Source organism: Atractosteus spatula, chromosome 17 (genome assembly GCF_055471065.1).
Source record: "Atractosteus spatula isolate fAtrSpa1 chromosome 17, fAtrSpa1.hap1, whole genome shotgun sequence".
Classification (NCBI taxonomy): Eukaryota; Metazoa; Chordata; class Actinopteri; order Semionotiformes; family Lepisosteidae; genus Atractosteus; species Atractosteus spatula.
The window spans coordinates 6,292,697-6,716,315 of record NC_142722.1 but is presented as its reverse complement, the minus strand read 5'-3'; the positions used below and the strand labels follow the sequence as shown (position 1 = coordinate 6,716,315).

Here is a 423,619-nt window from a genome sequence, read left to right as displayed (position 1 = left end):
TCTCACAGAGGTCACGTGGCCCTTAGTGCACGTCTAGGACCATGTGACCTCTGCTACAACACATACAAAAGGTCATCTGACCTCTGCTGCAGCTTGTACTACAGGTCACATGAGCTGCTTTATAAACCGTTATGGCGCTAAGCCTGAAGGAACTGCAGCGTACAACCATAACAAACTTTAGAGTTGTACGGTTACCAAAAGGTACACCTTGATGAAAAGAAATGGTTTGCATGGTTTAAGCTGGGTAAAACACGTTTTATTGGGCAGGAAGAACTGACCCCACAGGAGGTATGTAACCCCTTGACTGCCTGTTCCTTTCAGTTTCACAAAACAGCCTCATGCGATCATGAGAAATGTCACAAAAGAGGAGGCCATTAGACCCATTTAGCTCGTTTTTTTAGCTAATTGCTCTGAGGATCTCATCCAGCCATTTCTTCAAAGAATAGTGGGGGCAGGAGTAACTTGTTCCTGCCCCCACAACACTTTTCACAATACAAGACGCAGCATGTGGCAGGCTGCTGCATGGAATATTGATACAATCTGTGAAATATTCTAATCACATTCTACTTAAAGACATGAAAACCATAAATACTGAAGGTGTTCATACTTCAGATGAAGATGAGAGCCATGTGGATCCAGGTGGTATTCAGGAGGAGCTGGCCAGTTACCTGTCACAGGTGAAACTTCGCCACCCTGCAGGATAAGGTCTGTATATGTTATGGAATGGTGGTGAATTTATCTAATATTGTGGAAGCTGGCAGGCGCTGTTAAAATCTCTAGGATATTTCTTCACTGTCTTCCTTTCTTCATCCATAAGTTCTCGTCCTGGTTCATTTTAACCTCGTCTTTGATGTCTTTCATTTAGAGCCCTTTTGTACCTGAAGCAATATTGTCTGTAAGTAAACTCATTTGGAACCCAAGCAGCTGGAATGTGACATCACAGGGCCTGAGCCAGGAACCAGACAGGTATCTCCACACCAAACCAAGCTCCAAATAAGAGGGGCTTAACATCCTCCAGCTCAGTTCCTATTTCCTCAGTGAATGTCAAATTTGGATTTGTTCTGCACCTTTTTAATAACACTGAAGATTTTTTACCCCATTTTAAAAGCTCTTTTAATTGCTGATACAGCAACCCAGTCTCAGACAATTCCTGTCTGGAGTTGCAGTTTACACAGCTTGACATTACGTACTCTCTTCTTCTAACAGCAAAATTGTTCAGTTTAGTAGAGAGCGTAATTAAACTGCGGCCCGTTTGCTTCCAAGGACTACAGGTTACCTGACGGATTCCAGCTCTATTACAATAGCACCAGAGCTTCCCTGCTCTCCTGATCTCTTGATGGAGCAGCAGTCAGGGTTCTGTAACTGGAAGGTTGCGGGTTCAAATCTGCTGTTGTCCCCAAGGTACGTCCCCCAAATTGCTCCAGTAAAATTCTCAGCCATCTAAACTGGAATGAATGCAAGTCTCGTTGAATAGCAGCATCAGACAAATTAAAAAAAAAGAAATGTCCACAGGAAAACGAGAAAAACGAATATACATTGAAAATGCGGCATGCACGGAAGGTGGTGGAATACACAACTGTAAAACTTTTTTTTTAGAAAAAAACATTAGCTCAAGCTGGAGTTTCATAGTGTTCAATCTTTTGAGATGTTTTACTACTTGTGCTGTCTCGGTTCTGAATGAAAAGCTCTGCCGAGTGAAGTGTCCAGGTGATCTTTTCCCAAGGGGGTGTATAACGCTGTGGCAAACAAATGTCTTAGTCTGCATAGTTGTATCTTTTTTTTTTAGTTTTCTGCTGCAAAATCTATGAAAACATTTCTGGTAGTTATTTTCTGAGTCCTGAGGTCTCTCCAGGGTAAGGAGAATGCATTAGTTCCCATTTTTAAATGTTTTTTTTTATAAAATGGAGATTCATAATAAGACTGAAAAGCTGATGATCATATTGGAATAGTTCAGCAGAGCCCTGGGGGGAGTAATTTGGGAGTGATTATATACCAAATAGTGTTGTTCTGCCCTAAGGATAATACACTCTAGTTTATTCTGTCCTGGAGCATTAACCATTTTTGTTTCATGCTTTGTTATTTATGATTTCTAGGGAATTCTAAGGCTGCTCTAGAATGTTATTTTTAAGCTAATGTACAGCATGCTGAGAGAAGTGAGGAACATGAATAACCGACATATTTCAGAACCCTGCAGATTACCCATGTGCTTTTATTTGAAATGATTAACCACGGTTCTGAAACTACATGTTGAGTATTTGTGCGTAACAATATTAAACAACAAACTGCAGATTTAATTGCAGCAATTTAGTGGTAGAACATACTCACAGACATCTGTGCATGTATACCTCTTAAACTGTGCTTCCCAACCTCTGAGCCAGGAGAGTTGATAATTGAGGACTCTGCTGCAAAGATGCCAGCTACTGTGAATTCTCCTGGTTTCGGAGTGTAAGTCCAGTCTGATGTCTTTACACCACTGAATGAACAGCAGAAGGGTTTGTCACCCTGTAGGGCTCTGTCAAAGCCTTACTGAAGGAAACAAAGATCCTCTCCTTAATTTCTACATGTGAAAAATTATGGGGGATAGAAAACTGGCAACAAAAGTAATCTTCCTCCCACATCCATTCAGTGAAACCGCACACTCACACACTTACAACATTACATACCAAAGCTATAAAATTTAATGACATTTAGGCAGCTGGAAATGTCCGATGAAGCGGACAGACTCCTAAAGAGACTGGTTTCTGGCACAGCGTTTTCTAGGCCAGTTCTTTGTGTGGGTGAGGGGAAGAGGTTGTTCTCCAAAAAGAGAAGAAAAAAAAATCAAAGCATACAGTACCCATGCTTGGCCTGTCCAACTTGCCCCACTCGTTGTGCACAATTAGCTGTGAAGACGTTAATCAAGTGTGCCGCAGTTTTGTGAAGGGAAAGAAAGAGAACGTTTGCCAACTGGTTGACAGCAGAGCTTGCATGAGCAAGCCAAGAGTGAAGTTTAAACATTAAACCCACTGCAATCTTATTTCTCTCGAGGCTGGTGAGGTTTTGTCTCGCTTATTCAAAGGATTGCTTTAGATGCTTTTCACAGTGGCCAAGAAGGGCAACTGAGAGCTTGTGGTAGAATAGAATGAAATAAATCTTTTAAGAGTGCCGTGGTGTTGAGAGCTTTCCTGTACTGCGAAAGGTTGCGATTACCAAAAAAGAAATTCATATCAGTAGAGTGTTAAAATGACAGAAGTAATTAGACTGACAATCTGAGTACCACGTGTAACTCGGTAAAGATTTCAGATGTGACTGAAATGACTTTCAGTAACAAAGCTGGACAGCTTTCTGGACAGTTTCCAGACTGTTTTTGGGTACAGACTACAAAGAAGCGTTTTGGAAAGGTGGACGAATTGAGAAAGTTACCAAGAAAAGAGCTTACGTAGATATGAAGGGGGGAAAAGGCAGAGAGGGAGGTGTTGAGATAGACCTGCAGTCTTAGTTCAGCTGTGCAGGAGGAACTGGCTATGAGGCATGTACCTCAGGGCCTTAGTGCTAAGTGCATAAAGCAACGAACGGCCCCTGAAGCAGATGGCCAAGCTGTCTGAGATTGCTCTGTCATTTCGAATTTACGTCCAAAGAGATCCTGCACCCACCTCCCCACCAACTCCCCAAACTGCAGGAGTGAATCCTGATGAGCTCATCTAGCAGGAGCTATTACACTATAAAGACTTTTGGTTTATTAATCATGTACCCTGACCTTTACACTCTGGGATGCGTAAGTAAATGACAGGCTCTGACATCCTGCTGCTGTAGAATCACAATATGCCAGGAAGGCTCAGAAACTATAGTTAGCTCTACCTTAGGAGGTGAAATGAAGATCTCAGGGTCATCTTTAGCATTTAATGTAAAAGCAGTGAGTAAAGAGCTTATTAAACACAATGCATTGTTTAATGTCTATCATCCATTGTGAAAAAAACAATTGGATTGGACTAGAGAAGAAGTATGGGGAAGTTAGCAATCTTGTCTGTTGGTAATAAGCATAATTCCCTTTTTCCGACAGTATCCTGTTACTATTGCTTAGCTCTTTAATGTTGTTTGAGTGTAAATCCATAAAAATAATATTTATTGGGGAATTGAATCTTTTTAAATGTGTATATGTAGTATCACAAATATACGCAGTGCAACAAATCATTTATGCATTCATCTGTCTTATCACAAAAATGATTTGTATTAAAGAAAAGAAAAAGTGGTCCTTACTGGAATTAGCTACTGCTGTATTGAAAAGGAAGGGGTTTGTAAATAGAAATGATTATCTGTGCACAGGGAACATTTGAGCTCACAGCATGAACAGGTGTGTGATTTTAGAAGTCCCAAAATTAGGTTGTTCTGGTTGTCATTTGACTCTGGTATGAGTGACGCGTGAAAGAAAATGTTGAGCTACTGTTTTCTCAACGAGGGGCTCTCTTGGTGTGCTGCTGCTGCTGTTTTAAATGGGAGATCATCTATAGCCTGCCGGTAATGTCTTTTCAAGCTTGTCTGTGTGGGAGTCTTGGGGTCTTGAACATCAAAAGGTGGAGGATGTTAGTGAGCTGAAGAAAGGGAATAAGTGACTTTTCTGAGCTAAAGTGAAATGCTCCCAAGAATACAATATTAAAAGCTGCCTTTTCATGCTTTTTGATGGCATTTTATCAAATGAATTAATCTTGAGAATGATGGTTCTGATGAAGATAGAAAAGTGCTCTTTAAATATGCTACCAGTTTCACAAATCTGCATTCACTTCCAGATTATAGATTTGTACCACACCAAGAAGTCTAAACTTCAGCCAAGTAGCATTCAATGTGGATGCCAGCCATGCAGTACTTTATATAGCATTTACAATGAACAGATGTTTGTTACATGTGGGCTTTTACATTTAATTCTTAAAGGACTGAATCGGTTTCAGGACATCTAGCTCAAGATCTCTTTTCAATCTTTGTATCTTTTGGCTTCTGCGTGCAATATTTTAAGTTGCTATAAAAGAAAGCATATGCATTTGAAAACTGGCTTCAAAAATGTTTCACGCAAAGCCAAGAAAAATTTTAACTGTCTCCTGTGGAAAACTGTCTGGCACAGCAGTTTGAAAGTGCTTATCTGGTATCTGTGCAGTAGTTACTCACACAGGATAACAATCCTTATCTTATCTTTTGCTGTTTGTTAATGTCAGGGCTTAAGAGCTGCTTCTCAACTTGCAATAAAACTCTGCAGAAGGGATTGTTTGCAGATTAGTCAACATGGGCCTTTGTAAACTGGGAAGCCCTCTCAGAAAACCCAAAATGCTTTCTTTGTCATGCACAAGTTCCTCTGTAGACACATGACCATGCAGCCAATAGCTGTTCACTCTTGTTAAATAATGCAAACACAGAACAGTTGGCCTGTCAGGTCTGGCCACACGGGTTACAGACAAGCTTGTGACAGAAAATGAAAACGACACACCCAGAAGCACAGCAATGTGATAAGACAGACTCGGCCTCTACCTTCTTTCTCTTGGCAAAGGGTTGGACAATAAGAACATAAGGATAAAAAAATGAGAGAAGGCCACATGACCACATTTGCTTTGCTTTGTTAGTAACTAGTAGATTCCAAAATCAGATACGAGAAAAAAAGCTCCATTTCCTTTTTTCTTGACTAAAAAAAGATATAGGTTTTACGACAATTCAGTTATGACTGTAGTTCCATTTAAACTTTAAACAAAAAAAACGTTTTTATAGGAAGAAAATTACTCACATATGATTGCATTATCTCACCTCACGCTCTCTGTGCCAGTTGCCAAAGTTGTTAGCAATTCACTGTAGGACTACACTGTATTACCAGCAGCCATATCACCCTGCAAACCGCTGAAGCTCAGCAGGTGTGAGCCAGGTCAGTACCTGGATGGGAGACCTCCTGGGAAAACCCAAGGTTGCTGCTGGAAGTGGTGTTAGTGGGACCAGTACGGGGCGCTCACCCTGCGGTCTCTGTGGGTCCTAATGCCCCAGTACAGTAATGGGGGACACTATACTGTAAAAAAAGTGCCATCCTTCGGAAGAGCCATAAAACTGAGGTCCTCACTCTATATGGTCATTAAAAATCCCAGTGTGTTTCTTGAAGTTAGTAGAGGTGTAATTTCCCATTGGCCCTTACCAATCATGGTCTCCTAACAATCCCCATCTATGAATTGGCTTCATCACTCTGTTCTCCTCCCCACTGAGAGCTGGTGTGATGGGAGTGTACTGGTGTACTATGGCTGTCGTCGCATCATCCAGGTGGGGCTGCACACTGGTGGTGGTGGAGGGGATCCCCATTACCTGTAAAGAGTTTTGAGTGGAGCGTCCAGAACAGCGCTATATAAGAGTAAGAAAAAAGGGGTCACCACCTGGAAAGTGTTGCAATGCCACCCATTTTCTAGAAGCCCTGATCAAACTAGTTGGGGCAAAAACAACTTTCCATGGAGTTGTCAAACATTGAGAAATAAATCGCCTTTGTACCTCAACAGCATTATTGCTCAGGCTGAAACAAAACACGAGACAGCCTCTTGTCATTATCAGTGAAAGACTAAACTCCAACTAACTGCTTTGGTCCACCAAGAAAATGACTTTCAGGGTGCTGGAGGCCAGGAGGCGCACTGTGCGTGACCCTGGCTCTCTCAAAACAGGAGTGGTTTTTGAACATTTACATGTATAATGTCATTCATTTACAAGTTTAGAGGCATTGAGGCTGTACGACATGTGAAGGGTGTATTTGAATTGCTAAGGGCTCACATTTCAAATAGTTTGGAATAATTAACTTCCCCCTGATTTAAAGGCCTTTGTTTTGCTGCAGCATTTTGCATACAACAGTAATGTATGAGTGGGAAAGGAAAAAGAAAAAAGTTTCTGAGAAATTATTTTAAGTGCTATTATCTATCTTGATTTATTACAGTGTATCTTAGGAACTACATATTAAACCTGGTTATGAGGCCCCCATGAGCACACCATGAAAACACGCCCCTTTTTGAAGTCATGTGATTCTAACAGCCAATCGAATGCCAAGAGAGATCTCTCAGGGACCGTAACCTGCTTTTTCCTCATTGGCTGCCTGGTAATATTCATTGATTGCCACTACCATCTTCTCTAACGACTCACATTCTCAGCTCTGCCACATTTTACCCACTCAAAAGAAGGAACAGCTGAGGGAGCTCCCCCCTCCCCCCAAGCTCGGGGGAGGGGTCTCGGGAAACTGCCCCGCCTGCCGGTGCCTAACTCAGACCCTGCCCCATGTTCAAAGCCTACATCCGACACAGGCTTGGCTTCAAGCACAAATAAAATTAGCAAGCTGGCTTCGGCTGAATTAAATGGCCCGTTAATATTTTTGAGCCTCATGTCGTGACACAATAGTGTAATTGCAGCTAATAAGCACCTCCACAATTACTGGGTCCCGTGTATTGAAAACAGGCCATGAATAATGCATCGAGCATGATCCCTATAGCCGAGAATGCAAGGGATTACATTTTATGTTCCAAAGAAAGGCCTTAAATTACTACCTACAAACAGCTAAAGCAAAGAAAATAAATCAGTTCTCACTGCCTGCAGAATGGCATCTTCAGCAGCAGAGAATACATACGACTGTAAATGGACCGTAGTGGTGCTCAGATGTACCATTGTTTTTATCTTATGTGTCTTATTTTCTGTCTCTGTCCTTCTTACAGCTGGGAATGAGAAGCACCAGAGAGACTGAAACTGCACTAAAACGTAGCTCAAAATGTGATATGTATAGTATCTTCATTAAGTTGTATGTAGCGGCAGTATCATATATTAAATGAACAAGTAATAGGTTTATTCCATGCTGGAAAAAAAGAAGAAAGAGAACACAACGTTTCGGCCGTGGAGCCTTCTTCAGGTGTGCACACACCTTCTTCAGGTGTCCACACATACCCAACGAAGGGGTTTTATGATAGTCTAGTGTATAAAACCATTTTGTAAAAACATCTATATTTTCATCAAGTATCTTTAAAGGAATTCAGTTTGAACCGTCTGGTTGTCCTAGCTGAACAGTACCTCCTTTAGTGCTTGACTGGAGTGTTGATGGCTAGAAATTTAACACCTCAGAACAGCAAGCAGTGCTATTGAATGGGTGCCCATCTGAGTCCATTGTGTTCCACAGAGAATGTGTCTAATCTTTCATCTCCTTGTTTATTTAGATGGGGGAGCAGATAGCCACGTTCTGGAGGCTAACCACTACACCATAGGTTAGTGATGCGATGACAGATTGCATTGGAGGGGAAAATGGTGTTTTAACCCTGATTGCACTGAAAAGGACTCAGGATGGAGCAAAGGGATAGGGACTCATTCATTTGTACTTCTAATCCGTTTTGCTCTAGCCTCGGAACTGAAATGGTCTAGTGAAAAAATGTATGCTTAATGCCAAGGACACTAACTGAGCCTCTACAAAAATCACCTGTAATCAGCCCCACTCTATAGCATATCAAGTGCACAGGTGAGAAATTGAATTGGGAGTGAATTTTAAGGAGACTTCAGTGGGATGTAGCAAGGACACCAGGGACTCCCCTACTTTTACAAACATTGCGCTGGGATCTGGGACCTTGATATAGTGTCTTCTTTACAGGATGGCGTCTCCTACAGTGCAGTGTTCCGTTCAGCATCCTCGGGTATTGAAACTCTGGCCCAGGGGAATGAACACCCCCTACTGATCTGTCAGACCTCTTACAGAACTTGAAGTCACCTGACGCAGTATGAGCTGGGCTCAATCTTGCCAAGATCTGACTAGATCAGGTAATAATATGGTCATAGTACTGTAATTCTTACCTCTTGTAAAATAATTCTTGAGTGTAGAAATGATGGCATGAAAACATGAATATCACAAGACTCGGGGCGATTTTCAGACCATTTTGATCAAATATTTTTTTCTCTAAACAATTTGCCATTCTGGGTGCAGATTTTTAATTTCACTCTTTAATACACTGTCACATAATTGGATTCCTGAATTATAAACTTGTCATCAATGAGTATATTAAAAATACAAAAATACCTCCATACAGTAACTAAATGATGTGGTATGTGATTGTTAGCCATCTAAAGTAACTTGGATGTCGTAAAATTACGTTGTTCTGGTTGTTAATATAGGAAAAATAATACTACTATTCATGTCAAATTATACTCTCTGGCAGAATATTTTTTTCTGTGGAACAGGTTTGAATTAAAAGTTTCAGAACACCATAATTACACATCCGAGGATATTACGGAATCCAATAATACAATGCATCTAATTTTATTTGCGTGTAATCTCTTCACCCAAGCTAATCACCATTTTCAAAGGGCACGCTCGCGGCTTTCAATGATAAAACGTTTTAAATACGAAGTGGTTGGAGCTCAGAGGTGCTCTCTGTTCTTTCGTCTTTGATTCCAGCGCGGGGTTTTGACAGAGACACGCTGGGGATTTGTAGCTTGTGATCTCCGAGGTCCTTTGACGAATGAGCGAGTTTATCAGGAGAACGGGGGGGTACGGGTGTTTTTGCACGGGTGGAATTTTAATGAGGGTGGGAACCGTACGTGAAATAAACTGAAAAAAAACCCATCGATATTCGTGGAAAAAAAACACGTATGTGTCACTCACTGTCCTCTTTTTAAACAGAGGTATAACCTTGCATGAGGTATTTTGAGTCCCCGAGGGTAGAGCAGAGAAGGCAGAGTGTTTATAGGAAGAACAAGTACTACCCCTAGTGGCCATGCTGAGGAGGTGCAAGCTTTTCAGCTCCGCGGGCTGTTCTGCGCTCCTACAGATAAGTTAACCTTGTGATAAAATGCTAATGTGTGATGAATGTTGTGTTAATTAGACACGGTCTTTCACAATTAACTACGAGGACATCCAGTAGCAATTAACCAAACTCGGAAAGATAATTTAGAAAGCAAAAAAGGGAGGCTTATCAGCCTTCCACGGGGGTCCCATTTGACAACATTAACGTTGATTTTGCGTTTATTTAATTAATTACTCGTTTGATGTTTTGAGGAACCACTGCATCATAATCCATGATCATTCCCTCCAGTGAAATATATTGATTGACAGTGTAAAAAGTTTAAAGCAAATCATGATGAATTTATCTCCTGTTCTCGTCCCCCGGTAAGAATACAACATTTGTATAGCAGCGCTACTCGGGTGGTTTAATTGGAAGAAAAGTCCAGGAACGAATACGCTCAAAATGAATAGGGACGTGCCTGTCTTCTGGGGTGTAGTCTGCATTCTCCAGAGTGTTTGCTTTCTCCCAGTTGAAGGTTGCTTTTCATACACACAGCTAACGATGAGAAATGAGTGCATTAGTGTTAAGGGGCCCCTACACTCATCAGCTTCCACTTTAACTATTAATAATGCGCTGCAGAATAAACGAGGGAATTGCAGAGATTAGTCCAGCATTAAGGAATCATTTGCAGCTTCTATTAAAGCAGCAGTTTGGTATTTCTCTAATCAGACAGATTAGAGTGGTTGTAATTGAAGTTTATAAAATCCTAAATGATAGAGAGAAGGTTACCCCCAAGTTACTATTTCATATACCACAAAGTACAACCGAATGGCCTGGCTGGGAGCAGAGTGTGCCAGAAGTGTACTTAAGAACTGCAAATAGGTGTTGATTCTGTGGATCACTAAAGCATTTTTCTGCGGCTGTGCGTGCAGTTCCAAGAAACCCCATCTACACCACTCACACATGGGTAATTCGACCAGATTCATTGAGGCTGGGAGCTCAGTAAAAACTAGGAGACATGGATTGAATTTATAAAACACAGGGCATGCCAGAAACCTCAAACAGGTTTGAACAGAAGCCCTCCTTATCTGCAATGCATCAACATCCTGCTGGCGAGAATTTCTTTGCCAACTGAGCTTAAGCACATGATCTCAATAAGATCACTAGAGTGATGAAGAGGAGGGATACACTGACTGCCCCCGGGGCTGGCTGAAAGCTGGCTTTCACCACCTATAACTGGTTATTCTAAACCAAATTTGTCAAGTGTCAAAGGCAAAAGGCAAGGCAAAACAACCGTATCCTACAACACAAATACTGTAAGAAAGGGTGTATTGTAATGATTTAAGCCACTTATTGTATTATGTCAGTCTGAAACATATGTACACAGGCAATATGCTATCCTGTAAGTACCTGCTCGAAGTTTTTACTGGGTTACTTATTATAAACGATAGACATACAAAAATGCTAAGAAGACTAACTGGATTGATTGAATCAATTAGCTACTAGCAACCAAATGGGCTAGATGAGTCTAATGCCCCTCTCTTATTTGTAATCTTTCTTGTGTTCTTGTGTATTTCAGAGATATCCAAAAATCCAATAATGTTCACCTAACCTCCAGCTAAACCCAGTTTAAGATTACATGGAGAAACAGCTGGCACTACCTACCCAAATTAAGATTTCAGGAGTCAGACCAGCCTTCTCCAATGCCTACAGCCACCCCACTATGATGCTAATGATCAGACTCTGAGCACTATTTTGATTATTTTCTGTGCAAGTCCAACTGATAAATGAATGCTTCATATAAACCCCCTCGCTCAGCACTTGGAGAATTGATCTATTAATTGAAATATCTCCTTAATCACTGATTATTTTAGGTGGATTCCCTCTGTGGCAAGAGCATGTAATATAACAAAAATGTTCTGTTCTAGGCATCCTCCTTTAGACTCTGTGTCAATTCACTTAGTTGTATTTAAGTGGCAGTAGCAGTGTCTGCCAATATTCCTCATGATCAGCGCTGAGCTGCATCAATGCAGACAAAAGGACCGCTACCACTTTGATCTGGGAGCCCCAAAACAAACCTCTTAGTTTAATGCAGGGCCAGAGTTAGTCAGTGTAGAAGGCTGCTGCCATTCCTTGTTAGATGGAAATGCCAAAAAACCCTAGGCACAACCTCAAGTGAGGTGTTCACTGACCAGCAAATTTAGTGAACTTTCAGTAGGGAAACTCTGCCTTTGGGTGATGAGATCTGTAAATGTTATAGGTTTTTACTTTCATTTTCAGAAATTTTTCAAATCATCATATCATTGAGGAAGTATCCCTCACACAATGTGAAGTGGTAATTGGGGGAAAAGGACATTGGAACAAAAGGTTAAGGTTCAAATCCCTGTTAGGGACATTACTGCTCACTGTAAATCTGATTACTCCAGTAAGCACAGCAGTATAGAAGATGCGCTGAATCAAAGCACCAGGCAGCAATTAGTCTCACATGTGATGTTTCCACCCTAGAACAGAAAAGGTGCACATTTAAATAGATATTAAGTAAAGGATGTGTTCCAGTCCTCTACTATGAGAGGTGTGATTGCGATCCCCCCAGTACCAGAACCCACTGAAGCTCAGCAGGTCTGAGCCGGACCAATACCTGGATGGGAGACCTCCTGGGAAAAACTAAGGTAGCTGTTGGAAGAGGTGTTAGTGGGACCAGCAGGGGGCACTCACCCTACAGTCTATGTGGGTCTTAATGCCCCAGTATAGTGACAGGGACACTGTACTGTAAAAAGGTGCCGTCTTTCGGATGAGATGTAAAACCGAGGTCCTGACTCTCTGTGGTCATTTAAAAATCCCAGGGCATTTCTCGAAAAGACTAGGGGTGTAACCCCAGCATCCTGGCCAAATTTCCCATTGGCCCTTACCAATCACGGCCTCCTAATAACCCCCATCTCTGCTCTCCTCCCCACTGAGAGCTGGTGTGTGGTGAGAGTACTAGCACACTCTGGCTGCCATCACATCATCCAGGTGGATGCTGCCCGTTGATGGTGGTGGTGGAGGGGATCCCCATTATCTGTAAAGTGCGTCGAGTGGAGTGTCCAGAAAAGCGCTATATAAGTGTAAGCAATTATTATTATTAGTAGTAGTAGTTTTGCATTGGTTCAGAGCTCCTTCTCCCACCTGGCTTTTGTCCTTCAATCATTTGAAGTGATGACATCAAGCCCTCCCAGTGGATGGGCTGGCAAGTGCAAACAGACAGGCGAGAGAGATTAAACAGCCTGTCACTCTCTTATCTGGCCCAGACACAGCCAGCAGCAGTGACCTCCACCCCCCTCCGGGACCCTCCATCCAGTCTGAAAGCCGGTGTGATGAGCTGACTCCTGGCTGGCTGACGAGAATTGCTCCTGTCAGCACAGAAAGAGGTTCCCTTGGCAGGCGAGGGCTTTGCTTGTCTGTCTCCGCTACCCGGGCTGTGGGTGCAGTGTGAGTGACCACTCTGCTGCTCTCTCTCTCTGGTGGAATGCACTACAGGCTTATCAAGGCCCTCTTTCAAAACACTGATCCTGGCATTAGCCATCTGTGGAAGGGTTTGGAAAAAGTCTGCAAACAAAAGTTTGTAAAAGAGCAATTTATTTGTAGATCAGCAAGGGTTGTTGGTAGAGTCAATTAAAACCCTCTGAGATATGATGAGGAAACCCATTTACAACAAGGGTATTTATCTAAATGCTTTACAGTGGATCTACACAGGAATCCAGCGGTACATAAACTGCGTATCAATATTACTATGGACACTATTGTCCTGAGAGTGCTCAATCTTCAAATATCTCAGTTCAGGCGAGTGAGCAGATCCACTGTGTCCCCCAGCTGGTCAGCGCTGGAATCCTGTGCAAGTCTCGCCTCCTGATGTACTAAGAGAGAAAAAAATGCAACACTTGATCATCAGTTAATTGCATTTGTATAGCACCTTTCATCTCCCATGAAGATAAAGCCCTTTCATAGACGTCATTATATGCCAGCTTTCCCACTAGCAATATAGGGGGAGATGTGTTTACTTCACTAATTAACCTGTGGGAGAATTGAAGACATGCCAGTTTGTGCAAGCCATAAAGTGAGGGTGAGCTGGTACAGCAGGACTTACACCTCTACACTCACAAACAGCACCCTGGCATCTTTATTGGCCAAATAATCAGGCAGGGCCTTGGTTTACACAGCTCTGCTGGGGCTGAACGTCCTCTTGGCACCTTCCTAGAGCGGCCATTTGGAAATTCTAGGCCAGAGGCAAGGTCGCTACCTACTTGTCCACCAACACCAGTTAATAGCAGCAACCTAGTTTTCCTTGGATATCCCCCATCCCTGCCTGTGGACCAGGCTCAGCTTCTGGGATCCGCTGACATCAGACTACAAGGCAATAATCACTGCTCGTACTGCGTGCATGGTGACACGAGGCCTTGAGGTGTCTGTTTGATTGATTGATTATTTTGGATTAATTTGAATATTCCTCTCATGGACCAAATACATACTGGAATTGTTAATTGGCTTCTGGGAAAATTGGCCTTAATGTGTCTGTGTGTGCCCTGTGATGGACTAGCGCCCCTTCCAGGGTGTATCCTGTACCTATAGGTGGACTGGATAAAGTGGTTAGAAAAAGGGTGGACATTGCAGATACACCATGAGAATTCAAATCCCCCACCCCATACACACACGCTCAAGAGCACCAAAGCACAGAAATTAATGATTCTTTGACTGGTGAAAGACAAATAAAACAAATCCTATTTGTTTTATGTTTTTCTTCCGTCAAAACATAAAACAAATAGGATCTCAGAGCAGCACTGGGTAGACAGAATTGCTTGTGCTTCACTTGACATGAGGCTTCGTCGCTGTTATTGATCAGATTGAAGATTGGATTGTGAAGGCTGGGTCTGGAATGAGTTTCAATTCCTCACGATTTACCATTTAACCATTTACCATTTTAGATAATTAGTTTTCGGCCTTGTTTTTTTTTTCAAACTTTTCTGCTTGTTGCGTTTGTTTTATACTGTACGGTTGTATTACATGCTGTTGTATTGGAAATGTATGCCCACAGGGAACGTGGCATTTGCTGACCTGACATTTACAGTTTCGGGTGCCCCTGGGGCAAGGACAGCATTACTGTCTGTTAACAGGAACATACGGACTCAAATTCAAATCCCATCCTCGGCCACGACAAAGACAGAACACTATTACTATCATTACTAAGAATAAATTGTTAAACAACGTCTGATTACTTTTCAGACTTAGTTATACCGGTCTTCACATTATTGTAGGGATTTCGCATTATTTTTCACATTATTTCAGTAATTCCGTATTACAAAAAACATTTTTATCTGGTGTTTTATTTACAGGCAATTAGAAGAAGCTGCAGTGTGTACGAGCTATCTAATTCGCTGCAGTCTTCTAATAATTGCACTGGATCTACAACGCAAGCGCTTTGTACTTCTAATTTGTCTGGATTTTTTTTTACATGTAACATCCGGGATACACCATTAATTATCTCTTCCCAGCCCAGTCCCACCTCAGTGAAATTCCCCCATCACGTGGTGCATGCCCTTACAAGACATGTCTTATCCCTTTCCGGCTTCATTCCCCCACTCCACAAACCCCGCCCCTCCCCAATCAGCTGATGTCTGTAAATACCTTCGGTTGCCAGGAAGTACGCGAATATTTCCTGAAGCAGTGAAAAAAAAGGGGAAAAAAGAAAGGGCTTTTAATTTTTTTTTTGTAAAGAATGTACGCGTGAGAGAGCGATGATGCCGAGACGCGTCGTGTTTTGCTTTCGGTCTCGTTTCGGTTGCCTGGTGGAAAGGCCGTTGGGCATCCAAGTTCAAAAGATTTAAGGTCTATTTTCGGGACTTCTCGCAGACGGCGACAAAGTAATTGGAAAACGGCCTGGAAAAAAAAAAGGGGGGAAAACCGCAAGGGTATTGTTTCTGTTTGCTATGATCGGACGAGAAAGGCATGCGTGTGCTGGTTTTAGCCGTGTTGGCGTGCGTGTTTGAGGCGGAAAGTGCGGCGTGTTAATTCATCGGGAGTTCAGACGGCAGGAGCGACGCGACCTCAGCCTCGTCAGATGATGGGTGTAAAGTTTAGTTCTAACGTTTAGCCTCGCCCAGGGCATAGTTTTCGGCTGATGGTAAATCTGTAAGAGGGCTTTGTGCCGGGGATCGGGCTGTGTCGGCTGCGGAGGTCTCGGCGAATTTCAGGGCTGCCCGGAGAGGACTGAAGGTTGAAGAATTAGCGTCGCGTCTAGCTGGTGTCTGCTCCCCCCGTCAGACGTGCAATGCAGAATCGTGGAAGAGGTCAGCCGTGGGGAAAGTTAGTTAAAGTCGACGCGGATTCCGAGTCGGAAATACTGCTCGTCAACAAAGAATGCACGGTGGGGAGGAAAAAGGGTGAGTTCCCCGTTTTATTTCCCTAACCCCCTCAACCATCGCCAGCAGCTGGGCCTTGGTCCTCGGCTTGAACTGCAAGGTGTCGTATTATTCCACCCCCCCCCGACCTCGTGTTGTCGAAGAAGGGTGCAGCTCTTTATCTCATGTGGCGTGAGCCCAAATTTCCCAACGACTTTCATGTTCCTGCAGAAGAAATATTATTATTATTATTCCTGTTAGAAGAAAGGAATCGGTTGTATTCGACTTATCGGAAGGATTGATTCTGGTCGGCTTGCTTCTCGTCACTGTCTCGCATTCCGCCCCGTTCTCCATGTAGTGTACAGGAATGCAAGGGTATACACTTTTTTTTGTCTGTTTACTTCTAAAATTTGACGGTTGGGTTCTGACATTAACTGACGCACTTGAGTTATATTACTCCAGACACTTTCTTGGTGATTTAGTTTTTATAAGTTAATGGGAACTTAATAAAAACGTTATGCTTTTGGTTATGCGTTAAGTTTCTTTTCCTTATCCCATACAATTGAGAAGCGTCGTTTTTTTTTTGTTACAGTGCAAACTTTTTTTTTTTATCTGGGTCAGTGAGAGCAGAGCACTACTCTTAAACTTTGTGTCTGGGTGAAATTAATGTAGGGAGCCCTGGACAGTGAATAGATAATTTTAAAAAATGTTTTCGAGACATACATGGATATACCAGACGATTGTCTGATAGTTGAGTGAAATGAATACAGCAGTTTTTTTTAAATCAGATAACATAATTACAAAAGAGAATTTAAGCATGAACAACTTCTGTTCTTTGGCCCCCAGTACAGCCCACGCATTACAATGCCGTCTTCAGCTCTGTACACTTTAGACACCCCTTATTATTAACAAAGAGGTCCATACAGGACATGTGCACAGAATATTAAGTAGTTTTTTTGTTTATTGTTTTGTTCAAGGACGGAGAGAAAGCAACAAAGGTTCTGTCTCCGAGTTTCTGTCTCAATCCGCCCTATTATCTAGGATTTTCACAAGTCTGGATTTCAATTCAGAGCTCCTTAAGGGTTAATTAAGATGCAGTACTTCACCAACTCCCTGAATCGTAAAAGGAAAATTGGTACAGATTTTATAGTTTCTCCTGTTAACCCGAAGAGACAAGGTCTAATTGTGAAATTAAACAGTAGTGACACTGTGGCGGTCGCTATCCCTGTTTCCTGTTAGTCTGCACGTCATTATGTAGTCCTGTGAATTTGTAATTATGAGCTCTGTCCAAACTTGGAAAACGTGAGGTTTGTGCTGTTTTCTTAAAGCCATGTTGCTCACGACTTTAAAAATTAGTTTTTTTGGGGGAAAAAAATCTGTTTGCATCAAACAGACAAGTGCACATTGTAACTATGTATAAAGATTGAGAACTTTATGCTGCAGTTACTCTAGCTAGTTCTTACTCTTTCATTTATCCTAATGTGTATCTGTGATGTTACTTTTTACTATTTTAATTGCAGTTTTTAATGCACTTAACTGTTTTTCTCGTTCAATGTAGATGTGTTTATGAAGAAATAAATCCAATTAAATATTTTATTCTTCATATTTCCAAATGATGCATGGTGCATGCTTTAGATGTACAAAAAATAGCACACTGCTTAATAAAGTGCTACAAAATATCAAAACATATCTAAAGGTTGTGTAGTGGTTGCCCTTGCTGAAGGATAATTTAGTATTTAAAATGAAATGAGGCAGCACTGCATGTCTAACATAGTTATTTTAAATTACAGCTAATACCCGCTAATCTAATTTTAATTGAACAGTGTGTTAATTTAGATGCAGCTATTTAATGTCTGGTGTTTATCAGTGCCTTTTTTGTATTTTTGTCTCACGAAGTGTATTGATTTGGGGAATGTGCTGCTGGTCTCAAGAGGCTTGGGAGTTCTTCTGCTTTATTTTTTTACAGCCTAGGAATAAATTGATTTTAAGATTCTTAAGCAGGTGAACAGAAAACAACTTCATCTTTGTCCCCAGCTGGAGTATGAATAAATCAGTCTGTCCCTGTAGAGGTTTTAATGAATTGCCTTAATTCTTTTTTCCACAGTGGTAATTCATCAGCAATTCTCTTTGTTTTACAGGCTGCGATCTCTCTTTTCCTGCAAACAAACTGGTCTCAGGTGAACACTGCAAAATTGTTCAGGATGAAACCTCAGGGGAGGTGTGGCTGGAGGACATGAGGTATGTTAGATTGTTTCCTTTGTTTATCCAAAGCACACCTTGGAAAATCTTATTTTCTATGTCCTCCTGCCCTTTAGTCGAACTGCATTGTGATGCTCCATACAGCAGAGAAGCAGGGCTCATCTTCTAAGGACATGCCAGAAAATCTTATCCTTTTTATTAATCTTCAGAGTTCTGATCTTTTCACCACGGGATCTGTGTTGCTTTCGGAGTTACTGATAAATGTGCAGTAGGTGAAAAGCAAAGGATTTAAAAGGGCATGTTTTCAGATTAGCAATCAATACAAAAGGTTCTCAAAAAGAAAATTTAGTAAACCTTGTTTGCGAACAAGTTGTCTTGAGCAAAGATGTTATCCACTTAAGCCGACACTGTGTTGCACCTTTGGAGATCTGTGTTTTCAGAGAGGGATCTTGTCAAGTGTCTTTGAGAGAAAATTAAAGTAAGGTGATTATTCTCTCCCATTGTGATAAGTGTCCCCGAAAGCTCAAGAGAACCAATTAACTCTGGGTGACTTTAACAGAGCATGCAAGCAACCTGTACACTCCCACACTGCAGACTACTTTGGTGAAAACCTTGTCTGCACCGACGCTGATTCTGAAGTTGCTCTAGTAGTTCATCTGCTGTCCTGACAGAGATGTCCAGCTGAAGCTTTTCAGATTTAATAATTCCTGCTAAGAGACCAGATCCTGTGCTTTTGCTTTTGTCTTAGACATTTTCAATTGCTTTGGCACCATGGATATATGGCACTGTACCAAGAAAACCAGTTAGAAGTGAATTTCTTTCTAGCATCATGTTTCTTTAGTTCAGGTAAACACCTTAAGAATAAGTTTTTGATTGTGCTCATTAATTTTTTTTTGCCAGCAGTAAAAAATGATGGCGGATATCGTGGAGCCATGCCAACAAATTTAATTGTAATCGTCAGCTAACTAGCTTTTGGATAATAAAGCTGCTGGCACCACCGGGTAATCAAAGAGGCCAGTGTTCTACAAACTGCTGAATAGTCAAGATACAGGCCTTTAGGCTGTCTGTTCTCTTCCTAAAAATGCCTCAAAGAGCGCATGATGATAATTCATTGTCTGCTCTTGCGTTAACTGCTTCTAGAGACAAAGGGGAAATCTGCACAACGCAGGTGATATTTCCTTTGTGAAATGTGTATAATTTAATATTCATAGCTAATTAACCTCAAGGAATACAATTCACATTGCATTTTCAACAACTGTGCAAAAACGTGACGCTTAAGCACTAGTTAATGCTAGTGGATTATTGTGAACTCGCACTAATTTAACACATCTGGAGAAGTGTAGGCCCTGCTTAATAGTCCCTAGGTAAATTGCAGATATTGTTTTAATGACACAGTAATCAGGAACAACGGCAAAAAAAAGTCTAATGCAGTATAATGCTGTTTTCCTGTATTTTTAAAGCCTTCTTTGTAGCTCCTTTGGGAATGCAAAGCAGTGAGCCTCGAAGGTAGTTTTTGGGCCAGATTTTTTCCATATTTCACTCCATTATGCATGAACCAGTATCTGGATAACATTTGTTATCCAGACAATTGTTATACAATTGGTGTGTGTGAGTAGGGTGTCCCCACAATGTTAATTACTTTAAAATAAATCACACGATCTCTTTTTTTAAGTTAAAAAGTGTCCAAATATTTGTTTCAGTTTTGATTTACACCCTGCATGGAGTTTCATTTTGATGGAGCATAGAGTAGTAAATTACAGTGAATTGAGTCATTGGGGAAGTACACGCTAAATTAGGAGTACCAACGCGTAGGGTTTATTACTCTGTTTTCAGATTTCCTAGTCTAAAAAATGGGAAGAAATTCAAATGAAAAAATTGAATTAAACGGTCTGGCAAGCAGAGGTTTTTCTTTTTAGTACCCTTCGTTTGTTGTAAGCCAAGAGTGTCGGCTGGAAGTTTATTTAGGTTGTGATGTCTTGGTTTGTTTAATTTCCAATAGCACCAATGGAACGGTGATAAATATGTCCAAAGTGGTGAAAAGACAGATGTGCCCTCTACAGAATGGAGATGTGATCTATTTTGTGTACAGGAAAACTGAGCCAGAGCATAGTAAGTACATTATCTGCGGTTCCATTCAACGGAGTAATGAGATTTATTTATTTGTCCTTATATTTCAGAACTTGACTGTACACTCCTTATAAAAAAATGAGTTCAAAGCTGCAGTAATAATTCTGCTACAAGATATTTCACTTGAAAATAACTCTGACATGTTTAGTGACACTTTTGCAGTATAAGGTTGTGTGTAATTTGACTTTTTATATATTGAAACTTCATTCATATCATTTGTGATTCATATTTTGTTTGGGATCAAGGATATTGTACAGTTTTTTTTTTTTACCAGAGCCTCTTAGATTTTAAGACCACAAGCAGTGGATTCGCCATGTAACCTTTTTAATCTGAATGAAATAAATATTACCAAAGAAAAGTGTGAACTAGGTGTACTCTCACCATGGTCAACATACACAAATATAGTTTATTGAGTTATCGTTTTACTACAGAAGAAATAAAACTGTGCCTTTGCAACTCTTTTTTTTCAGACGTTGCCTATGTTTATCAGTCTTTGCCTGTTGACCGGCCATGTCTGGAAGGTGTCACTGCTGACATCACTGGTGAGTACAATACATTACTTGATGTAAAGACGGTGTTCTGAAACTGCTCCTTGGCTTGTCCTCACTATTACTGTACATAATGATGTTGCAGTTGTCTGTCATGTTCATGAAGAAGCTAACATGAGGTTGGCATATTACACAGGCTTTGCCAGTTAATGGTAGACTTTTTAAAATGCCGAATAAAAGCAGGATTCAAAAGACCTGATTCTTACATAATTTTGCTGAGGTGGTAAATGCACTATTTATACATCTATATATGCATCTTAAATAATGCTATGTATCCAGTTATGAGGTGTCCGTATTAATAAATGTGGTAGTTGGTTATATAGAGATTATTATTAATAATATTAGAGATGGTGTATTTTCACTTTGCCAATGAGAAGTAAAACCTAAGTAAAAATAAAAACCAACAAAGTTAAGGTAATTAGGAATGAAGGCAACTTATTGCCTTATTTGTTTGTTGAGAATAAAATTTAATGTACAGTGACATGTCTTTGATTTGACTTACAGATGTACTGTATTGCGGAAGCTTAAAAAGCTCAGGTGTGGGTGCCAGTACAGACGATTTGTCTGTCTCTCCCACCCGTACGCCACCTCAAGCCATGCAGGATCCCCCTCAGGACGAACCTCAACCTTCCACCTCTACATCTAACCTCTATGTCTCAGGTGCTCGTGCCACAGACTTGGCCACCCTACAGCCTTCATGTTCAGGTAAAACTGATATCTGCACCCTTTGACTGCATTGGGAACTATGAACTATGAAGATCTAGAGCTATTGTTACTGAACTTGTGCTCTCTGAAATGTAAAAATGTAAAAAAAACAATACTTACAGTGACTTCTAAAATAAAGTCTGTAAATGCCTTGTTCCGTGACTGCAGCAGGTAGATTCTGATCCAGCAGTAGATTCACTGGTTTTGAGGTTCAGGGCATGTTCCTCCTGCTGACTCGTGTTCTTCTCCCCAAGAACCTCAGGGCGATCCAGTGGAAGACCCCAGGACAGCTGAGGGTTTAAGGTCCGAGGATCATCCTAATACTGAAGCAGACAGCACAGGCCCTGCTGTCAGCGCCGATCTGAAGGAGGATGAAGAGACTGGACCAGAGAGAAAAAGGAGAAAAACAGGCAGGTTCACGTTCTTTCCAATCTTTGTTACTTCATCAGTATATTCAGGCATTAAAATGAATGAGCACCTTTCTAAATCTTTTTTTATAGACAATGATGACCACTTTAGCTTACCTGGTCCTGGATTCAGCAAAGCTGAAAGCTCTCCAAAGGTGACTGTGAATCCTTTAATGGAGAAGGGCAAGACCGGAGAGCCAAAAACTGACAAGATGGAGGAGTCTCTCACTTGTATCATATGCCAGGATTTGCTGCATGACTGCGTGAGGTAAGACCACAGCACTGAATCACGACATCGTGCATTAAACACAAATGGAATACTGTGGATACTATAGTTCAAAAGGATGTAACGGTGGCGTTGTATAAGGATAGCGCATATCTTTTATAAATGGGAGTTATTCTCAGTATTAAAGCTAAAACAATAGTGCAATATCTTTTCATCTTTCTTTTCAGAGATTCTTAATGTCTGTGGAGCATATAAAGTATCGGAGAACAGGTTTCATTGATTATGGAGGTGTTAACATTCTGTAGACAAGGTAGTGTGGTATGGATAATGGATAATACATGAAACCTGACATTAGCCAGTGTGACTCAGTCTTATCGATCTGTTCTTTCAGATTTTCAGGAGTCTCTAAAGCTTTGTTTTTGTTCTCCAGCCTACAGCCATGCATGCATACTTTCTGTGCTGCCTGCTACTCTGGCTGGATGGAGCGCTCCTCTCTGTGTCCAACCTGCCGCTGTCCCGTGGAGCGCATCAGAAAAAACCACATCCTGAACAACCTGGTGGAGGCTTACCTGCTGCAGCACCCAGGTACGCCCCACAGGACGGTCTACGCACCGGGCTGAGGTTGGGTGACAGTGAGGGCACGAAAGCCCTTTGTAGCTCAATCCAGTGCAGTTCCTACATCCATCTTGTCCGATTCGTTTGCTTCTTTATTTGAAGTTGGAGCAGGTCTTTTTTTTTTCTAGAGAGAACTGTAATAGTGGAAACTTCTCTGGTCCGTGTTGACAGACCTTTCTGTTCCCTCGCAGAGAAGTGTCGAAGTGAGGAAGACTTGAAGAGCATGGACAAGAGGAATAAAATCACTCAGGATATGCTGCAGCCCAAAATCGAGCGCTCATTTTCAGATGAAGAGGGCAGTTCGGATTATCTCTTTGAGCTCTCTGATGTCGACAGCGAGTCTTCCGATATTAGGTGAGCATGTCGGCAGGTTTCTGTTTCTTTTCTGGGGCCCGTTATAGGAATTTAGACGAGGGGTTGCTTCACCTCTCCCTTTTATATTGTACTGTTTTTTGATTATAATAATAATAATTATTATTACACTTACACTTATATAGTGCTTTTCTGGACACTCCACTCAAAGCGCTTTACAGGTAATGGGGATCCCCTTCACCACCACCACCAATCTGGATGATGCGACGGCAGCCATAGTGCGCTATGGCTCATCAGCTATCAGTGGGGAGGAGAGCAGAGTAATGAGTAATGTAGCCAATTCATAGATGGGGATTATTAGGAGGCCATGATTGGTAAAGCCCATTGGGAAATTTGGCCAGGATGCCGGGGTTACACCCCTACTCTTTTTGAGAAACGGCCTGGAATTTTTAATGACCACAGAGAGTCAGGACCTCGGTTTTACGTCTCATCCGAAGGATGGCGCCTGTTTACAGTATAGTTTACCCGTCACTATACTGGGGCATTGGGACCCACATGGACTGCAGGGTGAGCGCCCCCTGCTGGCCCCACTCACACCACTTCCAGCAGCAGCCTTAGTTTTCCCCAGGAGGTCTCCCATCCAGGTACTGACCAGGCTCACACCTGCTTAGCTTTAGTGGGTTGCCAGTTGTGAGTTGCAGAGTGATATGGTTTGGTCTTCCATTTCAACCAGGAGGAGAGAGATTACTGTAGGTATGTTATCTCAGTCTTAGGCTGTTTAAATGTTACTAACCAGCTGAGCAGGTTTTGCCAAGATGACCATATTTTTCTTGAAAGCAACTTAAGAGAATGCTGCAATCATCTTGATGGTACCAGCCCCTAATTTAATTTCTCCAATGCTTTCCTTCAGTCAGCCCTTCATTGTGTGCAGGCAGTGCCCAGGCTACAGGAAAGACCCACTCCTGGTCCCTGTGGTCTCTGGCCAGGCCCACGAAGAAGGGGGTGCCAAGGCATCAGGGGAAGTTCCCTCCACATCCACTAATATTCCTACAGGTATAGACCACATTTGTGTTCAGTTCTAAAAATTCCTTATTTTGTCTTTAACATCACTGCACCTCCATTCCTAGTGGATAAGCAATCTGATTCTTCATGATGTATTATTTTTGACATTGTCTTAGTCTTTGAACTCTGATATGATTGGGTGCATCTTGCAAAAATATCTAAGAATATGAATATTATCTTGACATTTCAGCGATCCAGGAGTATATCTGTTCCCCGCAAGGGAGCCATGTGATCTGCACCTGCTGCCTGCAGCCCATGCCAGACCGTAGAGCTGAATTCAATAACCAGCAGCTCTCTCTGCAACAGTGTGAGTACTGGGCGCTTATGCAGCCCCGAGCAAGAGATTGGCTCACTGTTTTTCCCATAATGCATATAATGTTCATGCGAATGTCCAGGTGATCACTCCCTCTGTTCTTCAGGTACGGTGTGCCAGCGGCCGTTCTGCCACATGTACTGGGGGTGCAGCCGAGTGGGCTGCCTGGGCTGCCTGGCGCGCTTTAGTGGTAAACGCCTAATTGCTAATTCTTCAGTTTCAGTCAAGGATCTTAATTTTTTTCATATTTATTTTGCTACATGCATTTGAACAAATATGATCCCTATATTATACAGGCTTCTTTTGTGTTTCTTTCTAGAATTTTGTCTTGTGATGCTGTTTAGGTAATTGTCATTTGCAGTTTTTAGGTATAAAATTGAAACATGAAGTTAACTTACTATGCTTCTCTTTTCTTAGACCTCAACCTAACTGACAAATGTTTAGATGGAGTTCTGAACAGCAATAACTATGAGTCAGATATCCTCAAGGTAACCTTCTGTTTCACCTTTCTTTTTTATGTTGCCTGGAGGAGACTGTAACGTTTCTATTTTGTGTGTGGCAAATGTTATTGTACAATGCATGTGAGAGATTTCAGTTTTGACCTTAACCGACAGACATTTCTTCAGAAATCTAAAGTGCAGTTTTATTTTGATGTAGAATTATCTGGCTTCCAGAGGAATCTCATGGAAAGAGATGCTCCAAGAAAGTCTTCTAGCTCTGCAGCAAGGGACGTTTTATTTATCAGGTGAGTTAAAATGTCAGATGCCAACTGCTTGGAAAGAAGAATTGTCATATTATCTTAGCTGTACAAACCTCATGGTGTAAATTTGTTTTGTATCCAAACTGTATGAATTAAAAGGGGCTGCATTCTGAAGCGTTTGTGGTCATTTTTATAAGATTAGTTACATTTCTGTTTGAATTTTTAAATTATTTTTGTTGTTATAATTCAAATGAAAATGCTTACGCATGCAACAGCTATATTACTTTCATTGTATTAAAGGATTTGTGAAGACATTCATACATTGGCATAATTATATGCAGTTATATACATTTGATATTAATATGTAGTGGATTGTTTTATCTAGAAGAGGGTCCACTTCATTCACCTCTGAAATGTACCTATAGCTCCACTAGACCTATACAGCAGGTCAGCTGGAGAAGTCAGAAATTGCTTCACCTGTGGAATTATTAAGTAACTTAGAGACACCAGATTGCACAAAAACTCCATTGCGCTCTGGTTTAACACTCCTACTCTTTCCAACTGTGCCTTGAGAATTTTATTGGCCAAGTAGTGACGAGCTACATTTAATATCTCATCCAAAGGACCAGCATTGTGTACTCCATCATCCTAGGGATGAAATAGTTCCTACAGCAGCATGCTGTTCTTCCTTGGCTGTCTCCCATTCCAGTACTGACTAGGCCCAGCCTTATGTAGCCTACAAACTCTGACAAGAACAAGGTACAAGATGGTAGTACTATAGCCTAATTATTACATATTTATTATGAGACATCGCAGATTATTGTGGGATTGAATACATCAGTGTTCCACTGGAGGGCACTGGTGGCCTTGTGAAGTGCCTTTTCTTGGCAAATCCCACGTCGCAATAGACTGTTGGTTCTAGACCACACTTTTGGACTTGGATGCTGTTTGAACCTTAGTAACATTGTACCGTGTGACTTGTTGCATGTCTTGTTCATAATTACTGGGTCAAGTTCTGTGGTTTGGTACTGGCTACCATTTTTTTGTTGACCCTCACTTTTGTATATATCCACTTTTGCCTCGTTGCATATTAATGGTTTGTATCATAAATCATTACTGATCGTGAACACATGGAAGATGGAGAACTCCCATTATCTTCTTTTTGCAGACTACCGAATCACAGCTAATGCTGTGCTGTGCTACTGCTGTGGGCTTCGTGCCTTTAAAGAGCTAACATATCAGTACCGACAGAACATCCCTGCTGCAGAGCTGCCAGGTAGGCAAAATTAAGTCTGTTAAACACTTGGCATTTTTTAATGGTTGAAAAGCTGGCAGTTGTCTCCTAGCAACCTTCCATGTAAGCTCATCAACAGTCTAGGAAGAACCTGGTTTCAGTCTCTGTATCAGGGGTGGACAAACCTTGTCCTGGAGAGCTACAATCCAGCAGGTGTTATGGGTCACACTTGTAACATGTTGTAATCTGTTTCAGTGAGTACTGTGGTCATTTAACAAAGGAGCAGAGAAGTGGAAGGCTGTATGTTTTTTTTTTTAATCCCGAAGGGTCTCTTTAATTGCTTTGTTTTAAGAGGTGTCGTGGCTAAGTGGTGAACTCTTGCAAGTTTTTAGATCCTATCTGTAAAATCTGTGCATTTAAGATAAGATCACTTTATTGGCCATATACAATTTCTTGTGTTAGGAATTTGTCTTTTCACATACCCCAGCTTGCTCTCCATGAGACATGCAGACAGGGAGAGAAGCTGGAGGTCAGAGCGCAGGGTCAGCCATTTATACAGCGCCCAGTTGGGGTTAAGGACCTTGCTCAGAGGCCCAATGGAGTGGGATTCCTCTGCTGGCCGAGGGATACAAACCGGCAACCTTCCAGCCACAGGCGCAGATCCTTAGCCACAGAGCCACCGCACCGCCCTAAGATTTAGGCAGTCTTAGACCAGAGCTGGGCATTGTTGACCTGTGGATGTGCATGAAGAGACAGCGTATGCAGTTCATCTGATTGGGGTGATCTCTCTTTCCAGCTGCTGTGACTTCCCGGCCAGACTGCTACTGGGGACGCAACTGTCGCACCCAAGTCAAAGCACACCATGCAATGTAATTTCTTTAAAGATTTTTTTTAAATTAAAATCTATGACATAGTGAACATAGATCTACTTAGACGTTGAATACTCACCACAGTGTCAGTCAAACAAGTATCAACATTGCACTTGGCAGGATAAGCTTTTTGATGTCAGTGCTCTGTTTCTGACATGCGATCAGGGAATATTCATGTGAAACAGCAGAGGGAGCTCCTGCTTGGTCTGAGGTTGATTTTGATTAGAGGACTATAAGATGGTTTTTCACCAGTCCTTTTTTTATGGGAAAAAAATACAAGTGCTGTAACAATCTATTCAGAATTTTCATGGCTTTACCATGGCTTATAGAATATTCACAGGACATTATGGCTCCAAAATTAATGCTAAATAATTAATTTCATTTTATCCTTTTAGGAAATTCAACCACATTTGTGAGCAGACCCGTTTTAAGAACTGAAGATCTGTGAAAACATTGCTCTTGACGTGTTAATGGGATCGTCTTCGTGGACTGACTCATGATGCTCAAGTCTGAATTTTTTCCAGTTGTACCCTTATATTAAAGTGAAAGATCATGCAGTTTACCTTGCTGTGTAGCACAGCATTGTCCTAAAGCAGCTAATGTTTATTTGCTTGTAAGTGGTGCATATCTTACTAGATAGACTTGTTCTGTGTAGCAAACAATATCAAGTGACCTAATACTGGACCTACCAGTCTTCATACAGTGAGTGTTAAGGAAAAACATGTGGCAGGGCATAGAGAGACCATTTTCTCAGACTAATGACAAATGTTGAGCCTGACCACCAGTGTGTGGCAGACGTGTGGAAAGAGGGCATTAATACAATGCATTGTAGTATTAGTGCATTTGAACACCTTCAGATAAGTTCCCTACATGAGAGCAGTTCAGATTGAATTTACTTTTTTATAGTGCTTAGCAAAAGTACTGGCTTGCCACTGGGTTTATAATCTTGACAAAAAAAATCATTTGTATATATAGTACACCAGTGTTAGATGCTAGATTTTGTAAAGCCTTTCTTGATCAAGTGAGGTTATAGTTGAGAGGTTTTCTTAGCATACAGTAGTGACAGATTGCTGTGTATTTGTACTCCATAGCTGTGATTTTTTTAATGCAAAGAACACATTTATCCAATACCTTATTAATCATTAAGTTCTTCATTCGTCTTGTTTTAGGGGTTTCTCTTAATGCATATAGTTCTTCTTGTTCTATAACGTAAAGGCTTTCATGTATTATCGTCTCAGCTTTCTTATTCATCCTAATTTACAAGAAGTTTTCATTGAATGTGCTAGGTTATTAGTTACTTCAGGCTTGCCTGCTTCAGTGTGCTTTGCTGCTTGTGGGGAAAGGACGTGGAATCCATATTTATTTGTAAAAGGAGTTACTTTGTGTTCTGCGTATTTCAAGGGGACGCAGTTTCATCAATGTATAATGTTAGCAAGTAATATAGAGAAGTTATATGTGATCGTTGTGTTTTTTATGCTGGTCGGCGTAAGGCATGTGAATAGGTAGCTAAAGATTTGTAGATTCATCAGATGCCTCACAGACTAATGTATGCTTTGCTTAGGATAATCAAATGTGAGTTGACTAAATAGTACAAAGAGATCCATTTGTTAGTTCAGGTGGTAAAAGGCAATTGTTTCCCATCTATAGAGTGCAAAATTGTGATACCTGAGTAGCACAATTAGTAGGTTAATTAGAAACGGTTAGTGGAAAAGAGTGCCATTCTCTTACCGATGTATTTTTATAGATGACCTCATTATATAATACAAGCAGTATTTTCTTCTTATGCCCTTTCTTTAGAACTCAATTATTTCTGTTTGAGCATCAACTGCCTCGTAATTCATTCTTTAATCTTCATAACATGCATTATTACTGTTTTTTCTGTTTTCGCACTTAAGCATCAGGTGATACAATGTGTTTTTAATTTCTCTCTTAATTCATACATTTAAGAGACTTTCAGAGCAATGCTTATTTATGTAACTTCTCATAATTTTTGGAAAGATTTTGAAAAGTTTTTTTCCCCTCAGTATTCTATGGCACTTTTTTAGCACTTTTTGCTTAATAGGGATTATTCAAGCAGAGCTCGGCGGTTGTAAATTCAGCTGCTTCAGAAAAATGGTAAAGGTGGGTGGAATGGCCTACTGTCTAGAAATTATTACTTTATTGGGTGCGGTTTCAAAATCATGGAAGCTGTGGAGGTGATGGTATCTTGGTGCTCTCGGGCTGACAGTCTCATGGTATGTGACAGCAAGACAGGAAAACAAGGGAGATAAAGGCTACAGATTGGTGAATACTGTGTTGTGCTGCTAAAGTTGGTAAGCAATGAAAGGTTATGCACAATATTTTGAAGTCACTGCAATCCTTTTTGAAACCGTGTGTAGCCTTCAGACAAACCTTTTTCTAAGTAGCTGCAAGATTTTCAGTCTTTTTAGGTGTTAAGTTGCTTTGCTTGTTTCTTCACACTTGGCGTATGTCGGATTCAGTGACATTTGAAGTTTTTCAAATAACAGAACCTGAAACATTGTCTGATGGCAATAAAATCTCAAAATTCACACATTGTTCTGTCGGAAGGGTTCAGTTACCATAGAATTGTATACCTACGGTTTTCACTTGGGGAAACAAAAATCTGTAATTGCCAGATCCACTGAAGTTCTGGAGGCCTGAAACACCTGGATGAGATTTGTAACTGTCTAGCCGAAACTGACATCAAGAGTTGAAATGGTAAATGCATGTATGGAAAAGGGGAGAATTGCTGAAAATGTGAATGGTAACATATCATAGACAATTCCCTACCTGGACACTGCCCCACCACACATGGGTTACAGAGTTGTACAGTTTAAAACTGTCCACTGAGGAAGAAAAAAATGAAGATTAAAAACCAGCATGGTAATGGCTGAAAAAATGGGGAACGAATCACTTTAAAAAGATGGCCTTATAACATTCTGTTATGCTGGTGTTGCATTGTACAGTTTTTTATATTGTAGCAATAGAGACTTCATTAGGATTAATTTCATGTAGGGACTTTTTTAGTGATGTTAAGTTTTTTGAAGCAGTGTTAAAGATCGGCACATGAATAATTCCAGTCTTTCAAATTGGCCCTTTTTTTTTCTTTTACAAGCAACATTCTTCAAAGTCTGTTCACAATCTAGTATTCCAAAGCACTGTTCTTTCTCCCATATGTCTACCTGGGGCTCCAGTACAATGGATTAGAGAACAAGTAATTGCTATTTTAGAATGTCCAGTTTATTCCAACCAGGACAAGTTGTGAATAATGTGGTTGGACAAGTCATTTGGACTATATGTTGGTGTGTCAGATTTCAACTTGTCCAAAGTTTAAATCACCAAACTTTAGCCTGGCAATAGATGTACAGATATTGCATATTTGAGTGAGAGAAAAGGCAAATTTAAGTATAAAAACAACTGTACTGTACATTTTCTTATTATGCAAAAAAATACAGTGTTGTAATATTGTTACAAGCTTGCGTTAATGCCTTATCCCCTTTTTGTAGGATTTGGGGTAAATTGTAAATGATAATGAAACAAGCAAGACTTTGTAAATGAACTGTCCCATCACTGACTCTGCTGTTTATGTAATCATCAATCACCAACTTTGTAAAGGTGGTATATAAGTAAAATTCAGTCTTGTAAGGTGCTGTAAGAGTATTTGTGCCATGGGCATGGTAGCAGATGTCAGCACTGCCTGTACTCCAGGTTGTTTTTTGTGTTTAATTCTCCAGTGCTGGTGCCTCTCACTATGGGTTCACAATGTGGCATTCCTTAGCAGATCAAGCCTGCCCTCACGCCTCTCATGCAGGCAGGTCAGTTTCAGCTTGCTGAGTTTTCATAGTCTTGAGTAGAAGGGTGAAGTACGTTAAGCTAAGAAACATTGGAGCTGCTGATCTGGAACAGGAGTTAAGGAGGTTTTGTGGCAGATTGATGTTGCCTCAGAAGGAAACATTGTATTCTAAGGCAAATATTCTCTCATGTGGAAGAGTAAGCATGGATTAAACTGCACTTGGCATCACAAAAGACCAGTCAATTCTACCTCATCAAAGCTTACAACAGGTGTAGAAAGTCTTTGCATTTTTGTTCATAATATTTTGATTTACTCAAGGATTAAGCAGGAATATTGATGTAGGATCTAAAATACTTAATGCCTTTAAGAGCTTCTAGAATCTTGCCTGTACCATCACTGCTTAGGTAATGCATTGTTAGACTGACTTTGTAATTAAGGAAACTGTTAACTGCACTAATAAAACACTGCAAAAGAGCTTTTGAAGTTTTACTTTCTTGAATATTAAATAACATTCTAAAAATATACCCACCTGGTTATTCACAGCTGATAAATGCTTGTCCTGGTTTTGAACAGTTCAAATCCTGCATATTTGAGGTTAACCTCTAAACCTACAGCAAAACCCTAATCCCAAAGCCCTTTCATCTAGAATCTCCACTAAGTGCTGTTTTAATGACTGTCTAATGAAACAATCACATCAACAGAATTTATTTATAGCAAAAAGAAAAATCCCAACCAAGAAAATGTTAAAATTTCTCAATTTATTTTGAATGTTAAAGAACTTTTTTCCTCAAAATTATTTTCAAGTATGGATGGTGGAATCATATCCTTTCTGTTATTGCAACATGGTCCTCATGGTTGCAGTAGTAGCTCTCTGCTAGTGTACATTTATGTATAAATCTAGAAAGCCTTTAACTATTTGCATAGTATCTCCGGACATTTTCGTAAGCATTATTTTACAATACTCTTTCCCTTTTGTAATCCAATTGCTCTTCTGCATAAAGGACGTTATATAAATCAATCTGAACTTTCAAAAAAAATCTTTTTAAACCTTGCATATCATGCAACTCAGCCTTATGAGAAAGGTGTCCACATAAAATCAACATTTATGCATGCATGACTGCTTTTTGATGGTATTTACAGCTAAACGCAAACCAATTCTCACTTTCTCCTCACTTTGTGCTTTGCAGTGTGCTGTCTACAAAGAAGCCACAAATGCCTGGGAACTTACTTTTCCAAGATCATTGATTCCCAGCCTCTATTCTTTAGTTATTTAGTGATCATACCCAACCATTGGGATAAAACAAAAGTTTGAAAAAGTGTCATGTTTAACTTTTTACAATGTTACAGACTTCAACAACTCAAGGAGTACAAAGCCCTGATTCTGTACAGCCTCACTTACCCTGAGCAAACGCTGCATGTCCCTTTGCATAAACACTCCTGCACTGAATAGGTCAAGCTTGACACTTCATGTGCCCTTAAGTGGCACCTATGTAAATTGTGCTGTCTGAAAATGTTGCATCTAGACATTTTTCACTCACCTCTGGGTTTTATGCCAGCATAGTTCATTGTTGTTGCATTTCAACAAAAATAAAAAAATGCTAGTATTTGAATCCTAGTATAATTTCTGCTCTATTTCAAATTGTCATTATTGTATTTGTGCTAGCAGGGTTGTCAAGGCTATGACAGGGACGTATTGTTCCTGAATCACTCACACACTTTCAGTAAGACACTGTTGAGTGGAATCATTTCAGATCTGGTTGCATGGCCCATCCTTGAGGTTAAAAAAAGGCACAATCCTTGAGTTAAGAGGAGATCAAGTACAATACTCCGCTCCCTGTTTTAATTCCCATCCTCAAAAGCGGAACCCTCTGACGGTCATATCTGCTCACTTGGCATCCCTCTTAGGGTGGCGCTGGCTGGCTGGCTGAAGGAACAGGGTGGCATTTGAATGGCTGTACTGAATGTACAGTGCACGTCTGCTTCACCTGCTTCCATTGCCTGCATCTCGGAGGGAGTGAGAGACCCACAGCTGGCCCCAGGCGAGTGGTTCCCCCAGGGGTACCAGTCGGGCACCTTTCTCTGGCAAGAAGAACCATTGACTGGATCCTGATTGCACTGTGTGGGGGGGCTCCTGTGGTCCCGTGCCATGTTACTGTAAGGATCCTGGTCTTCCTCATTCGGATGGGAAGACTCTGTAAGGACGAGGGGCATGCGGTCTTCCTCTTCAGAGATGGGGAACACGGGCACGCTGGTGTGGTCCTCTTCGCTAGGGAAATCCCTGAGCTTAGCCTGGGCGTCTGCTTGAAGTGGCGGCCCCGAGGAGCCACTGGCCAGCTCTGTGAGGGAATTCTGGGGTTGCGCGTAGGGGATCAAGGGGCCGGCGGGGCCCCTGGAGCTCTCCGAGGGGCCGGCGAGGAGCCCGAAGCACGGGGACGCAAATCGAGCCCTGCGGAGGGTGCTGGTGGAACTGAGACGGCGCTGCTTCTGCAGGGGCTGGCTCAGGGGGCAGGAGGCGCTGCTTACCGACGAGTCCGAGAGGTTCCTCCCCGCCCTGTTCTCCAGATGGGCTTCGGACAGCACCTTCCCTTCTCTCTCCCTGTGGCACTCCGTCGCTGAGGTGGCAGCCGTCTGGAAGAAACGCATACAAACCTATTCCTTTCACAGCTAAGTTTGTGGGGTTTTTTTTGCATCAGCTCTTTTGATTTAGAAATTCAGACAAGTTCCCGTTGTTGGTGTCTTTGCTCCATGCTTGCTAGGCTAGATTGGGTTTCATATCCTACATCACACGCAGTACATTCGAGACTCCTTACTGCCGGGGGAAGAACAGGAGTGCAGGAAAAACAGTGTGGAATGAAATCACTCCACATTAAAGCATCACTGGGCTTCTGCTTCCAAGAAATAATTTTAATAGCTTTAAAAAAAGAATATCACTGTTTGAGACTTGTAAAGAAAATTTGAAAGTGCATTTATTACTCAGAACAGGAGGTATTTCTTTACCCCAGGGTTGTGGGATTGAGAATAAGCTATCCAGCCGTGTTGTTGAAGCCAATACCCTGTCTTAAGTCAAGAAACAGCTGGATGAGATCCTTGCATCAATTAACTAACTACCACACAGGCTAGGTGGGCCAAATGACTTCCTCTAATTTGTAACTGTTATGTTCGTAACGAAATTCCTTTTTACCAAAACACCACAAAGGGTGGGGAAGATCTTAGAATGTTTAAAATGGGAGGTAGAATGTGAGGCTGAAAAGGAGAATCTACAACCCTGGTCTTGGACAGTACAACCCTGTCCAACCCTGGACTGACTACAACCAATCCAGTCAGTCTTGTAGGTCACAGCATCTGCATTATCGATGAATTAGGCAAGGAATCTTTCAATCCAAACACTGTTGCTCGAGAGCTGAAGGATACTGAGAGTGATCACTATCCTTTAGATCCTGCGCAATTAGGGCTCTCCAAGAGCAGGGCTGGATCATCCAGGGCTCATTTTCATCACCTGAAGTGAACTTTCTCAGCAGACCAACAGATTGGTTTGTGATTAGTTTTAGAAGACAGTCACCGGCGGGGCTGGTCCCGGGGGGCGAATGGGGCTCTTTTAAAGACTGCTTACCGGAGCCCGGCCTGCACTGCCGCTGTCCAGCAGCTTGGTGAAGGGGCTGGTCGAGTTCCAGCTGCACCACTTCCTGTGCAGCTGGGGCAGGGGGGGCAGGAGGTCGTGGAAGGTGCGGACGCTCCAGGCACGGGGCCTGGCGGCGGTGGCGGCTGCGGAGCTCCTCTCCTTCCCCGGGGAGCTGGCCGCCTCCGCGGGCTGGGCCACGCACACCGGCCCCGGGCTGGTCTCGCTTCTGCGCAGGGCCTTCTCCTGCTGCTGCCCCGGCGGGAGAGGAGGACAACGCGGGAGGGGTTAAGACCAGCTTAATGGCGAGGGCAGGAGGTGCTCTCCTCCAAGCAGCTGGGCGGAGGTTGAGATGAGACTTGAAAGAAATATAGGATCCATCTCTAGGACAGGGGGTGCCCCTTCTAATTGTTCACATTTAGTGGGGGACCCCCTGTGGTACTTTTCCTTTGTCAGGAGGAAGGAAATATTTTTGCTTTCTGGAATTAATTCTGGCTTTCTGGTGGGCGTCGAGTTTGCAGGGGGTTTTGCATGCTAATGCAATCTTTTGCGTATTCATATATATGGAAGTTTTTTTTTAATGGGGATCTGAGCCCCCTCCTCTTTTTATGACCAGAACCACCTCCGATCACAAGGCTACGGTAACAAATCTCAATTTTTAATCATTAAGACAGTGCATTCATTGACACATTGTTTCTCTGAATGTAGTCTTTCATTTTAAAAAGGAAACATCAAGGGAAGATTATTGTGAGCTATGACCCATGGTTTCTTTTTCAAGGAATGCTAAAAAATCAGAAATTCTGAAACAATAAAAGCCTTACTTCACTGTCTTTTCCATTCATGGGCCCTTGTGCTGTCTTTGACTGGGATACTGTGTGATCCAACCATTGAGAATACAGGGGCCTATTTGTAAAATTATGTCTCTTTTGATCCAGCTTGGTTAATCAGCAAGGATGATGGAATGATAGAGAAAAAGTCACATCCTTAATTTGTGCATAAAGAGATTACAAGAAATAATCAAATCGAAAGGCTTTTAAAAGCAGAACATTCAGAGGCAGTAAAGGGTACTTTTGTTTGCTTTAAAGATAACATTAATGAGTTCATTACAACCGTTTGCTTTTTTAAGAAATCATTTGAGCCTCTGAGATCCATCACTTGCAGCCAGCTGCAAACATAAGTAAGAAATTCTTTCCATAGGAAAGTCAGATGGTCCCTGTGTTTGTTTCTTTCAGTTTCAGAAAAGATGTTTTTAAGTTTCTCCTCTGAGCCAGGCTCTCACAAAAGATTATTATTTTATCATATCTTGGGGTTATTTCAGCTGCCATAGACCAGTTAAGAGTTAAATAATGAACTAGAAGAGAACGGGTTCCTCAGCATATTGTGAGTTTCTCCGAAGCGCTGTTGGTCTTTTAATGATATCTACAACAATCAAAGCTCATTTGTAATTGAAAAAAATAAGCAATGAGCATTTGATATACAAATGACTTCACAGTTATTGGTCTATCAAATCAAACATTATTTTGGTCTCTGGAATAAAACATGAAACTAACTTAAAGATACTTCTGATGCATTCACGTATAGTTACTATTATAGTTAGGGGGTACTGTTGATTCCTCAAACACTGAAGTATAAAACTGAGGTCTGCATGAATTGAGTATATGCACCAATATAACAAGATGGTCTGATTTTATTGAAGGGAAGCACCCATAATGTACCACTCTTACTGGGCTGTAATTAAACTGGCTCAGGTATGCCATATCGTGCTCTTGGGAGAGTCTTTTAGATGGGCTTTTATTCACTTGTTGGCAAAAACTGCGACAAACCCATAGCTGTCAAATCATCCCAGTAACACACTGGCACTCGTTGAAATGGCCCATTGAGTTTAATTACTAGTCAGATGTGAAGTACGTCAGCTGTAGAGTTCAGGCATGTATCCCAGCTCATTAGTCAGCTGTTACTCGGAGGGATTCTCATCAGAAAGAGCCAGATAATCCTTACAAAGAATCGCTTACAGTTCACTTTGTCTAGACAAGCATTAGGAAGGGGTTGTAGAGACGTTTTTCCCCACCACAAAGGCTCATGCACAATGGCATCTTTGCTGGTGAAAACTCAGAAATGTAAAAAAAAAAGTCTTTCTATTCCCACAGCAAAAAAAAAAAAACGACTTATAAATAATTAGTTCCTCTTTGTAAAGAGAAGTTGAGAGACCTTGAAATAATCGACCACCTGAGAGAGTTCAGGCTTGGTCCAATTTGAATAGCACTTAACAGGAGAGGCTCAGGTGCACAGAGGCTGATGTGGAAATAATGCGTTCATTACCCAGACCGGCTTTCTCCTGTGACTGTACAAGCACAGGGTAGACACGGACTGCATGCCGTTAAAAACCACGCATTTCAAGTTAGAAAGTTCGAATTAAAGGTGTCTAATGTAACACCCTGGCCAAAACGAAAGACAAGAGAGTCGGGATGAAGGTGTGACATGCCTTAATTAAACCCCAGGCCCACACAGGGAGTTTCGGTGGTAATCCTCACCATGACAGGAGAGAAATGAAGTGCGGTTGGAGCAGGTCCAGATGGTATGACAAACACTTCGTCGGCCCCCAGTTCCAGTTCAATAAGTCCATTCGAGGATAGCTCCAGCTCGGCATCGTGGGAAGTATCTGCCCCACCACTGCTTGACATACCTAAAACACAAGTTCTTCACAAATAAATTTCACAAGTACCTTCATTATATAAAAATCACAATACTTACACATTCCTATGGATATAAAATCGTGGTCCTTAATGTGGTAGTAATAATAATCGCTTATACTTATATAGTGCTTTCTGCACTCAAAGCACTTTACAGGTAATGGGGACTCACCTCCACCACCACCAGTGTGCAGCCCCACCTGGATGATGTAACAGCACCCCAAGTGCACCAGTGCACTCCCCACACACCAGCTCTCAGTGGGGAGGAGAGCAGAGTGATGGAGCCAGTTCAGAGATGGGGATTATTAGGAGGCTTGATTGGTAACAGCCAGGGGGAAATTTAGGTAACACTACTACTCTTTTTGAAAAAGGCCCTGGGAGTTTTAATGACCACAGAGATTCAGGACCTTGGTGTGATATCTCATCTTAAGACGGCGCCTTCTTTTAGAGCACAGTGTCCCCGTCACTATGCTGGGGCATTGCAACACAGACCAAAGGGTGAGCGCCCCCTACTGGCCCCACTAACACCTCTTCCAGCAGCAAACTTAGTTTTTCCCAGGAGGTCTCCCATCCAGGTACTGACCAGGCTCACACCTGCTTAGTGTCAGTGGGCTGCCAGTGGTGAGTTGCAGGGTGATATACCTGCTGGCCTCCCTTGAGCATGTGACTCCTATTTTGACACATTTGAGACAGAAAAGGGCTATAATTGCAAATGAGATCACCACCACTCATTTTTACAGTAGCATAGAATCGCCTTAGAGTATGAACTGCAATAAAACAGTTAATTGTTCATAACCCAAACAAGTCTAAAAAAAGTATTAAATTCCCTGTCAGCATGTTACTGTAACTGGGCCAGATGCCTTGATCTTTAAATTTATCCACTTGTACAAAGCTGTTCCTGGCAGCTGTAACAGCTCACACAAGAGAGACTTTGGACTCCTCTGAAATTGTTCAAAAGCAAACCCATTTTTCCATTGACCACCCCACCTTCTAACACCCCTGTCCTGCACACAAATTTTTTCATGCACACAAATAACACTCTCATCCATTCTTAAAAAGAGAAGACCCGCTGCCAACAACAGCACCACAAGCACAGGAAAAGGCCAACACTGACATGCATATTCAACTTTCTGTCCATTTCTCTAAGTCAACATACGCAGTGGAATTACCCCCTCCCAGGAGAAATTGTTGAATACATGTGCTGGCCTTAACCTTCTTTTTCCATCTACTCTGTATGTTTAACAAACAGGAAGTGCTCCAATGTCAGTGTAATTTGGTGTTACATTTTACACGTTGCGATGCCACCTTTGCGAAGGTGTAGGACTGGGGCCGGGGGGCTGACCTGTGTGTGTGGGACTGGGAGACTGGTTGCTGTTGCCTCCATCAGCGATGACATCCATACAGGGCTGACTGACTAACTGGAGCTCACTCAGATCCCCACCGGAGTGCTGAACCCCCACCTGCAACTACAAACACAGGTTCAAACAGGTAGCCGCAGTTTCATTTTATAACCTAATAATATCAGTTTTGGAATACTCCTGATGATTGATGTTTTTTCGTGATATTGCTCTTTTTCCCATTCTTTATTCCATACTGTGGTAGAGTACTGTATAGCAATGCCTATGGAAATAGTTTTTTTTTCTGTCTAAATCTCTGCCACATGTACTTGATGTTAATACATGTTAAATGTCAATGCAGGACTGTATACACCAGGGGTTTTCAGTCTGTACTCTGTGTCTGGGGTTCACTCACCCTCCTGCTGGTTTTACTTTTTAACTGAACCAACTTGGCTTGGTTAGAACCTTTTCAAGTTTTTTTTTCTTTTCAGGGGTCGGAGATTAAAAGTTACTTAAAACCAGAATTAGTAAAAAGGCAGCTTCCTACATGCTTCGGAACTGTAAACAATCAAAAGAGTTCAAATTAAACTTTTATCGGGTCTATTAAGGGTTCAGTTATTAAACTGAGTGCACAGATGGGACACAAACCCAGATGTTTTTGAACCAGGATTGGGAACCCCCTGGTGTACACTACAGAACTGCTCACTGGGCTTTATCTCCTAAAATGTAACGTAATTTGTGACCAAAATGTTTGTAAATAAAGCAGCAGAGGAGCAGTTGAGGAGACACTGGTGTGCGACACATCTGTAACAGCAGAACTATATCCTAGTACTCCATTTCTTCCAATATTATCAAACAATTTATGCAATGCAGAAATCGCTAACGAATCTCTCCACATGTAGTTCATGCCGATTAGCAGAAAACAGATGTTTTAGCTGAGGCAGTCAGACCTTCTTCCCTTTTTTTGTGGGTGTTCTACAAAATATGTTTGACGGAGTGTTTCAAGTTGCAAATCTGTGAGATGAATCAGTCAAAGCATTTTCCAAGGTATTTTATTTTACAAGGGCTGGAGACATTGGGGTATGTTACTTGATCCCTGGAATTGCAAAATCTACAGAGGAATGTAAAAAAGTTGTTATTTAGACTGAATATTTTCTTTACCTCTGGGCTGTTGGATGAACAGGCGTTGGCTCCTTTCAGACATATTTTTGGTCTGCAAAACAAAAGGCCGAGGCAGCTTGATAATATGTTTTTGATTTGTAGGCCTTTTCCTTAAGCATTCAACATGCTGGGATAATCCACACTCCGCAGTTTGTGAAAGCTGTTCTCTGGGTCTAAAAAAAGGTGTTTTGTGAAACAGGATTTGATAACGAAATTCACCTCTGTAGGGTTAACACCCATTTTCTATGGTATCAGGAGATTCAGACATGGTTAGTGTGAAAACAGGATAGAGGGTTATTTATTTGGAAATGGTATTTACCATGGAATACTACTCTGCACAAGGAGGAGTAGAATTGGTTTTCAATACTAGATTCTAACAAAGTAAATGGTTTCACAAGAGTATTGTTGTTGTCAATGGTCCAATTACTAACTGTAATGAAAATAAAGGGGATAAAAGACCCAAATATAACTCATCATACGGTGTCTTAAAACTGTTTCGGAAACCTTTTTCAAGTGACGATTTTTTAATATGTCAGTTATCTCTGACGTTTAGGAAGATTAAACCATCATACTCCTGTGACAAACTGCTTGCACTGAAGTATGTTAAACTGGGCATGCTGACCTGAGGTTACACACGTTTTAGTTTTAAATGACACTTTTCGCCCTGCTGTGGCAGACCACAGAAATTCAAGATTGATTCTCCCTCTGGTAACCTGTCATCCTATCCTAATTGCAAACTACTTTCGCTAGGCATGTCTACCGAGTGGAACATAAAACATAGCTGGATGCTTTCATCTTTTATCCAAATAAAAAATCCTTTAACTTCTTAAGAAAATCTCTACAGAAAGTAGCACTGAGCCTCGTTAAATGACAGGGCTTTGTTTTGCATTTTTTAGTTGTGTATCCCAGCACACCTCTTCATTCCCATTTTGCCTTGATGTGGTTGTTTTATGAATAAGAAACAAGGCCACACATACCCAGTTTGTCCTCCTTTCAAAAGAGTCCCACGAATGTTTTTTTTTTCAAAAAAGGCAAGAACCCTTCCCAATAGTATCCTTGCTCTAAAGTCACCGCCAAAACTAATTAGAATTATTCTTTCCTTTCGCACCAAGAAAAATCTTTTTGCTTTCTTTCTGCAAAGGGCACACAAAGCTTGACTGTGGAAAAACAAAGGACATGGACAGAGCCCAGACGGCCTCACTGCTGCCAAACACGGCGAGGCCTTCTGCGACAAAGAGGTGTTCTTGCAACCTGCAGCTTTTTTCAAGCTGGGTTTTTTTTTTAAAGTGTGGTGTGCTTTCTGCATTTTGTGTGACTGCATTCGATACATGTTATTCCTAATGAGATAAATTCATAAAATGTTCTTTCAGGCCATGGGCGCTTCCTTTGTTTGTTGAATCGGTTCATTTTTATGTCGGCGGGGTTCAGACCAGGGGCAGGACTCACACTGGGAACTAGACCAGCACCCCCACGGAAGAGCACAAAAATCCCCTTCCATCGAAACCGAGGCCATTTCCCAATACTGCGCCGCTCAGAAGAACTCAAGAAAGGCTGCAAATGAAGGGGGGGGGGCATTTGGCCCCTCCTGATTGTTTGGTAGTTCAGTTGCGGAATCTAAAATTTCCACCCAGATTTCGGTTCAACTGCTTGGCCTGGAAGTCTGTATTCAGGTACCCACGAAGGGTTGCGTAGAGATGCGTTTCCTATTTTCCCTCCTTCATGAATTCCCTTTTCGTTTGCAATAGTGACCCCAGGTCCTTGTTTCGCTGCCGAGTCTGAACTAGTCCCCTGCGCCTACCCTGGCTACACCCCACAGAATTTAGAATCATTAGATCAAATCTCTGAAGGGATTTTGTTTCTTTAACCTGTTTGTATATAATCCTGAGATCAGGAATTGTTCTAGTTGCTTTTCTTTGAACTGTTTCTAAGGCTGTTATGGTATCCTTTTGGTGGTATGGTAACTGAAACTGAGCACAATATTCTAAATTAGGTCTTATTTATACACTGTAAAGCCTGAACATAACTTCACTGGATTTAATTTAATCCTCTTGATTCTAGAAACAGCACTACTGTTTCTTTGTCAATCTTTAATTAAGAAAAATGTAAGGCTTTCATTCTTAAACTTGATACCAACGAGACAAACCCACTAAGAGGTAGTGTGTGGCCTTGTCTGTCCTATGCTGGAATGCTAAAGCAAGTCATTTTATTGTTCAATACAAATAGCACGAGTGTTCAAATAATCCCGTTTCTGGGTTAATTTTAACCTAATTTCCGCAGGAGGCTCATATGATGGAATAACTATCTTCAGACAGAGACGTTTCTGGCAGAACTACAGTAGTACTTTGCAAGTTGAAAACTGACAACAGGAAGCACTCCTTCCACAGAGTTGTGGGAATATAGACCAAGCTACCCAGTCACACTGTCAAAGGTGCCCACACTACTTCCAAGAAGCAGCTGGGTGAGAACCTGTGAAGTGTTTCATTACTTACTAATAACCAAAAAGGTGGGGTGGGGTGAATGACCTCCTTTCATTTTCTTTCTTATGTTCATATGAAAGAACCGGAACAGGAACCGAGCAGAGAATCCCAGCCTGTGGTTCACAGGCACGCTCTTGTAGGGAACCTGACATCATCAGCTCACCTGTCGTGTGCATGGTTCTCACAAACAAAGAGCAGGAAGGGAACAGAAAAGAAATGACGTCTTCCTTTGAAATATTACTCTTGTTTCTATTAAACAACTACAACCCCATCCCTGTCTCAGGAGAGTGGATTAAAATTGGGAATCCCTTTTTTTTGTTTCCTTTCCATTTTCTTGTGGTCTGCACAGAAGAGAAAAATATCCTTTTCTTTTTAAATAGAATCGATACCAGGTGTTGCCTGTGCCTCAGTCCTGCCTGCTTTCATTTGGAAATGGAAGGTCTGTTAAGGTGGGCGATTTGAAACCGTGTTTGACACTGTACAGGGCAGGAGCTCCAGCTGAGTCAATAGGAACTTTACAGTGGGCAAAGGAAGGCTGGAGGAGTGATCAGCATCAAGTCCTTTGTTCCTTAGAATCAAAGACCCAAGCACATGTGTGCCAGTTTGTTTTATTAACAAATCCCCGTTCTTTCGTTTAATGGTTGCAACATCCATGATAGTCTGGGATGTATCGAATCTACAATAGCGTTGCTTAGAAAGAACTGCAAAAATGAAAGAAAAGTTCTGTTCACAAAAATGATAAAATAACTGTAGTAATACTGTCTGATTGTAAGACTGTGGCTCGGAGGATCTGAGTTAAGACTGGATCACGTCGGCAAATGCTGCTGTAAGGGAGACACTGGACTTACCTGAAGATGATGCACAGCGTGCCAGTGAGGATGACGAGGAAGAAGGCGGCCCCACTCGTGGCAGCGAGAAGCGCGTCCGTCCTGCCGGCCGTGGGCTTCCGGAAGTGGCCATCGGCTTCGTCCGTCTCGTTGCGGTACTGGAACAGCAGGACGAAGCCGCGGCCCCAGTGCGTTGTGGTGATCAGCTCCATGATCACCTCCACCATCTCCTGCGAGGACCCGAACGCCAGCCTGCGGCCGGTGGGCTTGTTGGAGCCACAGAAGCGGGAGGAGAAGGTGGTGAGGTCAGATATGTAGAGCACGTCGTGGGGGCAGGCTTCTGCTGAGGAGGGGCGGGTCTCCGCGCCGGTTTCAGCGGCGCCCGTGCTCGTCGCGGGCACGGATGTGGCGTTCTCCTCATAGGCTGGCTGCCTTGGGAAGAGGCTTTCGTCAGGGTTGGCATCGCCCCTGTAGGTGTCCGGAGATACAGAGTTTTCCGCTCGAGTTCCAGCCTGCCGCGACTGCGGTTTCATCCCCGGATGCAAGTCCGTCGACCGTTTGGCCGAGTTGGAAACTTTGGTCATCTCCATTTTGGTTGACTGCTCTTGCACGAAAACCTGTCTGACTTCTTCCGTTTTGGAAGGCAGCGGGGGAAGTCGTTCGGAGGAACCCCAGGAGGTCTTTGTGGCAGACACCTGTGTCTGTCTGGGCAGCCCGTTCGGGGTCGCCACATAATCTCTGACCATTCCTCTGAGGGATGGTGTAGTCTCGTCATTGGCGTTCTCCTCCTCTATCGCTTCAGAAGTTGGCCGAAATTCACCCGTACTTCCAGGGCTCTCAAACACATCAAAGTCAAACACCTCCATTGTTAGTCTGTAACCGAGAGGCACAAAGAACTGCCACACGCAGTGTGTCCCTGAGGAGTAGTTGTAAGGAAACCCCGGAGACAGGACTAGGCCTTGCTCGTCAACAACATCCACTACAGCTCCACAATCAAAATACACCTGCAGACACAAAACAAACGACTGGAAAGATTGCCCAAATCACACAACTATACAAAACCCCTTTGCAGTGCTGTTTTAAACAATTCTTTTGTGTTCTGAATCTCTGCCCCATCCACCCTTTATTAGGATGCCTAAGGCAAGGGACTCAGTGCCTGTAGAAAATCCACTTGAACACGGGAAGAATGTGAAACCCCCCCACACACACAGATGTCCAAGACCAGAATCAAACCCAGTACCATGGAGCTGTGAGGAAGCAGGAATATCTGTCCTGCCACCCCGTCATCCAAACTCTGTTCTTACTGGGGCCTCAAAGCTATGGCTGGGGGACAGCATGTGAGAGAAACTGACTTTAGTTGTCGACATTTTCCTTATCTAATGACTCTGTTTGAGGGAAAAATCATTTCATTATATTTATGGAACTAAAATCCATTCAGTATTCAAGAAGCGCAGTGTAGCAGTTAAGAAGTTATAGTCTTGTTTGTACAAAGTATATATGCAATTTAATGCAGAACAACATTAGACGTAAGTTAATTAATTCCTTACACTTATTTAGCGCTTTTCTGGACACTCCACTCAAAGCGCTTTACAGGTAATGGGGATCCCCTCCACCACCAGTGTGCAGCCCCACCTGGATGATGTGACGGCAGCCATAGTGCACCAGTACGCTCCCCACACACCAGCTCTCAGTGGGGAGGAGAGCAGAGTGATGGAGCCAGTTCAGAGATGGGGATTATCAGTGGGGAGGAGAACAGAGTGATGAAGCCAATTTATAGATGGGGATTAATGACTAGTAAGGATCCGCGGGTTGGTTTTTTTTTTACTTGCACTCGCCCGAACCGATCTAAAATCTTTTTTTTTAATGCAAGTCTGCCCGACCAGCGGGTCAACCTGAAGCTGCCCGTGGGTGTGAGTTAACCCACACATCATGAATGATGATTATTAGGAGGCCATGATCGGTAAGGGACAGGGGGAAATTTGGCCAGGACGCCGGGGTTACACCCCTACTCTTTTCGAGAAACACCCTGGGATTTTTAATGACACAGAGAGTCAGGACCTCGTTTTCACATCTCATCCAAAGGACGGCGCCATCAGACATTTCTGTTTTCCCTTTTTTTTTTATCTCCAGGCAGGACCATAAACTGAAAGCCATTCTCTAGCTTTAATCTTCAGAACATATTGACAGGGCTTCCAAAAACAAAATAAAGTTGGCCAAGAGGGTTTCTTGGAGTATGATATTACAGATCTTTCAAGTAATATGACAAAAACAGAGGTTGAATTGTAATCAGTTCCTGCTGTCACATATACATGCCGAAATACAGCCCCCAAGGGATTTAGAAAAAATGTTCTGCCATGAAGAACCGCCCTGGGCAGATGGCAGACATTTCATGGGTCACTGAATTTCTGACCCTTCATTTTACAAGCATATACCAAAAAATGTGATTTTAGACATTTTTTATTGTTTTTGAATCTTTAATGGTTCTTTAAATAGAGACAGAATTCTCCCCTCCATTTAAAACCAAACCAGATTTTTTTAAAGCACTACTTTTATTTTTTTATTTTAACCTTAAATCAAAGTCGTTAAGACAGCCCCGAACAGAAATCAGGATTGCTGGGTGTAGAGTCATCAATTACAAATGCATCTTCATGGGACAACAGTAAGAAAACAAGTCTTAATATAAGCTCAATGATGGTGGCCAGGATGGTAAGTTTTCCCTTAAGGGGTTTGCAACACTGAAAGCTTTTAATTAGAAAATGTTTGACTATCTAATTTAATAAAAGTACAGCACATTTTTTTCTGTTACAGTGGCACTGGAATCTGCAGGAACATAACCAGGAAACCATACCAGCAACCATTTATCACATGTCCACTTCCTAAGGAGCGAGGAAATCATGAGGTATAGAGCACTATGTTTCAAAGAGAATTTGAAATATTCTGTTTTTTGGTATATGCTTAAGGACGACAACGCTAACAAGTTTGTTCTTATCACTGTAGGTCCTAACAGCTACTGATTCTGAAATCACGTTTGCACTGACACACTGATGCGAGACTGTAAAAAAATAAAGAAGTTCTAAAAAGACTCAACACCACATATGATGGACCTTTCATGGCAAAAACTGTATCTACAAAGCGAAATCCTGCCAAGCCCAATTCTTGAAAGTCCTGTGTGGAATTCTCTGCAGGGTTCAGAAAACCAAGCTCTTCTGTCACTGATACGCCAATTGGTGTTTTGAAAAAACAGACAGATAAAAACAAGAGAGCTACAGCCTGTGATGTGACAGAACAAACGTAGCTGTGCTGCTTCCACCTGGGTTTATATGTTTTTTAGAAGAGGAGATACCATTCAAAATGTTTGCTATGGCTGCAAAACACCAAGAACTGATTAGAGAAACACATTTCCTCTTTTTCAACAGCAAGCAGACCAAGATTTATTTACAATTTCTTGACTTGATCACTTCATGATTATAATTTCCACTTGCATTAGATGCAGCAGTAAAGCTTTGGATTAAGATTCATAAATATGAATTCAAGACATATCCTATCAAATATCAATTCATCACAAAAGGTTCTATAATGTTAAAGTATCTATACATACAGACTAATGATCACACCAACACAAATTATGATTCAAACCCTAAAAATGCCTTCATAACTCTCTACAGAACCTCAGTTTGTAGCAAATTATTGATTAATAGAAAATCTATTTATCTTTCATATATGTTACTTAATCTAAAATGTGACCAAAGCAACTGCATTAGTTATAACTCTGATTAGTTATCTAACTGTATTATACTTGCTTAATAACAACACAACCAGCCCAGTTTTTAACATAGTAAAACAAAGACAACAGACAAAATACCTAGACTACATACCAGATGAATAGAACTATTTAGGTACAAGAAAGAGGTTCTGGTGAATTTGTTTATGTAATTATTTTGACATCTTCTTCTTCAATCAATCCTAAAAAAAATAAGTAAGAGTCCAAAGTTCTGTGATTAAACAAGAAGAAAAAAATGCTCATCTGAAATACAGCTAATATTTACCAAGGCAGATATTTAAAAAAACTTGAACTGTCCTGAAAACAAACTGCTTTTCTGTAAGAAAATATGTGCTGGGCTGAACTCTTCACCCTCTATTTCTGTCGGGATATCAAAGATGCACACTGCTTGCTTGCACAACCCAGGGGAGGTATTTCTTCAGCCATGCTGCCTTTTAATTCTTTCCAGGTGTGAGGAGCCGGGGAGACTTCTGTGAGTAAATTGATTTCAGATGTCCTCTGCACTGCTTTTTAAACTCAGCCATTCTAGAGAGTCCTGCATTTATTAGGACCCTTTCCTGTATGCCGTATCTACAAACAGCTGGAAGTCATGAGAAAAAGTTCAGGGTTGTTTAAACTCAACAGGTACAGAGCCTGGCTGTCTCTAAATACAGTAGATAGCCTTCAGAACAGTGATAACAGAACACTGAGGAAATGCTGAAGGACCCAGAGACACCTGTATATAGGATGTTGGCGCTGAAGAAGGGCCTGATGCAGACAGTATGTAGAATGTCTGTCACCCTGTTTGAAAAGTAGTCAATTTCCACTGTTTCGTGGGCATGCATAATTAATATACAAGATTTTAAAACAGTGAGCCACTTAATGAAAAGAATGGATAGAATCTCACTGTGTCTCAAAACAGCCACAAGGTGCTGAGGTCACAAGGGTTATCGGTGGTGAGCCATTTTTATTACTTCCTGAAGTGCTTAGATTATTTTAAATAATAGTAAAACTTTAGTATTTCACAATTCATTTGAGAACAAATTCTCATTTACAATTGATAGGACAGAGGGTATCCATTGAGACAGCAGGGCATTTTCTGGAGCAACCTTAGTTGAATACCTTACTCAAGGGTACAACAACAGCCTGTCACATCCCACATGACAGTCCTGATTATTGTGCTCTACCACTAGTTCACTGAAATTCACTATCAGTATGAAGATCTAAGGCTCCAAACCTATGCTGCTACACCCATTCTTCAAATGTTCACATTACACAGACACAGCTGGAGGCTGGTGAATGTTTGCTTTGCTACTGTACATTTGCATTGCTACATATCAGACCCCCACTTCAAAGCGGCTCTCTGTGAAAAGGGATGTTATGAGGGGCAGAGATGTACCAGCACTCTCACATCTCTCTGATAGAAAAACCAACCCCCACACTCACACCTCTCCAGTTCCCTTGACCTGAATGGGTCTCTGTTAACAAAGTTATTTCATCAGCTGCATCAGGAGAGGGAAGAGAGTTCTTTTCCCGAGAAATGTAACAGCTCTGAGCTGTATCAGCAACCACTGATATTTTTTTAAAAAGAAGTATTCTTGCCAACTGATGTCCAAAGTCCTTAAGGGTTTTCATATGCTCTACAGTGCCTATAAGCCTGTAGCGAAAAAAGTTTAAACAATAGTTTAAGAACTCTTATCCCCAGTCACATCTAGCTGACCTTCTTGGTGATCCATGAAGGAAATTATTATTATTATTATGTTTCAAAGAAATATTGTGTTCATCTTGAAAGATGAACTTTTAGATAAGGTTATATAATCTAAAAGAGACATTGCTCGATTTGGAAAGGGTGGATAAGGAGGGTGAGCACCTTGTTTGAATGGATTTAAAAGATGTGTATTAATCCATACAGAGACCGTGAGGCTGATTTACACTACAGTCCCTGCAATCTCTTACTGTACTACACACTTCTGCAATTGGAGAGTCTCATCAACGGAGTGGCTAAAGCAACCACAGCCTTTAACAATAATAATAATTAATAATAATTCCTTGCACTTATATAGTGCCCTTCTGGACACTCCACTCAAAGTGCTTTACAGGTAATGGGGACTCCCCTCCACCAGTGTGCAGCCCCACCAGTACACCACAGACCAGCTATCAGTGGGGAAGAGAACAGAATGATGAAGCCAGTTCAGAGATGGGAATTATTAGGAGGCCATGATTGGTAAAGGCCAATGGGAATTTTGGCCAGGACACTGGGGTAACACTCCTACTCTTTTTGAGAGGCACCGTGGGATTTTTAATGACCACAGAGAGTCAGGACCTCGGTTTTATATCTCATCCAAAGGACTGCGCCTTTTTACAGCATAGTGTCCCCATCACTATACTGGGGCATTAGAACTCACACAGACCATAGGGAGAGTGCCCCCTTCTGGTCCCACTAACACCTCTTCCAGGAGCAACCTTAGTTTTTCCCAGGACATTTCCCATCTGGGTACTGACCCGGCTCACATTTGCTTAGCTTCAGTGGGCTGCCAGTTGTGAGTTGCAGGGTGATATGGCTGTTGGCTTTTCAGAATAAGAAGATCTTGTTGTTGTGCAGGAGGAATACCACATGAGAAGAAAGAAGTGAGTGGACTACTATTCCCTACAAGATGTTATTAATCGCCACTAATTGAATTACATCCAGTGAATTTCTTGGTGTTGCCTTGTGAAAGCCCAGCTCAAAAATTCCTGATCCAAGCTGTCCTTCAGACTTTGGTCCCTCCCAAACCTGGAACGATCACAACCACCGTCAAGTGTATAATCTCAGAGCAGCTCTTGTTATTTACTACAAGGGGGAGATTCACTGATCTGAGACTCATTCAGTCAGCTTGGGAATGTGATAGTAAGAATAGTAGGAATCCCATAGACTCTACAGCACTTTCATTCACGAAAACAGGCGGCTTCTCATGCTGGCCTTTCCAGAGGTCGGATGCCGTTCTAGGCAAAAACAATGCATAATCTGATTTTGTTTCTAAAATGTTACACAGTATATTACAGAAGGGCATGAATAACTTCACCAAGGGAACTTAAGCTTAGTACACTGACAGATTGGCCAAGTTCTCAGAGCAAGTACTGGAGAGAATGTACTCCTGGAACCCTGCTTGAAATTTCACTCTTTGTTATGAAGCTGTAGTTCACACATTTTTTTGACATGCAAGTCAAAGATTATGTACATGACCAATGCAAAGACATTCTGATATTTCATACATTTTATGGTTAATATCTGTGCCACAGAAACACAGTACCACAATTATAATTGTACCACCAGAGTAGGGCATCTGTTCATCTGTGTTCTGCATGGTAGAATAAACATGAATAGGTTTCAGAATGCCACCATGTAATTGGAAGACAACATTCTTATAATGCCAAGCATCCCAGATCCTCTGCAAACATGGACCTAAACTAATAAGGCAGTAATTAAAAATTAAGGTTTTTCTCATGATAAAAATACTCTGCAGTGCCATTTCCTTACAGTTTTACCATACAAAACAAGACTGATATCCTTGAGTGAAACAGGATCTACTGGCTCTTTTGCCAATACAGTGGGTACGGGAGATCTTTCAGAATTACTCATTGGCAATTCCTTGCATAAGCAGTAGATCATGTAAATAGGCTGTTTGAACTTTTGGATTTAGACAAAGACACAGCATTGAAACCTTTGTTAAGACAGTGAATGACTCGCTGATGCTTACTGCCTGTAACACCTCTTCCACAGGTGTCCTTGGTGTAGTGTTTATCACATGTTGCTTCTCACACAAACGGTCCCCAGTTTGAAACTGTGGGGAAACACACTTTCCTGTTCAGCCAACTTGCTTGACTTGGATGTTAAACACTTCTGGATTCTGGAACAGTTTACCCATTCGTGTTGTTAAAGTCACTACTCTGGTTCCATTCAAGAAACAAGATTAGTTTATTATTTAGCCACTATCTACCAAAACTGGTGGAATGGTCTCCTCTTTTTTGCATACTTTCTGATGTTGTTATATTGTCCTCCTTCTGGACTTAAGAGCAACTTTTGATACTGACAATAAAGACATTCCACTGGATTGTCTAGGGATTGTTGGTACTGTTTTTTGTTGATTTGACTCCTGTTTGTGTCCGATTTACTTAGGATATCCATAGGATTCTCTGCAAGGTCTTCTACTATTCAATATTCATGCAGATCTGCACTTAACACATATCAAGATTAAGATTAGGATGCAATTTTCTTTACCTATGTTAAACTATGATAAGACTGAGGATTTGCTTAATGCCTCTTAATAACTGCTATGGAAAGTAATTGAACTTACTGTTGAAAAGAAAAATAATTCATCTCTTGGTGCTATTTTTGAGCATGTGTTGATTAGAAAGATCACCAGTTTATCATTTTGCCATCTATATAATAGTGCCCAATCCCCAATCAATGTCCTTGCTATCATGCCAAAGAAGTGATACATAGACAGATTATACCGCTTTCATAACTTACTTAGGTATTTAGATATTAAATAGGGTTCAGTATGCTGGGATTTCTGCAGTTTGCACACTAAAACTCCTCATCCTCAGTGCCTAAGTCCTGTGCTTCATTAATTGTATTGGCTACCTGAGAGATACAGAGTGAATCTAAAGTCCTCTTGCTCTTATATAAAGAACTAAATCGTCTAGCTCCCGGTTAACTTTAGGAGTCACGGTCTAACTATAGGCTTCAAACAGACCTTTCTGTTGTCCAGCACCATTGCCTACATCCTTCAGAGACAGATTTCTTTTCCACTATTAAGTATAGACATCTTTTTCAGATTCCATGTGTTGTGTGTTCTGAAATGAATACGGAAATGCGTATAGAAAAAGCCTACAGGGTTCACCTCTAGGCCTATCCATTTATCTCAGCCTTCTGGCAGCAGAGGCACTTTCAAGTTTGGGATTCGCAGTCTGAAACCCATTGTTTAAGGTAAGACATAAGAAGAAGAAGAAGAACCAGAAGAAAAATGTATGGTATTTGCATTTGTATTGTGCTTTTCAACATTGGTTGTAATAACTGCTATTTAAGACTGACGTCAATGAGTGAGCATTAGTAGGATTCAGCCCAGCTCTACAGTGGATTTAACTTTAAGACAGGGGATTTACTGGCAGCTGTTAGTTCCAGAAAATATGATTTGGGTACAGGTTCTGAGGTCAGACAAGTCTGTTCATAATGCAATAGACTTGTTCGGTCTTAAAACTTTAACTGGATATGTCACTAAACTGTATTGGATTGCTAATAAAGGCTAATCGCTTCATAGCAACCGAAGGAATTTTCTTTCTCTTAATTAAGCTTGTACTTTGACATGGCTATTTTTCAAATTTGGCATTATTTTATGGTATGAAAGATGTGATGCAATTCTGGGGATTATTATTACATGATACTTGCCATGATAGATTTTTTCAGCATGTGAGTGAGTAGTGCAGAATGGAAAATGAAACGGGAGGCATCTTCAGTGTGAAAACAACCTCCCCCTCTAAACAACGCACATCCACTGACAATATTCACTCCGTCTAGGCATTATTATTGAAGGAAAAATAAGAATGACAATCTTTGTCTGAACAGGGATTATTGGAAACTAAAACCCATGAAATGAGATAGTCTTCCCCACAAAGTACTGCATGTACTGTTCTCCTTTTACTGCTCCCATCACATGACATGTTTCTGAGCTGCACGTTGTAGGATGCCACTGCCAGGGCTGACAAGACAGCCCAAGCGATCCTGCAGCCCAGCGCTCTGCCTCTCACATGCACGAACGCCCCTGGCTTTGTCAGAAACAGCCTCTGTGGGCCCCAGAGAAGGGGGGCGGCGGCTCGTCCCTGCGAGCGTTAGTTACCAGTTGTGGGAGGAACCGTGCTCGAGCTCGGTTCCGCGCCGACCCGCCCGGGCCGCAGCCAGCGCCGGGAAGGACCGTCGAGTTATTCAGGCCCACCTACCCCCACTCCCCCTCGCCCCTTCCTGTGCACACTTCGCTTGAGTCCACAGATCCCCCGGTTAATCCACACACTACTGCTTCTGAGAGCTTCGCCTAGCGCAAGGCAACTCGTCTCCAGCCAGGGAACTGGTTTGCTTTCAGATCCCGAGGGCTCTAGAACCTTTCTTCCACAGCTGCCCAGGGCCCTGATACATGAACCCCCTACTTACTGCATACCTTCCTCATGATGTCAGCCTCCCCATGTGTCTCCCTCTATGCCATGACCATGGGTGTACTGGGGGTGGGCTTACAAACCATGGGCGCTGTGCCATCTTTCATTAGAGGGACCTTTTTCATCATCCAGGACATCTGCTTCCCAAAACATACGGGACCCATTCACACGAGGGCTCCCACCCACCCCCTCCATCTCACAGCTAAATAACGGAGTTCAGGACTCTTTTAATCTTCCCCCAACGCCAATACATTTCTTGCTTGTTCAAAAACATCCATCTCAGTAATTGTGTAATGAGAGACATTTTACACTGGCCTAAATAATAACTTCCTATTTTGACAGAGATGGAAATACTGTATTATGGCAACATACGAACAATACTTTGTGACTGACCTGGTTTGTGATGGTAGCAAAACAGCTACTATTAATTAATCCATTATTGATGGTCTTAAATAATTATTTTCCTGCAAACCGCATTTTGCATTCTGTAACACACCAACGTAAAAAAAAAATGTTTTTCTTATCTAGATGAATTAAGGAAACACGTTTTATTTTCTCTTTCTTTATGCTGCATGTGATGTCAGTATGATTATTTTCCAGTATGCCTGTCAGTGGTCCTGCTAGGCTATCTGATAACTCAAATGTGTGTGTGTGTGTGTTGTGTTGCACTACTTTGTTTAGGTGCCTGTGTGCTCAAGAACTCTCTAGGTTTAAACTGGCTTCATGACTTTTAATACTCTGTAATCTGGATAAGTTTTGAAAAGTCGGCTTTGAATTTTCTCTGGGTTTTCTAATTAGCATACTTCAACAGCCACTGAAATATTTTGAATGCAACCAACAGAATGAATTTAAAAGAATGATATTATTGGTTTTTAGGGGGCTACGACAGACTGAACGTGGCCGTCACATGAACACTCACATTCCTCCAATGCCACAGCTATTTTCTTTGTTTATGGTGGCTGAGGGGGGTTACAAATTAGTAATGCATTCTAATTAGCTTTGCTTTCACTGTTTATGCCTTGTTTCTTTTAAGATAATTGAGCACAGTAATGGAATACAGGAGTGGGCAGGCATTTTAATCCAGGTGTTAGTTCTCAGCACAATAATCTTTTCCAGATCTGGAATGTCGTCTAAATACATCCAACACAATTGACCCTTCCGAATCACAATGACATTAAAACCCTTAGTGGCAGCACTCAGCATCTTCACTACAAAGAGCAGAAGCTTTCAACTCAGTAAGGCTTTACTGTGAAAATGGCATCTACTCACTGGACTCGGCCTTATACTGCATTGCCTTTTAAAAGTTGATAACTTTTGAATTTAAAAGCGAAAACCAGATGGATGTTTCATTCACACTCGCCTTAGTCCTTCCCAAAACGTACCTACATACAAAACAAATACATAATTTAGCCTGACTCCTCAAGCAGATAATTGCAAAGAAAGCTGGCAAAGTAAAGTTAAAGTTGTGTCTTTTGCAGCTCAATAAACAAGAGGGTTTGTTGCACATTTATCAAACCACCCAAGCCCCCTTTTTTCTACAGCAATGGGATGTCCTAATTACTAACATGGCGCAAAAAGAGAGAATATTCAGGACACTTCACAATGGAGAGTGTTAGTACATCACGCAAAGAAGCAGGGGGCAATTAACACGCATTCTCACACTGTTTAAAAATGGCCAACGCATAACAGTCTGTATACTGTACAGTATATTGTATATATATAGTATAGTATATAGTATGTGTACATTTCAAAAGTATTTATTTAATGCTGTTTTGGTTCTGTAGCAGGAGAAGTCACATGATTCTATACAGGGATAGAGAAGCTGCAAATCACCCATTATCTCATGACCAGAACAGAAACGTTCTCTTCGCATTGAAACTGAACATTCTACATAACCTGGGGTCAAAAGACCCTCAGTTTTAATGGCACTGGCTGGACTGAGATCTGTTAACGCCCACCCCCATTGTTAATTAACGATACACTTACCATGCCTTAGGCGTATGGAAATGAAGCATTGTTCTTCCCATGGATCCTGTGCTATCACTCTTAAAATAAAGTAAACAATCTGTTTCGAACGTAATAATAAACACATTTAGCTCCTTTCTGAAGTGACAAAGCAAAGGCAAAACTCAAACCCAAGAGCTCCTGAAGACTGAATATTCCCAAATTGTAGCTGACCATTCCATTGGCAATGACTTCTTGCCCTTTTTTCTCATGTTTCCCAGCTGAAGGCTGAGTTAACTTTTTGGACCAGAAGTGTAAAGTGTGCCCAGATGGTAAGGTCATGCAAAGAGGTCTTTAAAGGTAGGGAGGGGACATCAAAAAGTCAGGAGGGTCCAGGATCCTGTCTATTTACATTGAAGCAATGAACTGTGGGTGACTCTCCTGGCTAAATAGACAGCAAAATTAAGTATATGACCTGTCAGGAGACAGACTGCTCAATCTTGCTTGGGACCTCTCTCTGCGAAGCAGCAACCTGCTATGTCTTAGTCAGCATGCAGAAGGAAACCTGGAATCGGTGCCAGGACATTTGAGACAGGGAGTTGCTGCATTAAATACAAAGACAGTTGAGCTCTTTCATGGAAAGAAAGCACGACAATTTAAACATATTCGCCAAGGTAATGTGTGATCAATATGTAAACTACATCCCCTTCAAGTCAAGCAACTGAGCCCTTTAACCAAGACAATTCAGGGAAAACGATGTTTCTAGGAGACGTGAGATTGTCTGCCAAAGAGCATTATAAACCAATGTTACACAAAGTTATTTTAACGTGTTAAAAGTGTGTTTTCCTGTAATATGTCAATGATAGTTTTACTACTGCCACTTAATTGGCTTAATTGGTGGAGCCTAGTTTGTCTCCTGATGTCTTAACTGTCAAAACTGATGGACACACCTCTAATTTGCTAAGAATGAACATCACCTGAAGTGCCCTTAATCGTTTGTATTGTGCCATCAACATTCTGGGTGTATTGTATTATATACCAAAGATTTCTGTCTATGGTTATATTTATATATACCTGATCTGAAAATTTGAATCCATGACTGTCACATTGGCTAAGGTATCCCCTGTACATAAAGTATCACCAAAGTCACACTACCGACTTGACTGGCAGTCCTTTGGGGAACAGACTGGGAACAGAAGAATATATGCTTCTTTACACAAAGGAGTGTGGGGGTCTGGAACAGGTTATTCAGTCATATTCTTTCCTGAGAGATCCTGAGAGCAATTAGCTTCTAAGAATCCAAACAGGCTAATACAGGTTAAATGGCCTTCTTGTAAGCTTATGAGAGGAGTCCGAATGCGTACTGGTTGGGAAGAGTGGTGAGCTGGAGCTGCTCAATGTGTTTCTAATTTGAATGGCCCACATACCAGACCGAAATCACAGGAGAGCTGGAAAACAAGGATACACTGCGATACAGCCCAGCTGTTCACAAAACACCCAAGGAAAGGATGTCGGATTTAAATAAGAATAATATAGTTCACAGAGGACAGAAACGTGTATTAGTCATCTCGGTGCAATATTCAGTACATGCATGGCTGTAATAACAAGCAAACAAAAATAACTGTGCATTATTCTAATCATCCCAAGTGCCCTGCGTACAGTATGTGATGCGCTGTGCGCTTCTTCGGCTACGATCACTCCAATTGGAGATAACGGTGGGCACACTGCGTAGCACGAACAGCTGGACCTGAACTGTTATTGAACATCTGCTGAGTCTTTTCCCGGGGGACTAGTGGAGTAAACAGAAAAGTGAGGCGGAGAAAGAATCCCCAGCCAAACATTACGAGTCTACCAAAAAAGCAACGCGATCACAGACGGTACGACTCGTCTCAGAGGCAGCGCAGCCTCTGAAGCCTTTTGGAGCTAATTGTCCTGGCTTTACTGTCAACTTACCAGATCCCCACTGAGTTTTAATAAGACTTTGTGCTCCATAGTGTCTAGGTGTGAATATCTCATTAGAGCTTTCGTTTGAAGTCCTGTAGCGCAGCCTTGTCATTGAGCACACTAACTGCTATTTACAGCAAACAGTTTTTGCTCGTTATCTTAAACCCCCGAGCCTTCTCAAAAAGGAGGGGGGAAAAAAGCTTTTAAAGAAAGAAAAACGGTTGCACATGACCACTTTTCTGGGATAGCGAATATCAAAACATTTACTTATCAGCTGGAGAAGTCTGCCTCACGGGACTGGGCTCCGATAACGTACAGAATTTCTACAGCAAATGCGACTTAAATTTCAGAAAATGCAAAACACATTTGGCACAGTCTCTGGGCTCACAACGCATTCCCCCGTGCTACGCAATACGACATATCGTGTAGGACGTTGGACAAAAAAAAAAAGAATTCGAGTTTCAAAAATTTAAAATGGTAATTGCATTGCCTATGAACATCATGTGTGAAAAAAATGTTATTTTTTCCGACCTGGCAGACACGAACATGTCTATACATTAGAACAATCAGAACACTCTTGAGAATGTTGTCATTGACTGTTCAAGTTCGTATGCCAGTTTTCTGGATTAGCTCCGGCTGAAAGACTCTCTGTAGACATTGCTCCCCATTAACAACAGCAAAATTGAAATGATTAAAAGTTAACTTTTCATTTAAGGCTTTCATTACTTACTTTATGCCCTCCAGCTCCCGAAACCCATAGAAGAGAAGCTGTCATTATGACCGGTGCCCACTTATGGGTGTTTCGCTTATTTTTCTCCATGTTGTCTCCTTGCCCGGTATTACGCGAAGGACCGACGCTCCTGCTCTCACACTCTCCCCTGCTTGCTCGAGCTCTCCATTCACCTGGATCGTCCGGGGGCGCGCCCACAGAGTTCGGGGACCCGCACGCACCACAGGGGAGGAGGAGGAGGCGCGTTCACGGGCTTAGGAAGCCCAATTAAAAAGTACTGGGAAAAAAAAACAGGACGCGGAGTTAGGAGTGCTGTAGCGCAATGCGGAGCTAACGGTGAGGCAGGACGGTTTTTGAAAACTAAAGCTTTGTAACTGAAATATATTCCTGACCCAAGTGCTAGTTATGAAATTGCTTTACTAGTATCTATCCATCTTTTCCCGAGCGGTGAGCACTTAATAAAATAACTTTTTTTTGACGTTATTCACGCTTTAAATACTCTTTCATTCGGTTTAACTCTTTGCAGTTGTGCAGTTTGTGTGGTGTTCGGTCAATTCATTATATCGCAGATAAAGTTAGGTATTAGGTATTAGGTATCCCCCGCTGTGTCGCGGGAGAGCAGGGTTCGATTCCCCGACGGAGAGGCAAAACAGTCTTCAAACACTCCCCTCCCTCCGGGGAGTGAATAAATCATCAGTCCGACGAGATAAGAGAATTGTTTTTAATTGCATTGTCGTACAAGATTGGATTGCCGTTTTATCTGTCCGCGTCTTCAAAGATGTTTTGGACGAAGTAATGGTGATCAGACTGTAGTGGGCATACCGTTCGTAACCATCGATTTTGTAGTGCAGAAACTCGGCAATGTCACAGAAATATACGCTGGTGGGTGCGAATTCCTTATATACAAACTTAATCACTGTGCACATTCACTTAAGTTACGTTAACATCGCATTTCTGTTTCGCCAAGAGAGGACGTAATTGCCCGTCCTAACACAAATAAACAACAACTTGACGTACATGGTGGTCTTAAATTTGCCGAATGACATGGTTTTGGGGGCAGAGAGTTGCTGGTTAAATGACTTGTTGCAAAAATACTGCGTCTGCAGGATGTGTTCGATGTCCAAGTTTCAACCCCAGTAGACGGCAAGGACTCGAGTAAAGACCAGGTTGACAAACTGCCCGACGTATGTGGGAGGACCCGGGCAGAACATCGCACCGAAAGCGGCGCTTCTAAAAAACAGCGGGGATCTCCTCTCATGTGGATGCGTGTGGCCCGAGCAGAGGGCGGTGGGCAGTGACATCGGTAAATTACAGAGGGATGGTTTGTCTCTTATTCCACTATTTAAGAGAACCGCCTTAATAGAAGGAGGGAACAACGATGCTGTGGAAAAGCATGTTTTACGAATGACGGGGGAAACCGTCAAGCGCCTATTTGTACGCAGTAATGTACAAAGCAGTTAATGGCAGGGCACCAAGATGGCCAGGAAACATATTTGAGAGTTAAAGACGTTCGAGCAGGGAGCTGCGTCAGCATGCCTAGGCTGCAAAGGAACAAGTAAAGCTAAATACAAGCTAAATATGCTTGTATTTAGCTCCTCTCCAAAGGCTTATTCCAGGCTGAAAAGAAAACGAGACACGTTTTGGCTTCAGCATGGAATAAACCGTTACTTGTTCTTTGGTATATTTGTGAGTTAGCTCACACTTTTATTGGTCAGTACTACACAGTGATGTCGGACACATTGTCAGACATGCCCAGAGTGCCAGAAGACTAGAGCTGTCCCTAGATCCGACAGAGCGCCTTCCAACCTCAAGCGAACTCAATAGCTATGGGCATTGATGGACCTCTGGAGAAAAGTAGTTCTGGGTACCAGTTTCTATTAGTAATCTGTGCCTACACACCGTTTCCTAGAGGCATTTAATACTTTCAAAACACATCTATGTCCAAAACCTATCTGCTCTAGCCACCCTAGTAACCTAGATGTGACATCTAATGTACATACCAACAGCAATGCCAGACCAGGCTGTCCACTGGCGGAAATAGCATCTACAACATGCACGATATAGCTATTAAAACTTGGTGTATACAAAAAATATTTCTACATGATACTAGTGTGTGGCACAGATAAGAACAACAGACCGTTAACTACATGCTTTTCAATTTCCCCAGCAGTTTCAGATGGGTCCAGGACAGGCAACGGCACATATATTTATGTGTTCCTTGTTGTAGGAAAAGAGGCCTATTGTAGTGCAAAGCCTCAGAGTGTCTTGCTTTTTGTCATTCTTTGCATTAATGGTTGACAACTATACCTAAATTGGTCTAGATGGTTCTGTTCAGAAAAACTCTCTGTACTTATCTTGATGCTAAGCCCGTTCCAGGGAGAAGGGATTTAAGGGCAGACATTAGGACCCCCCTAGTTGAGAAGTCATTGGGATCAAGTGTCAAAAAGTAATTACTTAACCTTTCACCTCTGGAAGCCCTTGATTGGAATTCTGTTCGGCTCCCAGTAGATGAGTCGGCTTTGATCCTGTTGGAGATTTTGCTGCAGTGACAGTGACTCAGATGCAGTGTCAAACACAGTGGGAAAATGCAACAGACAGCACAGCTATAAGAGCCATTGTTATCAACTTCAACAACACGGCTAAGTAGCACACTCCCACAACCCTTTGCGTAAAGAAATGCCTCCTGTTCTCTGTGTCAAATACACTTTTGCGTGGTTTCCATGTACATCCACTGGTTTGTATTTCACTGTTCATTTGGTAAAACAATCCACTGGGTTCACTTTGACAGTGCCTTTGGGAATTGTGGATGCTTGTATTTAGCTCCTCTCCAAAGGCTTCTGTGTTCAAGACTAAAAAGCTTCACTTGTTTTAGCTTTATTGTTATCGTTAATAGTTTAGAACTAATACACTAATGTATAGAGAACTGATCATGTTAAATTATTATATGACCAAAAATCGATTGCTGGTCAGAATTATCAAAGGAAATCGCTTAAAAATGTCCTCAGTTATACTCGCTATTGATGAAGTGCTGTAAACATCACCATCTACTGGAAAGAAGTGGAATCTCTCCCTTTCCCGAGCAGCGAAGTGCTTCATTCCCTTCATCAGTCGGAAGGATATTGCGAAACTGGGGACTGGGATTTGGTGATTTCTTAAATAATTAATTCATCTTAGTTTATCAGTCATTGGAGCTGAGGATTAAAGGATCGCCACTCTGGGCACAACTCACGGAACACGTCTTGAAAAAATGAGAGACCAAATTAAAATTAATTGGAACATAACTCCCAAGTATTTTAAGCAGATTTGCTGTTCAAGAGATTATTTTTTTTCTAGAACTATTAAATAATGTAGCCACGTTGCCATACCACACCAAGGTTTGGACATTTTTTAGACCTTACACCCCGGACTGGACACCTGTTAGAAGAAACCGTCTTTTATTATCGACAGTCTATCTGAACTCACTCTGTATTTAAGTTAATTCGGTATACTGTGCGCAGAAAATACATTTGAATTTCAGCGGAAGCAAAAGTAATGTGCCAAGTATTGTACAAGATTAAAATAGTAAAAAATAATCTGTAGCAGGTCGTTAATAGGATTAAAATAAAATGAATTAGCAATGCTATTTACTGGTAGCTCGATTTTGCAGTACGGGACAAAATGTCCAGTAAACCACTAATCACATTGTTTGCTGACCTTAAACAGCTTTTTGCGAATTTAGCAGGCAACGACATCAAGTCTGAATGAAATTGTGAACATTCCTAACGGTTTACCATATGCAATAAGGTAATTAAAGTACTATAACTCATTTTAAAAAATGAAAGTATCTTGACTGGGATTAAAATAATTTTCTAGCACGTTTTAGAATTGAACATTTATATCAGTGGCTGTACATGTGGACAAATGCTAAGAGAAGTGTTAGAGCCGGTGTAAAATCACAAGGGTCACACTTGATCATGTTGAAGCGGTGTCGCCTGTCTCAATTGTACAGTGTCCTTGAACTGAAGCTGTTATTTAGACAGACTGAAATCCCACTGACACAAGAAACCACACCATTTGAGAATGACAGGGCACCGCATGACGGAGTACCATGGCCCTGGGTTCAATTCCAAACCTGGGGTGCTCTCTGTGTGGGGTTTGTAAGTCCTCCCCTGGTGTGTGTGGGTTTCCTCTCACCGTTCAAGATCATACTAGTAGATTATTTAGCTTCTTGAAAACTCACCCTTAGGTGCCTGCTGTGTGATTGCCCTGTATTCCATTCAGGATGGACCCTGCCCTGTGCCTGTTGCTTGCTGGGATAGGCTCTGACTCTTCCCGAATTGGAAGAATCGGTAAGAAAATGAAGGGATGAAAAACATTTGAGTGGCAGGAAGTTATGTCAACGGAAGTCAGGCACGCCACTATTTAAGGTCTTGCTTTTCCTAGCTACTTTCACCTTTTGAAACAGATTCCAAAAGTAGTGGTCACTGACCTTTTCAGGCCCATGGTACAGCTCTCTTAACAGAGCCAGAACCAAACAGACACTTGTCCCAACTAGCTGTATCATCAAATAGGCCAAACAGGACTGGAGGTAGGTTAACAAGCAAATCTGCCCCCCCCCAAAAAAAAGCATGGGAAAAATATCCTCTCTTCATGAGTTACCCCAAATGCACCAACATTTAATGCATTAATTTTTATTTAGTTTTGAAAACATAAAAGTTTGGGGTATTTTGAGTTGATCTCTTGATTTGTGCACCCATACAGCATTGGCAATAGAAACTGTGGGGGAGACTTCAGCAGACACTTGTCTGTAAGCAATTATTTAGAAGTTCAGCAGCTATATCACCCTGCAACTCACAACTGCCAATGTACTGAAGCTCAACAGGTGTGAGCCTGGCCAGTACCTGGATGTGGGACCTCCTGGGAAAGCTAAGGCTGCTGCTGGAAGAGGTGTTAGAGGGACTAGCTGGGGGTGCTCACCTTGTGGTCAGTGTGGGTCCTAATGCCCCAGTATTCTCCAAACTGTAGGCACCATCCTTTGGATAAGATGTAAAACCGAGTTCCTGACTCTCTGTGGTCCTTAAAAGTCCCAGGGCATTTCTCAAAAAGAGTATGGGTTAGCCACGGTGTAATGGCCTCCTAATAAACCCTATCTCTGAACCGGCTTCATAACTCTGTTCCGCTCCTCACTACATTATGCTAGTTACATTATGCAAATTAAAGTGTTAGCAATAATTGAGATAATGCAGTTTTCATGTTAAAAACAAGCTAAATCAAAGGAAAGACATTAAAAAGACGCCTATCAGATAGCATAATTCTGCTACTATTGTAGTAACTGCTTTTTCTTGTAATAATCGTTCGCGGTGTTTAGCAACATACGTCATATAGCACCATCCACTTGAGCAGGTACAATAGAAAACAGTATTGAATGTAGATTTGATCACCCTAAAACACATTTGGAGGATCTATGCTTATTGCTATAATTTCTTCAATCAATGCTTTCCGTGTTTTTTAGTCTGCAAACCCCTGTACGAGAATACTTCGAAGCTTTGCAAGCCTCAAAAACACAATATATTAAGACACGTAAAGTTTATGTCATGCATCCGCATTAAAAATGTTGCACCTAACAATATCCGTTTATAATGCAATATGGCTTCTTCGCCTTTCAACAATCATAGATGCTGCCAAAAATATTTTTTAATGTGGTTGTGTCACCTAGTTAAGGTTAGGTTACAGCTCGGCACGCCCACACTTTTACGGAAGGTCCGCCACGCTTTGGAAGTCGGGCTTTTGTTAGGATTTAGGAATGATGTAATCTTTAAATTTATCAATTGTCCTTAAACGCAACAAATGTGTTACGTAATAAATTATAATAATGACAAATGCACTAATTGTAGTGACGTTTAGATGCAATATTTTATTGCGGTGTGAAATAACGAAATACTAAGTTAAAGTCACCCCCTTTGGGTTCCTTGTTGCCAGTCGGAAAGAAATACAGATGGACTCGAAGAGCCACGTATAGGGAGTCAGAAGGAGAGTTCCTTTGAAAGGTTGGTTCATAACATAAATTTATAACCTGTGCAGTTTGCCTATTGTGAAACAGTTTAGTGAAAAGTTTGGACGATTGGAGTGTTTAGAGAAACTCTTCAGTAATGTAATCAAATTGTGGTTTTGAGCATGATGTACAGTAAATCCTACATATACTGTAAGATAATGAAATATCTCTTGTTACTACAGTGCGAGATCGCTATTTTGTTTATGTTGCGAACTGCTGGAAGAAATTATAGCAAGATAATTTATTTCTTTTCGATTATTAGTTTTTTTTTCTCTTAGTGCTTTCTCTGGGTGTCGTTGTTATGTTAGCATACAAATCGATTAGGACACACCTCGCTTGTGATCTGGGAACGGACATCGGATAAAGCTTAGGTCGACGATGTCTGTATATATTAATTTCGCTCTTTATATAGTTGCAATTGTATCTCAATAGATCTGTAATATTGTAAATTGGTAGAATACTAGCTAAGAGAGGCACAGTGATCATGCATGCTGTAGCTAGTATGTAGTTGTAAACTCTTAAGTGAATGCCGTGGGAGACAGTGAAAATATCCTTGGATGTTTCATTTTTATGCTTCTCACGTTTAACTCCGTCTGTGCACGAGTATACAGTATATCTCCTTGTTTCTAGGCGATGTTTTTATTTTAGAATAAAAAAAAAACCCGTTGTAATGCTACAATGATAGTAAAAGTGAGGGTGTCGTTACCCCTTGGGAGGTTTAGCAGGAGAACTTTAAAAGACGCTCTGAAAGTCCATGTAACGAGAGGTATCGCATCCCTGTTCCTGCACGAAACCTCACCATCACCAGCTGGAAAAGAAAGAATTGACCAATATTCAAAGGGCTTTGTCTAATGCTGTACACGCAGTATTACAGTACGGTGGTTTTCGATAGACGTGTTCAATACTGTATTGTTATATTTGATGTTTTTATTTTTTTACTACTATTCTGGTAAAATATACTTAATAACAGAAGATCCTGTGTAGGCCCCCAAAAAGGGTCTGTCCTATTTTATTCAAATAACTCGGCTCGGTTCGTCTAGTTTGAGACATGTTAGGTGTTCACAACGTTGATCAGCCGTACTGAGTTTGGAGTGGAGCTGTTTTTCTTGGTTCACTTCCTTGTTTGTAGGAGACTTCGTTTGCTTTTGTTCACATTGCAGAGTTGAAGTGAAGTCAGTTCCTTTGTTGTTCATTACATTAGACACCCCTTTAAATTAATATTTATCACCAGTCTTCTCTCTTAAATTGTTCCTGTATTGCTCTTCTTGGAAAAACAGAAATTGACAGTGTTTTTTCAAGCTCTGTCTGAATTTTGCTCTCTGACTATATTATTAAAAATACATCCTCTCTTGTCCATTTAGATCTCTCGGAGGTTGTTGTGTAGTGCATTTTCTGCAGTGCTGGAGATTTTAATCATATAATAAGAACTCCTGAATAATTTTCTGTTTTCACACATGCCTTGCCCCTGGTTCTGTTCACATTCAAGGTTATAAAGTGACCTGTAGCTGGTCCAGTTGGCCAAGCAGACTGAGACTGTGTCTTCAGTTCTGCAGTTTCAATTTGGATCTGTTTGTCTGGTAGTCGAACTTTGTCATTCACACTGGTTTGCAAATGAATGCAAATTGTGCTGAGTGTGACAAAAGCTCCAGTGTGAACGGTCCTTAACATGCAGCAAACAAACACCTTTGAACCAGAAACAATCATTGCTAATTGTCCCTTTTAAGTTAATTGTTTACTAAATATTGCCCACGAGTCTGGAATTTATCAGCATCACCTCTTTGATTACGTAAATCTGGAATTGATTACATGATGCTGTTTAGCTGAGCATGAGAGCACTGATGTGACAGATGTTTTGAATTGGGTACACACTACATTGAGTATACATTGGGGAGATAAAAGGCTTTTCATTTTTTGTGTTCCAGGGAGTATGGTAACCAGGTAATGGCTGGAGGGGCGATTCATTAAAAGTCAAGTCTTCCTGCAGAGGATAGTCCTCAAACTGAGTGTTATGAAATGATATGAAGGTGTTATACCCTTGCAAGTCTTCAAATTCCAATGGACTTTCCAAAGTGATCTGAAACTTACAAAAAAAAAAACTAAAGCAGAGCTCAAGCAATTCCCACCATCATGGAAATAGAATCTCACCAGCAAGAATCCCTTCCAGATACCAAAGCAGGTGGCACTTATCCTGCGGGGAATTCTACAGAGCTCCTGCAGCAAGGAACCTTGGAAAAGCCACCCGGCACGAGGGATGGAGTTAATGGTAAGTGAGGCGGTAGATCATTAGGAAGATAATTTGAGGTGATGTCCTGAATAAGGTGTCTAGGCTGTGCTGTTAATGTGGGCAAAATTCCCATTTCTTAGTAATGTAAAAGACTGTCAATTTAACAGCGGAAAATGAGGCCCATACAGTGTCTACCTTGGGGGAAAATGGCAGATCCATTTATTATTTTTTTTAATTGAATCTTGTAGTTAATTCTTTAATCCTTTATTTAAGCAGATTTTGAGAACCTACTGTATATCCCTTCATACAGCAAGATGTTTACTCAGGGTACAGCAGCATAGTGCAGGGGATTTGAACACGCAACCCTCTGGTCCAGCGTTCTGAGCCCTAGTCTCTCTGCCATGCTGCTGCCACAGCTAAGAGATGTCTGTGATTTGAGGATTCATGATCCAATCTTTAACAAAATGGAATGCACAATCATGTTTGTTCAGGAAACAAATAGCAGGGCATTCCCAGATTTCCAAATACAAATTTAAAACAGCCACAGAGCCACAGGGCTGCAGCATGTAGGAAAGCATTGTTTGTTTTACCTAACAAGTGTGTAGGCCAAAGCAAACAGTGCTTTTCTTTCACCACAAGATAAGATTCATGTTGCTGGCACATCCTTTAAACCGGGAGCCTGTTGTGAGTGATTACATTGTTTTTCTTTGCAAACAAAGGAGGCCCTGAACCTCTTCTCCAAGCACTCCAGCATTTTATTTTGCACTTTGCTTGGAACAAAAGAGCGTTGCGATGACAACATGAGACACTGCAGACAAAATCACAATCTTACAGTGCTGCATCAAAGTCCTGGAATAAGCCTGTTCTTTCGCAAGAGTGTTTCACTCATTGCTTGCTCCGGTGTCAAAGATTTTTAAAACATCAGGAATTCTGTTGTGCCTTCAGGTAGTTGTTTACTGTTCAGGCATCAAGCCTAGAGCAGGGTCATAAATTCCACTGTTTCTGTAGATAGTGCAGGTATTTTCGGGTCCAGGGATTAAAATGTGGGTTTTGTAGCAATGCAAACTTTTATCTTATTTTAACACTTGATTTGTAAGTTAAGGTCACATATAAAATATTGGTGTGTTTGTTTGTGTGGATTGATCATTTTAGATAGTGTTACTAACCCTTGTTCTACATCCTTTGTGCTTAAAATCTCGTGTGGCTGGTTAAAATCCCTCTAACTGGTGTGAGCTGAAAAAAAAATAGCAAGACTTGACTAAAATCCTTTTCTTTTAGTATAGCTTCTCCCTGTCTAATAAACCCTCCTGAAACTGGAAAGTCTGAGTTAGCGGACTGACGCGTGAACAAGCCTGCTTTTTCTGAGGCCTGTCTGTATGTGATATTCCTTCGCTGGTGCCCAGTGGCTGTGTCCCAGAGCCAGCTGCCTTGGCGTGCTCCGTGACAGGATCCCTTTTTCTAATGATGTGTCATTGCCGAGCTGGCGGGCCGCCATGTGTCTGGCAGTGAATGAGCCGAGCCTCGTTTTTCTTCCATTCTGTCACCCGTGCTTTAAATTGTAAAAGAAAAATCAAAGAAGATGCGTGCTTCAAGAAGGCTTAAGTCTTTCTTTATTGCCGTATAAAAGGAGTGTTTGCTGGAGGTGGAAAATGACATGCCGACTAAAAAAACAAGTGAAGTGAGTTGTTATCGGCGTGTCAGATTTGGTTCTCCACACTTAAGTGAGCAGCAAATGGCTCCGGTTCTCCTGCTGTTAGACCTGTTTCACAGGAAAGCTGTCAGTCAAGAGCATTGTGGGATCGGAGGCACTGGCTGTGTGTGTTTTACCCTACCTGCTTTGCAGGGAAAGGCGGTCTCTCCACTTGTTGCTGATGTCTTGCTCTTCTTTTCATGGCTTAATGTGCAGGTCCTGTTGTGAAGCCTGGCGCGGTGCCGAACGGAGACAATGTGTCAGTGGGTTTGGGCGCTGCAGGGGAGAACTGCTCCAATGGCCCCTTGCCCCCTCACCAGGACACTAGTCCCTCGGCCAGCCCACAGACTGAAGAGCCATCCTCAGGTGTGGCTGCTTTCCATCACAACCTAGCGAAGTCTCAGGGAGCTAATTCTGAGGGCACTGTTCATAAGAGCGAAGCTTTGCAGTCACTCAAACTAAGTCTACCTATGCAAGAAACTGAATTATGTAAGCAACTCGGCAAGGGAGTGTCCACCTTTTTTTCATTTGAATTCCCTTGGCTCTTTCACTTCAAAGGCTGATTGAAACCTTTTTAACCCCCCTGCTTGTACTCACAGTTTCCCTAGCACAAAACTAGTTAAATGGAGCCCTGCTTTTGGTTCTCTAAAATGCAGTTTGTGGCGTAATTGTGTTCCTGCATCTTCGGTGTGATTCCCTGTTCCTTTCTGCAAATTACCCTGAAGCATAATCGAAAGATCCAGTCAATGTGCTAATTTCCTTTCTTTCTTGAATGATTTTCATGAATTACCAAATGGAGACAAACCATTCTTTATTTGGCATTTCATATTAAAATATTGGCAATTTATATTATTTTATTATGTATAAAAACACATAATAAAATAATATACAAATAAAATAATACATACAAAATACATGTTTTTTTACATACAAGTTTATTATGTATAATATGTATACAATAAAATATCCACTCTACAGACTTTCAGCTTTTTATTAACTTTTGTGAAGCAGTGTAGTTGGATTCTTCAGGAAGATCTGTTTCTGAATTAGCAGAAGCTGTTTAACTGACATTTTTATTTTGGCTTACATTATTTTGACCACACTGAAACAGCTTCATGTAAAGAACCTTTCTGTTTTAAAATTTCTAAGTGTCTTATTTAAAAGAGACTGTAGAGTTTTTTTCAAAAAAGTAAATCCTTCACTGGGTACTGTGAAATGTCTTAATTGCATGTTTTGCAAACTAAACACAGTGCTAATGACTTTTGCGCAACCTGTCTGCGTTCCATGCATGAAAACTTTAATTCCTACATGAAGGGTTAGACGCGTCTTGTTGCAGTACTTTTATTTCCTTACCAGTTCCTGAATGCATGGCAGCACTCTCTCCCTGGGGAGGTGTTTATCTCAGGGCTGGTGCTTTGGTATTTTCACACAAGCTGTGGTTTGTTAAACTATCGTACTGTTTCATGATCTTGATTTGAAAATGGTTGGAAAACCCTAAAGCTGGAGGTCAAGGGAAGTACACATCACAGTCTTTATCAGCTAAAGTGTAATGATGAAAAACATGATCTACAGTATCAAGATTTGCGTATGGAATAGTCTATCCAGCCTGTTTCATATGGGGGTATTTTAAGTTGAGATTTAATTAAACAACTCATGTGGATCAAACGGCCTCCGATCGTTCTCAGAATTGCCTGCGAGTCAGATAAACCACAGTTTCTGTGAATATAACCAAAGTCCTCTTCTTCCAGAGTGTTTCTACGCTTTTGTTAGCCTGTTCTCTGCCTTCAGGCTCCGTGGAGCCATCCTTGGAGCTGGAGAATGAGGAGCAGATTCGACTTGCAGCCCGCCGGCGCCTGGAGGAGCAGCTGAAACAATACAGGGTCCAGAGGCATCAGGAGAGGGTGAGCGTCTCCAGGACATGTCAGATTGCTACAGACAGTGCTGCAAGGGTGCCCAACGCTTATCACTCAGTTAAGGATTGCATTTGTTGTGTTCCCTTTTAACTGAAAGCCACTAACAAACACCCTGCTTTTGTGTTAATAACATGCAAGGGTTCTGTCCATCAAAGAGCCATCGTGTTAGAACAGTTTTGAATGACAGACACATTTTAGAGACCAGCAGCCATATCGCCCTGCAGCTCACAGCTGGCAGCCCACTGGAGCTCAGCAGGTGTGAGCCTAGTCAGTACCTGGATGGGAGACCTCCTGGGAAAGCTAAGGTTGCTGCTGGAAGAGGTGTTAGTGGGGCCAGCAGGGGGCGCTCACCCTGCAGTCTATGTGGGTCCTAATGCCCCAGTATAGTGACGGGGACACTATACTGTAAAAAAAAAAAAAAAGGGCGCCATCCTTCAGATGAGACGTAAAACCTGACTCGAGAGTAGGGATGTTATCCCGGCGTCCTGGCCAAATTTCCCATTGGCCCTTACCAATCATGGCCTCCTAATAATCCCCATCTATGAATTGGCTTCATTACTCTGTTCTCCTCCCCACTGAGAGCTGGTGTGTGGGGAGCGTACTGGCGCACTCTGGCTGCCGACACATCCCGGTGGGGCTGCGCACTGGTGGCGGTAGTGGGATTCCCCATTACCTGTAAAGCGCTTTGAGTGGAGTGTCCAGAAAAGTGCTATGTAAGTGTAAGCAATTATTATTATGATTATTATTATTAGAGCAGCACAAACATCCTGTCCTGTTGTTTCCTTTCAGTCTCATCACTCGACCCCTAAAAGCCGCCCTTCCAGCACACTAGACCCAGAGCTGATGCTGCACCCTGACGTGCTGCCCAGAGCCAGCACCGTCTCGATGACCAAGGAGTACTCCTTCCTGCGCACCAGCGTTCCCCGGGGGCCCAAGCTGGGCAGCCTGGGGATCCCCCCGCCGGCAAAGGAGAAGAAACCCGCTAGATCCTCCCGCTCCAGCAAGATCCACTCCTTGGCAGATTACAGAACGCCAGAGGCCGGCGGCGCTGCTGGCGGGAGCTCCATGCTGTCCTCCGGGGAGGCCTCCGTGGGGTCCCTGAGGTCCAACTGGAGCTCGTCCTCCATCGTGTCCGAGATCAGCCTGGCCTCGGAGACGGAGGAGAAGCTGGAGGCCTCCTCGCAAACGGGGGACGGCGTCTGGGAGGCAGACGGCAGCGAGTCGGGGTTGAAGCAGGACGGCAACGACAGCGACAGCAGCTCCTACAGCAGCGCGTCTGCCTCGGGGACCTACGGCCTGCTGTCGGCTGTGGTGAGCGCCCAGAAGGCGCCCTACACCGTGGACGGCAGGGAGGTCCCGCTGGAGGCTGTGGGGCGGTACCCGTCTCTGCAGGAAGTGCTGCAGTCAGCCGCGGACGAGCAGCAGCTGGCGGCGCAGGAACAGGAGGTGAACGGAGAAGTGCGCAGCCGCCGAGACAGTTTCTCCAGCAGGTATTCTTTGAGAAACTGCTTTGCCGGTGTTCATTTGTGTTGTACGTCGTTTGCAAGTCGGAGCGCTTTTGTTCGCTTGAGTACACGTTCACTAATTAAAAGGACGCTTCTGCACTAAAGAATTGAATTACAGGCAGTTCGTTTTTTAATGCTGGATTCTCTTTTTCTTTCTGTGGAAAGAAAGAGATTCTTTTTCCAAATCCCTGTGAAGTTTGTAGTGGGATTTGGTCATTCAAACGGGTGCTGGTGCTAGATTTTAGGGTGTCTGGTTGTTGTTTGAATGGCTTTGTCAAAGTTTAAAAATGCACGCCTGATTTGTTCACATCTTTGCACTTATTTCCGTTCTTGTGTGGAAGCGTCTCTTTGGGAAGCTCGGTCATGGGAAGTCATGATGAAGTGCTTCAGGTCTTGAAGGAGAAGATGAGGCTGGAAGGGCAGTTGGAGTCCCTTTCTTCAGAAGCTAATCAGGTTAGTGCTCATCTGACGTTACTTTACCGTATATTAGTAGTCCCGCTGGGAAACCAAGTTAACCAACCTGCTTCTCCGGCAGGCACTGAAAGAAAAGACAGAACTTCAGGCCCAGCTGGCCTCGGTCAGCACCCAGCTGGAGGCTCAGATCGAGCTGACCCAGGCCAGCCAAGAGAAACAGAGCTCCCTCAGCTCGGAAGTTGGGACTCTGAGGCAGAACTGCTCCGAGCTGGAACGTGCCATGGTGGAGCTGCAAGGCAACCTGGAGAGCAAGAATGCAAGCCTGGTGTCGCTGAGCAATGACTTGCAGGTGGCAGAGGAGCAGTACCAGAGGCTCATGGGAAAAGTGGAGGACGTGCAGCAGACACTGGTCTCCAGGGATAATTCTGGTGAGGATCCCTGAGTATCAGTGCACTTAACTGTTAGGGTCTTCACTATTCAGAGCAGATTGAGATGAATGGCGTGAGCAACTCAAAAAGCCTCATGAAGCCTTTCTTCCCCATGCCATGAGAACCTCCTTCCAGCCAGTCGCAAAACAGAGATGTAACACTTGAAGTGATGGGAGAGGAAGCGTTGAAGTTTTCCTGCCGTATACATGTAGAAGCGTCCAGCATGCCTGGAGATAACAAGGGTGTTTCCCATGCTGTTTGGTGGTGGAATGATGGGTGTTTGCTTCCTCCAGTCCAGGAGCTGCGGCAGCAGATGGGCGCCCTGCAGGCCCAACTCCAGCAGGTGCAGCTGGAGCGCAGCGCGCTGCAGGCGCGGCTCAAGACCTCTCAGGCGGAGATCGCCTCACTGCAGGCGGTGCGCCAGTGGTACCAACAGCAGCTGGCCATAGCCCAGGAGGCACGGGTTCGACTGCAGAGTGAGATGGCCAACATGCAGGTAGGGACCACGTTTGGCACGTATGTATGAGCAGCTGCTGCTCCTTGGCGACTCCTTCCTCTAACAATCCTATTCAGCACAGCAGAGGTCATTTAATAAATGTCATTGGCAAGTAGGAGTTTCTTCAGGGTGTGGCAGATAGGGTAACAAGACTAGTGCAATGTGATTTAATGTATTTAATAGTGTTAGGAAACATATTTTAATAAGCATATTTATCCCGACCGTTTGGATACATTCATGCAGTGCTCTTGGTGTTTTGCAGGCTGGACAAATGACTCAGATAGGAGTGCTGGAACACCTGAAGCTGGAGAACGTGACGCTGTCCCAGCAGCTCACAGAAACTCAGCACCGGTCCATCAAGGAGAAAGAGCGCATCGCTGTGCAGCTTCAGAACATTGAGGTGGATTTTGATTTCTAACGGCATGTCCTGTTCATTCGGTGTAACTTATTGTGCCCTTAACAAACTCCATATACTTTCTGCTGTTTTTAGAGATTTTAGACAGCAGCATCTGAACTAAAATCTGTCAATCAAGAGCAGTTTTTCAGCTGCACTTAGTTTTATCGGATAGATTTAAGATCTCAGTGAAAAAATACAGGTTTTTCATTAAAAAAAAAAGGTTAAGGTCTGAAATAAGAAAGTGTTGTGGCAAATGTTTCATCTGTCTAGACCTGTCCCTGCCAGAAGGACACAGGATGCGGGAGATTCCTGTTCTGTATTTCCCCGTCTGCCATGTGTGACCTCTCGTGGCGCTGTGTGTTCAGGTGGACATGCTGGACCAGGAGGCAGCCTTTCGCCAGATCCAGGACGCCAAGTCCATGGTGGAAGAGGACCTTCAGCACAAACTGGAGGAGTTTGAGGAGGAACGGGAGCACCTCCAGAAACTGGCCAACTCTGCCAGCACCCTGGAGAGGGACTTGCAGCAGGTATGGGGCAGCTGCCAGTCTTCCTGCTCGGACACGAGCCAGTTCACAAATTGATATGAATCGCAAAATCCTCATGCTCACTTATAAGGCTCTGCATGGCTTGGCACCTCGGTACCTGTCTGAGCTACTAGCGTCCTACTCCCCACCTCCCCACCTCCCTTCACTCTTCTAACTAGTCTCCTATCTGTCCCCCAAGCCCGTCTTGACAGGGTGATGCTCCTGCTGCGCCCCAAAGCTCTGGAACTCTCTCCCCAAGGATATCGGAGAGTCACCTTCTCTAAACTCCTTCAAATCCAGACTCAAAACCCTCTTCTTTGGAAGAGCCTTTACTTAGGTTCCATTCTTTACCCCTCTGCTCCTACTGTATTCAGTACCCCATCCACTTCCTCCTCTCATTGTGTATTCTCATCGTGCATATCTTGTGTATTTTTTTTTTAATTGTTGTTGGTGTCCTCTAAAGCTCTTTGAGAAGCCACCTTTAAAGGCACTATATAAAATAAAGTTTATTATTATTCTTTGGATTGGCATGCAGCCCCATTTCAGAGGATTTTTGAATTGTATTAGTGGCACAAGTGGAACAACATGCCTTGACATACTGAACCTCACTAGTGCTCATCAGTTGGTTGAAGCGCAGTCTATGACAATAAATGCAGGCCAGATTTGTGTTTACGGATTTGGACTTCGTGAAATACCAAAAATGACATCATCACAATTTTCCATTTTATAGAATGGTAGTTTGGAAAAACACTAAAGTTGAACATTCTCCGTGTCTGCTTTTTCTTGAGAGCTACAGAGCAGTGCGTTCAGCTTGCAATAGGATCGTAAAATCCTTTTTGGTTCCTTGCTTTCAGTGTTTTGCATGTGCCAGTGGAATAGCGGTGTGTTCTGATTGGGTTGCACGTGTGTGCAGGTGAAGCTGACTCTGTCCCAGAAAGATGCGCAGCTGGAGGCCCTGCAGCAGGAGCACCTCGAGCTGATGAAGCAGCTGACTGCCACCCAGGAGGCCCTGCACACCAAGGGGCAGGCCCTGAACCAGCTGGAGGCCCGCTACCAGGAGCTGGAGGCCCAGCTGAAAGAGCTACAGACTGACTCCACTGCCAAGGACGATGCCATACGGTACTTGCAGAATGAGAAGATCGTCCTGGAGGTGGCGCTGCAGGCCGCCCGGGCGGACAAGGAGGTCCTGGATGAGGGGGTGCAGAGGCTGGGGGAGGGTACCGAGGCGTCCTCCGAAATCCTGGAGCAGCTCAGGCAGGAGGTCAAAGTCAAAGCCACACAGGTCAGTCAGAAACCCTCTGCGCTCAGGTTGCAGCCTGGCAGGTCACATGTATGGCACTGTTAGCATCTGTGCTTTCCTCGTCTTTATCTGAAGCTGTGTGTATGAATATGGACACATCAGCCACTGAAAGCCTCATCCCTTTGCTTGCCCCATGTCCTTTTGAGTAATAAGTGTAAAAGAATAATTCCATTTCATCATTCCATCCTGCAATGCCAAGCTCTGCAAGTGTTAAGAATTCTTGGTTAGAATTCATTCATTTTCCTGCTTGATCAATCAGTTTATCTTGTACTTTAAAATGTATTAATACTGTGTTTTATTCTTTGAAAGATTGAAACCCTACAACAGGAGAGCAGCACATTGAAGAAGCAGTCTCAGAAACTGAAGGAGCAGTTTCTTCAACAGAAGGTAAGTTGTTTCGGTATGTAACGAGAAAATAAAGACCTTTTGTTGTGAATGAAATGGAGCCTAAAACCAGTGACTTCCTAGCTGAACACAGTTATAATTTGATGCAGTGTAACAGCCAACAGTTGAGGCATGAAAATAGGGTGTAAGGTTTGAAGTTCAAAATAATAAGATGTGCTACTGAAATTCAGTAGTTAGCGTGCACTGGTACTTGGACGTGAAGGCAGATAAGGTGCAAGCTGTGTCATCTTGTGTTTCTGCATTGTCCCACAGGTCATGGTAGAAGCTTACCGCCGGGATACCAGCTCCAAGGACCAGCTGATCAGCGAGTTGAAGGCCACGAAAAAGAAGCTGTTGTCGGAGGTGAGGGGGCTGAAGCAGGAGCTCCTGAGCTCCCAGGGGGAGAGGAAGGCGGCAGAGCTGGAGCAGGCCAGGCTGCAGAAGGAGGTGTCTCGGGTCCAGCAGCAGATGAGCAGTCTGGAGGCTCATCTTCAGGCGGTGCAGAGCGAGAGAGACCAGCTGGAGACCCAGATTCAGGTAACGAGCTCCGCCCTGGCTGAGAGCTTTGCCTGAAGCTGGCATTGGCGATAACTGACCAGCTGTGCACGCGTGGGGCTGTTTTAAACAGATATTTTATTTCCAGTCCCTGCAGTTTGACCACAGTCAGCTGGCAGCTGTGACACAGGAGAATGAAGGACTGCGAAAGCAAGTGGAGCAAATGCAAGACGAAGCCAAAAAGTGAGTCTTCATGCCGATTATTGAGGCAAATATGCTGAGCCAGTCTGTTCCCATTTATCTGATTTATAAGCAGCAGGGATGTTAGTTACACAGTTGTCATAAAGACCATTCTGTTTAGTGGAATAAGTCGTGTCGTTTTTATATATCCTTGGTTTGGGGGTAAATTATAAATTACAAAGGAAAAACACATGTAAGAATTAAGGGGAGAAATATTAAACTTGGCCTTTTTAAAGGCTTTAATATTGACGGTTCATGCAGCACGACTGCACGTTTAAAATTCTCTTCTGGGCAAATATATTCCTGCCTAAGTTTCTCCAACGTGGGCTTCCTCCCTAACGTTTATTTAAAACTGAACCCGGGGAACTAGGGTTATTTTTTAAATCCTTTCCTACAGGGCAATCACAGAGCAGAAGGTCAAAATGAAGAGGCTGGGGACTGACCTGACTAGCGCTCAGAAGGAAATGAAGGCCAAGCATAAGGCGTACGAGAACGCTGTGGGCATCCTGAGCCGAAGACTGCAGGAAGCCCTGACAGCCAAAGAGAGCGCAGAGGCAGAGCTGAACAAGCTCAAAAGCCAGATCACTGATGGAGGAAACAACCAGGCCTTGCTGGTAAACCCTTACTGTTTGGGGGTTAGAGTTACCCTACACAATACCCTTTTAGGATTTCCCTACGTTTTATTTAATATGTACCAAAACTGCAAAAGAAACAAGTTTACATGGAAAGGAACAAGTAATAGGTTTATTCCATGCTGAAAGGAAACAACGTTTTGGCTGTGGAGCCTTCTTCAGGTGATTAAGTAAATATATATATATAAATATATGAAAATGATAAAGCAAATCTTCGTTCTACACCCGAAGAAAGCTCCACAGCCTAAACGTTGTTTCCTTCCTTCTGTTTTCAGCACGGAATAAACCTTGACTTGTTTTTTTGCAGCCTGCGTGTACTGACCCAGCTACCTACTTGAACTCGTTTAGGTGGATATGAGTTCACTGTACAAACATCGGGTTTAAAGGAGAAGGAGAATTTTGAGCTGCTGTTCTCCGCCTTGCGCGTGACTGCCGAGTCTTCCTGAGGTGGCGTTGAGCTGTTTGTGGGGTGATGAGGAGGCCTCTTGCTGTCTGTTTCAGGAGAGGATAGAGGCGCTACAGACTGAGCTTCAGACTGTGAGCCACAGCAAGGCCATGCTTGAGAAAGAGCTGCAGGAAGTCATCTCCCTTACCAGCCAAGAACTGGAGGAGTATCGGGAGAAAGTGCTGGAGCTGGAGGATGAGGTAGGAAAGGCTATATCAAAACTCCTTAAGGGTGGGGAGCATGTGAAGAAGAGCAGTGATAGACATGTAAACTTTCAATAGTATCACACCTATTATATCAAATGAAATATTATTAAGGGCAGAACGTTTATTACAGAAAACATTTCCTATGTGCAGATATGTCAAAGTAGTGCAAGGTAAGACAAAAATGTGTTGCCATTCCAGTCTGACTTATTAATAAAGTAAATCAGTCTTAAAATACACCAGCACAGTCTATTAAGTCTTAAATATGAGCATTCAGCTTTTCCAGGTGTAGATCAGCGTAGATTTTTATTTAAAAAATGTAATGTTTTTTTTTTTTTGTAACCTGTAGCTGCAGGAATCCCGAGGGTTTAGGAAGAGGATCCGACGGCTGGAGGAGGTCAACAAGAAGTTATCACTGGACTTGGAGCACGAGCGAGGGAAGCTGGCCGGGCTGGGACAATCCCATAATGCACTGCGGGAGCACGCCAACATTCTGGAGACAGCCCTGGCCAAGAGGGAGGCTGATCTGGTTCAGCTTAACCTGCAGGTCAGTCTTCTCACCACAGATCCACAGTTTCTCCTGGCTCCAAAATCTCATAATGAGCCACAGCTGTATTCAATCAACATGAACCCACATCCCCTGGTCAACCGAACTGCCTTTTTTGTCTGGGTTAAATGTTGAGGTCTTAATTCACCAAAGAAGTTTCCAAATTAGAAGTTCGTAAGGCCATCTTTACAGCCTGTATTCAAATCCTTTAAAAAAGGCTGCACAGAGCTTTATATAATCTTTTCTGATCTAACTAATTTACAACTAACTCCCTTGTTTCTGGCTAAACAGCTCTTAGTGGGTGATCAATTAATGATGAACTGAAGGTTTGGATTGACACCATAGCAGACAAGTCCCACAGTGAGGCAGTCGTTTTCCTTCTGCTTAAAAACAGGTCCAATGACCAGCTGGGCCAGCTTCCAGCTAGCACATCTGAATGTGGGCCATCCTCACGGCCACTCGCTAGCACAGGATCCATTCCAATGTTAAATCTCACTCAGCTTTTCAAGAGCTTGAAGGAAAGTTTAAAAACACCAGGCAATAGTAAAAGTGAAACAACTTAGCCTGCGATTCAGGATGTGGTACAGGTGTGCTCCAGGACAATATTGAGCCTTGGGCCAACACCAGTTTGGGAAGTCTCACGCCATGTGCCTTTCTTCTCAGGTTCAAGCCGTGTTAAAGCGGAAAGAGGAGGAAGACCAACAGATGAAGCAGCTGGTGCAGACGCTGCAGTCCGCTTTAGAGAAAGAAAAAAATACGGTCAGGTCTCTCAAGGAGCAGGTAAGGACATGTGTTGCGTGGGTGACATGGTTTCACACGCCCAGTTCTTGCATCCGAGGAGAGAGACATCTTTTAGTAGTAAATCCAGTGCCGACTTGAGAACACAGTGCTGCATTAGCATATGGTATATATCACAGCGCAGAAGTGCCTTGTTGTGATTAAAATCTTAGTGAACCTTCTAAACCCTGTTTTGTATTAAGAGAAAAATCTGTTTCTCTCTTGCCTCATGAAACGACTTTTTGGCAGGAATATCAGCATATGTAGGAGCAATCAGTTCTTTGTTATGACCATTATCTTTATGTGATGGAGCCAGCCTTCTGTAAACAAAGTGTCCATGAGGGTATGATTTATCTGTTGTGCAAATGAATGTGTAAATGCCTTAGCTTTTGGAGGAGCAGGGATGAGTGGGCAGTACAGTATAGGAAGTGTTATTTATAGGCTCTGGCTATAATAATGCTAGGCTCCAGCAGCACTAACGTATGCTGAACGTATCTGACAGGTGGCAGCAGCCAAAGCAGAAGCAGCTCACAACCGCCGGCACTACAGAGCAGCCATGCTGGAGCTCAGCGAGGTCAAAAAGGATCTCCAGGCGAAGGAGCAGTTTCTTACGGCACTGCAGACTGAGGCACAGAAACTCCAGTAAGCTCAATACACTACTGCAAACTTGAAATCTCTTTTTCTTTCATGTCCCCATGCTTTCAGTTTCAAAAACAATGGCCTTTGTGGCCATTTAGAAATGCAAGTGAGGAGTCTTATGCACTATGTATAGAAAAATGAATGCCGGTGATGTCTTGTTTTGCACAGCGCAGTTAGCGGGCAGCTCTGGTCAGTCATGTTCATCGGGGTAGAAGGAGGGCGTGTGTTTTTCAGGTTGAGCTTGTGTTGAACTGTCTTTTCCACCCCCCAACAGGGCTAGGGATGAGGCACATTCCCAGGAGGTATCGCAATTCCAGCAAGAGCTGGCAGAGGCTCGCTCTCAGCTCCAGCTTCTACAGAAACAGCTGGAGGAACAGCTTAACAAGCAGCCTCTAACCAACCAGGAGGTACGAGACTGATAACACCTTTATTAGCTGCCCCATCTACAAAGGAACTATAGAGCGACTATAGAGAAACACAGGACAGCTGTGATAGGGCTCCTCTGGTATTCATCCTTACCGATCTGGGGCTGTGCTCTGCAAAAGTGTGAGTCTACAGGCTGCTTCGTGGATGTGTGATGGGTGGGTTTGTTTTCCCCGCAGGTGGAAGATCTGAAGTGGGAGGTGGAACAGAAGCAAAGGGAGATCGAGGCTCAGAAACAGCAGCTGGAGATGACAGAGCAGTGCAGCCACAGGGAGATGGAAAGCCTGCAGGCAGCTCTTCAGGTGAGCACAGCCCTAGAACGGATCACAACCCCGATGTTGTTATGACTGTCTTGGGTGAGATCTGAGATCAGTTTATATTTCCACGGGTATATCTGTATATTGGTATACAAACTGAAAACCCACCAAATAATATATCCTACCCTGAAAACCAATAAAACAAACTAATCAATGTATGCTTTAGTGGGCTTCATATTATACAGCATTAAATTAGTTTAAAGCTTATAGTTTGTTGTTTAAAGCTTTATATTGTTCATACATGAAGGTTTAACTGATATTCTCTTCTTTACTTTAAATTGACATTCTTTTGAAAGTTAAATGATTCATAATCTGCGGAATTTTGTAGAAAAATATCAGGCAGAAGAATAACTGTCAGGGGAAAATGTGTAGACTTTTGAAGAGCGTAGGGTTACAGCAGAGGGGTTTTTCTGGGTTTTGTCTGGGACTGTGGCGAAATGGGGAAATTAAGCCCGAGTTGAATTTCAGAGCATCAGGGCAGAGTTGGAGGTGGTGCAGGAAGAGCTGACGAGCAGCAGAAAGGACAAGTTCATGCTGCAGTCCAAGGTGGTTGAGCTGAGGCACAGCATGAAGACTCTGCTGCAGCAGAACCAGCAGCTCAAACTGGAGCTGAAACAGAGCCGCCAGAGGAAGGTGAGCGACCAGCAGTCTCTCTGGGAGATGGACACCTGAAATGAACCTGATGGTTATAGAATAACTTTTAATAATGTTACTTTTAAAAAATACTTTTAAGCAGGACTTTTTTTATGGCACTCCAGATGTATAAAATGTTCCTTTTTCTACTGCATTTATTTGCTTAGTGCAGTTTGCTTAGTCTTTTAAGCATGTGCTCGTGCGTCTTCTCCAGCGTATGGAGCTCAAGGGCGAGACAAACGTGTCAAACCCCCTGACTCCAGTGAAGATCCCGGACTGTCCTGTGCCGGCCTCCCTGCTGGACGAGCTGCTGAAGCCCTCGCCTGCAGTGAGCAAGGAGCCCTTGAACAATCTGCACACCTGCCTGCGACAGCTCAAGTAAGACCATGATTGCACTCCTCTGTCGGGCAGTATCGAGAAATTACCCTGCACACAGGTGCTCTAATCATTTTTGTTCTATCCTTCATATTGAAAATCTCTATACCGTAATAATTCCCTGCACTTATATAGCGCTGTTCTGGACGCTCCACTCAAAGTGCTTTACAGGTAATGGGGACTCCCCTCCACCACCAGTGTGCAGCCCCACCTGGATGATGTGACTGCAGCCATAGTGCACCAGTATGCTCCCCACACACCAGCTCTCAGTGGGGAGGAGAGCAAAGTGATGAAGCCAGTTCAGAGATGGGGATTATTAGGAGGCCATGACTGGTAAAGGCCAGGGGGAAATCTGGCCAGGACACTTGTTTTGTTTATGTCTCACCCAAAGAACGGCGCTTTTTTTTCAGTGTGGTGTTCTCATCACTATACTGGGGCATTAAGAGCCATACAGACTGCAGGGTGAGCACCCCTTCTGGCCCCACTAACACCTCTCCTAGCAGCAACCTTAGCATTCCCAGAAGGTTTGGATCCCAGGAACCAAGTGTATATAACTGTACCTGAGAGGTCTCCCACTCAGGTGCTGGCCAAGGACCTGCTGATCTTCAGTGGGTTGCCAGTTGAAAAAGAAAGTATTTCAGATTTAAAGCCAACAGCCTTGTTATGACCTTGAAAAATCACTAGATGCTCATAGAAATTGGTGTGGAAGTCAAATCACCACAGGTGGCTTAAAGCTGGCCAACACCAGAACAGAGCAGGCCCAGTTTTCCTCACCAGCACCTGGAGTGATGCTGCTCTGGCCCAAATCAGGCTCGTGTTGGCACTGCAGTGTGAACTCCCGGATGAGTTCAAATTGGTGCTGTCGAATCGTGCCGAAAATGCGCGTGGGAGAAATGGTAGGGAGGCAGATGCTGTTTGGAGACAAGACGGACTCCGTGTCCTGCCTGTGCTTCTGCTGCAGTGAGGGGGATGGTTCAGAGATGAAGTTCTGGCTTCTAAGTCACCTAAAGCTGCAACAAGATTAATTCATCTGGATATGTAGACAGCAGGCTTGTGCATACTGAGAGACTTAAAGTGCTTTTATTTAACTGTTTCTGTGTGCCCCTTGGCTTTCCTGCTGTGTTCCATACCCTCATCTACTGTCTACTCTTAATATTTTTGTGTGATTCTGTAAAGCACTTTAAGAAGCCACTTTTAAAAGCACTGGATAATAATAATTACTACAATAATACCAATAATAAAAACTATAAGCCAATGAATTGAGCATGGGAAGAAATAGGTTTTGTTGCCTGATCATGTACTGTATATATAAATGTTTGTTTTTTTTTCCATTTGCCAAAGGCAGGAGATGGACAGCCTGCAGAAACAGATGGAGGAGCACACTGTTACGGTTCACGAGTCCATGACGTCATGGACGAAATTGGAAGGACAGCTCGTGGGCCTTTCGGAGCCCGACGGCAGCCCCCCGGCCGCCGCCGAGCGAACGGACAGCTCGGCTCCGCCGCAGCCCCCCTCCGAGCTGGGCCGCACCGCAGCCGGGGGCGAGACCAGGCAGCAGTCATAACGGCGCGCAGGGAAAGAGGTTCACCCACCCGCCATGTCGTCACCTCTGGCCCTCGCTGGTTTATGTGGGTGTTCGAATGTTGTCGTTGGGTTTTTTTTTAAATGATTTTTTCCGATTCGTTCAGCAAGCCGAAGTGAATAATTAGACAAAATGGCCAAAAAGTGTTACGATGTTAAATCAACACTAGAACCCCTCAAACCCCTTTCATTTCTTCTTATTTTGTATTTCTTTTAATTTTTTTGTTCAGGATTTAATTCAGAATATTTTAGTTGGATGATTCAAGAATTGTAAAGGCTTAAGATGAAACATACAATTAGGAACACTTTTTGCACAGAGAGGCCCCTTCTTGTGGCTTAGTCATACTGTTCTTCCTATTTAATGTGCCTCATGGATGAGACGGGTTGTCCACAGTCTGCCCTCATTCAGCTTCAAGCCTCAGATGTTCACATTGTCAGCTTCTTGAATCCAAGATATCGCTATCCATGTGTTTCCAGTTTCACTCCAGGAAAGGAGTTGAGCTTTGAAACTCCAATATCGGAAGACAAGGCTCTGGTAGTTCAGGGAATTTTCTTTCCTCGTTTCTTTAGCAACTTACGGCCAGCCTTTCAGAGCTCATTTACACGACTGTATTACTGATTGCTGTAGACAGTTTATTTCATAAATATAAACCCAGACCAAATATAGTTTTACCATCTTAAATTGTCCAGAGCATCAGCTTTTTAGTATGCTGCTATTCGGCTGTACACTGATTTTATACGTGTATATTTTCTTTTATATAGGTTGATGTATTTAAGGTCTATGTTTTGCCCAGAACGGTATTATCAATGACTATGGCAGTGCCATAAAAGCTAGGGAAATCTCCATAAACACATCAAGTTAAGTAATTAGTTTTTCAAATGAATTTATTCTTGTAAAAAAAGTTAGATTTAGCTAGCCGTCAGTTTAGATCGTAGGGAATAGCTTGCTGTTTGGCACCATAAATTGCTACCTAATTTATATGAAAGATATTGGCTGAAGTTGCACATGTTATGCTGTAGATGGCATAACTGACCTAGAGAGAGAAATCTTTATGCTAAAAATGTTGATATACTTTAAGTCAGAGGTACTCCTTAATTTATTACATTTAATTGTTTGTTGTTTTTCTGGGTCTTTATTTAAAAGAATGATTATCAAAGATTTGTTATTTCTTATGTTGTTCATATATTGTTTCATACAGCCTTAATTAGTGTTCATTTCTTAGAAAAAGGGTTTCCTGGGTAGTCTTGTGAGTTGAATATCCAATGTTACAGCAAAGTTTAAGAGTATGATGCACAGTACATTCTTTGCTTTACTACTACTTTGTTTTCTGTGTAATTTATAACTTCCTATGAATTTAATAAGGTATGTTATGTACTTTGAAGGACACGAATGAAATAGGGAGGTATCCGATGACCTGACAAGTTGATGTTCTTATACAGACATTGAAGTGTACTTGTTGTCCTTGAGTATAAGCCTGCTGCGCTCATATCAAATCAACATCGAAAACACCTACACTGTGGTTTCAAAAACTGTGGGTGCTGATTTTTTCTAAAACTTTGTTTTTGGATGAGCAAAATTTATGTCCAGAGACTGTACTGCTTACTGTTAGTCAACATGCCAAATTTACAGCCTGAGTCCTGTGAATAACACCAAGAGCAGGACAGTGGTTAAAGGGATTTTTCTTATTCTTATTTAAAAGAATAGCGGTTAGTCGGGGGCAAAGCGGCAACAAACATCAAAAAGAAGACTGCACCCATACAATGGTTTGAATTCCAAAGGGATTTTTTTTTTTAATTGAGTGCTAACTTATATTTTGGCACAATATTCCATATCCCTTTACAGGTAATGTTCAAATTCAATACAGAAGGTGAAACAAAAGGGTGTCGCAGTTCAAAATCTGAGACAGGAAATTGTCCCAGTCCAAACTGATGCCTGAGGAAGACTGTTTGAAACGCTGTACCGTAAGATAAACTCAATAAACATAACTTTGAAATTCAAACCACTGCTTTTATAAAAAAAACAACAGGTTGAGATTCTTTTAATGTATCAAGAGTTCAGAAATAGAGAATATACTGTAACTCTTTGAGAGCCACCTCTGTCTTACAACCCCTGGATAAAATGAAATCATTTAAATATCAGGATCTTTTTATGAAACATTTGTTCCCTCTGGGACATGTCATCTTATGGAAAATATACCCCACAAAGACATGAGATTGTTATAATCCTTCTTCTCGCATAAAGTAATGTACTATAAATACAGGTTTTAAATGAATGAAACTGCTTTATTGGTGAGTTTCACTTTGTAAAGATTGTTCTTAGAATTATTTCTTACAGGTGGTTTTCTGATCAAAAGGTTTTGTCTCTGACCTTTCATTGTAGCTACACTTTTGAAGTCTTTCCTTGCCTGTGTCCTTGAGGATCTACATGTACTTTAACATGAAATTGAGTATGTAACCTATGTACCTCTTATCTCTGTCAAAACCTGTGACGGTTTAATGAATCTTTGAGGTTCAACAAAACACTGTGTCTAAATAATGCCAAAACTGCTTTGGAAAAAAGAACAGTGGGCTTTTTACTGTTTTATACATTCAGCTAAAAGGAGTACAACTGCACATTGTGAAACTGCTTCCTTGAATTCTTGTGACCCGATAAAGTGTATTTAGCCAATCACACCTGTAAAAGATTTTTTAAGACTTTGTTTAAAGACAAAAAAAATCAAGAATCCTTGTAAAACCATGACACCTACAGTATATAGCAAATAGCAAACAGGCTAATGCAATTTTCTGACATGTTTTTTTTAACAAACTGAAAACTGAAAGGGAGAATTTCTTTCTAGCTTCCTGCTATTTATATTCAGACAAATATCCTATATCTTAAAAGTATGCTTCCTGTTGTTTGTTTACTCAGTGGGGAATTTTGAACCAAGTGTATGTAATGGGGCTCGTGCACCCAGTGTGTTCCAGGGGTGACGTCATGCCCCTTTGAAATGTAGACACTGCCACGGCAGGGGAGCAGTCTTTGGGCACAGTGGAGTTATCCTCTGCCCAGAGAGTGGCGCTGTATGTGCCCAGCAGGGGCGTCCAGAGTAGCTTTTGTCACATGTGCACACTAGTCCCTAGTTTTTTTCAGTCCTAAACTGTACAAGTATGAAACCTCCTAATGTTTCTTGGCTTCGCAAGAATCCAAAGGACCAAGAGGAGAAAAGAAAAACTGAAGTTTTCTTTTGCCCAAAGAGACAGCAAATGGGGAACTGACACAAATTGTCTTGATTTCAGAACAGGATGCTGCAAACTGTTAATGGGTTCTGCTGTTAATATAGTAGTATGGTTATCATGTACATAGTTCATAAAAATATTGTAATCCCAATATTTCTACAAAAAGAGTTCATTGTTGGCTTTTTTTGTTGTTAAGTTACCTAAGTTTGCATAAGCTTTCCTGAGCTTGAGGAAGTCAGTGGCAGGTTAACACAAATGGAGAGCATGTTAAAATAACTGCAGATTAATTCTTGGAAGTTCTGTGCAATAAACTATTTTTGGTAATGTTTTTCATGATTGTCCTTTTTAAACATTGATGTTGACATTGTCTTAATTTCATAGTCCTAAAAAGATTCAAAATACATCACCTGTTATAGACATAGGGGGATATGAATAAGGGAAAATATACATACGGTATTGTGACAGCACTTCATCTACAATAAGCAAGTCATATGCAACACCCTGGCAGGTGTCTACAATTCCTACAATGACTTCAAATTCATTTTAGAATGAAAGCTTTTCTCTATGTGTATATATATATGAAAAATATCTCTATAGAGATATATTTTATATAGATATTTGTCCACATATGCTAAGAAAAAATGTGAATAGGACTGCTCAGTACACAATTTTAATCATGAAAGCTAAACAAGGCTGGACCTAGTCAGAACTGGGATGGGAGACCTGCAAGGAAAGACAGGTTGCTTCTGTATATGGTCGACAAGTAGGTGCCACTCTTTCAAACTGCACCAAAATTTGCCTCTAGGATAATATAGGACAATTTTTTTGTAGGAAGTCCCAATCTGTGGTGAGATGTTAAAATGAGTTTTTGACTACTTGGTGATTAAAAAATCTTGTGCCACTGTTTGAAAGAGTAAGGAGAGTTATCTGCAATGTACTGGCTGAATTCTACTTTGAGTTTAAGATGAGATCACTTTATTGGCCATATACAATTTCTTGTATTAGGAATTTGTCTTTTCACATACCTCAACTTGCTCTCCATGAGACACACAGACAGAGAGAGAAGCTTCAGGTCAGAGCGCAGGATCAGGCATTTATACGGCACCCCTGGAACAGTTGAGGTTAAGGGCCTTGCTCAGGGCAATGAACCTGCAATCTAACAGCCACGGGCACAGATCCTTAGCCACAGAGCCACCGCACAGCCTGGCCTAACAAAACTTTAGACTTAATTCAACTGGAGATGTGCCTTTTCAGGCGTGTAGTAGGGATACTGATCTATAACAGCTGCCACATGTCACATAGGTGGGTGTTTCATTTCAGTGGTTGACGGTTCCCTTTCTGTACAAGAAGGATCCTTTGGGATAAAAAGCTCTATAGGAATTAACAATCACCTGATATGTCTCATTGACATTAATACTTAATGATAATGGGGAGAAAAAAAAAACAAGCACGAAGGACACAACGTTATGGTACTCTAAAAACTTATTTTATTCAGGCAGTAAGTTAGTTCACAGGCAATGCAGAGATTTTTTTGTTCAGGCGCTGCAAGGTCGCCCTGGGTCCTTTCTCTATGCATTTTGAAAGCGTCGCGGTTGTAGACTTGAGACGAGGGGGGGAGCGTGTAGCAAGTTGACAATTTAGGTGTTTTAATAATAAATAATTCATAAAATGTGTACAAGTTACATCAGTCTGTCTCATTTGAATACTTAAATGTGAAAATATATTCGCATGTTGAGGAGCTGACTTCTCTTTTGAGCTGGTCGATCACCGTGCAGTTTTATTGGGAAACGATGTTTTTTAATTTGAGTGGACAGTGTAGATAATATATTTAACACCACAGCGGTAAGTTGGCATCCGTTTTTTCTTTCAATTTTTAAGAATATTACACCACTTCATTACTACAGAAGGCACACACCACAGGCAGGCTGTGTATCTGCCGGCTACACGAGTACAGTGTTTTTTCTTAGACCGGTGAAAAACTGTTACTGTTAGACAACATTTGAGATCTGTCGAAGCAATGCTTGCGGAAGATAACCAGCAGTACAGTAAGTCTGTTCTCCGCTTATTTTTCTGAAACAGAATTAACCAATTTCGTCTGTCGGCCCACGGGCTTGTGACATTCCAGTGTGTATGAAGTCAGTGACGAGTCAGTATGTCCTCTGAGGACTGATGAACAGAATATGTAATTTTTTCTTCCTAATTTTCATTTTTCGCCCCGCTCCTCTGCCTTTTCCACCTCCATCTTCAAAATCTTGACCCCCCCCCCTTTTAGTATCGCACGCCCTTTACTGATTCGTGATCGCTGGCCTTGCGTTTTAAAAGCCGCGATTAGGCTGTTGAAATTAATACCGGGTCGTGGCAGGTGTGCTAATGTCTTGGTTTATTGGGCTTCACTGTAAACCGCGGTGTTGGTGGTACCGCAAATCAAATTCGCTTACGGTGGTCTAGAAGCTGTTAAAACGACTGAAAATCCTGAGGAGCTAGTCCAAAATTTAACCTTAACCCCACCCAAGCCTGGATGACTAGTTTTCATGGGACCATTTTTGGCCTCATGGTAATTGCCGTTACATAAAGGAGAGCTACTTACTGATTTTGTAAAAAAAAACTGCGGGAGAGATGTTTATATAGATTTGTCGGATTTACTCTATTTCAAGCCTTCTTTTTTTGTGTATTTGCGCTAGCTGTTAAAGTTATGCCGCGTCCTAAATCCCTAGTAGCCCGAATCATTTATAGCTCTCCCTGCTGCTTTGTGGAGAAACTAAGAACGCAGCTGCAGAAAAGTGCCCTCCCTTTGCCACTGAGCATGCGCCGAGTGCCATGTAAACAATGAGGCGCCCAGACTGCCTTCTCGATCGTCTGATCCTGCATTTGATCTCTCAATAAGAGAAAGGATTCCGTTATTGTGTTGTTGAATGATGGATGGTAAGTGTGCAGCTGGGAGGTGGACTGTCAGGTGTCAAAACACTGTCCGAATCTCGATAAGGTTTGCTTTCTCTCTCATTGTTAAATACGCTGTATAATCCTAGGTCGTGTTTTGCAATAAATGCCGTAGTTGAAACAAGTGTGGCAGCTTCGCGTTCTTGAATGCACTTGAAGGGACAAACTGGACTTTCGTTTGCGACGAACCTGTCTTGTTTCGGGCATCTTTCGGGTGTGTAATGGCTGGACAGTAGTGGTAATCTACACCATGTGTTGAGAACGCTGATCAATGAGCAAATGTCATTCTTGAGCAGTGTCAGGCTTGTGTGTTATCAATGATTTAGGAGAAAGTATGTATATACAATGGTTCCTCTCATTCACACTTACATAGATATAAAACCTTAAGATCTCCTTAAAAATATTGTCATTGCAAAAACATTACCGGCAATTGATTTCATTTACCACTGACTGAAATTAACGACTTGTGATTTTCTGTGGGGATGTAGATGTTTGGCATTCTGTGAACTTGATGAAATGTAGTTCCGCATTAATTTGTTACAGCAGCTTGTGAATGTTTTGTTCAAGGTGCTTTTATAAAATTTCAGTTTTAAATCTGTCATTAGAAAGATGTTATACTGCTGCTCTGTGTTAAGGCACAGGCTTGTTTTAAAATGTGTTTTAAACATAAAAACTGGGAGATGGACTGGATTCTAAAACTTTAAAAAGCACAGGGCTAAAATGCACAGTCCTGGAGTACATATTGTGCTCTTTTAAGTTGTGGTCCAGAAATCTCACATTGCTAATGAATTTAATTTTCCCTGAAAACTAAGTTGAATTCCAGGCAAGTTCAAGGCAAAAAGAATGGAAATCAGGAACTCATCACTTGGTGACTTTTTGCTATTGTTACAGCTCTGGCAGTGGCTATCTGAGGTGTGTCAGGATTTAGAGGTAATGGTCAAATACCTGGCTAGTGCTAACATTTGAAATTTTCTTGAGTGTTTCAAAACATGAAGGGAACTGAGGTGTTTGCTGAGTTTCAGGGGATCTGAAACACACTGATCAAAGGCCTCTAGTTTACCTCTTGGTTACTGTAGCTTCTGACACAAAGTAGATCAACACTACAGTCAGCTAATGCACACCATCACACAGCTTAAACTTAAAGATGCACATATCAAGACAAGTTTGGTGCAAAAGAAAATTCAGTTTGGCCCTTCAGATATTCTTGGTAGGTAAACATTAAAAGTCATATCCAGCCCAGGAAAACCGGATAAAAAGACAGGTAGAGAAGGGGACAGCAATTGTCCAGATTTGAGTGAAGTATTTGAACCTTGTTAAGAGAGCATGCCGTTCTGTTATTTTTAGGAAACTCTCATATCCTGTATAAAGAATCCCTAGGTTAAACAAGGTCTCTCCTGGTTTATGGATGCATTTTTAGACTAGGGACAATATTCTAACTTCAAAGCAGAGAGGATGTTTGCTGAGGTCAGGGGGGTCCCAGTGAGTAGAAACAATGGTAAAGTTAGCTTTGTATACCTAGAGAAGTTGTGGATTAATGATTGGCAAGGAGCAGGACACAAAACAGACTATATAAGATGACATGAAGAGCAGAGAGACAGGAGGAGAGGAAGAAGGAAAGAAACAAGGAGAGCAGGGAGAAGAGAGAGAAGTCTGGACTTGGAGCTTGAGCTCCTACTTCATGATCATCCTAACCAAACCTGACTGGAGCTGATTATTCAAACCCAATTAGAGAGAGCCTGCTATTCTGTGTTTTAGGGAACTTGGGTTTCCTGGGAAAAAGATAGGTCCGTTAGAAACGTCTTACCTGCTTAGGGTGCAATTTTATGGATAGGGATATAGGCTCCCATTTATTTTCCAGGGTGCAGAGAGAGAGATTTCACTGCAGGTTGCTTTGTATTTAGTTAGAAGGCAGCTCATCTCTTGTGTGGCCTCTGTAGGCATTAAGACTTTAGTTCTTAGTAGCAGTCTGGGATTTTCTGGGTGACCAGAACGTTAGGCCTCTGAAATGCCTTGTTTGTAAAAACTGTATATAATGTAACTTTGTGTGTATGTTTTGTGTCTTGTGTAGTTTATTGTAATAAATATTTGTTTTAACCAAGTCTGCCTGGATTATTACTGATCTCAATAAAGCTGTGCCAGAGAATAAAGAATTCACGTGCCTCCAATTATACTTGCTGCTCTGGTATATGGTTAGAAATCACGTACAAGTTGGGGGTTATGAATAGTTAATTCACTGATTGACTAAACCGCTCGGCCAATTCCTGATTTTCACCAGTTTTGTAACCTTCCATTTGGAACAATACAAGAACAGTCAAGGAAGATTCTTTGATTGGTCTGTGTTTTGTGCCAAAATTGCACTATTCAGTTTCATCCAATTTCAGTATCTAGCTTTGTGACGAACAGTTTTAGACTACTTTGGACTATAAAATACAGTATGTCACTGATCAGTATTGCTAATCATAAATGATACATAATTATTGCATATTTTGGACTTTTTGGTGTCCTGTGTGATATTGCAAATCGTGTCCCCTCGTTAATTTGCTCATTTTTAACACTGGCATGGCAAAATCGTTTTTTTTTAATACCGGATCTAATATCCTATACAAGTCATTAATGGAAAATTTGAAGTTGATTAATTCCTTTAAAGATCCAGGGTTACTTGAACCTGGCTGGTCATCTAATAAGAAAATAAATTAAGTCACTTGCATGTTTTTACTCCAGAATATTACCTTTCATAGAAAAATTATTGATAGTCTTTTATATAAATTGGTGCAGAAACGTCACACCTTTATAAGTAGTGGAAATGCAGCTGCTGCTGACTGGTCTGTATATGTCCTACAAAATTGAACTTTGATGATTTTGAGGAGGTATTTATTTCTGTCGTTGGCAGTGCCGTGTGACTCGGGTTGACCCTTGCTTGCGTTCTTCTGCAGGTAGTTAAAGCATGGAAGCGATTCTGAGCAGGCTGAAGGAGCTGAGCGACGACAAGCTTCGGGAGAGGATCATCAGCACTGGGCTGAAGTGCGGGCCCATCACTGCCACCACCAGGGCCCTGTTCGAGAAGAAGTTAGCCCGTACCCTGCTGGAGAGCCAGGGAGGGGAGGGCGAGAGCAGCGGGGCTTCGGACGCTGCCTGCAGGGGGCACTCTGCCCCTGGAGACACGCCCACAGACTCCGCCACAGACAAACGGCGGGCTGCTGGCGAGGAGGGGGACTTCGGCTATGGCGTCGGATTGAACCCCCCAGAGGAAGAAGCTCTGTCCGACAACACGGGGTCTCGGTATAGTAGCAGTGTGGACGGAGACAGATTACAGTCTGATGCACAGACCCCTTCAAAAGCACCCCAGGCGTCTCCACCTCTCTACTATGGGGTGTGTCCTGTGTGGGAGGATGTCACGGTCAGAAATGGTGCGTTGACCCTCCCTACTGTAAAACCTCCTTTCCCGGTGGTTCCTGCACGTGTATCAGGGTAGCACTGGCAGTCTTCCTTCTTTTTAAGTTTGTATTTCAGTGAGACTCGTGACAGAAACGTTTTGTTCTGCAAGAGGCTCTCTGTTGAAATGGGAGTGTTGTGGTGTTTTGTTAGTAAAATTGTATCCCTTTTGTTTATTGCATATCATACTGAAATCACCTGCATTTTATTGATCTTAATTTGTGTTTTCAGTGTTTTTTCTGAGCTCAAGTGTGTCTTTATGCATAGTGTAGTGTATACGTAAACATTTTGGCAATGGGTTTGACATACACCTTTTGCCCCTGTTGCTCTGAATTCTCCAAATGTACATGTAAATGAATTCTTGTGACCTGTGTTATGAGGATGCTGTCTGAACCGACTGGTGCTTGTTTAGCCCTTTTGGCTTTTGGGTTTTCCTAATAAAGTGTTTTCTCCCACAGACAGGGTCAATGTCTATGCAGATAAGAAGGAAGCTCTGCAGGCAGTGAAAATGATGAAAGGAGCCCGATTTAAAGCTTTCGCCAACCGAGAAGATGCTGAGAAATTTGCCAAAGGGATCTGTGATTACCTGCCATCACCCAGCAAGTCCTTGCTTTGTGTGTCTCCAGGGAAACCAGGCATGGTGTTCAGTAAAGGTGGGTGGAAGATCCTGAACACTTGTCCTGCTGCAGGATTGGTTGTCTAACATTCATGCTGGTGTTACGTCCTATTGATTTTGAAAGTGAAGATGTTCACTTTCCATAGCTGTTGTAGTCTTGTAAGCTGCTCTGCTTCATGTCTTATGTACCAGAGTGTAATTTTTTTTTTCCATTGTTGTTTATCAACCCAATTTGTTCTAAATTGCAAAACCTTTCAATAATGAGATCGGAAACTATTTGGAGTTCAGATCTGGTTTTGTATCCTGGGAACCCTGATGCATCTGAAGCTTGAGGACATGGGACATGAAAGATGGCAGAATTCTGACTGTTTTTCTTTTCCTGGCAGATGTTGCTTCTTCCCTAGAGGTGGAAACTATGAACAGAGAGCGAGCAAACAGCTATAAGAGCCCACGAACACAGGACCTTACAGCCAAGCTGAGGAAGGCGGTGGAGAAAGGGGATGAGGCCACCTTCACGGAGCTCGTCTGGAGCAATCCGCGCTATTTGATCGGTTCTGGGGACAACCCAACAGTGGTGCAGGTGAGGCGACTGCACAGTGCAGGCTGGCTGAAAGTGACGTGATTGCAACTTACAGTCAGTTGAGGATCAAAAACGGATACTCTTGTCATAGTCGATATAAAACACGCTCAACCCATTAAACAATTAATAGGCGCTAAAACTTAAAAGTGCAGAAATCAAAAGTAGAAGAAGAATCAGCAGTAGAACTCCAAACTTGAAGGTCTGCCTTGTAAATGCAGGGGGTCTTGCATTCACTTGACTCACTGTTTTTTTAAATAAAATACAATTCAAGGGGTGCTGGCTTTTTGTTACAGCCAAGTAGTCCACAGGTATGCAGCAACCCATTATATGCAATGCATACCAAATGAACATATGGAGAGTGTTAAGGAACAAGTAGTAGGTTTATTCCATGCTGAAAAAAGAAGAAAGAAAACACAACATTTTGGCCATGGAGCCTTCTTCAAGTGTGAGGATATGGAGAGTGTTGTCACCTACCACTTAAGGCTTCGCTGGTATTTCTAGATACCTTTCATTTAGGTATACCCCACCCCAGGTGATGCAGCAACAGAAATCAAGACACTTTGTGCCCTGTTTCAAGTCTTCAGTTTGCATCTGTTGCCCAGATGTAAAAAATTATTTGAAGCCCTGGTTGCAGCTTTTGAGATTCAGTACATTTCACAGTCCCGATCTCCTGTGTAGTGGGGATTTGGGTGCACAAAGGCTGCTGTACACCATCCGGGCAGCAGCGCAACCCTGGACCACAGTGTGAATTTCTCCTGTCCGGTCTTTGCCCTGCAAAACTCTGAAGTTCTCCTTCCGCTTTTCAGGAAGGATGCCGTTACAATGTCATGCATGTTGCTGCCAAAGAGAACCAGCCCAGTATTGCTCAGCTTCTACTGGACACACTGGAGAACCCTGAGTTTATGCGTCTCATGTACCCTGATGACCAAGAAGCCATGCTGCAGAAACGCATTTGCTACATTGTGGATTTGTACCTGAACACCCCTGATAAAGCAGTGAGTAGCTGAGCCGTTGCTTTTGTAGATGCCGTTGTAATGAATGACCTAGAAGAGCTGCTTCCCATCGTTTCCTCATACTCTACACTTCTAAAGAGGGAATGTGTTAAAAGTATTTAGGTTGGTTTATAATAATAATAATTATTGCTTACACTTATATAGCGCTTTTCTGGACACTCCACTCAAAGCGCTTTACAGGTAATGGGGATCCCCTCCACCACCACCAATGTGCAGCATCCATCTGGATGATGCGACGGCAGCCATAGTGCACCAGAACGCTCCCCACACACCAGCTCTCAGTGGGGAGGAGAGCAGAGTAATGTAGCCAATTCATAGAGGAGGAGTATCAGGAGGCCATGATTGGTCAATGGGAAATTTGGCCAGGACTCCGGGGTTACACCCCTACTCTTTTTGAGAAAAAGGTCTTATAACCTTATTATAGGTTATAAGAACTGAGTACACTTAGAAACATGTCACTTGGCTTGTTTATTCAGGGTATGTTTGTCAAGCATACCCTACTTTCAGTTGAATTAATGACATCTGTTTATTTTTTACTTTTATGTTTTTGAATGTGAATGCTTGAACTGATGCTGGCTGCTTTCTTCCGAGACTCTTATGTTCTGTTGTGCAGACCAGCTTTTAGGTGCTGAACCACATAATGAGGGAAAATCCTTTCAGTGGTCAGTGTTTGCTTGAAAGAAGAGATTTTTGATTTAATAAGGAGTGGAAATTGGAGCTAGGACTATGAATGATGTTTTTGTTCCCTGTAATCGTAAAAAAAACCTAAACCAAATATCAACTAATTTACATCTTTTTTTTTTTCCTCCTAGAGCTTTGAAACCCCTCTTCATTTTGCTTGCAAGTTTGGATGCCCAGAGGTGGTGAACGTACTTTGTTCTCATCCTTACACTGATAAAAATTGCAAAAACAAGTTTGACCAGAAGCCTGTTGATGTAAGTGAAGGTTTTCTGTGTGCCAAAGCAGTCATTCAGAGCCTGGGTTGTTTAAGTTTAAGTTAAAAGATTGGCCGAAGTGATCTTGGCTGCAAGTTTTTTATTGATTAAACCCGTGCTGTAGGATTCCTTAATCTGCTCTTAACAGGTCAGTTACAATTAGACCCTTGTTATTCTCGGCTGCAGTCATTTTTTTTATTTTTACTCACAGCTGATTTGCGAAAGGAAAAACAAAACCCAAGAAGTGAAACAGAAGATAAAAGACTATTTAGAAGGTAAATTGAGACATTTTCTTTGTTATGAACATTGGACTCTCCATTTTTTGTTTGACTGTCCTTTTATGTTTGCATGAAACCAATTCATTGTGTATTTTTAAATTAACACTTAAATACAATTTTAGGATGTATTTAAATAATGTATAATACCCATTATACTTACCTGTGCACCATTTTTCTTGCTAAATCTATTCTTAAAAGTTAAGAATATGGAGACATAACAGTACTCTTAGGGAAGCAATATATTATAAAAACAAAAAATACACATATCAGTTATAATTTAAAAATGTCCAAATAATACTATTATGAAAATAAGCTTTTCATCTTGACCTAAAAATGGGCACTGAATTTCTAAGATGGAGAGTTTCATGAAATTGAAAAGGATTTCCTTTGAATGTGGAGTTTAAAATCTATTTTAAATGGATATGTGCCCATCTTTTGCGCGGTTGGCGTTAATGAAACGTACCGTAGTGAACTTGTGTTTTGAAAGCTAGGTGCTACTTGAAAGAATTGCAGTCCTCCTTACTGGAATCTCTTGTCTGGCTCCCGGTTGTAGATCGCTGTTATATACCCTTGTTGAGGGCCACAGATAACTCTTCTCAGCCCGTGATCGGTGCCCCCTGGTCGCCCGAGCCGTCGGATACAGTTCACCATTCGTTTGTCTCGGACCTCACGCGAAGTCCCAGGGATCCAGTGATGGCAGTGAGGGCTTTTGCTGGTCCTCTCAGCCCATCCAAGGTAAGAGTTTGTTTTTCAATCTGCGATGCTTTTTTTCCCCCTGTTATACCCCCCCCCCCCCACACACACACATTTTTTTTAAATATATCTTTCGCTCAAGTACTAAATCAGCTTAACACAGGGGATTGGTACAGCAGCTCTGTTCTGTCTGTAATATACATGAAACATTGAGCTGTTTCGGGATTAATCCCCGGGTTCCCCTCTTTCAGGCCGAGGAGTTCCGCAAAGTGTGGAAGACCCCCCCTCGTGAAAGGGCAGGGCACTTCCACCACATCCTAAAATCCGATCCGGATCGGGGGGCTGAGAGAGTTGGGAGGTGAGGATCCTGGCTGAGCCATCTCTTTTAAGATTGCACGTCCCCCAAACTCAAGGAAGGGGGTTCGTTATGTTGAGTGTCGACTTTGAAAGTTGTGGCAGTTGTCCCTTTGGGAGCAGTTGAAATGCACGAAGGTTTATTTTCTTCCAGGTAAGACTTAGAGGACAACTACAATGCTATTTTTATATTTTGGGGTTTAAATTTCAATGTATGCACAACGTCATATTCTGCTGTTCAGAACCAGGCAAACAAACTTGTGGTGAGGTGAACAGGCCCCATTACACTGTAAACAAGCAGACTTCTGAATACATCTCTTTTAATCCAATAGAAATAGTTTTGCAGACAAATACTACTTGCTAACTCTGCATGCAGATCATGTTGAAACAATTCTGAAACATCTGCTGCACAACCGGTACTTATTCGCTCTACATCGCAGTACATTAGTCATTACAGTGACTAGTGAGCAGGAAGGGCCGCTTCTTGTCACAATTCGCACAAACTGCCTGTGGCTAGACGTTATGTGAAAATATGGCACCTTTGCTGTATTTTCACAAGGCTCACAAGGCTTTTTGTTATGGAGATTTAATAACCGGTCTGAGAAATTGGGACTGCAAATACCCTTTAGGCTTCAATCATTGGCCCATAGAGATTGAAAGAGGCTGTATCAGTCATTCATTTGTTTGTTGCCTGTGATTTTTCACTTGCAGGGATCTGGCTCGTGAAATGGGCCATCCCTGGGCTGAACATTGGGAGTTCCTCGGCTGCTTCGTTGATCTTTCTTCTGCAGAGGGGCTTCGAAAGCTGGAGGAGCATTTAAGCAAGAAAGATTTAAGTGACAAGGTCCAGGAAGCAGCTGGAGAAAATGAAACCAGCAACAGATTTAAAACACCGTCTCCAGGTAATATGCAAAATATAGTTTTTCTTTATTAGATTTTCCCATCTTGTGATTTTTTTTATAAGCTAAATCTTAAACACATTAGAAGATAAGAGGTTACAGGTGAGTGGAGAACATGTGGCCTATCTTGCTCTTTCCGTGTTTGTAACATTGACAAAGGTCTCATCCTGTTGTTTCCTGAAGCATCTCGGGGAACTGGCTTCAATATCATGGCTCGTGGTTTTGGCCCAGGTTTGGATGTTGAATGAAAAATGACAGTGCTTTTGTCAGTTATAAATCTGAAATGCAAGAGCATCCTGGTGTGGAGATGCCAGAGTATCAGCTTAATTTTTCTTTTCCTTCTTTTGTCTCCACACTGGCTTTGTTTATGCCGATGGCACAGAGTAACATCCATAAAATTGTTGTTTGTGATATTATACGGAGCATAAAAAAAAACCATAACACTCCATGCACTTGTTTTTTTTAGAGAAAAAAAAAGAATACAGATTTTGAATATTGATCAAATGGTTTAGGCTTCATTTTGATTACTTGATCATTCACGAGTGACTGTGATACGCTGGTTGTGATACACTATGTGTGTTGCATGAGCACCAAATCACCTCATTAGTGAGAGGGTAGGTTGGGCACAGGTGATGGGGGTTTGACCGGTTCAGTGTTACTGATGGATGTTAGTGGGTGTGGTACAGGCATGAAGAACTCTACACTTATTGTTGTATACAACCTTCAATGGAGAGGTCCAAGTGTGAATTTTTTTTTGAAGGTTTAGACTAGTTAGAACACAGGTGTCCTCATGCCAAATATATCCTTCTCAGCCAGCTTGAGTCTCATTGAACGCTTCTGGGATGGGCTGGGAGGATGGGCTGGGATGGGCTAGCTTCAGTTGAAGTGGGACAAAGCCCCATCCTGCCACCTGCAAAGCTTGTGTCACAGATCCCCAGGTTTTCTTACTTTTAGTAGTAGCCACACACACTAGTCTCTGACTTTCACAGTAGACCCTCTGCTGATGGCAAATGCTACCAAGCATAATTAATATATACCTGTGTTATGTCTGATCAGCATCTAGTACAGTAAATATTTTCTTCCTGATAACAGTTACAAGTGATACATTTCTTTTGATGCTCAGACTCTTTTAGTTCAACCACAGATGGACTGAACTTTTGACTTCAGCGTTTTGATTTTCTGACTGCGCGGCTTAGCCGACCTTGTAAAGGCTGTAGCAGAGGAGGGCTCCTTGCGAGGCGTAGACTCGGAAACGCCAGCTGCCGTTTCTGAAATGCTCCCTTTCTGTTTGTGCGTGTTTGACAGGCAAGCCCAAGAAGTTTTGCAACTCCATCTCAGTCGGCGCCTTCCTTGACGAAGACGACGACATAAGTTTAGAGGAGATGAAGAACCGGCAAAACGCGGCCTTGACGAGCATCTCGGCGGTGAGCGCCATGGAAGGCCTGAAAGGAGCAGTGGGGGGCCTGGAGTGCCGCATCCTGCCGATGAAGCTCGGCGCCGACCTCATCGAAACCGCGGCCGAGGAGGACCGGCAGCGTCAGGGGAAGGGGCTCATCGCGGCGAGCAAGAACGGCTTCTGCTCTTCGGTGAGCGGCGACAAAGCTCAGAACGGGGAGAGACCGCCGCACGGCTCCTCGGGCGGCCTCCTGTCCCCCGTCTCCAACCTGCTGGTGGAGTTTGAGCGGATGAGCCTGCGGGATGGCGCCGAGAACGAGCCGCGGCGGCCCGAGAGGGGCAGAGGCGCCGGGCCGCGGCCCTGGGAGGGCGGGGACTCCGGCGGGCCCCCCGAGCCCGGCCCGGGGCCGAGCCGTCCCCCTTTCTCCGCGAGGGAGGAGCCCGCGTTCGGGAAGGGAGGCGTCGAGACGAGGGACGGCGGCTTCTGGAAGGCCTGCGAGAGCAGCGAGGCGGACGGGGAGGCGGACGACAAGTCCAGCTCGAGCTCCGACGAGTGGGTCACGGCAGACGAAAGCCTGGAGCCCCCGAGCCAACGGACATTGAGCGCAGGAGCTTCCGCACGAGGTCGCTGTGCCCGATCCAAGTCCTGGGACCACGGGGGCAGAGATCTAAACAGCTCGGGCTCGAGCAGCTCCTCTTATAAATCGATAGAGAACTCTCAAGAAGACTTTATATTAAGTATTCCATCCAATGTTAAAAAAGGCCTTTTCATCGAAGGGTAAGTTAATGCAATATTAGAAAATCAAACCACCGTGTGTGTTATAATACAGTAATAATTATATAAATAAAATAATAATTAATAATTATATTCGGGTCTTATCTAAAGTTAACACTTCTGTTCCTGTTAAATGTCGTCCTTGCTGGAAAAACAGGATGACTCTTTTTTTCCAGGGGAGCAAATCAGGATCAAGAAGGTGGGATAAGAATGAATTAATGTTGCAAAATCGAAAAAACAATATCTGATTTTTAATGTACATTCTTAAAGACAAAAGGTCTAGCCTGCTTTTCAACATCATCTGACCGGAGAGCGTTTGGTGTCTTACAGTGAATTCCCAACAAAACTGGACAGAGATGTTCTGCTTGCAATAGGAGACATTGAGATCGACCCGCAGAAGTATCCCAGCATTCACAAGTGGAAGAACACAATCAACACACACTCTTCCTCTGAAATGCAAAGGTTGGTAGAAAGGTCCATCCCTGTAAAAGCATTTTCTTTCACAACGCCTGCACATGTGAATGAATCACATGACTACTGCGGCATGGATTAAGCTTGTTCCTACCTTAAAGTGACCAGCACTACCTGACATAGGTGCAGTTGGCATCCATCCTGCCTTGAACCTAAAAAGTGAAATGTGCACCTTTATTTTATTTTCACCTCTTGAGTTGTGGGGGTCAGCCATGGTCCTCAAGGTCACCCTCAAATCATCAGTTTTTACATTTGGACTACTTTCGGTATAACCTCTCAAACGAGTGATTTGCTGATTTGTGTAGCTTAATAAACATTCGAAAGAGGAATACCAGCACCTCATAGTTCTCAACGACATTCCTGACTTAACTGAACGCATAGTTTGCTACGCTGATCAAAATCTATCATATGTTCCAAGTCTTTTCAGTTTAATAACTTAAAGGTGGCCTTAATGAAGTCACCTGGATTGACCTTAATGACAATTGCAAGACTGTAGCTCTCCAGGACCAGGGTGGGGATCCCCTGATCTAGCTTCAAAACACGCGATTAGGTGACTAGCTCAGCCGGGTTATGCAAAATACTTGTAGTGATCTGTGCTGGAAATATTACCGGAGGTTATTTTCAATCACCTATATGTATATACTGTGTGTCTCGTTATACACATGCTGTATGTCCCGCCCTTTGTGCTGCAGCTGGCCAAGCCCAGTTACATCCAGGGGACGCCCCAGGATTCAGACGTACACCCCAGCTTCCCCCAGCTGCACCCTGCTCTCCACTCCAGGCAGGTTCAGCCCGGCCCGGCCCGGGACCGCCCCCGACATCACCAGCCCCGGACGCTACAGTCCTGCACACGCCAGCTGCATCCAGCGTCTGCGCCTCTGGCACATCAGCGAGCCTCCCGTCTAATCTTCCCCGCCCGTCCAGCGCCCGAGAAACACAGATTTTAAAAAACCAAACAGCCCCACGCTGTTTATCCAGCTAGACCACAACTCATCTAGTTTACAAAAAATATGCACAACTGTCTTGAGGATTTGATTTCTTTTCTACACGTTTGGTTCATGATGCTCAGCACATTGGGTTGTGATGTAAGTTTCAGATGTAAAGCAGGTTTACTTTGTAAAGTATGTATGGGTGTGGGCTTTGATTAAAATAATAATAAAGCCTGTTGTATTATAGTTGGCGATAGAGATTTATGTCAGTTTTGAAGGAATATACTAACAGCTGCCATCTCTATATTGTAATTAAAGACCACCTTGCAGAATGTGTGGGAGCAGGTCACGTAAGTAAAAAAAGGTTTCGAGAAATCCATTCATTGAATTGTCGTCTATCAGACTTTCTATATTATTATTGCCATTTCAGTAGCACAAAACTCTTTTCTGCTTAGAAAATTGCACTGTTCGACTCGGCTCCAGTTTGTTGTCCAACTTTATTGATTTCAGGAATTGCCTTATTTTTCTTGAATAAGGGACCAGCTTCCTCCCGGAATCTTATCGTGGCCAAGTGGTCTGTGAAATGTAACCAAAGTTCACATGACCCAAGCCTTTTCATTTACCCGTGGTGTTTGTCAATTGCTCGTTTTCCAAATGTAGGTTTAAAGTTCATCTTGACAAAACCTGTGTAACGCCAGTACAGAATTCTTCCATCTCTACTGTTGGTTTCATTCTCTGTACAGATGTGGAGATTTTTGTTGTTGTCACTTTGCTGTATTTTGTTTGGTCAAGGGCCTAATGAGAAATAAAATGCAATCGCTTCAATTCACCTGTCAAGGGAGTTAGGAATAGTTTTTGAGCCATAGGAAAAAAAGAGAAGTCTGGGCGTAGCACTGATTTGTTTTTCCTGATCATAGAAACCGTCGTGTTCAAAGAGCATGCCGAGATAAAAGCGGAGCATGCTGAGACTGGAAAGGTTCAGTTGGATAGATGGGAAATGTAAACTACGCAGTAGTTGAGCAGTGAAATCTGAACCAGTGGACACAAATGGAAATAATGTGGAAAAAGCATTTTAAACTGAGAACAGGAGGCACTTTGTTTTCCCCAAAGGGTGGTAGGAGTGTGCAACAAGCTACCCAGCCATGTTGTTGAAACCCATACTCTGTCTTCTTTCTAAAAACAGCTGGATGGGATCCTTGGATCAGTTAACTACTAACCACTAAATCAGCTTGTTGGGCTGAATGCCCTCCTGTGGTTTGAAACCATTTAAGCAGGGGTACGCTTTTTGCAGAGCCTGGTCATCTCAATGAGCAATCAATCAATCCGAAACAGGAGAAACTGACATATTTACAGTGGAGACTGATCATGCAGACGTTGCGTTTAAAAATAATGGTTTAGTCCTAGACTGCCTCAGTAGTGATGATTATGATAATATGGCCTTATTCCAGTTGATCTGCTTTCAGATTGCAGGCCAGTTGGGTGCTGTTCAATGGCTCGAATGGAAACCTGTTTCTTTTGGGATATGGATTACGTAGCCTGACCAGGATAAGGGTATTGTGATTACTGATGTTGAGCCTGAACTCGCAAAATAACACACAACTTATTTACATTCTCTGTTTCACTTTTTTTATTCATTTTTTTTCAGAAATCTAAAAACGATGTATTGTACTTAGAAAATGATAATTGCCTTGTTTATCCATAAAGGGAGGTGCATTTGGCCATGGTTAGTGCTGTGAATTACAATTTTTTTTATACTGTCTAGTGGTAGACATGACACTTTGTGTCAATGTGTGTGTGAAAAGTACAAATACGTCTGGACCCTTTGGATGCGTTAGGGGGATTCTCAGTTACGGGTGCCAGCCCTCCCTGGGTACGATTAGACTGCTCTGTGAGATGTGATTTTGTAGTTGATTGTAAGAAGAGTACAGTAATTCTCTTTTGTATCATTTGTATTGGAGGGGGGAATTGCAGTGAGAGATTATGTAACGATCACATGACGTTTGACCTACATTTTTAGTGTTAGAAAATGTTCCAAATCATTCTGTGCTTGAGTTGTGATGTTCCAAAACGGAAATCGTTTTCCCAGTCATGTGATCATGTGGACACTATAGATTTCAGATGAGGTGTCTTTAGACTCATGTAGAGGAAGCTTATCGTGATTGTAAGGGGTTTCGCCTTTCCCAATTTTGAAGCTGCTCATGTTTGGAGTCGAGCAGCTTCATTCTAGGCAGGTAAACGACAAGCTATTACATTTGTGATACCAACTGCAGACCTGACCTGAGTGTTCAAAATCTATTCAAGATCATCTTCTTATGAATGGGTTCACACTTGGCAGATTTTATCAGAAACCCAAGGTTTTTTTTAAGGTAGCACCTGAAAGGTTGCTCCGATCATTTGTATCCCTGAAACGGGTCATAGTAAGTCATTTGTTAAACAAAATGCTTCTGCTGGCTAATTAACTCCAAACGTTTTAATTATAGTTGTGGTTCCAGCCATATGAGTTTTTCTGAAAGATATGAAAATGGGTTTCTTGCACATACCAGAATGGCCAACTGACTGCTGTTTGTTTTTCTTTGCTGTTGTGATCTGTAACATCCTGTTTAAAACCTGGCTAGCCAGTGAACTCCAGAATTTGTCTCCTTGCAATTCGCATACAGTTGATATCTGATGCTCTGCTGTCCCTGTGTAAACTAAAATAATTTGAACGTAGCAGATTTGACAGACAACCAAAGCTGCTTCCGATTTACACCTCACAAGTTGCTACAATAACAGGTCGTCAGCTAAGGCAAAATGTAGCCTCTTATGCAAACCACTCCTGGTCCAGATTTGTTGGGTATCTTTCTAATGCATATATTGTTAACAAATTACAAAATGAAGTTCCTGCATGAACTTCGATGGTACTCTCACCACCAGTTTGAAAAATAAATTTAAACTACTATTATCTTGGTGACCACTGTACCAATATAATGTCCTGGTAATGGCCAGTGGAGCCTTCTGAAATAAAACATTATACATAGAAGAGGAAGAGTGAGACAGAAAGGTCAGGTTTTTTTATTTTTAGATGCTTGGCTGCCCCTAGATTTGTACTGCACTACAAAGTCAGGATTTTCTTGTACTTTTATGGTAGCCACATTGTTAGAATCCAAATAAGATATTATGTACAACTATGTTGTTCAGTTTCGATCTTCGGAGGGAGGGGCATCCCGTATGGCTGTCTTGTTGACCAAAAACTGACAAGGCTGAGGCAAAACATGCGCTTTTGAAATTGCTCATTCTGGATAGTCTAGCTTGCTAAATGCTTGGCTTTTGTCTAGAAGATGGGAGCTGTATGCATTTTTCCAGGCTGTCACTGGGACACTGAAAAGCTTTATCTGAGAGAGAGACCTGTCTGCCATCATAATGCCCTGAGACCTTTATTGTATTGCATTTAGGGTGTGCCCTGAATTGGTAAGATTATATCTTAAAAGGGACGTGCACAGTGGTTAGCCTTGCTGCCTTGCAGGGCTGGGGCCCTGGGTTCAATTCCAGTTTGCGTGGTCTCTCTGTGTTCGTGTGGGTTTGCTCCAGGTGCTCCGGTTTCCTCCTGCAGTACAAAGACAGACTTTGGCTTCTGGGAAAATTGGTCCTGCTGCGTGTGTGTTTGTAGCCTATAATGGACTGGCATCCCATCCAGGGTGCATCCTGCCTCGTGCCTGTTTCTTGCCGGGATAGGCTCCGGCTCCCCTGAAACCCGGAATTCTGGAGTGGTCCAAAAATGGATGGATGGGTTCCCCCTGAGCGTTAACGTGTTCAGAAGGTCAGTGTGGCCAAATCTGCAGCAGTGTGTATAATATTGAAAGATGGTCACAGCCAGAAAAAAGCAACAAAACGTACGTAATAGAGGACGGTTCATTTCTACCTGTTGGAATTTCAAACGTTGTTTTATAAACATTTTATTGTGGGATCAGACTTTCGCGAATGTGAGGGAAATGTGTAATCCATTCACGTTTCTTTTTAATATTAATAAATAATATGTTTCAAGCTGCACATCTTTTCTTTAAGCTTTTTAGTGCCTTTTATGAAACTTGTCTTATAACAGTGTGAGAATGTGGCACTGAGTTCACTTCTGTGTTTTGCTTGAAGAAGAAAAAGGTAGCCCAACTTGAAAATTACACATTACAACAGTAGCATTGGTATATGCAGTGTGTGAATACCTCCTAAATACGATTGTAAAAAGTTTACAGATTAGTATATAGGATGTAATGCCAGCCTTACTTTATTATTAAAGCTTAGTAGTGCCAACTGTGTGGTACGTTGGGAGTTGCTGTAAAAATGTTCAGACTTCTTTTCTTTTGTCCTGGCTTTCCCAGTGCATGTGTTTCTAGTCCTATTTTATTACTGTATATGTCAGAGGAAGGTATTTGGTGTACTACTGAAAAAAAAATAAAAGTGCACATTGTTGTTTCCTTGCAGTTTATCCCCCAATACTGCACAACTTTTTTTCATAAAATAAATTTATGCTGTTTCATTTTGATATGGCCTGTTCTCTCTCATTACAGATTCCCCCCTTTATGGATTTAATTGCACTCATGCAACACAATACCTTGTGCCACTTTGCCTTTATGAGACAGTATTGTAGAGGGCAGTTACCAGTAGAGAACTAAATAACTCCTTGTGGATTTCAGTCAAGGACCATGGAGCACGCTTTAGTACCCTTTTTCAGAAATATAACATAAATAAACCAAGGGAGGAAATGCATCAAATTTTATTGTGCTAAAACATTCCAGAAACAAAGGGTGCTAACATCCAACATACTGCAGCAAACACCTCTTCAGGCAGTTTCTATTTTACTTTGTGCTCATTCTGGAAGATATAAAAGGGTTAGGCGATGTAAATTTTAATAGCTCTGGGTTTTCTTCTTTTCAAAATATACCTCAAAAGATTTTTCTTCTATTATAGTACTGATACCATCTTAGAGCAGTTCTCATCCCTTGCAGCTGCTTGCTCTGTCCCGGTTGTATACAATGGCTTCTCGTGATCAAGGTATCCAAGCGTACTGTCCATTGTATCATATTGTACAAAACTGAGTTAATAGACAAATAGTATCACATGGTTGTCCATTTTTGTAGATGTCAAAATACACTACAGGGATCATCAAAAAAAAAAAAAGTTGTGCAGATTTACACAATCTTCCAAGACACTGTGGGAGAATTGACAGTAGAGAAGACACTACGCTCAGGCGCTAAAGCTTCCTATTCGGTCGAACGCTGAATGGACGCAGAAGAGAGCTGGCGAGGTTTGATGTCCTGGGGAAGTGGGGGTGTCGGTGTCAGGAGCGAGTTAGTTTGTCTGGGGGCATGAACCCCGAGTCCCCCAGCGTCCGCAGGGCCACTCTGCCGCTCGGCCGGATGGTGAGCCAGGTGATGCTACCGTTGTTCAGTCCCATCCTCAGCCAGCCCTCGGGGGGGAACTGCAGAGCCCTGGAATACAAAACACGTTAGGACAGCGGCACCCCAGGGCGTCCGCAGCTGAGAACAGACCGCGACACACGCTGAAAGGAGAGGGGCCGCAAAGCCAGGCCTCAGCCACGACTTAGTGGTGGGCCTTCATTTAATCAAGGTGAATATCTGTTGGATAAAAAAAATAACGACAGAGGGGTGTCCTAGCAGTAAGGTAAGTAATTCAATAGCATCCCTATATAAAAAAAACAGCACCTCTGATGGAGAGGTGCTCTTCAGTTATTCTGCTATAGCTAAGTAAAGTAGGAGGTGATGCTGTGACAAACACCTCTTTTTATAGTCTCAGGAATAATCCTCATCTCTCGATGACAATATGTGCACTTTCTTACAGACTTCCCCTGAAAACTAAGTCAAATAGAAATGGAAAGTAAAATGATGTACTTGGTTAAGTGTCCTTAAGAAACTAGTTCCAAAGGGGATTGGATCCTTGAAGAATTTCAAACCAGAGACTAAGAAAGAGCAATTCTAACATATTCAAAATGCTACCAAAGAATAATTTGAATCTTTGGTGGAAACAAGAAATTTGAAAATATTTGTTCAAAAAAAAGGATGTAGACCCACAAATGACCCACTTTAATTCAGCGACAGCTGCTCAGCTTCTAAGAAACATTTTAACACCCTCTCATTTTTGCTCTAGTTTGGCCAGCTGTCTCTGAGCTCGGAAGCAGTTACGCACCTACACACAAAGTACCGGATGACGTTGGCGTGGCAGACGATGATCTCGTAGCTATCCTCCTTCTGCTTGGCGTCCGCGCGATGGATGTACCGTCGAAAGGCTGCCTCTATCCGGGCTCCGTCTTCGTGATACTGCTAAGATCAGTGGAGCAGGTTAAAAGAGGCGAGTCAGAAATCAAACAAGTGAACCGCATTTTCTGCAAAATCCAAAACAGGGTCAGATGAGAGACCCTGTGATGTTCGAGTTGGATAGCTGCTGTTATAAAGTAAGAACTTATGTTGATTAAAGTGGACCATTTACTGTAGATACTGGTAAATGTATGAAATTCCGAAAAGTTCAACAGCTTTCAGTGGACAAGCTGTGGAGACTAAATACCTGCTGTGAATCCTAATAACACTACTGGGGAATAAACATTAAGTTTTCCAGATTTTTGAAGTTTGATGACCTTATACAGTACATTTTAAACATTATATGTAACATTTTAAATATCTGACATAAAAGCGGACCATTCCTAAAGAGAAAAGAAGATTCTGTCCGGTACTGTCCAACTGCACTCTGAGACAGCAAAGACTTGAAGTAAAACTCAGCAGTTGTCTAGCTGTTAGCACAAGCAAGCAACGAATGACGACTGTGAACTGAACAGGAGCTTGACATCTCTTTCCTCAGCAACCGGAGCAGCAGAATTGTGTCCAGGCCAAATTTCCCCCTGGCCTTTACCTAATCATGTCCATCTCTGAATTAGCTTCATTACTGTGCTCTCCTGCCTGCTGATAGGTGGTGTAGATGAGCATACTGGAGCATCTTGCCTGCTGCTGTGTCATCCAGGTGGGGGCTACACTGGTGGTGGTGAAGCCCATTATCTCTAAAGTGCTTTGAGTGGAGTCTCCGGAAAAGAGCTATAGAAATGTAAGGAATTAGTTAATTGGGGGGTGCTTACCACAGCTTCAGGCTTCCAGTGACCGACTGGAGGCACTGGCTCGATAGGAGCCCCTTCCCGTAGTAGATCACAGCTGACCTTCTCAACCCCTGAACAAGGTAGACAAGCCGTTACTACTGTAGGTTGCAGCATTGAAATTCACCTGTGTTGGGGATGAGATTTGCTTTGCAGGAGGAATAGGCACAGATAAGGTCGAAAAAAGGTTAGGATTTTGCTTGGGATTAGGTTAAGGCTAGGGCTGGGGTAGGGATTGCGTTAGGCTTTAGATTGGAATAAGATAAGAGAGATAAGATGACTTTATTAGCCATATACATTTTCTTGGATTAGGAATTTGTCTTTTCGCATACCCCAACTTGCTCTCCACGAGACACACAGACAGGGAGAAAAGCTTGGGGGTCAGAGCGCAGGGTCAGGGTTAAGGGCCTTGCTCAGGGGCCCAATGGAGTAGGATTCCTCTGCCTGCCGCGGGATACGAACCAGCAACCTCCCAGCCACAGGCGCAGATCCTGAGCCACAGAGCCACCACACCGGATTGGGGTTAATGCGAGGTTTGCCTTATTTTAATGTGTTTATAAAATTTATTCATTATTCATGTATGAGAAAAGGGTATATACAGTGACTTCAGGAAAACATCACAGGTACTTTTCAGTGGATACCAATGTGAGAGGTGTGCAGACCTGGGAGGTACTTGCTGATAATCTGAGCAGTCTCTGTGGCTCGCATCATGGTAGAGTGGATGAGGACGTCGTACTTCAGACCCAGTTCGGCCAAACGCTGCCCAGTCAATTCTGCCTGCTGTCTACCTGCACAGTCCGATTAGAATACAAGATGGTAAAAACACATGGCAATACATCAATTCACAACCTACAGCCTTAAAAATGCAACATACTGTATATTCTCCCTTTATTACTATGCAGTTCACTTTGTTACAAGGACTTATACCCCTGATTCTGGAAAGCCAAATTCATCAGCAGAAACTAGTGTTCATAGTTGTAAATTAGAGGATTAAACTGCTCACATTTGAACTCTCAAAATTCTATTGCTTTTGTTTTTAGTACTGCAAAACACATGATGGGCTTTAGAGTAACACATAACACTTTAGCATAATGTAATGTAACAAAGCTTATTTTTCAAGACATGTCTCATCAAGTCCCAGCAAGGGTGAGTCACGTCAGTCTCGACATTTTGAACATCCAAGGAAAACCAGGTTGCGGTTATAGGAGGTGTGGGTATGCCAGTAGGTGGCGCTATTCCCCCTGGACCACAAAGCACCAGTATGGGGTGGTATGGTGGTGCTGGGGCCAGCCTTGCTACCTCATGGCTTCTGGGAATATTGGCTCTGTGTGCGTGTCTGTGTCCCGAGTCTGCCCTGTGACAGGGTGTGCCCTGCCTTGGCCCACTGCTTGCTGGGACAGGCTCCGGCTCCCATGTGACCCGCCATCGGAAAAGCAGTTCGGCACGGGGTGGACGGATCACGCTCATCAGCCGTTCGGAGCTCAGCTGGGAGAGAGAAGGCCGCCAGGCAGCGTACCCAGAGCCGTCAGGGTCCTCTCCCTGTCCCCGCTGCCGTTCTGATTGTACTGCGAGTGGCGGATCAGCAAGATGTGGCGCGTGGCCTTGGGCTTGTTGCTGTCCAGCTCTGTGGACAGGTCCTCGCCGCTGCCTTCCTTCTCTTTCTTCCTCGTGTTCACAAGGGAGAGGGGCTCACGCCTGGTAGCGGAGAGCAGGGGACACACAAAAGAAAACACCCGTTTTAGCAGCAGGAATTACACAGCAGTCCCTTGGAAGACACTCACTCCACCCATGTTCTCAGCGCTTCTTCCAGCTCTGGACTGCGGGGTGGAGCCTATCCCAGCATGCAACAGGCACAGGGCGAGATACTCCCTGGACGGGACGCCAGTCCATCAGAAGGCACACACAGACACAGACAGACCTAGGGCCGGACGTCCCTGGAGCCAATTAACCAGCATGTTTCTGGACTGTGAGAGAAAACCCACGCCAACATGGGGAGAACATACAAACTCCACACAGATAGCGCCCCAGGTCCAGGACTGAACCAGCACTGCCAGGCAGCAAAGCTGACCACTGAGCCTGAACATACTCCGCCTCTGGCCTTAAATCTGTCATTTAAACTCCAGGTGAGCAGAGAAAAAAAACAAGATTCTGTGGATAATTCCACTGCTACACATGGCTCTTTTATAAGTTTTTTCCATTGTTTTCTCCGTTTTCTATGTAACGTGATTTTTCTATATTTTTCCTAGCTAGAGACATCCACGATTTAAGGTTAAAACTGAAACAGATTAGACCAAGGAACTGGAAAGGCTTGGGCTTGGGTTTAAGTCCCAGTGGATGTACAGTATGCCCCATGTGGGATCGATTCCTGTCACTGGTACTCATTAAATTTTAGGGTGGCATCGTGCAGTTTTGATTAGGGCTCTGGACCGGAGCAACACGGGTTCAAGTCCAGGATGAAGGTGATGTTGTATCCTAGAGAGCAAAGTAGCTCACTCAAAATTGCTCCAGTAAACGAACGCTCTCGGCAGGTTACCGTTGGAAATGTGAATTTGTTCTCATGTGATGTGTATGTAGTTAATAAGAAATTGGGATTTTAATGATGTGCTTCTTTCGGTTTCAATACCGGTAGTGTTTCAAGTGTAGGAAGTATTTTCAACTTGCGCACCGCAGTCAAACGTTTGTTTAAACAATAAAAAGTTCCATGTTTTAACTTTGTATATATATTTTTTAATTTAGTTAGTTTTTATAATTCTTTTTTGTCTTCATTAAACTCTAGCTAAAGACGATGAGACTTCTTAGAGCTTGGCCATAATCTACATCACGCATCGTACGTGTCTGCAGAAGCCTTTCAAACGTTATAACCCCTCAATCCGACTAAACGTGCGCTGGCAATGGTAACTCGGCGCTTGAAAACAGGACGCACTTATCCCAGTTATGGTCCCAGGCGTTTCCACTCGGCGGCACGGTGTGTTGGTTCCCCGACGTCCAGGTCTGAGCAGCTTGCAGCACTGCCAAGCTCGTCCACTTTCTGGGGCTCTCCCGGGCTCCCGTGTCCCCGAAAGTCCCCCGGGCGTCCGCCGCTGCTGCCGCCGCTACCAGCACCGCTGAGCCGCCAGCGAGCCCGCACACCAGCGTGACAGCCCTCCTAAACGACATGCTGTCCGACACAACCCGGCCGCAGGTCTGAAAACAAAAGGCGAAGACGCCAGACTGCTGTCGCAATCGAAACCTGATGCACTGTAGCGACAAAGGAACAGACCGACTAGCTGAGGATAAACCGGCTCGGGTCCGCTGAGCGCAAACAGCAGATGAAATAAGTGAGCGGGGGGGAAAAACCGCGGTAACAAACCTACACCCCACACCTCAGAATAATCGAAACCAAGACACGAACTCGCACAACGTCTTAGGAAATAGAAAACCGGGTTGCAATACATGTGCCCGCTTCGGACAAACATACAGAAATACGAAACGCGAAAGGGGTGGCCTGAAAAGAATGAAAGATGGTTTTGATACTGAGAATTCGCAACAGTCTAGCTATTTTCTATACGAAAGATGTAGATTAACATGCGCTTTTATTCTGCAATCAGATTGTGGTGAAAAACCTGCTATAGTTTTTTTAGGACGCGATTTAGACATAGAATAACCGAGAAAGAATAGTCAGATTTTCTGTTAAACTCTTTACTATAACATGAATCTTCCACAATTTTCATTCTGTTCAGTTACTACTCAAGACACGTGAGAGGCTGACACCAGGTATTAAAACTACACAATCATTCAACACAAGTCAACAGCATGTATACCCTTGGATTCACGAGTTTAGCCATTTTCCAAATCCTCGTCTATTTTCTTTCCACTGGACAGTTTAAGAATGCACATTATCTCTCAGACTCTATGATCAAATGCCACACGCCTCTCTCCCTCCACGTATCTGTAACTGAATCTATGCACACATATCTTTTGGCCCCTGAAGTATATTTCTGGTTTCCTTTCCACCCTGGACACTTATTACAATCAAGTCATTAAAAGGTTCACCTAATTGTATTAATACTAATCTGTATTACCACTATTTTCCAAGAATTGACCAGTTGATGATGTTAGCTGCCTATAACACCTAACAGTTTGGACCATCAGGAATTATCACTGCACTAGGCCAAAACACGGTCTTTGGTAATCGTCGAAACGTGTTTTTTTTTCGCTTAAATGCTTAACCTACACACCTCATATTCAAAAATATACTTATTTTAATGTTTTTGGTTGTGTATGACATCATTTTGTAATGCTGCTTGTTTATTGGACAGGACTCCGCTGTATCAGGTCAGTGGGTGTTTCTTACGTGTTACTTAGCTGTGACTTTTAACTCTTGTATAACTAAATAAAACATTCATCTTTAGTTCAAATATGTTGCTCAGGAGTAGCTATCAGAGTTTCCACGAATTTAATTACTATTGTTATTTTCATTTTGAACGCTAGGGGGAGCATGAAGCATACAATGTGCTGAGGGCACGTACTGTATGAGCTCGAACATCTTCATATAGCTTTAGTGCGGTTTGCTACGTGTTTGACACAATCTATCAAATATGCTCATTTTGTTTTGATAATAAAGAAAGAAGGGTGACTTTTCCTCGCGGTTACAAAGAGCGTCACCGTGCGCTTATAGAATATCGGGGATATTTCTAACGATATGTCAACTCTTAAAAACGACAGGTGAAAGTTTTTTTCTTAGATGTACAATGTTTAAATATGGGCATCGAGTGCTAGGAAGCACAGCACAGCGCGGTAAGTCATGCCAAGTGACAGGAAACAATGATATAACCATAAGACACTTGTCATTTTACATTGAAATAGTCTCAAGACCAAGGTTTGTACTTGAAAACTGATCTCCGACGGGGCTTTAAAAGCACACACACACTTTTAATAATACCATCAGCAGGAGAAGGCTGATTCAGACACGTACAGCGGCGCTCCAGCGTTGAGCGTGTAAAGCGGCACCACGTGAGTGTGGTCGATTTAAATGTCATGCACTTTCCGATGCAAAGCCGGGCATCGCTACAAAATCTTCACAAAGACGGATACAGCTCTCGCAAGGCAGCAGCATATATTATGTATGCTAATGTGAAGATCTGTGGCCGTGGTCTCAGACGCCCTTTTCTACGTGAAAGCTCCACCTTACAGCGGTGTTCTGACCTCAGCGGTGGGCTGGATCACAAGGGAGGGATTTTCAGGCTTGTGCTGGTGTGGGGAGCCGTATTTCTGTCTATCTTTGGATCTGAGTGTGTATTTTACATTAGCAGCAGGAAAGGGGGGGGGGACGGGTTTGCCTAAATAGCCCCGTCTGCAGACATCACATTGGATCTCCGTATTTGCGTCTCCGATTGGAATAAATAATTAAGGAATGTGGAAACTACAGAATGCCCAACAGCACTGCAAAGAGATTTAAACCCACCAAATACATCCCGGTGTCTACTGCAGCTACTCTTCTCGTGGGCTCTACTACTTTATTCTTCGTTTTCACGTAAGTTTTGAGAAGGTTTCCATAGATCCGTGCGTGTCTTTGCCAGCTCGTTAAAGTGATGGGGAGCTTTGAATGAGAAGCCCTCGCCGGTTCTGCTTTGCTGTTTACCGTGAGCATTATCGCAGCTAGCCGGTAGTTGCACTGGATGAATGAGGGGTTATTTTTCTCGAGATCAAGCCAGGCCTTAGTGATTCTGGCACACTTGTGTTATTGTATTTCTTAAAGTATTCCTGGAGTGTCATAAGTGTATTACGCCTTGTGCTAGCTGGAGAGAACTGATTTTCTCCTGTGGACGGCGGAATTGTTTCTCTAAAAACGTTGTATTAGTTGTTTATTTTGCATTTTTGTTTGTAAACTTACTAGATTGAGGCAATAACTAAGGTGTTTGATGATATGGACAACTCGTTTGAATCGAGTTAACGGTAACTTGCGAAACTTTGTAGCTAGTTCCACTTGGAGCTCTTTAACAGAAATAGCATAGCACCAATTGTGGTACACAGATGAAACCACAGATTTTATGAAAAGAAAAATACTGATCACGGAGCTACTCTAGGCCGCGACTTCCCAAGGTCCTCTTCGATAGTAGCAGTAAATTAGTAAAAAAAAGGTCTGTTTCACACAATGCATTTTTTTTATCGTGAAACGTAATGGATTATTGTGAGCTACTCAGCAGAACAAGAAGAGAGTCTGGAGATGTCATATCCGTTGCAAGACTTTTTGTTGCCTGGAAATTAGTTTCATTTGCATGTGCTGGGCACCACGGCTCAGTTCATCTAGGATCTGCCGGATTTCTGCTGTGAACCAGGAGCTGTTTAATGTTGCCGGGGCAGCGACTGGTCAGCATATTCCGGGCGACTATTTTCTCGGCTCCCGATTCATTTGGATTAGGAGAAGTGCCCACTAATACTAGTTAATTTGTCTTCTTTAAAGGATTGAGGCACACCAGTTATCAAGAGACGGGGAAGTTGTTAACGATGCTGTTGTTGATCCGGTTGTTGTTGGGGATGTGTTCAGATTTTTACAATCGTATGTATTTTGGTGTAATAGATTTTATATGTGGTGCAGTGGTTAGCATTGCTACCTCCCAGGGTTCAATTCCGGACCTGGGGTGGTATCGGTGTGGAGTCTGTATGGTCTTCTCATGTTCACATGGGTTTCCTCCCGCAGTCCAGAATCATACTGATAAGTTAATTGGCGTCTGGGGCCTTGGTGTGTGGGCCTTGTGATGGACTGGTGTCAACTGACAAGGCAACAGTGAGAGCGCTGGGAATGTCAGTTGTGTTTTACTGATATAGAAAACATTTATACGTTGCATTTATGGGTATCCATCTTTGTGCAAAGCTATGCAAGATCAAATATTCAGTTGCATTTTGCCTGCTTAACTAAGTGAAAACATGGTAATTTTCTTTTGGGTTTTTAAGCTCTTGTAAGAATCTCACCACATCCCTCAGTGCTCTTATAATGAGATTGGTTGATCTCTGTGATGCTTCCTACATCACGTGATGGTGAGGTCTTGTCTTGTAGCCTGGACTAGCCAGGTGTCAGAGGCTCTGCAAGGCTGGCAGTGTCAGTATTGGGATGAGAGACCTCCAAGGACAACCAGGTTGCTGCTGTAAGTGATGCTGGTGGACCAGTAGGTGGCACTCTTTCGTCTGGGCCAGAATTTCCAAACCAGTGCCCCAGTATGACAATAAGGGACACTGTGCTTCGCAGCTGCTTTCCTTTGGATGAGATGTTGAAACTGAGGTCTTGACTGCTCTGGTCATTAGAAATCCCATGGCACTATTGGAAAGTGTTGGGGTGTTAACATCAAGATAAGATAAGATCACTTTATTAGCCATATACAATTTCTAGCATTAGGAATTTGTCTTTTTGCAGACCCCAGCTTGCTCTCTAAGAGACACACAGACAGGGAGAGAAGCTTGGGGTCAGAGCACAGGGTCAGCCATTTATACGGCGTCCCTGGAGCAAGTGGGGTTAAAGGCCTTGCTCAGGGGCCCAACGGAGTAGGATTCCTCTGCCGGCCACGGGATGTGAACCAGCAACCTTCCAGCCATGGGCACAGCTGCCCCGATATCTGATAGCCTGATTAATATCTGCTCTGGGCCTGCACAATCTGGCCTCCCTCTAGTTCTCCTTAATTCAGTTAGGTTAACGTGGTGAAGCAGTTTCTTACTCCTCCACCCAGTCTGCTGGTCTAGAATGGCTGCTGTGTGATATTCAGCTATAGTTAAAGTGGACCCCATCCTTTATATAAAGTGCTGTGGGATCATTTGAGAGGAAAGGCGCTATTTAAATACATTGTCTAACTTTTACAACTGATGGGTCAGATAACTGTAACTTTCAGGTGTACGGATTGAAAGAAGTCACTGCAATGGAACGCCTTATGTGGCTGCTTTTTAATCATTGTGAGCTGCAGATCAGAAATTATGATCCAGATAAAGTGAGAAGAAATCATTTTCAAAGGCTGTTGTGTTTTCCTTGACTTGTTTCTATTGGACAGATGAACAAATTGAAGTGAACTCAAACCTGGAAAGTCTTTTTTGTTATCTGCAAATCAGGGCATTTTGTTACTCCTTTTCTGAGCCTCTACAGCATGGGGTGTGTCCGGGGGGGTCGTCCGTACATGGAGAGCATTTTTTTTAATTGTGGGGATGAATTTTATCCACAGGATCTAATGACAATGAAAAGAAAAAGAAATGCAATTACAGTAAGAACAATGACTTCACCTCTCACTGGCCTGTCTGCAAATTGGAAGCAACTCTAATATCTGTGTATATATCACAATACTTTACTGAACAGATATTGCTGCTCTGGAATCAGTCCAGAGAAGAGCAAACGGATATATTCTGGGGCTTAAAAGAACATCCTACACTAGCAGGCCGAATAAACCCTTTTAGCCTTGAACAGAAAAGATTTGCGAGGGGACCTGATGCAAGTGTTCAAAATCTTCCAGGGACACAAGTGGAATTGGAAACCAAGTGGATATGCATTTAAAACTGTGAAGAGGAAGGACGTCTTCACGCAAAGGGTTGTGGGAGCAGGGAACAAGCTACCCAGCCATGTTGTTGAAGCCAATACCCTGGAGTCCATCAGAAAACAGCTGGAACCCTTAGCTGCTAACTCCAAACTGATTTAGATAGGCCTAATGGCCTCCTCTCCTTTATAACTGTTATTATAGGTTTGCACAAATATAGAATGTGTTTTATGTTTAGGATATCATGTCAGATACAAACAGTACTTAAAGCTGGTTTTTAATGCAATGCAGTTCTTTGAGATTTGTGCATGTTCAGCATATCTTCCTGACAGGTGGGGTTAAGGAAAATCAGAGACAACCAGAGAATTTTAATGCTCCACAGTAAAAACATTTACTGCCCGTGCTTATGTTTTAAGTTGTAACTGTTCCTAGAACTAGATGGGCTTACCGAAAGGAACATTACTAACAGGTCAGCTGTTTTGTTTTGTCTTATAATGTCGGTATAGGGTAGAAAGCATAAATAGAGAGTTGTGCAGCCTTGTGGGATTGAATAATTAAGAAACATGAGGCAGTTGCTCAGCATCTAAATGCAGAATACTCATGTTTTTTATAATGGCTTAAAGATAAGTCTTCCAGTTTTAAAATACTAAAATGCCTTAATGCAGATGTTCCTTTTGAAATTTCAATGTACACCAGAGTTAGAATTATGAAATCCTACACAGTATCCTTTGAATACTGTGGTTTTAAAATTATAGTTATCTGCAACCTTTCATTGAAGAGGCTGATGTTTGTTAAATGGCTTATCTGAGATATTTGGACCAAAAAAAAACTAAAATTAAAATACTGTATTCAATTTCCAGCAGAAGTTATAGGTTGTAATTATTGAATTTTATCCTAAAATTGAGGAGTGCCAGCATTAAGCAGTTTCTTTGACCACATTACTAAACTGAAGTGGGGTCTTGTATGTAGCAGAGACACTCTAGGATATAGTAGTAGGAAATTATCCAACAGCATTTAGAAGTCATATTCTAAGTAGCAATGAACTGACGTTCCTCGACATAATCAGATTAGTGGTCCACTGTAACTGCATTGTCTTCACATGAAATTGTGGCTAACAATATAGTACAATGATATTTTCTCTTTTTCCCCTTAGTCCAGGCAGTTGTTCAGTACAGCCCTGGACAGTTTCCTTGCTGAATGTTACAAATTTACAAATTCTTACTTAGCTTATATGTCCAGCACTGGATATTTTGGCTAAACAGGCTTGTTTGGATCAACGGGTATTTTATGAGACGTTTCTTTGCTCCAGGGTTAAGGGCCTCCTTGTATCTTGTTTAAAGCAAAAATATCATCGCCTTGCTTGCCAAGTGTGGGAGTCTTCATGCCGTTTGATGTACTCCCCAGTGCAAGCATTGTAAATATTTTATAATTTTGCATGTTTTAAACAATGCACTCATTTGTATGTTAAATTCTTGGCTCTCAACAAATGTTTTCTCATGTTGTAAATTTGTTGTGTAACCAGTACAGGGATTGTAAGTCACGTTTTTTTTAAAGATGGCACAAGCCATAAACAGGGAGAAAATAATCATGCTTTCTCCACCAATGAGAACACTAGACTGCACTGTTGTTAGGTTCAGCACATTAATGTGCAGTGTATCCAGATGGATATTCTGATAGCCTGTTCTCACTGTATCTCACTACTATAGAAGCTTGCTCCATGAGTGGGTGTATTAATGGGTTAGCATGCAACCAGACCTTTAGATGTTTTTCTCAAAATTAGCCATAAGGAGATCTTTGGAGTATTTAGAACATATTCGATTAGGGGTGTCAAGCTTATAGCTAAATATAGATTGCTCAGGGAAATACGTAAGTAATAGAAACTAAAGAGGATGCTCGTGTCTCGTCTGTTCCACAAAGGATGGTTTGAAGTAAGCTGAAATTAACGGTATAAGAACAGCTAGCTTTGTCTCTTAGTGCGTCTAGGGCTTTGATTAGATCAAAACCTGGAGCTAACTGCCAGTTGCATAACCTGCATGTCACTTGAAGATGTGTTCCCGTTTGGCCTGTTCTTTTCTAGGCAGCCCAAAGGGAAGTCATCCCGAGATCCAAAGTTGTGCAATTTAAGATACTTAAAAGGTTACAAATGGGAGAAGGTCATCTGGCCCGTTGGGGTCGTTTGCGTTTTAGGAGTTAATTGATCGAGCCATTTTTTTAAAAAGAATCTTGGGTAATGGTGTCAACAACATGGCTGGCTAACCTGTTCCATACTCCCACTCCCCTTTGGGTAAAGAAATGGCTCCTATTCTCAGTTTTTAATGCATATCCTAGCAGTTACCACTTGGTGCCCTCTGGTTTGTGTTTCACTATTGATTCAGAAGAAATGCGCTGGGTTGATTTGTCAGTGCCAAATCAATGTCCAGTTGGACATTCCCTTAATCCTTGGAATGTATCTGGTTGCTCATTGTAAAGCATAAGACTTCAGACTAGAAATATATGTGGGAATCTTTGCCCTCAAGCAACTGTAACAATGTGTGAGACTCTTGTCTGCTTGGTGCACACCATGGAGAATTTGTGACTGTCAATTAAGATGTTGTATATGGACACAGGGCTCTGCTTGTTGGACAAAGTGCACTGGTGTTTGAGGAAGTTAGATGGTTTTACTTTATTTTAAGCCAAGACCTGTCTGCATCTGTTTTTGAATTTTATTCCCACAGACAGCATTTGGGGAAAAGCGTTTTTTTCAGATGAACGTTACCGGATAGAGCTCTAATCCTAATCTGTCCATGCAATAGAGAGAACAATCATTTTGATGGAAAATGTGTAGCTGATGGTGCGTGGGATGGAAATGAAAGACTCTTGTTGCTATGGTGGTGGGCAGCCTTACCTGTTTAGAGTGCTGCTTACTTTCATTCATTAAACGGGAAAAGATTTCATGTGTATATCAATGAGTCTGGAGGATGATTACTCCTGAAGTGCCTTCTGCTGCACCTGAACACAAAAATGGCAAGTGGGCTGACCTACAATGGAGTAAACACTACAGCCAACCTTATTGTAGATAACAACTATTGAGATTACACTGTAAGTCACTGGGCCTTATGAATAGGTATTGCCTGTTTTACATTCCTACAATACCTGTCCCATGCATTCATTATTAAATAATGTCTTACTGTAGCTACTGTAGGGGTTGTACTTTTGTAACGAACTGTCCTGAATAGCCCAAAATTCCTTTGTGGTTTTTGTTAATTTAGTATTAAAACCTTACTGGAGATCCTGCATTTTTTGAGTCATGTGAAAGATTTGGTTTCTGTGGATTCAATATAAAATTCAAGTGTCTTTTTGTAAATTAAGTTTGGTAAAGAAGGATGTGTCCTTCTAAAATTTTCATTGGCCTCTGACTGGCATTTTGTCTATACTGTTCTTTAATAAATACCCGTTTGTGAGTTGACTAGCTAGGTAATACACTTAAGGACCAGCTGTTATTTTTAGCTTTTTGCTTCCTTGAAATCTTTGTGTGGCCTTTTCATGTGAAGACCTTTGCTCTCTCCAAATGGGGACAGGACTGAGCTGCAGATGGAGACAGATTCTTGCGACAGATGGAAGATGAGGGAGATTAGGATTTTCTCCTTGCAGTTTAATTCTACATCTATGCTTGGTGAGGGCTGGGAACCAAATTCATTTTCTAATGGAATAACTAAAGTTGCACTGCATAATTTCAGCAGCAGTGGTACACTGTCATGGCATGGCTGTTTAACACTGCCGCCTCACAGCTTTTGGTCCTGGCTTTGATTTTGGGTTGGGGAGCCTTCTGTGTGGAGTCTGCATGTTCTTTCTGTGTCTGTGTGGGTATTCTCTGTGTGCTCCAGTTGCCTCCCACCTCTCAAAGCCATGCTGGCTGGGTTGGTTGGTGTATTGTTGTGTGTGCACCCTGGAACAAACAGCTTCCCATTCAAGATCTGTTCTCAGCATGTGCCCTGCACTTTCATGATAGACACTGGGTGCCATGACTCTTGCTAAGAGTGAGTGACTTTCTGGTAAGGGATGGTGGATTGTGCTTTTATAGATTCCCGCATTGGCGCTGAAATTAACGCTGTCCACAACACCTGTAAGAATAGTGCACGTACTGCTGTAGTCTCAGTGAACAAGACTGTTCTGTCTGATTGCATTCTAAAAGAGATCACTACAATGGAGAGGTTATGACGATTCATTTATCCAGTGATCGACTAAGTACAAGCTAGAGTTGCTTAAGTTGGTACACCCATCCATTATCTAACTGCTTTATCCAGTAGAGGGCTGTTGGGGAGCCAGAGCCTATCCTGGCAAGCAACAGGCTCAAGGCAGGGTATACCCTGGACAGGACGCCAGTCTATCGCGGGGCGCACACACATAGTCAGTTGACCTGCCAGTGCATCTTCGGACTAGGAGGAAATGGGCACACCCAGAGGAATATGGGCAGGAACATGCAAACTCCATGCAGATAGCCAACAAGGTCCAGAATTGATCCCAGAGCTCCAGCAATGCTAACGCTAACTATGCTGGCATATTAATGCTACCGCTAGCCACCGCGCCACTGTACAGCCCTAAATTAGACCAGAGTTAGAGCTTTTAAAATAACTCTTGCAAATGTTTCATCAGGTTAAAATATGTAGAGTCTTAAAGTTTTGGTGCTCTGCAGTTAATTTGTTAGCTAACATATATCTATTTTTTGTGCAAAGTGGGTTTTCTGACTTTTTTTTTTAGTATTAACTCTTATTATTTAGCCTCTTCTTTGGTTTGACAGTGAGATAAGGCTTTACATACTGCATTCATGTTTCATAGCAGAGTTGGATTATTGTCTTTACGGAATTCTTTGACTAGTTTTCAGATGGGGTGGTGGAGTCCGCCGAGTTCGTAAACTTAAAGGTCAGAACTAGCTCAGCTTTTTTTGTCTTTATTAACGAAAGTAATTTATGTGAAGCAAAATGCCTGTGGGCTCACATTGCATGACTTTTTCCGCCTCACTGCTATAGAATGCTCTGTAATATGCAGGACATCGATACCTGTGATTGAAATCTCATGATCACCTAATTCTTTAATTTGAACATATGTGTGTAGGAAGAGCTGGATTTGAGTCGGTGCTCTGTCTTGGTGCACTGCACTGCCGGCTCCTGGGATCGCTTGTGCAAGGCTGCCTGAACTGAACCCAACTGCTGCTGTGTGTAAAAATCTCTTGGCTTGTTCTGCATGGCATGCTGGGATTCCCATGAGAATCTCTTGGGAAAAGTACCAACTGCAGTCCGGCCAAGTGCCCTGGCTGAGGGAGACGGAGAACTGGGTCTGATTTCTGAAAGACGACGAGCTCTGGAATGGATCATTTAGACTTGAAATGCATGTAGCGGTTGTTATGGTGATAAATTATAATGGATAGATGCTGCTGGTAGCTAAAGGTGCCAGGAGACATCTCCTTTCCGTAAAATGAGAAACATAATAGTTTTGAAGATATCTTCAGAGGTGAAGGAGTGAGCTTCTCACCCATTCTTCTTTATCTTTTTGGGTGTTTTTTTTAAATTTCATTATGTATTTCTCCTCTGTAGTAGAAAGAAAGGAACACAGTATCGGGTAATATAGCCTTTTACAAATACATGGGATGCTTTTGAAAAGGCTAGAGAGGGGTTTCTGTTTATCTCTGACAATATATGTGTCACAGATAAAAGACAGGCAGCAAAACAAAGTAAGTCTTAAGTAATAAACCATAAGGTAAAGAATAGATCATGCTAATTACCCAGCTTTGTGGTTTCTGAGTGTGTTTGTCTGGAGTTGTCTGATAAGTGGTATTACATTTTCACACTTCTGAGCCTATTTTATTTGAAAAGCATCTGCCCAGCACACCCCCCAATAAAGCACTTAAATTTATTATCTCATGAGTGCTGTTGTACCCTTTCTGTTCTGTTATAGAAATCCTGTAGTCTCTGGAGTGTTCTTTAACGGTTTAATCAAATGTACGTTAACATTCTCAGCACTATTAATTTCCAAATGTTGTTTATTGCCTGGAAGTGCCTTTTATACAGTATTTTGTAATTAATATTCTTACTGCGTTTCCTCACTGTTTCCTTGTAACAAGGTAAACATTATTGCTTATTGAGACAGATGTGGATGCTGTCAGTTTCCGTGTAATTTCATTTAAAACAATTTTCATTGAATTCAATGAACTTTACAAGGTTTTGATTATTGATTTAACAGATTCAGAATCTGAAAAATAGATCACAGGTGTATTCTCTGGTGCTCAATTTAAAACAGTTGAAGAGGATTTATTTTGCATACCTTTGTATTTTCGGGAGCAGAAAGATCTAGTGTTAAAAAAGGTACAGTTTGAACACGGAATAATTATCTAAACCTTTCCAAGAATTTTTATATGTGCTGCTGCAGCATTAAAGATAAAAATATATTTGGATGTCATGCTTTCAGACAAGCTGGTTCCCTGTAGGGAATACTTGGGCTGGAAGATGAATAGATTTTCTTGCAAAATACACATGGTGTGTTGTCACTCATGCAAAGCTTTCTTAAGCACCATACGGTGTTCATTGACACCATCATCTCACTTCCAGTGGCCAGTGGTTCTTCCTGTGGGACAAATTTGAAATAAAAAATTTGAACGAGTTAATATATTCTATTGTAATATTGTTCTCCATCTGCTGCAGTAGAGGAGAGACACTGTGCCACGTTTAAGGAGAAATGCTAGGTCATCTGCTGGATTTAGGAAGAGCTTTCTGTGTGTATCCATTTTTAAGTGGGAGTCTTGTTTGTGGCAGTCCTGAGCTGCCGTATAGTCACCCTACTACCTAAATTACATTGGTCAAGCTTTCCTTTCAAAAACACAGCAGGTTTTCAGGTTGTATTTTGAAAGGCAGTAGGGTTTATTCTGATGGTTGATCTATTATTTTTTTTAAATGGAAGTTTAAAGGGAAAGTTGTAATCATGTATAACTGTCAAGTGAAAAGCCCCCAGATTGCAGATGGATTGTAGGATATAATGTTTTTCCCCTGCAATGTAAATGAGAAATATTAGACTCAAAAGAGCACTGTGTCTGAGAGGCTCTATTATTAACTGTTAACCCAGATGTTCCTATGGCAGAATGAAAACCTTTACATTAGGGGAAAAAACATACATATACAAAAACACACAAGTCCATTATTCCTTCTGTTACACTCTTTCAATTTTAATAAAAACAGTCAATTCCTTCCTTGCTAAAGTTCCGATTCATTTTAAGGAAATTGGTGCCAGAATTGTCAGTTAAATAAATTAAATGACATTTTAATCCTCTCTGGGGTGAAGGTTTATATTACCTGTGTTTATATTAATTTCCTGACGCATACATTTCTGGATTACTCTCAGGATATTAGTTTTTGTGTGTGGTTTCCACTTTAAACTCAACCAGTTTACCAGCTCTTTGCTACTGTAATGCATTTAAGAGATTAATTAAGTCCCAGTTGCATATTGCTCATTATTTGTAGGAGTGAGTTTGGGCAAGACTGATCATTCTGGTCCACTTAAATGGAAGAGAAGATTAGTTTAATGTTATTAAATATAAGATAACATTAATTGCTAGACCAGAAAAAAATGTCAAATCTGGGAGCTTAACCTTTATGACTTGCTCACATTTGCAACAATTCATTTTTGCTTTAATTAATTTCAAATGCTCAGGGCCACTTGTGAACATTTGTAAAACAAGTGACCAGAAATGGGGAATCATAGAATCAATTTTATTGCAAGGCCATGCAATTAAGCTCCAATCCATTAACTTCTAGATTTTTACTGGAGAGTTCTTATGGAATGAATTAGTGGATTGCTGCTTTTCTGACTTATTTAGAGCCTGCTTTTCTTTGATTTTGGGGGGGTGAAATGTTGCATTTGTCGAGTCAAAGGATGTGACATCACTCCTGGCACTGTTGCCTGTTGTCCTGTGTGCAGTTTGCAAGATTAGAGGATCAGGGCTTCATGCCTCATTAGTTAGCACTAATGCCCAAACTGGTCCAACGCTGGAGCCACAATCTGTACGTCCTGACTCAAGTGTGCTACTAGGCAGCCAATCAGCAGAAAGACAAGTCAAACAATGTACCAATTTTCTATTTGATCACTAAGTCCAGACAATGAAGAAGACTCTGGTGGACGACAAAAACTAGTAAAAGTTGCACATAGCAGATCAAACGATGACACAGATAAGAATCTTGCTGTCGTCTGCTAATTTTTGATCAATCTCTGTGGTAATCTTTGCAGCGAGGGTCTGAGTCTGGATGTGTTTTGTAGTAATGTATGGCTGCAGCAGTTACACAATGCTGTATCTCCGGAATGCTTTACAAGAACAGCATGATCACTGTGCTAGAAAAGACGATTTTAGTTATTCTTCTGATGCCCATGATGGTAACAGCTCCAACTCTGGGTCTGGCCTTGTATGAAGCATGAATGAAATCATGCTAAAAAGCTGTGCGTTTTCATTGTTTCTTCACTTTAAGACATGGAGGAGAAATTTTATCAATATGGCATGCAGCATGTATTAGAGGAGAAGCCATATAGCACAGAGAGTGACTCCCTTTGTAAAAAGTCAAACCTCATTACATTTTAAATCTGCACTATATATATTTTTTTATCCTGCATGATGATTACAGAATGGGTGTACGTGAGCTGGTATTAAAGCAATCGTAAAGAAATGTCACTGGAGACTCGTAGGATTGCTTGCTGTTAGTGCTTTTGGGCTGGAGGATTAATTTGTCATACTGCAAAATGTATGGACTATTATCAATTACCATGCACACTGTACAGTAAATTGTGCATTAAATGTCTTTCTGTCATTGCAATTTTTCTGCCAGTCTCTCACAACTCCTAACCCACAAAGTGAAGAGCAGCATGCAGGATCCCAGGCCACTTTCACTAGGGGAAGTTAGTGGGATTCAGAGAGAAAAAAAATGAATGAGCAAAGTACACTTATCAATGAATGAAGAACACTGTAAGACCACCTAATCTTTTCCATAGTTGTTTTGTGTCTTTGCCTGGTTGCTAGGTGAAGTAAAAGCTGGTGAATGACTGCATATGTGCTTTTCGGAAGGAAGTTTTCTTTAATTTAAAAAAAATAACTTTAAAACGGGCAAAGTGCATTATAATTTCCAACTGATGAGCTGCTGTACGAAACCCTGTACGGAAAATCATTGAAATAAGTGGCGCAAAATGGAAACATGTATTTATGAGGGTGTTCATCCTAAAATGGATCCAGCGTCCTCAAACAGCAGACATTCCAGGATCTGTAAGTTAGCATTGATTATGAGCAGAAGTGGAAATTGTGTTGTAATGTTTTTGGCTACATTGTGGACTTGGTTCCCTCAGAGAGCAGCTAATCAGCTAGTTTACAAAGCAGATGTTCTCTCGCATGATAAGAGAAGTAAAAAAAACACATCAAAACCATCCTGATAGACACAACAAAGCCTTCTGAACCTGGCAGCGGTGGTTGTGGTGTCTACTCTGGCTGGGGTGTGGGGTGTGTGTACATGAGGTAGAAGAGGAAGTCAGCTTGGCAGTATGTTAGTGGGATATTGCAGAAAGCTCAATTGTGGCCATCAGTGATCAGTTATCTTTGGCTCATGGGAACACACCTAAAACGTTGAACTGGAGACTCCACAATGGGCAGTAAAATAGAAGGAGGGGAGGACGGATGGCCAAAATAAGGGATCTTGAAAGAACGTCCGTTTGCTTTATTTATTCAACAGGAGGAATTACAGGAGGAACCTGTAATTAGAAGCTGGGAAATACTCAAGAATACAGATTCGAGTAGTACATTTCCCTAAAATAAGCGTGTCTTATGATTACAACACAAGGATAAATAGGGCCATCTGTATTCACGGGCCAAGACCTCGTGGGTGAAAAAGCTGGAAATGAATGGATCATTAAGTGCATCCATGTTGCACTGGAGCTGGAAAAGCCTTCCAAGAACATGTGGCACTGATTTATGAAAGAGCTTCAGGCCTCTCCTTCCCCACCCTTTTTTTCTTGGCAGAGGGGCTATAAAACTTGAACTTATCCCACTCCGGCTTTTGACAGTGCCGGGGGCCGGGAAGCGCAGCCCGTGTGTCCTGCCTAGCTACGAGTGTGCCGAAAGGATGGAGGGAGGGAAGTTTTCTCTTCGGCCGTGGCGACATCTTTGAAGTTCACCAAAAAGTCAATGCTTTTGAAACAAACAAAACAGAGCCGCGCACATCAAAAGTACAACCTCATCTCATCTCGCGTGCCTGTGAAGTGCGGCTCGGCCCAAGTACAGGAGTGTGTCTCTTTGAAGCCAGAGATCCAAGGACTCTCCAGTAAATGCGTTTTTTCGCTCCCAGAGTGGCAGTGACAGCCTGGTTTAGTCCAGCCTGTTTCATGTCAAAAGAAACGCCAGCCTGCTGTCAGGCTGTCTGATGGGCTTGGGGTTCCTGGGATTACATGTGGAGAGGCAATTAATGAACAACAGTCCCAGAGCTGGGAAAAAGTGCTGCATGTAATTGGTCGCTGTAAGGACATAATGTTAGTAAGACATTCTTAAGTGTCAGAAGTAAGTGATTGTATGCAAAGGTCATCCCAGGAAACATGCAACATTCAGGTTGTGTTAGTTCAGGCATCTCCAACCCTGGTCCTGGATAGCCCCAGTCCAATAAGTCTGATTGGTCTTTAAATTGGTATTTAAAGACTGCAATCACTTGTAAGTCATTGGTCCATTAAGCGTTTAATACGCTGCTTTTAGGTAACTCTGGTCTTTGAGGGTAAGATTTCTGGTTCAAATAAATTCCAAATCAAAGAATCGCCCAGTAATAATGTCATTTGTTCAAGAATTGTAAAATGAATGCTTTAATGGCTACGTATGAAACCTGCTAGATTGGATCCCTTCAGGAGCAGGGATGGAGATGCGTCGTTCATATTATGTTGTTTGGGGCTTTTAACTTGGAATTAGGTGAATGTTTTTTATACAATACTGTAGGCTGAAGAAGGAAGACTGCAGCTATGCGGTGCATGACCTGCTATAAACCTCTGCCTGGCAAATGTATTTGTCTGTTTGCCACAGAGAATAATGGTGTGGTGTATCAGTGTCAAGGTTTTAGGAAAATTTTCCAAAGTCTATCAGATGAGCTATTCTTCTTGTCCCACACAAGATCTCTCTGTGCAGGGCCTTCTAGATGTGCAGACTCCACACCCACCACCGACACCGCCTGATTCAGAACACTTACACTAATTGAAATCACCAGTTTATGTAATGTTGGTCAGCTGTGCAGTGAGCATGGGTGGCAGCTGTAGAAAAAGCACTTGTCTTCGAATGAATTCTGCAAAGGCAAAAGCGAAACAATAAAGGGGATTTCACTGCAAATTGCAGAGCAAAGAAAAGAAGAATGCTAGAAAGTTTCCCTTCTCTACTCTGCACTAGTGACAGTTGACATCAATATAAAAACCTGAGCTGAAGAGAGCATTGTAGCATGGCTTTAAAAGTTCAGGGCGCTGGAGTTCATGAAGGTGGTAGTCAGTGGAGGAAACTGGATTTCCTATACAGAGCTGTAAAAATTTTGATTGGCTGACTTAATCCGTTTTTCCATACTTCAGTCAATTTGGAATCAATCTGTTAACTGCAGTAAATAATTTTAATTACACAGGAGTGGAGTATTCTGCTGTGAAAACATGCATACCTAATGCAGTATTTATAGCTGCACTGAAGGGTGAAATTAAAATGCTGTGTTAAAATATTCTGGGCTTTATATTTTGTTCTCCAAAAAATGTGTCTTTTAAATTGCATTCTCACACTTCTCACAACTCTAAACCAACTTCTGATAATAACATTTGATTGTACGTGGAATGACAGATCTTTCCTTTTTGTAGGCAAAACAGAAAGCCATTTGTGTGCTAGCAATCCCACAGAGGGGTGACTTAATGTGTTGTAGCAAGAAAAAATGGACATAAACTATAGATAAAATACCGCACCTTTGGAGTTCAGAGTTTCTTTCTTGTTTTTTTTAAGGGTGAACAAAGTATCTTTAATATTATACTGTCATTGTCACTCTATTGTGATGGAGTTATACATTTAAAATTCACTTGCTTTGCTACTTGAAAAGAAATCTGACGAGACAGACGAGAAGAACAGAAGATGTAATATAAACTAACATCATATATAGTTTGTAGACCAGCTTTTTAGTTTTTGAATTAAGTGAAAAGATAGGACAGCCCTGAGCCAACCTTAATAAAAACAGAACCTGTATTCCTGACTTTTTCATTCACTGTGAATTGTTTCAAATAAGTAGGTTGTTCTAATTATAATACATTGTACTCTAAGGCGCTGGTTTCCAATTTGCTTCTTTAAATTATTATTTTTTTTTTATTATTGGCAGCAGTCATTGGCGTTGCGGATCTTTCATTATGTGGGACCTCCTGGCCGGCTCCACGATCGAGACGTCAGGGGTTCGAGCCTGGGTCATGGGACCCAAGCATCCGCCAAGCCGTTGCGCACGATTAGATGAGCGCTCCTTGGGGCGGCCGGGGGGTCGGGGGACTCTGCCAACTCGGCTTTCGGGTTTGAGGGGTTGGTCTACCCCCAAGTTGGTCAGAAACCACTCCGAAATCGGGTGGGCCGAAGTAAAAATAATTGGCGATTTGGGAATAAAAAAGAAATCACAATTTGCGATCACAATCACTTCCCTTCGTATTCTCGCAGAACCCGTGCCGTTACATGTTTTAAAATGACAGAGGAAATTTCCAAAAAAAGAAACTAGGGGATTGGGTAATCCTCAGGAGACGCCCGCTTGCGTTGGAAATTTAGTATTTTAATAGCAGATAGCAGTCTGTTTTTTTTTAAGCTCTTGAATTTTTAGATGTTCCCTGTGTAATTAGGGTTGTGGTTGTACGACTCTTGTAATACAGTTGAGAGTATACTGGGAGGAGGGGGAGTCTGGTGAGAATAGTTCACTAACGTTCAAGCTGAATTCAGGGATTTTTTTTAGGTCATGCATATGTCATGACTTGGGCATTAGCTAATCACAGTTTTGCTTGAATTGTTTTAATAAAGAAAACTGTGAAAATAACTTAATATGTTGCATGTATTATGAACAAGCCTCCCATTTATAAAGGAAATAAAACCATTAATAGCCATGAAACTACTCATAATTGCAAATGTTTTATCAGTGGGCTTTTGGGAATGTACTTTACAAAAAAAAGATTAGGGAATTTCAGTTACACAGATCCAGTATCGCAATGGCATGGTCACTGAAGTTCACAAACTCCTACTCTGTTAGGTGTAGGTTGGCACACTTTCTTTAAGTGCAAATAATCAACTGGATTTAACTTGATTAGAATTTATTAGAAAGAGCATGAACAACGATTAGAAACAAATGGTTGTGCTTTACTGATTTAGAAAAAAAGCCCCTTGTCTAATCTCATAAATAGTGCAGGAAACTCACTTAATACTTAAACAGTATTTGAATCATTACATTATAAATTAATGTTATCTCACAGTGGCAAGAATTAACTGCTGACTCGCTGTCTTAGCCCTTCTGAATTGCTGCTTTTAACATCCCTGTGTACTTTATCTAACTATGTTTTCTAATTAATTTTATCAGAGGCAAGGCCAGACTGCATAAGAGCCTATTTATCTAGAGTAATTTTGCTCTGTGGTACTTTAAATGACCCATCTGAAGGCGGGCATTTTGTGAACTGATTCCTTATACTCTGGCTCTCTGAAGTGTTCTCAGATGCTGAAGGGTTTCTGATGGCTTTCTCTTAAAGCACAGAGCACCACTGCTTTCATTGCCTGTTGGACAACCTAAGTCAGAAATGGAGGATGACTGTAATTAATACAATTAACTGTTAATGCCTTGAAAGGATAGCAAAGTCTTCTTCACCTGCTTCCTCAAGAGGCCCACTTGCTCTTGGCTGTGAGGTTAATTAGCAAATTTTTGCAAAGTGCACATTCAGTTAAATGGCAGCTATAAAGCAGACAGAACTCCTATTTCTACTATGTACACCCAGAACAGCCTCCTAAAGTGTGATGGAGGCAATAAAGCCGGCTGAGAATGAATAATCTTTTAGCAATTTCATTTAAAGACTGCTTACTTTATGCATCTGTTTGGTAAGTATAGTAGCATGCATATTTTTAAACAGTGGTCACTGGGTTGTGAAAGAAAAAAAATGCTTTTCCTGAAGACTTTTTATAGTTATTTTAAGTAAAGAAGGCTAATGACCCCTACTAATATATATATGTAAATATATACATATAAAATGTATGATTAATGAAGCCCACTTTTTCTCTGTCCCCAAATATATGGAAAAATGTGTGCAGATTTATAATAGTTTTGAAATGTATCATGTTAACCACTCATTAAATAAATGTATATTGTAATATCACAATGTGTATTTTATAAATGTAAATATAGTATGATAAACACTTCATTTCTGTGTGCCTAAAGGGGATGATAGAATATTTTGTTTTCACACATCAAAGCTTTACTGCAGCGCGAGTCTCCCGTGCGTCCCGCAGTAAGAGTTCAGGATACAGCGGCTCCTCCTGCCCCTGGCCTCTCACCTCAGCTCGGGCTGGAGTCCCAGGAACTCGCTCTCTATTGCCTTGCGATTTGGTGGAAAATTTCAAAAATCCTGACAGCACAACCTGGCCAGCAGGAATCAGCAGGTCCAATCAGCAGAGCAGCTGCCTCATAGCAGCCAGGCAGCTGGTAGGCGCCTGTTCATGTGGTAATTTTTAATGGTTCAGGCGCAGTTATGCTGTATGGGCACCTTTTGAGGAATTTACACTCATTTTTTCATCTTATGTGAGTCAAGAAGGGTACCTTTGAGCCTCATTTAATTGACATTTTTAATTCTGACAATTTGCGAGGCCTTAAAAATAAATAAATAATGAAAAATAATTGTTTACGGGCTCCTTTGGGGAAAAACCAAGACAGACCAGAGTGATCTGACTAAATTTTAAGACGGCCCCCCTCCTATACATAAAGTGCCTTTTTCTTTCTAAAAAAGTCCTAAAAAGCAAATGGCACCCTTTCCTTACCCAGTAAGATAAAATCTTTACCTACATTATATTACCTACAATAATACAAGAAATAGCCTGTTTGTAAGCTATGAATGCAGTATGCGAGAAGGTAAAAAAGGTTACCATGAGGAGATCTGGCATCCCATCTAGTTTGTTTGGTAATTAGTAACTTATTGACACAGATAGTGACAAGCACACACTGTTTATTTAGGCTGCCACATGCTCTGCAATGGAGGAATTTTAGGGTAGTGGACATTTTTAAATGTCCCTGTAGATGTAAACCTAGATTTACAGAGAACATTGCATGCTATCTCAGTGAACTCAGTTTAGGTAACAATGCTGCACTTTATACCTGCTTATTTGCTTGCTAAGTGTGCCCTGGCATTACATTGCTAAAACCTTACCAGCTGGAACCAGGGGAGAATTTCCCTGCACTTATCTGATCCTGGGTTTCCTTGTCTGCTGTCCCAAATGTGACCACACTGCAGTGAAGGAACTGGTTCTGTCCTTTATGCCCGTTCTGTTTAGAAGTCCTCTTGCCACGCTGCCCTAAGGGAAGGGGATAAGATTGTGTACTTGGTCTGTGTTCCCCTGCTAGAGCTCAGCCAGATCAGGGCTGTGATGCCCCTCTGTGCCACAGGGCAGCTGTGTGGGGCTGTGGTGAGGATTCGGGACATGTAACCAGCGACAAACTGTTCTAGTAAAATACCTGGCTGTAGAAGTGGGCACAAGTGAAATTCTCTTTGATTTCAGTCTTCAGAGGATGGAAGTTAGGGCCGTGTGAGAGAGATGGGAGCCAGGCTAATTTTGCGTCCTCTTCTCCCTGTTTTGCAACTCCTGAACCTGCCTCAGGAACGCTGAGCAAACTGACCCAATGGGACCCAGCCCTTCAGCCTCATTGCCCAGTACAAGAGCACTGCCAGATGTTGCCTGTGGCTGCAGAGCTGAAGGGAAATTACCATAAAATATGCAAATCTTTCCATTTGGGCTTGTCAAATTTGACTGTTCACCGCACGGTTTTTCCTCTGCAGGATGCAGGAATTAGCTTATTTCTTTTTGCATTCTTTTTTTAACAGCCTCGTCATGTCCGTCACCACCCACTTATGATGCCTGGTTTACCAAAGTATTCCTTCAATCCTTCTGTATTTCCTTGAATTTCCAGGATTCTGTTTTTCTTTCTGATAAATGTAAACCCTTAATAGATTGTGTAGCTGTTGGTGCTTTAATTAGAACTGACCTTTAAGCGGTTTATTACCCAAGACGTCGATATTAGGTAATACCAGTGGGAGCCCTTGGAGTAGGGAGCTGTGTCGGCATGTGTAGGCTGCAAAGGAACAGGTGAAGGTTCGTTTCACGTCGAAACATAAAGAAAAATAAAATGTGTTTCAGTTGTGGAACCATCTTCGAGTGTGAAGGTTCCTAGGAGACTCCACTGCCGAAACATAGTGTTTTATTTACCTTTCAGCATGGAATGAACCAATGCCAGTGGGAGACCGCCAAAAATTCCTGCAGTGTGGCTGAAAATGCCTAGGGATTCCTGTAATGGGTGCTCAGTGTATGTAGCTGTAAAGCAATTTAACTTAAAAAGCTTTAATAAGAGTTTGAGATTAACATTATCGTAATTATGAGCATGATCATAATCGGGGTATGTGGCTGAAAGATCAGCAAGTCTAATAGAGAGGAAAGTGTTAACCTCCAATCTGTGGAGGACGCCTTATAACACAGAGTCATCAAAGCAAGTCCTGATATAACATCAGTGGAATGCATTTATGTAACTGTACTTTTAGTCAAAGAACTCATTTTACACATTCTTTTTCTTTTCAGAATAGGCATCATTGTTTCAGTGCAGAGTGGAGAGCACTCCGTATCTGAATAGAGTCTGGGATGCCAGGGGCTCCACAGGGAGAAGGTGGCAGTGAGTTGTGGAATGTTCTGACGCAGAGGCTTGGCTGGCGCATTTTGAGGAGGAGAAAAAAATGAAGATGGGTTTTGTAAAATCCAGCCAAAGCCAAATTTGTCAGGATTTGAGGTCCTGTCTGCTCTGAAGTTGTGTCCTGGTCTGGGCTGGATTACAGTAAGGTATAGTGCCTGTAAAGATTGTCCTGCTCAGATGAGAAGGAGATAAAATGAGGATGGATGGAGGTGATGGCAGACTGTCAGGAAAGAATCCTGCTTCTTCTGCGTTGACCCTGGAGCTGGCTTCTCCATAGATGGGGTTCATTCTCCATGTCCCGGTGTGTCCTTCCCCGCCTGGTGTGGAAGTGTGACTCTCAAGATCCTGCTCGAAATCAAATCCTGATGCTAAATTGTAAGACGATATAAGAAAAAAAAAGCCTTTTATTTTTTGATACTCTGTTGTAAAAATAAAAGTTTGTCTGTTGAGAAACAAAAATTGATGTCGAAAACGAGAGGTTGGACACTTCACTCGCTAGGAGCAAGATCTTTAACAGCAGTCTCCGAACTTTGTTTTTAAGGTTCCAAGTAATTGTGTAAATTGAAGTTGATTATAATGTCTTATATCTTTTAATATGATCGTCTTCCTTTTTTTAGTGGGCCTGTTGATTGTGTTTGGCCATTTTTCCACAACATGTTTTCTTCCCTAAAGCAAAGTATACCATTAGGGACGGTGCATGTGACATGTCTGAATGCACTGACATGGCGTGATGGGAGCAGATGTTTCAAAGCAATTTTGAGCTTCTCTGTTTCTAATGGCAGAGCAGGTAGACAGGAGGTGCTGTGACTGGCTATCAAGTGAAACAGATAAAAGGTGAAGACTCCTGTTTTCCTGCACTATGTAAAGAAAACTGTGCCATCTGAGTTAAATGGCACCTCCCTGGTCCTGTGGGTGTGACTTCCAGTGGACTGGTGTCTTGTCCATTCAACTTTACACCTATTGTCTGCTCCAGTAGTCCCCAACATGGTATTGGATGAATTAAACTAAATGGATGTTTGTAGTAAAGTGCACAGTAAGACACCAAAGGCAAACTTGAATCCAGTGATTGAAATGGGCCAGGGACTTCTTTTTCTATATTTGGTTATTCTGGTCCGGTCTAAAATGAATAGGTATAGGTAGTAGATGGGTTCCTAATGGCTTGCACTTTAAAATTTAATTGTGATAAAACATAATTGTGGTTTTTCACTCCAGGGAGAATGTGACTAGAGAGGGTCTCTGATTCAGTACAAGTCGTGATATAGGCATGAGACCTTCTAACATGCTGTATGGAAAGCGGCACTGTACTGCGTTACGAATTGCAATCCCAAGTTGTACAAATGTAATACTTCATAAGATTATGGCTTGCAACATGTTATGCATAATTCAATTTAACTACTGCTGTCTTTGCTATGAACTGGCGTCCCATCCAAGGTGTGACCTGCCTTGTGCCTATTGCCTGCTGGGATTGGCTATGGCTCCCTCGCACCCCTTCATGGGATAAAGCAGTTAGAAAAATGGATGGATGGATGCACAGTGGATTGTGCACAGTGGGTGAAAATAAAAGAAAAGCTGACATTTATCAAGGCTCTTGGACCTTCAGACAGGACAAAGCCGCCCAGAGAAGGTCTGGCCCGAGATCTACAGTTCTCCAATGAAAAAAAGTGAGACAAAATCGCAGAAGTTGGTGAGAACCAAGTCTGGACAGGTGTCATCAGGACATTCCGAGGAGGAGCAGCTGCCGAGTCTTCTGCAAGCGCAAGAAATCCTCCAAAAGGAGCCGTAGCAGCTGCTGATCCCAGGCTCGGAGGAGCGTTTGACCTCAACAGTAGCAGCTCATCCCAGCAGATTAACGTCTCAAGTGGCCAGGCACCCAGAGTGCTTGTGGCGGCCTGTCTGATCCATTGATCTAAATACCAGGATCAGAGACCCTAACACAGTGAAGGTGCTGCTGTCTCTCAAGCACAATGCCAACACGTCTTCCATTGGCAGGCAAGGCCCTGATCTCGTCGCAGGCTGAGTGAACAAATGAATTATGGTTTGAATGATGAAGCCTTTCTTTGCTAATTCTGACAAAAGGAAAAGCAGCGGAACAATATTTTTCAAATTTTGTGTTATTACAGTATAGATTAATAACCTACATACAGGAAATGAGGCGTGAAAATTGTGTGACGCTGCAAATCTGAAGGATTAAGTTTTTTTTTCTGTCAGAGTGCTGAAAACGAATTCTGACCAGCTATTGTGAACCTGCTGTAAGGTTGTGAGATAACGCTCTTGTTAATGCATTTAATAAAAAAATAAATCATTTACAACATCGGTGAACCTGCAGAGTGATTCGCAAAAGCACCATCAGGACGTTTTCACTGTCTTTTTATTGCACATTTTCTTTGTAACGCAGGAGACAAGAAATGGCCCCGTGTTAAGAAAAATGGCTTAATCTGAACACCGTCAGGCAACGCTGAAATGTCAAAACGTGTTCTCATTAGAGGCCAGTGGAGTCTTTCGAGAAGGCAGTGCTCCTGACAGCATAGATAAGCCCCAGTTAGATGTGCAGTCATGGACACTTGAGATCAGAACAATGCCTGCACTCTGGCTGGATTGCAGATAAAGGGATTTAGCTTGGCTCTCATTGCCAGTGGCTCTTAGCCTCCAAAATCAATGTGCTAATCTGATCATTGCACAGGCTTCAAGATATTCTTTGAAAATGTTGCAAAAGTGTCTTATTCCCCTTCTGCATGCAAACCTGGAGTCAATTGTGGTTAACACTTTCCTGCCTTTATCCAAGATCATGAAGTGTGGTAGGGAAGGAAAAAGCTTTCATGCGTAATTACGTAGTATTTTATTATCTCCATGTGAACAATCTGTCCCCAGCCCGCAGTACCTTGTTTAGAGAGCAGTGAGTAAGGAAAACAATTGTACTGATTTGCTTGTGCAGCTAAATTTACTTTTTTTCTTCTTCTTCTGAATAAATATTTTAAGATTTGAATTTGAAAAATTGTTGAATAATACACAGTACATATATATATTTCACATTTTGTTTTCTATTGGTTGGACAGATGATTCACTGGATTCCACAGCTCAGTTCTTCTACATGTTACCTTTACAGAGAAGCTGTGAGACTTGATACACTCGGATCTAACAGGTTGTGACAGCAGAGATTTTGATAGTTTTTTCCAATTCACTCTGTCTCGGAATAGTGAGTCACACAATGGAACTGCTCCTTCACACACACACACACACCTCCCTCCTGTCAGCCAGTGCTGTAGTCCAGGGTGTTCATCTGTGGCATTCCTGTGATATCCTCCCTCCCAGAGGACCACCAACTCATCCTGTCACGCGAGCAGGCAGTCATGCTGCCATATGCGCTTGGCATTTTTCGAAACGCCGTCTGCCACTGACTGAGACTGATTCCGGTCCCGCTGGCAGTGCTGGGACTTCAGCAGGCTGGCCCCCGAATCCCATGACAACAGACTATTAAAGCAGCGTGCCAGCATTCTCCTTCATGCTTGGGCATTGTGTCGGGAGGGAAAAAAATGTGTCAATACAAAGAAGATGTCAAGAGTGTTGTGCATGACTGTTAAGTTAGAATTTATCCTGAAGTGCATTAGGGCAGGTGTTGAGGAGGAACAAATGGCTGTGAGATTGCAGCTTCCTGTCAGACCTGATGGGTCTAAATATAGCACTGATGTGCCTGACACTGCACACTGTTTCTCCTCACCTTAGAAGTAATGCACTATTCCGTGCACGATCATGGTGGTGGAGATGTTCTGCAGCACGTGTCATGTTTTCAAACACCAAAATTCTTATATGCATGCATCCTACATTATATGCATTGCATTGGTTTTGTCACAATTCCTTTTCTCTTTCTGATCGTGTTTGTAATGTTTGTTTTCTAAAACTACTGGCAGACGCGGCGTCAGTGCACTGACATGTGCCGTAAGACTTTGGTTTGCTCACTGCTCCTTCCCAGAGTAGGAGCGGAACACCTGAGCTGTGAAAATGTGCCATTGTGTGCTGTTCCAGGGCTACCTTGTCTTTAAAGAGAGAGGCCTTTCTGACGATCAGTCATCTGTAAATAATGATAATCTAACAGTGCTAAATTACACTGTGCCATTGTGATCATTAAAAATGTGTAATCTGAGAAGAGAGTAATTATTAGGGATTTGGTTGTATATATTTTGCTCTTGGTGTTCTAATAAATAGAAAGGAATGTCATTATGAGGGCTGTTGCCATTCATTTGGGATGGCACATCACTCTGGGGAAGAAAACATGTCTTTGAATTCAGACATCCGTAGAACTGGATAGCACAGGTAGTAGCAAGCACCCCGATGATTAGTGCCAATTAGCAATACTTGCTTATCAACTGGATCATTGAGTTTTGGCGAAAGCTCCGTTTTCTTCTTGACTGTGTGTCTTATTGTACAGGACACCCTTTCTGCCAGTTCTCTGCATGAGTGTTCTATTTTTATTGTGTGTTGCTATTTGGGGGAAAAAATCATTCTAGCAAACTGGGAATTAGGAAGTGAGTAAGAATACATTATTTTATCTCTAGGTCTGCAATAATGACTTTTACCATCAAATCCTAACCGTCTAGGTTCTCTGTGTTAAAGAAGGGCTTGAGAAAAAGGGGGGCATTCAGAATATCTGGCTTTTTTGGTTCCTAATAACTGTTGGATTCCAGAAGGAAGCCAGGGTGTCTGCTTCACTACCATGGCTGTTGTTTCAGTCTCCCACAACCCTTGGTGTAAAAACATGCTTCCTGATTTTAAATGTGCTTCGGTGTAGTTTAGTAGCTATAGCTTGGGTGTGTGCACACTTTGTCACTGCCTGTTCCCAAGAAAGCTTGAATCATGCTCACAGCCTTTTAATGTTTTTTTTTTAAAGTCCAGCCCATATTGATTCTGAGAGCCTTGATGCGTCTTGGTTACCTTCCTGTGCTTGAAAGCTCTTTTTAATGCTTCGTCACATCTTCTACCTTTTCTGTCACTGTGGAACGGTGTTCCACTAATGGTGTACGTGTCTGTAAGCCATGCTTCAGTGTTTCCAATTCCCTCATAATTCCCAGGGAGTGCAGTAGCTTGTGTTTCTTCACACAGTATTATTCCTGCATTATGCTCTACGTCTTGTGGGAAAATTTGTGTTTTAAAAGGTGAGGTGTATGAAATGATTCCAGTTGATCTGCAGTTATCTTAAACAAATTCTTCTATCGGTACATTACACCATTTGAGTAGGAAAAGAAACCAACTGACTGTGTCTGGGCCTGGTCATAAAAAAGGAATTTCAGCTTAATCCAGACATGGTTTTTCTGGATGAAGAAAAGACTGAGAGCAGAAGGCATTTCTTTATGCTAAGAGCTGTGGGGGTCTGGAACAAGCCACCCAGTCGTGCTGTCGAAGATGATACTCTGGGTTCTTTGAAGAAAGGGCTGGATAATATTTTAGGATTAATGAGCTGCTGTCAAATAGACTCAATGGGCCAAATATCCTCCTCTCATTTTAAACATTCTTATGTTCTTACTACCTGTGGTTACCAAAGTTTGAGTCTTTATGAAATTCCCAGCTTTGGTGAACTGTAAGTGATGAGTAATTTGAATAAGGCTTAAGCTGTGCAATGCATTGATGCTTGGCATGTTTTTAAAGTATACAGTAACCTGTGCGCTCAAGATAAGGTTCTGTGTTTTTTGAGCTGGCTTTTAACTAGGCCTTATCTCATAACCACTTCCAGAGCAGTGTCCCTCCTCATTCTGCAGCCTACTTGCTTAAGAGTCGATCACAACTGTGCCAGCACTTCAACAGCTAATTTCTTAATGTTTTTTTTTCACAAATGATCTGCTCAAACTGTTGCGATAATTTAGAATGAAATGCTTTGAGGCCTTGGCATGATAATTTTAATTCAAGGCCTTTCACTTTAATAGTTGTTACCCCCTGTGGTTGCCTTGGAACATTCTGCAAAGATGTGGTATGACATTTTGTAAAGGCGCTAACAATGGAGAGCACACTCTGTAAAATGTTTTAGTTGTAGAACTGTGGAATGGCATTTTCACTCTCCCCCTATCATAAAAGAAAATGAGTGCCGAGCAGAGAAAATAAATTATTCAATCCCTAGCATGTTAAATCTAACATTACATGCTAGTACATATTAATTATCAAAGAAATAAAACCCTTACCAGCATGTAATAAAGGGAGATGCACTTTGAAATGTGCTGAGTTATATGATATAAAATGTCTTTTACATTTGGTGCAGAAGTCTTTCGCAGCTCATAGGCGTTTTGGGGATTTGGTTATACAGACTGCAGAGGGCGTTTTACGTGTTTTTCTTCTGATCTCAAAAGAAGTACAGGAGCAAAAACTAAATGCCAGAAGGGCTTTTGTAGACTCTTTAATATAAAGCAGAAAGCCTTATGATCATTTCAGATTGTATAACCCGAGTATAATTGATTTGAGTATAATTATTTGTACTTGTAGTGAATGGGAGGGTAACCATAAACACAAGTAAGTAGAACTTTCTATAATTTTTTTTTATAGAAGGAGGGGCAGATAGTACCATATCCAGGGCTTGTGACTCATTAATACAGAGGCCTTTTATGTACTTTACAATCTGGACTCTTAACTCATCATGGGCCCTCTGAGGCACATTAGCAATTTCCCCAGTGTAGGTATTGCATGCTCTAAATTCACCCACTAAGAGGAAGAACCAGCCAGCTGACTCAGCAGAACTGAAGACTCTGGCCCAAAGAGGTTTTGGCAGGATAGCAGAGGGGATGTTCCCTTCTGCTGTATTGTAACACCATGTTTTCTACATCTGCTATTTACTTCCATTATCTATGACAGGTTGTGAAATTTGGCTGACTGGCAACATATCTTCCAAATCTCTTTCCTGCTTCACCGCCGTTGTAGTGTTTCGTGAAATCCGTTGTCACAGTTTACAGTTGGTCCCAAGCCATGCCAGTGAATTTATTGCTTAATTGTTTCGTTTCTCCTCGCATTTGGGATCGGACTACGAAGAAATGTAAGTGAAATGAGTGGCTACCAGGAGACAATCTAGAATCCGTGCATAGTAATGGATTTAATCACTTAAATTAAAGTAGTGCATCTTCACAGCCGAGATACTTTAATATGCACACTTCCAGATCTTTTATTCCTGGATGCTGAATGGAAGAAATGTAAGCAGCATGTTAAACTTGCGTAGTTAAGAATGGAGATCAACCTACATATTGGTCAGCCAACATTGTCTGTCTTTTTGAGAACTATCAACATCTGTCCACATGGCACATCACTACTGGATATGTATTTAATGCAAAAGGTCATGTTTCCATCCATCCATCAATTTTCTAGCTGCTTCTTTCACTTAACACACATCAGGGCCAAAGTTTTTGCCAGAAGCCAGCATGTCTTTGAACTGTGGAAGGAAACTGGAGCACCTGGTGGAAACCCAGGCTAACACAGGGAGAGCATAATGAAGCCCACACAGATAGCACCCCACATTTGGATTTGAATCCAGGGCCCCAGCACTGAGAGGCAGCAGTGCTAACCACTGCACCACCGTGTGCTAAACTTGTGGTCAAGTTTAATTTTGAATAAAAAGGTTTTGGTAATGGTTATGCAAGTGAAGTGCCTAGTTTCAACCTCCAAAACGTATTCACTGAGATTAGATTTTATTTGTTTCATCATTTTGTTGGAGCAGTTTGTGTGAAGAGGTTTATGCAAGGGTACAACACCAGCACAAGATATGACCCCACAAAGCTCCAGTCAGAACCCCAACCCCAACCCCAACCCCAACCCCTACTCCATACTATAGCCCTACCATAGGAAAGGCGAGGACTGGAAAGTAAATCACATTAATTATGAGTAGTATTTTAGACAAATCTGCCGGTACCCACAAAAGACGTAACACTAAACAGTCCCAGGAGTGTTTGCCAAGTCATCTTCAAATAGACCAGACCTCCCTGAGCTGTACATTTTTATGATTTGTTCCATTGCAGGGCTGTGAGAGAAATGTCCTGTCCACTCCCTCCAGAGTAAAAATAACACAATTATTTTTAAAATACAGACTCCACTGGTTTTGATGTCTCAACCAAAACATTCCATCCGACTCCCTGCACCTGCACTCCAGCTGCTTGAAGTGGCGGGCACGGTTTGTCCAAAATGGGATTTCTGTCATAGTCGGGCCCTCCCTTTTCAGTCCATGTTGGAATCACACTGAGGCTTAGCCAGAGGAGAGAGAGAGAGAGAAGGGCTCTTTGTATAGGCTGGTACAAAACCTGTTATGTTAATCTGCTCTGTGAGCCAAGGGGAGCCCTCTTGTAACAACTTGTAATGCCCATCTTGAGTCTTCAGATCTTTTCCCCCAGTCCTCAGCCTCTTAGCTGCTGACATTTTCTATTGCAGTGTTTGTGAATGCCAGAAACTCCGCAATATGCGGTGGCAATACCATTCCCTTTATCCTGCACGGCAGTGTGTTAGTGTGTTGCCCTCCAAGGCTGATCTCTTAAGTAGCTGGGATGCATGGCCATTCTGGATCATTAAATCACAGGGAAATCCGTCCATGTCTGAGGCATGCTGTAGATAAGGATATTTTTCCTGAAAAAAGTGGCAGGTATCCAAGACTTATCGGTGGGGGGGGCATTTTGTACAGGTTTAAAGGCAGCCTGAAAAGTCCAATGGATCAGCTTTCTTGCTGCATATCACAGGAGACGCACATGTTACTTCTTTATGCATTATTTAAAAAAGCTTGTATTTTTCATCTTTTCATGAAAGAAAGGATATTGCCCATGCTGCTACTTGTGCTGTTATTGCTGGATCACTGTAGAAAGAGGTGTTGTAAATTATTCACGTGGCTTAAACAGCATGTACAGTAATATGACAAACATGGGTCCCTTATTTTAATGTTCATTTCAGTACTTTTACTGCCATTTGAACTTAGAATTTCTGTTTTCCAGGAGCTCATTTCCAGGGTTTGTAACCGATTCCACCGAAACAGTGATTACCGTGATGAGAAAGCTGCGTATTTATTGTCAGGCACATTTTCCCGTTTTCTGTTCATAGCGTTTTGCTAAAGGGAAGTTGCGTCATGAAGTGTATGATCATTACATCTGTGCAAGCTCTGTTGTTAAACTCTTTGAGATTCCTGTTTTGTGCATTCATTGTGTAACAGCGGTGCTGATCGCACTGTATTCAGTTATAGCAGTGGTGCCTGACACATCACACTGTAATGCCAATCTGCTGCCTCTGCTGAGTGAATTAAATGGTCTCCATGCCCGTTGGCATGTGTGAGTGTTCTGACATGCTGACGTCTCTGTGCTGGGAAGTGGGAAATCCTGCAGGACTAGTGACAGACATCTACACTGACAGCGCAAGGGAAAGGGTGTGAGGAGCTAGCTGTGCTTTGTTGAACCCGTCATCACCTCTGTCAGATGGGCAGAGAGAAACAGCTCTTTAAGTTCATCTCTTGTCAGACACTTGCTGCCCGTGGTTCCAGTTCTGCCTCTAACATGGAATATCTCCTGTTTTTCTGACTTTAACACCTTTTGAATTTCATATTGGCCGAGATGCGATATAGGCCGTATAGTTGATATGCTATTAGGTATCTCTCTTAAAGGGGAACTGTAACTTGATTTCTATATTTGTGGTGCCAAGAAGTACTCATCATTGCTGATTCTATTTCAAACCTCGATGAAAGTAAAATGTATACAGTAAAATGTAAAACCTCAGCTTTACATCACAGAACAGAGTAAATTTCCAGGGATGTGCAGCACCATTTTGTGCGATTCAGAATGAGGTAACAGAACTTCCAGTGGCATGAATATGCGTTATTACATTGTAAATGTGAATACATCTTTTGTAATCCAATAGAAATATTGCTCTCGACTTTGAGACGGTTTTGCCGACAAATACTGCTTGTTAGCTCTGCCTGCAGATCACGTTGGAACATTTCTGCAATGAAGTTTCTGCTGCACAACCTGTACTTATTTGCTCATAAATCGCATCGCATTAGTCATTACAGTGACTAGTGAGCAGGAAGGGCCACGTCATGTCGCAATTCGCGTGAACTCTCATTCACATCCGTGGCGAGACCAGGGGTTTGTGACAACACGGAGACCACACAGTACTTCCACAAAGTTCACGATTTTGTGCTTAATTCTTAATGTGTACATTTTTTTTATACCATCAACAAATGTATTTAGTTACCGAGTTTTAATAACTGGTCTGAGAAATTGGGGCTGCAGTTCCTGTTCAATTATTTCCAAATGGAATTTGCAGGTAATGGTGATGGGCACTGTTCCGCACTCAAGAGACCTCTATGTGGTCCATCTTGGCCCAGTAAAGCAGTTTTACTTGTTAGAGTCATCCAGAGCAGCGGGATGTACAAGGGTCTTTTCTGCAAAAGTACTGTAGGGAAGAAGGAATTCTTCATCTTCTTGCTGGCATTGGAATTAATAAAAGTTATTTTCACTTTTTTAGATCTGTGCGTAGGTGTGTATGTTTGTATTTCCATGACATTGGAGGTTCCTGCTGGCACAAGCAAGAATGCTCTTGATGTACTCTGATGGCCAATTCTCCACAGGGTGTTAGTACAGGAGGTGGAAATAGTATATACTGTATATCCTAGGTCATGACTTCTGTAATCAGTCTATCTATAGTCTGTACCCGGCAAAGACTGTGTGTACTCATCTTTCTTAAAACACACTGACAGGGTTTATATCTTGCAGTCTAGTTATCGGCACATTTTAAAAAAAAAATGTTTAATCCTTCAAAAAGCTATTAGATAAAGGGAAACAGATCCTTCAGTCTCTTCGATTCTGTAATGGTCTTGGGTGTTCAAGTGTCTTATACTGTAGGTGACAGCTGTAAGCAAGGAGGCAATGTGTGGAATAATGGGGAAGGAATATGATAAAAACAATTCCACAAGTGCTGAAGATTTTTCCAGGACTTGCTGGGAGGATGTGAGTCATGGGTCATGACACCTTATGCTGGAGCTCTGTGTCTTGGAGAGGTAATTTATTTTCCTTCCTGCCCATCATTGTACAAGTCCTCCAGCTCAAAATGAGTACAGGCGAGGTATAGTTTCCAAACAAACTGCATTTAAGAAGAAAGAGAGGTTACAAATGAGATGAGGCTATGTGGCTCACGTAGCCTGTTTGGTAATTAGTCCCAGAATCTCATTCAGTAATTTCTTGAAAGAAGCCAGTGTATCCGCTATGTAAAGAGCTGCCACCTACTGTAACCTACTATATTTTTTCCTTTCGTAGGAGCCTGCCAAGGTTCCTTTGCGAATTTTCTTTGCTTTTTATTGTCAGACTTTTTAAATTTGAAACGGACCGCAATAGTCTCTGGAGATATTCGCACAGTGAACATCCTTGCTTTACAGTTGTTCTGCTGATTATTCCATATTTCCAGGCTGGAAGTGCCACTTTTGTGTTTTTGACAATTGATGTGAGATCTCCCTGGCGCTTATCTGGCGCAGGTGGGACTCACATCCTGACTTACGGTAGACAAGACTGGTCAAAGGCTCATCGGCAAACAGAAATGAAGTGTCAGCATTCTGTGAGATGGAAAAAACGGTACAAAAACTAGTCAGTGGAAACTGAATCAGGCCTCTGCCCATCTTACCACCCTGTCCATCTCTCAGTGCCATGCTGGCATCCTGAAATGCCAGTGATTGCTGGTTCAAGTCTGTGATAGTTTTTCACGACACATCACCCTGCAGGCTCAGTTACTTTGGAATTGTCCGAATGTTTCTTCTTTTAAATGCATCTGCATTGAAGTCTTACCTTCTCCCCTTTTACGTATTTATTCATTTGGGGGCAATATTCAGTCTTAATCCTGCATCTGTGTTAACCACACTGAGGCCGCAAGTGCAATCTGACTTTGATTGGAAAATGGGGACATTTTGTTTTTTAAAAGTCGATAAACTGTTGGTCTTGAATATGGGTAGATTTTCTTTCTTCCCATTATGAAACATGAGCTCGATCAGCAGAGGACATTAATTTTTGATAAGTGTAGCTCATTTACACTGTGCCAGTCTGAGTTTCAGTATCTAAGTTTTTTTATAACATGGGAAACAACATACAGCAGTTGGATGAGGCATTTTGCTAGTCTGAATTTGTCTGGAAATTGATTAAAAAATACGAAAAAAGTTCCAGTTAAAAAGGTTGTTAAAAGCAGTTTATCAGGTCCCAGAGACTTTACTTGTAAGACAGATACTACAAAATACTAATTGAATAGATGAATAACAAGGGACTATTACACGTGCTTCTGAAATAAATAATACTTAAGGAGGACTCGGAGAAGGATCCCTGCTGTACTGTGGTAAAAGCACAGCTTATTTTCTTGCTTAAAATGTCTTTTAGGTCAACACAAATGTCAGAGGTCAAAACTGCAGACCACCTATGTTTTATGTGGGTGAGAGAGAGAAGGGAAAACTGAAGGCAAGCTTGAGTTCCATTTCTATAGAAATCCCACTTTGGTCTGCCTATAACCAGGTAAGGAAGCCATAACAAAAAAAATCCAGTCAATTAGGTCTGATTTGATCTGTTAGATCTGGTGTACACTGTAAAAAGGAAAAGAATTTTGTGCATTTCAAAGATTTTAAAATTTCCATACTGTTTCCTGAGAGCATTTTCAAAAAAGTAGTTTAAAAGGGAGAGTCTCACATGAAAAATTGAGGTTTCGGAAATGGGGAAGTTAACTGATCATTTTGTTTTAATGTATGAAAGAGCGCTTTACTGGATTTCATTCAAAGGCTAAAATACTGGAGCACAAAATGCTGAACATGGTCCAGGCAATCTGTTAAAAGCAAATTTGCATATACACAATGGGCACCCAATTATGGTTCTCAGGGCAGTATTTGTGTGTGTGAGAGAAAGAGAAAAAGTCTGAGTAACTCAAATGTTTTGAACAGATGGTTTTTTTTAAACTGGCCTTTCAAAACAGGTCACTTTTCTATGAACAGAATGAAACCCTGAAATAAACAAAAGAAGACCTGAGGAAATTGACCTTTGTTTGCAGCAGAATTCAGAAAGAACTTGTCAAGGCCCATCTCCGTATCAGAATCACCAATGAGCTTTCACCTGTATTTGTGAAATGTGCTGTGTGTGCCATGTTTAAACAGTGAGAGGAATAAGCATTTTTTTGTAACAAATGCAGCATCTGTTACCAAACCATAGCCTTAGCTAACCTCGCAAAGCTTTTACAGTCTGTAGGACTGGAAAAAAGTAATGCACTCACACATCTTTCCCATGTAAAATTCATTACTGTATTGCTTTGTTTCCAGTAAAAAGACCCACGGAATGTAAGCTATTCTATAGTCCCAGGACAATCTCCTCAAAAGGAGAAAATGCATCAAATCTGTCACATATTTCTAACTTGTTCACACCATAAAAATACTGTTTTTCGCTGAAAAATGTTTTGTTGGCTTCAACCGGCAAAATTATTTTCATTAATTAGTATCAAGCAAAGGTTGGTCCCATTTGCCTTCTTTAGGGTCAGATAAGCCGAATTCTCCAGTGATGATAATAACAAAATACACTTTTGAGAACTCCTGATAAGCTAAATTGTAAATTCTAAGGCGTCTTATCAATTCACGCAGCGTATCAGTCTGAAAACGGAAGCCTGAATCATTTCTGTTGCAGCTGGTTAAAACAGAACTGAATATTTAGATTTTTTTTAACAGCCTTTTAAATAGAAGAGCACTCCTTGCCAGCTAAACCTATAACAGGACTGGCTGTATCAGGGTAATGGCTTTCAAAATCTTTTTTTTTTTTAAATCTCGGGAGAGTAATTTTTCATCAAGTCAATCAAAACTCCCCCCTGTGAGAACTCCCCCCAATGCAGTGTTGGAAATGTCACTGAGCGTGGCAATTGTGTTTCACAGATTTTTCTGCTGACTAGGCTGCTAAACAGCTGCCCCATTTTCTAGCCCCCCAGCAGCTACTAGAATAGCAGATAAGGAGCGGAGGCTGCTAATTTGAACTTCACTCCAGACTTGCAGAACGTCACAATATTGAGCTGTAGGCAGCAAGGCAGACCCTGCACCTCCTGCTGACGCTCAATGGGCATTTCAAAGGCTCACGTGCTCAAATAGGGCGACTTGAATAACGCGAATGTGGTCAAGTGCAGTGGACCTTACTGTAGCGATGTTTGGAAATCATCCGGGTTTTTTGACAAAGACACGAGAAGAAGGCAGCGGCCATGTTGAGCTAAACCTGGTCTTTACCATCCCACGGTGGGATTGTCTAGTTTCTCTGCAGTTGTAGGTACGCCTCAGAGAGTAACAGGAAGTAGCAGGAAGTACTGTGTTATCCTCTGTGAGAGTTTGCACAGAACTCTCCCTTCCTCCTCTTACTGTCAGGCTCGGCTATGGTGCCTTAAAAGATATCAAAGACCAGATCAAGCTTAGTTTCCACAATCATCTAAACAGCACACTTTACTGAGAAAATAAAGTAGCCCTTCTGTAATTAATAAAATGAGTAGTATTGCCAATGTGTACTCTTCCTTTTCATATTACGTTTGATTCAGCAAAAGACAAGTCAGTACACGCCAAACCTGCATATTATGTTAGTTGAGCTGTCATGAACCTAGTCATTATCCTTGAAAATCCTGCGACGGTTGTGGCTCTACTTCAGGTTCGAAACAGTCAGGTTCCACGACAGGTGAATCCCAGTTATGGAGTTGACATGAGATCAAAGGAACATCCCCCCTGCCTCACCATTAACAACACCGGTATATTCTTTAAAGAAAGTGTTAGTACAAGAGATTCTTGGATTCCTCATACTATCATAATTGTTCAGAATTTCATAGGTGGTGAGAGGGAGAAAGGAAAGAAGTCCTTCTTCTTGTCTGGAGCCTGGCTCTGTGATCTTTGCAGTTCAAGAGATGACAAGACCAGTGAGGATGAAATTGAAGATGACATTTAAATGGGCTCTATAAATAGTTTGGTTGCTTGGAGACCGAGCAGCTTCTGAATTCCATGGCAAACAGCTGACTGAACTGCAAAGCACAGCTGGTGTCACCCTCCAGTTTCTGGGCTTCCTGATTGGCTGTTCCAAGTGGATCCCTTCCTCCTCGCGCTAACATGCCCCACTCAGTAGGTGTCACAATGGAGCAGGACTATTCTCACTTATCATACATAATGTTTATTCAACGTTCTTTAATTTGAAGGTTTGGCTCATAATTGATATCGGAAGCTATCCATTCCTAGGGTGGTACAGCCCAAGCAATACAGGAGGAAAAAAGGAAAAAACTAGGCGTTTTCTGTGATGTGTAAGATTGGTTAAATGTTTAATCAGTTTCTTCAGTTCTTAAAAAAAAACACTGGGGATGAAGAGGGTCATTGAGGGTTTGGAGGAAGTATCATTGTTTTAAAGCATTGCTAAATATTAAAGGTTGTCTTTAGAGCTGTTTTGAGAAGAGTCAAATGAGGGAATCGTAGAACTCTGCTAAAGATGTGTGTGTTGCAGCATCTTTTTTGGATTCACGGCCTGCGTATGTGGAACAATTTCATAGCATAATGTGACTTTTTGAGATGTAAAGTGGTAGACAAGGTAAACGCATGTGTGCGCAATTGGAGATCATACAAGAGGTGGAGTCAGGCATGAGCAGCAGTGATCAATATCCTGAGGCCTTCTGAGCTTCAGCGGCAAGGCAGGGCAAGGCAGTGATCTGATGATGCTGTGAGGGATTTGGAGACCCTTAAGTCCACTTTCTTAAATGTTGTCAGTGGGTGAACAGAAATAAAAGAGTGTTCGGATGGGTTTTGCATTGTTTGACCTGGAAGGCCTGGATTCTCTTAAGAACTTCATACCCATGACTTAGAAGAGTCATAAACACTTAGTGTTTAACTGCTGTCACTGTGCTTTGAAACAAAAAGGGCTGAGAAATAGATTTTTTAGTACGATTTGCTTTGCATGACTAGCCTCCAGAATTGTGGATTCCAAAGTGTAATACAGCCAACTTCCTGTAGTTTCAATCGGGCATCTTTTATTCACACAAGAAAAAACAAAACGAACATGCCTAACACTGTGAAGGTTGCATCAAGAATATTAGTAGCTGCATTTTATTCGTAAAAGCATGAATCTACTAGCAACTTAGATGCTGTATTTGCTTATCTTTCAAGAGCTAACACTGGTGTCTTGGTAAGAGTAATGTCCTCTGTGAAGAACTGAATCATTCTGTGGTTCTGTATTTTATGTTAATGGGAGGGCTAACACCGAGAAGCCACTGGTGTACAAAACCAAAACACTTTAGGCTTGATTTAAAAAAAAAAAACCAATTCACAGTTCCTTTGGACTGATATCCGTTTTGAAAACGGCACTTCTGGTAGCTCATTTAGTTGTGTTATTAGGCTGTGTAATTGGCATGAAAGGTTTTGTTAGGAAAATGCAAAAATGCAGTTTGGAAGTGAGTTATATTTGATCTTAACAAAACATAAGGTCATTTCCTGTTCTACTGTGTTTCGCTCTGAGGGGGATTTTGCAATTTTGAATGTTTTTTAAATGTCTATTGGGCTTTCAGAAGATATGGCCGAGCCCTCTCAAGTGTGAAATGAATGCAGACATACAGCGGGCCAATCTGTTCTGTGACTGGATCTGCATGTGGAATGTAAAGGATAAAATCACCTGTCTTTACACAGGCCTGTTGCTGTTCCTGCGGTTCTCTGCTAAGCAGTTATTGACTGGAATCAGTTCAAATTTGGCATCCAACTTGTCTGACCACGAAAAGTGCTTGTCTGTATAATTCAGTATTAGCTTAATTAAAGCAAGAATACTATTTAGTTTTATCAGCCTTTTTTAGTGTGATTTTTTAACACAATGTATAACTCTTAATATACCACTAGCTCTATGGTCAAGATTGCATATTATTGTTAGATCTGATGATTACATAGGGTTAACATTGTTTGAAAACTACATACAGACATCTGTCCTAAACATCACAGTAGATACATTTAAGTAGCTATTGCAATTCAACCAAATAAATCATGATTACTGAAATGCTGAATTGAAATATGTTTTGAAGGCTCAGCTTTCTCTTTGTAATGTGGCTTTTGCCTCTGTCTAAATTACTCAATGTGATATAATGAACCAAGAAACGCACACTTGGCTAATAGAAGATACAATAAAGATACTAATGGAGTCAAAAGCTAATATATTAATGAAAAAATCCCTAATCCACTTTAGATATATCCATCAGAGTATGTGGAGATTCATGAGGTTTTAGGCAAAAGACTAAAATATTTAATCAGTGAATTGCATGCCATTAAAGTAATTTGGAGTACATGAGAAGTATTTGAGGTTTTTTTTTGGATTAGAACTTTATTTTTCAGTTTTGTTTTTTAAGTTGAACAAAGCCTGATTTTTTTTAAATGGGAGAATTTTATTTCTCATGAATGCTACAGTACGAGCTCCGCTACTTTACATTAAAATAAAGATTATACTGGTGCAGGTGAAACACTCCTGCTTCAGTATTTTTCCCCCATCAGGGAGAGCTGGCTGGGATCTATTGCCCAGATTGATGAGGGGTGTGGACTTGCTCAGGGACTTGCTCAGGGAAACTGTCTTGCAGTTTCCACAAAGACAAATGCTCAGTTGTACTGTATATGCTGCTGCAAGGCTCTTTGTAATGCTTCTCAAAGCCACAGTAGCTTATTTCAGCAAACAGTCTTTAGCCACTGCTTACATTACCTACATTTAAAGTATCTTTAATTGTGAATACTGATGTAATAAGAATTCTTAATGCCTGCAGAGAACAGATCAGTGGTTTCCCAGTGCAATGAGAAGCACGCAAGCTGTTTGACACTTGAATTGTTAATTAAGGGCCCGAGTGTGACTCAGCGTGTTGTCTGGTTCGTACCTGCTGGCAGCCTCCTAACGTTCCCCATTTTACCAGCCGAAGCAAGGCTGGGCCAGGCTGCGGAGGTTTTGGAAATGAATAGGGCCCATTCACAGCCGCCTTTTAGAGAATGTCAGTAGGCAGAGCTGGTTTTGGTGCTGTTCATGGCTTTGAGTTGTGTTGGGTTTTACTGGCTTCAACTGAAAGTCCACTTATACAGTACTTTTCTGTTTGCAATTTGTCTCTCTGGTTTGATGGTTTGGAAGTCACTATCTTCTTCTGGTGCTGTCACTAGATAAGACAATGTTTAATGAGGAATCTGAGTCCAGTTTGTTTTCTTTTCTCAGTGTCCTCTGATTCACCTGTGCGCCCACTCCTAATGATGATGGGTTTGGGGGGCTTACAATCCAGGAAGGCGGTGATTTAGCTTGATTGTATTTTTTGTGCCCTACATGGCCGGTGGCTGTGTAGAATCACTCTACTGTAGTGAAAGTACATGCTAGATCCTTCTTTCCGAATATTTGGAATCTACTCTCTGCAGATTCCAGACTAAAATCAAAGGCTAGGAAATTCATCAGACCAAGATACTAATCAGGTGCCAGAATTGAGTTGGTGATGATGATAATGTGCTAGTTGACCCCGTTTATGAAGGTTTCTGTGTAAAAAAATGAAAAAAATATTTGGCTGATCCTATGGTCCAAAATGCCATGTTTCCGCTCAGTGATATAGCTGGGATGGAGCAATCTGAGTGACATACAGTACCTTGTTCAAGGGTTCCACAACAATGTCCCACTCAGTATTTATAATAATAATAATAATAATAATAATAATAATAATAATTGCTTACACTTTTATAGCACTTTTCTAGACACTCAACTCAAAGCGCTTTACAGGTAATGGGGACTCCCCTCCACCACCACCAATGTGCAGCCCCACCTGGATGATGCGACAGCAGCCATAGTGCGCCAGAACGCTCACCGCACACCAGCTGTAAGTGGGGAGGAGAGCAGAGTGATGAAGCCAATTCATAGAGGGAGATTATTAGGAGGGCCAATGGGAAATTTTGGCCAGGACGCCGGGGTTAAACCCCTACTCTTTACGAGAAACAGCCTGGGATTTTTAATGACCACAGAGAGCCAGGACCTCGGTTTGACGTCTTATCTAAAGGACGGCACCTGTTTACAGTATAGTGTCCCTGTCACTATACTGGGGCATTAGGACCCACATAGACTGCAGGGTGAGTGCCCCCTGCTGGCCCCACTAACACCTCTTCCAGCAGCAACCTTTTTTCCCAGGAGGTCTCCCATCCAGGTACTGACCAGGCTCACACCTGCTCACACCTATTTGAACCCTCAGCCTTCCAGCTACTCCATTGCCCCAATCACTCTTGCAGATAACTGCAAAGACATCACTGTTCAGAATACTACCTTCGTTTCTTTAATCGAATTAGACCTACATTTCACCTTTATATTTTTGCATGTGCTGGTTTGTGCCTGTCTGGGTGTTGAGTGTTAGCTGGTGTTACGAACAGGCAGGGTTTGTCATGCATTCTCAAGGCAGAATCACCCTCTTCTCCGTTGTTTTATGAGAAGAAAAGAAGCATCAGCTAAAGTGCCATCTGCAAGGAGATGGCAAATCCTGAAATGCAATGAGATTCCTGTAGGGGTGCATTAGTACGTAAGTTACCAATTACGTTTGTCTGACAGTGGGACAGATCGCTGGTAGAAGCTGTGTTGCTGAATGCATCAGGGGTCCAGAGCAAACTGTGAAGGGAAAAAATCAAGTAATTTCCATTTCAAAAGGCTTTAATCAGCCTGTCTGACCATGTCCTGTGGGAATGTTTGGAGAACTAACCTGGATATCTCTAATAAAATCCTCAGCCTCCATTGTGGCAGCAGTGATGTGTTCTGACAGTGGGGCCTGCATCCATTAGCCTGAAGCAGCTGTGTTGAAGCACTCTGGTCTGTTTGGTGCTATTGTTTAAAACCATAATCAAACCTTTCATTTGGTCACATACTCAATAAACAACCTCATTATACAGGACATGGCGCATTGGTTCTGTGTTTGTTCATTCCTACCCAAATGTAAAGTCGGCTAAAATATTTGCTCCACTAACCAGAGAATGCTTCATCTCGGCAAGATTGTTTAACCCTTTTGCTGTCTTCCAACCCAGGTGGCATGTACATGTTCATGGAATTCAGTTCTACACGTACAATTCTGCAGGTCCATATTACACACATATGTAACATAGGTTTGTGGAGCAAAACAACAGTCTGATTAAAAGTAAACTGTAAGACAGTAAGATCAAATTAGGGCATCTCATCTTCAGGAGAGGATCCAAACAGGGTGTTCTGCAAATTAAATGGTTCTGTACGCAGAAAAAATAGTCTCAATAATGAAGAAAAGCAGTTTTCTTTTGAATTATTTTGACTTCTTAATTTCTCTGTTTTAGCATCATTACCAGAGAACTTCTGCTGATTAAACAATTGTGCAGATGTTTGTTTGGCAATTATCGAAATATGTAGACCAGTTTTTTCCTCAAAATGTTGTGACTTGAAATCATATCAAGGTGTATTAATCTTCAGAAAGCCCTGTTCTCTCAAGAAACCCGTTCAACATAAAATACTTAATACTAACATAAAGTCTACACAGGTTTAGAACTTTTAGGACTGTAGCCTTTTGACCTTGCCAATCGGATAATTTTCCATAAATCACTCTAAAGTTCTTGTGTAGGTGAGAACTGTTACAAACAGTGATGTTCAAGGACCCCAAACGGATTTGCTTTTGTTTCATGCAAAAGTCAGTGATCTTTGTGGTGAAAATTCCCCACGTGTAAGGAACTGGACAGGTTTTTACTTTTCTGGTCCAGTGTACTTTTCTGGTACACAGCACCTGGGCGGTATCGGTTTCACTTAGTGAAAAGAGATGCAAGCGCTGGGTAAATGACTTAATGAGATTTGATGTGGTTGGGAGTGACAAGGTTGGTCTCGGCAGAAAGTGAAACATAAATTAGTTTTGAAATGCTGTGATATTGATATGATCTAGTTCTGCGTTTTCAACGTGAACTTGGAACCACTGACCTGATGTTGTGAAATCCGTCTGGAAGCAGTTTCATTGTTCAGTTCATTCAGTTCATTGTTTCATTCATTCATTCAGTAGGATCCTGAAGGGCTGGGGAATTTTGTGGATTGCAGATAAATGAGCCTATCTCAAACACACTGGAGAGCACAGGGTGTCCGCCCTGTTGTAAACAGTATAATATGCTCTCTCATATTTGCTGATTCATGGGTTTTTAGTTTCTTAAATTCTTAAAAAGTTAATGTGGTGTTGACTTAACAATGGCAAAACATTCAGAAAAGGGTTTTCTAAAGGTTCGGGAAAATATCCCATTAACTGCTTCTTGTGGGGTGTGATGTACTGTAGGTAATTTAGTGAGAGTGATTTCTTGGTTATGTTTGCAACTTTCCTTCATTTGGTTTGAACTGTCCTTCAAAGTTAAAGGTAAAATGACACTGTTTTGCAAACAATCCTGTTTCTTTGCTTATATCTTTTCGGATCTGAGGAACAATGAAAATTAGATTTCAGAGCATGCTCCTTTGGCAGCTTTCGTTAGGTGACTGTTCATGTGTGTCACAACTTGGACAGGCAGAGGAGAGTTCGCATGGAGCTGAAACACATCCTTAAGAACATAAGATAAGAGGTAATTTGGCTCATCTAGTTTGTTGATTCAACTAATTGGGATGCCAAGGAGTCATGTTTTAAATGCCCTTGTGTCCTCTGAATAATGTTGCACAGTTGGTTCTGAAGAAGTCCACTGGGTTGACTTTGTCAGTGTCCTTGAGGATTTTGAATATTCACATCCCCTCATAGTATTCTCCATTCATGACCGAAGAGTGTCAGCTCTTTTATTGTAGGACATGCCTTTAAGCCTACGGCAATTCTGGTCACTCTTCTCTGGCCAGGTTCCAGGCAGAGATATCTTGTTTGTAACGCAGTGATACAAATAGTTTATAGTATTCTAAAAGAGGTCTCTATCATGGATGTTAAACGTTGTACAATTCCTTGAATTTAAATTGTCTGCTTTTTAGCAGTACATCAGTACCTTACCATCAGTAAGTTTACCATTTTATTGCTTCCCTTCATTGTCTAGAAATTGTAGAAGATGTCAACATAAACACCAAGGTCGTTTTAATAAAAGTCAGCACCTTCTTCGAGCTCAGCCTTTCTCATCTCGTATGTGTAGTTCATGCCAGTGTGTCAGTTTCGAGAGCTGACAGCAGCTTTCAAATATGTTTCAAATAATTGCTCACTTTTGGAAATCAAAGAAACATTGTGAAAATTCACCCAGGGGCAAATGTCTATTGTATGTCTGGGCTCTGTGAAATGCCATCGGCTCTGTAATTGTTGCTGACTAATGCTTCCAAAGGATAGTTTAGCATTTGTAATGTGGACTATTATGTCTGACTTCCTAGGATGGAACCTCTGTTTACTGGCATTTACTGCAACCTCCCTCCACAGAAGCTGTAAGCTTATTGCCAAGACACTGAGGAAGGTCTTTAGCAGAGTTCTCCAGCACTTCATGTCAGCTGGTCAGCTTGGATGTCCTGGGAACAAAAAGGTGAATTCTGCACAACCATGTGATAAGTTTCAGTTCAGTGACAGCAGCCACCCACGACATGAGACTATTTTTCTTATAGTTTATCAAATAACTCATTCATTTTCCTATTCATTTGTTTGATTTAACAGTTTTGCCATCTGATCTCATTGTATTGTACTATATCGTACCATCTTTGACTGCCTGCTTATACATTCCTTGAAAGTGGTTTGGTCTTTGATTATGCATTGGAGGAAAAAAAAAGTCCTAGGTGTTTTCAGCTATGGGGGTGGGGTTGAGTAGTATCTTGTTTGGAAACTGAATTCCTTGAGCAGACAAAAATAAAACAATGAAATGTTCACTGCCTTTGGAAAATGTTCATGGCCACTTCACCACACCAAGGTTCTGCAGCTGATACAGCACTTGATTTAATTTTGTACTTGATGAAAACCTTTGTTCAATTAGTGGTCACTGGTTTGGCAGGATCTTGTTAGTATTTGAAGCTGCAGTTGATAACAGGGTTGTACTGTTAGTGCTATAAGATAGATACAGCCTTGTAATCCTGTCTACATTGCAGTCTTATCTGAAAAGCTGCTGTGTTCATTTCCTTCTGTGCATGTGGATGTTATGGAAAATCAGTCTTGATCAAAAGAGACATCACCTTTCATTCTGTCAAAAAATGTTCATAATCTTGTTATCCAATTCACTTTCAGAGTTGCAAATGCATAACATTTACTCATAGGTTTTGCACGTCTGTAGTACATTTAAACATTAAATTGTGGCATTGAATAATGAATGAGAAGAGATTAAAGCAAGGGTTTTCACAGGTCTGAGCCATGTCCAGGGTGTTCTCTGAGTTATTAGTGGATGATGAAAGACTTTGCTAACACTTTGGCCAAATTGGTGGTTCACTGATTTTGTTTCATAGTCACTGAAAGACATTTGTGATGGTTACTAATTGTAGTTAAACTGATTTTTCTTGTGTGTGGAAAGTGCTTCTCAAAGTATATAAATTCAGTATAACCTTGTGAATTTACCACTCCCTCTCCAAGGAAGTGTGTATGATGTGGTTTGGAATATGAGCCTCTCCTGGTTGATCTGAATTCCTTTTGCGTACTTCGGCACTGTTAAGGATAATGTGTTTCATTTACAGAATACCCAAATGCACTTTCATGAGAGATGATAAATGGCCAGGCCACAGTAATGCACATTTAGAAAGGTCGTTTTTATGCTATTATGCATAAAAAGTTAGCTAGTCTAGCCTAGGGGAGGTTCTTAACCCATTTTTGTTTATGAAATACACAACTGATCCTGACTTCAGATATCCAAGTCATTGGCATTCAATTTTGATCCTTTTAGTCTTGTGGTTCGCAAGAGGTGACATTTCATGTGCTATTTTGAAGTTTATCTTGTAGAACAAACCCACCCTCTTAAAAACACAATTAATGATCTGCGTTTAACCACAGTGTTGCCATATTTTGGGACATCAAGGACCAATGGATCATTTCTTTAGTTTTTCAAGACTGTATGAAACCTGTACCTATAGCTGTCATGAAGACACAGTGAAATAGAATACAGACTCTACAAAAAAATAGAATATAAACTCTTTTTCTCTATATATCTAGAACAGGGATTACCATATTTTTCTCCTGGAATGTCATGTGTCTATAATGCACCAGCACATAAAGAGCTGGGAGAAGCTGGTGCATCAGTTTAATTAAGCCAGCAATGGAATGATCATTAAGAGCACATCTGCACTGTAAATGTGTAGGCACTCAATCTCTGTGGCTGCGATGCTCCTGACCGGGAGGGGAGGACGGTATGACCTAACTGCTCTTCCATTCCACGCAGATGCCAGCCCCGAAAGTCTTGATGGGTATGTTGTATTCTGACGCTTCATTGCTAAACCTCCGGACATTTGGATGCAGACGTGCCAGAGGAGACTTTGTTCTCTTTCTCTTTTGGAGGTGTGTTCCAGATAATACCAGCAAACACAATTTTTGCATCCTGCATCCTCCTTAAGCTACATAACACGTGTAATATCGGTGGAACAGGCAGTGGATATACAAGCCCTAAGCTGAACACATGCGTTGGGTGTGACAGCTGATGGGACCCGGGAGGCTGCACACAGCGCACATAGTAGGGAAGCTTTGCAGCAGCAGGCAGTCGGTGGGGGTGGGGGGGTGGCTGTGCTGTGCTGCGCACACTCGGGGACCGAGACCGAGACGAGCTGCAGGCCGCGCACTGAGAGCGGAGGAGAGCTGAGTAAGCTCAGCACAGAGGCAGCGTGGTGCTGTAGTAGTCTGGGGAAACAAACACAGTGCAGGGGCGTAGTCTGGAAACGTAGCCTGGTTTGCTGCCAGGCAGCAGGTAGACAAGCAGAAGTACAGGGATATGCAGTCTTGAGGAGAAAACCAGGGTTTGTAGCCTGGGAATAACAGAAAAAGGTTGAAGATCCATAGCAAGCTTAAAGCGGGGAACTAGGAAATGAGAGACCTCGAGACCTACACAGAGCTTGACTCTATACCGGCTCCCTGAGCAGTGTTAGAGCAGCTCTTAAATGTTCTGCACCACCTGATGTGGGCGTGGATGTAAAATGCTTGCAGGTGATGCAGATTTCCTGTCGGCACACGTCTCCGTGCTAACCGGCCCTGAGTGGCAGGTGAGTGCCCAGCTGCCATGGCAAACGTTAGCTTTTCTTGCAGCTTTGTGGCCAGGATAAGCCTGACAGCTAATATTTATTTCACAGGGGGGATGGTTATAACTGTGGGGTAACTTGACTCGAGTATTGAGAATCTTGATGGAGTAAATAACTGTGAAACACGAACCAGAGGAGTGTGAAGCATGGGGAAGTGTATTAAGAACTGAGCCCAGAAGGAGGGGACATCTTTGCCCAAAGTGTTGTCAGACTGTGGAATAAAATACCCAGCCGTTCTATGGCTACTTTCAAGGGTTCTTAGATTGCAAAGCTACTAGCAAATAACCATTTGTAATTTTTCCTATATTCTTACATAATTGATTTTTTTTCAGCATTTATGCGGGTTGCCTTGTATTTTGAATGCCACTGAACTCTGTGAGCAGTGTGGTGTAGGACAGAGAGAACTATCACATTCTCAAGTGCTGCTGGCACTGCTTGCCAGTAAGATAGTCTAGTGGGATCTGTGGCTGTGTGACAAGCACTCCAGCACAGTAGAGTCTTTTTGTGAAACCTGGCTGTGGGCAAAAGCACATGCCTGCCTGCCAGAGCACATTCATAAATCTCGGTGTATTCGAATTCAAAAAAACATTTTAATGCACATTTTTTCGCTAGTATGCCACAATTTGTTTTCTGCTGGTTCAGTTTCTTGATACAAAAATTATCGGGCAACCTAAAATAAGATGCTCTGCCTTAACATTTGGTGGCAAAGGGCAAAAAAAAAAGAAATGAAAGGCTGTGGGATACTTTTATTGATAGAGCAGTACCAATTCCTTGCTTCTAGTCCGACTTGTCTGTCCTTCCAGAGTGAATATTAAACTCATGTTCTGCAGTGATTTGCATCTGTAGTATGTTCATGGAGATTGGATGGAACATTTAAAGCAGTGCTCAGAGTGGTTTATACAGGACTCAGACAGCGTGCTAGCTATCTTGTGGGGTGTCCTGCGATAGCCCACACGTTTTCACTGTCTGGAACACAAACACGCCCTGGAGCAGGCCCACACCCACCTGGCATTTAGAGGCGTGACAGGAAATGGTGCCTGTTGTTTTTTTTTTACTCCCAAACTCCCAAAGCTACATGGCAAGCACTTATTTTTTTAGTTCTGAATATGTCAGAGCAAGGCAACAAGATATGACCCTCTGTTCATTCAAGGGATGGTGTTTAAGAACATGTTAAGTAAGCTTTGAGAAATCATATTTTCAGACATGTTCTTTTTCCTTACTTGAGAGCTGACATTCTTGACATATGTGCAGTGTGTCATTGAAATGTTCCCCTCTGCGGCCAATGTAATGTTTATTTCCCTATCGTTATGTGGTCTTTAGTGATTAGTGCGAGTGAAATAAGCTGAACCCAATTACACTGACACAGCAATGTCCATAAAAGTTCAGAAATAGAAACCTTATCTCAGACGGTGCCCATAGTTCTGTCTGCCTACACAACATTCCTCTTGTGGATCGGACAGCATTTGGAGATTTCTTTCCAACAATAATAATCTAATCATCAGTGCTGGTAACAGCCCAGAACAGGGTCAACAACTGTATTTATAGCTGGGCTTTTCCAACACTAACAAACCTTATTTTGTTCGGTCTGTTACACCATTATGAATCAAATGCCGCTGCAAGATGAGAAACAATTGGTGTTTATTTTCGTTAGCCTCTCTCGAATGCTTGTCAGTCCTGAACCAATACAATACACAGTCCACCCCATTAGGGCTAAATGAGCAACCCTACCCCCTGCTAGTTAGGACTTGGGAAGATAAAAAGAAATGTTCTATGTGAATCTCTGGGTTCTGATACAATGGGGCTGTATTTACATTAACAGCGGGTAGTCGACTTGCTAATTCAATGCAACATGTTATCGCAGTTGCAATGATGTCACGCAGGGCTTTTCCTCTGCATTATTCGTTTAGTCAAAATAAACCCTATGACATTGGTTTTAAGTTTCTTTATATATGCAATACTTAAAAGAATTACTTGCGCGCAGATGAGTCCAGGCTGTTACACATTGAATGACTATGAGCCTCCTATTAAAGTGTTCTACTAGTAAGAGTAACTCAGTGATTGCAGGAGTTTTACAGCTCTGTTAAAATTTATTTCCTTCCAAGGATATCTCCACTGCAGCTCCATCCTCTCCTCAGAATGCAAAGTAAGAGTCAGAGGGGAAAAACTTGACAAAGTTTAGATCTGTGTTAGTAGGTTAGAGGAAGATTTTTCCATGTTGATCTGAACATTGCTTTACCAATTTGTGAAGAGCACCAGGGAGGGCTTGCAGTCTCTAAAGTGAAAAAAGCAGAACCCATGCTTTAAAGCCAGCAGCCATATCACCCTGCAACTCACAACTAACAACCCACTGAAGCTCAGCAGTGTGAGCCTGGTCAGTACCTGGATGGGAGACCTCCTAGGAAAAACTAAGGTTGCTGCTGGAAGAGGTGTTAGTGGGGCCAGTAGGGGGCGCTCACCCTGCAGTCTGGGTGGGTCCTAATGCCCCAATATAGTGACGGGGACACTATTCTGTAAAAAGGCGCCATCTTTCGGATGAGACGTAAAACCAAGGTCCTGACTCTCTGTGGTCATTAAAAATCCCATGGCATTTCTCAAAAAGAGTAGGGATGTTACCCCAGTATCCTGGCCAAAATTCCCTCTGGCCCTTCCCAATCATGGCCTCCTAATAATCCCCATCTATAAATTGACTTCATTATTCTGCTCTCCTCCCCACTGATACCTGGTGTGTGGGGAGAGGACTGGCGCACTATGGCTGCTGTCGCATCATCCAGGTGGATGCTGCACATTGGTGGGGGTGGAGGGGATCCCCCTTACCTGTGAAGCGCTTTGAGTGGAGTGTCCAGAAAAGCACTATATAAGTGTAAGCAATTATTATTATTTAACTGCTTAGAAACGCTAACCTAAAGTGGAAACTACATGGGAGACCATTTAAAATGGAGAATAGGAGGCACTTCTTTACCCAAAGTGTTGTGGAAGTATGGGACAAGCTACCTGCCATTTTGTTGAAGCCAATATCCTGGCATCTTCCAAGAAGCAGCTAGACGAGAGCCTCAGATCAATTAGTCCCTAAATGGCGAACGGACTACATGGGCCGAAGGACCTTCTTTGGATTGTAAGCTTTGTGTTCTTTCTTAAATAGCAGCTGTTGGTAGTATTAAAACCGCAGAGAAGCGCTTAACCGAAAGGAGACATAACTCGGTACCGCATGAGTCTTGAAGCTGGGCTGCGTCATGCGTCAGCAGCACTGCTCGGCTGGCTGAACAGTGGTCGGGCTGCCTGGGTTCGAGGCAGCAGGCGAGAGGTCCCCTGTCCCCTCCCTGGAGGTCAGACAAGTGCTTGTCTCCAAATTCCCATGTGAGTGGTCCTCTGTACCTGTGTGAAGGGTGTAGCAGAGAGCCAGCATGAACAAGAATTAAACGTCCATAGTATGGGATGGGGAGGGGTTGTGGGCTTCCTAAAAGATTGAAGGAATTGGCGACTTTAATAATGAGTCCTTTACCAAGACATTACAGGGATTCTGCAAGGCCTTCTTTGATTGAGAATCTCATTGTTAAATGGCCACTATTGCCTCCAAGCTACTGACCTACTGTATAGATTGTCAGCCCGATGCAAGGAGTTTGAGCACAAACTGCAGGAAAATCAATTGTGGCTCATTTATTTGGCTGGAGTCTGTTTTTGAACTTCTGCTGACATCGGAATCTAAGAACCTGGGAGGTGAATGAAGATCTTCGGAAGAAAAGAGAATACAGTTCGCTGTTGAGGATGGAGAACACAATTTAGAAAATGACACTGGAAAAGTAGAGCTATATGTTTTTGTTATTCCTTTGAGGACACTTGATATGAGAAGGGTGCAACAGCTGATTCTCATCAAGCTAAATCACTTGGGGGTTTGTGTCCTGTTGAACTTGTAACCCAGGAAATAAGCAAGTTTCTTTCCTAGCAATGTTTAAGACCCTCAGCTCATTTTTTTTGTCTGTCTGGGGGGAGGAAGAGGGGGACTCTGTTGAGATCTCTAACGGGAACTGTGCTGAAAACTTCATTGCAGGGTATAAACTGTACATTGTGTATTGCTTCATCGGGTTAGAAAACAGCTGTCTCGGCATTCTGCAGGGTTCCCAGGCAGGATGTGTTTGTCAGGGAGTGTGAAAGAAATCTTCCAGGCTTCCCCTGCATCTCGTTGTCTAGGAGAAGCCAGACACTTTAGATGTTGTGTCCTGAGACCTGAATGAGGACGGTGAAACAGTCACACGCTGCAGGCAACCTTTGTCGGAATAATAATAATAATTCCTTATATTTATATAGCACTTTTCTGGACACCCCACTCAAGTTGCTTTACAAGTAATGGGGAATCCCACTACCGCCACCAGTGCGCAGCCCCACCGGGATGCGTCGGCAGCCAGAACACTCACCATACACCAGCTTTCAGTGGGGAGGAGAGCAGAGTAATGGAGCCAGTTCAGAGATGGGGATTATTAGGAGGCAAAGGCCAGGATGACAGGGTAACACCTGCACTCTTTTCGAGAACGAGAGGGCTTTTTAAGGACCTTGGTTTTACCTCTCACCCAAAGGGTGGTGCCTTTTTACAGTATGGTGTCCCCATTGGGACCCACACAGACCACAGGGTGAACATCCCCTACTGGCCCCACTAACACCTCTTCCAGCAGCAACCTTTTTCCCAGGAGGTCTCCCATCCAGGTACTGGCCAGGCTCACACCTGCTGGGCTTCAGTGGGTTTTTAGTTGTGAGTTGTATAGCTGCTGTCTACAAATGCCAAATTATAGTGTTGCTGTCATTTGTCAGTGTTGTAAATCAGTGTGAAGCACTTGCTAAAGCACATTGCAGGGGGCAGGTCGTCGTGCAGAAGAGGCAGAAACGACCAAGTCAACTGAAACATCTCCATTGTGTTTAAGACGTATTGATTGCAGACTGCATATCAAATTGCTTTGGAGTTCCAGTATAAATAATGATCAAATGAGGGAGTCAGTCTTCTGGACTATCTCCAAGTGTATTCTGCAGTTTATTTGTTCAGACGTCTTGTTCAGACTTTGTGCATATTTATGCTGTAGCACAGGATGAGGACTGGGTCACTGGGCACTGCCTCCGAGAGGAGGGTTTTGCTGTTACAGGTATCTGTCAGTTATTTTTCAATTGCTTTGAAACCCCAGACTGTGTTCTTAACAAAACTCATTTGACAAATAAAGGGCTTTCCATGGTGCACACAAATTCAGTCCTCTAGTCTAGTCTGGAGCCTCTTGGGTTTTTCTTTCACTACCTGACTGAGCTTTTGCCATCTTAATTAAGCAGTTTACTAGTTTAATTGGATCAATTTAACACTTTTAAAAGGTTGTGTTGTGAGAGGTTTGATGAGCCTTATAAACCAAAAAGGATTAAAAGCTGCTTTGTGGCTTTTGAAGAGTATGAATATGTATGTGTAGCATTCGTTATAAGTGATATCCAAGACTTGCGTTCTCAGCACTGTTTAATATAAATGATTATCTCTTTCAGTGATGGAAGATCATTGTGCATGGCGCAATTCAAAATAAAAAAACAAGATAAGCTACTTGAGTAAAGAAGAAAACAGCTGATGGCTTTGTGATAGCACTTTTTTCTTGTTTCATGAGCTGTTTTCTGAATACGAAGACGTGTTTTAAGTCCACCCGGTTTTTTGTTGACCTCTGTACAGAAAATGGCCTGTCTGTTTGGGTTTCTTCGTTTTTAGGGTTAGGACATTTTCAGCCGCAGTGTGAGGGATTTGTACTTTCCCCTCCAGGTCTCGTGTTCCTAATTCTCCAGTTCACGTACGTAAAGCTCAGCTTTGCACTATGTTTCTGATGACCAAGGTATTGTACTATTCATTTCATTGTAAAATACAAAAAGTGAACTCCATTATGATGTCGCATTTACCTAAAAAAATTATAGATCGCTTCGGGTGCTTTGACATTCCTGTAAGGTTCATGACAGGAAAGGAACATGGAAAAACATGAAGAAATTGTGATTAATTAATGTGTGATGGAGAGTCTAATGAAATTCGGGATCTAAGTGTGATGGGATACTTAGCCATTGGAATCACAGAAAACCACTACAACATCTGGATGAATTAATGATGCCTGACAAGCCAAGCTTTCAGCAAGCGACTCTTCAGGTCAGGTTTCCATTAGACAATCACTTTTTGGATGGGCAGGGAAACTGACATCACCCAGGTGCTGTTTCATCTTTAAACCTAATCCTCTCCAGTCGTGTCCTTCATGGAATATAATGCATCTGCAATAGTGGCGATCTCTCCAGTTGTATTGGAAAGCAGAATTCAGCTGAACAGCGGTTCACCACTGTGCATTAAACACTTGTGCTCTGCAGTTAACGTGGGTGTCGTAGTAGACTAGATGCAATGTTCCTGAAGGGGGAAGAAAGGTTGCTTCTGATTAGTCTTAACTATTGGGGGTTTTGCCTTAGAGCTCAGTGGTCAGTTTTTTTTTTTTGTATCAGGATGTTGCCTGTGGGTGTCTGTTTAAGTCACAAGAGCGGTTTTCTAACCACAGTTCAGGAAGCCGACAGGATGATCTGGTCACATTTCCACCCATGGTAAGCAGTGCTCAAAAGCACCTCACCCGTCAGTTTGCAAACATCACGAACTTACCGGCGTTAATAAAACAGCTGGGGTCTCCCGAGTAAGCGGAGGTTATGATCCTTGAAGGCACAGGACTGCAGAGAATTCTTCACTTTTAAGGTCTGGTGGTACTGAGAGTCCAAATTCACATTTCATACCAACTTTTTACTGTCCGGTGTTTGGATTGTTTTGAGCATTTTAGGCAGTCCGTGTCTTTTTAGGAACAACACAAGGTGATTATCTAACATAAATTAAAGGGAATTCCTAATGTGTGTGTGGTGTGCAAAAAGCTGGTCCTGTTCTCCTGTTGCTGTAATTATGGCTGTGGGGTCATCTTCACTAAATCGTGCAGTAGAGTCGAGGAGGCCTAGTGAGGAGGCCAGCAGGTCACCTTAGAAACCGTGTTTAATGAACGTGGGTGATGTGACATATTAGAAAGAATGGCCGTCTGCCAGAGACTGTTAAAGATTCTTTATTTACTTTGGCTCAGAAATATTTGGAAGATAAAGAGAAACTGAGGGGTGAGGAGTTGAGTGTTGTGTGGATTATTACCAGTGGGTTTTCCTTCCTCGGCTTAAAACGCAGGACTAATTCGGAAGAAAAGCTTTTTGTTTGTGAATTCTGAACTTGGAACCTCTGCACACTCCTCTGCATTTTACCAAATTAAAAAAAATAAACAAAAAAGGAAAGAAATTAACGGAGAGGTGGTGTGCAAATCTTTCATTTCATTTCATTTATGTCGGTACATTCCTGCTGTTCTCTGGCACAGTACAGTTGTGATTGGTATTGACCTCAGTATTGAGATAAGAAAGGGATTCGGCTTGCTTGCAGGAGAGCACTGGACCTGCACTTCCAACCAAATCAATTGCAAAGCTCATTTGAACAACAGATCCATATAATTAACTGTGATACACAATTATCAGACACCGAGCTGCTTCACAGTGGTGTGCAGTTAAATGGAATATGGAAATATAATGGATTTGCTCAGGTAGATGTAATGACATTTTATGTGAAAGATGAGAAAAGGCTCTATTTTAAGAGGCCATTTGTTTATGAATGCATAAGAAATATTTATCCCAAACTGTGGAGTAAATGCCTTTTCACTCATTTCTGTGTGGCTGGTGGATTACGTTCTTTTTAGAGCATAATCATGGTGTTTAATGCGGGCGGGATCAAGCAGAGCTGCTTAAGGAAGGTCCTTTAATTTAGCACAGGGTTGATAAGGGAGGAGAGGCAGCCCTGAGGTCTAGGGTGCCAAAGGGAATTAGAAGAGAAATTTATGTAATAAGTTTGAGTAAATGATTATAATGAAATAAAATGAAACATAAGTGAAGTACGTGTGTCTTCAGGAGGCCGTTTCAAAATGTGTAATTTGAATAGACAAATATAAACAGAGAAATGAAGCAGAGAATCCCAAATTTCTGTAGGTGTAATCTTGTCCTGTGGTTAAATATGTTCTAAATCCTACAAAATGTACTTGTGTGATTGTAAAGTGGTGTAAAATATTGAAATGATCAAAGACACTGTATTCATCACTGTTTCAGTAGATACCATCACAGTGTGTTTAGATAAATCTAATATTTTGTTTAATATTTAAATGTAAAGTACTGTAATCTCTACTGTAAGATGGTATTAAACTAAACGAGAGCTGCTCTTTCCAGACTTGTCTTGTGCTGTTATACCAAACAAAAAGTATAATTGAAGCCTCTGGGAGAATCTATTCTGTAGCGTAGCAGTGTTGCTGTATAATCCAAATTTCCTTCCATTCTCTAGTGAGCGAGTCGGGGGGAGGAAAGTCTGATTCCTCCCCAATGCATAGAAACACAGGACTGCTTACAGGTGCTTCTGGAAGATAAAGCCTAACAATCAAGGCCTGTTGTGTAAGGAAGCAAAAATGTGTAGTTTAGTGAGTCGGAGCGCCCATCAGCTCTCACTGGGGTGCTTTTAAAGTTGAGCTGTGTTAGTGTAGGTCAAGTGTAGACAATAACTCTGGAAGTGCTTCCCAAGCCTGCTGCATTACAGCAAGGCAAGCTAAAGTCTTAACCCCAGCAACTGTTTTGTTATTAATAATACTAGGTTTTGAGTTACTTCTACAGTTTCAGCCCTGTACCCTGTGTTCTGTTTTCTGGGTTATATAGGAAACCTATGTTGCATGTTGTTCTCCTGTCGATAGTACTCTCTTGTCCTCCATATGTTTATGTTGTGTATGTAAGCAGGGTTTTGAAATGGTCAAGATTCCACTGTTTTACAGCAGCTATTTCTTTAAAGACCGAAAGATCGCAGGTCTCTAGCCTCTACTCTTAGCAATTTAATGTGCATCATCTCCTGTGTGTTACAGTGCTACAGTTAATGGGGTATAACTCTGTACCAAATTGTATCAGCATATGTGGTCTTTTTCTACAATATACAGCTCACCAGGCATGAAAATAGCACAGTCTTGTCTTAAAATAAAGGCCCTGTTGGAATGTGCTTTGGGCTGGGCGGGCAGTTGCCATTGGAGAGGAGATGGGCACATACCTTAAACTCCACACATTGCTCTGAACAACCAGAGAAATGCAAATAGCACAGTCCATTTATAACGTTCCTCTGTTGGGACATCCAGATAGGAATTGGGCTTAAAACATAAATTCCATGTAGTGTGGCACAGAGGAAGCTGTCTGTTTGCCCTTGCTCTGTGATGTTGCTGTGTTTGAAAAACCTTTTTAAAACTCTCTGTAACCTTTACACAGGTATCATCTTCCTCGCATAGATGTCAGTTGGATTTTGCTCCATTGATTTATCGGAGTTTATCGGAGTTGACACGCTATGCTGAGGAAAAACAAACAAGCCCATAGCCTATCTCTACCTATTTTATCCTCCACAGACAAGTGAAGTTAGTTAGTGTTAGTGGGTGTTAGTTACTAAATTGTAAAGAGACTGTTTTAATATTCCAATGAAACAGACCTTGCTTAACATAAAATTAAGAGTGACAGAAGTCAAGCACTGAACTGGCCTTTTCCGTATATATATATAAACATTTTAATATGCATCTGTGGTTTGCAGCTGGTTCATCTAAGTGTAATCACAACAGGAATACTAGTGAAGTTGTTAATTGCTGTAGTATTTTAAAAGGTTTTAATACATAGAAAGATCAGTTTTTGTAGTGTTTGCAAAGGAACGCAAATGGAAATTAAGAGGGAGTGCTTTCAAAACTCAGAGCATTAGAGGCTTCTTTACAATTGAGACCTGCCCCCACGTTCCTTCTCCTTGTTTATAGGAGGTCTTAACTCGCGCTCCCTGTAGAAGCCAGTTGGAAACAGAAACATGTGATTCTGACCGTCAGTGTGCTGCAAGTGTCCCAGTCGGAGACACACCTTCTCATTCCTAAACCTGCCAGATGTGCCCCTCTGGGAAGAATATACTGTATGAAACCCTTGGATGTGGTTAGCATATCTGCAGGTGCTCCTCTAGTTAAAGTCTGCATCTGCACCTTCATTCTTAGTCATTTCTCCCAGCCCTAAGAACTGTAATTTTCTTGTTTTTTGAGTGGGTCAGCTACGGAGGAACTCAAGATGTGGGACCGGACTGCACCAGTGTGGGAATCCTGGAGGCAGAGTGGAATTTAGAGATGGGGATGGATTTTTTAGCATTAGCATTTGGTTTTCACTGGTGTTGACTAGGAATAGAGTCAGTGTTTGATGTCTGTTAGGATTTGGGCTGCTCATGGGTTGGGCTCCACTAGTTGGGTGAATTCAGTGTTACAGGTTATGAGTTAGCTCTGTAGACCCAGATATGGGACTATGATTAGGATGGCAGCAGTTACTCCTGGGGCAGATTTTAGAAAAGTTAAGTCTCAGTGGTTCTTATTCAGTTAAGACTTTTAAGACAGTTTGCCTTAAGGTTAATGTTGCAACAGAAAGGTTAGAGAAGTCAGCTACTTAGAATCATGTCTACTTATTTGTAGCCGTTAGTTATTTTTTTCAGCACTGTCTGTTCAGTCCAAATCGGAAAATGTGGGAGCAGCTGTAGAATCTGAGCTCTGGGCGAAGGCTTCTTGAGGCCTTTTCGACCACGTTCTCCAGCTCCTCTTCGTCCGACGTCAGGAACCCGGGCTGACTCCAGGGTTCCAGAGTCAGGGCATGACCAGCCCTCTTTTGACGTCTTAAAAAATGCCCTCCTAAAGAATCTATACTGTAGATGGCCTTCAGTCTCCTATTACCTTCCCAGCTGCTTATGCAGAAAGCCTATCCACTGATACTTTGCTCCAGTGCTTGCCCGAATGCCAAATCAAGGCTGAAGTCTCAGAAGTACATGCAGTATGGCAGTAAAAGGGCTCAGGAAAGCAGCATCATTCTGGTAAAGGTGGCCCCTAAGAGAGCTGTTTGAGGATTCTGCAAGCTTTAATGCAGGCTGTCTAAAATAATCGACCAGCTTCAAGATGCAGAGCGTGTGTTTGATGTTCTGTGACTGCCTTGGAAGGGGGTGTTAAAAATGCTTCACTAGCATTCCAAACCTCGTGTTTTGGAATGATGCTCTGGGGGAGCTCATCTCCAACTCACTGTGGCATTGCTCATGATAATCAGGGCTCTGAACTCTCTGAGTAGTGACTGGTTAGCAAACTCCATGGCCCAGTCGTCTCCCCATCTGGGGCCTTGGTATGAGGCAGAGGGACACAGCCACCAAGTTCACAATCTCGGGACAGCTTGACGAGATTAGCGAATGAAAAAAACTCGGGGATGTTTTCTGTTTCTTTTCAGAGATGCATGGCTTTTGCCACACAGAGCTGTCTGTGGTGGATTAGGGATTTACAGGAATTGGAAGCTTGCAGTGGGCAGTCTTCGAAGCTCATCTGCATGTGTCTGGAGTGTTAACTTAATATTGAAAATATGGCAAAGTTTGAAATATTACAAACACACACTCTTAGCAGTCGTTCTCATCTCATCTCATCAGAATCGCGTAACACAAAGTTTCTTTCAGGGCTCCTCTTGGAAATGTTTTTGGCCCCTATCCGGTTTAAATGCAGAGTGAATGATAGGAATCTGGCTTACGATGACTGGAGCATGCAGAAAGGAATTGTGTGGGAGTGTCTGGGGGTAAAAAGTTTCATCCATGGATGTAAATTTAAGAAAGCGTTGAATTGTGCCTGCGGGCTCAACATGAAATGTGGTGTCTGTAAATATTGCGCTGCTGATGGATAAACACTGACTGAGGACACTACATGAATACTGCTCATTAAATACGAGTTGCACTGGAAGTGTGTACTGACTCATAAGAAGTGTTATGATGTAGAGAATGATCAAATATTGCTAATATTGCTCACATGTTTCATTAATAAAAGATCAGGCGGAATACCGTTGGTTCTAATTTATCTTCCTCAATTGCAAATGTCAGACTTATCTTGGGTTTTGTTCCTGCTCATTCTTTTTAGATTATGCCTTTCAGATATGTACACTGAAATGTCATCAGCCTGTTTGGTGAACTGTAATTACTGGGCTAATTTTAGAGGCAGCAAAACGTCAAAATGCTAGACGATCCCGAACCTTAATTTGTGTTGAAATTTGCCAATATACAAGGCATGGAAATTAGAATCAAAACGTGTCGAGACGTTTAATGCCTTATTATGGGAATTTGGGGGGGAAAAAAAGTCTTTAGGAGACAGTCACGTGCACTTCAAGACTGTTAGTTTTGATTGCTCTTTTTCCCCAAAATTGTTCATTTCTAAGGTATCATATGCAGATTTAATCTCTATTGCAAATGTCTTACGGCCAGACCCATATTATTTTCTTTCGTCTAAAATAACTAGCTTAAGCAGCCCCAGCCAGCCCTCCTTGGCCTTAGAATGCAGCAGCTTACTGTCACTGGATTGAGCCAGAGCAGACAGGTACTGCAGGGCTTCAGTCTCCTACGGGCTGCTTGTAACATTCTGTTGGAGAGATTCAGTCAATCATCGCTTTACTAAATTAGGGCGATGTGATGAGTAAAACTTTAAGTGTGTTCTCCGACTTTATATAAAAGGGGCAGTGATATAGACTGTGAACTCTACCCCTCCAACACTCATATGTGCCCATTCCTCTGCTCATCCTATTCAATAGAATTTCTGGTTCTCCTTGGTAGAGTAGACGAGTTTATTGCCATATGCAGATGTACATTGGAATTCGCGCTGATCTCTCAGGACATGTACACAGTAGCAGACAACACTGTACAACAGACAACACCACACAAGGTAGACAGTACGTCACAAACATAATAAATAATAACAACAGAACAATAAATATGTTGCCGAGAATAATAAATATGCAGTAGTGGGGAAAAAAAGTCATGGTAGACCACGCAAAAACTGCATAGTGCAGACGTGCATTGAGTCTGAGGCGTTGCTGTTAGTTGTTAGCTAGTGTTGATTAAAGCTGTGTGTATAATGGAGCATGTTTTGTCATGAGTTTTTTTTACCAAAGGTACATCTCCGATTTGCAGCTTTGGGATTCTCATGAGCTGGGAGGCCCAGCTTTTTGGCAAGATGCAACTGGCCACAATCAGGGAAGTGGTGCTGCCCAGCTCTGAGAACTACGAGGAGCCATAGTCTGGTACAGGCAGCCCCACTGTGTCTCACACAGAGCTCTCACAGATTCACGGGTCTGATGGCCAGCTGAAGGAGGTCCGAAAGAAGAAGCTGAGGACCCCGTTGTCTTTCTTTTGTGGTGCGATTAGCGCTGGGAACCAGTTTCTCTCCTGTCAAATTATCCAGCTGCTGTCCAGATGCAGCCGTCTTCATGGTGTTGAATTTCTAAATAAATCTGATCTTGTGATCAGATCACGATAAAAAGATGAGCTCATCTTGCCCTATGACCAACAATTTGACAAAGGGAGTTCTGTTTAATTAATAAAATATCACATTTTTATTTTAATTCATCTTTCTTTAAGCTTCCTCAATTGTAAACGTCAGACATAATTTAGACTTTTTACTTATATTTTAAGAGCAGAGAGCAACTTTCCTTTAAATATTTAACTTGATATCTCAGTATCATTTAAAAGATTTTCTGGGGTTTCTTTAAGTAACTACACTTTTGTTCTGAATAGGCCTGGTTGTAGAATTTGTATTGCAGCAGAAAAGGAACAAATATTTTCTGTGGTCGTTTGTTATTAAATTGACAGTACTATTTTTTTTAATTATTTTTTCAAATTTTGTAAAATGAAATGTTTTTGGTACCTTAGTGTAATGCAGGACTTGCTCTTAGTGGAATATTCAGATTAAATCCAGAAACGAACCTCCTGGATCTTAACTACGATTTAACTGTAAAAGCGGCCATTGTATTATCAGTGTCAGAAAAAACATTTTAGGTTACATGCTGTGACCAAGAGGTGCAGGATTGTTTTCTTAAAAGACTTTGCAGTTTTTTTTTTCCCACTATATGTTCTTAAGTATTTCTGTGCACTGTTTAGTCTTTGGCTGTTGAAAAATGAAGTGCTTCAGAAAGCAGTCTATCACAAAGGCAAATTTGTGAGTTGTCACAGGCAAAATTATTTTTACTTGAAACTTCTCCCCTGAAATCTTACATTTTGGATAAAGTAAATGTGCTGATGTGAATCATTGCTTGCATATGGACGCTAGGAATTTCAGATGTCAGATAAATGTCAGTATTAAACCTTATTTATTCAGGGAAAAAAGCAACAAAATTAGCAGCAGGAGTCCCTTACACAACGCAAGCTAATTAGTTTCACATAACCCAGGAGTCCTTTCCTACAAGTTTCTTATGCACCCAAGGTCTGAGAAGAGATGAAGACAGATTCCCCAGAGTTTTGAGGGATGAGTAATTTTTAATCGCTTTTATGGTAATCTCTGATTATAGCAGTTTAATTCTTCGCTGACTAATAATAATGCTGGCTTTTGGCTGGTTTTTGAGACTGGGTCAGTCTGTCTGGGCATCTTCGGCCAAGATCACCCCTGGATTTGTTGCACACAAGGAACTATGGTGAAGGTTCAGAAACTAAATGGGTCCTGGAGTGCCTGTAAGTGTGGAACACAGATGATGATGAGGCAAATACAGCTGTATCTAGAGAGTATTGGTGGAATACACTTCGGTGAAAGTCATTGCTTGGCCCTCATCTTAGCTCTTAGCTAGGACTGGGCTGCCTTTACAAGATTATTTTTTGGGAGGCGATTTGAGAAAAAGAGGGTCAGTACACCTATTACAAATGTTAATGCATACCCGCATTAAGACAATGTGCACTCCCCTCTTGCTGCCAAGCTGAGCAGCAGTGTTACCATAAAGCATAAAGGAGGTTTTTAGGGTCACAAGTAACTCAGGAGCTTGCTTGCCATTATGTGTGCTGCTCTGGAGTTTGTGCAGCAGACACCAGTAGACCCGCAAGATTGCTTCCTGTTTTATGGGCTGAAATCGCTGCAAGGCAGTGAAAACCATGTTCTGGGTACTTTTCCCATGTAGAAATACAGGATCTACATCTGCACCTGGCCGCACGTGGTTGAGGCTGACAAAGAGCGAGCTGTGAATAAACTGCCAGCATGAAGGAGCCTTCATCCTTGGGATGGGAAGCCCTGATGTGGAAAAATTGGGAAGTACAAGTTTGTGGTTTAGGGAGTAACAAAGGGAAGCAGGTTAAAGCAGGAGGCAAATGACATTGTTTTGTAAACGGAGTAACCATCTGAAGTACTATTTTCAAAAATGTCTGTGGGGCTGTCTGAAGGTGCCTGATCTCGATATGACACTCTTGTGGCCCAGTTGGTGTTCCCAAAACACAAGTAATTTAGTGCTCCATCACAGAATTCCTACTAATGCTATTAATTTGATCTGGTTAGGGTGCCAATTAGCTCTGAAAAACCGTCAGTACAGGATGTAGCGAAGTGTTATTCCCAAGGCTGGAGTGACAATGTGATTGAGACAAACTGATGAAAATCTTGCCCTGCCCTTGTGGCCCTGTTCTTTGAGCAAGCGCTAGACTTATTTTGTGCTCGTTTGTATATCCATGTCGTTTTCGGTATACACTGCAGTCCCTTGGGAAAGGCCTCTGTTGCTCCTGTGAGCAGGAAAAGCTTGAATTGAAGATCAAAAAGATAATAGCAGCACAAGTCATCTTGGAAGTGACTACAGTGCTGGTAACTGTATCTCTGTGGTATTTGCTTATATACGGTATCCAAAGTCAGCAGTGCTTGTAGGTTAGAGGAAAAAAAAACCTGCTTATATTACTGTCTCGACCTGTCCTTCTCTAATATTGGTCAGTACAGGCAGCTGTTTGGCATCTCTGACTTCCCAGCGCATTCCTGTCCACTGCACCTCTGTAGTTTTAGGAGCTGAGCATGATTCAATTCAAAATACTTTATGCATTCCCAGAGGAGCATTGTAAAATGCACTTCAGTGAGCAGCCATACCCATTGTAAAATGTTTCTTGTATAAGATTACAAACAAGAGGGAGACCAGTAGGCCCAATCTAACCTGTTTAGTAGTAGTTCATTGATCCCGGAATTTCATTCAGACATTTCTTGAAAGAAGCCAAGGTATGGGCTACAACATAGCTGGTCTAGCTTCCTCTACACTCCCACAGTCCTTTGCTCGAAGAGGTGCCTCCTGTTCTAAATTTAAATACAACACCTCTTCTTAAGAACATGAAGTGGTTTTTAAGTTTGCACTTCCACAGTTCCTGATTTCAGTTGTTAAAGACTGTGCCTTATACCAGAAAAGGTATTTTTGCCTGAACAATCAGGGCTGCCCTATTCCTGAAGTTACTGGACATGTTAAGTGCTTTTCTGCTTGGTTGTATTCTATGTGATGAATGTGCCTAAAACTCTTAGTCTTGCTATTCTTTTTTTAAAAGGCTAATCATCATTTAACTACCAAATGAAGCCTTCACCGGAAGGAGATCTCCTACCTGGATCTCTCCTACTCTTTAAATTACATTTCAGTGAAGTGACTAATTATTCAAAGGGATGTGCACTGCATTTATTTCCCCATTTGCACTAAGAAGCAATTTTTAGCATCTGATATATATACACCTCGCAAAAGGAATTTTACACAAAATGTCGATGCAGAATCTCCTGGGAGCTGATTCGCACCTGCTTAGTGCAAAGCAGACGAGCATCCTGGTGTGAGTAGCAGTCTTATTTTTAATTTAATCCTTTATAAAACCCAGATGAGTCAATTGAGACCAAACTCTGATTTATAGTGACAGCCTGGAGCCCCATTTACACAACGAGGCATTTACTGGAGCAGTCTTGAGCTCAAGGGTACAACAGCAGCACCACACTCTGGAATTGAACTCGTAGTCCTCTAGTCCAGAGCAGTACAGAGTCTGAACCACTACTCCACATTGTTACCTCAAGTGGTACAGCTCCAGTATATCACACGGCAACTTTAACCATTGGGCTTCAATTACTTGAGTACATTTGCAGACTGGCTCCTCCAGGGATTGTGTGCCAGGATTCAATAAATAAAGGCGCAATGAATATAAGACTTTTCCCTGCCAACGAGCCCATTTGAGTGATTCTGAGTGCTTGAGTAGCGTCTATGCCATCATTTCTGTTTAATTCGTGACTCAACAGTACCCAGATTTCTTGGAAAGTGGACAGTACACCTACAGTGCTCTGAGCACTGTGTGCTCAATGATTCCCTACATACCCACACCTCTGACCCACTGGCATTCACGAGTCCCGAGAAGAATGTCATTCAGAGAGGTGTGGGTATACTGGGACATTGTGTGAAAGGGCAGCAGGATTGACTGTGAGCTTTGTGACATGTTCTAACCTTTCTCCAGAAAGGCCTTGCTGTCTTGTGTAATTTGTGCCTAGCACTATTGCGACACACAGCATTAGGTGAGTGCAATGCCTTGTTTCCATCATCGATAGTGCCCTGCCGTTGTGGCTGCTTGGCTCCGACCTTTATTACAGTGGACATGCATGGCAGACCTTCAGGGCAAAGTTAAAGCTCATGTTTGCCACTGATCTGCTCGTTAACCTGCATCAGCTCAGTCTTCTGCCATCCACTATGAATTATTAAACATGTTCTGGGAGGGGAGTTGTAAGTGAGCTCAGGAGCAAACAGGAAGCAAATCTGACAAGACTCCTATGTAGATCCTTGGCTTTCTTGATGGCAGCTATCATTCAGAGTCCTGTTTGCTGAAGTCCCTGGATCTCCTTCTTGTGTTCTAATGGACATCCCACCGGTGAAGGAGCTGTCCAGCAGGAAGGAGCTGTGCACAACACAGGCTGTTTCCAATGCAACTCTCTCATGACCAGAGTCACTTAGGTGTCACCCAGGCTTTTTCTTTTCAAGGTATTATAGAAACAGAAGCGAAACATGAACTTGTTGAAGCTCCGCTGAGCAGAAAGCAGAAAATAGGCTTCTCAGCTGATATCTTTCACAGCTTGTCACACTTTAGCAAACTAACAATTAAAGGCTCCGCAGATTTTAGAATTTGTGACTTAATAGGGTAGAGGCTATTAAAACGAGGTGTGCACCGTGGCAAACCTTGTGTTTTGCCAAAAGCACAAAATGTAGTAAACTACACGGCTAGATCATGGCAGTTTGATGATGTCACTTTTGAGGAAATGAGGGCTCATTAAAAACATCCACGATGAATCTAACCCCTTGTGTGACGTCGCTGTCCATCACGAGAGAGAAGCTCCGTTCTTTTCTGTGGTGCATGTCAGAGGTGTTTGAAGTCTGAAGTGTGATCTAAACCTTTAGGATCATAAACAATTCTTGTCTCATACAGGCGTTGTGACAGTGTCATTAAAATCTTTTTTAAAACCAAGACGTTCACTTTTTGAGCGAACCTTGTTAAAGGCACCTGAAGCTTTCCGAGCTACCAGTTCCCTCAGTCCTACTCTGACACGTGGCTAGCCGACGCCTGGATTGAAAAAACCAGCCTGGTTGGCGTAATTCTTCTCTTCTCCATCTCTGGGGTGGGCAATACAGCTTGCCACACCTTCCTTAACCATACAGTATATCAGGCCTCCAGATGAAATCAAAATACACCCCCTGAGTATCCGAATTTGTCTCCTCAAAGTCTGTGACTAACCAACCATACCTTTTTTTTTTTAGCCGTGGTTTAAATTCTTGTTTGAGAGCTTGTTTAAAGGATAAGTTCTAAATCTGTGGACCATGTCTTTTGATCTTCTGAGCTGTAAAGTCCTACTTTTTCACGTTGCCAGCTTTATGCTGCGTTTAGCCTTTGTTTCATGTTTTTCGCAGTGTAGCTGTTGGGATTAAAGAGGCCGAAAGAGCTCCTTCGCTGTGCTCGCAAGGTGGCCTGCGGCTTTTGTGGGCAAGCAGCCCGCTTTACAGCAACGCAGGGAACCTTCCTGCTCCATTGCTGGTGTTTTTTAAAGCCAAAGACACTGTGCTGTGCCGTTCTGTTCTTCAACACCAAACAACATTATCAAGAGCGTGTTTTTTTTTTTTCTAGGCACCGGATGTACCTAGTGCCTAGTGAGAGAGGGCAAGCGTTGAATTTCACTTCCCTTTGCATTTTTTTTTGTTTCCGCCGAGAATGAAAAGTTGTGGCGTTCGGGGGAGGCTGGGGTGGGGCGCTCCGGAGGGCTGCGCCAGGCCTCCTGAATTTCAGATGTGCGCACAGACAGAAACGCAGACGAGACGTGCTTTATCCCAGAGGTCCCTGACAGAGCTACAGCTCCTCCTCTTCCGTGTGCTTCTCCCCAGGTGCCCCTGGCTGACACAGGCGATCTCCCCAGCTGTCCCCCTGTACAATGGGGTTGTATTTTTGTTTGTATTGGCCAATTTCAGCATGGCAACCTTCATGGACCCAGGAGTGTTCCCTCGAGGTCAGTGTGTTCTCTCTCCATCTTTAACCTTTCTTTTTCTGTCAACAGCACAACTTCCCTGTCAATGTCCTGGCCTTTTCACCTCTTAATTAGCAAGTCAATTACAGTTTTCTTAGACTTTTTCTCATTTTAACGATCTGGAAAAAAGGAGGTTTTGTTTTCCTTCCAGAAACCCCCGAGATGTGCAAATGGCCGTTCTCAGACCCAGGCGTTCTTATTTCCCTGTGCGGATGAAAGTTTAGCTTTCGCATAAAAAAAACCCAACCCAGCGGCCCTTTGGCCTCGCAAAGATACAAGCAGCTGGCTCCGGCGGCTGCCTCTCTTTTTGATGATGCAGGTCCGTTTTTTTTTTCTCCCCAAGAAAATTACGAAAGCTTTCAGCCTCTCCGCTCCTACCTGGTCGTCATGGAAACGCGGCCAGTCTCGGAGAAGGTGAACGAGGACCAGCTACCGCTGCCCTCGCTCAGAGAGATGAGGCGACTCAGTGATCTAACAGGATTGAAATCTTGTTAGGAGGAGCTTCTCTAGTTATGATATCCCTTAAAATGAAGAATTGTGTTCATATCACACACCAGAATTCAGCAAGATCTCTATACTTGACATGCTCTCAGCATAGCAGGTTTTATTTTTGCTCTGTAGAACCATCTGAGGTATTTGCCTAGATTTAGGCCTGCTTTTCATAGCAGGATAAAATTAACTTTAGGTTCTGCAACCAATGGCGTGCCTGAATCCCAGGAGGAAGGACTACATACTGAAAGAAGATTGCTGCGAGACCTCTGAAGGCGCCAGTGGAGGAAATTTGAGCAGCACTGATTGACCTTTGAACTCGCGAGTAGTGTTTTTGTTTAGCTCTTCCACAAGCATGCTGAGCAGGGTCTTTTTCTCTGGCTTTTTCCCGGAGGCTAATTGGCACCAAACCCCAGCCACACCTCACCTCATCAGTAAGACAGCAACGTTGGCACAAACGTTTGACCTGGCTGTCCTTTTTAATTGACGCCACTGTGTTGTGCTCTCAGAAGGGGGCGAGTACATGTGTTTGAGTTCCTCTGCACTCTGTCGCTTCTCTGTGCTGGCTCACAAGGATGTGGATCTCCATCAGAAGATTTAACAACATAATACCAAAGTAGTCTCAGGCATTGTGACACATTGGTACCTATTAGTCCACATTAGTAAACTGGAGTTCACATGCAGACCTTGTGTTAATAATTTGTCCTCTGAAATGCCAAGATTCAGTGCTAACAGTTCATATCTGAGCACTGAAAGTGTCTTTAAGAGACCAGCAGCCTCTCTCTAACTGTTCCTGGGAGCAGACGGTCCTGAGTGCAAAAACGAGGATTATTGGATCAGCTTTTCCTGTCACTGTGACCTGGATTTGGGATGAAATATTTAATCTAGTTGGGATGAAGAGGAAGTTTTATAGAGATTATGGGAATTACACAGCTGTAAACTCTCATACTAAATAGCTATAAAACAAGATTAATCATTCTGGTTTCCCTCCCTGTAATTTGTCTTTGAGACTATTGTGTTTGTTCACAATACCTCAGATCTGGAGAGGTATTTAATACTGTGTTATTCATATCTTAGTTTTGGGGTGGAAAGGGAACTTATTTGATTGGTACAGTAGACCAGCTACTCTGATCAACTGTCCAGGGATGACATGTATTCCTAAACTTGTGTGATAACAGCAGCTACGTGTAGACCGCCTGTCCAGTGCACCCAAGCTCTGTGAATTCCCCACTTTCCTGCAGCCGACGAGGATGAGGACAAGGACGACGATTTCCGGGCCCCGCTCTACAAGAACGTGGAGATCAAGGGAATTCAGGTCCGGATGAAGTGGTGTGCCACCTGCCACTTCTACCGGCCCCCGCGCTGCTCCCACTGCAGCGTCTGTGACAACTGCGTGGAGGTGAGAGGGCTCCCGGGCACCGTGGCTCGGGCGCAGGGGCGACGTGGGGGCCTGGCAGCCCTTTTCAGACGTCCTGAAGAGCTTGCAGCTCAACCCAGTCAAATAAAAGACCTTAAAGACTGTGACTTCCCTCTTCTGTTCTTTCACTACCTTTTTATCCTTTCTTTTCTCTTTCTTCCTCTGCTTTATGTCTTCCAAATCTCTGGTTTCCTTTTCCTACTCCTTTATTTCTGCTTTTATGTTATTGTTGGATTTACACAGTTTGTTTAGTCTTCGATGATAGTTCACTTTTGTTCATTATTGTGTATGCTACCACGTAATATTCTTTCTTTTCCCTGAAAAACCAATGAACAAGTGGAACATAAGAAGTCACTGATGCACGCACTGGCAGTGGGGTTAAATCAAGACCCCATTCATTCGTGTTTGTCTTCCTAGAATGCATAAAAACAAGCATCCTTTCCTTTTAGAACAAAAAAAGCATTGCAAAAAGGCTAATGATCTGAGAAATCCATCAAGCTCTTGTGGTTCGAGCCACATGGCTTCTTCAAGAACCCCATGGCCCCCTGAGTGAAGATCCGTCTCTTGTGCGCTGTTGTGAATAGGACCAGTGTGATACACAGCCCCAGTCCTCGAGGGCTGCAAATGATCAGATGTTTTTGGGTCTCCAGCACCCAGAAGAACTGGTGAAATGCTAAACTGATCCAGATAAGTCCATAATGGGACTTTGCTGCCCTCTAAAATTGAATTTGTGCATCTTTGTCACTAGTGTCTGAGGATCCAACTCTTATTGTTTAATTCAAACTCTTCCGCTGGATGTTCTCGATTAACTACTTTCTCTGAATGATGGGATCAGATTTGGCCTGCTCCTTCCAGTCCATTAAAAATGCTGCATTGATTTTTAAAAACAATCAGTATGCCTCAGCACTGCAAGCAATATGAGAGACAGGTGGAGAAGACTCACCTCTTAGTTTTCTGAGTTTTCAGATGAGTTTAAGAGTATGACAGGATGATTTTCCTTTACAGATAATGGAAAACAACCCTGTGGCAAACCATGAGTATAGAATAAAAACCTTGCTCCATTTGTAGGTATTTCATTTTGACTACAGTTGCTTACTTATACATTTACTTCTGAAGAGCAGGAAATTGAAATATGAACCAGGGACAAGAGTTCTCTTGGAACTAACAGGCTCCTAATCAGTTTCAAATGTAAGCTCTGCATAATCTCGTCTGTTTTGAGCCCTGATGTCTGTATTGAAATGTTTACTGTCTGAGTTCTTCCAGATAGAGACTGACACAGCAGGAATTCAGAATTTCAATGCACTTCTGTTTGAAATCCTGAGAGCTGAGTCACATCAGATCCAGGCTCTAATCGTACATGAACACATAATCATGAAATTTACCTTTTTGATGAAGCGATGTTAAATATGCATATAAATAAGTCAAGTCTCGCAGTGTGAAGTAATAAGCTCACCACCATACTACATGTGCAGTGAAGATGAATAAACCTGGGCCTGATCACATAAAGGATTAGCAGATGTTGACAGGGTTCTATACAGACTATAGAAAAAGTGTTTCTAATTTTGTGTCGGTAAACTTCACACCTGGCTAAATGGCAGAAGAAAATGCAATGCTGTTAGTTTAGTACATGATGTAAACCCGTACAAACCAGACTGGTTATTTGCCTTTGCAGAAGTAGTGCCCCTGTATTTAAACTTGGCTGAAGTTCAGTGTGTAGATTTACCAGGGGCTCAGGCAGCTTTTGTTTTCTCCCTGCAGGACTTTGATCATCACTGTCCCTGGGTGAACAACTGCATCGGCCGCAGGAACTACCGTTACTTCTTCCTGTTCCTGCTGTCGCTCAGCACACACATGGTTGGCGTCTTCTCCTTCGGCCTGCTCTTCGTGCTGCACCACCTGGAGAGGCTGGGCGCCTTGCACACCACGGTCACGTATCCAGTGTTGTTGCCCAACCCAGCAGGGCAGCTTATTCCCGATGGGCTAGGCGGACCTGCTGGACAGCCAGGGGCTCAGCTGTAGCTTGTCCCATCCCCAAACCTGGTCTCGCACCTGAGGATGATGATTTATCAAAGCAAGATGCACAGAGGGGCTCCTGTGTTAGACTGATTGTCTCTCTCCTGAGCAGCCAGCTTCAAACAGCCTGCCAATGTGAATGTCTTCAGTTTGTACAGTTAGTCGTTTTAGGAATTGGAGAAATGGGAATCGCATTTGGATGTGTTGGATGTGGTCTTTTGTTTTAGTACACGGCAGACATTTTTCATTTGTTTTATGCAAATAAGGTTTTTCTCAAAATCCAGGTGGACAGAGTGTGGTGGTCAGCTTTTTGAGAATTTGGGACATGTCTTTAAGTTCAGCTATAGCGTGCATTTCAGTGAAGGTATGGAAGTGTGTTAGGTGGGATTAGCAGTCCTTTTATTTTAAGAACATAAGAGTCTGTAAACAACAGGAGATATTTTTTGCCATATCTAGCTCACTAGGTTGCTGAGGATCTCATCCAGCAATTTCTTGAAATCATATCAGTTTCAACAACATGCCTAGTTACTCTTTTGTGTAAAGAAGTGCCATCTGTTCTCCAGTTTAAATGCCTTCCCCTTAATAATGTGTTTCTCCCTACTGCCCTACTACGGGCGGTCCGGTGGCTCTGTGGCTAAGGATCTGTGCCTGTGGCTGAAAGGTGGCCGGTTCATATCCCGCAGCCAGCAAAGTAATCCTACTCTGTTGGGCCCCTGAGCAAGGCCCTTAACCCCACCTTCTCCAGGGGCGCTGTATAAATGTGTGTGCTCTGACCCCAAACTTCTCTCCTTGTCTGTGTGTCTCATGGAGAGCAAGTTGGGTTATGCGAAAAGACAAATTCCTAATACAAGAGATTGTATATGGCCAATAAAGTGATCTCTTATCTTATCTTGCCTACTGCAACTGCAAGGTGCCGAAAAGCTGGCATTTCCTCTAAGATACACAAAGGTGTTACTTGTCCCATTCCTTGTGCGGCTCTTGGTGAATGACTAACGTTCCTTGACTCAGCCGTGCAGCCTGGTGGTGATGTGTGTGGCCGGCCTGTTCTTTATTCCAGTCATCGGACTCACCACCTTCCATATGGTTCTGGTTGCCAGGGGCCGGACGACAAACGAGCAGGTGAGATTCTGACAGCAGGGGAGTGACGCGATTGAGCCAGAAGAAGCCGTGAACAGAGAACTCTCCACCTAGCTGAAGAGGACAGTGTGGAGAGCCAAAATGCTTGGATGCAGAGATCATAAGAGTGTGATTCTGACAGCAGGGCAGGCTGCTGTAACACAGCAGTAAGGCTCCAGCAACAGGGCAGAATGCCTGAGGCAGGGTAAAGCACATCAGGCAGACGATGAAGGGGTAATAAGTTGGTGTTGAAAGGAGGGTTATACCGAAGATATGTCTTTTTGGCCCATCATTTATATCATTTTAAGACCATCGCTATCGTAAATGTACTAAAGAGGTACAATTGCAGCATGTATTTGAAGCAGTCTGAGAACTAGTAAAACAATGAAGGAAAATGAGGTCAACTTTCTGTGTACAGAGACTTCTTTCCTCTGCCCAGTAAAATCCAGCCATTCATAACTGGGCTTGGAATGTTCAATTTTCCAAGCTTTTCTACACTGAATCCTTTTTTAACGGTCGAAGTGGATTCTGAAGAAGAGTTGTGGATTCTGGTACAGTGACACACTGTACTGGCTTACCTTTTTGTAACACGGGCACAATTTGTTTCTGTGAACTGTTAAATCAATTTTCCTTAGGTATTAGGTATTAGGCTCAAATCCCCATGAGGCGCTGCTGATGTTCACTTGAGAAAAGTGTTTTACTCGTACCAGTAAACAAAATCGGTGTAATACCCAGTTGTATAAAAGGGTGCCAGTCTAAGCTGTTTTGGATACAAAAGTCAGCTAAATAAATAATAATGTAGCTTCCTGTGCTGTAGGTGACCGGAAAGTTCCGCGGGGGGGTCAACCCGTTCACCCGAGGTTGCCGTGGAAACGTGGAGCACGTCCTGTGCAGTCCACTCGCCCCAAGGTAGGTGCTAGGCCCCAACACTTACAGGTTCACCTTCAGTTGTCAGTGATTTTCAATTTCTTTCCATTAACTGTGCATAGACACCATGAAAACAGCTCCTAAAATTTCTGGTTTGCCTCAGAGATGGCGAGAGAGGCTTTGTCCTACAGGGTACGAGTGTTATGGAACAGTTCAGACAGTTTGCTTCTAAAATAGCACCGTAACAAAACAAAATGACTGAAAGGAAACTTGTGACAATGCACACAAGTTCTGGGTATTCTGAAGGGGGCAATTAGTTTGCCTTTTTAGAGTCGGAAACTAAAATCCCGTTTTTCCTTTTCAGATTTTTTTTTCTGTGGGCTGTAGTATTGTTCCTAAGAGTGTGAGTCACTGCTATTACTTTGCAATTACTGTGCTTTGCGTTTTTCTTTCTTCCAAAACATTGTTCCGCGAGATGATTTGATTTGTGCTGCCATCTGCCTCCCTGGGACGTTCTTCAAAAGAAACGACACATTTGCATGTCAAAGAGCTTTTCTTAGAACCAAAAAAAAAAGAAAACGGTGTCTTAAATATTTAATGTCACAAGAGCACCGTGTTTCTCCTGAAATCAAATCGGCGGGCTGCGTGGTCCCTTCACAGCTGAGGCCTGGGACCTCTGTGGGTGAGGTGTGTGCACGCAGCTGCTCCGGCAGGTTGTCCAGGTTTGGAGACGGGACAACCTCGTCGTGTGCTCATGTCACCTGCCCCCCTGCGTCTGAGCAAACTGCACCACCGCAGCTGTCTTCAGCCAGCTGCTGTGACAAGCTGTGCAGAGGTCGGAGGTTACAGAGGTCAGAGGTTAAGGATGTCCTGCAAAAATGTCCCGCTTTAGACAACAATTTTCCTATGGGAAATCGATGGTAGCAGGCTCGCCGCGTCCAAGTGGGGCAGCGTTGATGTACACTTCACCCAGACTGTTGACTGTAACTTCGCCGTCTTGCAGGTATATAGCGGACCCCAGGGAAAAACCGCAGGTATGCATCAAGCCTCCGTTCCTCCACCCCAGCCTCACGGACCGGCAGATCACGGTGAAAATCAGCGACAACGGGATTCACGCCAACATCCACAGAACCAAAGTAAGCATCTGTTTTCTATCCAAGTGAATAGAAGTGCAAGGGTGGGCTTTTATTGCCCATTGAAGCTGCTGGGATGAATGAGGTCAGCTGGTTTGGGAGCAGCAGTGCTTTGATCACGCTCCCCTCAGGCAAGACATGGGCTGGGTTCCACTCAGATGATCTGTCCATTGCTGCTGGGTTAAACACTGCAATGTGTGAAGCCTAAGGAAATACTGGTTTCTGTCTTGCGTTTAAATTTCCAGTTTTGCTCTTTCCACAGTCTCCACTGCTAGTACTGTAAAGGCTTTTAAGCAAGCACTATTGCTCTTTATTGATTATGGTGAGCGGATCTGATTGGACTAACAGATTCTTGTTTTCTCATTCCTTTTCTGATAAGACATGCACTGACCTGGAACCTGCGCTGTTGTTTCCAATTAGTGCAGTTCCATGTCTGAAGTGTGGTAGGTTTGTGGACTATAATGCTGCAGGGCAAAACCAGCAGCAAAGATGAACCTCCGAATCGCTAGTGAGACATCACTGACAAGCTGCTTTATTCTTTTTATCAAGCTGGTTTATTTTTAGTGAGTGCTACTGCTAAAAATAACAAGCGAACTGGCAAGTCAATGCAACACAAAGGTTTGTCATCTCACGTGCACCCCTGTACCCCTGTCTCTCTCGCTGTCCCTCCCTGCCAGTCTAAATCGAGCCTGGATGCGCTGGAGGACCTGCAGATGGACAGCCAGCCCCCGCTGCCCCCCAAGGCGGACCCCAGCAAGTACACGGAGCTGAAGAGCCAGCTGACGTCCAGTGAAGGTCTGTTCTGTCACCCTCGTTGCCCCTCCAGCCCACACGCACTACGGCAACGTGCTCATCAGCCAGAAACCTGAGGTTCGGCTGCATTCTAGCAATCTAGGCGATACAATATCCAGGTAGCGCAGGGTCATAAACAGAGGGTGCTGTTGTAAGGTACAGCAAATTTCTAGAAATGTTTGGAAAAGGAAGAGTTGGTCATTTTTAAGAGGAATCCTAGTGAATTTTTCTAACAGTTATTTTTGCACAGGAAGATCTTGAGCTGTATAAAAGGAATAAGTCTTTGGAGCAGAAAACTGAGCCATTTAATAATACAGTCTTTCTTTTGTGGGAGATTTTTTTTCATTTTTTGTGTGTGGAGGGCAGATTCTGACTAGGGGAAAAGGAGCTTTTCTTGAGTGCTGGGTGGTTGTGAGTTCACTGTCCTTTTTTTCCAGGGTAGTGTGAACTACAGATTCTAAGACAGAAGTCTAATTCCTTTGTTAAGTGATCAGTATATTTTATATCGTGTAGACATATCGTTGCCTTTAAAAAGGAACTTGATGCCTGTCACCGGGGGGTCCTCATTATCTGCATATAACAAAATGCCAAAACAGCTAACGTAAGGCATTAAAGATTTTAGGAATTGCTACAGTTGTTGTGTCACAAAGGCTTCTGTTTGATGGCTGAATGATCCTATTTAATTTGGTTTTATCTCAAAGGGGTGGGTGATTGCTATAGTAAGACTGCGTGGAGGACACTCTTGGGGAGATAATTATAGAATGAAATACTGCAGATGGCAGTTTTGTCTTCCAGTAGCGAGCTCTGAGCGGAGCTCTGGCAAGCATTGTCAGGACAAAAATGTCTTTAACCTCACCCCCCTCCACGCACACCCTCTTCAGACACCACACAAGGCTGTTTCGCTCTGCAAGAGAACTCTGACTGGCTTTCTGTTCTTTTGAGAAAAAAAAACTGTTTATTATTTAATCTGATATGTCCTTCCAGTGCACTTTGAACCATGCTAGCCTTGTTAAACACAGAGCTGTACAAACCTACACAGGCACAGCAAGGGGTGACTGAAGATGGGATCAGGTCAAGGGTGAAGGGCCGTATTTCTTGTCCTGTGGAGCAGTTGATTTCAATCAGGTTAATTGGAATTGTTGCTAATTGCTGACCTGCATTTTCAGGGCCAAAATTGATCACGGGTTTGCCAAATGTTCAGTTCTGGAGAGAGTTTCCTTTTATTATTTTTTTCTCTCACTTGATTTGCACCACAGATATATAAGAATCTAATCTGTGCTCTTTTTCTGTGTTTTCCTGATGTGGTAGCAGTGATGATTAACACATCACGGAGAGCAATCTTCTATACTTACTGCTGGGAAGAACGACTTGATTTCTTCCCTCGCAATAGGCTGATTGCGCTTTTGTCTCCTCCTAGTGGTCAAAATGGTTAAAGCCTCAACTACTAAAAAAATTAAAATAACGGGAACCGTATGGTTATATACGGTACAGCCATCATCTAAGATGTCCTTTCTTTCCTTCTTTCCTAAATTGAAAAAAGGATTCTTTTTTTAGGAAATGGTTTAATTGTTCACAGCCTAGTCTCATTTTCCCCACATTACATCATTATAGATTTTCGGCATTGTCCCTTATTATCATATACGTTATTTCCCACCTCTTTGTAATGCAGATCTCCTAGACCAGTGGTTACCATCCCTGGTCCTAGAAAGCCCTGTCTAATTAGTCTTACAGGCCACCTGTTTTTAAAGATTGACTAGATACCGATGAGCCACGCACGTTCAATTAAGAGGGGTGAAATGTGAGGCAATTTCCCAGCCAGACACATCTTGTTTTTTTGCCTCAGGTCAAGAACAATGCGGTTTAATCGTGAAACTGTAAACTTGCTCATTTGGCAGCCAATTTGGAGTTGTACAGTGGCAGAGCTATTTTAAACGCGTCAAGTTTCCTTTGTGACAGAGCCTCGGTGATGTTCGGGCCCACAGAGCGCGTTAGAAAGCAGCCGAACGAAAGCCAGATCTGTGGTTTGGGTATCCTGGGGTCTCAAAACCCCGACTGGCAGAGTGGGCCCTTTTTTCTCTCTCCTGGCACCAAGTTCCTCCCGCCCACCTCCAGGCTACCAGCCAAGATTGCAGCTTCCTGAGATGGAAGTCTGAGCAGGATGTGAGCGTGTTTGGGGTCAGTTGGGCTGAAGATGCCTGACAAGATTCTCTCGCCAGGAGCTTGTGGAAAACCGAGCGTCTCTGCCGCCCGCACAAACTGGCCTGTTGTCTCCCTTTTCTTCCAGAGAGCACCCTGTCCACACAGCCGCTGAACCCCTCCACCCCAGCCATGTACAAGTACAGGCCTTCCTTCAGCACCATGCCCAAAGTGCACTACCACCCCACGGGAGAGAAGGTCAGTCTCCATCGGAAACGACTGCAGGGATTCCCCCAGTGAGCAGATTCCCAAAGTTCAGATCCTATACACGGATGATATACAGTAAAACCTCGATATTTTTGGCTATTTGAGCTAAATTTTTTGCAACTACTTTTTCTACGTTCGCAGACCAAATTCGCCTGTTCCCAGGCTGAGCAGTAGGAGTGTCTTCGTCGGTCTCTTTAGTGAAAGAACAGCTTGGTTAACAAAGAGTGAACCTGTTTATGTAGCCGTGCATCATGGGTAATGCTTCACTTATTCAGGTTCCATCAGGGAAGATGTGCGTTGTGTGTAGAGCTGTTATCAGAGTAAAGCCTATATGTGACCTCAGGGTTGTACTGTGAAATAAGAAGACACATGAAATAACAGAAAACCCCTCTATTGTCCCTTATGTTATCACAGTGTCAGTTCTCACGTGCCTCATGGAAAAGGATAACATAGTAAATTAAAAGAAAGAGAACTGGACAAACCGCCAGTGCAGGAGAGAGAGGTCATTTAATTTACTCTGTCTGTTATTACTGTGCAGTAATAAAGTTTATGACAGTACAGTAGCACCACGTCTATAATAGTAATAAAAACTAGATGTAAGTTAAGAAAACGTGCTGTACAAATTATGGAAAAATAACAAACTCTAATACAGGGTACACTATGATATCACACTGACGATCTCATTTATTTGTTTGCACATGCAAACTTGAATTATAGGGGGAAAACATTGTTTTTTGTTAAGTGTTCAGTTTTCATTTTCATTAAAAATACTACCATACAATACAAAATACAGTAAAAACCGACACCATTTCTGGAATTGTTACTAGTTCAAGGCTTGTTTCATGAGCTATGATGTTGTTTAATGAGATCGATACCCTATTTTCCCCAATAAGGTCTGAAATCCCACATTCACAAACTCGCCATCCACAGAGACTTCCTCAGGTTCGGCGTTTTTCCTCAGTGTCACTTAGTGAGGAGCTCGTATGACTTTGATATATTATTCTGATATATTATTTGATATACAATATATATAGTTTTTGGTTCCTCTCCTCTGTTGTCTTCTGGTCTTTTCTGTTTTTCTGTCACTTGCATTGTTAAGCGCCTTGCGGCAACCTTGTTGTGAAAGGCGCTATATAAAAATGAATTGAATTGAATTGAATGGTTTCATTGCTGGTGGTGACAGCTGTTTGAGACAGTTGTCCTCATGTTCCTGTGTCCGCTGTGTCAGTGAAGTGAGTTCCTGGGCCAGAGGGCTGGGGGGGGTCTTGGATCAGGTCAGGGGGCACTGCAAACAGAAGGATCTGTGCGATTTTTGTCGTTTTCTTTTCTCCTTCTCGCCCCTGGCCCTGGCAGATCGTGATGCAAGACGACCGCGAGGCTGCGGCCATCGTGGAGGAGAGCGGGAGGGGTCACGACTACCGCTCAGAGCCCAACCTGGACCTGCCGGAGTACAGGAACCCCTCCCTGCACAGGACGTTCCAGTCCTCGCCCCTGCAGCTGGACTCCTTCGCCGCCAGCTCGCGCTCGCTCAGCCTCAAGCACGCCCACCGCCGCGGAGGCGACAAGGCCGCTCTGCACCCCCTGAGGTCGGAAGGGGCCACCTCCACCCCCTACAAGAGCATCTTCTCTCCCGGCGGGGCGCTGTCCAGCCGGAACGGCAGCCTGTCCTACGACAGCCTGCTCAACCCCGCGCTCTCGCCTGCGGCCAGCGAGTGCCTCGCCCACCCTGGGGTGGCTCCGGGGGGGTACCACTCGCCCTACCTGTCCGCCAAAATGTGCCAAGCACGGGGATCCGAACTGCAGCGCCAGCTCCCGCCCACCTACAGCCCCATCCTGGGGGGCGGCGGCGGCAGGCGCTCGCCTCACCCCCGAGAGCCCTCCCCCGTGCGCTATGACAACCTCTCCAAGACCATCATGGCGTCCATCCAGGAGCGCAAGGAGCTGGAGGAGAGAGAGAAGCTCCTGCACTTGCACGCCCAGGCGCAGGCCCAGGCCCAGGCCGCAGACTCGGGCGTCTACGACGCGCCCAGCGGGTACAGCCTGCAGCCGGGCGCCTGCTTCCCCGATGACCCGCGCGGCCTCCCGCTGGCCGGCGCCTTCGGCTCCCGGGACGACCTGATGGGCAGCGTTTCGGCCTTCGGCCCCAGGAACCCCCTCCTGCGCTCCTCGGCCACCTCACTTGGCAGCGCCGCCCTCTCCCGCGCCCCCAGGACTTCCACCACCTCTCTGCACGCGGACCTGGCGAACAACAACGTGCAGGGCAGGCCCAGCGAGGCGCCGTACAGGTCCCCTGCGCACCAGGTGCCCCACTCCCCTTTGGTGCTGCCCCGCTCCCCCTCTTACAGCCACCAAAAGCCCCTCTCCTTCATCAACGCCTTGGAAATGACGGACTCGCCACCTCTGGGAGGCCCAAGGTACGAATCCTAAGTGCATGACGAGAGATTTGAGCATCACCGGGCGTAACTTCCTCCATCAGACAGAGCGGGTGCTTTTTTGCTCACCTTGTACAGGGGTACCGCAAATTCCCTTCAAGGATCAAAGATCAAATGTCTTTTTTGACCTATTAAAGAGAAGGCAGCCCCCAAGTCGGCTCTGGGCAGTTACCTGAGCCCCTGCACTTAGCTCCCCAGGAGACGTGCTCGTGGTTAATGCTGTTTGTGCATGAGGGAACTAGCTGGCCTTGAAGAGATCTGACAAAATGGGAAAATGAAAATCTTTTATTTATTTTAACTTGTGCATTTAAATAACGGATACAGTAATAAAATATGCTTGGATATAATTAAATGTTCTGTAGTTAAAGGTGATGTGTGTATTTTGAAATTTTAGAACCAATAAAAGTTTTGCTCTTTTTTTTTTGCATGTTTTTACCTTCTGCCTGTGGACTTGCGCCCTAACACTTACAGTTTGATCGGTCACTTCTAATTCAGGAATGACCGAGGCTAAAGGAGCTTTCTGCACGTAGTTAGCCTGTGGAATCCCATTTCATTTGAAAAAAATTTAGCCCATCAACCTGTCATGATAGAGAAAGTAATATAGGAGAAGGCTAAAAACAGCACTCTCACACCCTCTACCCCTGAGCATGAGTCCCAATCTCCACGCTTTGCTGTGTCTGTGGAACTAAGTGAGGGGGTGGGATTCACAACTGTTTCGGCTCTTAATTTCCATCAGCATGCTCTTGTGATGTGTGTGAAGACAAGAAACAGAACTGTAAATGGTAAAGAATCTAAAACAATCATCCAAAGAAGAAGTGAAGTCGTCGTCTTTTCTTTTATAACTTGACTGACCTCTTCTATGTATTTTTTTAAAGTGCTAACAGGATTAATCTGGGGTGTTTTTTTTTTTGTATTGCAAGTTTACACTGGTCCTTAATGCTCGTTATGCTTTTTTGGGAATAATCTGTCTTGGTTTCCATTTTGCTTTGACTAGCCTGATGCTGTTAAAAAACTGGATCTTGCCTGTGCTGTTTAAGTGAAGCTGAAATATGCCCAACTGCATGTGCATGGGGATGAGATGTCTTCAAGTGTGCTAACGCACAACAGCATGTGTGCATGTACGCCCACACCTCCCCTTCAGGATGCTATAAATACACAGTGTGCATGTGAGGAGCTGGTGCCAACGTGCACGAACGAGTGAGGTGGAATCATTTTTTTTTCCCCAGCCATGTAAAATCCCTCCTCTTCTCTTTCCCCTCTCCAGGGACGATGGCCATGTGAAACAGGCCCACAGTAAAATAAATGGGCAGCCCAAAGGCCTGACCAGGGCCGACTGCCGCCTGGGGACCCCGTCCGGTTCCCAGAGTACCCCCGTGAGCCCAGGCCGCCACACGAGCGTTAAAAAGGTGTCAGGTGTGGGCGGGACGACGTACGAGATCTCGGTGTGAGCGGGCGTCGCGCCAGCCAGGCCGGAGGCACTGCCGTGGGAACCGCTGGAGCTTGCGCGTTGAGAAGGGGGCCTCGACCAATCGGCCACAGCCTTATTCCCCAGGGAATGACTGTCCAGCCAATCAGACGGTTCCTTCTTTGCCACTGTGGACACAGCAGTCCCACAGTGACCTGCCCGTGAGCGATGGTCCGGGAGAGGACGTTTTTTTTTCCCTCGCACAGGAGGACTTAAAAAAAAATAAGTTCAAAGTGAAACAAAAGATGAGCCATTGTTGCAGTTTGTTTGTCCAGTCTTGTGTGTAATCCACTGGGAGAGGGACCAGTCAGGTTGATACCATTTCTTTAAGACGACATTTTGTTATGGCTTTGAAAGCCATCCACACTCCGTTTCAAGTTTTTGTTCTTCATTCCACCATCACGTGTACTCTTCTCCACCGAAAACCCAAATAAGGGCCAATCATTTGTCGCAGGTCAACAAAATCCCTCTTTTGCTAATATTGGAGTCTTGCTAATATTATGTGAAATATTCTGTATTGGTAAGAATGACACATTTCAGTTTTATGTTTTTGGCTCACATGGAGAGGTTTAAGAGATCCTTCCTTTTGGTATTCGTTCTAAGGTTCGTTACGTTATTTTTAATTACATTTTGATTTTCAGAGGAGCCAAGCGGATGTTAGCAGTTTGATAAAATGTAACGCACTTCGTGAACCTTCATTTACCAAAACATACATGGAACATCTTGCGAGGTTGAATTTAAGAAACAGAACAAGTAGTGCTGATTTTCTTTCGCGTGTGTGAGGGTGTTGTGTTTCTGACTGCGTCCCAGTGCTTTGTTTGATGTGTTACTGTTTCTCCTGAGAAGGGAGAGAGGCAGGAGCTCTGTAGCAGTAGCCTGTGTTGTGTGTTGCCATACATTTCAGTGTGCAGGTGGAATTCTCTTTGGCAGCCATACAGGAGTGAGGAACTATATTTAATGCCTATCAGATAGTTATTTGTAAACAAATTCTAGTGTATAAAGTCACCATTATTTTGTTTCTTTCTTATACCCAGCATTTCAGTTGGTTTTCACATTACTGTGGTTGTTTTTTTTTCATTTTTACAACTAGAAATGATTTTTTTTTTTAGGTCTTGGGTGAACTTTATATAATTTTCTAATGCAAATGCAAAAAAAATAAATCCAGACTCTTTTGGATGTGGAAAGAGATAAATGGAAAGTGTGACAAAATCACTTTTGAGAGAGTGGTGCCAGCTGCTAAGCTACCTGGTGCAAAAGGAAAGATTTCTTTTTTTCTAGGCCATGAAGAAGAAAAAGAAATCAAATTGTCAGGCTGCGCTGCTGCTGTCTCAGTGCTTAAATGTATATGCTTATGATTGTGCAGTTTCCTTTGTCTCTCTAACAGATGTAATGTTCAATAAAGGATTTGAGTTCTTGTTTTTAAGGCAGGACAATGTTAATGCCACCTGTCTGGTACAGCGCATTTGTTATCTTTAGGAATGCCCTACCTAGAGGAAGGAAATAATGGACAAAAAACGAATTTGCATTTCATGAAACATTTTAGTTTGACATGAAGGTACGTTTTTTTAAGCCATTGATTAAAGATAGCCTTGAATTTTCAGTCTCCTGATTTTTTAAAAAAACTGCTGCTCAGTCGATTGGTCCAAAATGAAGCCACATCCCTCAAAATCTGCAGAAAGTTTAGTAATGGGCTAAAAGAAACAATGACCGCGTGTCAAGGCAGTTCCGGCTTCCGTGCTTTTTCCGTGTCCATAAAGAATTTGCATGCTAGTGAATAGTCACCGCCAGTTTCTAGGAATTAGGAGTGTGGCTGTTATTCAGCCAGCAGGGAAAGCTGAATCGCAACAGTTCATTTTTACCCCTCCCTCTGGTTCTGTGACAGCACCTCTTGTGTTTATGCATTTCATTCTTCTTTTGAGAAGGCATAATCGATGTGGGAGAAGAAAAGGTTCTCTCACATGGATGGGCTAGGAAATAACCTTTTCTTTCTTTGGGAGGGGTTTGTAAATTTGGGGACTGAGACAGGATCGTGACTGCCTGCTGGCCACTGCCATACCTACTGGTCTTTAGTTAGAATGATTCCCGGTTTGTGTTGTTTTTATTTTGAACAGCTCCCAGGAACTTGTAGCAGCAGAATTACGGGTCTAAGGCTCCAGTGCCACATTCTCTTATTTACCAAACAGTGGTAAAGCATACTCTAAATTTTTACAATGCTTTCACACTTGGCTACACTTTACTGCTCTGATGACTGACGTTAATTAAATCAAAGAGCAACACGTCTGCCTCCAGCACAGATTAGGAGTACCTCACATGAAACACCTGCCTTTAATTAATTTGAATGAGGGCTTGAGCATTTTTAAGTGCAAGTCTGTTGTATGTCTGATCCTCATCTATGTGGTATAACTACAGTCTTAGTGTTTTTTTTTTTATTTACCATTTTAATCCTCCCCTATTTATTTTGTTGTCATAACTCGTTATACCATCTGAAACCATCTCATTACTTGACACCATGCGTTTTACATGTGTAAACCCTTTTCAGTGACGTACACAAAGGTGCTAAAAACCATTTCTGTCAAGTGACAAAACGATTTTGAGAAGTCCCCTAAATGCTGTACTATTGATGAGATGCTGAATGTCAACTTTGAATTTTCAGTAAACGACACAGAAATGCAATGCTTTCCTAGATGGCTGTATTATAGAACATTAACGATATCCATTCCTCCAAAATGGGATTTAAAAAAAAACTAACAGCAGTGGCATGCTCTTTGGAATGAGCACATTGTACTCTAGTGAGAGCATGTTTTTGGAGGGTATTGAAATGTACAGTTTTGAAGAAATCTTTTGCATTTTTCTCAGCCAATCACCCTTAAAGAGGTGGGTTACGGACTATAAGTTTTATGTTAACGAAGATCTAGAAACATGTTCAGGCTGTAGTGTCAGAACCAAACCACAGCAACTGCACTTTTCCTCTTGGCTGTGCTTTTTCCAGCCCTTCTTACTGGAATCGCTATAATAAAGGGCTGAAAGGAAGTCTCTTATCTGCTGAGACTGTGCCACATCTCTCCCACCTCCTTCACCACTCATGACCGCACATCCTGCACTCCTTCACGCCTCCCATCTCTCCCCCAGGTTTTGACTGTGCCAAATCGGGGGTTGTGGAAAGAGATACACTGCACTAAGCCAGAGTCACCCACTGTAATCTGCTAAGTTGGTTATAAAAAGCAGTAAAAAAAAAAACACAGCCACTCCTGCCAGTCTCTTAACATCTAAAGGAAAAGGAAGTTGGCCCACACACAGTTCTCCTCCCTGTGGGTCTTGAATTCCACATGGACTCATTTGATTAATTTCACAACCTGCAAAGCCAAATCCTGAAAAGGCTCAGTTCGGAAAGAAAGATTCAGCTGGAGGGGAAATGTGGGCTCTTGGATATAGTCGCAGCCATTCAGTTTTGATTGTTATGAACTTGGAGTGTGTTCGTTTTCTGAATACTACCGAGCATCTGAGTGATTTACTATGTATAACTTATGGTGTTTCAGCAGCGTGGCACAGTGGTCAGGGATCAAATCTGAGGAGAAAAAAAAATCCAGCTGTATAAATAGGTGCAAACATACATTGTTTGGGATAAAAGTGTGAGCCAAATTAGTCATTTGTGATCAGCTTAAGGATCAGAACTTTGGTCCCGTCCTAGGACAAGACAAAAAGATGTTGATGCTGGAATAGTTCAGGTGGGTAGCTGCATCAGCATGCGTAGGCTGCAAAGGAACAAGTAATAGGTTTATTCCATACTGAAAAAAAGAAGAAAGAAAACACAATGTTTCCACCTGAAGAAGGCTCCACGGCCAAAACATTGTGTTTTCTTTCTTTTTTTCAGCATGGAGTAAACCTATTGCTTGTTCCTTAATGCTGGGAGCTGATCAAGTTAGGAATATTAATAAAATGATCACTGCCTGAGGGGTCAGGAAGCAAATGAGACACATACTTCCCTTGCATTACAAAATTATTTTTAAGTTTTTAAAAACCTAATGTAAAGCCAGAATTATATGAAAAATGTAAATAGGTGGATCATATTAACCCAAGACAAAAATATATAGTTCATCTGAAATTCAGGAAAATTGTAGCAGGATCGTTAGGTACCTGCTTGCTTGAGTTCATAAGTAAGACGTAATAGGATTTAGTTTATATCATTGAACACTCGCGAATAAATCAGATTCAATTATGTCATTACATCTTTAAGATTTTAACAGTGAAATTTTCATTCAGGCCCTATTTGCATTAAACGACACTCAGGATGTATTATCTTTTCGCAATATGTAGGCCCCTGCAGTGAATATACAGGTAGTAAAACTGGAACATGTAAAAGATGAACTTACAAGAAACATATAATGGTATACAGAGCACAAGAAGCTACTGAAGTTTAATGAAGGCCATCTATGAATCGGACTTGTAGTTGTGCTGGGAGTGGGGTGATTGGTGTGAGCACAGACTGCATTAGCTGGTTAACAGTAGACAAAATATATAAATCTATTTTCACCTGTATATAAGCACTTAAGTTTTTATTAAAGACCTTTTCATCCTTATAACATTTTATTTTTTAGATCTGTTTTTGACTTATCTTGTCTTTATGTACTCTGTATGTATTTTCTTCTTTATAGAAGTTTAACTCTGGGAGGCAAAAGGCTTTGACGTTCAGCTTTCTACTATCTTGTCCTAAGTATCATAAAGAAATTTGAAAGTCAAATGTGTGGACACCTTATTTCCAATCTTCCTGCTACGCAACACACTTACTCAATGGTATAAACAGCGTACTGCAGGCTGCCGTCTAATTTCCACTCTGGGATTGCACAATCTACCAAACTGCACACAATGCCTCTCCCTTAACTTAGTTGGAAAAGGAATTTCTCAACTGAGGTGATATGGGGTCAGACTCCAGTTCTGCTGGTGTATAATGGCAGGCAAATACCACCCAGGTGTGAGCTGTACAGTGATGGATGAAGTGGGACCCACAACAGAATAGTAAGAGCTCTGAAATCCTTTGGTAAGAGAAGCATTGTATTTAGTTATGGGAATTGTCACATAATAATTAAAACGCACTGAGCAAACTACAGGCTCTCAAACCAAACCCCTTCTTTTTGAGTAAAAATGTAAGTTCTCCCTTGAGTGGAAACTTTCTACAGAAACTGCAACGCTATTTCTAAATCAGAGGTTGCTCATCTCAGTGCACAGTTAACGGCCCAGATACACTGACGAAGCTCCCGACTTTTTAAACATGTTACCATCTGATTCTACAGCACACCTGATGTTTCCACAGCCCATAGTTCAGGAAGCACAGAGGGTGATGAAAATATTTGATCAAAAATAGAGAAAAGATCCATGGAGAGGAAGAAAACGTATCAGTGTACCACAAACATATCAGTTCCGTTCTTCTGACAAGTTTTAAAAAAAATTACATCAACACTACAGGTTGCAGTGCGAGTGTTTTACAGCTACCTGTGCAACACCCCCATCACTCGGCAACTCACACCTAACAACGCACTGAAGCTCAGCAGGTGTGAGCCTGGTCAGTACCTGGATGGGAGACCTCCTGGGGAAAAGGAAGGTTGGTGCTGGAAGAGGTGTCAGTGGGACCAGTAGGGCGCGCTCACTCTGCGGTCTGCGTGGGTCCATACTCCTCCATATAGTGACAAGGACACTACTGTAAAAAGGCAGCATCCTTCAGATGAGATGTAAAACCTGACTGTGGTCATTAAAAATCCCAGCTTGTTCCTCGACAAGAGTAGGGGTGTTACCCCAGCATCCTGGCCAAATTTCCCATTGGCCCTTACCTACCATGGCCTCCTAATAATCCCCACCTCTGAACCGGCTTCGTCACTCTGTTCTCTTCCCCACAAAATACCTGATGTGTGGGGAGCGGACAGGTGCACTTTGGCTGCGGTCACATCATCCAGGTGGGGCTGCACACTGGTGGTGTCCAATAAAGCACAATGTAAGTGTAAGGAGTTATTATTGTATAGCTGGATCACCTGCATGTGCTTTAGACGTACAATATTTCACTTATTTGCACCATTAGGAAACACTTCAGCTAAAGTCTTAACTACAATATACTGCACTAATGCTCCAAAGAGCAAAGGTAGGACAGGTCATAACTACTAAGATTAGTTTTAGAACTTGAAATTGTAAAATGGCAACTGGAAATGGTTTCGCAAAACCATTTTCCAAAAAACGTCCATTTCAGGTTCCTGACTTCTCTCTTCCCTGCAGCCTGGAAAGCCCAGTTCAAGCCAAGGTCTTAGACATAGGAAGTGCAGAAGATTCCAGAGACCACATGTAAGTTTATGAATCAACTAGAGACAAATCACCAAAGAATTTAAATTCGGTGCCAAACAAAGTCTCCAAACTTTCCATTCCAGTATGCCCGTTTCACTTCCTGTTGGAACACTGCAAAGCAATGGCTACATCTTAGGATCTTTTTCAGAAATGCCTGGGGAAAAAAATAATTTGCCCTCGTATGAAGAGACCGGCCTATTTAAGCACCTGTAAAAATTGACATTACAAAGGAAAAACACATCTAAGAACATTGGGGAAAATAAAAACGGAGCAGCTTAAGTATTTCTTTAAAATCCTTTAAAAGTAGTTAAAGCACTAGAGCTTAACTGGGGAGCTGTTGCTGATGCCACTGCAGTAAATGCCGTTTGTATTGAGCTCCACCTTGTGGACATTGTTAGAACTACAAGCTCAAAGCACCTGTGACTTTTTCCATGAAGGAAACTGAAATTACAAAGTACATGACACTTTATGTCGCCACAAATACAATCAGCAAAGCAATACCACACAGGCAGATTCCTAAATCAGAGCCATGAAACAAAAATCTAACCAACCTCATATTCCCTTAATTTCAAACTAGGTATCAAAAACTAGAGGTCAGTGTAGTTTCCCGTTGTGTTAACTTACCCTCTTGATCTCCTAAATTATACATTTATAAGCGCTATACAACAGTGCACATGTAACACACACACAAGGGAAAGAGGTCAGTAAAACTACCCAGTACACCTTAAAAGCTACCGTGAAAGGACAGGTCTTAAAGCAAGGTGTAAACTGTCAACATACACATTTTCTCCACTCAAGACCAGTTAATTCATACAAAACATTTCTTTGCACGTACAGCATGGAAATAAATATCTTCTGCTGCATAAAGCCTGTTTTAATTCTAATTCCACTCCGGTATAAGATTTACTTAGGTGAGACTGTGCTTGAATATTGGGAAACTATATCTGCATGAAAAATAGCTGTTTGGTTACTTTTGAAGAAGATTAAACATCTCGTACTATTTTTAACCACCTTTTCGCAGAACAAGCCAAGGGATGATATTAGCATAATATGGATGAAATTATCATATTTTCATTCCAAAAATAGCTTATGTCTGCATAGCTCTCATTGTAACAGCATACGTATTACACACAAAACAAAGCACAAACAAGATATGACCACACTGTGCAGAAGCACCCCACTAGGGACAATTCCACTCTCTGGTTGTAAAATGTTTTGATTGCCCGTTTCCTCTCAAGGGATACTATGTGATGACACAGGAACCAACATCACCATTGTTTCTTTTGCCTTAAAATTATTATATTACTGGTTTAAATATACAAATGTAAAATGTATGAAGCCTGAGAAAAAAAAAGTTAAAAAACAGAGCAGCAAAGTTTTTTTATAAACCGGAAAGACGGCTCTTATAGACCACGATTCAAGGTTATGACGACTAGGCCTCGCTGACTTTGCCTCTCCTTCTACATTCAGATCTTGCTCCAGTTGTTAAAATGCTTGTTTCAACTTTACCCAAGAAAAACAACTCGCTCTACAGCAAATCTTTCCAGACTGCTAAGGAAGCCCGCTTCCTGTCCAGGGTATGATGACACCTTTGACCGTAGAGCTCTCTGGTTTGGATGGAGGGGACTATTTGAAGCAGGCCTTGCAAGGGGTAGCCATAAACCGACGAGAGCAACAACACTGATTATGACCCACTGGCGATGCTGGGAGTATAATAACCAATGCTACAAAAAACTGAGAACTACAGTACTAGATGAGATATGCATACATGTTTGAACAGATGACAAAGTAGACAGCATTATACTTTAATTTGATTTGTTCACAACCTTTTTACATCATGTGTAACATGGTACCACTATATAAAAAAACTGAGATCATTCAATCCTCAAATCCTTCATTGAGCTTCAATTGAAGATTTATTATGTGCCATGTCCACACTGTCCAAAAACAAAAGTGCTAACTACATAGGGGAATGCTGGGAAGTGTTCAGTCAAGCAATAGTTTCCTTAACCAGCTGATCTGCACCTTGTGTGAATCAGATGGACTGGTTGGGATGGGTTATACTGTAATGCAAATGCAGTATTTTGAGGAAGGTAAGCAGCAACTCTTTAATGCTTGAGTCCATTAAAGCAGTCATGGTTTTGCCTTTGTATAAATTCTCCTCACTTAACCCCCCTTTTCTGAATCGATCCCCCCCACACTGCAGAACTTTAAGGAAGGATCTTGCCCACTGTCTAATGCTACTTCAGCATCAAGAAGTGCACCTGATCGCTCATCCCCCTTTGCCAAAGTATCTTAAAAATAGAAACATGCAATGTCATGATCCTTAAAATAAGACATTTCCAGTGCAACTGGAAATGAAGGTCTGCTTCCCAATGTAATGGGCCACAAGGTTACAAGCAGCCAGTCTTTGCACTGAGCAGGGCAGGGTCTATCAAGTATACTTATGTAACTGAGCAATTTATCATGAAAGTATATAAAAAGCATCAATAGTGCTTGAAATATACTTACAGATGCACTGGCACTTTTAAAATCACAAAGGAAGTAAGGATTTGCATTAGAGAACTTAGGTGCAGGTATTACAGGATCTTTCTTATCTAAGCACAAGGCTTTTCCTCTTGGCAATATCTAGCCTTTTTATATATTGAGAATTGGAGTAGATCTTTTTAATTTGCATATAAAAATTAAAGCCTTAGTATTACCACATAAGAGAAAACTGTCACTTAGAACTAGATCAGAGACAGCCTGCTTTCTTTAGGTCCAAGAAGTTTAAATCCTTTATGCTATTTTTACATTTCCACAATTGTGTCAATAAGATTAACAATGTGAAAAAAACTTTGGGCTGCTAAATTAGATACTTTTGTTATATATGACATACTTCCTTATGTTTTCTACAAGTTGAGAGGAAAATTGTCGCTTTACAAATGCTCCTTTAATTTCCTGTTCGTCTCAGAAATGTCAAACATCAGTCTGAAAGTAACCTGCACAAACATCTGTCTTTTGCTCCAATTCTGAAACCTTTACTTAAAAAAAGAACAAAACAAAAATGTGCTACCCAATGTGGGAATTACCATTTTCACAAGCCTCATTTCACAGTACAATGTCATGTTAAGTTACTTCGAGTTACAGGTGACCATAATATCGACAACTCATTTCCACTATGGAAAAAAATTAGCACAGAACATTTTGATGGCTGGGAAATGAATATTCTGAAGCGTCTCTTATGATCTCAGAGGGCAAGAACCTTAGAAGGAAAAAAAAAAGACCTCGTGAAGCATCCAAATTCAGTTTGTTTATAAAGTCTGTCATAAAAAAAACAAAAAAAAACAATGAAAACCAAAGGACTAGAGGAAAGCCAAGTGCCAGATTTTTACTGCTTCTCTTCTGCCTTTTTCTCAGGCTCCTCCTCTTTCTTCTTAGGCTGCTCTTCGTCGTTCTGGCCCGCCGAGTCCTTGGTCACCCCATCCTTCACGGACAGCTCCTCCAACTTCTCCGCCACTTTGTTAGCGCTGTCATTGTTGCCTGCTTTAAAATGCACAAAAGCTGCATTTACTCCTCCCCCCGCCTCGGCAGAGCCAAAGACATTGCCCATCTTCTAAATGTTATACCACAAATACCCTCGCTGGAGTTCTCTGCACCGTATTCAATCCAGAATTGAATTCAGATAGAAGTATTAAAAAAAAAATCGGATTATGTAGCAGGCACGCTTAATCACAGCACCTTCGAAAGCAGGGACTCAAAACCTGGTCCCGCAGAGCCCCCGTCAAGTCAGTCTAATGAGTTCGTTATAACTTAGGAAGTCAATCAATTCGGTCCTCAAACACTGAAGGTGCTTGCGAGGTTGTTCCCAGATCACCTCTGGATTACTTTAACAATCCTCCATTTTAACTGATCACAATGAAATAACTCCTGGTCTTTAGAAGCTGCTGACCTATAAAACCTGCTCAACTGGGGCTCTCTAGGATCAGGGCTGGACACCCGTTTTAGAAACAATGGGGTAACAAAAACAGCCCACTAGAAGTGACAAGCTGGACATCCAGATGTTTCACATTAGCAAGTGTGCGCAAAGGCAACAAAGAAGAAGGAACTATAATCAATGCAGTTTGCAAAGAGAAAATTAGCTATCGTCCAATTTTAGGGAAGTTGGAAGTGATTATAAGGCATAATGATGATAAATTATGAACATAACTAGGAATAGTTTGAGTATGTGTGTTTTTCCTGCCTAATGCTTAATAAATTTGCTCCCAAGTCTCAGTATTTATATACTATTGAATAAAAATATTATAATAAATATATTATGATATAATAATAAATATTATACTAATAAATAAATTAGCCACAGCAGACTTCAATGTGGATATGGATTTTTTAAGTCATAAGATTCAGTAAAGAAGATATGGCTGATTAAGTGTTTCAAAATACACAGACACTTGCCTTAGAAAAGGCTTGTATTTGTGATATTTTGAATTTTAATCTAGCAGACTGAAAAAGTACCAGGCAGGATTGAGCAGCCTGGGACAGAGTGAGTCTGCAAAGGCTTAGTTTTACACAACAGATATAGATAAGGAAATCATGTTTACCTGAAATCTCTTGACTTCGTAGCACTTCTTCCTTGCATTCATCAAACTTTGCTTTAAATTTTTGCGCATCTAAAAAACAGAAATTCCTTAAATACAACTTTTCTCAGCTTTGTGGCAAAGACCTTTTAAAATGGCTATTTCTATCTACGTGGTGGCCTAATATATCTGCAGTTAAAAGCTGGCACTGCTGTATGGTGCAATGCAACACCTGAATTCTGTCCTTATTTTTTCTTGAAAATCTCTCATGTTCTTTTGAAACAAACCTTGAGTGGAAACCACATGGAAATTAATTTACAACTGAGAACAGGGGGCATTTCTTTACACAAAGGGTTGTGGGAGTATAAAACAAGCTACTCAACTATATAGTTGCAACCCATAGCCTGGCTTCTTTCAAGAAAGAACTGTAGGAGGCTCTTGGAACACCACTTACTACCCAACAAACAAGAGGCTACTCAGCTCATACAGCCTTTATCTCCTTTTCTTTAAAAAGTCAAACTAGAGTAAAGCAGCACTGTTCACTTTTCCCCACCCAGGTGCCCTACGTGAACACTCACTCTCTGCATTGAGGAATCGGATGGCCAAGAGCTCAGGTTTGGGTTCTTCATCAGCAAAGTCCGCATGTGTGTTCCAAACCCAGGCCCGGTCACTTCCGGCGTTTGGCCTGAGTTCCATCAAAGGAGCGACTGAAAGAAGACGCTTGTTAACATGCAATTCACAACTCGCCACCTTTCAGGCAATGCTACAAACAATGGCAGTTTTACTACTAGATTGAGGCCTAAATCTAAAATATAACTGATGTAAATGTAGTCCCCCCCATTACCCGTTTATTTATCCATCACATACTGTTCTTGTGACTTCATGTGATGTTTCGCTTGTAAGTTTTGTACTTATGTGGAAATGAAATTTCCGCAGTAGTGGAAATAAAGCACTTTAAATAAAGTAGATATTCTATTTTAATAAAGTATCCATCTTTTAAGCATGTCTTCAACGGACACAAAGAGCCACAGCACAGGAAAAGGCAAAACACCTACTGTTGTGGTTTGCACAGATTTTGAGAGTCCTGTCTCTCCTCATCAGCAGGCGGATGGTTCCTTTCTCTTTGTGCCTCAGGAGCTTAACATCCCCGGTGCCCCTCTCCTTCCACTCCGGGGGGTCGTTCTCCGAAGCGAACCGGTACAGCTTTGCTCGCCTAAAGACGGGAAACACGCGCTGTGAGAGCGGCCTGCTCAACCTCAGGGCGATGAAGACTACACCACAGACCGAGTGGACATTCTGCGGCCTGCAAGTAGATTCCATCGCAATAACCACGCAATGTCTCTGCAGCGTTAAAACCATTCTTAGCATTTTCTTTACAAAGCTGCCGAACTATAAACTAAGCACCGCGGCAAAATCTCGAGCAATTCGGACAGTTGAGGGAGGCAGGCAATGAAAATTTGCCCCTCTTTACATGTTAGACTTTCAAAGGACTGTCCAATACGCTGCTTGCTAAATCTTTCGCAGCCTCCTTAAAAATTTCAAAGGGCGACACTTTCAAGCGCTCGGAGAAACATATCTTTGAGGCACACGTCGATGAAGAGGCCGGCGGGATGGCTTCAGCCTAAACAGGTGCTTTCTTACATCTTAAAGAGTTCCTCCTCATCCTCCTCCAATGTTTTCACCTCCTGCTCGGGCAGCGACACGATGGGCTCAAAATGAGGGTCGTGGGTAGACTCATCTGCATTCTCTGCAGTGGTCTCATGGTCTTCCTGTGTATCCTGAGAAAGACAGGAAGACTTGTTGACACACAGAAACCAGAAAGGCAAGTCCTCTTGAGTTCATTTCTCAGTGTTAAGGTATTGTAACCAAAGCTTAAAACTCAAAACGAGAAGTTTAATTCTCATCACAAGCTTCATTGCACGGTTAAGAGGAGAAACACCCCCCCACCATGACACAAGAATATAAAAGCACAGGAAACGAGGGGAAATAAGTTAAAAACCAGGGAAAACATAGGGGATTCATCAGGGGTGGTGTACATTAGAGAGCGAGGGGACGTTCATTACAGATCTAGCATGTGAACTAGCACAGTGTGCAACTACACACCAGCACTATAGAGTGAATAGGGGGGGGATTTAGAACATCCTGCTTTGGAGTGAGGTTCTCTTTGGAGTGAAACTGCTGTGGCAACTGAACATAATGCCACTAATGCTGAGTAAGGAGTTTCAAATTTTGCATGAGAAAATACTTTGCCTATAGGCCTCAATCAGCTGCACTTGCATGCACATGCAACAATATAGACAATACAATCCAGACAGATTCATTTTCTAACTCAAAAACGTTGTGGTGTGTTCAAATGGTCTTCAAATTACTTTCAGCAGTGATCCACACTCCTCCACCACCCCCCCATCTTGCGTTTCCTTGGCTGAACTGAGTTATCCAGCTATATTCAAAGCACATCATCAAAGGGAATTAAAGTCCCAAAAAATGTGCAACTGGATGAGCCGTCGGTAGACCTGAATTAGAACATGCAGACGTGCACTCTAAAAGTCAAGCCTTTCCCTTACGAAGAAACCCACTTCATGGATTGTTTTAAAACCATAAATGTAAATACAAGGCCTTTTCTTTGACATACAGCAGAATCCCTTTTGACCACAACTGTGCCGGCTTTTAACATCGGCATTGTGCTGGGCGGTCTGTTGCACACGATTGAGCTTAAACGTGTAAATAGTAAGAAATTCAATCATTGTTCTTCAGTAAAACATGGCGAAATGAAACCCCCCTTGTAAAACTCAGGTCAATTTTTAATCAATAGGATATCTAGATCTGATGCCGGTACGAAAATAAAACGCAGCAGTTATTCAGCCCTTATAACTTCCAGAATTGCACCGGTGCATTTTTTTCCCTGCTGGTATCGGCTCATACGTTTTATGGAAAGACTCTCAAATGACAAAATAAATTAACATAAGTAAAAAAAAATGCCGAAACACGCCATTTGTGAGTGCGATGATGCGCTGGGACACTGCAACTTGCAGACAATGTGAGGGTCACGTTGTGAACGCCAGCAGTCTGCGTGCACCGCGATAACCGCACTGGAAACGCTGAAAAACCCCAGGAGACAAAATGCATCACACGGGAACTGATTTAAAAAAACGTAAAAGGACTCTCAAAAATAAAAATTAACCCGACGATACAAGCGGAATAACCTGGGCTCACCTAAAAGCTTACGTTGGCAGTGAAGGACGACGCAGGTGGACGTGTTTTAAACTTTTTTAAACACAGCTTTCCAAATGCAGCAACAGCAAAAAAAAAAAACTTAAGACACGGGGCACTTTGATGCAGAAACTTAGCTGTTTGACACCCCCCCAAAAAAACCTCTAACCTGCTGGCCAGGAGAACGACATCAAACCCTCCACACCCCGGCCGGCTTTTAAAAATTTCCCCCATGATAGCCCGAAAAGAGAGATAAAACGCAAGAATATCAGCTAAAACCGGCCTCTTGATCTTCCAATACCGGTTTTCTTGAAATCAGCAAACGATAAGACGCCCTGTCGCCCGATCCTTACCTTGGTATCTGCCATGTTGTACAAGATGATTGCGGATTACGGAACGGGTGGCCGATGTTTAATTTAAAAACCGCCCGTGTCTCTGTCGATCCCTCTCTCTTCCTGCTGCTCCTTTCGCGCCCTGAAAAGTTCCTCCTCCGGCATTTACCTCACTCCCAGCAGCCTCCTCCCGTCGCCGCTAAATTACACCCCGACTTTCCCCCCCTTTTCCCCCTCCTTTCAATTTTAAAGATAAAAACATAAAATAAAAAAAGCCTGCAGTCAGTGTTATTATTTCACCACGCAAATCGTTTTATAAATTAGCTTTCATTTGTTTCTATTTTTCACGTCTTGCCATTTGGCCCTAAAATTTTAAAATAAAAACTGAAAATGTCAAGAACCGCATCTCTTGTAGGTTATATATATTTCTAATAAACGTTTTTGGTTTTTAATTCATTTAATATTATTTTTATTTTTCAGCTGCCTTCGACCCTTGTACGTCACTTCCTATACACTACCAAATGCTAGTTTAAACATGTTTGTTCCGTATTCTTTAATTATATACTTGTGTAATAACCCATTTTGATAGAAAATGAAAATTATTTTTGTAATTAAATATATAAAGGTTTAAAATGAATCTCCCGCCATGCTTAGCGTTGTAACGCGGCACTATCTTTCCGTGCTAACATGGTTGCTCACGTGTGCAGCTGAATTGAGTAAATGCGACAGTGTAGGGTTTAAACTTTTGGACTTTAATAGCGAACGATAAGGTAAGCCGTCTTGCTTCATCACGTTTAGTCCTAAATCGCTGGGGTTAAATAAGATTTCATACGTATATGAAGACAGCAAAATGAAATTGTGGTCTATAAGCAATGACATAAATTAAGTGAAGTTTGCAAAGACCTGCGAATCAGACAGCACAAAACAAAAGAAATATAACAAAAATCTTAAGTGAGTGAAGTGGAATTATTTAGTTATTTAAATATAGAAACGTAATTGCAACTTGTGGACTAAAATGTATTTAGTGTTATGGTTAACCACGTGAACTGCGAGCGTTGAAGCAGGTGACAAAATTCAAGTCCTCCTGTGTTCTGTATTTAAAATCCTGAAAGGCAGAGTAATGTAAGACATTCCCTATTAATTTCCATGTTAAGATGGAAACAAACACAGTGAAAGCTAAAGAATCACAAGTAATACGTAGTACACAAAACAAAAATAACACATCACAGTAATATGTGTGTATTTTTGTGTATTGAGAGAACATAGGAAAGTTTTGTACTCAGACCATGGGTGTTCCTCCAGTGTCCTGGCTAAATTCCACGATCTGGCCTCCCTAACATTTCACCCTTGACTCGATTGCTGAAGCAGTGTCTCTGCTGATGGCCCACAGCCGCTGCCACACATCAGCGAGAGGGGCTGCACCTTGGTGATGGGTGAACTGGGTGCTCTCCTATAGGTGAAGCACTTTGAGATCCATTGGGGGTGAAAAGAGCTCTACAAATGCAAGCCATTAGCCTTGTTCAGTTTAACAGATTATCTCACAAGGAGGTATTGGATAATCCTTTGGTTTTACAAAAGGAAATGTACCTTGAGCAATGATTTCTCTTCTTGTGTTTGCTCTCCAGGGTCTGGAGACATGACGGATGCAGCAGAAAGTGTGGTGGAGGGGGCGACGGAAGGGGATCGGGGGGAGTTCAAAGACGCATCCTTAGAAAGAGAGGCGCACGGGGAAGACAGCGATTCTGCGAAAGAGCCCCAGCCCGAAGGCGAGGAAGAGGAGGGCACCTCCAGCGTCTACCGCTACATCAAAGACGAGCTCTTCACCTCGGAGATCTACAAGGTGGAGATCCAGCACCTGCCCAGGTTCATTGGCTTCAACGACCTGAAGAAGTTTCTGGCCAAGCACGGCCTGACGCCGCACAAGATCAAGCTCCTGGGGCGGCAGAACTTTGCCTTCGTCACCTTCAAGAGCCAGGAGGAGCGGGACAAGGCCATGAAGGCTGTCCATGGGCTGCTGTGGAAGGGCCGGGTTCTGAGCGTGCGGCTGGCCAAGCCCAAGGCGGACCCCATCCTGAAGAAGAGGCAGCAGCAGCAGCTGGAGGAGCCCGAGGGAGGGCAGGTTCCTGCAAAGCGCCACAGGGGAGAGGAAGGGACAGAGGAGGAAGAGCCGCTCAGTAAGCAGATTGCAGATGTGGTGACGCCACTCTGGAATGTCCCTTATGAAGAGCAGCTAAAGAGGAAAGAGCAGGAAAGTGAAGGAATCCTGCAGAGACTGGCAAAGTTGGTAACTTAATACTTTATTTGTGATCCAATGGGATGATTGCATGCCACTTAAAGCAGGAACCTTTACAGTCATTTACAGGACGGTTCGATAACTTTTTGTTTTTATTCCGTGCTGACTAATTGATTTAATCTTATTTTTTAATTACACATAAATAGGTTTATTTTTAAGGTGTTATGCCTTTGCTTGCTCACAGCATTCAGGCCCACCTCTATAACTGCACCTATGCTTGGAATATTCTCCGTCCATACTAATGGAAGTATTAATATTACACCGTTAATTAATCCAACTGCATGGCTGAGAGTGATATGTAACTAACTGGGAGAAAACCCAGAAGACAGTAAGCCCTCCAGAAAGTGATTTTGAGACCCCTGCCTGCATCTTAAAATTTAAAAACTACGTCTCTCGTGTCTTAGATTGTCCGGAGAGCTACCTAGCAGTGGAATGCTGTGAAATCTGAGCTTCTGAGATAACCTGTTTTCGGTAATGCATGTTTTATGGTTGAGAAAGCAGGTTAATTTGTTTGCAGATAGCCATGTGTGGAAGTGTTCATACAATCCATTTGTGTTGGTGCTAATGTATTGCTATTGGGAGCATGGAAAACTCCTTTTCAGTCAAACAAAACTATTCTTATTTAAATCAATGACCACGGATCTTTTTCTTTCTTGATTCTCTTTAGAGAAATCGGCAATAATAACAAAGCCATGCTGCCTTGGCTATTTGTTCAGAAGCAGAAGTACAATAAAATGTGTTGTCCGCTGGAGGCCATTAGACCATCTCCAGTGCAGGTACAGTGGTGCATGCTGTTTATTGTTCCTGATCACTCACAGATTGCCTACGTTCTTGCTGCTCGTGGCAACCACAGCCTTACTGTTGAGTCACTCTGATAAGGTCATCATTTTGTACTGATTGGGCTGCCTGGCAACCTGAATTCAGGTCTCTTACTGCGTCAGCCTGTCATGTTAGCTATGCGGTCCAGACCTGGCTTCAGTGTTATCATCTGGCTGTGGGAGAGGCAGCCTGCCTGGCAGCTGTGGGCATGGCTGGGTGATTAAGTAAGCTCCAGATGCACGCTTTCATTCTGGTGAAAAGACCAGATGGTCTTTTCACTGGTTTGGTGTACTGAGAGTAAAAAGAAACTTATCACTCTTTTGTGTGCATGTTTTTGGTAAAATAGATGATCTGAATGTTCAGTATTAAATGTTTTTGTCATTTCAATCATGACCGAATCGCCTCATTACAGAGAGTTGATTGGGCAAAGGTGATGAGGTGATTAAAGATGAAATAACCTGTTGACCTGTCGGTCCTGGTGGGGGGGGGGGGAAATAAAAAGAAAAACATAGGGAAGCAACTTGCTTTGTCTTCAAGAGAACAATGCCTTCATGCCATTGATCTGATAGAAGCTGAACTAACTCGGTGCACTGTGGCTCACTATCTTGGGTGTTACCAAATAGCAGTTTCTAACCTGGCAAGATATTGCAGCCAAACCCAGGCCTTCAAAGGTAGCTCATGATCTTGACCCCTCACCCAGATTGACACGTAATTTTTTTTTAGTTTGAAGGTCTAGGTAGGAGTGTATAGTCGCTATAGAATCCACTTGCAGTGATTGATTACAAGCAGGCTGCACACTATATGGATGAAGTCCTAGAACTTTACTTGCTGTACGTTCTTAGGGTTTAGAATGTCCAGAATTCCAGCAGCACAATACATAGTAATACATTCAAGAACATTTTGTCTACATTTAGCTATTTATTTTTCAATCTGGATGTGGGCTTTGGATCATTGTCATTCTAGAATGTACATTTTTTGCTAAGCATGAGCTTCTTGGCAAAAAGAAACAATTGTCTGGCCAAGATGTCCTGGTATGTATTTTCTTATCTTAAAAAGGTCTCCTGAACAGCCCTAAAACATTAAAGATGGTGGGCTAGAGTGTTTTCTCTCTGACCTTAACCAATGTATTTCATTATTTCATAACCCAGGTTGATGGGGAAAAGTTCAGAGGCCTCAATATAGTTCCAAAGGTTTCCAAAGAGCAGAATGTTACTGTAGATTTGTTTTGAATTGGTGTCGAATTTAATTTAAAGGAATACTTTAAGACTGTTTTGACCTTCTTGTTTTCTGGAATTCATTGAATTATTTGCTTTGTTTCCATGCAATTATTATAACGTTATAGCATTATTATTTGTAAGGGAAGCATGTTACCCAATTCATAACTCACTCTGCTATATGATGTTTTTAATCATATTTCATCTGAGATATTAATAAAGTTGAAGGGCATTGTATGCCTCATGAATGATAAACTGTACATATGGTACTAGGTTACCAGGTTAGATTGTTTTGTTTTCAGTCAGATAAAGCAAAAGAAATTGTAATTAATTTATTTTTATAATGTATCCGGATAGCTGCTCTTGGATTTCAGTGTAACAGTGCAACTTCTGAGATGATTTAATGGTACAGGGAACCATTATCCAGTATGCTAGTTTTTCCAGTAAAAATAACAAGAAACCTTACACAAACTCAAAGAAGAGTGAGGGGAACCTCTTCAGCACAGGTTCCTCCCACATTTTCGAGCTCTTACAGTGTTGGAGTTTTGCGGGAATGTGTTTGATCAACTGGAGATCTCCGGACGGGAAAAGCACCGTATTCCGTCGGCGGATGGGCGGGAGTTCTTGGTGGCTTTGTTAACGCAGTGGAATTTTAAAGGAGTCATGTTTTTTTCTTTTAATTCCTTCCGGCAGACGGAATATCGCAACAAGTGTGAGTTTCTCATTGGAGTGGGAGCGAACGGGCAGGATAAGACGGTGGGGTTCCGGCTGGGCAAGTACAAGGGGGGCTCCTGTGCCGTGGTGAAGCCTTCCGACACCGTGCATGTCCCCCCGGCAGCCAAGCAGGTGGTGAAGTGTTTCCAGGATTACATCAGGTGAGAGCCCCTCTTGTGCCCCTCTCTCTTCCTCATCTCGGTCATATCCACGAGATACGATTCCGTTCACCACAGACGCCACAGAAATAAATCTCGGTAGTCCTCCACAGGCAATTGCATTTTTGCGAAGGGTTTCCTTGTTTTTGTTTTCGCTTCGCGGTCACCGGTTGTCCGCGTCTCGTTGTCTCCCAGGACCAGCCCCTTTCCTGTGTACAGCCCTGAAACGTACGAGGGTCACTGGAAACAGCTGACAGTGCGGACCAGCAGGACGGGTCAGATCATGGCATTGGTGTATTTTCACCCCCAGGTAAGGAAACCCGAAGCTGCTCAGTTCTGATTTGGGAAGCAGCTGTCTGACAGCAGTATGTTATAAGGCTAGGCAGAGCCCCTTTTAAATCAAGCTCATATGGGGGAGTGTTGGGGGAGTCCTAGCAGCAAAAACGATACATTCTGCACTACAGATACATTTATCTGATATCGATATCCCGATTTCAGTCACCTGCTGCTGGGCAAGTGACTTGTGCAGCATGATGTTTTCACAATCATCAGATTCTCCTGCAGCAAACAACAAATTTGCACCCTGCTCAGAAAGACGGAATGAACTCATGGTTCCAAATGAGTATCACAACTCATTGCTTTAGTTCAGAAGCTAATATACATTCGTGGACACATTTTTCAGCAAGACAGCTGTGACGTTAGATAATTGTGGCATTAGAATGTCCCCCGAAGACAATACTAAAAGACCGTCAGAGATGGGAGAGGAATGGCTTAATTATCAGACATTAACAAATCGCATCAGAAAAAGGGAACAGTGGGACTGAACTGTATAATAAAATGCTTAACTGTCTTTTCAGTGTTCATAATTGCTGTCTTTGTGTGTGTTGAAGTATTTCTGCAATGTGCAAAAAAAATCAGAGGTCTGAATAATAGGATTTTCAGAAATGTTGGATTCTTGCTTAAACTTGTCAACAATGAATTACATTATGTTTTATCAGCATTTATTCCACTCTTGTCAGGACTTGGCACAAAATTAATATGTGGGTACATGTTGAGCTGGACTCAGGCTGTGTACCTGATAAGTGCCAAGTATGGAATCTGTTTCTCAGTAGCCAAGTTTCCAGCAGGTTGGACAGATGGAAAACACAAATGTACCCATTGAAATCCTGTTAAACAGTTTCTGCAGCAAATGATATTGGAGAAGGCACTGAATATAATTATCTGGATTAGATTGTGGAGAATTACATAATGTTTCTATAATATTTATATTATATCAGGTTTTTTTTGTTCTACATAAGAACTTTAATGACTCCTGATCTCTGGGTTTATATTATGCTTTCTATAAATTTTAAAAAAAGACTGTGGTTCACTTTAATTCTTTAAATTACTTTGTGGTATGAATCTGCTGGTGTACCAGTATCTTTTTCTTTAGGAACCACATGAGGTTCCTAATGTCATTCTCCACACTCTAATCCAGATAATTATATTCAGTGCCTTCTCCAATATCATATACGAGGTTAAGAATAAGAGGAAGCTCAGCTCATTGACCCATCTTGCTTGTTTTGTTGCCTGTAGCCCACAAAACCAGCTTCAACAAAGTGGCTAGGGAGTGATTTCAAGATTTTACCATTTGAAAGCAAAAGAAAAGAATGGAGAGTTTTATACATTGTACACCTCATTGTCAAAACTAGGGTTTCATTCTTCCTGTTGCAGAAACTACAAGATGCAGAACTGGATGACCTGAAGAACTCCCTGGCACAGTATTTCATGGAGGGAGATGGTAAAGAGAGTGGGGTGAGCTCTCTGTACTTCGTGAGAGAGGGACAGAGGTGAGAGTGGTGCCGGTGACGTGTTTTGTCTATAGGAACCACTCTCTCGGATATTGAGGATTGGAGTTTTGTCCTCTTTTTTCTGTCTTTAGAAAGTCTCCAAACCTTGAAGATTTGCCCTTGGAACACATAGCTGGAGAGAAGTGGATACATGAAGAGCTACTGGGTCTCAGGTTCCGGATTTCACCTCACTCTTTCTTCCAGGTAGGCTTCAGGATACACTGACACCATGCCGTGCAGTGTGCAGGATGCAGAAGTTATCATGGGAGGTTTGCATACAAAGCACTAAGCATAAGAACAGAAAGGTTTTAACTGAAAGGCAGTCATTCAGCTCATCTTGCACATTGCTGATGATGTAAAGGTACAGAGTTTGGTGGACAGAACAAGAACAGCCGAACTCTCATTGTTCAGCAGGGCTGGGTAACTTTGCTGTGGTGTAGTTAAGCATTGTGATCTGGAAGGAAGGCCCAAGCTTGAACAAGTCAGTGTATTTTACTGATTTGGGGCTCAGTAGGTGAAAGCTTGAGGGTAACCTTAAAACAGTGGTTTCTATCTCTGAATAACCTGTGCTAACTAATGCCTGCAATTGATTCTTCCTTTGGTGTTTGGTTTAGTTGTTCCTGTATTTGAGAAAACAGAACTTTTGAATGAGGAGATTTAAGCCTTTTTGTTGAGAAGATTTTCTCAAAAATGTTTGATGAGTTACAAAAGGTACACTGAGCCTGCGATTAAGAACTGGGCTAGAGCAAAAGGCAGAATAGATTGTGGTTGCTTAGGACCAGGGCTGGAAAGCTATTGAAGTATACCGCTGGCTTTTCTGTCCACACATACACAGCAGCAGAGAGGTGAGATTTGGCAGAAAGTGTATTGAATGAGGGTGTTAATTAAATTTCACCTGCCCAGATGACACAATGACACAGTTCTCTGCAAGATGCAAGGCGTGTGTCTAACTATATGCACACTCTGGTTCCTGACTTGCAGTCTGTCCACCCTTCCATCCACAGGTGAACACCCTGGCAGCAGAGGTGCTGTACTCGGCCGTGGCTGACTGGGCACAGCTGGATCAGGACAGCACAGTGCTGGATGTGTGCTGTGGAACCGGCACCATCGGGATCTGCCTTGCCAAGGTAAGAGCAGGGTACTCTCTGAGAGGAGCATGCCCAGATCAATGGATTGTATTATAGATTACTGGATGGGTGCTCGAGGCTGGCTGTTACTTCTGTTTGCATTGATCGAGCAGCATCACAGTGCGAGCATTGCACAGTGAGCATTTCACCTCTGGATTAGAAACATAAGACATGTAATCCTTCTGTTTGTGCATAATGCAAAATAAACGTCATTGGTTTTACGAGAACTGGTTTCTTTTGTTTAAAAATGAGTATGTGCTTGGGAGGAAAGATGTCACAGATGTCCTGCGAGTACTTCTCTCTTTTTTTTCTTTGCCTTTTAAAAAGAGTGTGAAGAAGGTGATTGGAATTGAGCTGTGTCAGGAAGCGGTAGAGGATGCCAAGGTCAATGCACAGATCAATGGTAAGGGATGACGTTGGAACAAATGAGACACTACTTAAAATATTAACCTGTGTTGTTTTCTAACCAATCACACATTTTTTTTTTTTAATTTTAGCAGCTTTATTCAACCTGTCAAATTGAAACAAAAGCAAATGTCACACCTCTGTAGTATTTTACTTTTCCTTTCTTAATAATGTACTCTTATTATTAATGCATGCTTATACAACTCTTTGATAGTTTTCCGTTTGAACTCGTATGACCATTTACAGAGGAGAGGGGTGCTGGCGTTGCACTACTTTGCAATGGCCTGGGAGTGATGCCACTTGGGCAGACATCTTACATACTCCAATATGCCTTCTGAAGGCTTCTGATACGTTTTTAATCTTTAAAAACTGAGTTCCAAAAAGCACTTAAAAGGGAATATGCTGGATATTAATACAAGAAGACAAATGGAGTCTTTACGAAGCACTCGGAACGGCTTTAATTAACCTGATTCCTGAAAATGTCAGTCTTGGTTGAGAAATTTTTCCATCATTTTACGTGCATTGGTGATATGGAGATGTTAAAAATTATTTAAATCCCTTCAATGTTTATCTGACCTCTTCCACACTAGAGTCCTGTGTTGTTCCAGCCTCTGAGAGCCTTGATATACTAGTATCTCTGAAACACAGCAAAGCTACAACTGCCCTGAAGGTTCCTGAAACTGAATATAAATGTTTTGTTGCAGGTTTGAGCAATATAGAGTTTCACTGTGGAAAGGCAGAAGACATATTCCCCTCTATACTCAATTCTGTTAGCTCACAAAATCTGTCTGCAATTGTGGACCCTCCGCGAGCAGGACTTCGTAAGTGTTTCACTGATCTTGAAATAATTTATGTTTAATTCGGACGTTTAAAATAATGTGACTAGAATACCATGATATGAAACAGATTCCACGTCTTGTCAGTTTAAGATTCACAGAATGAACTATTGCAAGATCTATCTTGTTTGACTTGGAAAGATAGGGAGCGTTGTTTCCTCTAGAGATCTGGTTCTTTGTTTTCTTGCAGATTACATTTTGTATGCCGAATACTATTGTGATGTGATCTGAATTATTGTGATTAACCAGATCAAATTACGAGGAAATCTTTTCCCGTGATGCTGCAGTATGCATTTCTGATGTAGATGCAAATATGATGAGGTGAGGGCAAAACAGAAGAAAGTCAGGGACAACTTTTATTCTGTTGCCTAAACAAAAGTTAAATTGGTGTATCTTTGTATTTTGATTCGGTGCATTTGAGGATTTGCTAAACTAAGGTATGGATGAGGCTGAGTGCGTGGTTTTTAATTCTTGAACAAGAAAGAATCTGAGAAATGATAAAAGGTGTAAAACTGCAAAGCAACTGAATACTAACTTTGCTCACAGTCAGAAAAGGCCAACTTTAATAATACAACAAAGAGGGTATGATGCATATATTATATTAAAGTTGTTTATTTTTTGATAAGCAAAAAGGATTCAGAATTTAGCCAGTAATTATGTTGCATTTAATGTGAAATATCTTTGAAATATCTTACACTATCCATTCCAGATTCCAAGGTCATTCTGGCGATCAGAAAAGCAGAACATCTGAAAAGACTGATCTATGTGGCCTGCAATGCCAAGGCAGCAATGAGCAACTTCATTGAGTAAGTCAAATTCACATCTCACCTGCCACTTTATCTGAAAACAGTCTGGGTATTCCTGAGTTGGGATTTAATTCAACATTTTCAGTATGCCCGGTTTTTAACATTTTTGATGATTAATTTAGGATGTCGGTTGAGAATGAAGCACAAGTCACAGTGACCTGAAGAATACACGTGTATACAATACAGAATTGACTGGAGCAGTACAAGACAAGCCGGCTACTGAAGTGTACAACAGCAGTGTCACACCATGCAGCTTAACTCTAAACACTACTCCACACAGCTGCTCCTTTCCCGTATTATGATGAAGAGCTGTGTTCCAGGGCTGAATTGGCTAATTGGTTCTTCTCATCTGTAACCTTTCCAATGAAAATGAAAAATTAAAGGTCTGCAGTATAATCCTGCCTAGAAAATACATGCTCAGGTCTTACAATTTTATAATAAGTCAAGCTACCTCGGACATCGATGCTTAGTCTTCCTGTGTACTAAGTTCTGTGCTACACCCTTAAACTAAAGAAAGATATAATGGGGAAAACTGAGAAGTTCGTGGGATTTTAACACAACTGCCTTCTGTTTCTTCCAGTCTTTGCCGATCCCCTTCAAACCGTGTGAAAGGATCTCCCTTCCGGCCCATCAGAGCTATGGCACTGGACTTGTTCCCTCAGACTATGCACTGTGAGCTGCTTATACTGTTTGAGAGGGTGGACTACAGTTCCAACAGTGGCTTGAGCAGACAAGAAGAGCCCCAGTCTGAACCTTCAGCTAACTAACCGGCCAAAACTTTCCTTACTGTTGCCTTACAAGGAAGGTGCTGCCAACATCTAAGCTTGGCCATCTTTCGGAGAATTTTGAAATGGCAAATGTGTATTCTTTTAACTTTCCTGTTTTTTTTTAAATTAATTTGTGCTGTCTTTGCAAAGCAAACCCAGCTCTTCCGGGTTTCGTTATCATGCAAAGATGATCGAGAACTAAATCCCCATCCCCTTCAGTCCTCGAGGACCACAGCTCCTTTAAATCACTGACTTGCTCAATAATTTGCAGGTGTTCTCATTCTTTAGAAATGAATGACCTATAAATCTTCCTTGAACAGGGTTCTCCGAGGTTTAGCATTAGAAACCCCATTCCTGGCTGATTTAAATGTATTTTAAAAGTACTATTTTTTGGACCTTTTTTCTTTATTTTCATAAGCTGAAGCATTTGAACACCATTCAGGCATTTCCTGTTTTTGTTTGCTGGTTGTGTATTTAACTGCAAGGTAATACTTTATTTCAAGTGTAACCTATTACCCGTGTCTGAGTAATTTATTACTGAAACAGCTTGTTGAGTACAAGTAAATGACAAACACATGCCTTGTTAGTAAAATGTGGAATATGTATTATTTATTAGTGGCAACAGTTAATAAATATCAAGCAAGGCATTTTTCAGTATGCAAGTATTTAATGCATTAAGAAATGAAACCCACTGACTACTGGCGACACTGAAACTTGTGTATTGTATTTCAAAACTTAGGTATGTATTGTCATATACGCATGCATTTTTACATAAATTCTGCTTTTACCAAGGAGCAGAAATCAAGCATCGATGAATGTTTTAGACCCCATTGTAGGGGGCATAAAACTTGTGTGAAGCTCACACTTTTGCTTCCTCTTGTTTATAAACATCAGGGAAAATGTACTGAACTGAAAATAGATTAATATAAACGGGGCTTTAATTGCACCTGCTGTGGTAAGACAAAAGTTTTATTTGCATAAACGAATTTCACTGAAAAAGTCCACACACGTAAGTCACATTACAGGACATACTTCATTTTCTAGGCAGCGTTACCTCTAGCAAAGAATTCCACACTGTTACAAGTCAAACAGTAACATGTAAAAAAAGCATGTTTCAGCACACACTAAAGACACTTCTGCAAGACAGACTCAATGTCAGTACTCTTTCTGGGCAGTTATACGAAAAGCACATTCTTAAAGCATCATTCTAATCCTTATTACAGCAGCTTTGTGCTCATGTGCAACAGTGAAAATGCCTTTTGAACAAAAATATTAATGCAGTAAGCATTAAGAAAAAAGCATACGTACACTGAAATAATTCACACAATGACAGTGTACAGTAGTTGAAATGACTTTTGTTCCAGCAGTTATTGCATTTTTTTTCCTCCTGTATATTTGATGCAGCAATCTAGTCTATAAAAATGCATAAGACAGTATTATTTAAGCTTTGGTTCACACTGCTTCATTAGCTATTTTACTACTTAATGGAATTTTGTATTAAATGAAATGAAAGTTTTTGTTCGAGGTAAAGGAGAGTACCTTCATTTTCCTTGATTGACAAGTGCGATGAATTAAGTAGATGGCAAACAGACATTTACTGTATACAGACACACAACCCATTAAGACAATTAAAATCAGCACATGCTAAAGGCAATGTTTTACCAGAATTTCAATATCACTGACACGTCATCTTTCACTCCACAGCAAATACTGTAGCTTATTCTCACTAAATAACAGACTCAAGTAAAAGAGCTTAGTGTTTCCCAAAACATTAAAGGGACTGTTTTCCAGCATGTTCCTTTGCGTTCGCAACACAAGCCCTTTAGCGAAAAAAGTATGCTAAGGCAACACATACCATTACCATTTTGATTTAGTGTAAAAAGAAAATAATCCAGAGTTACAATTTCCCACTATTTGAATCTGAATTCCTAGCTACCACTGGAGGCTTACCTTTATGAAGCAAACACTGAACATCTCAAGTTACTTTGTAGCAACTACGAAAGCTTTCAACATGCACATTTTATCTCAATTAGGTGTTCACTTCCAATGCAAAAAAAAAACTAAAAATAACAAATAATAAACCAGAGCCTTGTGCACATTGTTGTTACACAAGCCAAACTACAGTACCTCAAGCCCTTGTGCTTGTGTTCTCCGCAGCGCTGACAGTTGGAAAGCATGACGTTAGCTTGGTAGACCAGCCATTAAAACTGACCTTTTGATATGTTTCATCCTGCATTTCCAAACAAAAGGCAATAAAAATACTTTCTTTTTCTAACATATACAAAGCTATTATTCACATGTCTGTCCTTAAAAGTTTTAAGATTGTTAGCATGGATTTTCAGCATGCAAGCAAAAGGGATTCCCTTTCCTCCTTCCCTTGCCCCGGTTACATTTTCTGTAAACGAAATTTGCACAGTAGCACACTTAAAATGATCTCTTTCCACATAACGAGGCTTAGTCTTGCTCATAAAATTATGCTTTTGAATGTGAACAGGGTCATACTGTTTGTTTAATGGGCAGATGAATACTGCAGCTGACTTTCATTTAAGTCACACTGCGTGGCTTTCATGTGTAGTTAAAGATCCACCTTTAAACTCTGCACCTGGGGTTCTGGTCCTCAGGGAAAGAAACTTCAGCAGCTTTTCTATGTGTTGCTAGGTTAGAAACAGCTCTTTACCTAGCTTAAGTGTTACATTTATCCAGTTAAAGGTTACACTAGACAAATTCAGTCTTCACCCACAGCCTTAAGGTGTGCTCTACGGATTATACATCACCTAAAACATACAAAAAACATTAATAAAAAAGACTCCTACGATGTAGCATTTTGATCTGCCCTATGTAGATTTCCTTAAAATGCAAAGAATGCATAGCATTTTGATCTACACTATGTAGACTTCTTTAAATACTAAGCTCTTTGTGCTGGTTTACAGACGCTTGCAGCTCACCAAACCTGAAATGGAGTAAACCTGCTTTGCAATGGGCATATTTTGAAGCAGTTATAGAGTTGTTGTCCAATTTCTGCCACAAACACAGAGCTACATCCAGCTACAGCTATAGCTACATCCAGCTACAGCTGTAGCTACATCCAGCTACAGCTGTAGCTACATCCAGTACTAAGCTACAACTGTGATAAAAAAAGTAAATGTAGATTCCCAGTGAAAAAAAAAATGTTCCCAGACTAGAGTCAGTTTTTGAAATTGTTAAGCAGTTTTTCTTAAGTAAAAGTAATCAATTTTGGGTATTGGCTTTCAGCTGAAAGGAACTGACTGGTAATTATAAATACAATCTTGTCAAGGTTCACATTAAAAGAAACCGCTAGTAACCACTGTGTTAAGAAATGTAGGTTTTCCCAAACTGGTCAGCACATTTGCTTTTGTCAAAAAAGAGCTTTTGTCATATGACAGTAAACAATTCCAGGCAAGAATCAATTCCTTTCCCTCCACAGTTCAAATAACTGCATACTTCTGTGAATTCAAAACTTTACAACCCCACTGAGGTACAGGTACCAGTAATTTGTATTGAATTACGGGTAATCAGTAACTGTATGTGGTTCATCAGATGAGAGAGAAAAAAAAAGTGCTTTAGGTTAAATATGAGTAGAGATGAATGCAGTTCAAACTATACCTGTACTTCCACTAGCAAGCTTATCCTGTAATTATTTCCATTAAATGTGCCAAAATAAAAGATTTCCATCACTTTAACAGTACTTCAGTTACAGAGGTATCCTTAAATTTAAGTTATATTGCCATTTCACTCTGCATAATGCATCATCCAAGCAGGTGGGTGTGGACTTTGCTCCGATGGTAATGATGGATACCATTGGTCAGTGCCATTTTGATTGGTTGGTTACAGTTTCCTACACATCAACAGTACACAAGGGCTCACTGCCAGGCTGGGCTGATTCCATTATGGTCATTTTTGGCTTCTTCCTGGTTTCTTCCTGCAATAAAGATTTAAATGAAACACTTGTTTTGTGAATGAGAACCACATGCTACAAAAATGTAATAGTGTGTGCCACAAACCCAAGTTTCATGAGTGCTTCTTGATTACTCCAGATAAACGGTTTCCAGTCCCAACCCAAAGCTTCCACACACCTGTTGATTTTTTACTCCAGTTAAGCTCTGGTATGTAGTTGAATTCTAGTGCCCTGCCCACAATTTGAACTCTACAATTATTTTCAGTTCCTAAACACTTTGGAGATTACCCTTTAACAGCTGCATTTCATATGTACATTAAGATCATCAAGTTTTGAGCAGCAGAAACAAAACATTGAAAAGTCTTCAAGCAACTTGTTAATTCATTTAAATATTCAATTAACTAAACAGCCCAGCCCCAATTTAGTTCATACTATAGCTTACCTGCTTCTGAAGATTGGGAAGTAATACAGCAAATACTGTTTAAATTAAGAGCTCTCCTGAAGACTAATGAATACTCAAGAGTATAGTGCCTAAAGAGCTAGAAATTTCCTAGTTTAGCAAGTCAGCTGCTTGACTGATTATAACTCAATTATCCAGTCTTTTAGAAATTGGTTGCCTATAAAAACTGCTAGAGTTTGGGTGCTCCAGGAACAGGGGTGATAACCAAAACCATGCAAATTAAGACAACAGCAGCTATAAATCAGTCTTTTTATGGGTGTCACCCTGACTGGAAAGCTCACCCTCTCTTTTGCCAGTTTCTTCATCTCTTCCTGCAGTTTGTTCAGGATATGAAGGTTTGGCTTGTTCTTTTTGGCATACTGCTGAAGTTCAATCACACTCTTGTCTGAGTTTTCCTGCCAAAAAAATTGAGATAGATCAATGAGGGTGCAAAACAACACCATCACGGACACACAAAACCATTCAAGGATTCTACACATTTACTTCGTCCGTACCCAGTTACTGGCAGGTCTATGTCTTGCAAACTGAGCTCTCCCGTCTTACTCTTCCTTTTCACTGAAGTAATTAAGCACAGGAATCAGTTTTAATAAGAATACGCTCCCCTTGACCGTTCATGGTCTGTACATAAACCCAGAAATCAAGGGATTTCAATGATATGGCCTCCCTCAAGAACTAGAAAGGGCTATATAAGAATGACAGCGTTGATGTACATTGCCAGTTGTCATCTTGACAATATGGCTGCCCATTTAGACACGGCTTCATCATTGGCTAGCAGAGTACTGGTGTGAATGTACGGAAGCTGGGCACACATTAAGATTAGTTCTCCTACAAACATTTCAGACAGCTATTTCTGACCACCGACAGAAGGCATGCTTACAGGACCAGATAGCTCCTCAACCACTTACAAGTAGTAAACACATCACAACCTTTGGAAAGAATTTGGTGAATTCAGTTGTGAACTGTGCAACTCACTGCCCACATTCACGAGAGACTCCAAGACTGCCAACATTATTAAATCTCTCTCTCTTTAATGTATAACTTAGTATGAATCTTTTTTTACTGGGGCAGTTTGTTGTTCTTTTTTCTCTTACAACTTCTGTTACATGTACTATGAGTGTGCTCCTGCACAGCGCTTTGAGTGTCTGGACAAGCGCTTGCAAATACCGTATGCCTAGGTATGAAATATATGTGTGATCGTAGGGGGAAAGATCATGGAAATTACATCTGGACCTACTACCTTCCTATCATCCCTGGCTTGTTTTAGAGACTGTTGTAATGAAAGAACAGAAACAAGCATCCATAATCATTGAATTCTGAATCCCTGTAGCCTTCTTTTTGGGATTTTCACATCTCGGGCTAAAACGCTAGCGTACCTTTTTCACCATCTTATTGCTCTCCCTCCCATACATGCGGAGGAGTGACCCCCAGTTTCTGACGTGTGGATGAAGAAGCTGCAGGATTTTCTGTGAGGCAAGCTGCTTCCCCACTCGTTTATTTTTACCTACAACCCAAAAAATGAAGAAGTGCATAACCTCTTAAGTTTTTCACTAGATCCTATTCTCCAACTTACAATCTTAACATGGTTGTGGCAGGCTTAAACAGGACTCCATTTAACACGTTATCTGAAACACATTTCATTTGACAAAATAAGCTATGATTACTGAACACGTGTATCTGTTCAATGAGGCAGTACACATCCTTCTAATGAAAAGAAATCACAGTGTGTGGGATCATAAACAGGTCCCTTTAAGAGGTCAATCAGACTACATACTGCAGTACCAATGCTCTAAAACACAAGATTCTGAAATGCAGATTGTTAAAACATTACCCTGCTTACAGTAAATATATTATAGACAAACTGCTATATTTATACAATTTCAACCATTGTGCTAAACCAAAACCTATTTTCCTTAAGAGAAAATCACACAGATCTTTCAGGATGATAATCTAAGCATTACTAAAAGACACTTAATAGTTTTGTACTTTTAGTTTGTAATGCTGAGAAAGTCAACCTTTTCTATTTAAATAAACAGGAGGTAAATTAATGTATCATGTAAGTCTTATGAATACAACTGACAGGCTTTAAAGCTCTGTACTTACACCATCCTCGTACAGTGTGTTTCCCACAAGTCATCACATATTCGCTCTTCTGGTTTTTACCAGGAATCACCTCAAATTTTATGCTGGTGTCACCCATTCCATGGTTTCTAAAAAGAAAAAAAATACATTTTATACTTGCAGTGTAGTGGTAGATTGTCCTATCAAAGAACTGCAATGACCTTGTGTCTGTCATTAGAAATCTCCAAAAATACAGCCTCAAAGACATTTGTAATATACACCCTGCCTCTGTTATTAGACTCCTCAGTGTCTATTCATTGAAGAACAGCTTCCCTTCTCGACACTTGAGTTTCGATTATCTGTCGATAGTGATCATTTCTGCACGATTTTGTCTCGCAGACTACAGCAGGTCCTCGCCATTCACTGCAACGCTTTTCTTGTTCTGCATATACGTCCCTCCTTGTGAGTTGTGAAGTGAAGTTGAGATGAATGTTTGGAGAAAGGGCAGGAAGTTGTTTAAAACCCATATTGTGTGCATTACTGTACTTGCGCATATTTTTGTTGTCCCTTTTTCCATTGCTTCGTGTGACTTCAAAATCCCCGATAGTCCTTGCAAAAGCGACTTAAATAACTTGTTGGAATCTGTGCCCTTCTTAAATTAATTCTCTAAAAAAGTCCCTTACCTCTTAAGGCACTCATGAAGAATCTGATATGGTGACAGCAATCCTGCTTTATTGGTCAATTCATATACCCGCGAGTCTTCAATACTGATATGGTTAAAATACTAGGAGGCAAATAACACAAAACAGAAGAAAACATTATAATTGCAAAACAGCCACATCTTTTAGCAAGAGACCTGAAGGTCCCAGTTATATTGTAAGGCTTTCAGAGTAATACCAAGCATAGATATAGATACTGCAAATTGAGCTTGAAAAAAATGATAAAATGGCTATTAAGTACAACTACATACATGCCTTGTCTAAACAAGATTACAAACAAGAGGCAAATCTCCTTGTTTTCTTGGTTGGTTCCCAGTAGGTTATTGATCCACAGATCTCTAGGAAACTGGCTTTGGCAACACAGCTAGGCAGATTAATATGTTGTCACTGGAAATACCAGCAAGACCTTTCTTTTCTAATTGAGACTCACCTCCAATTCATCGCTATCTTTGGGCTTTTCGTCAGATGTCTGTTTCACAAAATCAGGAATAAGGATTTCCAGTGTTGCTCGAGCTGGGAAAAACAATGCACAATTTTAAATTTTTGCCAAGCGTTACATGAATAGGATCTTTTCATTTTAAATTGCACTTGTAATTGTGTTTTATAAAGTAGACCTCTTTAATTGCACCAAATAGGAGGTGAAACAATGGTGCTTTCACAGCTTCTTATTAAAAAAGCATAAGAGTTTGTGGTACTTTTCCCTGTGTTTGTAAATTGTACTCCAAATGGGAACAATTTGCAAGCTACACAATAAATATGCAAAAGCTACCATTAGACTTTTAAAAAAAATATATGTAAAAGCAATTACCAGCTTTATTCTTGGCAAGTTTCTTACTGCTTGCAGTTCCTGTGCCATATGTTACTCCATCTATAATGACTGAGGCTCCAAAGGGCTCACTTGGGTTTTCTGGAAACAGAAACAGCTTTCAAACTCTTACATCCTTGAACAAAGGAAAAAATTGCTTTACCCCCCCCAGGGCACCCACACAATCTGGTTCCGTGTTATCTTCTGCAGACTACATATTAAGGGAGATACTACTGGGTTGAAAGTCAGTGTGTTTGATTTGTAAGAGATAGGAAGGCATGGAGACCTGGCAGTTAGTTCCTCTGCCCCACAGGTCTTGGGCTGAAATCTGAATTGGGCGTGTTCTGTGTTGTGTTTGCATTTTCTACCCTTGCCCGCATGGATTTCCTGCGGTAGTATCCTGGTATCCCACTATCCAGAGCCGTACCGTTCAGGTTGAACAGTGTCTCTAAATGGACCTTGCATGTGTGTGTGAGTGAATGAAAGTGAATGAATGAAATCCAACCAGGATGCTGGATCAGGTTGCAACTCTCTAAGGAGTGGTTACTGAAACTGGACAGATGGATTGGATACATGCAGATTTAAAAATGTGATTATAGCAAAGAAATACTAAAATACTACTCACCACATTCAAAAAAATTATAAACTGGTCGAACCTTGAGGACCCGCTGCATGTACTCATGTAGAATGCACACCTCCGACTTCCCATTTGGATTTATGACAAACTCTGAACAGGAAAGAAGAAAGTGCTTAAAAAGAGCAAGAAATACAGAAATCGAACATTCCAATCAAGCCCTTTAGTCCTTTTGTAAGGAAAGAGCTGCCCCTGAAATCTTTGTGTACCTTTCTTTGTAGGGGCGTCTTGTACAGACAAAGTGATGAGCTTCTGATTAGCCGGCAGGATGGGCCTTTCTGCCTCAGCCTGCTTCCTCTTCATCTCTCTGTTGAACTGCCTCCTCTCCGCCCAGGTCCGAAACTTCTTCACAGTGACTTGCTCAAAATCAAAACACTTTTCCAGGTAACTCCGAAACTCCTCAATGTCTGCCACCAAATGAAAACAAAAATAAAATCATTCGTCTTATCTCTGCAAGGATGGGCCATTCTTACACAATCTGCTTTACTTCAGCTCAATCTACTTAACAGTTTACAAAGGGAGACATGTAGAAATCTTACCATTTCCTAGGCACCATTCATATAAAAAATCCTCTTTATGACTTGCAGTTTAATTGACATAAACACCCACTTTCATCAAAATAATAAATCCAAAAAACACCTAAATATTACATTCAAGTGAAATCTATTCAGTGAAGTAGAGAGCAATTCCCCAATGAGAAGGAAGCTGAAATTCATTTCTCCTTGTTCCTTTACAGCTCAAGTGCCAACACAGCACAACAGTGTGAAAGCTACCGAAATGTGTACTGCCCAGGAAAACACTATTCCCCCACGTCTGAAAAAAAAGGATGCAGCAGGAACTTCAGATGAGAATGTTATTAATATATACACACAGTTCATTCCCATGTTCACACGGGGTTGTTTCTCTCATCTTCCAAAGACATGCTGGCTAGGCTAACAGCTGTCTCTAAGCAATTGGCCCTGTGTTCATACGTTTGTGTGTCCGGGGTGCAGTCCCACCTTGCTCCAGCTTGCCACAACCCTTACAAGGTAGAAGCAGCTTTCTGGATAGATGCATTACTGAAAAAAAGCATGCATGGTTGCACTGAAAGAAAACTGTAAAAAAAAAACACCTACCCCTGCAGGCACTTCCCTTATATGAAAAAGAGAAATTTTACCAACCCTTCCTGTCTCCTGCCCCCTTACCTATGGATTCGTCTTTGCACACCTCCACCTTTGCCTTGACCTGTCCCAGGGCTCCCTGTGCGGTGTCAATGGTATGGGGATCCTTGTCCTCCGAGACCCCTCCAGCAGGAACTGCCTCTTCCCCCGGGACCCCCGAGGCGCCAGCGGCAGACTCCTCTGGGGCCGTGGAGTCCGGCTCGTCCACCCGCTCCGTGTCGGGGACCCCCTCCCCAGTTTTCACCGGGGAGTTCCCGGGGTTCGGCGTCACCTCTCCGTTTTGTTCCCTTTCCTCTTGCTCCTTCATTTTTTTGTAGTGCAGGCAGGGAATGCTGCTGGTCGGAGCATCGTGTTTCTGTGACAGGTTCAGGGGACAGGTGAGCCAAAACTTAGCCAGCTTTCGGTTAAAGCACCATGTACCTCTCATGGCACATAAATACTTTATGGATATTTTTATATGAAAAAAAAGCCACAGTTCAGCGCACTGTAATCTGCCATCATCTGTGCTATAAACACAGCGTGTGAAGTGGCTTTCTTAAGTATGCCAATGATACATCTAGAATTATACTAATACACTTCAGTGGCAGCTTCTAGGAGTTGTTGTCTCGTTATACTGCACAACCCTGCCTTTTCATCTGCTTTCCTTGGGCCAACATTTCTACTAAACGCTTTAAGACTGCAAAGTACACAACTCAGGATTACCTTAGCCCTTCACGCACACAGATCGAAGCCATAACAACCACTGTACACATAAGAAGTCTCATACCCTAATGCTCCCTGTTCCTAAGAAGTAAGGTCTTGACCAGGTAACTACTCTGGTTTCCCTGTGAAGGTAGACTGGAATGCCAGAGTTATGGAATGTCATGATCCATCCATCAGGCAGTGGCTCTGTAGGTGGACGACCTCGACCTACAAGCACATAAACAGGCCTTCGGTTACTGCAAGTCAAACACTGGTCACCTAGACAACAAGGGTGAGCAAGAACCATCATCAGAATTCCCTACGGCACACTCACAAAACAGCTTAAATCAACAAATCAGAGGACTGCCCAAAGCTTCACACTGAACAACTATGGACTTAAATGAACCCAAACGGAATTAATTCCATTTGAGGAACAGAAAAATGTTCTCAATGGTTCCCCACTATGTAATAACATAAAGCTGTTAAATGTTGCTCTTCAAGTGAAAAAAACAGTGACAAGAGTAAAAAGCCAAAGACCAAAACAAGTGCGTCAGCAACACGATAAAAAAAAGAAAAGAATGAAAGCTCACTCTTTAGCACAGTTTTAATTTTGGTCATCATGGGCTGGACGCTGGTCTCTCCGTCCGACTGATGGTCACTGTCTCCGCCATACTTGTCCTCAGTCAGCCTCATCTTCTTTTTTGGCACAGGCAGGCCCTCCTCCAGCAACGCATCCACATCATTATCAAAATCCTCCTGGAAAACACGGTCAGAGAAAGAGAAAGCTGCTCCTAGCCTGTCAATCTTCCAGCCACAGGCACAGCCCCTTTATGCCATCCTTTGCTATTGATACCAGAGAGGCACTTTGCACAACAGGAGCCATGCAATCACCTGCGACAAAGCCATACTGTAATGTCAAGTCTGGAGCTGGTCTAGACTGCAGCAAAGATCTGGATACAGACCCTACCAGATGCGATACAGTCTACTCAACAAAACAACCAGCCACATCTTGGAGAAAAAATTTTAACCTCTAATTAAAAACTATCCAGTTTAAAAAAGATTTGATAAACTATACATATAAAAAATTTAAACAAAGTGATCCACAACTGATGAAGGCATGTGAAAATAAATAAGGTCACGGTGTACAATGTAGTGGAAGGACCATGTGTTCCACAGCAGCAAACCGAACCATAAAAAAAAAATGCCAACTTACCTCATAGGAATAATTCAGGGTTTCCTCATCTGCTTGCTCCTGCTGAACAATCACCTCAGACTGGAAACCTCCTTGGTCTCCGTCTCCAGTCTCCATAAAATTCTCAGTGAAATCCTCGAGTTCATCCAGAACCGCAAATTCTACTTTCTTCTCCAAGTCAGCCTCCACGTCCTCACCCTTCCTCCCTGCATCTACAGTGGCATCGCCCTGACCCTGCCCATCAGCTAACCCCAGATCGGCATCATGCAGCTCGCCATTTACGCCATCACTGCTAAGCTGGGTGTCCGCCTGCACCTCCTGACCCTTCCCAGTGTACAATACCTTCCTGTCTTTGCTCCTGCTGCTCTCTGTAAAGCTCACACTAATCTTGACGTCTTTCAGTAGCTTCAAGTCGGGCAAGAACTTGGTGACGGGCGGCGCGTGCCGAGCAGTTCTCGGGTTCAGGGGGCTTGAATCTGGCTCGTCTGCGAGACGGCTGGTGAAGGAAGCAGATCCCTTCGCGAGGAGCTGTTCGGCGCCAGTCGTTTCAGTGTCCCCTGCTGGGGCGTCTGTCTGTCCATCACCACCGGAGCTAACGTCCATTTCCTCTGCGTCACTGGACGTTTGCAGGGGAGGTGGTGGAGGCTGTGTGCTTGGCGGCAACGGTGGGGGACTATTAAGGCTGTCCAAGCTCAAAGCATCAGGTGGCCCTTGTGGGAGGGGCGGCAGAATTTCATCAGTCTCCATTTCAACAATGTATAATGCTATTCTAAAAATACAGAGAAGGAGGAAATGTACACTACTGAATTATTAAAAAATGATTATTTCTTTCCCCTTTAATGGAGGTTTTCCACTACTTAAAGACATGTGGAGAAACATTCCTCGTTACTCTTAAACACACTCTCTTTTGGTCATGTAATTGTTGATTATGTTAAGCTGACTACATTGTTCTTTTCATTAATGTAGACAGCTTTTTAGAATCACTGTCTCAATTATTGGAAATCACAATGCACTCAGCTTAAATGTTGCCCATAGCTAGGCACTGTTCGTCTTCCATGGTCAAGCCTTCAGCGGAAAGTCCCAACTAGGAAGGAAAAACAAAAGAAAAAGAGCTCAGCGGGCAGGTGTCTTATTTTGACAGTGTTTCTAGCATTCGGGTATTTCTCTATGATATCCTCCATATTAAACAGAATGTTTGAAGACTGCCTCATATTTGAAAGGCATCAGCTAGATAGTTCAATTATAGTGTTTCATACCTAATAAAGACAAAAGATTAAATATTTTAGGGCACTTAAAGGCTGTGTTTTCCAAATAAAGTCAACCATGATTTGTATGATTTGTAGGGCAGCTGTTATCTGCTTCTGTTGACCCCTACCTTGCCTCTACGGTCACTGCATATTATCTTTAATTTGTATTTTCATGTTTATATTCACTGTAGATATCTATTTTATTGCACTGAGCATCCACGTGGAAAATAATGACTGATATTATCTAGTCTATGTTTTTATACAATAACTGAGTTTTTATTTATTTTAACCGATATCTGAGCAGGTAACCGTCCAATTTGTATTTCACGAGGTGTCCAAAAACTACTTTTTAAAAACGTACGTATAGGAACTCAAATTGTGTTAAAAAATTAAACTGCTGGACTAATGACTTTTAAAGTACTATTTGCACAACCTACACACTGGGAGAAACAGTCCTTCTTGTAGTTTATAACACCCTTTTCATCCTTCACACTAAACAACTAGCTAGAAAGGGACTGATGTCTGATTAACGACACCCCAATAATCTCATTTCAACATTTTAAAGACGATCAGTCTACTTCCGATCTCTTTTGATAGTACCGTACGACCCCACGGACCAGAATTCGGCGTCTGGTCTGTTTCCGAACTTATTTACATGAAAACAGAATAACGCGATTTAAAAGGAGAAATTTAAATTTCTCGTAAATTAAAAGGATACAAAGACACGTTCTCATTCATACAGCAGTAACAGCCACTGCAGAACACGATTTATTTGATAATATCGGGACTTCTTCTGCCGATTGTGCTTGATAGAGATTATACTTAGAAACTATATACTAAAATGTCACCATAAGAAGTGGATATATCTCCATACGTAACTAAGCCAACTAAATGGGGCCTGTAACGCCTATCAGTGTCACGCTTTGCAAATGTAACTGTAATATCCTTACACTTACAGAACAGATGGTTTTTTGAGTGTCTTCTTGCCCGCAGGAAAGAATTTTTTCAAGCCTTCACATTCATACGATGAAAAATAATAGAACTCCGTGTCGGGTGGAAATCTATTATGTTTTATTATTTTTTATTGTTTTATTTAGGTTAAACAAATACTGCTAGGTGTGGGTTTTCGGAAATATCTTATTACAACAAAGGGACAATTTTCTCCATTACAAAATAAATTCTAAATGTCTATCACATCCTGAGTTAACTTAATCACCCTGAATTTTGAAACATATATGAAGCTCGTTAATTTAATTTTTTTTGGTGCTCCAGACCAAAAAAAAGACTCCCCCCCTCCCCACAGTAACTCTTCCGGTATTTTAAAAACCGAAACAAATCGATAATCATCTTAGTCTCCCCACAGCGTCCAATTACTTACCTTGTAAGTAATAAATTTCGTTTTACACGCTTGAAATTAGTTTAAATTGTCAAGAAAATTATCTTCCATCTTGCTCACCACCGCCGCCATCTTTGAAAGAACACCAGTGCCTGCTGAAACTCCTCCCCCCTTACCGGCTCGTCGCCGATTGATGGCGCAGTGACCAATGGTCGCAAAGGCCTGCAGAGACTAGCCAATCGGAGGTGAGAATGAGGCGTACGCGACTCTGCATGAAGAAAAGGGCCAATCAAATAATTAGATATTTGCTAACCCCCCAATAAGACGACTGGGGTGGGTATTCTATTAAGTTGATGATGTGCGCTTGGTATAAAAGGGATATAGTAGTCGCATCTGGTCTGGGTTTGAATTATTTCTGATCTAGGTTTTGTCATCTGTTTTACCATTTATAAAATATAATAATGACCTTTGGAGGTGTAAACAAAATATATTGTTTTACGTAGACTCTGCTTCGTTTTACCGTTACATTAAATTGTGCACTAATAAAAATACAGTGATGTAACAACTAAGTTATGCGGTTGGGTCAGCAACTCTTTTAACAGTATTTACACAAAGGACACAGCCGAATTCACCTTATTCATGAAAGTGAGTGCTTTGCTTCATAAGAAACACAAGACATATCAGTGTATAATATCGCATCCTTTATTATCATTGTGCTTTCCAGTTGGAATAAATATGTATATAGTGCATCCCGCCTACTACATCTTTAAATTGTGGAGATTTATGAATACAAATGCAAGTTACCAACCTTACACAAATTGTGATTTAGATACATCAAAATAGTTTAACACGATGTGGTCCCATGCGTTTATTTCTCAAGTAATAGGCTAAATCTTGCATTTAAAAAAAAAAAGACACTAGCATACCGCAATTTATTCTGTACAAAAAAATCAACCACTAAGATAATAGCTACAGACGTCTTCGTAGCAAACGTGTCAAACCTGTACTTGCAAGTGTAAAAACGATCAACGGTTGCAATATAACACTAGTGTCCGCGCTGCCACAGGGAACACAGGCAAACTCCCCACAGAAGGATCTGAACCCAGGAGGCAACAGCCACGAGGCAGCAGTACTATCCTCCAGATCACTGGTGCTGCCTGCTTCACTCCACCCACAGCGACCAGCCTCGGCCTGGCATTTCTTTACACACAAGTCTTCTTTTAAAAAAGGACTTCAAAGTACTAAGTATTGGAGTACGTTGACTTTTCACACCGATGACATTGCTGTGTTTAAACTAACTCATTTAATATAACGGGACAAATGTCAATTTTAGCTAAGGAGATTTTTATGTACACCTTAGGGTGTCAGAAAGAGAGGAGCGATACTATAAGCAGTTGTTTAAAAACATATAGACTGGGGGATCCATGTTATAACAAAACGCTTTCTGGGGAAATGACACCCTTTGTTGTAAAATAACAGGAAGCCTGTTTTTACATTCGATCAAATTCGGAGAAGTATTAATAAATACCAACACAAGAGGGCAGTACAGTTAAGCGCAGTGCCAACGCACCAGACATCACGAGTATGAAGTTTCAAGATTATAACATCTTTTTCCTGCACGTTACAGAGAAGCTACACTGCAGTTACTCAAATTTCTCAAAGTCCCTGGCACTCATTAAGAACAGAGAAAATCTCCAAAGGAAATAAGGTTCTTCTGCATATGCATTCTTCAACATATATGAGAAGCCAGTGAGATATGTCTAATATTCATTACTTTATTAAAAATCTTATTAAATATTTTTTATATTAATCACCATATATCAAGCACATTAAAAAAAGACAATAATACCAGGGGAAGGACTGCAGTCAGACAATGGCACTATTGATATTTGTCCCTTATAATCTGAATACATTCTTTCAGTATCAAATTCTGCACAGAAATGTTATATTACTTATACAACAAGAACACACTGTGGCCTGGGTGGTTATATTCAAGCCTTTTCACAGCGCTGAAGTCTTTTTCACTTGCCAACATTATCTGCTACCGTGATAATACAGAATTGTGTAGATCTCTTCATTCCAAGTGACTTATGGCTTAAACAAACAGAATATACAACATATTGTATATATTTATAGCATTTGCAAAAGACTGTTGATGCAACTTATTAGGAATAAACAATCATCCCACAAGTTTCAGTCATTTGGACATCATCTTCTATCCACTATCATGACATTGCTACCGATTTAAAGGTTTATATTATTTCTTGATAGCCTTTAATTATTAGTTCACTTCTCTCTCAATTATATCTGGTTTTACAGAATATTCTGTTTATTGTACTTTTATTATTGGATGAATGTAAAGTGCCCTGAGAATGTTCTGTACCGAAAGGCAAGATATAAGAACAAAAGTGGTCGATATTTGGAGTGGACATGGAAGAACTGAGCAAAGCAACATCCCAAAGCTCACATTTTGATTATGTTTACTGCAAGGGTCCCAATTCTAGACCTGGAGGCCCACACACTAGCTCAATTAGTTAATTGAAGTAATTCAAGTTGCTTAATTGGAGTATTTTACCCCTGCTCTAAATTCAGCTAGGGCAATTGTTAACCCAACACTCTCATATCTACTGACTTGTGAGTTTACACCACTGTACTTTCACAATCTTACTTGCAGCATCACTGCCCTGTCTCAAACTCACGCAAGGATCCTATCAGGACACATGCATGGTGTGCTAACAGGTGACTGTGGGTGACAGACACAGGAGTTAAATCAAAAATACTATTCCATTAGACGTTTTCGGTTTCAGTGCACGAATGAACAGTAGACTGGAAGCAAACAAAAAAATTATTCACCTCGGCCTTTTGGGATGATGGAATATAGCCATGGTCAAGGTTCATAATTAATGAACTATAACTATAAAAGAGTCTAGAGCAGCACTTTCACAACAGAGCTTAAACCTCTGCCTAGAATATCACTGTTTCCCAAAGGAGGACACACACTATGTAAGTGCACAAGGTAATTACGCAGAGCTTACATCAGCAAAGAAAACCATACATCTTTATAGAACAAGGACAGACAACTGTCTCCTCAGCTTTTACAATGAGTGCGAACACTACAAACCCAGCACAGATGCTTGTACTTATAGCACTTTACGACTGTGGTATTAAAAGCCAGCAAGGAAATTCCATGATGACCAGAGCATCCTGGCTCTGAATCACAACTACACGCTATTCACAACAAATAAAGAGTGACGTTTTGTGTTTCTTTTAATGGCATGGATTGCAGTGCAGTTTTACTTGGGTCTGGGCATCAATAACCCTGCCCTTCAGCCCTCTCTATAATAACAGCGCTCAGGGTATGATTTTACCAAGGACTGCAGAGTAGCAATTACTGCTAATGCGATTTCAGGGTGCAGCCATTAATTTAAAGATGTAATGCATATTAAAAAAACATTTAATTTTGAGGTTAGTGGGTGAAACATTCAAAGTTAAGCCATACTGGTTAATACATTTCTTTTTTTCCCCATGCACTATTAAACGAAAGCCTACAACTACATTTTCAATGCACAGAAAACAGGATCGGGAACACATCTGGTTAATAACCAAGAAATGGAGGGAAGGGGGCAGTCAGAATGTACTCTTTATCTGGGAAACACCAGGTCCTGAATGGGACATCTTGCACATGTCAGCTGTAGCTACATAAATCATCAGGGTCTGTCACACTACATGGCCTCCTGGACACAAAGGGGAGGAAGGAACTTTGAACTCCTCCTTTGAACAAAACTAACCAACTAAACTACTAAGGAGAGGACAGTAACCTTCAGCTTCAGGGAGTGAAAAAAAAAAAACTTGGAAACCGAACAATGATGATGATTAATTAGTCTCTCCCCTACTGTATGACACCTGAAAATAATAATCCTTGCTGCTGGGCAAGGTTGAACAATGAGCGTGAAACATTTAATATGGCCACTTTGTTAAGTGGTTGACATAAATGAAGATGACAATTTCTGAGCCTGTGAGAGGACTGCTGGGCGGAATCAGACCGATTTAAAACATGAAGGCTTTGGGAGGGGATCCCAGAGGGGATTCGGGTTCACAAAACTAAGGTGGAGTGTGGGCCTGGGTCTGGCCCAGGCAAGGGCCTCCTTGATGCCTCGCCACCCTGTTTCTGACCCACGCTTCCTCAGCGTGTGCATGACAAACAAAGAAACACCACCTGGAACCGTGCAGCACCGGGGGCGTTTTGTTTTTACGATATCACAGTGGTAAAAAGACACTCCAGAAACACAAGGGAACATGGTGGAACACAGAATTGCTATTATCCCTTGCTTACGATATCACAGTGGTAAAAAGACACTCCAGAAACACAAGGGAACATGGTGGAACACAGAATTGCTATTATCCCTTGCTTCTTTAAGTGCAGAAGACAGATTCTGCCCTGATGATGCGAGATGCTCTGCAGGGATACCTGGGCAAATAGCTGCTTTCTCATTTTCTAATGAAAAGCAGGCGAAAAGCAAGTTGAAATACAGTAGGACCAAAGATTCTTGAGGAACTGTCTAATTCTGCATCCAATTTTATCTAGGATATTTGGGCAGGTCCTGTTGGCTTGTGTAGCCTTACATCAGGTGTCCAGAATGATATTATGAAGGAAAAGGGACCTGAAAGTCAAGCATCATCAGTGTGTTCCAGAGGATACTTCCTAAAATGCTTTTCTCCTTTGCCTTACTTCAGAAACCTGAGCATGGAGACACTAGTTAGTCACACAGGTGGCTACAGAACTTTGCTTTATGTATTGCTTTATGGGTTCTGGCCTCTTGTTCTTCAGTCCTCAAAACACACCGTCAGCATTCCGCTTGGGCAACGAAAAAGTAATCAGTGCCACTCCAAGTAAGTTTTGAATTGGAACAAACTTGCCTCAAGATAAGAATTTGTACACAAACCACTCTGGGTCCTGAAGAGCTGAAGAATGGGGAGCAGGAGGCACCTGGCAGTTCGAATGCCATAAAGGAATTAGCTTTGTTATTTAAATGAAAAAAGTCACTCCTCAATGAACCAAAACATACTGCATCGTAGAGTACAATTCCTAATTAGTTCACAATATAAATAATTATCCTTATTATTTTCCATTCATATTTGGCTTACTAACACTTGCAGGGCCCTAAATAATAAATCTTCCTGAGAGGTGACCCTGGAATAAAGGTTTATATGTTGAGGAAATTAATTATGCACCTGCTTTCAGCCTAACCTGAAGCCCAATGTGAAAGACAGGAAGTGCACATTGGGACCACTTCCTGTATTACTCTGATAGTTTACGGATGCTGCTCATTCCAGCTTTCACTCATATCTTGGCTTAACTGAACAACCTCCAGTTTAAACCAAAACCATCTTTGAAAAAGGACAACACTCAGGGTAGTGAAACCCCTTTCCTGCACTACAGCATCTTAACATTAAAGTCTTATAAAGAAAAATAAACATCTTCCGTGTACAGATATTAATTTTTAATGAGTGGATTGGGTAGGATACCATTAAAAAAAGATTTAGCATGTTGTCCCAAGCCTGTGGCCTGCGCTGTAGCTCAGAAAGGCACAGATTATCTCCTCCACAGCCTAAACTCAACATGCAGCCTCCCATCCTCCCTCAGTCAAGGAGTTTAAAACTGAAAGAACTTGTTTTCCACTGGCTGATGTCCGAGTTGAGCATGGTGCGCTCTGTAAAAGTGACATTCCCATTTGAGTCAATGAGGATCACGGTGTTAGTCCTGCAAAACAGGGGAAAGGAAAACCAGTCAAAAAAACCATCCGCGCACTGTGCATTTTAACCTGCATGGCTGTGCAGATCTGATCTTAATTTTTTCCCATTTCGCAGGATGACGGAATACACATTGAGGTGAACTGGATTAGGTGGAACAACAATGTAACGAAAAACAAAGCATTTAAAGAGTCTGTTTAATACTTAAAGAGACGTATTACACTATTAACACTCCTGAGAATCTAGACAAAGAGAAAACATTTACTCAGACATCCCACCTGACCTTGTGCCATAATTTGGAGATCGAACACATACTGCTGACAGAGCAGGAAGTGTTGAGAGGCGATATCCTTCCACCTGGCTCTTAAGAGTTGGGTCTGGCAGTTGTCTGCAAAACGGAATGATTTAGCAACACTGAGTCTCTCTTACTGGGACTGAAACAGACTCCAGTGGGGAAAGGGGTAGGAGCAGTACAGTAAAAGAGAGAATTTACTGACGAGAAGGCAATTTTGTCATTTTCACAATTACACATGTGCATGCGTGCACACACTGAATGGAAGATTCCCCAGTTTCATGCTCTGTGTCCATCATCATGACGTCTTGTACTTTTGAGGTCCTTCCCCACGGTTGCTCTAATGGTCTTACAAACACATAAACTTTGCCATCTCTGTTGGCAGACTCACGGCTCTTCGTTGTTCAGGATGTGCAGGAGCTCTTGTACCATGCGCTCAGGGGGCAGGTTCTGATCGATCACGCTGCTGAAAATCCTCTTCCCATATTGCAGCTTCTTCCACGGTGTTTCCAAGAGGGAGTTACTGAGCCCATAAATACCTACAGGAGGCATTACAACACAATCACGCTTCACTAATCGCAGTTCACACTTCAGATGGGATTAGCAGAGTCCCCGAAAACAATCTGTGACAGTAGATTGTCCCAGTTCTATTCCAGCTTCCTGGAATAATTTCAACAAAGCATCTCTCCGTTTTCAAGCACTAGCAAAGGAATTTGATTAGGTAGCCTCTTTTTACTGTGTTACTCTTAATCATTTAACCCCCATGACGTTTTATTTTTATTGTAACCAATATGATTTCAAATTGTGTTGTAAATTTCACTTCAGGCAAAGTTATTTTTAACTCTAGGGTGCTATAGTGAAGATGATACGGGTGACAAATGCCCTGTTAGAAAGTACTTGGCTTCTCTCCACAAACCAAGCTACTCTTGACAGAAACCAGGCCATCTGAAACTGAAGAGGCTTCTGGTTTCATTGATGAAAATCTATGCAAAGGTAAACAAATGCGATGAGCTCAGGCCTGGCTGATAACAGTGATGCCTATGTAGAGAGAGAGAGACATACAAATATGGAGTGCATGCAGTTGTGAATGGGGACCTTTGAAAGTTTCATAACATATGACAAAATACACACAATCAAATCATCGTTGGGATTTAAGTGTTCATTTATACTTGATAATTTAATGAGGTTTTATTGATGAAAGGAAAACAATACTTGTGCTGAATCCAGGCACCATCAATGCTGTGTGGTTCTGCTTTTTTCTTTACAACATCAGGTGAAAGGCCTTGAAAACAGACTGCACAGACACACAAATGTATATGCAAGCACACAGAAAATGTGTGTTGGGGCAGAAAGATGTCAAAGATCCCAGCAGAAACAAACCTGGTTTGAGACAGATGGGCGCAGGGTTTCCTTTGTTTCCATAGTAACAAACTGTGTCTTCTTTGGCCCTGTACCAAACAAGACGACAAGATTTAAGATGGTTACTGAGGTGATGAGTACTTTCAAAATTCCTCTCGAGTCTAGTATTGAAGATGTACACCCAAGAATTCTCTAAATGCAACCCTTTGAAGCTATGCTCTTTCACTGTCCATGCCAGGAACATCTTAAGCATCTGAAGAATACCTAATTGTGTGCAATGTGTGGGCACTGTTAAAAGGCATACAGTCTCTGAAGATCAGGGCACATCAGAACATATTTAATATTGTTCTTAACAATCATTGCTTCAAAGTATTTAATGTGGAATCACTAATTTGGGTTGATGAATGGCATACCCTCAGTGCCCAAAAATACAGAGAAACAAACCATCACAAAACTTTTCCATCCAGAGGGTGAATATAAGCTTACTTTTACTTTTCCTCCCAGGTCACTTTTTCAAACCATTACCACTTATTTGCCCAGATAAACAGAAGATTGTATCTTTTTCTGTGCACTTCACTGACGTCCCCATTACTTTCCCTTAAAACGGGAGATCAAGAAAGCCACTAAATAATGAATTACAGCTAGTGCAGCACCACAGAGTAATTACACATGGAGCTGAAAACTGTAGCTCCTGGCATTCGTTTCATGGTGTTCCTAGCTGAATGAGACCTTGCATGTTTAGCAGCAGCATTATTCAGTGTCACTCTCAGTCTCTGGGTTCACCGAAGTAAACACATTTTTTGGGGGGCTTTGTGGTTCAACACAGGGAGTCGGTTTTTAAAAACCACTGAGCACTAACACAGCCATGAAGTTGTGTTCCTTAACTTCTATAAAGAACTTCAGATGCAGAACCTGGGAAAATAAATTAGGTTGACATACAGGCTCAACTTCTCTTCCTAGTGATAACTTCTTCTTCCTAAGCACCGATTAATTATGAGCACATATGCCTGTCCAGGCTGGTAGGTTTTTAATGCCATGGTAAAGCAATTAGCCCCAAATATACAATGGAATGAAGAATATTGCTACAGCTACAGCTGAAAAATCCTTATCTAAAGTAAACATCCTTAAGCAAAACAACTGAACAGGCAGGTCAGACTCCTGTGCAGAAATAACAGTAAGCATATCGATCAAAAGATAAGTTAAAAATCACCCACCGATTTGACAGTTTCAGCCCATGAACAAACTATAGATTGTTTATTTAAGACTTCGAAAGGAAGTTTAAATTATTTAGACCTTTATTGAGCATGATCTAGAACCAGTTTTTAAATCAACCTCCAACACATTCCCCTTGACATTTTTATCTTATTAAAGCAGTGGGGACTTGCATTTAAATTGACAAGGACAGGTTTTGATCTACAGAGCGTGTTGTGATGCACTGTGAAGCGCAGCTACAGCTTCTTCACTTTTAGCATTTCAATAGGCCTAAGTTTAATGTAACACTTGTTTCCATCATTTGTTCCCAGCATGTCCTGAGCCTTTCCCTTTGAATCACAGGAGAAATACCACGGAAGACTTTCCAGGGTCTCTACTGCTGTACGTGTGGCTCAAATCAGGCATGATGCACTATTTAACCTTCGTTTTGTGGGCTTTTATGTTCATGTGATTATTATTTGGCAAGCCAGACAAACTCCACCAGATCTGACCCTGTCACCAACTTTCACGGCTTAATATGCTGTCTGTACACTGAACCGATGCACTTTCAAACTATTACAGAATGTTCCTGGTCTTTGATCGCACGCTCATTGTGTAATGTTCCTGCCTGTGGGGTGGAACACATTGCTGGAGGTTTTTCTTTTTAAAGCAGTTTTTACATTCAGGAAATGGTGATAAGAATATCAAAACAACAGCAAGTCGGGCTGAAAGGGAATTTGGCAATCACATGCAGCCCACAGGAGGCAGAAACACAAAGCAGTGAAAATTATATAATAACATGCAGGGTATTTTGTACTGCACTTCAATGAGAAACTCACTGAATAATAATAAAACATTGTACATACAGCACTTCACAACTGTTTTATACTTATAAGTTCATTCTCCTCCACACTCTTACATACTCTTCAAACTATAAACAAAGAACAAGGCATGGAGTTTTTCAAGACAACAGATTCCTGGCAGGAATCAGGGTTTACGGATGCCATAAAAATGAGGAGCTATGCAATGTTACTGTGCACTTAAAAAGTACTTGTTTACAATTTTAACATAAGATACTGTTTACTGGTGCCAATGAGTTCATCCATTACATTTCTTTTAACATTCACTCCAGACAAGGTTAATATCCACTGACTCGAGCACACTGCTAATGTAGCACCCAGCCATAAATTGTGACAAGAAATCTGAACCAAGTAATTACAGACACATACGTTTAACTTCTGTTATATGCAAGGCTACGGAAAAGATAATTACAACTGTACTAGTGGATCTTGGGAAACTTTATATAATGAAAGGGAAATGGCTCATGTAATGAATCAGTATTTTACGCAGGTGTTCACTATGGAAGAAGTCAACAACATGCCTCAGGCAGTAATGGAGAACGTTTTTTACTAAATAGCATTAGCACTGAAGAGGCAGAAGTGTTTCTGGTACTAGAAATGCTCACTAATAGTTCCCCAGTGCCCAACAGTATCCTACTAATTGTACTCAAGGAAATAGGAGATGTTATTCAAAAGCCATCGATGTAAGACTCATAACAGTCACTCAAGACAAGGGTAGCACCCATGAACTGGAGAACTGCTAGGTCCCATCTATGAGATACGCAATTATAAACCAATAAGTCTGATTTCTACTACATGTAAGGCTATGGAAACAATTATTAGAGGTAACTTTGAGGATCACTTTATGAAAATCATAGACTAAGGAATGCACAGCTTGGATTTAGGAGAGGTAGGTCTGGCCTATGTTGTTAAGAGCTTTATGAACAAGCACCAGTAATAACAGCGGGTGCTGGATCAATTAGTTACTAGATTAACTGAATGGCCTCCTCTCATTTATAACTGTTTAAATGATTGTCTGTATAGCAACAGGAATCCAGAGAATAGTCAACATGGATCTGGAAAAGGTAGGTTTTGCTTTTTTGAATAAACAACAGCATTAATAGATTAAACAGAGCATGTGACATGGTATATTTAAACTTTCAGAATGCTTTTGATAAAGTTTCTCATAGAATATTCTCAAATTTCAGGCATTAGGCATTCTAAGGCATTTTCTTTGTGCCGAGAATTGGTTAAAGTACAGAAAACAGTGTACAATAAGGGGTGAATGCTCAGACTGGAGTGAGCACCACAGGGATCTGTATCTGTCTGTATTCGTCTAGAGTTAGTAAACAAGTCAAGCTTTCAGATACTAAAATAGGAGGAACAGCAAACAGTGCAGAAGCCACAAAGGAAATTCAAAAAGATTTAGAAAAAAACTCAAGATTGGGCCAACATCTGGCAGATGACACTGAATGTAGATAAGTGCAGAGTATTACTTGCAGGCGGAAAAAAACAAACTATAAACATAAGAGGAGAAAGGCTGAAATTGCAGCAGCTGAATAGGACATGTGGTGATGTGGTTTTGATGGCAGTTTTCAGTCCATCTTTTAGAAGGAGATAGAGAAACTACATTTAATGGGCATTCAGTTTTGTTGCTATAAAAAAGAGGAATGGAATAACAGTATAGGGATGTCAAATTCACATATAAACCACTTATAACTCTTTATACATGAAGAGAACTTTAATACAGTGTGAGTAAACTGGTATTAAAAAGTCCTTATCCATGAATAATAATTACATGGTAATCCAAATATACTGCAGACTGCATGTGGCGTCATTACATCAGACCTTCATTTATTGTTCCTTGGCTATAGATAAAAGATCTTGAGATGTAATTTGCGGTTCAGAGATGTGAAAATTCAGCACTCGCTGCAAGATATAACTATTGATCCTCTCCCTCCTCCCAAAACAGCCATCTGCAATAAAAAACTTTTGCGCTGTCTGCACAGATATCATTTTTGTTTCAATTGCAGGGGGAAAACTAATAGCTCTATAATGAGGCTGTTTATTAAAGAGGTAAACAAATAAATTGTAATGACAGTTGCCATTTTTCTCTCTTCCATTACACTGAACACAGCACCTATCTGTCAGGATCCATACATCTCCTCCCCAGTACATCAGACAGAGAGCACCCAGCAGACAATGAGAAATTGAATGATTTCAGCTCCAGATGATGGCTCGGCTGTGGCATACATCATTACCGAGGATGAAAAAGAAATTGCTTTTCTCAACCAATGCCTCAATGGAATTTGCCATTTGCTTCTTTGACTGTTTATCACGCTACAACCACGACATCTTACTTAAACGAGATCATTTGAATTTCTAAACAGCTTTCCACTAAGACACTGGAGCCTGCAGAGACCAGCCTAGACCATTTACTTGAAAATCAAAGTGGTTCACAATAGAGAGAACATCAGTGTGTTTGGTTATGGAGGGAAAGCAAGCAAATGACATGTTTAAAAACTTGTCTGTAATATGCTATACTTCCCTAAACCAACATCACCAGGAATTAGAGATATGTGGTACGCTGGACAGACAGACCTGACTGTATACAATAACAGTTTTCATGCCAGTGGTGTAATGGCGCAAGGATTTATTGTGAAACCTTGTTGAAGGTCTTCCAAGTTTTTTCACTAAAAAGCATTAAGTCATTAATAATGATCCTGAAACTTTTTCAACATTCATCATAATTTCAAATTGTTTTTTACATGATGATTTCATAAATAATATTTTGGAAGCACAACTTTATACGAATCATTAAACATGAAACAAGGCTATACGTACATCTTAGGACCTCTCCCTTCAATTCTGGGAAAGGGACCAGCTTTGACTGCAATGTCCACAGACATGCCTTCTTGTTTAAATAGGGGGGAAAAACAGAAAGAATGGAGGACGCAGCTGCATAACAAGTTCTTGCACTGAGCACTCTAAAGTTTTGCTAAATACAGAGAAATGTCAGAGTAATTAATGCAAGACCGGAGCTCAGACAGCCTCCTCACATCTGTATAAAGCGCTCTAAAAAATCCACAGCTCCAAAGCCGTAAGTTGAATTTAGGTGATCAGTGGACCTACCCAACTGAAATGCACATACTTTTCAGTTCTGAAAACCCTATGCAGGAAAGCACAGGTAAGATAAGATCACTTTATTAGCCATATACAATTTCTTGCATTAGGAATTTGTCTTTTTGCATACCCCAGCTTGTCTCTCCATGAGACACACAGGCACACAGACGAGGAGAGAGAAGCTTGGGGTCAGAGCGCAGGGTCAGCCATTTATACGGCACCCCTGGAGCAGTTGGGGTTAAGGGCCTTGCTCAGGGGCCCAGTGGAGTAGGATTCCTCTGCTGGCCGCAGGATTTGAACCAGCAACCTTCCGGCCACAGGCGCAGACCCTTAACCACAGTTACGGAAAGGAGCCCTCCAGCTTACCCCAGAAAAGAAACAGCAGGGACTCACCCAGCATTGCCCCTGAGGCTGCAACCATACAAGAATGTGGCAGCCTTGAATGTGAACTAATAATAAAAAAGCAATTTGAAAGTAATCAATCCAAACTTTAAAGGAGCTTTATGCAAGAAGATTGACCTGAAACATAATGGCTTTATTTTTACAAACTTGGTGCTTTGGGTACGTTTTGACATATCAGTGGGGGCTGTGTGTGTCCCTGTGATTTCTTTTCCCTTAAAAAAGAACCACTGCAAACTCTGAGAAACAGTACAACATCCCGAGGGAAAGTTCCACTTCAAGGAAGGTATTTGTCTTGTACTAGGAATGCTAATTTATTTGTTATGTGTTTATTTCTCTTATACTAGGTGGGTAAGAGCACATGGAGTACATGCATGGTATATTTAAATGACCTTTTGACTCTTGGCCACATAGAGTTAACTTGCTCTCTCCAAACCAGCCAAGCAGAAGATCAGTAGTGAAGTACAATACATAATTTCTAACGTGGTCTGTCTCTTAATGTTGATTACAAATCCTCTCTTCAGGGACTTTTGATGCCTGCCTTGCTCCTGCTGTCACCTTGCTTTAATCAAAAACTTGACATTCGTTTTCTGCTTAGTTGATTACTCACTTGAACTCCCCAGCGATCAAATTAAAGCCATTGTACAGATGCCCTTCAGAAGATACTTTCTTCAGATAGGAATAGCTGTCCACATTCTCGGTCAAGAAGTTTGACACCAAAAACCCTGCAAAAATAAGCAAACAATGTGATGCGAGACAGGTACGTTGTTGTTAATTTCATCAATCCGACATGTGATCTCAGCTCTCCTATTTCTGGGCAATGTTGTACCAATTACAAAACTCATCTCGCCTGAAATGAACAAAAAGTGTAAAAAGTAAAGTAATGAGAGCTTGTGGACTCAGAAGTACCTAACATCAAACTCTGATATCTACAAAATTAAGAACCAGTAAGGTTCTTAACAACCAATAAGGTCAGGAATTTGGTCATTCATTTAATTACCATGGAAAGTTTTCATCCAAATACAGGTAGTTAGAATTGACCTTAACACAGGCAAAACAAGAATAACAGCCCCATCATACAAAGACTTTTTTTCTGCCTCCTCTCCCTCTACACAGATTATTCAGTCCTGCATGTCTCCTGATCAATGCTGCTATATAATCAGCCTACTAAAGCATTAAAGCCATGAGGGGAAAGCATTATCTGGTAAAAGTTTTAAAGGCTGTGATCATTCTTGGGTAATTGACATCCTTTCGCTTGCACTAAAACTTCAATCACTTGTTTAACTTTTTTCTTCACCACTTTGGCTTCTAGCTGTCCGTCATCAATAGGGTCCTGAGCTGCTTAGCGTTTGGATATTAATTCACAGTACTTCAAGGCCTGGAGAGGAAACGGCTGAATCAGAGACCTTTAAAAAAAAAAACCCAAACACACAGCATCCCACAACTCCAATAAAGACACCCTGCTTCAGGGTATAGCACATCTGTGAGGCCCAGCTGAAGAATGAGTGGAGAGAAGATTGAGCATCTGCTATCAGACTGAACTAGATGTTGACTCTCAGACCCATTGGGGGCTGCAAACACAGATATGTGCTTATTCATTTTTCAGGTTAATGCAATGGGAAGAAAAGTTGCTCTGCTGAGAACTGTCAGAGAAAGAGAAAAATACATTTTGCTGTGTACCGGTGCCAGATTCTCCAAGGCTTACTTGCTATAAAGCTATAAAATCACCAACTCAGGAGTTCAAACTGGGGGCTGTATGAAGCAAGCAGGGGGAGCAGAGACCTTTGGGAGCAGTGCAGCATTGCAGGGAGACACAGAATGACATCTCAACGACGTGGAGAAGCAAACAAAATGTTAAGATGCGCACGCATAACAGCTACTTGAAGGATCACACTTAAGGAAAGACATGGCTGTACTTGAGATGATATAGAGAAGGACAGCTAATCCCAGGACTGAGCTGCTTGAGCTGAGAAACGAATAAGGCTGCATCTTCTTGGTCTTGAGCAAACAGGAACAAATAAAGAGGGAATCTGAGGGCAGATTACGAACAGCTTCTTTGTGCTGCCTAGCCGCCCTGACCAGAGCCTCACCTCTGCCCTGGGCATCAGGGTTCTGTTTGGCCTCCATGTAATTGGTCAGCGCTGCAAACTTGCCCCTCTTCGTGATCCCAAGCCATGACCCTCCTTCCTTCCCTTCTTCCAAGTCTAGCCCTGTCACAGAAACAGGCCGTGAACCTTGAGCAAAATGTTCTAGTGACCCCTAAAATATAGGGACTTGCTGAGCACATTTAAAAAGAAAAGCATGCACATGTACATACAGTACACCAAACGTTTTTCAATGTTTTGTGCTTTTTAATCTCTTTTAAGAAAAGAGATTTTAGTTTGATATCCTCTCCATACACAAGAAGGGAACCATTTGTCACTCACCTGGACATCTGTATGGCTAGTGTTAGCATACAATCCAGACGCCAAAGCAATGGGCGTTTATTTAATATCAACTTGAACAAAATAGGAGAAACCCCCACTGCATACTGTAGTCTGATGAATCTAGGCATGGGGCTGGTACACCAACACATTTAACTATGTGGTTTAATTATGCAGTATTTAATTTTCCATAAAATGGGCATGGAAAAAGGTTATGTAGTGTAAGAGTAAGTTGTTCATTAAAAAAGTGTTGTTTCAACCCTTTAAGACGACACCCTTCTGGTTGTCTGAGATTCTGCTTTTTTTTTCCCCTTGGGTAAAAACAAAAGTATTAAAAAGCTCTGAAAAAGCCAAGGTGATTCTCAGTTCTCAAAGGATGACTGAGCCAGCAGTCTCAAACAACTATTTTGTACTGTTTCTGCACGCACTAAAAATACTTGAAAAGGTCAGAACACAACTTAGCAGACAGCAGAGGATGCAGGTCATACTGTAGTTTTCTCCAAAGAAATGACAGAAGTCATTTTTGTAGGTATCAGTATTACAAGCTCACTTATTTCTCACTTATAATCAACTTAAAGTGCATCAGTGGTTGATACAAACAGAAACCACAGTTCTAAGTCTTTATATATTTGAGATGTGCGATTTAATATGGTGATGATGCCAGCAAAATTATTCATAAAGCACACTTCCTTATATTAATTATGTAATAAATACAGTTTAACTAATATGTCAAGTCATGGTTGCACTGCAAAATGCAATTTGTATGTCAGCATGTTATTTTGAAAGCAGCACCAAATGATAATGGAACACTGCAGTGAGTTAAGTGACAAACACTATTGTGCTTTCCTTTTATTCAAACCCCATCTTACCACTTTTTCAGAATGCAGGGATATATCAGATTGATTCCTCTCGTGACCTCATGTACAAAATATCACGAGTTGCTAAACAAAAACATCTGATGTTGACATTTTCAGATAAAACACATTTTCAGATACAAAAATAGGAACCATGTTCTCATAAAAGTAATATGTTGACTGTGAACAAAGGATGCAATATGATAACTATACACATAAACAATGGAAGTCTCATTATTTGATTTTATGCATGATCAACAATCGCTCAAAAAATATTTCTAAGCACTGAGACAACATTGGAGAGACTGCTGTTAAAGGGGTGCTGTACTCACCCTTGGGCAAAGGCAGTAGAAGCTTTGAAGAAGAAGAGTGATTGAAATGAATCCCTGTAAATCCAGCCTCTCCTGCATCTTTGTTAGCATTAATGGGCTCACACTTTGTAGTACTAAACCTCACCATGAGAAAAGCACACACAAAGCTGGCAGCGAAATGCACAAATTGCTGAGCGTGGTCAAGCTTTCACCTTCAATTATTGGGCTCTGCATTTTTACAGACAGTACTAAGGTCAGAGCAAATTTGCAGGGCCTGTCGGTTTGCTCAGGCTGTCTGGTAGCGTATAACAACCCTGTGTAATGGGAGAAATGCTTAAAATATTCTCTAGAATGGTGCAGAGCTGCAGTGCACTGACTCACATATTGGTCAAGTAATAATATGGGACATTCTGAAACACCTGGGACTTTCTGAGTCTTCATATATGAAGTCGGGAAAAATAGAAAAACAGATTTGGCATCAGCAAAGGTAGGGCCAGCACAAGAAAGCAATGAATTTAGATGCTAAAGAAGGCTGTGTACCCCATTACAATATGGAAAGTTATACTACACACCCATAACTACGAGCACAAAGCTTGATTCAAAACCAATACCAACTCCTGGTATACAAAAAGAAACTTAAAGTCTCGTCTCATCTGTCTGTTCTAAGACATAGATCTCGGAAGGAAAGCAGGTGAAGCATGAAAGGTATTCTGGGAAAATAAAGTGTACATCAGTACACTTTCTTACTCTTGATGTGGACAGGCAAGTGAACTGTGAGCCCAAACTTACGTAGTTCTACAATAGCTGACTCCATCACTAAAAATCAGGATCTACATGAATCCCCTTGGACCACAACGAGAGCAGCAGTAATTTATTCCTGCCACTGCCAATACACTTATCCATCAATGAAAAGCCTCTTCCCAGAGCTTCAAACTCTTTTTAAACAAAAAAAAGACTGATGAAGAACAGCTGAGAGTCCCCATTTTCCTTCTGAAGGACGAAAAAAGTGTTAATCGATTTTCTTGTTTGGTCTGATTGAGAACCTGAGAGAGGCAATCAGTCAATTACACATCATTGACTTCAGAGCTCACCAACGATCTGATAATGAAGAACTGTTTAATATTTACTAAAAAAACCTGAAAGATTGTTTTTTTCCCCCCCAATTGTAATTTTCTGAAGCTTATTTCAATATAATAGCAAAGTGTCCTAAACATAGAATGCCTAAATAATTAAGCTATAATAATTGAGGACCAATAATGAAATACCTATAAAGAAAACAGCCATAAAAGGATTTTGGCTCAGTTGGAAAACTTAACAGTAAAACTGCAAATTAAACAAAAAAGCCTACACTAAAATGATTCATCAGAAGAAAAACATCAAAACTCACTTCCAATTTTATTTCCATATAAACAGTACTACTTTTAAAGGCCGCAGAATATGTTTATTCCAAAAAAACAGCATTTCCGATGTGTGCTCCTCATACAAGTTTGGTCTGACCTTCTACAAAGTACAATCCCAAACCAGAAGAAAAAGACCCTAAACAAGAGCATTTTAGCATTTTTATTATACTCCCCCAACTTTATGTGGCTCACTTTTTAATCAGGTAAAAAAAAGCTCTGTAAAGTAATTAAATGAATAGAGTTGAAAAACCAATATACTATTTAATTGATTGTATATAGTGTGGTGCTTTTCATCCTAAAGCATCCCAGATCACTTCACTGTAGGCAGTGCTAAACTTTTTGACCAATTGACTTTAGGGAGGTCAGACTGTGCAGCCAGCAAGCTGGGGTTAACATCCCTACTCTTTTGAACAATGCCATGGGGTCTGTAATGATCAACGATCTTTGTTCATGTCTCATCAGCAGGATGGCACCTACTGCAGCCTGTTCCTCACTCGCCAAACTGGGGCCTTGGCGAGGAAATTCTGGCTCAGATGGTAGAGCGTCACCAACACCACTCACGGCGGCATCCGTTACCAAATGAACATGGGGACCCCCAAACAATAAAGGGTTCACTCAGGGCGCAGATATCACTGGTTCAAATCCGGGCTTTGCCACTCCCCACCTGTAACCAGATTCCTCAAGCAGCAGCAACACCATAGCTGGAACGGCTGTAAGCTTGCAGTGTTGCCAGCGAGAGCTGCAGCGCTCCTCCAAATGATGCCCACGCTGCTGTAGGTGCTGAAGGATTAGCCGTGCGATCCGGAATTGGATAGCTCCAGCAGGGCACATTCTGAAGGAAAGTGCAGCCCACTCGTCTAAACAAGGGTCTCAGCAGCTCATAAATAGTATAACCCATATCGTGGCAAGGGAGAGAAACTGACTGGGGGCAGGGGCATAAAAACAGCAACAACAAAAAAAAGTAAATGTGTACGTGTATACAAATATTTATAAGGAAAAATTGGAATGATACGCCCACTGTAATACAACTTAATAGGCTAGCCATTTTGAGGCACGTATTAAATAAATTAGGGATAATGCAGAGACCAAATTGTACTGTTTTTAAATAGGATTTTAAAATAATCCTATTAAACTGCTATTACTAATTAAAAAAATACGTTATGCATTCAAAGGGATAAAAACTCGATATTCACAAAAATAAAGAATCCTAATATGAAAAGGTTTGCTGTGTTGTTTCCACTTGAGCCACACATGTCAATTTTTTGCTATGCATACATGCAGCATCTGGCTGTGACCGAGGGAGACCAGAGAATACAAAGACCCCATTAACTTCTACATCACACTCCTTACCGCTGGGGCAGGAGCTTATTATCCTTTGAATGGGTAAAAGCCACAGATAATACTTGACTACTGTACAGCAATGCAAAGAAAATAAAGGGATCTAAAACATTTAAATCAATCTTCCACCTGCCCAGTGTAAATGAAGACATTTAAAGGTGGCTTTCTGTCAGATCTTTAAATATGTATTCACAGCCTCTTTTGTCAGTCACAGATATTCACCTTGCTAGCTGGTGAAATCAATTCCTCCAGAAGTTTGTGAAGGCTTTCACATACTCCAGTGGAACTGCCATATATCTGATGCTATTACTAGATGTCGGGGGGGGTGATACTTAGATCAAACCCATGATTAAATTGCATGACTTAATTCAGACAACATAATGAAAAGCACGATAAAACTATCACTTCTATTCAGTCCTGCGCCCTTATCATATTCTGAAGGATGGCAGAGTCGACAATGGAGACAAATGTACCGAGAAGACATTAAACAGCAATGCCTTTAATGTACAGCAGGAGACACTCTGCTCCTAATTCTTCTGCCTATAACAACCTTGTCTCCTCTATATCACAGTGTCAGCTCTGCAATGGGAGACGATATTTCAAAAAGCCACAGACAGTACTTGAGGCAAGGTTATAATATTCAAGAATCCCATCATGCCTTCTTTTTCCAAAGTGCTTATTAAAGGTTCTAATAAAAAAGTAAAACATCTTTTTACAAATTCTAATACAAAAGGTTAGCTCATGCAGAAACCAGCGCCGGGTTAAGCAGATGCGTGCAAATAGTCGTCAGACACAAGCACAGATTCAGACACTCAGCTGCAAAATTATCCTGTGCATGTTCCTTCGCATCTCAATGCAATTGTGCAGTTCAGCTCTGTCCTTACCGCTGAGCACCTCGTTGTTGATTCCCCAAAAATGTGCAATCTTGGATGGCCGGTTGTAAAGTTCATCTCTGTTGGCGGCCAAAATGAGCCTAAAAGATGGAAAAACAAAGAAAAAGAGAAAGGATGTTTCATGTCTCCTGCAGTGCTCATGAAGGCCAATCCAATAATAATAACAGCAGCTTTAGTTGAGAAAACAGGTTACCTTTGACAATCAATAGTGAGAATCAAACAAATATTGTTCCTATATTCATGTAGGCTATCAGCAAAAAAAAGTATATGGATTTTGGATACTCATGAAAGTTTCAGGCATCATAAAGCCAGTAATCTCAGGGAGTATAGATTACTATATCACCACCTTAGAGAAAGGGGTGATTGTGAACACACAATGGATGATGTGTATATAGTTGACATTTCTTCCCATGGTGGAATCTCTTGTTGATGGCAAATGCTAATCAATGCATTTTGTGCATTCAATAAAAGGTCAGTGTAACAACTACATAAGGAATTATTCTTTTTCCTAATAATTTTATGAAAGAGTGATATTTTTGGATGATCAAGATATGTTAATTTCACGATGTAATTTTTTCCTGAACAAATACAGTATGTTAAAACAGTTAGCATTGTGCTGCCCGGGGGTCAATGTCAGACCCCTGGTGCTATCTGTGTGGAGTTTGTATGTTCTCCCCGTGTTCACGTGGGCTTCCTCTAGGTGCTCCGGTTTACTTCCACAATCCAAAAACATACCGGTAGGTTAACTGGCTTCTGGGAATACTGGCTTTTAGTGTGTGTGTGTCTGTGCATCTGCCCTGTGATGGACTGGCGTCCCATCCAGGGTGTACCCTGCCTTGCGCCCACTGCTTGCCAAGATAGGCTCCAGCTTCCCCGCGACCCTGTATTAGATATTAGATATTAGATGTACCAATTTAATCATTTTTGAAGTTTGTTTATTCACACTATCCAAATATTTTTTTACAGGGAAGAGAAAACTTTTGCTTTCATACTTCAAAGAAGCACAGCGCCAACAGATCGTTTTTTTTTCCCCTCCCTGTGCTAATTTGTATGCCGTGTTTCATGCCTAATAAGAAGGAAGAGGGGGCGCAGCGCTGCAGAGCTTGCTGAGGGATAGGTCATACGCCGCGGTCATGAGCACAACACACAATCAATCATTCACAGAGAGCTCCATCAGTGTCCTGCCGATGCCGGGCCACCTGAGGCAGCGCAGTGGAGCTTCTAAAAAAAAAAACGACCAAAAAATGAAAATACAATCCAATGAGAATTTCTCACAGGGTGCTCCTTCCAAATGTACCGCGCATCTGCAATGAAAATGCAAACAAGAGGCCCTTTCCTGCAGAGAAACCTAAGCAACACCTCCCTTCCAAACCCCCCTGAGGCACAGGAGACAATCTTAGTAACACAGGGAAGTGGGGCCTTTCTCAAGGTGTGAGAGCATCCCCTCTCTCCGCTGCTGAGAACGGAAGTGCCAGCCAGCCTTTCACAAAGCCTGCTCTCCTTGCCAGGGGGTGCAGCAGCTCTCGCAAGCGGCCTATTAGACAGTACGTTTCCCCAGCTGGGGAGCGAACGCTGTAATTATACTTCCTCATTATGATAATGAATAGGCCGATCACTTAAAATTGATCCAAGCTGCCAGTGGCTTTAGCGCAGCAAATTACGCGATTAATCCCTGCACTTCACTTGCCCTCGCCAGCAGGTCCTGCGTGCCACAGAAGTACAGTTGGCTCCGCCAGCACAGATTTCTGATTCCTGGCTTTCGTTTGTCTGTAGGTCGAGCGGAGAATTTTCTTCGCCACCACAATGTGTGAAACCCTTCCATTCTCCCTCCTGCCCTTCTAGAAAACTGAGGGTGCTTGCCTGACACGCCTGACGGCTGACACCGTTAACAAGGACAAATGGACAGATGACACTGTCGAGCCACGCAGTCAAAAGGCCTGTCCATACTATGAATTCAAACATTTGCAAGGAAACAAATTCAACTGAAAAATACATTTATGCCAAACAAATTTCTCTATACAGAAAGCTGCACATGCAGGCTGATGAGCCTTTATTGCTGATGCTACTAATGCTGTGTTTGATGCTAATGTCCTGAGACTTTCACTAGCGTTGCACAACTGTCGCTTATTTAGTATTTCAATGGTGCGTGACTTGGTGACTTAACATCAATGCTCAGCAACAGTCCATGATATTTTTTTTTCCTTCTCCCGTTGCTGCCATCCTTCCCAGATCTTGGTTTAAACTTCATTTTGTGACTGTGCTGATGTTGCAGAAAATGTTTCATTACGCTTATCCCGCTCTAGGGAATAGTGCAGAGATACAGGATCTGCATCGCTAACTCTAGCATTTATTACCAATGGCGAGGCCCTCCGGAGCACACGAGGCTCGTTTGAGAAAGGCAGGTCGTAGGTCACAACCAGGATCCCGCCTCTGGTACAGGGGCTTTACCACTCTTGGGATGGGACTCCCAAGTAGCTCATCTAGTAAAAGCACTTCCCTGGAGAACAGGTAGGGCCCTAGGACCCAGATGCTGCTGGTTCAAGACTGGCCAAGGTCTCTAACAGGTCCACAGAAGGTTGGCTGTGCTTTAGTTGGACCAGGCGTCCTTGGATTTTGGTGCAACAGCAACTTCTGAGACCTGCCTGGATCGAGTCTGTGCTCCATTTTGTGGAGCTGCTCCCAATCCTGATCCTGGAGGCTGACACACCTGCCGATTGTCATTCCAGCCACTAACTAAACGGCGCTTCCCTGGAACATGTGCAAGTGGTTCCCCCGCCCGGGCTCGGAAGTTTTGAAATGACACTTTTACGGGGGAGATCCAATAGCTAAAAGGCAACCTCCGACATGTTTAAGAGCCAAAAACAATCAAACAGTTCAAATGAATCCTGTCAGGTCAATTAAGGGTTCAATGGTACAACTGAGAGCTGGGCTTCAACAGAAACTGACAGGTGTGTGGGATTCCAGGACCAGGACTGGCGAGATCATAAGCAGTTCTGCTAGGCGGAAGCACACAGCTCCTCACTCCCCCAGTGTCCTGCATGGGCTGTAGCAGCAGATACTAGGAGATACAGAATCAGGGATTCTGTGAGGAAATAAAATCGAAAATAACACAAGACAGGGTTAATGCACAAAGCACAGTCCAGTCTGTTATGCACTAGTGCACAGTTCCAGTCAAGGGGAACAACATTCTTTTTTCTTTTCAGCGGTCAGGAATGCTGACTATTTGTAATGAGCAGACTTAAATCTGCAGTTGATGAAAGGAGTGACCTCAGCATGTTTCTGAGAATAATAAGAAAACAATAAAAGTACCAATGTAAGTCAGTGTCACCCTTACTCCCCTCAAGACATCTGTCACGAATTACAGTCAGTCAGTAATAATAAAGCAACTGATGTCACTGTCAAAAATTTAATAAGAGCTGAATAAATGTTTCTAATTCCAGACAGCATATGTAAAACCATTCACTGCTTATTCCCAATAAGGGTTGTGTTAAGAAGCCTGGTGCAGGCAAATTATGTAGGCCTAAAGGCCTGTACTTCCAAATTCAATGCCAGGCAGATATTCAGTGCATATTGCACAGATTTCATAGGGCTTTTTTTAAAATGTAACTCCAATGAAAGAATAACCTATAGATGCACAGTAGCTGCTTTGAAGCAAGATAACTGAACTGCTTATGGTGCAAGCTGTGTTCCGATGTCAGCGGGTGATGCCCCTACAATTCCCTATGCTGACAGGTATTCAGAATCGGAAGGGTACGAGTGTACGCTAGCAGTTCTTCAAGGAATAATCACTGACTCCCTCTTTATATCTTTTGCCATTCATTGTAGCTGCCCTGTAGTGGAGCTCCCATTCATCTTAAGAAAGTGATCGGTTAAAAAACACATACATAATGCTGACCTAGAGAGGGCAAACACAAAAGCATCACAGACTAATGGATACAAAGCAATTTCCAATGGTGTGTACTGCTAAAAAAGTCAATTGATTCCTAGACACAAAAAGGGCTAATGATTCTTCACGTGTGCATCATTATCTGCTAGGCCACTGATTAAAGCACCAGAGAGATCGGATTACTAGAGCTCAGAGCCTTTCCTAGAACAGTGGTAGTATGAAAAATATGCTCTATCCTGCCATTCCTCACTGTGGATCTCGGCACAGATTATGGAACCTGAATTGCTGAAAAATGTTCTTCTCAGATAGGAACATACAGTGCTCATTTTCATTTGACACTAGAGCTGCAGTAAAGCTTCTGTACTTTAACCATTCCTGTGTTATCAATGCTGTCAGCTTAACTTAATATGTGAATATATACCTGTTTGGAATTGAGACTGAATTTCTGAAACCTAAGAAATCAATTTTTTTCAGGTTAGAGAAGTCCATTGCTAACAGAAACACAATCACACAATCAACAAGTCACCTTTTAATCAGCTCTTTTGACTACAATACAAGTTATTGCAACAACCTAGAAATGATGAGTTCTGAGGTCAAATGAGAGTGGCAGAAAATAATTCAACTTTGAACTCATACCTCAGCACTGCTCTAATTATACTAATGAATAATAAATACTAAACCATACCTCTTAGAAGCACCGAGCATGGGATTATTAAATGCATGTCTGTAAAATGCAAAGTCAGATGCATTGACTTTTCTACCTCTGACCTGCAAGATTCCTCTTGGGAAAAGATTAGCTTTGACTGAAAAGGAAAGGTTAACAAAAGGAGACTCTTTAACCTTGTGATCTAGAGAATGTATGAAGGCTTATTTAAACAGACACCATGAATGTGACCACTGAGAGCAGAGAACAGGGCAGCTTCAGCTCTTTTCTGACATTTCTTAGGCCTTTTGGTTCTTCAGTAGATCTCACATGAAACTGATCTTTGTGCATCTGATTTGCTTGATACTTGATGCTTACTGACCACGGTTTCATATTTATGCAGTGTACTTTCATTATTACCAGTCCATGGTATTAAGTTCAGTTTTTTTTATAACTGATATGTGGGGAATATTGTAAAAAAAAAAAGGTAAAATCAGTTAATTTAGATTTTAGAAATTATGGTACACAAATGCAGCTCTGTGTTACAGTTCTAGCGGCAGATCAAAAGCTGGGACCCTTAAACATCCATGCATGCTAGACAATTTAGTGTCTATGTTTACAAATCATTCGAACATACAGTGCCCTCCAAAAGTGTTAGACATCATAAAGTCCATGTGTTGAAAACGTGTACCCAGTGCAGAGACAAGCTCTGAAAGCCCGAATTGAACCCAGCACCCTGGAGTGGTAAGGCAACAGTGCCAACTACCATGCCACTGTGCCATGTTTACTTCAGACTAGTGTCCAGGATATAGGACTGGATCTTCTCTCGGGAGATCCAAACACTCCAAGGAAGCAAAGCCCAACCTCCAGAAACACTTACATTAAAACCACCAAGATCCAACTACCACTAGAAACACAATAACACATTACACATGTCTCCCTGCCCACTCCGTAGGATCACAGTGGATGCAAATGTTTTGTTTTTTTTCCCCCAAAGAGGACATTGTCACCTGTACGCAGTCTTGGAGGCAGGGCGAGGGTCGAACTTGAAGAAGATGATACACATGTGGGCCTCAGGGAGGGAGCACTGCTTCAGCACGTCTTACTTTATTAACCGAGGTCACAGCAGGGTCATGTTGAAGGGGCCTGAGAGAGAGAGAGAGAAGTTATGACCCCAGGGCTCCTGCCACCCTGGCCAGGCTACAGTTCCCTGCTCAGTCACATGACTGGGGGCCAATATTAAATTCTGGCAGTCCACCATAGGCCAGTCAATGTCTTGCTGCTACTCTGTTGTTCCTCACATAGCATCCCTTGTTGAGAAAACCCACTGCAGCATATCAGATTTTACATGGAAGAATTACAACTGACCCATATGGATCACTGTGGTTTGTCGGAAACAATAAATTTGGAACAGCTGCAACTCCTAAGCCCACTGGCATTGACTAAATTAAACCAATATATTTTCTAGGATAGATATGCAGTCAAATTTAACTCTGCATTTCGTGCTAACCATCAAGGCCAGAGTGATTTCATATGGTGGTGTTAAACTTTGTCTGATTGATTATCCACTTAACTCTTACAAGTTTACAATTTTAATTTAAAATTAAATATCATGGAAAATTAAAATTATCCTGAGATTCCACAGTCAAAGAAATATATATGACTTTAATTTTCATATGCATTATTTGATACCGACATAAAATACTGCTCACAATCTGGGTTGTGGCAAGTCGTCTGAATTGCAGCTGAAGAAAAGGGAATGTAGAAGGTCATGTTAAATCATTCCACTGCTTCCATTTAGGAGGGGAGAAAAATGAAAACCGTCTCCCGAAAATGACTGAAATGACACATTTTTGTGTACCTGAACTTTTTTTTTAACTGGCAGTGCAACAGGTTTTAGGAAAACATTATAAATAAATCACAGGCAACAACAGCAGACAAACACTGCAAGGATATTAAACCCAATAAGATTGAGAGGCTGTTAGGTTGTATCTTAAAGTGCCGAGATTAATAACTCCAGCGAATCCAAGTTCAGCATTCTGCCAAAGAGCTGAAATACCCAAATGATGGGAATTCTTCACACGTTATTTTCCTTCTGTGCTTTCGCTTTTCCCATTTCATCAGAAATGTACATTTGCCCTTTGAGGTTTGTCTATTAATATTACAGCCGACAGGCTCTGCCAATGCACTGGCGTGCCCAGTTTTAGTTTTAAATCAACTACTAATGTCAAGTAAAGAAGAATTAGCCCTAGGTTACCATCTTGAAGTACGAATAAAATTGCACATTTTACTGCAGCTGATATTTTAAAAAGATTATGTCAAAAGAAAATCAGACTCTGCCTTTTTCAAACCGAGCCCCTGTAATAAAAAAAGAGAACTTCTTGCATGCTTCTGTTACTCTACTCACAAAGGCCATGACTAAGGGACTCAGAACATAAACTATTGTATTTAATAAAATAAGTATTATTAAAAAAAAAAGAACAAAAAGAACTATGCAAAATTTAGATTGAAATGAAGGATGTGCGGTTCTTTTAACATAAAGCGCCTTTGGCCTTCTCCATACACAGGCAGAATAACAAACTTTAAGCTGCTTAAAGAACACTGAAAAGACTCATCACAGTCATCTGGCTGGCACTGCTGGAGTTTACTGCTCTAGATCAAAACCTCTAGCCTTGAAAAATCCCCAAAGTGAGTGAAAGTGAATTAAACCGAGCCCTGTGGATACCCTGCTGAAGTACAGCAGGATAGGGGACTCGGATGACACCCCCAGCTTTCCTGCTTGATCCATTCTGGAGTTTCTGAGCTGCAAGCTCTTATATAAGCCAGTGAGACAAACTCAGGCACTGAACATTTCAAGCTTGCTACCTTATTTTGAGCAAATGCGCAGAGGTAGTCAAAGGCAATTTAAATGAAATTAACCACAGTACCTTCCTGCTCCAGCAGCACGCACCATACAAGAGCCTACAAGCTCTTAAAAGCTGAAACGCACCCAACCACTGTGTCAATTAGGAGTTTTATCTGCGGCCCAGAATTGAGCGGGGCTGGGAGCAATAGAGGCTGAATCGGATGTTCTGTGTCTGCTTCAGGACAGAGAGGGCAATGTCAGACAAGCTTATAACACAGGGGAAAGAGATCCCGGTGACAGATTGAACTGCCGGCTGTGTTAGACAGCCCTGTGACAAAGGTGATGGGAGGGCTTCTGCAGCGCTGTGTCTGATCACCAAGGGGCACACGTGCTCAAGCTGCACCAGGAGGAGTGCCTTCACCGCACTCCTCAGAAGTGACCTTAAATATAGCGCGATCCAAATCAGAATTAAAAACGGATGCGCACACTGATGCGAGCTACTTTTTACGGTGATAAAAAGAAGCAATTAAATGCACTTGGGACCCCTCTTCTTTCATCTTGAGCTCCTGAGTTTTTCACGACTTTCAGTTCAACAAAAGTGCTGGGTGTGGTGTCACAGCTCCCTTTGCAAGGCTTTCCGAAATCTCTGTCATCAACCAACGTCAGGAAAGGCTTAAGATGATAAAACCCTATGCTTTGCAACAGAAGCCAACACTGGAGGTCAAAACAAGGACAAATGATTTGGTTCTTGGGGAAAAAAAACAAACAGATGGATATTTAGTCATGAGCAATTATGTACAGCGGTATTTTTTTTTAAAAAAAGCCTGAGACGCAACAAGTCAAAAACAGGGAATTTACCAAATAAGAGTAAATCCAGATCAACAGAAATAAAATGAACTGCTAAAAAGTGTTAAGCAGTAGATCTGAAAGAATATGTAAAAGCAGATCCAACTTGTCTTCGTTTTTTTATTTTAAAGAGCCTGCCTCCAAAAAAAACTAAAGAACATTTCACCCCGAGATGAAAGCCACATTATATGGGTCACTACTGATTCAGCGCTGTAACAGACCAAATAAAGGGCTTTGCACTTCAAATTCTACATTTCCTATTAAAAAGAACCAAGCAATTTGTGGCAGCTGTGTTCCATCTCATCGACAATAGGCTTCTAGAATGTAGAATGCATTGCATAATAGACAATTCTGTAATCTCTTGCTCTCTGTGGTCAGCAGTTTGAACGAACGGTACTTTCAGACCATTTAATTAGGAAAAAGACTCAATTTACACAAAAAATAAAGGAAGACAGCAGGGAGAAAAAAGAATCTGTTTTTTTTTTATCTGAGGGATAACTACAAAGAGTTCGACGACTCAAGTTAACCTCTTTCTGGCAATGCACCAGAGTAAAATGACCTTATTTTGGGAAATTTAAAGAAGAAAATCAAAATCTGTTGAGTCTTTCTTATGAATGGATTAGGTACTTTTCAGATCCTAAAATTCGAAATAAGGAGAGTTAGATGGCATTCAACAGGTCTGATTGCCTTTCATTTGAAGTACAATGCAAATATACAGATATGTTCCCTGTCAAGGTTAGATCTTAAACAAACTCTTGACTGAGTGATGAGCCAATGAAATCCACAATATATTCCACAGATAGAACAGATACAAGGCTGCCTGGAGGGCTTTTAACAAAGACATTAGGTCACATAGCTTTTCAGTTATGAGCAAATAACAATTTCCAGCATTTCAGCCAATTTCTTCTTATATTAATAATAATTTACAAGCACAGTATGCCAAAACATTGGATTCTACATATATCACTTTTTGTCAGATAATTCTTCACTCACTCCCCCTGCAGATGATGAAAAACATTTCACAATGAGTGGTTTCCTGATCGCTTAGTGTAGTTTGTTCATGTGTGCAATTCAACTGGTCACATAAGGAATCTGACATTTAGTCTAGTAATAAAACAGCATATTTGAAAACAAAAATTTGAAGAACGTACAAAGAATGCAGGAATTGCAAAACTCTGCCCTTTCTCCTGCTCACTTCAGATGAGAGTCTATTCTTCCGTCAATAAAAAAACAGCCATATCGACTGGCTTAATTAATCAAGCCATTTTGATTATTTTCACTTCCTCCAAACAGTTGCAGATTTCAAGTTATACTCTACTTGTACGCTTTAGCAGATGAGGTAACTCGAAATAACCGAGTAACAAAGTGGGAACTGGTGTGTTATGTAACTAGCTGACAGCAGGCTACCCATGATGAGGAATTGAAGATTATAACCCCTCATGTGTTGGTAAAACCTTTGTGAGAATATCATACAGGGAGGAAAACCAGCCTCCTGCAAACATATGGCCTTGCATGTACAGCATACTGTAGATTCCGTCAAGTGAGTGATATGCACTGATATGACAGACCTCGCAAGCACGGTTTTTATGGGTTTTCTCATAAATCAAACTATTTGGTTTTGAAAAGCGACGCCTACACTTTACAATTATCTTACTTCTATGTTCTGAATTACTGCAATTAAAACGGCATAGAATCACAGTGTGCTAACTGGCATATATGCTAACAGATTCGTTATAACTGCACTGCGCTTTCAATAATTGAGTTATGTATTTCTAATTTACCCATCTAAAACACGTCGCACACCTGTTTCTTCTGACGTGTGCCCGAGATGTAGCGTACTAGGTACACAGAATTGATCATACTGGATCATCATCAGAAATCATAAACTCTTTGCAAATAACGTCTTTAAGCTTCTGTATTGAAATTTATGTGATATCTGTTTTCATCTATCTAATGGCGAAACTACCTTTCCCTACCGTTTTGACAGGGGATATGCATTAATAAGCATAGGGGATAAGCATCAGTCACGCCTCGCAAGTTTAAAAGCACGCTCACAGTCGTATTATATCGCAGTACTGTGTACCAGTTTCAAGCGCTTGGAAAACAGCCGACTTTTTCTAACTGCTTAACAGACAAGGTAGCAAATCCTATTAGGGTTTATTACCTCGTCCTATTCTTTTTTCAGAACAATTTTTGACACTGTTAAGATGAAAATAGAATTGTCTGTCTTCAACACAAAAGCAAAAGTCAATCCTTCATAGCTTCTCCGTCGCCTTGCACTATTGGCAATAGTCTGCTTCAGGTAGTTCCAGGGAGGTAAACATATCTGGAGCTAGAGAATGTTTTATTTCTATTTCCCTTAATTGTTAAACAGATAAAGAAACCACCACCTCCCTGGAGGGTGACCGCAGAATGCAGTTTTAACTTCCTGCCCTTTTTTGTTTTTGCTCACAGTCAGGATTTATTTTCTTGCTCAATAAATAATTTGCTTTCAACCCGTATTTTGTTACTCACAGATCCGATTGCTGGCAATGATCAACACAAGAAGTTAAATCCCACAAGTTACCGTTTTGTTTTGGGAGGACACAGCAGCAACGCGCGCTCTGATTGGCTGCGTATGGAGGGGTTATGACCTCACTCTGTTTGCCCCGCCCCTCTGTTTTTTTTGCTGATCAATGATTAATTGAGGCGCTGGTAATAACAATCTTTATTTTATGTACCACCTTTTGAAATCCGCTGCTAAATTTCAGAGCGGAGATGGCACATGGTGCTTAAATATCTAAATGTGATCTGACAACGCTTTAAACAATCGGCCATACCAATAAACTATTTTCCGCTGAATCAAATAAAAATAGAGACATCTGACCCATGCTTTTCCTCAAAACAAGTGAATGATATCCAAATTGCAAGGATTGTTTCTGAATTCTGAAACAAAACTGGATTTTTGACAGTACCCGAATAGTTTAAAATAATAATCTTGCTTCAATCCAGGATCAGTGATAATGAGAGACTACAAAACGTGTATTAAAAATAAGGCTAGTGCAAGCCTTTTTATCACACGCAGGAAAATTATGATACGTTATAATTATGTTTCAAAATCCCATTTTGATAAGACGGATTTCCGAAGCTCTTTTATTTCCCTCAAACAGATTTTAGTTTCTGCAGCAGCAGGTGCGGAGCTTCGACAACAGCGACGTGTCGGGAGAGTGACAGCAGCCGCCGCCAATGACAACGCGAGAAGCGGCCGAGCGCGTCGGAGTGACAGCACAGATCTGCCAATAGAAAGCGACATCAGGGTCTTGTTCCTCGAAGGCAGGCGGGGGTAAGGAGCGGGCTCTGCTCTTCATGTAGTTTTGGTTTGCTGGCTGTGTCGCGGACTGCGCAGGGGGTGTGTGTGTGTGCTGGTTTGTCAGTTTAGGGTTTTTATATGGGGGTGTTGTAGTGGACGGGGGGGGGAGAGAAAGGGAATTATACGGTCCTGACTGTTATTCTTCTTGTAACCCCATCAATCTTTTCTATTGGAAGGCTACAATCAGCGTGTTAGGATTCACTAGGACCACTTACCTTTTGGGGATATTTTTTAAGCAGCTGACGGAGGAGGGGGAGGAGGCAGAAAGACACCTGATTAGAGATCAATCTCTATCTCTTACTCTCGCAAAAATAAATAAAAGCCGAAGGAAGAGGACCTTTGATTTTGCATTAGATCTTGGCACGCCTGCAATCAATGTAATTATTAAAGCTTGCAGAAATTATCAAAGAAAAAAACTACCTGTAAAGGACCCGCGTGATTCATTTATTTTTGAAGGCAGTCGCTTAAACTGCATCGAAAAAAACGTTGTTTATTCAGGAGCAAGGCTTTAGATACGAAAAGGCAAATTATTTAATTTCCACTGGATTTATGACATATCCGACACTCTTAAAGAGCTGCATTCAATTTTAGTGATCCATTGTTTTTCGAACGGGATTGTTAGTTTTCTTTTTTTTTTTTGCTTTAGAAGTTGAGCGAAGTGCACCCGTTTGCGCATTTCCAGATTAGCTCCGGCGGGCTATTTGCTCAAAGGAGTCTTTTCCCGATCCAAGTGGTGAATGCCGAGCAGTGCGCTCGGTTATCGTGTGTGAGGTGTTATTTTTATATAAAAAAACACCGTGTTTTGGGGCGAAGTTAGCCTGCCAACAAAAAGGGATCCATCTACTGATCCGATTCGAGTACACTCCATCGTCTACGTGCTTGGAAAACTCCGAACCGAGAGAGGAGGTAGGAATATCCCCAAATTTTAAAAATGCAATCGCCTCTTTGTACGGTGATGATATGGGGGAATGTTTGTATTAAGAATGCGGGGAATTCGAGACCGAAACATGCAGAGTAAAGAAACAACAACCTTTTTCGTTATGTTGACAGTCGAAATGCTTTCCGATTGTCGTGTTTATTTGGAAGGTTTCGGCCAAGGAATGTGGGGACCGATCTGTTGCCCACTTTTGGGGAAATAATATGTTTGTTTTGTAGGTGGTGATGGATACAGTGTATGAAACATGCCGCTACAGCAGGTCTCATAGCGACTTCTTTTGCTTTCGCTGAGCAGTAGTTTAGTTTTGAAATCCACTCATGCATAAGGTAAACACAACAGTGGAATGTTAACATTGTTACTAGTAAAACCACCTGCTTGGTAAAAACGAAACTGTGCACTAAAATAGTTGCTGTAAATGTCGTGAGCTGAAGCCTAGAATCTTGCCCATACGTTTCCCGTGAAATGTTTTCTGGAAGAGGCAAATGGCATTTATTTTTTCTTTCCAAAGCCATTCTTGAGTGGTTATGAAGATGTACCTGAGCGGCCCTCGTTATCTGTGCTTGCGGTTGCACGCTTAGCTTGAACCCCAGGGGGTTTGGGGCTTAAGAGAATTGCACTCATAATAATTATTCACAGGGGGTCCGTCGGGGTTGTGTTTTGCAGCAAACTTACTTTCTGCTTCAATCTCACTGGTTCTCGTTTCTCTGTAGCGACCTGAAATGCATTTGGTGCTACAATTGGGAATCTGAGGGGGGAACGCTGGTACTGGAATGTCCTGAAAATGAGTTTTTATAGAAGTATCAGGAAAAAAAAGTAAGTTTTCTAAAAGTAACTGTGGACAGGAGGGTCTGAGCCACTTGAGAATCTTCAAGATTTGATGCAATAAACCGTTAGAACAGCGGGTTTTAAAACGCGTACAGTAAATGTAGCGTTTTGTCATCTACAGAACATAATTGAACCCGTATGATTTCGGTCCCTCGTTACGATTTCGGAACGAAATGTATTTTGTGTTTTAATATCACTTGACTAGATGTGGCTGAACTGTTAAAGGGCTTTGTTTGAAGTTCGACTTCAGTCGCGCTCAGATGCGAGTGTGAATGTTCTACGAAATCGAAATCTCTTTTTACAGTATTTCGCAAGCAGCCAAAATGCTGAAACGGTTTTTTTCCCCCTATCCCAGATTTTATTTGACACATTTTAATAAAATGTCGTTAATGCACGATGTGATGGAACTTGGATTTGAAGTTAAAAATCCTTCACTTAATAGTCCCACTCTAAATTTCGAAAGTGGAGCTAATTGCAGGCTCGTCGCTTGCTCTGACGGCAGGCAGGGTGTTGAATTCAGATGACATGACTTGTGGGTGAAAAAATAGATACTCTAGAAGGTCAATATAGATAACCATATAGTATGAATGAATAAAAATAGCTATTGAATCCAGTGACACGGTCAAACGCTGAATTCTGCTCCGCCCACGTGTGAATGAACGGTATGATGGTACCCACGACTTCACAAATCTTAATTTTAAAAGCCTAGAACACAAGCCTTTTAAAATAAGGAATACTTTATTGCTTTATATACAGCTCCTGCTGTCTGGCACTTGGAGTCATTATCAGTAATACTATCCAGCGACCTTATGAGGGGTCTTGGTGTATTAGTGAGCCAATGGCAAGACGGTTTTACACAGAGTCCGAGGATACTGAGATATTTATTTCAGTCTGAGGTTGTGCCTTATGTAAAATTTGGCGTTTTTATTTTTGCATGTCAGCTTGTTGTGAAAGGTGTTTGTGTTTTTGGTAGTAATAAATTCAAGATCCAAACCTCTTTATTTGCAAGATTAATTGAGGTGTTGATCTTTAGTTTTCAGCAGTGGTGTATCCAGGAAACGCTGACACGCCATCAGTGGCTTAGAACTGCTGAGGCTCTTATTCAGCAGCTATAGTTGGTAACGCTTGCTGAAGAAATGCTGTTTTTTTTTTTTTGAAGGGCATGTGTGTGGGTCTCATCTCATGTGCAATGAAATATATTTTGGTGCGATTTTTTTGGAAATGGGTTGCATATTAGTAACCTGGGCTGCGTTTTCGTGGCTCTAGGGTTCCTGGGTTAAATTCTGGATCATGGAACGTTCTGTGTGGAGTTTGCATGTTCCCCCCACATCAGTGTGGGTTTTCCCTGGGTGCTCCGACTTCGGCTTTTGTTCTGAAGACATGCAGATCAGGCTAATCGATGTCTCTAAATGTGCAGTTGACTTATGTGTGTCCATGTCACGTGATGTCTTGGTGATCTGTGCAGGATATACTCTTGTGTCCTTCACCTTTCAGATAGGCTTTGGGTTCAGCAGGAATAAGCTATTGTCTTATAATGGACGGACAGGATGATTTGGCCAGGCATATCACTCTGCAACTTACAACTGGCAACCCACTGAAGCCTGGTCAGCCTGGTCAGTACCTGGATGGGAGACCTGGGAAAAACTAAGGTTGCTGCTGGAAGAGGTGTTAGTAGGGCCAGCAGGGGGCGCTCACCCTGTGGTCCATGTGATTCATAATTCCCCAGTACAGTGACGGGGACACTATACTGTAAACAGGCGCCATCCTTTGGATGAGACGTAAAACCGAGGTCCTGACTCTCTGTGGTCATTAGAAATCCCAGGGCTTTTCTCGAAAAGAGTAGGGGTGTAACCCCGGCCTCCTGGCCAAATTTCCCATTGGCCCTTACCAATCATGGCCTCCTAATAATCCCAATCTATGAATTAGCTTCATCACTCTGCTCTCCTCACCATTGATAGCTGATGTGTGGGGAGAGTACTGGCGCACTCTGGCTGCTGTCACATCATCCAGGTGGGGCTGCACACTGGTGGTGGTGGAGGGGATCCCCATTACCTGTAAAGCGCTTTGAGTGGAGTGTCCAGAAAAGCGCTATATAAGTGTAAGCAATTATTATTATTATTTATTATTTGTCAATTTTGAGTTAGTTGCCGGAGAGACCTGATTCTGTGTACCAATAAAACTTTTGGGCTCATGTCTGAATTTTCCCCTTTCCTTCCTCATCCTCATTTCATCCTTGGTGTTTTGACTGTCGGGCTTGAGCTAGCAGCACAGTTGATGAAAAAACTGGAGTCTGTGTGATGGACTCAAAAGGCTGGCTGAACACACGTTAGAAAGCGTGCAGGTGGCCATGCCACAGTCAGATCGCCCAAGGGTTATCGGCAGACATTGTGATTCGGATCTCGCGAGGTTAAAAAACGTAGAATTAATGCTGCAGCAGCTTCTCTCTTTATTGTATCCAGAAATGTGGAGACTGAGAGCAGCATCAGATAAGAGATGAATTCAGAATCTGACTCTAAAGGTATAATCTCCTAACTGTAATGCCCCAGCACGAAATTTATTCATTAACCTTGGAGCGTCCTGTGTGCCTTTTACAATATAGCACAGGAAAGTAAGGTAGGAGGATTGACAGGCAGTGTTTAATATAAAAGAAGAGATTAGGGCTTAATTATTTTTGAAATCCTCAGGTCTGGCTTGGTGTTGCACGTGCGCAAGGCAGGTGTCATAAGACCTCAGATAAAAGGAACATGTTCCTGCACATGATATGTGACATAGGTGTGTTTTATAGGATATTAAAGGTAATGGGATGATTAATTGACTTCTTTACCCTCACTATTGGGATAACTAACACATGCCATACGTTGCTTGGTTGCTTTTTTTATTTCCTAATATTTTATTGTACTTTATTTTTGGAGGAAATGTATCATCATCTGACATGTCCCGTCCTTCGGATGAGACGTAAAACTGAGGTCCTGACTCTCTGTGGTCATTAAAAATCCCAGGGCGTTTCTCGAAAAGAGTAGGGGTGTAACCCCGGCGTCCTGGCCAAATTTCCCATTGGCCCTTACCAATCATGGCCTCCTAATAATCCCCATCTATGAATTGGCTTCATCACTCTGCTCTCCTCCCCACTGAGAGCTGATGTGTGGTGAGTGTTCTGGTGCACTATGGCTGCCGTTGCATCATCCAGGTGGGGCTGCACATTGGTGGTGGTGGAGGGGATCCCCATTACCTGTAAAGCACTGTAAAGGAGTGGAGTGTCCAGAAAAGCGCTATATAAGTGTAAGCAATTATTATTATTATTATTATTATTATTATGTACGGCTTTGTTTGGCATCACAGTCTTCTGTGTCTACAAAAAAGCTCTTTAAAAAACAAAATTGGCTCTCGGGGGTGTGCCAGAGTTAAAAGCACACCGCAGATGTGTAAAGTTGATCTCAATAAATCTTTACGGGGTTAATTTCAGGCGTCACTCCCATCAGCTGGGAGACGAGGCCGGCGTGATGCGATTTGAAAGTAGAGGGTTTTTTGTTTTGAGTTAAGGAGCAAAGAAAATGCGTTTCTGTAACTGTTGGGTGCACTGCTGTCAAAAAGTGTTTTTTCTCAGCCATAGTGTAAGTAGTGAAGGTGCCCAGAAAAACCCTGCATGATTTTTCTGCATGTACATAATGAACAATGCTACATGGGAGCAGATATTATGGAAGAAACCCTTAGTATTGAGTGGTAACGATGCTGTGAAGCAGTGGTTGTGTAGCTGACCACTGACTGTAGTGTCCTTTGGGCTTTGGAATGTTCCTTTAGAGCTGTACAGCAACTAAAGAAATACATTTAACACAGAGCCATTCAGCCTCAGCAGTATTATAAACCAATAGCTGGGATGTTTTTTCTTCCTTCTACTGCTGTATGATTTAAAATGCTAATATGCACTTATGAGTAATTGTGTAAGGATTGTATCCCTTCGCCACCACACATTTAGTTTTTGTCCGGGACTAGTACAGAGATAACTAACCCCTTATGTGCTGTACATTTTAAATGCAGCTCCCTCACCTCCGTCAGGTCACCTCTTGTAAGGAGATGCTTGAGTCGGTTCACCTACCCTCTGTGTTTTTCTAAGCAAAATCTTTTTCCGAAAAGAAATTTGGATTACACTCTAGAAGTTCAGCCGTCAACCCCTTTGATCCTGTTTTATGGATTGTATTTGTGCTGTAGCTGGTTAAATTTTTTTTACAAGTGTTGTGCAATGAGCACATGGGTTCTATTTTTTTTATTACGTTTAGCAAATGAAGCTTTCCTTGTTGTTCACAATGCACTGTAGGTTTATACATTCTTCTTCTATGTTCTTCATTATTTTACTATGTTAAGCTGTTTTTTCTGCATGATTTCTCATATTAAAGTGCTCACCGGCAGTACCAAGACCTTTCATTTTAAACTTTCACTGTTGGCTTGGTAATTGCTTAATGTTGCACACAGTGTCTAAACCAGCTCCACAGATGCCTTTTACAAATTGTGAGCAAGACTAGAACATTTTAAAAATGATTTGCTTTCCCTAATAATGATTATTATTTTTATTATTATTATAATATAACAATTATTATATTTATTATTACGATTTGCTAATAACAATTAATGATATAGTATATATAATGATATACTGTATATATACTTAGACCGATTGCAAGAAACACTGTGGATGAACTGTTGTTCCTAGATGTGAAAAAAGGTCACATACAAGAGGAGACTGTTGGGCCTATCTAGCTAATTAACTAGCTGTTTCCTGAAGGAAACCATAGTATGGGCTTCAATAACATGGCTGGATAGCTTGTTCCAGAATCCCTCAACCCATTCTTCTTGCAACTCATCTGTGATCAAGGTCCTGTAGTTAAGAACTAGAATCCATTCAGTATAAAGTTACTTATGGCAACTAATGTTATCATTTGTCTGATACGTTCTGTCTTATAACATCGTACCTGATGTTGCTTGCTCATTTAGTACTGTGATATTCTGTAGGTTTTATTGTCTTTCCTCAGAGTTCTCAAACTGACCTGGCAGATCAGCCTGTCAGGTCTTGGCTGTTTGGCGAACTTGGTGTTGTGGTGATTAAATCACATGGTTTCTCAGCTCGACTGCAATGGACAAACCTCTATCCTGTGAGGAAATACATGTTATGAAGTAAACTGCTATTTTTTTCAAGACGGGGTGACTTCTCCTCAGGCAAGTCTAGCTCTGACCTCTTGGAGGCATGAGAACCGGGTCCAGTGTGTCTGGAGTTGCAGTGTGTTTTGCATTTCCCTTTAAAGGGACTCTTGTATTAAAAATGTATTAAAGGGGTAATGCATTTCCTCTTCTGTGGAACAGATTGTAGAAATCTTTATTCCCACTCTTCATTTCTGTGAGCAAGGTCAGTTTCACTGACCTTGAAACCGAAGTATTTAATTCCAAAAGTATGTGGATGTGAAGTCTGTCTTGCTGAATATTTCATGCTGGCTATGTCTTTTCAGAACTGAACAGGGCAACATCCAAAACAGTTAAACTTCACTGTTGTCTCTCACCTTCAAGAATAGCAAAATTCTACTAACCTTCTTCTTTTATCATAAATACAAGACAGGTAAAGAACAGCTCTACCTGGACATATAGTATATGTGTATCCTGATACTGTACATACAGTATAACCCTTGTATGTTGCTTTGGAAACTTGGATTATTCTAATGCATGAAGAAAAACGTGCGTATGGACTGATATTCATTGTGTGTGTGTGTGTGTCCCTTAGAGAATTGTATTTTTTAGGATGGTCTGAGGTCAGTGTACAGACTGGGACACTATGAGTGAAAGGTCTGGGAAAAGCCTGGGAAGATGGATATTGTAAGGAAAGTGTTGCCATTTACAGTCTGTTATATACTGTTGATATTTGGTCCAATTTGCTTTGTCCAAATACCCTTCAGGTGGTTTAATGTGCATGCAGTGTTAAGCCATTATAATAAACAGGCTTTAGTCCAGTGTCTGGGAGCACTGCAACATGGCAGGTGGTGCTCCAGTGTCCTGGGTTTAATTCCACCCTCTGGCATCCTTCTGTGTGAAGTTTGCATGATTTTTTCAGGTTCCTCCACCCATCTGGTTGGGTTGGATTGGTCATGGTTTCTTTCTCCATAGCCCAGTGATGGACAGTTATCCCGGTTATGTTTCCTGGGACAGATTCCAACTTGTCTGAGACCATTCCCAGGTTAAGAGCCTTGCTGGCGATGGATGGATGTTTACATTGCTTGTCAAACCTTGTCACCTGCCCAGAGGGCGGTTAAAGGTCTTGCTTGCCCAGTCTGTTGAGGCTTCGGGATTCCTTAAGGAGCGGCCTATGTGTGAAATACCTTGCAGTAAAGGAGGCTTAGTGTGGAACAATACGACCGGAATTTTATATCGGTCAAGCAAGCGAGGTTCTTAAAAATGTCCTCATGGGCTTAAAAAGAAAATTCAAAATTGGACGGACGTGTGTTTTCTAATAATGCTGCTGCTTCTTCTCGGTTATAGATTAAGGCTGAAATTGTAAATCATTTTCTTTCTGAATTGTTCACTTTGGATGTGTTGTTTGTTTACTGGGGGAAAAAGATGTAGTTTAATTATCTAATTTTCCTTAGTGGTTAAAAGATGGAACGTGAATTTGTGTCGTACCGCTGAAAGTTAGTGTGCATTGTACCGGCGACTGCATGAAATCTGTTTTTGTCTGCGCAAAACGGGATTACCTTTGCCTCTTCCTGGAGGAAGTGATGCAGTCATGCAGCAATGTGTGAAGGGACTCCACAACAGACACCTGCTGCAGTGTCAGTTGGCGAGCCGCTAAAATACTGCGAGGGATATCTCCTGCATTTAAATCTGGCATATTGTGCAGCACCTGATGTAAATCACCTTTCCTCAAGAGGAAATAATTCTTTCCCCAGCCTAGAAAAAACAGAGCTACCACAGCATTATTTAGCTTTATAGTATCTCTCTGCCTGAGGTTAAATATAGAAATTGCCCGGGATTGTAAACCACCAAAGGATTTTACCCCGCATTTCCGAGCAGTCAGGAAATTAGTCTGGCGGGACTCAATATATTTATTTGTGTTTCTCCAGAAGCCCAACGCAGCCGACAAGTCTGAATGGAGCTGTTGAATAAACTTGCTGATTACTGCTCCTTTTAGAAGTTTGACCGGAAGGGAAGGACTTACAACGTGCTTATTACTGTGCAAAAGAGGATTTTCACTGAAGAGAATACCTCTAAATAGAATTTAACAATCCACTGGGCTCTACAGCTCAATACCTGTCCTCACTCCTCTTGTGGAATTTAAAGGAATGTAAATAGGATTTTTGGAAATACCATAACTGTGTGCTCAAATTAAAGATAAGAAATGATGAAGGTAAAGTTCCCCTTGTGGGGGCTGTGGAGTGGCTCAACCAGTAAACATGTCCCATAAGCTCAGGTTGAGTTCCAGGCTCAGGGGTTCGTGCCTGGGACACGTCACTAGCTGACTGTGACTGGGATTCCCTGCGTTGGCTGAGAGTGGGATTAGTCAGACGGCGTCTCATTGCGGTGTTGTAGCCACCTGGGTTCTTGCAGATGTGGGGTGTTGACCATAAGGGGACGTCCAGTAGCCTCTCGTCTGGTCAGCATTGATCGTCCGGTACAGTCTGCGGTATAGACGTGGGGCTTGGAGGTGGGCATGTTGGCTGAACTGAGCTGCACCTCCTCACCCTTCCCTGCGATCGTGGGGTTCCTGGGTCCGAGCTGAGATGTGAAAGACGCGCGTCTAAGACGCACTACTTCAGATGCAGCGGGTGCATCGCAGACGATTGTCGATTCCAAACTACCAAACCATCCAATCTGATGACCTTCAAATCTGGATATCTTGGGGATTTATTTAATTAGGTTTTATCCCTGCTTTACAGGGTTTATTTTTTTACAGGATTTTGCAGTTTATTTTCCAGACACTCTAAATGTAATATCTCTGTTGACCTCAAATGCCAGCGTATGATACTGTTTTCCCATGGCTTTCTGCAGCCTGACATCAGATGACATTGGTGCTAAGGCAAGTTTTAGACAGGTTTCTGGAGAATCTAATTTCTGAACAGCAAGGGGAAAAAAACATTTGTAGGAGTGACACAAATTGGTGGCGTTTTGCCTGTATTGACTTGTGGCTAATCATTTTTGGAGGGAGTATGAAAGATGTTGTATGAGCAGAATCCAAGCCCTGCATTTCTATTTTTCCAGGAGCGGGCAAAATGGGCCTTTCACAAGTGTTACCTTCACCCCTGTTCTGAGGGACAATGACTAAAAAGTGGGTATCTTATATCTTAATTTTGGGGCTTCTGAACAACTCAAGGACTGATGGGTCAATTCAGTTTTTCATGACTTCTGTAACCATCCCTGAACGTACTGCCAGGAACCTTAATAACGCTGTCAATGGAAAAATCATCAAGTGTTCTTGTTTTTCCAGGATTAGGAGAAGCTGATGAGGCTAGGATCCGTAATTTTCAGGCTGTTTTTCAGGGTTTGTGAGTACATTTCTATGTACAGATGTTGTCAGTGCTGTCCATATTGGATTTCTCCTCAGTAATGTGTGTTCTGGACCTCAGTTCTGTGTCCACTTACTCATTGCCTTGCTTTAGTTTTTTTTTTATAGTTTTGTGTCTTAATTTTAGGCTGGGAGAAAAATACCCTACTCACCAAGAGAAACCAACACATCTGTAAGCTTCGTTTATAGTGTATTGATTTTTTTGTTTCTCAAAAGTCAGGGGATTTAGTTATAGTAACTTATAGGTTGTTCAACAGTTCGCTTTAATGTTGAGTGCATTATTGTCTGCTTTGAACAATTTTGCTGCTATTGTCTTCAGTTATCTAAGAAATATTTCATTGGAAACTGCACACTACTGTCAGAACAAAGCCCAGACAAAACAACCCTGTCTTCAAGGTTTCTCTGTGTGGCTTACTTCTTGTGAACCCTGTACTGGATTGATAATGTCCTTGGAAAAGAATTGCTTAATTGTCATCGCTGCGACAGTGTCTGCGTGTGAACAGTACTGTGTAGGCTATTCAGATTCAGCTGGACTGGAGCAGCAGGAGCTGTGATCCAGAAGCACAGGGCAAAAGACCACTGGTGCTCTTCTCCAGCAGTGAAAGACCAATGTGATGGCCGATTTCAGCAATGATGTTTTGGTTTGGTTTTTCTATTCCAGCTGGGGAAACCAATGTGCTCTGCTTTCCCCTTTTTTGCTTTTCCCTTGTTTGATTATCTTTAACCCCCGTGCCCTGGTGCAGTCGCATCTGCAGAAGGTCTCCTGCTCATTCTAATCGCTGCTTGTTGGCTGACTTCCTGTCCCGGTGAAGGATGCAGTCTGTGATCTCACTATTTACTGTCGTTATCTTTCAATATGGCTTTCTGTCAGTCACTCAAGTCACTCAATTTTTTTAATGTTTTCTTTTCATGAATATATGTGATACTGGAAGGATTCCAGTGGTGTAAATCTGGAGTTGAAAGCACCCATGGGATTGAAATATCATTTAAATGGAAGATCTGCTAACTAATTAACTTTCGTGATGTTTGTCCTCATCTTATCCTGAATCTGACTTTTTAACTGCAAGCTTCGTCTGCATCTTGCTGACAAATGGGACTTCGACATGTGACATGTGAGAAAACAAGACTGTGGGTATCTTCGCCTGAAGTTATTGCAATAGACCCAGGGCCGTTTTATTGCAATTGTGGCTCAGTTTTCTGAATTGCTGTTCATCCTAAATCTTATGAGTTTAAATTCTGGCTCACACTTAGGATACCTATTTTCCTGTACCGTTCCGGACACCTTGATGCTAAATAAATGCTGCAAAGCTATTAAAAACTGTGTCATAGTGAGAAGTTTGGAAAAGACCTTCACGCTCATATTGGATGATATAGATCTATTCTTAATGTTCCTGCTGCGTTTCAAGATTTGATCTCTGTTGGCAACACTACAGGTCTTCCGGTTAATTAAGAGATGACTCATGATAAACCAGACCTGCTTTCTTTCTAAATTTCTAATTATTATAAAGATGGCTTTTTCTCACCACTTGTCATCGCCTAAAAAGTAATTGGTTTCAGTTAACACTTACGGTGCACAGCATGACCTTAACTCTTCAAGGCTGGGCTTTACTTAAGTCTCAGGGTAGTTATGTAAGGCTGTACATTGGGTATATTCTCCCATGTGTTAATATTGGTTCCTTAAAAAAGCCAATAAAAATATAAAGGATGCCAACCACCAATTAATGTCTCTTGCTGTTCTTTCAGCAATACTGGTGGTCCATATGATGATTGTTATTGGAGAGGAAAGACAGAGTCCAGGTATGTTTCAGGATAATAAACCTTTTATAGCTATGTAAATCAGGAAGCTATCCAGAGACAGTTACGAGTCAGTTGAGTATATTGTGGCACGCAGCTGTGTCGGAGCTTCATCCCGTTGTCTTGCTTGAAGTTGATGTTTGGAAAGTGACATAACCTCAGCCTGGTTTCCTTGGTGGGTGGGGGGGGCAATACCGATGGTTCCCTGTTGCTAGGGGGAACTGGTATTCGTCTCAGCAGCCCAAGAAAACGCAACAAAAATGTTTGAGAAAAGTCATTAGAGGATAGAGGTCATTACTCCAGGTTCAAGTGTAATTGAGGGGCTGTTTGAAATGTCCCTGTCCTCTGGTTTAATTTACCTGCTAGGCCGCTGGTCTTGGGCCTGCGGTGTGGGCCTCCTGGCCTGCCTGGTGTGTGGTAAAATTCTCTAGTCTTTATCGTCTTAATGAGATTTCATGTTTCAGCAGGGTGGCTTAATGACTACACACTCCTACCTGTGGAAGATATATGTTTACATGAAGTGTGGTGGGAGAGTGCAACTGAAACTAGCTCTCTTTGAAAATTTAGAACACTTTAATTGAAGTCCGAGTGCCTCGCCCATCTTGTGAGTGAACCTAAGGTGTAGCCTACGAATCAGTAAAGCTTGTGACTGGCATGACTGTGCCTCTTGCTGTTCTGCTGTTAGGGGAGACGACTCTGTCTCCACCACTGGATTCTGCTGGGGTCAAGTGAGGAGCTGTCTGTAAAGAAGCTATCAGGTGACAAATCAAAACGGTTTCCCTTCCTACTTCAAAACATGATGCCAGAAATCTAAGAGGTGCCCTGTCAGAGCATAAATGTTGGACATGGTGTGCCAGGGTTTCATCAGTGCTTGGCTTTGTCTTGGGCCTTGGGTTTCCTGTGCCGTACTGAGCAGATTTCAAGGAGCTGGGATACAGGGTTTTCCAGCACCTGTTGCCGGAGTCCTTGTGAGACCTGCTGTGTGGCTTTGGATGTTGCTGGGTTATTTGAGCTGGTGTGGATTAAAATGGACAGCAATGGGGGGTTTACACTGTGGCTTAGAGGCTTAGGCTAAGAACACAGTCCAAGTGGTTATCTAGTAACACAAAGTGTGTCATTTTCCAGTCCCACTGTAGGAAAGGTGTTTTGGCTAAATCTTTAATGACGTGTTTTAAACTATGTTAAATTAATATGGCAACATTTTGATAACCAGCAGCTATGTCACCCTGCAACTCACAGCTGGCAGCCCACTGAAGCTCAGCAGGTGTGAGCCTGGTCAATACCTGGATGGGAGACCTTTTGGGGAAAACTAAGGCTGCTGCTGAAAGAGGTGTTAATGGGACCAGTAGGGGCTGCTCTGTGGTCTGCGGTCTGTGTGGGTCCTAATGCCTCAGTATAGTGATGGGGACATTATACTATAAAAAGGTGCTGTCCTTCAGATGTGAAGCTAAACTGAGGTCCTGACTGTCTGAGCTCATAAAAAATCCCAGGGCGTTTCTCGAAAAGAGTAGGGGTGTTACCCTGGCGTCCTGGCCAAATTTCCCCCTAGACTTTACAAATCATGGCCTCCTAATAATCCCCATCTCTGAACTGGCTTCATCACACTGTTCTCCTCCCCACTGATAGCAGGTGTGTGGTGAGCATACTGGTACACTTTGGTTGCCGTTCCATCACCCAGGTGATTACATCCTGCTTTTTTCAAATCTAATACTTCTTTTTAAATAGTAATCAACCTTTATTTGTCTTTCAACGTTGTTTTTAATTTTTGTTCTAGTCTTTCCACCAAAAGGCATCTTATTGCTCCTCATAATCGTTGTGTCTGAGTAAGGAGCAGGAAGCTCTGTCGGCCTGTTCCTAGAGTCTGTGGCGCGGCGATCAGATTGATTTCCCCTACTGCAAAGCTATGCAGCACAGCAGAACACAGTGCTGCAGCAGTGCTGTGCTCTGGATATACACTGCGGAAGGGCACAACACCGAGTCAGATTCTGTTTCCAGTGGAATGTCTTAATTAACAGTTCTATTCTGTGTTCTGCACACTAGGCATTGTGCACACACAATGGCACGCTTACAATGAAGGGGTTCAGTTACAGTTCTTTCATGCGCGTTTGTTGCTGTATAAAGTAGCCTTTAAAAAAAGATTCAGAAATGAATAAGAGGACGGCATATAATGATGATAAGAGATTATAATTGAATACAAAACCATAATGAAATGCTTACATAACTGACTGCTGCTTATCTTTGTAATTCATTATATCGTGGAATGCATGCAATTTGTAAATTCGCAGATCTTCGGTTTTGAATTTTTTATTCTTTTTTTAAAATATTGCACTTAACCAGCAAAAATACAACAGTAAACACAGGACAGACCCGGCCATAACGGGGTTGATATGCCCATTGTTAACGACGGTGATTATCAATGGTTATCCAGGCTGACATACACAATATATGGTCATCTTAGTTAATACAGAAATCATTTCAATGGTACAAAGGAAAATACAAATGACAATAAAACATATTTAAAAATATATAGTGACTACTTCTGGGGTATACAGCTCCTATTAATAAAGCATACTAAATCAATTCACTTATTGCATTTTATGATGAGCCCTTCTTGACATTGAGACTGCTTACTTTGTGCAAACAAAATCAAAGTTAACATGCCTCTCAATACTCAACATTACTGAAATTGTTCAATTAGGGTCTGTGCTATATTTGCTTTAAGATGCTCTACAGACTCACTGCAAAATATTGCATTTAATGCTATAGTTGATAGAGCCTCTATCTAGCCTCTAGAGTTTCATTGAGTTTGTTATTGAGTTTTATTGATAGCCATATCATTAGAATAATCAAGGAAAATCCCAGCTTGCTTTTTCCTTGATGAAAAAAAAACTGCTCACTCCTGAGCTGAACATTTTTCATTGCTCAGTGTTTCACATATGACAATCTGATTAAAGATTTAAAAAACAGTCTGGAGAGCTTACTTTTAGCTTTCACCAGGTTTCCAAAGTTAAAGGTGAAGTTGAAGGGATCCTTTTGAGAATGGTTGTAAAAATAGCCAGAATGCTTGAATACCAGTTTGGAAGGTCAAATGAGCTTTTCTTCTGTGCTGCTGCCAACAGTACCACCTGAGCCTGGGTTGCGGAGGTTAAGAGAAGACTTCCTGTGTTTGTTTCAAGCCAGAGATGATGTTAGCCTGAGATGAAGTATTGTGCTACTAGATCTGGTGCTGTTTCCCTTTTGACAGCTTGCCAGAGTGCACCTTCGCATTCACCCCACCGTGGCTGTAGAGAACCACCTGGATGCTGAGCAGGCCTGGGGTCTGTCTCTTTGTGTTCCTCCTGCCCTCTTACTGACTTAATTGAATCAGTTCTTCGTTTTGTTGATCGCTAAATTAGCACTGTTTCCATGTCTTCACTCTTGAGTGCATTAAGATACTGATAAATGCTGAAGGACTGTGATTTGTTCAGGCTTTGGAGGAACAGTGATATAGAGATTTCTTCAGGGCAAAGACCAGTATGCAGAAATGCTACAAATTCTAAGCAAGGAAAACTGTGATGATGTTCTAGGTTTACAGCTCCTCCTTTTTGGTATTTCTCCCATCACAGTACACCTATTTAAAATGACTGTGAGCCAAAGCTGCCTGATGATAAATCATGCAAAAATTCGATAATATTGAAACAAGACTGGTTCTCCTTGACTGGTCTTGCAATATTGTCTCTTCACAAGTATATTTTTGCCGTGATGTCCAAGCGACTTGCTGGAAGTGTATTTCAGCCGTAAATATCTACGTCCTTGAAACTCCATTTCAGCATTTGGGATTTTGTGCCAAGACTCGATTACATGTTTTGCTCCTAATTACAGTTTAAAGGGAGATGTTACTTGAAAATAAAAGCTAAAGGAAACAAGCCCTATAGCATTTCTTCTGTCTGACATTCTGTTGTTCATACTGCTGTATTAAAGTATTCTGGCCATAAAGTGTCTCTGGCCTGCAGTGTTTAAGCCTTGTGCTGCTACTCTTTGTGGGAGAATGAGAACTACTGTACAGTCATCTGTGAACTGCATGATGCTGATGAGAGTGGTAGGGGAAAATGATATTGATCTTTAGCACAAATGTTAATTGGCAAATTCTTTCCTTTTCGCCTGCCACGAGTCTCTTCCAAGATAAAAACGCGTGCGTGGTGAGGTGGTAGCTGTGTGGGTGTAGAAACAGTCTCGGACTTCCTGCTGGGATTGTGCTGATGTTGTGCAGCTCTTGCTAGTCGAGAGAGGAAAGGATTGATCTCACTGTAGACGGAGGGGGCTGGAGTTGTGTGTGAAAGGGCCCAGGAGTTTGGGGTATTTAATAGATATGCACCTGCTTATCCACTTGACTGCAGGAATCTGCGCCCTCCTTCATGACTGTCATTACCTTTGTCATTACTCTACCTTGGATCACACTCCCCTCATTTCTCCAGGTTTATTTCTGTAATTATCTGCACATTGGCTAAGAGGGCAACCCTGCAAAGTCCCCTCATAATGTTAAACAATCATCCTGTGAGTAGAAGCGGTTGTGCTGTTCTAAGATCCATAACATATTCACAGCAGAACGTCCGTTCTGTTTCAGCCTTATGAACGTGGGTCAGAACAGGCAGTGACACTACTGTGCTTCTGAGCACATTTTAATTCCTTCAGAAGTGATGCCCCCGTCTCGCCCCGATGTTAACGTGGGTGCGTCAGATCGGTTTCCCAGGTGTCTCGTCGACAAGAAAACCAGCCCGTCATTGGCAGCTGTCAAAACCTTCCAAAAAAATGCCTGGGTTCGATTTGAGTTTTAGCTACCCCTGTGCTTTCCTTCGCGAGAGAGAGGGAGCATTCTCCCCACCCCCCTTCTCCAACCCTCCAGAAAAATAGCATTCGTTATCTGGCATCCTGGAGCTTTTATTACACCGACCCCTGACATGCCGATGAATAATGCAGTCGGCCTCTCAGAGATCGGTGTGCGGCGCTGTCACGGAAGCTAACTGTTGCTGCGATGCATTCCCTCGTGTGCCGACTCCTGGCATTCCCTCCCACACAGCCTGCCTCCGGGTTGTGAGCGAGCTGAGGAATGTCTGAGCTGGCTGCTCCGCGCTGGGCCAGAGCACAGCCCCCCCCCCTGCGTGAGCTCTCTGAAACCATGTCCCTCCGGTCAGCTCCTGCCATCGCCGAGATCGTATTCACATTTGCAGATTAGTGAACCCTGAGCGCTCGGTAATCCTTTCAGCTGCTGGGGAATGTCCTTGTATAGCTGATGCCATTTTTGGATTCCATGTTATTGTTTGTTTTTTTTTCAGGAAAACGAAAAGGCCATGTGAATGGCAGATCGACGTGCACCACCAGCTGTGGTTAGATATAAGGTTCTGGGGGAGGATTCAGTTTCTTTGGAGTTCGAATGATGTATTTGCTTAGAAAACGTGTCTAATAAAATCTCTACCTGCTCTTCCCTGTGGCTTGTTCTGTTGTGATCCTTTCCCTTTAAATGTTGTCGGAGATTCGGTGGCTTTGAAGAGATTACGTTCCGGAATCGGGTCAGACACAATAGGTTAATGTTGACGTTAAGTGAAAACCTTGGAGTTCCACTCTCCTGTTTTCGAGAGGAAGTTAAAATGTTTACCTTATTCTTTAAACATCCTGTGTTTGTATGCCAATGTTGGCTTTCTTTTTAGGAATGATAGAGAACCCCCCCTCCATCACCCGAGTTGAACTTCCTCGTTCATTCAGTTAGTTAAGAGATTGCGGTCTCTGCTGATCTTGTATAAGGTCGGTCCATTATTTCATTAATGCAGACTGTTGCATATTTGTATAGTCTAAACCCTCTTAAACAAGTAACTTTGTAGTGCTTTTGGGTTTTAATGATTTTTTCCATGTTACATTTCTGTGCTTTTAAGAAAGAATCTTTGATAAAACTTGCATTGTATGCATTAAGTTTTTTTTAAAAGAGAATTTGGCTCTTTCTCCCATCTAATCCTAAAGTCATTTTTGAAAGACATTAAGCACTGTTTCAGGCGTGTGTTTTCTCAGTGTCGGGGGGCTGCTGTAGTGCCACTGGATGCTGTATTAAGGCTTTAATGTGCTTAATGAGTTATACACAATGAATATACATTATGCACATTAAAGCATAACATTTCTATATTTATATACCTAATGTGTGCAGTGTCCGTGTTTCTGTTGAAGATGCAATGAGTCTATTGCGGTGATGCTAATCCCAAGGAACCTCTATGACATTAAATTGTCCAGTGACAGGGTATTGTTTTTTTGGAGTTATTTAGCTCACCCCTGCCTGAGGAGGTGCTGTGTGGCTTGGGGCTGGACAGTGTTAGAGAGCTGGCAGGGGGGACGGTCTGCGCTGGACCTCAAATGTTTCCTCCCCCCCGGCTTCCCTTCCCTTCAGGATGCAATTAGTAACATTTCCAAATGCTTTTTTATTCCTGCTTTTTAATACTCGCAGAGCGGACTGAAAAATAATTACCCTCGACGACAACTGGTCTGACCTCAATTACCTCCACTGGCCCTGCAACACATAGAGGGTGATGGAAGAAAACCCTTTACTGTGCGTTTGCAGAGGAAGAGACTCGGAGATGTAAAGCTAATTAAGGCATTTCCTGGGAACTTCACTGAAAATCCTTCTTTAAGAGCTGTCGCAGGGCAGTGAATGCTTGCTAGTTTTTTTTCTTGCTTTCCGCCTATTGACCCACAAGCCTGGTTAATTGTTTTAGTGCCCATTAACAAAAGTGGGCATCTGCCAGCAGCCATATCACTCTGCATCTCACCTCTGGCAGCCCACTGAAGCTCAGCAGGTGTGAGCCTGGCCGGTACCTGGATGGGAGACCTCCTGGGAAAGCTAAGGCTGCTGCTGGAAGAGGTGTTAATGGGGCCAGTAAGGGGCGCTCACCCTGCAGTCTGTGTGGGTCCTAATGCCCCAGTATGGTGACGGGGACACTGTACTGTAAAAAGGCTCTGTCCTTCGGGTGAGACATAAAACCAAGGTCCTGACTCTCTGTGGTCATTATAAATCCCAGGATGTTTCTTGAAAAGAGTAGGGGTGTAACCCTGGCGTCCTGGCCAAATTTCCCATTGGCCCTTACCAATCATGGCCTCCTAATAATCCTCATCTCTGAACTGGCTTCATCACTCTGCTCTCCTCCCCACTGAGAGCTGGTGTGTGGGGAGCGTACTGGCGCACTCTGGCTGCCGTCTCATCATCCAGGTGGGGCTGCACACTGGTGGTGGTGGAGGGGATCCCCAGTACCTGTAAAGCGCTTTGAATGGACTGTCCAGAACAGCGCTGTATAAGTGTAAGGAATTACTACTGTCTGGGTGGCTGCAGCGGCTGTTATGTTTGCCAGCGTCCAGTGGTGGCGCTGGTGTTGCAGTTCTGTCCTGCACAGGTGTGATTGCTGAGCTGCGTCATTGCAACGGTGGCAGCTGCCGAGCTATTGACCGGTCACCCAGAGCTGCCATGTCCACAGAAGGGCCCACTTTCAGGCTTGTCTGAGGTCACATAGTACTGATTTAAAAATCTTCTTGTTCTAAACCTGTGGGGTTTTTTTCTTAGTGAAGTTGGGGAACAGTCTGAGCAGGCCCTCTTCCCTCTCCCCTGATCTGCTGGGGGACCTTTGTAATCTCCAGCCCCCATTAAAGCTGTTCAGTTCCGAGCAGCTGGGGAAGCCGGAGAGCGGGATGGAAGGAGTTTTAAAAGATGATCTGTTTTCTCCTGAGGAATGTGACGCTGCTAAACCCCACATGCTTCTTAGCTATGCTTTGATTTTTGAGGCAATTATGGTGGAGGCCTGGTGCTAAGGGGCAGGAACTGTTTTTAGGCATGCTAATGGCTTTCCTGTGATGGGGGGGATTTGAAAGGTTTGTACTTTCGTTGCTCAGAACACTCCAGTAAAGACCATGTGTCAGACTGTGAGACAGTGGGATTTTAATTTGGTCACCAGCTCACAATAGGTTTCCTGAGCAGATTTTACCGGTGACCGTAAACCTGCATCATTCTGCTGTTTTCTTATATTGTGTTGTACATCCCCTCCTATGCACCAAGATTATTTGTCGTGGAAGTCTGGAGGGATATTTTGGAAGTGCCTGCCTTTAGTTTATTTCTGCGTTTTGTTCAGTGGTGTGGTATCGTTGTCAATAAGTCATCTTTCGTGCTGTGATAATGTTTTAAGTGGAGCAACGAGATCCTTTCTTGCCCTTTTCTGCTGGTTTATACACAGAGTTGTGGGTTCGAACCAAGGGTGGGATGGTGCTGCTGTGTTCCTGAACCAACGTACTTTGTTCATTGTTCTAGCAAATGCCCTGCTGTTTAAATGGGTCTTCAGGTCGACATTGAAAATGAGAAATTGTTCACAACTGACTTATCTCCTTCAAGGATGAAATAAACACTTGCATCCGTTTTAGTTCGTCATCTTTGTAATGCATTTAAGATGACGCTGAATCTAAAAACCATTAAGGTACTGATGTCTGGGGGAATTTAACTCCTTCATAACAATGGCAGTGCATAAGTGTGCATGCACACGAGTCATCAAGCGTTTAACTTCAGCTGTCAAGTGCAGAGTTTTCTCTGATCTTCTGGTACAGTATGCATTGCATCCATCTTTGTATTAATAATCACCAACAAAATCTATTTAGCTGTATTCTGTGCTGTAGCTATATCCATGATCTACCTGTTACCTCTCAATTCTGTTAAATCATATACCATTCTTTAGGGAAATTTGGACGCATTTGTGCAGCTGTGCTTCTGTTGTGTGGACTATTGATGAGACTTGATAGTGCTTGCGAGTGAAGAGGCATGCAGTCAGATTTTCACAAATGACCTTGAACGATTGGGAATCATACACAGGGACCTTTTAATTAAGGAGATGTTATTGCAGTCCCCTAACCCTTGAGATCACTTTTTTTTCCCAGTAAGCAAAACACTTTGTATGCTTTTATAATGTACGCAAGTCCCAAGTGATGCTTTTGGTGCTTAGATGCAGAATGAACATGTTCTCTTGTATACTAGGGTAAGGGAATGCTGTCTGAATATTAATTCATTTTCCTTTGCTGGTTGGCATGCATTCTAATTGAAAGCAAGTCATTATTCCTACATTGTAAAAATGAGTGTGTTACTGTCGGGAGGGGAGGCTATAGAGACTTAAAAATCAGATTTACAGTGTCGGGAAAATAGTTCTACTGAAAAACATTGATATCTTACAATGTTTGACAAGATTTATTGTGAAATTAATTAAACTGCAATAAACTGAAGTGCTTTCTCATTGCTCAGTTTGCACTGTGGCACATTTTAAATTTATAGCAGCACAGCCCTTTAAATGATACCACGGGTGTTTCCGATCGGGTAGTTGATGAACCGTTTGCTGATCAATGCTATCCCTTCACTTAAATGTGTCTAGTAAGAGGTATGTTTACATGCTTTCCTCATTCAAAAAATGGGCTGCTGAGCCCTGACTGTTCTGTTCTGCAAGTAAATGTGGATTTATTTTTTTAAACTAAACGTTTTTCCCCTTTATTAGCCTGCTCTATATACAGATTGGTTTTGTTTTGTGGCGTTTCAGGTGCGGTGTGTGCATGCATATTTTTACTCGAGAGGAATTTTCACGTCTGTCCTGTTTGGCAAGATCCTTAATCATTCTTTCATCCAGAGATTTCATTTGTAAACCAGGCTGCAGCCTGATGGACATGTTGTGTAAATGAAAGCTCTTTTTAAGTAAAAAAAAAAACTAGGCAATTAGGCAGCTATTTTCCTCTGAATAACTGTTTATGCGGGCAGTTGGTATTTTTATTGGCTCATCATCATAATTGAGTAGAGATGGAAAAAAGCATCTACGATTGTACTTGCGTAACCTTGGAAACGTTAAGAAGGTAGAATGAATGGTTAGGCACAGCCATGACTTAACTATGGCTATATGTGCATTGCATGCATCTGCAGTTGTCTTTTTTTCATTGGTTTGAATTTACTTAATCTCCACCTCCTCTCTTATTAACCATTCCAGTTCATTAGGATTCTGGGGTTTGTTTAGATGCCTGTCCCAATGCTCGGAGAGGATGGAATATGATGAACAAAGCTGCTGTCTGTAAATGCAGAGTGATAGTTTTCTCGCCGATGATGAAACATTTTCTTCTCCAAGCTTTGAGCTTCCACATTGATCCCGTCTGTCACGTTGTTCGGCAACATGTAGAGTTTTAGTTGCAGAAGTGTGGGAAGAGTTGGGTAACAGGAGAGTGTATGAGAAGCTGAGCTTGATGAAATGTTGTCAGTGGACTGACAGTATGTTCCTTTCTCCCTAGTTTGTGTTTGCAGATGGCCTGGAGGATTTGTGACCCTAGGGGTTCCAGTTAAAGTCGAGCAATGCGTTTCAAAAGTGGAATCTCTGGGAGGAGTCAATAATCTTTTCAAAACAGGTGTACCATTTCACCGGCTTCCTAGAAGTTTGGTATTGTGTACATGGAGAATTTCCTCCCTTCTTGCAAGCCATCTTGTGGTGTTAATTCCTGAATTCCAGAGCAGTGGCTGAACAGAGACATGCTGTACACCCTGTATACGCTGGAGACAGTGTCCTGTGGACACAATGTGCACAGAGCTTGGCATGGTCGGTGAATGTTCGGGGTTTTGGTAGCCTGTTAATGTCACCCTTGACCTTGAGGGACTTTCAGTTTTCTTTAGTTCCACCGTTAATCTCTGTCTCCAGTAGCCATGACTGCTGAGCAGCTCCAATCTTTATTACACTGAGGACAAAAATCCATTAGTGCCTATTAGGATGTGCTAAGCTTGGCTCCATCTGTTACACTCCTTAATTAAATTGCCCTGCCCAGATATATGTTGTTTTGTGTTTTCTTTCTGCCAAAGCATTTTTTTTTCTTTTTATGAGAGACATAACCATAAAAAGCAGTTAAAACAACATTTAGTTGACATTCTAAACAAGCGACTAGGAAGCACAATAAAATCAGGCTCCTTCATATAGTCTGGGCCGGTCGAATGTGCAGATTTGCAAAAATTGTCCGTTTTAAATCCACAGGACAGTGCAATATGTTGAATGCTTATGCATGATTAAAAGCAGGGTTGGTTTTTTTAATTTTGAACTTGAGTGCTTTTTACAGTAGCCATTGAGACTTGAGGTGCAAAGGCTCTGCTGGTACAGACTGGCTGTCGTGTGTCATCTCGGTGGGTTCTGCCAATATTTCATCTCTGGGTGAAGTGGGTCTCTTATTTTCTTCAGGATGAGAAGTGCTACAGTATATGCAGTAAATGAGTAAAGTGAGGTGTAATTTAAAGACATAAACGAGTATTATTATAACACTTAGTCTAGACCTCAATATTGATTTAAGGGTTATGAAGCAGTGAAGCTTTGGTTTGGTATCAGACATCAGATTTATTCTCTCCCATGTGTGTGAAGAGTTGGGGCACCTCCATTAACAATCACTGAAGGGCAGCCCTCTTTATTTAGCTTGGTTTAGTTTGTAAACTGGCATTCTTGATTGTTTTTTTTGTTTGTTTTTTAAGGGATTGTGTGACTATAAATGGAATACCAACAGGGCGCGCTTGAGAAATCATCTGAGATTTTTTTAAAAGCAATATTAGAAGGGTGGTGGTTAAAATAAGTAGGTGCAATGTGTTGGGACTGGGTTATGCAGCAGGGAGCTCACTGAGGTCACTGTAGGGATGTCCTACAGCAGCTTCTCACCTGCCAGTGGGGCGTCCTGGATGCTGTCTTCAAATGTCTGGATTATCTGAATTGTTAAGTAAAAAGAGAACTAGTTGAAATGGGTCATAAATGCAAATGTTAAATTTGAATTTGTCTGTTTATGAAATAATATCTCCCTTGTCCTTTTATGATTAGTTGACATTTTATTGAATTTTCTCGTGTTAAAACTGTCGTAATTGAACATTGCATATTTGCCGGACTGTTGTTCAAGCCTGTATTATTGATTCAGTGGGCGATGAGCAAGATGAATGAGGTCTTTCTTGTCTGAAAACGTTTAAACCTCTTAAATGGGTTTTGACAGGCTGTTTTGACGCGTTCGCAACGGGGAAGTGCACGTCGAATTTTACAATAACACAGCGCTCGCGGGAGTCAATGAAAATTATGTACGGATAGCTGCACCCATCCCAGACTCTCTAATAATCAAGTCTGTGCTGTGGTTCAATCAAGACGGTCTGTTTTAGCATCTTTCCAAGTCAGTCTGTGAGCCAGAACAATTAACTCCTGCCTCTGTCTTCAATGAGCAACAAAACGCTCCAGGAGCAACGAGTCTCTTCTGTGAGATTAGGCATCCTTTTCTAAACCTGTTTGGAATTTGCTTAGTTTGGCTTTTACTGTTCTATCTTCAGAAAATCCGTTTGAAACGATCCCTCTGGCTTGAGAGTAAAACTCGTGTTGGCGAGTCTTGACATCCCTTCACTGACCTGCTAAGTGACTTTAAAGTCCGGATGATGAATTGTCTTCCAGCAACCATGACTTATCAAAGCCTACTCAACATAAACAGATTTTTTTTTCCTGGCAAGCGTGGCCTTAAATGAACAGTCAGCCTATATTTTTAATTTTAATTACTTTTCTTTCCCCAAACCATTTTTTTTAGCTGCTCGTTCCTGCCTTTGAAGGTTACTTGTATTCTGGACGTAGACGGGCAAGAAATTGTTTGTCATGGGAGGCTCTCCAGCGGGGGTAACTGTGGCATCTCTGCTAATTACTTTATCTTGTCTGTTTTACTAAAGGATCTCCTGAATTCTTCCTTCTTAAGGGACTGGAACCCTCCAGAGAATACGCAAGCCCTCTGAAATTGAGCTCCAGCTTAAACATCCAGTGCTGAAACCTAGCATGTAATTTTGATTTTTGCTTAATTTCATTTGAATCCTATGGTGTCACTAATTTCCCCAGACTCTTTGCAGGCCAATGGGGAGTCTGCAAACATACAGGGGCGTGTGAGCGAATATATATTGGATATCTGCATCACTGCTTTTGCAAAGAGGTGCCATACAGTTATTGTCTGCTGTTGAGTTTACTTGTTTCTCCTTGTTAGAACAGTTTTAGCCAAAGCTTGAGGGGTTTAGGGTGATGAGGGAGACTGTGAAACTTAATTTTCCATATTACCACTGTCCCTCCTTGATGTCCTCTCTCTCGGGCCCTCCAGCCTGTTACAGCAGTGAACACACAATTAGTACTGGAACACAATGGCATTCCTTCTCTACTGGTGCTGAGGAGAATATTTTGCAGCAACGCCAGCAATTTTCTTCCAAGTGACTCCTGCCTCTGAGCTGTAGGGCTGTGTGCAATTAATCCTGTTCCTAAACTGTGCTAATTATACTGAGATGGAGGCTGTCCAAATGCTCTTAAAGTACAACATATGTGGAATAAAATCAACTGAATATTCAGTGTCTGAAAGCAATGGACTGGGACACTGTGGTGTAGGTTTAGTTTATGATTTTATGACTTGAGGTAAGGTGCTTCACCACTTTTTATTACTGTAGGTCCGTTTTAAAATGTGCTCACTGTATAAAACCAAGCAATCTGTTTTTTTGTAAACTTCTCCATTGAGTTGCTGACACGCTGGTCGGAATAAAACAAGGACTCCAGGTCAGGAAGTTACAAGCACTATGGGCTTCCATTAGGATCTCAGCCTAGCAACTAGCTTTACTTTGCCGACTGCAAGTACATCAACATGCTAAAGGCGTGACGTGAAATATTTCATGCCTGACATCATACGATGGAAAATTAAATTGCCACTCGAGATGGCACAATTCACAATTTGGACATCTGCAAAAAAGGAGCTAATTTTAATAACTGGTGAAGTAAAGAAGCATGTTCATTGGATGCAGAAGCTTCAAGGAGCCCTGCTTCAAACACTAATCCATAGCCGTCTCCCTCTCTAACCTCCATGCTTGTATTTCCCTCTGTCTTGGGACATTGTACTGCAGCACATTTGTTTGGGCCAATGCTGCTGTCTGTGTGCAGAAACGCACTTGACCCCCCTCATCTTCACTTTTCGATTGTGTTCTCCCTTTCACAAGCATCGTTGCTCCATCGGCAGCCGTTGTAGCCAGAATTAGGGTTTGCGATCGTCCCGCCGGCTCCCCATGCCTGGCGGTGCTGTGGATTAAAAGTATTGAGGTCAGGCACTGGCGTCTGCTCTTTGTAGGACGTGACACGCATCAGGGCTGACGTGAAGCTGCAATCTAGTTCAGTGAGCAGCTGGAGGTTGTAGCAGATCATTGTTGAAGCCTTGCTTTGTGGAAATCGAGCAGTGGCCTTGGTTCATGACCTTCCCTGGCAGCTGGATCTTCCGTTTCTTGTCCCTGTAGTGGGAATCGAAACTCCATGGTGCCAAGGACAGGGACTCGGTCTGCTGTGCCTTGTCTCCTTTTTCCCAAAGCGGTAGACCGTCACCTCTCAGAATGGAGCGAACAACCAGGAAGCTTGGGGCCCATGGATAAGTCCTGTTCTTCTGCTGTGCATGAGACACCTGCACTGTGGATACTGAGAGCGCTTGTGTCCAAAGCTCACTATTTTAACCCAAATGTAAAAACATAGCCTCATTGTATGCATTTCAGTGGGCTTAGTTTTGCCATTTTTGTTTGTTTATGGCTTTCTTCGGGTTTTTGGGGTGTACGGATCTAGTATCTGATTGTGTTCTTTCATATTGTGGTGTGGTTCCATTAAATGGACAGAAGTATCCATTATCCAGTAGTATATTTATGATTTATATTTTGTCTGCATCCTCTATTATTCCCTGTACTGCCTGTCTACAGTAATGCACCATTTATCTCTAAGCAAAAAGCCACAAATCAGTATGTGGCATGATGGTAAATCTTGATTCTTATAGCCTGTAACGTCGCTGATATATAGTCCATTTTTCTGCAGTCCACTTGATTCTGTAATCAAATGAGACTAACGATTGATAGACCCTCTGACTGCTCGACCTGGTTTCCGTCTATTATTGTGCGCTGAGCTTTTCGTTCTGTGCCCAGATCATTCGGATATCTGTGGGCTGTGAAATTTATCCAGTGAGCTCCATTCCTGGCAAAGAGCAGACGCTACTTTTTCACCGTTTCGCGAGTCCTGGTTCGTTGCCATGGACGCAGAGTCAAGCAGTGTTGTGCTAATGAGCGGATTCTCTCAGCTGGCGCTCAAGATGTCCAATAAGTTAACGATTAAATCTTCTGGACGGGGTGATGAGCCTGTGAACGCAACAGGGAACGTTGTTTTGTGACACTTTTTTTCTCCCTGGAAACAACTTCCACATTGGACCTGTCCATGAGGATCGTTTCAACTTGTTTTTCTGAATGGTCTGTTTTTCAAAGTTTTTCCCTCTTATCCACCTAAAACCTGTAAAATCTGAAAATGCATTTAGAAAAATCACCGAAACTTTAGCCAAGTACTTCACATTTCCTGTAAAAAAAATAGATATTCCATTACTAGTCAATGACACAAGTACAGGCCTTGTATAATGCAATGCAATACATTGTAACCAGTTTTAAACCAAAGCTTAACTGGTTTTAATTTGTTGGCTTTTCCCTGCTCTCTGTCTCAATTTAATTCTCACTCTGGTTCTGCTGAACCAGACCTCCTCCCCCCTTTTACCCCCTGAAAACACACAATGAGCAGTGCCATCTCGGAACAGTCACTGTTGGCAAGCAAACTCTGACTCTGGCCAAAAAAACAGGTGCAGGGGAGCCTGTATCAAGTTAATTATTGGCAGAGAGAAGGGCTGCGTTTTAATGGTGTTTGTGCACAATTATTCACATGGGCCTGATCAGCTCTGTGTGAAATGCTGAAGCCTTGTATGTGTTCATGCATTCTCAGGCATGAGACTCTGCTGCCTCTATGGTATAAATACAATTACATGCTTTTATGGATATAACATGGTTTCTTGGTGTCTTTTGGGGCTGATGACCAGAAATTGTAAAATTTTGAAGTTTCTTTAGCAATTAAATTTAAGTAGGGAATTTAGGAAATTGTGCAAGCCCAGAGTGGATTTTAACCAGAACTCCAGGCTTAACACCCCAGCTCCTTCAAGCAGTGCCATGAGGAAATGAATGGCCAAGTAATCAGGAGCTCAGTTTAACTTCTCATTCAATGTACAGCACAGTGCAGTATCTCATCTACAGTACAGTCCTAGTCACCATATTGTGGCATAGATTGGACAGTCTGGACCAGACGAAGGAGTGCCACCTACTGGTCCACCAGCAGCAGGAACCTAGCTTTCCTTTAAGGACCTCTTCCTATTGTAGGCCTTTCTTAGTTTCTGAGTTCTGGCTAGGTGGTGTTTGTCTTGGTATGTGCATCAAAAATTGGTTTGGGTTATTCTCTCTTGTTTGTTTGTTTTTTGGTTGATTCTGTCCAAGACCCTCTTAGCTGAAGGTTTGCTTTCCTTTACCTCACCTGCATGGTTACGCTTTCCTGCGTCGCATAACAGTGTGTTCTCTTCCAAATTAATCTTCCTCGCAGTTCGAAAAGCACGGGACCGCCTGTTCAGGTTTAATCTTGGAGGATCTGTCTCGAGAAAAGGTGGGAGGACAATTAGGAAATATGAATATGCAAGAACACGGCTGCAAGTGACAAATACAAGACTGAGATTTGTCCGATTCCCTTATGGTCGTTTTTAGAACATGTTTTGTATTTAAACAAATAAAATGAGAAGCACTCCTTACCCATCTCTCTGTCAGCGTATTCTGGTGAAAGTTAGTGTCCTGCAGTGCATGTTTCCTGTAGTCCTTCTACAATGAGTGTGAGAGGGGTGGTCTGAGGCCACCCATGAGCGAAATGGTTCTGGTCTCCTGCTCCTTCTTGGGGTTTTGTGTCATCTGGCATCACTCCTCAGCAGTGCAGTGAGAGGGTGTGTCCCCTTGCCTCCTTAGTCATTTACTCTGGCCATTAAAGTGTGCAGACGAGTGAAGGTTTGCGTCATTCATTCAATCACAGGCGAGCTGGTTAGACAGGGTCAGCACATGCCCTTGACAGGCTCAAGAACAAATAACCCTGGGGGGAAAAAATAAATGTTTTAGAGGCCTCCCAGTTTATTGAAACTCTTGGTCTTGACCACGTTATATGGGGATCCTCTAACGTGGGTCTTTGTGAATCACCGAACTCGGTATCTGGTGCTTCTTTGGTTTCTGTGAGCAAATGCCGACCTCTTGAAAGGTTATCACTGGCGTCCAAAAGCTGAAAAAGTGAAAAAAGTCAGCCCCACCCTTGAAAGCCTCCGGTATCTTTGTCTTTTCATCAGAGCTGCTGGTGAAGGTGTTGCAGCCTTCGTCCAATGAAAGCCGAAAAGTCAAATGAAAGCTGTTCGTCCCGATGCAGAGATAAAGATACCGATGGTCTCTCACGTGTACATGCGCTACTTGTTACGGTGCCTTTCTTGGACAAGTGTCCTGCGTGGTGGCGTGTTGGAGATCGGGCCTGTGCAATGGTTCAGAGCTGCAGGGATACCCTCCCTGCTTAAGGAGAAGCAGAGCTAAGATGGGTCACTAATTACTTTGGCGTGTCAGCGTTCAGAGAGGCCGGGTTTGAGGAGGCAGGTCAGGGGGTTTAGGTTACATGTTTTCCTAGTCAAGCACATTTGTCTTTATTTTCATTAGCAAAAGAGCCAAAATGCAAGGAATTTCAGTTGCAAGAATGTATTTGCTTATCCCATGAAATTGAGACTTGCGCTGGAGGCCAGGAAATGGCAGAATATTTTCCAGAAAGGTTTTTGCACTGACGAACTGCCCCCTTTTTTGTTCTAGCTGAACAGTTTTTTTTTTCATAGCCTAACGTTTGGATGTGATTTTCAGTGCAATAATATTGAATTTGGAAATGGCCAGAGTGTATTTATAGGCAAAATAACAATGATTTGTTTTAAAGTTCTGTTTTGTTCTCTGTCTGTCATACAACCCAGGCCTTCAAGTCTGCCCACAGTTATTTCTGGGTAGCAAAGGAAGGTGAGAACCTGGGTATTGTGTAAATTTTAAGACTTTCTTCATAACCACTGTTCATTAATAGGTTAGTGGCCTCTAATAGGTTAGTGGTGTGGCTGTTGAAATCGAAGCTGAGTCCTCGTTGGATGTGCAGTTACATTTATATATTTGGCAGCAACTTTCGTTTGCATCCAATTATATAGTATTTTACTGGAACTAAGTATTTTACTGGAGTTTGTACCTTGCTCAAGAGTACAACAGCAGTGTCACACCTGGGAATTCAACCAGTGCAGGACCCTGACTTACTGTACTGCTCCACATTGTTGCCCTAGTGTAAGGGGCAAATAAAAACTACTCCTGCACAACTTCAGACAGGATTCCAGGGGCAGTGGGGTGGTCTACAGGTAACTACAGCTAACGGGCATGAGGGTGGGGAGAAAGGCAGCCTGGCAGTGTTGGGTTTCTGTTCCAAGATGTTTCTGCTGTCTCGTGTGTTTATCTCTTAATTGAAATCTACTGAGGACTCTAGTGATCACCCGATTTCCTCCTGTTTATAAAAGAAGTCAAGATTTACGTTTTTGGAGCCATTCTTTCAAATACTGGCTATAGTGCTCCACAGACCTTGTGCTGCGCTATCTGTTTCTTGAACAGCTTTTCTTTTGTCATCAACTCTGCTGCTTATTACTGTACCTCCCTAGTCTGACAGCTGTGGTGCCCCACAGATGTACTAAGTGGGTTTGAAACAAATCTTTGGAAGTGCGTCTTTCCTTGGGTCTGGTGCTCATGGCTCTAAACGCTACTACAAGCAGCAGAGACAGTTCTGAGGAGTGGTCTCTTATGCACAACGTAGTGTTTTTCACTGGCTTCACACAACTGTGAGCAACCTGTATTCGACAGTTATTGATCTCCTTTTCGCTGCTTGTAACAGTTCTGAAAGACAGAAGAAAAGGAGATTCAGTGTTTAGGTTTTGAGTTTCAGTGGCTAATAGAAGTGTCCATCTACATAGATTCCCTTCAGAGTTATGCAAAGCTGTCCCCTGCATTATCAGATTTTTCCATATCTAACGTTTAACACTTGTCTTTCCTCATTCACACTTAATGGTCTGAGGTAAGGCAAGTCACACATGGTCTTTTTCAAATTTAACTGAACTGAAGCACATGGCCAGTTTGCTGTGGTTGCAGTTGTGTCCAAATTTATTTTTGCGTTTTAACATTTTGCTGTTATGAATGGTTCGTAATCAGTCATAAAGTCTGTGACTCTTCTGTTTATTAAGGAAAAATAAAGTGTCAGAAACATTTTTCTCTTTTATATGTAATTTAACTACTGTAGTGTTACTATGTGTTTTATAGAAATTTGATTTTACTCTATTTTACAGCAGAGGGTGGAAGTACAGAGCTAATCTCTTTTTAACAGCTGCACTCCAGAGCATGTGAGCCTGCATGTCTCCGAGAGTTCTCACTTAGGTGAGAAAGTTATTGGAGCTTCTGAAATTGCGAAATGAGTTCCATACAGCTGCAGCCCCAATGTAATGTCCCTGACGTTGAGTAGAAATAAAAGCTTAAGACTGCGTTGAACTGAATGTGATTCCTGAGATTGCGGTCGGAGCAGCATAACTGTGGAGTAGTCGGTGACATTTCAAAGCAGCAGTAATTGCTGTTATCCTTCAATTATATGGAAAGGTTTGCTCTTCCAGAGCGAAATTATCTTTTTGTTGTGATCCATAAAAAAAATGGAAGTACAAACAGAAGGCAGATTATCCTTTTGAGTTATTTTTGGAAAGGTCTTGGCAGGGATTTGAGAAGGGAACAAACAGGACAAGGCTGTAAATCTAGATCCAGTTTCACCCCTCAGCAAGCAAGGGCTTCAGAATGAGTTATGTTGGGAGTTTGATTCAAGGAACTAAGGCATTCTAAATCGTCCCACGATGCTGAGTTGTTTAAATATTTTTTTTTCCTTTATGCAATTTGTAGTCTTATCAGATCTTTAATTGCTCCCCTCTTTTATGTTTGCCAATATAATTTATATTCAAATATTTTTGAAAGCCAGTTCCAAAAGACAAGGGATGCCATACCCTTTTTGATCAACTCTTGATGGCTTTTTGTCCTGGCCTGGTTTTCCCTGAATCACATTGTCCAAACGTCTGAGGCTTCTCATGGTGCTGTGGCCGAAAACCTTGCGTGTTGGAGATACAGATCTCCTGTTACATAACTGAGAAATACCATATCGGCAGTCGGGGGTAGAGATCCCAAACGTGCAAGCAAATGTACAGGAAGGTTTGGACTAATTAAATTTGGTTGCTTTGCTTTCTCCGTCTTTGAAGCCTGTTTCTGAGTGGCAATACAGCGTAATTTACTTATGGAATTTGTATTTTAATTGCTTAGTTGTGTATAATAGAAACATCCCCTCATTCGTGCAAATGTGCTTGTAATTCTGTGCCGAATGATCTGTTTCTTGAGCAGTTTTTTGCAATTCAGTCAGCTGCTTAGTACTGTCTGGTGGTCTAATCTTATGTTGCTTTGCCTTTTAAGAACTGGACCCTCTTGTATTTGTGCTTCAGGCTAAGACAGGGAGGCCAAACGCTGGTACATAAGTTGGCACTCCGGTTTAAGATGCTGACGCCGGTGACTGGCTAAGGCATCTTCCCTCACAGACATTCAAGGAGCTGCATTCTGTGTTTCGGAGAAGCAGGAGCACTCTACAGGGAACCTGTCTGAGAGATAAAGCAATACGAACTCTACAGCCTTCAAGTCTCATTAAAGCGGGGAGCAGGGGGAGAGCAATTTATTCAGCTGCTCTACAAATCTATTAGAAATGGAATTTGTGTTTGCGTTTTTTTAAAATAGGTTTATACGTCTATATGTCTGTGGACAGACGGCTCAGAGCTGTCCCCGAGATCTCAAAGGCAAACACTGCTATTAGTCGTACCGCACTGGTAGTATTGACTATGTCCGACTGTAGTTTTCCCCGGGGTTACCATCACCAGAGGATCTGACATCCCGACACAAAGGAAGTATTTGATTTTTGATTGGCTGGCAAGATAATCACTTAAACCGGACCTTGCCAAACAGAACAGAAAATCAACAGTTAATTTAAAAAGAAACGCTAATACAGAAGTGCTGTAAGACAGGAGAGTAATGAGATGAACGTGCACTGGAGGACAGTTTTTGCAAGATGAGCAACTTTAGCTCCCTAATTAATGTGAAACACCTGCAGTGATGTATTTTTTTTTCCCTTTTTGGAAAACTTTGTTCTACCTATAGAGGGCAGTTTTTTCTTCTAAGTTTCCTTACCGTCTAAATGCCATCAAGGGACTAAATGAAATTAGAAGAATGCAAGAAAATCCCAGAGGTGTTAATTGTGTGTGGGGCCAGTATAAAACATACCTGGTTTCACTGCAAGGCAAGCCCTGTAGGGTTTTGCAGAGCTCATGATGTCCTGTTATGCTTATTTTGTGAAGTTTAGGCTTATTTTCGATCTTGGTTGTGAGTTCAAATCCCAGGTGAGGCACTGCAGTTGTACTCTTGGGTGTGATGCTTCACCTGAATTGTTGCAGTGAAATACTCAGCTGTATAAATAGGCACTCTCTAGGTTTCTCCTAGAGTAAATCATTTATTCTCCATTGACCCATGAGGTTTAAATAAAGCATTCATAAAATGAGGTAGTACCTGTTAAATTAACATTTAGTATTTGGTCAGATCCCATAGACTGATTTAGCTTTGAAAAGAAAGATCCATTGCAACTCAAAACTGCAGCAGTGGTCAATCTCCTCATTGCACTGATGTTTAAGATGCTTGTTGGAACAGGTCCATCTGTGTTTTTGTCACTTTTCCTGACTTGTTATTGTGATACAGGTATTCAGAGTGGAAGGATATTGAAAAAAAGTCAACCCAGAGGGATACTGAAAGATCAGCAAGGGCCCAGACATGAGATAAAATTAGCCTGAAAACAGGACGTTTTAAAAAGAGATGTGTGCAACAAGCAGTATTGTAGAAGCAAGTTCCCTGGAAGTCTGCAAGAAAACAGCAGGGTGAGATCCTTGGATCAATAAGGGACTAGCTACCAAATATGCAGTCTGTGCTCAAAACCCAGATCGTTACTGAAAAGATGTTTGTCACCGTCGTGAGTGTGTGTGTTCTGGGGTTTGTGTTTATTTAAAGCTGTCGGGCTGTGTGAGCAGTATCCTTGGAAGAGTGCTAGGCGCTGTATTTGAGATGTGTTTGGCATGAGATCACTCACTGTGCAGTCACAGCAGGCCTTACTGTTGGCACGTTGCTGCGCACAATAAACAGGAACAATAGCACATTAACACGGCTGTCCAATCCCAGCAGCCCCACTGCCACTGACATCCATTCAGCAAGGAATTAGGGGGTTTCCTTTCCACTGTGCTTAATTCCCTGCTTGATATTTATTCCATTTAGATTCCATTCCATCCATATTCTCTAAACATTGCAGGGTTTTCCTAAACCCAAGAGCCTTATTTGCTTAAACGCACTTGGAATGCCTTTCCTCGTAATACTGAATTGTGTGTCAATAATGGGGGACTCCCAACAGGTTGGCGCATAGAGCTGCCGGTTATGTACTGTATGTCCTGTACTTGAGGCACAATGCCTTTGAATACAGTATGCGCTCGACATGGACAGGTGATACTCTTGATACATTACGTCTAAAAATGATTAAGAACTGTGGATTTATGCATTTCATGTACTTGAATCTAAATAATAAGGCCTGTAGTATGAAGTCCGTGGTTACAGGAAAAAATATTCCAAAGAAGGAGTGTGACCTTTGATGGAAAATGCTTTATTTCCTGCACTGTGGCAATTATATTTGCAGACAAGCTCCTGGGGTGATTTTGTCACAATTTACATAACCCCCTCATCCCATTTACCTTTCTCCACCTTATCGGCTACAATATATAAAATGCCAGACGTTTCTGAAGGTGGACTTCAGCCTGTTTTCCCTCATCGGATGGACACAGTGTTATTGCTAGGTCCACCACAGTGTTGTCCAGCAATGCATATTAGAACAGGTAATTCAAATACTTCAGAGTTGTTTTTTTTTCCATATTGTAGGGTCTGTCTTTGTAAAGACTCTTTCTGTTGCTTTCCTAGGAGGTTCTCTAAGACAATCGTAACTCCCCGATTGTGTTGGAAGCTTAATACGCGTTTTGTGTACAAGATGAGCAATTGCATTTTAATAGTCTGTCTGTTCAAGAATGGCCATGTGTTTGCCTTGTACCAGTTGGTTTCAGGCCATTCATCTTCACAGCACTAGATGCCTAGACAAACGGATGTTCGTTGCATTTAGTATAATGATGTTGCCACAGTTTGAAGCCTTTGTTGTCGGATGCAGTGTTTTTTTGCGTGCAATAGGATTTAAAGGTAAATGTGTTCCAGACTCTTCCCCAAACTAGTTTTGCCGGTTTGAGTGCGCTGTGGGGAAGTGCTGCAGCTTTGCAGTTTGTTTCAAATTAAAATTGTAATTCTTATGCTAGCTAAAGTCACCTGTGGAGGTGTAATATTCGATGAGACTGATCTTTTAAAAAACGGTGAAATTCATGTTTAATAACTTATTGTGCTGCTAGGGCACACTATGATTGGTTTCTTAATAAAAGCATGTAAGTTTTTCACCCATAGTTTTGAGAAGTCAACCTATAGTTTCCGACCAAGTGGAACTAAACCAGAGTTTCATCTTTGCAAACCCTCGCGTGATACTTACTGTGGCTTCTGTAGCTGTCCTGTCTTGTTTCAAAAATCTCTACACCGAGATTGCAAAACTCTAGTCCTGGAGGACAGAAGACTTCTGGTTTTCTTTGCTCCTGAGCCCTTAATTACCTGATTGAACTATTTAGCTTACTTGGAGTAGCCAGCTCCTTTTCTTGCTCTTGAGAAGCCGGAGGTTTAAACAGATGTATAAAACCTGCTGGACAGCCGTGTCTTCCCTGGTCTGAAGTCCAGGAAAGATCGGCACGCTTTCCCATTGGAGGTGTTCAGCCTGTCTTCTTCAATTTGGACGGAGCTTTTATTTTAATTCCACTGAATTTGAAATTAAAAGACAGGACATGTGAAGAGCCAGCGTCTGTTTTGTAAAATATGCTCTAGCAGAATCCCATATGGTTGTAGGATATTCCTTCTGCCAAATCTCTGTTCCATTGTTTTGATAGTAATGTGTATTTCCTTGTGACTGTAGTTCACGGTTCACATCGCTGCTATAATGTAGCCTTGTTGTGTATTTCGCTGTGCTTGTCTTTTGCTGTAAATGAAGCCATTTAAATACAATTTTCCACGTGGCATTGCAGTATTTAGGATTTACACAGGCATTCTTGTACTGGATCCAGTCCAGCAAAAACAGACTGTGGATTATAGTTTAAATAGATGTCAGAGGGGTGTTGAGTCTGTGGAGAGGTGGGGGAGGGGAAGAGACGGTTCTGCTGAAATTCCAAATCTCCTGGTCGGATTGGAACGGGAATATGCAGGACTCATTACCACATTTATGTGGGGAGAAAGAAAAGCCTTTTATAGAGTACATTTATAACTGCGTGAATTGGAATTCACACACTTGTTCTATGGTGTATTCAGCTGGTACATCGTTTCCAGAAGTGCTTAGCAGACCTTGAAATATATTCCAGCAAAGGTGATTAGTACAGCTAGTTGCATAATTATATAAATTGCATCAATTATAAATCAGGGAAATGGTTAAGGAGCTGGTTGTGCCACAATACTGTACACAACTGACCTGGAAGGTCTGGAAGGTCTGGTGATTTCACCATCATTGACTTACTGTACAGCAAGATCTGCCTGTTAAATGATTTCCTTTTTTTGTGTATGGGAGTTATAGCAAACATGACACCTGGTTAAACGTCGGTAGGCCCGGGAGGGGTGTTTTCTACGATGTCATATTTCATTTTCACCACAGCTTCAAATTACAAGAGAGCGCGGAGCTCTGAGCAAAGTCTTCCTGGGAGTAAAATCCAAGCCTCCCACTCACCTGTTCATACGCGAGCTGTCAGTTTTGAAACTGGCTGCCTACAAGAGCAGAGGGATCTCGCTTATCTTTGTGAATTATTTCGCAGCGAAGACCCAACCTCTGCCTCATCGTGTGTCCTGTCTTCAAATCTGAAATGCGGTGGAATTAAAAAACACGAGCCTGTCCAGATGGGAGCTGAATCTTTCCTTGACTCCAGATCAGGGGAGCCCCACTCTGGTCCTTGTGGGTTCAGCAGCCTTCTTCAGCCTGTCCAATTAAGGAAATAATGAGTTCATTTAAATAAATAAGGGCTGAGGTGGAAAGAAAAGCAGACCCTCTCAACATGTAGGACAGGAATTGTGCCTGCCTCCCCTCTCCTACCCCCACTGTAGCCAAAATATTTCTTATTTAATTTGTAGTCTGTTTCGGTTCAAGCTGAATGTTATGTCTTGCATTACTGGTTCTACAATGATTTGGTGTGTTGTGAAAAAATTAAGGCGTTTAAAATGTCCTGCATGTCCTGAAAAAGTTTGGAGAGCGCTACCTACTGGAACACGGTCTGTTTCGCTGTTGTCACGCTGGGTCCAGGCTTTTTGTCGGGTAAATGAAACAGGTTCGGATTTTTCCCTTTCAGTTTTGGCCATTTTTTGCCGCAGCATCTTGAAACAGACATTCAAAAAACGAATGTTCTGTCTGCTAACAAACTGAAACAGATTGATTGGTGGTATTTGTGGGTTCCTTTTTCTCTGCACAAACTAGTAAATGGAATCTTTTTTTTTTTACTTTTAATTTATCTTCTTTTTGTTGAAACTGCTGTTTCCACAGGTGTTACCCAACCAAGACTTAACAAGCAGTCAAGATTCATATTCAATTCATATAAGGAAGAATAAATAGAGTTTGAATGAAGTGGCTTAAAGTATATAGTAAATTAAATTTGAATGCCTAAGTTGTCTCGGCTTTCGCTCGAGGAAATGGCCAAACTATCAGCATGTGCAAGGGGATGTCTTTAAATGCCACTCCAATTAAATTGCATGCATCTTTTCACCCCATTTACGGAATTAGGTAAAGGTTGTATTGTCTGTCACCAGTCCTGTTTAGTGACTGAATAATAACATATTCCCTGTTTGGCTCCTTTGGAATGGGGCCATTAAAATAGACAGTAATTTGTCGCCGTTGGTCTGAATCAATGCAGTGTATTAAAGGTCAGCACTACTGAGGATAGTGTCTGCGGTGTCATCGCGTCTGGCTCACAACACACACAGCCTGCTCCCTTTAAGACAAGTCGCACCTCCTCTGTTAGCTTGCAATGGCTGCGACAGCAGTTTGTGACCGGCTTTTGTAATATTTTTTATTGAATTAGAGTTTCCCTTGGAGAATCACGCAACCCACCTTTTCGGTTAATTCCATCTGATAACAGAAGAACCTGTTCATTTATCTAGGCTGCTTTCCCTGGATTCATAACAAACAGGCTTTAGGATTTTTCCAATCTTTTTTTTTTAGAATACAGTGTTTTTTTTCTGAAACATGTGAAAGACTGCTGAAAATTTGGTCTGTCAATTTTCGTTAGTTTTGTTGACAGAGGCCTGTGGGCTTTTTGTTCAACAATCAAGTGAACCCATGTGGCTGTGCAGTGTACCAGAATACACTCGGCAGGTTTTTCCCAGTTAAATGTTCCTCTGGTTTGCAATGCTCTTAATTATTCTTTGTTTGGTAAAAGCGAGTGACAAAGGCGATGGATAGCTGCTTTGTCAAGAACAGACCGCGAGAGATTCGTTTTGACGAGTGTTTTCGTTCGTCTTGGCATTTTGATGACCTTGCTTTCTGCTGTCCCTGCAGAAAATGCAATGGAAGTGAACCGGAAATGGGCACCGCTTCACTTTCGGAGCTGATCTGACGTGGACTGTTTGTTACTGTGACACTGGCGTGTGTCGCTCCTAGACCACCTTTCGATTAAAGACGCACCCCAAAGGACGACTGGCTTCTTCAGGAAATCACTGTGCCATGAAAACATGGGAGGTGAGATGAGGCCTTTTTGCCCAGCAAGCTCATTAGTCATTAGTAGTTAATTGATCCAAGGACCTCATCCAGCCATTTCCTGGAAGAAGCCAGGGTATCGCCTTCAACAACATGGCTGGGCTGCTTAATGTAATTGGGTGGGGGGCAGCCTTCTTCACCTTTGGTAGATTTCAGCCATAATCAGGGAGCATGGCAGCAGAGTTCTCCAGAAGATGCTCTCTTCCTGGTGACCTCCCCCATCAATCTTGGATCTGGTGTCGTAGCCTGATGATTCAGTCCTGCCTGGATCCTCTGGGTGGTTCACAGATTAGGGCATTGTTCCTCTTGTGAATGTTTCTTCAAAGTTTCCCAGCGGCCTCACTCGATGTGTGATTTATTTCGCTCAAGGGTCTGGCTTGGTATGCCGTGCTAACGTGAGCCAAGCATGAGCACATTTTTGTGGCGGCGAAATGCTGTCTGCCCTATTACGTGCAATCATTCTAATGTAATGGTAGGTAACAGCATGCTCCAAGCTAAATGGACCAAAGTGATTTGTGTGGGAGACATTTAAGGTGTGCAAGGAGGGAGTCTCTCTATTTCTGCATTCACACAGGTAGGTGTGGCAGAATCCCAGTGTGTGCTTTTGTCTGAACCTTCTGTCCAGCTGGTTTTCCACTAATCTGTCCCTAATTCCGTAACCCAGGTACTGCAGCAGTTGCCGCCACAGAATTGTACAATTATTCAGTCATATAAAGTGTTTTTTCATCACTGTTCAGTAATAGTTACATGCTTCAGTCTCCACGTCTGTCCTTTTGTCTGCTTGTAATTAGAAACAGCTATTTTATTTGTAGGTCAGGAGCCAGCCTGCCATATGTTAATGTTCCTATATGAGGAGTGTCCAGGTGCATGCTTGAGATGACTGAGTGTGGTAGTTTCGTCTAATGCTGTAGTGACAGTGGCTAGTCTCTGTCTTAGAGCTTACTAATTAAGGATTTCAGGACAGTCTTTGGGAACTGGAACCAATTGCTCCTGAACTGATTAGCATCCTTGGTCCCTTCAGCTGCACTCTCTATGTTCAGGGAAGCCTGATGTTTGTCTGGCTTAAGTGCAGTGAGGAATACTCTCTCTCATGTGGGCTGTGGGTGTATTTTAACTGTTGTTCTTAATGGCATGAAAGCGCTGTCATCTGTGAAGACTGTCTGCAGCTCGTGTTGTTTTTCTCTCACCTTTATTTTTAAAAATGCGACGCTTCTTGGGTCTGAAAGGCAGTCAGATGTTGGATCTTAACAGCTTTGCCCTGCGTTATCATGCTACATTTATTTCAATACTCCATTTCTCATCAAAAATATATTTGGTGGGAAAGTAACTGCAGTGTTCAATGATCTGCTGCATATGATATCATCTAGAATGTAGTAATTTGGTCCGTGTGAAGATTTAACAGGCAGTGGCTGAATGAAAAACAGTGTAAAAAACCCTTTTTTCTGGTTATGATGTTCTAGTTAGATTACTTATAAAGCTATAAACTGTTAAAGAGGAGAATCAGCGTTTTTGCACACTGTGTAGCACTCTGTGTTACTTAGGAAATGGAAACTGTTCATTCTGTATCTCTTCTGTTGTTCTGGCTGAAATTGTGGATCTGAATGCCACAGCAGGCCGGAAATCAGATTGGCCCTACAGTACTCAGGACCCCGCAACACTACAAGAGAGTACTGCGTCTTTCAAATATTGTTTTTTGAATTTTCTAGCACATTTGTTATCCCCCATGTGCAGTATAGGCCAGCTTTGCCCAGTTTGTCTTTTTTTTCCCCGCTAACACTTATAGTAATTATAAGAGTGCTTTCATCTCGGAAGGATCCCAGAGTGCTTTACATTTAGGAGAGGAAATGACTGCTACAGTGTGTACTTTTTTTAAAATTTAGAAATGTCTTTTCACAAGAATGGGCTGTGAATTTGGCACTCCCAAGTTGGGATAGAACCATAGTTCATTGCCGGTGTTCCCTACATTTTTTGAAAGGAAGATGACCCCTGACTGACCTACATCCATGTGGATCTCTGCTTTACACTGTTCTTCCCTGGCATTGACCCTCGTTAACAGTTAATTGTTACCCTTCCAAAGACACTAGGCATGGTAGTGTTGCTGTGTTTGCACAAGGAAGAATGTATGACAGTGCGCGTGTCCTTTTAAAACCGGATTATTTCGCTTTTGGGTTGCTTCAAAATGATTTCCCCTTTGGTTATTGTTCTAAGGTTTAAGCCTGACCAGAATTTTGGTTAGAGAGGGAGCAGTACTGTACGTAAACAGAATGGGACAGTGCGAGACAAGGGGAGATCTGTGCTCTGTGCAACACATCTCCATTCTCCCTACAGCCAGTTCATTCCTTTGGCCAGCCAGCGGTTTCAGATGAGAGAAGCCCCAACTCACCGGCATCAGCTGGAGACGGCGCCCGCTGTAACCAGGGTTCAAGAGCACAGAGCAGGCTGGCATTTCTCTGTATTGAACTGACTCGTCTATAGAAGCCTTTTTAAAGGTCTTTGCCTTTTGATGCAGCGTCGGGCTTGGAGTTCCGCTCCAGTTTGCTTGGAAAATCAGATCAGGAAATCTGAAAAACTAAAGAGCCCCAGGACAAAAGAAAACATGACACAGAGGCTGTTAACCCTTTCATTGTCAGATGAGTTTGGTGGTAAAATGTGCAGTTTTCCATTTAGAAATACAGCATATGTCCAGCTTTCAGGTTTTGTCTTGCATATGCACTTTGACTTAATTAAGACTCTTATTCCTAAGGCACACCATATATTTTATCTGTATGAAGAAAGAAATGCTGCAATTTTGCACTCGTCCTTGCTTTGCACATTAGCCTGGTGCTGACCACTCTTACAGAATTACCTAGCTTTCTTTATTTAATAAGCCATGAAGCTGAAGCTGAGATGGCTTGGAGACGTGCAAAATTTCTTTCCCAATACAAAGCACCTCGAAGAACAGCTGCAATAAGCAAGAAATATTGAGAAACTGCTCGCTGGGAAGATGGTAAACTTGAGATGGGGAATATGGACATGCAGGCGTGGAGTGTACTGTATACAGGCAGCGTCTGATAAATATCACCCTGTGAGAGCAGCAGTGCTACCATAGGCCGCCATTACTGGTCATGAGTCATGCTAGACGCCTGTGGCGAAATCCAGAGGCTGATCCCAGTCCGGGTGTCCGGCAGGCTGGAATTGTGTGTTCGATCGTGGAAATGCATCCCCACATGACAGGGGTGTGGAAGTTGTGAGGGCTGCCCACTGGTGGGTTGAGAGAAAGTGGAATTCCAGGCTCCTCTCCTGACCGGAACTAGAAATCAAGGCGGCCATACTGTCTTGGCTATCGGGCAGCGCGGTGTCCCTGCTCCTCCAGGGAGCGGAGCCCTGGCACTCTGCGAAGTGCCGTGGAAGCTCTTCCCTCAGAACGCACTTCACCTGAAACTGGGTTAAGCTTTTATATCCCACAGCGGGGCATATCCCAGTAATACACTTCCTGTCAAGTACTGTATCTTCGTTTGTTCTACAGCCTCCAGCTATTGTAAGGCATTATTCAAATGCTTTGGAATATTGACACTATTATATGTTCTGAAATTGAGCTTTTCTGCCTACAGTAGGTCTGGACTATTGAAAAACCTTTTGAACCCCCTTATGAATTATTTTTGTACTATACAGGCCCCATTACTTGATGTTGACATTTTAAAGCAAGTTGTTTAATCTTTTTCTGAGTGTGTTCATGGCTGTAATGGGAAAAATCTTATAACCTTAAGTTAAAAAAAAAAGTAACTTAGTTTAATGGCCGTAAAGTTTAAAAGTTAAACATCCATACTGTGCCTCTTAATGTTTGTTACAGTTGCTCTCAGTCCAATTTCATGTTACATCTAGTAGCACTTTGCATAAAGTTTAGAAAAAGGGCACAACCCTGTTTGTCAAGTGAAGAATGTAGCAGTCACATTTTGTTACTTTGACATTGAATTGCAATATGTTCTGTACACACCAAGAATTATCATAGTTTATGAACTGCAGCAAGCTCATTACTGCCACACATTGAGCTATAATCTCTGGTAATTAAGTCTCCTCTGTGTTTTAATGAAAAACTACAAACAAAGAGAAAACTGAGATTGATGTGTGTGTATAATTTCAGTGTCAGGGTTTTGCAACTTAATTTATCTTAAAGCACTTCATATAGAAATCATTTCAGTCTGTGTCATCTTCTAGCCCCTGTTAAAACGAACTCATCTGCTTCTCCGTTCTTTGAAGGCTTTATTTTTGTTACTGATTAATCTGTTTTTTTATTGGTCTTCCATTGCTTTCTTTGAAAAGAGGGATGTTTTAAAGCGATTTTCTTTTTTTCTATTGTCTTTCAGGCTCAGCAAGGAAAGTGGACTGGATAGATGTTAAAGTGGCCTGAGATTTTTATGGGTCTTCTCCTTCATCCAAAGGTACAGCAGTCTTTCACCGTTGCTAAGGTTTTGCTTACAATTTCAGTTTTCGTCTCTGCTATTTGGTAGTGGGGGTAATAGTTTTAATGCGCAAGAATTCTGTTCCATTATATTGTATATTTCGCAGTGATAATGGGCCCTGAAGTCCAAGCCTACAGATAAAAAATAAACATGGTCTGTCATAGTGCTTTGCCTCAGAGAGAAATGCAGCTCTGACTACAGCAGACGTAATTAAATTTACTGAGGCAGTGCACGCAACAGAAACAGAGAGAGAGAGAGCTCTGTCTGGTCATATCCCAAAAATCAATGTGTGTTCTAAACAAATGAAATTTGAACAATCATTTGTATCAATTAACAATACCTGACTTGCGTTATAATCTGGGTTGAACCTAATAGCCTTTGATCACTTTTTGCATTGATGGAGGCTAATATTGCATTACTTGATTTCTCTAGGGTGGGGGGCTTGTTTTCTGTTGCCTCTGGTGCCTCTTGTATCTCTGTGAACTGATCTTTTACTTGCAAAGTCGCAGATTGTGTACAAACTACACGCTAGTTTTCGTAGCCAATGTGTCCAGTTGCATTAGGATTCCCAGGGGACATGAGTGGCAGTTGAACTTTTGGTACCAGCGGGGAAGTAGCCCACCAATTTATCCTGTCCGTTCTCTGAAAACGAGCTCAAAGGAGATGTTTGTTTATTTATTTTGAGATCTGAGTTTAATTTGTGTAAATGTGCAATTAACTTTTTGCAGATAAACGGCCTCATTTGTTATACTGGCCTGAAATCGGTTAAAGAACTTGCAGGGGCACCCAGAGGAAGACAACTTGATTTTTTTTCTATACCTTTGAAAGCATTCTTTGTGTTTGCAGAATACTTTGGTGCTGTAACTGTGCGCCGTGCGATTTGGGCTTTACATCACAGTAGTTGTAAATGTATATCATTTGCGAAGGGGAGTAATGGCCTGTGTTGTATTCAGTGGTAGGATGCTGGTATTTGGCCAGGGCTGCAAAATGATTTAAAGGCACATTACTTTCACATCACATGGAAATGTTAGCCTTGTTAGACTCTGTTAGAAGACTTTTAATTTGCATGAAGCAATTCCCTCGCTGAAACCCTGGAAAAACTCTTTGAGCAGCACTTACTCACTGGGGTTTGGAGACTAAAAGCTGTGTGTTGCAAGTGCATTGATTAAAGTAACTCTGCTTGACATGAAACCAATTGCTCTTGTACTGCATGTTACAGAACTACCAAACAACAAAATGTTGCATTAAGGTGACTTTTAGAACTTGCTTGCAGCCATTGGTTAAAAGGCACAGATGTGCACATCTGCCTGTTGTGACAGAAACAATTTGTAACCCCGCTCAAAGACTTAATTGTCAGAAGAAACATGTTATTTTGTTGGAATGAGAAATGTGAATTGCAACCATTCCGCAAGCTTCCATTTGTAAAAACAAAAGCTGGAATAAGCAATGCAGTTTCTCTTTGCTCTGAGGTTGACAAGTTCTCTGCCCTGGTGAGAGCTTTCATGTTTTTTTAAATCTTTTTCTGCAGAATTTTAGTATTCTCTCAAACTCTTATTTAATTTATCGGTTATGCTACATTAATTCTTACAGTCGGCTATTGTCATGTTATTCAATATACTGTACAGTATGTATGGCACTTTGTGATAGCCGCACTTTAAAACAAAAATGCTTGTAATTCTTATTAGTAAATGTTTTTTCACTTCTGATATTTGCATTGTACTGTGCCTTTCAAACACAATGTTTTCTTGCAAATTGGATTGCTTTTGGATATACTGTACCAAATACTAAAATTACCAGCCAATTGACACAAGAAGAGGTGGTCAGATCTGTCCTCATCTGGTCAGCTGACTGTTCTAGAGTCAACCATGTAGCCTCTTTGGTTTTCATTTTTGTGAACACATCACTTGGACTTTCTGCATTTTCCGATTGCAAAAGACCTAGACCAGAACTGTTTGTTTCCAGCCTGAACGCATTCCTCAGGCTGAGCTAGAGCTGTGCATGCTTCGCAGATCCATTCAGCAGAAGCAGCCACGCAGTGCAAAACTGATCTCCAGTGGCTGCTTCACTGGGTGTTTGTAGTTCGAAGAATGAGTGGGCTGGGACAGAGGGTTAACAGCTCTTGGCTGGAGATCTGTTCTTAAGATGGAATGGAAATGCTTTCATAAATATTTGCTTTCAATCCTGGCATAAGGGTAGACTGTGAGAGGGGGGCTAATGTTTGTGGGGGGGCCGGGTTTTGAAATCACCCCTGCTTGTTTCCTATCTTCCCTGTCTCCCTCAATCACTTTCTGCTTCCCTGGGAGGTGTGGATGTGAAGCATTTTTGAGGGCCCCCAGCTGTGTCCTTGGGGAGGTCATTGAGCACTCGGAGATTGTATGGCTCTCGCCAGCCTACCTGCTGTTCATGGGCCTGAACATAAAAAACCCTTCACAATCACGAAATGTGGATTTACTTTCCAATCGGGGGTCTTGCAGGTCCTTTTGTTTCAACAATGCCCAGTCACCTTAATCTCGTTACACCTGGCAGATCTGTAGGAAATGATTCTGGCCTGGTTTTCCTTCCTCCTGCAAATTTCCACCAGGAGGGAAAGGAAACCCAGGCTAAACAGGCAGCGAAATGGACGGCTATCCCCCAGTGTTAATTCAAAACAAGGTCACCCTAAAACCTCTTCTGTTTAAGATGAAGTGTGTGTTAATTAATCACTGGTGCACCATCTTGGGAGTCAAAATATGAAAAGCCAGTTTAATAGTTTGAAAGTGGAAATTAATCTTCTGGCATGAAGCCATATAGGGAAGACGTGTTCTCTCTCGGGGGGGCCTGGAGCTGATCTGAATAACGTTGTTGTCTGGCGTCGTTTGCTGCATTTTCTGAACGCGCGGCGGAGTTTCTGCTCTGAGCACACTGGCCTTGCGTGGTGCAGGCGCTTTCAGCGGAATCTGATTTTCAGCTCTGCCTGTGTTGCTATTCCCCCCCCCCCAAGCTATAAGCTGCTACTTTAGTCTGCCTAGAAGAGTATTGATTTTAGTAAATAGGACCCTTAATTCCTTTGAAAGAGGAGTCTGTGTAATTGCATTAAACCTTATAAGTGGGGCCTTCAGATGTTTTTTTTTAAGTGTAGCACAGTCTAAAGTGCCCTGCTTCTCTTCAGGCAACACCTCAAACTCTTTGCTCTTGGAATCACATTCATGAGTCCCGTGTTTAGCTATGGAGTCCGCCTTGCATGGATAGCATTGGGTCTGAGATGCGTTATTGAAACACATTGGAATCAAAGTCTGACCTGTTCAGTGAATAAGCTTCATTTAGGGTCCCCAGGGAAATGAGTTTAGCCCCTGTGTTTTTCATACTTTAGTTTAGGAATTGCAGAATTATTTTATAAATGGATAATAAGCTGTTTAATACACTTCTAAATTCTTAGAGATGGAACAACGTACCTTCTGCAGACAACCGTAGAGTTAGGAGAGTGGTTCAGGCAACAATCCGAATTAGCTGTTTGAAAATACTGTTAATCTGCAGTAGAGGTTGGTAGTTCCCACCTTTGTTACTCTGATATTTTATGAATACATGGCATTTGTAAAATGTTTATGAAGGACATTTGCAATCATTAATCTAACGTGTTGCCCATTGTAAAATGGCCAGAATCTAATCTGTTCATCTCGCTGGGCTGTGTGATGCCATATCCCTGATGATCGTTGAGAGCATCGCCGGATTTGGGTACTGCAGCCTTATCAGAAGTAATGGTTAAGCAGCTTTGCGGTTTTGTTTCCCCAAAAAAGTGTTGCTGCAGGTGTTCAGAGCTGAGTGACAGCGCACCCTTTTTCTAATCCAATGGCGTTTCATCAGCTGCCAATTCGGAATTTACATTTTTTTTTACTATTTATAAATTGGAAGAACTGCTTTTTTTTCCTGAGGTGAAGTGTTAGGCTCCATTAAAATAACCTCTTTAAATCTGTCCCTTTTGTCCCTGGATTTGAAAGGGACTTTTCACCACTAAACAATCTCGGTCTGGCACCCCAGGGTTTATTGCTGTGGGAAAACCGCTACTTCCCTGGTGTTTACCGACACTCCACTTGGCTCCCTCTGCCACTCGATGCCCAGCACGAAGCCCGTACCCAGTGCTGGTGTTCCCAGTGACTCTGGGACCGCACCGTCTGGGACTCCGTCTGCGGCAGTTGCCGTTGTGTCCTCTGCTGTGCCCTCAGGTTATGGGAATCGCCAGCTCTGCTGCTGGTCTTGGGCAGGGGTCCACTCGAGGAGGCTACAGACTTGCCCCGTCCTCAGCAGGGCCTCACTCAGATGCTCTGCAGCCTAAAGAGCGATGGAGGGGGATCAGTGGAACGTGGGGGGCCGCTTCCAGGAGTACAAAACTGAAGGCTAAATAATGATCATGTTTTTATGTTGACAACAACCTGGTTTTTACTTCCTACACGGTTAATTCTGTTCTGAAGAAAGCGGACACATTTTTTTCCTTTGTAAAAGGTAGTTATCGTTGGTCTGTGTAACACAGAGGGTTCTGATCAGTGTGGGTGTGTGTGTGAGAGAGAGAGGAATGGAAAGCTTTTTTCCCCTCCTCTATTCTGAGATACTGTTCTAAACGGGAAAGGAATGTTAATTGGAATCACTGAGAGACTTGAGAGATAAGGAGAGGCAGTTGGCCTGTGACTTTCAATGGGTTTCCTTTCAATAGATTGCATAGGATTCAGGATCAGGCTGACCCAACACCTCCCTTAATCCGGGAATGGGGAGTTTTTTTGCAATTATTTGGCATCAGAGCGGGACGTCAACTTTTCACCCGTTTTTCTTTTAAACGGTACTAAATAAATTGGTGTGTGAGAAATGAGGAAATGTGTCATGTCTTTTCTGTTGAAGAATATGAGCAGGAAGTCTTGCAGTCGTAAGACTGCTGTGCGTAAAGGGAAGTGAGGTATAAGAGAAAGAAAGCTGGCATTTTGTGGTGAATATCCCTAACTGGCCAGTTTTGGACTGTCAGAGCAATAAGAAACACAGCCAGGCCCCTCTATCCTATGTCAGGAATTTACCCTTTAATTCAACGTCGCTAATGTAAAATTAGCAGTCCTTCTAAATCAGGTCTGTGTGTTCCGTCAGCAGACTTGGAAGTTCGTTTTCAGCTGCATTAAGCCAAATATGGAGAAAACGTAGCCAAAAAAAGAACTTGGCACTGAAAGATGAAATTGTGCTGCAGTGTGTATATACAGGATAGATGAAACAGGGGGACTGTGCTGTGTGTTAATAAAAATGAGAAGTGCTGTAGCCTTCATTGCATTCCATGTTGCAATAACTTTGAATGGCTTTGCTGTATTTTGGCAGATGTACAGTAAGCTCATACTGTACTTACCTGCCACTTCTTCCCAGATATCATCTTACAATGCACAGCCACGTCCTTGTGACCCATGTGTCAGCTTTCCTTTCCTCCACTTCAGATTTGAATGTAATAAAACCCTAAATATAAGGAAGCCTTACAAGATTTTGAACTTGCCTAGAAATATTCAGAAGTCACCTGAGAACTGCAGCTCCTTTAGAAGCCGAAAATAATTGAAGAGGTCTAAGAAGCTGCATTATTAGTGCAATTAAGGGTTTAATTTAGCAGCTGGCAGTCCGGCTGGAAGGAGAGAGTGCAGACATTGAGGTCACCAAGACCAGGCTAGGAAGGTTGTAGTGGATGTGTTCCTGTTGGTGGATTTGTTTTTGATTATTTCTTTTCCTGTTGTTTGTAGAGGTCTTCAGTCAGGCTGGGCTTAGAATGACTTGAATCAGCTTATTCTTGGCTAAAGGGACCAGTCTGCTACCTTCATCCAGCACCAGGACCAGTGCCCCCAAGACCAAATGTGGGGACCCCTGATTGCTCTTTTATGAGCGGAAGCTGAGGTGTTCTGCACCCCCAGTTTTGTGCACACTTCCCCCAGCTGCGATCGTCCTCCTACCATCCAATTGTTGTGTTTGCAGGCGTCATTGTGTTGGGCCAGCCTGTGAAACGCTGTATTTCTAGCGCGTCGATAAACTGTCTTTCTCACTTGATTTGGCTGCTTCAGAAGTCGTTTTGCATTGCTTGGCGTCGGGCATCAGATATTGATTTTTGCGCAGGAGGCTCAGGTTGCACATGCTGTAAACACTTTGAGGCATTTTCACTCTCTGGAAAATGGAAACATTGAATTGACAGCAGGTAGCTCCACTTCAGCGGTGCTTCCTAACAGAACTGTCGTGTGTAATCTGATATTTCTCAGTCTGTATCTTCACTTTCTTTGGAGATGCCCAAGGGTGAGTGTTTTACATGTTATTCAGTAAGGAGGCCTTTTATAAGGCTTGTTATGATGGGAATATTTATTGCATGTATCTTTAATTTTGTTGAGACTGTATTTTGCTCTAGCAGTTTAGACTAAAGTGAATTACCTTTTTTTATGTGAAATTTAAAAAGCAAAAGAAGATTGCTGAAGGGCTGGTTGTAATATGTTTGCATTGTTCACTTCCAGCTTTTAAGCCTTCAGTAGCTTTTTACTATGCAATAAGTGAAGGTTTTAAATGGGAATGAGATGTTAATGTATTGAATGTACATGCACTTTGCTTCCTAAAGGAGAACCGCAATATGATTTGAATACATTTCTTTTATTTTATATTTCGGGGTTAGAAAGAATCGGCATCGATGAGCTCATTTTGAACCACAATAAAAGTGAAATGTGCACAGCAACTTTTAAAACTTCCAAATTACATCACAAAATAGACTAAATTTCCAGGTATGCGCAGCGCCATGTTCTGTGATTCAGAACGAGGCAACAAAATTTCCCATTTCAAGATGTAATTGCTGACAACTACTTGTGATCTGCATGCAGAGTTAATGTTGGAACATTTTTGCGGTGGAATGTTTGCTATACAACCTGTACTTATTCGCTCGTACATCACATTACATTAGTCATGACGGTGACTAGTGACCAGGAAGGGCCGCTTCATGTCACAATTCGTGGGAACTCGAATTCCAGTTTGTGACAAGATGGTGACTTCCTGTACTTTCACAAAGTTCATGATTCTGTGCTTAATTTGAAATTTGTAACATTTTTCTGCAACGTCCATGAATTTATTTTGTTGCCGAGAGTTAATAACCTGTCTGGGAAATTGGGACTGCAGATACCCTTTCATTTCTCTGCTGATTCTGTGCTGTTGAGTCCTGAATTGGTACTGTGTCACTGGAAAATAATCTGTTGCATATTAAAGTTTTTATTTCTAAGGATTCCAAAGCACTTGCAGGAGGTAAATTGGAGAGTCACTCCTTCCAACACTGAAGTGCAGCCCCCTCTGCCCTCCTGATTGGGGGGACGAATGAGAAACTGCTTCACCTCTTGAATTAAGGGGAGGTGTGGGGAAGGTGTAGATTGTACAAGCACAGAAGTAGATGTAGCCAAAACCCTGATGTCGACACCTCTACTCTTCCACGGTCTCTGATCTTCAGTGACCTTGAGAGGCCTCCTCTCTCTATGAAGCTGGTACATGGCACTGAGCTGCAGTATAAGACAGACCATCTGCTCAGAAGGTCTTAGACTTTCCATTCTGGTGTCTGATCCCGAGCTGAACCCTTCTGTTGAAACATGGAGTTCCTTTAAGAAGGCAACCTACACTCTACTCCACAGGTGTCTGCTGTGCAGTTCGAACATGCATCATCACGATTATGGGGTCTTTTCTCCAAATGTGGAAGATCATGTGTACCAATCCAAGGTTGTTGTACCCTAGAGGGAGACACTTCACTCAAATCATCCCTGTAGAATTCCCAGCTGTATAATGGAGATCCATAATGGATCTGACTTACCTGGAGTTCCCTAAAGCTTCCAAAAGCGAAGGAGATTGGTTGAGAGGAACACTGTCACGCATTTTCTTTTGTTCTTAATCTTGAACTGATAGCCTGGCTAAAGAGCTGGAATTGAGTTCAGAAATGCCAGCGCTGTGGGCCTCGATCTTTTGGGTTACAGAGCAGATCGATACTTTTTCCATTAACCGGTTTCTCCTCTGCTCTGCTCTGCTTCTGGATGGGGCTTTTGAGTGCATTGGAGTCCAGGAGTGGTGCTGCAGCTAATAAGGAAAACTGTCTCCAGCTTGACTGTTTCCATTACAGCTGGACACAGTGGTTCTGAGCTAGTTGTGTTGGGGGTTGTGCTGAGGTGCTCTGCATTGGAGGTTCTCAAGAGGTTCACTAAAGAAGCTTCAGCCCCTTGCCCCAAACACGCTCACATAAAGGTTATTTACCTTAATACCATTGCCATTGCTTGATTCAAATACTCCATTTATAGAATGCTTAGAAATGGCATTTGCTAATCTAATCTGCTGCTGAGATGTTTGCTGCATGTAGGATAGCACGCCTGCAGCGTTATGGGAAATGGTACCGAGTCTCGACATGCTCTTTCCCTGACTTTTCGCTGCAGTGGGGATATTTACTAGTGAATAAGCATTGTATTGTTTCACAGCATGCATCTGTCACAGCGGCACAGAGCGGCACCATTTCAAGCTGTAATAAAAAGCATAATACCTGAAATCTTTCAGAGGTTTAATATCTTTTTCGATCATGTAGCGCGTTCTTTTTAACAAGGTTACAGGAGGTTTATTTCTGTGCTCCGTCAGGTACCGCAGAATGGCATTGTATACAATCAATACTAGCCCTGCTTTTCTGTGCAGAATAATTAGACTGTAGGAATCGAGCCTGGGAGAGTCACTGATGATGTGCGTCACGGCTGGGCTTCTTATCTTCCCTGTCACGCTAACCCCTGGGATCTGAGACACCGCAGGGGTATGGAGGTTGCTATGCACCTTTGACAGTGTCGGAAAGTCATCGTGCACTGCCTCCCAGTGAAGGGAAAGAGGGGCAGGTATGACTTTCAGAGATGTTTTGGGTGGTGTTTGCCATATGACTACAGTTTTTTTTAATCCCCGGCACTCACCAGATGGGCTTAGGGTTTGCCGTGCCCTGAGTGGGACGTACACGTTCTGCCAGCTGTTTCCACGTCCCTGATCGATACTTCATCTCGGGAGCAGCCCCTGGGGAAGACCGCCTGCTCAGGCCTGGCTCTCTGCGGCAGTCAGGCCGGATGTAGGAGGTGCCGTGCCTTGCTCAAGGGGTCTGTACTCAGCGGAGCTCCGTCATCAAGCCAGTGATCTTTCTTTAGCTCTGTCGTAGGCAGTGGACTGGGCTGCAGAAGTAAGGTACCCTGGCTGTGCCTGTTATTTTGACAAAATGCAAAAGGAAGCAGTTATCATCCTCTATTTCCTCTCCTGACGGCTGTTGATATTCCAGACTCTTGCTCTGGATTGCTTCATTTGATGAATTAGAAGGGGATACAATGTGGAAAGCTTAATAAATACTGTAATAGATTAACTCCTTGGCAGGTGAATTTTTGTTTGCATATTTACACCACAAAATAAGTCAAACCGAAGCCATCAGACTCATACAGTAAGTTCCAGTCAAACACTGTGCTTCTGTGCTTGGAGAGCTGTGATAATTGAGCTGGTGTAGGCAGTCTGACCCGGTCTCAATCCTTAAAACATTTAACCTCTTTGGAAAGGGAGCAGGAGAAAAGAAAATGTAATTTGCAGCAAGGGTTTGAAAGTCAGACCGACTTAATTTGGCTGTTCTCAGTAACGCTGGTGTGCTGAACTGTATATAAAGGTAATGAAACCACTTGTAAAGACACAGGAGCAGAAACTCAGCATGGTGTGAACATTGAACTTGCAGAACTAGCAGTGACAGCAGCGTTAGAAATTATGGTGTTGCCGTGCAGTAGCTCAGAAATGATTGCATTGACCTTTGATTGGATGTTCCAGAGAGTAATTGAATACAGTTATACAATCAATGCAGGTGTCTTAGTGGATTCTGATGGAGATGTTTTTGTGATGTTGGCGTTTAAACAATTTTTAAAAATGGTATTGATCTACAAAAGTGGCTCTTAAATGGGGTGTCGTGTTTGCAGAAAATATAAACTCTGTAAAATGTTTCAGCCAGGGGAGGGATTGGAATCCTGCAGTGAAAATCTTCACTACGTGATAACACCACTTAAATCACATGATTAGTTCATTTCCAGGACAAATTACAGCTGCACTAGAACATTCTTTACATTTTCATTACTTTAATGTCAAGAACCCACCTCACCCAAACCCTGCTCCACGGACAAGTAGGTTTCCTGAATTAGCCAACATTTCTTAAGTGACAGTATTAATCTGAGTTTTCTTCTACAGTACAGAGTGGTCCTGTGGAAAAAAAAAACACTGAGGCTGTGGCACTTTGAGAAGTTAAGCACATGATCTACAGGTTGTTTCAATTTGTATTTTATTCCGTTGTGCAAATATCCATATTTTGGGTCTTAAAATGGAAAAAGGACAGTAATGATGTGTGTCTAGTCACCGCGTCAAGTGCCAACATTCTTTGCTCGTAATAAAAGTTGCAGGATCACAGTGCATTATGATATTGAATGGATCAAAGTGCTTAAAATAGGCCCATAGTGGTTTGTGCTTATTAAGACCATCGAGGACCGCAGTGCACACCTACACTTGTTGGGCGTACAGTGCTACTCCTGCAGCTTTCTTCTGTTGGTGCTGGACACAGATGATTGTCTGGGAGTAGCCAGTCAATGACCTGTAAACTGATAGCCAGCCAGTCTCTTGATCACAGCAATCCATTGCTTTGAAATGTCATTATCCTTCAAACAGCAGTTGACGGGGCAGCTATGTAGGGAAGGAGAAGGACTGTGAAAACTGAAGACCTGTTGTTTTTAAAAGGTGGACTTTGTACGGCAAATACTGTAGGTGGCCGTGATGATGATGAAATGCCCTAGTAGCGCTATTTTAGACTGGTTGTATTCTGTGGGTCAACACCCTTCTTCCTCTGAAGTATTCCAAAACTCGTAATAGAAAATGTGCTGTATTTAATCTCAGTGCTGATCTATTAACCATTGAAACCTTAATTAGTTTTATTAAGCCTGTCGCTCACTTTACAGTATACCACACGTCTTATACATTGATGAAAAATTCTGCCAATCCCATAAAGAAATTCTCAAAGCTCTAAAACGATTAAAAACTAGTAATTATCAAGGGAGACAGGTTCTCACGAGAGAAGACTCCTTGTCACAGATTCCTTTTAGAAGGGGATATTTGACTGCCCTTAACAGACTTGCTTCGGATCTCTGTCATGTTGAGCACGCTGTTGAGTAAAGGGCACAGCAAGCAGAGCTTCTGCATTCTTCTACTGCAGATGTGGGTCAGTCGTTTTTTCTTTTGTGAAAGCCCATCGACGTAAGTGAGGTTCCACAATGCTCATTAAGACCCTGTGACGGGCTTTTCTGCCAGCACTGTGGGTTCTGCTGATAACAACCACCCTGGTCTCGTTGGTGTCATCAGGAGCGCTCGCTGGCCTTCCAGTCTGAAAGATGTGCGTCAGTACTTGCTTTGTGCTCTCCTGGCTTTCTCTTCCGGCCTCCAGTTCATTTTCAGAAATGAAACCCAGATTACAGATGTGCACAGCTGCTCTCCAGGTGTTATGAAAGGAGCAGGTGATGGCACCGCCTGTATGTTGCTCTACTGTTCTGTTTTAAAAGACAATGTGGGATGGGCCAGCCACTCATGACATGAAGTCCCTATCACTTCAACATGCATGCTTTCATTCTGATTTTATTCTTTCCATTTATAGGTGTACAAGTCTGGATTGAGTTAGCTGGGCTGCACTGAAAACAAATGACTTTGACTTGCAACACATATGGCCATCCTACACATATGCCTGAAATTCAAATGGAAAGCCAGTTCATGTCTTCGGCAATTAGACCTTCTTTCGGGGTGTTTTCTGACGTTTTCTTTGGCACCTGTTTTGTGATATTTTGCTTCTCTGTAGCCCTTTTAGTATCTTGATTAGTGGCGAGAAAGCTTGCGGTTTTAATTTTTCAAAGTTGACATTGAGGATACCGTGCCAAACGGACCTTTTAGTGTCGTGGCCCTCGGTCTAATGTAAGTGGACCTGACAGTTGCTATAAATTGTAGCTGGAAACTCTCTCCTTTAGCTTTGGCTGGAATATCTTAACACGGTAGTTGTCTGTGAAGCAAAACGTCACACTGCTGCTGCACTTTTGAGCCATGAGTCAGAGGAAAGAGGAATAGTTTCCACTTTCCGCAGAGAATCAAAATGCCTTGAAGAATATTCAATTTTAACGAATGTGATCTCTTTCCAACCCACCTTACACCTGGCTCTCTGGAGATACTACAAAAGCCAACCATCACCTATCTCTCTTGCTCAGAATCTGGCAGCAGAGATTACAGAGTAGAAAGTGGCACTGATCTTGCAGGAGCAGCATTTGTAAATACTTTATAAGCAGATTCCTGCCTTGAGATTGTAGATGTAGAAAATCTGTTTAAATAATTTTGGAACTAACTTTAGCTGGAAATGTATTTTCATTCATTGGATTCAGTGGTCGTTTTAGACTGTTTGCTGATATAAAATGCACAGCCCCATGCTTTTTTAATACTTGCTGTAGTTCATGCTCTTTCATTGCCTCACTTCTATATGGTCAGTCAACTATTAATTGATTCTGATTTATACCCGAGAGAAATCTGCACCAGCAAGCAAAAATGAGGACGTCCTTTCCAGTACGGCCTCTTTAATTAAAACCTAGAGTTTCAGTGCACCTTACACTTTTTTTACCTACTAAAATTTTATGAAACACACTTCCATTTTGAGGCTATTCCTTTAACTGTACAGAGAGATCAAAGAGATCAGAATTCCATTAGTTGGGAGTAATGTGAACTAGATAACACTGCACAGCTACAGTAGGCTGAAAATGTGCCTGTGATTGCATATGCATTGTGCTCTAAAAATACTTCTGTAACGAGCTTGGATAAAAAAAACAGCGATCAGTGTGCTTATCCCATCTCTCTCGAGATCCGCGGTGCTGCAGTGCTGGGCTGAAATGTTACACTACATACTGCGCCATGCTGCCGAAACAGCAACTGAGTCATTCCTGAGAGCACAGGAAAGTTTGCAAACGAGAGGCCTGTTGGCCACCCTAGCCCCTTTAGTTACTGTTAATTGATCACAGGATCTCATCCGACCTTTTCCTGAAAGAAGCAGGAGTAGGCCAAAGTCCTCTTGTTGGTAATCATTCTTACGGAAATCATTTGCAGTAGGTCATTACAGTTGTGTGGAGCTGTGGTAGCTCAGATGGCAAGGGTGTCTAGCTCCTGACCGGAAGGTCCTGGGTTCAATCCCAGGTAGGGGCAAGCGATGGATTTTGCTCTAATTCCTCCCAGATGGTTCCCAGGTCCACTCAGCCTGCTTTCCAAATGAGTACCTTCCGGGGGTAATAGGCCATCCGGAGCGTGATGCTGACCACATCACCTCCACCTCCAGTGTCGGATGGTTGAGAAAAATGGTGGCCCTTGCCCCCCATTCCCCCATGGGCCTTTATGGCCTGAAAAGGGGACCTTACCTACCTACTTACCTGGAGCAAAGTGTATTTTGTATTGCAAAGTACTCAACAATGGACAGACCCAAGTTGCTTGAAGTAGCTGAAGAATTGGTATCCCTTCCTTTTTTGTATGCTCTGGAGCAAGCAAGCAGTATAGGTGTTTCACAGCTGGTAAACATAAAGCTTTATCCTACCCCTTAGTTGTGTACATGAAGATCTCGTTCTGCTTTCTTTCTCTCATTTTTTAATTTTAGATATGAAATGTGCTTTGCATATTTAAGAATTTAAGGTTGGTAAAATAAGAAAGGTCATTTGGCCCATCATTAGTCATTAGTAACTAATAAATCTAGGGATCTCTTTCAGCTGTTTCTTGAAGGAAGACAGGGTATCTGCTTCAACAACCTGGCTGGGTAGCTTGTTCTTGACTAATACAACCATTTGTGTGAAGAGGTGTCACTTGTTCTCTGAATGTATTTCAATTAATGGCCGAAAACACTTCCTTGCGCTGTGCTTAACAATATCCTCCCCTGTGGATGCAGCAATGTTTCCTTTTATATGCAAGTTTGCCATTTCAACTTAACACAAGTCAGAACTTGCATTCTTGTGCTGATTTTAGTCACAGTAACCATCCCATCATGCTGCAGCATATAATGTGATCTTATTTTCACCTCCTTTCCCCTAAATGGATCCTTGAGGTACACCTATGTATTTCTGTGCCTTACACAAATCATATGAAGCATTTTTGCAGCAGTTTTTTGTCCAAGGCCTTTTCTGTCATTTAATTTCTGAATATGAATAAAGTAAATAATAAAATCTTGAATATTAAGTACAAAGTCTGCTTACTCTTTTCCTTCACTGCAATGAACAAAGATGCAACTTAAGACCTCTTGGTATTGTTAAATACACTGTGCATCTTTTCTCAGTTGCTGTATTGTCAAATTTAAATATTTCTTGTGCACTTGTGAGATGTTAATGTGCATGTCATCTGCCAGGACACAATGAGGTATCTGAAGCTGAATTCTGACAGAAATGTCCTTTGTAATTTAAATTTGAAGTTAAGGATGAAGCTTTCTGAGAGGTGGGCGTTACATCACTGAAGAGGTGATTTAGTCTACTTGTCACCTAACAATTTCTCCGGGCCTCAATTATTTAAACCTATATTCCATGACAGCTTGACCGTGCAAGTCCCCTGGTTTTGTCAAAAAGGACACCAGTTTTCTCTGAGTTTCAAAAAGTTACTTTGCTTAATTGTTGAATTTTCAACAGAGAACAATCTAGTCAACCAACAAGTATTCTTCCAAATAAAAACTTCATATTCTTGTTGAATTCTGCTTTAAAAACTACTGCACGACAGAACATGCATGAAAAGGAATAATCAATGTGATTTGTCAATGTTCTGTTTTGGTTTCGTAGGAACTTTTGTGAAAGTAAAGGTTACGGCGAAGAAGATGTTGAGTGATGTTCAGGTTTGCAAAAGCATGACAATACAAAGACAAAATTCAAAGGCAACACTGGCAAATCGGGCCTATTCTGTGTACTGCAACATCGAGCTGTTTTCACCAGTCTGTAAATGATTTAAGGTTTCCTGAGTTTTGTGACAATGACAGTTGCCCATCAATGCACAATTATTATTTCTGATTGCTTTCATCTTTCATCTGCCATTCTCCACGCCCCTGCTCCTGTGTAACTATAGAGACAAGCTATCTTCTTGTTCCTCCACAGATTCTTCAATTTAACGGCATTCTCTGGACTTCTGTGAACTCGGTCATAGAACCCAGGATATCATTAGAGCTTAATTCCGGAGTCGATGTCGATTTTGAAAGAAACCCCATGAAAGTCATCGTATAGGTGACCTTTACACATCGAGCAAATTTTTCTTCAACTTTCTCAAGAGAAAATCACTGTACCTTTTGAATGGTAGTGAATTAACATACTGTAAATTGTAAGAAGAGAAGCGCCTTGTAGTTTTTTTAAGGACGACAAAATGAACTTCTAGCTTTCGTCTAGTGGAAATGGCAGATGAAAAGCGTTGTTCTGTTCGGGCTGTAGCACTGTACATGGACCTGTCTGTCTGGGGATTGGGTTCGGATGTCTTTGGAAAATCCTGCATTGGAAAATAAAATGCCAATTTAGTTTAAAGGAAGAGATGAAAATAGGGCTGAATTCCACTTGGTGCTAATGGTGATCAGCAGGCCTGAACTGGAATGCAGTAGAGGGGATGGTTGGCATCAATAAACACACTGCTGGTTATGCCTAAGCAATAAATGAAGTCATCATTGTGATACAGCTCCTATCCACTGATCTTCTGCCCTGTGTCCATGGAGGTGCTTCTCTCTCAGCTTCCTAAGGGAACCCGCTGCAAGAGCCTGACTTACATCTGGCTGTTCCTGCCATCCAAGATCTGCGTGCGTCTCTTGCTCCTGTGCTGCTTGAAGAGAAATTTCTCCCTTTTTTTTCTTTTTGCAAGCTCCGGTGTCCTTCACGCTATGCCTTTACCTTTCATGTCGGAGCTCGAAGGGGCCTTTTGGGGAGTTACATGGGGGGGCCACCGTGAGGGTTAGAGGTGGCCTTCGTGCTTGGGGGCAGCCCCAAAGTGAGCTCCAGTTGACACGGCAGGCTTGTGAAGTTTAATGATGACGGTCTGTGACTGCACCAGGGCACTCTCAATCAGGAGCTCCGTTGTGCAGAAGTCATGGTGCTGCAGGAGGGCACTTTCAGTGCTGTGTGCCTGGGGTTTGATTTCAGCGAGAGAAGCACTGGGAATACATTACCTAGGCACTATATGGATCCTTCATTGTATTCCTGAGGCACCGCCAGTATCTACAAGAACAGGTTATGGATCACCTTTATTTGAAGTTTGTAATGTAGCTTGACTTGATTCTTTTAATTCTTATCACCACTCCTTACAAAAAAAACATGTAAGAGAATGAAAATCAGTGGCTGCTGTATTTTCGTGACCTGCTGCCTTGTTAGGGCCTCTCTCTCGTGTGCCTTCACTGGATAGTATCAAGACCTTATCAGCCAGATTGCTGAGTGAAGTACAGATGATTTGTGAAGGTGACTTTTGTCAGGGAAAGCCCTGTTAATGAAAAACAGGCACAAGGCCCCCCAAAGACCTGTGTAACTAGGGTTGGTAATGACAGGCTGTAATTACTCTTGATAACTCCTCAACGGCCTCAAGATCAGTTGAGCTGAGCTGTTCTTCCTTGTCTCCCAGCTCTAGCTTCCTGCTCCTTGCAATATGAATGCATTTGTAAAGTTAGAGATTTGCATATTTCTGAGTCAGGTAATGGATGAGCATGCACACTGCCAATCATATTCACTAGTGTGTGAATTTGCATTAAGAGGTGTGTGAAAACACCCATCAGGCCTTCAATAATGCCATGGGTTTCTATCCCAATAGGCTCAATCAAAGCAAATTGTGCCCGATGCAGTGCTAAATCACCTCCTTTCAGCATCGTTTAAAATCTCGAAAGCAGTTCAGCATGAATAATGAGAGAAGTGGTGCATGCTGCACTGTCACAGGCTGAGCCTACACAAAGTTTTGCCTGTGTGCTATAATCGTTCCACCAGCCAGGTCCCAATACTTTCCCAGCTGCTCAGTAGAGTTCACTGGGCACAAGGCATCGACATCTCTGTGTCAGGTTTGAAAGAGATGGCGTCCACAGCCCCTTTTAAGCTTAAGATTTTGCTTTTGAGTCTCTGATCAGCACCTTGCCCCTAACTTTCGTGCCGTTCATGTATCACTGAGGGATGTTGAAATTTCTTGGTGACAATGGAGGAATAAGTCCAAGTCAGACAGACATTTTGAGAGAGGAGTCCTTTGAGGTGGTTTTATTACATTCATTATAAATTGTATCTCATTGTTTCAGTTCTCTATTTTAACCTATTTTGTAGTATGCAGTTTGCTAGGAGTGGAGATATCACATTTAATCTCTGCAGGAGCAGCAGCAAAGCAGATGGCATTGAAAGACTAACAAACACAGTGTCCTTTTAAAGTCATTTTTCATATCTGGATTCCTCCAATACTGCCTTCAGTGCTTTTAATGCCAGAATGTTCTCTAGTCTTAAAGCCCCTTTCACAGTCTGAAATGTAAAATATGCGTCGACGTTGAGATCTTGTGCGCTGCTGAATTGTGCGTTGGTTAATCTGTATGCCGTGTTTGAAGCCCCTGCTACTGTACAGCGAGGCAGGAGTGATAACTAATGCTCCCGGGCTAAGCTCACCTTTGATGTTGTTCACGGAAATCCACAGTGCTGAAGGCCCACCGTGACCTTGAAGTGAAAGAGCCAAGTGCTCTTCGCAGAGCAATATATTTCCGCTCCGTCGTCTGTAAGTTTGAATTTTAGGCTTTATGACAGAGAGCCCACAATACGCTAACGCCACCATGACCATTGATGCCACTGGAGATAATAGACAAGATTGCATGAAACACTAAGCAATGCATTCCTCTTAGGACCATAGAAGCTTGTTTCAGTTTTGCGGGGGACGTTCAATGCAGACTGTTGTGCCAAAATGTTTCAGGTACAGACTGCATACCAGCAGTGACAAGCCCTGATCCTGGAGAGCCCCCAATCCGGCAGGTCTCGTAGGTCCCCCTTAAATCCTTAGTTTCAAAACACTTGATCTCATTTCATTTTGATCAGTGGGGTAGGTGATTTGTTTAGTGAAGTAGTGGAGGGACCTTTTGAAATGAGATCAGTTTCAAATGCTGTCTAAACTTCTTAACTGTCAGGGGCCACTGTCGGCCATTCAGTGGGACCAATGTGCTTAATAAACTGCTCAAAACTCGCTTTTGACCAAGTCTTGACGACAACATGGGCTAGCTAACCCTCCTGTATATACTGTTGCTCTTTTCTTGCATCGGTGTCTCATGATCAGTTTACACGTGGGAAGCTGGGGAGTTAACTTCTCCCAGTACTGGTTTAGACAGAAGCTTCTTTAAGGAAACGTCTGGATGAGATCCATGGATCAGTTAGCTTCAAGCTGTCATAAGTGAGATGGGCCACTTAGCCTTCTCTCGTTCGTCATCTTCATGATCAGTGTACTCTCGGCTGGGATGGGTGACTGAGGGCATTTTGGCTATGCTGACAGGCTAAAGTTCACGTCGGTGGCTTTGGCTGTGATGGTGAAGCTTCGCCTGTCCATTGGTCAGCTACTCTCGACCCCTACAGCACAGAGCTCTCCTTGTGCTGTTCTTGGCTCTTAGGCTGCTGGCCTGTCAAGTGATAGTGATAGTTTTGCCTGAGAGAGAGCCATAGCTGGAAGTGTATTGCTGCAAATATTTCAGTTTTGTGCGTTACCATTCTTTTTTGTCTCTTGTCTTTATTATGCAGCTGGTGTGTCGAGCTGGTCACCCCTGGCGCAGTGCTGAAGCCTCTCAGCTTTAACGGGAAACCTACCTGCCTGCTCCAGATTCCACCGATAATCACCACCGAAGGTAAGGCATCCACAGCAGTTCCTGTGAACACGTGAGGCTAAGTACGTTCATTTCTATTGAGCATGCCACTGCAGTCCCAATGTAAAAACAATAAAGATGTCTGAATAACAAGTCCATTTCCTTAGGGAGCTTTACATGCTATTTTAACAGTTCACAGAACAACATTGTCATTTCGGGATCCACCTTTTTTCCCCCCTAAAGTGTGAAATTAAAGAAAGTGAGAGGAACTGGAACTTTCTTCAGGTGAGTCTAGCTGCATGTGTTCTCGTCTGAATTTCTGGTAAAGACCAATTTTATTTTTACAACTGTGCCTGCCAGTGCATGACACTTTTACAAAAGCGTATTTCTGCCAGAAGAGAGGGGCTCGAGTCCCTTGAATAATGAAGCCACACACATTTGGTTATTTTTACACATCTCGGTTCTTTATTTATCTCCACTCCTTAGCAGTGCATTAGCCGGGCATTTTGCCCACGGCAACAATTTGTATTTCTTGAGGATTTCCACTTGGATTCGTGAGCGCATGAGAGTTTGTCATTTTATTAACAACAAGCTGAGAAAGGCTGCAATTGTACCTCGGTGTTGCTAGATGCATTTCAGACACGTTCACACCTGGAATTCCTCTGCATGGGGCATTTGAATGATAAAAAGTACATTTTGTATCGGGATGTTTGCATTCAAAGTGATGCCTTCCTTACATTCTACACAGTGCTTTAACAAAGTAAAAACGTCAAACGTGCTTCGCCTACATGAGTGATCAACATTAGCGGAATATTAATTTTCTCGACCAATATAAGAATCCTCACAAAGGATTGTGCACTGGAGGAGTGTAACGGATCTGAAAGCTGCTCCTGTGCTCTGCCCTTTCTCTTGGCTCCTGCTTCTGGGATCAGAAGGGTTCTGGAGCTCTTTGTCTCTGTGCGATATTCCCGGAGCTCACCGATGTCCCTGAAGTACTGTAGCACTCTCAGGCCTAGAATGCTGTCGTGGTGTGTTTCTAACATCGAAAAATACATCAAGGAAGAAAGAAAATGAGATATCATAAAATATCTTCTGGGAATGAGGCATATAAAAATATCCCTTTAACAGGAAATTGGAAGAAGACAGACTCCACAGCAAAGGTCTAATATAATGAAACAAGAGAAATCTTCAAAGTGGGCCCAGAGTATTAATCTGTTTCACTATTCTGCTAAGATGGTCGGACAGCTTTTGTTTAGAGTTTTGAGACTTTGATGTCACCCCCCTTGGTATTTTCTGGTATTTTCTGTGAACTATTTTTTTTTTATTAATTTGAAATTTCTAAAAAAAATAAGAAAACGCATTTCACCCAGCCCCCCTCCTCCATCGCTGCTGCCCCCTCCCCCCCCAGTTTTCTACAGTTATTAAAAGTGACAGCCTGCTCTGTGCAGCTCTAACATCACAATAACCACTTGTCTGTTCTCTGTGGTACCTGCCTGTGATCTCTTGGAAATGTAGTTTATAATTGTTGGCTCTATAATCTCGGTTATCCCCCATTGAAGTCTTTTTTTGCTTTGTTAAAAGCATGGAGTGACTTTCTCCAGCATGTATTACAATGCAATCGGAAAGGGTTTGTGTCTGAAATATGGTGTTTTTTTTCATGTGCCTGAATCAGTCTGATTATGCTGAAATGTTGGGGATATTTGGCATTGGAGACAGAAGAATTCTCCAGGAAGGTTATTTAAGTGAGCTGGAAATCTGTGCAGGGCTGAAAATGCAGGATCTGACATGAGTCATCTAGCACAGCTGTAAATTGGAACCGCTGTTGATCCATCAGAATAAAATATAAGGATCATAGGAATTGCACAAGGTTTAGTCTGCACATAAGACTTATGATTTGTGGGTTTTCAGGTGAAACTAATTCAGACAAGGAATTAAGTCACCACTGCAGAGTAGGGAAATGGGAAATTAATTAATCTTATTTCGAGTTCATCAGCAAAGGGAAGTCCTATCGTCCTCTCTTCTCCCCTAAATGTTAAGCAGATATTTTTTCCCCCACCATACAGTACTTTGCTGATTTAAATCTGAGCAGAGAGCTTTTTTAAAGAAGCCTCCGGTGTGTTTTGTCAAGAGCCCATTTGCAGCAGGAGTATCGTATCGCTAATATGAGATTTCCAAACACACCTCAGATTTGGTCCTAAGTCAGAGCCTGTTAGCTTGTCTTTGTGCTCCTTCGGGGAGAACTGTTCGATGTTCTGATTTACGTCATGGAACCAGCCAGCAATGAAGTGACAAATAGCTATTTTCTTTTCTCTCAAGAAAATAAAATCATGAGGAGATGCTTTTTCGTATAATCGGATAATAAAGGCAGAAATCCCCAAATCTGCTAAATAGACCATTGATACATTTTAAGAAAATGAACTGTTATTAAAATAAATTACCATCCTTGTCTAGCTCTTGCGTTGCAATGTCCTGGTCATTTTTAATTGTGGCTGCCTGTACTGAAGTGATATTTTTAATATAATTTAGACTTTAGGACAAACCCAAACCCAAAAATGTTCCACAGAAGAACTGTCATTAATAGCTACAAGCCCATTGGTCCTGGAGCCCCTTTTTACTGTAATGAGTATCGTAATGGAAGAACAAAAAAGTCAGATTTTCTTCTAAATGCATGTTACTGTTATGTCGTTTTTGAGCTCCATTTCATCAGATTCCTTAAGGATCATGTAGGCCAGTGTTCGGGCATCCCACAGCGCCCAGTGTGCTGTTTATACAAGTCATCCTATAGCTGACAAACAGCAGCTGAGGGAGATGAACAGGAAAATCAAGGCAGTTGATGAATTGTATGTTCAGTTTCAATCCTTCTTGCTCACCACCACAGCCATACCCTTGTTCTGAGTGTTAAAGGAAAAGACAGGAATGCTGTCTGTCATTCCTTGTGGGAAAACTTAACTTCGAACCAGTAAATAATTTCATCGCACTTCCTCTTTTCACTTAATTTTTACATATGGCCCTCACAAGTCTAACTGTAGAAAACATATTCAACGGCTTGCAGTACTAAGTGTTTTTTCCCTTAAGGCTGAGATGTCAGTTCTGTGATTTTTTTTTGTATTATGCCTATAGTATCAGTTATGCACTCTGCTTCTCTAAATCGCAGCAGATACAAAGAGATACAAATCATTGTACGATGTACTTTGATGTATCAAGGATGGTTGTTTATACTTTAAAGATGTTTTTCATTTTCCCTGGTTTCCAGGGCTGTTTGAAATCCTTAGCAAATGTACTGTACTACTGTAAGGATTACTGTTTGGCCTCTTGATCTTGTATGCATTCTGTACTCTGAATACAGCCTTGATCAGGACGTTACAGAGGGTGTGCCCTCGTCCCGAGCTGTTAGGAAACAGCTGCTAAATGCCATCTTTAATGAGGCATACTTGAGGACAAGGAATTCTTAAAATCTACCCTAGAATAGAGTTGTTTCTATTTTAGGAACATGCCTGCAAATTACTCATAATGATAACTGCAAAGGGAGTTACCAGAAATCTGTTGTTTTTTTTATTCTCAAGTTTGGAACACAGAGGACTGCACCTCGGCTTCACAGAGCTTTTTCATAGTGAAGAGACATCCTCAGAGGTGAAGAGGTAGAATTCACACAGCTAGAGCCATGTTTGCTCGCTGCATTCTTGAGGGAATGGGAATTATTCCAATCATTCTGTCTTTTTCACTGGTATTCAGTTGTATACCCTTGGGTTTTTGAAACTGGCACAGATATGATGAGCTATTCTTTGCTTCTTGCAAGAATTGCGCATAAAATTGTATTAATGGTGCATATATGAAGATAGAACTTGGCTCAAACTTAAGTGTAACGAAAAAGTTTAACGTGTTCATGTAACTTTGCAAAAATGGGATTGATTTTATTTGGCATATACTGCAAAATTTATTGATATTTGTACCGGTATGTCACTGTACCACTACCAGAGCTTTTGGAAAAGGAGGGATAGGTAGCCCAGCTCTTGGACACTTCTCTGGGTGTAATGTGGGCAGTGTCATTCAAGATCACAAAGTAAGTGACAGAAAAAGAAATATTTGAAAATCAATTATTAATGGAAAGAAACATCAAAGCAGATCTGCATGTGATCTGATCTTCAAAGAGAATTTCTCCCATCACTTCCTGTAGCAAGAAAGAAAAAGGCTATTACCTGCCACACTGTTTATTCACAGGGGGACTCTTCTTACAGACCTGCGATTCATACTGCAGACATTGTAACTGCAGCAGAGCTGAAATGGAGCTGCCATTTTCTAACATTTCTCCCAAAGCACGTCAGAAGGTATTGTTCCCATACAGTATGTTATCCGGGACAGTGCTCTCTGTATCGCAGGACTGCCAAGTTTGTCTCTGTCTTCCAGAAAGACCGCTAGCCTACTGATAAATGGGAGGGAGGGGTCCTGTAACCTCTGTTCGTTGCGGTTAAATTTGGAAGCCTTGCTTCTGTCTTTTGTCAAACGCCATGCCCATTTCTGTCCTGCCTCTTTTCCACCCCCTCCCTCGCTAATGTCTCTCCTCTTCCTCTCTTTCAGCTCTCTGACCCTCCTAGCCACCCTGCTGTCCTGCTCTGCTTTCTGCCTGCAGGGAGGGGAGGGATGTCTCTGCTGTAACTCCTTTCTCTGCACTAATCCACTAGGTGTGTATACACCCCCACCTTTTTTATAATTAATGGCTGATTATCTCGTTTTGCCTGATGATCATAACTCCCTCAGAGATCCCTCAAGCATCTATCATGAAAATTAGGATGTTTAAAACCGCGTATGTAATACACTGATGAAGGTCACACGCCTACGTATCATGATCCATGCATCCTCTATGCATGGAAAGTAATTTTTTGGTAGTTTATTGACATATGTTTTCTATTTCCAGTGCTGTTTTCTTACTATAAAACCTGAAATAAACTATGTGATTCACTGAGTGAAGTTCCAGCTGTCTATTATATTGGACCTGTATTGATTGTGGGTACCTAACACAGGAGATATTACTGTGTATAAAGGTCCCTACCTTATTTGCTTGGGTAATTCTCTGTAATGCATATTGATTTTGTGTGGTTAGAAAAGTTGCATTTTGAACAGCCATAACGTCAGAGAGCTACACAATGAGGCCAGGACAGCTTTCTCGATTGCTGGGAAGTCTGCTTAGTAAGCATAGCACTCCAGTGTGGAATATTTCAGCGAAATGTGCAGGATTTAATTGTGTGACTAATCTCGTGAGCAACCCTGAAGTACAATTAAACGACCCCTCAGTGAGGTGTCGCGTTTCTTCTGTCATGCCGAAAATCTCTGTGGGCTCGGAACCTGAATGCCTGTTTTCTTTTTTTTTTTTTTAAATCTATTCGCTCCTTTATTTTACATTTTCACTCTGGCGATCAGTCGGCAGGCGTTCGTCTCTCGGGCACAGACATGGACGACTACGACGCGAGGTCGGCCGCTAGCATTTTGGCCTCGGTGAAAGAGCAGGAGGCCCGTTTCGAGAGGCTGACCCGCGCTCTCGAGGAGGAGCGCCGCAATGTCTCCCTGCAGCTGGAACGCGCTAACTTGCCCCCCGAGCGGCTGGGCGTCTGTGCCGTGGGCAGCAGCCAGCCTCTGGCCTGGCAGCAGCTGGTGATGCAGGTAAAAGGAGAGCCGGTGTCTCCCGCCCCGCTGCCCGCCGCCCCGCTGCCCGCCGCCCTGGCAGCCTGTCTGCTTTGGCGTCATCACGACCCCGGCAGAGCCGTTTCCACGGCGACCCGGGTTGCTGCCCGCCCGCGCCCTGGGGGACAGGGCATGCCAGCGTCGTGTCCACCCGCTCACTGCTCTGCGAGCATCGTGCCTTGACGTCTTCGCCTCATTGCTCATCCCTTCACCTTGTCTTAAGCAAGCAGCATGGACGAACGCTTCACATCCCGGGCAAAGCATTCGGAGTCGCACTCCGCCGTTACAACTGCCCGTTCTGCTCGTTCATTTATTGTCCTGCCACAGATTTCCTCATCGCGACATTGCCAAAGGGGCTTCAGTCGATGAGCTTCTGAAAGCTGAAAGCAGAGAAGCTCCTGTGATATTTCTCCACACTAAGTATTTTGAGTTATATCCAGAGTTCTTGGAACTCTTCGAAAAAGGAAATGTTAAACCAGGAGCAGCTTCCTTTATCATTGATACTCAGGGTCAAGTGGGACTAGTATGCCAAACCAGTCTGTTTAAAAAATATTAGAAGCAGTTCTTAAAAAGGCCCTTGCCTCCTCCTCATAACCTAATGGTTGCAAGGAAATTCCATGTCGCATTTCTTTTTTTTTCCTCCCTTCTGCCTGCCTTGCTCGTTAAGCATTTAAAAAGCAGCGCCTGCTGTCTGGCTTGGACAAAGAGCATGTTCCCTCATTGTGATGTTCATCAGCCATCATTCAAAGCACAAGGCTCCATTGCAGGTTGTGTTCCATCGCAGTTGAAACACTGAGCGCGTCGACAAAATGCGCCATCTCACCTGAATAATCCATCCCATGTCTGTTCCAGTACTTAGGCAGTCGTCGGAGCCAATTTGTCAGCTTTTGCCTTGTTTCTATCTCGTACGAACAAACCTTGCATGATTAAATTGGAGCAGCTTTTACAAGACAGAAAGCGAATTAGTTTGCTCCGTGACGAGTGTTGTTTTGTAATTGCTCCTCGCGTTTTGCTGCAAGGCGTGGGGCAGTCAAGTGTGGCTCCTGATGCCAGCTGTGAGGCTCTGGCAGGGTGAGGAAGCAGCCTGCCATACTTTTTCGTAGTGCCTTGGTACTGTGCCGTCGATCGGCAATTAACGGCAGGAAAAAAATGGCTTCTCTTTAGCCTTTACTCTTGTGCAGCCGCCTCATGCAGAACTGGTAAAAGGGAGGCGTTTGCACTGCTTGTCCCGCAGTGGTACTGGAATGCATGAGTTGGTCCCTTATTCTCCATCTCTCTGCTGCTCATAGCATGATGCAACACAAAGTTGCAGAAGAAATGTCTATCCTGTGCCATGCTTCATCGCTCCCTCTGTGGGTGAGTGATTGAACTCTGTCCTGCACCCATATGTTTCTTAAGTGCGCTTTCATGTGCGTTGGCTTATCTTGTGGCTTTAATTTCAGCCTGTGTCAATCTTCCTTTGACCTGAGACCAGGGGTTTTTGACTCTCAATGTCTCTTACTGTGTTCTTCATGATCTTTACCTGTACCGCCCACACTTCAATCCCAGTCTCGCACAGGGAGGGACTGGGATTTTAAATCGGATTTGACCACGGCACGTAACTTGTTTTTTTTTTTATTTCCAGGTAAGTAAATTGTTGGCGTTTTGTTTCCTTTGTCTCAAATGCCGGAAGGTGGTGCAAATTCAGGCCCAGAGGAGCATGTAGGAAAATAGCGAGACAGTGTATGAATAATTCATCAACACCATAATGCATGCTGTGCTGTGGAAATGTTGTGGTGCGGACTTGTGAACACTGTTCTGCGTCCAGAGACCTTTCACGACACTGCAGCCCTGAAAGTGGAAACTTTGGATACAGTAAAATACACTCAAGTTGTATTAATGCTGAAAACATTATATTACATATCCGTTAGAGTACACTGTTAATAAGAGGCTCTTGAGAATTTTGCATTTGACTTGGTAGAACAAAGATCAAATATTTGGGATGGATTTTGGAGAGGTGATTAGACCTCTGGTCTATTCACAGTGTTTTGATAGTTGCTAGAAAAGCTTCAAACTTGTTTTTGTTTGGCTTTCAGAAGGGTGTGGTTTCAGATGGCTCAGGCCCTGGCACATTCCACATTGTTCTCCTGATGATTTAAAGACCTCTCGTAGGTAGCAGACTCTTCATGAAGGTTTACTCAGCTGTTGTTGGAACCTTTTTTTCGGGTATAAATTCTCTCCATTTGCATAACTTAGATGATTAGAATAGCATTGGTCTGTATGTAACCAGGGGGCCTGTTTGCTAGTGCATTTTTTTCCATGTAATTTGTAATAGTTGTACAAAGAACACAAAACTAATAGATGAATCTATTTTAACTTATTCTCCTTTTTTGGCAGTGCGAGGTTGCCTGAGTGGCTGATGTTTAAAAAGACCGTTTTGGTTATCCTTTTTGAGGGATCATAAGATATATAGCTTTTCCTCTCTCTGAACATAAAATCTCTCCCACTTTATTTTTTAAAGTAGGGACAGTGTCGCTTATAGGACAGCTAAGACATGAAACGTGGTATCTGTTCAACCACATGCTGCTACAGAATTGATCCAGCTGAATCAGACCCCAAGTGTTCTAAAGATTGTTTTGGCCATTTTGACTTGGCTGTCTTGTTCTGTGTTTTGTTTCAGTGTCATCTCTGGAAACGTTCAAGCATAGAAATTCCGTCTTGTGTGCAACTAAGGCAGCTTTAGTAGTTTTTTTCTTACCGTTAATATCGTCTGGCTCAAATCCATTAGCAAAATACTTATCCGGTGGATGTCAGACGGCTGTAATGAAATGCCTGAGCATTTCTGATATGTCTAAAGGGAGAATTTATTTACCTGCTTTTTGTTTGAATGCCTAATTCTGTACTTAAGGTCTGTGAAGGTTCAAAAAGTCAAGTGCTTAGCGTTGTGCAAAAGGGCCTCAGGAACATGTTTGCTGGGCAGGCTGCCTGAAATTATAGGGATGTCTTCCGTTTCAACTTGAAGTTCAAACAGCAGCTTTAATCCGGCCAGGATTGTAGATCCTCAGACAAAACGGCTGAATCATTAAAAAGATTGTAAACGGTTTAAGTTGGGATGCTTCATCACATAAGGGTCGTTGTGTTGTAATGATAAGTTGCGTTTGACTTTTTTGTGGCATCAGTATTTCCTGGAGTTTAAGCCAGTGGTGTCGGGTCTCTTGACTGGCGTGACCTTTTGGAAAACATTTGGGAAATTCCCAGATTTTTCCATAACGTCTTTCGATCTCCCTTGGCGGAGCGACAAGACGCAGAGGGGGACGTTGCGGTGGCACTGGAGCTCTCTCATCTTTGCCCTGTTGGGGCACAATGAAAACAAAGCTGGACTATTAACTAGGCTGCGGAGATATCCCAGACTGGTTTGCTTTGTGAGACGGGGAGGGGTTTGGGGCGGGGGGGGGGGGCCAGTGACTTCCAAAAACATCATAAATCACCTGTTTAACAATGGAACACAGTTCCCCCGTCTTCCTTTCCCTGCCACTGCGAGATTTCTCACTTCTCATAAATCTGTAATTACTTTGGGGGGCCATCGAGATTCATCATTTAGTAGTTCCCATTTATATTCTTCTTGCGTCTGAGCCTCTAACTTCTTCGTTGGTCCCGGCAAGCACGTATTCCCCTCTCCCTCAAAAACATTGACTTTTGCGCACCGAAGGTGGCAAAGTTCAGCTTGATGTGAAAGGTAATAGGATGATGAAAGACACGCTTCTCATAACGATCCGTGAATCCATGCCTTGGAATTGTCATGGCAGTAATCTGAAGCTCAAGGTGATGCTTCGGAAGAGTGAAGGGTGAAGTATCAATATCTTGCTGGCAGAACCCAGCAAAATGAAAACTGCATTAGCCGATGGACTGGCAGAGAGCACTGATACGTTCAGTAGAGGCTTAAAGTTATTTAGCTTTTTAAAAAAAAGAACAGACATAGCATTAAGATGTGGAGTTTTGTGCCCTGGCTTGAACCCAGAGGTAAGGAATAGCAAGGACACAGTGCTGGTGTCTCATTAATCACGGTGTGACTGTGGCAGGGATTAGTGCTTGTGTTTGTGCTCAGGGTAGCACAGGAGTGTTGGAATTTACACCCTGGGGTTGCAGATAGGCGTGTTCCTTGGAAACCTAGTAAAGGACAGACCTTATAAAGAGGGCTATTAATATTGTGCAGCGAGGCACAGACCTTCAGATCCATACATTACTAGAGCTTGATTTCTGGAGGGGAAAAAATGCATGTTGTAAACGTCAACACATGAACTCAGCAGTGGGATTTGTTTTACAATTCGTTTGTGAACCTAGTGCAGGATTGAAACAAGTGGCCTTTTAAAAGTCGAGTGAAGCATTGCAGCTATTTGTCTCCTAATAGGTAAATGCATACCAATAGCAACAAAGGCGCTATGTAGAATCACAGTCCTGTAACTAGAAAAGCTGGAAGGCAATGTGGAAATTCAGTCTCTCGGTTTTTCAGGAGTGCTGTCAGTACAGACGATATGGATGTAGAGTAGAATATCCATCCACCTGAGGGCTAAAGGCAATCTAATGTAATCCATGACAATTAATAATTCAGATTCCTCTTTTTGTATTACCATTTCATTCTCCGTTTTAATCCCATCCCTGTCCTGATCATTAATTGTGTGGAAGGTTCATGAAATATATTATCCGTAAAAAAAAATATTTGAAGTTCCTAATTTGCCCTTTTAAATCAATCAAGTACTAATGACCCAACTGGCTAGATGGCCTTCTCTCGTTTGTGAATGTTCTTATGAGCTATAATGTTTTCATTATGCCACCCTGCCAAGAGTAGACATCTTGTGCTTTTTGTGTATGACAAGAATACTATTTATGTGTTTAACATGGTTGTGCTTCAAAGAGCCTCTATACATTCATACTCTGAGTGAACAAGGTTAGATGTTGACCATAGGTTAAGTACTAAATGGAAAATGTACTGCGCGGTAATTTTTCTTATGTCAGTAGGGATTTTCTCACACTGACTGGCTTTGTTTCATTATGTACAGATTAATGTCTCTATAAATACATTAGAATTTTATTTACAATTATAATTCTATTTAGGCATATTGTTTTAATTCCCACTCAACAGTCTTTTTTTTTACAATAGAATTATGGGTTCATTAAGAAGTAGATTTTGGATTCAAGATTATTTTTATGACTCTGCAATTTTAAAGTTTGCTTTAGAGACACGAGTTTCCCTTCAGTCAGCTACCACTCAGTAAATTGTGAGATATGTTAATTAATCATTTAGGTCCCCAGCTCACTACAGCACTAAGAGTGTTGTTAGTCTTAATCCCTGGAAATGATGACATTTACAGTAGGTACAAATCTTCTGTATGAATCTTGATAGTTTTCCCTGAAATAGCAGTTGATTTTTCCTGTGTACCAGTATTGATTTTAAAACGCTGTAAGACAGATAACATTGACATTGCATTTCTGTTTTCTTGAAATATACATTCAAGCTTTGTGTGTCTGTGTGAATGTGTACTATATAACATTTCCTCAAATCAGTTACTTTTGATAGGTAATTTACAGTAATCTAGTACTGTATTTTGGTTGCATGTGTTCTGTCAGGTGGGGAATGGCTGTGTAACTTCCAATATATGGTAGGCCTCCTACTCAGCACAAATTAAAGATTGAGGATAAACTCACATGTTCGTACTAGAAGTGGTGGAATGAAGTCTTCACCATATATGGTAGCTGCCAGCTCAGTAGAGACTGTTTGGGTTGACAGCAGCTTAAGTGCATTAGCAACACTGTAGGTGCTCTTAATGTGAAACAGGAAGCTGCCTGCTTTGCACCAGGCCTTAGCAAACGAGTTACCCCTCTTTTCAAGGTGAGAATGTCTGTGGTATTATAACACTGAACATGGAAAGGCTGCATTTACTGAGAATTTTAACTGATGGCAACAATATGTTGCAGTAATGGAATAATCAATAGACGTTATTGTTTTTAATTTCTTTATAGTACTGTAAGTAGAGCTTTTTGAATGAGATGTCTGATCTGTCTAGCACCAAACAAATACAGTGCCTATGTAATGAGGTACAGTGGTTTATGTGCTAATAATACCCCACTGTTTTCTTGGTGTGGGGTCTGTGTCTGGGGTCTTGTGTACAGCTTTGCTCTAACAGGCTGTAGGAAGTTGGAGTTTTGAGATTTTCAATGTTCCTTGTTTTTCAGTATCTCGGTACTAGGAACCAAATGGGTTGAATGGCTTCCTCTCGTTTGCAAACTTTGTTCTTGGGGCAAAGAGGCAGCAAATTTCCTGTGTCACCGATCGCTCGACCTGCAAAATTCAGTTCCTTTTTTTATGTGAGGGAGGACTAATGTGAAAATCATTCAAAAATTTTCAGTACTAATGTGCACTTTGGAAACGACTGTTTGTGAAGCAGCCGCATTGCAAAAATTAATTTTCTTTCTGTTGATGCCTCAGATTAATTTCTGTTTTGGGTTTATTACATGTTCATATCTGTGGAAAGGCTTTTGAAGCTGCCTTTTTAAATTTTTCCTTTGCTGAGCGTCCACTTTTGCCAAAAAAAAAAAGATTAATAATAAATTCATTAGATATTCTTTCTGCCCTCACTTCCAGCAGGAACCTGAAATGCTGCTATTGTAAGCAGAAATAATCTATGGTGTGACTTTATGAATGCAGTCTGGCTTTTACAGTACATTCCAGATTTGCTAAAACAACAAGAAAAGGAAGCCTTCCTAAAATGAAATGCAGCAGTTCTGGGGGTTGCACCGTTCTCTTTCGAAATCTCGGAGAAAGGCTGTAAAATGTCGTTTTAACAGATCGCTGCTGTGTTCAAGGTGTCTGAAACAATGCCTGTAGTATGCTGGAGTGGTTCAGAGCATTAACCTTCATGCCATCTGTGCTTCAATAAGATCTTGACAGCAATGACTGTGGTTAATTACCTTCAATGTGTTTCTTATCAGTGTATTTTTGCATAACTGGGTTTTGGTCACATCAAGAATAAAGTTTAGGAATGACTCGAAGCGTCTAAGCGCTCACAGTCAGAATAGATGGAAAGACAGGGTGAAAGTACTTTGATATGCATTATTTTTAAAATAAAATGTAAAGCTAGGATACTGTGGCTGCTTTTCTCTTCAGATTTGTCTCGCGCATATCGGAAATTAAAGGGCACGCACGCACACATGCCTCTGTAGCCTATTGTGTTGTTTTTTAATCAAATTTCTGTGGTATCTAGGTAGCTAGTGGGTAGATTAAAAAAAGAAGTTGTGGACAGGAAAGTGGAAGACCCTGATTAGATTAACACTCTTAACTGTTCTGACACAGAAGCCGAGAGCTTTAGGACTCCGGCTTGGAAAGCAGACTTAAGACAAGCAGGGCACCCCGCAAACTTCAGCACAACTCTGCGCCGTCCTTCGGAGAGCGAGCGCTTGCCCGTGCGGGGTGTGGCCAGTGCATGCTTTCTGCGAGCTCCAGCTGCCTCTGTCTGTCAGATCCCACCCCCAGAGGGGACCTCGTTTGCATAGATGCTGGCTGTGGAACGGAGGACAGGCGAGCAGTGTGTGGAGTAGGCTGGGAGAGAGCAGGACACTGGCAGCCTGCTCAGAGGGCTTCCTCACTTATTCCCCCCACTCGTCTCTCGGCATCACCTTCTTGTTTGTCTGGCTGTGTTTGACGAGGGTTTTTTTCTTTTGTGCGGGGGGGCGGGAGAGACCCGAGCTGAAGCTGGACTTTTGCAGAAGAAAGGATTGGTGGAGGAGGAGGGAAGAAGCTGGTCTTTTAAATTTTCGTCCCTGTTTCTGCAGCACCTCACGGGCTGAGGAGGAGAGGAGCAAGGCTATTTCGAGGAGGAGGAGAGGGGGGGGGTTGCCATGCGTGTGTGAATGTGGAGAGGGAAAGGATGCTTGCCTTTCTCTGAGCCCACCGCAGTCGTCTGTTTGAGTTGGTGGTGGGGGGGGGGGGGGAAGGAGGAAACTTTCTGCTGAAAAGGAAAAATTGCATTTGTCTTTTTTCCACGGAGGGTAATTAAAGACTTCATCAATGCCTGCCGAAGTCAAACAGGTAAGTGCTGTATAAACTTGTCTATATTGTTCTGTGTTTTTCCTCCTGCTTGTTCTGATGCTTTTGTCTCGGGGTAGTTTGATCCGCTGGTCAAGGTGGGCAGGGAGTCCTGAGTGACATGCAGGGGAGTAGATTATTTTAGCCAGCTGTTGTCAGTCGTATACAAAAGTTTTTCTGTGCGTTATAGCCACCCTGGCTTTCTGTCTCGAGACTGGGTTTAATGGGCAACGGACCTCGTTTCAGAGACCTCTGTGCCAGCTGAGACCTGCATTTTTTTTTTTCATTTGACCTGCCACCCACCTTTATCTGGTACTGTTTAAGATCCACCGGAGATCAAACTGGCCACGCAGTCAGTCCAGATGGCCATCGTCACAAGGGTCAGGGCTGGTGTTGGAAGTACAGAATACTTGCAAACCGATAAAAAGTGTGTGAAAGACTCAAAAATCTGCCTGTGCTTTCATGAGTGTGCCCAAACTCTGCATTTATAGTGACATGGTCTTAAACAACTAGAATTACTTATAATTAATAAATGTCATACATGTATAATATTTATTAAGCATAAAATAAGGAGAATGTCTTTAAGCACTTCTAATGAAGTAGGGGAATAACTGCATAATGCTTCAGTATGCTGGTTGTGGAAGTTTTCTTTACAAGCCCACAAGATTTATTGCTTCTGTTAAAGGTTTTCCAAACAAGCTTGTAAGCTCACCGGTTGTTTGCAAGCACTGTTTAAACCTTTTTGTTTGGTGGGTTCTCGGTCTGCTTTAAAGCTACTGAAGGGTGTCCACTGTGCTGGCGGATGGCTCTCGGCATTCGTGCTGCCCCACCAGACTGCAGTAGCTTAGACGTCTGAAACTGTCAGCTGGAATATGTGATGTTCTTCTCGGAGCTTGGCAGCATTCCACCTCAAAAAGGGAAATATTTGGGGGGGGGGGGCAGTCAACTCTGAATGACCCCCTGGATCTTTTCGATGGGGAAGGTTGACGGGGGAGTTGCAGCTTGAAAATATTAGAGCGTTCCCTGAATTTCAAAAGCATTCTAGCAGCTGGCTGGATTTTTGGCTTTGGGGGTCTGATAATCCTTAAACTTGCTTTCGGCAGACAGATGCTCCTTACTCACTGGCAGATCTTTGTTTTTTGGTCAGATCTTTCAGGTTTAGAGTGAGAAAAGTTGTGGCTGCATTATCCCTCCCTTCCATATATATATATAAAGCCTAAAGTGACACATTCTATTTTACTTCCCAAAATGGATTCTAGTGGTACTCTGTGTGCAGAAGTGCTGACCTTGTCGATAAAGATTCCAGGAATTCTTCGCGTGGATTCCAGAACCTCGTGGCCTCCTTGAAGAAGAGTCCTCTTCTGGAGCAGCGGGGTGCGTGTGTGTTTGTGCACTCGTTGTGCGTTTCAGACACAACGGCACCTGTTTTACCCATTTTAACGGGGAGACTGAAGGGTTCAGTCAGTGGCTGGCTACCGCGCCCCCCAAAGAGTGAGAGCTTCCTCTTCGATAAAGAATTTATCGTGCAGTGGAAAGTGGAAGACTTTACATTTTAACTTCTGTCGCAAGATTGTTCTAATTAAGCCACCCAGCTGCGTTGAAATGGAGTCCCTGGTTTCTTTCAAGAAACAGCTGGATGAGATGCTGAGATCAATTAACTACTAACTACTACCAAACAGGCTAAATTAGACAAATGGCCACTTCTCATTTGCAAACGTTTATGATCTTGTTCAGAATTTATCTTATGAAACGCTTATTATTTACAGTAATTGATCCAAACAATCTCTCTGGATGTCACATTTTCACTTTAAAGTCTGAGACTTTTAAGAAACGCTGTTTTGCGTTGACTGCTGTCTTGGAATTGCCTACAATGTAAATGAAAGGCTTAACAGAACGCAGAGATGGTTATCCCTGCCCAAGCCCAGAAACATGGCTTGTTGGGTGTGGCACTTGGGCTCTGCTAAATTTAATTTTTAATATAGGAATTAAAATGACAACATGGCCTCCTTAATTACAGAAGAGTCAGAATGACTTAAACCATCACCGGATTGAATGTGGACAGATTTATTTTTGAATGTTCCTGCAAATGAACGGGTGGAATCTATGTATCACGTTTTTTGTGCTGCTCAAAATGGCTTACTGCAGCTGTACAAAACAAATGCAAAACGTGTGTGTGTCATGGGGGGAGGAAATTATTAATTTTGCATTTGAGGTGTTACAGAGTTATCTCAAGTGTTTGTGCATGAACTTTTGTCTCTGGTGTGCCTGTGCTGCTTGCAGTATAATCTTGAATACACTGGGTATTATAAACAAGTGTTTGCCAGTCGTCTATTTTTAATTAAAGCTGAGGTAAACTTATTAAGCGTGTGGATATGTATTTTGGGCCAAACACTTCTTGGCTACTGTTTTAAAGTATGCCACTGTAAGGAGTCTCCTGTGACAGAGAATTAGGAGACAGAATCTATGTCTCAGCCAGGTAACGTTTTTCTTTTGGTGCTGTGTGTTTTTTCTGTATGCTAGGTCTAGCAGCTGCTTTCTTCCCTTTGGAAGAAGATGGCAAAACAAAATAATATTTGGGTATCCTTTTATGGCTGTAGGTCTTTAATACCACTTCGAAATCCATGAATGATCTAATTTCAGCCTTGTGTGTCCTGCAGCATTCAGATCAACCGCCTGCTTGGAATCTGCTATTCACATTGCTCAAAACGTTTCTTTCTAGCAAAGAAAAACCGTTGTATCGTTTTGCCCGTTTATTCCAAAGAAGAAAAATTGATTTCTTATTTGTGCTTCATGCTTCGTAGGAACAGAAGTATTTATTAAGTGCTGGGAACATGCATGCGAGCAGAACTCTGAAAGTGTGAAGACGAATGCCATGTACTCACATCTTACGGGGAAGTGATAACGCCAATTAAATCCTCCTGTCCGGCAGCTGGCGGGCCCTGGGCTTGGCGCTTGTGGATGCCCACTGGCCAGCAGAAGCACTGTGTGTCCAGCTGTCCTGCTGTAAACGGTGGCTCAGATGGTCCCACCCTGCCGATCCTGCTCTGCCGCCTGTCCTTTGCTGAATGACCTTTGACAGATGGGTGTGCCCCCCCCCCATCCCCAACAATCCCACCTCCCCCCATAGGAGCAAGTGAGCGCCAAGACCTGAAATGGGAGCTGGAGTCAGGGTGGGCTCACAGCAGCAGCTGGTGTGCATCGTCCCTGATCTGACGATGGGGCCTAACCCTTCTTTTCCTAAACGGAGGCGATGCCAATCCCACTCAAGTATTCAGGGTGTGCTCTTCTGGACAGGAAAGCACACATACCACAGAGTCTTCGCATGATGGCCAGGCTGTTCCTGGGAAACTAAGCAGCTCTTCAAAAAAAAATTCCCATAAGTCCTTTGGCACTGGGACAGCATGGCAGGCAACAAACCTGTTAGAGATGAAGGAGTTTGAATTATTGGCTTTGAGCACCGACCTTTCCAGCGAATGACTTGGGGGGGGTACAGCTACATATCAAGTTTAACTGCTTCTCCAGTGGCTAAGCCTCTTTTGCATATGCAAACTCTTACAAATAAAATGTTTTGCTGGATAGTTTTAAGACCTTTTTTTATGTTCGTCAGGAGGCAACAGTACTGTAAATCGAACGGCGCAGCTCTTATTAACAGGGTGCTCTCGTATTGTTGCTGTTTTCTGAGGTTTCAAGTGGTTTGTTGTTTTTTTGTTTCCATCCACGTTCGGCAGGTCTGAGTGTCCCTTCCAAGAAAAGGATCAATCGACGCATTGAGTGTGTTGGGAATGTGTAAGGGGGGGGGAGAAGAATTTAGATGCTAATGTGGGTGTAGGATTAAAAGCACGGCCATGATTCTCAGCAGCTCAATAAATCAGCAAGATAAAGCCCAAAGATTGAGCTGCTTTCTCCTTCATGCATTAAAAGCAGATATTCTGTAATTTTATCCAAACAGCACCGTGCCACTGAGATTCTCCAGTGCTTCTAGAAAAGCAGGCCTGTGAAGGAGTGTTTATTTTTTCCTCACGTTAAGCACTCCTCTTTTCCCACCTCAGACCCCTCTCCCCTGTCTCTGTTCTGTCACGGGGATCAGAAGAACCTTCTTCTTTCTGCCGAAAGGCCACAACAACAAAGGCATACTTTAGATGGCCAGATATCTGAGAAGCAGGTCCTATTGTAAACACGCTGCAGCACCTCTCCCTACTGGTTGGCAAACAGACAGCTCCAGTCGAGCTGCCCCACCATTGACGGAGAGGTGAGGGTCCTGGGGGGCGGTCAGTTAGTGTGGGACGTCCAGCTGGCTGACAGATGAGGGCTCAGGAATATGAGGCTGCACTCGGCCGGTTTTCAGCTTTCCTGCCTGCTTACCCCATGCAAGTAACTGTTTTTCATTCTTTGCCCCCCGCCGTAGAAAATCCACAAATGAAATTGTGCCATGTTTCTTGGGAGTGCTGCTGCCTCTAAAACATTCAGAGGGTGCGACAGAGCTGTGGCCGTCTTCCAAGGAGAGACGCTAACGGCACACATCACACTCATTCTCAGACCACGATGGTAACCTCAGTGCCAAGCATGGCAGAGTGGTGAGCTCTCCTCTCCCATGATTAATGACCCTCCTTTGCTGAAATACAGCAGATGGAGTCTACGGACTGCTCTATGGCTTTTTTTTTTGTAATTCCCTCTGCAGCGAAACAAGCCTCTCTCCTTACTTTCTCAGTGCAGCGCGGGGGGAAAAAGGAAAGTCGTATTGATGTGTGGTCCGCTTTTTTTTGGTGCTTTATCTGTAACAGAAGTTGTGCGCGCGAGAACGCTTCACCATTTCAGGGGAGGGGAGCTACTCTAGCGTGGAGTCACTCCTCTTCTGCTCCCTTGGAGGGTTCGGGCCTGTGCTGGTCTTGTTATCCCCTCCGACTGCCTCTGTGATACCATGGAAACCATAACTTTTGCTGTGGTAGCATGACTGAGCCACTGAGGTTCTTTTTTTTTTTCTAGCAGATTTGTGTGAGAAGGTGGTTAGGAGGGGGGAGGGTCAGATAGAGTCCTTCCTTAATTCAGCTAAAAATCATCTGCTGTCTGTCTGTACTGAGGCATCCCAATGAAAAACAACATCACGATCCACTGGTCTTTTTCTAAGTGCATTTGTATGGTTTGGCCAGCCGGAATTGGGAGTCCAGGACCTATTGACGGTAAAGGGGACACAGTCCCTCCCCCATCCAGCCCAAACTGTCCTTGTTCTCTTCACTCTAGTCCTGCTATCATTGACACAGAGCCCTGCTTGGTATAGAAAAGCACAGGGGCTTTGTAGCAATTGTGTAGGTTCCTATAGACCCCCACCCCCACAGCCTCTTATTCACAGCTGGGAGGCCATTAGGAGGCCTACTGGGGAAGGGTGGCACTGAGATTTGCTCCACAAAGCACTGCGGTCTGAGTCAGTCCTGCAGAGTGTGCAGAGCCGTGGGTAGGAGGTGGTTTGGGCCTTGGATGATTCTGACAATTGTCGGGTCAGGCTACAGCTTTCTCGAGTTGGGTTTCTGTCTTTCCTGGGCTTTTTAAAGGGCTGATGGAGAGGGGGTGGGTTATGTGCTTATAGAATTTCTCCATCTGTCTCAGACTAGCTTTTCGGTCTAATGATTTAACGTTGCTGTCCAGCTCTTTAAAAGGTTAGGATGAAGCCTAAGCGAACTATTTACAAGCGATTAGCTACTCGTGCAGAGAGAATATAAAACTGTTTATTAACTGCTGTTAACTTTTTTTTACATTTTTGGCTGTCCAAGCAGTCGGTATTGGAAATATGCAAAGCATGTTTATACCTAGACATCCTTTATTTTTCCTCGCATCAAGTTATTTCTGAACGCTAAACCAAAAACAAAACATCTCGGACGCGTTGCCGAAGACCGGGGGTTTGTGCCGGGGTAGGAAATCCCTCAGCCTCTGGCAGACAATAGGCCTCATTATTCATGGCTGATTTCCAGGGCAAATGTGCCCAAAACCTCTGTAATTGAAGGCGACACTTGGCAAGCTGAGTGACATCGGAAGCTGGGTCTTCAACCGTTACCGTTTACTGTACTTGAACGCTGTTTTAACTGCTGGAGGAGAAAAAAAAAAGATCAAGAGTGGGAAAGGTTAGCCAAGTTAGAAAAAGCGCCTTGGAGATGCAAAAAAAGAAAAAGTTGGAGACCGTTTTACATAACTTGGTCCACAAAGGGTCCTGTTGTTCAAACAATGGAACCATTCAGATTCCGGAGCAGCTGTCCTGCACTGTTATCTCGTATTGTTAAGCCCTGTTACTCATCTTCTGTGTTCTCATGGTATGTTAGTTGTTTCAGCCCACTGGAGTAGTGAACCAGAAGGGGGGGGAATGTGTTTCTGTGGTCCGCTGTCAGAGCCGCGTCAAATTTTAGAACAAATCGGACAGGAATAGGTTATGACGTTCAGTTTAAAGCTGTTTTTTTTAAAATCTTTTTGTTGTTTAATTGATGTTAATAAAACAGATGCGCAAGAGTTCAGCCCATTCTGCAAGCTAGCCAGCCCAGCTAGAGCCCAGAGCAGTTCACCTGCCGCTCGGTATTGAGGATGTCGGGAAGCATCGTGGGCGACGGCGGTTTTAAAACGGGGTGCTGGCACTCGTCAGATAGCACAGAGGCACAAGTCCTTACGAGGCGAAGCCTGGGAAATTCGAAGGGCCTTTAAGCACATTATGTAGTTGTCGTTTAAAAATGAGTTCCTGTATCTTCTTAAAAAGTAGGGTGACGGTGTCGGCCTCCGCCTCCCTTCAGACCCTGGTGTCGGAGGGAGTGTTTGGTTGAAAAGCAACATTCTTGGCCTTCATGCGCTGCTTCCCGGGCAGTTTTGGATTCGACGGTCAGGACGGGCTGGGGAGGATTTGTGTTCAGATGTGAGCCAGCGTAATAGCCACATTTCTCGAGAGGTCATGTTTCCGCTCGACAGGTCGGGACCTCCTTTCAGGACCTGTCTGAGGATTAGGAGTGGTGTTGGTGGCTTGAGAATTGGGTGGTGAGGCTGACTGGTGGAGGGGCGGGAGAGTTGCCCACAGCTACAGCGCTGCGTTTTGTTCTGGGCATTCGAGTGAGTTAGATAATGGCATTTCTTGTAGAAAGATATCGTTGGCTCTTTCCCCGTCTCCACGTGTTAGCTTTAAGGATGCAGTGACCCTTTTCCGACTCACGTTGTCTTTGAGCCGCGAGGTTTAAGTTTGTCACCTTAAAGGAGAATGCCTGATGCGGTCTTTTTTTGTCTTTGCTGTACAGTTGGCAGCACGCTCTGTCGTCTGGGGAAACCAGGGAGTCTCTGCGTTCCCATTTTAAAAGGATTTCCAGGAAACCGCTTGCTTATTTGCTCTTCTCTTGCACCCTTTCTCGTTCTCAACCCCAGCGTGTCTTTTTCCCAGTCCCTCACCTTAGTTAGTCACTTCCTTCTATTTTCAGTTGAATGAAGCCAAGCTGTCTCCTTGATTGGTGGCGAAGGACGCTTTGAAATGCTCCCCCTTATTCTCCATTAGAGGCATTTGCCCTTATTCTGTAGGGCACAGGTTTTGTGTTAAATGGTTTCGGTACCATCAAATGTAATGGGGTTGGGGGGGGGGGGGAGGGAGAGTCATTTAAGCTTCTCCAACAGTCCTCTTGCTCTTTATGCTAATGGAAGTCCCAGGGGTTCAAATGAAAGTACTGTTGCAGGGCAGGTCACTTACTGTACGAGGACGAGGTGAATGAGTTTAGTCTGCTTTAATACTTTTCCTGAGAACAAGTCACTAAGGCTGTATCTCCCCACTGCAGTGCCAGTTAGATATCCTTCTATTGATCCCAGTATTATTTTCAGCTGCTGTACTTGCTGTCCCATTGCAATCCAGGCTCTTTGCTCATGAATTGACACCTGGATTTATGCCACAAATGCCTCTTCCCAAACCAGAAAAACCCACAAGCCCTCAGGTCTTTGTAACTTCCACGACGGGCATGCACACACGCACTTTTTCCTGGCCGTTTCATTTTGTTAACATTAGGTCTTATGGTGAAAAGGCTCTCCTGCCTTTCTGACAGTCTGTGCCAGAAAGATGAAGAACAGTGCCTAGTCCCTTAGATCAGAGCCTGTAGTTTAATGTAGAACCCCATACACTTTAGAGGGGAATGAGAAATGCAGATCCACTGATGGTCCGATTGTGATGAGAACTATGTTTTGGGAATGTTTTAGACTCTGAACAAGAGAAAGAAGCTCTGTCCCATAATGAAAACTTCAGTTGCTTTCTGATCTGCTTAGGAAGACTTTGAAATCTCAAAAACGTCCCTCTGCAATTCATTCTCATGAAAACAGAATGAGTTGCAGAAGGAGACAGTGAGAGCTACTACCATGCTGCAGCAAAGGCTGCTTAGGAAAATTAAAATGAGAAAGCTCTGCCAAGCCACAACTTTTTATTGACTAGTTATATTGTTTGATTGATCTATTCATTGGTTGTCCAGCTAGAACACGCAGCTGTCTTTGGTTCTCCCCATGAATGTTGTTTTATCCTTTTGACTCCGTAGATTGGCCCCATGAAAAATTGCTCTTGAGCTGAATTACATTTGAATGACTTGCTTATCTCAAGGTAATTGAATTCATGCATATGCATGTTCTGCACGCACAACAGCCTGCCTTGAGAGTTAAGAAGAGTGACTAAATCAAGCCTTTATTTAGAACCATTTTCTCATGCCAGGTCCTTTGACAACAGGTGAATCAGAACACTCTGTCATGGGTGTAAAAATGTAGATCCGAAGATTCTAAGATCAGGGGGTATTACATTAAAGGTGGTGCTGCACTTGACTGGAGGAAGAAAGCTCTCTGGTCTTCAAAGTGTGTTTACAGCACAGTGCAGAATTCAAGAGAATGCTCCCAAAAGAGAAGTCATGCCCTTATTCCCCTGTCTCACAGATCAGTGTAGCCCTTTGAGAAAGAAGCTGAAGATGCTGTTCAGTCTCTGCAGTCCTTGCACTAGTTCTGAGCCAGCCAGACTGTCAAACAGTGCCAGCACAGAGGGGAGCATTTTGACATACTGTATAGGGCTATAACTCCATGAGGCTTTCCAAACTTCAGAACCAGAGCTTAAACCCTGCTGTGGGAGACTATTTCTGTAAGTTTTGATGTAGTAATTTAGTTTATCCGTATGTTTTCTATCTTTGTGTCTTTGTGACAGCAAAGCTGTTCAGAGATGTATTTTTGCAAAGGCAAGCACTCTTTCTGATTAAATCTGTAAGCAACTCATGCATTCTTTCGTACTGTATCTTATCACTCGCCTCAAGTTGCGCCGAGAATAAAAAAAAACGAGCCAATTCACATTTTGTTATGATCTCACTCCCTAATTAAATGGAGAGTGCTCGGTTTAGCTCTTGATTGTTCGTCACTGCAATATTCTGTCTCTCTGCAGCAAGTGTTGTAAATTCACAATGAGATTTTCTCCCGTCTTGTGTTCCAGCCAGAGATTTGTAAGTGACTTTGTCAGGGGGGTGCGCTCCTCGTATTTTAAGCTGCCGTTTGTTTTAATGAGCCAGCAGCTGAGTGTGTGGAGGGGCAGCCTCAGATCTTTCTACAGCAGTGCTGCAGTAAAATAAAAACCAAATACTGTACTGTAGCTTGTGGCCTATAAGTGCTTAAAGTGGGTCAGCTAGTATTTTTCGAAGGGGTTGCATTGAAGCCATCTGAAATGCATTGTGACTATGGATCGTTAAATTTGGGATGCTTTCAGAACGATTCCGAAGATACTGTGTGGCTACAGTAAGTTCTTGGTCTTATTTGCATACAATTTGTAGTTTTGGTCATTTCTAAGGAAATGTGATGGGGCCTGGCTGTGCATGACATTGAAAAATAAATGGTTGTCATCCTGTATTTTCCTGATTCTGAAAAATCTCTTGAAAGACATTCACATAACCCCTGTGCAGTACATTTAAAAATTAAATGAAACCTAAGGTACCTTGTTAATCAGAAGGAACTGTTTAAACCCAGTGGCAGCAGTAGTGTGGATCTTACTATATTAAACCACAATATTGCTGATTGTTTCGTCAGATAAGTGTTGGAAAACATTAAAGTTTGAATTATCATTAGGCCTATCTTTAAAAACCTGAAAGCAATTGGAAGCATGCCCTCCTCATCCATGACATATCTTACCTACAGTACATGCCCCATCATTCCATTATCTAAGAAGTAAACCTGGTTTTACTTGCAGAACCTGTTATGGCAAACATGGTAATAATAATACATTTCATTTATATTGCACCTTTCCATGTTCTCCACTTAAAGGCTAAAGCAGAAGTCAAGGAACTTAAAAATGACTAAGAAAGAAAAAGGAAATTAGTTTATAGTAGTGGAAGTTGATAGGCTTGCTGTTAGAGAGAGGCGTCTGTTGAAGCTGCTTGTCGGAGATGATCTGAGTAGCTGTTCCACAATGGAAGGAGCATACAGGGAGGAGCACAGTAGCCCATAGTGTATAGTTTGGTTCTGGGGGACTGCAGCAGATTAAATTGACCTGGTCTTAACGACTGATTGCTAAGTGTAAAAACAAAATTAATGAGAGAGCTCTTGGGGATGCTCTTGAGGGTTTGGCGTTTCCAAACGCAGGCCTGGAATTTATTTTCTAACAATTCTGTTAAAAATATTGCACCATGAATCGAAGAAATTATTTAATCTTAATATAAAATGTCTGTATCTGTAAGATAAATCACTGTATATCTAAAAAGGTTCAAAAGCAACCCCAATGCCCACAAGTTTCCAATGTAACCCGAAGTTGCTCCCTCAGAAATCGGGAAAAGTAGTTTCCAGTTTTGTTGTTGAATTTCAGAGACCAAATGCTTCACGTTTTTAACTTCCCATGTGCTTACAATGTTATTTTTTTATCCATGAAATTTCCAAAAGAGCCACGAGGTGTTATTCAGTACAACAGGTCCAGAGCAGACAGGAAAATACTGTTTACTAAAGTATTAAAACTGAATGATTTATTTAGTAAGAAACTGATGATTTATTTGTTTTTTAAGTATTATAAGCACTAGCTAATAAATATTCAAGAACTCACTTGTGGTACTCTCTCTTCACAGGATACTAAAATAAGTGACCATAATATTGTTAGATTTTTTGTTTTTTTTTCCAATTCCTACTGCACTGAATGAGAAACTGTAATTAAAGGAACAGACTGAAAAAATACTGCATCATTCAAGAAGAAAGCATAAATCTGGATACACCAATAGACCAGAAATGAACTAATGAAGGGTAATTTTGACAAATTACACTTCAATGAAGAGCTATTTTAACCACTTCAGGATTATTAATTTCATTGTCAGTCTTTGTCAATGGTGTATCGGGATTGTTTACTCAGTCTCCTTTCATTTAATACAACTTTTTCCCCAGTAGGTTGGATAATCGCTGCTGAAATTAAACTGATATCACTGATGTGGAATTGTACTGTATCTTTAAGCAGCTTTACAGGAGGAAGGGGAAGGTGTAATAAAAGAGAAGTGTTTTATGTTTGATAGCCTTGAACTTCAAGCTGAATTTTGATCCTCAAAACTTTTTAGGCTCTTGACTGTAGAGCACGCTGGTTTCCACAGCACTGCCAAGCAAGTCGTGCCTTGTCATGACACCAAGCAAGAGATTACATGTGGCAGGTTAGCATTTAAAACACTTACCAAGATGAATTTGTCTACTGTATGCCTGTGATAGCAATCCCGACATCAGACTTACAGCAGTTGTTTGTTTGTTTCAAAGAGCGACAGAACAGCTGCTGAACTCCGTTAGCCTTGCTGTACCGATTTCCCTCAGAAACCTCTGCCTCAAATGCAGGTGACCAAGGCAAAAACGTGGACATAGATTTCAAATTTCAGTGGATGGATCGACGTTCTTACGAAGGGGAGAACCAACCACCACTTTGACAATTAAAAGGGTGCAAGAGGACAGTTATCAAATTGCAAGGGTTGGCCTACTTCCTCACGCTATGAAATTGTGTACTTCAAGGGCATTCTTTTGGTATGAGCTGGCTTTCCAAGCATAAAAATCTTGGGTGTGTGAAAGTATTGTGGAAGAGGGGGGACAAGAAAAACAAGGCTTGGCAAAGGATGAGAAATGAGGAGAATGATTTGTTGGGTTGTGCTACCCTTCTGGGGGCCTCTGGGAACTCGTGGTGGAGAAACTGATGCACAATTGCATGGAAAGGCTTCCTTTCTGAAAGGCATTTAAGCTTGTGCAGTAAATCTGGAAAGGCTGAAGTGATGCAAACCCCTCAGGTTATTACATCGGGGGTCACCTTTGAGAGTGGTGGTCCTCACTTTGGAAGGCTCGGAGCTTGATGTTATCCAGTACAGGTGCTGAAAAACTGCTCAGACGTCGGCACACGTGCCTCACCGATTGGAAAGGGGGAGCACCTTGGCACCATATGGGACAGGAATTTCACTTGGGTGTTCATTAATCTCGACAAGATGGTAGGAATTTTGGGCCTTGTTAAAAACAAAAGCGGGCATGTTTTCCGAGCTCATCTAATGATCTGGAATTTGTAGCTGCAGTGTTACGAGAAGGCAATTACCCCGTAAACATGGAAAGCAAGTTTAAGCAAAAAAATTCAGCAGTTTGACTGAGACGGTGTCTTGGACTGGTGGCGAATAAGACCTGATTTTAGGATCTTGTTTCCGCTGTGTCTGAAGCACACATGGATGACAGTTGAACCACTGCCTGTAGAAAACTTCTGACCTGACCGTTCCTCCTTGTACTTGTCAATCTTCTGCTTTTTTTATGGCTTATCTGCTAGCAACGCATCATGTGACTCTTTGATGAGATTTCACTTAAACACGCATTAAAATCAGCCTTCCACTGTGTTGTCCGAAGTCATTTGTCTGCAGCTACTCAGGCTTTCTTTGTGAAACAGGGCAAGAAATTGCTTCATCTTTTGGACATGTAACATTATAATCTGTAGCTTTATAAAGTAACATCAGTTAGGACTGGGATTGTCTTTATTCCAATAATTGTTTTAAGGAATGTTCTAAGATTTTTTGTGGCCAACTGTCCATTTCAAACCTGGAAACTTTGTGGGATAGTCTATTTTTTGTAACTGAAACGGCATTGTTCACTTTTTTTTTCCCCCTACCGTCTTACAAAATCACACGGTACAGTATTTCTGACTGATTTTTACAATTTTTTCCTTAAAAAAGCCACACATTTTTTTCCCCCGCTCACTGTTGCTCAGCTGGCTCTCTCCCAGCCCTCGTATTGTGGGAGGGTTTGGATTCTCCGTTGTCCTTAGATTATACGGTCGAGAAAGTTCCAGCAATGAGTAAACAACCAGTTCAGGGTCAAAGTCAGCGGTTTCTAGGTTAGTCCTCTTCTCCGCCAGAAGGAATGCAGTCTGAGGGATTTGGATAGGATTGTGTTCAACAGTTCAAGGATAAGTGTTCTGGAATGGGTCATTTCACTGAATTGAAATGAGTATTTAGGACATTCCAGCGGTTTGAATTTTTAAAATATGTTTCTTTTTGTGCCGTTTTCTCCATACATTCATTGATTGTTGGTTGTCTTTTTTTTCCAAAGAATAAATAATTTACCCCACCAGTTCCCTCGGGCCCAGCCCTGATCATCTCTGGTACAGAATCAGTGCTCATCCCCCTCCTCCAATGAACAGTTTATTCAGCGGTCCTAGAACTACAATAGGCGTCTGATATAAAATATTAACCAGGACATGAAAATTCAACAAAGGAGCCAATGTATTGCGAGATGTCTGATGAATGTCTGTAGAGACTGAAATGTTAACCTTGACATTTGGAAACAAAATGCAGTTTTATAGAATGTACAATTAACTTTGTGGGGAGAGATTTTTTTCCAAGGCAAACACTCTTATTTTATGCTATTGCTGTACTACGGTTTTTCCATTTTCCTGCTACATGAGTTGTAGTACCATGCTAGACTTAGGTAGTGGATTCTTCAGTCTTTCTGTCATTGCAGATGTAAGTGTTAGCTTCCAGAATCTTCATCAAAGTTACTCTCATAGTTTTGATTAAATTGTTTTGGTTGAACAACATCTTATATTGTGTCGATGCTTAATGTACTATAGCAAGAGGCAGTTAGGAGCCAGCCACCAGTTGGTAAAATTAATTTAACATGCAGCATTTCAGAACCTAACATCAGCAGCTCTTTTGTGTCTAGAAAGGTAGAGGAGCTGTGTTGGATTGGAGATTGTTAAGAAGTGTGTAGGTTTTCCAGGCTTGGGCCTGAGGCAAACAGATGCTTTGTGTAATTGCACTAAAAGCTTAAGAGGTCTCACAGGACTGAAGGATTCCTGAAGCTTTTAAGAGAAATGCTTTCATTTAAATGGCAACTAAAAATGGGGAATTGCTGTGATTTGCTGCAGTAGCCTGTTGTTCGGTGGCGTTGGGATGTGAAGGTTGTGAGAAGGGAGAAAGTTTTTCACCTGTGAGCTACAGGAGAAAGGTTCTCTGACTGTCCCTTAATAGGGGGCTTTGTGCTGGACTACACAAGAAACCTGAGGAACAGCTCCTTCGGGATACGACAAGGATACCTTTGCACACTCCTTTACCAGATTCATAGGTGTAAAACTATTTAGGTGTGCATCACAGATTCCACAAATAGAATCAGTCTTTTAACAGCAGCACCTCTCAGACGGGTGGGGATCAGTGGTCACTGAGTCACTGAGTCACTGACCGCTAGCCTGTGCTCTACAGTAGCAGCTGAAGGCCTTCAGGAGGTTACTCAGGGTGAGGCTTAGTGAGACGGTGGAATACTGCAGTATCCTGGGTATTGAACCTCTTGCTCACAGACCCTTCTCTTGAACGTCGCCAAGGTATCTGTTGAGTGACTTTTTAACTGAATCCCTCTTTGTTTTGTCTTAATGGGCTTACAGGCCTGAGCATTAGAATTTCATGCAGGTGGTTTATTTTCAAATCCCTGTTGTGTTTTTGATTGAGCCAACTATGTTGTTGTGTGGTTTGTCTTTATGTAGTGTATTGCTTCAGGTACTGAGCACTCACTAGCTAGCTTTTCATCCCATTAGACGTAAGTGCGGTCATACTGGAGTACATTTTTGGCTGCAGCTGGTACAGTAATTTTGTCCCACATCTTCATGATTCCATTTTTTGCATTTTTGAACTCCTGCAGTATCCCTAAACCGGGAAATTACTTGAAAATCTGGGCAGCTAGGATATATTTTTGTAATTTCTGGCACTAAATGAAAAAAGTTTGTGCGCACACACCCACACTTCAAGTGAAAGTTTGAAAACTGTTTTTCTTCATTATCTGCAGTAGTCCAGAAAGTTATTTTTGTTCCAAGTCTTACTGATTAATGAAGAAAATCAGCACAGAAAGCATGATAGACAGCACTGCTGTATTGTTTTATATTGTACTTAATTTTTTAAACAACCCTTTGGACTCTTTAAAGACTAAAGATATCTTGTGAGACCAGTCTTTCTGCTGCCTAGCCTAACAGTTTTCCCCTAGACCTGTCTGGATTTGATTTCTGTCCGCCAGAACTCCAGCCTTGCTTGTTTATCTCATCGGTGTACCTTGTTACTCAGTGTTTGCCGGAGAAGTTGCACATTTCCGTTCCTGTGAGTGAAGGAGGCCGTCACCGTCTGGGAGGAACTGTGATTAGTGCACAGATTTGATTAGTGCTGCTAATTGGGAACCTTTCCCTTCCCATCTGAGCGGCCTTTCTGTGTGATATCCTGGCAGGGGATCTATTTCGGACTGTTTCAGAACTCACTGCAGCTGATAGCTGTTTCATGCCAGTGAATTACTGTACCAACTGGCAGCACTGTACTCCTCTTACATGATATTCTATTTTAAGGAAAGGGTAGTGGAAGTACTGTAGCTGTCTCGTTCTCTTGAATAAACTGTTGCTTTGCTTACTTAATCATTTAGGAGTTGATACATCCAGATGTATATGCATTGCCATCACATATGCCCTTCCTGTGCGTGACGAGAATAGGGAATTAGCTGCATATTACACGATCATAAAAACTCTAGGTCCCCCAGCATACATGTCGACAATGTAGATTGGTCAGTCAGGAAGAGAGAAGGCCAGCAATTTAAACACTGGGAGAAAGAGGAAATTATTAAATGAATTTACTTCAGCCAGCCCAGATAAAAAGATTTATTAATCAGAAGCTTACACATAAGCAGTTCTTACCCTGTGCTAGGTATCTCTGTATGCTTAAATTATTCTTTCAGCTCTTCAGTAGCTTCAAAGACGTGTGGAGGGGTAGCAGGAGTTCCATATCATTTTAAGGAGCTGTAGCGCCCACTGTCAGAAAACGAGTGCGTTTATGTGGCTCATGTGAGGATTAAAACAGCAGTCAGCAGTGCCAGATGTTGTGGTGGTGGGAACCGCCCCTGGTACAACAAGACTGCTGTGGAATAAGGTGGGAGTCTAAGGTCAGTGTGGATTGAGTTGCAAAGAGATATTGTGTGGATTAAAAGCTGTAATAGGTTGGTGGTAAAAAATAAAGGTGGAAAGAAAATGTCCCCCCTGTGCTTTTCTGGATGTAGAGAGAATAGCTGTCTGTGCCTTTGAACCTGGACATTCTCCTGTGCCTGGTTTTAATCTCAGATGTGTTTCCTCTGTTTGTGCCTCACAGAAGCAGTGCTGTATCCTTGTCTCTGTAATGCTAATGAAGACTGATGTCCAAATGTGGGCTGCTGGACAGCCCTTGCATCAAGCTGTTCTCTTGTAAAGGGATGCAGCCAGTTGTCCATTTTAGCTGGGATTCCTCTTTCTGTCCAGAGCCATGTTTCTCCGTAACTGTGAGCTCGGCTTTGATGCTTTTTAGGTTGCACAGCAAGGTTTGAAAAACTGGAGAAGCAGCAACAGGCTGCTCTGCAAGGAGTCAGACGTCCCTTGGTGATTGGTCATATTTCATTTACCCCCACACACATGTGCCACCTATAGAGCAGGAGAACAAGGGAGGTGCAAATATGAACAGCGTGTGAGACGCAGGACTTGCCTGCAGCCTGGAATACATTATAAGAGATCAGGGTGCTTATCTGTGTTGCCATGTACATGGCCCTTTGTTGAAGATAGTGTTCAAAAAAGGATTTCCAGGAGGATAAGGTTAAATATTAGTAACGTGACTGTATTGTACACGTCACTTGAAGTCAAATATAATCTTGTACTTGAAAAAGAGACGAAAGGACTATGGTTTGTTGCACAGATAATGTAGATTTTAGCTTTTTTTTCAATAAAGTTTTTTGTTTTTTCACGTGCGCAGAGCACCCTGGTGTCTGTCTGGTGGTTTTAATTTGTTCCCTGTCCCTCTTTTAATTTGTTCTCATCCATAGTAAATAAGTATTAGTGTTAATTAAAAAATGCTTACATAGCATACAATGATTAGTCTGGCGTGCTTTTTTGTGTGTGAATAATCTATTATTAAAATTCTTAATATCAATTTGGCAGTAGTTCCAGATGAATCAAATATTAATTCCCACTAAAATGCAGTTTTTTTCTTCTTTCTAGTCAGCCTGGAATCCAGATTGATACATTAGTCAGTTTAACTCTGTATTCATTTAGCAATAATAGAAACAAGTCGGTTTAGTTCTCTGAAAGAGAAAGATGATAAAAAATTGTAGTCTTCTTCTGGTTACGAAGGTAACCTGAGCAGTGAAACAGCCTCTTCATAGATTCTCACAGGCTTTTCCAGACAAAGCCTTGTGCTTACACTGCATTGTTTAAACTTTTTGTGCAGAAACGTCTAGAATCTTCAGGTTGTAAATTACTATTACTATCTTCAGTAACCATTGTCAGGATCGATTACTTCATGCTTCAAAGGGTGAAATCTGAATGCTCAGGGTCACGGTTTAATGACAAATATTCCTTTTCTCCAGACAGGGAGAGAAGTCTATAGTAATTTAAGCAGCCTTGCTGAGTTCCTTTGGGCTTTCCTGTTGATGCTCATGGGCTTCATGTCCCAGAATTCTCATGGCTGGTGTTTAAGTGTTCAGTAGCACAGATTGAACGCTGTAAAACAGTAAATAGTTGTCGGTTGCAGTTGAAGTTTCTTGCTCCACAAACCACAAAGCCCTGCATTCACTCTCGCCATGGGGCGCGCTGATTTTATATGTTTCTGCGGTTTTATTGATGGTGGTCAAGCTAAAGGTGATGCCTTTCCATTTTTATGAGGCACTAACAACATTCTTGATGCTTTGATACGGGAGGACCTTCTCTGTGAGTCTCAGCCCCAGTAACCTCTAGTGTCTTATGTCCAAATAGCACACATTGCAATGCAAATACTTTTGCAGCAGTCAAGCAGTCTGAATAAGGGGCTCAGTGTCATGCCAGGCGGTTTAATAAACTGAGAAGTCTGCTGTCCCCCTGTGTATTGACAAGAGTTGCATTCTTGAAATGTACAGAAGCACTTGTTTCCCCCAAAGAAAGCCTAAAACAAATCTGGCTGAGGTTTAACCCTTAGGTCTTGATGGATAGTTCAGTCCTTGCTGTAGCTGGTTATTGAGCAAGAATCTTTCCAGTAGGCAGTATGTGTTTTTAGAGTTGAAAGTTAGTTGTAAATCTACTTTGGTTTCTGTAACAGAAAGTCCAAGTTTATCTGTGAGAAAAGCTAGAGAAAGCATGCATTTTTTTTGCTTACTTTCATGTGTTCAGCCTTCACACTGGAGTTTAATTAGATGTGATGTGATGACTTTCATACACTATCTATAAAGCGTGTTATTGAAGCACCTTGTCTTTTTTTGCAGTCCTGTATATGACTTGAAAGGGTTATGGCATTTGATGTTTAGTCTGGAAAAAAGGGCACGTCTGATCCACTTCCTTGTGATCAAATGAATGGCATTGCTGCAGAGATTCCCGAAAGTGGCAGTTTCATGAAATCAGAAATCCCCAGGCATTAGAGGAGGCTTAACTACTGTTGTTGTTTGCAGTAATGTATTAACAGAGGTCTTGGGAAGTTTAGTGCATGTTGCTCAGCCCCTCTGGAACTAGCAGAGAGTCCTTACACAGAGCTCACAAGAACCTGACAAAACCGTCTCAGGGTATCCTTCCAGACTGCGCCGCTGGCAGCACGCACCGCAGTGAGCGATTTGGACTTGAACTTCCTTCTCGCTGGGGCTGAAACAAAATCCTTTTGAAGGTCCCCGAAAAACACAGAATCGAAAAAGGGAGTTGTTTCATGTACTTCGGCAGTGGCTAATCTCCAGCCGGCAGCGAATTCCTTTTTCCTCCTGTTTCTCCCCTCCACAGGGAGTTCACTTTTTTTTATTTCTCTTGACCCAGCTTCTCTTGAACCAACCAAAATAACTTGATTTCTCTTGACCCAGCTTGATCTGAGGAATTTAAGTTTGCCAGTCTTGCAAAATGCAGTGGAAATCTTTTTTATATGAAATAGGTTTTGATATTAAAGTCTTGTTCTGCTGTCATTATACAGTATATACTCAGGAGCTTCTGTTAGTCTAATCAGTGCAGCTCAAAAGCTGTAGGGTTTTGAAGCAACACTGTTTCACATTCATTTCATTTTTCCTTTTATAGAAGTTGTACTCTAGTGCAAGGGGTTATGAAAATGAAACAATAATTTTGTGGTGGGTTTAGCTTTATTTACCACGTCACTAGAAGATCATATCCATTTATTTTTATCAGAATCTAAATGACCATTTTTAAAAGCCCAAACAGAATCGGCTCAGCTGGTATAATTATTGTGCCAGACCTCTTGTTGGGGAAAACGTTTTCCATCCACACTTTCCAGAGATATCGTAGGAATTTTAGGAAAAAGAAAACTGAGATCTGCACTCATGTATGCCAGACAGATAAACCTTATGATTTGTGGAACATCTGCTCACTTCTGTATTTAATAAAAAAAAGCTCCACAGTTTGGTTCAATTTCTATTTTTATTCACAACGGCGAAGGTTTTGGGACAGTAAGTGGGCTAGCACCTACAGTACGTTACCATGCACTTCAGACCTGACTGCAGCGGGAAGCCAGAGTCTAAATGTCATCCTGTTCAAATTGTCACTGCTTAACAAAACAATTTAAGTGCTTGGCTTCAGAGAATTAAGTTGCCGCTCTTCGTACTAAATGACTCGTTAGGTGTAGTGGCATAAATACACTCCATCACAGGCTTGAGGTGTTAGAACTGTTTTAATTCGGAGGAAGGTCATGTAGCACCAGTATTTTCTTTCTCAGTTCAACGCTGTCTTTAAAACCATGCCGTTTTTTAGTTTTTGCGGCATCCCTCAGTTGTGAAGAGGGCTGGATTTTGGCGCTCATGGTGGCTCTCTGAACTGCCGTTTCTGTTTTTGTGTGAGTCAGGGTTTTCGCTCTGCAGAATCAAAAGGGGGAAAAGCCATGCTGGTAAGCTCAACAAATCCATCCTTCTGAGTTGAGGTCAGTTTGCACAGCGAGAGGAGAGATCAAGAAGGCTTAAGCAGCTCCAAAGCTGGGGGGGGAGGTTGGGGTTTGTTAAACTCTGCAGTGCACCTCTCCCATTAGTAGGTGTGTCTTTTTAATATACTGTTTAACAGGCTCTGGGTCTCCTAGGGCCAATAGTGGAGGGTGGCCCGTCACCTGGGACTGCCTTCATTCTCTCAGCATTGTTTACCTCAGTTTTACATTTGCTTGTTTTGGAAGAAGAGGTGGGAGAGAGGCCTAAGGTTCCATTCATCTTTCCAGTCAGTTGGCACCAGATGTGCACCTGACTGTAGTGCAGTCTTTGTCAGGGCCCTGAAGCTTGGGACCGTTACTGGACATTGCAGTTTTGTGCTGGGAAGGGTGTGAATGGAAAGCCTGTGTTTTGTTCTTGGTTGTCTCCATCATTCCCCTGCTCTGCTCTTCTAAATAAGCATCCGTTAGACCCACAGAACAAAAAACTATTCAGAACCGCTTGTCTAGCATTAACTGCAATCTGGGACGTGTGACTCGAATGTGTCATGCGTATTGGTTCCAAAGCTGGTCTAACCAGAAATGTGTGGAGTGGGAGTTCTGGAAAAAAGGCTGCACGAACAGGGATTAATTCCCTCATTGAGGTGCAGAGACCTGTAGTGATTGCTGGCTCAGTCTGAACTAAATCCTGTTACCCTCCCTGCATGACACTACAAAATGCTGATACCAAGGTTAGGGTTTAAGGATATGATGCACAGTAGCATAGTAAACATGGCCTTGTTTTAAAGTTTCAATCTAGCTGCGTCCTGTACATGTACTATATGGAGTGCATTAAATATGTACGTGTGAAACTGTACACTGGAGTAAGGGTAATCTACAGTAAGTGTTGAGGGAAGCTGTTATTGCAGTGCAGTCAGTAGGGCTGTATAATCAGCAGTCCATGGCTTAATGTTTGGAACATTTTGTGTGGATCAGTTATTTGAACTGGTTTCATTGTTGCTTAAATCCGTTGTTTATTCTCTTGATTCAGCAGCTGTTTTCAATTCCAGCCTCATGAATCTCAGGCCCAGGTCATCACACACTTCACGTGATCCTACTGCAGTGTAGTGTGGAGTTGTCTCAACTGACAAATACCCTACATCTGTATGTAGTATTAAACAAACAATAACCATTGCCCATTGTTGAAAATAATTTAGATTTTTCCCAACATGAAAAAGAAAGGGTCTTTCTCTTCTGAAGATTGTTTTGCTGTTTTGTGGAGTTAGTCTGTTAAAAGTTTTGTTCCTCGGATTTGAATTGTAGTTTTAGTTTCTTCAAAAACCTAAGCAATTTAAAGGCTCCGAGAGGCACTATTATGTCTCCTTTTTTCTAGCTAGAACATCTGGTAGTAGAATAAGATGTACTACACACCATATTGTGTTTTAGACTTTATGGGAGTATGTGAGAAGGGGGATTTCATCTCTGGGGTGATGATTTGTATTTCAGTAAGTTTAAACATGATTACAATTCAAATTCCACGGTGCCATCCTCCATTGAAGCCTCTCAGGATTTGAATGACTGTATAATTTGATGAGTGACTTGTTCCCTGGAATGATGAGGTCTTTAATTATTGCTAGGCACTGCAGTTCCTGTTTTAACTGCAGTTTTTTTTTTCTTTTCAGCCTCCGAGGGACCAATCATTGCACAGTTTCATCCGTTTGGTTTGAATAAGTGCGTCATCGGTTTGTTTATCCCTGGGATGCGGCTCCGTTAGTCGCAACGCTTTGAAGCTTAAAGACCTCTGCGCGGCGATGACTGACACCTGTGTGTCGTTCCCAGTCCCCTGTTTGCACACCGCGGTTCTGTGCTGGGGTGTCTCGTCTCCCAGTTGTAGCTCTGCAACTTTACATTCCTTAGGCACCCAGTAGGTGGAATCAGAACTAATGATTAATGGCTCCAATTTATGATGTCATGCTGATGGGAAAAGTGCAGCCTCCTGGGTCCTGTGATGTGTGAATAATCTGATGGCGGTTAGTTCTCCCAAGATGGCACAATCAGTTAAAGACTGATGAATTCATGAGAAGCCCAAGTTTAAATAGACTCATACTGCCTTGCTTTGGGATTGTATGTAAGGTCTGCGTTCAGTTAAACCTTTCACCACCTGACCAGCTGCAGATTACAGTCCTGCTGCGCAAAGGTGGCTGTTTGCTTGTCACAGCATTCTGAAGCAGCAGTCAGGGTTCTGCAGTTTTAACTGGGCGGTTGTGGGTTCAAATACCCCGATGAGACACTGCCTTCGTACCCTAGAGCAAGGCTCTGCGCCTGGGTTGTTCCGGTAAAATACCCAGCTGTGTCATTGGCTGCAAATAAGTCTCTTGTGATAAAAGAATCAAGGCAAATAAATTGGTTAAATTAAGCTTTTCTGTGTCCACATTGTACCAGGTTTGCTGTTTATAACTGGCGGTAGGTTTGTTTTTTGGAGTTTTAGTGAGTGTTTAACGGACCAAGTGCAGTAATCTAAGTCTTTGTGAAAGGAACAATTATTGACCAAAAGAGCCTTTAGCTGTGCTAAACTACATAAGCTGGTTTGTTTGAACATCTCACATTGTAACTGTCCAGACACCAGCAGATCCCCAGAGGGGAACAGTTAAATAAGCCTCTCTTGTTGGTGCTGCTGAAGAATATTAATATTTCCACTCATTCTTCCTAGCAGGTGGAAAATCAGGGTCATGTAGGGCACCCGCTTATATTATGCCCCAGCCTTTACAGCAGCAGCTATTCAAATCAAGCATTTCGAAATTGCAGTGGCAATGAGGGTTAAAGCAATTCAGGAGTGCTCAAATAAAAAATAGAGAAGAATAACTAAATAATAGTTTTCTGCTGACAGTTTTCACATTGCAGTGTTAGCAATGCACTGTGAAGACTGGTAAGGACTTGTGAACCTCATTTCTTTGGCACAGCCAGCAGTCAGGTGGAGGTGTCAAATATATTAAAGAAGGTGAAATGCTAAAATCCACCGACAGACCATCTAATTTCCTGCAGTTGAAATCTTTTTCTGAACCCCCCCGAATCCAAGAAGGACGAGGAGCAAAGATTCCTGAATTTCTTTACAAGTCCCCAAACATATTCTTTACTTCTGTTCTCATCTTTCCTTTTCACAAGCCAAGAAAAAGGGGGAGAACTTTCATCAGCAGCAACTGACGAAGCGGCACCCTGAGCAAACAGTGCTGAATCCTTAAATCCCTGGACAGAATATTCAAAGATTTTCAACCAAGGTCTCACCGCAGTGGGCAATTCAAACAACAACATAAGAAGACTCATCATATCACAGAAAGCGCTGCCATTTCTTTATGCAAGCTTTCAAAATCTTGTCCCGGAAAGTGGTGCCGCTAACAGAAATGTATTTGAAAAGTTGCTTTTACAGAATAGGACTTTGCTTGGCAAACAAACCAAAGAGAGGCATACAAGTAGTTTCATAACCCCTGTTCCAGCATTCTCCAGAAGAAGAGTCTTTGTGTCAAGGTTGGGCAGTTCTTACAGGCAAACTAGAGTCCAGTTTTTTAACTATATTAGGTCCAGATACAGTACTTTGCTCAGACTCTTGTGTTACATCTCCCCTGCGAGATGTCTCAGAGTTGTGTCCATTTTCCTTACCGGTGTCAGTTTCCTGTGCCTGTCAATTCAAATGTTGTCTGGCGTCAGCTTAGTGAGGTGTCACTCTCAGAAGAGGGCTGGTTGCAGGAAATGGCAGGGTGACGTTGCTGAGGTTAAATATGGGATGTATTTTTAATGCACCCTGTCTGGTCTATGGAGCTATTTTCTCAGAGATTTCTTAGATGGCTCTTAAAGGTCACAGCCAGGCAATTAATTTCTTCCCACACCTGAGATGAAAGATTTATGTTAACTCCTTTCTGCATTTTAATTTATTTTTTCGAGGCAGCAAGTTCTACTCTTTTTGCTTCCTGTTTATTTCTTTTCAGAAGGAACAGTGGCTTTTTTGAAGTGGCTTACTTAAGCATCATTTCTCTGGCCAAGCTAAGCCTTCACATTTTTTGGCTTGGCACCCGCCTGAAGTGCTTAATGAAGCAGGCAGTAGTGGTGACATATTCAAACCGACAGAGCTGGTACGAATAGCAGTACCCAAGCGTGTCTGTACGGAAAATCATTTCAGAGGGAAAGAAAAGGTCACAATTACAATTTTCACCCCACTTAGGAGCTAACGACATGTTAAGGTGTGAACTTCTATTACTGTAAATAGCAAGGGCCAGGTTTGCTGAACTTGAGTATTTACCATGACTGTCTACCTTAGATGTATGGGGAAAAAAGATGTCTTATAAATGAACCTTACATTTATGTCTTTTGTGCCTAGTTGTAAAAAATCATGTGTATTTAGTAGGTGGTGCCAAGCTATACCCCAAGTTCCAAAATTTAGCAAATATGCCTCTAGATATTGCATATTTTCTTCAGTATTACTCTGATGAAAGAAATGCCAAGATTTTATGTACAGGAGAGAGTTTGCCCATATGAATTAATTATGCACCAAGTATTGTAACCGGTGATTAATTGAAATTAGTTAGCATGCTTATGTCTTTGGTCATCACTTACTGTATAACACTGGTATTGTTTCCAGCTGTGGTCAGAGTCTCTTCAGGTTGTTTATACGTACTGTACAGTCATCTGATCATTTCAAAGGGTTGAAGAGATAGGAGGTGCCTGTAGCTCTGGGGTGATATGAAAGTGTGAGTGATGAAGATGACAGCTTCATAAGTACTGTGGGCATAAGTAATGAGGGTTTATACCTTGTTAGTATTTTCAAAGAAAATGATAAAGAGTCTCAGTAAACCTCTGTTCCTTTGCTTACAATGCCACCATCTTGCGTAACTTTTCTTAATGGACACCGTGAGGCTATAATCATACTGTAGGCTAAAAAATTTTAGTTGTTATTGACAGTTGTTTCTAGTGTCTTCCTTTCTGTCAGTAATTTTGCAATTAGAGGAGTGCAGTTGCTGTATTATAGCTATCACTGCCGAATTTTGCTGCTTGTTGTTCCTTGATGCTTTTTGGCATCAGACTTTGAGGACTGTGAAACTTTTGACTTTTGACAAGAGCAAGCCGAGTCTTACACAAAGGTTTGAGTTCACAGGAGAGGCTCCGCTCTGTGATCTGTAATCCTTCTCACTAGCTTCAGTCTTAATGTTTAGTGCTACATGGTTGCTTTGAATTTAATGATTCACTTTACCACCACGGGGTGGGGGGAATTGAGGTTTAAATATGTATTCCTTTTTACAAATAACCTGTGGTTATTGACAAACTAAAATGAGCTTTGAAACCAGCCATGTTTGTTAAAAAAACAACAATTCTATGCTGTGGTTTAGCAGGCTGTGATTAAGACGATTTCCCTCAATATCACTGAAATGAAAGTCTGAGTTGAATTTATGGATAAGAAAAGGTAGCAGAGAATACTGAATTGAGTTAAGCAGACCTTTTAGTTTTGTAACATTCCGAGATAATGGGCCCTGGTTACTTAGATATGTGATAAGTGTGTTATTGATTTGACAGTAATGGTCCTTTGGTAGCTGTGTAGTATAGAGACATGTGGACATTGTCACTGATTGTTGTGTTACCTTGAAATAGGGTCAGGCAGTGCTGTACATTTCTGCACTTTAGTTTTCCTGCTTTTGTGTGAAAAGAAATCAGAGTGGCCAACAGAACTGAGGCTTTTATTAAAAAAAAAAACATGAGGACTCTATCCCACCCACCCAGTCTTTCCTGCTTTCTCCTCCTGTGACCCCCCTGTCTCTCTGTGCCCTCTGGCCTGCAGGAGCAGAGCCCCAGTAACCAGACGTCACTAGCCATGATGCAGGAGCCTCAGGAGCTGGTGGAAGAGACGGTGACGATCGAGGAGGACCCTGGAACGCCCACCTCGCACGTCTCCGTGGTAACCTCGGAAGATGGAACCACTCGCCGGACTGAGACGAAGGTAAAGGGGGGAGTCGGGGGGGGTGGGGGGGGTAGTTAAGGGGACAAACCCTGACAGGAGCCGGCCCTCATACCCCTGGAAGACCTGCGGGGTGCTCTGACAAAGCTGTGGAAAGTTACTCAGCAGAACACATCATCTTGAGTACCCTGGACCAAACTGGCGCCATCTTATCTCTCACCCTTCTTTAACGAAGGGAACCAACAAGAGCACCTTTTCATACATGGGCGATGGGAGACGTCCTCAGATTTCTAATCCCATAGATAACAGGCTGTGCTTAAAAGACTGGTTCGAGAAACCGCACACATTTTGATTTTGCCATGTGTTTCGGTCCCTCTGTAACCAGTATGCATTTCACTGCCTTCAAGTACACCCTCACTTCTGGCCTGTTGGTGCTTCTGTGAATTTTGTTTTTGTTTTTTTTTTTTAATATCAAAGCATTAAGAAACTTATTCTGCAGCTTTGTCCCTCATTTTAGAAAAATTATCTGCATTTTCTTCACCATGGGGTGTTTGTCCTGGTCCCCCCTCATAGGGGAGTTCTTTATTCTGTTATTTACAAAAGTCGCAAATCTCATAATGTTTGGATTTGTATTACTTTCACTTTTTGATGGTAATTCACTTTGAGTAACTGGTTTCCTACCTTGTTTTATTCTTGTCATGGAAGGAAACCATTAAGACCATTAAAGACCTTTAAAAGTTGAAACAACGACAAAACTCATGGTACCACAACTGGATACAGTCCTAATATTGCTTCCCATTGTTTCTCAGTTACCTGTTTTAAAGAGCTCTTTTTTGTTGTCTAAATGTACTTCTCTGCATTTTGTATTTTGTCTTGATAAGGATTTGTCAACTAATGTGAAGGTAAGTCAAAAGTTTACTAAATTAAGCAAATCTCATTCACGTCACAAGCTCATCGCTTGAAACATGCACCCACAATCTGTTGTTTAAAGCATTGCAGCCTAAACTCCCAGTGCAGAGACTCTTCTTGTACTGGAACCCACTGGTCTGGCCTTGTGACACACTGCTTGAACTAAACTGCATCAGATGAAGAACTGTGGAAGATTGTTATATACTGTATATATATTGTAGTGGAATATGGTGTACTAGCAGAGGAATCTTTTTTTAAAAGCTGCTTTCATTTTACAACAGAAAGCAAAATGTCTGAAATGATTGGCATTTCTCTAAATTGGATGGATTCCATTTCGGAAGGCTACAAATTTTGCTTGAATCCTGTGCTGAGATCATACCCCACAGTTCACAATGAATCTACCCCCTGCCCCACACACACAAAAAAAATGACTGCCTCTAAATTCAGCTGATACATCTTAACTGATTGATTTTTTATGACTTTCCTTATCAGTTCTTTTAAAAAAAAAGTCTTAGTCTTGGATTTTTCCTGTGCATGGTACACTAAAGCAAATGAAAACGTCCAACAGATTATGTAAGTGTGAAAAGAACACTAAAGATTTAAAGGAATTGCTCACTTGTTTTAATTGAACATCTCTAAACCTGTTATCTACTAATCAATTTCATTTTTTAAGAAGTGCAAATAAAAATGGTCCTAATATTTCCATGTCTATACGTGTATATACTGTAGTGCTTCTGTATGCTCTGTGAACAATACCATATGCTGTCTACATGTCTCTGCATCTTACAGTTGACAACAGGAAAAACTAATAGTGAACTAAACACATTTCAGCTCAGTGGTGGTCATAATTGAAATGATGTGCTGTCTGATTGACAAAATGAGACACATGTTACTTTTGTTGTTTGAAAAATAAGACCTTGTTGTGCAATGCTTTAGTTAAGAGATTGGCCTGACCAGTAACAACCTGGATAAAATGAGCACAAGAAGTATCTACATACAGTATGCTACAAAAAAGAAATTCAAGTCAGCCTATTTTCAAACCACGTGGCCTTCACATTTCTCAAAACAGTTCCTGCCTTTGAATTTTATTGTAACCAACTGATTAAATTTTAGAAGAGAAAAAAAAAACAATAGAGGAGTAATCCAAACGGAAGCATTATTTATGCCTACAGGCCCATCTCTAGTCATTTGTGTTTGTGTTAAAGTCCATTTGTGATTATCTGTTGTTCACATTGCTTGAAATCCTCCATCCCCTCCTGTAGGTGACGAAGGTTGTTAAAACCATCACGCGTCGCACATACCACCCTGTGACGGTGACCGAGAAGATAGTGGAGCCTAAGCCCTCTACCCCTACCCTGGAGATAGATCCTGTAAACACACAGTGCTCCTGGTTTCGCTTTGCCTAACAGTAACTACACCTAACTTGCCTGCTCTGTGTTGGTTCTCACAAACCGCTGAAGACATCATGAAATACTCACAGTGGTGTATGGTCTGACCATGACGCCTGTTAAGCAGCCTTGCACTTCGGTGCGCAACAATTCTGTTTGCTTTCCGAGTGTGACCACCTTTCATTATAGCAGGAATCAATCCCAGCCTCAGTTTATCAACAAGTCCAGCGCCTTGTTCCACAGAATGGAGACACTCTGTTAGGGAAAGGTTTTCTGCGCAGTCAATTCTTTTTAATTCCAGTAAGATGAGGCTGTACTGAGATCTTTTTGTTGCCAGTGTGAACCAGTTTTATTTTTTCGTACTTCTTTATTTTTGAGGTCCCTAGTTGAAAACGATTACTGCAGAATACTTAGAAATGTCCTGAAAGAGAAGGGCAGGTTTAGTTCCGCATTTGGAAAGTTTCTGGTTTGTTTTGGGCAAATTCAAACAATAGAGTTGGAATCAGTTTTTATGACCGTAATTCTTGAAATATACTGTACAAAACTGTTAAGGAATCATCTGTTCCTCAGTTATAATATGGTACAGCATTAGTGTTTACTGGATTGCTACATACAAAAATCAAAAGACTTTTTTATCAGATCAAGCACATCTGCTAATTGATTGCAGAATTCAGAGGTTACAGCTGATGCAATTTCATCCTATTAAAATACAACCAATAACTTATTTTAGTTCTGAGAAGTGTTTCCAGCTTATTATATAAAAAGGTTGGTATTAATTTTTAGCTCAGTCGCCTTTTAAGAAGCATAATTCTGGCATCCATTCAGGGTTTTCAGATCAGAAAAGAGAACTTTTGCAATGATTGGTCTTAGAGCAGGTCAAGGAGTGATTTCCTGGAATATATAGCTATCAATATTTGTTTCATATCATGTATTGAATGTGAAATTAATATGTAGAAAATAGAAAAAATGCTTCAAAATATTTTCCTGCTGAAATTTCCAAATGTTTTTAGGTTTGTCTTTTCCTCTAGTGTTTTTAAAGACAGTCCAGCTATAATGCAAGAGAAAGCATTTCTGCCTGTTTTAACTTAATCCACTATTAACACAGAGGATGAAATGCTTTGTAATTTCTAACCCCTGAGCTAAACGTTTTGATTAAAGTTTGTGTAACCTAAAAATCTCTTGGTTCACTGGTGTGATTTGGGAATACAGCACCTTAATATGATGTAGTAATTACTGTAGACGCCTTGAATCTGGCCTCAGCATTATTGTGATATAAAGAACTAATTGTGCATGTTCAAACTAGAAACTGCTATCAATGACATTTGTATGACAATAGTATTTACTAGCAGACAATTAATTTATTGTCTGGTTTGGAAAGGAAAATAACCCAGTCACATCAGATAACTTGGGGAGTATTTTTTAACAGCTGCTTTCTACAAAACAAGATATGTAATTGGTACACTGCACCCTGTTTCACTGATCAACTGCAGTTTGACGTACATGGTGGCAGACTGACAATGTTTCTGAGAGGAGAGAGCCAGATGGGGAACATTTTGATTTATAATTAATTTTTACAAACCTCATTAATTTTTATGGCGAATGGAAAGACACAGGTGAAAGAATAAATTATTGTGCAGGAATATCTGGATTGCCAATCTGATTCTTTATCTCTCTGGAACTTATGAAGACAGAGCTTAGATTGTCTGACAGGCTCCAGTTACTTTTAAAAGCATTGATTTTTCCATTAAGAGCACTGACTCTCAGTCAGCCAGGTCTGAGAGAGATCATTTCACCATGGGCAGAAGAAAAAAAAGCCAGGTTTTGAGTTTGCTTTTTTCTCCACCATTCAAACATCTGTACGTTGAAATTCTAACAATATTTGTGTTAAAACACAAATATTCCAGCAAGAAGCTTTTTCCTAAGGGTTATAAAGCCATTGTCTGGCTTCTGTGGTTAACTATTTCTCTTGCGGTTGACTTCAGTAATTGCTCATTGATCTGTCTCTTCAGGCTATGAGAACAATTCCCTGGATCATTTAAGTTGATTACCATGGTTCTTCTCCTAACAGCTTTGTTTTGCAAAATGAGCTCATTTCACAGCAAGCCCAGTGGAGGGCTGAATCTGATCAAATGGCATTCAGGCAGAATTTCCAATTGTTCAGCTGTTTTGTTGCCTACGGATCTTAAAGGAGAAGACTGGTTGTCCAAAATTTTGACATCTGCCCCTTTTAGCACAATAGGAATAGACTTCATAGGTCATGATGAATTAATCTTATCCCTGTGGTGCAGACTGGACCAGCTGTGGTGTTCCAAGCGTACAGATCTGTACCTCATATACCAGCAAATGCCTAAATACAGGAGCACCTAAAATAGGTCTAGATGTTTTTTGCATTTCATCCATCAATCTAAGTGTCTGTGAAGATGAAAACCATCGAAAGCTCCAAATGTGTGTTAAGGATCGGCGTGTGTCGTGAGTGTTGGACCGTTTGGCATTTGATTGTGGTTGGCTTGGCTTGTGTTGCACTGAGCGGCCTGTCCTGGGCTCGGAAATGCTTGCACGTCGCACCTCGCCCCGTTGTGCTCCCGCGCGCAAAGTTGCATTTTGCTTGTAATGAACGCCCGCTGACAAAGCTGCCCTGCTGCCGCTTTTCAGGTGACTAAAATGGTGAAAACCGTGACCACCCGGACGGTGCGCCAGGTCCCCATGGGTCCAGACGGCCTGCCCATAGCGGACGGCTCCTCTCCGCTGGGCAGCTACACCGACTCCATTGACCGGAGGTACATGAAGAACGGCGATCGGTACATCACCCCCCAGGCCACCTCCACCCTCACCCGCTCCTACAATAACTACAACGACTCCTACACCGACACCCCCGAGGGGCAGTACCGCCACTACGGTATCCACGACGGCTACACAGACATGTCGGACAACTACGGCAGCCTCTCCAGAGGGGTCAACTACCGCCCGCGCTACGCCTACATGCCCCCCAATAACTACCGGCCGGAGAACAGCTACACGCTCCCCATCAGGAAGGATGACTACGGCCACATGGCTCAGCCCCAGGTTTCCATGGGGAGCAACAACGCGGAGCTGAACCGCTCCCAGCCCGAGCGCTTCCAGCCAGAGCCCTACGGCCTGGAGGACGACCGGCGCAGCCTGGGGCCCGAAGAAGAGGAGGCCTACGAGCTGGAGCCGGACTACTCCACGGCCGGGCGGCGGACTCTCGGAGGAGCTGACAGGGGGAGGCCTGGAAGAGAGCCAGTCAGGGACCCGACCAGAGTCCGGTAAGGACGCCATTTCTCTCTGACGAATAGGAAAGGCAGGGCCAAGTAACTGGCCTGCGTCTTCCACCAGAATGCAATGTCAACCACGTGAGTTCAGGAGGTTTGATAATAATAATAACAATAATAATGAGTCCTTATACTTACATAGCGCTTTTCTGGACACTCCTCTCAAAGCTCTATACAGGTAATAGGGATCCCCTCCACTGCCACCAGTGTGAAGCCCCACCTGGATGATGTTTCGGCAGCCATTATGCGCCAGAACACTCCCCACACATCAGCTCTCAGTGGGGAGGAGAGCAGAGTGATGAAGCCAGTTCAGAGATGGGGATTATTAGGAGGCCATGATAAGTAAAAGCCAGGGGGACATTTGTCCAAGACGCCGTGGTTATACCCCTATGGCTTGATGGTCAAGAAAATTAGAAAGGCAGTGGATAATTTGGTGTTATATGAACACGTAATAGTTAAAACATGGTAGAGAAAGCAAATTGAACTATACAGCTCTATGTTAAGGATAAATGTTAATTGTCAATTTGACTAATGATTAAGAAGAATTGCTTTATATGGAGAGGATTGTAATACAGTGAGTTGATTTGCTAAATTTTTTTGTAAGCCTCATTTCTGTGGCCAGACACTTTCCTGGCTATACTGGCTATATTTCTTAAAAGTCTCCTTCTGAATGAACTGTGGCCAAGCTCAATCATTGCTTATCTCATTTGGTGTGACGCACCCTGCATATTATTTAAATCCGTTTTTTAAAAAACCTGTTAGATGTTGGCAGTATGGAGTTTCTCTTTGATTGATACTACTGTAGTTTCCATTCTTGCGCGCCCAAGAAAAGGCAGTTGGCTAAGGAACTGAAAGCAGAAGAAACTGTTTGGTGGAAGTAAGGGTAAAAAAAAAACTTTTCATCCTGACCTGTCTAATGTGACAGATGGATTTATTAAAGATTCTTATTTTTCTTTTTTTTTTTAAGTGGAAGAAATGTTGGTACTAAGCCAAAAAGAGAGCTGAAAAGCTTTCAAACTTGAGTGGAATGTCAATGTGAATAGTTTGTCTGAGACAGCAGCTTTCATGTTTGTATCTTGTCGAGTTTCAAAGAAGCTACAAAGTTGTAATTGACTGTTATTAGATCATTCCCTGACTGTACAGTATTTGAAACAATTTCGGTGTCCTCTTAATCAAATCTTTCATATTCCTCTCCAGTTCAAAGACTGCACGGTTGACATGCTGTTTTTAGCAGTTGTTTGGGGGCAGGAAATGTAAAATTAAGTTGTTTTCCTTTAATCAGCAGTTAGATCAGTGCAACAAACTTCTTAAATCTGAGTCAAGTATCCTCATTTCACTATATTTTCTGTCGATGGTTTAAAATACACAGTGTACTGCTTTCCCTTGTGTGACTTCATCTTGTCTGTCAGTATTTTCCTGGAACTGACCTGGCATGCTGAATGACAAACCTCAGGAGCAGGCAGAAGCACTCTCCAGCCTTCACATGTGCTCCTTTAATGACAGGCATTGACATAAACTGCCGTAATTGATGCAGGAATTAAATCATTTTAATTACAGCCTATCATCTAGTCAGCTGTAAACCCTTCAATTAAGTAGAAAAAAGAAATTAAGATGCTTGACAGAACCTTTTGGTGTTGCCATTGAACGTGCATGCCTTGTATGGCATGCATCTTTCTTTGTTTTTTTAATTCCCTGTTTGCAGGGTGTCATTAATATAATTAAGTACTGGCTTTAAACTGGTGCAGACAGCATGAGGTTTCTAGCCACTCTGTAGCTGGTGGTTTCCTTCTGGGGACCCTGTATCTCTGCAAGATGCATCCCGATACCAGGTTACCCCAAAGACCTGCCAAACTGCCCCTGGACACCAAGGGCCTTTGCTTATGTTGGCCTCTGTGTGTTCGACCCAGAGCAGAGCTGATAGTGTCTCCAGATCAGGCGCCCTGTACTGTATGATGCACTGTGCAGGCTGCTGTCTCCGCAGGGCTAAAGGGATGTTATGCAGAGCATAAGTTGATCTAGTGATCTAGTGTTGCTTATTCACATTATTCCTCAATGAAAGGCAGTGCCACAGCAGTGTATGGGGGCCAGAGATTATCCTGGTTTCCATGGCAACAGACTCCAGTCCAGTGCAGAACCCCGACCAAGCAGGTGCTGGTCCCCATTTATACAGCTGGTTGGACTGGAGCATCTGGGGAAAAGCACCTCATCCAAAGTAGGACTGACGTATCTGCAGGGTAGACTCGAACTCACCACCTGCTGTACTAGTTATGAGTCCAGACAGAGACTCATCACCTATGCTCTACTGCCCTCTTCAAAATATAGTAGTGCTCAATAGTTTTTGAGGACACCTTTAGGGGTTCTTATAAGTGTTCTCTGCTTTGGACCTGTTAATCTGCTAATTTTCTCAACATAAAATACATTAATGAGTGTATAAGAGAAGGATCAGGGATCATGTTTAATGCTACAGTTAGTTATCTTTACTATTGCAGAACTTCAGACTCATTGGTTATATAGCTATAGTGTTACCTGGCAGTGTTGGGACATTACTGTGAGGTTTAAAGTCATGCAGGGTCGGGTTTTCATTGGAACAACTTCTGTGAAACATCACTGCTTCTAACCGTCCCAAAAAGCGAATCATTCATGCTAAAAAAGTCTGACTTCTTCACTTTTTTTGTGACATGATTCTACACAGAGGATTACTTAGAAGTCTGAGATGAACCCAAAAATCGTTACTGCTAGGAAAACATCACATCACTGATGTATAATAAAACTATCCGATGACATGGTGCAAAGGACAAAAAGTCTGATTAAAGTCCACTACCTACGTCTGTCGTCATCCAGCAGGAAAATGTTTGAGCTCATTTACTTGGATGCTAAAATTAAAACTGGACACACCGGAGAAAGGTCACAGGTGAGAAGGCATTGCCTCTCGGATGCTAGGAGAGATGGCATAGGAGCTGATAGCCCATGAATAAAAATGAATGCAGACAGTCCTTCATGTGCTGCATTTTAAATCTTTATCAATTTAAATGCAAATCTTGACATTCCAGTCAGTGAGCCTGAAAGTGTTTGCACAGAAATGGTTACATCTGAAAGATGATATGATATTTTATTAACTGTACATTGCTTTCATTGCTTCACAGCTCACCATGGGTCTGTATTTTTAATCTAATTACAGAAATGCCTATGGTATTAATGCAAAATGAACTTTTAAGTCGCAATGTGTTAGTGACCTTTTCATATGACTTCCCTCATCCTGCACGTATTAATCATTAACCATCACGTATTGTGAAGAGATACAGAAATTCTGTAATGAGGAAAATAAGGTATCGTCAATGGTGGGGAGTGATGGGTGACCACACTTTGCCCCCCCTTTGGAGCTGATAAGAGCTTTCCACTCACTTCACTTTCCCAGTCACCAGATTTAGTAGAAAATTCTCCATCGTCCATCGTTTTCTGTCTTTTCTTTTAAATCAATTGAGTCCGTCCCCAGCTCACATCTCTCATTTGCCTTCGGCTCACAGATTATTTCCAATAAAACCTACAATTCACAGTCCCCACTCAGATGGAGTTTTAATTAGCCGTACTTAAGGAGAAGATAAGTCTAGACCGCAGAAAACAAAGCGATATAGTCCGAAGCCCAGCAAAGTTTTGCTTTTTTGAGAAAGGCTCTCTGTGGGACAGCTTTGTGCAGTGACCAGGTTAGGATCTGTGCTTTCTGGAGATCCACTGCTCCTTGTAGCCACTCCTAGCTCCTCTGTCCTTTTCTGCCAGATCTCGAGAAGGAAAGCTGAGAGAAATCCAATAAAGTGCACTTCATATGGCCTACAGCCAAGGCTGAATGCGTCCTGCATCCCAAAGTCCAATTATGAAGTCCCACAGCTCATGAATGTGGTTTCAAGTAGTGCTTTAAGAATACAGGCTGAAAGTGAGGGAGCTGTTCAGGCCGACTGTCAGCATGGCTCTGTAATTTTCTACTGGTTGGACCTGGCTTGGGAAATGTGTATGTCAAGAATACAGTACCATATAGCCAACAGCCTTCGGTTTGTGTAGCAGTTTCCTTTCATAGGCTGCCGAATCAGTCCAGTCTATCTGGATTGTAAGCCCTGTCACTGGCGAATGGTGGCTTTGTTGTTGGTTTTTGAAGGTAAGGTCCTTTGAAAATCACAGCCCTTTTGATCACTGGCACCGTCATAGTGCTGTCAGGGGTGAGTCATGTTTTTCCAATCCCTTCAATTCGTTTGATATCCTGCCTATTGCCCGGTGTGATCTGAGCCCACCCTTGAGTTCCGCAGTGTTCCATTTTCGTTGTTTGGTTAAAATTGATTCAATTAGTTTCTCAGGGACGCAAACAGCTGATGACATAGGGGCTGTGTCAGAAGACGCAGTGATCAGCTTGACAGATTGTGAGCTGTGGGTTTATTTGAGCCAGTTTGATGATTTCCATCAACAGCCTCAGGCAGACATTGATAACTCCCGGTTACCTGCATTCCTCATAGTGAACTAGCAGAATACCTTTCAGTTTGAGTTCACAATGAACATAAAAACCGAGTCATAGCTCCAGCTCACCTTGTTAAAATACAGTTAGTTCTACCTTAAAAAAATGGGACTGTTGCTCACATTAAAAAAAAAACCTGTTAAATCAACTAACTCTAGAATAAACCACTCCTTTCGGAAAAGGTTATTTCTAAAAAAAAAATCCTAATTGCGAGAAAGGGAAGAATTGCTTTTTGCTTGTGGTTCACATGGCTTCAAATCATGGTCCAGTAAAAATAAATCTTCCTGGTGCCGTTTTTAGAAGTTCTTTTTTTTTCTGCAATAGTTGTGTAGCTTGCTACAGTATTTAACCCAAGCAAAGATCTGTGAAAGAAAAGAAGAAATGGAAACAAAGTTTTAAATAACAGGGACATAGTATTTATATATCAATTGTTCAGTCTATTTGTGGTGTGTACAACAAGAGACTGGGAAGAAGGCCGAGTAAGGCAGGCAGTGATATTACTATAGCCAGCTTTTCTTTTTTACTTAATGACACATCCATTGGGATTCACTCTTTCGGAGAGCTGAAGTTGAAAAATACAGTGCAGCTTGCAGAGGTTAAGAAAAAAGGCCATCTTGAATAAAAATAACCTTGCCTTATGTGTAGATCTACTTCAAATCCTAATGATCTCTTAGCTAGGAGCAACTCTTATCAGTATGCGAGCTGGCAACCCAGTAATGCAGAATGTATTACATTTTGCCACCATGCTTTATAAAGATTGATTGGTTCGCCTTGCCTGTGCTGCTCACTGTTGATCACAGAGAGAAGGTGGATAGAAGAGAGCCTGCAGGTACTGTAGCCTGCCTGTGGGATTGGCTCTGCCTGCAGGAAAGAGCAATGCAAATAGAAAAGGGCTCGGGAATCTGTTCAGTCCTGGGAAAGGGCCATAAATATGCATGGATATAGTGCTGCAGCTCAGGAGCGGTGAACTGCAGCTTCACTTCTCTAAGCTGGGAAGAGCAGGCGCTGTAACACAGCCTTTTTTTCTGAAACGGGTGCGAGATTCGGCTTTTTGCTGTAAGTGAACTTTTCCTACCTGGCGAAGTTGAGAAAAATGTAAATTCTGCAGTGCCTTATTTTTAGCTCCCAGTCGCTTGCAGCTACACAGCCTGTCTGTGGCGTTAAAGCACCTCTTGTTCTGTGTTAATTTTTTTTTAAAACCTTCCCTCAAGGCCGAAGGTAGCGTTTCTCTTCGTGACAGAGGTGGTTTTCTTCGGCGACGCGCTGGCGCGGGCTGCTGACGAGGGGGTACGCCCCGTCTGCCCGTTTCCTCTCCACAGGGGCGGCTACGAGGACCCCATCGAGGCGGAGCTGATCGACGAGCGGCACCCCTACATCCACAGTGTGTACACCGCGCCCCTCGCCCAGCCGGAGAGGGGCAGCATGGCCAGCCTGGACCACATGGGCCGCCGCTCGCCCTCCATCGACAGCATCCGCAAGGACCCGCGCTGGAGGGACCCGGACCTGCCCGAGGTCATCGCCATGCTGGGCCACCCCATCGACCCGGTCAAGTCCAACGCCGCCGCCTACCTGCAGCACCTGTGCTACGAGAACGACAAGATCAAGAAGGACGTGCGCCAGCTGAAGGGCATCCCCATCCTGGTGGGGCTGCTGGACCACCCCAAGGCCGAGGTCCACCGCAAGGCCTGCGGCGCCCTGCGCAACATCTCCTACGGCAAGGACAACGACAACAAGGTGGCCATCAAGAACAGCGACGGCATCCCCGCCCTCATCCGCCTGCTGAGGAAGACCAACGACATGGAGGTCCGCGAGCTGATCACAGGTAACGCCCTGCCTTTCTTATCTGCTCTTCCTCCGCTGCAGGAAACCGGCGATCTGCTGCTGGAATTCGCTGAGCTGTCTCGGCTGGCGTCTCCCTCCCAACCCACCAGTATTGCTAGAAATTCTGCAGAATCTGCTCGGCCTTTCATATATTGGCCAGAAGACATCATGGCTCTCCCCTCATGTTCGTGTCTTAAGCACCTGCCAAGCTGGAGTCAGGTAGACAGGCTTTCTGACAGCAGAGCAAGAACGTCCGCCGTTGCTTTGGTGTTCTTCTCCCGTTTTTTGCGTTAGAGGCGTGCACGTTAATTCAGATGGACAGTTGAATACTGCAGGAGGGAATGCTGTGAATGGATTATGGGCTGTAGTGAAGCTTATCAGAGGCTTGTCAAGAGTAACAGGCATGAGATGAGAGCCATAAATATTTCATAGTATACTTAAAAAATCTAGAGAAATAATAAAAATGTATTTTTTAAGAAATGTGGGAAATAACCGGACACGAAAGGCAGCATTTTTACAATATTGATGATAAAGTACTGCAGCAGAGATGCACAGCATGTTTTTGGAGCAGTGCACTAAACAGAAACTAATTAGTCTCAGTTCAGGTGAAAAGCATGGCCTCTTGTACTTTTTTGTTCCGCTCACCTCCGCAGAGCACCATGGGCTGTTAGACCTGACGTGCATTTGTTGGGAAGGAGTTTTGTTTTGCTTTGACAGCACGCTGCAGAGAAGCTTAAGTGAATCAGCTCCTTTTCATGAATTCGCTGACCATTACAAGCCATCGTTGACACCACTCTGTACGTACTGGAGAAAATGAGCAGCCTGCCGTAGGACAAAGACCTTTAATCAGGAGAGTTGAGGCACGGTTTATGTACTTGGCAGAGAGTTGCGTTTTTGTCATCGTTCCTCGCCTGCTTGTATGCTGGCTCGTGTACATTCACAACTGCAGTTTCAACTAAGTCGCGAGATGGATAAAAGAAATCTGAGTGATGGCGTGGTGCACTTACACTCGTGAACACTTTTGACATGAGCGCTAAACCGAGCGCTCTGTAGTGCCGGAAAGCAGTGTCCGTGAAACTTGAGATTCTCTGTAATGCTGCTGTGATGGTGCTGCAGTACACATTACTGCCTCTGCAGCGCAAACCCGTTCTCAGTCGGTCGCTAAAAATAGCTTCCTTCCATGAGCTGGGGAAGGCACAGGCCTCGCCTTCTCCAAAACCAGCACAAGACATTTGGTTTAAGTGCAAAAGTCCCATAAAAGCAACCCTTCCGAACAGCAGCACAGCCCGTCAAACCGACCTGATCTGAGCTAGATTTTCTACAATTAAAATAATTGCATGTTTTAAAAAAAGTGGGCTATTTTCAAATAGCCATATGTTTTCTTTGAAGGCTTTATTCCGTCCAAACCACAGCACATTAAATTTCTCTGCAAAACAGGAAGCATCGCGTTTGATGGGGAAGGAAGGAAAAGTGTGCAGGCTGAAGCGAAGAAGCAGAGCGATCAGCGTTTCCTTAAATCCCTGCGCTCCGGTGAAGTTTTACTCAGGCGGTTTGTTGGACTGATTACCCTCAGCAGTCCGCCTACCTGTGTTTTCGGTGTTAACGCCAAACTGCGGCATGTCCTCCCCGGCTCCCCCTCCCAGAGGAGGCAGAAACCATTTTCGGAGTTCTGTTAAAACAGGGGCTTGAGTTCTTTGTGTTCTGATCTCCTGTGGAGCTGCGAGAAGTTCTCTACCCGCTTGGAATGCATAAGATCCTGTACTGCTGCAGCTGAAGAAGAGAAGTGACAAGGTTAGCATTCTGAATCTGAAGATGAAAGAGCCGTTGCTCTGTAAATCATTCAGCATAGATAGCCCCATACTGCAGTATTTAATGTCAGTGGATTACACCACCTACACCCCCCTAACTCTTTACATGAGTATAAGCTCCAGTATAATGTACATATATTGATGCATAGGAGCGTTAGAGAAAGCTCAAGTGAATCTGGAAGGCTGCTCGTCGAGGGATGGGCAGGTTCTTTTATCGTTGCACTATCGTGAGGCTTGTGAATAGATCAGAGAGAGCTGCAGCAAAGTTAAAGGGCACCTGTGCCGCTTTCCTAGGGCTGCACTGAACAAGAGAGTTTGGCAGCAGCGGGCTTCAGCTGCCAGCCAATCCAGTTAACACTGGACTCGCTATGCTTTTTGCGGGCAACGTCTCCGGTCGTGCTTTTGTCCCTGTGCACCTGTGGACATGCCCAGTGGGTTTGCTATCTGTGCCTCCTCTGTTGTTCGCTCTGCTTTTGTAGCTTTCCAGCCACACCGATCTGTGTGGTTTGTGCAAATGTGTGTGAGAGAAGATGGAACACCACCAACAAACATGATAGGCTTTTTGCTGGACACCTTTTGCCTGATTTGACAAGTGTCCAGTTGCACTTACACAGCAGAACATTTCTGTTATTCTTGGCTTCTTTGCCGTTTTTCTTCCTTGATGTTCAGTGACTTAACGTTCTTAATGCTAAATCTGCTTAGGCTGATGGATGATCGCGGGAAAGGATGAGCAATAATGGCCCACAGTGAGTGAATGGGCTGTTACAGAAGCGCATCTGCAGCTGAAAGCAAATTGAATTAAGCAGGGTTTCAGGTTGCAATGAGGAAAGGCAAACTCAATTGTGTTCATCACAGAGCCTTCCTGACTGCTCTTTTTTCTTTGCTTCATAATCGATTAGGTGGCTATCAGAGAGGAAGTAGAAGGAATAACTTAAAAAACAATATAAAAGAGACATTTAAAACACTTGCTTTATGCATCATACTCTGTAAAAGTGGATTTCTGCAGTTGTTAAAGATTTTTATTTTTAGCGGCGTTATGTGGCATAAGTGACTTCAAGTGTTAGGAAGATCTGTGATCGTTTTGTGCTGCCTGTTATCATCTCTGGTGCATATCTTAAAAATAAATTTACATTTGATTTTTTAATCACCTGAAATTGACAAATGAGAGATTTTCTTGTGGTTTCCTAGAGCTTGTTGCAAGGGACGGACTTCTCAGTGAAGAGATTTCCGTTCAACATTCTCCTCTTCCTGAGCTGAGTCTCCTCATGCTGTGGTTAGCGATGTCATCCCAAACAAGATTTAAAATAAGCAACGCAGCTGGAAGCTCATCCACTATTGGAACAGTGCTGGTGATTAGGGTTCCAAAAGTTTGACTTTTTTTCTTCTTCTTTTTTACCCGAGACTGGTAGAACTCACTCTGAGATTGCTCAGCTATGCCTCTTCCTGGGCCAAGACCAGCTCGATTAACCACCTCAGAAAATTAGCAAGACCGAAGAGGGCACAAGTCAATCGCCCAGATCTTGTAATCAGAGTTGTTCAGTAGTTCCAACTGCGAAAGCCTGTGATTACAGGTTAGAATACATGGGCATGGATTTCTGCAGTACAAGGAAGATTAAATTAATTAAAGCTAAAACGACACTGTTACAAATAAGAACATGCAAGGGGATCATTTCTGTGACACTGATACAGTATCATTGTTACCTCATTTTGCAATTAGATGAGATCAGGGAAACATTGTTTCCGAATAGCTTTCTTGCTAATGGTTTAATCAAGCTTGATAATTGCAATCCTATGTAATTTAACTGAATATATAGATATAGAAACCCCATTCACTATATTGTTCTCGTAACTGTGTATAATTAAATCTTACTCCATGTTGCTGCTGGTTGTTATTCAAACAAATGGGGCATTCTTAATCACACTGAACTGAGAGGTAATCGACCTGCAGTCCCTCCAGCATACTGTGCATCTACTGTGCATCCATGCGTACTTCTTCCTAAAATGCCTTTCGCTCCACTAGATGTGCATCTTTGTACTCTGTAGGCAGACGTCTGACCTTAGATACTATAGTATGTGTTCCTTTTTAAGTAATCTTTGCTCTCTAAGTGTTTGACCTAAGATGTGTGATCATTTTGACCTTCCGCTTAGCTGTTTTGAAATCTTAATTTTTGTAGTAAGTGATTTCAAGTTAATACAAATCTAATAGAAAGTTTGCCAGAATAGGACTGAGAACTGTAGTTATGGCCTCTGTGTTGAATATCGCAGTTAAACAGAAAAGCATAACAGTTAAATTCATGCTTTCTGTTGTGATAAAGAGAACAAGATTCTCTGCTTCTGGTGTATCTCGTTATTCAATCCAGACAGTTGTACTGTCTCTACTCTTCTGGTGAAACATAACATCTTTCCCTTTATTTCACTCTGTTTGCATGCTTTTGTGCTTTCAGTTTGTGCAGTAAAACCCTATTTTTCAGAAATCAAAGATCTTGATCCAGTGCAGTTGTTTGTAATGATGAAAAAAAGCTTCCCTGATTCCTTCTTTATTGCTGCTGCCCCTTGTATTTTCATAAAGCTCATTGTGTCTGCCAAAAGGATAAAGAACTCTTGGGCCTTAATAAGCAATAATCCTTCTCATGTAGTGGGTAAGGTTTCTTTCTCTGTATATATATGTATATATATATTCTGTATATATATCCGTTTATAGGATCAGATTTTTTTTCATTTTGAAAAAACAAGGACAAATGCCTGTCTTCACATTTCATTAAAAGAGCTTTGTCCATTTCCCATGTCAAACTTTCCGTATTTAATAATAATATTTCCTACACTTCTGTAGCGCTTTTCTGGACACTCCGCTCAAACTGCTTTACAGGTAATGGGGATCCCCTCCACCACCACCAGTGTGCAGCCCCACCTGGATGTGACAGCAGCTATACAGCACCAGTACTCTCCCCAAACACCAACTCTCAATGGGGAGGAGAGCAGAGTGATGAAGCCAGTTCAGAGAGGGGGATTATTAGGAGGCCTTGATTGGTAATGTTAGCCTGAGTAACACTCCTACTCTTTTTGAGAAACGCCCTGGAATTTTTAATGACCACAGAGAGTCAGGACCTCAGTTTTACATCTCATCCAAAGGATGGTGCCTTTTTACAGTACAGTGTCCCCCCTCACTATACTGGGGCATTAGGACCTACATAGACCATAGGGTGAGTGCCCCCTACTGGCCCCCCTAACACCTCTTCCAGCAGCAACCTTAGCTTTCCCAGGAGGTCTCCCATCCAGGTACTGGCCAGGCTCACTCCTGCTGAGCTTCAGTGGGCTGCCATTTGTGAGTAGCAGGGTGATAATGGCTGCTGGTTGACTATTTGTGGACATACGAAACTGAACATGCTTTCACAACCTTTGGGTTTTAGGTTGTTTGTCCCTGGGCAGTGGAAGAGGCAAGAAAGCCGCCACACTGCTTGTGAAGCGTGAGAAATCAGCTCTCTGCTCTCCCACCCCCACTGCAGGCACGCTGTGGAACCTGTCCTCCTACGAGCCCCTGAAGATGGTCATCATTAACCATGGCCTCCAGACGCTGACCAACGAGGTGATCATCCCTCACTCTGGCTGGGAGCAGGAGCCCAACGAAGACTCCAAGCCCCGCGACGCCGAGTGGACCACAGTGTTCAAGAACACATCGGGCTGTCTGAGGTAGAGCGGTCTGCACGCTGGTCCGGTTCTTCAGCACATCGAGGTCTGGGGCGTTGGTGGGGGAATGGTGGGTGGAGCAGGCTTGGTGCCAGATATTGTGAGTCACAATATAATAATAATAATAATAATAATAATAAACTTTATTTTATATAGCACCTTTAAAGGTGGCTTCTCAAAGCGCTTTACAGGATGACAATAACAATAAATAAGAAGAATACAACAGTAAATAAGAAGAATAGACAAGATAAAACACAATATTCTACATATTCTTCTATCGGGAAAATACATCCTGTACTCTTCTTTCTCTAACACTGGCACACTATACCTACGAGTGAGGTTCACTCGCTGGTAAGATTTTTTGGGTGAAATCTAAGGAGCGGAAGGTGTCTTTAATATATTGAATGTGATTTAATAACGTTGTCCGCAGCGAGATTCAACACATTCTCTTCAGCTGAAAGCAGTTACGAACGGGAGGAAGATGGAGGTGGGAGAACATAAATAGATGCACCAAAAAAATGCCAGGATGAGGCTCGTGCTGAAGTGTTGAGACAGACGGCCTCAATTTAAAAGAAGGATTAAGGAAGAAAGGACCATGTGAAAGACCTGCCTGTCTTGTGTTTACATTCAGGCTTTCTGGTTATTTGAGAGCAGGTTCAAGATGGGTGGGCTCAGAAACATTCTTCAATAATCCTTCCCATCAGCACTAACAGTGCAGTGAATCAGAGGCGGGAATTTCTTCACTGCTTGTTTGGGTGAAGGTGATCTCGGGCTGCAGGGGTTAGTTCATTTCCGCCACGCTGCTGCTCTGCCTCCAGATTGCACTAACCATTCCCCGGGGCGGTTGGATGAACATCCAAAGTAATGAAAAGTGCCTCAGCAGAGCCTTTTTGGAGATATTATTTGCGGTCCCGTTGGAGATAAGTTTTTCTTTTGAACCAGAGCCAGATGTTGTCATTCCTTCTCAGGGCGGCCCCCGCTACCTCAAGTCTCGTCTTTAGAGTGGCGGGAGGGGAATCGCAAAGAGTTTTTTCAGTTGATATAAAATGATAGAACTTTTTTTAAAACCTCACTACGGACAGGTCACGCCCTGGTTGCCTGCAGAAGCACACCTCTCTGTCCTCAGTTGTGGTTCTAAACTTTGGCTGTTGTAAGATGTTAAGCTGATCCGCTCATTTTTGTTGTTCTGACTGGCACTAAACAGCAGGACCATTTATAACCCTGTCTCATTTTGGCAGTGTAATCACTCTTCTGAGTGGGTTTATCTCTCTTTATTTTGGGCGGATGTGAAGGGGTGGGGTAGGTGGCGTTTGATGTTGCTCTGAAGAGATTAGCCACTTGCAGGTTTTCCTCATGCTTCTGTGAGCTCCACCTTCCATTGAACAGAAATACGAAATGCCCGTTGACACTGAACAATCTGACAGCGATACCTGAGGCACCCACGTTCTCTGTTTTCACGACGGTGCGTTTGTGACCTTGAATGTGTACTTTAGGATAAAAAATAAAGGCTTTTCTGTACCCTGGTAGCATGCCCTGCAGATGGGACACAGGAAATTAAAGCCTATTCACTCTCTGGCCTCACATGTGAGACTGTGCTATTTGATGAGTGACAGTCTGATTACTTTAGGAGAGAGGCAGTTGGATGTGCTTGTAGGTTTTTTCTGAGACTAGAACGCTGACCTCCCAGTGGTGAAAAGTAGCTTTGGATGGCCAGATTGAAGTTGTGACCATAGCCAGGTCACGATACAAAATGGGAAGTTGCAAGGAGCCTTAACAAATGGTGTCGTAATTTCGCTTGGTATTTATATTAAACTATTTACATCTAGTCTGGAGTTCTGGCATTTGGTTTTAGTTAATTGTGAACATTAACAGGTTTTCCTGTCTTTGTAACGATGTTGTCTGACATGCTCTTAGCTAACGGCTGTCTCCCTTCCAGCTGCCCTGGTTTCAATTAAGGCACAGGCACAATATATGGCTCTGCAGAAGCAGCACTGAGGGATGTGCATGTTATTCCAGCAACAGCTCTGTGCAGCTTCCTGTACAACCGCCTTACTGTTTTTAATCTTCTGCAGCCCAAGAACTGCAGTCTATTGGCTGAGCTCCAGCACAGTGCTTAGTGAACTCGTCACTATGCTTATTTTTTTGCCTTTTTTAACGCATTCCAGATTAAAATTGTTGCCCCTTTTTCCACAGACATCCGAGTCTGTTTGAATAACCTGAAAAGAGGTGCCTTCCTTAAACAGCACACATGGTCAGCGTTAGTAGCCTGAGGTTAACTGAAGTAAAATACATGAGTTAAGTTATAATTTAGAATAATCAATACTGGTATGATGAGCTCTAGGGCAGTACACATTACTTGAGATCTCTTTAGCTTGCAGTAATTATTTGCTATAGAATGTATTTAAAAGGGTGATGTAACTGATTAAAAGCCACACGTTGAATGGAGAGTAAGCAGAGGGAGTTGTTGGACTGTGATGGGACTGATTGTGGCAAAAGTAGATTACAGACATGGTACACATGAGCCTTGTGTAATCTGTGTGCCCTTCTCCAGCTGTCCCACATAAACCACAACCCTTCCACAGGGTCAGACAGAGCTGCTCTCCAGTTATCTGATACCCAGAGGTGTGCGTTGGCTCTGTTGCTTCAGTCTGTGCCTCTGAGCCTACTGCCGGTTCTATCACTATGGAAACAGTAACCAGTGACATCTGTTGCCTAGTAGGCTGCCTAGCAGCAGTGCCATATTGGTGATAAACAGACCTGAGTTCACTTGTCTTATTGCTTTTTTATTGCTTTTTTTCCCCTCCTTCAATATTAAGAGAATAGATGGTTTGAAGAGTTGGGACAATTTTCCTCTTCACCAGTACAGTATATAATACATTTGTTCTATGAAGTGGCACCCTGTGCTGAATAATTGATGCACTCTGCACAATTGACTGAGGTGCTGCCGCCAGTCAAATTCTGTCTGTTAATATTTGCGTGGTATTGTTAAGTTACCGCATATGCAAGAAAGCATGTACAGGTATGGTAACCTTCTCTGACACCCCTTAAGTCATGTGCCTCTAAACAGCAGGGAAGTGGGAAGGTCATCCTGCAGAGATGAGAGAAGGAAACAGTGACCACAGTGAACAGCCTGCAGAGATCTCTCTAGGCGTTGGGTCTCTGTGGAGCTCAGTTAGTCCTCCATTATTGGCGGGTACAACACAAGAGTGAGCGCAGCTTTTCATTATTGGATGTGGTAAGAATGGAGTGGCAGGCTGGTGTTGTCAGCTGTTGCTATAGGAATCGGCATGCTACACGCATGAACAGGCAGCGAGCACCTGTAAAATTAAGCCGTTGAGGCGGCAATAACAAGAGTAGCAGAAAAAATTGCATCTTTCTGCTTAACCCAGCAGTTAATCGTGTCCATCAGTAAAAGGCAGGAATACAAAGTGATGTTTTTACAAAGTGAGACGCTGAAGGTTAAAACTTCCACTTTACCATTAACGAATTGCCCTTTTCGTGTAAAAACTCTCGCATGTTGGTTACCTCTGTGTCGTGTGGCATCTTGATTGCAGTGTTTCATAGCTCCTCTTTCTGTAAGCAGAGCACCGAGAGTTGCCACCTTTCATTTTCCTGCTGTTGGTTGCAGGGTTTTCATTGAGTCGTCTGGCTTGAGACGCGTTAATGCAAGGCCGGAGTTGGACTCTGCCAAGGGTCTTTCCTGAACAGGATATTGAGGCTCTGCCCAGGCGTAGAGATGGTATCTCTTGGTGTCGTTCTTACCTCCTCAGTGTTGTTTCCCGGCTAGAGGCGATGTGCCAGGGAAGCACATGTGCGACGGTTCTTACCAGGAGAGCCCTGTCTGGGTAAAGGACACGCTTGACCGGTTTGAGCAGCTCAGGGTCTTGTTCGTGAGCAAAGGCAAGTGCGGGCACCGTCAGCACGGGGAGTGGTGTGCCATCAGAAGTGCTGCGGGCACCATGCCAGCCTGCAGTGGACCAAGTGGGGAGGCTTGTTCTCGGATGAGTCCCGATCCTTACCTATGGTCTCACTCTCCGAATGGAACCGGAAAGGATCCGAATGTGCAGGCGGTGGAGACGAGGTCTCTCCATGGGTGCTGCCAGCCTTACTGTCCGCGAGGAGGCGGGGGGCTCGGCTGTGGCGGCGAGCCTGGGAGAACCGACACTACGTCGCCAGATCGGGGGGAGCCGATCGAGGTGGTTCTGGTGGCTCCAGGAGGCATCAGCTGGAGCACGACTGGACCCGTTCCACTGGGCAGAGGCCTTGAAGCCAAGCCAGGGCACGTCTCTTGACTGGGGACACTTGGGAATCCAGCAGGAAGAGATGTTTTGGAAGAAAAAGATGTCTGGTCCTCCATACTGAACGTGCCAGGATAGGTGGACTTCAAAAGGATGGAGAGGAGGCCTGGATGGAGTAAAATGAAATATGAACCTGAGGTGTTTGATTCGGGTTGAAATAGTTTAGTTCCTCTTGCTTTCCTCGCCTCTCCCCGCCATCGCGAAGCAGAATTCACTGAGCACTGGACTGTTCACCCACTAACACCTGCTGAGGCCACTCAGGTGGTGCGAAGTGGAGAGGGGTGAAGAAAGGTGTGAAGTCGAAACCTGCATGAGAATAGAGAAGATTACACGAAAGAAAGTCGGTCATTGAGAGAAGGGGGAAGGTGTGAACCTAGTTCCAGGATGAGTTTAGTTTCTGTTGCCTTTCTGCTATGTTCTGAAATGACAGATCTTTAGAACGGAGTGTATGCCAGACAGGCATGTCGCTGTGTCTTAAATGAGAAAAGCATCTGCAGGTTATGTAGTTTCCCAGTACTTTCTCCTTTTTTAGCAGTATGGTACAGCTGAAGTTAATGAAGTTATATCCATTGAATGAAAGCCTATTATGCTAGGGTGGTATAGTTCATTTTGAGATTAGTAAACTGGGAGAAGCCCGAGAGAATCTGAATAGAATATAGAATCTGCTGCTGTACCAAGACAGTTGCACTCAAACAGCTACAAGAGGTCACAGGATTGCTCCTCGCTATATATGGTTTGTATTTTATATGTAGAGCTTAATAGACACTCAACAAAATCTGCTGTCATCCTGTCATTAAACTTTTGTCCAGAGAGAACACTGAGAGGAAACTGATGAAGGCTTATTGATTGTTCTCCAGCATCCCAAAAGTAATGACAGCATAATGTGATTGGTGTTTTCAGGTGCTAAAAAAGTGCCCTGTATTTTAATGCATTGCTTTGTTAAAAGAAACTTAAGTGTAATTGCACTGGACCTGCAGAGGGGCTGTTGCAGTGCTCATTGCTGTAGCATCAGTACAATAAAAAGCAATAAACAGGACCAGCAATCTCATGTGATGGAAGAGGCTATCCAACAGATGGGTATGGTCTGCAATGTGAAACTCGCATCAAGGAAAAGAAAAGACCCAACCCTGGTCTATTTGTTCAGACACTTATTAAAAATTCCATTAGAACTGCATTAACTTCTGATACTGGTTATACACTAATGATACTTACGTAAGATGAATGTGGAGATTTTCAAGGAAGAAATAGCAGCCCAGATGGCTCAGTGTCTGCGTTTCTCTTGAATTGATTTGTTTTAATTAGTGCAAAGTGGTATAATGACTAGACTGTACCTGCGATTAATGGGAAGCTGCCCGTGGACAACAGAATGGAAAGCTGACTTGATTTATCCTCCACCTTTCTGCCGCTGAGCACGGAGAACGCTGCATGCCGTACCTGTCCTCCAGCCTTTGCAGAGGGCGATGGTTTTTCTGGCCCTCTCGGATGAACTCATTCAGTGGTTAATCGGTGTGGTGAGCGTGAAATAAACTTAACGGAGGGAAAGGATGCGACAGATGGCTTCGTTTTTGCATGTCCTTTTCTCACCTGAGTTTTTTTGGTACAGTATGACTATCTCCGGTTCGGTGAAAATAGACGCTTTTTTTTTTGCGCTTTCTTGAACGGCATCACAAGTTCGTTTCAGCATTGCCTGTCCTCAGACGAGACATTATTAGAACCGGTGACTTTTTTTTTTAAATGGCACGCTTTGCTAGAGCACAGCAGCTGAGCTGTCTTTGTAGCACAGCAGGGTGTGTCCGAGCCGACTGTGTTGTCGCTGGTGCCCCAAGACCAGTGAAGGTTTCGATTGGCTGTGGAATTACAGGATGCGTGAGTTAGGTGCTATGCGTTGCAGGAACGTGAGCTCGGATGGAGCAGAGGCACGCAGGAGGCTGAGGGAGTGCGAGGGCCTGGTGGACGCGTTGCTCCACGCGCTACAGTCTGCTGTGGGCAAGAAGGACATGGACAATAAGGTACTCACTTCCTTCTACTTGGGCGATAGGGAAATTGCACTTTTATTGTACTTGGCGCTGCTTAGTTTTCTTTCTGTTCTTTGCTTTTCAAATTCAATTTGATCACCTAAGACTTATTTCAGTCTGGGTTTAGGTAGAAGGGAACATATGTTGTCATATGCATAATGAGGATATACAGGGATCTCTGCTTTCGGGCTGATTCATGAGATCCATGATGAGATTCATGGGGAAACCCCAGTGATTCAGCCATTCTCATCATCGCCCATCTTGGCGTCTGGCACGCTCAAGCATGTGATCTGCTCCACTTGGACAGCAGCTGTTCACTCAATTTGTCGCGCGGTCGGTACGGCTGTGGGCCGCTCAGACCAGCATCTCGGCTGTAATACGCGCCTCGTGTTTGTGCTTCCCTCCTGCAGTCGGTGGAGAACTGCGTGTGCATCATGCGTAATCTGTCCTACCACGTGCACAAGGAAGTGCCGGGGGCAGAGAAGTTCCTGGAGCCGACAGCCAATCAGGCGCCAGGATCTGGGGGTCCCCAGAGGAAGAAGAAGGACGACGCTGGCTGCTTTGGGGGCAAAAAAGCCAAAGGTTGGTCACAGGGTGGTACTGTCGGGCTCCAGTGGCTGTGCTGTTTCTACTAGCTGAAATTTCCCAGATTCCCAGATGGCTTCATCATCATCGTTTAATGACCTTAGTGGGGAGTTACTTTGGGAAAGTATTGCCTGTCAGACAAGCTTTGGAACTGGAGGATCATTCCTAGAATAATGCTGCATGGGCACTGCATGTTGAGCTTTTATTAATGTTTTACATTCATAAATTCTAGGACATTCTGCCTAAGAAGCCTTTTGTTCCTTTCCCGTTTTTACACTCGTGTTGTTTCTGTTCTGGTTTCTACCAACATCATTGGATTTTTTTCGGTGTTTTTGTAAATCTTCATGGGCTTGTGCTGTGGATGAATGACAGTCCTGATTGTGGTGGTAAGATTGGGAGGATTTTTTTGTCCTTTAAGAATTGGATACGAATGACACCCAGGGTGTTCTCATGTGAAGCTCAGTGTGTCAGTTAGGACTCTGCTAGAATGCACGGAAAACACATTTCATGTCCTTGCAATCTTGACCTGTGGGGTGGCTCACTCTGCAGGACAGGAGTACTGATGTTGCCCGTTAGTTGCCAGGAGGTCAGTCTAATTAAATGCTCTGCATTTAAGGCTCCATGCCTCTGCTTAGCTGAAGGGATGAGAGGGAGAAAGTAGCAACCTCCTGCTGGAACTAGATGAACCCACTGATTAATGTGCAGTATTATCACAATCGGCTTTTAAAGGTTTTGCGAGAACTAGATCCAAGCCCCTTGATGCATTCTTGTAAAAAGAAAGTCGCCAGAGCCTCTTGCCATATAATCGAGATTTCTGGGATTTGTGTGCAGTCATGCCCATGCATAGTCCTGGAAACTCAGTAAATACCTTTCTTCCTCCTCAACTGTCCTTAGTAAAACTGGCGCTGGTTTTGGGCTCCTGCACTGAGCAGATTTAGCACAAGTCTTTACTGATGGGTAACCTAGACTGTGGAAGAAAGATGGGGGGGGGGGGGCTTTGGTTTGCAATACTCCATGACAGACACATGAAAAGGCAGAGGTTAAAGCCCCAGGTAGTAGGCAGCCTGGATTGTGCAGACACTCTCTGACAACCTGCCCTGCATTCCTGTTGGTACTCTGTCGCTGGCACCACAGGGACACAGCTCCATGCTCTTGATGAGAGGCAATCTCACTGAGTGAGATGGAGAATGAAATTTCTGTGTGAGCATTATACCATAAGGATGTCCATGGTTTGTTTGTTTAAATTTTTTCCTCTCTTTTTTTTTCCTGGCTGTTTTTTTTTTTTTTGCAGTCGGTGTACTTTTCTCTCTCTTATTCCCTCCCCCTCCCCTGTTTTGAGTTCAGAACTGGTCACATGTTTAATCCTGTCATCTCTAATACTGCACACACCTTTTATCATTACTTTTCTCTTCTCCCCTGCTTGTGTTTCTATGCATTGCTGCTGCTTCGCTTACTGTAGAGGAGTGGTTTAATCAAGGTGAGTTTTTTTTTCTCCTGCTTCACTTCAGTCACACTTTGTTTTATTATTAATGGTTTCCGTCCTCCTTTCCCAGAAGAAAAGTCAAGGGGGGTGGTGTTTTTTTCCCCCGTTCTTTCTTTATTCCGAAAGTTGTCAGAGTTCTCCCAGCAATATAGTTCCCGAGCAAACAAATGATACCCAGTGGGAACAGCCTGTTAGAGTGCCTTTGCTCTGGTGCAGAAGGGAGAATTTCTTGGCAAAGAGAGTTTTAAACTTTGCTGCAGTCTCATCTCCTTTGAGGAGACTGAGCTCCCTTTCAACTTCAGAAAAGTATTTTCAAGTCATATCGCAGGATAACGTCTGTCAATTAGCACTAAGGCTGGTGTTGCATTTTCCTAGTTCTGATGTTAAGCTTTGACGGACTCAGTGTTCATTTAAGAAGCATACTCTTGAAGATCTGTTCATCTGTGAATGTGAAACTGCTACAGTAGTTAAGTGGATGATTGATTTTGGGACACAACAGGTAGCTGTTAGAAGAATGACGAGGTTTGAAATTAATCATCGTGCACAGTTTTCTTTTCCAGTCTCAGAATCATTAACTATGGCTTTCTGTCACAGAGGTTCTGGCAGTAGACGTTTCCTGAAGTGAATAGGGCTTTTTTTTCTGGTGGGCTTGTGCATTAGTCAGGCAGCTTTGCAGGTTGTCATAGAGTATTCTTGATTTTTCTCTCCATTATGCAGCATGTCTTTATTATTCTGTTCGTGCCACTGGCATACCCCCCCCCCCCCCCCCCACCACCTCCTCATGACCACCATCACCACCACCCCTGGCTGTGACATTTACGATTGCTCTCTCGCTTTCTGTGTTTATCTAGGGAGGAAAAATGGAGAGAACGACAAAAACTATGACACACTGGACTTGCCCAAGCGCACCGAGCCGACAAAAGGTAGCGTCTAAATGTGTTTCTGTTGAGACTAGGCTTATGGAACTCTTAGGCTCAACTTTGTTCCTGTGGGGAATCATTTAAATGCCGGTGCTGTTGAAAAGTTTGATTGACAGTATCTCACTGTATAGACTGAGAGGCTGGCAAATGAATGCTTATTCACCAAAGGTTCAGATACCTCTCATTTTTTTTAAATGTATTTATTTTAAATTTATTTTATTTGGGGTGGAGCGGTGGCTAAGGATCTGCACCTGTGGCTGGAAGGTTGCTGGTTCAAATCCCGCAGCCAGCAGAGGAATCCTACTCCGTTGGGCTTCTGAGCAAGGCCTTTAACCCCACTTGCTCCAGGGGTGCTGTATAAATGGCTGACCCTGCGCTCTGACCCCAAGCTTCTCTCCCTGTCTGGTGTCTCATGGAGAGCAAGCTGGGGCATGCAAAAAGACGAATTCCTAATGCAAGAAATTGTATAATAAAGTGATCTTATCTTATATTATCTTAAAACAGTGCAGAAGAAGCAAAAAATCTTCTTTCTTTTCTGTGTTGCTGTTGGGAATGAGATAACTCTGGAAGTCACATGTTAAAATATAACCATGAGCGGGCAAAAGCTATTGTGTTTTGCAAATGGGCATGAGGAAGAATGTTTTCTTAAACTCTCAAGTTCTCTAGCGTTATTCTGCATCATGCATGGCGAGTGGTGGTTTTTCATTTATGCAAGGGGTTTTGCCAGTAAGGAAGGTTTTATATGCCTTTGAGAATCTGTAGCCCACTGGACAGAAGCTTACTCCACTTCTCGACATCACGTATCTGCTCTGATCGTTATATCCAGATATTCCCGGCCTAACTGAATACATTTGGAAAAGCTGTTGGGGCCACTGTGTGCAGTCTAATTATTCTCTTGTCTGGGGTTTAAAAAAAAACAAACAAACAATTGCAGCCTGCTGTCATTCGAGCTCAGCGTGAACATGACATTTGCTGTTAAGTAAGACTGTACTTGTAGAAAAAAATCAATGAAGTTTGTTTTTCTCCCCAAATCGTCCTCGGTCAATAATAATAAGATGAGGTCTGTAATTATTTAGCATTATTCGCATTATTCACTTGTTTATCAAAGCCGCGAGCGTGGCTACAGAACAGAGCTCCAGAGCTGCGTGCTTTAATTGTATGTAAATGGGTCACTGAGACTGGAATTGGCAGTGATTTGTCAGTGCTGCCTCCTCTATCAGGGGCTGATCGTTTAACCCATGAGAATCCAGGGCAGGATCTGCAGTGGCGATTGAAAATAAGCAAGTTCTGGTGCTGGGATTGATGTCTGAGGGACAGATTGGTTCAGATCACGTCGCACTTCTCCAGCTGTGTACAAGTATGAAGGAGTGCTAGTTCTTGAAGGGTCAGATCCCATCACTGTTTGAGCAAATACGTCCATATTCGCCTGCCTTTCGTGTGACTCCAAAGAACTGGATACGAAAATCCGACAGCTGTGGGTTAAACTATAAAATAGAAAAGATTGACAGGCCAGGATGAAATGCAATACAAAACCTTTGGAAAATGAGTCTTGGTGTTTAATGGGTTAAGGAGGTTTAATTACTGTGGTTGAGAGTGGTAGAGTACGAGGGTGTGTCAGGAGAAATGTTTTACAAGCCGGCGTCGCCAGTATGGGCGAGTAGACTGTCAGCCACTGACTGCTCTTCCCCCATCACACAATGGTTTATTTCAGTAAATATATAAATATAATATCTAGATATAATTGTCTTTGTACTTGATTTTCATCAATGACATGAACTGTGGCTAATGCACTAGAATATTAAAGCACTCTTGAGTCTTGTTCATTACTGGATTCTAAACTAGAATAAAATAATGCAAATCAATTAATTAAGCAGGCCCAGAAAAATATTTATGTGCACTTCAGAAGCAGAATGCAAGTTTTGGGAGCACTCTTTTATGAGAATCACATGAAAATGTATTGCAACCCATCAGTGCCTAATGGTGAGAATCAAAATCAGTAGTTTCTCTGTAATTAGCAACATTAACAAGCAGAAGTGGATTCTTATTAGGTTACAATGAATTGTTTGCACTGGGTAAGGGAACTAAGTCAGTTTCAAACTTTAATATACAGTATCAGGAGCTAAATCGATCTAAAAAGAGCTAAAAAGTTAAGTGATTCTAGTGAAAGATTACAAGAAACAATATGAAAATAGCAGAAGGAAGATTAGTAGCACTAGTGGTACAGTAGTTACCTACTATGCCCAAATACTTTAGGAAAAAGTTGTTTTAATTAAAATGCTGCTCTTCTGCAACCTGACATTTAAGAGTATCTCTGGACACCTGATGCTGAAGATTTTATCATTCAGTATATGATTTGATCTGAGTTAAAATAAACATGTTTAATTCATTTCAGGAAGATGGTGAATCATTCTCAGAGGGAATGGTATTTGAAATTCTGTTATAGAAGGACATTGGACGACCTGTACTTTGAATACCACAGAAACAAGAATTTCAGGCACCACAGCTTTAACAATTACTCTAAATGTATAATTAGGAACAGGTAGAGGTTAGTTCCACAGTGAAAACTAAGAAAAAAACACATAAAAAACAAGATCTTAATTCCATTCTGTAAAGTAAAGAAAGAAAAAAATGTATATTTCAGCTGTTCAGCCTTCCTCAGTTTCCACAGACAAAACGTGATTTTGTTCTTTCTACTTTTCAGTGTGGAATTAGCATCTACTTTGTTGCTCTGTACTGTACCCGGCACTAGTAATTTTACTAATTGTATATCTTAAGATTTTATTTTCAGAAAATCTGAATCTAAAGGTATTCCATTTCAAAAATGGCTTACATTGTATATTCTTCACTGGGTACAACCTCTGTCAGAACCATTTTAGTCCTCTTTAGTTGGTCAAGTGCGTTTTCAGAGAGATTCCAGTCCAGAGCAGGTTCTGCAGAAGAAATGGAATTCTTTTCCTACAGTTTTGGAATATGTGTTTTCCATATTACTCAATTTGTCATTGATTTATGGTGGAAATCCCAACACTTTTTAAAAGCAGGTGTCCGCTGCGGTCTGCGATCACTCTTACTGCAGACTTTATGCAGGGTGTATGAAGAGAGAAATGAAAAACGTTTAGAAACTCTGCGGACTTGAGCCTCGTCCCCAGTCTGTTCCAGTGGTTGCCCATCTCGAAAATCATTTCTGCTGGACTGTACTGAGGAGGGATTGCTCTGAAAGAGCGCAGAGCTGTGAAAGGGAGGCTGAGTCATTCAATTACTGAAGTGTGATTTCTTTGCCCAAGCCCCAGGTTGCTTTTCCTGCAGGGGGAGAGAATAGAGCTGGAAGTGCTGGAATTGAGGTGAGCGATTTACGTGGTTTTCGTGCGCGATCTTTTGCAGGACGAAGGCAGGCTGTGACATTACACATCCGGGACACCGGTGCAGCGGGCACAATGTGATTAAAAAGAAATCCTATCTTGGTGAAGAGAATGGGATCAAGAGTGTAGGATTATTCCCCCTTTGTCTGCTGTTCCTTGAGTATTACAGCATAGATACTGTACGGCCCTGACCCAGCACAAGGCACGGGGATTAGTTGTCTGGGCTCTTCTTTATCCAAACAGAAATGCTTCCAGTTTTTGTGCAAATGCTTATTGGAGAGGCTTTTGAGAAATGGAGAGGGGGAGACATTAAAGTAGCACATTAAAAAAAAGAAGAGGTGCAGGTTATTTTGTGACAGAGCGATGTGCCATTCAGTATTCTGTAAATATTGTAAATATTGCAAATGCCTAGATAGAGATGATGTGCTTGTCAGGTTTCAAGGGTGTATGCATTATGTGCATTGCTCTCTTGGCCCCTGATGACAGTGTCTGACTGGTTTTGCTACCTAAAATTCGTTTCTGCTTTATTCTTTTTTTTGTTTTGTTTTTTTCTCTTTTTCCACAAAGCTCTGTCCAGCAGCCCAACTTTTTTTTTTTTTTGCTCGTCTAGGCAATTTGGTTAAAAGGGTCCTTCAGACTGTTGCTGCAGCATGAAGTCCTTTGTTCGGTTCTTGTGTCTCCTCTCCTTCGATGGGCAACTGTGATTCAAGATGCTGTAATGGAAGCTATTATTTTTTCCCACAGAATTTACATCAGTCCTCTGGGAGTCTTAACAGCCATCACAGGGCTTAGTACACCTGGAATAAAAAAATAAAAAGAGCTTTTAGGAGAGAGTACCAACTTAATTGATCCATATACTGTATCACACACAGTAAGTGACTGAGGAGCCACTCTGAGTGTTCAGCCTCCAGCTTGGCTGTCTTCTTCCTTCTTGAAGTTGATTTTTTTTCCTTTCCTAATGCGAGTAAAAAACAGGTTGCCAAGGGAACTCGTCTGAAATTAAGGGCATCTTTTTCCTCCTGATTCGATGTCTTATTTTTTCCCCCCAAAGAAACAAGCATTTGCCGGTGCCGATTCTTCACACCCCAAGCCCCACGGCGCTACCCCACAAGGGGGCTTTTCTTTCTGACCCTGGAGCAAGTTAGCAGGAACCTGACAAGTCACGCTCTTGTGCAAAAGGACAAGATCCCTGGTCAACTCAAAAGACATCATAGCTCCAACGGCCCCTTAGCACTTGAGGTCTTGAAGTCACCTTGCTGGTGACGTAGCCCGGCCTTGAGCTGGCAGTAACTACAGACGTGGCTCTTACTTTATTGACTTGACAGCTCTGGAAACTCATTGTCCTGCAGTTCCATTCTCCTCGTTGGATGCTGAAACCTGGCAAGCTGCTTTTCCCTTAGCGTCACAGGGATGGTGTCCTGAGGAGTATTCCGATCTCCATCAGACTGGAGACGCATGTTACGGACGAGGTTTCAAATCATTAACGGAAAAGCCATCCTAAAATTAGAGGGCGATGAGCACGTTTTGCTGAAGGCTTGGTCTCTGCTCTAGATATTGGTATTTGACACAGAATACTTAAACGGGACCTTAAGGCACAAGACTGTTCACACAGGAAGAATGCATAGCTGTGATATCAGTAGGCCAATCCTGCTTGACCTTCTTCAACAGAAAGAAAACCACTGAGAACATATTCCAGCTGTTGTTTCCTAATAATCAATTGTAAAATGCTGTGCTGTTGAGCTGTAATACAAATAAATGTATTGCCGTATTTACTGCCCAGGAAAACCTCCTTTGCCAGATGCGGCTTTCAAAAAGGGGGCCTAGTTGTAACTGAACATATCTGATATAATCCAAAATAAATATCCTTCAAATGTAGGGGGTCTGTCCCCTGCTTCCCTGTAGCAACGCAGGGACAGAGAGGGATTTACCTGGAATTGAAGCAGCTGCTGTCTCCCTGCAATACTGTTTTCAAGTTATCGCCCCTGGAATCGCGACGCAGGCTCTGCTGAATGCACCACAGCATCAGGGGAGAAATGGGTTTTTCAGTACGGCTGGTAAACAGCTGTGATTCATGAGGATAATAAATCCAGTTGTCACTTCTGCTTTGTGTTTTCAGGCGTACTGTAAGCTTTTGCATCTCTGTTGCTTCAGATATCTCCAACCGAATGGCTTCAAACACTTGTTTAATGGCCAGAGGTAAAGAGCTGCTGGGTTCATAAGTACCCCAAGGGTACTTTCTTGAGCGGCTGCATAACTTGTTTAATTTACTTTACCCCAACCTGACAGCTGTATGATGGGGGGGCTTTTTATATCCCCTGCAGCAAAAGTGTTAGACACCCAGAAAGAATCCAGATGCAGTGACGATGCATTTCAGTACTTGGTTTTGGGTTTTCTTGTATGAGTTGCCCTTTTAAAGTGAAACTTTAGAAGTAGTAGTCAATATCAAGGTTGGGAGATTTTTTGTTTTCTCTGTTTACTGCATTATGCACGTCAGTTAGGACAGGAATTAAGTCTTAACTCCAGTACTAGAGAGCAGGTGAGTATTGGATAGAATAAAAAATTGTGGCTGTGTTGATGTGCAAATGGTAGGTTGGATGGAATTTTTACTTCATTTTGCATTTGTAGTGAATAAACTGGCTATTTTAGCATATGAAAGCTGGAACGTCTTTTACGTTCATTTGTTCAAATTCGGTATCTATTTTCTGTATCTGGATTCATGCTTCCTCCTGTCATTTTTCATTGTAGACACAATTTTCATATGAGTACGCGGCGTCTGTGCTATTGTTAGTCCATCAGTTTTGTCAGTAATCTCCTTTCTAGCTCACTAGGCTTCGACAAGACAACACATTCTTTAGGGTTTTTCATTACTTATTTTATTCCTAATGGAACTGAAATGCGAAGTATCTTTCATGGTTGAAATATCATGAACATATTTTTGTGCAATTCTATTTGGAATTTCTTTATTAAAATGCTTTAAAAAAATCCTGTTAAGTTCAAAGGCATTTTCTGAGGGTAGCTTGGAGTTTCGGAATTATCCATGCTAGAACGAAATGGCTTTGTTCCTACCCTGGTCTGGCAAAAAACACGTCTTCGAGCCTGGCTGTGAGAAGCCTCAGTGAAGCGAGTCGATTCGTCTCATCGGTCAAGAATGTAACACCCAGATAATAGATGGCTTTGCTGATGTGATGTCTCCACTGTCCCAGTTAGTTTTGGCTTATTCCACACCAGTCAGTCGTGGGAGTGACTAGTCGGTGTGAAGCCTGCGTGTCTCATCTCACGTTTCCTCCTCACCGTCTGAATTCATGCTTCCTTTGCCCAGCGCTCCAGTCATTGTCCGAGCCAGAGTTTTCATGGCACTGTCTACCACTGGTCAGCGTTAGATCTTACAATTCACCGAGTTGGGCGTCTTTTTTTCCTCAGAGCTGCCTGGTTCCATTAGAAAACGCTGCCGGCTGATGGGATTAAGGATGTCTTGGCTGCGCTCTGCAAAGCGGTAGAAAGTTACGGGATAGTATCCGAGGTCGAGAAGGAGTTAATGGAGGAAATCTGCCCCAGAATGAGTGGAGCATGGAGATCGTCTCGTCCGAGACACAAAAACCCGTCGTGCTGCTTCCTCTCTTTGTGCCTGGCTGGGCAGTGACCACAAAATAACCGTTATTGACATCTCTTTCCTTCACGTCCATTAAATCTACGAGCATAGATAATTACTGAAACTCCTTTCCCACATTTGTAACGCAACCAGGCAGAGAAGCGCTGTGTCCCACCATCAGGCCTTGGTGATTGAACACGGCACAGGAGTACAGGGCTCCCAGACCAGTGCTTTCAGCTTCAAGACCCTCAGACATGCTATAGCTGGCAGCAGCCCAGTGCTGAAAAATCACGTCAAGACTGAGCTCTCGCCACCCAAGGCAGCTGCTAAGATGTCACCCATTCCAGCAGCACTTTTACAACAGGAAGGCTGGGCAACTCTATCAGCTGAAGTCCCAAAACATGCTGGGGTTTCTGCCAATTGTAGCTTCCTGTTTATTAGCTGTTATCTTCGTTAGTTCACGGCCAGTTCTTGGAGATACCCGATGTTAGAAAAACAAAGCAGCAGGGTTTGCCGTTTTTAAATCCTTTGCATTAGAATAATATTCTCATGGTGCAATTGCTATATCTTCATTAGCTCATAATAAAAACTTGAGAGTGTTAGGCTTTCTTTAATGGCAGAGGTTATGAAAACATACCCAGTCTCTATTAAAGTGACCTCAGTTCCTTGTTATTAGTGGATTTTTCTTAAGGACAGTATTGTGAGCTTTACCAAGAAAATGGTTTGGAGTTGTTTTTTTACATTTAAACGCAGAAATTCCTCCTTTTTTTTAAACCATAATTTTCTTTCTGAAGAACTGCGTCTGCATAAAGGGCTGGAGAGGGTGGGTGCAGAGAGCTTGTGTTTGGAAGCTGGCATGCCTTTGGTTACCTTTGCTGGCGGTCAGATGTTTTGCGTGGGTTAAGTTCGGAGTTTGATTGTTAAATAACAAGGAACATGGCTGCCGTTCTGCTCGGATTTCGCTGGATCCTTTCTGCAAGGAGGAAAATTATAGGGCTGAGTAGATAATTACACGGCAGCTTTAAAACTACCAATAAAAAAATAAAATGAGTTTTATTCCTCGGTAGGAACATTCTTTTTCAATTTGAAGCCGAAAGAGGTTGTTTTTATTTCTCTTGGCGAAGCTTTAATCCAATTAAAAGCAGATCCATGCAAGGAACTTACAGCCTGGTATATGAATGCTCTTTTATCATGTTTGTGCCATTGCACTGTTTTATTATGCAAGTTATACAATTTTCTTTTTTGAATATACTTGTTTTAAGCTATAAACACTTCTTTAGATACAAATTATTTTGTAGGGCTGTGGAAGATTTTAGGTGAATCGATTGTTATTATCAGTGCATTAGAATACTGAACCCAAGAGTTTTGCACTACAAATAAGGGAAGGATTCTAGTTTATATAATATTTATACATCGGAATTCCATACAAAGTGGATCTGGGCAACTTACTGTATAGTTCATTTTCTATGTACTGTAAGTCAGTAAAGTTTTTTTGTTTGTGATAAATGGCGTTCTTTTCTAAATCCTCCCTTGCATGACTGAATTAAATGATATGTGCAATCTTTTCTGAACATCTTGGAGCTCTTCCAGAGCAACGCAAGAATCTGCTAGAAAGTTTCAGATGGTCAGGTATCATCCTAGGCTTTTTTTTTTGAAGATCACTGTGGCATCATTTTCAAAATGGATGCCCTCCGATTTTTCAAGACGTATGTTGGTATTTGGCTGCGATTCCAGAGCTACAAATGTATAAAAGTGGCAGGTGAGACAAATGAGTGCTGTCTCTGAAACCGGCTCTCTGGATCGAGTTTCTGGGAATTCCGCGGTTTCTACACAACTCGTCACAGGCCTTGAGTCACCTTCAGTGACCTTGGTAACAAAGTAGGTTGTAGAAATGGCTGTCATTATGGGTGCGGAGTTTCTAATAACTGTAATCTGAAGAGAAAGAAAATGCTTTTAGCAATTGATTGGGAAGATCCAGAGTACCTTCCAAATTGTCATTCTCTGGACTGGTCCTCCCTGCTGTTGGGTTGAGGTCGTGCCGGTGCAGAGAGGTGTTCCGGGAAGTGAAAGGTTGGGCTATACAAGGAGAGAGCCAGGGGGCATTCTGCTAAAGTAAAAAGAAACCTGGACTGGCATTTTTCAAACATGAGCAGCACCTGCCCCCATTCCTGTTAGCTAAGAACTTGTAGCGGTAAAAATCTGAGAAGCTAAATGGAATCAGCTGGAGAAATGCTGATATGAATGGATTTGATCTTCTTGCGGTTTTATTCAAATCAAACGTTTGATGGCTTTTTCTTTTGTGTTGCCTCAAAAGAAGAAAAAAAAAGGTTCTGGCAAAGACGCATTTACAGAGCAGCAGCAGGAGCTGTACTTCAGCACCACCGCGTGCCGTGCCCCAGACAAAAAAAAAACCTGTGGAATTCCAAACGTGAATGTCTCTGCGTTTCAGCGTCTTGTCAGGCGCAAATGCAGTGAGTTTTGTATTGCATTGCACTTGTCCTTTCCAGTTAGCCTTGCACTGCTTACCCAACAGGCCTTGTAAGGTTCATTCATGTCACCTGCGACAACCCTGTGCTTTCACGACAGAAATCTTTGCAGACCACTGAAATTAAGTCTCTTCACTAGCCGGCACATCAAGGTTTTTGTTTTTTTCATCTTCATTGTCAGACTGTGTAAGTTTTACCGTTTCTGCCGTCGGTGTCTGTGCCTTGCGCTGAAAGAAATGTAAATTCACCTCCCAGATGTTTAAAAAAAGGAGCTCAATGCATTTCAACATCTGCACGCACGATACATGAAGAAGACAAGGGCCTTCCCAAATAGTGAACTCACGTTGGCTCACTGCAGAGGAGCCGGTGTAATTAAGAACGCCAAACTCCTGACGATTGAGACCTCTGATCGTCACTTTAACGTGTCAAGCCAGCACTGTGCAAATTAAAAAGACACGACAAGGAGAGAGACTTCTCTCCGTTTGCTGTCTGTTGCCATGCTGAAAGGCCTGCCATGCTGAAATGTGCTCCCTAATGAAACAGTTTACTTGGTGTGGATGGATAGGGTTGCTATGGCAGCAGCGCCCAAGCTGGGTTGGGCTGTTCTGATGGGAGCAGACACTTCTCCCTTTGTCTCTCCGTCTCTCTCAGATCCTCACTGCCTCTCCTGCAGAACTGCAGAGCCTTCCTTATCAATCCATCACTTTTTATCCTCATCTCAGTGCTTTTTTTATATCCTGATTTCTTCAGCTCTAGAACATCATGTTTCTAACTATTATATAACCTACTGAAGTAACACAAAAACCAGTGTGTGTGTTTTTTTTTTTAAATAGAACAAAACTTCACATAATGTTATAAGGCAACGGATGACATTTGAGTCCAAGATCATACATTTATTCTCTAGGCTTGAAGCATCTCTTCTGTATGAGCCTTTATGGCAGCATTGTCGGTTTTTATTTTACAAGTTGTGGCAAATGTGGCAAGCAGATCAGTGCAAATTGAAAGGTGAATGCTTGGTTTTGCTTGCAGTTTACTTGGGAGATTTGTGAGTAATAGGTTTTTTCTCACCCATCTGCCTAAGTTGTGATCATCTGACCGGATGAGTGAAAAAGGAAAAGGCTTGAGGTGGGGAGCTTATTCACGTTATTCTCTTCATTAATGCGAACTCCTATTCATGCCGTCACATCCAGTAATGTCGTTACGCACACAGAGTGAGTCAGAGAGCACAGTGCTGAACCTTTGCTCCGTGTGTGTGTGTGGTGTGGTGGTGGTGGGGGGGGGTCTGGCTTCTTGAATCTTCTTGTTCAACAGAGATAAACCTCTCTTCAAAGAGACGGCAAACATTGTAAGCTGAGCAAAACGACAAGACTGGACAGTCGATCAGCGGGTATACAACCTGCCTGCCGCTTCTTATAAACACATGTAATCTCCTAGCCCAGAGCCTTCTGTCTTACATGGGCGCATCAGATGTTGCTATGAATAGAACAGAGGAGAAGAAATGCAAAAACACTGCGGTTGTGATATGTTAAGCTTTTAAGGCACAGATCATCTGGTTTACCATGACAACCTGACAGCGATGTTGTTCTGAGAGGAGGGGAGGGGTGGGGGGGTGATTGCCGTGCCCAAAGCAACAAAACCAGAATCACAGAATTTCTGTTTGTTTCAGGAGTGTTTGAAGTGTTTGACAGCAGCACAATGGCGGCGATTGGAAAGGAGACGGAAACGGCGGAGGCTTCTCGCGGGGAGCTGTGACAGGCCCTCGCCCGGCACCGCCAAGTTAAAAGCCGTGGAGCTTGGGAAGCCGCAGCAGGAACTAATTAGCAATCTTCCGAAAGTAAACAAGCCGGCCCGCTTGCGTGGAACTGGGCAGCTTCTGCGGACAGCTGCATAAAGCTTTTAAAATAACCGATCGGCCCCTCTGACAGCATGGATCTCCAGCAACAATGGCGCAGATGAGAGGGGAAGAAGGCACTGAGCTTGTTGTGTCCATCCTCCCCTTAGGAATTGTTACTGGGGGCTCTTTATGTGCCTGGTTGATCAAAAGCTCCCACCCCCCATAGATGCCCACCTCAGATTGTGCGCCCGCGTCATGCCAGCTGTCTGTTACAAGCAGTCCTGGGGGGGGGTGGCACCCCAACGCTCGCCCGTTCTGTTCCTTTGACGAGCAGGTTTCACGCAGAGACTTCAAAGACAGTTAATGAGCAGGTTTCCTAAACAGTAATTCAGCCCACATCCAGACCTTCAGGGGGTACGGATGTGCTTGACTCCTTGAGGGCTGGCAAAGAGGACAGGAATCTGGGGCCCAGGTCCAAATCGAAGCTTCATCATACTTGCCCATCACAGTCGTTAAGGGCGAACTGTCCGTTTCCTGCTCCCAGCGATTCTTCCTCCTGAACGACAGAAGCCTGCCATCAGTTTCCAAGTTTGGAATCGGTGATTGACAATGGTACCGGAGTTAAAGATTGAATCCAGGCCTAAGTGCGTGAAGTTATCCCTGTGTCTTGCTCCCCCTTTCCCGTCACTAGCGATTCAGCAGTTAGCGCCAGCTAATCTGATTTGAGTCAGTCTTTTGGGGATGAGAGGCCGCCTGCTGCTCCTTGCACAGGGGGAGAATCGGTTTTTAAAAGCCGCTCAAGTGTTTTTGGCAGGGCCAGCATTCCCTGTGTCCATGTATGGGGATTGCCAGAGCATTCCGGCTTTGCACTGCTGCCTGGGAGTCGCTCTTGGCTCTACCGGCAGACTTGACGGAGCTGACAGAAATGAAATAAGGTTTTGCTGCAGGTGTCTGAAGTCCTAACTGTAATGCCCAGTAGCTGTGGCAGTAACAGGCCAAGTCCTTTCCTCTCTTGCTCTTCAAAGGCAGGTGCTTTGGGGGGAGTGAAGATCAGGATTTTGTGTTCCCCCATGCAATAGAGCGTTACCTCACGTCAGCTTAGGGAAGAGTCCTTGCTTGTTAATTTCATATCTGTTTCAATAGGGGAGAGAGGAAGGTGCATTTGATCTTTGAGTGTGGGGCTGTTTAAAGAGGCCCAGGGTGTGATGGCAAACCTTAGCCAGGCGGTGAATGTGGGTAGGAATTCAGGTTAGCTTATTATGATTGATGAAGCCTGTAGCTTCACACAATAAAGGCCTGTGCAGTCTTGAATATAGGAGAAGTGAGGGACAGACTAAAGACCTGATTAATTAATCATCGTGTTACTGATCAATCTAAACCTCTCTTCAATTATTTAATCATAATGAGTCCTATTCGCCCCACGTTTTAATATTAATTGATGGGCCTTGTAATTCTCCTAGGTAGCTTTGACATCTCTTTTTAACACGTTTTACTGGAAAATGAATTAATTGTCACCTAATCTGATCCCATTTCAAGTGTTAACATTTCATCAGCACTTATCAAAAAGGCAGTTATTGGAGGTAAGATGTTATGACAAAGGTAGGGCTTGTAGCAGAGGGCAATTAGCACTGGTCTTGATAAGAGTGTGGAAGGAACTCTGGGACATTCTGGGTCTAATTTTTGCCCCAGGCTTAGTTAATACCCTACCCAAGAATAAGTGCTGTGTAATGAGGAAATAACAGGCACTATTCAATGAGGAGAAATGCGTAGCTTTTCACATCTCACCTGAATTACCACTTAGCTGTGGCATTTAAGTGTGACTTAATAAAACTAATCTTAGCTCCGATGTATTGACTTAGCCAGGACTTCAGAACTTTAAAGGTCAGTGACTATATTGGTTTATCTTGGCCACTTCATTCCTTATTCACACATCATCACAACTGATGCATTTTTTTAACTCAATAAGTTTTGTTTCCATTATATAAGATCCAGTAACCAATAAGAATGATGTCCCTAAATATTTACTTAGTTATGCTTAAAAAAGAAAACATACATAATGAAGGACTTGATTTTTTAATAAAGGAAAATGAACATTTGTGCATCAGGTTTCCACTTTAATCATCATTAAAAAGCCATACAAGGCGAGTCTTTTCTATCAGGACTTTGTTTATTTATTGATGTGAATACTTTGTTCAAATCAGCAGAGCCAACCACTTTCCTCCAACAAAATCCTGAGTGATTTACCAACCATGTAAAAGATCAATTTAAAGAAACTGACCCTACATGTTTGACCTTTCTGTCCTGTGCCCCAAATATTATCCATCTTTGTCTATTTCTTCCATTTTAAAAAATGGCTACAAAAACCATGTCTAACCATACTGCCATTATTTTAAGTGAGTAAATGTTGATACAATAGACCTTCTGTTCTGGCTTGTCCAAAGCCAATGTTGAGTCTACAGTGTGTATCCTAGCAACACAAGGTTTCAACCATATTAGCACTGGAAAAAAAAAAAACACTTTTTCACACACTTGAAATGCAAAAAGACAATGAGAACATTCGAAGCCACATTTTTATTGGCATCCAACTCCTGTTGCCTTATGAACCTTAGGACTGTGATGTATTTCTATCAGCATTTTATTTACAGCCATTATTGTGCACTCATCCAGTCAGAAGCATTGAAATTGAACAGTAAAGGGTCCAGTCACGGAGAGAAATCTGGATTACATGCGTTGACAGAGATGTTAGAGGTGGCGCGTTTGTGCATTCAGGGTGCATCGGTGTTTTTAGATCTTTCATATAACAATTCTCATTTTTATAACAAAAGTTTCATATTTGAGAGAGTGGGGGTTTTTGAGCTCAGCTTTGATAAAGCAAAAACAATTTGTGAAATGAGCATTAAACGCGTCTTGAATATACTGATTCCTTCGCAGTCCTTATTTCAAATTTAGCTCTAGCCTTGAAAAGTCAATGTATTACCTCATATTGACAAGCTCTGACCCCCAGCTTCTCTCCCTGTCTGTGTGCCTCTTGGAGAGCAAGTTGGGGTGTGCAAATAGACAAATTCCTAATATGAGAAATTGTATACGGGCAATAAAGTGATCTTACAGGGCGGTGCAGTGGCTCTGAGGCTCAGGAACTGCGCCAGTGGCTGGAAGGTTGCTGGTTCAAATTCCAGGGCCGGCAGAGGAATCCTACACTGGGCCCCTGAGCAAGGCCCTTAACCCCAACTGCTCCAGGGGTGCTGTATAAATGGCTGACCCTGCGCTTTGACCCCAAGCTTCTCTCTCCCCATCTGTGTGCCTGTGTGTCTGATGGAGAGCAAGCTGGGGTATGCGAAAAGACAAATTCCTAATACAAGAAATTGTATATGGCTAATAAAGTGATCTTATCTCTCTTATTTTATCGGGGTTTTGTGGGGTGTATGTCCACTCTCCACAGAAGGTGATAGCTTGTGGCCAGTAAGGAAGACTTTGCGAGTGATTCAAACCCCCTAAAACCAAGCCCGTAGTTACACTACACATTTTAGCTTTTGCATTGTATACTTTGGTAGGCACATGAAGGTCGCAGCACGCTTCAGAGATCTTTGCAGTAGAGTGGAGTGATTTTCCTTCGTTTTTAATCCTAGTCATGGGGAAAAAATGTAGTGGACTTCTCCAAGTCCTTGGTTTCAAAACGCTGTTTCAAAAATCAAATCAGCAGGCAGTAGTGCTTTAGCAATTACAGAAGAGGATGTGGGTGTTTATTCATCTTTTAGGTTTTAATAAAACAATCTGGATTTCTACTGAAAGCTCAATTCCTTGTACTAGTGTTGCGCTGATGCAATTTTGAATGGTTTAATTTTCACATGAGTTATTATTAAGATTCTGCTTGCTGCATAGAATGATAACTTTCTAACTGCTGTGCTCTCTCTCATTCCCTCTTGGCTTATTGGAGACTAAGTACATTTCAGGAATGTTTTACATTCCTATTTGTTTGCTGCTTTTTATAGCAGAATTTAAGTCATAGCTGTCCTGTCATCTGTGATCCCTAAGATCTTAGGATTTTTTAGGTGTTCTCCGCTTACATGATTTCACAGATGTCCTTTTTTGAAAAAAAAAACAGCTACTGCATTGTTTGTAGCTCACCTAGTTCTGAAGCAGAAAGGGAGAGGAGGTTCTTTAAAGAAGAGTCTGAGCAGCTCAAGACAGGCAGGCCCAAGGCTTGCCCACATCCTGTGCTGCTAAATTACTAGTGTGAGCTGCAGATTTAGAAGTGAAAATCACCAAGCTCGGTTTCTGCCTTTCTGGAAATGGGACCGAAAACTGCTTACATGCAACACTTTGCTGGACGAAATAAGGGATGAGGCACAATTCTCCTGAAAAAGAGATGACTCCGGTTCCCTTTTTCCTCCAGCAAAAAGGAGGCAGTTTTTCAGCTCCGGTTGCTGAGCAGGGTGATGGTCGTGGCTTTGAATTTCATCTCCCTGGGGAGAGTGTGGTGGGGTGACGATGTTGAGGCACAACACTGCCAGCAGCACTCGGCTCTGTATGTCTGTAGGTAGCAGGCAGTTTCCCAGGTATGAGCTGTGCCCTTTGTGGCTCAGACTGCAATACCTGCGTTGTTCTCTGAGAATGTATTCTTGAGTATGCAGCTTTACTTGTCCATGCGGCTGGCACAAGCCAGTGTGATGTTGCATAAGCGACACCGGTAGCACAGGACATTAACTGCCTCCACTCTTCACAATACCTGCATTAGACCATCTTTTAATGATCATAATAATAATTGCCTATGCTTATATAGCGCTTTTCTGGACACTCCACTCAAAACGCTTTACAGGTAATGGGGATCCCCTACACCGCCACTAATGTGCAGCCCTTCCTGGATGATGTGACGGCAGCCATAGTGCGCCAGAACGCTCACCACACACCAGCTATTAGTGGGTAGGAGAACAGAGTATTAAGTCAATTCACAGATGGGGATTATTAGGAGGCCATGATTGGTAAAGGCCAATGGGAAATTTGGGCAAGATGCCAGGGTTACACCCCTACTCTTTTCGAGAAACGCCCTGGGATTTTTAATGACCACAGAGAGTCAGGACCTCAGTTGTACATCTCATCCGAAGGACGGCACCTTTTTACAGTATAGTGTCCCCGTCACTATATTGGGGCATGAGGACCCACCTAGACCGTAGGGTGAGCGCCCCCTGCTGGCCCCACTAACACCTTAGTTTTTCCCAGGAGTCTCCCATCCAGGTACTGGTCAGGCTCACACTTGCTGAGCTTCAGTGGGCTGCCAGCTGTGAGTTGCAGGGTGATTTGGCTGCTGGCTTTTCTGCACATCTTGGCCTTGTTTGTTTTTTTGGGGTTGGTGGGGGAGGGGAAGCAAGTTGTTTTGTGGTTCATCAACATCTATGTTGTAATTGTTCTTGCTTTTCTTTCAGTGGCATTAAAATGTAGGCAATGTAAAGTGTATTGGATACTAATCGGGGAAAAAAAACACTTTTTTACAAAAATGTTTTGTTCGAGCCAACATACAAAATGGATTTTTAAAAACCCCGGCATTTGATTCGCTTGATTGCCTTCTCTCCAACACCACAGACCCACAGTACAGCTGCCAGCAGAAGGCCATTCTTTACAACTGCATAACAGACAGAATAATGAAGATAATCTCTTCCACTGCTATAGTACGGCACTGTACTGCAGATCAGGGGGAGGAGAGAGAAACTGCTTCATTGAGTTGAGGCTGGGTTGTACAAGGCTACTGGGGTTACCTCCCCCCCCCAGCTCTTGATCACACAGTCAAATAAGCACGGGACACTAGCTCACTTGCTCAGAAATTCTGGTACAGAAGAAAGAGCGCCACCTACTGGTCCACCACCAGCTCTTGCAGCAGCAACCCATTGTTTTTTTTTTTGTGGTGGTGTCTGGTGTAGGTTAGGAACTAAATAGGCCCAGCCTTATATAGTTTCTGAGATTGTAACACTCCTCCTGGCACTCCGGAGGCCAGTTTCCTGGACCGTGTTGTGGACGCAGAGGTTCAGTAAAAAGGCACTTGACCTTTTGCTCTGTCCCTCTGCTGTTGAAAGCCATTTGGCTCTCATATGAAGATGAATATGTTGCTATTAGGAGCTGTCCATATTCCCAAAAGTTGTGTGGTTGATTTCTACATTAGCCCAGTACCACTGTTAAGGTGGTAAGTATTGTTTCAGGTCACCTTGAGTGTAATCACCACTCAATACAACCTCCCATCTGTACAGTTAAAAGCTGACAGAGCAATTATGCCTGCCTGGGAAACAAAAGGAAATTGTTGGCTGTTGTGTAAAATTCATTACTTTCACTGTAATGAGTGAGTGCATTTTTTTTCTTTTTAAATTAAACATATACACAGTGTACCGAAAGCATTATAAAAAAAAAGTGACCTGCAAGGAAAAAAATTAATTAATTTCAACAGGAAAAACATTAATTGTTTTTTCCTTAAAGCTTGTGTTTAGAACTCTGTAGGCTGTGGCTGTGAAAAGGAGAGCCCTGCACAGAGCCAGAAAGGTGCTTTTCAATCTTTATTACCGCTTGCAGTTGTTTTGATCTTAATCTAACAATGAATGGTGTTGTTGTGCTCTTGTGTTGGGGGCATTATTGGTGCGGTCAGAGATCGGAATCGGGCTGTTTGTTTCTGCAGCGCTTGTGGAGTGTGTTTGAGCGACAGGGCTGGGATTGATCGGTCATAACTGTCTCCCTGTCAGCAAACCTCAGCTTCCTCGTCCTGTTAGGGACTGCAGATCCCGAGGGCACGTGGCTAATTTGTTCTCCACAGCCCTGAGGTCTTTGGCCTTTCTCGCTGGGAAGGCTCTTGAAAAGCTGCACCGAGGAGGCAGAGATGTGAAGTTGTTGGGCTTGATGTGCTGTGCAAAAAAAAACCAACCGCCAGGACTTCTGTACCCAGGCTTATCGGTATTCGTCAGCTGCGCCCTTGAAGGCCCTGTAGCACGTGATGGCTCTGGCGCGTCCTTGCCTCAGAGCTGCCATTCAGCCCGGGTCAGGCCGGCCACACGTGGCAAGTGTCGGGGGAGCTCACCGTGCCTTCTGTCCCCCCTCAGGGTCCGAGCTGCTGTACCAGCCCGAGGTGGTGAGGCTGTACCTCTCCCTGCTCACGGAGAGCCAGAACTACAACACCCTGGAGGCTGCGGCCGGGGCCCTGCAGAATCTGAGCGCAGGCCAGTGGACTGTGAGTGGCGGGGAGCCGTGGGGCTCAGGAGGGAGGCGGGGGGCTGCTCTTGGCTGATCGTCTGGGCCACACTTGCCAGCATCCACCATCACCCTGATTTTCTACCTGCTCTTCATCCTGGAAATATTAAGCAGCCTGTGATCCCTGAATCCTTACGAATACATGTTTAATAACATGTTTCTAATGCAATTTTTTTATATTAAATGTGTATTTGTGTTTTCAAGCGTGATAAGTGGTGTAGGTTTTCAGTGCTGCGTTAAGAAAGCTTGATGAATTTGGTACCGGATACGATTAATTTACATGGTTGACAATTCCTTAATCCAGAGCCTTCCTTCTAATATGAGAATGACTTTTTCCACAGGGGGGCTGTGCTGCTGAGGCAGTTACCATAATTACACTTCCCAAGCTGAAACTAATCTAAAGTCTCAAGCTCACACGTGAAATTTGGGTTGCTAATGCATCAAACCTTTGATTCAGGGTGAAGCAGCTAATGTATCTTTGGTCCTTAGGAGGATTTATGAATTTTGCAAATGCCTTTGTTTCCCCGGGTGCCGAAGGGGGACTCTTTTGAAAACCAGCTGCTGCCACCCGGTGGAGGACGTTGCACATTGCAGCGGTTGAATTCTCAGGGGCACCTGCTGTTCTGGGCTTGCCTTCATGTGCAAGTGAAATGTTTCTAACCAACAAAACAATCAAAATCCTTTAATGGTGTTTAATTGAGACAAGCTACATTCTTTACCTTAGTGAGTTCCAATATGAACGCTCTTAATTAAAACGGTGGAACAGAGCAGGCTTTTTAAGGATAAATTGTTCTATATCAGAATGTGTATGGCTTCAACACTGTATGAGGTTTTTTCACTCTTCTGTTCTTTTGCCCCGCTGTTGTGTCCTGGCTCTGCAGTGGTCCACGTACATCCGAGCCACAGTGCGGAAGGAGAAAGGGCTGCCCATCCTGGTGGAGTTATTACGGTCCGACTCGGACAAGGTGGTCCGTGCTGTGGCCATCGCTCTCCGAAACCTGTCCATTGACCGGCGCAACAAAGATCTGATCGGTACGACAAGGTCCCGCCGCCTGAAGCCACTTGTTTCAAACCTAGCCCCATTTAGCCCGAGCATAGGAAGGCATAGCTTCCATCTTTGGGAAGGGCAGAAAGTCATTCTGCAGGTATCGCAGGAATGATTACCATTGGGTCTGCGTCCAGGCCTTGAGAAATGGCACGGACACTGACCTTTCATAAAATCAGATGGAATCGCAGATTTAGCCATGACTGAAAAAGGTTTGAGGTTTTGCTAGAGTCAGTTCGGAATGAGTCGGGAATCCCAGAGTCCTCCAGTCTGGTTCCGAATTGTCCGCGCCCTGTCTGACGTCCAGTTCCGTGTTGCTCTGTTTTGGCATGCAGGGAGCTATGCGATGCGGGACCTGGTCAGTAATTTGCCTAGCGGCCAGCAGAGACCTGCAAAGAACCTGGAGGAGGACACCGTAGTGGCCATTCTCAATACCATCCATGAGATTGTGACCGACAGCTCAGAGAATGCCCGCTCTCTCATCCAGGCCCAGGCCATAGAGAAGCTGGTAGCCATCAACAGGACAAGGTAAAGCTCCCAAAAAATCTATAACAGATAATCAGCCTAGTGGAAGATAATCACACCTTAACAGGCATGTTGTAGTTGTATATTAGACATAAGCTCAGGCTGCTACACCATGATCTATGGCATCAGATAAAAGATTAATCTGCTTTTTTTGCAAATAATTTTCACCTATGATACATAAATCTCCTGGAAAGAAGAGTGTGAAGGAATCAATTTTTGTGTTGTTCTCTTTTTCAGTTCATGGCACATGATTTCAATTAAATATGTGACTAGACCTTAAAGTATGTGACATCAAGGACTGTTGAAGCAAGTTGACTTTAGATACTTAATTTTGTTCAGAAGTTCCTCTGTTAGCCAAGATTTAATCAAATTGCTTCTGTGCTTTCATTTAATATGCTGTTTTAAATATGTACAGCTCTTTCAAATAATTAAAATATTGTTTGCATGACAGAATCTATGACATGTTTTCTTGGTTTGTTTTTAATGAACATTGTCTGTTTTCCAAAGAAAAATTCAGTTAACAGAAGGAAAACAGTTGAGAGAGGCAGGATTAAAAACTGCTCCTGGTGGAAGAATTTTTAATTTGCAGTTAAAAGTTGATTGTTGCTCGGGTCTTCGGGTCTACATGGAGTACTAATTTTTTTTTCCTTTAAAAAAAACAGTCAGTCTCCACGGGAGACAAAAGCCGCTTCTCATGTTCTCCAGACCGTATGGAGCTACAAGGAGCTGAGGAACACGCTGAGCAAGGATGGCTGGAATAAAATCCACTTCCAGGTACTAATCAGCACACTGTTTACACAGACTCACTGTTCAGTGAGGCCTCGTCTAGAATATTGTGTCCAATTTTGGTCTAGAAAAGATCTTTCCGCTCTGGAATCAGTATTGAGAAGAGCAACCAGATACAGTCTGGGACTCAGGTGGACAGGTGGAATGAACTTTTTAGTGTGGAACAGAAAATATTGCTGTTTGATGCAGTGGTTCAACAAACTCCAAACAGGGTGACAAAATAACCACAAATGTTTCTCTCACATTGAAGAAGCATCTCACAATATGATCTGCTTTATTTACAAAGACAATGTACGTAGTGGGGGAGTCCCCACATACTGATGCATGATCTTGGATTTTGTCCCCACTTGGATGACTATTGCACGCCGGCTCCCACACACACACACACACACACACACACACGCAGATGAGGGAGCCACGCTTCTTGTGCCATCCATTAGAGAGGTTCACAAAGCTAAGGAATCACTGGGCGCTTGGCGGTTTCCGTAGGGAAAGGGTTAACCTGCTGCTGCGAGTCTGAAGTCTCCTTTCTCCCTGTAGCCAACAGCTGCAGCTCTGCCCAAAGGATCCAAGACCGGAAAACCTGGATACGATGACACCACTCTCCCGCTCATGGAGAAGAACCAAGGTCAGTAACTCCCTCGCTGGAACTAGCATCCAGTTCCTCCACCGACGGTACCAGGTTCGGTATTCCGGCTGCCAGCTCCCCAGCTGGCTAGGAGATCACAGGGGTAGCTGCTGTACAGCCTTCCTTTATCTCCCTCTGACCTCCATAGTGAAGAGCCAAGGTTCTCCCAAGCTGTGTCTGTAGTTCACATCCCTGGAGCTGAGACGCATAAAGACCTTGAATGGCGAAACGGTTGAGTGTAATTATTGAACTACTGTTTCAAGGTTTGTAAAAAAAAACAGATAGCCATGCCAAGGCCTTTTTCTTCTTCTGTCTTGAAGTAAAGGAAACAGGGATCTTTTGTACCCTACCTATTGTAGACTGCAGACAGCAAGCAAACCCTCTTGTAGGTCAGGCTGGAAAGGGTGAATAGAGCCGGCACAAATCTGATGCCAAGAAATTAAGCCAATTTATCGCTCTAGAAAAGTCGTGCTCTAAGGCAAGTGCACATTTTTAATGTGGATTCTAAAGGAACAATATGTGGACAAATCAGGTTCTCCCAAATTAGAGATTCTGTTTCTCTGGTCAGAGTAGTTAACCACGAAAAATATTACTGCTGTGTTGTCTGTCTTCAGCTGGTATTATCCCAACAGGCACCACTGTCACGTTATTGCCTTCTCTGTGAAATGTACGCCTCTGTGGTGATAAGAGAGCTGTCTTTCTGTGACGCTGAAAGCTGGGGTCAGGAATTCGGGTTCTCCTCTCGGACTTCACAGAGGGGCCGCAGCCCACTAGCTGAACATCTTATTGACAGGGGGGTCCTGAGAATGACAGCAGAGCTGGGGGGGGGAAAGGGTCTCATTCCCTCTCGTGCTCTCTGATGAGACGCTGGGCATCAAGACCCCCTGCTCTTGTCAGGCGACTCCTTTATGTTACTGCGTTTTGAGACCAAAATAAAGATGCGCATGATGGAATGAGAAATCGATTCAAGCGTGAAAAAGGGCAAATCTGGTAAATGGGTCATCTAACAAAACCTCAAGTGTTGCGTGTGGCAGTCAATTGAAAACAGCGTGTAAATACTTTACAGGCAACAAGAAATCTGCCACTGGTGATATGATACCTATGGATGAACTCGGGCCAGGTAAGACCAAATGTGCATGACTTGAAAATTGTCAGTTTAAATTAAGGAGTGATAAATTCCTAGATCATTCTCAAATGCTTAGATTTCAACCGTTTTAAAACCATGCAGCACTCAAGAATGAGTCTTGTGTATCAAAGCGATCTTAAACAGAAAATAAATGCTCCCCAAATTCCTTCTTGATTTTGTTTTGCTTGTTTAAAGTGATGTTATTTGTCATACGAGAGAAAGCAAATGATTACACAGCGCTGTGCAATTTTCTTTTGGAATCCCCATTGATGCTGTCAGCAAGACATCTCTCTTAAAATCGATGTTTTGTGGGTTGAAAACCTAGATTTTTAATGATAATGAAATTTTATCCAAATAGTCAGACTTAAATAGCATTCCCTGGTGGAATTAGTTATAATTTCGTTCTTTCGCAGAGGTATTAGTAAGCCCAGCTTTAAGATGCATAACACCTGTTGGAAATGTGGATCTGTACAAACAGCTGCTGCCGTCTGCCATAGCAGTTTTCTGCTTTTTTGGTGTGGATTTTTCTTGAGGTTGAAACGGAGTCTTGTCCAGAGTGCCTTTGCGGTGGGCCTCTGTGCATTTCCCCTGGGTCCTCCATCTCATTCCTCAGTCAACGGGAGCTGTCAGAAAAGCTGACACTAATTGGAATGTGGTTCATTAGCCTGAGCCCAGAGACGTGGGAAGGACATTCTGAATGGTGACAGTTTGTTCTAGCCTGAATTCCACCTGACCGGGGGGGGGGGCAGGCAGACTTAGTGTTCATCCAGTGGACCCCTCACAGCCTCATCTGCTTGGGGAGCCTCAATAAAGTGGGGTGCTGTAGAGCAGGAAGTGGTATATATGTGGTACCCTAATCCCATAAGACTATAGCTGGCAAGTTAAAGATTTTGCTATATTCAGTTATACAGAGAAAAAATGTGTAGAAAGATGAGAAACATTTATTTTGGTTCTGTTCTGTAAATCCTTTCGTAACTGCCTTTATGAAGCATCAGTTATTCTTAAGCCTTATTCATACACCCCATGGTTTTGGGGAAAGGGGTTCTGGAAGAACTAAGGCTTTTATATTCATATCATGTTATTTTGAGATAATATCTTTTTCCTCCCCTAACAATAAGTCATTTATTGAAAATGTTCTTTTTAAGTGGCACATGTACAGCCACAGGTCTCCTGGTATTATTATTATGTGCTGTTTTCCTCCTCTCCAGATGGGTATTCCACTATCGATCAGCGGGATAAGGAAAGCAAGTACAGGAAAGGCGACAGCTCGGGCGACTTGACAGAACGAGAACCTTTAAAGGTAACCAGAAGGGCGGACTGCGAGAGCCATTTTCATCTCCTTAAAAACGTCCATTATGCAGCTGAGGGATCCTCTTTTATCAATCAGAGAATGGCAGCAGACTTCACTGGAGTGGAGCATTGAAAATATTTTTTCAACAGTTTTTTAGAGTTACATGACTTTAATATTCCCTTGGTTTTCATTTGAAATATAAAGACTGTTATTAGCCTCAGTGTGTTTAAGTTGATTCTACAGGGGTTCTACATTGGAGGCAGACATCCTTTTAAGACCTCGTGTCTGGCAAAACAGGCCTCACAGGGAGACCCACTGTATTCCTGAGGATGTTAAAACGACATTTTCAGGAGCATTAAACAAACACACAAAGAGGATGCTTCAACATACCGAGTTCCTGCTTGGGGCATTTTCAGATACAAACACATAACTCACAGACGAAGTAAATTTACCGGGAGGTCAGAAAATCGAAAGGTTTCTTTTCCCCTTGCTTTTGTTCAGGCAAAGCCCATTTTCTGTTGATTTCAGTCTCCCGGCGATAATGTGCTGGAGCCAGCCCTGCTGATCAAGGAAGCTGGCTACACTGTCCACACCCAGATGGGTTTGTGGACCTGAGCTGTTGGCGAGCTAGACTGATGAAGATGAAAACAAGTAGATGTAGCAATTACTACCCTCAACTAGTTAAATCCTGCAGTCTGCAGACCCTTGCAGCACCCTGGCATTGCAGAGCAATTTACCTCCTGCAGATATAAAGCATAAGTTAATTGTGTATAAGCTTTGCAGTTTTAAAGTCATTAATCACTGAGTGATTAGGAATCCCCCACCCCCCTTTTCTTCTCAACTTCCCTATATAAATGGCCTCTCGTCTTTGAAGATGGCCTGCGTGCATATCAGCTGTTAACAGCCTAGCATATAAATGCTGTTCTTAATTACGTACAGTCCCAGCTGGGAAGGATATCTCAGGTGTTTTATCAGTGTTGAATAAATTACGCGTGCCTGAGATTATGGGGTTTGAATTAAGTTGAGATGAAAGGCCGTGGAAATGGATGCCTTCATTTAGTTGTAAAGAGTAATAGCTAAGGCAAGGCATATAACATTAACAATCTTTGTGTTTTTACTAAATCAGAATAAACCCTTTCTTAGCTCTGTCCACAGCAGCCCTAGCAATATATACTGTATGACAGGTCCTTACACAGACCTGATTTTCTCTAGTTTTCCTCCCTTTTCCACCACTGACAAGTGGCCTGGCAATGTCCAATATACTGTACCAGAGCGCCAGAGACTATGGAAAAGTACTGACATTCCAGGCTGGCTCTTTAAGTGTTAATATGTGCCCAAGCAAAATGCTACTGCACTGTACTTCCTTGATATCCTAAACTTGCTGCCCCAACTGCTCAGTTTTATGGGAGTAGCCAGACTGCATTCAGGCTTCTAGAGTGGTGCAAAACTTGCATCCTAAGGCCACGATTGGCTTAATTTTAGAAGCCTAAATACAGTAGTGCTAGGCCAGTTTAAAGCCTTTGAGCATAGCTCTAGATATACTGTATATTCATGTCTGTACACTGCTGCATCCACCTGGCCTGACAGCGGTGGAGAAGGAATCAGGTCGGCCAGTCCAACCAGAAGAGGGCAGTAGAGCACCTTCAGCCCCCCTGTAACGCACTGGCAGTGGCACAAGAGCCAGTGAGACGCTAAGCCTGCTTGCACCTGAGACCGTATCCCAGACACATCGCGTTGTGTTTAAGGAAATGTTCAGTTCGAACTGCCTTTTTTGCATGCTGTTTTTCTTTGTTTTACAGCTTTAAAATGTGTGGACTAACACTGGCTTACACTTCTCTTAATGTTTTTTTTGTCCTTGTTCTTTTAACCCACGTTTTTGCTGTTAACCCTTTCCCTGTTGCTGCAGAATGACACAAATAGGAAAAACTTTATCAGGAGTAACAGGCCCTCAGTGAATCTGGTGGATGCTTGTGACGTTAAACCTCAGCCTGTTGACTCGTGGGTCTAATTGCATGCATGGTAGGTTTTCCTCAGTCTTCCGAGAAGAAGAGGTTATTTTTTTTTCCCTAGCTCCTGTTCATTTATGCCCTTACTGTGTGCTTTACACGCTGGCTAACCCAGAGCTGTGAGCTTCAAGAAAAACAACCACATTAGTCTGTGGACATTAACCTTGATTCCAGGTCTTTTGTGGAGTTTTCAATAGAGAATAGAAGTTGCTCTACGTAATTTTGATTAAAGCAGAACTTGAACCCTGCATGCATAAAATGCATAAATGCAGGGTTGTTTTTTAAATTAAATACTAATTTTAAAGATCAAATCCTCTGTAATAATATGTCAAATTAACTTTTTTTTCCCCGAATCTTTGTCCATCAGTCACCTGCATTGCTATGATTTCCTGCACTATAATTTACTTTTTTTAACCCATCAGCTTATTTTCCCGAAGTGTGATGAGTCCTATTTTCAGGGCACTTTACAAAATAAATGCAAGGAAATCTGCAATTTTGCCAGCCCTGCAGGCGAAAACTTTATTTTCCCGAAAGTAAGAGAACCACCGCTTAGTATGAACAAATTAAGCTCACTGTCAATAAGCAATGCCTGGTGCGATGCACGCCAGCATTGCTTTTGGAGAGCAGGACGTTTTCTGTGGCTGTAGCTAACTGCTCGGGTTAAACAGTGTTGACTTCCCAGCTCCTGATTCTCAAGGGGCAGAAGAGGAACAGAGCTGCCTTAAACAAGCTCTGGGTCTTTCAGCTGTGCCCAGCAACAGGCTGGGCCAGGATGAAAGCCTGCGAATGGCCAAAGTGCATCCAAATTGTTCAGCACTGAACGTTTGTCAGCCATTCCTGTGCTTTTCCTTCACTCCTGCTTGTCACGCTGTATCCCATTGTCACCGCAGATCACAGCATCTAAGTGTCAGATCTTCATGACTCATTGCAAAAGCTCTGTAACCAGATAGAATGCTTTTATCAGGGCAGCACATGAGCAAGATCTTAGAAGTAATCAAGCAACTTCGTTTTTTTTAATGCTGTTAAGTGGGTAAGTAATGCAGAAGGCTTCACTTGTTAAAGGAGAGCTAATGTCAGTGTGCTATCATGACCTTAGTATTGCCCTTTCTCACACAATCCATCAGCACCTAATATGCCATTTCATTCTGTAGGGATTGGTGTCTGTGAGTGGACTTTTTGACAGATTTCAAAAAGCTGTTTTTCATGTGTGGCTGTTTGTCACTCTAATGAAAGCATGCAACAGTTTGAGATCCTTTACAGAAAGTTTTGTGTTCATGTCCTATTGTCCTGAATTGAAAAGATGAATTTTGTCAATTACAGTAAATGTTGGCCTCTGTTTTTTTGAAACATTGTCACAGAGCAACAGATTTTGTGTTCAATAAAGTGGTACACTACTGTGTATCAGTTTAAGACTTGTCAGTGATATAAGAGCCTCCGTCCTTTGAAAAGATTGTGGTTCTGACAGATTAAGCTTTCTTAACAAGAGATGTCCTCTGTTACAGATATACTTTGTTTGTTGTTTCAGGCTTAAAATAAAAAAAACATCTCAATTAGAAGAGGATCTCATGTTTCACCACTGCCATTAGACTTGGAGGTCATTTTATTGTTGACGTGTCAGCAGACCTTTTAAAAAACGAACTTTTATCGTCCAACAGACAAGTTTTCACAGAAATTTAAAACAAGATAACTACTACCACTCATATCAACATTCCCACTGGACATAGCACCCTTGGCCCTGGAACAAGCTCTTGTGTGGATGGATTCAGCAGGTATCCAGGAGGAGGCTGGAGGAAAGCAAGACAATGAAAGTGTGGTGTTGGGCAGAGGAAGACATTTCAGGCAGCCAATTAAAGCAAACACGTTGAACCAACTTATTATTTAAACGCAGCCCGGTATAGTCTCAAATGGAACACACAGTTGGTTAGCACTTTTGTTTCGCAACTGTAAAAAACATAGCTTCTATTTTTAAATTTGAGTTCCACTTCTGTTTTCTTTTTCCTGAGGGTTTCATTTTTTTTCCTTTCTGTTTTTTTTTGATTACCGTTTTCAGGACTGAGGTGGGGAGCGGAGTGTTGGTTTTCGACGGATTAACGAGGGGGAAGATTTATTTATTTGTGGTTTGAGTTTGGGAACTAGAAAGTGTGCAGGGGTGGTGGAAAATGTTTTGGGCAAATGCTTCTGCTGTTTTCATGTGCCAGCTTTGTAAACGTGCTTGGTTTTTATTCCCAAAGAGGTCTGCTCTGGCCATGAACAAAATCCGGTAAGGGTCTACTGACACCTAATGAATCAGGAAGTCCAAATCTGAGAGACCACCATGATGTTTTAGCATTATTTCTGAAGACTTGGCATGTGTAGTTCTGCACAACCCAATGAAATGGAGCAAACAAAAAAGAATCACACATTACAGATGATTAAACGTTTCCTGAAACTTGTTCGGCCATTACTTCTGAGAAGATCTGCAGTAACCTTGCTGCATGAAAACAAAATGCATACAAAATGGGTTTTGTATAAGAACTTCAGAAGGAAAAAGAAGTCCATTCTGTGTGTGAGTGGTGAGCATTACTGGGGAGTGGGACTGGCGAAAAGAGTGAGTTTGGGGGAGAGATACGAATTCCCGCTCTCAGATTCAGAACTTACCTTTTAAAGCATTTTATATTTTTTGTTGGTTTTATAGATGTACATTAAGATTACAAAGAAGACATCAGACCGACTTCTAATTGGTCTTTATACATTGTGATCTGCGTATCCATACCAGAATGTTTGGGAAGCACATACAGTGGATGTTTTTGTATGATATAATCAATCACTTTAGCTAACAGTATGTAACTAGCCTATGGAACCATGCTGATCACGGATTTATATTTTGTATTGCCACAAGTAAAAATAATGACAGTTTTCTTTTTAAAGACGAAGAAAACATTTGAATTGATAACCTGATTGCCAAAATCGTTCAGGGTGGGGAGGGGGGAACCAGCAAAACTCTAATGGCTGAGAAGACGTGATGTGTGCAGCAGGGATAGACAGACTAGAGATGTCAATATTATTGAATCGTCTCATCTCACTGCCATAATGCCGAGTCGCTCCAGAATGTTTGACGTCTGTGTTAATTAAAATGTGCTCTGGTTTGCTAATGCATCTTTTTAAGTCTTTAAAGCAAGCATGAAAAAAAAAATTGTAAGATATCAAATGTTCTTCTGACTGTCAGTTCTCAAGTTGTTAAGGCCTTTGGAATTGACCAGAAAAGAGGCAAGGCAGTTATCGCCAATTTCAAAGCGAACCTTACATTAGTTTGTAACGGACGTGCTGGCTTTTATTCCGATTCAGAGACTTTGACAATGGTTTCCACGAGATCTGTGCTATTTTAAAGTCCAAGTCAAATGGGAAAAGATCTGTTTTCTTCAGCAATGGAATGTTGTCATTCTCCTTTTATCCAAGTGGGCAATCTCATGTATGGGCCGTGATGGATCAGTGCTGTAGAAGACAGCAGCAGAGCAGAGACATTCAGGACCGTCTGATTCCTGCGTCTTTATGGAGGCTGGCATGTACCTGCATCAAAGTATTATTTTCTATGTGATGTGACTTTCTAAAGCTTGTATTTTTACAATATGTTTACAAAAGCTTATATTACTACAATAACAATACTAATGTTAATTTGAAAAAAAAAGAGAAAATAGTCCATGTTGAAGTATTTATACTGTGTGCTTTCATGAAATTTCCATCTCTGTCTATCCCTGGCTGCTACTATACACTACCAAAGGGCCTGTATTCATTTTATATACCTATATAAAAGGCCAGGGGGTTATTGCTAAATATATTTTAACCTGTACTGATACAGATCTTGCTGTGAGATAAGCTACAGCAGGAAGAAGACTAAGCAAGGCCTACCTGTATAGATATCACTGATCAAAACCCTTTCAATAACGTTACTGTACTACTTAGTAGCAAATGTGTTTGTAACTATCATGTGCCTTAAAATTTTCATGGTAGATAATTGAAAGAAAACCGAAACTTAACAATGTGTTTTATATACTATTACTCTTTTCTCTCTCTCTCGGCGTTATCAGTGTAGTCTAGACTGGTGGTGGGTTTTTGCCTTGTATTACATTGTATTATAAACCTGAAAAAAAAAACCTGATAAAATGTTAAAATGCTTTGATTTCATAGAGGAATAAGTTGGTTATGCTTTCGTAGGATCAGAAATGCCACAGTAACAGAATGTATTATGTTAATTTCACTAATAGCCTGTGGCAAGTATCCAGCTTGTTAAAATAAGGAAAACGAAGAGGTTTGTAGTATATGAATTTGGTGTGTTTCCAATAAACCATGCCTGGAAAGAACTCCCTGACCACCCCTTCCTTGTCAATTTTTCTTTTGCACTACATAGCACATTGCATGCCTGTTTCACAAACCTGGCTATTGAAGGTCAGGGTTTAGTGATGAGTCATGGCGGGATAAAGAAAGAGCCATTGATTTCCCGATTTTAGATTTTGCCGTGTTCCACCTGTTGCGAAACAAGAAGAAAAATACCAGACAGCAAAAAGGGTTCTGTGATGGTGCCTTTAATGGCTCCATCTGTTATCAGTATATTTTCCATTTATTACACCGAATGTCTTGAAAAAGCCCTGTCCAGTCCAGTTCCTATACACCTCCTAAATCCCCAGCCAGCATAAACCCCACTGCAGTCAAAATTACGGGAGAGAATGAGTGTAGAAACTATTGCCTTTCTAGACACCCCAGAGATCTGGACTTAGATTATTTTGGAGTTACTCATTCTCTTTTAGGTTGAAGGAACAGAGTCTTGAGCCGAGGAGATTATAGGGGAGCCAATATAAGCAACATCTCGAAGGTGTTGACGAAGCCAGCTCAATGGATTACTTGAGCCTTGGCAGTAAAACAGGGACACAAGGCCATCACAGGAAGAGAATGGGGGAGGGGCAAGTTTTACGCGGGGCAGTGGGTGTTTGAAACAAGCTGGCTTTATTCCTGAAGCCCATTTTCTGCCAACTTTCAATAAAAAGCTGGATGTGGCTACCTATTCACTAAACTATGCGTCACCAACATTTGCAGTTTTTTTCATCTTTGTTATTACTTTATCCACTTCATATTAGTGGACAGAATTGGCTACACTGTTACACACAGTAGGGGTATACTGTTGATTTAAAGAGACTTTAAATCTGATGGACCCTGCAGTTGTGAAACTA

At 42.3% G+C, this 423,619-nt stretch overlaps 11 protein-coding genes and 1 non-coding gene across 30 annotated transcripts; 6 read left to right on the top strand and 6 right to left on the bottom strand.

Annotated features, from left to right (window-relative positions):
• Positions 1-15,371: 15,371 nt before the first annotated feature.
• chfr (checkpoint with forkhead and ring finger domains, E3 ubiquitin protein ligase) lies at positions 15,372-31,683 on the top strand. Its single transcript, XM_088935872.1, has 17 exons — positions 15,372-16,141; positions 18,238-18,337; positions 20,298-20,407; positions 20,896-20,967; positions 21,478-21,678; positions 21,933-22,088; positions 22,179-22,353; positions 22,742-22,896; positions 23,118-23,280; positions 24,149-24,291; positions 24,491-24,607; positions 24,720-24,803; positions 25,031-25,101; positions 25,271-25,358; positions 26,482-26,589; positions 27,344-27,416; positions 27,812-31,683. Exons 1-17 carry the CDS (start codon positions 16,030-16,032, stop codon positions 27,852-27,854), a joined length of 1,971 nt encoding a protein of 656 aa, XP_088791998.1. The 5' UTR covers positions 15,372-16,029; the 3' UTR covers positions 27,855-31,683.
• LOC148818961 (uncharacterized) lies at positions 27,814-58,011 on the bottom strand. 2 transcript variants are annotated; one of them, XM_088935871.1, is made up of 7 exons: positions 57,882-58,011; positions 43,339-44,321; positions 40,014-40,065; positions 38,858-38,981; positions 37,357-37,508; positions 34,820-35,077; positions 27,814-33,837 (listed from the first exon to the last, which is right to left on the bottom strand). In XM_088935871.1, exons 1-7 carry the CDS (start codon positions 57,969-57,971, stop codon positions 33,085-33,087), a joined length of 2,412 nt encoding a protein of 803 aa, XP_088791997.1. In that variant the 5' UTR covers positions 57,972-58,011; the 3' UTR covers positions 27,814-33,084. The 2 variants fall into 2 exon arrangements, with proteins under 2 accessions (XP_088791997.1, XP_088791996.1); XM_088935870.1 differs by having other exon boundaries at positions 34,820-35,074.
• A 5,851-nt stretch (positions 58,012-63,862) lies between these two features.
• Positions 63,863-86,038, top strand: golga3 (golgin A3). 2 transcript variants are annotated; one of them, XM_088936080.1, is made up of 24 exons: positions 63,863-63,907; positions 65,835-66,175; positions 68,043-68,192; positions 69,615-69,727; positions 70,529-71,229; positions 71,586-71,697; positions 71,780-72,086; positions 72,380-72,582; positions 72,845-72,982; positions 73,345-73,506; positions 74,417-74,785; positions 75,113-75,190; positions 75,461-75,724; positions 75,831-75,925; positions 76,320-76,536; positions 77,056-77,199; positions 77,552-77,749; positions 78,413-78,529; positions 79,029-79,168; positions 79,440-79,572; positions 79,768-79,890; positions 80,374-80,538; positions 80,753-80,916; positions 82,255-86,038. In XM_088936080.1, the coding sequence occupies exons 2-24, from the start codon at positions 66,040-66,042 to the stop codon at positions 82,475-82,477; spliced, it is 4,452 nt and encodes a 1,483-aa protein (XP_088792206.1). In that variant the 5' UTR covers positions 63,863-63,907; positions 65,835-66,039; the 3' UTR covers positions 82,478-86,038. The 2 variants fall into 2 exon arrangements, with proteins under 2 accessions (XP_088792206.1, XP_088792205.1); XM_088936079.1 differs by having other exon boundaries at positions 68,043-68,315.
• A 1,094-nt stretch (positions 86,039-87,132) lies between these two features.
• ankle2 (ankyrin repeat and LEM domain containing 2) lies at positions 87,133-105,527 on the top strand. 3 transcript variants are annotated; one of them, XM_088936076.1, is made up of 13 exons: positions 87,133-87,552; positions 91,581-92,054; positions 92,538-92,732; positions 93,082-93,275; positions 94,082-94,270; positions 95,101-95,223; positions 95,435-95,498; positions 96,055-96,236; positions 96,446-96,552; positions 97,260-97,450; positions 98,753-99,620; positions 99,948-100,079; positions 100,781-105,527. In XM_088936076.1, the coding sequence occupies exons 2-13, from the start codon at positions 91,592-91,594 to the stop codon at positions 100,992-100,994; spliced, it is 2,922 nt and encodes a 973-aa protein (XP_088792202.1). In that variant the 5' UTR covers positions 87,133-87,552; positions 91,581-91,591; the 3' UTR covers positions 100,995-105,527. The 3 variants fall into 3 exon arrangements, with proteins under 3 accessions (XP_088792202.1, XP_088792203.1, XP_088792204.1); XM_088936077.1 differs by having other exon boundaries at positions 87,133-87,755; XM_088936078.1 differs by lacking the exon at positions 87,133-87,552 and adding an exon at positions 88,532-88,632.
• Positions 105,528-105,745: 218 nt separating this feature from the next.
• Positions 105,746-111,598, bottom strand: pgam5 (PGAM family member 5, serine/threonine protein phosphatase, mitochondrial). Of its 2 annotated transcripts, none has more exons than XM_088936075.1 (6): positions 111,067-111,598; positions 109,660-109,838; positions 108,806-108,931; positions 108,129-108,217; positions 107,192-107,322; positions 105,746-106,476 (listed from the first exon to the last, which is right to left on the bottom strand). In XM_088936075.1, the coding sequence occupies exons 1-6, from the start codon at positions 111,297-111,299 to the stop codon at positions 106,326-106,328; spliced, it is 909 nt and encodes a 302-aa protein (XP_088792201.1). In that variant the 5' UTR covers positions 111,300-111,598; the 3' UTR covers positions 105,746-106,325. The 2 variants fall into 2 exon arrangements, with proteins under 2 accessions (XP_088792201.1, XP_088792199.1); XM_088936073.1 differs by having other exon boundaries at positions 107,192-107,325; positions 111,067-111,579.
• Positions 111,599-113,346: 1,748 nt separating this feature from the next.
• Positions 113,347-193,811, top strand: zdhhc8b (zDHHC palmitoyltransferase 8b). The gene is made up of 11 exons (XM_088936072.1): positions 113,347-113,655; positions 177,948-178,069; positions 179,818-179,975; positions 181,752-181,924; positions 183,023-183,125; positions 183,940-184,031; positions 184,993-185,125; positions 185,800-185,917; positions 188,199-188,308; positions 189,671-190,731; positions 192,014-193,811. The coding sequence occupies exons 1-11, from the start codon at positions 113,552-113,554 to the stop codon at positions 192,195-192,197; spliced, it is 2,358 nt and encodes a 785-aa protein (XP_088792198.1). The 5' UTR covers positions 113,347-113,551; the 3' UTR covers positions 192,198-193,811.
• Positions 193,812-200,327: 6,516 nt separating this feature from the next.
• On the bottom strand, positions 200,328-206,823 carry ranbp1 (RAN binding protein 1). 2 transcript variants are annotated; one of them, XM_088936070.1, is made up of 6 exons: positions 206,658-206,823; positions 204,736-204,872; positions 204,150-204,307; positions 203,673-203,801; positions 203,119-203,187; positions 200,328-202,063 (listed from the first exon to the last, which is right to left on the bottom strand). In XM_088936070.1, the coding sequence occupies exons 1-6, from the start codon at positions 206,670-206,672 to the stop codon at positions 201,909-201,911; spliced, it is 663 nt and encodes a 220-aa protein (XP_088792196.1). In that variant the 5' UTR covers positions 206,673-206,823; the 3' UTR covers positions 200,328-201,908. The 2 variants fall into 2 exon arrangements, with proteins under 2 accessions (XP_088792196.1, XP_088792197.1); XM_088936071.1 differs by having other exon boundaries at positions 200,328-202,060; positions 206,658-206,818.
• LOC148818956 (small nucleolar RNA SNORA77) lies at positions 202,943-203,070 on the bottom strand. Its single transcript, XR_016094377.1, has one exon. It is a non-coding gene; the product is annotated as a small nucleolar RNA SNORA77 (small nucleolar RNA).
• A 468-nt stretch (positions 206,824-207,291) lies between the features above and the next one.
• On the top strand, positions 207,292-218,548 carry trmt2a (tRNA methyltransferase 2A). The gene is made up of 12 exons (XM_088935720.1): positions 207,292-207,406; positions 208,262-208,916; positions 209,597-209,705; positions 211,656-211,837; positions 212,030-212,144; positions 213,548-213,663; positions 213,756-213,867; positions 214,668-214,790; positions 215,118-215,193; positions 215,900-216,016; positions 216,741-216,837; positions 217,418-218,548. Exons 2-12 carry the CDS (start codon positions 208,273-208,275, stop codon positions 217,602-217,604), a joined length of 1,878 nt encoding a protein of 625 aa, XP_088791846.1. The 5' UTR covers positions 207,292-207,406; positions 208,262-208,272; the 3' UTR covers positions 217,605-218,548.
• On the bottom strand, positions 218,184-231,966 carry dgcr8 (DGCR8 microprocessor complex subunit). The gene is made up of 14 exons (XM_088935719.1): positions 231,855-231,966; positions 229,251-230,313; positions 228,628-228,793; positions 228,123-228,265; positions 227,381-227,711; positions 226,406-226,603; positions 226,188-226,289; positions 225,566-225,664; positions 225,188-225,270; positions 224,722-224,822; positions 224,081-224,187; positions 223,354-223,481; positions 222,262-222,375; positions 218,184-221,544 (listed from the first exon to the last, which is right to left on the bottom strand). The coding sequence occupies exons 2-14, from the start codon at positions 229,974-229,976 to the stop codon at positions 221,461-221,463; spliced, it is 2,382 nt and encodes a 793-aa protein (XP_088791845.1). The 5' UTR covers positions 229,977-230,313; positions 231,855-231,966; the 3' UTR covers positions 218,184-221,460.
• A 5,328-nt stretch (positions 231,967-237,294) lies between these two features.
• tango2 (transport and golgi organization 2 homolog (Drosophila)) lies at positions 237,295-262,793 on the bottom strand. Of its 3 annotated transcripts, none has more exons than XM_088936068.1 (9): positions 262,720-262,793; positions 257,525-257,660; positions 251,977-252,065; positions 246,857-246,976; positions 245,377-245,491; positions 239,236-239,303; positions 238,247-238,394; positions 237,842-237,951; positions 237,295-237,573 (listed from the first exon to the last, which is right to left on the bottom strand). In XM_088936068.1, exons 2-9 carry the CDS (start codon positions 257,578-257,580, stop codon positions 237,560-237,562), a joined length of 720 nt encoding a protein of 239 aa, XP_088792194.1. In that variant the 5' UTR covers positions 257,581-257,660; positions 262,720-262,793; the 3' UTR covers positions 237,295-237,559. The 3 variants fall into 3 exon arrangements, with proteins under 3 accessions (XP_088792194.1, XP_088792193.1, XP_088792195.1); XM_088936067.1 differs by having other exon boundaries at positions 237,847-237,951; XM_088936069.1 differs by lacking the exon at positions 237,842-237,951.
• Positions 262,794-263,604: 811 nt separating this feature from the next.
• Positions 263,605-422,752, top strand: arvcfb (ARVCF delta catenin family member b). 11 transcript variants are annotated; one of them, XM_088935517.1, is made up of 21 exons: positions 263,605-264,460; positions 306,902-306,976; positions 325,771-325,874; positions 330,408-330,511; positions 365,710-365,868; positions 366,708-366,728; positions 367,998-368,105; positions 370,776-371,407; positions 377,231-377,733; positions 383,044-383,227; positions 389,414-389,531; positions 389,948-390,119; positions 392,457-392,528; positions 410,864-410,991; positions 411,893-412,043; positions 412,392-412,584; positions 413,244-413,355; positions 413,908-413,995; positions 415,062-415,115; positions 416,330-416,421; positions 418,319-419,902. In XM_088935517.1, exons 5-21 carry the CDS (start codon positions 365,743-365,745, stop codon positions 418,418-418,420), a joined length of 2,856 nt encoding a protein of 951 aa, XP_088791643.1. In that variant the 5' UTR covers positions 263,605-264,460; positions 306,902-306,976; positions 325,771-325,874; positions 330,408-330,511; positions 365,710-365,742; the 3' UTR covers positions 418,421-419,902. The 11 variants fall into 11 exon arrangements, with proteins under 11 accessions (XP_088791643.1, XP_088791641.1, XP_088791638.1 ...); XM_088935515.1 differs by lacking the exon at positions 330,408-330,511; XM_088935510.1 differs by lacking the exons at positions 263,605-264,460; positions 306,902-306,976; positions 325,771-325,874; positions 330,408-330,511; positions 418,319-419,902 and adding exons at positions 331,277-331,487; positions 419,944-422,752.
• The last annotated feature ends 867 nt before the right edge of the window (positions 422,753-423,619 follow it).

Bases quoted from the DNA above. Each gene is read 5' to 3' on its own strand.
- chfr (XM_088935872.1), top strand. From the start codon at position 16,030: ATGCAGAATCGTGGAAGAGGTCAGCCGTGGGGAAAGTTAGTTAAAGTC. The intron at 22,089-22,178 runs GCAGGTTCACGT...CTTTTTTTATAG, and splicing joins GAGAAAAAGGAGAAAAACAG to ACAATGATGACCACTTTAGC. The intron at 22,354-22,741 runs GTAAGACCACAG...TTTGTTCTCCAG, and splicing joins TTGCTGCATGACTGCGTGAG to CCTACAGCCATGCATGCATA.
- LOC148818961 (XM_088935871.1), bottom strand. From the start codon at position 57,971: ATGGAGAAAAATAAGCGAAACACCCATAAGTGGGCACCGGTCATAATG. The intron at 35,078-37,356 runs GTGAGGATTACC...CCGCCGGGGCAG, and splicing joins TTCATTTCTCTCCTGTCATG to CAGCAGGAGAAGGCCCTGCG. The intron at 33,838-34,819 runs GTAAGCAGTCTT...CGTTTCTTCCAG, and splicing joins GCAGTGCAGGCCGGGCTCCG to ACGGCTGCCACCTCAGCGAC.
- golga3 (XM_088936079.1), top strand. From the start codon at position 66,040: ATGGAAATAGAATCTCACCAGCAAGAATCCCTTCCAGATACCAAAGCA. The intron at 68,316-69,614 runs GTAAGCAACTCG...CTCTGCCTTCAG, and splicing joins TATGCAAGAAACTGAATTAT to GCTCCGTGGAGCCATCCTTG. The intron at 75,725-75,830 runs GTAACGAGCTCC...TTTTATTTCCAG, and splicing joins AGCTGGAGACCCAGATTCAG to TCCCTGCAGTTTGACCACAG.
- ankle2 (XM_088936076.1), top strand. From the start codon at position 91,592: ATGGAAGCGATTCTGAGCAGGCTGAAGGAGCTGAGCGACGACAAGCTT. The intron at 92,055-92,537 runs GTGCGTTGACCC...TTTCTCCCACAG, and splicing joins GGATGTCACGGTCAGAAATG to ACAGGGTCAATGTCTATGCA. The intron at 100,080-100,780 runs GTTGGTAGAAAG...TTTGTGCTGCAG, and splicing joins TCTTCCTCTGAAATGCAAAG to CTGGCCAAGCCCAGTTACAT.
- pgam5 (XM_088936073.1), bottom strand. From the start codon at position 111,299: ATGTCGTTTAGGAGGGCTGTCACGCTGGTGTGCGGGCTCGCTGGCGGC. The intron at 108,932-109,659 runs GTACGCTGCCTG...CGGACTGTGCAG, and splicing joins GAGGACCCTGACGGCTCTGG to GTAGACAGCAGGCAGAATTG. The intron at 106,477-107,191 runs GTGCGTAACTGC...TTTGTATTCCAG, and splicing joins ATCCGGTACTTTGTGTGTAG to GGCTCTGCAGTTCCCCCCCG.
- zdhhc8b (XM_088936072.1), top strand. From the start codon at position 113,552: ATGCCCAACAGCACTGCAAAGAGATTTAAACCCACCAAATACATCCCG. The intron at 178,070-179,817 runs GTCAGTGTGTTC...ACTTTCCTGCAG, and splicing joins CCCAGGAGTGTTCCCTCGAG to CCGACGAGGATGAGGACAAG. The intron at 179,976-181,751 runs GTGAGAGGGCTC...TTCTCCCTGCAG, and splicing joins TCTGTGACAACTGCGTGGAG to GACTTTGATCATCACTGTCC.
- ranbp1 (XM_088936070.1), bottom strand. The intron at 203,802-204,149 runs GTAGGTGTTTTG...GTCTTCTTTCAG, and splicing joins AATCTGTGCAAACCACAACA to TCGCTCCTTTGATGGAACTC. The intron at 203,188-203,672 runs GTGAGTGTTCAC...TCTGTTTTTTAG, and splicing joins CCGATTCCTCAATGCAGAGA to ATGCGCAAAAATTTAAAGCA.
- trmt2a (XM_088935720.1), top strand. From the start codon at position 208,273: ATGACGGATGCAGCAGAAAGTGTGGTGGAGGGGGCGACGGAAGGGGAT. The intron at 213,868-214,667 runs GTAGGCTTCAGG...TTCCATCCACAG, and splicing joins CACCTCACTCTTTCTTCCAG to GTGAACACCCTGGCAGCAGA. The intron at 216,017-216,740 runs GTAAGTGTTTCA...TATCCATTCCAG, and splicing joins CCCTCCGCGAGCAGGACTTC to ATTCCAAGGTCATTCTGGCG.
- dgcr8 (XM_088935719.1), bottom strand. From the start codon at position 229,976: ATGGAGACTGATGAAATTCTGCCGCCCCTCCCACAAGGGCCACCTGAT. The intron at 227,712-228,122 runs GTATGAGACTTC...AACCTGTCACAG, and splicing joins TAGGAACAGGGAGCATTAGG to AAACACGATGCTCCGACCAG. The intron at 226,290-226,405 runs GTACACAAAGAT...TTTCCTGTTCAG, and splicing joins AGACGCCCCTACAAAGAAAG to AGTTTGTCATAAATCCAAAT.
- tango2 (XM_088936067.1), bottom strand. From the start codon at position 257,580: ATGTGTATCATCTTCTTCAAGTTCGACCCTCGCCCTGCCTCCAAGACT. The intron at 246,977-251,976 runs GTAAGGACAGAG...TTTCTGTGACAG, and splicing joins CAACAACGAGGTGCTCAGCG to GGCTAGACTTGGAAGAAGGG. The intron at 237,574-237,846 runs GTCAGGTGGGAT...CCTGTTTTGCAG, and splicing joins TCTCCAAATTATGGCACAAG to GACTAACACCGTGATCCTCA.
- arvcfb (XM_088935508.1), top strand. From the start codon at position 331,278: ATGGACGACTACGACGCGAGGTCGGCCGCTAGCATTTTGGCCTCGGTG. The intron at 415,116-416,329 runs GTAAGACCAAAT...CCTCCTCTCCAG, and splicing joins TATGGATGAACTCGGGCCAG to ATGGGTATTCCACTATCGAT. The intron at 416,422-418,318 runs GTAACCAGAAGG...CTGTTGCTGCAG, and splicing joins CAGAACGAGAACCTTTAAAG to AATGACACAAATAGGAAAAA.